This window comes from Bacillus rossius, chromosome 3 (genome assembly GCF_032445375.1).
Source record: "Bacillus rossius redtenbacheri isolate Brsri chromosome 3, Brsri_v3, whole genome shotgun sequence".
Taxonomy (NCBI): domain Eukaryota; kingdom Metazoa; phylum Arthropoda; class Insecta; order Phasmatodea; family Bacillidae; genus Bacillus; species Bacillus rossius.
Window position 1 is genome coordinate 117,833,262 of NC_086332.1, and position 476,873 is coordinate 118,310,134.

General features: G+C 38.5%; 4 protein-coding genes and 1 long non-coding RNA gene across 10 annotated transcripts; 3 read left to right on the top strand and 2 right to left on the bottom strand.

Moving 5' to 3' along the window:
* Positions 1 to 18,336: 18,336 nt before the first annotated feature.
* Positions 18,337 to 28,615, top strand: LOC134531189 (ATP synthase subunit g, mitochondrial). The gene is made up of 3 exons (XM_063366830.1): positions 18,337 to 18,444; positions 27,163 to 27,323; positions 28,394 to 28,615. Exons 1-3 carry the CDS (start codon positions 18,396 to 18,398, stop codon positions 28,490 to 28,492), a joined length of 309 nt encoding a protein of 102 aa, XP_063222900.1. The 5' UTR covers positions 18,337 to 18,395; the 3' UTR covers positions 28,493 to 28,615.
* A 4,001-nt stretch (positions 28,616 to 32,616) lies between these two features.
* LOC134531191 (mitochondrial import receptor subunit TOM70) lies at positions 32,617 to 151,571 on the bottom strand. Its single transcript, XM_063366833.1, has 11 exons — positions 151,499 to 151,571; positions 148,943 to 149,225; positions 141,423 to 141,596; positions 137,844 to 138,051; positions 132,343 to 132,496; positions 117,030 to 117,237; positions 112,583 to 112,717; positions 88,414 to 88,638; positions 72,944 to 73,040; positions 58,586 to 58,709; positions 32,617 to 35,989 (listed from the first exon to the last, which is right to left on the bottom strand). The coding sequence occupies exons 2-11, from the start codon at positions 149,195 to 149,197 to the stop codon at positions 35,827 to 35,829; spliced, it is 1,743 nt and encodes a 580-aa protein (XP_063222903.1). The 5' UTR covers positions 149,198 to 149,225; positions 151,499 to 151,571; the 3' UTR covers positions 32,617 to 35,826.
* LOC134531190 (TBC1 domain family member 23) lies at positions 149,082 to 354,386 on the top strand. Of its 3 annotated transcripts, XR_010074961.1 has the most exons (14): positions 149,251 to 149,394; positions 177,964 to 178,178; positions 179,022 to 179,226; positions 189,750 to 189,873; positions 191,003 to 191,127; positions 220,096 to 220,246; positions 233,728 to 233,958; positions 254,793 to 255,006; positions 272,300 to 272,453; positions 289,821 to 289,990; positions 331,323 to 331,461; positions 333,054 to 333,248; positions 338,876 to 339,021; positions 350,092 to 354,386. XR_010074961.1 is itself a non-coding variant. In XM_063366831.1 (13 exons), exons 1-13 carry the CDS (start codon positions 149,366 to 149,368, stop codon positions 338,955 to 338,957), a joined length of 2,034 nt encoding a protein of 677 aa, XP_063222901.1. In that variant the 5' UTR covers positions 149,251 to 149,365; the 3' UTR covers positions 338,958 to 346,594. The 3 variants fall into 3 exon arrangements, 2 of the variants coding, with proteins under 2 accessions (XP_063222902.1, XP_063222901.1); XM_063366831.1 differs by lacking the exon at positions 350,092 to 354,386 and having other exon boundaries at positions 338,876 to 346,594; XM_063366832.1 differs by lacking the exons at positions 331,323 to 331,461; positions 333,054 to 333,248; positions 338,876 to 339,021; positions 350,092 to 354,386 and adding an exon at positions 298,021 to 298,942 and having other exon boundaries at positions 149,082 to 149,394.
* Positions 220,636 to 222,540, top strand: LOC134531192 (uncharacterized). The gene is made up of 2 exons (XR_010074962.1): positions 220,636 to 221,919; positions 222,036 to 222,540. It is a non-coding gene; the product is annotated as an uncharacterized LOC134531192 (long non-coding RNA).
* Positions 354,387 to 357,087: 2,701 nt separating the features above from the next.
* Positions 357,088 to 436,354, bottom strand: LOC134531193 (stearoyl-CoA desaturase 5-like). Of its 4 annotated transcripts, none has more exons than XM_063366836.1 (6): positions 436,287 to 436,354; positions 395,506 to 395,719; positions 391,825 to 391,955; positions 388,369 to 388,574; positions 359,488 to 359,670; positions 357,088 to 358,344 (listed from the first exon to the last, which is right to left on the bottom strand). In XM_063366836.1, the coding sequence occupies exons 2-6, from the start codon at positions 395,699 to 395,701 to the stop codon at positions 357,840 to 357,842; spliced, it is 1,221 nt and encodes a 406-aa protein (XP_063222906.1). In that variant the 5' UTR covers positions 395,702 to 395,719; positions 436,287 to 436,354; the 3' UTR covers positions 357,088 to 357,839. The 4 variants fall into 4 exon arrangements, with proteins under 4 accessions (XP_063222906.1, XP_063222904.1, XP_063222907.1 ...); XM_063366834.1 differs by having other exon boundaries at positions 436,088 to 436,331; XM_063366837.1 differs by having other exon boundaries at positions 436,033 to 436,314.
* Between the last annotated feature and the right edge of the window lie 40,519 nt (positions 436,355 to 476,873).

The following is a 476,873-nucleotide window of genomic DNA, read 5'->3' on the forward strand; positions in this document are numbered from 1 at the left end:
TTCTACCATTTTAAGAAAATATGTATTAAATTTCAAAGATTTTTGAAGAATTATACACAAAGAACTGTCAAGTATAGAACATATTTAATAAATAAAAATATTTTTACGACTTATTTTTAATTGGTTTGGCGTAAGTCTATTTTAACTTTTATTTAAAATTAAGTACCTACCTTATTTTCTATCTCCCGGTTTAGTGACTTTGAGAATATATTTTTCCTTGATGAAATCTTAACTCTTTTCCATCTGACGAAGAAGCCAATTAAAAAATAAACTAAGACTCGCGCACTTATTGTATGTTAAGACTGCCATCGTTTTAAATTACTGTAATTTTTTTAGTTATAGTCATGCTTAGTATAATAACATAATTGCCTTATTACGCATACATTTCAGTATTCATGAAACCAATGCATTTTTATTTGAAATGTAGAGCTGTTACCAAATTTCTTATCTCGCATATTGATCTTTTGGTATGGCTAGTATTACTTAAACTAAATTTTTGAATTTTCACTGATGCACTGTTTTCCCTTTTCTATGTGATTTAGAAAATATAGCAATATACGTAAACCAATTAAACCAAAATCATCCTGAATTTTTATTACCGAAAAAAGTTAATTACAAAAAATTTTAATGTGCGTATTTTAATATTGAATTTATATATATCTTGCCAATACTGATTTAGTGGGTTACATTTTTATTTTTATTTTTAAAAATATCTACCCCTTTTACTATAGTAAACTTAATAGATAAGGTTGAATAAGAGAAGGTTGTTTAAGGTATGTTGATTTTCTTTGCCAATATCTAAAAGTAAATTTGTACAAACGCGAAATATAGTTTAAATAAGTATTTTACTTTTAAAATAAAACCATATTTTGAACGGAACACTGACTATTGGCCCAATACAAAGTTTTAATAGCTAATTTTCACTTCACTCGGGTACAGAATCCCATCATTCAGTGATTTCCGTGGCTAGCTTCTTTTGGGATTTCATCATTCTCAAACGACGGTAAGGGAAGCTCCTCTTCAAGGTCGCCTAACGATGCTGATAAGACCTGCCGGGTAATTTGAATCGTTGGTCTGGGATTTTCGGCCGGGGGGGGGGGGGGGGTGAAGGATGATGTCACGACTGGGCTGGTTAACCTAGTTCTGCCAAATACCGCCAGGGGCGTATACGGCCGATACCCAGCGATGAAAGCGATCGCAGCGGCGGAGCTTGGAACTACAACAATTCTTCTAAGAAACCGGACAGAAAATTTAACCTGGGCTCGCGACTTCTATACATTATATATATTCAATGGTATTACTAAAGGGCGATTCATCCATGAATAACAGACACAGCTTCTGAACGGTACGCACAACGAGTATCTGAAAGGGATTAGAGAGTCTTGATTTTGATAGTAGTTTCTTTTACAATATTTTCATAGGACTACCTTCAATATAGCTGAAAATTATCTGGACTATTCCACAGAAATCAAATATGATTGTATTTTCCTTGTGACTAGTGCAGGCGCTTACTAAGGCAAGGTTCAGACAATGTGCATAACAATGCACATACATTATCGATGAATTGACCTCTTTGCATCTTGCCTGTACGCCGGTAAATTCACCTGCCATTGCCGACGCCCCATCAAAACACACACAAACTACATCTTTCCACAGAACACCTACTTCAGTCAGTACACAGTTTATCGCGTTAAATATGTTTAAATGATTAAATATAGGAAAAATAACCTACTATTTTCAGGCTGAACATCCGTACCCTCCGATCTGGAACTGGAATCCTTTTCAGGATCGGGCTTTTTAATTTTAATCACCCATTTATACATCATACAGACAAATATATAAAGTAATTAACGAACCATAACAACTGTCAACGGGGACGCACCACAACGCCGAAATACCACAACGCCGAACGTACAATAACGCCGAATACCATAACGCCGAATTCCAAATTGACCACAACGCCGACGACCCGAAAACTGCCGTGTACCACAACGCCGAATGACCACAACGCCGAAATACATTAACGCCGAAAAATGTCATTGCAGTACTGCCACAAAAACAAACTCAGAAGAAAGTCACTAAATATACTGAAAGAGAATTCAAATGTACAACAACGCCGAAATACCATAACGCCGAATGCCACAACAACGAATCTACAATATGACCATAACGCCGAAACCATTATATGACCATAAGGCCGAAACCATTATATGACCATAACGCCGAAATTCTAATATGACCATAACGCCGAAACCATAACTTGTTGCCTACCTGCCAGGCATTGAAATGCTGTATTCGTAAGATAAGCGCACTCTCTTGCAACTGTGAAGCTAAACATACAGCCAACATGTTTATCTTTTTGCACATTCAGTATCAGTACTGATTTTTCCCCTAGTTAAAACATAACACTTTATTATTTTTTATAGGGCAAATGGAACATTGATCGAAATGAAATATAGTTTTGAAAGAATAATTTTTTTTTTTTTACAATTGGACCCGGATCGCCTAGGTGGGAGGCTAATGCTGCAGCTAACCTCCACTCTTGCAGTTACTAATATATTATTCGATTCAGACTTACGTAGTTATAGCAAAAATGATAAGGTTACCGCTTAAAGTCCCGTAGGTACACGCTGCACAATGAAAACGCTGCATGCTCGTTCAATTGCTTGTGCGTGAAGGGCGACTCAGAGTTGGAGGCACCGAGGATAAGGGCGGTATATCGATTTAGTGTCTCATTCACACAAGTCACCTGTGAGTGGACGAGCGTCTTAAAACATTTGTCTCAATAAGTGTAGTAGTTTGTTGTTCGTAATTTACACATAAAGTATTTGATGTTTATTATAAATATCGTTAATTCTGTATACATTAGTTGTAAGCAAAGTTTGCATATTTTTCTCAAAACAGCTTGTTAAAGACAAAATATGCATGTTACACGAGCATACAATAAGTAAAAACCAATATTAAATTATTCAGAATGAAATTACATGCGATAGGCAATATGCTGAAATATACCCATAACGAAATAATTTCTTCTTTTTTTATAATTGCTGAGTTTTCGAATTTTTTTGTAAAATACGAGGTTCTTCTGGTATTCATGTGATATCTTTGGGTTATTATATCCAGTTACGTGAAATTATTTAAGGAGGTTGTTTAGACCGGCCACTATAAATACTGTGCAGAGCTTCAGCAGTTCACGTATCACACAAGTGTACCGCGTGTGAGCTCGGCACTTGCTACCAATACCACTTAACATATGTTACACGTGTTCCTAGACCATTGCCAGCTTATACAATCCTCTATATAAATAACCTCTTTTGGAAGCTGAAAATGGCTAAAATGGTTATTTTCACCGTCAATTTTAGGTTTGAAAATAAAGTTTCACTGACTTTAAAATGGTCTAGGAACGTGCAAAAAACCTTCACATTTAATATTTCGTCATAAAATGATAGGATCCCCACTGAAATTGCCTTAGAGGGGAGTCTTCGACAATGTTGCTGCATGTCAGAAGACCGCCTGGCGGATATAGGCGTTAGGACCTTGATGCGCGTGTCTGTATCGCTCTTAGCTCTCCCGCCCTTCCCACGCCTCGAACATTAAAAACATACCCGCTATCAGATGGCCACCTTAAATCGTTGCGCAATATTTAGGATTCCTGCGTAGAACTGTTTCACAGCGGAAAGTTTTAACATATTTATGTTGAAATCATCTAATAAGATTATATCTTCATATTTTTCTAACATGTTAAATAATTCATTTTCAAGGTAGGCCGTTCACGGTAAAGTGGACACTTTGAAAATCACTACTATTTGAATAACCTAACAACCAATATTATATTTCGTAGAGGTTTCGGACATATAATTTTTGTTGGGTTGAAAAAACAGACTATCCTGAATAGAAAAATATAAATATTTAGCATAAATAAGTAGTGAAAGGATACAAATTTATCGAGAGAAAAAAGTAACCAGGTGCTCAGAAGTGTTAAATTTACCATGAACAGTCTTCAGTTTAATTAGTATATGGAATATACCTACATATTATTTTTTTTTTTGCTTGTACAGGACCCTTACGGCAATATCCCTGTGCTTATGACGTACTTCTGCTGATAAGTATTCATGCCTACCTGGCATGAGAAAGTCTAAGGCAGTCACTTTTATGCTTTTGTGTATATATATCGCTATTCCTACACCTGATATTCCAGTGATTCATTCTCATTTATGAACGTCTTTAAAAGCGCAGAGGGCATGCTAACGTTCCTTACACTGGACACATTTAAAATACACTTTCTTTTTATTGATATGTTATTTAAAAATCAATGCTCAAACGATACAATTACATAAATGTTACAAATACACAAAAACACTCCTAAGTGGCAGACTAAGTACTAATATAAAAAATTACAATTCTATTACGTTCATGAACACTCACACCCACAATTATACAGATCTGAATAAACATTTTGCGTGATGTCAGTGTCATCCCCTCAGCCATGGGATGACTAATCTGATGTCGGTAAACTGTTCCAAGCTTATGACAAGGCATTGGTGGATGACTTTGAATATAAATTAGTCTTGCATAGTGGTGTTAACCATCTATTGTCACTTTAAGAGCGGTGTTTACAAGGTGAAAATAATTCAAATATGAAAATATTTTTTTTTTAAGTTATCAAGCGTGGAAGAATTTAGTATTTTAGCGCCAGTGGTATGGCAGATCACAACCAGCATTCAGTATTTGCGTAAATCTGTAAGTATTATCATCATCTTTAGTCTATTATATCCCTCACATTGTTGACACACTACTAAATGAACGTTTATAATAGTAGTTATAGTACTTAGTAGTTGATGGTAGACGTTGTTTGTTTACAATGTGGGATATGCACCACCCCGCCCCTTCCCCCCACTTAAGTCCCTAAACAGGTTTATGGTAGTGTGAGGATGGTTCAACCAAATATTTTAGGACAATATAGGAAAGTCGTCGAAAAAACGGGCGACACTTTCATTAGCGCATTCTGGCGGCCTAGCCTGGACATACGTTGTAAGCGCATTTGAGACAATGTTATTTTGATAATTTTGAATGGACGTTTTTTCTTTGTTTTCTCCTGTTTAAGTTATTTATAATGACTGGAAAAGTTTGTGCAATGTTTGGTTGCAATAATTACGATGTATCTAGCTTTTAGAAGTCGTTTTTTAGTTTTCCGAAGGCTGAAACTATAGCCAAATATCTTAATAGGAACTACATGTTTACTTGTGTATAGTTTAAATCAAATATTCCTTTTCCACTGTTTAAAAATGATAGTGTCTTATTGGAAACAATGATGCATATTTCAAAATTCAATGTTTTAAAATATTTTTTAATCTATTTTTAATATAATTTTGTTTTTAAATTTTTATTGTATATTTTTAAACCAGAGCATTACCTAAAAAATAATTTAAATATCCTCAAATTTGTATTTTTGCGCTCCACTCATTATGCTGAATGACTTAGTTGTCACTGTAGTATTTCAAGCAGTTTACCTAAATTATTGATTTCAAAGGTTTTATGTTTGGTTTTCAACATAAAAATAATGTAAATTAGTTTTAAGTGTTTGGTTATGTTAAATAAATTAAATTAATCTCAATTTTATAAGTGTTTGGTTGGTTGACTTCAAATTAGCAACATTAAAAATACTTAATTTTGGTTCGGGACAATTCATATTCAATTTTTAAGTTGTTTTTTTCACTGTAAGCAGTTCCTCGAGGAAATTTTTTTCAACTTTCACGGAATATTTATAAAATATGTGATTTATAAAATTTCAGGTTTAGAGTTAAGTATGTTTCATTATTAAAAACTGTCTGATTTGCGTCATTTGGTTGTCTGTTATGTTTACAGTAACACTATATTTAATGGTCTTAAAAATCAATATAGCTCTGTAAATTGGGTAACTGTTTTGAAATATGAATACTCTGTTTCAGTAAAAATATATTGACCGTAAATTTATTTCACGATAACAACAATATTTCAAGAGACGAGAGTAAATCTGTGCTGGTATCTCCCATTGTAATGCATGGGAATTTTAATTTCGCGGGCGTTCCTTTAGGCAAAGCCACCAGGGTCGCTGCTGTCGGGTGTCGCCAGCTTTCACCATGTTAAAAGGCTCGAATTTCCTATATTGTCATTCTAAAATATTTGGTTTAACCCTCCACCACCACCCCCACACTCCTACTACAAAACGCTCATTCCGCACAGTGACCTTGACTATCCAGGGTGGACGGCATAACCTCCCGCAATTTGTTTTGATTTATTTTTGTAAAATTTTTATTTTTTTATTTTTATTTTACAGAAACAAAATGTAAACAAGTTTTGTGATTTAATTGTTCGTGTGTTTTTCGTCGTGATGAATTTTAACGAACTGCTGATTTTCATGGTAAAATATTTACTATATATATGACAAGTTGGAGAAAAACTTTAAAATGAAATGTTTAAACGTAAGACGAGGAGATTTATGCCTTCCATTATTTCTGAATTCCTTTCCAAATGTCTATTTAATATATTTCCAGATATACTACCGTACATATACAAAGATTTAAAAAGTAATTAATTTGATACTCTTAGTTTTATGTGACGCCACGCTTGCTATTTACCGGCTGTTTTTCTTACGGGTCTGTGTAGTTGTAGAAAGAGAAAAATACGGACGGAACGGAACAACGATCCGTTTTCGTTTTCGGTTCCGTCTGTTCCGTTACCGTTGTATTTTAGAACAGGCCTTACTAGAAAAACGTAACGATTTTTCACTATACGCACAGTACCTACTGCATCACGGCAACGTAAATTTATGGCAAACCCAATAAAATATCTGACCTACGCTTTCGAACTGAACATACATATATTTAGTTTACATAAATATTCACACTGTCGACTACGAAGTTGTCACGTTTTGTGTTCTGGACTTTCCGGCGCACTTCGTTCACTTGGAAAAGAACAGACGAGTAAGTGACAACAGCGCGCCTTCCTTAGCACAATGGCCGCGCCAAGCACCTCTAGCAGAGCACTCCACGCATTCTAGCGGGCTCTTCGGAAGCAACGTTTACCCTCGCGGTATAGAGAATAGTTAGTTCTTGCGCTCCTGCACAAACCAATTACCTTTCTTGAACGCAGTAAACTTACGAACGGGACCTAACTCTAGCTCTATCAGTTTACATACATGCTATTTTACTAATTCGTCGCTACGCTTTAATAAGATAAATTTATAATTAGGTGCATACAATTTACAGTATCCAAGTAAATAATATTTAATTTATTATTTATTGCATCACACTAATTTCTATCTATGCTAGGCTCAAGATAAAGCCCCTGGGAATAAAAAAAAAACAGCAAATATGTTCGCTAATTATACTTTCATAAAATCTGTAACATAAATACGAATGGTTCAAGAAAAAATTATTAGGTGTACTATGCTTATTTTTTTTGTTAAACACATTTATATCGCATTTAAGAACGCATTTGCGGCTAGAACAAGATTTATTCTTAACATGAAAAAATTCACAAACCCCTACGATATGTAAGGAATTTATGAAATGTAATTTTCAAGACCCTAAAAACACCCGAATATCTCAACCGCGCCATTTCAGCATTATCCTTTCGGGAAACCATTGAAAACCGGAATCAATGGTTAAAAGTTGGACATTGTTTGGTACAAATATATTTATTTATTTATTATTTATTTATTAAAATTTGTGACATGCACACCAACAGCCGAAGCTTTAGAGGTGTGCACAGAACAAGTAATACAAACACGACACATACAAGCGAATAAATACAACATAAACAGGATAATAAAAGACGACACATACAAGCGAATAAATACAACCTACACAGGAAAATAAAGGACGACACAATAACAAACAAAACAAAACAAAACAGCAACTGAGATAATTTTAACTAATTGATCTAAAATTGGAAGAATAAACAGGATTATAAAATTACTCAGAATATTAGGGTAATCATAAAAATTAAAATTTGAAGTTTTTAATAAAATTTTCATATTTATTGAAATTTGAGATAAGTCTGTAAATTAAATCATTATTATTGTGTAAGGAACATAATAGGGATCGAAGGCGGCTTTTGAACTGCGGGACTCGAATACCAGAGTTATCAAGTAAGTATAAGCAATTAATTTTTGAACTATAGCACTTAAACACAAACAGGGCATCCAGATGGATGCGACGATTTGAAAGAGATTCTAATTTGGGTAATTGATGGTGTCTAGAACTAATTATTTTGAAAAATTTATTTTGTATGGATTCAATTTTGTCACTGTCGGTGGTGTTAATACTGTTCCAGATAACTGAGCAATATTCGAGTTTACTTCTAACTAAGGACAAATAAAGAGTAAGAATGGATTCAATATTAGATGCATAGTAAGTTATATAATTTATTAAATATAAGGTTCTACGGGAAAAGGATACTAAAGAATTAACATGTTGATGAAAGAATAGTTTGGAATCAAGAATAACACCAAGATCTTTTATACTAAGAGATTTGGAAATTTTTGAGTTGTCAAGAAAATAATCATATTTAACTGGATGAATTTTCCTTGTGAAAGAAATAATTTTTGTTTTATCTTTGTTAAGTGAAACTAAATTCATTTTGCACCAATTATCAATTTCAGTAATATCAGATTGAAGAAGCAGACAGTCATTTAAGGAGGAAATTTCTCTGGATATTTTAAGATCATCAGCAAACAGAAAACCAGTAGTATGATGAAGAACTTTAAAAATATCATTGATATAAATATTGAATAATAAGGGAGATAAAGTACCCCCTTGAGGCACACCAGAAGTAGCATGATATAAAGTAGAAGTTTTTTTATTAAGTGAAACAAAGAAACATCTATCTTTAAGGTAACTAGTAAACCAGGTTATATAATTATTACAGAGACCGAAGTTAGAAAGTTTAGCTAGTAAAATGGAGTGATTGACAGTATCAAAGGCTTTAGCCAGATCAAAATAACATGCATCAACCTGCCCCCTTGTTGTAACTTTATTGTATATAGGATTAATAAATGAGAGAAGATTAGTAGAAGTTGTCATACTATTTCTAAAGCCATGCTGATTAGGAGCTAATCTGTTGTTTATTGGAAAGTTAATATGTTTAAATATTATTTTTTCAAAGATTTTAGTAAAGCCATTTAATAATGATATAGGCCTATAATTAAATACACTGAGTTTACTACCCTTTTTATGTATGGGAATAACCTTAGCTATTTTCCATTTAGTGGGAAATACTTGTGATTTTAGACTTGTATTAAATAGATGCAACAATAGAGGCATTAGAATAAAAGAGCAGCCTTTAATAATGAAATTTGGTATACCGTCAGGACCAGTAGACATAGTTGGTTTTAATGATTTAATTCCCCATAAGACCTGGCTTTCTGATAAGAATGATACAGGAATTGAATCGTGAATAATATCGGGATCAATGATACGAGGGTGGTTGGTGGATGGTACATATACACTAGCAAAGTACTTAGCAAAGACATTAGAAAGAATACCAGGATCATTACAGATATCACCATTGACATTAAGAGAATGGGATTCACTATAACCATTTTTCATAACATTGACATATCTCCAGAATTTTTTAGGGTTATTCTTAACCTTATTATTGATACTACGATTCCAATTAGTTTTATCACGCTTAATAAGATTTTTAACTATTGCTCTATATTTAGAGAAAAGAAGGTAATACTGAGTATTATTGTTTCTTTTATAGAGTTTATGAAAGTGTTTTTTAGATTTTAAGGCATGAATTAATTCACCAGAGAACCAATAAGGATGTTTAGAGGCCTTACGTGTGGATAATGGAATGTGAGTATTGATTTTATCACAGATACAAGATGTAAGTTGATCTACAAGAGCATCTACATCAGTGGTGTTATAATATTCATCCCAATTGTGGGTTTTTAGAGAGTTATAAAGGCTTAAGTAATCACCAGCTTTGTAGTTTCTGAAAATAGAATCTGGAGTAAAATTGTGTGAGGTCGCCTCAATAAGTAGTTTAATAAGTAGGGTAGGATGATAGATATCCTCTTTGACCAGAGATTCAACAGCTTTTTCAACCACACAATGGGATAGATTAGAAATACAAAGATCTAGAAGATTATTGGAAGATTGTATTAGGTTGTGCTGAAATAAATCCAAATTAGATATGAAATCAAGCAGGCACTGAGCCTTGGATCTGACATGTGCACGGGCAATATTGAAATAGTGATTTCCTTTCCAATCTATCCCAGGTACATTGAAGTCACCTAAGATAATCACATTATCATGAGAATTAACGAGTTTTTGTTCAAGAGCTTCAAAATACAATGTGAATAGATTAGGTGATGTAGTTGGAGGAAGATAAATATTACCCAATGTTAAGTACTTATTAATATATAAAACTACAACTATTATTGCGTCCAAACCACCTTAATATAATGCATAATTATGTTATGTAGTCATCTTGCAAGACTTAAATGTTTTCCAAGCATTTGAATAGCTACTTCAGCTATATGTACCTCCACAGTGCACAATGAAACTTAGGCATGCGGGTTAATAATGATACATGGAAGTGAGTTTAAATGCTATCATGAAATGATAACGAAGCATTAACTGAGGAGACAGCTCGAGAGGAATGATTTTATAAATAACTATTCCGTTCACCAAGTATCCGGGGCTACTAATCATCGCTAACAATTCATATAATAACTGACAATTATAACTTACTTTAATTAATTGTGCCACTTTACAACTACAGATAAGATTCTAAACTTTGCTGCTTTCGTTATAAAGAAAATAAGTTTCCAAATACTGCGTTTAGGTTCCTGGCTGGTAGGCAACACGCTAGGGATTCGGCGCTGTGGTCAAATACGGATTCGTCGTTGTGGTCAAGTATGGATTCGGCGTTATGGTCAATTTGTATTTCTGCGTTATCGTCAACATTTAATTCTGCGTTATTGTCAATTACCGATTCGGCGTTATGGCATTCGGCGTTGTGGTATTTCGGCGTTAAGGTACTTTTGAGAAACACACATAAATTCATTTAGTAGTTTTCAGTTTGCTCATTTGGCACTCCCGCAGCAACATTTTTCGGCGTTATGGTCATTCGGCGTTGTGGTCATTCTGCGTTGTGGTACACAGCAGTTTTCGGGTCGTCGGCGTTGTGGTCAATTTGGAATTCGGCGTTATGGTATTCGGCGTTATTGTACGTTCGGCGTTGTGGTAATTCGGCGTTGTGGTAACGACCCACTGTCAACTAGTGAAAATAAAATGATAATTAATTAATGAGTGATCCACGTAACAAACACAGGCTGTACTCGTGTACTCATTAGAACAGTAAACTGCTGAGTAAACAGTAAAGCTGGGTTTACGATTGATTTCCTTAAGAATTATAACTTAACATCGAGCACACGATTAAGTCAAAACTACATTTTCCAGTTTAGGCTATGATTGGCATAGAAGTCGTTAATTCCAACCAATCACAGCACAAACCACATGGTCGGCATGTTCGAAATGGAGAAGCAGGTTTGAAATAGGTTATTGACAAATGGGATATCTATTTTTCGAAATCGATGATGATTACAAATTACAAATATACGAATTCTAACAAAAAATACTGCCTCGCTCGGTACAATACCAAGACATAAACTTCCGGCTGAAAGGTTCCGGAGTTCCGGTTTGTTGTGATTGGTCGCTTCCCTTAAGTCTTAAAGAAAAATATAAAATATAACCATTTCTGTTAAGTCTTAAGTGATGATATGGTTCACACACGACCGTCAAAATTCACACACGACAATCATAAACCATTCCACTAGTTTACATAGTCATATGGTAAGTACACGACTAAGTCTTAATTCTTAATTTTCAATCGTAAACCCACCTTAAGAGTAAACACTACACAGTAGTGCTACCTGGCGGACGGCGGCTATTATTCCGTGCGCCTGCCGAGTGGAGTGAACAGTGGACACCGAGCGCGCATTCTATGTAATTCGAGGAGAACTAGGAGAAGTATTTACATTTCAGAAGTTTCGTAGCCGCGGCCCGCGTGTACAACACAAGTAATTGCACCTGGCTTGTTTCCGTGTGTATAGTTGGTTCGATTGATAATTGATATACTGATAGTGTTATGAGCACATATCTGTAACTCGACACGATTGGAAAACATTTTTTTTGGCTAATAATAATACGGTTTTTTGTAAGTATGTATTATTTGTGCTTGTAAAAAACAAAATAACGTTAACCCTAATGGTGGTGCCAAGGCACCTGTGGCACCTACTGTGCGCACGCCTATGCTACCTACATACATCATAATTTTGCCGACAGACTTTCAAATATTACGTTTCATTGTTGAGCTAGGCTAAGATCATATTGAGATAAACATTTTATTAAAACAATCACGCATCCTGTTTTCCACACTTGACTTTGTTCAAACACCCAGAGGTGAACTGAGACAGATGTCTCGAGATGCTCTACCGCAATTATTTAATGAGTTCAGCCGTGGAATATAAAAATCAACTTTAATAACGAACATTTTAAATAAACATTATTTTCTCACGCAAATAATTTATTATAAATTGAGATTTTCAACAGACATTATTATTTTGAACCATATGAACTTTTGTTTCCTGCTATCATGTGTGCAACCTAACTCCTGTAATTTTATCACATATGAATGACATACCACTGGATCGATTAGAAACAAAACATACTTTTATTTGATTAAAGAATGTTTATATTAATCTTATGTTTCCATGTTGTCATTTTACAGTGTATGTGTATGTGTCCTTCATGATTCCAATTGGTTTGTTGTCTATTCTCATGCCTTGTGAAGGTTTTTATAGTGTGAGAATATTTAATATTTCCCTTGTGTATCATACTACATGAGCCTTAAACTATTAAGGAATTTAAGTAGTGCATAAGGGTGGCGCCCATATATGAATCTTGTAAATGAATTAAAGAATCTATTTATTTTACAGAGCCATAAACATCCATAGATAATTATTTATTATTTAAACTTTATTATCTATATGACAACCATATGTTGTTTCTACATAACAATACCACACACTATCTGTGAATTTGTGTGTATATATATATATATATATATATATATATATATATATATATATATATATAACGAGCACACCACAGAAAAGTGGCTACCACTACGTGGAGCCCAAATCCCACTGAATTCTGTCACCTATCTACTACAGTTAAGGCTAAAATATGTCAGAGCTATATCTGGGAAAGCCAAACGATGATCAGCTAATATATTCAATTTTTCACACGTAGCGAGTGCAAACGTCTGTGAAACTATTTCCACCGAAGTTCGTATTCGACGAATCAAAATGGAAGTTAAACTATTATACAGTAGAAAGAATTCTGCATCGTTTGATACCTAACATATGTCTGTGCACTGCCTGGAAACTCTAATCGAAGGTTAGTTGAAAGTCCAATTTCGCATTTGTTTTTGGAATTTTACACGCAGCCGTTTAAAAATAATTCGCGCTGAAGATAGCTGAACAGTGTGACACCTTCTGCCTTCTGCCAAGGTGATGTTGAGGGTGTGGAGTTGCTTCTGGGCGCCAACTAGCAATAATAGCTACGTGCTAGTGTGTAGCCGAGACTCTTGACTCAGGGCGTGACTTCGCCACGTGGCCGGCAGGCAGTAAGGGTCGTTCCGTCAGAGTTACCCCTGGCTGTTTTAGCCACCAGGGACGCTATACTACGGGCGTTGTAACAAATACGCGGAGGCTCAATTTAAAGTGATTTAATGTCGGGCACGCCATACATGCGCTGCGTCGTGCATGACCCGCTTACTGGGAGCCGCGCTCTACAGGACACGTTTCTGATGGGCTGAAAACTCACGCAATTCCGGTAGAGATGGCAAGGGCGGAGGTCAAGAGGCTCCGCGGGCGACTCGCGTGTCGTCTCCTTGGAGGGCGGTGATTAACTGGCGATGGCTGTGACGTCCACACGACTCCCCAGCCTCGCTCCCGCGAAAATGTGTCGTGTGCAAAAGTAATCCCGGGCCATGCACGCCGCCTGATCGCGCTAAAGTCCAGAATTACAATTAATATTTAAACATAGTCATTACTTAATTAATATTGTTTTTTAGAGTGCTGAATGTTAATTTCAAAGTCCAGGTAATCAGGTCACCTAACAGTACCCCCGTGGTCAACTTTCGCGCGGGCGACAGTCGATTAGGCAGGCCAGCTTACGTTCGAGGCGTTGCACCACCCTGCACCCAGGTGCGTTCACGTCGCACACGCTCGGGGTGAGGCGGCGATGCGCCATAGCGGTCTGTGCGGATTCGAGGAGCACTAATGGTTGGCGTCAAGTGCTGCTAAGGATTGAGCAGCAGGAACTTCCCTGAACCAGGTACTACCTGCTCATAGTGCGGACTGGCGAGACCGCGCTAAGCCGCTTATCTCTCTTCAAGATCAGGAAAGGGGGCAGTGCATTGTTACCTTCCTTTTTCTGACCACTGAACCATGGAAGTGCAGAGTATATCAGTGCTGCCGTTAAATTTCCTTGTGCCAGCCGAAAGAAACTTGCATCAAACAGCTTCTATGTTCAAAGATGTAATTAGTAATCATATTGAATTATTTAACATTAATTTTTATTAACGTTACCGTATTTTTCCTTGTTCACTTACAATTTGGTTTATCTCACACATCTGCCTCCCTACTCTCAGTACGCCTTCATGGCCAGTGACAGTATATCTTGCTATCATTCCGTTATGTAATGACACGGAAACGTAATCAAATGGAAACGCATCTCGTAAACACAAGACGACTATTTACGGTACTCCGTCAGCTCGTTCTACAGTGTACGGATTTCATGAAAACATAACAAAACTTGTGCCAATAAGCGTAAAAAAATACTGATGTCACGCAACATCATTTTAAACAAGCTCAAATGTGAAATTTTAAACATGCATCGGTTTTTATGTTTAGTTTACGTTGAATTGTGCATGATAACTTCTGTTTGATGCCTTTAACTAGTCAAACGGCTTATTATTATAGACGCCTGAATTTCGTGAACAGATTTTGTGACTGGTTGTATTGCATATCACTGCATCTTGTATTCATGTAACTGATTGGGTGCTTGTTACTCTCGCGCATCTGGGCACTTAAAAAAATATATGTCAAATATCGTACCACACGTACGCTATTGTATGTACATCTCGGAATGCATTTATTAACAACACATTCGGCTTCGTTTTGATAAAACTTAAACAATTAGCTTGTCTGTATTTCACGGTAAACTTATCAATGTACTGAAATGTCACTTTTGGTTTTAAAGAAATAAGTTTTATATATCATACTGTATAAAAATATAAAATTGTGTGAATTAGCACATAACAAACAAGGTAAACAAACTAGATTTCATAAAAGTTTTGCTACATACACTGGTTTTAAAATCACGATGTATGTAGATTAACCGACATGCGAAGGCATTATTAGTTGGAATTTCGCGCTTAATCTAGCTCTAAAACTAAATATTTCCATTCGTTAAAAGTGTGTGCCGCAAATATGCTTTTGTTTGTTTATTGAATTTTTTTCTTTCACTTGAGCCATTGTCGTTTCCCAGCCTTTTTTGGCCATTCAAAACTGGTATTCCCGAAAGAGAGGTGTACACCAAACTAGACTTTTTTGATATTCCAGACAGAAGGAATGACCTCTTAAATAATAAAGCGGAAACAACTAGCAAATACATAAATATCGTATGGGGATAGTACCTAAGGGTAGGGTATCGTAATCCGAGTGCAGACTTGTTATTGGGCACCTGGGATGCCTTAAGGGATGAAAGCAATGAAGCCCTGCAATGGCGAAGTGCTTGAATGAGTGGGGTGGTGGAAACGGGAGATCCCCGAGAAATCCTGCCAACCACGAAATCGGAACGATTCCTACATGCGAAATTCCGGGCTTCTGCCCCGCTGGGATCGAACCCAGATCGCTTTGGTGGGGTTGGCGAGGGGTCTGACCCCTCGACCACCGCGGACCCTAACATTATATTCAAAAACAAGAATAAAATGGACCTGTACATGGCATACGTAGTGATAAAATAGTGCATTGCTATTAGCTGCATGGAAGAACGCATGCACAAGAGTTCGGCATTGCCCATTTCTCAATCTCTTACACTTGCGGATGCGAATATGTGTACACTAACATGTGAATGTAGAACGAACTTAGAGGGTCTTACGTTTCCCTTTTCGTGATACGTATACGTTTGATGTCACGGTCAAACGGGCCTAATCATTACTTGCATAGCCGTTTAATAAAAAAGTAGGTACATACTTAAAATTAAATGTATAACATCTGTGCCCAGAAAACTGCCTTAAACTTACCTTAAACCTTTGTCCAAAGTATATTTTTGTACGACCACGTATTAGTGGCAAGGATGAAAAGTAGTGTTTGAAGGTTGAAAGCAATTACATAACTATTTAGTAGGTACAATATTAAATTCGTTTAGACATTAAATGCTGAACGGAATGAGTTGAGAAAAAACATTAAAAATAGTTTCGCTGTCTGAAATGCAAAAAATGTTTAGTCGGACATTTTTTAATATTGGGTAAAATATCTATAATAGGATGTTATGCACATTGAGTTTTTAAAATGTTGAGTTTGTAAAAATCTTCAAATCACTTCCACTTTGAAATCTACGTACGCCTGTAGGCTTTGTTGAAATAGATTTTTTATAGGTATCTATTTTAGATGCACACGAGATAGTAACATAAATGAATCATCCAGTGTCAACAAGTTACCAATTCCAAATTAATATGTTTCAAAAGGTAATATCAATAGAATCTTCGAAATATATCTTTTGACTTTTTTTAAAATAGATGTTTCCTAATGCATAATGATAAACACAATAAAAACAAATTTAATTGGAAAATTAGTAAATTCACTTTGAAAAAGTTAATGCATAAAGTGGCTTACTTACATTCTGCACTTAACGATTCAAATGTTGTTAGGTGTTTGACATTACCTGGAAGACATATATTAATATTATACAAATTGAAACCAAATTACAAAATTTGTATCTTCGTTTTGCAGATGACGTCCCAAATAACATGAATATTTTCTTTGAAATTCCATCCAAATCGGCTGCAACAAAAAACCTAACTATAAAATGTGTTCAGCAATACTTTTGTTTTAAATTACAGCATTTTGGAACAGATGTTGAAACTTATACAATTTTTATTTCTATAAATTTAGCAATATTATGCATGCAGAAAAAATACTCTTTACTTTATTTAAAATACTTCGCAATGAAAAATCAGATACATCAAGTCACGGTTAGGTTTGTTAAGGCCTTCTAGGTTTATTATATTATTGAAAAGAAATTATTTACATTAAGAAGATTAACGGATATTATTGTTGGCAAAACAGTTCACAATTATACTGACAAATTTGGATGTCGTTTGACTAAATGGTTTTTGATTTATGGCGAGTTGAGTTTGACAGATTTTTTGATGCGCATGAGCAGGTACTACTTGCGCTAACAACTGACGATCAAAAATAGCGGACACGCATACACACTCCTTGCGCCTTACGCATCCCAGCCACGTCACAGGACGAGATCGCTTCCCCCTTCCCCCCACCCGTCTTTTCTGTTTTGCTCTTCATAACGGCCCAACCCAACCCCAACCGCTCTAGCTAGACACAGTGGCGGCAGCTAATCCTGATTGATTGACAGCAGCTACCCAGCTACGACAACACTCTCTGTAAGGATATTCTGGAACTTTTTGGGAGGCTTTTTCGTGACCTCGGTGGCTCCTCCTTGATTTTGTCATTTCCTCCTTCCGTCTCCGGCCTGTCGCTCACTCTTAAGACATTAGGATACCCATTGAAATACCTGAGCAAATACTGCCAACCCATAAAGTAAAAGTTATTGTGCAAATTACCTTTCGATGTCCTGTAAATTGTTCGGAATAAATTATATTGTCTGACATCCCATACTTCGACTAGTATTTTTAAAATTGTTGCTGTACCACCCAATGTCCCCAACAGGGCTCCAGATGATTAATATTTTAAATAGATACATCATTAATTTAATATTGGGAAATGTTTTTATTAAAAAAATCTTGCTGTATGTAGAAGATAACACTACCTATAAATACAAAAAAAAAATTCTGCTTATATAACATTGCTGCATTTTTGCCAGTTTTCCTTGCCTGGAATTTATAACGACTATTAATTAAATCATAAACTGGAAATTCGCGGTATGTCTGTTACCGGCGTATATTTTACATTTATTATATTTGTAATATTTAATTTCTATGTTCACTTTAAATAATATCAAATTACATACCTCTGTATACACTCTCCTTTGTGTTAAGCTATCTCTGTTTCTTGAATTTGCTGTGCAAAAATGGCTGCGATATCAAATATGATTTCTAAAGGTCCAGTGTTGGTTAAAGGTAATAAATGGTGTTTATTTTCAAATTCATCAACATAATTAAGTTTACTTACAATATGTATTTCAGTATTTTGTACTTTTAGATAAATGTTTGCTTAAAAATGGTAGTTTTGTATTATTTTTTATTTTTAAAATCTAATAAATAACTTAGGTTGATATTACGAATGTTTATAATGAACACAGCCTTATTTTACCTTTCATTTAGTTGTGTTCGTATTTTTTATCTTTTAATTCTATTGCTAATTCATGTTATGGTCTCAATTCATGCTGTAGGTCGTGTTTGAATTCACCTTCCAAGTGCTCGTTGCTAAATCCGTCTTCAACAATGGCACGTAAACCACGACGGGTCTCCGGAAATTTTTCACAATCGCGTGTACTGCTTGTACAATGCACCTAAACATAACAATTGGCAAACAGTGGTATTGCATTTGAAGGTTACGAAATATTAATTTAAAATTAATTTAATAAAAAAAATAGCTTTGAGATTATAACACGGGCGTAACTTACATAGTCAATATAATAAAAATAAACGGTAAATCTGTATTGTACGGATTAGCGCCAAAAAAAATCGTACAAATATGAAATAACTTTCATTATATGCTATCTTACGTCCTTTTTTCAGAACCGCCTGCGGAGATAAAAAATTCCAATTACTTTTGGAGATATCGAATTTTTTAATATTCATTTTTTGGCGATTTTTTTAAAAAAAATTTTAAAAATCCGAAAATACCTTTATTCTGTGCTCTTTAACTTCCTCATTTCATTAAACCCGACGGAGATCAGAAATTCCAAATACTTTAGGAGATATGGAATTTTTTAATTTTCATGTTGTGCACTGACGCGGCGTTTCAGCGGGAAGCCTACGATTCACACATCCTTCTGGACATACCCGAATACTCACGTTGGCAAGCATTCTTTTCTTAAAATTAGCAAGAAGTAATTAAAAATACTTTAAAACATTGTAGATGGTTGGTTATATTAGGTAAGTATAGCTACATTAAAAAAACTGTAAAATCATTTTATGGTTGCTTAGCAAATAACTTTTTAATATGTAGCTATCCAGCGCTAGGAAACCGTTTTCATGATTTCACAGTATTTTTAATGTAGCTATCCTAACCAAATCAACCATCCACAATGTTTTGAAGTATTTACAATGAAGCTAACATAATCAATTGACCATTAGTTTTCATTAGTTGCATATTTATTTACAATAAACAAAAAAAAACCGAAGATGCACGATCGGGCGTTTGCCTCTCGTCTGTTGAAAGAAGGCTTGCCAACGTGAGTATTCGGGTATGTCCAGAAGGATGAGTGAATCGTAGGCTTCCCGCGTTCACCATTGTTGCTTGTTTACAAGTATGATTTTTTTTTTTTCGCGACGTAGTTGAACGACTACATCACGTAAAAAGAAAATTACGTGAGTTCCTACTGTTCATCCTTTTTCCCGGTTTGTTAGGTCAGGTCAGCTACATTATAAATACTTTAAAACTAAACAACCATTAAAATTAATTTTTATTATTTTTAATGTCCGTTCAGTTTCAAAGTATTTATACTGTAGCTGACCTGACCTAATCTACCTTTGTCCCGTTTTGTTAGGTCAGGTCAGTTACATTATAAATACTTAAAACTATACAAGTAAAATTATTTGATATTATTTTAATTTCCGTTTATTTTGAAGTATTTATCATGTAACTAACCTTACCTAATGGAAAATTTCTGTTATTTAGGCATTCACGCACACATGGCAAAATATAAAATGGCGTCTGTGAAATGATTACATAGGGCTTGTATTGCAAAATAAGAACGGCAATATCTCCAAAAGTAATTGGAATTTTTAATCTCCGCAGGCGGTTCTGAAAAGAGGACGTAAAAGAGCATATAATGAAAGTTATTTCATATTTGTACGATTTTTTTTGGCGCTAATCCGTACAATACAGATTTACCAAATAAACCACAAAGTGCAACTGTTGACTTGTGTGATGTATCATTTTTATAGGGCTCAAACAAATAGCTTATGAAGGAAGTGAATTGGTATTGGTAATTATCAAAAGTCAATGCTTTTTAGAATGAAAATAAAATCGGAAAACACGGTTTTCACACACTACACCAAAGGGATGTATTTGTAATTCCGGTAATTATTGGACATCAAGGATTTTTAGAACTGCAAGAAAAAAAAAACAGGCAGTCATGGGCCTGTCGACACAAGTTAAAACTTAAAACTTTGTTTTTAAATGTGTAATATGACATCATTTCTACATGAAATGTATGTAAGAAAATAATTTTGGTATTACATCAGTATGATGTCAGCATGATATAATTGAACCTTACATAATTTGTTAGTCATACCAGATGTCTGTGGTAGGCTATGTCAAAATTACGTAAAAATTCATTACCTAGCTATGACTTACCAGTGATGTCAGAATTAGGTCATGTGTTCACTGGGCAATGCACAGTATACACAAATTAAACTTTTCACCTGGTCAAATTAACTTCACTTACTGCTACTACAGCATGTCGGTGACGCAAACTCATGAGATTTTACCCATCCAAATAGAGTCTAACACGCACAGGATACAGTTGAGTATATACAATGTATTAGTGTAGGCCTATATATGTACACCGGACACTGCGTGTCGCCAGTCTGGTGCAACACGTCACGAGATTGTCTGTGACACGAACTCATAAGTTTTGCCCCTACCAATAATAACTTTAAAATTAGAAAAAATAAAGTTTTATCATTGAAAAAAAAAATATCTTAAAACCACAAATAATCAAAATCGCTCAATGCGGCTAAAGAAGTTATCACTTCAAAATTGGAAAATATGATTTTCACACATTACACACGTCCCTAAATTTACCCTGAAGGGATGGTTTCTGAATTACTACTAGTTAGTGAAAAATAATAGTTTATAGCTTACATTACTGGGTTATTCCATGTACGTCAAATCAACACACCCATTTTACCTCACCATCTCAGGTTTTGATGAAATTTTGCACAGATGTTACCTCCATACAGACTAACAAATATATAAAATTTTAGAATGATATATCCATCCGTTTTGAAAATATCGCTTTGTAAATTTTCGAAAAAACACTCAAAATTGCACAACAGGCATATTTTAAAATTACCATAACTCTTCTCCAAATTAAGTTAAAAAGGTGAGACAGGTGTCATTTTGCAGCATTTGGTATGGCCTTTCATGTGATTTGTAACACAATAATGTCTTGAAAAAAAAAATAATTTTCAACATAATTTTTAAAATTTTGGAAAAAGTGCATTTTTAATTTTTTTCAAAAAATTCTATAAAATTTTATAAATTTCTTTTTAAATTGTCTACAAAGTTTCAAAGTGGAGAGTTAATGGGCAGCAAAGAATACAGTAAAATCTTGTTGTAAAATAGACAAAAAAAATCAGATAGTTATATTCTGTACACTGAAAGTATCTTAAGGGCATTTCCATACACACGGGTGTGACATTTGCATGATTATCTAAGAACTTTATATTAGTTTTATTTAAAAAATTTAATGTACCTAGCTTTTTAAAACGCAAGGATATAGTTCTTCCAAAATCTTCTATTTTGTTCCATTAACAAAATTAAAATATTTCTTTTGGTTATGCTGTTGTAGTGCAGTCTATAAGCGTTACGGGTGTGACAAGTTTCGGACATACGTGGCAAGCAATTGTCTATAAAATCTCTGTGAACTAGTGCCAGGTAAACAAAAAACAATTCTGATTGCAAGTACTTTACTTGAAATCCTTTACACAGAGCCAAAAAATATAATGGTAGGAAGCACAGTTATTGAAAAACAAATTTTCTAACTTAGTTGTGGGTGTGACGCTGTTTGTTACGGGTGTGACCTAGTCCACAAAAAATTCACAAAAATACATATCTTTATTGTAAAAATATACAGGACAACTATGCTTTAATTTAATAAGACAGTCATATATGTATGAGTTTAACAACTGGTGATTTTCTTCAAAATGAAGACATTAAATTTTTACAATTTTAAGTATCAAATACATATTTATAAACATCTGCTCTGGCAATCCTACATTCTACATGATACTGCAAGCATTAAACTTTCTAATATTATGAGTTAGCCTATCATTTGTGTAGGATAAACATATACAAACACACATTTCACATACATTTTTGACAGATATATATAAACTATGCTTGCACACTAATCCGTTGCTGGTGGGAAAATGTAAACAATTCTGTTCCCCACTGCTTTTAAGCAAGGATCTGGAAGAATGCCTATAATTTGCTGCACAGACACATATGAGGTGTCTTCTTCATTCATTCTGAAAGTGTTTTCCCCAGCACATTTCTTTAAAAACATTACTTTTACCTCACTTTGTTCATCAACATTACTTTGACAGATACCCACATACTGATGATTAATAGGAATGTTTTTCCCCTGTGTTGCAAACTGCACTAAAACATATGTTCCCGGTTTCAAATTTTCTGTGTTTACAGGTGTTGAAATTCTGCCTTCTGCACATTTAACTCCATCATCTGTACTTTCAGAGTCAGTAGAATCATCACTGTAGACATCTTCAAAGCTAAGAGATTTTGTTGATCCAAACACACAGCATTTCTGAATCTCTGACACTGCTGTGTGAGCAATGAGTAAATGCTATTTGTTTGAAACAGCAATAAAGTGTTTCGACTGAAGACAAGGAATAGCATTGACTTTGCTCCACCTAGAGTTTAGCATCTCTTCTGCGTGTGAAATTATGTCATGTGATACATACAATATGTGTACACCTTTTACAACCCTTGAAACACATTCAAAGAATTGTTTAGCAGAGTTCACAGTTGCTCTCCGTGACTTAACTTCACTCCATACCTTATGTTTCAACATTCCACCTAGCCCATCAACTGGCCCCTTGCCATGTGATGTTGCGAAAAAGTACCATTAGCCCTGCATACCAAAATCTTCTTCCCATAAGCACAGATTTGACAACGTGTATTTATTCTTGAATTGGGCTGCACACCCATCGGAAAACACCAATATCTTGCTTATTTTGTGGAATTCTTTCTTCAAAGCTTGGATTATGTGTTTTAGCATTGTCCACACTGCTACTTTACTGTGTGATAAGTCATCACTTATAACTGCAAAAGACCTTGTGACACCATTGTTAAACCATGCACAGCAAGTGAAGATTGTAGTTTGTTCATGACTCCAATGAGCGCTTTGTATCTCATCCTGATACATTGCAGCATAGTTTTCGGCAAAATCTATTTGCAGCACAGCTTCTTCATCTGAAATACTAGCACGTTTATTTTTGAATGCAGTTGCCTGAACTCTGTAAACAAAATAATGAACTTTGAAACCAGGTATTTGCATTTCAAGCTCATTTACTGCATCTTCAATACTCTCCTCCGTATCCACTATTCAGTCCTAGGACTTCTAACCTGTTTTGGAAACTCAGAAATAGTGTCACAAGCAAGTTTCCTTACAAATGCCGTAATTTTTCTTGGATTGTTGGTAAGTGTTTCTTCACTCTATTAACTGCTTTGCCCAATCTTCAAAAAATACAAAAACTCTACAAAATACAAAACAGTATCAAAAAGTACATAATTCAAAGTATAAAAAAAATTCTGAAAAACATTAATAAATGGCAAATATTGCAAAAAAATTAAAAAACATCAAACATGACAAAACTAGATTAGACTCCACCCCTCCATCTAGGCAGTGGGCCAAACAAATCTACACACACAGTTTCCAGATTTTGCATCACCCCTTTACTTTTACCATGCCTTTCTTCTGTCTGTGCCCATAACAAACAACTGTTTACAATTTTGGCAACAGTTCAGTATACATGTTTCCACACACAAAACCTCTGAACATGTTTCACAGTTTTTCTCACTCCAGGTTCCACATGGATCAGTGCGAAAATTTCAGTTTGTAAACTATTCGGTACACACAACCCACATTTTGGTACATTACTGCTTAGATTTTGAAAAAAAATGTTGTTTTATCACTTCTCTACAATCTGCAAAACTCAATTCGTTGATTATATCCTCGGTAAACTCATCTTTAAGTTTATCCGAGAATGCTTTCATTTCAATCTCTACTTCTTTCCTTTGTTTACACAAAATTCTGATCCCCTGTGCATCATTACCTCTGATTTTACTAAATTTTTCCTCCACATTGTCCAAACATTCCCTGTTTACCTCATCTAGGAATTTTTCAAATTTGTTTCCAATGTTTACGTTTTCATGTACATCCTGCTTAATAAATTCAACTTTTTCTTTTGACACTATTATTTCCCTTCCACAGTTTTCTACATTTGCTTGTTCCCTTTCCACTTGTGCTTCACAGCTCTCAACCCTTTGTTTACAAGTGTGAATTTCTTCGTTTACGTTGGTTTGTACCTTCTCAAGTTTAGCCTCTGTATTCCCTAACTCCTGCTTTACCTGTTTAAGAATTTCATCCTTAATCTGTGAAATTTCCTGTTTAAGATCCTGTTTTAATTCCTGTTGTCCGGGAATCCCAGCTTTTGTCTCTGTCTTACTGGGGAATCACTGTTTTGTTCTCACTCGCACTTACAGGCCTCTTATGCCTCTCTCTTTCTACACATCACCCCAGACACAGTCCCTTGTTCTAGAATCATTATGTAACATCTGCATTCTAATAAAAATGTAATATATAATTATAATACAATATTCAAATTTAAATAAATAATAGGAAAAACTCATTACACATAATATTACGTAAATCTAAATAGCAAAACAAAGTTAAAAGGATGACAGAAAAAACATGATTTTTAAATAATTATAAATTCAGAATAAAATATACTGGCAACCTAACCCATTCTTAGTTACCCTTTTATTAGTAGAAAAGGCTTGTATACTGCAATGCTACATAAGATAAATAAAAAACTAGGTCACTGTGACCTTGAATGTACATAATAAGCTGATCCCTTCTGAATGACCAAATATAATATAAATACTAGTAAAAGCTAGGGAGGGCAGGGTCTTGTAATGTTATACAATGTCTGTCATCTGTGCATCATTCTGTTTCATAAAACCTGTCCCACCCATGCCAAAATTGATTGAGGTTGAGGCTAACACTTGTGTTGCATATCATCTTGATTTGTAATTATTGTAAAACCTGCCAAAATTTTTTTTTCGTGATATTTGAAATAAAAAAAAGGTTGAAAATGCTACTCAAATGTAATATACTGATAAAGGGTACACCTATCCCTCACTTTGCACGACTAATTTGTTCCTAAAAATGCTCGTGGGATTTGAAATCGAGTATTCTGAAGCATTAGTTTCCATAAATAGCAAGGCTAATTTATTTAATGTGTTCCAAAATTGTGCAGGAATTTACTTTATGTAGTATAAAGGCTTAGAATAACACTCAACTATAAATATGTCACACCATTACTCTTTATCTGCCTCTCATCGCACTTTGTATGACAAATAAGACACCGCGTAACGGGAGATACGTGGTTATGTACTTTATCGTCAGTCGGCTGGCTGACTTGCCCGCCCGGGCGTGACCTTCAACTCACGTCGTGTACCTTTCCAAACATCCTTCACTGCAGTGAAACCGATATTACTGTCGGGATGATTACATTTTAATTTTTCAAAAATTAAAGTGCTTATTCACGTATCACCACTTGGTTGACACCAATCCTGTCAAGCCATATTTTTCATTGCAACATTCATTTAACAACCATTTCCACGTGAATCATCTGTTCATTTCTGTTTTGGTATCTAATGTCAAATATATTCCCGCTAGTGCAAACAACAGCATCAGACTTATATAAACTTTTGGTAAGAGTTCTTATGTCGTACGATTGTGCGCAGTTGATTTGCTTAAAACTAATGTGCGACCAATATAAGCATGGCCTTCATGACAATCTGCGTGCCGTAATACTTCTAGTTTTGTCTCAAATACGTACTTGAACACAATGCATTATGAGTGATCAAGCATGTACAGTTACCGGCAGCTGAATGGGCAGACATTGCTTTTGTTTGAGTGAATTCCTTGCCACTGGCTAGACTGAGTTCATGGCCCGGTCTGTGGCCAGGCGACAACGGTACGGCACAACGGTACGCGCGGACGTATAAATATTTGTTCCTTTACTACACATCATAGCCGCAATTTAACTTGCCACAGCTGATGTTTGTACAACAGCCGATAGCGTAGTCAGACCTGCGCGCGATTCTCTTCCCCCCTTGTTTGGCTAACTGTATCCCACGGCACATGTTCACAGAAGTTGAAACAGACTTCGTGGTGTCGTGCTGGACTTTTTTTGTGCCTGCCGAGATTTCGTGCTATTTGAAGTTTACAGATGTGCTATTTGAGACTGGGGCAGTAAAATTAAAATCACGCTAAATGAATTCGCACAATCTGAAGCCGTGCTAAATGAGGGATAGCTGTATTTTTTATTTAAATTTTGCATTCCAATTCTTGTTTCTTGCATACTTTAGTAACGAGAGGGAACCTACCAAGGTGGAACTTGGGTTATTCTCAAGTGAAAATGTGGTTGACGTTGCAGTGAGTTGTTGGGTTTTCCCCTCACATCATTCTATCACTGTTTGTCATATCACTTCACCTCCTATGATCTCTAGTGACCTCAATAACGATGTAAGGATAAGCCACAATTTGTTCTAGGAATTCTTACTTCGTATACTTAGTTTACTGTCAGTGCAACTTGCGTGTGTACACAGAGCTGCATGTGTGCATTTTGCAGGTGCTCTGGCTTACTCGCGACCAAGGTTTGACTTGTTTTTGAAGTATGCCAAGGTAGAGCTGACACCACCGTCGCCAGCAGACATCCCGCAGATCAGGAGCGGAATACAGAAACTGCTCTCTGGCTTTCGTACCGGCAAATGGAAGGAGACACCTGTGAAGGTAGCATGTCACTTGTCACATTCATTTTTCTGCTTGTATTATTTTATTTATTGGTTTGTAATTACATAATTGTCAGCTTTTACTACAGGCTCATGAATGTTTAGGACTTACTATAAATTTTGATGTACATCATCTTACAACTTGAAATAAACAATGCTGCAATTGAATCGGACAATAAATAGTGATTTTATGTAGCTCCAGGTAAATAGCTACTCATGTAGGGAAAAAAAAAAAATCAGTTATGTCTTAAGTTAAGGCTCACAAGTAGCTTGAGTCCTAGTAGTTTTGGAGAAGAGCTACTCATCAGTAAGTAATTGGTGTAATTCATAAAATATGTTTTGTAGTTTTTTTAAATATCCTGTAGATTTATCACTACGTTTCCAAATGCTTCCACATTTTGTGTAATTGAACACTTTTACAAGTGCTGTTAAGATGTACATGTCGTCAGGTTCACTCTCAAATGCTAGTTTAGTAAACGTTTAATTATTACTAAAATAGGACTAATATTCAAAGTTATTGTCAAACTATTAATTGAAACTAAATTACTTAGTGCAAAAGATTCAATGTTTCCATATTTTTTCATTGGCCATGGCTGATTTTGTCCTATTTATCTTTTAGTTGTGATGTCTGCGTTTCTAATTACCTTTCTAGGTATGTCAGGATATTCAGTAAAAATAAAATGAAATTATGCTTATTTGACCTATTCTTTCAAAATAATATATGAGTGTTTGTATTACTTTTCTGAACATTGATAAACATTTGCTAATTATGTCGTTGTTTGTGCTATTATTAAATTATGATTGCATAACCTTGGGGCTAGGCTTTTTTTATTTAAAATTTGAGATAAAAACATATTTAAAAAAAATTCAACCCATTCTATCAAACTTCAGTTTTATCCTATCATAAATTACTTAAGTTCTTTGTTTGTAATTGTTGTCATAATCTGAAATTTAGTCTGTAAAATAATAATCTAATTTTTTAAATTATTATATTCTTTTTCATGACTATAATTCTTAATGGTGAGTTTGTGTTTTTTGTATGTTTGCTACTTGTTCCTTTGTGTTTTGCAGGAAGCATGGCTGAACACTCTTGTAACGACAGAAGTTATAATGTGGTTTTTTATTGGTGAGTGCATTGGCAAGCGAAGCATAGTTGGATATAAAGTTTGAACAGCACCAGTATGAAACTTCACTTGTCCATGAACAACTTATTGTAGGAAACATGGAGAAATCTGTAAATGCCTGTTGTGTAGAGTGATATGTTATCACAAATAAATATTGTACAAAGTAAAATGCTTCATTATTGCAATATGCACTTTTCCCTGAAAAAAAAGAAGCAGCTTTATTTGACAGTATGAAGATATTTATCATTTAAAAATTTCAGGGGATTCAATTTCTCAGACTATCTTGTTGGAGCTTTTGAGAGGGGAAAAAGGGGGGGATGGTGGAAACAGAGCTTCAAAACTACCTCAGGGCATCAACAGTGTTGATGTGACACTGTTAGGAAGAGTTCTTGATTAAGAAGGGAGGATGCAAAATAGCTATGGGAGAAAGTGCAAATTAATTTAAAGTTTTGAAAAATATGTGTGGTCAAATGTGCTTTAAATATTAATTTTTAGAATACAAAGTGGTAAATTTCAGAAGCAAAATGTTAAGAAAAAGTATTTAGTAAGGTTTTTGTTCAATTATAATCTACACTACAAAAATTGCATTTCAATTTCTTGGTGCATTTTTTAACATTTTTCTGTAGCTGAAAGTCTAAACAGCAGTTGGCTATCAATGATGAGGTTACTATAACAGACGATTTTAATGCAAAAATCTATTAATATTATGTTTTGTTTTGATGGTGTCAATGTTGTGAATTCTTTGTTCAGTAAACTTTTTGTCTTGTGGCACAGTTTGTTTTTCACATGCTTCACATTGTAACTACAGACACAATGTTAGTTCCCCCTTCACGGCCGAGTGCTGGCCGTCCATTCTCTGAGTGCCTGGGTGGATGCCCTGCACTGACCTTTAACAGCAGTGCCGCCAGCTGCACAAGGCGAGGGATAGGGAGGCAGTGCCTCTCGTTTTAACTCGCTGCTGCTGCTGTACTGATTTCACAGGTTGTGGGTTTTGCCTATAGTTCTTTGAAAGCATCATGTTTCTTGCATCTGTTCCTACACTCAGTAGTTTGAACATCCCACAACATTAGCCTCCCTTCGTAATCACTTTTAAGTTCCTCTAGGACACTGGGTGACCAATCTTTCTTTTCCATTGCACTTGCATCTCATAAGTTGTCTTGACACTTGTAACAAGTTGACAACTTTTGACCTGAAGCTATTTACATGTATGAGATATTGTGGAATAAATGTCAAACACTCAGTATCAAGAAGCATTTATACTTGAGTAAAAAATGGTCTGAACACTTATTGCAGGAGTGGAAGTTTTCTCTTGGACACTAGGTCTCAGGTTGGTTGGCTTTTACACTTGAGACAAGAAAGACGTGATGGACAATACTCACTCGTATGCTACATTTATTCTTGGGCACTGGCAGTGGTGATGCGGATATGTTGCTTTCTGTAATGTCCTGTGTAAACAGGCATTAACATATCCGGGACACACGGGTGCAGAAGCAGTAGGTGGCAACTCGATTGGCCCATTATGTAGTGTTCATAGTTTTATGATAGATATGACTACCGTAGTGAATTACTGTATATACTCGTGTATAGCGCGCCCTTTTTTTCTTCACGTAAAGGAAAAAAAATCAAGGATGCGCGCTATACACGGAAGAAAAATGTTGAGGGGTGGAGGCGGGGAGAAGGAGTGGTAGACGTTAACTGCCGGGTGATGGATAATCCCACATACGCACAAGCAACGAGGCCTCTCTTTCACACACACACACGTGTGCGCGCGCGAGGTGAGTCATCTAGTCCTCCGCGCCAGTTTAGCAACGCTGACGGGAGTGGTGGTGGTTAGTCCTGTCAACTGTCAAGGTTACTTGATGGTCGTAGTCCTGTTCCTGCCTGCCTCCCTCCCTCCCTCGTACCAGTTGTGATGATACAGCGCTTCATTATCTTCCGTCTACATAGCAGAGTTTAGCTTGCTTGTGTCGTTTCAGATGGTACAGTATACCTCAAAAGTTTCGCTTTCAGGTGGCAGAGTATTTAATTTAAGTATTTTCCTGACACATCACCACCACACATCAATGTAAATAATCATTTGTTTCATAAGTAATTACTTAACAGGTACCACAAAATGTTATTAAAATTTATTTATGGAAAAAAAAATTATAAATTTTTTTCTTTGGAATTTGTTGCAAAAATCGTGGTGCGCACTATACACGAGGGCACGCTATACACGAGTAAATACGGTAGTCCTTTTGTAAATTAATGGAAAGCATTTGTATTACGTTCCTATTTAATAGTAAAAGAACATTTATTCAACTGAATAGGATCACTATGCATACTGAAATTGTACCACGCATCCTGCAAGTAAGAATTTGGCAATAAGCAAGTTTTCAGACACTATAATTATTTTTTATACTACTGTAATAAGTAATGATGATAGCTATATAGTGCCTCTGTGCTCGAAATGCGCCGACAATCTTTCCGATATATTCTATTGTCAAGCACTTCCGATAACGTTACATCATTTGTAAATTCATAGATGGCAGTGCAGTTTGAGATTGTATGTGGGTACAGAAAATAAATGTTAAGTTTCTAGTCTTTCAGTTGTATGGTCGTTCTGCAGAAGGGTGGGTATCATGATGTAGAAGTGATTGCTAGGCCATCTGTCCTCAACAACAGGCCTGCTTACCCAAGTACCTGACAACACTCGCCTAGCAGTTAGGAACCACTAGAAGAATTTGTTATTGTAGACATGAGAATCCTTGATGACTTTGAATGGACGCCTAGAGGTACCTGCCTCCGACATCATGTATCACAACACACTTGAAGAGTGGGGGAACTGTGGGATACACAGTCGCTGACTAATGCGGCATTTTAAATTATGGTGCAAGATTATCTGTACCTCATTGTAAGAGGTTATGTTTCACTCCTGAAATAACATTTTGCACCTTTCTGAAAGAAAGTTAAAAAATTATGGAAAAAAAAGTTTGAACAAGACCAATCCTCAGCGCACATGCATGTGCGTTCACTTCATTGTAGCAGATTATAGAAAAGTTGACTGCAGCATACATTTTTAAATAATACAGGTCCCATACTTTTAATTTCAGTTTGCAAGGAAACTAAAACCCCCACGCAAAAATATTCCTTGCAAAGCAAAGGTAAGTAGGCCTAGAAAATGAAATGTTCATGTCTGAGAACGGTTTACTGAATAAAGATAGTTTCATGTTTCTACAGGTTATTTAAATTTAGGCCCCAAGAAAATTAAATACAAGTAAGCATCATACGGGCTGCATCAACCTAGTGGCCAGTACTAATTATATACCTATACTAAATCATGGAAACTGTCTAACATCTGCAGCACGGCCTAGGAGCGGTAATTTTGGTCTGTAGCAGCTTTAGCGTGAAAAATGAGATGAAATTAATTCTGAAAATGGCATTTCTGAGTTCCCTGTTATAGCAAATTTTATTGTTACCATCATTTCAACATTTTTCGATTTTAAATGTTTTACTTTGCCTTTTTACAGGACTTCATCACCCTCACCACTATTTAGCATTTCAGAATCCAGTAGGAATTCCAAAATGCTGGGTTGGGGGAAACAAGGAATATTAAATGTACTAAAAAATACAATTTTTTTTGGAAATATTTTTGACAAACACTTTTTCTGCATACCTATGCCTGCAAATGCGTACTAATGGAAAGAGGCAAGAATCTGCATTTTGTAGTTACATTCAGTTATCATGTTATCAGTTAGCAAAACTCAACAGTTTTGAGCTAGCAGAAGTGACCTTGATAGAACTTTGATATGTATATTAATACATCGCAAGATACGAGTTAAAATTACATCCAAATATGCACACAACAGCTAGGCCTCAAGTTCCAGCTACTCTTCCACCACCCAAGCACCCTTGTGTAGTAGACACGTGCTGGTGTGTAGTAAAGTGCTCTCTAAGAGAACTGCAGCTTGAAGCACCCAAACAAAGCGTAATAATTTTACTTTGTAACCTATTTCTGCTGTATTTTCAAATTTCTGTAACTATTTTACATTCTTCCTCAAAAGACAGTAGCTATTTCTGATGGTAGCAGAATTTGGAGTTGACTAATGCCACTTTCACTGCATGAGAATATTAATACATACAAGCAAAATACCTCACAAATTTATTTACTACGATAGTACAAATGAAAAATTTCATGGGGTGTGTATTTTGGACATTTTTAATTGAGAGATATACATCAATTTTCCAAAACGAAACTATATTTCAACATTGTTATTTACTATGCAAATATTCCAGAAGACACAAATATCACATACTTTAAAAAACACAGCTAACCAACCATCAAGTCTAATTTATGCCAGAGGACAAGTTTAACACTGATTAACTAGGCTTTCCTCTATTAAGTGGAATTTTCTAAGAAAATTTCAAAACATTTTGGCTACATAATCCTTGAAGCTTCCAAGCCACTTGCTTGTATTGAAAAACTTCACAGACTTGCACACTACTACATAGTACTTCATATATACACCACTGGGCATTTTTGGTCACATGGCTATCAATTATTTTTCAAATGAAAAAACATTTTCTAGAATTTTTATTTAACGTTCTACATTAATTATTACAAACCAGATACAAAACTAAGCATACATTTAAGACTTTTGGATTATTAAGAAGATTGATATTTGTTAATATTGTAGGTTTAGTAAAATAAATGTACTCCTAAGAAATTTTCATTAATGCAGAATCTATTAATGTTTTTGGAGAAGGAAGCAAGGTAATCATTTCAAAGTATATAAGTGAATGATTTTAATATTTGTTGAGTGTTATAAATTGAAGATGGTAACTTCATAGAAAATTTGCTTACGATGATCATTAAATTATGTGTATGAGCAAAGGAATACACAAGACACATACAGGGATAAGCAAAAAGTGTTTAGAGCTTGGTACGTAATGGAATGGTTAATGTACATGATGGCAAGGTGCCTTGAGAGTCTTGGCATAGTTGGCCATGATGTTTTCCTTTGTGTCTTCTGTAACTGATTCTAGCGATGGATGTCAACTACTAAATGGGGAGATGTCTTAGATCCACACCAGTGCTACACTGTGTGATAGGTATTCTGTCTCACAGAAAACCTAGTATTTGATGCCAACAATCATACATTTTAAGTATTTTTGTATTAAAATCTGGGTTTTCTGTAACAAGACACCACAGCTCTGCTGTGGCATTTATCCTAAACTTTCCATGACTAATGTAATGAAATCTTTTATAGTAATGTTTTATCAACACAAAATATAAATAAATAAGGATAAGAACTATAAGAATGTCATGGGCGATGAGAATATTAATAAAGAGTATCAATATAATCACATTAAATTAAGTACAAAAATTACGACACAATTTGTCTAGTTTGCCACTTTAGATCAAACTTACATTCTTAACTGGGTAATTGTTCAGTCCGAGCTGGTGAGAGACGTATTTACTAAACTAGTGCTTCTCATACAACATCCATCCGGCAGAACTTGATTGCAAGCCGACCCCTACATTTTAATGCCCCTCCACAGAGAAATAAAGATTTATTTTTATTCTTGAGGATCACTTTCACCCACTTATTTCTCCACATCCACTTGCTTCTCTAGATCCTTCACCACTACACATTCTTTGCTCATAACCTACAATTGCATACAACTAAACAGTTTATCATCTGTTCGGCATTGTGTACAACTTTGGAGTTCTAATTACTATCAGAAAAATATATTTCCTGTTTCAGAACCTGAAACGCAGATGTGTCCCTTTTTCGACAATCCCTCATAAAAGGTATATAGTTGCAAATCTTCAGAGAAACTACAACATAAAATTCTATTGCTAATCCTGCAACCCAAAATTATATTTTTTTTATTTTTCCCGTTTGTTTACGAAGAGAAAATATTCACAGGCTGAAAATGATTGTACTGTCTTATTTGAAATAAAGTTAAAGTCTACTCAAGTTTTTCTTGGTCACAATCCCAGGTCTACTTCTGTTATTTTTAAGCAGTTTTTAAGAATACAAGTCAGCCTTAATTGTAATTCATCAATTCAAGACCTAAATATCGGCCTTTCTGTTTTACACTTTACTGTTTTGTATTTTTTAATTGTTAATGAATTATGACCAATTGTTTTGTAAGTTTTTTTGTGATTTATGTACGGCGTGTGTGTTTATGGTTGTAACAATTTTGTGACCGCAAAATCCTGATTTAATATGATAGAGGTTACTTGTGTAGACCGTCTTAAAAATTAGGTGCACGTTATAACATTAGTGAAACATGTGACATCATGAAATAACAGTGCAGTATTAAATGGAAGAATTTAAGTATAATAATCAATCTAGAACTACGTATCGGGCTAAAATCAAACAAGCAGTGTTAGATAATTATACAAACATCAAAATATACCAGAAATATGATTTATAAACCACCTATAATTTTTTCTCTTTCAATATCCCTTTACACATTTTATATAAATCTTTTTCAGACCCATTAATCCTCACACACAATGTATATTGCAGCACTTCTTTTTTGACATCAAATAGTACATGTGTTATAAAAACCGAGCTGTTTTCAAATTAATTTGCATTTTTTGTATTTTGACTGATAAAATTCAATGAAAAATGTTATGCTTAAAAAACCAGATTAACAGGTTGCAAAATAAAATGTAGAAAAAAAAAAAGAATTAATACTACAATTGTGCTAATGTATGGGTATGGAACTACAGAAAAGTGGTGAGAAGCTGATAATCGTGGTGTCAATTGCTCAACCATATCAACACACAATATACATTTTTAAATATAGACACTAAACTACAATTTATAAAACTGGTAGCAGTATGAATGATATTTACATTAGCAACAGTATAACACCAATAACTGTTGCAACACTAATAAGAACCAAAATCCAATGACCGAAGATTAGAAATAGCTGATAGCTAACAACAAACTAACCAACCTTAAAACCTCCCAAAATAGGTTTTTCTTCAGGCACTACATTATAGATACAAAACATTCAAAATATGACACAACCTTTCCAATAAAATTTAAATACAAACTTTTAGGAACAAAAATACACTGTATTTTCCACATGAGATTTTTTATTGATGACCATAACAATAAAAGTGACTAATTTTTGTATATTTGTAATGTAACCCTTCCTGCTTGGTTGTCCATGGATAAAAACACAAAGAGAAATGCAGAACAACACACTGTATGTACGAATCTGAACTATCGAGAACCCCAACAATTGTCTAAGGTTTGCCTGTGATTTGTAACCAAACTAAACCTTACAAACACAACACATGCTCCTCAGTGAGAACTACTGAAGGCAGAACTGAGCAAAACAACCAAATGCCATGAATGCAACACGAGTTCAGTATTAAGGCAGCCCAACGTTGGAGATGTTAATGCCCATCTTGTCTGCGACTTTGGCCTGTGCGACGGCTGCATCACGCAGCGAGAAGAGGTGTGACATCTCCATCTCCGTCTTGGCCAGCGGAATGGCCTTGTCGAACAGCTCTATGGCCCGACGCAAGTTGCCCCTGTAACAAGAGACAGTACCACACCTTAACACCACAAGAACATAGTTTCACAAAAAATGCTTTGTACAGATTTTATTTAATATTTCCTAGTTGGCATAAAAAATATTTGGGCTGTCTACATACACACAAATTTTTTAAGTAAATTTCTATTCCAGTCTAGGATTTTTTAGTTGAATTAAGATTTAAGCCATAAATAAAAGTTAAAAAAATTAATGTTACAGTTTGTAGCAAGCCAAACTACTGTCTAAAACAGTTAATTAACAATTTATTATGTTGGATCATATTACGTACTAGTGTTAGGTTTGTAGGTACCAGCTTCTTATTCTGTTTGAGAAGTATAGGTAAGTTTGCCACATGTTTTATAATCATAATTGGCGCTTCCTCATGCCTTTAAAGTGTTTCTGATTTGCTTGCTTTATGGTGAATAAGCCACTTGTTATTTTTACCTGTTGAGGGCTGATCGCGCATTGCCGGTGATTTTGAGATGTTAACTATGGGCGCCACCACGTGGAAGGGCACGTGGACCCGGCGGAGTCTCTCGCTCAGGGCGTGACGTAGCCCAAGTGGGGACGAGTTACCAGCCCTTTCTATCCTAGCTACCCAGACCTGGCCCGCTCTAGGCGTCGGGCACGCCACACTCCTAGACTCACTCACCACGTGATTAAATAAATACTCACTTTATATTTATTTTCCAGATTTAATTTCACTAACACGTCTCTCTCCACGCCCGTTACACATTACACGGTTAAAAAGCCTGAGGCACGAATCGGTTTAGGTGAAGGCATGGTCCGCACACGTGGCCATGCTGCAAAGTTTACTTATTACACGATTGCTGAAAACTCGACTGAGACAATTAATTAATTAAACAGTCCGCTGACCGAGAGCTGCCCCGAGGATGACGTACGAAAGAGATTCAGAAATAATTAACGAGACAGAATTACTTGGTCAGTGCTGAACAAAGGTTGAAGTCCCCGGGGTGCTGGCGCGTCTGCTCTCGGTCAGTGATGAAGATGGACTGGGCTGAGCTCATCGCTCGCAGGTGGCAACATGGCGCCCTTCGCGCCAACACAATTACCGTTACTATATTCTACGATTCCGTGCCCCGGCGAAAGTTGGGTAAATTACAGATAAACATTAAAAAATATATAAAAATTACTGACAATGGAAAGTTCGTTACTATTTACTTATTTAATGACAATTTATGTAAAAGCATTCCTACCCTCGTCCAAGTCCGTGCCTGTTCGGGTCCGCCCGGGCAACGTCTATAGTTATTTAAGGTAACCTATTTAAATTAAAGAAAACACAAGTAAATTGCACAACACTGGGGCAAAGACGAATGAAAACAAAAAGGGTTTACAAATAATATTAAACGTAGCAATTTTAGGGGTCGCCGCACTGCTTCTAAGCGCCCTCTTGCCGGGCTAGACACACACGCACACACGCACGCACGAGCGGGAGGTTTGAATAGAGATGGTGGTTGGGCGGTGTCATATCGGGCTCAAAGGGGTCGCAGGCCCGGACGACGTCACTGTTGTTTATCTGTGTAGTTACATTTTTATGTGCTTTTACATATTGTTTTAGGTATTGCTTGTAGTTTTCTTTTCATTTGTAAATATGCATTACATAATTTTCTTTTGTATTTTTTTTTATTGCCATAGTTCATTGTTTGAGAACAAGCTGATGCAATAGTTTGCCAATTGCATAATAATTAGTGAGAGAGACAGATTTCTTAAGTGTGAGAAATACTCTTGATCAATTCGAAATGCTGCCATGTACCGTAATTTGCTGATATTTTGCTGTGTAATTGTGACTGGATAGAGATAAAGTTACATGAGCATCCTTTATCATTCCTCAGGAAGCAGGGCAGACATATTAGTCAGCGTCTGTACGAGGTACCAATAGGCCTGGGTCAAACGGTGGCTCACAAATATAATGAGTTGAAGTAATTTTTGCTGCTGCGGTCCGGCAGCACAGATTTATAAACATTTTTGGTTTGTTATTAAGAATTACTATGTAACTGCATTTGTCGGATATAGCCCAAAACAATTATCGAGTAACTTTGTCTTTGTTCAGAGGACTGCGTCATTAAGCTTTTACTGTTAGTATTGGGATTTACTTGCAACTTGCAAGTAGTATTTAATATTATTCATTTTTCGGTGCTCACAAACAGTAAATTTTGTTTTGAAGTCAGTTTTGTGTGACCTATTTGTGTCTGTCATGTCCTTGTTTTGTGGTTGGAAGATGCGGTCATTGTGACTTTTGAATTTTCGCAATATATAAATAAAAAAAAAAGGTAAAAAAACAATTTGTCAGAGAAACATTCTTCCAGAATCCAATCATCTACTGTAACAGTTATTTTGCATATTTTTTGAACGCCTAATAATTCCATGTGCACTGGACTTTAATTATGCACATTATAGTTCTTAAAATACTAATTGGACTATAATTTGGCCTAATAAAATTATTAAAGTACTGTCCTCAAGAAAATAAATTGTATCCAAATCTCATTATTAATTGCATGTTTTATTATGGAGACCTATATGATAGGAAGTTTAGTAAATTTATGGAAACTTGATAACGTTTAGGTTACGGACAACTAACATAACATTTAGCAAAAAAATTTGTGACAGGCATATGCTTTAATTTACAATAAACTGAAACATGAATACAACACCACAATTTCTTTGCTCCTGTGCAAAGCTAAATTTTACTGAAACTACTGGAGCTGGGGAAGGGAGGTGATTTTTGTATTGCAGCAGCATTTATCAAATTATAGAACTGTCATTTCATATATGTGACTTAAGATCCAAAACAATGAAAAGAAAAAAGTTTTGTTTTTTAAAACTAATCTGTACCAATAAAATTTGTTGCGAAACTACATTTTATACCACATTTAAATTATTTCATAAACTCTTATTTTATGTTCAGAATCTTCATGCAACCCACACAAATTCTACATTTGTATTTGCATAAAAATCTACGCTTACACATAAGAACAAGCAAGAAATGTGCCAATGAGACAAAATTTGTAAATGATTAGTGTAAAAACAAAAATTCTGGAGAACCTGTAAGAAAATAATCTGTTAAACAAGATCACTAAAGCCAGCAATCACCACGTCATCGTTCACTCAATATCATGGCACTACACCCACAAATAGTTATGAAGCCAATCACTATAAAAATGTTTACTTGTTTGAAAATTTTTAAGACTGCAATTAATTTCAGGAATGAGGCAGAGAAACTGTTTGCTTACATAATCCACTGCAAAGAACAGTGCAGGAAACATTAAACTTAGGTTCTTTTTCGTGGTACACCTCAACACTGGTGGAACAGCTCTTGAGAAAACACACACCGGCATATCTTCTGTAAGCATGCTACTAAAATTTGTGAGAGCACAAATGTACACAATAACCATTCAATACATTATTTCATCATTGAAGTGAGGTGGATGCAGCAACGAAGCCCTGGTGCATTTTGCCACTTCACTATTCATGTTATTGCAGGTTTGTAAACGAACAGCAAAGTTCAGTCAATAATCAACCCTGGATGTTATATTGAATAGTAAGGTAGTGTCTGCCACATCTTTGGTGTACCACAAAGCTTCACAAGTAAGGCATTTGCAATCTGCACCACCACTTCAATACAATACAGCACTTTCTACACATATTGTGGCACAACTATTACAACACTTTACAGCGAACAAGGCCGTTTATTGTGTCAAATACAAATCACTGAATATGGCCCCCTTTGACAGCAGGTCCTATAGTGCCAACTTTAAAGACACATAACTGACGGGAGGCAGAACTGCCTGAGGCTATCTTGAAGACTTCCTGCCACGCCGGCTGCACAGTGCCTCAAAGAGGCGTCTGTGGCCAGACGGGTTGACATGTCTGGAAACTGACGGTGGCAGCAGTTCCCTTTCAATGACAGCATGACACGCCTGGAAAAGAACGTTATGAATGGCGAATGGTAGGTAGCGGCAGCAGCGGTGGGTGGACTCTCGTAGCTGAAGGTCGCAGGTCTTGATGTGCAGGCAGTTCCGATGGGTAGAGGATCGAGATGATAAGGCAAGTTGGTGGTTAGGTGGTGTCTGGTAATCACAGCTTCTGTGCCCTCTCTTATCGCATATCTGGTCGGGAGGAGGGTAACCAATGGGCGCGAGAGCATGCTGATTGGCGGCGCATGTTGAGTGGAAGGGAAAGAGGCACTAAATATCTGCATATCGAGGCGAGTCTCGGTTCAAGGTCACGCAGCAGCACTGAGCCGAGCATGCATCTGCCTGCACCCAGCGCTAATAGAGATGGAGAAGGAGGTGGGTGAGGGAATGTACATCTTTCAGTAGTTGTGTTCATGACATTCGTCTATTCAATAATTCTCTTGAACAATAAAACCCAATAAAATACACATGCTGCTTGGAGATTGTTGCCGTGTTTCCAGCGGGCTGTGTCCAAGAGGAGTGGCTTATGTAGGACGAGTAGGTCGCAGAGAAGTTTAGCATCAGTGTTTAAAACTTTGTGCATCTTAATTTAATAAAACAACCTTTTCTATTAAAAAGTATCCAACAACATACTAAAAAAATCTAGTAACACCATTGAAAATGTCTACAAATTTTTACAATAATTTTAATCAAAATTTTTAAGGAGAAAATCTTTATTCTTTCCAGCATAATGAAAAATGCAGCATTGCTTCACTGGTGATGTTAACCCTCTGCCCTCTTTTTGTCAGTATTCTTGTAGCCATTCTCTCTCACAAACACCTCCCCCCCACCTGCAATTTTAAGAGCCCTTGTACTAATAAAAATACAAAGGAGAATGCTACTATTTTTTTTATTGAATTGAATTAGTTATTTATTTTTAAGTGCTTTTGAGAACGCTGCAACTTAGGTCGTCTTTTAGCTGGGCATATCCAAGTTGCAATAATTTGTTCTAACTGCTTACCTTGAGTAACATCCAAAGTGGCTCGATTATGCTGATTCCATATGTTTGCCTTTATATCATCATAAAAGTATGATAATCCCACGCTCAGCGGCACAAAACTACAATTAATTATTTGGCCTCCAAACAACAGTTTATTCTGATGTAGATGAGACAGCTAAACACTACACATTTATATGTTAATTGGATATCAATTATTTTTTAATAGTTTGAGGTAGAGTTCGGCATACACATTTGTTCATTCTTAGACTTGCAAAAGTGGCCCCACTAGAACAAACTTTATTTTTGGTACTGAAACATTCAAAAAACCTTTCTTTAAAAAAAGACAGGAAATTACGTGCCACCTTAGCGGAAAAGCACGAATGAGTGATGATGCGCACGTCTTAGAAAAGACCTGGCAGGCCAGGCGGCAGGCGAACAGAAGTGCTGCTAGTAGTAAGTGGGAGTTGCTAAACGCACCGTGTCTTGCATGTAATTAACGTAGTTTCGCAGATTGTAGGTCACACTTATTTATAGTGAGTTATACAATATTGAGAAGAAAAGTGATATTAGGAGCCTTCGGTACTACATGTGTGTGATCATGTTGAAAATAAACTTGGCATCCACTGTAAGAATGAAGTTATCAGGGGTTTTGTCACGAGAATATGTTTGCATGTTAGAAAAAAATTAGAACTGCACTACAGAACATAAATTTTTTTTTATTACCGATTGCAAACAAATTTCTGGATAAAACTGTACGGATCAAGAAACCTGCTCTAGTGGTAAGAGCTCATGTTAAATTAGGTAGCTGCATTTTTACACATAGCTATGCCATTGCATTCTTATTCCATGTACAAGGTGTCTTCGTAAAGTGAACACTTCAAATAAAAGTACTTAATATTTGAAAACAAAGATTAGTTGTTGGTACTTTTAAAAGTTTTAAAAAATTTATAAAATTATAAATTTTGATTTATTGTTTTTAAAATTGTATTATTAAATCTCAATGAAATGCTTTCATACATATTTTCTTTTGTTTTATTTTGAAATTCGCATTGTACATGTATCACCCAGACTATTAAGCGAGTTCTGTAAAAAGCACCAACTTCTTTGAGTTGCTACTCTGTCATGTAAAGCTGATAGGCTAGCTGTACAGAAATACTGGTAAGGTTGCACCGCTCCCATTACCAACTGTGAAAATTCTGAAATAATTATTCATTTGGCAGTGACGCTGTCAAAATTTCATTGGGAGTTGAGACAAATGCTTTCAGCAAACTGTCTCTTACATATAAATTACATAACCTCATCGGACAAAAAGTTAGTTACTCCTGCAGAAATCATTACACGCATCATTTAACACCGTGTAACTCCGCCCCTGGACTTGATAACCGCTTGTATTCAGTTAGGAAGTGAGTTCACAAGGTTGTGCAGGTACGTCGCATCCAGATCAAGCCACTCGCTGAGGATTTGATCACTCATTTCCACAAAATTTCTGGGAAGCTGATGTCAGCATTTTAGCCACTGTTCTAACATGTCCCACAGATTTTCAATGGGGTTCAAGTCGGGTGATTTTGCAGGCCAGTCGAGATGTAATAGGGTGGGGGAGTGTTCATGAAACTAGTCACATATGCATCCAGTCTGATTAACTTTGCTGTTGTCATCTTGAAAAATCAGGGTATCAATTGCATTCTCATCATGCAGTTGTTGACTGAAAGGCAACACCTGATCATTCAGAATGTTTAAATAAACATGCTGGTTCATGTTAGTGATCACTGCAGTGAGCAGGCCCAATCCGTGATACGAAAAACACCCCCAAAACATCACATACCCATCTCTGGCTTTAACCTGACCTTGCACACATTCAAGATGAAATGCTTCATTTGGCCTTTGGTGCACTCGATGACATATCATTGGATAACATGCAAAAATGTGATGCGTCAGACCACATTACATTCTGCCAGTTAGCTAATGTTCATGTTCGATGATTTCTAGCCCATTGAAGACACGCAGCTTAATGTGCCTGTGTGAGCAATGGCCTCTTGCGATGTGACCGACTCCAATCGTTCATTGCATGCAGTTCCCGTCGCAGTGCTCTATTGCTTCCTTCGCTGACTGCAGTAATTCCTGTCAGGTTTAGAAGAGTTTTGATTCACAAGCTGTGAAACGCATCTCCGGTCCCTCTTAGTCTGGATTTTTTTCCGACCACAATTTGTAGCATTGCACAATGAGTATGTTATATACATATATATATATTTTTTGGGTCATAAGAATATTGATTAAGAATAACTTTGATATGAAAGATAATAATAATTTAATATGTAGATAAGGGTAATTGTTCAGAGCTGTTAAGAATTGTTATTAATTACTTTGGTTAAATTTCATGGAAAGCCTTAAAATACTTATTTCCTTGAGATACTTAATTATTAATTTGAGGGTTAACTCCAGTTCATAATAATTAATGTTGACATTTGATAATTAATGTCAGTAATTAAAGCAGTATAGATTATAATTTTACAGGACATCATTTTTAAACAAAAGTTTTTAATATGGTATGAATTTCAACTTTGTTTACTAAAATTTTGAACATTGTATTGGAATTTTTTGGGTAATTTTATATTCTATTGGATATTGCTAGTGTAATATTTTGAGAATAGTCTGGAAGGTACAGAAGGAAGAGCGGACAGGCGCGACACTCTGGCGCCAGAAAGCTATTTTTCACTTTGTAAATGCGTGTTTGGGATTTACGCGTCACGTTGTATGCACAGCTATAGCGACCGTCTGGAAGGGTCTCTGGAGGCTACCACTAGCCAGCCAATCAGGTTGAGCCCTGGCGTCAAGTGAGGTGCCCGTACAAATTTCCTTATATGGTCATGTTTTGAAATTATGTGCGCTGATTGGTCAGTTGGCCCACGGGGTTGCCTCCCTTGTTTTCACCTTTACAAGGGAAGGTAATCTCGTCGACCAGGTCACTTGTTGCTCGATCGTCGCCGAACTCGGTCGCGTCGTCGGCAAGTCGCAAGACAAATGTAAAATTACTAAGAGATAATTTAACGCCTAGGGGCTGGGGCCAGGCCGTATTTTTTCAAGTTCATTGTTTTTCGGATAAATTAATTAGAGTTTTAGGCCCTAGGCGTCGGCATCGGCCCGACTTCGTGAGATTACGGTCCGCGATCGACGGTACCTTGAGTTAGGTAATTAACCAAGGGACATTACTAAGTTTTTTTTTCTTTGGCGAGTGACAAGACTCCTCGACCATCAACGGCAAGATGTATGGTGCTGCGGTATGTATTTGGACCTCATCCTATCAAAATTCAAAGACATCGTTAAAATTTGTATAAGAAAAGACAAAAACTGTGCAAGTAAGGAAGTTTTTCTAACTAAATTCATTTGTAAAATTGTGTATTGAGGCCATGTAACAATGAGAAAAAACATTTTTTTAAAAGAAATAAACAAAGATAATTTAATAAACTCTTTTATTTCCAAATAACGCAGAACCATCGTAATGAAAAATTCCTCAGGAACATTGTTTGTTTTGTTTTGTTACGTTTCTCTGTGTGCTTAGCCGGGCAAAAACATACAACGTAACCAATTCTGACATTGTGTTTCGTGGCCAAGAGTGGTACACCACTGCTTGTAGATACATTAAACAGTCAACTGGAAAACACCAACAAATCCAGCAAATTCACGCACCGTTTGGCCATGGGGCCAAACACAATTGCCCCATTTTGCCACTCTGTCACATCCTTACATCTACCCATGTTGACATACACTGTCCGCCTGAAACATAAATGTCTCACTGAACACTATTGCCTTATGCTCACATAGAGGCAGTATGCGTGCAGTTGAGCACAGGGCTATTTGCTGCACCATCTGTACAGGCTTAACAATCCATCTGTGTGTGCGCACTAGGGTAACTAATTTTTGTCCGGTGAGCTTGTACACACACACACAACACACACACACAACACACAAACACACACACACACACACAAACACACACACACAAACACACACACACAAACAAACACACAAACAAACACACACACACAAACATACACACACAAACAAACACACACACACAAACAAACACACACACACAAAAAAACACACACAAAAAAACACACAAAAAAACACACACACACAAACAAACACACACGCAAACAAACACACACACAAACAAACACACACACAAACAAACACACACACAAACACACACACACACACAAACACACACAAACAAACACACACACAAACACACACACAAACAAACACACAAACAAACACACACACAAACACACACACACAAACACACAGACACACACACAAACAAACACACACAAACAAACACACACACACAAACACACACAAACACACACACACAAACACACACACAAACAAACACACACACACACAAACAAACACACACACACACAAACAAACACACACACACAAACACACACACACAAACAAACACACACAAACAAACACACACACACAAACACAAACAAACACACACACAAACAAACACACACACACACAAACGTACACACACAAACAAACACACACACACACAAACGTACACACACAAACAAACACACACACACAAACACACACACAAACACACACACACAAACACACACCCACAAACACACACACAGAAACACACACACAGAAACACACACACAGAAACACACACACACAAACACACACACACACAAATACACACACAAACACACACACACAAACACACACACACACAAACACACACAAACACACACACAAACACACACACACAAACACACACAAACACACACACAAACACACACACAAACACAAACACACACACAGAGTTGAAATAAAAAACAATAAGAACATTCACACATTTGAAATGCACAATTAGTATATAAAAATTACATAAAGGGAATTAATATAATAATTTTGACTACACTGGGTGAGCCAAATCACTAAAAAAATCAGAATTTCGTCCTATTTAATTACTTTACAATAGGCAGTGCATATAGATGAACCGAAAAAAAAAACCCACCACCACAACAACAACTCACTGAATATCTTTTACCTACACGGGTCACCCAACATAGGATTTTAAGAGTAGCTGTTGGTGCAGCAAAAGAAGGAAAACGTGGGAAATTACAACTGCTTCAAATACAGTTCTCACTTATCTGCTGATATCCTCATGATCTCATAGATGAACTCTTTCACCAAATAGAAAAAAGTTTAAAAAACTGTAACCCGACTATGGAAAAGAAACTCTAAAAAGTTAAGAAACCAAGTAGGTGCTGTTTGATATCATCGTCTTATTGAGTAAAACAAGTCATTTGATGTGTTAGATATGCCTATTTATTTAGTTCTATTGAAATCCTCTGTCACTTCCACATTAAGAACAATATAATTCAATTCAAATGCCGTAATAGTGCGAGCATTTTAATTTGATACACAACCAAGCAATTTAGTTTGATGTACAAGAATGGTAAATTAAATTATAATGTTATTATATCAAACTGATAGAAGATTTTAATTATAAAAGATTGATCTTACTTACTAAGACTATAATAGTAATCAACACCTAACTTGTTTCTTACCTTTTGGTGTTTTTTTTCCGTGGTTGGGTTACAGTTTTTTTAAACTTTTTTAAATTTTACTATTTTCAGTTTTAACCTGTGATACGAAAAGAAAAAGACGAGTGATATAATAGCGTGAGTAATACATACTTAATAATTAAACATTATAGACCAGGACATTCATGATAAAACTATTGCTCAGTATACGGAATATGATAAAGTAAAACGCTTTCTTTATCCGCGCGTACCGGCATCGCTGCGAGATACAGCATAGGTGTAGTTAATATGAGTATGTGTGAAATGTAAGCTTTGTAGTAAAGGTGAAAGTTTGTGAGAAAATGTGAGGATGAGAGGGAGGTGTGTGAGGATGTGTAGTGTAGATAAGATGTATGTAATCATGCTGTACTTAATTTTTTTAAATTTTACTCTACCATATATAAACTGGTGAATAAACATTAGAAAAATTATTTTTATTATACATTACTATATATTAACAGATGAATATACATTACAATTAAAAAAGGAATGAAAAAGGTTAAAATAGGTGTTTACATGATAAAATCGACTCCTATTGTTGAAGTCGGTTAAAATGTAGCCTATGTTATCTGGGCCACAATAACGAATCGACTGACACATTATTCATCAAAATCGGATGAATAGTTTAGGCGCTACGGAGGAACATACGTAAATACAAACATATATACATAGACTGCTAAAATCAAAACCCTTCCTTTGGCTTCGACGTGGGTAAAATATACAATATAATTAAGCCACCAGTTCTTTCCTCACTTGAAACTCTTGCTGTTTGTAACTTTCCTGTTTAGTGGCAGTGACAACAAGTGACGGCGACTGTGAAGACGACGACGACTATAATGACGATTATGATTATGATGGTGATAAGGATAAGATTTGAAGACTAAGAATATGTTATGACAACAAATGTAATTGTTCTTAAATTAATTTTTTAATGTTTTTGTAATCAAACAAAGCTTTTCTTGTATTTTAACACATCAACACATATTATGATCATTAAATTAGAAATTTCTGCATTCTGAATTCTGATAGGGGTTTTTGTTTGCTCATTTAAAACGGATACAGTAACAGTTACTATAAATTGCAATATCCGAGGACAGACTATTGTCCAAGAAAATTGATAATTTGCCCCTAACGTGCAGCGGCTGGCAGATGTAGCACAACAGTGTTATTCATTGTGCTTTTCACGAACTGCTGAAATATTTTAAATAAACAAGTAATAGTATATTTATTAAAAAAAATGGGTGCGTGTACTTATGTACGCGTGTGAGAAGTTATACTTCTTTGGCATCATTAAAAAATAGTTTTTAATTGCATGCAAATAATTAATTACAATAAAATAATAGGGCTGGAAAAAGATAGTCAACACAGTCAATAAAGTTCAGTTTAAATTGGAAAAATTAAATAAATAAAATTTTGAGAATGATAAACATATATGACATAATTTGTACTAAATATTATAAAATTCTTAATTAAAAATATTTAAATTGATTATTTAATATTAAAAAAAAATTTAATTTAAGTTTATTTATTTTTTTATAATATTTTCTTAATTTAATATTCACTTTTAATTTTTATCAAAAAGTTTTCATTAAATTTGTTCATTTATTTTTATAAATATTTATTATTTATTCAATTTAATAATAAATATTGAAAATTAATATTTTGTTTTAATGTTCAATTTAATTTTTATCACAAATTTTTTATTAAATGTTTTATTAAATTTATTTCTTTATTTTGTAAATATTAAATAACCAATAATAAATATTTAACATTATTTAATTAATAATATTTAGTATTAAGTATATTAAATAATAATATTTTAATTTATATCAATAAATAATACATACGGATAGTTAACGTCAATTGCATTGGAGCACTTGAAAAAGTATATAAGTACAATATTTTTTACTAGTATTTACGAATAGTAAATAATATTAATCAAAATATTCAATTTAAATCACTATTGAATATAATTTATTAGCACATATATAATTGGCACTTGTATGAAACTAAAACACGTGTTGTGAATGTAGAAACTAGAAACATGTGGACAAATATTATAAATATGAAAACAGTGATCAGAAGCGATGAGCGTGCCAACATGCGCACCTAATAGAGGTGCTATTTCTATTTTGATGGTAGCTTTTTTTCGAGACTTAATGAGCGATTTAGCGTGCAGCTTCAACCTGTTAATTTTGTTACAGTGATGCGCGGGCATCTTAAAATTTCACTCTCATCATTTTTTCATAACGCGCCTAAAGAAGTATAACTAGGGAAGGGATTTTTTCGCGTTAGCAAATTATTTGCGAATTCTGAGGCAAAATGCAAAATATAACATAGTCATGAAAAATAGTAAAACTTGCACATAATTGTTAATAAAACAGTTTTAAACATACACTTAATTACAAACCGTGGTATTTGATGGCAAATGCAACAGGGTAATAAAATCACAATGCGAACGGTGTGGAAAAACGGGATTATCTACTGTGGAACCTCGCTACTATGAGACCTTCGAAGTTACGACAGTTTTGTAATGCACCGTCAGTTTTGACTACGTAAATCATACTGGTAATTAGGAGTGCTTCTTTGTCGGTCCTCTCGTAAGTACGATGATTAAAATGGCATCTCCAAAGAAAGAAAGAAAAATTTCACATAGTAAACACAGCCAGCAAGAGGAGCGATTTGGGAAGGGGGGGGGGGGAGTTGGGGAGGGGGGGGGGGGGAGTTGCGCATGGCGCGTCGCTACTCTCCCTCCTTGTTCTGTGGTCGCTACGTCACGTTGGCGGACTGGGACTCTAGCAAGTTGAAGAGGGAGGGGCGAAGAATGAAGTGCGGGGGGGATAAGAAAATTTCTTGTCCATCTTGACAAGTTTTCGTGACGCATGAAGCTTATATTCCACATTCCACTTAGGTCTACTACCTGCAACAACAAAATTGTTTTCCCGTGCATTATCCCACGCTTTTAATGACAATATTTCATGCATGACACTACAACCATTTTTCAGCAGGTTGTGCATGTATTGTAGCAATCCATCCTTGAATTGTGGACTATTTCTAGTCTTATCGCAACAGCATCTGAGCTGTGCCATCCTACGACATCCACTACACACGCTGGTATTTCCTTTCAGAAACAGCTTCAGCTTACGCAGCGAGGATCATTCCCTCCTCCCCTCCCTCTTTACCCCGCCCATTATTCTCCCATCCACCTCCTCTCCTTGTTCGTGCAGGGCACAGTGATTATTTTAGCTGTGTCTCGGAGCGCGGCCATTACGCATTACGTAGAACCATTTAATTCGTGATTAAAACAAAAACCGTCGTAGATACAAAACATTTTATGGAGACCTTTTCTATTCGTAATTTAATTTGCTACAACTTTTATTCTATCCAATTTTTCACTTAAGTGCACCGTTTGAGATATGGTGTGAAATTGAACATTTTTGGAAAGTTCAGGAATCTAACATAGACTTAAATTTTCTATATTCGGTTATTACGAGTACAGTAAGTCCTCTATTTACGTCGTACAGATTTACGTCGTTTTGGATTAACGTCGCTAATGTTTGAGTACTCATGTTTCAATTTAAGTTGTCGCCGATTCACAATAACGTCGTTTACAATGACCGTAAATCTTTATTTAAACCAAAACACTGTATATAATTCGTTTATAATTCTTTGTTTCCTTCGGTAGTTAATTTATGCTATGTAGCGTAAGCTACACGTTCACCGCCTTATCTTATCATACATCATGAGGGACACTTCCTGCTCTCCGCTGCTCTCCGCGCGGTGATGCAATACTACCAGCCCGCCCGCTCGGCCACCCACGTATCTCGCACGTAGAAGTGTTATCTACTTCCCGCAACGACACAGCATTTTCTCCTACCCCTTTTCGTCCAACTCCTTGGCACTTCAGTAGAGGTGTAAAAGTAACTAAAAAAAGTGTACCCGTATGTATTCGTTACTATAACAATTAGTACTCGTTACTTTCGTATCGTTACTCGTTACTTCTGATACCGCATAACATGCTATGTTATGTAACAGCAACGAATCGAGTCGTATTTCGTACGCGTACAGTATGACGTCGCGTAAATAATAATAAATCGAATATAAACAATTAAAAGTATTTGATAATTAACAGCTTTTGTTAACCAAGAAACAATAAAATCTCATTAGAGCAGCTTTATTATAATATCTCTTTTAAGATAAGAACAAAAAACGTGAAAATACGCGATAATAAAAAACAAAAACATACATATTTATAATTTGTAAAAAATACTTTCTTACGTTGTTTCTGTTCCAATCTCAAACTTTGTCTACACACACAATACCTTTAATAAACAGTAAAAAACTTGGACGACGAATTTCCAAATTATACTTTTCTTAATAAACAAACATCGTTCTTTGTAACGAATAAGCGCGCGCATGCGTAAAACATACGAAAAATGTGAGTAACGAAATGCATTCGTGTGTAACGTTTCGTTACTCGTTACTAGATGCCGCACCCGTTACTCAGTAACGAATACATACGGTTTGCTACAGCTCTACACTTCAGTCGCTATGATATCATTGAGTTGGCCGGAGTTTTAAACGTGCCGTTGTTAACTTTATCGTGATTAAATGCGTTTGTAGTAGGCCTACAGTATCAGCTCACTGCAATTTATGATTTTTTCTTCATAAGATGTCTTCCAAACGACTATATATCTGTTTTTATATTTCAATCAATAAAGGTAATAAAGCAGCTGGTTAAATAACCATTCTATAAAGCTGAGAAGTACTAGTTGGACTTGTTTCCCACGCTGTGGGTTGTAATTTGCTGATAAAATTGCCCGTTGTCACGTCTGTATGCCAGCGCTTCCGGCCGACCTTGGGCTGTGGTCGGCCGGTGGCATGAAACATGGCTCAGTTTGCGTCGTTTCTATTTACGTCGCGGTTTTCAGGAACGTAACCCCGACGTAAACTGAGGACTTACTGTACTCGTAGTTACAAGGATTTCTCTCGCCATTGTCAACTCTCGCAATAGCAAGGTTTCACTGTATTTATGTAACGGCCGGGGGGAGGGGGATGATGCAGACTGGCTTTGCCAAGTGTGACTTGATAGAGAAGAGGGCAATACAGTAGAGCACCCTGTATCCGGAATGGTCGGGACTTAGACTATTCCGGATAGTAGAAAATTCCGGAAAGTAGAAATTCACTATAAGGCCCCCTAATTGAAAAAAAAAATTGCTCCCGAAGTTTGTGAACATCCTGTAGCTGTAGATGAGGACGGCAAGGGGGGTGGGGGTAGGGTGATGACAGCTACATCCGGTGGTGTGACCTTGCCACGGGCACGCTTATCAGACCTTGCCTAGAAGCACGCTACAGCTATGTGACTGTACCATGATGTCCGCGCGAAGCAAGCAGACGTAGGCGAGACGTTTGACATTCAATGAATTGTGTTACAATTACGTAATTTACATACAGTTTGTACAGTGATTTGGTGTATCCACATGTTGCATAAATAAAAAATAAGATAATAACACATGGTACAGTTAGGTACAATACATTACAAATAAAAAAACACTTACCATGACTCACTGTAGGCTACACATGTCCCGCGAATAAAAAATAATGTCCTAGAACTTAGATAAACTGCATTGAAATAATCACTGTATACGGCCCCACTTGTCTGTGTGTAAGAAACATTGTTTAACAGTCGCATTAATTTAAATTTAAAAAGCTAAACAACAAATTACCTAAATCGTCACACATTGTGAAAGACAGGAGAAGTTAAAGTTAATCACTGTCACTGTCACTCTGAACGTAACTGTTTACGTTTGTGCCACTGGTGCAAGGTGTTGGATCGTCAATGTTCTCACTCGTAGTTGAAGCAGGTGTGGAAACAGGAGCTTTTTTGAACATGTCACTAATGCGTTGTTGCCGCACACGTTTGTGCTTCTCTTCAGTCAGCTGTTTTTGAAGCATATACAAATGCATAATTTGCTGGTCGTTGATATAACTTCGTTGCTCTAGGCCAGCTATTAATCGTTCAATGTGGTGAAGGCACTCATCTTGCGAGATTTTCTCCTGTGGTTCATCTTCATCGCTACTGCTTTCATTGTTTCCGTCGTCTTTGTTACACTTAACAGAGTCTAATATCTCCTTATCTGAAAAGTGATGCACAACGGGAACATTATCATCAACACAAAACCATTCAACAATGTTTTGTTCTTGCAATTGTAAGTCTTCTAGTTCTGGATTTGTTATGTTCTTGGCATACTCCAGCAGTTCGTTCACGTTTTATTGTTCAAAACCTTTGAAGTCGGCTTCATTTCCCTTGTCATGAACCTCGTCACGATAAACCAAAGTCGACCACAATTTAAACCATGCCTTGTGAAATGTTGACGCAGGCATACCTTCCCATGCACGAGCTAGTGACCATATGACATCCTTTATGGTGTATTCCTTTTTAATTTCTGAGATTGTTTTGCCGCCATTCAGATCAGATAAAAAGTGCTTCATGAACTCCGTGCGATAACGACATTTTAGGGAGCGTAATATTCCCTGATCTTGCGGTTGGATTAGTGCAGTGCAGTTAGGGGGCAGATACATGACAGAAACATTATCCCTGTCTAGTGTTTCAGCTGCAGGATGCGCGGAGCAGTTGTCTAGCACAAGGACAATCTTGCAGTGTGGGTCTAAGCCTATCTTGTTACAGTGTTGCCAGCTCTGGCGCACAAAACTGTCAAACCATTCTGTGGTTATTGCAGATGTTATCCACGCGGTTTTTGTAGCTCGGTATTCAACGGGTAACACTTTAACACCTTTTAGCGCCCTTGGGCGCATGCTTTTGCCAATTACGAGTAGCTTCAGCTTGTGGGTACCGGCAGCATTTGAACAACCAAGCACGGTCAATCTGTCTTTAGAATCTTTCATCCCGCTGTGAGGATTATCTGCAGTGCACAGCGTGTTTCGAGGCATACAACGCCAGTACAAAGCAGTCTCGTCCGCATTGTAAACTTGGTCTGCTGTTAAGTTGTTGTCCAACACATATTCTGCGAACTCAACAACAAACTTTTCCGCCGCCGCTGTATCTGCAGAAAGCTTTTCACCGCTAACTTTGAAAAAAGAAATTCCATGGCATTTTTTGAATTTATGTGCCTGTTCTATCAGCATCTGTCCAGAAATGCTAACACCTTCACTTCGCCGCAAACAAAACCATTGATAAAGAGCATTATCAAGGTCGCTACATTTACTACCCTGCATTGTTTTTCTGTTTTCAATTTCTCTCTTCGTATCACTGTCCGAATAAAATTTACACAGTTCATTCTTTTGTTTCTTTATGTCGTAAATCGTCGAAATGCCGACATCATACGATTGGCTCAGATTTTTAACAGAAGTCCCAGCATCTAGTTTCTTGAGAATCTCAACCTTTTCTTTAATGGTAAGAACTTTTTTCCTTCGTTTACTACTCTTTTCCTCATCACCAGGAAGTTTATGTTTTGAAAACATCACGTGTCTGCAGGAACGTACATACTAGCGATCGCGCACCACAAGCAAGACTGACATTGAACGCACACAATACACCACTCCCCCTCCCCTACAACGCGTTATCACGGCGCGCTCACGTGTAGGCGGGGCCGCTGCCGCCAATTCCTGATATGCGCTCGACGCCCGTGCACTGCAGTCGCGAGACCGGAAGCCTTGGCTTCCATCATAACTCGCTGAGTGTTTATAAAATCAAGTGCACCCTGACTGACTAGACGGGGCGTGAACTGCGCAAACAATCGGTATTTACTTCCGCGGGAATAATATATATTAATATATATTATAATTCATTTAAAAATATATATATTTTTTTAAATTTTGTAAATTTTTTTTAACTCTCGGAAAACATCCGGATAGTAGAAATTCCGGTAAGTAGAATTACGGATACAGGATGCTCTACTGTAGTGACAAAGTGAGATGCGGGTGGTTGGAATGCAGACAGGATGACGTCACTGTGTTGCTAGGCGAATATCTTTCGGGCTGCTCTACTCTAAAAATAGCTTTCCCTCCCTCATAGTCAACACACTTCACTACCCCCCTCGCAACCCATCTCGGAAGTAAAACAACCTTCGCAGTGCGCACCTGCCCGACAGCAGTCACGGTAAAACTTGCCTAGCGCACGTACATATGTAAATGTAAATAAACAAATTGTCTTGTACTGCTGCCAAATATCGGTATTTTGATCATGGTGAATTAAAAACATTCCAAAGGTGATTTTAAGTGAGAGTAGTTATCGAAAATGCCAAACAATAAATTAAGTGCTCGCGACAGGGCATTTCAATATCAGAAAAACGGATTCTATTGCTCGGATAGCCGCACCGTAATATGCAAATTTTGCAAGTGCCAGGTTGCGTCGGAGCGTAAAGATTCTGTAGAAAAACACCTAAAATCTGCCAAGCACATCAGTGCATTAAAAGGTTGCCCTGAAGCCAAATTACAGACTTTGATCGCTACATGCTTCAGTAGTGCGGAAAGGAAGGAAAAAACTGCAAAATACCTCGGCAAACGACTGACGGAAACTTTTCTGAAAGCAAATATTCCGCTAAAAAAACTTGAAAAGCCGCATCTTAAGATTTCCTGAACGAGTTTGTTGAAGGTGCTGGTGATATTCCTTGTCTAAGAGTACTAAAAGAAAAGCATCTTCCATAAATTCAGCAAGAGAGAGATGATGTAGCAAGAGAAAAGGTGAAAGAAAAACTGTTAGTAATTCTGTGTGATGAAACTATGGACTCAAGAGGAAGCTGTGTATTTGTTGTGCTATTTAAAGTAATTGATAGCAGTGACAAAATTGATACTGTTGTTGGTGATGTCCATCCTCTGGAAACAGCCAATGCCAAAAAATGTTCCAGGGCTATTTTGGATTCCCTAAAGAAGTACAATATTGACTTTGACAACGTGTTAGTGCTTGTTTCGGACTCGGTCAGATACATGGCAAAGTATTTTGACACACTAAAAGACATCATGGCCGACAATGTTCTTATTGTGCAGTGCTGATCTGACAATCTCAATTTAGTTGTAAATGAGCTTGGAAAAAACCTCCCTGAGCTTCATAAGGCTCTTGCCAAAGTAAAGTCAGCATTTTTAAACACACGCAAGAGAGAACATTTGTTTAAGAAGATCCTGGATGAAAAGTTCCCCTGTTTCCAATGCCAGTGTTGACAAGGTGGTCTTCCTGGTACGACTCCACTTCCTACCTCGCCGACAAGGCCATTGTTGAATGTTTGACCAGTGATGAAATTTCCTGTATCAACAGCACTGGAGTAGAGTACTTCTCTACTGCGTCAAGGGATGATGTTAAGTGTGTGAAAATCCAGGCAGTTTTTGTAAAAGAAGTGTGTGAGGCTACGGTACACCTTATCAAGAAACTGGAAGGGTCATCATATCCTTGCAGTCACAAACTCAGTGGTGAAATCCGCAAAATAGAGCAGGTTTTGCAGCTTGCTACAAGTGGAAACTTTGGGCAGAAAGTAAATGAGCTCTTGATTGCTTGTGAAAAAACGGTCTTCAAAGGGAAAATCACATCTGCCTTGGTGACAGCAGCATCACATGCATCAAAAAAACTCCTGTCATTAAAGGCAGGTGATCCTTCTCAGAAATTTTATCAAAATGTTGCTGTATTTGATCCCTCAGAAATTGTGCTCGAAAGCATCTCTCCCGAACTCGGCAAAAAATTAAAAGAGCTGTTCTTACTCTCCAAGCTCTGGTAAGACATTTTACTTCAGGAGTACAAGGAACTGCAGTTCCTTGTGCAAACAAAGTTGAGTGAAAACCAAACTGTTGACATTGTTTCACTCCTTATGGCGGTTTCAGTGAACCATCCTGACTTTACTCATGCTGCTTTGCAGTCTGTTTGGGTACCTTGTGCTAACGTTGACTGTGAGAGGTTTTTTTCTAACTACAACAACATTCTAAATGATAAGCGTCATGGTTTGAAACAAGAAAATGTTGAAATGTTCACTGCAATTTATTTTGAAAGTTAAACTTCGCTGTTTCCTCAGACATAGGCATTATGTTAAAGATAAAATATTATTTGCCAAGTGTTTCAGTGAATTACATTGTTTTTATAAGTACACTAGAGTCCTGTTATAGCGAGGTGTCACGGTTCCGGGTTTGATCCTCGCTATAACCGAATTGTACAAATTTTGGCCCCCAAAAAATAAAAATAAACCGAAAATAGCATAAAAATTGTGTTTAAACCTGTATAAATGGAAAATAACAAGTTATATTAACGAAATCTTAATTTCTGTGAGCAGATGTATGAATTCTCTTTAAAACGATACCCCATAAGTACGGATGCGATCACCGATTGCGGCAAAATAATTAGAATACCCTACCACGCCACCTAAGTATAGCATCTCAGCCCACGGCCGACGCAGCATTGTCCTGCTATCTATTGTTGACGCTGGCTGTCTGCTGGCGGCCATGTTGGTTCGGGATGTTGCTAACAGGCGGCGCTAGTGTAGCACAACGATTTAATTCCTTACAAAAAAGCAGGAGTGCGGCTTCGGCAAAGCACGTACGCCTCAAACGAAATAGTCGCTGGATAACTATACTTTTTTCATTTAAAGAAATCTGTCAACTTTTTTAGAAAACAAATTTGGGATTAAACTCAAACCATCACCACCCCTTTCCCGGACAGATACCCCAACAACTGACTGAAACAAAAGTTCCAAGATAAATACGGTAGTGCCTACTAGAGGTGTAAAAGTAACGAAAAAATGTGTTCCCGTATGTACTCGATACTATAACAATTAGTACTCGTTACTATCGTTACATTACTCGTTACTTCTGATACCGCATAACATGCTATGTTATGTTGCAGCAACGAATCCAGTCGTATTGCGTACGCGTACAGTATGACGTCGCGTAAATAATAATAAATAGAATATAAACAATTAACAATATTTGATAATTAATAGTTTTTGTTAACCAAGAAACAATTAAATCTCATTAGACCGGCTTTTTAATATTATCTCTTTTAATATAACAACCAAAAAAAACATGAAAATATGCGATTATAAAAACAAAAACATACATATTTCTAATTTGTAAAAAATACTTTCTTACGTTGTTTCTGTTCCAATCTCAAACTTTGTCTACACACGGCACAGATAACTAACGGAAGTTTGATAAAAGAAAGAAAGAAAGGATGGGATTCTATTTTTAAAGCCACGCACTTAGGTGGCGACTGCAAGGCTGAAGAATGTGACAGGCGTCAACGGCAAGATGTCTAGTGGCGAGCGAGAGGGGTGGAGATAAAGCAGACAAATAACAAAAGCGCGCTTCAAGCGATCACGCCGTAAATTCCTCAAAAATACCTCGTTATAGCCGTGTTCTCACTATTACTGTGCTCGCTATAACGAGATTCTACTGTACTTGCTAAGGTGTGTCTGTGTATTTTTTAATTTTTTTTTTTAGTAATTATAATATTTGCTAAGTTTTCATATGTATTATGTTGTTTACTCAGTCAAAAAAAACACTTCCCCACTTATTAATTCACTTAATTGGTAGCATCAGAAAGTTAAAATTCTTGATACATCACGAGAAAACTATTGCGGAATCATGAAAACACTTAATATGAAAACACAGATTTTCCCTTCCTGAAAGTACCGCTTTCTGGGTTTGAAAATACAGAATTATGCCACTTGAAAGTACTGAAAAATTCCCTTCCCTTCCCTAAGTATAACTAAAAAAAAACAGAGGGGAGATATTTACGGCCATATTTTATTTTTTTACCCACAGTGAGAAATTCTCATAATGACACTACACTTTTTTAAATTAAAATTCACCAAAACATTTGTAACCTATACCTGTATGTTTGTAGTGACATAATACAGTTACTATGATAGTATAGTACAGTATATAGTATAGTGTAGCAATGACAGAAAAACAAAAATTTGGCAAAACTTAAAAGCTGGCTTTGGACTTAGGAACTAAAATATGAACCCTGATGAACATGATACCATACTTTTTTACTGCAGCCAAAAAGTATGCGACAATTACCAACCACAATGTCTACATTGTTTTGTTACCAGAACCAGGAAATAACTCACCTCTGAACCTCGATGGTACCCAGTGTCTCGTGGGCGAACTCGCACTTGCTGTCCAGCTTCAGGGCGTGTGTGATGAGCTCCACCGCTTTGGACAGGTCGCCATTCCACTGCAGGTGCAGCAGACCTGCAGACAGTCGGCAGTGACACTACCTAACCGCTGCTTCACAGGCATCACTGTTTACCTCTTGTGTTACCAGAACGGCTCTGCCAGTATTCAAAACATAGTTAATATTTGCGAATAATTTGATTTCTATTTGCAGACCTGCCAACATTCAAATTAAAAAAATCATGAGGTCCTCGATAAAAATTTTCAGGCCCATAAATACAGGTTAGATATAAAAAACAACAAATGAGAATATTTAAATTTAAGTGACATACCTGTACACATGTTACATGGTCCCTGCTTCAAAATTTATTTCAACAAATTATAGGTTGCAGATTTAATTTAGTTGAACATAATTTAGCGCTGTAGCGTAGTGATCACGCAGGGCCGTAACTAAAAAAGATGTAAAATAACATTCTGCTTGTGTAACACTATTATCACTGTTCACAGCAAAATTAATTTTTTTATTGGAAGCAATACACTTCACGTGTTAGTTGTATTTTTTTATAGCGACATGTTTCACAATGTCTCCTCTTCCACTATGCGAGATAGAAAAATCAGCACGGCACACGCTACAAAACGCAAAATTGCTTCCTTTGGTTGAGTCGAGTATTGATGGAAACTCGTTACTGTAAGCTTTCGTAAAACTTGTTTTGTAACTTTTTCAAACAAAATCTTGGATCCCCAAAAAATCGTGAGGAAACACTATTTTGGCATGAGGGCGTGAGATGGACCTTAAAATAGTGAGCCTCACACCAAAATCGTGAGAGTTGGCAGGTCTGTATTTGACATTTCAAATCAATATTTTTTTGATTATTCATTACCAAGAATAAAACAAGTGAGACTCATTCAAATTTTTGACGTGACGTCTAATAAATTGATGAACGCTGGCTGCATGCACGAAAAATTGTCCCACTACGGATGTCCCACTATGGATGTGTTTACGCATGCGTGGTATCTCTCTGGTATGTTGCGGACGGTACAGAGAACTCGGCCGGCACGTGGCGGCAAACCGAGGTTATTGTTGTGCACCGCGCCACGGGAGTATATTCGCAAGGAAATGGCGTTCTTACAAGTACGTATTATTTTAATTATTAGTGTAAATCAGTATATTTAAACAGTGTTGTATGAGTATTGTTTTAGCTGTGTAACTAAATATTTATTGCTGGTATGATACTTTTCACGCGTTAGTTTGACATTGGTAATTATTTGTTAAGAGTTATTAGCCCATGAGCGTGTAAATATTTCGAGTCCAACAGAGAAGATGCTAGTTAAAAGAAATTCAAACAAATATCGTGCGTGGAATATTATTATTTTATAACATTTGAAACAATTGTTCCCAATATGGCCTCGTGGCTGTGCGGTTAGCAACGCTGACTACCAATCGATAAGTTGACGGATCAAATCCTGGCAACTGAAAATTTTTTTTGTACTTGTAAAAATAAATACGGTGCGCACGACACTTCAAAAGTAATAAATTTGAATTAATGAATGCAAATAAAAGTAAATTTATTAATTAAATTGTAGATTTCATTTCACTCCTTCTTTGTATCCATACAAAATAGTGATAATTCAATAAAAATGATTCAATTTTATTCATAAAAGTATGCAGAGGTAGATTTTATCATACAAAAGATAGAAAAATTTAAAAAAATTTCTTCTTCAAAGAATATAATATTTTTAATGCCTAAATGGTTTGGTTGCAAAAACCTATTATGGCTCAGTCTCAGGCCGAATATATTTCATTTTCTTCTGGATCAATAATTTCATCAATGTTTTGTCATGACATCACGTTAAACTATCGTCCGTAAACCGACTTTTTAGACAACCAATTTTTTTTAAAAATGAAAACGGTTAACATGTATGAAACTTAAAAGATTAAGGGAGAAATTTGGATTTGTTTTCAGCAACATACTACCTACATGTTTAAAAATATTATATAATATATAATCTGTAATTAAGAGGAATAATTATTAAAAAAAATTATATTTAAAAAAAAAAAAATCCTCTTTTCATTGTTGTCTGAACTAAAAAGTAAAAAATAATCTTTAAATTAAAGTAATTTGTACAACTCTGTATAAAGTAATATTTTTAATAAGCTTAAAATAAGAATCAAGTAATAAAAAAACAATTATTTTAATGAAAAAAAAAAGTCTGGGGTTTTGACATAAGTTGTCTTAAATTGTGTTATACAGAGTTGAACCATTTCTTTAAATTTAGAGATTAACTTTTAATAAAAATTGAATATTTTTTTTATAAATTCCTCAAATTGCATTACAAAATAAAGTCCTAAAAATTTCAGGCCCATTACTTTATTATGGTTTCATTTTACTCTATTCATCAAATTTTCTCCTGTAAAGTATGAAAAAAAATTCGTTTCAATAGGGTATATTTTGAAATGTGACTAAAAAACCATTTGATATTCTATTCAAGATTAGATTGAAATAAATAAACCAGTATTTCCACAAGCTTAGTTACTACAGCCACACCTCACGAGGGGAAGTCACTACAGTGTGCCCGTGATTTTTGGGTGTTGTAGTTTTTTTTCCACAATATTGTAAAAATGCAGTTTGTTAGAATTAATATGCATTATATTTTAAAAGGTAATTCCTAAAAATTTAAATCAAATTTATAAATAGTATCCCCTTGTGTAAGTTTCAATTTGGAATCATTAATTTTAAAGCTCTTACAGCACCGATTTCAAGTCCGAGTACACCAATCCCTCACTTAGCACGACTAATTCGTTCCTAAAAATGTTTGTGTTAATCGAAATCGCGTATTCTGAAGCATTAGTCCCCATAAATATAAGGCTAAATTATTTAATGTGTTCCAAGATGTGTAGGGAAGTAATCTTTACATAATATAAATGCGTAGAATAACACTTGAAAATGCATATGTCATATCATTTATCTTTTTAAGCCTACCACCGAATACGTTAGATAAAGAAAACATGGCACAGTGTAACGGGAGATAAGTGGTAACATATTTACCGTCAGTCAGCATGTTGGCTTGCCCGCCCAGGCGTGACCTTCAACACGCGCGCGCGTCTGTCTGCCTGCTGTTGCAAGCAGCTGGATCCTTTGTTATTACGTTTAAAACTTAACAAAATTAAAACACTTTTATGAAATTAAGAACCGGTTTTATATAACTTTAAAACACAGCCATATGTAAACATTTAATTTGTTATGCACACCTCTTATAAAAGCGGCTATGTAAACAAATCAGTTAACAGATAAACAGATTTAGATTTTCCCTAGAGCACAAACATAACATTAAAATACGGGTACACTCCCTATTTAACGCGGTTGTCGGGGGACATAACTTTTACCCGCGTTGTTGCATAACCGCGATGTTTCGATGTAACCAAGGTCAAAAGGCATAAAACACCGCCTGTGTTCTAATAGGTCGGCAAGCACGCACAGTATAGCCTTTGTGCGGACTTTGCATCCGCAGTTTCCACTAAACACGGGTGAAAAAATAAAAATAATAAATTTTAAAGATAAATATTAAATGTTGAATTGTTTTTATTTTTCCGCGTGCCGCGCACAGTTTGTCGCACGGCCTACGAGCGCGCCACACGCCGCCATACACATGTGCGGCACACAAGCTGCTGCTGCCAGTCTCGTGGTGTTAGCCACAGTATCTGCTTCGTCAGTGTCCGTAACAAAGTAAGTGCAGTGTGTGCGGTTACACACGATTCTGTGGTCAAAGTCTTCTAAAAAGAAAGGCCGTAGTGATACTTCAAACCGAATATGAATCGCAAAGTACCGAGTTTGATTGACAAAATAAAAATTCTAGATTTACTTACAGTTAGCTTGTCTTTTGTAGAAGCAGGCCGCAGATACAAAAAAAAAACGATTCTAGCATTCGTACAATAAAAAATAAAGAATCGTCTATCGTGTCAAGTGGTTAAACTTTATTATCCATGCTTACAGTAAATTATAAATGGTCACATGTGGGAAACAAAAATTGCGCCAATTTAATTTTAGCGCAATCAGTGACGCCGTATTAAAAACCGTGTTAAACTTTGTCTTTACTTATTTCACCAAACGCTGTGTCGAGTTGCTGAGTGTGTGTGGCTCGGATCGGCAAGTGTTATATTCCCCAGCCTCTGTTTAAAGGTCGGGAGACCGCTACACATAAACATTTCCGGGACTTGTTTACTACCTCACGGCAAAAGTGGTACAGTATGGTTCACGTAAATATTGGACCACTGGGAATTCCTGGGCAAAGATTAAAAATACGCTAGCCGATTTACTTTACTATTTAATGTTAAAACATTATACCAAAGTAAAAAGATGAACTTGTATAATACAATGAATTACCCAATAATATTACGTCTGTAGGTTTAAGTTGTAACAAAACATTTATATACAGATGTCCAGTAAAGTACCAATTAAGATTCTGGAGTGGAATTTTAAACACCGGACTACCTGATTTTGCCTTGTACGCAGCGACGCTGCTCAGTCAAGTGACTCATGCTCTGCCTGTGTGCTGCGTGAACACATTCCCTCCCCCACTCCCCCTGGTGTTTCTGCCCGCTCTAATCTCTACCTCTCTCCATGTTCTCGGCTAGCCTCTCCCTACCCAGCGCTTGCCGACAACCAAGCCTATCCAACATCAATCCCCAGCCGAGTCACACTGGATAATGTCGCTGGATGGTGGGCTTTATCAGGTCCCCTGTCCGATGCTTCATTTGTGAGATAAAGCGACGTTAAGAACTAGTGTTTCAGAAAATATCACTGGGCTGGATTGGACCATAATTTGAAAACCCTACAAGATAGAGGAATAATGTACGGAGATATCTTGTTTAGAATTTTACTGCGGACATTTTCTACGCCTAGGCTTTTTTCTGCCCGATGCTTAGTTTGTTAGTTACAACGCAAAATTATCCTAATCAGCTGTCAACCATTTATTCCATTATTATTATTCATTTCTGACTGGGGGACATGGTTTGACCCGCGATATACCCGATTCTGCGATCAATCGGGGCGCGATATACCGGGAGTTTACTGTATGTACAATACAGTAAACTCCCGGTATATCGCGCCTCGATTGATCGCGGAATCGGGTATATCGCGGGTCAAACCATGTCCCCCAGTCAGAAATGAATAATAATAATGGAATAAATGGTTAACAGCCGATTAGGATAATTTTGCGTTGTAACTAACAAACTAAGCATCGGGCAGAAAAAAGCCTAGGCGTAGAAAATGTCCGCATTAAAATTCTAAACAAGATATCTCCGTACATTATTCCTCTATCTTGTAGGGTTTTCAAATTATGGTCCAATCCAGCCCAGTGATATTTTCTGAAACACTAGTTCTTAACGTCGCTTTATCTCACAAATGAAGCATCGGAACGGGGACCTGATAAAGCCCACCGTCCAGCGACATTATCCAGCGTGACTCGGCTGGGGATTGATGTTGGATAGGCTTGGTTGTCGGCAAGCCCTGGGTAGGGAGAGGCGAGCCGAGAACATGGAGAGAGGTAGAGATTAGAGCGGGCAGAAACACCAGGGGGAGTGGGGGAGGGAATGTGTTCACGCAGCACACAGGCAGAGCATGAGTCACTTGACTGAGCAGCGTCGCTGCGTACAAGGCAAAATCAGGTAGTCCGGTGTTTAAAATTCCACTCCAGAATATTAATTGGTACTTTACTGGACATCTGTATATAAATGTTTTGTTACAACTTAAACCTACAGACGTAATATTATTGGGTAATTCATTGTATTATACAAGTTCATCTTTTAACTTTGGTATAATGTTTTAACATTAAATAGTAAAGTAAATCGGCTAGCGTAATTTTAATCTTTGCCCAGGAATTCCCAGTGGTCCAATATTTACGTGAACCATACTGTACCACTTTTGCCGTGAGGTAGTAAACAAGTCCCGGAAATGTTTATGTGTAGCGGTCTCCCGACCTTTAAACAGAGGCTGGGGAATATAACACTTGCCGATCCGAGCCACACACACTCAGCAACTCGACACAGCGTTTGGTGAAATAAGTAAAGACAAAGTTTAACACGGTTTTTAATACGGCGTCACTGATGGCGCTAAAATTGAATTGGCGCAATTTTTGTTTCCCACATGTGACCATTTATAATTTACTGTAAGCATGGATAATAAAGTTTAACCACTTGACACGATAGACGATTCTTTATTTTTTATTGTACGAATGCTAGACTCGTTTTTTTCCTGTATCTGCGGCCTGCTTCTACAAAATACAAGCTATCTGTAAGTAAATCTAGAATTTTTATTTTGTCAATCAAACTCGGTACTTTGCGATTAATATTCGGTTTGAAGTATCACTACGGCCTTTCTTTTTAGAAGACTTGGACCACAGAATCGTGTGTAACCGCACACACTGCACTTACTTTGTTACGGACTCTGACGAAGCAGATACTGTGGCTAACACCACGAGACTGGCAGCAGCAGCTTGTGTGCCGCACGTGTGTATGGCGGCGTGTGGCGCGCTCGTAGGCCGTGCGACAAACTGTGCGCGGCACGCGGAAAAATAAAAACAATTCAACATTTAATATTTATCTTTAAAATTTATTATTTTTATTTTTTCACCCGTGTTTAGTGAAAACTGCGGATGCAAAGTCCGCACAAAGGCGGGCCGTCTATACTGTGCGTGCTTGCCGACCTATTAGAACACAGGCGGTGTTTTATGCCTTTTGACCTTGGCACATCGAAACATCGCGGTTATGCAACAACGCGGGTAAAAGTTATGTCCCCCGACAACCGCGTTAAATAGGGAGTGTACTGTATGTACATATACAAAACATAAAAGTTAGTTAAATATTTTCTGGGGTGAAATTAACACTATCATCTTGCTTTTTTTTAAAAAACGTGTCCAATTTCATCTGCTTTGGTTTCTGTACGGTACGGCCTGGTCTGCAGCCGGGCATCAACGGTAGGGCCTGGTCTGCGGCCGGGCATCAACAGTAGGGCCCGGTGTTTGTTTATCTGCGTGCGCATCTCTTTCCCCTCTCATTCCAAACCACTCTTCCCCCCTCGAATTCCATACCTGACGTCGCGTCGTTTCCAAAAATTTTTTTAGCCTGTGGCAATTTCGTGCTAACTGAAATTTACAGACGTGCTGTTCGAGACTAGGGCAGTAAAATTTACATCGTGCTAACTGAATTCGCATTAATTGAAGACGTGCTATGCGAGGGATTGGTGTACTTACATATATTTGGTAGTGAATTAAATTTCATGCTGCATCATTTTGAACGTGACATTTTGAAGGTTTATCTGATATAGTTTGTTTTCTTGAACTGATAGAATTGAACAATGGTTAGGATCCTTAGTAACTAAATTAGCTTCATTTAAACCAAAACGTATTTTGTTCATATTTTCTATTGGTGAATTGTGCTTGACCATTGATTATGTAAGGTAGGTAACGTATTATGATAGAGAAAGTATTAAAAATTAATTTCAGATTTGATTTGAGGTGATTTTTCATCCTGTTATTTCATGGTACCCAATTCGAGCTTGCTTGAACTTGGTGGGTCAATTTCGTTTGTTAAAAATTTATTTAATTAATATCTTACTCATTACTACTATTGAAATGTTTACTTTTAAAACATTAAGTTGTGCAATTACTATTTTTATTGTACATGACGTGCAACATTCAAAAGTTCACATTACATGTGACTGAAATTTCGTAAGGTTGATTTGCCATTGAATAATTTATGATTTTAAACTTAAACTGTATGGTAATAAGCACACCGTTAATTAATAGTGTGAAATTCCAGTTAATTGTTGACTTAGTGGTCATTAGTTCCAACCAATAAAAATGGGCTAGGATGCAGCCAAGCTGAATTTTCGCATTTGTAGGTATCGTCTGCAATTTGAGTGCATTTCGGTTAGGAATCATTGCCGACTGATGATTTGTTCTGTGTTTTAATTTTATCTATAGTCAGATTGGTTAGGTACCAACTTGAAATATCATATATATATGGCTACAATTGAAACTAAAAATACATCCAACATTTCAGCTCATCACCTAGAATTCTTACACTAATCAGAAACACAAATACTTAACATTAATATACAAATAGTATTTCATGTAATAAATACTAGTATGATCTATTCCAAGCCTACAAAAAATGCCTATCCTGTCAGAAAAATATTAATTAATTATTGTGAATAGATTTTTACATACTCGTATAATAGCAAACATTAACCAGGAACACTTAAAATAATATTCTCAAATTCTTAAAATAAAAATAGGCACATAAAAATGTTTGAAACAAGAAATAAATATATTTTGTGTAATGCTGGTTTTACATTGGAAAATTATAAAGATAATAATTTATTGCAATGATTAAAGTCCTATAATATTTTTGTAATAATATATTAAAGAAATATGGCTTTTGGTATTTTACGGTTGAAAGCAGTACAAAAATTTTTGTTTTACAAAGTATGGCAGGAACGCAGCGTACTTTTTATATTAAATTTTTGTTTTGTTTTGTTTTGTTTACATAGAAAGGTAATTTAGGCCAGAGCCTATAAGACTTAACTGGTGAAAGATTTGTAGAGCTATTTGTTTATCAAGCATTTACACCTATGTATTTTATGAATAAAAATTCCATTTGTAGAAGATAGTTAGGTTCATAATTTTTTCTTACCATACACTCATGTGAAAGAGGCTCCGGTCTCACTTGCCAGGCAGTCATACCGCTTATGACTGTTTGCTGGCTCATAGAGGAAAAGTCTTAAGAAGGGTTGGTTGATATATTATTGTAAGCCAATTTGGGATCATATAAATAAGAATTAGAATCCTAACAAAATTTTTGACGTTCAACGTCTAATAAATCGATGAACGCCGGCTGCACGCACGAAAAAGTGTCCCACTACGGATGTGTTCTGTTTGCTCATTGTACGCATGCGTGGCATCTCTCTTCCACTCAATTGGAACAACCATCGATTTGACTTTTTAATCATATTTTTGTCATTTGAATTATTAATATTATGTAATTTAATGATCGTCCACAGATTTTCAGCACAATCGGTACGGTTATTTAAAAGTAATGTTGAAAATTCAAATACATTTTGAACCAACAATGGTGTTTTACAGTTACATATAATAATTCAAATTACACCCGGGATCTTTTGCACAATGTTTTAAAAAATATTGTAACACATTATAAATAAGTTTGGTGTATTTGGAATGCGTATTTGTAAAAAAATTGTGTTAATATTATAACCCTACCGTAAACAAAGTTTTTATAAATACAGTACAACCTGGTTATAACATTCCCGTTTTTAACATTTTCCCGCCTATAACACCATAATTTCATGGTCCCATCATTTCTCCATTTATCACAATGCTTTAATTTCCCGCCTGTAACAATATTAAAATTTCTACATTCTCGCCTTTAACGTTCAAATTTGCTTTGATAACTGCCACAATTTGCAGTATCCCTTCCTTCAAAGTCATAATTTAGAGCAAAACCATAGCTAGAAAATACAGCACGCATATACAAACATCAGATGTTTACATTTGAGTAGTTCACCATAGACGTGGTACACACGCACTCCACAACTTGCACCGGATCGACTATCAATATGGCGTCCTGTTCGCGCTTGTTAGCCTATGACTTGTTCCTTTATACTTATGTTGCGCATTTTGTGCACTAATACATGGTCGGAAACAGTGCTACTGTAGTCTATGGTGCTGGTTTTTGTTTCAAAGGTTTAACACCTTGAGATGGTTAACTGTTCTATGGATATATTCACGGCTTTTGTTTGTGGTTAACCTTTACCGTAATTATTATTTTTTTTTATTTTACTTATAGTAGTCACTGTGTTATTTAATTAAAATTTGCCGTATTGAAATTTTATTCAGGTTTTTGTACGGCTATGATGGCCAATAAATATAAGCGAAAATATATTCTGTAGCTGAAAAACATTCAGTTTATTAACCAAGTGGACAGGAACCCCAACAAAACGCGTGTTGTGATTGCAAAAGAGTTGAATATTTCTGTTTTGACTCTGAACTGTATCGTACAAAACATTTTTTTTTCTTTAGCATATTATTAGGTATTATCTATAAATAAAATTAACTAATTTTCCACTCTATTGCTGTACTTAGTGTATTACTCCTGTATTTTGTGTTGTTTTAAATATACTTTTTAATTTAATCAATCCACGCGTAATTTTTACAAAGTGAAGATGATTTCCTGCTTATAACATTTTCCTGCTTATAACATTTTTTTATGTTGGTCCCTTGGAGAATGTTATAACAGGGTTGTACTGTATATATATATATATATATATATATATATATATAACATTTGAAACTACAATACCTTAGTATGGCCTCATGGGCGTGTGGTTAGCGTACCTAACTCTTAAGCTAAAGGTTGTCGATTCGAAACCCGGCAGCTGCGAAGTTTTTTTTTTGTACTTGTAAAAATAAATATGGCGCACGCAACATTTCAAAAGTAATAAATATATTTGAATTAATGAATGCAAATAAAAGTAAATTTATTAATTCAATTGCACATTTCATTTCACTCCTTTGTATCCATACAAAATAGTGATACGGTAGAATCCGGCCGATGCGACCCCCCTCTGATGCGTCCATTCTGTTTATACGACCGTTTTTTGAGAAACCGTGAAAAATTTGAGCAGAGAAAGTCGAAAATTTGAGTAAAATCGGCTGAAAAACAAGTCTGTTACACTTTGTTGGGTGCTGTGTGTTCATGTTTATCTTGGCGAGCGCTGTACTGTAAGCAGGCAGGCATACAAAAGACTCTAAAAATAGATACCACCCCTCTAGACTGCCCACGCTAGCCAATACCGGTAAACTCAGCACATCACCTGATAGCATCTACGCGCGCGTCTATTGCCGTCCCGGTCCTGTGCCTTTGTCTTGCGACTGGTTAGTGTGATGTGATCTTGCCGGCTGCATCTCAGGTGTCACTGGACACACAAAGCTGTGTTAACGACGTCACCAGGTGTTTGGTTCTCGGCTATTTTTCTATAACATCGCTGACTTCGCACATGCACAGATAAACAAAAAAAAAAATGTGTGGAATTATTCTATACACCTCGGACTCGCTTACCCCGAATCGGTTCCGATAAATACTCGCGCTACGTGAATTCACGTCACGCGAGTTCGGCTATGCTAGCTGGCTGGTGGTTATTTTCGTTCAAAACGTGGCGAAGGAACTTGTGTGGATCAGGTAGAAAACATTCGGCTATAAACGAAAGATATAAGATCAATGCTATCCTGAAATGCTGTGACATGTTTTTGGAGTAGATAATCACAGCGACAGACCGACAGGATGCGCTTCCGCCCTTGCCGTCAGCGATGTTTATTTTGACAGCTCAAGCAATTATCTTTTCCACGTCCCTTCACAGAGTAAAAAAAAAAAAAAAAAAAAAAAAAACCACAGCTACCACATCGGCTTTTCGTGCTGGCGGGTAAGATAACATGACAGCTGAGACGGCTTTTCGTGCGATAGTGGACGCGCCGAGCTCGGCTAGACACTGCCCGAGCGGCATTCACGTGTATGTATCCGACGATGCGGTGACACCCTAAATTCTCTATTGCGACCATTCCGTTTATAAGTCCGTTTTTCCGGTAACCGTGAGGGGTCGCATCAGCGGGATTCTACTGTAATTCAATAAAAATGATTCAATTTTATTCATAAAAGTATGAAGAAGTAGATTTTATCATGCAAAAGATTGAAAAATTAAAAAAAAAAAATTCTTCCTCAAAGAATATAATATTTTTAATGCCTAACTGGTTTGGTTGCAAAAACCTATTACGGCTCAGTCTCAGGCCGAATATGATATTTCCTTTCTTCTGGATCAATCATTTCATCAATGTTTTGTTATGACGTTGTCACGTTAAACTATCGTCCGTAAACTGACTTTACAGACAACCAATTTTTTTTCTTCACATCATAACAACTTTTGGAAAATTAGACAACTAATACTAAAGTGAAAGGTTGAAGTCAGCTACAATAATTATAGGGATAATGTTTGTTAAAATATTTAAATTATGAAATAAATAATTTGTTTTTAATAAAGAAGCTAACCTAACTTAACCAACCAAACTTTCATTTCAGTTCCTATTCGCCTTATATTCCACAACTTGCTACTCTACATACTGATCCAGAATTTTTTTGTGAATCGCAATACACTGTGAAGTCCATTGCAATATATTTTACGAAAAATTTGTATCTTTTTTTAAATTGCTGTAGTCCCAAAGGCCATAGTCAGCTAAGTAGGGGTGAGCGGCTCCCACGCGCATTCGTTCCAAATTTTGGCCAAAAGTTGCATCTGAATGGTTACAAACTCACCCCAAACTTCTACTTTGTAGCTGCACTAGGAACATAGATAAAAATACCACTAGTGACTAGTATTTTTTGTTAAGATTATTTTTCTCAGAATCTACTGGATCGATTTTTATGAAAAAAATATGTGTTGTAAATATATTCAAGGCAATTCACAGAAACAAATCAAGAACCTAATCCCACAAACGTAACTACACAAATTTTTTTTTTAGTTTCCATGATTTTTTTTCGGTCACTCGAACACTAGGTACAAATACCAGTTTTTTTTCTATTAGACAATCTGACCTCTTTCTTCAACATATAATTTTTCCAAGTTGATTGAAGAGGTGGATCATAGTTAAAATTAAAATACACTTTTGTTCTAGACCGTGGCTTTCGTGATGTGAAATCTCACTTAGAATCAAAATGTTTTCAAGTAATGATGCCAGCACTTAAAGGAAGGCGTTTTCAGTTATCAGTTCAAGAATCGAATTAGTCGCGCTTCGTGACAAAAATTCGTTGGCCAGTTGAATTTGTTCATGGTATAATCAAACAGAAATATCAACTTCTTGATAAAAAATTAGACAACAAAATGCGTCCAAAAGTGTGTAGTTTCTTTAAAATTGCATCCTTTCTGCACAATAAGTTTGGAAAGTGTTTAACATCCGATGCAGAATGTGCAGATGAAGTCTTAGAGAGAATGAAAATTCAGAACAGTGTCGAAAATACGTTAGCGATTAAGGGCGAAGAGAAAGGATGGCTTCGTAAGAAAATACCTTTTCAAAGTATTTCATCAGAGAATCTATTAGATTTTCCAGAAATGACTGTGAGAGAGCTAAAAATTCTGTTCACCGGATCATACCAGTTTTCACAAGCCATATCATATCTCGCAGAAATGATTGACGAAGCTGGGAACGTAAATATACAATTCGCCAAAGATAAATCAAACTTTTGAAGCTTCAAGTTCAATCTCGCCACATATCCAGGAAGGTTTATCGCTACCCCTCACAGTATTGGCACAAAAGGAATCACAAGCCATTATTGCGAATGCGCCAATGGGAGGTGGACTGTCGGTTGCTGTTCTCACGTAGCTACAATCATGTATTACTTGGCACATGGAAGATATTTGTCCAAGATTTTACGACCAGCTGCGATTCTGAGCAAAGAAGAATACAACTGCCATCATCAATGAGGATAGCGACAATGATTAAGGGAGGCACTGAAAATCTTCATCGGCCAGTAATGTAAATGACAGCACCAAAAATTGATCGAAAGTATAATTATATTGTAAGAAATCTTAATAAAATTGAGATAAAATGTGCAAAAAAATTGTATTTTAATTTTTTTTTAACTATGCTCCACCTCTTCGATTGACTTGGAAAAATTTTATGTTGTAGAAAGAGGTCCGATTGTATCTCTGGTAATTGTATCTCGTGAGCGAGTGTCCGAAAAAAAAAATCATGAAACTAAAAGATCCACCAGTTACACAAGTCATCAAGAGAGAGTGAAGTGTAACAAAAGTTTGAAATTACAAAAATATGCAGTGTTTTCAATTGTTTACACAATTTTATCCATTACAGTTTAGTGAGACAGCGGTGGAAAAAAAAAAACCTTTGAATACTTTTTGCATGTTTAAAAAGCTACTTATTGTTCATTTTCTGTTTATGAAGTCCCATTAAATCATTAATATAGGGTTTTTATATTGCACAAATGACTTAGCCTTAGAAAAGAATGTTGGTATATGACAAACTCATGAGGTATGCTATGTTAAGATTTGGAAAAAAAAAGAGTATTAGTTATTTATAAGAGTTAGTATTCAAGGTCAAATCGAATAGTTTATTATTCATATTCGAAAATTTGAATATTCGCACAGGCTTAAATATTGTTCTGACGTTTAGGCGGGAGAAGTCTCAAGTCATGTCATCAAACTGGTTTTACTGCAGTATAATATATTATGTACCTCTGTGAACGTATATTGTAGCATTTTCTGGGTCCACTTCGATGGCCTTCTTGAAGTGTTGGTCAGCTTTCTCGTACTCCTGCTGGTCACTCAGCACCTGAGACAGGCACAACTACGATCACAACATGCTGTCACTAAGCTGATGTGAATGGTACAATCCCAAGGCAGAAAACTTTTGAGACAAACATTTAAAAGGTTTTGGATATTTGTAAAGTCAACACTTGTGAACAAGTGTGATTATCACGATAGTTATAGTCGCCCACGTAAATTGATCAGTTACTTCCTCGTGGCACTAAAAACTGGAACCTGTTAGTAAATATGTAGTCGCAACAAGGTACAGAAGGTCTGGGAGATTTATGCCTTGACATGTTAACAAATTGAGATAAATTGTTAAAAATTATAACAAAAAATGGGAAAAATCAAAGATGGCGGGGCCTAATTGCCCTCAATACAATGATCTTATTTCCCTTCTTTTCTGTTGACAGTATAAATGGTGATACCCTTGACCTCTGGAACGTGAGTCCAGGGTCTCACCACAGTACCACCTCTCTCCATGTCCTTGTTGACTCCGCCTGAAGCACAGCTCCAATGAACTGGGGGTCTGCGAATGTTTCACAAATATTAAATATTTGTGAATAACTCAATATTTAACAGTTTAAATGAAATATATTTTTTTATAAACTATTTGTTACTAATAGAGGCAAGTGGGATGCCATAAAAAAATATTAAGGAAAATTTTGTAAGAAGAAAAAAAGGCAAGTTAATGTATTGAGATTTTTCTATTTGTTTTCTGTAACTTAGAACAAATAAGATTTTTATATATACCAAATAATCTGTGATTATACTATTCATCATGATTTTCAATGATTCTCTAATGTTCCTAAAGTATTTTTTTGCACTGATTTCAGATCTGCAATCCACTTTTTCCTATCACATAGTTTTTTTTTTTTTTTTTGCAAATTGAGGAAACTCCTTTTTATATTCAAACGTAAATTGTAAAAGGAAATTTCAATTGCGAAGGAGAAACTTTATTTTGGTGAGAGGGAATAGTTGGCAACACTTTGACGTCAGCCGGGGCTACGCCCCATGAGCCTGGTCAGTCTCCGTTTCCTCAACATTCCTCTCCCCTTCCCCGGCATTTGTACCGCCATGTACGTAGTCGTGTGTTTGAATTGCGCGCCACGAACTACCACAAGAGGGCGCTTAGAAGCAGTGCGGCGATCCCTAAAATTGCTATGTTAATATTAATTGTAAGCCTTTTTGTTGTTTTCATCCATCTTCGCCCCAGTGCTGTGTAATTTACTTGTGTTTTCTTTAATTTAAATAGGTTACCTTAAATAACTATAGACGTTGCCCGGGCGGACCCGAACAGGCACGGACTTGGACGAGGGTAGGAATGCTTTTATATGAATTATCATTAAATAAGTAAATAGTAACAAACTTTCCATTGTCAGTAATTTTTATATATTTTTAATGTTTATCTGTAATTTACTCAACTTTCGCCGGGGCACGGAGTCGTAGAATATAGTAACGGTAATTGTGTTGGCGCGAAGGGCGCCATGTTGCCACCTGCGAGCGATGAGCTCAGCCCAGTCCATCTTCATCACTGACCGAGAGCAGACGCGCCAGCACCCCGGGGACTTCAACCTTTGTTCAGCACTGACCAAGTAATTCTGTCTCGTTAATTATTTCTGAATCTCTTTCGTACGTCATCCTTGGGGCAGCTCTCGGCCAGCGGGCTGTTTAATTAATTAATTGTCTCAGTCGAGTTTTTTCATCACCGTGTAATAAGTATACTTTGCAGCATGGCCACATGTGTGGACCATGCCCTCACCTAAACCGATTCGTGCCTCAGGCTTTTTAACCGTGTAATGTGTAACGTGTAACGGGCGTGTAGAGAGACGTGTTAGTGAAATTAAATCTGGAGAATAAATATAAAGTGAGTACTTATTTAATCACGTGGTGAGTGAGGCTAGGAGTGTGGCGTGCCCGACGCCTAGAGCGGGCCAGGTCTGGGTAGCTAGGATAGAAAGGGCTGGTAACTCGTCCCCACTTGGGCTACGTCACGCCCTGAGTGAGAGACTCCGCCGGGTCCACGTGCCCTTCCACGTGGTGGCGCCCATAGTTAACATCTCAAAATCACCGGCAATGCGCGATCAGCCCTCAAATGGCGCCCAAGAGCGTGGGGCGAGTTACATCTTCCGCGAAAACCAGACCTGTACGAGCGTGTGAGATAGGCGGTTGTTACGCGGAGCGCGCGGAACTAAAGTTCGCGCTGGAACTATTGTTCGCGCGGAGCGCATAGCGGGACTCTGGCGCGCCGGCCACATGACCAGCCGGGCGCGCGCTTCCAGGAATTCGCTGCGAGCAGCCAGGTGGCCGCATTCCTCGAGACAACAGCAGCCGGGCCAGGTCAGTGTGTGTGTGTACCGCCATCCGCGTCGCGTCGCGTAGCGAAGGGAAGAGGGGCAATCGACCGGCCTCACCACCACACGACCATGTCGGACAACCACGGACTTGACAAAAATCCGGGCGCGATTAAGGCAAGTGAGTTGTTTCAAAAGAATAGCTTATATTGTGTTATGTGCGCGCGACCGCGCCAGGTGAGCGGGACGGCGATTTCTTCGTGGACGGACACGTGCGTGTGCGTAGGACAGTATGAAGCGCAGCCGAACCACGAGCAGGCAGAACGGGCGGATCAGTTTGAGGCGGGACACGGGAAGTGCACGGATGCGGAGTGTGAGGGCAAGACGCGGGAGGGAGGCTGGTGCCAGAACTGTCGCGCGTTCAAGCACACGGCGTGATTCGCGAAGTCCGAAATAATCTCCTTTCAAGACGGGTGGTACACGTGCCAGTGGTGCCACCACGTGAGAATAGCGGGCCCGTCAGGCCGCAGCCCGGTGAGAGACGCCGCCGACACACCACGGAGCAGGGTACCTCTCATAGGACACGTGGAGCTACCGGAATTTGCGGGCAGAACCAGCGACGATCCGCGGAGATTTGTACACGCGTGTCGGGAACGCCTGAATCGCTACGGAGTGCCGGAGTGTGAGTGGGCGAACAGGGTGAGCACCGCGCTCAAAGGCGACGCCAAGACGTGGTGGCAGATCGTCCAGGAGTATGACATGCCGTGGACCGAGTTCGCGAGATTGTTCGAGGCCAGATTCGCGGACGTGAAGACAGAGATGAGAGTGCGGACGGAGCTGTATTGTCTCGAGCAAGGCGCGACGGAGGCGGCGGAGGCGTTTATCATGAAAAAAATACGTCTGTACAAGCGGCTGTTTCCCGGAGAAGAACCTACCAGAGTGCTGGAGCGGGTAGTTGAGCTGATGCGCCCGGAATTTCGCCCGTATTTACGCCCGATGACGCGGCGTCCGGCAGAGGAGTTCGTCCAACAGGCGCGCGTCTTAGAGCAGGACCTACGAGCTGTCAGACCGACCAGGATCCACGCCACCCTGAGCACCAAGCAGGAAGACACGACGCCCGCCGACACCAAGGCGCTGGTGCCCTACACGGCGCCCACCCGAGACCAAGCTAGGCGCGACGAACCCGGACCGAGCGGCCACGCGCAGCTGACATGGCGGAGACGGACTACCGGCGGCAGCCCACCACCTCAGTGCCACACGTGTCCACCAGGCACGTTCCATTGGCACGAGAACTGCCCGGTGAGGAACAAGTTCCGGCCTGACTTCGCGGCGCAGCAGCCGTCGGGAAACGGACGGACGGGGGCGGCGCGCTAAGACAGCCCACCTCCCCCGCCTCACCTAACAACAGACCTACGGCGGCGGGGCCTCTCCTGGGTCACGTGGGAGCGGCGGAGGCCGACCTGTTGCGCATTCCGGTGGTTGTCAACGGGCGCGCAGTCCACGCGCTTGTTGACACCGCCGCCAGCCACAACTGTGTGGCGGCACGCGTGATTGGCCGTGACAACTTCGAGTACCACCCGGGCCAACTCCAGCTGGCTACCACGGGGGACGCCTGCTACACCCAGGGCGTCGCGACGCTGGAGGTGGACGTGCGGGACCAACGGTCCGTCACGACGGCGCTGGTGGTGGAGCAGTTACGTGATGACGTCATTCTGGGGCTACCCTGGCTCTACGAGCAGCACGCAGCCATCGACATCCGGGCCGGCTGCGTCCACGTCGGCACCCAGGGGCGGCGGACCATCCACGGGCTGGGTAAGCCTACTCCACCAGCAGTAAACCAGGTCAGTCTCGACGAGTTCCAGCATGGAGTTCCCCCCGAGTTTCGTGCTACCATCCAGCAGGTCCTCGACCACCAGTGTAATGTGTTTGCGTCCGCGGACCCGCTGAAACGTACCACCATAGCTGAGCATGCCATCCCGACCCATCCTCACGAGCCAATGTTTATCCCACCCGGTAGCTACGGCCACGTTGGTAAACAGACCATCCTAGACCAGGTTCAGGACATGTTGCATGACGGGATAATTGAGCCTAGCGAAAGTCCGTATAATTTCCAGGTCGTGTTGGCAGAAAAAAAAGACGGGAAACTACGCTTCTGTGTCAATTTCAAACCTATCAATAGAGTGACAATTAATGCCCCACCCCCCCTGCTGAACATAGCCGACACACTTTCAGGCCTGGGTAACGCCAAGATATTTTCTTCCCTCGACCTAAAATCTGGGTATTGGCAGGTGCCGATACGTCCGGCGGACCGACCCAAGACGGCGTTCACAGCCCCGGACGGGCGGAGATTTCAGTTTTGCGCGATGCCATTCGGCCTACAGGACGCCCCCGCTACCTTCCAAGGGATGATGACACGGGTCTTAGACAACTACTCGGGCAAATTTGCGGCCGCGTATCTGGACGACATAATTGTTTGGTCTCAGACGTGGGAAGAACATGCGCATCATTTAGCATTAGTCTTGGAACGCCTGGCGAGCCATGGTCTTACATGCAATCGCGAAAAATGCCACCTGGGGACCACAGAACTAGATTTCCTGGGCTTAGTGGTTAACAAGGACGGAAACCGACCCACGGAAAAACAGCTGAGTGTAATTATCAACAAGGAGCCCCCACGCACGCGCAAGCAACTGCAAAAGTTCTTGGGGCTAGCTAACTGGCTGCGAGCCTTCGTCCCAGAGTTCTCGGTAGTAGCGGCGCCGATGACAGAACAGCTGTCACCCAAACGTCCGTTCAGGTGGACCGTGGAAGCCCAAAACGCTTTTGACGAGCTAAAACGCAGATTTCAACAGTGCCACTTACTCGCGCGGCTGGACCCAGGCAGACCCCTGATCGTACAAACAGACGCGAGCGAGAAGGGCATCGGGGCCATCCTGTTACAACTCGGCGACAACGGCGAGCCTCGGGTGATTGAATATGCAAGCGCCAAGTTCGGTGACGTCGAGCAGCGGTATAGCGTGAACGAGCGTGAGTGTCTAGGCGTAGTTTGGGCCCTCAGACGCTACCGCCCACACCTGGAGGGGCAGAAATTCGTACTGAGAACGGACAGCCAATGTCTCAAATGGCTGGCCACGATGCAGGGGCGACGTTCGAAGCTGACGCGTTGGGCCATGCTTCTACAGGCCTTAGATTTCGAAGTCGAGCATGTACCGGGAAAACAGAACGAACTAGCGGACGAGCTGTCGCGAAATCCGGACGTCACCATCACAGCCTGTGACGATGCGGAGTGGGAGGAGCTTTTGCCACCACCCAGCGGGCGCATACCCAGGACCCCGCGCACCCCGACAACCCAAGCCGCATTGTGTGCCCTAAACCTTGACGTCACACCGACATTACCGCCAGGCGCGGAGCTTGATGACTTAGACGCCTACGTGCGAGCGGCCCAACTCACGGACACAGACACACAGGAGATCGTGCGCCGTTGCGGGAGCGGAGAATGTGAAGGCTACCGTGTATTGGACGGGACACTGCAGGCGCGACCTAAGGGGACAGCTGGCCAATGGCGGACGTTCGCGCCAGCCGCCACCCGCCGGGAGGTGTTTGACATGTATCACGTGAACAGGCTAGCCGGACACCCCGGCGCAGACCAGACGCGACACGATCTGCGGGAACAGTTCTACTGGCCAGGGGTAAACAAGTTTGTACGGGACTGCGTGAGGAGATGTAAACATTGCCAGAGGCACATTGCGCGCCGCACCGACGGGACAGCCCAGCAGGTACCCAGGCAGCCCACCGAGCCATTCCATACAGTCGCCATAGACCTAATGGGACCATATCCCCGCACGCCCCGAGGGAAAAGATTTTTGTTGGTGGTGACAGACTGCTACACGCGTTGGGTGGAGGCCTACCCCCTTGCGAACATCCGCGCCGGCACCATTGCACGCAGCCTGGAAACGGAGTTTTTTCCTAGGTGGGGGTACCCCCGGGTCCTGTTGTCGGACAATGCCACCCAATTTGTCGGGCGCCGGTGGGCGCAGCTGGGGAGAAAATGGCGGGTAATCCTACACACCACCCCCGTGTACCACCCCCGCGCGAACCCCACGGAACGACGCAACCAAGAGGTGAAGGTTCAACTGCGGTTGAGGCTCGCGGATGACCACGCCCAATGGGACACGCACATCCCGGACGTTCTGTACTGCATCCGGCAACGGGTGAACGCGGCAACCGGCGAAACACCAGCCACCATGGTCCAGGGGCGGAACCTCACCCTCCCCGGGGAATATCACGTGCGGCAACAACAAACGGACTCGGACGTAGAGAGCCCCGAAGGACGCCTGAGGCGATTGGCCGAGACGCACGATAGGGCGCGACGTAACCAGGCAGCTTACCAAGCACAACGCACACCCGAGACGACTCGCCCGCCCCCTGAACTGAAACCAGGCCAGCTGGTTTACGCGAGGCTCCACCCCCTCTCCTCCGGCCGACGCAACTTCTGCGCCGGCCTGGCGCCGAAGTGGTTTGGCCCGGTGGCGGTGGCGGTGGTCAAGGCGGGGCCCACGGCGGTCGTGATAAAGTTACCCTCAGGCCGGGCCGCGAAATATCACCGGGACGATGTGCGCTTGGCACAGGAAGAGACGGAGGCGGCGGACGGGGCGGAAGAGACGGAAACGAGACGTGACGGAGCAGGGACGCGGCAGGAAGAGACGGAGGCGGCGGACGAGGCGGAGACGGGGCAGGAAGAGACGGAGGCGGCGGGCGGGGCGGAAGAGACGGGAACGAGACGTGACGGAGCAGGGACGCGGCAGAGAGAGACGGAGGCGGCGGACGAGACAGACGGGAGGGCGGCCGCACAGCTGGTCACGTCCACCCCAACAGACGGGGGCGGGTTCAGAGGCTTCCCGGACCTGGGGGCGGGACAGGCGACGCCCCTCGCAGTCACAGATGTCCGGCCGAGGCGGCTGTTCGAAGACTCGGGGAGTGACGTCTCGCCTTTCAGGGGATTTCTCAGGGACACGCCCGGAGTGACGGAGGGCCAGTCGACATCCCAACCACTGATAAGGTGGCCGGAGGAAGTAGAGAGTAGGCCGGGTTCGCCGGACGAGCCATTATGGCCGCTGCATTACTCGTTGGCAGACTCCACGTTCAGGGTGACAGTAACCGAACCGCAGGAAGACGAAACACCGCGGGAAGAGAGGGGAGACCGGGCGTCACAAGACCCAGTTCCGGCTCCGCGATACACGCTACGACCCCGAGGGATCGCGAGGAAGCACAGCTGTTGTTGATAAGGGGGCGACCACGCCCACAGGCGACCCAGCGGAAACGTCGACATGACCGGCTATTCGAGGGGGGGGCAATTGACGTCAGCCGGGGCTACGCCCCATGAGCCTGGTCAGTCTCCGTTTCCTCAACATTCCTCTCCCCTTCCCCGGCATTTGTACCGCCATGTACGTAGTCGTGTGTTTGAATTGCGCGCCACGAACTACCACAAGAGGGCGCTTAGAAGCAGTGCGGCGATCCCTAAAATTGCTATGTTAATATTAATTGTAAGCCTTTTTGTTGTTTTCATCCATCTTCGCCCCAGTGCTGTGTAATTTACTTGTGTTTTCTTTAATTTAAATAGGTTACCTTAAATAACTATAGACGTTGCCCGGGCGGACCCGAACAGGCACGGACTTGGACGAGGGTAGGAATGCTTTTATATGAATTATCATTAAATAAGTAAATAGTAACGAACTTTCCATTGTCAGTAATTTTTATATATTTTTAATGTTTATCTGTAATTTACTCAACTTTCGCCGGGGCACGGAGTCGTAGAATATAGTAACGGTAATTGTGTTGGCGCGAAGGGCGCCATGTTGCCACCTGCGAGCGATGAGCTCAGCCCAGTCCATCTTCATCACTGACCGAGAGCAGACGCGCCAGCACCCCGGGGACTTCAACCTTTGTTCAGCACTGACCAAGTAATTCTGTCTCGTTAATTATTTCTGAATCTCTTTCGTACGTCATCCTCGGGGCAGCTCTCGGCCAGCGGGCTGTTTAATTAATTAATTGTCTCAGTCGAGTTTTTTCATCACCGTGTAATAAGTATACTTTGCAGCATGGCCACGTGTGTGGACCATGCCCTCACCTAAACCGATTCGTGCCTCAGGCTTTTTAACCGTGTAATGTGTAACGTGTAACGGGCGTGTAGAGAGACGTGTTAGTGAAATTAAATCTGGAGAATAAATATAAAGTGAGTACTTATTTAATCACGTGGTGAGTGAGGCTAGGAGTGTGGCGTGCCCGACGCCTAGAGCGGGCCAGGTCTGGGTAGCTAGGATAGAAAGGGCTGGTAACTCGTCCCCACTTGGGCTACGTCACGCCCTGAGTGAGAGACTCCGCCGGGTCCACGTGCCCTTCCACGTGGTGGCGCCCATAGTTAACATCTCAAAATCACCGGCAATGCGCGATCAGCCCTCAAATTGTTACACCCAGCTGGCTTTAGGAGGGAAACAGTAATTCATTGTTTATATGCTGTAGAGTGAGGTTATCTTTGAGAAATGAGTTCCCGTAAGTATTTAAACAACCCTAACGTGTTCTGTTATATTTGTGGTAGTTATGTAACTGCTAAGCAAAGACAAGACATCAGTAGTGCTGTGAGAAATGTCTATTATGCTTACTTCAGCATAAAACTTGGTGATCAAAACAAAAACTGGGCACCGCACAGGGTATGTCGTACATGTGTCGAGGGACTGAGACTGTGGAAAAATGGTGTAAAAAAAAATCAATGCCCTTTGCAATTACAATGGTTTGGAGAGAGCCACAAAATCATATTGACTTATTTCTGTATGGTTAAAGTTCAAGGTCATAATGCAAAACTAAGAAGGACATACAATATCCTAACATTCCTTTGGCCATACGACCAGTTATACATTGTGAATCTCTTTCTATCCCAGTTCCACCTCCCATTCTTGAAAATGTGCTATAGAACAGCTGTTCAGAAAATGAATGTGATAATGCTGATGATTACAAGTCCAAACAAAATTCTGCACCAAAATTATTCACTCAAAATGAACTTAACGATTTAACTCGTGACTTAAATTTGACAAAGGATGCTGCTCAATTGCTTGTATCAAGATTGAAAGCAAAAAGTTTCCTACCTGGTGTTTCATTCTCTTGGTATAGGACTCGAGAGAAGGAATTAATAAAATACTCTAAATTAGAAGACTCTCTGGTTTATTGTTGTGATATTGAAGGTTTATTGAATTTCTTTAACGTCACTTACAATCCAAGTCAGTGGAGGTTATTTATATACTTGTCCAAAAGTAGTCTCAAAGGTGTAATTTTACACAACGGAAATTTCTTTGGTTCATTACCCATTGCGGAATCAGTGCATCTCAAGGAAAAGTGAAAATCTCAAAAGTTCTACTAAAATGTGTGAACTATGAAAAACATTCTTGGACAATTTGCGGTGATTTAAAAGTTGTTGGTATGCTACTTCGTCTACAATCTGGCTACACAAAAATGCTGTTATTTGTGAATGGGACAGCAGAGGCAAAGACAAACACTGGCCCAAAAGAAAAACCGTACAACCCGGTTCACAGAACATAAGAAATGTACCACTTGTTCAACAAAGCAACATACTATTACTTCCTCTTCATATTAAAATCGGATTAATGTTGCAGTTCACTTAAGCACTTCCAAAAGAAGGGGACTGCTTACATTATTTGGAAACAAAATTCTGAAAATATCTTATGCGAAACTGAAGAAGGGGTCTTTGTGGGATCGTAGATCAGAAAATTAATGAAAGAAAGTATGTTAGAAAAAACAATGAGACCTGTAGCAAAAAAGGCATGGTTTTCTTTTAAAACAAGTTCGGGCCAACCTTTTAGATAACAAAAAACATCTAAGAGTACAAAAGAATGGTTAAAGAAATGTTGGAGGATTTCATGAAATTAGGATGTAAAATGAGTGCTAAACTTCACTTCTTACATTTACATATTGATTTTTTTCCCTGCGAATCTAAGCAACATCAATGAAGGACAAGGAGAATGTTTTCACCAGGACATAAAAGATATGGAAAAGAGATACCAGGGAAAGTGGGATGTAAAAATTATGGTGGACTACTGCTTCATGCTTAAAAGAGATGGCACTGCTGAAGGAAGACAATCGAGGAAGAGAAGTTTCAACCCACAGACAGATCTTGAAGTGAAATCAGCGAAAACTATGAATTAAATTGTCAGATACCATTGTTTTTTCATAATAGTCATAGAATTTTAAGTGAGAATAATAAATTATACTATTGTCCACTGTAATGCAAGTGCATTGCAATTTCATACTGGGTTAATACAATACATGACTTTTAAATGAAACTCAAATTGTTCACTGTCCAAAAATTTCATTTACTTACAGGGTTTTATTTACCCCTGGTCCGAACAAGCGTTTTGGGATGCTAAATAGTGGCTAACTTCTTTAATAGTTTGGTTATAATTAAGATTGTAGCAAATAATTTAGATAATAATGTAATAGAATTTAAAAGTGAAATCATTCAAAAATATTATGTTACAAGAGAGAAAATTGATGAAAAACAACTTAATTTTAAGTTTTCAGCATTTTTCTCTCTTGCTACGTAACATTTTTTTATGGTTTGTTTTAATATTTCATTTACATTATTATCTAAATTGAATATTATAAAAACCTTACATGATACAGGAAAAGTAAAATTATATTTATCAGCATAAAAAATACTTCTAGAACCACCTAAATCTCAAAACATTTTCCCAAAAATTTTAAAATTTCGCATAGTGTTATGATTAAAAATACTCTTTTGTATATAAATAATCAGTTTGATCAATGCATGGTCAGTTTTTCTACAGTTTCTTGCATTTTACACTAATCTACTATGGTTCCATATACATATATATCTATAAATATAAATATAATATTTATATATGGAACCATAATAGATTAGTGTAATATATATATATGAAACTCTCGCAACTCTCGCCACAGCACTCCTCGTGGATCTCCTACACCGAACTCTCGTCGTACTCCATTGCTGCAGTCACACACACACACACAAACAAACACACACACAAACACACACACACACAAACACACACACAAACAAACACACACACACAAACAAACACACACACACACAAACACACACACACACACACAAACACACACACAAACACACACACACACAAACACACAAACACACACAAACACACACAAACACACACACACACAAACACACACACACACAAACACACACACAAACACACACACACACACAAACACACAAACACAAACACACACAAAAACACAAAAACACAAACATACAAACACACAAACATACAAACACACAAACACACAAACACACACACACACACACACAAGGGTCTACGCTACCCCCCGTCCTCTCCGCATCCCCTGTGGCAACCTGCCTCGCGCGAGCTGCCGATGCCCTTCTCGACGCTTCGGGCGTCGGGTCGGCACAGGATGACGCGACTGGCCACCGCCATGCTCGTCACTTCTAGAAGGGCGCCAGGGTCTATATAAGCCTGGACGCCGGCCTCCGCGACAGTGGCTTGGCGAAGGGAAGTGCGGCGGCGAGTTGGAGTGAGCTCCTCGGCGAAGGGAGTGCAACGGCAGCAATGGAGTGTGACGAGAGTTCAGTGAAGGAGGTCCACGAGGAGTGCTGCGGCGAGAGTTGCGCGAGGGGTGCGGCCCAGCGAGGTGTGCAGTGTGTGAGGACTGAGATACTGAGTGCGAGTATTGATTAGTAGGCATTTTAAGTAAGATTATGTATTAGTGTTATAAATATTAGCAGTTAATAAAACTGTGCTAAAAAAAGTAAATAATTGGGCTATCCCTACATGATCCCAGTCATTCCCACTCAACAATTATTAAAATAGTAACACTATACCTATATATATATGCATATATGTATATATATATATATATATATATATATATATATATATATATATATGTATGTATATATATGTATATATATTTATTTCTATTTTTCTTTTGCATAAATTATTTTTGGCATAAAAAATCTCCATTGCACATTTAAATTCAAATAGAAAAATATTCAATTTTTGTAAATATAATTTGTAGAGCCAATATTTTAAATATGAGATTTCAACATTGTTTTTATTATTTTATGAATTCTATTTATTCATAAAGACAGCATAATATTGAAAAAATATGACACTAAAATGTTTCATAATATTTTTTCTAGGGGTGTGCAAAGCTTCAAGTATTTGAAGTCGAATCAAAGAAATTTTTTTCCCTCGACTTTGGCTTCGACAAAAATAAACTTCGAGTGGAAAAGTCGAAGATTTTTGCCAGAAACGTTTGGCCCACTATTTGGATCAATATATATATATATATACTGCCAAAATATATTTGCGGCGGGTAATTTCCCGTTTATGTATATTAATTTGTTGTTTATTATACCCGCTGACACTTTTAAAACTAATATTTACTGCGCAGCTGCGATATAATTGTTTTATTTACATTTGCCGGCTCAATTCGTCACTAGGCCGAAGTAAACCAATATCGTAAAATAAAATCACGGTATTATTTATTTGGGGAAATAAAAAGTGACAACTTGCCTTAATGTTAGCACCTTTCCCGTGAAGATAATATGTAGTTTAATTAAGGTAGGTTATGTAGCAATGAGCAATGCATGCTTGAGTTAGCGAATCGTTTGCCGACCTTTCTAGTACATTCGTAATTTACAGAGATTACCACAAAATGGCGATCACCTTAATTTTTATAGAGCGCACAAAATGATTCATATGTTACGACGGTTAGAAACGTAACGAACCATTTAGGAATGCGGGAACGCCATGTTTGTTTACATTCGTCGATCGATAAAGGTTCAGCCCAGGGAGCATCTATCCTTACGGAAATGGAGGAAGCTCAAGCTTAAAACTGATGTCACTTATTTTGACCTCGCTGTTCTGTCACAGCAGCAGCACTTAACTCTCAGCGGCGGGAATGTGAAACTCCAACCGGCGTGCATGCGCAGTGCAGCTCTGACACTATACCTTTTTCCCCATAACTTTTTTCTTGTTTATTTACTTTTAGTGAATGTGGTTTGCTGAATGTATTTTATCTGAAAGTATGAGAAGAACATTTCAAAAATATATTACGACGGCAGTTAACAAGTCAATTTAATCCCTGAAAATGTGCTACAGCAGTCCTCTGGCATGCAATCAAATATACAGTAAACCATAACCAGAAACGCTGAGGCCTGAAAGTTTTATATTTAGAGCACCTGTTTCAATTGTTATAAATATATCTTGACAGCTTTGTTTTTATTGTATTTTAATTGCACTTACAATTTAATTTTGGTTTAAGGAGATATACTTAAAATAGGCTTTTAAGTAGGTTTTTTTTTTGTTTTATTATAGGTAGTAACTAATAAAAACAATACACTATTAATACTAGTAATGAAAATTATTTTATTTCAAATCCTTCGACTTCGATTATCCTTCGACATTCCTTCGCACAATATAAGCTTCGCTTCGACTTTGCTTCGCATTTAAAAAGAGACCTTCGCACATGCCTAATTTTTTCACAAACAGTATCATTTCAAAGGATACATGATGCACTTTTACAGTACAATAATTTGTAATGAGCACATCTAGGTCACAAATACTTGTTATAAAAACAAAAACAATAATACTAATAATAAATATAATAATACTGGAAACATATTTTGTGTGAAAAATATACCTACATCGTAATGAAGTTGGAATACCAAAAAAATATAAAAATCTAGTTTTATAATCTGTTTGGTACATACATTTTGGTACAAACTTGTTCTAATCCAGACCTTAACAGCTAGCTACAGCCTTAAATGCACATACATAAATACTTAAAAATGTATTCACTTGAAGTTGTAGGTAGTTTGGTGTAGGACTATTAATGGTGATTCATGAATAAACGAGTTGAAATGTATTTAAACTTTAACTTTTATTCTTCTCAAATTGAAGAAAAAAAAAATTGATCATTTTACAAGAAAGCTCCACACTAACTTCTGCCGTTAACTATTGGACCAGCGGGACACCACACATCTATGGCCTACAAATTCTAGTCAAATAGTGTGAATATACTCAAACAAATATTCATAATTGATTGTGGCACGGTCCCGGCAACCAGACGTGAAATGAACTGCTCTAGGCTCTCATTAAATATTTGTGCGAGCCGCCGCCCGGCACGGTACTTGAACAATGACTGAAGAAAGAGGCTACGCAGCTGCATCCCCCGAGGAAGTGGCAGGTGGCAGGAGCACAACCTCCCCAGCCAATCACAGCACAACACCCACAAAAAATATAACCGCACTAAAATTTCTGAACTCTCGCAACACAGCTTTTCTTGGGGGTAGGGGGGGAACACCTAGGCTTTTCTGATTGGCCGGTGTACCAATGTGATAAAATTATTCTCTCTCCTGGGAAAGGATACCTGCCGATGTTAGCATCAGAAGAATACATACAGAAACATCCAGAAAGCCTCGCCAGCATGTCGATCACCTGTCCACCATCCTTCCTTGCACTAGCACAATACACAATGTTCCAGAATTGCAAAAAAACTTACAAATAAATAGCCATGTAAAATATAGGAATGAAATAAATATTGATAGCAAATAAAATACTGAAAAAAGCATACACACACAAGTACTCAGCAAACAAAGTGAGAACCAGTGAAAACCTAGTTAAACAGCTTTTCTGAATAACACAATTGAGTATCAAAATTGCTTATAAGAATATAAAGAATGATAAAATACAAGTATGAAAAAATAGGTCACTATGACCATGGCTCATTTTAACATCTGATACTACTGCATTACTTAAATACATAATGGCACTAAATTACTCTGCAAAGCTGGGAAGGGCAGGGATCTGCAACACTAAAGCCTTCATTCTGAATAAATTACATTAATTGAATTAAATATATTATAAAATGCTTATTAAAAATGCTGATTAATTTTATGATTTTAGTTTCATTTTGGTGTTATATGAGGTAAACAGAATTGGCAGTGAGCTCAGTGGTCTGTTTTCAAACAATGTGGAGAGACAGGGTTCAGAGGGACGAGCGACTCACCTGGGCGTACAGCGTGTAGCACTCGGAGCAGCCCGGGAAGCGCTCTATGGCCGACTGGAATGCCCGCATCACCTCCTGCATCATCTCCATGTTGCGGGTGTTGAACGCGTGCCGATAGTCCGAGTAGCACTTCTGCACGTACGAGATGGGGAAGTTGGGGTTTATGGCCACTGACTTGTTGAAGTCCGCGATGGCCTCGTCCATCTTCTCCATCAGCAGGTGGACCTGAAGTGGTCCCATCAGCAAACAATCCCAAGTCACATCCGGTGGAGCTTGTAGCTCCTACCCATGTACACACATGGTGTGCAGAACATAACAAGAAACCATGCCATTTGAAAACTGCTCAAGATATCAGAGTGGCGTCTGTTTACAAAAAATAATTTAAGAATACTCTTAGGGCAGATGAGTAGTTCTGTTAAGAGTGAAAAATGCTATAACAAAAGTTTACAGAATAATTTTTAGACAAGAAACACTGGGTAGATTCTTAAAAGCATTCAAGAGACTAGCATTACACCTTTATCTTCATTTCTCCACCATAAAATTAAATGGTTACTACTAACATCTCAAAGTTTCCCTATGCACGACGATAAGAACACGTGGGATTGCAATACACAGTGATTTAAATATAGCGGGAAATTTGAAGGATTGGTGTTTTATATATGACAAAATTGATTAAATAAAAACAGAATTTTGTCAATGATTAAAATAAGTTTAATAAAAATTATAAGAATCAACAATTGGTAGCACTACTAGAACTCTGGTATGCAAAATTATTTTAAGTAGAGTGGCTTATTATTAGTTAACATTTCAACACATCACTTATATAATGACGATAAAACAAAACTGACCCACAGTTAAAACTTCCATGATAGCCTTTTCACCCCTTTTCCGAATAAATAAACAAAAATGGTAAAGTAAAAACCCATGCTATTAAATCATACTGTAAGTTATTCTTACACAGTTTGTGACCTCCAGATTAATTTGCTTGGATAATTTTCAACTATTAAAATTAATGTACTCCCGTTTCACTGCCTTTGGGGTAGAATTTTGAATAATAGCAAATTCACCCTACGTAATTAATTATATACATAACTCATGCTCAGTTTCTTACAGCCAGCTTTATTTGCTATGGATAGGAAAGGGAATTTTTCGGTACTTTCAAGTGGCATAACGCGGTATTTTCAAACCCAGAAAGCGGTACTTTCAGGAAGGGAAAACCGGTGTTTTCATATTAAGTGTTTTAATGATTCCGCAATAGTTTTCTCGTGATGTATAAAGAATTTTAACCTTCTGATGCTTCCAATTAAGTGAATTAATAAATGGGGAAGTGTTTTTTTTTAACTGAGGAAACAACATAATACATATGAAAACTTAGCAAATACAGTAACATTTCAGTTATTGAAAATAATTACTAAAAAAAAAGTTTAAAAAATACACAGACAACCCTTAGCAAATACTTATAAAAACAATGTAATTCACTGAAACACTTGGCGAATAATATTTCATCTTTAACATAATGTCTATGTCAGAGGAAACAGCGAAGTTTAACTTTCAAAATAAATTGCAGTGAACATTTCAATATTTTCTTGTTTCAAACGATGACGCTTATCACTTAGAATGTTGTTGTAGTTAAAAAAACCTTTCACAGTCAACGTTAGCACAAGGTACCCAAACAGACTGCAAAGCAGCACGAGCAAAGTCAGGATGGTTCACTGAAACCACCATAAAGAGTGAAACAATGTCAACAGTTTGGTTTTCACTCAACTTTGTTTGCACAAGGAACTGCAGTTCCTTGTACTCCTGAAGTAAAATGTCTTCACAGAGCTTGGAGAGCAAAAACAGCTTTTTCAACTTTTTGTCGAGTTCGGGAGAGATGCTTTCGAGCACAATTTCTGAGAAGGATCACCTGCCTTTAATGACAGGAGTTTTGTTGATGCATGTAATGCTGCTGTCACCAAGGCAGATGTGATTTTCCCTTTGAAGACCGTTTTTTCACAAGCAATCAAGAGCTCATTTAATTTCAGCCCAAAGTTTCCACTTGTAGAAAGCTGCAAAACCTGCTCTATTTTGCGGATTTCACCACTGAGTGTGTGACTGCAAGGATATGATGACCCTTCCAGTTTCTTGATAAGGTGTAATGTAGCCTCACACACTTCTTTTACAAAAACTGCCTGGATTTTCACACACTTAACATCATCCCTTGACGCAGTAAAGAAGTACTCTACTCCAGTGTTGTTGATACAGGAAATTTCATCACTGGTCAAAAATTCAACAATGGCCTTATCGGCGAGGTAGGAGGCGGAGTCGTAACAGGAAGACCACCTTGTCAACACTGGCATTGGAAACAGGGGAATGTCCTCACCTGGTAACTTCTCATCCAGGAACTTCTTAAACAAATGTTTTCTCTTGCGTGTGTTTAAAAATGCTGACTTTACTTTGGCAAGAGCCTTCTGAAGGTCAGGGAGGTTTTTTCCAAGCTCATTTACAACTAAATTGAGCTTGTAAGCCCAGCACTGCACAATAAGCACATGGTCGGCAATGATGTCTTTTAGTGTGTCAAAACACTTTGCCATGTATCTGCCAGAGTCCGAAACCAACGCTAACATGTTGTCAAAGTCAATGTTGTACTTCTTTAGGGAATCCAAAATAGCCCTGGAGCAGTTTTTGGTATTGGCTGTTTCCAGAGTATGGACATCACCAACAACAGTATCAATTTTGTCACTGCTATCAATTACTTTAAATAGCACAACAAATACACAGCTTCCTCTTGAGTCCATAGTTTCATCACACAGAACAACTAACAGTTTGTCTTTCACCTTTTCTCTTACTACATAAAATCTCTCTTGCTGCATTGATGGAAGATGCTTTTCTTTTAGTACTCTTAGACAAGGAATATCTCCAGCACCTTCAACAAACTCGTTTTCAAGTTTTTTTTAGCGGAAAATTTGCTTTCCGAAAAGTTTCCGTCACTTCATTAGCCGAGGTACTCAGCTGGTTTTTCCTTCCTTTCCGCACTACTGAAGCATGTAGCGATCAAAGTCTGCAATTTTGCTTCAGGGAAACCTTTTTGTGCACTGATGTGCTTGGCAGATTTTAGGTGTTTTTCTGAAGAATCTTTACGCTCTGACGCAACCTGGCACTTACTAAATTTGCACATTACGGTGCGGCTATCCGAGCAATAGAATCCGTTTTTCTGATATTGAAATGCCTTGTCGCGAGCACTTAATTTATTGTTTGGCATTTTCGATACCTACTCTCACTTCAAATCACTTTTGGAATGTTTTTAATTCACCATGATCAAATTACCGATATTTGCCAGTAGTACAAGACAATTTGTTTATTTACATCTACATACGTACGTGCGCTAGGCAAGTTTTACCGTGACTGCTGTCGAGCAGGTGCGCACTGCGAAGGTCGTTTTACTTCCGAGATGGGTTGCGTGGGGGGTAGTGAAGTGTGTTGACTATGAGGGAGGGAAAGCTATTTTTAGAGTAAAGCAGTCCGAAAGATATTCGCCTAGCAACACAGTGACGTCATCCTGTCTGCATTACAACCACCCACATCTCTCTTTGTCACTATTGCCCTCTTCTCTATCAAGTCACGCTTGGCCAAGCCAGTCTGCATCATCCCTCCCTTCCCCGGCCGTTACATAAATACAGTGAAACCTTGCTATTACGAGAGTTGACAATGGCTAGAGAAATCCTTGTAACTATGAGTACTCATAATAACCGAATATAGAAAATTTAAGTCTAAGTTAGATTCCTGAACTTTCCAAAAATGTTTCAATTTCACACCATATCTCGAAAACGGTGCACTTTAGTGAAAAATTGGATAGAATAAAAGTTGTAGCAAATTAAATCTATATATATAAAAATGAAACCCGTTTTCCTTGGTCACGGCATCACGCGTGAACGGCTGGACCGATTTCACTAATTTTTTTTTTGTTGTGTTTGCTATGGTCAGGAGAAGGTTCTTATGAAAGAAAAAATTAAGAAAATTGTGCGGAAAATTAGAAAATTTAAGAATAATGAATTCCTATTTCCCTTGGTCACGCCATCACACGTAAATGACTGAACCGATTTCACTAATTCTTTTTTTTTTGTGTTTGTTATTGTCACGAGAAGGTTCTTATGAAAGAAAAAATTTAACGGAAAATTAGAAAATTTAAGAATACTGAACCACCATATATAAAATTATTTCCAAACTAACCCAACACTTTGTACAATATAAATATTTTTAAAGTAACCTTATGACGTTTGACATAGAATTGACAGAATGTTTGCTGCAAATATCTTCAAAGAGGATGTAAAGAAACTGTATCGTTTAGGAAATATTTATCAACATTAACGTTTTACTACATATTGTACCGGTACATTCGGTACAGAGCTGCTGGCGCAGGCTATTCTGGCTGTGTACATTCTGCCTAGGCCATTGTCATGCCATAATTCGTTATTACTGTGTTGCAGTTTAAAAATAGAAAAACAAATCAATACATTGTGTAAACATTTTCTATGTTTGTTTTTGTGTGATATACTTACTTATAAAGAAGAATACAACCGTTTTCTTTAATTTACAGTTGAATTTTCATTTTTGAACTTTTTTAATGTAAATTTATGTCGTTTGACATATAATTGTTTTAAAGACTAAGAAGATTTTTGTTTGCTAATAAGTGTTTGTTAATCATGGTAAGTTCACAGCTTCATATTGATTTTTAGAACTTTTTGGTGACTACACAATACTATAATTTGGTATACATGGTTATACAGAAAATGTATGAGAGCTTTTTATTTTCAGTTGGATTTTCGTTTTTAACAATGCCACCAACCAGACGTACAAGCTTAGGCCGCAGAACTCGAAATACGGCAAGTCAAAGAAATATACGAGCAAATCAAAGTGATGAGCAACGCGAAGCGCGAAATGAACTTGAACGGAATCGATATCAAGATAGGAATGTTGTGTTTAATCCCCACAGAGCTGCATTCAGTTATAATGTGGCAATTGATTACAGTTCAGAGCAAATTTTTGCTATTGGACTAATGAATATTGTGTGTCCACATTGCAAGGCATTGAAATTTAAAAATGAAGCCCCTGGATTGTGTTGCGCCAGCGGCAAAGTCAAATTCACGCCATTTGTACCGCCACCAGAGCCACTACATTCATTGGTTTCTGGAATTGGCCAAGATTCTTATCATTTTTTGTCTCATATCCAGCAGTACAATAATTGCTTTCAAATGACATCATTTGGAGCAACAAAAGTTATTCGAGACAATTTTATGCCTACTTTCAAAGTAAGTAAGTATAATGGTAAACAATTTTTTTAGTTTTACAACCATGTAGCTGGTGCAAAATATGTTGAGCCAGTGATGTGTTTATTTTGTAAGCAATAAGTCAAATACTTAATAATAGTCTATAATCAAATGACTTAATCAGCAACATTTTATAACATGTTGTATTTCATAGTGGCATGAGCAAGGTGTTCCAATACTTGGTAAAGACTATTACCTAAAGCTGCCATTGAAGGCTGTTCAATGTCGAGGTTTAAAGTAGTTTTAATTTGAAAAAATGATGTAAAGTATTGTGGCAATATTTTGCCAGCCACATGGTGTTACAATTTGCTATACAATTACCTATATACATATTTATATTTTTGCAGATTCAGGGTCAAATATATCATCGAACAGGTTCCTTATTGCCAATGCCTGATGAAGACTATAAATTTTTGCAAATATATTTTATGGGCAATTCAGCTAGAGAAGTCGATCAGCGTTGCGCACACAACAACTCAGTGAAAAGATCCATTGTGGAACAACTTCAAACATTTTTCCATCAACACAATGAATTAGTTGCATTATTCACAACTGCATTAGACCGCATGCCATCAGATAATCACAAAATTGTCATCAGAGCCGATAAGGCGCCCGCACGACAACATGCTGGACGTTTTAATGCGCCAACAATTGATGAAGTGGCTATTGTTGTCGTGGGTGAAAATTTAGAAAACCGAGACATTGTTTTACATCGGCGGAACAATCAGCTTCAGCGTGTGTCTGAAACACATTGATCATATGATGCCTTACAATATCCTATCTTATTTTGGCAAGGTGAAGACGGCTATCATTTTTCAATGAAGATGATAAATCCAGTTACAGGTAAATTGTTAACAATATGTTTACTACATTAAAATATATGTTTACTAACTTAAAATTTATATTATTAACACAAAAAATTGTTTACAGGTGCTGACACGAACAAATAAGTTAGTTCAATGAATTATTATTCATACAGAATGATGGTTCGGGAAAATGAGGACAATCACATCTTAAAATGTCGGCGTCTATTTCACCAATACGCTGTGGATATGTATGTGAAAGTTGAAACTGAACGATTGAAATTTATCAGGTTGAACCAGGCAAAACTCCGTTCCGAGGAATACATTCATCTTCGGGATGCCATTAATGCTGATGGAAATGCACAGAATGTTGGCAGAACAACTATTCTCCCAGCAACATACGTCGGAAGTCCGCGTCATATGCATGAATATGCTCAAGATGCTATGTGCTATGTACGACATTATGGCACACCAGATTTGTTTATCACATTCACATGCAATCCAAAGTGGACAGAAATTCAACAAGAATTATTTACTAGCCAATCACCCATTGATCACCACGATATCACTGCAAGGGTGTTCAAAATGAAATTAAAATCACTCATGGATTTTATTGTTAAGCATCGCGTGTTCGGCGAGACGTGCTGTTGGATGTACTCAGTTGAGTGGCAAAAACGCGGATTACCACATGAACATATCCTCATTTGGTTGGTTGAGAGGATAATACCGAATGAAATTGATCATGTGATATCAGCAGAAATTCCCGATTATAATGAAGACCCACTGTTACATGAGGTTATTACAAAAAATATGATACATGGTCCATGTGGAATATTAAATCCCAACTCTCCGTGTATGGTTGAAGGAAAATGTTCAAAACGCTACCCAAGACAATTAGTAGCAGAAACTATTACTGGAAATGATGGATATCCACTTTATCGCCGCCGATCCATTGATGACAATGGAAAGTCAACAATAGTCAAATTAAATCGACAGGACATTGAAGTTGATAATCGTTGGGTTGTTCCGTTTTCGCCATTACTCTGCAAGGCATATAAAGCACACATAAACGTCGAATTTTGCCATTCCGTAAAATCTATTAAATACATTTGCAAGTATGTGAACAAAGGTAGTGATATGGCTGTCTTCGGAGTTGCTGCTGAAAATTCAAATAATGAAGTCACTCAATATCAAATGGGTCGCTATGTTAGTAGTAACGAAGGCATGTGGCGTATATTTTCGTTTCCTATACATGAACGACACCCTACTGTTGTTCACTTGGCCGTACATTTGGAAAATGGTCAACGGGTGTATTTTACAGATGCAAACGTATTACAACGAGTTGACAGGCCACCATCGACAACATTAACCAGCTTCATTGAAATGTGCCAGAATGATGATTTTGCCAGAACGCTACTTTACTCCGAAATGCCAAGATATTATACCTGGAATCAATCATCAAAAAAATTCCAACGACGTAAACGAGGACAGCCAGTTCCAGGTTATCCACAAGTATTTTCCACCGATGCACTAGGCCGTCTTTATGCAGTCCATCCCAGTCAAGACGAGTGTTTTTATTTGCGTTTACTGTTAGTAAATGTTCGTGGTCCAACATCATTCCAACATCTGCGAACTGTTAATGGTCTATTGTGTGGCACATACAGAGAAGCCTGTCAACATTTGGGATTGTTAGAAAATGACACTCATTGGGACCACACTCTCGAAGATGCTGTGATTTTGTCAAATGCTAAACAAATACGAACATTATTTTCTATAATTTTGTCTACATGCTTCCCATCAACACCGACTGATTTATGGCATAAATACAAAGATCATATGGCGGAAGATATATTGCATCAGATGCGTCTTAGAACATCGAATGCAGATTTACAAATGAATGAAGAAATTCACAATGAAGCATTAATTTTAATTGAGGACATGTGCTTGATGCTTACCAACAAAGTATTAACACAAATAGGAATGATAGCACCCAATCGCCCAATGCACGACTCATTTGATCAAGAATTGAGACGCGAAGCTCAATACGATTCTGAAACATTACGAGAAATGGTTGATATAACAGTTCCCCTTTTAAATCAACAACAAAAATATGCCTACGATACGCTCATGAAAGTAGTGAACGATGGAACTGGTGGATTTTATTTTTTAGATGCTCCTGGTGGAACTGGAAAAACGTTTTTATTATCATTGATTTTGGCCACGATTCGATCGAAAAATGGAATTGCACTAGCCCTAGCTTCATCAGGTATTGCAGCTACGTTGTTGGAAGGCGGTCGAACAGTTCATTCCGCTCTCAAGTTGCCGTTAAACCTTCAAATAAATGAAACTCCAACTTGCAACCTTTCGAGGAATTCTGCCATGGCCAAAGTGCTGCAGCAAACCAGATTGATCATTTGGGATGAATGCACGATGGCACACAAAAAATCTTTGGAGGCATTAGATCGCTCAATGCAAGATTTACGAAATAACAAAAACCGGTTTGGTGGTGCAATGATACTATTGGCAGGTGTTTTTTTGACAAATATTGCCAGTTGTTCCACGCTAAACGCCAGCTGATGAACTAAATGCATGTTTGAAGTCGTCCATTTTATGGAAATACATTAAAACACTTAAATTGAGTATAAACATGAGAGTCGAATTGCAAGGAGACCAGTCTGGAGAACTTTTTTCCAAACAACTGCTCGATATTGGTAATGGTAATATTGCTGTTGATACATCATCTGGATACATTACATTCCCTACCAATTTTTGTAACTTTTGTGAATCAAAGACCGAACTCATGGAGATGGTTTTCCCAAACATTGCTCAAAATTACGTAAATCACGTTTGGTTAAGCGAACGTGTTATATTGGCTGCAAAAAATGTTGATGTGAACGAAATGAATTTTCTGATTCAAGAGAAAATAGCTGGCGAATTGAAGAATTACAAATCAGTTGATTCCGTTACTAATGAAGATGAAGTTGTCAATTATCCAACAGAATTTTTAAATTCGCTTGAATTACCCGGCTTACCACCTCATAATCTGCAATTAAAAATCGGATCAGTAATTATTATGTTACGGAACATAAACCAGCCACGTCTGTGTAATGGCACCCGGCTTGCGGTGAAGAAATTATTGAACAATGTCATCGAAGCCACAATTTTGAAAGGGAAGTACAAAGGCGAAGATGTTTTAATCCCACGCATCCCTATGATACCGAACGACATGCCATTCAGCTTTAAGCGTTTACAGTTTCCAGTGCGGCTTGCATTTGCAATGTCAATAAATAAATCGCAAGGGCAGTCGCTAAGTGTATGTGGCATCAACCTAGAAAATCCATGTTTTTCACATGGCCAATTATATGTCGCCTGTTCCCGTGTCGGAAAACCATCAACATTATTTATTTACGCGCCAGAACATAAAACTAAAAATATAGTTTGTCAAAAAGCATTAGAGTAGAGAGAAGCAGTGAGGGGTACAGAGACTATTAGTTGATTTATAGAGCGCGCGTGGTATTGAGCTCATTGTTTACTTAAAAATGCCAAGTTGTTCAATAGCAATTTGTAAAAACATTAGTGGAATTATTGAATCCTATGGAATAAACACTATTTTGACAATATATATTTTGTTTTTTATTTAATTAAATTAGTAAGGTCCTTTTCAGTTATAGTGATACCAGGGAATTATGGATTCATTTTTATATGGAGGATATTATAGATTCCAGTTCAAATTGAATAGGTAATCATACCTAAGATAGGTCAGCTATACAAAATAAAGTAGTGCATCATTGCTACGCTAAGGCGGTACGAAGTTCGCCGGGTCAGCTAGTTACGAATAAAAAAGCTCTCCATAAAATGTTCTGTATCTATGACGGTTTTTGTTTTAATCACAAATGAAATGGTTCTACGTAATGGCCGCGCTCCGAGACGCAGCTAAAATAATCACTGTGCCCTCCAGAACAAGGAGAGGAGGTGGTTGGGAGAAAAAAGGCGGGGAAAGAGGGAGGACTTAGGGGAGGAGGGAAGGATGTCTACTATCCACTATCCTCGCTGCGTAAGTTGAAGCTGTTTCTGAAAGGAAATACCAGCGTGTGTAGTGGATGTCGTAGGATGGTACAGCTTCGATGCTGTTGCGATAAGACTAGAAATATTCCACAATTCAAGGATGGATTGCTGCAATACATTCACAAATTGCTGAAAAATGGTTGCAGTGTCATGCATGAAATATTGTCATTAAAAGCGTGGGATAACGCACGGGAAAACAATTTTGTTGTTGCAGGTAGTAGGCCTAAGTGGAATATAAGCTTCATGCGTCACAAAAACCTGTCAAGATGGACAAGAAAATTGCTTATGTCAGAGGGGGAGATATGGTCACGATAGCTCACATGTTTACTTTTAGATTTCCCCCTCTACCGAAAGTTAGACAGAAACTGTCCTGGGGGGGGGGGGGGGGAAGCGAAGGGAAGGGAAACTTGTGTAAGTGATAGTGCTAAACAGAGAGAGAGCATGTTGTTTGTCACCAGTCTCCCCCCCCCCCCCCACTTCCTTATTCGCCCCTACCTCTTCAATTTGCTAGACTGCCAGGACGCCGACGTAGCGACCACAGAACAAGGAGGGAGAGTAGCGACTCACCACGCGCAAACCCCCCCTCCCCCCCGCTCCTCTTTTTGGCTGTGTTTACTACGTGAAATTTTTTTTTCTTTCTTTGGAGATGCCATTCAAATTATCATACTTAGGAGAGGACCGACAAAGAAGCAGTCCTAATTACCAGTATGATTTATGTAGTCAAAACTGACGGTGCATTACAAAACTGTCGTAACTTCTAAGGTCTCATAGTAGCGAGGTTCCACAGTAGATAATCCTGTTTTTCCACACCGTTCGCATTGTGATTTTATTACCCTGTTGCATTTGCCATCAATTACCATGGTTTGTAATTAAGTGTATGTTTAAAACTGTTTTATTAACAATAATGTGCAAGTTTTGCTATTTTTTTGTTACTGTTATATTTCGCATTTTGCCTCAGAATTCGCAAATAATTCCCTTTCCTAGCTATGGAGATATGATTTTTTTAATGATAAACAAAACTTACTCCCTTTTCACCCCTTTTAATTTTAAATTATGGGAAAATAAAAAAAAGGCTCTATATTATTGTTGTTTATTGTCAATTTATAGCATTTAGATTAAGTAGATTTGAAAGTAAGCATTTTTCTCTCTCAAAACCACCCCTTAGGGCTGGAATCTCACTAAGTGGTAATAATAATTTGTGGTTTATAATTTTTATTCTTGTTACCAAATAATTAACATAATTATTTATTATTTTAAGAGATACAATTTCTTAAAATAAACTTTAATAAAGTGAGCTTACAAACCCACAAAAACAAATATCTATAAATTAAACAAGTACACTTCCAAAATCTACATGCAAGATGTTCCTTCTTAGTTTCTTACCTCAAGTTATATTTGATTCGGAAGTGTTCCTTTTTTCATTTTAAAATCATACTGAACCCTTTTACACCCCTTAGGGGTTACATTTAGCAAAATGATAAAATTGTGTTTGGTGGTTTTTGTATGTTTATTATTGTTATCTAATATCTATTCTCATGCTAAATTAGATTAAAAGATAAATGTTATTCAAAATCATTTTTAACCAATTTTTAACCCTTAGGGGAAGAATTTCTGCAAAATGGTAATATTGTGGTAGTTGGTAGTTTTTGTACACTTATTAATGGTAGTTAATATCTTTCATGATTGATAAGAATTGAAAATACAATTATTTATCTTTAACTACCTTTTAATTACCTTAGGGGTTGAATTTCTTAAAATGATAAAATTTAATTAGGTTTTTTTGGCATGTTTATTATTGCTACCCAATATCTATTCTAAAACTTGATTAGATTCGGAGATAAAATATTTTATCTGAAAAGCCTATTAACTTTTTTCGCCCCTTAGGGATTGAATTTCACAAAATAGTAAAATTGTAGTCAATAGTTTTTGTATTTTTTTTATGTGACCTTAAGTATAGTCTTATAATTAATTAGATTCAGAGATATAATTCACTATCTTGAAACCATATTTACCCCTTTTTCACCCCTTAAGAATTGTTTTTCTGAAATTGGTAAATGGTTGTTGGTAGTTTTTGTATATTTATATTGGTAGTTAATTTTTTCCTTACAATTGATAACATTCGGAGATTTAATTATTTATCTTAAAACCTTATTTACCTTTTTTTTCGCACCCTTAGGGGTGGAATTATTTATTAATTATTATACATAGCCTAGTGTTTAAGTTAGCCAAAGACCTTACTAATAATAATAATAATAAATATATATTTTTTTCCACTAAACTTCGATAAGTAATTTTGATTGATGTTGGAACAAACAGACAAAAATTTTAAAAACTGTTTGTTTGAGTTCTCAATAACGTAAATAGCCATTACCATAATTTTTTCACCATTTCATACAATGTACAGATAGACTTTTACCTCAGTTTCATTGTAAGTACAGATTTGGTGGACTCTGAAAACCTTATGCTATGTCTTAGTTCTGTTATAATCCTTATTATTCCATATCAGTCATATTCACATTTACCAAAAATGCACACTGTCAAGAAACTATGCAGGCATGGGCACGAAAACACACATGTGGGCACGCATATATATGAGAGTAAAATTGAGTAGAGGTGTAAAAGTAACGAAAAAGTGTGTACCCGTATGTATTAGTTACTATAACAATTAGTACTCGTTACTTTCGTATCGTTACTTGTTACTTCTGATACAGCATAACATGCTATGTTATGTAACAGCAACGAATCGAGTCGTATTTCGTACGCGTACAGTATGACGTCGCGTAAATAAAAATAAATCGAATATAAACAATTAAAAATATTTGATAATTAACAGCTTTTGTTAACCAAGAAACATCTTAATTCACATTAGAGCGGTGTACCGATACACGGCCCACATATAAATATATATATGGTCAGTAGGGCGTATTTGAGTAAATATAAACAGTGTTTGAAGGGGACCTAGTCAACAATGATCCGCGGTATTGGTAAATATTCGACTTTTCGAATGATAGTGTGACGGCGCATGCGCGCCAGCGCCAAGAGAATTAGCGGCAATCGGCAACCGACTGAACTTAAAAACGGGCCAATAGGAGAGGCCGCTGGGGACGCTCGGCGGATGTATAAAAGAGCCTCCTGGCGTTTTCTCGAGGAGTCGGTCCGCTGCACAGAGTCGGAGAACGTATCGCTTCGCGTAAGAAGTTTTCGCCACCCGCGATTCCGGGCTGCGGAATCGCGACCTGAAGTTGAACTTTCGGTATTATCAACATTTAGACGGTAATTATCGAATTCATCAACGCGTCCGCGGTCCGGGAAACGACTACGCGCGCGCCGGAACTTCGCCTGTGTGAGTGCTCTGGTGATTTAAAGTGTGTGGTGCCTACTGGGGTATCTCAACACACTCCCTGGGACAGCCTTCACGCAGACTGGAAACGGTGGAGCCAGCGCAGCATTCGCAAGGTAAGGCGCGGTCGCCTTGAGTCGACGCCAGCGCATTGTTGAACTGCAAACTCCCCTCATCTTACACGGTGATTCCAGCTACGAGACGTTATCGCAGAGACTGTGCCTCCTAATAGTAAATGTCCGCGGTCCCCCCAGAGGTCCTGGGGGTAGAAATAGCCTACAGACAGAGCCATAGCCCGGAGCAAACCCCACCCTTATTTAATGTGTAGACGGCATCTACGTGTTGTGTCGGATACCAACAATAGAGACTGAACGTGAATTGGACTCTTGTCGAGCCGGGTGCCCTTCGTAACGTCCTGCAGTTTCAATAACATTCTTGGTTTTGCTAGTCACATTGTGCCTCAGAGAACTTTAGCCATTATCAAGTATAATTCCAATGTTATGTTATTGTTTTGCCTCAAATCATTAATATTATTAAAATTTCTTGGAAAATCATATATTGTTTATTTGTACTACAGGTTAGTCTCCTTCACAAAGTTATGGCAAACAGGGCTAAGTAATGTTAAGTACTCGTGTATTGACAAATATCATCTACCATTCAGGCAGTCCTGTGTTTGTAAACAAACTAGGTGTTTGTTTACGTTTGGGTCACTCCAGTCCAGCATAAACGGTGTCTGTCGTCATATTATTAATATATGTGTACCACACCTACATACCGCACACATTCTGTCGCGCCAAGTGGGGCTCGAGTAGAGGTGACCAGGACACGTATTATTTTGGTAGTGACAGTTTCTTGCCAGAATTATGTCTCGTCAGCAACCATCGCGTGAGGTCCGAAAGCGACCTGGGCAGGAGCAGGATCATCAGGAGCAGGGTGACAACTTGTGTCACGACAGTGAAACGGACACGGCTCCCTCTGTAGATGAGTGTTCACCGATTAGGGTGATGAGTACGGCGAAAGCCGGTGCTGAAGTTCACACGGCGGACGTGGCTGTAGGCAGGTCTACGCCGGGTTCGAGTCCCGAGGCCGAGACCCCCACCATTCTGTTGGGTGTGCAACCATTATATGTACCCACCGGTGCGTACTCTGACGGGGTAGTACACAATGTATTGTCGGCCGCTTATGCGTCTAGAGACGGGCCGAGCAGCGGTTCCGAGCCGACGTCTACGGGGACGGACAGGATCGAACAGCTACTTGTGAGGCTGGCGATCAACATAGGTGCTGTCCGTACCGATTTGAACGGACGTCTGGACAGTGTTGTGGCTGATTTTGATGTTAGTGTTAGTACTCGCCTTGACAGGGCCCTGACTGACATGAGTGCACGACTGGACACTGCCACGACTGGCATGGGTGCACGTCTAGACACAGCTACCACGGATATTAATCAAAATGTCCGCGGGCAACTGAACACTGCCATGACTGACATGGGTGTACGTCTCGAAGCCGTTCACGTCAGTGTCACGGACAGTATCAACCAAATTAGGACGGACGTCGCCGACATCACTACGCGGGTGGACACGGCCATGACGGACATGGGCGTACGTCTGGACGGACTTACTACCTGTGTTAGTCACATCGAGAATGAGGTAGTTGTCGTCACGTCGCGCCTGGATGACGTCACTAAGGAGCTAGGCATTGTTGAGGGCCGCATTGAGTCTGCAGCGCAGGAGCGGCAGGATTTACAGCATCGCTGCCTGGCAAACTATGCAGTTCTCCGAGAGGAGACAACAATGATCGCGTCGTGCCTGGAAGTAATTGAAGGATCGGCTACGACATTGCACAGTAGAGTCGATGCGTTGGCCAGCAGCGCCGTGCAAGTGCAAGATCGACCAGCTGCATCGCGGGACTCGGAAACAATCATTGCATCTGACCGTCCATTCCAGGAATTGGAGCAGCGCCTGGCTAACCTGGGTTCCAATCCCGTGTGTAGCAGCGCGCCCCATCACAGTGTCACCTACAGCAGCGGTAACTCAGAGCCAGCTGCGGGAATTAGCGCAATGACCAAGCCTACTGTACCGGACTCTGCATCAGCGCCGGCAAGCGCGCCACTCAGCACACCATTGTTGGACTCGGCTGCGCTACTGCACCACCCGGCTAGGCACTGTTCGGAGTCGATGCCCAGTTTCTCCGGCAAAGTTGGGGAGAACCCAATACGTTTCCTTAATAAATTGGACGAATATTCACGGACATTTGGACTGACTGATGCGGACAAGTTAAAATGTCTCAGCACTGCACTGAAGTCCCATGCTTATTATTGGTGGGAGGTTATCATCCCTGCCACGACATCCTTCGCGCAGTTCCGTGAGTTGTTTATTCAACAATTTTGGAATCTGCGGATACAAGGCACCTTAAGGGTGCAGCTGCACTCAGAGCGCTACGATCCCAAGCGAGGCTCGTCACTGGAATCTCACATATCTCAGATATATGAGAAAACGCGATACCTGACCCTCACTATGAGCGACGAAGAATTCTACGCCACTGTCACGGAACAGCTTCCTTTACATTACCAGAAACAGCTGGTTGGACGGACGTATCGTGACGTCGCCGATTTCCGGGAGCAACTGCTGTTGCTAGATAGGCTGGAAAAGCTGACCAAGACCCAGCCAGCACAGGACAGCACGGACAAGGCGCCATTCGTGCCGAAGCCGCAGCTGGTCAATAATTATTGGCAGCAGCGTGATCGGCAAAGAGACAGCCGCCAGGTACCCGTCAACATGTTGCGCTGTGAGCGTGACGCAGGCTACGGACAACGCGGGCCGAACGACGGAGAACAACAGGGTGGACGTCAGCGCCGCAGTAGGGGCGGCAAACGGAAAACCAGCTGGTGGTCCTCACAGTCCAAGTATAACAGCGATGGAGAGGACAGCCGCAGCGCCCGACGGCAACAGCGAGACGACCGGTGTATGTCAAGGTCACGCGAGCGAGGGCGCCGGTATCACTCGGAAAATGAGTACGATAACTCCGGGCTGCAACGCCAGTCAGCCGACACCCACGGCCCGGCGGAAACGAGAAACGCACAGACGCAGGGGAAGACTAGACTGCAAAATGACACCGCTCGGAGTGCCCCGCTGCAGCGCGTCTCAAGTGACGGCAGCGCGCAACAATACGTCACGGTGCAGCAGGGAGAAGCGTCATCACAGCAGGGCTATTTTGCCCGCAACGAGCCACTCAACCCAGCTGCTGAAGTCTTTCAGACCCAGACCTACCACGCGGGTCAAGGCCAAAGCTGGTTGGCAACAATGGACGCGGGACATCCTGCGCAGCAGGGCCTGCCTAGGCAGGATAACCTGCTAAACTAGAAAGGGTCGAGGTCAATGTGCCCCGGACCGCGACCCACATTACCGGCAGAGGGGTAAAGTTAAGGCCTGTAGGGGATGATGATTGCAACTATTTCTGCCTTAGTTATAGGAAGTTTTTGTGTACTGTCATTTTACGTGACAGTGAACGTGAATTTTTGTACAATGAGTTAGAAGGAAGTGACGTATCTTACCAACAGGTTGTTTGTCCGGAAATGACAATGCAGATTAAGGGACAGGACGTGCAGGTGCTAATCGACTCAGGAGCCGAGGTTTCGTGCATGAGTGAAGAGATGCTAACATACCTAGAGCAACATAGTGCACCTCTTCCCAAGATTCCTGTACCGGCTTTGAAAATAATAGGTGTTACAGCTAGACCAAGTCCTACAGTCAACAGGCAGGTGTTGATTACGCTGGAGGGGCTAGGAAAGCCGAAGGAGTTTACAGTGTTGGTAGTACGTGGGTTAGCTAAGCCCTTGATACTAGGTGCCGATTTTTTGACTAGGTACGGTATTGTAATCGATTTTCAGCAATGGACGATAACTGTTAGCGTGACGATCCACGACCGGCGGAGCTTGCGAAACACTGGATGGCTTGCGGGAAATTCGTCGGATTGTTGCATGACGGGACCGTGGCTAGACCTATTATAATCGGCCCTTCTTCTGACGTCATGCAGGCTACCCTGGACGATTTGAGACAGTCGTTGAGTGGTATCACGACAGTGAGTGCAGACCAGCGGCAGCAGATTTTGCGGCTGTTAGAGCATCACCGAGCTGTGTTTTCAGACCGGCCCGGCCTCAACAGGTTCTACGAAGCCAAGATCCGCATCCGAGGAGGCGAGCCGTATCATCGAAAGTCGTACAACATCCCGGAAAAATTCCGCCAGCAAGCCACAGAGTATCTCCAGCTGATGTTGGACTGGGGAGTGATAAGGCGTGAGGCCAGTCCCTATGCCAATCCCATTGTTTGCGTGGCTAAGAAGGACGGCACTGTGAGACTCTGCCTCGATGCGCGGGAACTGAACCGCCTGACTGTGAAGGATCGCGAGAGCCCCACGGAAACATCGGAGATACTGCGCCTATATCAGGGCGTAAGGTTCATGTCAACGCTGGATTTGTCATCAGGGTACTGGCAGATTCCACTGGAAGACAGCTCCTGCCAGTATACCGCCTTCCTGTTTCACCATCAACAATATGTGTTTCGCGTCATGCCGTTCGGGTTGTGCAATGAGGTAGCTGAATTTACCCGGTGTTTATCAGCAACTTTGGGCCCCGAGTGCGAAGGCTTTGCAAGAGCTTACGTCGACGACATTCTCATCGCATCGTCCAGTTTTGAAGAACATCTACAGCAACTTCACATCGTCCTGAGCAAGCTACAAGGTGCTGGGATGACAGTTAAAATCCGGAAGTCAGCGTTTTGCCGGGAGGAGCTTCCGTTTCTCAGCCACATCCTGACGCCAGAAGGCATCAAGACGTCAGCGGAAAAACTTCAGGCGATCCGGGAGTTCCCCATGCCTCGAAACGTCCGCCAGTTGCGCGCGTTTCTGGGAGTGGTTGGATTTTACCGGAACCATTCCGACCGAGTAGCGGGCCTGGCAGTACCACTTTTTCAGCTGCTCAAGAAAAACTAAGTCTGGGCATGGACGCCGGAGTGCGAGACCGCATTCGAGGGATTGAAGCGGCTGTTCATGGAAGAGCGAGTCCTTCACCACCCCGTGCTGAACAGAGAGTTCCGGTTGTACACGGATGCGTCGGAATCTGCCCTGGGCTGCAAGCTGGCGCAGTGTGGCGAGGACGGCTGCGAGAAGATAGTTGCGATGGCCAGCCGGACTCTGAGTGCCGCGGAGCGGAACTATACGGTGACGGAACGCGAAGCACTTGCCATCGTGCGGGCCCTCCAAAAATTCCGTGACCTGTTGCTCGGCGAAAGAATAAAACTACTCACCGATCACCAGGCTCTGACCTGCCTTAAAGCCAGCAAGATTTTCGGCAGCCGCTTGACGAGATGGTACCTGGTACTCCAGGAGTTTGACATTGAGTACCAGTATATTAAGGGTTCAGACAACGATGCCGCTGACTATCTGAGCCGGCGCGAAGAAATTCATGTCAGACGCCACGTGTGCGAAGCGCGCACGCCAGTTCCTTGTGGCGCCTGCCGGCGCACAGCGGTTGCATAACAATCCACGCCTGAAGGAGCTACTGCGAGATCTGGGTAACCAGCAACGCGAGGACGAGTATTGTGACAAGATACGTGGTCTCCTGTTGGAGCGGCCGCCTGAGCATCCGATTCATCATCGGTTCTGTACGTCCGCTACTGACATTTTATTCTACCACTCGCAAAAACCAGGTAATTTTGACGCGGAATGGAAACCCGTTATTCCCGTCAAGATCCGGTCGGAAGTAGTCTGGGAGGTTCATCGGTCCCTAGGCCACGTCGGTAGCAACAAGCTGTACCACGCCCTATCCCATCAGCTCTACTGGCCGGGGATGCCGCGCCAGGTGGCGCGGGTGACGTCATCATGCGATCTGTGCCAGAAGGCCTAACACCCGCAAGTGAAGTTACACGGGGTGTTGCAAGCCATCATTCCAGAAGGAGCTCTCCAGTGCGTCTCAGCGGACTTGTTTGGTCCCTTGCCCGTGTCCACGGGAGGCGCCAAACACGTTTTCGTTTTGATCGACATTTTCAGCAAACATACCAAACTGTATGCTATACGGAACGCCAGTGCGAAGACGGTACTACGACACTTTAAAAGTTACGTCAAGGAGATGGGCAAGGCAGAGCGTGTGCTCACCGATCGCACTACGATGTTTGTCAGCCCGATCTGGCAACAGGGCGTTCGAGATTTGGGTGTTACCCCTACAACGATATCTGTCCGCCACCCGCAGAGCAATCCGGTTGAGAGACAGATGCGCTCGCTGGGTAACCTTCTGCGCACCTACTGTCACCACAAGCAACAATCATGGTGCAATATGCTACCGTATGCCGAGTGCATCTTAAACCATACAGTGCACTCATTGACAGGCCTAACCCCCTATGAAATCCTCTGCCGGGCACGGTCCGAAGTGATTGACCCTAACTACCTCCCGAACGTCGACAGTTTACCGAAGCAGAACGATTTACCGAGCTGCGAGGAAGTGCATGAATTTGTACGAGCGAAGCTGACGTCTGAAGCGGCTGCGAGACAGCGCCGGAAGCCGGCATCACAACCCGCAGGCTTCCAGGTAGGCGACCTTGTACTACGGAAAACAGCACCAGTGAGTAAGAAGTGGGAATTTATTACCAAGAAGCTCTGCCTTCTTTACGCTGGACCGTTTCGTGTCACGAATGTGACCAACGAGAATTGCTGCACTCTATCTAGCATCGACACCGGAGAAGTCGTCGGGAGATACAACTTAACACAACTGAGAGCTTACAAGAAGCCAGTTGTTGACTATTTGTGAACGGTGTTCATGGTGTTAGTGCTTTTCCTTAGTGTGTGTGTGCGTTGAGTGCGAAGGCCATGTGTTCCCGCCTTTTAGTATCGTGTAGACAGGTTATTGACACGTTGAACGACCGTGGCGTGTGTGCCCGTCGTGCTGTAGCGAGTTGAGTGACGTGTAATTCCGCTCCCGCTGCGTGTCTACTTACAGCGCAGGAGCTGATTAGCCGCCTGTGAGTAGTGTGTTAGTGTCTAACCTGCAAGTCACGAGTGCATCGATGCGTGAGAAAGGGGAAGAAAGAAAATAAAAAGGCGATATAAAAGTGAGGAAAAAGAATGCATTTTCAGCGCCAGCAAGTGTTAACACCGGGTGTTATAAGTGTTGTGTTTACCTGATTTTCTCTGTATAAGTGCTACGTGTAGTTAGCGTGTGTTACCCCTTCTAATGTTGTTTGTTTTCTACTTCGTCTGCAGTGCTGCACGTCTAGTTGGGTGCCTATGTTGTTTTTTTTTTTTTTGTTCCAGCCCAGCTTCGTTTGTGTGTGTTTTTTTTCTTATGTTTCTCTCTGTGTAGCGTGAGGTACGCTCCGGGAGATTTGTTTTCTGTGGCCCGTGAGTGGTCGTTTCTGTTGTAGAACAGAGTTGTGTCGTAGTGTAATGAACTCCGTTTTTCCCGTTGGTGGATTACGTGCCGAGCTGTGGCCGGCATGTCTGGGAGGCGATTAGCCTCAGCTGTTCACCGCGCGAGGGGAAGTGGGACGTGTTTTCTCCCCCCCTTCCGCGCACTCATTGGCTTTCGCCTGGGAGAAGCAGGACGGAGGAGTTTTCTCCTCTCCTGCCCGTTCCCCTCCTTTGTTTACGTTCGCGGGAGAGCAAATTTTGCTTCGTGGCCACGTGACTCCCCATGACATTTCATTCGCTTGAAGTCAATACACGAGGATTTTTGTGTTTGTATTTAAAGTCTAGAGTAGCAGTCAGTTTGTTTTGTGGTTTGTATGATGTGTAAACATAGGGAAAATTTAGTGATTATTTTATGTTTCATGTTGGGTAAATGTTAATTTGTTTCGCCAGACAGGCCATGTAAATATTTTGTATTTATTACCCAAATATTATGTATTGTAAACTTTTGTATAAGGTTTAAATTAGTGATGACAGTTTAGTACAGTAAAGTAATGATTTGAGATGGAGACTATAGGCAGGTAAATTCATACCTAGCAAAGTGTTCTTGTAATAGCTGTAGGTTCTGTACTCAGTTTCATTAATAATTTGTATGATTGTGGTTAATCGTTATGTATACAGAAACCATGTTCAGAGGAAGGCAAGTTATTTTTTTTCTCATTACTGGCAAATTAGGAAAAGGCTTAATGTGACTAGGACATTAAGAACAGAAGAGCGAACAAGAGAATAATGGCACCTTCGCAATGAACTATGAGTGAATTTATCCATGAGTTAGGTGAACGTTGGTCAACATGTCCTGCTACTGGACTGGTAGTGTGTCAAGGAGCAGCTTGCGGCAGAAAGGGGCAGTCCTTCCCCGGCTTCGGTGTCCAGCGGGAGCTGTCGCTGCCACGAGACACAGAACGCCCTGGATCCTGTACCGGGCGTAGCAGCTGTCATCTGGAGGCCCCGACACCAGCTGTTGGCGGGCTGTTCATACCGTCACTCCAAACCCCGATGGAGGTTGCTGCCATCCCTTACTCTGGTTCGTCATGTGCTACTGGGTTTCGGCGATTTCACCACCTTCTCTCAGATAAGTGTTGTATGATACTGTTGACACTTAAAACTTCCTTGGTGCGACAGTGGACCGTAAGTTTAAATTGCAACAGGAAGCGGCAAATGTGTACCGATACACGGCCCACATATAAATATATATATGGTCAGTAAGGCGTATTTGAGTAAATATAAACAGTGTTTGAAGGGGACCTAGTCAACAATGATCCGCGGTATTGGTAAATATTCGACTTTTGGAATGATAGTGTGACGGCGCATGCGCGCCAGCGCCAAGAGAATTAGCGGCAATCGGCAACCGACTGAACTTAAAAACGGGCCAATAGGAGAGGCCGCTGGGGACGCTCGGCGGATGTATAAAAGAACCTCCTGGCGTTTTCTCGAGGAGTCGGTCCGCTGCACAGAGTCGGAGAACGTATCGCTTCGCGTAAGAAGTTTTCGCCACCCGCGATTCCGGGCTGCGGAATCGCGACCTGAAGTTGAACTTTCGGTATTATCAACATTTAGACGGTAATTATCGAATTCATCAACGCGTCCGCGGTCCGGGAAACGACTACGCGCGCGCCGGAACTTCGCCTGTGTGAGTGCTCTGGTGATTTAAAGTGTGTGGTGTCTACTGGGGTATCTCAACACACTCCCTGGGACAGCCTTCACGCAGACTGGAAACGGTGGAGCCAGCGCAGCATTCGCAAGGTAAGGCGCGGTCGCCTTGAGTCGACGCCAGCGCATTGTTGAACTGCAAACTCCCCTCATCTTACACGGTGATTCCAGCTACGAGACGTTATCGCAGAGACTGTGCCTCCTAATAGTAAATGTCCGCGGTCCCCCCAGAGGTCCTGGGGGTAGAAATAGCCTACAGACAGAGCCATAGCCCGGAGCAAACCCCACCCTTATTTAATGTGTAGACGGCATCTACGTGTTGTGTCGGATACCAACAATAGAGACTGAACGTGAATTGGACTCTTGTCGAGCCGGGTGCCCTTCGTAACGTCCTGCAGTTTCAATAACATTCTTGGTTTTGCTGGTCACATTGTGCCTCAGAGAACTTTAGCCATTATCAAGTATAATTCCAATGTTATGTTATTGTTTTGCCTCAAATCATTAATATTATTAAAATTTCTTGGAAAATCATATATTGTTTATTTGTACTACAGGTTAGTCTCCTTCACAAAGTTATGGCAAACAGGGCTAAGTAATGTTAAGTACTAGTGTATTGACAAATATCATCTACCATTCAGGCAGTCCTGTGTTTGTAAACAAACTAGGTGTTTGTTTACGTTTGGGTCACTCCAGTCCAGCATAACCGGTGTCTGTCGTCATATTATTAATATATGTGTACCACACCTACATACCGCACAGCGGCTATATTATAATATATATTTTAAGATAAGAACATAAAACGTGAAAATACACGATAATAAAAAACAAAAACATACATATTTATAATTTGTAAAAAATACTTTCTTACGTTGTTTCTGTTTGAATCTAAAACTTTTTCTACACACACAATACCTTTAATAAACAGCAAAAAAACTTGGACGACGAATTTCCAAATTATACTTTTATTAATTAACAAACATCGTTCTTTGTAACGAATAAGCGCGCGCATGCGTAAAACATACGAAATATGCGAGTAACGAAATGCATTCGTGTGTAACGTTTCGTTACTCGTTACTAGATGCCGCACCAGTTACTCAGTAACGAATACATACGGTTTGCTACAGCTCTAAAATTGAGCATGCATTCCACATAAATGTACATGTGTAGATATTCAATATAATAATAATAAAACTTTGTCTTATCAGAAAATTAAAAATTTTAAGATCCATTAGACAATTTGCAAACATCAAATAAGAAAGGGCAAAAGAAAATTCATTGCAAAATAAAATAAAAATTTAATTTTAATAAATGATATTCAAAGGTGTATGCAGTGAGGAGGGGAGGGGGGAAGGTGTTATCCCTCCACCAAAATCTAAAAAAGCATCTATCATTCTTAGTAACAAAAAGAATGAAATTGAAAGCAAACAGGCAAATTGGTTCTATCCTCCCTGCTCCGGAAATGACATTCTGTGTACGCTCCTCGACATAATAAAATAAAATGCCACAAGAAATAAGTAAGCACAATTTTTGCTGAAAAACAACAGATTTCTTACCTGACCCCTGTGGTGGTAAATATCAGAATTCTCACTGTCCAGTTTCACTGCCAGATGAAAATCTTCTATGCTCTTTGAGGGCTCCTCCAACTGCATGTGAAGTGATGCTCGCTTGATCAACGCGTTAACACGTAACTGTCAGCAGACCAATCACAAGCTCTTTAATGTCTTGCCCCAGCCCAGCTGTCAATGAGGGCACTAGTCGTGTTAATCACATTTTTCATGGAATGTTTAATGGATTGCAGTGATAAAAATTAGAGAAAGTTTCATTAGCATTCCATGTCTCTTTGTAGTCACAAATATACACTTAACACATTTTGTTTACACATATACCTATAAAATTTTTCGTGTAAAGGCAAGCATTTTCTTTTTAGACATCACACAAATGTTTAAAACTTGAACTATATTATGACCGAAAATTTTACTGAATAAAACATATTTTATAAACTTAAAAGAAAATTCTAGAATTTTTAGTGACTTCTGAACTGTCCTTGAATTTTTTACCTTTGTTAATAACACTACAAGATCTTTATAAAAAATTAAATATTTACATCTTAACGGCAAATAAAAGACAGTCACATATTTACAGTGCACCTGCATGCATCATTCCTTCATCATTCAAGAGTGAAGCAGCCCAGGCAATTTTATGTTCACATTAAGGATAACTATGTGTTATAAAGTTTAGAATTGTCTGTCAGTCAGCCAATTGTGAACAATTAGCTATCAGATTTTTTATGAACAGCAATCAGGGTGTCTACAGAAGTGACAAAATCAATTTTAGTGAGTTTTGAGTGACTAACTGACCTAAATGGCAAAATTTTTTTTCAGATTTTTTTTACTTTGTACTTTTGATAAACTAATTGACACTTTTACAAAAAAATTACACATAAGGCATAACAATTATGCCTAAAAACTACCAATGACCACCAAAATTTAAAATGACATGTTATCCTAATGAGAAGATTGTGTATTTACTATACTTACTTTCTGAAATTAAAAAATTCTACAAAATGATTTTCCTACACTGAAAAAACACTTCAACAGTAGGCTAACATATATTATTATTGATAGGTAGATGTTATACTAGTTCGTCAACTTCTGGCAATGAATAGTCGCTTTTTTAATGTTCATCTCACAAATAAATAGTGTCTATAAAGTCCTAACTGGCCTATAATACTGATATGAATGAATAAAACCTTGGAAAAAGACAATTTTGTAAATGATTGCACACAAATTTATACCTATGTATATCAGCCTTCTAAACTAAAACACACCTTTATTTTACTTTTTTATCTTTTTTATTTTTTTCAGATTTGTTATCTTGAGTTCCAGTGTATCTCTTCCTTACTCTGCTCCACAATAATTTTTTTTTTTACACATTTCCAGTTCCTTCAATTGTGAGATTTTTCTTTTTTTCTCTTTTTCTTCTGCATTCTTTTTCTCCTGTTTGGATTTTAGAGCTTCTTGTCATCTCTCAGATGAATTTATAACAGCCAAAATTAAAGATTTTGTAATAACCAGGTCAGATAATTTCCCAACTAAAGAAATTGCAACATAAATACTGCATAGAGCAACTAGACACACTTATTGTTGAAAGAGAAGCTTCTTTCTACTGCAGCATTCCCATGATACATGACTAGTACTTTCTGAAAAAATGTAATCAACCTACTACTGTCCATTCTGGAATCTGTATGTAGATTGACAAGGGATGTATCTAATTTTTGTGTTTTCCTGTCAAACTTTTTCACAGCATTTTGGACTTCTGGGTTTTCACAAAATCGCAGGTACGTACTCTCTCTTGACACAGTCTGCATCTGATGCTGCAATCTGATTCTTTTCTACAAAAGCTTCAAGTGCAATATTAATCCTAGAAGTTCTCAAAACTTCACTTGAATAATAGTACGAGACAGGCAGGATGCCCCCTTAACAATTTTAAATTTCAAAGGGCATTTCAGGCAGAGATTGCCAAAAAGATGATAGAGGAATGTTTTGCACTCATTTTTGAAGAGCATGATTTCAAAATCTTTACAATTCTTTAATGCAGACTTTGCACCAAATCCAATGTCTACATTTTGTACAGATTTAATAAGTTCAAGATCTTTTGGATTGAGAGCAATCATTTTGGATGCAATGTTGCAATCAGCTAAAACAGACTTCCTGAAAAACCTACAAGATAAGCTATACACCAAAGAGTGTAGTTCCTCATACAGAAAAGGTAGCAATGGGCCATTTGACTGAAATATAGTCAAAAAAGGTTCCAACTGCAAGGAAACTGACAACATGAACTCTAGTTTTGGCAAAAGCAATAGATCAGCCAAAAATGATTTTATCTTCAAAAAGTTCTCAGTCAGATGGATGCTTTTCAACAGCAGCAACATACTTCTTTAGGAACTGCAACATCTCAATGGCCCTCTTCAAAACTATGGAATTTTCCACCCATCTTATTTGTCAAAACTTCAAGGGAAACAGTACAGAGCTAGTGACCTTTGTGCATGCTGAACGCCTTATGGAAAGTACTTGAAATATTGGTCAGAGCACGAAGAAACTCGTGTACTTTCCAGCCAGATTCTTTATGAGCTGTCTTGTAAGCCCCTTGCACAATGTGCAGAGAGCATGTCCCAAAATCAAATAATTTTCTTTTGACACCATCATCTGACAAACACTTCTGCTGTATATCTCTGAGAAACTTCAAATTTACATTAGGACCATCTAATGAAATCTGAATGATATTCTGTAAAATCAATCCCCATTTAGTGATCCCCAACATAAATGCATTGATCAAGTCCTCTGCAGTGGCACTGTTTAGGAAGACGGACGTTAAATAACGTGTACTGACTTCCCCTTTAAGATGATCCCAGTACCGAACAACAAGATCCATTTGACTTTTCTGAGCAACTTGATTTAAACTTTGTCAAATAAAAATTGTGTAAAACTGTACCATTTTAACATCAACAAGATTTTTCTGAAAAAAGGGCCCAAGTATATAGGTAATCACATATGATAATTTATCTTTGTGCATTTTGAAATTTTGGGCCACTGCACTGTCTGCAAACATCAAAGCAAACAAATCACTTGTACTGCCACCACTTCTTTTTGAAGTGTGACACATGACACAATTTAAAGACCAGAGTATTTCTGCCTTCGTAACTTCATCTTTAATAAGATATGATTTGATGTCTGCAATAGGCTTACAATCTGAAATACGGGAACAAGTAGTGCCTGCAACTGATAAACTGGTAGGGCTTAATTCACAGGTCAATGTATCAAGAGTTTTTGATTGAGGCTGTGTACTGGACGTACTTGTCTGGGCCAGTAAAGTGGAAGCACCAGAAGTGCCAGATGTACTTGGTTTGGATAAATCATCTTGATGCCATGCTGTGTCTCTCTGTTCTGTGTTTAAGGATAGTTTACTGGAGAAATTTATTCTCGACTGTTTAGCAGAAAGAAAGCCAGCCACTAACTGTGAGTGACGTTTCCCTTTTTCATGTACTTTCCTGTGCCCCAAAAAACGAAACGAAAACGAACATAGCACGACAATCAGCTTGGCATGGCATTGAATTTCACCACTGCATTTCATGCTATCTTATTTCAGCACTTTGTTTTTCTATCGCAGGCCAAACCATACTAAAGAAAGAAAAATACGGCTGTGCCAATTACACGGTCACTTAGTGTCCAATAAATACACGTGAAAATATGTCATTAGGAATATTTTTCGTGAGCTTGTACTGAATTCCGTGACTTTAGTGACTCGTGACCTCACATTAAAATTCGTTACTTTTTCATTACTTTCGGGACTTTCGTGACTTGTAGACACCCTGGCGATGTTACCTGAAATTGAAGTTTCTGTCAATTCTGTGAAGTTTATGATGACAGAGTAAAGATGTTTAATTAAAAAAAAAGAGAGAATGCTATTGTCAATAAGAAAACTACTTGTGTATGACTCTCATAAAAAAAATTTATTTTGACAAATGACTTGATTTCCAATATGTCTAAGCAATTTTATGACATTTCAAGATATTTGTTTTATGAAACTGTAGCATAACATTTCTTACCAAAAAAGAGTTTGAAGACAATAATTCAAACAACGTTTGAACATACAGAACACTTGGTTTCAAATGCCCATGCATGGTGCATGGTTGTGATACTAACACAGCACAAGCACTGGCTGACCACCGTTGCTCCCGGCTGCAGTGAGAAATCACTGAGCAGCAAGAGTAGAGATCATAGAAAACTGTGTTTTCCACAGTGAACTTATTTGTAATGTCTTTTACTAAAGTAGCAATTGATTTTAATTAACAAGGTCTCCAAGGTTATTAAATTTTGCTGAAAATTTTAATGTATGTTAATTTTACATATTTTTTCAAATATTTCTTTTTTACAATTTATATAATATTTTTTCTTCACATTCTTAGAATACAGATTTCTATGCTGCGGTAAGATTTTTTACCTTAACATCCGCTTCATCACTATTCACGACGATTGCAAAGTCCTCTAGTGCATTGTCGTGGTCGCCTAGCAACAAGTAGAAAGTGGCTCTCAGGATTCTTGCTTCGTCTTTGTTGCTGCTGTCTACACTGGAGATTTCTTCCGTGCAAGCTGGGATTATATCCTCAAAGTTTTGCTGGATAAATGCTTGCCTTGCTCGAGCCAAACCTCTGCACAGGAATTTTCATTTAAATAATCATTAATTTTATGATTACTTCAGTGGAATATAATTATATCTTACCTTAAAATTTCCACAGTTTTGGTACTTACACGAGAAATTACTACACTGAACTGTTACAAAATGTAAAACACATTACAGATACACAAAAATAAAAATTTAAAAGAGATGTATACTTTATAATCAGGTTTCACTATATAGTTAGTAGCCATCTATAGTGTTAACACAATATATAATAAAATTAAAGAACAATAATTAAAATAAATAAAAAAAACATCCCTTCTACAGGTGTAGGTAGAATTTGAAGCCTCTATTTCTTCTTGAAATGTTCTGGAAAATTTTATAAACTTCTTGAACATTTTAAGAACTTAACCTACATTGTAGCATTGCACAATAAGGATTTGTTATATACATATTTTTTTTTTGGGTCATAAGAATATTGATTAAGAATAACTGATATGAAGGATAATTGTTCAGAATTGTTATTAATTACTTTGGTTAAATTTTATGGAAAGCCTTAAAATACTTATTTCCCTGAGATAATTATTAATTTGAGGGTTAATTCCAGTCCATAATAATTAGTTTTGATATTTGATAATTAATTTCAGTAATTGTTTTGTTTAAAGCAGTGTAGACTATGATTTTACAGGACATCATTTTTAAACTAAAATTTCTAATACGGTATGAATTTCAACTTTGTTTACTAAATTTTGAACATTGTATTTAAATTTGTTGGGTAATTTTAAATTTTATTGGATATTGCTAGTGTAATATTTCGAGAATAATCTGGAAGGTACAGAAGGAAGAGCGGACAGGCGCGACACCCTGGCGCCAGAAAGTTATTTTTCACCTTGTAAATGCGTGTTTGGGGTTTACGCGTCACGTGGACGCACAGCTGTAGCGACCGTCTGGAAGGGTCTCTGGAGGCTACCACTAGCCAGCCAATCAGGGAGAGCCCTGGCGTGGAGTGATGCGCCCGTCCGAATTTCCTTATATGGTCATGTTTCTGAATTCTGTACTCTGATTGGTTAGTTGGCCCACGGGGTTGCCTCCCTTGTTTTCACCTTTACAAGGGAAGGTAGTCTCGTCGACCAAGTCACTTGTTGCTCGATCGTTGCCGAACACGGTCGCGTCGTCGGCAAGTCACGACACACAATGGAAAGTCACTAAGGGACAATTTAACGCCTAGGGGCTGGAGCCAGGCCATATTTTTTTAACTTAAGTTCTTTATTTTTTCGGACTAATTAATCAGAAATTTAGGCCCTAGGCGTCGGCATCGGCCCGACTTCGTGTGATTACAGTCTGCGATCGACGGTACCATGAGTTATGTAGTTAACCAAGGGACATTACTAAAGTATATATTTTTTTTGGCGAGTGACAAGACTCCTCGACGGTCAACGGCAAGATGTATGGTGTTGTGGTATGTATTTGGACCTCATCCTATCAAAATTCAAAGACCTCGTAAAAATTTGGATAAGAAAAAAGAAAAAAACTGTGCATGTAACAAAGCTTTCGAACTAAATTCATGTGTAAAATTGTGTACTGATGCCATGTATGATGAGAAAAAACATTTTTTTTGAAAATAAATAAACAAAGGTAATTTAATAAACTCTTATTTCCAAATAACGTAGAACGCAACCATCGCAATGAAAAATTCCTAAAGAACATTGTTTGTCTGTTTTTTTTACGTTTCTCTGTGTGCTTAGCCGGGCCACACATACAACGTAACAACAATACATCCTAATTGTTCTCCAATATTTAAAAATGATAAACATTTTTTTCACATTATATTAAGAGAAAATGTTTCATTTTTTTTTTAAACTTGATGCATCCAGCATTCAAAAGCTTAGAACAAATTTCATATTATGGCTACTAAGGTATTTTTGAATCTTTTTTGACCTTCAAACACTATTTTTTATCCCTTGCACTAATATGTGGTTGTATAAAATTTTTCTTTGAACTACGGTGGTAATATTAAAATGGTTTAAAATAAATCTAAACAAATTTAATAGCAAGTAAGTTTTGAATTTTTTTTATTATAACCCTAATTTTTTCAACCTTTTGCAGTAATGGTTAGTCTATCAAAAAAATGTTTTTCAGAATGAAGTTTTAGATAATTTTTATAATATTTACAATTAATTGTTATAAGATTTTATGGGTTACTTAATACAGGAGTTACACATTTTTTGGCCTCCAACCTATGTTTATTTAACCATTAGAAGGAATGGTTGGTTGTATCTAAAATTGTCTCTAACAAAGGTTTTATATGATATTTATTAGAATGGATTTGATAGTGTACTTAATAAGGGAGTTATTAATTTATTTTGTCCTTCACCACTGTTATTTTCCACCTCTTGCACTAAAGGTTAATATTACACTCATGTGAAACTAAATTGACTCACTCCTGCAGTGCGCACAAAGAGGCGTATTTTTAAAAAAAATGGCTTTTCCAATTACCACAACACATTTTATTTTTGACAGCCTAATCTTTTATCTTTACAAGGACTCATTTATATTTAACATCTGTACAATATTTTTTAAATTAATGTGATCTGAACATAAGCGTAGCAAAATGAGCTCTGTAACCACGAGTTGCATGCTGCAACAATACCGATTTGACTGATATTTCTCATTAGTCGCTTATCAGACATTGACCTGAACACATCTCTGCAAGTTTCATTAATTTTTTTCCCGCAAAACCATGGATACTACGCCAGAAGCCTCACAAGTTGTTGCTTTGTTGCAAGCAGGCTGCAGTTAACGAGAAGTCGTTCATCTACTGACCTTGAGCCAATCTGCTGTCTCCAGAGAATTCAGGTTTCAGAAAACTGGTTAACTTCACTCGGAGATCACATACCAGCTGGCGCCGGTGCACATCTGAGAGGGATGATTGCTTTATCGTCTCAACTTCACTGCGAAATTGCCATCTCACAGGCGTCAATGTGCAATAGGAGCCGAGACAAGTTCGAGGAATAGCCGTTAGTCAATGGACATGATAATCAAAGCTTTTGCTCTGCATACTTATAATGCGTGAGTTTCTAAACTCTTGCAAGCCGGCATGTACTCCCCAATGAGGCTGATCAGCAGGAACAGGGCACAGCCCCACATGGCGAGGGAAACGGATATGCCATTTCATCGTGGCGCAGAGGCATCGGAGAAGGCAATGTCGAGAGGCCAAGGCTACCCATCCCAGCATCGGTACCCCCCAGCAGCAAATCAGCGGCATCCTCACTGACATGCCTCTCAGCAAGTTACCATTTGGCGCCTATCTGAGCCTATCAAATTCTGCAAACACCCGCCAATATACTGATCAGTGCTTGCAGATAGCCCGTGATCTGGCTGAGGCACCTATCCAAGCCTCTACTAGCTATAGATGCTAGTAGCGAAGCAGATCAAAACACTGCTATAACGTCCACCTGTTTCGGTTAGGGGATTCCTGGGCTAAGCTCGTAAATATCCGAGCGACTACTTAACTTCACCAGACTGCTGGCTGGTGCTAACCAACCTGGATCAGAATGCCAGTGCGAATCATCACCACACGGCCTATGACACTCCACCTAGATAGTGGCTATTGATTGGCCGTCCCGCACTACTGCCTAGATTTTTCATGGCACTTGGGGCTTCTCCAGCATGTTGACCCGTAAGTCAGAGGGGAACTATCCCAGGTCTGTTCCCATAGGGAATTACCTCGGGAAATGGAGACCCGCAGAACCAACCCAGCTTTTACGGCCTGGTTGTGGAACTCGCCAGGGCAGAAGCCACCTTCCAGTCCGGCTTCTACTATTGCGCCTTGCAAATCTCACATTGATAAGCAGGCCTTTGGGCCCATGGCCCGAGGTCTTGGTAGTGCTGAAACACCCCCCCCCTTCCTTCTCAATGAAGTTTCCGTCCCTTCTACTGTTGCAGTTAGAGCTTTCCACCTCATCAGATACTTCTTAGGGTGTTGGGACGAGGACTCCCGGGCAGAGCTCACTTTTATCTAGACCACTGGTATCACGTTGAGGTAGTGAGAGGCTATATATTCGCACCCATGAACCCACCCATTCCGTGTTCATATTGGATCATGTCTCGGATACTAGCGCTGGCAACAGCTCCGACACCTAAAGCGACAATCACCATCTCCTGGATGGTTTCACACTCCCAGTCAATGGACAGTCAGAAGACGCTTGAAGAAAGCCAACCTCACTCCAAGATGGCCGGCCAGAGGCCAAAATTGACCAAAATCACCGCCTAGCATGACTAGAATTTGCTCAGGCACACATAATTGGAGCATCGAGCAATGCCGGTCCATCCTGTTCAATGACGAGAGCTGAATGTGTCTTATTGTTGGTGAGAGGAGAGGCCGGGTCTGCCAGCGTCCAGGAGAGCGATTTCACGGTACTGTTTTGCTGAAACAGTCTCGTACAGTGGCGGTTCCTGCATGATGTGGGCTGGCACATCCATTGAGGGTAAAACAGATCTTGTTTTCATACCTGGTGGAGGCCGGAGGGTGGCCAGACTGCTGAACGATACATGGACGAAATTCTCCTGAATCACATTGTGCCCTACGCAGAATATATAGAGGAAGACCATGTTGATGCATGACAATGCCCGGTGTCATACAGCGTGTACCACTTATCAATTCATGGAGGAGGTTGGTTTCGAGACAATGGAGTGGCCAGCCCTCAGTCCCGACATGAATCCGATTGAGCATTTATGGGAAGAGCTCAAACGGAGGGTCCGAGCTGGAAATCCAACACCATCTGACAGCAATGAGATCAAGATTGCATTGGAGGAGTAAAGTGGGATCCCCCAAGACTTTGATAAGGTTTATGAGGAACCGCATGGGAGCCGTTGTAAAGGCAAAGGGAGGTAATACTAAGTATTGATCAACAAACTTTTGATTGTTTTGCTGTAATGTAATTTTAAATATCCTAATAGATTTTTCAAAGTCCTGCATTTTGCTTGCATATTTATGCAAAATGCATTATAAATAAAAATATAAAGTAATGTTCATGACAATGGTGTCATTGTAAAGTAAAAACATTAGGTTTTCTAAAAAAATGTTTTTGTGAAAATCAGTTAAGACATTAAAAAAATTTTTTTTTTTGTAGACTGGAGTGGTGAGTTGTTTTATTTGCACACGAGTATATAAAAATTTATTTCAGCTTTAGTTGTAGATAATATTTTAAGTTTTAAGTTTAATAAATAAAAAAGGATTTAATAGCGTACATGTTATGGAAATGATTTTTTTAACCCTTGCAAGAATGGTTTGACATATAAAAAATTGTTAAAAAGTTTTAGATAAAAATTATAAAATTAAAAACAATTTGAATGGAATTGATAGTGTGCCTACCACGGGATTATGACTATTTGTCCTCCAACACTCTTTTTCCCACCCCTTGCAGTTATGGTTAATCGTATCAAAAATTTATTCAGATAAAAGTTTTTGGTATTATTCCTAAGAGTTATAATACGCTCAAACGGATTCAATATTCATCATATTATGGGAGTTGTAGAAGTTTTTTGGTTTTTCAAAAAACCTTTCCCATTTCTACCCCTTTAGTTGGATTTTCCCCTATTAATGAACTCGACCAAGATTTTCCATTACTATAGTCATGTATCGGTTTGGAAGTGATTTAGGAAAAATAACGGGCAGTTATCATGACCATAAAAAAAATATATATAAAATTTTGAGTTGACAATGTTTTTGAAACGAAAAACTACATAAAATTTTTCTGGAAGTTGCATTATAGTAATGGCTACAATAGGTAGTCTTTATTCGAAATCTACCAAATAGATTTTTCACGAAAAGATTTCCACACTAGATGTGTATTTGTTAAAACTTTGTAGCATTGTCTGTGTTTTGTGGTTGGCTGGGTTTATTTCAGGTGCATGTCTACTGTCAGCAAACCAATCACAGCCATCCAGTGTGGAAGCAAACACATCCTGAATGTTCTGGCCAAACAGGGCAATGGCTTCTCTTGCAAATGGCTGCCAATTACAAGGGAACCATCACTAGCTAACATCTAATGAGTGGTCAGATTTAATTGCGAAAAATACGTACCACTGTTCCTATTATATATACATTATATTATATATTATATATACAGTCTTTAATCAGGGATTATATTGTTTGGCACATTCTGTTATCAGGCAACAACCGAACCTTGCATTCAGATTTTTTTGACTGGATTCCTTGACAGATAGGTTGCATTATTGTGCTTCCAGCCTTTCTAGTTCATGCAAAAGTTTATCGTCACCGTCTGTTGTAATTTGAATACAGCTTTTCCTTTTTTATAGCGAGTTACTTTTCACATTTTCACATTTGGTATTCCCATTGAAACTATACTGGCATTCGATAATACACATGGCTGTGCTCCCGAACATGCTTATTAAAAACATTCTGCTTCATCACTAACAGAAAACTGGGATGTCAACGTTCATAAGCTTGTCACCAGTGAGGTAGTCTTAAATATGTCACATTCATGTCAACTAAAGAGCTGCTTAGTGATTTTCAAACTGTTACGAACACAAATCTTCATCAGTTAAGAATCTCAATAAAAGAAGGAAATTAACTGGCATGTAAACTGTATCAATAACAAAAATTAAATTTTAATAGTGTTTCCGGATGTGGATCACAAGAACACTGAATATGTAGCGATAAATTTAACCATAGCTTGGATCTGAAACAGAATAACAATATATGAAAGCATTGCCTCCATAATGAAAATGTAGTCTCACTAGTCATTGACATTATTTCTTATTACATGTAATGGAAAAATAAAGCAAAAAAAAAAAAAAATCACATATTAGAGAATAATTGGGTTGTTACCACAATGCCGAAATACCATAACGCCGAATGTCAAAATTGACCACAACGCCGACAGCTAGAAAACTGCTGTGTACCACAATGCCGAAATAACAACTGAATGAATGTGTGTTTTTTTCTTAAATGTACCTTAACGCCGAAATACCACAATCAAACCTAACCTAACCTAGCGTAATATAAACTTACCTAACCTAACCTTGCATAATATAACTTAACCTAGCCTAACCTAGTCTAACATAACCTAGCCTAACATAACCTTTGTGGCAGTCCTGCAATGACATTTTTCGACATTAGTGTATTTCGGCGTTGTGGTAATTCGACGTTGTGGTCAATTTGGCATTTCTGCGTTGTGGTGCGTCCCTGAATAATTTCATTTCTGCTGAGGTTTCAATCACACACAAAATAATAACCCCCTTCTCCCATAGACACTGTTGTATGTTCTTTTCATGTTAAGTCCTGCTGTAATGTCTTTACCTAAATGATGTTAGCACAAAAGATCGTAATCATATGGAAGATATTTAGATATTTTATGAAATGTACAGTTGTTACTGTTTATCATTAGGCTATAATTTTCCATTTATTTGAAACTGTACAGGCCATAACCCCTTTAAATCACGTGTACTGACAATATTTTTTAAAACAATAATACAGTATAATCAGGGGCGCAACAACTAAATTTCCAAAGGGGGGGCAATATACTTTTTTATAAAGAATCATTGATCCCCCTATTGAAGCGTCCGGGGGTCCTCCCCCAGAAAAATTTGTATTTCAAGGTGGAAAATGGTGCTATTTAAGCAGTTTTATTATCTAAAAATTTATTACACAGCACTTTCTTTGCCCCCGTTTGCCCCCACTTCAAGGTTTCAGAGGGGGGGCAAAATACCCCTGCCCCCCCCCCCCCCCCTGTTGTTGCGCCCCTGAGTATAATAGAGGTCTTTAGGTGTAAAATGTTATAACCCCAAAAATAATTAAATTTCCATAGATTTCATAAACACCATTCTGAAGGATTTTTGTTATCACGATTTACACCAGAAGTCTTCAATTAATTACACAGCAAAATGAATAAAGCAGGTACAGAAAACTGTAAGGTTTGGTACATTTGAATGTATGTGAATGCAAATCATAATCTAAGGGATGATTTTACCAACAATGCTTGGGTATTTTATCTGGTTAGAGTACAAAATCATTTTGATCATACATTTGCAATTCACCTTGAACACATCTTGATTTTCTCAGCTTGTAAATTAAAATGTTTAAACCCCTTGTTTTGTTGGATAATGGAATTTCATCAGCATGCTATACCATGCAAAAAAATGATTTAATACATATCAACTGATTTCTAAAAGGTGACTTGCATCTGTCGAATGATTATGAGTGGATGTCATCATATGGGCCTGGCATTAGTGTCTCACTCACTGCCTTAAGTTGCCAGTGTTGGTTTCATACTCTACTTCCCCACATTGTCGCTAACACAAAGACCTAGCGTGCTCTTAGCGTCGGACACACTCAGAAACTTAATTAACATGAGCTTTATGGCGTCCCTTACACCTCAATACGGACATGTGCTCACTAGTAATCAATTAAAAACACGTTAATTCAGAAGCATTTATGTACTTAATTCTGCTCAGAACGGTTCTCACAACTACACAGTAGGTTTAGAACGAGGTACGGGCTACATCACGTGTCCTAACAGTAGCAAGAGCTGGTAGAGAGCAGCTCTCTCCGTGGGCAGGAGATGACTGGGACGAGATAGTTATGTAGGCCCAGTAATGGCATGCGCTAGCATTGGCGTAGCTGTGTTCATAAAGTTGGGGGGGGGGGGGGGGGGGGGCCAAATAATGATTTTGATGTCATGTAAACCCATTCCCCTCTTACTAAGGTGGGGGTCCGGGGGTCCTCCTCAGGAAAATTTTGATTTTAAAAGTGCAAAATAGCACTTTTTAAGCAGTTTTTGTATCTAACCATTGGATACATTGATGTTAAAATTATTATTGTTTCCTTAAGATAAAATTTGATGAGTGAAGAAATTACAAATAAAGTTGGGCAGAATAATATTTTAAAATAAAAATATCACGGTCTAGAAAGTTGGGGGGGACAGTCCCCTCCACCCAAAAAGTCCAGGGGGACACGTCCCCACTGTCCCCCCCGGTTCCTACGCCCCTGTGCGCTAGCACTAAAACTAGCGTTCACATTGGTTACGAAAAAAACCAAGAAATTGTTTGCAATAGCAAAAATCAGTCTAAACATAAACAATGACAACATTACCTACGACGGAAACAAGCAAAACCCTTCTCAATAACACTTTCATAAACAGATAGTTAAATAAATAAAACAAATATACAAAAGACATGTTCATTCAGTGGTGCTGTCCAAAGGTTATTATAAAGAATGAATTTTATGATACAAAAGCCCTTGAAAGATGGGGGAAAAAAAAAAAACATGAAAACTAACAATAAAACAGCAGAAACAGCACAGGCACTGTCTCCTACCATTGGCAGTTGCCAGCGAGACACACCAGGGACATGAAGTTGTTAATTATCACTTGTCCATCCAGACAGCAAATATTTCAAATAACTAGCCTTAAATTACCTCTCATTAATGATAAACACCAATTTTTTTCGAGATGAATAGAAATTAAAATTTGTGCTGATAAAATTATATATTGTTGTTATTATTATTATTTTTGATTATGGTTTGTAAAACCAACCCTTGCTAGTAGGTTTCTGCGAATGTTTTTTTTAAAATTCAAACCAAATTTTGAATATAATATTGAATTATTCTTGAATATCAAAAATTTTTGAAACAAATCTTAACATACAGTAAAACATTTTTTTCACACTTCAAAGGAGTTGAAAAAAAAATTGATCTAAATTCAGTAAAATAAAAAAGAGTGAGAAAAAATATACTGTTACTAGCAAAAAAAAAAAAAAACTAGGGTGAGGAGGTTTCAAGAGAAGCCTAAAGGTGGGTTTACGATTGAAAATTAAGGGTTCGGTTCAAGGTCACGGTTGTGATTCTGTCCCGCTGGAGAGCGCTAGTAGTCACGATCAGTTGAGCACTCGTTATCACAGACATATATTCTTCCCGGGCGCCGCTGTCATCCGGGTAGAAGCGGGGGGAACACGATAATTACAACGCGGTGTTGCCAAGCGTTATCTGACACGTGACGCTCGCACCAAGGGCTATGGGCTACCGAAGACAGGCGGTTCCGCGGCCGCTCTGCTAGCTATCCGAGGGCAGCTAGGCAGTGCCTTCTGCTTCTGCGTGTGCTATTTGCTTGCTGGTTTAACCATGGATATATTGAATAACAGTCCGTGGACCATTTGGCCGGCTGGTGGGAAAGGCAGTCTGGTACGATTAAGGAAAAGTTAAATAGAATATTACCTACAAAATTATATTCAAATAAAAAAAACACAGAACTAAGGGCAAAATCCTAATAATTAAAACAGAATTATTTTTTTGTGTATGCTCAGTTTAAAGTTATTTCCATAAAGGACATATATATTTATTTCAATGGTTTCGATTTTGGCAAACAATATTTTGATAAGTTAACGTAACTTTTTTTTTAGTTTCCTGATATCATCTTCCAATCGGTTTTACAATAAATATTTGATACATTCAGCAAAATACGTACCGTTTGTTTGATTCAAATGTTACTATATCTATATGAATTTGAAATTGTACGTTATTAGACTAACACTGGATTGAAAAGAATATGTTGTGTGACAAATATAAATTCTTCAGTGCAATATATACTAATCCAGGCTAATACTTTGTTACCAATAAATTTTTTATATATTTGAGGCCTATTGACTCGCGTGTTGATTAGGCTGGGATATGTTACAAAACGCAAGCAGAATTAATAATAAACGACATTTTAGCATTTTTTTCTACAGTTTATTTTCATCTCGTGGTTCCGGGTTATAAATGTCCAGAACATTTAATGCAATACCTTACTTGACCCAATATTTTTCACCCAAGATATATGTAGTCCGCGATTGCCTTGAGATCCTTACAATCTAGAGCCTCAGCTTATAACTTATATTAGACACAAAAATATTTCCTTCATTGCTGCGACGAACCTCCCCGTTTTTCACAGTCATTCGAAAGGAAACTTGACATTCGACTACTATAAACGTAAACACTGCTTTATATTAACATAATTCCATGTAAACAATTTAGTATTTATCGAAATATTTAGGTATTAAATGAATATCGCCCAAAAGCACCTTCTTTACTTTGAACCTCGGGAAGATCACGAATTCTACTCATTGAAAACAGAGACTTTACCACTCGAATCAGAACTACACATGCAGGTTTTATTTAATTCCAATAAATGATTGATATAAACTTAACCACACAATGTAATGATTTATTTTCATTACCTACTTTCATTTTCTTACTAAATGAATGACTGAATTATTCACAAATATTCAAATACCGTAGTGTCACGTTCATCCAACCTTTTATTATCCAACATTTCGTATTATCCGATATTTCACAAAACAATAACTATTCTATCGGAAACATAAACGACAATTTGTGTCATAATAATTTTTGTTAATCCCGACTCTAGGTACTGCAACTTATTATTCAGCCAGATTTTTTAAATTTATTTATTTTTAGTTGTAAAAATGTTTATTAGGTTTGAAATGTTTAAAACATTAGCAAATTTTTACGTTTATAATATTTTTATATTATTACTTTTCTGTCGTAGTTTTCCCACTACTATGTCGAAACACACAAGACCTTACAAATCGCAGTGAAAACATACAGCTATAACGAACATTCCTATGCTTCGTAAAAATAAAAGTAGTTATTTTGTAGTGTTTTTTTTACTGTGTAGAAAAAAATAATTAAGAAGTTGTGGTTCCCAGATAAAAAGGAAATAGCTTCACACGAATTCTTAATTCACACCTTTTTCCAGCTCTATTAAATTATATTTTAGCTTTTTAGCTAATTGCTTCAACTCTTTCAGCTCTAATAAGTATTGCAGTTGTATTTTGTATGCGCCGGCTTGAATGTATGTTATTTTTTGGGGGATATCGTTATTTGCACTGATCTGACCTGAATAATAAAATTTAGAATACATTTAGATTTTAAATGCTCATGCACATTATAAAATGTTCATAAACTAATTTGATCAGTTAAATAGTTTGCTCATGTTTATCTTTTTCAAATACATGGTGAACAGCGTGCGCTGTGGATGTAATAAACAACATTTATTATTTTATTTAACAGTCTGAAATAAAAGATGGAAATATTCAGTTTACCTATCTATTTACAATATTAAATGAGTTGTACAATTTGTCGTGCTTTGCATGACGTTTAAATGTTCAGTATTTTGAATATATATATATATATATATATATATATATATATATATATATATATATATATATATATACATACATACATACACACACACACTAGATAATGCCCGGCATGCGTTGCAATGCCTCAATCAATTTTTTAAACGTATACTAAGCATCTCTCTTTATCTCTCTAATTCTCTATCTCTCTATGTATATCTCTATAACTCTCTCTATCTTTCTATTTATATCTCTATCTCTATATATATATATTTCTACATATATATCTCTATATATCTTTCTAGCGGACCCGACAGACATTGTCCTGCCCAAATGTACATATGGCGGTAAGTATTTCTACGCTGGACATTTTATATCTTCTCAATATACATACCCCTCCTCTTGGGCACGCCACTGCCGTTACCAAAAACCTTTCCCATGTTTACGCAGAAGGCAACAACAATGCAAAAGTCCGTTGCCATGGAGGCTAATTATCAACAATGCTTAGTTTTTTTGCTTTTAAAGCGTGTTTATTTAGTTTTTTCTTAACTCAGAATCGAGATAAAATATCCAATTGTGAATCTAAACCATCCTCGAATCCCCGTGAACTCACACAAAAAATTCCATCAAAATCGGTCCAGCCGTCTAGGAGGAGTTCAGTGACATACACACGCACACAAGAAATATATATATAAAGATGAACGTTAGCAAGGCCGCGTCACGCGCAGGTGCAGAGCTAGCTGGGCTGCATCACATGCCGCCGTAACATGATATTTGCAGTGCGCACCTGGGTCGCCGCTCCCCCCGCGCGGCACGGTTAGTTTGACATCCGAAACCTGCCAGCTGCGGAGTTACGCGAGCCGCCGACACGTGTTTGAGAGATTTCTGCCGTCAGGACGGCTCGGAATGACACAACTGGCCCCGGCCGCTCTCGTGAGTTCTGGAATTGCGCCAGGGCCTACATATATGCCAGAGGACTTCAGGTCAGGGAGTCAGTGGAGTTCAGAGAGTTCAGGCGGCAGCCTTCCCGCGGCGGAGTTTCCGGGGCGATAGTGCCGCGGGTGTGGCAGAGTGGCGACGTCCTTGGACGAATGTTCCAGGGCAGGGAGTGAATGAGTGAGTGAGTGGAGTCGGGAGTTTTCCCGCGGCGAAGTTTCTGGGTGATAGTGCCGCGGGTGCGGCAGAGTCCCGAGCTAAGTTCAGAGCGAGGCGTCGAGTGGGATCTCGGCGAAGGGGAAGTGTGACGGCGGCAGCGGAATGCGGCGACGGAGTCCTGCGACGGAGGACCAAAAGGGGTGCTACGGCGAGAGATGCGCCAGAGGCGCGGCCGAGCTAGGCGTGTGGATTGTGAGAAACGAGTGACTGGAGGAAGCAACATTTTTTAAGTATAATTGATTAATTGGCATTTTTAAATTATTAGCTAGTAATTTAAATAGTGGCAATAAATAAAACTGTGTGTGATAAAAATCTTTAATTGGGCTATCCTTTACTAACCCGCAGTAAATCATAACAATAGATACATATATTAAACTCTCACTAGTCCATGGCCTGTGAATCTGCCATATTTAGAAATCTATGGTATTTTTAAATATGATATTTTTTATTTGCAATGCTGTTTACCATTTCAAAGCTCATTGTGCTGTGCGTCTCAGCCAGGCAGGTAGTCAAGTGGCCTCTCTGAAGTCGCCCAAGTTCAGGTTCACGTTGGAAACACACACTGCTTAGCTTGTTAGCGCATGGCTAGGTCAGGAGATACACAGCAACTAGGATTGAAGAGGGAAAGTGGGCGGGACTTTGGTAACAAAGAATATGCCCTGCTTCTCTCGTTTAGCTTGAAAGTGGCAACATTTATCCCTTCCCCACACCTTGTCCTCTCTTTCTGCCCACAGTTGAAGGTTGAAATTGAACAGTGGTGCTTGTAAAGGAAAAAAATGCTACGCCCTCAAATAGGAATCGCACAATAAATTGTCTTCAGTAGAATTCCATACATAGGTAAAATACATGAAGTCTTTGTGTTCCGTGTCAGCTAATTGTTGCGTAAGAAATACAGGCAATAATGTTGCACCTTAATCCTTTGACATTTCTGTCCTACCTTTATTATTATGGAAGGGGGTGAGATGGTATTACTGCAACATTCCCCCTTCCTCCTTAAAAAGCCCTCCAATACCAGCACTACTACATACAGACTACTATTTGTTTTACACCACGGTTTCCTTTCCCATCTATTGAAATCCACCACCAAAAGTGTGGAGAAAAATCTAACCCCTCCCCCTATAACTACTAACTACAAGGATTTCTTTAACCAACGGAAAAAAAAAAAAAAAAACTCCTCTACATCGGGCTCCAGTCTTTCTATTGCCACACACTCTCACAAAATCTACACACAAACTCTGACTGGCATGTTTTTAGAAATTCCCATCCTTCAGCCAGATGCCGGACACCAGCGCAAAAGCCTCAGCAACATAATGTACCAGGCACATTAATTAAGAATAAATACAATTCTTTTGTACTACAGTACTAATATGAAACTGAGAATTTTAGTTCTGCGCAGAAATCAGAAGTTTTCAAAAATCCCTGTGGAACCTGGAGTGATTAGCATTTACTGTATATGGAATCATAATAAAGAGACGTAAAATGAAAATCATAATCACGGATTGTTTGCAAGATAGAAAAAGAATGTATGTATATAATGATGCAGAAAACAAATCTAATTTCTCAATAAATCTTAGCCTTATACAGGTTAGATTTTTCCAATTAAATTTTTGTGAATGAATCCCACTGGGTGTCTCTATAGGTAGTGGGGAAAAAAAAAAATAAAAAAAAAAAAAACTTAAAATGTTGATTGAATATTAAATTATTAATGAATATCAAATTATTCATGAATATATTATATTTTTCGAATACTCGCACACCCCTACTAGGTAATACATGTATGTTATTTAGAAATAGTTTCAGAACATTTGCAAATACATACCTCAAATCAGCTTCGGCAGAGTCACTTTCCTTGCCATTTTTCAAACTCTTGGTAAATGGATCCTCAACAAATGATGAGAAGTAGGTCTTGATGAAATGCTTAGAGGGCATTATAGGAACACGCTTTGCCATCGCTTCCTTGGCATGTTTCCTACCTAGAAATTAAAAACAGTCAACATGTTGTAAGACCTGCCATTTGAAAAGTACCCATTATCAGGTGAAAAATTATTGCATACTGTAAGATTGGAAGCCAGTGTAGTGACAACTCTAAATGCCTACACAATGTTCAATAAATCTATCTTGTTATTAACTATGATGTGCGATTTGTGCATTTCAAACTTTAAAAAATGTACCAAACTAAAGTGTGTGTTCCTAAGAATATTAGACAATCAAATTCCACAATGAGCTATGAGGACAATCACACTAAGCTTCAATGTATTTATTTTAAAGAAACTAAAAATTATTTTAAATAATTCAGATGCGACATTAATAAGTATGCATTTTTGGTGTTATTTTGTGAACAAACATATTTTCCATTCAATGGTTCACAAAGGATTTCCAACAGAAAATAAAATGTATTCAGTTGTAAATAGATACAGCTTGTCAGATTTAATAATGATTTCAAGTGTGGCACGATTCTGTCATTACCAAAAATACAATTTTAAATAGATAATTCTTCAATTGCTACATTTACTTATTTTGAAACTTTTATTAAAATAAATATAATTGCATGCTCTGGCTTAGCTTAATGCTTGGAGAGATGGATTTCTGAGTCTAAATTACTCAAATTCAAGTGTATAGTTAAATTAAACAGCATGTGATTCAATATCTAAGAACAGACTAATCTACTCAAGTTAAATAGTTATTTGAATCAGTTGGCAATGATTGGTATCAAAATGATTTGATTCAACCAAGAAGTTAAAAATTAATAATTCATTAAAAATAAAAGACATGAATTTGGCTTGGACATCAAGACAGTGGTGCAATATTACCTTTAAGAAACAGACAGTACCTTTAGCATTGTGACATCAAACAGAACTATTCAATGCTCATGAAGAATAATCAATGAATTGCCAGCTTCCAGCAGCAATTAGTACTAGTCACGAACCACGTTACTATTCCGGTGCCTTCGGGTTTTCAGCTGGTGACTCAAAGAACAGGGTCTGAGGTAGGATTCAAATGTAAATGGCTCTCAGGATGGTCACACATTGTTGCTTCCTTCCGTCGTCATAAAGAACTCGTTCTTAACTAATGAGCTGAAAGTCTTGATGTTGTAGCTATTTTTCTAAAACACCACTTATCTTAATGTTCTAGGCATATTGAATTTAGTTCAAAAATAGGATATTAATTATATTGTCTCTTGCTGTGAACTCTACTATTGAAGCTATAGGGTATTCTCGTCTTCTTACAAATTGATGCGGTGATTCAAATGTTTGATAATATTATTACAATGCATGAAATATAATATTTCTTCACAAACTATCATGGAATTCTTCAGTAGTCATGCAGAACATGTATTAAATAGTTCACACATCCATAAATACGTTATTCACAATTAATTATAAACGTCGAAATATACTTTTGAACTACAGGATGATTTATTATACACTGATTTTGTTCTGGAACCTTTTTGTTCAATACACATCAAACATAAGCTATCACAAAATTATTTCTTTGTACAAACTGTATACATTAAAATAAAAGATAAATATGTATATATAATTTTTGCACCACTTCCTGTTCAGTCATATATTTAGAAAGCCACATCTTTAACTATCCAAAAACAAAAACTAAGCACTTGAAATTAAACAAAAATAACAAATTTTCATCTCTCATACAAAACACAAAATAGATAGAAATTATTACAAGTACAATTGTTTTGGAAATTTAGCTGTTAAAATATTTAACACCAAAATGAAAATACTGTGCCCAAAATACAATTTTTTTTAATAATAATTAAATTAGTTCTGGTTTAAAGTACAGTATAGCCACGATTTAACGAAGTGTTATGGTTACCGAAAATGTTTACTCTAAATCAATGTTTCGTTAAATCCGATTTACCAATTTTCAATGACCCCCGTCCCCCCAATTATAAAAAATCCATGTTTTTTGTGAGTTTTTTGTAAGCTGGCACGAATGCCCACAGTACGTAGGCGCTATGCCGTGACCTGTATTGTGTTTGCAGCACACAAACACTTAAAACTTTAAATAAAAAAGTCCTTGATGGAGGCCTGCTTCTTTTTGTATACTACCTTCTGTGCTACATATTTTTGAAAAAACTCTAGATGACCCACCAATTCTGGGGTGGAATAGGGTCACTGTTTACTACGTCTTCAAAAATTTGCAGCGCATTAAGGCATGCCTCCCTTGATGGCTTTGGAGATTCTGTTTCCTCTTCACTTTCCTACCCCTCATCAGTTGACTCGTGTCGGACGAAGTCGATGTCACGTTCGCCCCAGACTGCAACCCCGTCGGCAGCACAAACGTAATCTTCAAAATTACAGTCTGGAGCAATTTCCTTCCACCTTCCCTCGTCACTTATTGAAAAGATGTTGAAACATGGGGAGGCGTGCGGCCCTGGCAGAGGCTCGTTGGACGGCCCTGGCAGAGGCTCGTTGGACGGCCCTGGCAGAGGCTCGTTGGACGGCCCTGGCAGAGGCTCGTTGGACGGCCCTGGCAGAGGCTCGTTGGACGGCCCTGGCAGAGGCTCGTCGGACGGCCCTGGCTGGAGCTCACGGGGCAGATCAGGCATGGCGACATCGTCAGGGTCGTCTGCATCTTCATCAGCAGCAACTGGCTGAGGAAGGGTGGGGGCTTTGCCGACAACAAAGCAGGAATGGCGAACGCAATTTCGTATCGTGTTGGACGTGACTGTCCCATGCTCTGCGGAGTTCGTGCATCACCTTTAATACGCTCCATTTTTTAATCTCCCGCCCCAGATCTAGATCCATGATTATGCTGGCCGTCCATCTACTTGAATAATGGGCTTTCATCGCCTTAATAATTCCTTAATCCAATGGCTGAAGGGCGGAAGTCGTGTTGGGTGGTAGAAATACAGGTTCGACATTGGTCAGCTTCTCAATCTATGGATGGGCGGGGCAGTTGTCAACTAAGAGCACAACACTGCACGCATGCGGGAGTCGAACGCACGAACCCAGTTCGTAAACAGAACCGATGTCATCCATGCCTTCTTATCCCATTTATATTGACATGTAAACAAAACACGTGAATGTCCTTTAAACACACGTGGGGTTTGCAACTTGCCGATCACGACTGCCTTCAGTTTCTCACTGCCATCCATGTTGCAACAAAGGAGGGCAGTGAGGCGTTCCTTAATATTCTTCCCTCCCTTACATGCATCCCCTTTTACCGCAAGGGTCCGCTCCGGAAGCATGTTGTAAAACAAGGCAGTCTCGTCTGCGTTGTACACGTCCCGTGGGTGGTAGCGCGACAGAATGTTCTGTAACACCGGCAGCCAATTTTCGACAGAGCCATCTGGTACATCTGCACTCTCGCCGCAGATTTTATGGCTGTGATGATGTGGAGGTTCTTGAACCTGTCGAGCCACCCTCTTGAGGCTTTGAACTCGATGCCCATCCTCAAACATATCAGCCTTCTGCTGTATCATTGGCCCGCTGATTGGTACACCTAGGGCTCTTTGCTGCGCGAACCAATCAAAGACTGCAGTTTCCAGTTCAACATGTGTTGACCCTTTAAGGTGTTTAGCCTTCACGTTGCGACCCTCCCTCTCTACACCACTCATAATCGCGCCCCTACGTTTCCATATCATAGACAGGGTCGACGCCAATATCTTGTGCTGCCGTGCTATCTCAGACTTTGTCAACTTTCCATCTTCAACGTTTATGATTATTTCAAACTTCTGCTGAAGCGTGTATGAAGTACGCTTTTTCCCACTCATAATGTTATAATTTCACAATCAAAGATGAAAAAACATAAACGAGTCGTCAAAAAAACGTAACAAAGCCGATATTCAAAAACAGTAAATAAAGTCATGTACCAATAAAAAAGCTAAGCAGGTCATCAACAGGCAGTGTAGTCAATTCCAATAGCAATCTGTAGTCAAAATCCAAGAAGAAAAGCAAAAAATTAAAGTCTGAACAGCACTTATAAAAAATGTATTCCAAAAACTAGACACCGCGCACAAAGCTCTTACTGAGAATAATGATAATGGCGTATTGGTGTGACGTGGTCTCAAGTTGAAAAAACCTGGAGGATGGGAAAGGGAATATTTGGAAACGTGTGATTATTGGCTAGCACTGTTAGTATGCGGGCGTGATTGGAAGATAACATGGTGAGTAAAGCTAGGGATATGGAAGGGGGAGGGGGAGGGGGATGCAGACAAAGAAACCCTTCATGACGTGTCGCGGACAGTCTATCTATCCAGGCGCGCACAATGGCACGCACCTACGCAATTCAGTTACAGCGCCCGGAGTTTTTAAGCAATTTGAACAATTTTTTTTTTGTTTGGACAGATGATGCAAAGGCACATATTAATATATAGTACCTCCATTCTATTACTGACACCACAGAGTGGATTTATTTTAAAATTTACTTTCATTTTTTGGAAATCTATATTATTATTTTAATAAATTGGTGTTTTTTGATGGTTCCTGAAAACCTTTACGTTAAATCGCTGTTTTCGTTAAATCCGTGTTCGCAAAATGGGGGTTCTACTGTATTCTTTAAAAGCCTTTAAGTGAATTGTTCAATGTTAAGTCTAGAATATTTGTAGATATGGATCAGGGCCAAATAAACACAAGGGATTTCACAGCACGTGATTGTCATGGAATGAAGGCACAATCAGAGACTAGTGACTTAGGCTCTCTTGCAGTCAGGTAAGAAAAATCTAAGTAAAAGCATTGCAGGTTAACGAACTGGAGTAATATTCTCCTTTGCCTCCAAGTCATGACTGCGCAATATTAAAACTAGGACGGCCGTGGGAGCATTTTTGGCATCTTCCCGATAATACGGACACGACAACCGTGAGGCAGTGTGTGTGTGGGTATGAGACACCAGACTTTGGGGGATGGGAGGCGGACCCCCTATTTATCTGCGCCCCGCCATCAATGTTTTTCCCGACCTGTCGACCGGGTCGGACAGCCGCGACCATGGAGAAACAGGACAGTAACTGGGCAGTTAAAAACCTAATTGACTTTTTTTTGGGCACAGAAGGAACGGGGGCGGTAGATAACAAACCGGACATGCGGTGCACAGAGGACTTGAAAATATGGACATAAACTCATTCTAAATGGCGTCTGGAGCGGCCGACAGCTAGAGGGGTCGCTGTTGTTCTGGCCCCCTGTTGTAAGCCACAAGGTGAGAACCCGTTCACTCCCTGAGTGTTAGGCTGGCCGGCGCTCTCGTCACGACAGGGAATCACTCGCAACAGGGGTCAGAGAGCCAGGTGTCGTTAGTAAGGAAAGAAGATAAGTAAAAACTGTTGGCTTTCCAGAGGCTGGATACAGCGACGGCGTCACGCACCCAGCTCCTTCAGCACGCGGTCGGCCGTGAGGAGCGTGGTCTGGTTCTGGAAGCCCTCCAGCATGCAGGCGGCCGTCACGTCCTCCAGGCTCTGCAGGAGGTCCTGGGTCAGCTCGCACGCCTTCGCGCGTCGCTGGAGAGCTTTCACGTACTTGGGGTTCAGCTCCAGAGCCTTGGAGCAGTCCTCCTTCACTCGCTCGTACACCTTCTGCAAGACCCACCACACAACACACTACTCCTTGTTTCCTTCCATTATGGCCTACAACACTCAGATACCACCTCACAACCAACCTTCACAATAACTGGGCACACTTTATCAATAAGTAGTCAAAACATATTTTTTTTGTACATTTGTTGAATACCATAATTTTAAAATAAATAATCTAAAACCAAAGCAAGTTCATTGAAACACTGTACATCAGGTATTTGTTAGGTAAACATATTCTTGCTTACTGATAGTTAACCAATAGACATTTAATGATAGATTAGCCTTTAATAATACAAGTTGACTGATATGATTTGGCAGCAAAGAGAATCCGTGGTCATTTACAACCAGCAAACAAAACAAAGCAAGCATTTGAAAAAGAAATTTGAGCAGGTATTTTTCCTCCCATACCACCAATACCTGTGCCGATATCTCATGATAGTCAGAGCTGAATGTCAGCCTGTACCGAGTATCGGAAGCCCTATTTTTTATTTCATTGACTTATTTTATGTGGCCTTGTCTAAAACTTAACCATATAATTCTTTAAGAAGTCGTTCAAGTAGGATAAGATTTCAGTATAATAGTAAACTGCAGTGGACATTTAATCTCTATGATACATGGAGTTTATCAAACTTTAAATGTGTGGGTCAAGGTTTACATTCTAGTTGACATCATACTTTATGGCAATGAAATAAATACATTTTATTATAATTATATATTAACATCATAACTCTAGCCTAAGATAACTACATAAAACATAAAAAACTTTGTTAAAAATTAAAAAAAAAAATTAATATCTTAGAAAATAAAGTGTGACTGAATGGGTTAATAAAAACTATAGCAAAGAAAAACAAAAATTACTTACATATAATATAAGAACTAAATAATTGACGGACAAATACAAATTGAAAAAAAAATAAAAATAAAATATATAAACAAGATTTAACATATAAGATAATATGAGTAGCCTACACACACACACTTCAAGAATCTTGGACTTTCTAATATTTCGCCAAAGCTTTAATTCTGGCTCGGTAGGACCTAGGATGTAGCTGCAGGCACATTCTAAAGTTAACATCCGTGGACTGGATCGATCATTAGACAGTTGTAGTAACCCTATAGAAAATCAGTCATCTCCTTGTGATTACAGACAGTACCATGTTGCAAAAATTTGCAATTTCATTTGCCTATAGGATGGACTCCGCGATCCACAATGCAAATTACACCTACTCATTGGCTACTGACTAGCGACAACTGTTAACTGGGATGCTTGTGATTCGTTACTTGTTAGGTTGAAAGTTTTTCACTGGTCCAGAATCCTTCAGATAAACAGTGGCCCAATCACTGAAGCAGTTAAAAGACAAGCATGCTTGGATTATAGCCTATCGCGAATTATTCTGCTAGTTTGTCAGGCCTCTATTCATAACACATTGTAACAAGGCAGAGCTTGGAAAGATATGATTTATGCCTTTTCATTCCAAACATTTCAATAAATAATATAAAAACTGATGAGCAATGAGCAATGAGCATTCGGGGTTCTCACACTCTTATCAGCCAATTTCCTTAAACTGTCCCATCAAAAAAATTTCCCCCCTCTCATTGGTCCAGCTGGCATAACAGATATGCTACAATACAAATTACTATCAAAACACATTTCAACAAACATGCATTAAATACCCAATAGAGAAATGGTTTTTCAGCACAATATATAGTTTGCATTGTTATCATAATCATCAACACTACTTAAGTACACTATATATATATATATATATATATATATATATATATATATATATATATATATATAAAATACTGCCAGTATATTAAATTTTGTTTGATCAAACTTTAAAACATACAGTATTTATTGTGATCATGTTGTGCTTCAAATTAAAACATATTTGTTTGTGCAGATTACATTTAATTAATATTAGCAAAAATCAAATATGAACTATTTATAACACATAAATTCATGATGAAAACAAATTTGTTTTTAAGACTAGATTTTATATTGTATGAAGAATTAAGTACTGCTAGCTTACTCTTTAGTAGTTTTGTATTTGAACATAGTGTTTTTCACTGTGTTTTGCAGGTTTTCAGGAACTTTGCCAATTCCCAGAGTTCTCACAGTTTTCCAGATTCTCCCTGTCTGTCAGTCTGTCTTTGGCTATGGACAAAATGAATGGGCGGGGAAACAGGAATACTTTGAGAAAACCCACCAGCTTACTGCAATGCTTAACTGGTTACCCACTTTAAGCCACTGCTGGTGATGTGGAAGCACTGAAATACACAAATATGTGGCTCCCAACTTCACCATAGGTAGCTGTGTAAAATGGTGCTCAGATCCAGACAACCTAGAAAACAAAATTATAAATGTCTGGTTCACAATTACTATCAGTGCTAGAATTGAACTTGCTAACAAACTAGTGCTATGACATGTTTAACCATGGCAGTCATTATTTCAAACATAAATCTGTTATGAAAATATACGAATGCAAGTTGAGATTTCCTGAATAAAGTAGACTCCCCTCAAGTCTGTCTGTGTGTGTGTATATATATATAGACACACTCGTCGTATTTATATGCCTCCTCGCAGGCACGCATAGACCTGGCCTCCCACAATGCATGCGTGCATGTGCATGGCCCCCCCCCCCCCCCCCCAGCACACACATGCCCCCATGCAACCACACACAAACAAACACACGCAAACACACACACAAACTCTCTCTCCACAGTATGCCAACAATGCAGCTCACAGTATGACTGTGCTGTGATACAGCCAAGAGTTACACATTAGCACGCTGAATGTAGATCATATTGATAAGGCTTGCCGCAGGAACCCAATTCAGTAGTAAAAAAACACAGATGAACTCATAGTACATTGCGACAATGATGAGTCCAAGAAGCACCTTTAAACTTAGAATTGAATAGCATATTGTCGCGGGGTTAATATTTTTGGTATAGTTCTTTTAAAATTTTTTCTTCTCTCTTTTTCAATTTTACCTCGGTATCTGTCGTACGCAGGTTGGGTTACTTGAGCGTAAGAATGTGGGTCTCTGCTGTGCTGTAAAGAATGCATGGTTGCACGATGTTTGCCCTGGTCTAGCGCGTGACCCTGTTGCAGCAGGGCCCGCTGATGACGCGGTTACGTTGCGAGCCTTGGCAATCTGGTGCAGACAATGTTTGTTTTCCCGTTGTTCACGTGATTGTTTTGAGGACGCGGAGTTTTGCTCATAAGGGATCGTTAGGATGCCTCGTGGTCGGTAGTCTATCTATATGCCCAATACAATAAAAAAAATTATTACACTAACAATATGTATGGTTTAAAACTAGTACAACCAAATTTCCCAAAGCACATCCACTTAGATCTTACTTACCATCTGTTCGTATGCTGCAGCCCTGTTCTGGTAGAATGTTGCCAAATCTTGCTTCTTGTCTGTGGGACACACCTCAATGGCCATGTTGTAGCATTCTATAGCTTCTGCGTACTTGCCGGCCTTGAACAGCTTGTTGCCAGCATCCTTGTGGGCTAGGGCCTTCTTCAGGGGATTCTGCACGCCAAGAGAAACTACAGCTACTTAAAACACATGATTGATCACTTCTTAACAGCAACCAAATAAAAACCCTTTGCTGTTCTTGAACCTAAAAGGGCATTTTTAGTGTTGGAAACACACATCATAAAAAAAGTACAGCAAAATCTTTGTGTGAAGGGTATGAATAGATGACCAGTTGCGGCAACACCACACCGGTGTTTAATATGAAGATGTCTTTGTTCCACTGGGCTCTGCACCTATTGAATTGTGCAAGTATGACAAATGGACACAAAGATAAGGTCAACCAGCGTGGTCCTCTTGCAACTATATAAGGCCTATGGTCACAATGGCGATAGCCTTCAAATTGCTAGCAAGCCCATCACACATGATACATGCCAGTAACTAAATTGATAAAATAACACCATTTTAGAGATAGGGAAATAATTGTCAAGACTTTGAATGTTAAGTAGCATGGAGACTTACTGTATTTGTTTATATTAAAGATTTAGATTTAGATTAAAGATTTGGGACTTATATGTACCTAAATTTAACATTTTTAAAAAAATTAATAAATGCTTAAACTAAACAAGACATTAATCTTTTAAAAACCTTAATGAAGAGAATTAAAAATATTGTTAAATTACTTAAATTTTTACTATCCTGCCATTCAAGTAGATTTAGGTAAAGATAGGGATTTTTCCCTTATTAAAAAAACTTGTTTCAAAAACTTATCTTTACTGTAAGAGAACTAATAAATAAAATTTAGGGTACTTTATCACATATCTAACTCATTAAATTTTTGGATAATAAAATAAAAACTGGTATTTTTAGTACAATGAGTCTGAATGTACTAATCCATAAATACAGTAAAATTAAATTAAATTCAAGAATACGCTTGCAATTGGGCTTTCGCATGGTGGCAAGAAGTTCTCCCCATACTTTAATCTCCCCTTTCCTGAAGCTTTGTTGTAGGTCCTTCCACCTGTCACAACCAATATCTCCCCTCTGGCCATTCCACCCCTGCCACATTCTTATCAGTGTTAATAAATAGTAATTTCCAGCAATTCCAAAAACAATTATGAAAATTTACATAGTAATATTTTTTTCCTCTCTCTATGAATTATGAAATTTTGTGTGCTATATAATTGTTTATTTTAATTTGGTTTGTTTTGACTACTTGACAATTGAATACATGTTTTAAATCTCTCATTTTAAAGTAGTGACAAAAAGTAATTTATAACTATGGGTTTATTTAAAGAAAACATTTAGAAACAAAGCATAAATTTTGATTTTCTAATGTTTGATGTGAGAACTGAAGTTTGGTCGTTGAAGTGAATAAACAAGAAAACCTTCTAGAAAAAGAAGTCTGTACCTATTGAACCATCCTAAAATCAAGAAGTTTCTTGGGTGTTGTAGATAGTTATATTAAAGGATGTGTAATTGATTCTAAAATATTATTCCAAACTAGACTGAAATGTCCACGGTCGACAGTAATGAAGATTATTAGTTATATTAGACTGATTTTAGGTAATTTTCAGAAGAAAGTAGTCTAAATATTTAATGGAAAAGTTCTACACGATAACCACAATATTTGCCAATGTTGGAAATTACCAACTACGACAGAAGATAACAACAAATCTACTGTCAATTTGGAATAAACACGGCAAGCCAGTTCAACTTTGCTGCACAGTTCTGAACAGGCAGAGATTTCAAGCCAATGGGTTCACCAGTTCCGAGCTGTCCAGGACCTGGTAGGAAGAAAGGAGGAATGTGGGTTGGTGTAATCGTCCCTACCATCCGCCCAGCCCAGCTGCATGCAACGTGGGACCACTACCTCGTCCTAACCTGGGATTCCAGGATCAAGCAGATGACCCCAACTCGTAACGTGGAGTGCCGTCAAGTGGAGAGCTGCTTCATATGACGTAGGCAAGGAAAGATCACTTAAGACTGAGACTGAGTGAGATACTATAATCTTCCTGAAATTTACTGTCTATTTAACAGTGAGTATTTTGTATCACTGTCCGAAACTCAAACCAAAATGAATTTTAAAGACTTATATTCCAGCAATTGTAATTTTGTTAAAATTTTGTTCAACACTAATACTTTGATTAAAACTGTTGCCTGTACACACATTCAATGATTTAACTTTATGATCTTTGAGTTTATTACATAATTGATTTACTCACTTGTTAAGTTTTATTTAATCATAAACTTGGATTACATTAATCCCAGAGGTCTTGCTTTTAAAGAACTGAGTTCAAGCCTGAGTACTTTATTTTATATATATATATATATATATATATATATATATATATATATATATATATATATATACACTAGCTGCCCGACCCGGCTTTGCACGGCTATACTAATGGAAAAAAATTAAGCCACATCTCCCATTTACAGTAATGGTAAATAAAAAAAATTCAGTGAAAATTTCTTAGAATGCTGTATAATGTACCGGAGAGAAAATGAATAGCACCGATGGTTTCCCGACTCGTGCACGCAACGTACAACTGATGTACCCGTACTTCGCTACGGCAGTCTACAGGCAGATCACTCATGCGCCGCTCATTATACATGCCCCTCCTTGTGGGTACGCCACTGCCGCGCGATGCCCGTTGCCATGGAGACGCAGAAGGCATGAACAATGCAAAATCCTGTTCTCATGCAGACAAAGTACCCACTGTTGCCTGGTTTTAACTACCCATGGGATCTAATTTTAGGAAAATGTCATCCTGCGTAACATAAGTAACATTACTGTGAAGTTTCAAGTCTGTAAAATATATATACTTGGAAAAAAAAGGGCAATAAAAAAACAAATTAAACACAGAGAGAGGAAAAAAAAACAATAGCTTAGGTTTGCGATTTAAAGTGATAAAAAGTATTTAAATTCTAATTGAACTCTTATGAGGGTACTGATTGCTTCGTTGTTAATATCACACGGGTGTTTTTTACTTGTATGGGAAAAATAAGAATGATAAGGCATCTAGTGTGTGGCAACAATGTTAATAGGCAATAGGAAATAAACTTCTAGCGCATGCAGCATTGTCAACACACACTTCGTACGTGTACTGCATGTTGTATCTAACACCATCCAACGCATTTGATTCTAAATTGGACTTTTAGTAAGGATCTCTAATGTTATTGATAATATAATATAGCCTACAGCCTTCCTCGATAAATGTACTATCCAATACTGAAATAATTTTTCAAATCGGACCAGTGGTTCCTGAGATTAGCGCGTTCAAACAAACAAACAAACAAACAAACAAACAAACAAACAAAATCTTCAGCTTTAAAATACGTATGTGTGTGTGTGTGTGTATATATGGTAGGGATTTCAATTTTATACTCATCATTATTTTGGATATGACATATTGAAGGATTATCTGATTTAGTTGAACCAAAATGTATTTTGTTCACATTTTATATTGGTGAATTATGCTTACCATTGATGTAAGGTAAGTTGTTTCCATAATATTATCAAGAAAGTGTTAATAATTCAAGTCAGTTTTGATTTATATGAAATAATTTTTAATTTTGTCATTTTATGGCACCCATTTTGAGCTTACTTAAACTTGGTGTGTCAATTCCCAGAATTAAGTAGTTAGTTGCTTTTTAATTAGTATCTTAGGAGAACACACTATAATTTTACCCACTTTTATAATTGAAACATTTACATTTAAAACATTAAGTTGTTTCATTACAATTGTTGTCATACATGACGTGAAACATTCAAAATTTAACACTACACCAGGAATGAGTGCTTCCCTCTTTCCTTTTGTCTCCACTTCCTTTGGATCTTCCACTCACAATCTCTCCTCCCACTATACCCAGGTTCCTTCAACCCCTCCCCTTTTCCAGTCAGTCTACCTTCCACCTCCCCTGCTCTAGGTAACGTTCTGTATCACGTATAAACGTTGATCCTGATTGCATGATCCTGTAGTACATTATGTTTGTTGATTTAATTTAATATGTCGAAAGATCCTAGCAAAACAAAAACCCAAAATCACAAGACAAACCAATTATGATCGGTCTCGTGGAAATTTTTTCATCATCACAAGTCTGTTATGTCTAGAATCTTCCAATGCAATAAATTAAAACAGCACGTATCATATCCACATGATCAATGTATGCATACTGGATCATGCCTGCAGGATCAAGGGATCAACTTGGATAAATGACACCGAACTTTTACCCACCCAATATAGCTTAAAAGGAAATACAAAAAATATTGAATATAAAAAAGTGCAATGCTATTTAAATACATTTGCAATGAGCTGCTCTACGGATGTACACAGTACGTACCCAGTTGTAATACTGTACACATATCACATGCTTAGCTCATCACAAACAAGCATCCACAGGAATGAATCTGAACACAAACAGCTTGATCCGGGCTGGATTACAGACAGCGCTGAACCAAAGAGCCCCGATTAAAGAGTGCCCACCACAAAAAAAAACTATATAGCATGAAGATTCAAAAATATATATATGTATGGGCTTGCAGATTTCAATAATATCTATCACCAACCAAACATAGCACTTAGGCCTACAACTGAATTGTCTTTATAAAAAAAAAGCCTATCTATCCTCCTTGGTAGGTAACGGTCCAATTCATTGTTTCATGTTGCAAATAAACTTATGATACGAAACTTGGAAACAAAATTTAAAATACACTTCTTTAAAATAATGCCAAGTGTGATAAATATACACAAATTGTGTTTCCAACAACACATCTTGATGCGAATCACAGACTTACCGCACCCGTCGTTAGAATTCGCTGCCGCAGCAGCTACGTTGACTATCAAATCATTCGATTTCCAGAGCGAAAAGTTAAAACTATATAATGAAACAGCTCCAATAAAGGTGAAAAGACTTGAAAAAAATACTAATTCCTGGCTTTGGACCTGATTTTCAAAACGGAATTTTATTAATATACATACTGCCCATCTTGTTAAAATTCATTAAACAGTTAATACTATAAGGTTTCCCTTTGGCTTTGTTAACTTTGGTTTACGCCATCCACTAGATGGCAGCACTGTGGTTACGTATTTCCGTTCCATGCGACTTCAGTTCCATTCACAAAATTACCCCTACCAAATGCCGTATACCAAGAGCTACAATGTTACACATAAAAAAAAGTAAGGCGTGAAGGCTATACCCGGAAAATATCCTTTGGCACTGTGGTTATATTTGTGTACATTTACATCAACCATGAAATATTTGCAATGGTGTGATTGTCTATTAGAATACTTCTACAGAACTGTGCTAATGAAAATGGTATCCATTTTAAATAGTACTTTGATGAGTGTAAGAAGGATTTACAATATATGAAAACTTAATAATGTTATTATCTTTGAAAGATTTGTGCAATGGGAGTGCATGACTTGATGTACATATGCTTTTGGACATACACCATTGCTAAGCACACGTATGTCTGTAGAAGAAAACTACCTACACAAAAAAAAGACAAAAACACAAATTAACCAAAAAATTGCTGTTGTCAACAGGATATAAACACCACATAATATTCCATAACAGGAATATGGTCAACAAACAAAGAAAAAAAATAAAAAAAATACTGACAGAACGAAAAAACCACCACAAATGATGACAGCACAAAAATATTGAACCCAAAAAAATTCAGCACAACAGTTGAAATGAGACAAAAAACAGGACAAAATGAAAAGACGAAACAAAACACAATAGTTTTCTAAAACAGAAACAAGCAATGTTTTGGGAACTGCTATCTGCTCCCGTCCTCAGGCAGAGACGCACATGGTACGAAAACACAGGTGCGACTAATAATGTTCATAAAATCTATTAGGGCATTATAAAATTTATACTTATAATAAGTATTTAATTTTCCCCCACAATAAATTAAATAGTTTTAAGTATTTAATTTTCCCCCACAATAAATTAAATAGTTTTGGCATTAGAGAGTCTGTTGTGATTAATGCCTCAATTAGAAACAATGTTTTAAAGTTGGTTGCCAACTTTTTTTATTCTGGTTCAACATTTAGTTTCTGGCAAATATCAAGTTTTACACTTAATGAAAAAAAAAAGAAGTGTATACTCTAAATTACTGATACTGAAGTTTATTATTACTTAAAAGTTTTAATGTAAGTTTATAGGAAAATTATCATATTGCTTAAATATGCCTACATAATAGTTTCTATCTTATTAGCAAATTCAATACAAAGAAATCTCTCCACAGTTCAAGCATGTTCTTATTTTCCAAAGTTAATTTTGACGTACTAAATTAAAACAGCAAGTATCATGTACGTACATACTAGAGGATCAAAATGTAAAGTCTGATCATGTTATCAGGATCCAGGGATAAATATGGATACGTGATACGGAACACTGACCAATTTGTTATTTGTATTAAAAAAAAGAAGTAGAACGGAGTAGGTCGGTGGTGGTTATTTATATTAAAATTAAATATACCAAAAAATAATTATAAGTAAACAACATAGGTATGTGAATAATAGTTTCTTGCCCAAAACCCCCACACTCCTTCCCTTGTCACGAAAAAAGTAGGTGTGGTAATGATGTATGTGACACATTCTTGGTGATGTCATGAATATTGGTATGGTACTGCAATCCAGAATAGTCCTGAAAATATATTGGTTGGTGTGTATGCCAGTTGGTATTTCTAAGAGTATGTTTGTTTCCCAACCTATTATTAAGTAGTATAACTAGAAATTAAAATATTTTCACATAGGCTATAAACTCAAAATTTTCAAACCGTGCCCCTTAAGGTTGCTCGTCTCATGGTGTAGTTACTGGTGTGACACTAAATAACATTTCAAGTACCTAGTGACTCTTTGAAAATGACTATTGTGTATGGGTATGCTGAGGTGAGAGGGTTGCAGGAGGATTTAAATTAAACAGGCTGGAAGAGCGGGTGGAGAGGAACGGAATGAGGATAAATGTGGAAAAAAAGTCAGGTTCAAAAGGAAAGGGAATGTTCTTAAGAGGGACTACAGCTGTAGAGGAGTTGTTATAGGTGATGCCTCAAGCTATAAAAACCTAGGGGTAGTAATGTAAGGAAATCTGGGGTGGGGGAATAATTTGAGAAGGTAGTCAAGAAAAGCAATAACTATAATAGGCCTACAACCTGAATCATATTTCTGATGTTTGGGACACAGAGTGTGGACTCTGTGCAATCCACTGGAAAACGTTAGAAATGACAATTGTTAAATACAAAAAAACTAGACCAGATGTATAATTTTCACTGTGACCATACATAATATGACTTGTAGAAAACTAGAGGCGAGGTTATGTTAGAAACACTACAGTGACAATGTCTTTAAGAACTAGTTTCAACTTTCTAAAATCCATACTAAACATACCTGTTCTTCGGTCATTCCAGCCGTGAATTCACTTGCATCAGCTTCCCCAATTTTCCGGGGGACATCTAACGCTGACCTGGTTCGCCCATCTGATGACGGCGATTTCTTTCCCAGGCCAATTTCTGTTCCAAAATGCCTCCAGCACCAGTAGCCAACTCCGGCAGCTACGGGGACACCCAAGATCGCGGCTACGGACCATTTTGACCACGAAATTCCGCCGTCGCCGGCTTCAACGATTCTGCTTGCAGTCGTCATGACAGCCGCACAGCTACCGACGTGCCATCTATACAAATTACAAAGAAGAAACCACTGACGGAAACAGTTGACAATCGCTATTAGACGTGCCAGTCGAGAACGAGATCTCGGGTCTGCAGATTATGATTTGAAAGACAGTTTGTGGTTATTTGTTACCATCATGATAAAATGGCAATAGACGGAGATGATAATACGTGGTAAGTAGTAAACTGTATTAGACCACAGTCCCATTTGCAGATTTTGATAGCCTTTATTCTTGTAAGTTGTTCCTAGCAGTTTTTTGTTGCTCAACTCAACTGTGAAGGATCCATTTAAGATAACCCCACTAATTAAATTAATTTATTATGTCACAGCAGACACTAAATATTTAGTCAATATACGTAACACTTAACCAAGGCAACGAAACTTTATAAAAATTATATGGTTGTTACACATTTGTAGCAAAGGACATGCCAAAACATATGTTCAATGAAAGCTAAAGCTAGCCTATTTGGTGAAGTTTATGATAATAATTTTGCATATTAGTCTCTAATCTTGATAACAATAAGTGAGCAAAGTTAAGTTCCATAATTTTCATTATCGATTTTATTTTAAAGTTACATTAGTCTTTTGCAGTTACAAAATATAGGTTAAGTGTTCTCAAAATTGTTCTATGGGTCCATTGAAAGCTATTTTATATCAGAGCAATCAAATTCCATGATTGTGCTAGTTTTTTAGTTTCAAGTAAACGATAAAAAATTGTATTTTTTGTCTAGCTACCCATTCTAGGCCTAGTAGGTAAACATACTTAATTTGTTCTTCAAATGAACAATTCTTTAATATATACTTTCACCTTTTGCATATTTTTTTACTACACATCTAATTGACATGCGACTAATGACTTGTATAAAGTTGTCAGTCATGTGAAACCATAAAATTGGATGCATTTCATTCTTCTGAATTGTGTGTATACTTAGGCTACCTGTGTGTGTGTATATATATATATATATATATATATATATATATATATATATATATATATATGTATAATAAATTCACAGTGATGCCAACTCCTACAAAATGTTCCCCCTAGGACCAACTTCAAATACCCCTAAATGTCGATCAAAAACCCCTAAAGTTTTTGTTGTACACTTGGTTTGAGAGGTAATTTCAAATATGAATTAAAAATACGTTGAAGTAGTAAAAAATAGCTGTTGTATTTATGTGAGTACATTTTACATATTTAAGTATATATGTTAATCAATGATTGATATATGTTAATCAAATTAAACGAGACAGAATTAAAATAAAAAACGAATTGCTTCAATGTCTCCTTTTTTTCCTTCTAACACAATATTATTAAATGTCATTGGGATAAGCTTCTAATATTTCGTCGAAGGCATCGGCCTGGATATCGCGCTGCGTTTTGCTATTGCTGTTATTTTTGAAATCGTACATACTTGCGTTTGACGAAGTACGGCATTAGTTTAAACATATTTTCAAGGCAACCGATGATAATTGAGCAAAAAGTGTGTTTGTAGAGAAAAAAATTCTTGAATAAAGTACCCCCTAAAAAATCCCCCTAAATTAATGTACCCCCTAAAAAAACCCTGGACATCTTGTTTCCCCCTAAATTTGGGGGGAAAACCCCCAAGTTGGCATCACTGTAAATTCATTACATAAACATATCTTATAGTTGCCTCCAAATCCAAAATAACTTTTAAGATTGTAAGTATGGCTTCATAAACTCAATGCTAAATATGTGGGCTAGGCTATATAATTGGCAGACAGTGTGTGCATTTAGTCAGTCTTTATGCCTATGTAAAACATTTCAAAAATGTTTTGTTCTACCACAAATGCTCTTGCAGAGCGAGGAGGCGCAGTGGAAACACACTCGCCACATCCCAGAAAATGATGTAGATTTTGACCCTGGTCCAACTATTTTGATCTCAGTTTTACACATTTTCCAGAAATATCTCATAAACAATGCCTGCCCAATTTTCTAGTATTATTGCTGTATGTGGATGTCAATAATCTCACTGTGGAAGACAAATTCAGCTAAAACTAATCAAAACAAATTAAAAATATTTACTGTGGTAACCAACAAGAAACATTTTTGGCTGTGTTTTATATATAATAACTTTTTTAGTTTTAATGTGACTAATTATGTGTTATTTTTGATTTAAATGTGTTTATTGTTAGTAATTTACCCATCATAGTTTGTATCCTATGGTATGTAAAACATAGGCTGATGTAATTAACATTAAGTATAACATTTTATTGTTTATGATAGTGAGTATTACATCTCCTAAACAGTATTACCTTGTTAGTTATGTCCTTGCTTTATCTTGCCTGTTGTAGCATGCGGTGCACTCTTGCAATATGAGCCTCTGGTCAGATGAATAGAAGTAGTTGTCTGTTTAACGTGTGCCCTCTCTTAGTTAACCAACATTCTCTAACTTAATTACCACCACAGGATCCTCACCCACACCATCCACTGCAGATGCTGGAGTTGTGGCCACTCAAAGGCTATAAGTTAGACTGTCTATGCTCTCGAAATAGTTATAGAAATGTGTTTGTGTGTGTGTGTGTGTGTGTGTGTATATATATGTATATATGTATATATGTATATACAGTGGCGTAGCCAGTATTTGTGTATGGGGGGTGTTAAGAAGCATGCCCCCTCCCCCCCCCGTATTAAAGCGGGGGTTCCGGGGGTCCTCCCCCGGAAAAATTTGGATTTTAAGGTGTAAAATAGTGCTATTTTAGCAGTTTTCGGTACTTAAATTTAAATATTGTAATGGTAAAAATTTTATTAATTTTAATATGAAATTTGTTTGAGTGATAATAAGAATAAGAAATTAATTAAAGATTTGGTGCTGGGGGGGGGGGGGGCTGAACCCCTAAAACCCCCCCTGGCTACGCCCCTGTGTGTGTGTGTGTGTGTGTGTGTGTGTGTGTGTATATATATATATATATATATATATATATATATATATATATATATATATAGAGAGAGAGAGAGAGAGAGAGGCAATATTTTTTTGTCAAATGTAACACTACCAATTGCTATTTATTTACAGTTTTGTGAATACAGTTGATAGCTGTGTGTCACTTGGGAATATAAACCTATCTTCCATATTCATATATAACTTTAAAGTAATTTTTAGAACATTACATTTGTAAATACTGATAGATATAATATGGTAGGGCTTAATATTGCTGAGGTCTATACTTTTTCTTTCCAGATATTTAGCAATACCTACCTACAGTGTTGTGTGTATAGGTATTTATAAAGTTAAAAAGTGTCAATTTTTGAAATAATGTGTTTATTTTACAAATATGAAGTACCTATTTTAAAATATCAATGTGTATATATGGGTAATACTGTATGCCTAGGCAAGTAATTATACAATAAGTTATGTATGCCTTTAAACAGACAGAATAACTCAAAAGATGGAATTTTTTTTAAATGAGTAGAGCCGAGGTAATTTTTATTTTATCAAGTCAAAAGACAATTTTCGTAAGCAATCTAATGTCATGGCTCAGCTTGAATTTTCTTATGCGGTGAATTTTAAATTTAATAAATCCTTTTGTATGATCGACTAGAAGGGTAGGACCTCAAAAAGCTAGTTTTCCTATTGTCAAGTACTTAAACCTAAGTTTATATGTTTAGGAAAATGTGTAATTTAGGAACTCTTTTGAGGAAAAATTATCAGTAATTGGTATTTATGTATTTTTAATCACCACTTACTTTCTAGAAAAAAATTTGGCTTTAAAAGGTTGATCATTCCGCAACTGTGCAAGTTTCAGTTCTGACTATTCTAAGGAACTCTTTTGTAGTAGGGGCTATGAATCCTAGGGAAATTGTTAGGTAAAAATCATTAAATAAATATATATAAATAAAAGTAATTACCTAAACTTAAATAGCTAAAAAACTTCTTTAAAATGAAATAATTTTAGATTTAAAAAATATCCTAGAATAAGGTAGCGTAGGAATAGAATTGCAGAGCTAAAGCTGCTGCAAATATGTGGGAATGGTCTTTGCTTAAGCTCCAGTAAACAAAGTGGTGCTGATATACTTATTTATCTTCACTTAAGTAACTATCATTACTTTTAATGACCTAAAACAAACCTTTGTATGGATAAACATAGACGAAAAGTAACTATCATAGTTACCTGGCAAGTTTCTTTGCAAAAACTCTGAGAGAGTCTCTATGTGTGTAATATACACATTAACACTGCTTGCAATGAAAACCACACGTCTCTTGTAACTACAGTCAAGCTCGGACTGGCTGAGCAGCCTAGGGCTGGTGCGCCTTGGCGTACCTGCAGACAGGGCCAGCCTCCCTCCAAGTCACAAAGTTGTAGTGCTAAAGAAAAATAAAATAGACCTACATATATTAATTTTTTAAATACTTATATTGAGGAGATTTTATTCTCTTGAAATAAATTTTGGCAATTCAGAGAAGAGGTGAAAACGAAACAACAATTTTTAATGTCATCACATCTTTTCTGTTAGCATAAAATAATGGAAAAAAAGGCAGTTTGGGTTCACTTTACAAAATATTTTTTCAAGAAAGGAAATATGGAAGATTTTGCCATGAGTCTGCCGGATTTTTGTGGAGTGGTTCTGTTTCCCACACTTCATTAGTAAAGTTTTGTGACATTTTTTCATCTCTTATCTGTCTGATGACCTTTAATTTGACTAGAAACTAAAACATAATTTATTGAAATAAAAAATGATCATAAAGTTTTTGAATCACAAATCTGGGTACCTATATTTATTCACATAGGAACTATCTATCTATGCCTATACCACAAAAAGTAAAATAATAATGACATGTAATACAAAAGTTTGAATGAGAACAGCGTTGAAAATAGTACAGTGACACATTAATTAACCACAAATAGTTGTCATATGCAACTTAAAACCAATGCTAGGAAAACAGTTCCAATTGCAAAACAAAACCCTTTGTAGTTGATCTGCCCATAAACAGGCTAAGTACATGGTGTTTTGTTCTCCCAACTGCAGTTTTATGTAGGATCACTTTGTGAATCTTCTGATTCTGTAATGTCTTCTGTATCTATATCACTTGCTTCTTGTTCCTCTTTTTTCTTTTCTACTGAATTTTTCTTCAATTGTAAGGGTGCTTCTTATTACCACTAGTCTATGCACTTTTTCTGCTGTGATGGAACAGTATTGTACCTTGATAATAAATACCTTGATTCACCCTTCAGTTTGACAGATGCTGCTATCTACGTAACAGAACTGTCCTAAGACTATGTTTACTCAGTAGAGTGAAAGCAAGGGGAAGAGTGGTTTTCCATGTATTATTGTTTTTGAGAAAATAGAAATACAATTTTTTAGTCTCCAAACCATGACCAGTTTCTTCGCGTGCCAATGATGATGGTGGTAAAGTCATCAGGCACGCTGCTTTGGGATAAGGGCTGTGTGGTGTATAATCGTTGCCACCAAATTGTTTCGAACGCGAAAGACCAGACTGCGATGCCAGGTTCGGAGCTGGCTGGCAGCCCTGCGTGTATCACGTGGCCGCCACTGATGTAAGACATGCCATGTGTGCCTGGCCGGATTACAAGGGTTGTCGCTACCCCCCTCCCCTTCTGCTCCCCATGCATAGTCCTGCCTCGGCGCCGTTAGTTATCGCTGAGCAGCCTTGGGAATTCCGCGGGCCGTCGCATGAGCTAACGACGCCCTTATCGACTGTTCGGGCGTCGGGTCGGCCCGGGATGACGCAGTTCGTCATCAGCCCCTCTTGTCCCTTCGAGGAGGACGCCCCTAGGTACTTCAGCCGCGATGCCGGCCTCCGCGACATTCTCAAGCAATGGGAAGTGCGACAGCGGCGAAGAGGGTGAGAGACCCCTCGTGAGAGTGGCGCGACGCTAAGTTTTTTTGGGCGCGATAGTTCTTGGTGCGACAGTTGGGTGGCGAGAGGGCCGCGTGTGCTGCGAAGAGTTTGGCGACAGAGTTCCGCGGTGAGTTCAGAGACAGGTTTTTGGTGACAGAGTTCCTTGGGGTGTGCAGCATGGGTTACGCTAGGTGTGTGGTCTGTAAGAACTTGACAGACACTGAGTGACTTGATAAACATTTTTAAGTGTCAGTGATATGTGTGTAGTGTAAATTTAGAAAACAATAACACTGTGTAACAAAACATAATTGGGCTATCCCTATACAAACCCAGTAGTCTTTCCCCACCATTATTAAATTGTAACAATAGGCTGACCTTTTTGTGCAGTTTTCCATATTGTTTCCCTGGTCCATAACCCTGGATATGTCCTGTAATCAGCAGGATTTGATAAAACAGATGTAGCATCCAATCCAAGATGCCTTGATGATTTAGTTATAAAATCAAATGCCATAACTCTCATCACTTAACCCAACGCCTTTGTACTAGTGTCAAGCATGTTAGCAGCACAGAGTCTGGGCTACTTGATAAATTCTTTGTGTCCGTAAGAATCCTGTGACTGGCTTATCTGAGTTTGGTTATGGGAGATAATAGAACAGATGATCATACTTCTTTTTCTATGCTAGATAATAGGTATAGTACAGTAAAGCTTTAACAGATTCAGACTGTGTTAATGGCACCAAACTGGCTTCAGCAATGACAAACTTGTTGATATCTATTTCCAGAATTGTTCATTATCTAGGTCTGCAAAACATTACTAGCTTTTTCTATTTTGAGGTAATGAATGAATGAATGAATGATAGCTGTTTGTTGCAGAGCAGCTTTGCCGGTAAGCATGCCGGGAAACAAATTACCACTGCTCCCCACCTTGTTTTCACTGGAAGTTTCAGTGTCTGGTAATGTGTCCCATTAAGTTACTCTTGTTTCTTTTGAAAAAATAAAATACATGAATCACAATGTGTTGTTTTTTAATAGACAACTTAGACTTCTTTTCCCGTAAAGGGTCTTCATTTTATGGAGCTCCACTATGCCCTTCAACAGAAAGTTAAGACACTGGAATGGTCTGTTACTAGCAAAATAAATGTTTCATTTCTTATTTCTTAAAGCACCTTCACAATTTTACTGCTAATGAACTCACCAGTTTCCCATTCCACTACAGGCTGAATGCTCTTCCAAGGCCTAGCGCACACAGAGCAACTGCTTTGCAACCACAGTTGCAAACCAGTTTGGCGCGCAACCTTTTGGTGACCTCTGCAATGTATTGGAGTGGGGAGACGCACACTGCGCGACCGGTTTGTGACGATCTCAAACCAGTCTGAAACCAGTCGCTTCCAATCGTGGGCCCGCGGTTGCAGTTGCGTTGCAGACTTCAGTCACACGTGATCACGGGGTGTTGTGTTGTTGTTTTGTTGGTTTTTTGACGGCCGCATATTGTTAAATTAATATGGGTGACCAAGAAATGAACATTAAGCTAGTTGGAGAAGTGGAGAAACATGAAGCACTGTACAATTACAAACTCCCAGACTATTCACGGAAAGATGTAACGGAGAAAGCATGGAAAGAAGTGGCAGCTGAAGTAAATATGCCAGGTAAGAAAAGGTTTTATTTTGTATTTTTCAGCGAAATATTGTTACTTAGATTCAATTTGAGTACAAATCGGTGCAAGGCACAATAATTTTTGAACGGGTGAATGTTTTACGTTCAATTTTACAGTGACCCTTATAAATTAAATTAGTAACCTAATAACTTTACTAAAGTGATAATCATACCATCAGTTTATAAATAACCACATTTTTCGTTAATTTCTTTGTATCCATCACAAATCTATTGTATAGTTTTTTGTAATTTTAGCTTAAGTCAGGGTAGTTACACTGCTGCTTTCCACTGCCACGGTAAACTTGCAAAAAGGAAATGATTGGCCAGATAATTTCTCAGAGCAATCGCTGATGATCCATTGTTTACCACCAAGTCTCTTGTTTCAATACCGGTCGGACGTTGAGCTAGATTTTCACGTTGAGATATGTCTTGAGGCCTGTACTCAGCTCCTTCCTGCTTTCGAACAAAGTTATGTAGGATGCAAGCTGATCTCACTATGCTATTTACTGTTGAAGAATCACGACATCGTATTGGCCCGTTTAAGACTGCAAACTTTTCTGTTGCCATTCCAAACACACATTCAATGGTTTTCCTTCCTCGGCTCAACCTGTAGTTAAATATTCGTTTAACATTGTCCAGTGTTTTACCTGAAAAAGGCCTCATAAGTTTCCGAGTCAGTGGGAAGGCTTCGTCTCCTACGAAATAGTATGGGAACGGTATGTTTTTTTCATCATACCGCAATGGTGATGGCAAGGGGATATTATCACCATGTGCCATCCAGAAGTTCATTGAGCTTGCTTTGAAAATGCCTCCATCACTGTTACGCCCAGCATAACCTGGCTCAATAATTGTAAAGAGCCCATCGGCATCACAACATGCCAAAAGTACAGTTGAGTGGAAGTGCTTGTAATTGAAGTTTTCAGATCCAGTAAGTGGAAACTTTTCAATTCTTATGTGCTTACCGTCCAGTGCTCCAATGCAATTTGGAAGGTTCCATAGCAGCTCAAAACGATCAGCAATGTGTTTCAACATATCTTGAGTAGGAACAGGCATGTAAATATCCCTCAGTACGTTCCAGATAGCTTCTGAGGTTTCCTTGATAATTTTTCTAACTGTACTCTCACCTCTTGCAAAATATAAGGACACTGCCACAAATGTTTCACCAGTTCCCAAATATCTGCAACAGAAAAAAACATATAGGTTAGGTGAAACCTATTAAAATTATGATAATTTAATAGGTTTTACATAAAGAAAATATCTAATTTTTCATAAGATTTTATCTTTTTTTGTTTCAGTGCAAGATTGCAAAGAGAAGTGGAGAAATCTACGAACCGTCTTAATGAGAAGAATGAAACCTTCCCCTAGTGGTTCTGGGGGGAAGAAAAAGGCATACTACTTAGAAAATGCCATGCAGTTTTGTCTGCCATTCATAAAAACAGTAACTCCCCCCTCTCCGGGAAACTTGCCTCCACAACCCAGCAATTCCCAGTCTACAGTTCCTGAAATTGAAGGTTCTGAAACCCAAATTGATGACCCCATTCAGTTGGAAATCGATCCTACAGACGAAGACCACTTTTCCCCAGAAATGTCTCCCTCAATTTTAAAGCATTCCCAACAGGCAGTGGAAATGCAATCCACAAGTTCAACATCAAGCAATAGGCCTACTCAAATCCCAAAGAGAAAAGCCAAAAGTGCTGCGACCATAGCTGACCAAACGGTAGCGGAGTACTTCAGGCAAAAAAGGGCAAAGCTACTATCAAAACCTGAGGCCGATGATACCAATCAGAAAATTGATCGACAGCAGGGGATCAAGATGTTCCTGCTCAGCTTGATTCCAGAATTAGAAGAATTGAGTGATTTACAAATCAAACGTTTCAAGCGACAGGTGTTGAGAGTGATTGATGACATAAGTTTCTCGGGACACCATCAACAGCAGCCACGGTCCTCATCAGGCCTCACCATCCTCACCTCACCGACGATGTCCGACTCAAGAGATTCACAAATAGACTTGACTCACATGTCGTCTGATGTAAATATCCAAACTGCAGATTTTTATAACGCTTTTTCACAAGGTCTTAATAGCTCAAACATGTAAATACTCAATATAAGTACTCAATGGTCATTTCTTATGTGGATATGTTTTATTCTTATGTAAATTTAAAATAACAATAAAGTTGACTTATTAAACTTACCTCAGAGTGATCAGTAATCTTTCCTGTGCTGGAATACATTCCCTCAGGTGTGTGTCCATCTTCTCCAAGGAAGGGCCAACCAGTCTTGTTAGTTCCAAAAACGTATCTTTTGTCATTCGGTAAAAAGATTTAAACTTCCTATCTGACTGAGACAACTCTCTAGCTGCTACAAATAGCCTAGAGTTCACATTATTTCTTAAATAAGGGTGGACCCAATGCTCTCTTTGTGTCCTTCGCCGCCTTCGGTAAAGATAGTAGTTAATGACATCCTCTTCGTCTGAGTCTGATGACATGATAAGCACAAATTGTCACTGCAATGCCTTAAAACACAGCGAACTAGGCCTACAAAATACTCCACTAATTACGCAACTGATTCACAACTGACCCGTTGACGTGTGCGGACAGAAGTTTTGTTTCAGTTACAAACTAGTTGCAGATGCAACTGGTTGCCGACTCTAGTTGCAGAACAGTTGCTCTGTGTGCGCTAGGCCTAAGAATACTGGAGAAGGTGTAATGATGATGTTTTCAACACCCTTGCCACAAATATTAGTCCAACCATCCTTCATCAAACCAAGACAAAGTGCATTTTTAATTTTTTATCTGTAGTACTTTTTACTCTTGCATATTCTGCATCCAACAGATTTATACTTAAAGCATTAGTGAAAGCATTTTATGTGAAGGCTGTAAACTTATCAGTGCTTTGTTCCAGTAAACACTGTCTAACAATGACAGTGGGATATCTGATGCATAAATAGCTCATGCTATGTTCTGATCTTTTTTTATTTCGTCTGGTATAATTCGGTCCAGAAACAAACATTTTTTTTATGTATAGCCCTTTTTTGGTAAGTTATTTTTACATATACATACTTGGCCTGTTCCAGTAATGTAAGAATCAACATGAGAGAGAGAGAGAGAGAGGTCTGAAGCAGGGTGGTTGTTAGAGTTCTCTCTTTAACCTGTTCATGGATAGTTTCTGATGATCAAGATAAATATTCTGATTCTGTTTTCGCAGACTTTGTTGTCTCATACCCTTTTTAGTATCCTGAAAAAAGAAAATAGTGTATTGCATTAACTTATTTATACAAATTAAATTACTATTTTTGAAAATATAGCCACTACACAATTATGATAGCAGTCACAGATATGATGAAATTATTGGAATGAGAGTCTGCTCATTGTGTTTGTGCCTCATCGTCACCATCAATGTTGCTCTCCTCAGCCAAAAACAGTTTTGTAATTTCTAAGGGACATTTATTTACAATGTGGCATTAGGAAATCAATATTTAATCCTACAGTGTGAAAATTTGTATGCTTTTTCCTCCACCATCAATTAACTTTAAAGGTTTCCAGATGTGCGACCGTTTTCGAACTATCTGTAATAATAAATACATGAGTTGAAATCTAATACTTTTACTTTTAATATACAACAGTGAACTACACTATATTAACAACTTACCTGTTAAGTAATTATTGCCAGCAAACTGCGAAGCAATTCTGGGTGTAAGTCACAACTCGTAAGGGTGATTCTACTCTGACAGTTTTGCCAACTGCAACTCCTCCCCCTGCTCTCAGGGAAGCACGGCAAACTCTCCACCCAGCTAGGAGCAAGGCAACCCTTAGCCACACCGACTGCATAATTCCACTAATCCTAGCTATCCGTAGTGAGCTCGCTGTTTGTGTAAAAAAAAACACTTAACAGAGCAAACACTAAACTGTAATGAAGTGTAAAGGAATAGGTTTACCAATATACTGTAAATAATACTCTCTAAAAGTAAATAAACTCATTTTATTCATCAAATTGCTGCTGTTAACCTCGATATACTGGTCAAATTATACTTTTGTAATGCCTTCAAACTAAGCAAATAAGCATTACATTCCTCCTGAGGCTTAATAGCATTAAAATTCACCCCAGGTACCTGGTATCATTACACTGGAACTGCAGCTGCATAATAGCAAAATAAATATAATTGACATTACCCAAATTACCTTAATTTTGTATATTTACAAACTGTTTACAAAACCAAAATTTAGAGTCCCAAAATATAAATATAAAGAAATCACAAAAGTTCGCTAACTCTTTTAACTTATTCCAGTTAGTCTTTAAAGCTCTGTCCCCGACAACAGGTGTGAGGCACTAAAATCTTCATCTTTTTCCTTAGTCCCTGCAGACCGTGTGCTGAGAATCATTTTCTTGCTGCGGTAGCAGATGCTGAAGCACTCCGGGTGGGTTACAATGCTCTGCTAATGTTTTGACCACAGTGCTTCAAATCTCTTGCACATTGTTTCGCCCCTACTGAGTGACACTAGTTCTTTCATAGTTTTCATGCCAAATTAAACTCAGGGCTAAATAAACTAAAAGTCCTCACGCCAGCTGCTCAAAAACACCTAAGCGCAGTCAGTTTTTAAAAATTACTTCCGTCGAGTGTACAGACACACAATACTTCACTGGGAGTTTACAGCAGTTGTGTTCTGCCATATCCACCTCAGTTGGCTAGGTGGACACAACAGGGAAGCTCCAGTACCTTAGGCTCAATGGCACTGCTTTGTATGTGTAGAGGTAAACAAGTAGAGAGAATATGCCGACTGGCTCATCACGTGGCTCTTACAACCAACAGAACATCACAAATATTTATTAAATTAACTTACGAAAGGAACTGATTTTATATGAAATAATACCTTCTTATATCGGTTCAGGCCATTTATTCTTATTTAAATAATTTAAATAATATCATGCACATACTTAACTTACAAAGATATGAGTGTTCAGTTTCACAAAACATTAAATTATTAAAACTGCAAGCTTGGGGCCCCGTACTATTACAACACCTTAAAAGACAATAAGCACATGGCTGGTTACACCAGTGGCAATTACAATAACAGAAAATATTTTTGAGGTTAATAACTAAAATGTACTTTATTCATTTAACCAAACGACGGAAAGTTCCTTTCACTTGATTATTTTTCCACGCGATAGAGCCGATGATGCCGAAACATGCTGGAAGTCGAAAGATAAATAAGTAAACTTTCCTTATTTAGTAGGCTGCATCCTGATGCCAATAGCGGAGGAGAAAAGGCTCATGCCGTCCCGTACTTGGTGGACTACATCAAGCATGGCCCGGATGTCTCACGCCACTCACAAGGACCGCTAAAAGAATTAACAAAAATCACCAAAATTAAGACATCGGCCAAAAATAAAAAAAGAACATGATTCCGGGGGAATAAAGAAAGAAAACTCACCCAAAAGGCGGTAAGCGGCAGTCAATTCACCGCATAATCCAGTGGATTAAAACAGAATTTGAATAATGATGATTACATGATGGCTGACCGATTAGGAAAAAGGAGGAAAATAGATCATATCTTTAAGAAGCTACACCATAGATATTGACATAAGACGTCAAACTTGGTGAGCAAAAATTAAAACAATACAGGTTTAGTTCCAAAGTTATCACTAATACATCTCAAGTAAATGAAAAAGATTAAGGTAATTAAATATTAGTGTTTAAAACAAATACTTATTTTTTATAAAGTCCTTTAAATTGTTTTTCCTTTTGTTGTATGAATATCTTGAAGCACTTCACTTTAGATTATAAATAGGTTTCACATTTCTCACAATTTACATTTAGATATGATTAAAATACAAAAATTTACATAACAAAGTAATTATTTTCAAAATTCACAAAATTGAGACTACATGATGTCCCGTTTGCAAAAAAAAAAAAAATAAAAAAAAAATCATGACAACAGGTTGAGTACATGCAACGTTACGGAGTGCAACGGCACAGTCGTGAAAGTTTTACAGCCTTTAATTATGGTTTCTCTCGCTATTTAAACTTCCGTATAGACAGTTTGTATTTGTCACAGTTCCAAAACTCTAAAAGCACAGAGCATGATACAAACAAACTTAACTCGGTGTAGCTCCTTAGTCCGCTTGTCAAACACACTGGCGTACTCCACCTTACGCACCTCACCAGCTTCGTGCAAACCCACGGTAAAGTTGGTTATTACTTAGGTTATTTCCTTACTTCAGCAAAAGTAAGTGCTGTTTACGAGTCCAAAAAGTGTATTTACCAAACTAGGGGGTCAGGGCGTGATGAAACAAACTCGCATTCTCACACTCGAAGCTGGGTTGCTTTGAACTGCGTGCTGGCCTGGGGATTAGGTCTCGGTGACAGTGACCGAACCCCGCGCCCGCTGCCAGCCGCCGTGCCCGTCAGTCACACTCTCGACTCCGCGCCAGTCCTCGCGGCGCTCGACTTCCCACTTAACTGTTGCGCAGCCATGCGGCGCTGACTCGCAACGTACCACCAGCACAGGGATGGCCAAAGTCGTAAATTGTGCACACAGTTACTTTTGCTAAAAGTTTGCTTAGCAAAATGTCATTAAAGTTACCCCTCTCACTGAATATAATACAGAGAATATAACAAGAAAAACAAAGGCATAAAGTTTTATTTAAAAGATAAATTATTTAAATGATGTGAGCACGCCTCACAACCCAGAAGGATGACCCTCACTTCACTAACAATTTCAGATTTCCTTATCTCTGCTTTTCACTCTTGGCTCTTGCATAAATTCTCCGCTTGGGAAAAGCAAGACAAATGGTTACAGTGGGATAGTGTTTTTTTCATATACAAGTAATTTTTGAAATTCTATATTAAAAATTGATGCTTCCGAGTTGTCTAGTTACAGTGCTTTAGAGTGTATGTATGTGTTCCTGATTACTAGTAAAACAGATACTAAAAAGTCACTAATATGATTCTTCAGTAGGTGACTCTCTCCCCTTATCATAATACTGCACAGTTCTTATATTTGCTTTCTTCCCACATTCATATGCTTTGTTCCAAAATAAACTTTCAAAAATAATCGGACATACCATTTCTCTGCTCTCCCCTTATTTCAAGTTGTCTTATTAAATCATCATGTGTTTAGTATAATGTTAGAATGAATTAAAAAACTTTTTTTTTTCCATTTTTCGGGAAATATTGTGGGAAAAAAACTTTTTCCCTTGTTTTTATTTCTTTCACCATTTTTTTCCCGGGAATTTTAGAATGCTAGACTAGTGATACACAATGTATTTTCACTTTTTATTTGTTTGTTATTATTTTCTTGTATCGTATTTATGTACAAAGACATGAATTGATGTCAAGTAAAAGACTACTCAAATAGACATCTCTTCAGAATGCCATTGCAAGTGACTTGATTAAAAACTTTCCCATTATAACTGGTGTATTCCAGTGATGTAAGAAAGTGTAAACAAGTTCTTCAATACATGGTGTAATATTAATTAAATAACTGGTACACCAGACTTGATAGCTTTGTAATGAAAGGGTTCAGTAAAAGTTTGAACTTGGGTATTGTTAAAATAATTTTATTTTTGAAGGGAATCTTTTATACAGCTAGCCGGGTAAGTTGAGGCAATGAATCATTAGAGTATAACGAAAAGTGCTACACTCAGGAGTAGGGTGCTCAATATGGAGAGGGGGAGGGGGAATATTCAGCACCCGACTCCTCACTCTTGGGAAAGTATTAGTGAAGCAACACTACAGTGCAGCATATATGGTTTAGTTGGAAATTACAGTTTTTTTATTTTATTATTTTGTTCTATTGTTCAAGTGAATTTACTGTTTAATGTTCATGTTTATTATCATCCATGTCATAAAAAAATGTAACAGGCACTTTTGACAAACTTTAAGATCACATCACGTACGTATGGTTAATTTATCTATACAACTGATGTTGACATGAAAAACACAAGTATTAACTGTTGTAAGTTTCAATAAATGATGTAGCCAACCTTTTGCTTTTAACTCAATCTCTATTTACTAGTATCGCACAGTACACACAGAGCCGACATGGCTGCAACGATAACAACATTCGTACACATACAAAAAACAAGATGGCACCTAAACAAAGGAAGTCAAATCAAAGTCTATGTAGCAAATACAAATAAAACATTATTACTTTCGTGACTTATGTGTCTCACAAAACATATCCAACACTTCCCCTTGAGACACTTAAGGTTAGAGAAACTAAGATTTCCTTCAGCACAGTATGTGTTCGTTGAATAAAACCTTCGGTGTGAACTTACAAAAAAAAAACCATCAAACACTATTTGACTTAACTTCAGAACATATCCCAGTTCACGTCATTCATAGCTCCTAGTTAAATCTCAAAATTTAACTATGGCTGTCTTGTTGTCAGAGAAGATCACGGAAGGGCTGGGCGCAGAGCCATCTTGCCCCAATTCAGACATGAACTGCGATAACCATCTTGCTTCCTTTGTTGCTTCGTAGATTGCATAATATTCCGCAACTGCAGTGGAATCAGCAACACAGGTCTGTTTTCTCGAAACCCAGATAACAGGACCTCCCGCTAAGGTTGCCACAACTCCTGTTATAGACTTTCTGTCACGCCTATCATTGGCTAGGTCTGCATCACAGTAGAAAATGGCAGCGCCATTTTGTTTGGTAAATTTCAACCTCCAGTCTTTGGTTTGTCTCAGGTATCTGAGCACATGTACAATATCTTGCCAGTCCCGAAGGGTTGGGGGTCTCACATTTTTGACTAGACCTGCACACTGCAAAGCTAATGTCCGGTCTTGTTGTTTGCGACAAATGTAGTAGGCTCCCAATCGAATAGCGGTATAAGTGCTTGTCAAAAGCTTTGTTTCCAGCATCTGTTCCATCATCACGGTTGATCTCTATGGGGAACGCTTTTCCTCTTGCATTTGTCATTTGAAAAGTACGCAGCAGTTGCTCGATGTAATGAGACTGATCCAGTAATACAGAGTCACCTGTGGAAATGATGTTCACTGAAAGAAAATTGGTCATCTCCATGGCTCTCACTTCGATAGTCCCAGACAGCTTCTTTTTCATATACTCCACTTTCTCACGCGTCCCGAATATGCCTAGGTCATCAACGTAGACAAATACCACTAGTTCCTTGTGGTCATCTATATATACGCAAGGGTCTTTCTTCAACCTTCTCAAATCCCAGCCAGTTAGGATACCGTCAAGGGTGTCATGCCACTCCTTACCACTCTGTTTCAGGCCGTAAATACTTTTTAGCAATTTACAGACCTTGTCACTCCCTTTTTGGTACATCGGCAGTTGCTCCATGTAGATTTCCTCGGTAAGGACCCCGTTCAGATACGCAGCCAAGACGTCCAGGTATTCCCTGATCCAGCCCAACTTCACTGATAAAGCTAGGAGGACACGAACTGTCTTTTTCTTCACCACTGGAGAGTAAGTTTCAGTAAAATCTATCCCCGGTATTTGGGAAAACCCACGTGCTACCAGTCTTGCTCTATACCGTACGGAGCTTCCATCCGAGCTCTCCTTTAATTTCAAGACCCACTTGCACCCTAAAACATTTTTCCTTTGGGCCTGTCAACAATTTCATAAGTGTTTTTGCTTGTCAAATTTTCAATTTCTTCATCCATCGCTCTTTTCCAATTTATCGCATCACTGCCCCCTAAAGCTTCTTCAGCACTGTTTGGTTCGTGGGAGCAAGACTCTGTAGACATAGTAATGCACCCGTATGGACAAGAAGGTGCTTCCGAGTGTCTTGACAGGAGTCGAGCAGACCTCCTGATTTCCACTACCGGTTCCTCTTCCCATCCCAAGAAGGGTTCTTCGTCTTCCGACAGGGTGTCATTGGAGTTTGGCTCATCGTTTGTTCTTGGTTCAGTGCCTTCTCTTAACTCCTCGTTCTCATGATGTTTCTCAGTTTCCAGCATGCCCTCGCAGTTTTCTTCCAGTACCACAATGGTTTTGTTCTCTGTTGACATACCACACGCATTGTATGGAAATTTGCTCTCCTGGAAAATAACGTTGTGGAAAATTTTGACCTTCTTAGCTTCTAATTGCCACAGTCGGTAACCCTTAATGTTTGTTTCATAACCTATGAAAACGCACTCGACACCGTTGCTATCCAACTTATCTCTCCCATTCACATACATCCAGGTTCTGCAACAGAACACCCTCAGAAAATTGAATGTCTTCAGTTTCACCATTTCCCCTCGCCACAGCTCCAAGGGTATCTGAAAATTTATGGCACGGGAAGGGCTTAGATTTTTCACGAATGCCACAGTATTTTCCGCCTCAGCCCAAAATTCCTTTGGTAGGCCTGATTCTGCAAGCATACACCTGGTGGAATTTATAATTGTTCTATTCGCTCTTTCTGCGACACCGTTTTGTTGCGGTGACTCAGCAACGGTTTTCCTGTGCACTATCCCACATTTTTTGAGATGCGCCTCAAATTCCTTGTTGCAATACTCTCCTCCTCCATCTGTCTGAATTCCCTTTATCCGGATATCATGCTGCAGTTCAACTTCATATTGGTATTCCTTGAATGCAGCAAACACATCACTCTTCTTCGCCAAGAATTTCACAGTAAGGTGCCTAGAGTAGTCATCTATGAAGGTTAGTAAATATTGAGCCTTTCCCAAGGACATAGGCAGTTTTCCCATTAAGTCAGAGTGTATTAGCTCCAGTGGTCCTTTAGATTTCCTTTCGCTCATTTGGGGAAAGCCCATTTTTGTCATTTTTCCTTTTATGCAAGTGTCACAAGCATTAAGCATCTTCCCCTCAATCTCCAGTTCCGGTATTTTTCTGATACTTTCTTCATTTAGGTGGCCAAGCCTTTGGTGCTACACCATTACACTCTTCAACGCTGTAGCATCCCTAATTTCACCGTCATGGTTTGGCATATTTACTACATTTGCGATACTGTCCAATTTCTTTTCAGAGTGTAGGAAATATAAGCCATTTGAGACTGGAGCCTTGAAAAACATTTCGTCATGATCGTAAGCTATGGCTTCTCTGACATTCATTTCCAGACGAATACCCTTTTTTGCCATCTTGCTTACCGAGAGCAGATTGAAGTTAAATTCTGGCACGTACAGTACATCCGATACAGTGAGAGTCCACCCCCCACATTCATCAGTGATTTTTATCTCTACCATACCACATCCACTGACCTTCGCTGTACCTTTACCCATCGTTATTTCCCCTTTGCAGTCTTTCATGTTGAGGAACAGTTCCCTTTGATTTGATATGTGGTCAGTTGCAGCGGAATCTGCAACCCAGTCCACAGTGTTTTTCATGGGTGAAACCAAGCCACATGCACTCACTAATGCCTTGTGTTTTAGCTTCCTATCCTGTTCTTTGCCAGTTGTGTTGTTATAAGGCTTAGACTGGTCATCCTCATTGCAGTCACTTGCCCAATGTCCATTATTTCCGCATCTGTAGCACTTCACTTTGTCACAAGTCTTAGCCATGTGACCCCACTCGTTACACCTGTAGCACTTTCTATCAGTGGGGGTACCAAATAACCTATCACTTCCTTGAGTATTTCTTTCAACATACCTGTTATTCCAATACTCCGTTCCTTCATTTCCTTGTCTTCCTCCTCTTCCACGTCCTCTGAACGCTTGAGCACCTCTTAGATGACTATCGCCTTTTGCTGCAAGTGCTGAAACTTCATTTTCTTCCCGATCTTCATTACCTTCTTCTAAAAGTCTTGCTTTTACCAACCTGATCGATAGGTTAGGTTCCTTTCCCAACTCTTCCACCAGTCCGCCATATTTATCCCACTGGAGTCCAAGGAGGATGATACCCGCAATCTGTTTGTCCGTGTACACCCAACCAGCCGATTTCACTTTCTGGTATTGTGTTTGTACCCGAGCCACATATTCATGCAGTTCCTCCCCTTCACCTTTAGAGATCAAAAACATAGCTTTTAGTGATCTCAATCCCTGCAAAAAACTAACCTTCGTATGTATGTCCGCCAGTATTTCCCACGTTTCTTTCGCCAGTACACATTCCGCAATATCGTTAAGATATGAATCGGACACGTTTTTGTACATAAATGCCAAAGCCTTCCTGTTAACCCTTTCTTGATCTGCATTCATTGGTGGCACAAATCCTTGTTCTATAGCATTCCAACAGTTAATTTGTATAAGTTCGGCCTTTGCCCGTAACTTCCATGCAAAGTAATTTTTGGAATCCAGCCGCCGGATGTTGCTTCTATATTCTGTATTTTCGTGCAGAGCCATCTTGAACCACAGTTTGCCACGCGCGCCGATCGGCAACTTTACCGACTCACTGCCAATCACAGTCACAATCTCATCACTCGCAAAAAACGTCCTGGGCCCATAACCTGTTGTAAGTTTCAATAAATGATGTAGCCAACCTTTTGCTTTTAACTCAATCTCTATTTACTAGTATCGCACAGTACACACAGAGCCGACATGGCTGCAACGATAACAACATTCGTACACATACAAAAAACAAGATGACACCTAAACAAAGGAAGTCAAATCAAAGTCTATGTAGCAAATACAAATAAAACATTATTACTTTCGTGACTTATGTGTCTCACAAAACATATCCAACATTAACAGCTGTGACCATTTCACATGTTAACTGAAAGTAACGTAATGTTCAGAAAGCCAGTCCAGAGCGTAGCTGAGCTGACTGGCAGTCTCGCCAAGCAGCTAATGCTCACCCAGACTTTGTGTCGCCAAGGGTGTGGCGGGTGGTATCTGTTATGTTCCGAGATTCCAAGCACCAAGAGTTCATTAATTCACCTGTAGTTTCGATATATTTTACTATTTAATTGCTGTGTTGGGTTTTTATGTATTTTAAGTATATAGGTATTGTATGAATGTAGTAATTTTATAAGCTTTTATTTTAAGTAGATGACAACATTGATATTGAAGTAAATATTGATGTCTTTATGACTGTGGATATCTGCCACTGGTAAATTTTTCTAACTTTTGGATGATTCCATTTAATAGTTTCCATACACCACTCGTACCGTGTCATAAGTTAGAAAATATTAGAAAAAAAATTTATTCACCCTGCAAGTAACACCTCAAAACTAAACAAAACTTTAAGCTTACTTAACTTTGCAAACTTTAAGCTTAATAATAAGCCTTTACTCACCATAGCTTGTTTGTAAACAACTTGTTTGCTTAAGAGTCGGGTATAAATAATTTTGGGCCACCGATGAACAATATGTAACAGTGAAACCAAGCATTCACAAATTCACATTCATTGAAAAGCATCACAGATAATTAGGTTTAAATGTTTCTGTGTTTTATAGTTAGTGCTTTCTTTTTCACTATCAATGTTTTGAACGCAACGAAAAAAATTTGTAGTAATTCAATCTGTGAGATAGAAAAACCTGTAACAGGGTTATAAATTACATTGATTTTTAAAATTTAATTTAAAAAATGATACAAATGAATGAAATGTTTAAAGACAGAATTTCTTTTTCAAATTAATTCTCTATTTACTAACACGTAGTTAACGTGAAGTAATGTGAACCGTAGTTTTTTATTCAAAACTAATATTTACCCTTTCTAGTTTGTGTCCACAGTTTTTTACCTCACAATAAAAGTCTTCAGCATTGTAACTTGCACAATGCCATAATTCAAAAAAGTATTTAACTAAAATTGCAAACATTTCTAAGTAAACGATTGCAAAAGCTAATTTGTTATTATTTTTACAACTCCCAGTTTTGGTTTGCAAGCAAACCGGAACACTTGTTATAACATGAAATGTATAGCAGTTAACAAATTTTAAGTTCTTACAGCAATTGAAGTGATGTTTAGATTCTTATACTTTATGACATACTTTTTTAGGGTTCTTACTCAAAGAGTACAAATTAGCTATATAGTAGTTACTATGGGAGACTGTGTTGTACCTTGATCATAGTGTACCTTGGATCACCTTTCAGTTTGACAGATGCTGCTATCTATGTGACAGAACTGTACTAAGACAATGTTTACTCAGTAGAGTGAAAGCAAGCGGGAGAGTGGTTGTCAATGTGTTATTGTTTTTGAGTAAAATAGAAATACAATTTTTAGCCCAAAAAGTAACAACTATTGGTTTTACTGTTAATTTTTTTTTTTTACAAATTGACGATTGTGTTTTGTGTTTTAAATCATATTCTACCTGAACCACTGCTTATTGGTGAATAATTTGGTATGCCATATTTCAGTTTTAAACATAACCTAGGATGTTGAGAAGGTTAAGTTTGAAAAAACGCACTATCGTGTACCTTGGTTCAAAACAACGTCTTGTACCACTGATGAATGATCATTGGTACATTATTTTACAATTATTTGGTTCTTTGTAAGTAAAAGTGGGAAAAAAAGAAATCATATTGACCCTGAGTTGATTAAAAAAGCAATTGAAGCTGTTACTGGATTTCCAGAGAAGAGGATTTCTATAAGAGAAGGTTTTCCATGTAAAATTTTCTACACTTGTATGGCATCTTAATGCGTTCAAAACATCTGGTGAAACAAACTTTGAATGTAAGGCAAGCTATGATGTCAATATGGTGTTTCCAGATGGAGGAACTAAAATTAGTTGATTATATTAAAACTGTTGAATAAATGAATTATGGTTCCGGAATAAGCTATAAATTTGGTGTGGAAAAAAAAAATAAATTTCTTTCTACATGGAACGAAAGTAAACTTGCATGAGAAGAGTGGATGAGGCTAATGGCATTTTGAAAGGCATTTCAATGAAGGTGGCTTGGCATCAGATAATCTGAAAAAACTAGCTTGTCACATGCAGCTAGTTTTAATAAATCAAATCTATGCAAATTTTTTGATAATTTGAAAGACATCCACAAGCGCTTTGGACCATTATTTCCTAAAAGTATTTGGAAACAAGATGAGACAGGCATGACCACGGTGCAAAATCCATCAAAAGTTGTTGCACCTAAAGGTGCAAAACAGGTTGGTAATTTGACATCAGCAAAACGTGGAGAGCTAATAACAGTTTGTGCTTGTTAATGCTTTAGGAAATCACATACCTCCTGTGATGGTGTTCCCTAGAGTGAATTAAAAAGATTACATGTTGAAGGAAGTGCCCCCAGGGACAATCGCTGGAGATAATCCTTCAGGTTGGTCTAACGAATAGTTATATTTTATATTTATGGAACATTTATAAAAAAAAACTAAACCTTCTAAAGACTCAGGTGTGTTGCTTATAATTGATAACCATGACTCTCACCTTTCATTGGAAACCTTAGACTTAGCAGCTAACGCTGGGGTAGTGATTGTAACGTTCCCACCCCACACTTCTCACAGACTGCAACCGCTTGATCTTTACGTCTGTTTTTTGTTCAAGGCGTATTACAACCAAGCAGTCCAATCCTAGCTTGTCAACAACCCTGGAAAAAGAGTTGACATTTATAGTTTTTCAGAATGTGTTGAGCAGGCTTATCCTAGAGCATTCACCACTACCAACGTAACTAGTGGCTTCAAGAAAGCAGTAATTTACACTTTAGATAGAGGAGTGTTTAATGACTATGATTATTTGCCATCCTATGTAAAGGATCACCCAGGTACAAATTTAGTTGAGACTATTCAACCTACTCCAAGGCTGCGGCTAGACAAACTTTAGGCTAACAAAAAGGAAGAAAAACTGGGTCTTCTAAAATAGCTACAGATACCTCAGAAAAAGATAAAATTTGAGAGAGAAAAAAGTCAAAATAAAAGTTAAAATCAGTGTCCAAAACCTTAAATGTCAAGAGAAAAATAAGAATAAAAAGGGCAATCAATTAAAAATATGGAATTTGATGTGCATCAGAGAATAAGGATGTGTTTTTGGTTTCAGAAGATGAAGATTATGTAAGAGACCTCTTGGACATAATTAACCAGGAAATAAATGAAAAGCAAGAAGTAATCAATTTTGAAAGAACAAGATTTGTAAAGGGGGAAAGATCAACATAATTTTGAATACCGGATTAAATTTCACAATCAAATTGGAAATGGCAACAAATTGTGAAAGATATTGTGGTAAAACTGCCAACCCCAGTAGAATTACGTGAATTGGTTAGAACTAATGGACAGTTGTCATTCCAAGTAGATTTTCTGGCTTTAACAATAAATGATTTAGTTAACTAGTTTAGAGTAAAATTTAATACAAACTTAAGTTTTCTATTACCTATTAATTTTAAGTTATTTAATTTCATATTGTAACTTCCTTGTACACGTATACAAGTAAGAATTTGGGTATACTTTAATACAGTTGTTTTTCTTTTTGTAATGAAACAATAAAATATGAAAATCTGTATAAAAATGTTTTTAATATGTATGTGTTTTTTTCTTATAGGACATGATGTTGTTGATCCAAGGTACACTAGGACATGATCAATGGTACAATATGGTTGTGTACAATTGATCACAATGCAATAAAATACAAATTTTTTTCTATAACTGTTTTATGTCTTAATTCTCAAAAAATATAAATAGTGTGTAGGAATAATGGTGTTATCAGGAAATACTATTTCCGTTATTATATTTTAAAAAATGGCTTTTAAAAAATATAAAAGTAAATTGTGATCTATGGTACAAAAGTCTCTCCAACTCTTTATCAGTCTGCCAGAGGCTTCTAGATAAAACTCATAGAAAATTTTAAAGGATTACATAGATGTTAAAAGTAGTAAAAAAATTTTTCCTCGTAAATTTCACATTGATAAAGATAATGTTACATATTATTTGGAAATGGTCATTTAAAACATGCAGGTATTTTCAAGTCAGATTTCAAGTGTGTCCAAAAATGAATTTTTTTTCTTATAAGTTAATGTGGTTTAAACTCAATTAGTTCCGTAACTAAAGAATAAAATAATTATATTGTTTTAGATAGTAATTATAACTACAAATATATGAGCCACTTTATTTTCCAATTATAATAATAATTAACTCAGTTTTCATTAAGTGTAGGTTATGTATTTTATATGTGCCTTGTTTAGCCGAGAATAAACAGCACTAAACTGAATTTTCACATTACCACAACCAAAAATACTACGTACAAACAAAATATAATTTATTATTGTGAAAAAATTATGTACTTTAGTTTACATAAAAAGCATGTAACTTAAGTAAATATAATTACAATTTCTGTTTACTATTTTTTTACCTTGCACACAAACTGTAACCCTTTCTTTGAAGTTTTACTTGAAATAGAGGTTTATATTTTAAATTAAAATATGTACATAAATGTAATTTAAAGCACCGGATTAATGTTTTTATTTTTGTACTAGCTGCAGTACCCGGCTTTGCCCAGGCTGAACACCGGGTGATATATTGTCCGCGAGTTACAGCAAAATGGATAGCGATATGTCCAGTGTGTTGGACATTAAGAAATGACACATAATTACTGTTTGTGTATCTGTGAACTATGATTTTCTGTTTACCCATGGCGATCGGTTGAAAGGTTTAGAAGTTGATGTGCTACAGCGCCATCTAGCGCGAGTTACAAAATAAAATGGTTAGCATAAAAACCTTCTCCATGATAAAAACACTTCGAAGTGCCAACTTTCATGGCGATCGGTCAAACGGTGTAAGAGTTTATCGACGTCATACATACCAAAATCCAATTATATATATTCTTATATTTAGAGATTTTGGGGCTTACACTTTTGCGAAAAGTGGATGTTCAGGACCTCGAATGGTTTGGAACACTCCATCTCGAAAGAAATGATATTTGAAATTCCTGAAATTGTCGAAATTTTGGGGTTTTGTCCCCAGAGGGGGAGGGGTGATTTTGAGGACCCTGAATGGCTGGGAAACAATAAAAATCGAAAGAGAATGATATTTGAAATTTTTCAAATTTTGGGGTTTTGATCCCTTAGGGGGGGGGGGGGGGTGACGTTGAATACCCCGAATGGCTCGTAAACACTCCAAACCGAAAGAGAATAGGTTTTCGAAAGTTTGGGAAATTTTTTTATTATTGGGTCTTTGACTCCTTGTGGGGGGAGGGTAGTTTGAGGACCCCGAATGGCTTGGAAACACTCCAAATAGTAAAAAAGTATACTTAAATTTAAGAAATTTTTGAAATTTTTCGTAATTTTGGAGTTTTGCACTCCCCCCCCCCCCCTCCCACAAAATTGGGTGCGAAGTCGACTTTGGGTAAAAGTTCCACCATGCCCCGGACACTTTAGTTCGTAATGACTTAATTTTAATACAATTTTCTCCAATTTTTCGAAATTTTGTGGCTTTCACTTTTTTAGAAAAGGGAAGGGGGGGGGGGGTGGATGTTCAGGACCTCGAATGGTTCGGAACACTCCATCTCGAAAGAAATGATATTTGAAAATCCTGAAATTTTCGAGATTTTGGGGCTTTGTCCCCAGAGGGGGAGGGCTTATTTTGAGGACCCTGAATGGCAGGTAAACACTAAAAATCGAAAGAGAATGATTTTTGAAATTTTCTAAATTTTGGGGCTTTCACTTTTGAGAAAAGGGGGGGGGGGGGGGTGGAGGTTCAGGACCTGGAATGTTTCGGAACACTCCATCTCGAAAGAATAGATATTTGAAATTCCTAAAATTATCGAAATTTTGGGGCTTTTTCCCAGAGCGGGGCGGGGGGTTCTAGGACCCTGAATGGCTCGAAAACGCTTAAAATCGAAAGAGAAAGATTTTTTAAAAATTTTAAACTTTCGAAATTTGGGGCTTTAACCACCTGGAGGGGGGGGGGGGGGATGGGGTATTGTTGAGGACCCCGAATGGCTCGGAAACACTCCAAATCGAAAGAGATATAAAGGAAAACTTATTACCTACCTATAAATAATTTTCTATATAAATTAATAAATAACTCTATGTTTAAGAATTTACGTACATACATAATATTACACTTCAAACTATACACACCAAAAAAAAACTAAGGATGTTTGTGAAACTATTTTTTATTTGTCATAATGTTTAACACATTTGTAGGATTTGTTGATATGTAAAACTGTGGTGGCCATATTCCACTTATCCAAAGGAGTATAGAAATTAATAGAGATATCACTCCCTGTACACACCACAATTCTTTGAATTAAGTAAAAAAAAAAAAAAAACATAGTCCAAAATGAATCAAAAAGTATAAATAACAACTAATTTTTCAAAAACATTTATTCAACTGGAATGACAATGTTAACATCCACCTGAAATTTAATAGAAGTAGGTAGGTAAGGATATATATATATATATATATATATATATATATATATATATATATATATATATATATATATATATATATATATATATATATAAGAAAATAAATGAAATTAAAACATACATAAATAAAATTATCTCACACTCAACCAAACATAATGTTTAATATGAAATAAAGGAAGATGGCAATTACACGTAACTATTCTAATTAATAAAAAAAAAATCGACCTACCTGAAATAGTAAAATTCAAATTTTTCAACAATATATTACATAATTGATAAATATTTCTGGTCTTCGGTTTCAGTAGCCCTAAGACTCTTGACGCTCAGCAGATAAATTATAAACACTAAACCAAACTCCTTACAAATAAGTTATAAGTAGGTACTGTAAAAAAAATAATTTTAATTGTAATATACAGAAACGGTATTGAAAATTGAAACAAATATGGCGACACTACAAACTGTCAAGATATTTTTTTTTTTTCTTACTCTCTACTTAGTTCCTTACAATAGCAAAATGTAACGTAATGGCTTGAAAGCTATTGCTCGGCAGACATAGAGGAATGACACTAACAGTTTGTATATCTATGACACACGTTACATAAAATTAAGATATATTTTTTTTAACCCGTTTAAAATTTATTTTTTTTAGACAAAAGATAGCCTATGTCCATCCCCAGGATATAATCTATCTCTTTGCCAAATTTCATTACGATTCGTTCAGCCGTTCAGCCGGGAAAAGGTAACAAACAGACAGACAGACAGACAGACAGACAGAGTTACTTTCGCATTTATAATATTAGTAAGGATTTAATTTCTATGTAGTATTTAAATTTATTTTTAGCTAGAGCAGTTATGTAATAAAATAATTTGTAAGGCAGTATTACTCATTTTAAAATTATGGAAAAATTTTTACTATCTTGTTCCTAAAGGTGTTTGCCAGAATTATTTTTCTTTTACGGCAGGTATTTGGCCTAAGGGCCAATTTTATGTATTAACATCAATCATTAGTGTTTACCCACATATATTTGTAAATTTTAATATCAAACTCCAGCATTTCCCCCAAAGGTGATCCAAGATGCTCATCTTCATAGTCAACAGTTACATTACACCCTTTCCAATCCATTTACTTCATTTCACTCGCTACGGTTCATCTGCTTACAGTCCACACAGTTGCTTATAAACACAGCTAAAAGCCCTGCACTCACAATCAGTGAATAGAGAAGATGGGACCGTGCTGTGTGGTTGGTCAGTGACCAAGAGTGTTAGATAGTACAGCAGACACATCTGCTCCTTGGCGGGCGGGGTGTGAGTGGGGTGAGATGGTGACACTTTACACCTAGGGTGTGTGTGTGTGTGCAGGAGCTAGTGTGGCGAGAGTTACTAACTACTTTATTACAAAACACTTAAAATTAAAATTAAAAATAACACATGTACAACCAAACCCTTACTAATTAAAATATACAAGCCCTTAATTAAGAAGAAAAAAATATAGGCACACACTAAAAGATAAAAGGGGGGGGGGGGGGAGGGATTTATGTGGAAGATTGTTAGCATTGTTAGTATAAAATGTTTTTGTTATTATTAAGGAAGTACAAGGCATCCTTAAAACTTACACAAAACTTAAATAACGGGACAGACACACACGCACTACTGCCAACACTCGGGGGTTGCTGGTGTTCACACGCGCAGTTGTGTGCTCCAGGCACGTGACTCTGTGCATTGGGTCGGAGGGCAGAGTGCAGACAATGCCCACCTAGTCAGGGGTATATTAGCATTAGTGAGGCTGGATGATAAGTGCAATGCTTGCTGGTGCTTCTAGCTCGGTATTGTCTCTAAGAGCAAGTCTGTGGACTGGTGCACAGTCTTTTCATTGTGCATAGGACAACTTTGAGTTTTTATCAGTAATCATAACGTAGTATGATGTATAAATGGAGATAAATGTGTAATGCAAGGCCCTTGAGTGCTTTCAAGAATTTTCACCAGGAAGCTTATTTTTAAATACTTTTCGTAAACAGACCCCACTGTTGAGAAGTTTTCAAATGGCATGTGCACACACGTGCCGAGGATGTCAGGTGTTCCAGCGAGAGCGTGAGGACTGTGCTGTGGGCAGGACGGTGGACTTGGAGACGGCCCTGCTGGAAGACTGCTCGGCTGCTGCCATCTACAACATCTGCAAGGGGCGCAGCGTGCCGGAGGCCGTCCGGGCGGAGGTGTGGCAGGCCTGCCTAGATGTGCAGAACAAGGGCAACCAGATGCTGCTCTTCAATGACATCTTCGACCTTCCCGAGCAGTCTGTCCTGCGGGACGACTGCAACCAGTTCGTTGGTGAGTTTTAGTGCCCTCTGGCCGTTTGCTGATCTTGGATTTATTTGTATTAAAATAATGTCCTGATCAACCAAGTTAAATTCAACCTCAACAGCCTCGGATAAGAGAAATCTCGGATAATGTGGATATTATAAGAAAATCATCTTGGTTTTCAGTTGACCCAGTAGTTTCTTATTTCAGGGTTATGTTGTTCAACATTTTTTTCTGTGTAGATTCTTTCACATCACTCCAACCAGTAAATGGCATTTTTGAAGTTAATTTTCTTTAAGCTTTTGACAACAACTAGACCATTATCTAGATCCTAAATCAAATGATTGAACAGTATTTGCTGGTAATTGCGCTTTAGGTCGCTCAGATAAAACTGAAAACTTAGTTGAGACTTGACCGTATATCTTTTAGTTCTATTCATAAATAAAAAATTGGGATGTGTAAATAGAGATAATGTATGTATTAGTAAAAAAAAAATTTAGTTTGTGTAAAATTAAAGAGAGATATTTACAAATTAATAGAATTTAAATCAAAAAGTAGAAAACAGGTGAAACAACAATTTCCATGCCTATGTAAACATCTATTCACTTCCAGGTGATTCCCTCGAATACATATGCCTCACAGATATATACTGGTGGTCAGCTCAAGGCTTGTTTACAAACGTTGTAGAGTAACTGCAGCGCCATACTGAACTAAATCACAGTTCAAGCAAAACCTGTAGAGTCGTTCAGAAACACACAACAATGATGTGTTTATAAAACGTGATACATCTGTAATGAAATGGTATAACAGAGTAACAATATAGCTGGAACACACAGAGCGCGGTCTAGATGGTGCGTGTTGCGGTGTGCGCAGCGAACCTGGGCAACGACGAAGAGGACAAGGTGTCCGTGGTGTCGGACCTGGAGTCGGTGCTGACGCACTACTGCAAGTCGAGCAGCGCCCGGTACGAGCGGGGCAACGGCTGGGTGGAGATCCTGCTGCCACTCATCGCGCTCAAGCTGCCTCGCTGGCACACCTACAACCTGTTCCAGGCCATCAAGCACAGATACGTGCCCAGGTACCGCAGCTCATCCGGGATTAATGACAACCCAGCTTGGCTGGAGAGCTGTATCCGAATACCAGCCTAACGGATACCTTAGCTAAGGTATCCACTGAAAGTGCATTGTAGCGAATAATGCCATCTTTGCGTTGCTTCCGAATCATCACGAAGAATGCCGATGCATCCCTTCATCCTTCCACTAAATCGAGATTTCCAGGGATGCGATACTTCCATCCACTAACGCGTCCCAACATCCATTAGCTTCGGAATCATGTTTTATTTAGTTTGTATATAATATATAATAGTTAAGTTTTTTGGCATAGGATTTGTTTAATACTTTATAAGCGTATGTGATAACTCAAATAGAGACAAATGAAAATGTTAATAAAAATTACCGAAAGACGAAATTTGAACTTAAATGTGTATTAATGCTCATTTAAAGTATTTTTAATAATTTGAAACTCATGATAAACATTTTATTTTGTTCGCTAACATTTATAACCACTATGTTTTATTTTTTAAAAATTGATTATTTTTATTTATGTTTTGCTGAATAGTTGTAATTATCACTACTCAAAATGGCTATGTTTACATTAGTATGACCAACTGTCAACAGGTGGTGCTAGCAGTAAAAGTATTTGGATACTATCCATCCATTAGAAATGTGTCCTTGTAGTGGCTCTCCTCTCGCACCGATGTCTCTCTTGGGTGAGAGCCAGGTATCGGGTGGAGAAGGTCCAAGCTGCTGGTCTGGTGGCAGGATTCACACTCGGCTGGTATGCAGGCGAATAGCTAGTGGGGTGAGAGATAGGGACTAAACTATTGATTGAAAATAATGTCGGTATTTTCACGGAACTTTTATTGACCTGAATTGTCGAAACAGTTCAATTTGTTGCCTGCATCGGCTTTTACAACATACACTGAATTGAAACACACGGTACACCCTATCGTCCAGAAAGGGGAGGGGGAAGGAAGACAAATTCCCTAGGCCGAGATAGGTCCTCGGCTGGCCTAACCGCGAAGGAGGGGTGCGAGCAGCAGAAAACGGATAGCCAGTAGTTCTGCTGCTCCCCCTATGATCGTCCTATGACCAGTGGGCGGAATCCAGCCACACTGGCCGTCGGGCCGATCAACTGACTCTCAGGTGGATGACCTCGCCTTTATATAGGGAGAAATGCGCGGGAACGAAGAAATGAAGGGAGGGGCGAACTAACTCCTCTTTGGAAGGGATGAGATGCGTGCGCATGAATCTCGCTGAAATTTCCCTGCCCTGGTGGTGGAAGTATAAACTAGATATTAATAATTAAAATGAAAAGATAAACGTGGCATAAATAATTATACGTAAATACATATATTCAATCCTATGTATTAAAAAGTATTTAAACTTTCTTTCACAACATAATTAGTTAAATTTATACTATTATAAAATATAAATACAGTTGGTAGATCGCCGTTCACAAGATGGCGTCACAATGTACATGTTTAGCTGTGGCAAGAGAAAAATATACATTGTTTACATAACTCGTCCATATTTACAATTATATTCTGCAGGACATTAATATGTGTGGTTATAGCGACGTAAAAAATAAAGGGCTGAGATGGTTGGTTGCTTTAATGAATTATTCTATTGTTCGTTGCTTTGTTTATAACCTACGACGTCGCACATATTCGTCGCCGCATATTACGTGAGTAGGCCTATTGCCGAAATACATTTTTCCCTGAATTGCTTCTGAACTTATTAAAACTTGTTTTTGGGTTTAATTATCACGTAAAGTAACGTGATATTTAATATAGGAAGGGCGGGCACGCGTCATCCTGTACATTGTAGCTGCATTTGCTAAGGGATGTAGGATTGTGTGTGCTGTGGACATGACCTTATGTATTCGGATACAGCTCATATTTGCAGAAACTGTCCCATCCGTTGTAAAAAAACTCATTTTTAAACATACTTTCACCTGCCTACTCCACCTAGCTGCACGACGTGACTTATTGTCTTGTCGTGTACAGTCCTAACAAACATGCACTTGCTGTACAGTACAGTTTAAACTGTGTGCACCAACTACAGAAATAACTCTGCTTGTAATTCTCACACAGAATGTGGTTTTATGCTCTAAAACTTTTATTGGTATATATTAGTTCATATTACCGTACAAGACTATATATAAATTTATTGTCACTGAGGGACATTTGGAGATCAGATTTAAATTGTGCTGACTTAACGAGGTTCTACTGCATACTAGTATATCTGCTGAGACTGAAAATAACTTTATTTTGTTGATTTATTTAATTTGTTAATGCAGTATAGTTTACACTTCTTGGGCACTGCTATAAGTAAAGTTGGGAAACTTCTAACAGCTACAGTTCGGCTTGAATTATTATTGTATAAATGAGTGCCTAATCATTTCATGTGTAGAATTTCGATACAACTTAAATAATGTCCTTTATTACTGTATTTTTGTTTCATTTACAGTTGCTGTAGAAAACTAATTGACAAAGATTTGAGTTCCAATGATCCTTTTTGTGTGCAAGTATTATAATCTCAATGATTTAGATAGTGTTAGTAGTTTGGCTACAAAGAAAAATATAGAGTAATACATTTATCCCTCACTAACTGTGTTTTCTCTTACCATGGATTTCAATTATCTACTGATTTCTTAGTGCATTTTCATGAATACTGTACAGGAATTCTGTTAGTCCTCAGTTTTTACAATCATATTTGCATTGTATAAATGTATGTTCCAATGAGACATCAATTAAAAAAATTTGTCACTTAAGTTTCTGGGCAATATAAAAAAATGATTTTTACATGTAAAAGTTCAACAAGAGACGGCAAAGCAGATTTGAGTATCAATGGTTTTATCTGTCAATTTGTTGGCGACTTGTAATCCTTGTAAAATCCTCTCCTCCGAACACACTCCTCTATTCTCAAGCGCTCACGACTGTAAAAACTGCCACAATTAGGCGCTGTCTTTTCTACTTGTGGACAGTTGGTCCTTGGCTGTAGCACAGTTCAGTGAAATGCTTTCCAAAATTAGACAACAGTAGTGGCAATAATTGTAAGACTATGCAGACTAGGAATGTTTCCACTTTGTTGCATCAAGTAGCGTTTTAAATTGTCCTGCACTCGTTTTAGTCTTGAACTTCTCTTACAAGAGTGTAGCGGAAAGGAAGAAACGAGTCTTAGACATTGTGATGACGACCAAGTGACTCTTTTAGTGTTGATTCCTGCTACTTCTCAGTACACACCAAGCATCATGTACGCATGTTTCGGTTGACGAGTGATATTAAGATATGTGGACTGCTTTCACGATCTGTTCACTGCTTAGTGAAACTGTGTGGCCATTAGTAATGTATAAGAATTTTTCTTCTTGAAAGTGAGGTATAACTATTGTTAGCACATTAATTAAATAATAGGCCAAACTAAAAAAAAATAGTGTGGCCCATGAAGTCTTTGTTAACATATATTCTGTGACTATCGAGATTAGAATATTCAACATTACTATATGTACATTAAAGAAATGAGTAAGTTCAGAACATTTGTATCTTGAGCTACTTCACGAAAACCATGTTTGATTTAGGTTTCATTTTTGACAAGCGTGTTTCTGTGTGCTTACTGATAAGAGTGGTGTGTGTGTGTGTAAGCTTTTTAAACAGTTTAAAATACATTATCACAGTGTTATCAGGAACATTGCCACAGTCACAAAAATTTGTTAAAATGGTCAGCTAAAAAGTACAGAATGAGCTCAGTATTTTCAGTGGTATTACAATAATTTTTTTTTTACTGTGTAAGAAGTTGAGACAGTTTTTATTTATACTGGAGGAAAATACACCAACACTCAAAATATAAAAATTTGTATTTATGTTGCTTCTTTTCAAGGAAGGTTAGCAATTATACTAAAGATACATAGTTTTATGATGCAAAGAAAGCTTGTAGTTCAGCCACTTTGATCCATTATGAAGTCATTTCCTTCAGAAATAAAATTCAGCTGTTTTCTTTGCGGTTTTTGTCCAAAAAAACTCAATGTCATGCAAATGCTTGTGTAGTTGACAGGCTCAAATCAAGGATTTCACTATGTTATAACCGGCTGAGGAAATAACTTGTGCTATAAAGCATTCAATGGATACTTGGCCTTTAATAACTCCCTGCACTGGTATTTGCACTTTCTTGGTTTCCTAACACGACATGGAATCCAAACAGGACTTAATATGTTGTGGCATATTTTCTCATGTATCAGACACAAATGATATACTTTTTTGCATTCTATCTCATACTCTTGGATATCATCAATAACTACCAGGCTACAAGATGATGTCTCCAACAGAAACATTCTGCTGTGAATGGTTTGAAAGTGGATATTGTCTGTGGTTTCATCACACAAAATAACAAATAAAAAACCTTCACTGTTGATTTTATATTTTCTCTCTTTTTCTTAGTTACTACTGGATTTTTTTTTTGCATAGCCAGTGCATGATTGGGAGATCACCAAGATCACCAACACCCTTCACAAACTCCTCAAACAGCTCCTGAATTTTGTATTATTTGCTTTTCCACTGGCACTTTAGTTTTTTTTGCAAACTTTTCACATTGTTATGTAATGGGTACTTGTGGTTTAATAGATAATTTATGCTTTTTACTTGCGATGTGTTTGAGTGTATTGTCTCTCTTGTGAAGCCTGTAGCTGCATAATTTTCAAATTAAATGTTTATCATTAACGTAAAGTTCATCACTAAAAATTCTTAAGCACTGTTGCTTTCTATCGGGTTTAACCTTGGTGTTTTGTGAAAACTGGTAGATTGAAACAGTTAAATACTTTTTTATATAAACCAATATCACCAGTTAGCTGACACTTAGTCAAACTTTAATTCTTAAAGAACAATTAAATCTCCAACTCATGCTAAGAAAAACTAATTGTGTTGAGCTCCAAAAACCCACACTAATTAAAAAAAAAAGTACCCTGAAAATGAATTTGAAAGACTAACAGTATGTATTTTCTATGACGTTAATATTTGGTGTACATCGTACATGCATAGGTATAATTACTTAATATTAACTTAGATTTTATAGCAGTTACACCTTTATGACTTGACTACCACAAGTATATTTATGACTGTTAATATGAAGTTAGCAATATTAGACTATTAATTACAGTATCTTACTGTATACTCAGCTTAGTAGTAACGAGTATAGTTCATTTCAAGAAAATAGGTGTAAATATTTCCATAATTAAATTATATAATAATATATTGTTATTTTCTCACGCTTAAATAACTCAGAAGGAGTAGCTAGACCTCTGGGATAAAAAAATTTACGACATGTTGTGGGCAAACAGGAACTTTAGACAACTTGTGATACCTTTAAAACAGGTAACATTTAACTTTGGTGAATACCTGATTTCATACGTAAGCTTCTATATAATATAAATTTAGGTATGAAAATATTGACATAAAAGAAAGAATTAGTAGTGGACTAGGACCATAAAGTGAACAGTCAATTTAAATCATTAGTTTTACTCTAGCTGCATTATTTTTCTGATCTTGCAAAAGACAAAAATACAAATTGCTACAGGACGAACCAACCCTAAATTTTTCTGAATATTAAGAACTGTTACAAGCGAAGCTGGATCACCGTCTTCCTCCTGTGACCACTTACGAAAAAGTCTATGACATAGGCCGTGGGCAAGATCTAGTATACCAGTGACCCCTCGTTGTACTGGAACTGGATCAGTGTCTTTCACCGCTGTCGTTGTTACACATCGGCGCTGTCAGTAGTATGGACTCTGGGAAATCTGCGGTAACTCTTGATTTGGAACTCCTCAGTCTTTTTATTTGGTATTTTACAATTTTTACCGAACTTCGTAGTTCTTGAGGTAGGTTGTAGACAGACTTACATATTAGTATATATTCCACTTGAACAGAATGGTTTAAATCTTGTTGTTGAAGCTAAAGTTCAAAAGTTGCTCTTTAAATTTACACAGCAACTATCAAATACAAGTTGGATAAGAATAATCCTCCGATGTACTTCAGAAACTGCTGGAACCTAAATCCGAGAGTCGTCATGTAGTTGCTCGTCACAGTATATACAATTCTTTATTCTAACGTTTCCATTATTAATTCAGGATGCAGTAAGTTCTCCTTAGTTAAATTAAACGTCAAATGACAAAATCTCCAATTGATATCCTTGTCTTCTATAAAGTTTTGGTTTCGTAGGAATATTCACAAATCTTCATAAGATGTAGAATCACTCATAGAATCGTTGTCAATTGCTTAGACTCGTCGACTATGGTCGAATTACATTCAATATGGAGTCAGAAATATATGACTTTCCTACAATGTTCAGGAACTAACTAAAAGCTTCCAATTATAACCTTCTTGTTGATCGTCTGGCAACGATTTTTGTATATTTTAAATAAAAACAAAATAATTTTGAAGCTGCCTGAAACTCATAAAACATCAGCGACCAATCCTAACCCTTTGTAACAAGTTCATACTTGTACAACTGTGTTACTGGATATAAATAATTTAAAAATTTTTTTTTGGCAGGTACGTAAATAAAAATTTATTAGAACAAACATGTAAAGATAAATACTAAAGAAATGCGTTAACTGTCATACTGCTAGAAAGTAATAGAAAATATATACATATTACATTTCCAAAACAAATTTCATGATTTAAAGTATTATCGTTCCTTACTCTTAAAATATTAAAGGTTAGAGTTTCTACCTGTATATTACAGATACTTTGGTTTATGGGCGATATGGATAAAAACCAATACCATTCCAATTACCGATACATTTATTTAACAGGTCTGATAACTAGAAACAAGATTTTATGGTTTTAATTTTCAGGTTAATTTCATTTTTTAAAATGGGAGATTTGGTGTTATTGTTTTTAATTTTTTAAGATATATGTGTTCAAAAAAATGTAGCATATTTCTGAACAAATATGATACTTAAATGTTCCATATACCAATTTCTCCTAAACAGTGACATTTTGACCTAAACATGATGCATTTTATATTTGTAATAAACATGTCTAACTTTTGGAACAAATTAAATAAATCTATTAATTATTTCTGTGTTTGAAAAATGTTTTAAGGTCTTAATGTAAAAATCAGTGCCTAATAACAGTTGCAAGATTTAAAAAAGAAAACTTTTTTCAATCTGTTTTTATCCTTGTTATATCATTTGTGTTGTTGCGGGGGGGGGGGGGGGGGGGGTCGATCGGAAGGTTAGTGGGCGCCACCACGTGGTACGGCACGTGAACCCGGTGAGACTCCTAACTCAGGGCGTGACGTCGCCCATGTGAGACGTGATATTCCCCCTTGAAAACATCTAGCACCAATTCCTGCCCGCTCTCAGCGTCGGGCATGCTTTTACCTACGCAGTGGGCTCTCAGGCGTCCCACACGCCGTCACTCTCCACGTGGTCACACAGATTGAAAATAAAAGAATAATACGTTAAATTCGCACACCTGATTTATTCTGCTAATTCAGCTCTCACACGTACACGGTTGAAACTGTACAAAACGCCCGCGGCACGAATCTGTTTAGGGGTGATGAGCCACCACGTGGTCACATATTAAATTACGTAGTACGAGGAAAAAGACCGAGACTGGCCGTAAACTAATTAATAAAGCAGTCCCCCGACCGAGAGCTGCTCCGAGGACTAAAAGAAAGCGATTGAGATGAAATTAAAGTTACCAGAATTACTTGGCAGAGAATACAAGCGGTGAGGTCCCCGGAGTGCTGATGCATCTGCTCTCGGTCGTTGATGGCGGAAGACTGGGCTGAGATCATGGCTCGCTCGACTAACATGGCGTCCTCCCGCCGAAACAATTGCCGTTAAAAGATATTTGCGTATTCGTGCCACGGGAAACTAAATTAACATGACAAGAATGCATTGAAAATTATGTGACAATTTTTGAATAAAGAGAGAAGATTGTACAAATTATAATTATTAAAATTAAAATTTAATTATTGTCTGGCTTCGGGTTTCCTCGGGAATGTCCGGAAGCGCTATGATATTTTAATATATAAGTTAAAAAATAAAAGTACATAAGACCCTCCTGGCCGATATGCCGTCACGTTGCACTTAGGGAATATAAAAACAAATAACACAATTATATATAGTACTTATGTTTTTAGGGGTGCGGCGCACTGGCTCGACAGCGCCCTCTTGCCGGGCGAGCACACACGCACGCACACGTACGCACGGGTAGGCGGGAAGTTTGAATGGAGGGTGGATGGTGTTTGGGCGGTGGCATATCGGACTTAAAAGGGGCGCAGGCCCGGACGATGTCAGTGTATATCTCTGTATCAATATGTGGTTCTATCTGTTTGTAACTTTTCTGTTTGGTTTTGGTCGCTCTAAGTAGGTATGGGGCTCACTGACATAACGTGTGTCGGCCGTTGCGGTGTGCCTAAGTCTGGGGATCCCACTCAGCTTGTGCTTGCCTGCTTTTGGTACTGTCTGACATAAGTATGGTTACAAGTTGTTTGTAATAAGTGGTATTTCAGGTTATGCATATGACTTCGAAGTGTTCACTGGTGATGAAAATAGGGCAGATAAGAGAAATGCCACTGAAGAAGACTTGGGAGCCAGTGCAAATGTTGTTGTTCGCCTAAGCAGAATTGTTCCTAAATATATGAACCATAAATTTTTCTGTGATAATTACTATACAACAGTCCCCTTGTGTGTTAGTTTGTACAAAAATGGAATTTTCTGTCTGGGCACAGTCACAAGAAATAGAATTCCTGACTGCAAACTCCCTTCGGAAGAAGTGTTGAAAAAACTTCCACGAGACACTTCTGTGGAACGTACTGCAACAATTGAAGGTGTAGACATAGCTAATGTTGTGTGGAAAGACAATAAGACTATTATGTTACTTTCTACACTTGCTGGCCAGTTACCTTTGCATGAAGTGACTCGGTATGACAAAACCCCCAAGTCAAGAAATCCTGTCTCCTGTCCAATGCTCATACAGCTGTACAATAAGCACATGGGAGGTGTAGATCTACTGGACAGTATTATGGGTAGGCACAAGATTATCATGAAGTCAAGAAAGTGGTACATACGCTTGTTTTATCACTTTTTAGATATGGGTATTGTAAACTTTTGGATTTTATATCAAAGAGTTGAAGCTGCTAAAGGAAACAAGAAGACAATGAAGCTAGCAGATTTTCGCATGGAAATCGCACTATGCCTTTGCCGCTCTGGTACCAACACTGTGAAGCGTGGAAGACCCAGCAATGATGTGGAGGTGCAGATCCAAGCAAAGAAGTATAAGGGGCTTACAGTACATACACATGCCACCACGAGATGTAAGACAGGACCAATTTGGACATTTTTCCTCATATCTCGACACAAGACAGCGCTGCAAAATGCCTAGGTGTAAAGGTTTCAGTTGGGTTCAGTGCGACAAATGTGCAGTTGCACTCTGCTTCCATAAAGGAAAAAACTGTTATAAAACATTTCATCTACAATAAACAAGAAAGGAAGACAGAAGTGTAAAATGATATTTATTTTTACTTTGAAATTTATGAACCATAACATATATTATGTAATGGGGTAAATGGCTGCTTATTCTGTAGTAAAATATGATTTAAATATTGATATGATTAACAGTGGTTAAAACATTGTATGCATTCAGAATTAATTTTCAACTTTGAAAAAAAAAAAAAAAAATGTATGGAAATACAACACACAAAAATTAAAAACGTATAAACATGAAATAATTTTAGTGAAAAACCATCAACATTGTATGTATATAATTTTTTTCTTATATAAAAATTGTCAAGCTATTAAAATTATAGTTAAACATACAATATTATTATACAAAATTATTAAGGCAATGCATTTTGTAGCTCATGAGCTACATACCACTATACGTGAATAAAATATATAAAATAATAAATGTAATTTTTTAAATATTTTTTTCATACACAGCAGAAAATGTTTTATAGATGCTGATTTTTTGGTTAACATATGAAAAATCATGCATTAAAGGGTTAATGCATTTTTATGTGTGTTTGTTCTGAAATTATTAAAAACCTAACCAACAGAAAATCGGTTTCAGATTATTATTTTGGTTATTTGCTGCTTTTTGGTAAAAAAACAAATAGCATCCATATTATATTTCTTGAATTTTTTTAAATTTGTGTTTTTAAGTTGTTTTAATTGTTGTTTTCTTGTGATTTACCACAGAATCATGTCTCTAGCTTATTACAGTTTTAAAATTCGTAATACTTAATAAAATAAAAAAAAATATTTATTTTTGGTTTGTCTTTCAGTCATGATGCAATTGGAATGAAATTTAGTTTGAAAATAATACATGATTACATGGCCCGGACTAACATTTAGGATGTTTTTTTATATAATGATGATTCAAATAATTCCCGAAAAAATGTTAATCACCAAATATCTTTTAGAAAGTTATTCATGAATTTTGTCGCTGAGCAACCAAGATGACTGATTACGCCTGGTGTTAATGTTTATATTCAGTGGAAAGTGTGGGTCAGTTGTACAGTTGAACTGTTGTGGCAGGAGCTGCAAGAAGAATGGCCCGGTGTTTCATCTGTTCCGGTTGCTGCTGCTTTACCATGACCCGGAGCTGTGCTCCTTCCTAGACACCATGAGGATCACCCCGGACCTCTATTGCCGCCCGTGGGTTAGTGTTTGCTCCGCAGTTCTGGGGAGCAGGCCACGCAGCCTGACGTGCCCATGTGCAAGTTCCTGCAGGAACTTTCTTATATTTTACTTATTTTTTGTGCATTTTCTGTCTTGCATAATACAAGGATTTTTATTCAAAATATTGTGAAAACATTTTCCTTTTTAGTCCAACAAAACTATTGTTAGACTTACACATACATAATAATTCTAGATCCAAAGATATGCATGACTTAATGGCCAAGATTTATACATTTTTCATTTAATAAGGCATTTTTATGAATTAGAAAATTTTTTACAAATTGTTGTAAAAGTTACATTGTACAAGTTATATTATAAATTGTTGTAGATATGTTATTGTTTACAGATTTGTGTGGGATTGGTTTTAATAGATGGTGAACCATGTGCTCAGTTATAGCGAGTCTCATTCTTAGTTTTCCAGTGCGACTATTAGTGCTGTCCTTGTTTTTGTGGCTCTGTTGCTAATCATATATGCAAATAACACAAACATTTAGATGTAACTTTATAATGTTATATAAATTTTCAATATTTACTTAAACATTTTATTTTATAAAGGGAATAAATTATGTCATAAGAATTTTTGGAAATACATTTTCTTGTATTTCATTGAGAGCATCATCAGGTAATATTTAATCCTTACCTCTAAGAAAACTTAACTGAAAGAGGCCATCTTGGTTTCAACCATTTTTCCATCAAATTGTTTGTCATTTAATATTAAAAATTTGTGCTCTATTGGACCATAGCATATGATTAATGGAATGCCTTGTTATTAATAGTGACCACTGCTACAAATAGTTTCTCCCGTGTGATCATAATTGGGGCTAGGATTGATTGTTTTTTCCTAAAGAATGTATACAAATGTACTTATACTATTAAAATATACTATTTTATGGTCTTAGAAATATCAACAAATGATAAAAAAATTAATTTAAACTTATTATTATCATCGATGGTACACAAGATAATATTTTTAATGTTAACAAGCCAGGTAGTATCACTTTGGCAACAGTGAGCACCATTTGCTGTGCATGGCAATCTAAGTGTATAAAAGACTAAATCGGAGAACTAATGAATAATGATGAATTTTAAGACTGTGGTGGGCTGGCCAGTTCCAGTCGCTGTTCGCAGCAACATGCAGTCTGCCGGCCGTGCTCTGCATGTGGGACCTGTACTTCCAGCAGGCAGACCCCTTCTTCGTGTTCTTTCTCGCCCTCGTCATGATCTTCAACGCCAGGTCTGTGCGTGTTCCGCCCCATGGGGTTGGTGGTGATGTGGTGAATATGACCTTCACACTCCAAAATAAAATGATGACTTCAGAAAATGTCAATACTTGCCTGTGTGAATATCAGTTTTTTGGTTCAAATCAAATAAGAATACGAATATGAAATTATTTGCGAATACGAGTATCTAATTTGAATAGTAAGAATGACAATTAGAATTAGGGTTCTGCGAATATTCGAAATTTCAGAATTCGAGTTCGAATTTTTTGATATTCGATTCGTAAATTCGAATCGAATTCATTTTACAATAATTCGACTTGACATCCCCCTCCCCCATTTTTAAAAGAAATGTAAATGGACGATTACATCTTCCACTTACAAAAAATTATACATCAAAACCCCTTATTTACGTTACCGTTATTTACGTTTTCATGTTATATAAACCATTTTATTTCTGTCCCGTTTTAACCTCATTTGATGTAAGGCAATGAATTCCCGTTGTTTACAACGCGCCTATTGCTTTACGCAGTTTACGCCGTTCGTTCTGATAAATCTGCTTACTAAATTAATTATGCCTATTACAAAGTAATCTGATGTATAAATCGTGTTTTAAAGACTTTTTAAAAGTTAAAAACTTCATCTTTAACGTCTCAGGAGTCGCTTTATACAGCTTATAAAAACGTAAACAGTGCCAGTTTGGTTGTGTTTATTCCTGTATTCCAGTATAGAGCGCGCACGTAGTCGAAGATTTATATAGATAGCTCGCAGACTGCATGCACCCGCACGCTCTGTCAGGAACCGAGTTAACCTGCACGATCGTTATGCGTATAGTTACAAATCACATTCTTGTTACAGTTTTTTTTTTACGTTGAATAAAATGGTTTTATTGCATCACACATTAATTTAAATTATTTAGCTTGTTTTCGCAAAGTCTACTTTTTAAATAAACGTACTTTCCATGCATAGGTTTTGTTTTTATGGATTACTTTACTTTTTTTTTTATAATAGTATTCTCCGGTCTCTCTTACCTGAGTTTTGGAATAAACAAAGCCTCTCGTAAACAAATATTTTCATTGGCTGCTGGCCGCCGCGCACATTATTCGTGTGCAAGAAATAGTCCCTTGGTTACGTACCATTTGTAAGTATTTTTACACTGCCTTTTTAAAACAGTTGTTGTTATATAGCATTATAGTGTTTCACCATTAATATTCAATACAGTTTAATGTGTCAGAAAGTATTTACTTACAATTATGTTAGCAGACGCCGTGTGTACAGTGTACAGTTGATACCCGGCGCAACAGTTGTATTTCGGATTCGCGCGCGCACGTTTTGTTATGGCTGACGCCGGACAAAGTTTTGTAAACCACAGAACGGGAAAGCCTTTGAAAAGTGCACAAAAAACTATTGTGTTGTATGTTTTTAAAACATTTTCAGACAAATATCCGGATTTTCGTGTGAACTATATCGCGAGTTTAACTGCGGAATTTACGAGTGTTTCGAAGAGCAGCGTGCTTCGTGCAAGGAAAGAATTGCAGGACACTGGGACATTAACAACTCCCGGGAAGAAAAAGGAAACTTGAGTATCCTGTTATCATAACTTGTAATGATTTTGTGAAGACTGCTATTAGCCGTAAAGTGCATAGTTCTTTCTTCGCAAATGAACCACCTACGCTGAAGAAAGTGCTATGGTGCTTCCTGTTATTTTACTTCTCCATTATTTTATTAGCACCGACTGGACTGTACTGAAGTTTGTGTGTTGCAACTAGTGCTTGGCATGCAAGATGAATTCAGCCTATCACTTTCTGATGCGGCGCAGTGATACGACGGTGTTTGTTTATTTCAAAACTCAGCTAAGAGTGAACCCACGGTCTCAGCCCTAATTATAAACTTGATTTTAGAATAAAATGTGCGATGCTTACGCGATAAAAACGGTAAATTGTTTTTTTTTTTTGATGTGACGTCTAATAAATCGATGAACGCCGGCTGCACGCACGAAAAAATGTCCCATAATGCACATTGTCCCGTTACGCTCATTGTACGCTTGCGCCGCATCTATCTCTCTTACACTCGATTGGAACAACCATCGATTCGACTTTTTTGAGGTGCTCTCCCATATGTTTCCTACTTTTCCTATCATCGTCCTATCCTTAACAGAATAACACAGATTGGAAGAAGTTAAATAGCAAACATGTATAAAAGTTATAGTTAAAATAATCTCTTCGTTAAAGTAATAAACATATTTGAATTAATGAGTGCAAATAAAAGTAAATTCATCAATTAAATTGTAGATTTAATTTCACTTCTTCTGTGTATCCATACAAAGTAGTGATAATTCAATAAATATGATTCAATTTTATCCATAAAAGTATGCAATCATTTTATCAATGTTTTGTTATGACGTTGTCACGTTAAACTATCGTCCATAAACCGACTTTACAGACAACCAATTTTTTTTCTTTTGTACCACTTCCTTATGCTGTGATATTTTTATTAATATTTTTATCCTTGAAAGTCAAACATGCTAAATAAGGTGGCAAGTGAGAGAGTTTTCTCTACAGTAGGCAACATAGTTACCAGCCGCAGAGAATTGTTGTTGTGCCGCACCATGTCGATGAACTGACCTTTCTCCATGACAATAGTTTGAAATGATTTGCGAAGTGATTTATAGACATATAATTTTTAATTTTTTTTTTAATTTTTGAGAATCTGGTTGTGCTTCTTCAAAATAGTGTCACTTTAATTATAGTTACTTGATTTAAACTGTGAATTATGTGACAAGTTTTTCAAAGGTGGTATGTTAAAAATTTTTTTTATCTTTGTTTTTTTTAATAAATATTCCCAAATCGATTCGAAAAAAATTAGAAACTTGTAAATTTTTTTGAAATTCGATTCGAATTCGATTCGAACTGAAAAATCACAATTCGCAGATGTCTAATTAGAATCCCACAAAAAACATTTTTTCACGTTATGTAACAACTTCGGAAAATTAGACAAATATTACTCAAGTGAAAGTTTGGTTAAGTTAATTCAGCTACAATAATCATATGGAAAATTTGTTCAAACATTTTAATTATGAAATAACTGTTTTTTAGTTGTTCAGCTAACGTAACCTAAACAACCAACCTTTAATTACAGTTCCTATATTCGCCTTATTTTCCACAACCTGCTACTCTACCTACATTTTTTTTTTACAGAAAATTTTCGCAAACCACAAAATACTGTGAATTCCATTGCAATATATTTTTCAAAAAACATAATTTTTTTTTAAATTTTGTATTCCCAAATTAGTGATTGAATGAGCTCATATTAACATATTTAAACCATAGTTATTCACTAGTTTTCATTGTTGACAGCAACCAGGTAAATTGTATTTTGGTTCAAAAATATTATAAACACAATTTTAGATGATTTCATCATGTGTTAAATCGTTATTTACTTTTAACCGTTATTTACACCGTTATTTACTTTTAACTAGGGATGGGCCGGTCGAATCCTCGAATCCTCGAATCCCACCGAATCTCTAGTATTCGAAAGATTCGAAATTCGAAGGAAAAGATTCGGGATTCGAGGAAAAACATTGATGTAAATGTAGTACTTTAAAAACTTAAATGCTTACAATTTACTTGGCCTGTTTACGTTTTCCTTGGAACACATCCTATTGAGGTACAGTAGAACCTCGTTAATACGTGATGGTCAGGACCGAGATAATCACGGATTACCGAATTTCACGGACTAGCGATTAAAAGCCCGGAAGGTCTTGTCAAGCTTCTCAGACACCGGCGTGCAGCTGGGTTAAGGCCGTTCACGGTAAGGGCCGGCAGTCTTCGAATTAGTTTCTCGGCTTAAAAATGTCTAGCCATTAGTTCACGGTCATTTACAACAGCCGAAGAGAGAAAGATAAGATCGTGCTGACCTTGCACCCCCCCCCCCCCCCCCTCTTCCTCGTACAGCCGAATGCCAGCCAGACACGTCACTCGCCAGGCGCCTGTGCGTTGGCGGGTGGAAACAAACAAAGGGAGACGGGGAAGCAGACGTCAGGACATCCCCCTCAAGTTTAAAGAGTGACAAATGTGACAGCTGAAAGGGGGGCGACACAAAGGGTCAGTACAAACAGCGTTGCAGAGTTTGGAGGCCCACGTGATGGCTTGTAGTGTTTGCCGGCCGCCAGCCCGCGTGACGTTAATTTTAAGCGCTGACAATTTTTACTTCTCTTTTTTTTCTTCTTTTTAAATCGTCCCGGATTATCCGATTCCCGAATTAGCGCATCACGGATTAACAAGGTTCTACTGTATTGTACTTTATATTCGTTATTATATAAAAAAAAAAATTATGAAGCGTGTACTGATTTGGGAAACTTACTTTATATTCATGAACATGGATGCATTGTCGCTACATTGGCATTAAATAAGGCATAAATCACATATGTATTCTCAGAATATGCTAAAAAATAAAATAAAGCACATTTAGGATCTAGACTAAATATGAATCTTGTTTTTTTTAAAATAACTTTACCCGAGAAATCTGTTACTTAGTAATACAACAATAATGCCGACTTTCATCACATTTACGGTCGCACATGTAGTAATAACAATGAAATAATAAATGACAAAAATTAATACATTACACAATTATTATTTTAATAGCAATTCAATTTTAAATATTCTGATACATTCTATTTATGAATTTTGTTAGGACCAAGTTTGGTTTGTGTAGACTACCAACGTTAAAATATGTATTATCTGAGAATTCCATGATGGCCAACCAATGAATTTGTTAGCCAATCATTTTGAGCAACATAAAAAATAACTAATATTAATATAAAAAATTTTAATGGGAAAACTAGAGAAAACACCCCGTTACTTTTTACTTCGGGCATATTAATCATTATGCTTTAGTGAGGCTTAATTTTAAAAGACGCACAACAATATTTCTTATGGCCTAAAACCATTGAAGCTAAGATGGCGCCTTTTAGTTTCCATTAAATATTTCAGGAATGCATTTACCTTCATTTGGGACTTTAAACAAATGTCAAGTTGGTAACTACAAAATATTGTTCCGTCGGATGTTGAATTTTGTTTTCCGATTTCCGTGGATACATGAATCACTGTACTCACAGATAATGCCTGAATGCCTTAAATCCACCAAGTCGGATTCTACAGCAATAGATGAAGTGACCAGATTTTTACGTGATCCTACAGTTAACCCAGAAATTAACATTCTCGAATACTGGAAAACTCAGTCTGCGTGTTCACCCAGGCTACATAAACTGTCCAAAAAATATTTGTGTTCACCACCTGCGACAGTGTTCTCTGAACGTTTGTTCAGCACTACAGGAAACATATGTGACCAAAAACAGAATCGTCTTGATCCAGACCGTGTCAAATACTTGTTTTTTTAAATAAAAATTTAAAGGGTTAAATAATTCTGCATAATGTTTAATTTTTTCTCTTAACTTATAAATTATTTTATGATTAACCCTTGAGAACTGGATTCGGATTCGAGGGGTGGATTCGAGGTACTGTTTGGGATTCGAATTCGAGATTCGGATTCGAGAAAAATGGGATTCGAACCATCACTACTTTTAACCGTTATTTACTTTTAACCGTAATTTACTTTTAACCATTATTTACTTTTTTTGAGTCGCAACGTTGGTTTCATTTATATATATACACACACACAGAAAATAAGCTGCTTCTGTATCACATGGTGTTAGATACAGTGTAACTATTGATTTATACACTGTTGGAAACCATGACTTCTTTAAATGCCCATATCAATGGAGTGTCTGTTTTGTGATTATAGGAATCCATGGTTGTTGACTTTTTCCCCCCTACTTCTGGTGCTTGTGACGAAAAGTGTACAAGTAATAATTTGTTTTCTAGTTTTAAATAACAAATATACAGTGTTTTCAATTGTTTACATGATTTATTCTGTTACTGTTCAGAGCGACATTAGCGAAAAAAAAAAAAATTTTAATCCTTTACATGGTGAAAAGTTGCTAGTTGTTCATATTTTTGATTATGAAGTCCCATTAAACAACTAAAAATGGTATTTACATAGCTCAAATGACTTCATCTCACCAGTGAATGTTGGTATATGACAAACTCATGTATACTATGTCAAGTATTTGTAAGCAAACAAATATTCGTTATTTCGCATTGTTAGTAGTCCAGGTCAAATCAAATACAAATAGTTTATTATTCGTATTTGTATCCGAAAATTTGAATATTGACACAGGCCTAGTAAAAATATATTGAGTCCGTTGAATGTTTACTCATCTGTAATCATCCTGATATCCTTTCTTTTTATGTCAGTTCAACCTACTGTTGATGCAAAATAAAGCATAAGCACTGAGTAATGCATAACTTTTATCGAGATGGGAGTGTATTTTCAATTTTCACTTCATATGGGTAAGTTCAAACACCTATGTATTTTTTTATTTTTAATATATACTTATTTTAGTAAGTAGATATCTACTGAATTGAATGTTAGTACAGGGCAGTAATATGATTTTTCATGGTAGTTAAACAACCATGAACATTTATCTGATGACTCCTTAGTGTATATTGTGATAATGTCAAGCAGCAATGCCTGTACTGCAAGCCAGGAGCATAAATATGTAGGATTCTCAAGGGAGGCCCGCTGAAATTTCATGGGGGCTGGAGGGAGGGGGAACGGCGCAGGACCCGAGTTTTTTTACGTAGGTTTAACAGACATGTCATCTCTGGATACGGTGCTTGTATGTTGTATACTGCCCATATTTTGACCTGCATGCATGCAATAAGCAGAAAACTTAAAAGTATTGTATTATCTCTTCTCTGTCTGTAGAGGTAACACAGCTTGTGTATATACAGTACTACACGTTGCTGTTTCACTTGTCTTCTGTACTGTTATTCTCTCTGGAAACTATGTTACTATTATTATTATAATTGGGCACCTTTATCTTCTGTATCAATACCGACTTACTGATGATGTCGTATTGTGATAATATTAAAATACCCAGGTGATGACTTCCAGAAGTTTGAAATAAACACAAATAAAACTGAGAAAAACTGAGAATATTGTATACTGTGTGGAGGTTGTGGAAGAGTATAATTTAAGTATGTAAAGCTGCAATTAAAAGATATTAATGTTTTGGGGCACAGGACACAAAACACATTTAATATAGTATTAACACTGAAATTACACATACATATACCCTTACACTGTACTAATACTAAATATACACAAGAACACACTCATAAATGCAATTGAATTTGTATTGATGGAAGTTAAAATAAAAAAATATAGATGTTATTTAGTGTGATTAGGGCAGACCTGGTGATGTATAACTGGATCAAACTGTCGGGATTTATGGTGAAATAGATTATTAAAAAGTTTGTTGCTTGCATTCAAATGAAAATAGGTCCGGAAACGATTAACTCAGCTTTAAAAGTTTACTATTTTAGTTTTATGCAGTTGTATCACAAATGAACTCTTAAAATGTACCACGGCTAGATAATTCAGTGAGAGCAACGATCACTAGACACGCAGACCACTGGTCTATTATTCCAGCTTAAATATGTCCTCGAAAAATGTTAATTAGCAAATGCTATTATAGAATTAATTATTATCATCTTGACAGGTAGCACAGCTTGTAATTCAAATCAAATTTCCAACGAAGTTACTGAATCGTTATGCAGCATTACTAATATAATCGTGGCTATAATGTCGATGGCTTAGGCTTCCCTCTATCGAAATAATTAAGTACAACGTAGATATTTCCTGCCACATTTACTCACGGCACGCCCCGGTATCGTGTAGACTCTGATGCACTATTATTTATCACCACATGTAATAAATATGTTAAATACGTAATATAAAATTTCTACACTTCGGCATCGGGCTAAGCCTTACGAAGGACGCCTCAGACATTTATTTTTTTTCTATTCTCCCATTTCTCCCTGTTGTACAAAAATCTTATTGTTAGCTTTAAAAATCAGATTGCTGATTGGCTGCTGTAAAAACATAACAGAAGGCCATCGTACACATGTACGCAGCAAGATACAGGTAAGTGAGAAAAATAAATAAATTAACAATAAATTACAATTAAATACCAAAATAACAGAAAATAATTTTCAAATAAATTCAGTTCATGATAGATTGCAAACTAAGTGCTTTAAATGATGTAATGTCTATTGTTGACGAAATTATAAATCAGAGTTTCTATTGTTCGTGGTTGTAGCTTATCCCTTAATTTGACGGCGTATCATATACGACACATTAAGTTTTGAAAATAAACAAGAAATTACTGTTTTTTATAGGAGTGTTTCTCTCTGTTGTAATATCTTTGGTGTAGTTTTATTTTCTCTATGCATTGGATTTTGATGCCACCTGTCGATACAAAGAGAAATTATTGCAGCATGATGAGAAGATGGCAGCACGAGGGAGGAAGTATGTGCGTCACATGGTGAGTTATATGTAAATTTTTAATGAAATAGGTAACTTTTTAATTCAAATAATTTATATACTTTCAAAAATAGTATTTAGGCATAGCACTATAGTATTATAATATAAAATAACATGTTGTTGTTGATTTTATATGAGCTATAAAAGTATGTATCACATGTGACACACCACCAAAAATGAGTAAATCAATGTCTTGTTACATATGTATCATGTATGACACATTGCCAAAATCCTAACATTTATGTATTCTTTTAGGCTGTATCAAATATAACACATTGCCAAATATGTGAACAAGTAAATCATTGTGATATTTTGCAACTGTTTTAGAAGTCTTAGATTAACAAACAAGTTTTAGGGTGAAAAGGCAAGTTAAAGTTTCTTATTTCAAAGATATATAGTTTGAAATACAAACATTTTATTTTTACAGGGCCAAAAGATCTACTGCTCATCAAGAGTGCAGTCCATTATGGCGTTGCTTCCTACAAATGGGGATGTTTCAGACATGGCCACAGACTCTGAAGATGACCCAGAAAATGATATTTTCAAAATATCATCAAGAAGGGAAACCAACAATGACGACACAAGTTCTGTAAGTTCTGCAGCTCCATCTTTGACAGCATCTCTTGAAAATTTACTTTTTGAACAAGATACAGGTAAAGAAATGCAATCATTAGAAAAATATATAGCACAATTAGGTCCAGAATCATACCAACATTCCGATGATTTACAGCATGCTGAGAACATTCTAAAGACAAAAACGCCCAATTTTCCTTGTGATCATGCACTGCCTCAAACACATTCTACGACTGCTTTGGAAACCAGACAATCAACTGGTATTTTTCCCCCCCATAACGCAGATGACACAGTGCCTACAGCATTACCTGTTCTTCCGCCACAAGTTAAAGACATTTCTGCTAGTTGTAAAAGTGACAGTTTGTATGATGCACATATACCTACCATAGTAGACAGTTCTTTTACAAATTACCACATGGATGAACACCAGATAATACATTCTGACACCATAAAAGCAAGTAGTGATCCTACTGCTGCGAGTCAAACAATATCCATTTGTACAGAAATTAAAAACAATGCCATATCAGAAAACTCCAATATAAATTCACATCAATATGGAAACGCCACAACACAAAGACGCCCACAACTTTCCTGTGTTGCAAGTTCTACAATACAGCTAACAGATTCCATAACAACTTCTTTCAACAATGATGCTCATGTAACCACGAAGGGAGGAAAATGTACACAGGCACCAAGTAACGTAATACAGTCTCCTGTAACCCGCTCAAAACGTAAGCTGGAAACACAGAGTCCCCCTCTAAGCCAAATTATTGGAAAGTGCATGAAACCAAATACCACTGGAACAATTAAAAGACCTGCTAAGCATCCAAAATTAGACATAAAGTGGAAAAACATTCCTTTTCGTAAACAAGATAAGTTTGAACCAACAGAAAAAGAGAGACCAGTACCTACGAAAATAAAATCTCCCATAGAGTATTTCACATCTGTTTTTCCTGAGGAAATTTTTAATATTATGGTTGAACAAACCAATTTGTACTCAACTCAAGTCACACAAGTGAACGGTGGATCTGCTTTAGTGGTTACGAAGGATGATATTACAGATTTCTTAGCTATTGAGATTTTAATGGGTGTTGTAGACATGCCATGTTACCTAGATTACTGGTCGAATGATTTGAGGTATGATAAAATAGCCAGCCTCATGCCCCTAAAAAAGTACCAACAAATACGGCGTTTCATCCACTTTGTAAACAACGATGATGCAAGTGATGACAGGTATTTTAAAATCAGGCCATTAGTTGAGATTATTAGAGAACGGTCCTTGAAATTAGACCATGAATCTCGATTTTCTATCGATGAGATGATGATCCCATACAAAGGGAAAAAGGCAGGAAGTAGGAGGCAGTATCTTCCTAGTAAACCCAAGAAGTCGGGATTTAAAGTCTTTGTTCGTGCTGGAGTCTCTGGTATAATTTATGACTTCCTTCTTTATGGAGGTGATGATACTTTTCGTAACCGCCCATTTACTAGAGAAGAAGAACTCTTTGGACTTGGCCCAAAAGTTGTCATTGCACTCTGTAAAACTATTCCTAATCCTGCAACTTCAGTTTTCTATTTTGACAATTTTTTTACAACTCTTTCTTTGGTTTACTACCTGCGGAATGAGCTTGGCATCTTCAGTTTAGGTACAATCAGGGCAAATAGGATTCCTCGCTGTAAAACACTCACTGATGAAAAATCAATAAAAAAGAAAAAACGAGGAAGTTTTTGTAATGTAGTTTCAGACGAGCACAAGTTGTCTGTTGTCAGATGGGTCGATAACAAAGCTGTAACTCTAGTTTGTTCTTATGCTGATGCCTATCCCATATCAAGTGTGAAGAGGTATTGCAAAGAAACTAGAGAAAAAGTAGAGGTTGCGTGTCCATATGTTGTGAAGGAATACAACACACATATGGGAGGAGTAGATTTGGCAGATATGCTTATCGCTCTATACCGGACACCCCTAAAAACAAGGAGATGGTACCTTGCAATTTTCGCACAGTTACTTGATATCTGTGTAAACAATGCTTGGCTTTTAATGAGACAAGATCTTCAGCTGTGTAACATGAAACGAGGCATGTCACTCAAAGCTTTCCGAATTGAACTTTTTGAGAGCCTTACATTGAAGAAGAGAGTTCGTGGTAGACCTAGCAAATCAAACATTGCACCTGTTGAAAAGATCAAAGCTCCAATGAAGCCTCAACCATGTGACGAAGTGAGACTTGATATGTTCGGACATTTCCCAGTGTTTACATCACGTGGAAGATGCAAGCTGTGCGTCAAGGGCCAGACATTTTTAGAATGCAGTAAGTGCAAGCTTAGGTTTTGCCTGAAAGAGAAGAGCAATTGCTTCTTAGATTTCCATACTCAAAAAACAAAGTAGCCATGTAAACGTCACTACCATAGTCTAGAAACATTGAAATAACCAGTTGTTTGAAATATTGTAGTGTAATTTTTTGTGTGGTATTTCAGTTTGAGCTCATAAAGTTTGAAATATCTGTTGCTGTACTTGACTTGTACACTATAATTTATTTGTAGCAACTTATACTGGGTAATAAATTACTTCAATGGTATTTCCTTTCCAGAACTAATAATTGTGTGTACTGCAAATTAGTTTTAATTGTAATGTAATGTAAAACATATATTTAATTGTAATGTAAAACTTATAGCTTTTAGAATGTTGCTTGTAGATTCTCTAATTTTGATTTTTTAACGTACGTGTTTGCGATATGTATTTTATGGACTTTATATATTTTTGATTTCCAACTGCTTTAAAATTTACCCTTTCATTGGCTATGTACCATATTTGACACATCGCAAAATTTAAGTGATTGTTTGCATATTTGGCAATGTATCGCATGTGATACATTCATTTTATTATACTTTTTAAATAAATTGAATTTTTTGAATATTTTTTTTCTATTATTTATGACTTCAAACATACAAAATCATTGTTGTAATAATTTTTACTCCCAAAAAAATTTTCTGCCAAATTAAGGGTTAAAGACACTTATTCAACAATATAATATAATTTTGACATTACAATAATAAAATATTAAAATATAACAATTAATTAGACAATAATAAATAAAAAAAATCTGAACGAAAACTGTTGTTATCGTACAGTATACTGAAAGTTTTCCATTAGACATAGTTTTGACATCAAACCTATTTCACAGTCACGCTTTCGCAAGTGCAGGCAGAGCCCCCTCAGAGAGGAGCTTCGTAATTATGGGGAGGGGGGGTGTGGCCTTCTCCCTTCGGTATCTACGCCCATGCTGCAAGCTTTGAGTGTATGTAAATAAAATATTAATGTTAGAATCAATGTTTTACTACTTGTTTAGCTTTTAGTACACAAACAAAACGTTTTAAATTTTTTTCTTCCATCGGAATGTCGAGAGATCAAGCTAAACTTTTATTATTGAGAAAAAATGTATAAATAATCGTAATTTATGATTACCAGTTTGATTCTTCTGCTTTAAGGACTAGTTTTAGTCGTACACATGAAGATAAAAAAGTGGCAAAGATCGTGTGGTATCTCTCATGCTGTTATCTGCTACTTGTGTTGTAATGCTGGTGGGAGTGGAGAGATAAGCCATACAAGACAACACTCCAGGTCATCTGTTCAGACAACTTTGAAAACTGTTAATACAGCAAACCACTGGGTGATGTAATATCATGATGCTTACCTAACCATGATGAGTAGTACAGGGTGTCCGAAAAGTCTTTCCCTGATTACACAAATTAATAAGATCGGCTAGAAGTAAGATAAAAATATGAAACTGGTGACAAAATGTTGAGAAACTATCCAAGTTTTTTCAAACATCAGTACACTTCCACATGAGCACCTTTGGTAGCACGTAGCACATCTTGGAGGGATTGATGCAATGACTCTGGTTATCCGTTGTCGAAGGGTTGCAATATCTGGTACATGTGTTCGGTAGACCTCGTCCTTGACATAACCCCATAAAAAGAAATCTAATTGGGTTGTCAGGAGAGCGTGGAGGCCAAACCGTTGGTCCATCATCCAGGAAAGGTCATATCAAGATAGGCACGGACCTCCAAACCCCAATGAGGTGGTGCACCGTCTTGTTGAAACATGACAGCGGGGTGATTCTCAAGCAGCTGAGGAACAGCATAAAGTTGTAACATGTCCAAATACAATGGAGATGTGATGTTTGCCTTAGCGAAGAAGAATGGCCCGATAATTCTGTCATGCAATAGCACGCACCAAACATTCATTTTTGGACTTCCTCTGGTACACTCCATCACCTCGCCAGGGGGCTGTGAACCCCAAATGCGCACGTTATGGCGATTCACTACTCCACTGACAAAAAAGGTTGCCTCGTCAGAAAAGGCAATTTGTTGGAGATAGCCATTATCGTCCTCCATACGTGATCTGATAACATTTCGACCGCAAATTCATATAGATGTGTACTGTCATTGGGCAACAGAGCCTGATCAATTTGCATTTTGTATGCACGAAACATTAAACGTTTGTGTAAGGTATCGTGGAGAGAGAGCTTTCTGGCATATGTAATTCACTTGAGGCCCTTCACACAGATTTCTTCGTATTTCGCAGAAATGACTGTCTCACAGCTTCCACCCGTTCAACTGAGGTTGATGGTCGACCAGACTTCGGAAGGTCTGCAACCGATCCTGTGGTCTTGAACTTCTCATACCACGTCTTAATGCTCTTCACATCAGGGGGAATCTTTCCATATGTGGTCTGGAAGTTTCTCTGCACTGTTATTGGTGATTGTGTCTCGTGGTACCACAGGACACACTGCACTTTCTCCTGATTGGTAATCATGTCCGGCTTCCTGGGCACTACACCTCAGACACTGCACACCTACTGCAAACCTATAACAAAAAAAACTTGAGTTATGACCTAACATTTTGACACCACTTTCATATTTTTATCGTACGTCTAGCCGAAGTTATAAATTTGTGTAATCAGTGAAAACTTTTCGGACATCCTGTATTACTGTAGTTGGAACTATCCCTGCAACAGGTTTTTGAATGGATGATTACAGCAAAACCCCTTATTTGCACTTTTCATGGGGACAAAGTAAAAAAGTGTAAAAAGCGGGAAAGTGTAAATAAAGGGAAAAGTATAAAAAGGAGTACAGTTTACCTTATTTAGAATTTTTTTCCTTTTGTTTAATAGCACATACTACAATGCAGGTACAAACACACTAACAACAAATTTTACTTTAGTATTTAATCAATTATTAATTTACCACATTTGACAAAAATAAAAAAAGAATGAAAGCCAAAATGTTTTTCTGATTACTTCCTAAAAAATAAATTTGAAATTTTCTTCTGCTTGCTTTTTTGGCTGTTCAAGGAGATTATTTGCCTCTCCAAATTATAAATACAGTTGCAACCGGCAGGGTTTATAACAAATACGGGCTACATACACATTGCTCACAGTAAAAAATTTTTTAAGAAAAGGCCGCAAATTGATGAATATTTACCGTCAATAGCGCGCCAAACGCGGAGAAAGGTCATTGTACTCGGTCAGCTGCTGTAACGACGCGGCGGTGCATGCGCACTCTATGCTCCGCCCAGACTCATGACGCCATCAGCCGCCAACCAATAGATGCGAGCTTAGCGGAAAAAAATATAAGCTCCACCTCCCGTGTACCAATTTTGTCCAGTTCTAATACCAGTTTATTGGTATACGCACCAGTTTTCTCGCTGCCGTGACATGTTCAAGTTTACGTTTATCATGATGTCTTGATACCAATAATTAATTATTTACGATCCCCAGAAATAAATGGTTAGTTTAAAAAATATGGCGTCAACTGTACAATACTTCCCAAATTATAAAAGACGTATAAAACAGTTACCAAGACACCGCTCATTTTATCTTGTGAAGTTTATGTCTCGTACCAGTATTTCGGCTAAGTTGTGACATAAATACAGTATCAGAACTTACAAGCAGCCATGTTTGTACATTCATGAGTTTACGTTTTCCCCTCGTGCATTTTAGATTGTCTCCTGCTATAATTACTCGTACTTTTACACGCCTAGGCTTAAATTATTACATGTTTAGAAATAAAAGCAACTTTTCATGTTATAAAATATGTATATTTTGCTATTTAAAATGTTCATTGCCTACTAGCTCCACGGTATTTTCTGGTTGTTTATGGTTGTTACGTGACGTAAATAGCGGGATTGATTCGATTTTTGAGACGTAATTCGCGGGAAAGTATTGTATTGGACTATATGGGAACCAAACGGGACCTGAAGAATATAGTGCAAATAACGGGAAAACGTAAATAACGGTAACGTAAATAAGGGGTTTCGCTGTATGTGTGTACAGCTGATCTATTTATTTTAATATACAGTAATTTGCTGCTGTTAACGTGATTTTCCATTCATACCTTGCTTTCAGGATTCTTTCTTTAATATTTTCAGAATATACCGTATTCACTCGCGTAATGTCCGCCCTCGCATAATTTCCGCACCCTTTATTTATATATCCTTAAAATAAAAAATAAAAAATTCGCATAATGTCCGCACCAGTCGTCTACGGCGGGCAACACAATTTGGCCACCCCTAAAGGACGCAGTATGAATGGAAAGTTGACGGCTCTGTAAACAAAGCCGTGACCTTGAGCTGTCCTTTCTCTCCTGTCCTGAAAGGGTGGGGAAATTCGTTGAACTGAACAAAGCACGGTAACGGTAAACACAGCTCACCAACACGCACGCAAGTTCAAGGCATGAGTTTTGTAGTGTAAGTACAGAATGGGTAAATATAAATACTTCACTGCGCGGTTTAAATTAAGAGTTGTTCGTTATGCTGAAGACCATGGGAACAGGGCTGCTGAAAGGGAGTTTGAAGTGCACGAAAAAAGTGTTCGTCAGTGGCGGAAAATAAAAGAACAGTTGCAGTCAACAAATGCAACACGGCGTGGATCAGTCTTGTTTTCTGTTGAGGTAAGACACGCAGCGCAGCGTAAAAAAAAGTCAACTTTAATTAGTGTGTACCCTGTTTAACGTGTCAGGACAGAACAGAACCCCTCTTTGTTTACATTTGGTTGGAATCCCTCCCTTGGCCATTCTCACGCTCTAAATGTTTCCTTCCCCTTCCTCCTTCTCTACATCACGAAGGCCATCAGTTTGCCGGGAGGGGGGGGGGGGAGTACAGTGAGCAGCAGATGTGGAACTGGTGAGTCACTGCGCTGTTGCCAGCTCGCTGGTTCCCTACGCGCCGCACGTAAGGATATGGTACTGCATAATATTGCAGCCGTGCCGTTAATAGCCATTTTAATCCATCACATATTAATCACATTAATAAGGCACACGTAACCACACTTATTTCAGTGTAGCGCGTAATTTTTTTTAATGTTCCGGCGGGTGCGAGACAGTTACTGGTGGCAATTACAGCAAAGTAAACATGGTCTAAGCCGGGTAGTTTGCAAGCAATCCTGCAGCAATATTCTTTTAAAATACCTAGCTAGTGAAATCCAAATTTATTTTAGATAAGTTTTGTGCCTTTTTAGTAATAATTAAGACACAAAATTTTGTATTTTTGTATTTTTGTATTTTTCTCGCATAATGTCCGCACCCCATTTTTTTTGCCAAAAATGTGGTCAAATTACTGCAGACATTACGCGAGTGATTACGGTATCCTTGGTTTTTACTTGTATTCTCAGTGGCGAACTCACTGCCATTATACTTTTTCCATAGTACTCTCATAAAGTTATCCATTCATGTGATTATTGTAACTGAATTAACTTAGCCAAAACAAACTTTATACTATATATTTTACTGGTCTTTTATCTTGATGAAGTTTTCTTTTGATAGCCATGTAAACTTACGGTAATTAATCAACATTACCAAGAAAGTTTAGATATTATGTAATTAATGAAAGAAATTAGATTTATAAATTTCTAACTGAAACACCTGGCATTACCTGGGCTCAACACATCATAATATAAGGAACATCAGTACTGAGTTTCAAGTTTGAAGGATATACACTTGAAAAATGGCAAATCTTGATTTTAAAGTCCCAATGATTGCACAGTCTAAACTGGGATGCCAATCTTCAGCTTCATTTTGTGAGAAGGCAGGCAACCCCTAGGCAAGACATGACGGATGCACCAAACGATAGCACGTTAAAAATTCAAGGCAATGCCATCTATTGACAAAGTTCTAAACTAAAATGTTATTAGTGCCTTTAATTCGCTAGCAGCTGCTACTCTAAGCGGATGAGTGTTTCCAAGAAACATGGGAAGTTGCCGGACCTTAATATAATACAGTGTGGCGGACATAAGAGAAATGACACAAACTCACTGTGTAGAAATGACACAAATTCACTGTTTGTGATTTTACCTTCCTCTAATGATTTTCTATTATAAAACCAAATTTACCCCATTTTCACTCCGATAGGGATGAAATTTCATAATTATATGTAGTCTATGTCACACTGTGTCCCATAAACTATTCATATGCAAAAAATCATGTTGATCCATTGCTCCGTGAAAGGAGGACAACAGACAAGCACACTTTCGCATTTATAATATTAAGTAGGGATTGATTGCTTTGAAATAGTTGCGAGTCCAGAATTTTCAGGGATTTGCTGATAATTTAATAGAAATAAATGGATGCGGGCAACCAATGAAAGCAAGGAAACCGCTGAAACTGTTCCAACCATTGAAACTGTTGAAACTATTGGAGCTGGTGAAACCATTGGACCCACATGTGGGTAGAATTTGTGTCTCAGGACATGACGTTACGAGAAGTTAGATCGCAGAAGTGTCCACGCTTGGACGTGGGCGAAAGGGGGGGGGGAGGAGTTGGAGTTATCACTGTGGGAGGTGAGTAGTGGGCCCTACTTTTGTTAGCTAGATGGAAGAAATACCTTATTGCTTGAGCTGTCGAAAGATAAACATCGTTGCAGAAGTTGCAGGACAAGGGGCAAGGTAGCATACCAGTCGTCGCAGCATCTTATCTACCCTAGAAACGTGTGCACAGTTCTAAACAATTTTTAACTGCGTGAATGATGCGCTAAATTTAAATGATAAATTTCGGTCGTTTGACTTAACCTAAGTTTAGCAGACAGTAAAATGATCACACAGTTGTGTTGGCTGATATTTGGTAACAAAAACAAGACATATAAAAATTATCTAAAATTTTTAAGCAAGAAAAATGATTTAATTATGATTGTTATGATTACTATCTAAATTTGCGTTTTTAAGTAAATAAAGTATGTGCTGAAGAAAAGTGAACTTGTGCTTGTGTTTTCATTAAAAAACAGTGGCATGTATTATTTTTATGAAGAAATATTTCAACACATACTTTTATGCGATTATCAAATAAGTTAATATTCTATTTCATATTTAAATACTTTGTTTTTCAGTTGTGACAAAGTTATATATAACCATTTTCAATTGTTGATGTGGCTACATTTATTTCCTTTTCATTGGTTTGAAACAAACCAGAACCATTATTGACCAATAATTTTTATTTCTTGCAATCACTCTAAATTTTTGACTTAATCTTGTGACAAGATAATATATTTGATAAGTAAACTAATCATGGGGCTAGTCAATTATTTATCAGTATGAAAATGCTCTTTCTATTTATTCCGCAATGATGCTGGAAAATTTTCATGAGTTGTAAATCTAGTTAATCTCTAACATTTTAATTACTAACTAACTATTTCATCAAACTGTCGCACACAGGTCCAGTAGTCCTAGGAGTCCGAGTCTATTGTCTGACTAGCTGGAGGGAAATAATAAATATACTTTTGAAAATTAATAAACATGTGCCCAACATAACTGAACATAGATTTGGACATAATTTTTTTTCTTTTGGACATATTCGAGAAATCTGTGTTGATGTATATTATTCTTATCGAGTATTCTTTAAAAATAAATGTTATTTTTATTTTATTGTGGTACTAATTATCACTAGGTTATGTTAATCATAACACAAGGCGCCCAATCCCATTAAATATTGTATGCTCATGATACTACAGAACAATTTAATTACCATAACTTGGGGCATGTTATAGTGAGCCGTATGCTTACATCACCAATGGTAATAATAAAACAAAAGCCACAACAAAAACTATTACCTTGATTTGTCACGTGACAGACTGGAGGCTATATTACAGAATAAACGAAAAAATAATATTGAAGATGTAGAAACTAAACTAGTGGATAGTGCCATAATTATTTTTTTAATTGCTAGTCTTCATAAATTGGTTTTTTGAGGGCTACCCTAAGAAAAGAAAATGTTTGTTTATTAAGATTTTACAATTTAAGTAATTTTTAAACACATTTGTTCAAATTGATTTTTAGTGAATAGTAACAAAAAATAGGTTGGACAAGTAAGGAGGTACTTTTAGAACTATAAATTCATAATGCGCAAATTACTGTGATTTTAAGGTTCTCTGTGAAGAATTTAGAGCTAGGAACATATTTTTGTAGTACTCAACCAATAAAAATATTGGTGAGAATATTAATAATTATTATTTTAATGTGTAAACTTTCATCCCTGGCAGCTGCTGATGTAATTTTAATTGTACTTATGGTTTGCTGTGTTATTTATACCAATGGTCTTTCCATAAAGTTTTGCTGTTGATTGCTACTGTCACAGTTTAAACAACATACAGGAGCTATTAAATTATTTTAAGGAAATACACTTTTATCACATACGTATTATAATTATAGTCTTCCATGAATACTTTCTATGTTACATAATGTTAGATGGACTGTATTTAAAATCAAATGGTTAATTTGTTTTAGCTATCATGTAACCAACTTTGTTAGTTAAGTTTCATATATTTTTATTATGTAGTAGTAATATTTTATTAATTTTCTTAGAAAAACCTTGACAATTCTGGAAACAACAGGGAATTTGGTTTGGCCAATAGAGTGGCCACCCTGTTGTACTTGACAAATGTGAATAGAGTTTTAAGAGAAATATGGTCAAATACTGTGAAGTCTCATCCGGTCGAGTGACGTTTGAGTCAAGTCTTGGCATGAGTTTTGATTCTTGGCCTGTGTCTCTTTTTACTTATAAAGTCTTGTAATGTTTCTTGTGAAACCAGTTTCCTTGAATGCAGTGGCGTAGCGTGGGTGGGGCGGAGGGGGCGGCCCGCCCCGGGCGGCAACCCGCGGGGGCGGGTCGCCGGTGAAGCGGGTTGAGATCTGATCTATGATTCATCCATTACATGTGTCAGACACACTATAATGTTCCATTTTTATCTAAAATTTTGCGCACCAACTATTTTTTAATATTTATTTAAAAGAAAAACTGCGAAATCACTGACAGAGCTCTTTATAACGTTTGTTTGTTTACATACGAACGGCAACATCGCATCACGCCGCGCCGCCCGGCGCGCGCGAGCCGAGTTGAGCGGCACTCCTTATTATGTCAATTACTCATACAAAATCTTTTGTTTCATGCGTCGGCCCGTGTCGATGGCTCTCTTTCGCACTCATTGAATTTAGTACTACGCATTGTACTGTAAAGTTTGACCTTAACCCAGGGCAAACCAAACAACTTCCGCAAACCGAGACACAGTAAAACTCCTATATTATTATTATTATTATTATAATTATTTATTTATTGTTATCAAAAGTTACAATATTTCTTACATTAGTCTCGCAAAACCTATTCACCTACGTTTGTCTGCGAGTACGGAGTCACACTCGTACATTAAATCTTATTTTATAATACACTTAAAATTGCTCTAATAGCTGTTTGAACATTGATTATTGTTTAAAAAGTATGGAGTATATTAACATAAATTACATTGAGTTAAGGTACATCTTTTTAAGTTTACGACTGAATTTTGTCCTGCTACTTGAATTTAAAACTTCAATAGGGGATGTTTTGTAAATCTAGTAGTAGTCTAGGAATATTTTGTTTTTGTTTTTGGATATCTTGATTATTTATGGTACCTGTCATACAAAGAAAACATAATTTTTCATTTAGCTCAAAAATGGCGCCAACGATTTTTCTCAAATTTCTCGTCATTTTATCTTTTAATAACATCTATAACATGGCTTACTCAGTCAGTTTTTACCGGGAAACTCTAAAAAAGGTAGCTGCCATACAAAATCAATTTTGTTTGTAAATTTTCCTATAAGCCCGGCAAACCGCGCCGTCACCAAAACCACTTTTGTTTTGTGATAGATAAAATACTTATTTGAAATTTGAACGTGTCCTCCGGCCAATATTCATGGGAATACATAACTTATTTTACAGGTACAAGAAGAAGACGTACCTGCCGTCGCAGTTGGAAGTAGTTCTGGTCCCACCACAGAGCAGGGTCAAGACGAAGTCGACTCATTAAAAGTACCTCAAGCATCTAGTCATAAGCCTGCATAAAAAGTGAATGTTGCCAAAGAAGACATAATTGAAATCGTGCCTTCTGCTCCTGCCGAAATCAAAGATGTGAATCTCGACGATGTAGGTTGCTGGCCTTCTCCTATGACCGACGAAGTAAGAACGCTTCTAGTATGTCGCGGATCTGACTCAGTACAGCACATCGATTCCAAATTTGCCGATGTTGTTCGCTCAGGGACTTCAACGAAAGGCGGTACCCGAAAACTAACCAAAGAGTGGTTCTACAAACCATTATCTAACGGCGAAAAGGTTCTCCGAACATGGATGGTGTACTCGTCTTTGAAGCAATCCTTGTATTGTTTTTCTTGCAAGCTGTTTGGCAATTCCGGCTCTAACTTCGCATCTGAAGAAGGATTCAACAAATGGTGGAAGCTAAATAGCCTGGGCCATGAACAGAGCTTCTTGAAATGGAAGGAGTTGGAAGTTCGCCTGAACTGTAAAGCAACCATCGATCAGAAACAACAAGAAGTTTTCGAAAGTGAGGAGAAGAAGTGGAGGGATGTACTGTACAGGTTGCTGAATATTATCCAGTTCTTAGCCAAACAGAATCTGGCCTTCAGAGGACATCGAGAAGACATTCGAGGAGATGATAGTGGCAATGGCGGGAACTTTCTGGAGTTAGTGCACCTCCTAGCTAAATACGACCCTCTTCTAATGGATCACCTGACAAATATAAAGCTGGGAGCAAGAGTCTCAGTTTCGTATCTATCTCCAGAAACCCAGAATGAATTTATAAACTTACTGGGACAGCAAGTTCGATCCACCATCATCCCTCGTATTCAAGAAGCTAAATATTATTGCGTAATCTTCGACAGCACACCAGTCATCTCCCACAATGACCAAATGAGCCAAGTTCTGCGATACGTACATATCGAAGGAGAAAAAGTCCCCGTGGTAGAATCTTTCATTGACTTCTTCGAACCAAAAGGAAAAAAATGCAGAAGATCTCAGCAACGATATAATCGCGAAGATAACATTAGACGGACTGGACATACAGAATCTGAGAGGACAGGCTTATGACAATGCTGCCACAATGTCAGGGATCCACAATGGAGTTCAAGCCCGGATTAAAGCACCGAATCCGAAAGCTATATTCGTTGCATGCACAAACCGCTCACTAAACTTGGCTGGGGTACACGCTGCTTCTGAATCAGTGGATTTCGTGACATTTTTTGGAACTCTGGAGAAGCTGTTTGCCTTCTTTTCCGCATCAACTGTTCGATGGAACGCTTTGGTTGCCGTCACAGGTCAAGCATTAAAACGAGTCACTGAAACGCGCTGGAGCGCTAGACATGTAGCTGTCAAGATGCTTAAAAATAAGTTTGAGGTAGTTCTTGAGGTACTGGAACAATTAACAGATTCATCGCAAACTTCCGAAACAAGATTGGGAGCCAGTCTTCTCCTGACAGCCATGCAGTCATTTAACTTCCTAACTTTTCTTGGCTTTTGGGCTGCAGTGCTACCTGAAGTAGATGACGCACAGATTTACCTGCAGCAACGAGGACTAAGTGTGGATAAGTGTGCTCAGAAACTCTGCGCTTTGAAAACCCTCTTAGTGGAAAGTAGAGACCGTTTCGTGCAAGAAGCAATTGACTTTGCTAAGACTCTCTGCGAAAAACTCGGAATCGAACTGAAAACGAGAATAATTCGCAGGAAAAAACGCATGCATGGCGATGAATCTTCTGAAGATGCAGCTTTGTCTCACGAACAGGAAATCCGTCGAGAGATTACCGCATCATTCGACAAGATCATTCAAGAAATGACGACTCGATTCCAGCAAATTCAAGAAATATCGGACAAGTTCGGATTTTTGCTGCCAGCGAAAATTTTGGACAGCAAGTTCGAGTGTGATCTTTCCCATGTATTAGAAGACATCGACAAGGACGAGTTTCAGATGGAGCGGAAGCGTCTTTAGCAGTTTGTTGTTGTTGCCTGTTCTGAATCAGAGGAACATATAAGTGGTAATGGACCACTGGAGCTCCTCCAGTTCATTCAAAAACTGAATCTCGGAATTTCGGTTCCAAATATAGTCATCTTGATTCGTATATATTTGACTTTGGCGATTAGTGTTGCAAGTTGTGAGAGAAGTTTTTCGAAGTTGAAGCTAATAAAAAATTACCTCAGATCTACTATGAGCTCCGCTAGACTATCAAACTTGGCTATATTGTCGATTGAACAAGAATTGGCTGCTAATATTGATTTTGACAAAGTTATTTCTGACTTCGCTGCTCATAAGGCCCGTAGAATCCGCTTGTAAAACCGCTCATCCTATTTTAACTTCAATAAAAGGTACCTCATTGCATGTGAAATTTAATTTTAAGTAAGCACCTATAGAATGGGGGCGGCAAAATGGGTCTCCCGCCCCAGGCGCCGAGATGGCACGCTACGCCACTGCTTGAATGAACTTATTATTAGGGATGGGCCGGTCGAATCCTCGAATCCTCGAATCCCACCGAATCTCTAGTATTCGAAAGATTCGAAATTCGAGGGGAAAGATTCGGGATTCGAGGAAAAATATTGATGTAAATGTAGTACTTTAAAAACTTAAATGCTTACAGTTTACTTGGCCTGTTTACGTTTTCCTTGGAACACATCCTATTGAGGTACAGTAGAACCTCGTTAATACGTGATGGTCAGGACAGAGATAATCACGGATTACCGAATTTCACGGACTAGCGATTAAAAGCCCGGAAGGTCTTGTCAAGCTTCTCAGACACCGGCGTGCAGCTGGGTTAAGGCCGTTCACGGTAAAGGCCGGCCGTCTTCGAATTAGTGTCTCGGCTTAAAAAATACAGCACTGCCTAGCCATTAGTTCACGGTCATTTACAACAGCCGAAGAGAGAAAGATAAGATCGTGCTGACCTTGCACCCCCCACCCCCCTCTTCCTCGTACAGCCGAATGCCAGCCAGACACGTCACTCGCCAGGCGCCTGTGCGTTGGCGGGCGGAAACAAACAAAGGGAGACGGGAAGCAGAAGTCAGGACATCCCCCTCAAGTTTAAAGAGTGACAAATGTGACAGCTGAAAGGGGGGCGACACAAAGGGTCGGTACAAACAGCGTTGCAGAGTTTGGCGGCCCACGCGATGGCTTGCAGTGTTTGCCGGCCGCCGGCCCGCGTGACGTTAATTTTAAGCGCTGACAATTTTTACTTCTCTTTTTTTTTTTCTCTTTTAAATCGTCCCGGATTATCCGATTCCCGAATTAGCGCATCACGGATTAACGAGGTTCTACTGTATTGTACTTTTAATTCGTTATTATATAAAAAAAAATATGAAGCATGTACGTACTGATTTGGGAAACTTACTTTATATTCATGAACATGGATGCATTGTCGCAATATTGGCATTAAATAAGGCATAAATCACATATGTATTCTCAGAATATGCTAAAAAATAAAATAAAGCACATTTAGGATCTAGACTAAATATGAATCTTGTTTTTTTTTTTAAATAACTTAACCGAGAAATCTGTTACTTAGTAATACAACAATAATGCCGACTTTCATCACAAGTTACGGTTGCACATGTAGTAATAACAATGAAATAATGAATGACAAAAATTAATACATTATACAATTATTATTTTAATCGCAATTCAATTTTAAATATTCTGATACACGTTCTATTAATGAATTTTGTTAGGACCAAGTTTGGTTTGTGTAGACTACCAACTTTAAAATATGTATTATCTGAGAATTCCATGATGGCCAACCAATGAATTTGTTAGCCAATCATTTTGAGCAACATAAAAAATAACTAATTTTAATATAAAGAATTTTAATGGGTAAACTAGAGAAAACACCCCGTCACTTTTAACTTCGGGCATATTAATCACTATGCTTTAGTTAATTTTAGTATGCTTTAGTTAATTTAGTTAATTTTAAAAGACACACAACAATATTTCTTATGGCCTAAAACCATTGAAGCCAAGATGGTGCCTTTCATTTTCCATTAAATATTTCAGGAAAGCGTTTACCTTCATTTGGGACTTTAAACAAATGTCAAGTTGGTAACTACAAAATATTGTTCCGTCGGATGTTGAATTTCGTTTTCCGATTTCCGTGGATACATAAATCACTGTACTCACAGATAATACCTGAATGCCTTAAATCCACCAAGTCGGATTCTACAGCAATTGATGAAGTGACCAGAAACAGTGTTCTCTGAACGTTTGTTCAGCACTGCAGGAAACATATGTGACCAAAAACGGAATCGTCTTGATCCAGACCGTGTCAAAATACTTATTTTTTAAAATAAAAATTTAAAAGATTAAATAATTCTGCATAATGTTTAATTTTTTTCTCTTAACTTATAAATTATTTTATAATTAACCCTTGAGAACTGGATTCGGATTCGAGGGTTGGATTCAAGGTACTTTTTGGGATTCGGATTCGAGATTCGGATTCGAGAAAAATGGGATTCGAACCATCACTACTTATTATTGTTTTTTTTTATTGAAAATTAAGCTTAACCTACCAATGTCAAGTATTCTTTTTCTCTGTAAAAATTTTTATTCTAAAAAATTTTAACTTTTTTAGTGGGTAATAAATAAAATTTTGTTGAGGCCTACCTACAATTATCTTAATGTTGTGAACCTAATTTTTAAATTTCTAGCCAATTTTTTAGGCATGTGGAGCCTAAATTAATTCTGAACACCTTCAACGCATATTCATACTCCATCATCATTATTCATCTCTACAGCAATGACTCTGTAGCCAAATCCTTGGCCAGTGGATATAGATTGCTACATCATGCACATGGAACTTAAAAATCCCTTACTGGGTCAACACAATTATGGACTAAAAATTTACTGCAAAAATAATATACAAAACCTTTATTATTGAAGTAGGCCTTTGTCTAGATATGAAATGAGTTAACTTGACCTGTTATTTGATCCCCCTGGTGTAAACTGGTATGATTGAAGGGTGGGTAGAGTAGAGCAGTGCAAATAAGTGGGCATAAAACAAAATCAAATTTGTTGTAGATTAAAAAAGTCCAAAGTAAAAACAGTTTTTTTTTTTTTGCTTTAGAACACCATGACAAATAAAATATTTGCCAAGCTTGAATAAAGTTAATTGTTAATTGGCTGCCAAAGGTATGCCATAAGAAAAATTTTGATTTTTAAATTTTTTCCCTCTGATTACATTTACTGCAACATACTAGTACTGTCTGTATGAATTCATGTTTCTAAACTGGTAATTTTTGGTTTGGCAACTTCCTTTTTTCCCCAACCTAATATGATTGAGTAAACTCTGCCTTGATGATAAGATTAAAATATGCCATTATGGGATAGGTTTTTGTAGCCAAAAGACAATAAACTGCCTGGCAGATTATGACAGGGTTGAGGTAACCTGACACTAGACATAGTAGTATTCAGGGTGAGCTGCTCAGCACAAGACAGCCCTTCCTGTGGTCTTTGAGGGCTGTACAATCCCTTCAGCCTGAGCACAACTTGAATTTTAAGCTTTCAGTTATCTGTTTGAGTTATCTGCATAGATTTACATCAAAGCAGATGCTTGCACTCATTACTTCTCCAATAGAGCATATGTTATTGGTGCCAGTGGATTGAAAAAAGTCTATTTAAAGAAAGTGTCCATTATTTCTTGCTGGAAGGGAAACAAAAATTTAAAACTATGATCTAAGTAATTTTAATTACATTTTAATTAACAATAAATAAAGTCTTGCATTTATATAAAACTGTCAATGCAGGAAATGTTAAGAATAATGCAATGTGGGTGTTGAAGAAGAATAATTATTGTAACCCTTGACTAATTATTTTACAAAAATCTTCATGTGTGACACATATTCAAGAAATGCAAAATTTTTCACAAGCTTTGACTCTGAATTAGACTCAAACTTTTAAGGTGGTTAGTCACCATGTTCTAATTTTTAATTTTATTCATTTCAAAGAAAGAGTTTACTTTTGCTTTGTTAACTTTGTTAAAGCTGTTTGTTAATTACACTGTGTAATAGGTAGATAAAAGGTTTAAGCTTTGTGGTTAATTGTTTTTGATGGACATGATCTGCTGCTATCCGTACTAGTCCTTAGAAAGAAATGAGAATCTGACATATACAGAACTAACTTGGAGATGGTTAATCTGTTTACAAGGTTAAGTTAATTCTATTGTCCTACTTCCGAACATAGCTTTTAAGTTTGATTTTATGTAGAGATTGATCGGATCCTAATTTTCTCGAATTTGAATTCGAATCCCATCGAGTACCTTGAATGTACCCTTTAAATCTGAATCTAGGTGTCAAGGGTCAAAAATAAAATAATGTACAAAAAATTAATAGTGTTGTTACGATTTATTAAAAATCAAATAAATCGTCGTGGGAAACTACTAGGTTGGTAAAGGATAGCCCAATTAAAGATTTTATTACACACACAGTTTTATTGATGGCCACTACTTATGTCACAATTAATCTTATAAAATTGCCAAATAATCAATTGCACTTAAAAATGCTGCTTCACCAGTCACTCGTTTCTTACAATCCACACACCTCGCTGGGCCGCACCTCTGGCGCAACTCTCGCCGCAGCGCCCCTCGTGGATCTCAGCCGCGGGACTCCATCGCCACCGACGCACTTGCCTTCGCCGAGGATCCGCTCGATGCCTCGCTCGGAACTTCGCTCGAGACTCCGCCGCACCCGCGACACTATCGCCCGGAACTGAACTCGCCCTGGAACCTTCATCCAGGGACTTCGCCGTTCTATCGCTTGGAAACTCCGCCGCGGGAAAGCTTCCGCCTGAACTCTCACTGACTCTCCACTGACGCCATTTCTAGAACTCACGAGCGCTGCTGAGGCCTGTCGCGTCATTTCGCGCCGACCCGACGGCAGAAATCTCTCGAAACACATGTTGGCGGCTCGTGTAACTCCACAGTTGTCAGGTGTCAGTTACGTGTCAAAGGCAGGGCGCTGCGCGGGAGTGGAGGAAGGAGGGGGGAAAGCGACAATCCTTGTAATCTTCCAGGCGCGCGGCGCATATCATGTTGTGGCAGTCGCCAGCCAGCTCTGTACCTGCACGTGTTGCGGCCTTGCTCACGTTCGTAACAGTATTAACCATGGTTTGGAATCCTTTTACCCTTTAAAAGTTTCATTCATGATCTACGTTTCCTGAATAAATATGTATTGTAATTTTATATATATAATTTTGTTTAAAAAGTACAATATCTTGGGGAATGGTAACAGGATAAGTATGAAGAAAAAATATTAGCTTAGTAACTTCAGACATTATTAGTGATGAATTTGATAATTTACTTTAATATTTTCCTTTAAATATTTTTCTTCAAATATTTAATCCTTCAAATACTAAGTATTTCATTGGCACATCCCTAGTTATAGAGTACCTATATAGTTATAGTTAGATCATTACATGGTAAATTCTTAAATACATGTTTTACTGTGTATTAGTTTTCTGTTTACGGTGGTTGTAAATACACTTGAACTTTCTATGGTTTTGGGCAAAAGACTGAGGGTTGGCAGCAGTCAAAATTTTTAAAGTTCAATGACTTAACTGATTTTATTCTTCCGGCTATATTCTTACGCAGCTATTACTAATTAGTAATTATTATATGTATTTTCTTACAGGGAGCAGATATTTAGCATGAAGGGTGAACCAAAGCAAGTGCTAGTGGATACCTTAGCGGCCATGCCTTGTGCTCTGGAGGCGGATGATGTGACTGACTTCTGTTCATTGGCCCAGTATTATGCGTTAAAGACTCCATGCTCTTTCAAGGAGGTAAGATAGTTTTTGTAAATATTATAATGTTTACTGCAGTTTGTTAGAGTTTTAGGACATTGAAAATCATCATAATCAGCAATATTAGGGACAACATTATGGAACTAAACTTACATGCAATTCCAAAATACTATTTTATGTTTATCTGTTACAAAATTCATGTCTTGATGGCATTTCAATAATTCTGCCCGGGCTGTGTGGTTCTGGTTTTTATTGGTCGTTAGGTTCTGGTTCGGATTTGCATCAAGAACCTCCGATTTATGATCCAGTTTGGGTTTATATATATATATATATATATATATATATATATATATATATATATATATATATATATATATAAAAATAAGAGTGCTTCATTAAATATATATTGATGAGGTTTGCAGGTTCTTTATTTGCTTATTAAAAAACAATTGCCGTCTGGGCTAGAGAGAACTACTGTATGGGCGCCACCGTATTGTGCCGCCAATAGTGATTTTCGGCACAATTTTAAATTTGAATTTTGAACCATCATTTTTAGCAGGAATCTTATAGCTAAAATTTAAACTTGTTCAGCCCACTGTACACACCCACTTAATTTTTGTTTGGCTAGTTCCTCGAGTCATTCCCAGCACCGTATCTGAAACTTTGCCGATCATTTGCTTATATAGCCTTTCTCACCTTCTCCCTGCTTTGGGACATGCCGTTGCCTGTAATTATTCTCCCTGCAGCCGTGACAAAAACTGCTATGCCCTGCAAGCTATCAGAGTAGCCCGTTTCTAAGACCCTACCTTATGCGAGCAATTTCAGCCATGCTCAGGATTAAGTTTCCCTAGCATCCCAGCACGTCCCCAGGCTCGGTAGAGCACATTTCACACTGCCCTTTCATATCTCCACCCCCCTCTCCCCACCCCTCTCAAGCCTTTCCTGGTAACACTGCCCAGAGCACTGACCGGTCCTTAACCCTGGCCAGAGACGACCTGTCCCAAGGTCTGGACAGGAGTGTTCGAATGTACCGCCTCTGACCTCTAGCGGCAGAGTTAACAACTACTCCGAGTCTCCACTAAACGTCACTGCCCTCTAGCGACTCCTGAAGTCAACATTCTCCTGTCTTTCTCTTCCAAACCACCAAAGTGCTCCACCAGTCACCGCTATAAGCCCCATGCTTTCAAAGTAGCCTCATACGAGATGCACGAATAGACTTTTATCTGTTTCGGCCACTCCCCAGTAGATTGTGTTACGATCGGGCACTAACACCAACGTCAAGATATTGAAGTCAGTAATTCTCAATCCTTCCTTCTGACATCTTCGGAACTTTTTGGCCCTGTAGACGAAGTATCATCCTCCTTCTTTCAAGGCTAAGCGCTGATTTAATTAAGCATCAAAGCTGCCATACATGGGACTTATCGGCACGACTTCTCACTGACAGCTTCGTTTCTCAGCCAGCCCTCAGCACTATTTAACTTTGCTGCTACTGCAAGGATGTAGTTGCCTCATCTAGTAATGCCTTCTCTAAGTTTTTAGATAGCCATCAGTTAAGCTGTGCTGTAGTGTATAGAATTTTATCATTTGCTAATTTTTTTTTTTGTTTAAATTTAAAATTATGATGCTTCCGCGTCTACCACGCCAGTTTCGGTCTGGATTTCGCGGGCACCTCGGCGAGACCTCCTGAAGCCACACCGCAACACCCTGTTTTGGTGAGTTTTCGACACACATTCTCTTCCCCACCATTATCCTTTTTGCGGGCATTTATGACTGATTAACAACTGTCTGCGGACCAGGTCTAATTCTTATGGATTTGGCTTGTTCGCAGACAGGGTCAAAGTATGGTCGGAGTACTGTCGAAGAACTGTCCACGAATCCAAGAATTGGTAGCCTGTCTCCATCAGAATTTATCATTCCCGACAATACTAACTCCAAATTTTCCGCAACACCCACAGCGGGCCAGTTTGCCACGGGATGCCAGCAGTTTATGAAATATGTTCTAGCTGAAGTTGTTTATGATTAAAGGACTATAATTCTGGTATTATCGAGAAATAGACTTACTAACTGTAAGCAACACAGGAAAGCAATGGTTATTGTTTTAATATTTTGAATGGCTTTGTATTTTATATTATAGTTCTAAATGTTTATGGGCCGGCCCCCCGATTATAACATTTTCACTGATTCAGTTATGAACCCATATTATAAATTGTAATGTATTATAAATTTTAAGTAATTAACTTCTTTATCAAACCAAATTATTACTACCAAAATGTTTGTTTTCTCTTGTTGCAATTTACGATTAAAGAAAAATAAATAGACGCACAGGTATAGACGAACCTGCATTTTTTTTTTATCTAGTCATTTGAAGCAAACGATCCACTCTCTCCAAAGTGTTTTTTGGGAGATAGTAAATTTTTTTTGGGGGCTTTGTGTCACCTCTGAAGTTTAAAGCGTTGTTTTGTTTCATTATCAAAGCCCGCCACTTCCAAAGGAAACTTTTCTTCTCTTAAATACAATAATATAACCAACTGGCACAATGCCTATAAAAGTATGAAAGGGCACACAGACCCGGCGGAGACTCCTCTCGGGGCATGATGTCACCAATGTGGGAGCAAGATTCGGACCCTCTAAATTTCGCACACCATTGCTAAGACCTGGCCTGCTCTCAGCATTGCTCACGCTTTATGGATTAACGCAGTGGGCTCTGAGGGCGTCCCACATGCCGTCATGCAGTAGATGTTTTACACGTGGGCACAAGAAGAAAAGAACACCATTAAAATCACACATCTAGGTTTATTAAGAAGTTATATGCTTCTATATACATTGTCCTTTAAACAGTTAAAAAACCCAAGGCATGAATCAGTTTATGTTGTGGCGTAGTCCACACACGTGGCTAAACAAGAATTACATAAGGGTGATTAACACTTTAATGACCAAGAATACATTTTCAAATTTTTGTCTGGACCAGCGAAGAAATTTCTGCATAATCTGTTTGTTACTAGTAAAATGCAATTTTTCTGTTATTTTATATCATTTTTGCGTAATTGAATAACAAATATTTCTCAAAATTCGCATCGGTCGTATACGCCCGCCGTGGGCCCTTTGAGACTTCATATAATTCAATTTTCTTACAGGACCAGAGCGGGCGTATACGACCGATCGTTATTTTGTTTCATTTTTCGTGACATTTGGCCTCTTAGGCTCTGCTGAACGAAATCGGAGAGCACTGATATCTCATGGCAATGTTCAACCTATCATCTCCCTCTCATTTTTATCTTATTCTAAAGTTACGTAATGGTATACTGTTTCCGAAAGAAACTTATCTGGTTCTGTCGACCACAGCGACACTAAATGTTACATAATATTCATGGTGTCAGGTTGTTAGCTGGTCCAGGCTTCAAACTACCTATGTGATGTCTCATCTGCAGATAGACAGCGAAGTGATACACCAGCTTACAAAAAAGCTGACTTACACAGTCGTTCTCATAGTCTTGAAAATTGAACCTGAAATTGTAAAAATGCCCACTTTATCACTTTTTTCATTCAGTATGTAATTGAATGTTGTCCCCAAATCAGTGTTTTTAGTTTTTTTCTAGTTAGTACATGTGATGTTCTCTATAAAAGTGTTCGAACTTCTTCCAGTGAGTGCATAATGTGTAAATAAGTCAACATGACAGACAAGTTCTTATCTCGAACTCAGCGCATTCCGAAGTTAGCTCAAGAATGTAAATTGGATTCAGATTCTGGTAAGTTGTATAAATTATAAGAGGAAAATTTGGCAATACAGGTAATGTTGCAGCATTTTCTATTACCATGCAGCAAACTTCTCTTATTCGCTAGAAGTTGAAAGTCACATTTTGGTAATCTTGATGACATTGAAAGGGACTGTTGACTGAGATGTAGTTTAGACAGCTTGCAGCATTGGTCAGTAAACAGCTGTTTACATTACCGTTACTGCCAAATTATGTATTCCTTAAAATTACTTTTTTTTTGCGTATAACATTGTAAGTAATCATCGGAGTTTCTGAAACTTCCTTCAGTGATCCTGCTCCATCATCCTCTACCCATATCCAATCCTCTATTGTTGAGGCCAGAATGTCTACTAGTCAACCTACAGTTATGCCTGAATATCAGTGGACTGATCCCAGTGAAAGAAATAAACAGTTAAATTTTAGAACACAGTCTGGTCTAAGTTCTATTGTAAGTGAGGAATTGGAAGACGTCACACTTATCAAGATTTTTGAATTGTTCGTGAGTGAAGACATTTTACAAATGATGGTCGAACAAACAAATATATATGCAGAGCAAACTTTCAGTAATGGACAGTGTAAATCAACACTAAAGTGGGTCCCAACTAATGTGGGATAAATGAAGACATTTCTTGGAATTATTTGTTACATGAGACTTGTTCGAAAACCAGTGATAGACAGTTATTGGAGCCAAGACATTTTATACAAAAATGACTTGATTCCATCAGTGATGAGCAGAAACAGATTTGAAGTGCTGCTAAGGATCAGGTCGAAAGTGACCGACTACACAAGATTTCCCCTTTGGTTGAAAAACTGATGGCAAATTTTCAAAAAATTTACACACCATCTGAGACAATGTGCGTCGACGAGTCATTAGTTCCATACAAAGGGAGACTGGCGATCAAACAGTATATCCCCAACAAGTCCAGTAAGTATGGGATCAAGTTATTCAAATTGTGTTGTGCACACTGCTATACTAGGAATTTGCGTGTGTACTGTGGGAAGGAAAGAGATCCAAGTGGAGCGGTGCCTACAAAAATAGTAATGAAATTATCTGAAGTACTACTTGTTGCTGGTAGAACAATAGTTACTGATAATTATTATTCCAGCTTACAACTTGCAAACAGTCTTCTGGATAGAAAAACTCATCTCTTGGGAACACTGAGGAAAAACCGAAAAGGAGCTTGAAGAGGCAACGCTCCGGTCGACGTCGCAATCCAGTTACACAGAAAATAAATATTAGTACACTCTCGCACTATCATAAAACTTTATTTTGTTTAAGTAATTTTAAGCTAACTTCAAACCTTGAAATAGATAGGCCTAATTAATGTTGGCATCAAAATCATGATGGCGAAGATACATTCTTATTTTATGGTTCAGCATTTCTAGCACTCATTTATGTATTTTTCTTACAGTTGAAATGTAATTTGTTGGTAATGTACTTTGTTTTATAAAGCAATATTTTTCACTTCGGTGCTTTTTTATATTGTATTTAGCCTGTTGGCTTTTAATGTACAAATGGCCAGTAACCATAACATTCAGCTGGCAAAAAACAGTACTACCATTACTTGGAAGGAAGTTTAAGATTCCATATTGGTTTTATCTGTATGTGAGCAATAACAGTTGCTACATTATTAATTTAAATGTCATCTTTGTTAAAACAAGAATGCTTGTAGCAGCCAGTCGCTACATAAACTTTAGGAATTATATTAAAATATATTTTGTTTTGACGAAGACAAAAATTAAACAGACACAATGAAAGCCGAAAAATTCTAGGATGTATGATGGCTTCTTTTGGTTCCTATCTTTCCCCAAATTATTGTGACAGATAAACAATACTCTATGGTAAATGACTTATTTTTTTGGGTAATAACATTGCGAGAATATGTGTGTTTACCTTGCCTGTTTCCCGTAGGATAAACATTTTTTAACATTATAGATCTCAAAATATGAAGTAACAAAATCATATTAAAATACATGGAACCAAAACAGAAGATCTTTTAAGTTCGTTTTGGTTAGGGTATTTTAAAGGAATCGAAACTGGAACCTAAAAATCGGGAAAATGCACTGGCCTACAATAAACACAAAAAATTTGATAGCATTTGAAAATTACTTGAATGTTTAATTATTTGCAATAAAAATGTTGTTAATCAAGGTTCTGATATTTAGTTGAAAATGGATAGGGGTTTTAACGAATAATGTCTATTATTATTGTGACAGTGGAACTTAGTATTTATAATTCTAGTTTGTAGAACTTATATTTTAGCTTGTAGCACATTGAATTGGAGAAAAAATATTAAACTGTTTTAACATTAAGGAAGTCATGTGTTAAAGCAGTTCAACATTTAAATTTATTGAATGTGATTCCATTGCATGTAAGCAACCTAATTATTAGAAAAAAACTAGTTAGGCCTGTGTGAATACTTGCTGGTTTTAAAGCATCAAATGCTAAGCTTCACATCAGACGTGAAGTTTTGCTTCACAACAAATTTTCAAGGAAAACGAATTGCAAATTTGTTACATTTAGTTTATGGAATAAAAAGATTTCTTTCCTTTTTCAGCTGAGAGTTTGATTGTCCGAATGACAAAACAACTGAATCCAATTACTTTCAATACTTTTTGCTCACTCATTCAACACGTATATCCGCCTGTTGAAAAATGCTCGCAGCTCTCGGGCTATGAAAAATAACGGAAAAAAACGTAGATTAAGTCTTTCAGTAACCTTTTATGGTATGTACCCGAATTCTGGGCGGCCTCAAAACACGGCCCCACCTGGCGAAAACAACAGCCACCACGAGCTGCAGAACGCGTCCTCGCCTCGCAGCGATCGAGAGACAACTGGTGAGATCATGTCACTGTGTCCTTCACACAGGGAGGAGAAGTTACATGACCTCTCCGACCAATCACGTGTTTTTTTTTCCCTTTTTTTTTACGCTGTGTATGGACGTGGAAAAGATAATTGCTTGAGCTGTCAAAATAAACATCGTTGACGGCAAGGGCGGGAGCGCATCCTGTCGGTCTGTCGCTGTGATTATCTACTCCAAAAACATATCACAGCATTTCAGGATAGCATTGTTCTTATATCTTTAGTTTATAGCCGAATGTTTTCTACCTGATCCACACAAGTTCCTTCGCCACGTTTTGAACGAAAATAACAACCAGCCGGATATCATAGCCGAACTCGCGTGACGTGAATTCACTTAGCGTGAGTATTTATCGGAACTCATAACGAAAACCGCTGTAGATATAAAAAATCATAACAGGCCTTTTGTATTCGTAATTAAATTTACTACAACTTTTATTCTGTGCATTTTTTCAATACAAAGCACTGTTTTGGAGTTATAGTCTACAATTAAGACATTTTAAGAAGTCAGGAATCTAACTTGACTTCAATTTTCTATATTCGGTTATTACGAGTACTTGTTACAACAATTTATCACGCTATTATCAGCTCTCGTAGTAGTGGAGTTTTACAGTACCCGTTAACTCTTTCGTGCACGGCGCGCCGGTCGTTCGCGTCATTTAATTACCGGTGCGATCTATATGGGGGGAATCTTAAATACCAAATTCAAGACCTCAAATTATGGGTGCGACCTATATGCGATGGCGACCTATATGCAAGTAAATACGGTAACTTGGGCCATGTATGTCACTGAGACAGCAGTTTTAGAACTATTGTTTCACATTATTCCTGTGAATGTTATTTCTGTCAACCAATACACAATCTATATACACATGTTTCATTTTGACGTCGGCCGGGGCTTCGCCCTGAGCCTGGACAGGCTCCGCTCCCTCCCGGCATTTCACCGCGAACGTGTGTTTGTTTTGAATTGCGCGCCAGGACCTCCCTCATGAGGGCGCTGTAGAAGCAGTGCGACGGCCCCTAATTATGTACCAAATTAATTATTGTAACCTTTTATTTTTAGCCCCAGTGTTTTTATGTTCAAGCCAACGTGCTCTTTTACTTAATTTAATAATATATTCTAGTTTTACAGACGTTGCGCGGACGAATCCGCACGGACCGGAACTTGACCTCAGTTGTGATTCTTTTAAGTCTCACGTTAAATAATTACAGAAGTGTTAATGGTTTTTAATTAAGAGTATTGTGTTTTGTAATTAAATGATGTGTTTGTAATTATGTTCACTTTCGCCGGGGCACGGGATCATTAACTAACGTAACGTTTTTGTACTGCGGAAGTGCGCCATCGCGAGGGTAGCGTCACCAGTTCCTCTTCAACAGCCATCGAGAGTAGACGCGTCAGCACCCCGGGGGCCGCAATCTTTGTGCATCTGATCAAGTATTTCTGTTTTATAATTTGTTCCTAAATAATTTCAATCTCTAGCCCTCGGGGCCGCTCTCGGTCGGTGGGACGTTTAATTAAATATTTATATAACTCTTTACAAGCTTCTTTGTCGCAGTCCACAGGAGACTCATAGCGCATGGCCACATGGTTGGCCCATGCTTTACCTAAGCTGATCCGTGCCCAGGCCTTTTACTGTTTTAATGGAGAACGTGTAGGGAGGCGTGAGTTATGTTATTAAACCTAAATTTTAACTGAGTCGTGAGTTATATTCTACGTAATGAGAATCCAACCTTTGTACGAGTGTGGCGTGCCCGACGCCTAGAGCGGGCCAGGTTTGGTGTAGATCGACATAAGTGAATCAATAGGGCTGGTAACTCGTTCCACATGGGTCACGTCACGCCCTGAGAGAGGATCGGCCGGGGTCCACGTGCCCATTTCACGTGGTGGCGCCCATATAAACATCTTTCCCCGTGAAGCAGTGGAGAAGATAGCCCTCAATTTTAGCAGTTTTTTTTCCACGTCATGGCATTTGAATAGATTGATGATGATGATGATTCCAGGCACCAAAATAATGTGAGTGTGTCTGAGAGTACTACATTTTCTTCTTTATGAAATCCGTGATTCATAAAGTGACAGGCTGTAGTTTGCAAGAACAGTATTCAAATTAATTATTTTCCTCACCGTCTGTAACATGGATGTTCACAGATAATACCCATGCAAAAGGTATTTCAAGAAACTTCCTGATTCAACCAGCAGTATGTAATTTAGATACTCTTCAAAATGCTCTAGTAGTTTGTTGTGTTACGACTGCAGTGCTGTCAAGTATTGTTGCGGACAACTATAAATAGTTGGACAACGGTTGAAGAAATTAGAGGCAGGGATATGCAACAACAGTTTATTAGGGATGAATACAATTTGTACATTTGCAAACAATATAACAATCAGTGCGTGGTGCTTCGATATTTCAGTTAGTGAGATGGCTCCCCTATAATTCTGAGTAACCTTGCACTGCAAACACACACAACAAAAATTACTGGCACTGCAAATAACACTCTATGACTTTCTACAAACATACCCTGAAGTGTGATTTGTCCTCCTTGTTATGACAACAACTTTAGTTTTAAGTTTGTGAGAAACAAAATGGCGGACCAAAACATTAAGGTAATTATGAACGATCAGCTCTTCTGATTAAAGGGCCTCAACATGCATGCAAGTATAACAGAAATATGGTTAACTATAATCAACAGGGAAAAGATTAAACATAAAGATAAATACAGTGTTCATATACCTAACTATAAATAAGTGACTCGCTCGGGCATCCTACAGTCTGTATATCGTTAAACGTCATATACTGCGCGTTATTCTCGCCCAGTCTCTAGGGCTTATATGTTGAGTCAGGGCCGGAACTAGGAGATTCGTTAGGGTGGGGCAAAGCTTAATTTGCCGCCCCCTCCTTACCAACATTATAAAATACCCTTTTTCGTTAGAAGCGGTGGTTGAAATGATACCATTCACTTATACATGATTGAGAACTTTTATTTATCAAGTACACTAATTGGAAAACTAATACAATTACATTTTTTATTATAATGAAATATACTGTTATCAAACTATTGTTTATTGTTTGCACAACAGTGAAAATTAATGTCTTACCAATAAGTTTATTAAGTACTAAAATTACATATGGAACATGTGATTATGAATTAGTATAATATTGTATTGATAACCATACAAAGAAATTCAATTCAAAATTTAATTTTTCGAGCATGATTAGCTGCAAAAGTGTTAATAATATCATCAAAATTGATCAAAGCAGCTCGTTTGTTTTTAATAGATATAATACTTAGATTTGTTAATCTCTGCTGGCCCATCGTGCTTCTCAAATAGCTTTTAATAAGTTTAAGTTTACTAAAACTTTTTTCACCTGACGCAATTGTAACTGGAAGGGTGAGAAACATTCTCAGAGCAGTAGTAATGTTAGGATGTGCCTCCTCCAGTTTATTTTTTAGATAAGGCTCAACATTGTTGATGCTGTAGCATCTTTTAATTCATAGTTTACTGTTAATGCATGGTGCTTAAAACTTTCAATTTCAAATACGAATTCTTCTTTGTTAAGATCGACACTGTAAGTGTTTCCTAATTCTGCTGCTTTGACTTTTAAATCTTCTACTTCCATTTTATGAATTTGAACACCACTTAAAAATCCAAACTTATTGTTAATTTTACTGTTAAACAGTTCCATAATTAATCTGTCAATGACTTCCAACATTACTTGATGTAAGTTTTTTTTTTTTGACACACGCCATTGCTAAGCACTTTTTCTGTAGAAGAAAACTAAAAAATAAATTAAATAAATAAATAAGTAAATAAGTAATTGCTGTTGTCAACAGGATATAAACACAAAATATTCCGTAACAGGAATATGGTTAACAAACAAAGAAAAACAAAGGAAAATGTACTAAGAAAACGAAAAAACCCCACAAATGATGACGACACAAAAATATTGAACCCAAAAAAATTCAGCACAATGGTTTAAACGAGACAAAAACAAGACAATACGAAAAGACGAAACAAACACAATAGTTTTCCAAAACAGATTAGAACGATAAAAACCCCACAAATGATGACAGCACAAAAATATTGAACCCAAAAAAATTCAGCACAACAGTTGAAACGACAATAACACGACAAAACGAAAAGACGAAACAAACACAATAGTTTATCCAAAACAGAAATAAGCGACGTTTCGGGAACTGCTATCTGCTCCCGTCCTCAGGCAGAGACGCACATGGTACGAAAACACAGGTGCGACTGAGTAGGGGCTGGAAAAATGAGGGTATTTATCAGAGAAAGGGCTACATCTTGCTCAGCCAAGTGATCACTCGCGCAATGGGTCCTTGAGATGCCAGCTCTCATCGCAGTGGTTTTACTCACTCCAGACCACAAATTATGGTAATACTTGTTTCTTAGAGTGAAGTAACGCATTTGAAGTACGAATATATTTACAAATTATGCATAATCAAGTTAAATAGAATTTCTTAATTTCTTGGCTAACTTATTGGTTCTTATTGGTTGCGATATGTACACTTTCAAAACTTTTTTTAATGACTAGTTTCATTTTGTTTTAGTGAACCACTTTTCATATTTTGCCGCCCCCTGATATTTGCCGCCCGGGGCACATGCCCCCCATGCCCCCCCTTAGTTCCGGCCCTGTGTTGAGTCGTCAGTCGTCACTCACCTGTTTTGATAGTCCCGATGTCATCTACGTCCCAGAGGGTGGGCGACAATGAACACCTGGTGGTGCCTCATCCGCGAACAGCCTCACCCTGTGCTCAGGCGCATGGCTGCTCCAGGGTGCAGACCGGGAAACATCAGCCATGTCTTAGCAGCCGGAGTCACTGGTTCGGGACCTGAGGCAACTCGTCCTGTGCCACCGCTCCAGGGCCACGATCCCTCACTCATCGTAACAGAGGCTAGCCTCAGGACTAGCTCGCCTCCCTTGCTTCCCTCAGGTTGTGGATTCGTGTTGATCCGCCTCGGCATGGTCTGGGTCTCCGTCGTGGCGTCACACACCCAGGGATCCAAACCTCAAACTCTCTTCACTCTGCTCGCCGAGAACAGGGGCTGCGCAACTGAGTATGTGCTGCTTCCAACAGGGGCACCAGAGTCCACCCTGGTTGCTCTTCCTCAGGGGTGACCAGGTGACGAAGCCCTCCGGTACCGATGGCGAGGCTGGTGTTGACTATGGTCAGGTTGTGACGTCAGCGGGCAGCATGACCGCTCATGTCAGCCAATGGTGTCCGTAGCTGTGTATGCACTCTCGTGATACCTCCCACGATGTCCGACGTCTGACTTGGGAGCTCCACACTGCTCTCATATAAATGCATCTCGGGTGTGATTCACTGACCCCATGGTCCGGGCTTAGAAAACCGAATCCCGTCTGGGCGTTTCCACTAGTGCCTGGCGAGGAATGAGACGAAGGTCACAAAGACTCGGTTCCGGCGAACGGGTCTCTCCGGAAGCTGGTGTTATATGCACTGAGCCTTTTCCCATCTGGGAAGTTCTCCACGGGTCTTGGGCCTTGGCAGGGCTCATCGGTTCCGTGAACGGGTCACTTGCGCTCGGATTCACTGGTTTTCGCTCAGGGTAGCTGTTCTTCTCAAGAAAAATGTTACCGAGTGGTGACAATAGTAACAGTATTACAAATTTTCTGTATTTATCACTGATTTAGACCTCTAGTTACAGGGTTACAGAGTTGTATTTATTATGGATATGGAGGAACTTAATGAGATGTCAAAAATATTGTGTGTCAATCAGCATTTTGTATGATAAATCTTGCACAGTCTTGTTGTCTGTTGGCTGCATGTATATTATAATATTAAATCCATTTTGGTAACATGCAGTTTAGCCTATTATGTGTGCCATAATAACAAATTCACCCTCAAAGAGAATCAAGTATCTAAGCATGCAATTTTGGGTTGCAGAATTTAATTAGTCAAAAACTTTATGAAAAGAACTGAAATTAACTTAAATCCTGATAAATTTGTGGTTTTATAATATTCATTTTTTTATATATATCTTTGTACTTTTAAAAAATTGTTTATAAAAGGATTAACTCATTACTTTTTATGTAGTAGTTATTTTGTAGTCTAGTATTTGGCATAAACTTGATCACATTTCTTTACATTTGTTACATTGCATGTGTAAATATGGTTACTGATGGGAGTGCCTGGAGGTTGGCAGTACTGCGAGTGATGCCTGTGTAAAGTTTTTTGATCCTGGTAATTTCTTCTGTTTCTTCTTGCATAAAAAGGTTTCATGACAGCACGTAATTTAATGATATGAGTTATGACCTATTGGAAAGGTAGTCTGTTTATATTTATAGACATTCTCCATACATTGAAGTCCTGATAATCTGAAAATCCAGCAAATCTGAACAAGTTAAAATGAAAAATATTTAAAAGAAATTAAATTTTTTTATCTTAATTTTTTTTTAAATTTATTGACATAATTATCAACCTGTTTAGTGATTTCTTGCTTTTAAAAGGGTTATAGGCTGTGTTAATTGATAATTGAATGTTTAAGAAATGTGTTTTACTACATGCTGTTGCAATACTGCAATTATACAACTGATACAAAAATATTTAACCTAAACGGGTCTCTGCCCCAAATATTTTGGATGAACGGGACTCCACTGTACTATGTATCGACAAAATAATTTTCATCATGCTTTCTCGTTTCATAAAAAGATACCTCTGATACTACATCTTTGGTCTAAGATTGAAGTATAATCAATAAAATTTTGATGTAACTCTATAAATATAATTTTATATAAATCTAAATATGTTGTAAAATATGGGTACTATTTGGTAATATATTTTAATTGTGTAGTTGAACTGATTGAGATGGGTTATGTAAGTGTCGGCCGTGCGGTAATCGGGAACACAGAAGCACTTGTTTGTTGCAGAACTTGTGCGACGTGCTGTTCTGCCACGGGGACAGCCTGGAGCAGGAGGCGGAGTCCCGCAGCCTGTCGCAGGCCCTCTGCCTGCCCGTCTCCGCCCACGAGCTGGTGGAGAACACGGCCGGCGCAGAGCTGGTCCCGGACTCTCTGCGCTTCTTCCTCGTGGACTGCCGGCCCGCGGAGCAGTACAACGCCGGCCACCTGCCCACTGCCTTCCACCTCGATTGCAACCTGGTACGACTCGCTCCAAGCACATTTGCCCTTAGTCCGGAGATGCCTCTGCTGGTTTGAACACGAGTGCTCCTGAAGCGCGGGGATGAGAAGGGAGAAATCCTCTCCATCCCAAAAAATTAGGTGTGTTATTTTGTCCCTTCAATAATTAAGTAAAATAAATATTTAATTAAATTATGAAATTCATAAAATTTAATGAATTTAATTTGTGTTATGAATGATAAGATATGGGCCAAGATATGAAAACTTGAGCTGAGTTGAGTCAGGAGCTTCACCTCGATTCTGTTCGAAAATTGAGTTCATTATGTTAAGTAAAGGTATATATGGTTTATCGGATTTGGTTGATTCATTTGAATGGATTGTGAAAGCAACTGGTGCCTTTTTAAAACTTAATTGAAGAGAATGTTTGCTTTTAAATTTTAGGTCTTATCATATTAGAACAGATAATATTTGTGATTTGCAGGGAATTGTTACTCACAGTAAAAGTAATACAGTAGAACCCCGATTTTGCGAACACGGATTTAACGAAAACAGCGATTTAACGTAAAGGTTTTCAGAAACCAACAAAAATCACCAATTTATTAAAATAATAATATAGATTTCCAAAAAATGCAAGTAAATAGTAATGGAATCTTATTAAAAAATACACTCTGTGGTGTCAGTAATAGAATGGAGGTACTATATATTAATATGTGCCTTTGCATCATCTGTCCAAATACGAAAAAATTAAAAAAATTGTTCAAATTGCTTAAAAACTCCGGGCGCTGTAACTGAATTGCGTAGGTGCGTGCCATTGCGCGCGCCTGGATAGATAGACTGTCCGCGACACATGACGTCATGAAGGGTTTCTTTGTCCGCATCCCCCTCCCCCTTCCACATGCTTGGCTTGACTCACCACGTTATCTTCCAAATACGCCCGCATAGTAACAGTGCTAGCCAATAATCACTCGTTTCCAAATATTCCCTTTCCCATCCAGGTTTTTTCAACTTGTGACCACGTCACACCAATACGCCATTATCATTATTCTCTAGATGTGTAAAAGTAACGAAAAAAAGCGTACCCGTATGTGTTTGTTACTATAACAATTAGTACTCGTTACTATCGTATCGTTACTCGTTACTTCTGATACCGCATAACATGCAACGAATCAAGTCGTATTGCGTACGCGTACAGTATGACGTCGCGTAAATAATAATAAATAGAATATAAACAATTAACAATATTTGATAATTAACAGTTTTTGTTAACCAAGAAACAATTAAATCTCATTAATGCGGCCTTTTTATATTATCTCTTTTAAGATAATAACAAAAAAAAACTGAAAATACGTGATAATAAAAAACAAAAACATACATATTTCTAATTTGTAAACAATACTTTCTTACGTTGTTTCTGTTCCAATCTCAAACTTTGTCTAATCACACAATACCTTTAATAAACAGTAAAAAACTGTGACGACGAATTTCCAAATTATACTTTACTTAATAAACAAACATCGTTCTTTGTAACGCAAATTCATCGAATATGCGCGTGCATGCGTAAAACATACGAAAAATGCGAGTAACGAGATGCAACCGTGTGTAACGTTTCGTTACTCGTTACTAGATGGCGCACCCGTTACTCAGTACCGAATACATATGGTTTGCTACAGCTCTATATTCTCAGTAAGAGCTTTGTGCGCGGTGTTTAGTTTTTGGAATACGTTTTTTATATGTGCTGCGCAGCTGAGCGTACAAAGAGTCAGCCGGCGGCCACGCCGCGCCGTTAACAGCAGCTGACCGAGTACAATGACCTTTCTCCGCGTACGGCGCGCTATGGACGGTAAATTTCCATCAATTTGCTGCCTTTTTTTTTTAAAATTTTTTACTGTGACGCAATGTGTATGTAGCTCGTTTTTGTTATAAATGCTGCAGGTTGCGACTGTATTTTAATAAACTTTAACGTATTTCTTACACTTTACATATTTTTAAACTTTTTTTTATGCCTCATTTTTCACGGTTTCTAAAAATCTGTATGTACGACCGAGGTGTACGTACGAACCGGGGGCCGTACGAGCGAGATCAAAAACGTTGAAGATGGAAAGTTGAAGCCTGAGATAGCACGGCAGCACAAGATAGCGTCGACCCTGTCTACGATATGGAAACGTAGGTACGCGATTAGGAGTGCTGGGGTCATTGAAAATCGGTAAATCGGATTTAACGAAACATCGATTTAGAGTAAACATTTTCGGTAACCGTAGCACTTCGTTAAATCGGGGTACTACTACTGTTCCTTGATTTATGGTAAATTTAGTGTAACCACACAAGTAACATTCCTACACACTATCATAGCCGATGTATTTAGAGAAAACACTAAAATGTATTGAAGAGCATGTTAATATATATATATATATATATATGTACAGTAGAACCCCAATTTTGCGGACACAAATTTAACGAAAACAGCGATTTAACGTAAAGGTTTTAGGAACCATCAAAAAACACTAATTTATTAAAATAATCATATAGATTTCCAAAAAATGAAAGTAAATTGTAACGGAAACTTGTTAAAAAATACACACTGTGGTGTCATTAATAGAATGGAGGTACTATATATTAATATGTGCCTTTGCATCATCTGTCCAAACACGGGAAAAAAAAAAAAAAAGTTCAAATTGCTTAAAAACTCCGGGCCCTGTAACTGAATTGCGTAGGTGCGTGACATTGCGCGCGCCTGGATAGATAGACTGTCCGCGACACATGACGTCATAAAGGGTTTCTTTGTCTGCATCCCCCTCCCCCTACCATATCCCTGGCTTTACTCTCCACGTTATCTTCCAATCACGCCCGCATAGTAACAGTGCTAGCCAATAATCACACGTTTCCAAATATTCCCTTTCCCATCCTCCAGGTTTTTTGAACTTGTGACCACATCACACCAATACGCCTTATTATTATTCTCAGAAAGTGCTTTGTGCGCGGTGTTTAGTTTTTGGAATACATTTTTTGTAAGTGCTGTTCTGACTTAGATTTTTTTGCTTTTCTTCTTGGATTTTGACTACAGATTGCGATTGGAATTGATTACACTGCCTGTTGACAACCTTTGTTACGTTTTTTGACGATTCGTTTATGTTACTGGTATTAGAACTGGACAAAACTGGGACACGGGCGGTAGAGCTTTTATTTTTTTCCGCTAAGCTCGCGTCTTTTGGCTGGCTGCTGATGGAAGGTCACGAGTCTGGGCGGAGCGTTGAGTGAGTTATACTGCGCATGCGCAGCTCAGAGAACAGAGAGAGCCAGCCGGCGGCTACGCCGCGTCGTAACAACAGCTGACCGAGTACAATTAATTACGTTTCTCTGCGTACGGCGCGCTATGGACGGTAAATTTCCATCAATTTGCGGCCATTTTTTTTTTACTGTGACGCAATGTGTATGTAGCTGGTATTTGTTATGAACGCTGCAGGTTGCAACTGTATTTTAATAAACTTTAACGTATTTCTTAAACTTTTCATATTTTTTTTGCCTAATATTTCACGGTTTCTGTAAATCTGTATGTACGACTTAGGTGTAAACACGAACCAGGGGCCGTACGAGCGAGATAAAAAATGTTTAAGATGGAAAGTTGACAAAACACAAGATATCGGCGTCGACCCTGTCTACGTTATGGGAACGTAGGGACGCGATTATGAGTGCAAGGGTCATTGAAAATCGGTAAATCGGATTTAACAAAACATCGATTTAGAGTAAACATTTTCGGTAACCATAGCACTTCGTTAAATCGGGGTTCTACTGTATGTATGTACAGTAGAATCCTGAATAATGTTCCTGTATATTATGTTTTCATGCTTATAAAGTCATATTTTTTAAGTCCCAACATTTTCCCCATAAGGAGATTCTATTTACTTCCTGTATATAAAGTTTCACATAGTATGCATTCCCTCCTTATAACATGTTTTCTAAATTTCAAGTAATGCAAAAAAAAAAATATCTCTGTATATTCTATATATTAAAGGTAGATTTGTTTGCACTTTAGTGTCTGTTAGCATCTTCGTCTTAGTAAAAAAAATAACCAATCTTTCCATTCCTTGTCATTCTCGTGTTTTTCAGATGTACTTACATATCTCTACAATATTTTAGTTTGTCAACTATCTCACGATGGAACAAAAAAAAGAAAGGTTTTTATATTGCCTTGAGTTGAATTTATTTTATTCGTTGAAGGGGAATCCACAATAAACACATGTTCAAGGGGTGAAGGGTTTGGCCATAGCTATTTCCACTTTAAACACCATCGTTGTGACATAGTAATGGCCCGATATTCAATATTCAATATCGGAGATCGGTAATATTGGCACATTTTTCAATATCGGACATCGGTAAATACTTGTGATATTTTGATAACCAATATTTGCTCTCGCCAATAATACTTCCCACATAACCTTAACCGTAATTCCAAGCTTATTTTCCGCGGGCGTAATTTATCTTTCTTCACGTCACCATATTAGCTAGTAATTCCAAGGATATTTTCCACTGAAACAATTTCAAGCCTATTTATTTTTTCTGATACTGCAATGCATCCCGACGGTACAATTCTTCCATGTGTACACAAATCCCAGTCATTAGTGCATATTTATTCGTTTCAGATATTCGCAAAATGTTTTCGCTTGATGAACTTTCGAAGTTCACTAAGTGTACATAAATTGAAAACATAAACAAAAATAATTACGATATTTAATTTAATAAGTGGTGTAGCCGTAAGTAAAAATGAAGAATAAAAAGTTGCTGCTTGATATAACAGGCATTTTCTTTTTGTGTCGTTTCATGGTCGCCAACTGCTGTTCTATACAAAGACGTTACGTAAGTTTTACAAAAGCTAAAATATGAAACGTGTTAAAGTAGGGCAAGTTGCAGCAAAGGTATTATGTTGGCTATATTGAGTGCATTGCCAACAACATAAATAAAGATGTGTGGTTTTATAAACTCTGCAGTACGTTTCAAAGTTGTTTTGAAATTACTTTTCACGTATTTTTAACGTGTTTTCACACCAATAAATGGAGTGATACACTTGAACAATGGTCACAAAATTTGCTACTTGAAGTCCTTCCTTTCTAGCGTGTAGTTAACCATGATGAAATTTTACAAAGGGTACAAAAGTTTGATGTTTTTTGGACGGTATTTTTCGTAGATTACAGTTGAGACACTGGACTTAGTACATGCAGTGACTCGTGATTCATACATTATAAGCAAATACACTAGAGACTAATACCGGACAGCTACAACATTTCTCAACATTTCTCCACAAAAATCTGAAATTTGATTCCTTGTAGTTACAATACAGTAAAACCTTTTTGTTGCGACCCCATTTATTGCGACCACCTCTCTATTACAACCCGATTTCGAGGAACCGTGAAAAAATTGCCGAAAATCGGAAGAAAATCGGACAGAAAATAAGTTTCTTGTGGTGAGTGTAGCGTGTTACTGCGTTTCTCTTGCCGAGTGCTGTACTCCCGTAGGCAGCGCATATCTAAAAATAGATACCACTTCCTGTCGATCGCTGTCGGAGCTTGACAACCCCAATTCCACGTCCCTTCAATGCAGGAGAAACCCTCCGGCCGCAGCGTGTGAACATGGTAGTCGGCCGCTCGCTCGCCCTTGCTCACCCTCTCCCCGTACCGTGCGCTGCGGCCGATCTCGGATGCTGCTTATACTTGTTAACAATCACGTTATCTGCTTCATTTTAACGAGGAGAGTAAAAATGTATTAATACTGTCAGCAAATTGATAAAAGCTTAATGTGTCAGTAAAACAGGGCACAACACTGGCCTGCCAGTTGTTTTCATTCAAAACGTGGCTAAAGAAGTTGCATGGATCAGGCTGAAAACATCCGGCAATACGTGTAGGTTATAAGGAATCTTGTTATGAATTGAGATGTTATGTTTTTCGAGTAGATATACACAACGACCGACTGGATGCACGCCGGCCTCGACTTGTTTTAACTGCCGCAGCAATGTTTATTTTGACAGCTCAAGCAATTATCTTTTCCCGTGGGTTGACAGAAAAAGGTCGCTTCACCCAGCATAAAAAAAGGCTACGCCACTTATTCCCCACGCAGGAAACACACTGGCTGCCGTCTGTCATCCCCCGCATTCATCTTTCTTCTAACATTCCACGTCTCACCTCTCGCGCGAGCAATAACGAAGCGACCACACATTGGGCCGTTTTATGCTTTGTTTGGCGACAGCAGCGTGATTTTATTCGGTATATTCCTTTTCATAGGACCCTTGCTATTAAAATACATTTATATTTAAGTTTGAAAGCTTGTAAACTCCTTGCCAGCGATGACTGAACTCTAACTTGGTGTGAAAAGTGACATATTTTGACATACATTTTTTTGGGAATGTTTGGAGGGGAGGGAGGGGTCCGAAAATATTTACAACAATCTTACCCCTCCCTCACTGCTTTAGTACCCCATTCATAATAGCCCAATTTTACGGGAGAAGGGAGGGTGAAATGAGCATTTTCTCACTGAAGGTTTTTCAAAGGGGAGCGAAGTTGGGGTGTTATAAGGGAGGACACTAGATGGTTTGTGTGTCTGGGAGGGATGAGCTAGCCTTGAATAATGTTAACGAGGGGAGGGAGGGGTGAGCTTATGCATCATGAAGCCGCTGCCACCAGCCAGCCGGGCGAGCTTCGTGTGTGCCCACTCGCGTTGCAGAACCTACCGCTGCCATATTTTTAAAGGAACAGTCCCATTATTTTTTTGTTTTTCTGACATGAACATTATTGGAAGTATTAAAGCCGACACAAAAATACGCTGTGTGTTAAAAGTAACAGATTTTAATGATCTTTCTTTTCGTTTTTAATTTTTTTCTGATTTTCACATTTTGGTCAAAATAACCAATTTTTTGACGGTTCCCGAGAATGTATTCGTAAAATCGATGCTTCGTTAAATCCGGGGTTCGTGACATCGGAGTTCTAGTGTATTTAACTACGGCAAGCAGAAAACTTACATGTAAATTAACCAGTAAAAATAAACTGTCTTTTGACATATTTTCTTTAGAGGTGGCCTGTAGGGCGACGGATTTGTCATGAAGGTTGAAGTGGGTTTAATGCAAGCCGTCTAGCATTGTGAGTGACTGCATCCTGCCATTGTACGGCTGGTTTCTTAGCGAGTAGCAGTTTGGAAAGTGATTTGGCGGGGGGGCTGAATTCAACTGAAAATTTCGGAAAACATCTATTACGACCCCCCCTCTATTAAGACCCTATTCCTGGGAACCGTGAGGGGTCGTTTCAGAGAGGTTTGACTGTATGTTTTTTGCATACTGTAGGTAATACCTACACCAGAATATTGCTTTATCTGGCCTTGAAAAACAATTTCATTTTTTAAGACCTTGAATTTAGAGAGCATATTTGTAGGCCATTGTGATAATTTCATTAATAGCTTTCATTTAATGTGAATTAACAATATTTTACAATTAATAGAAATAATATAATTCACGTAAGTGTGTTTTATTAATAATTAACATTTTTCATTATTGTGTCTAACAATACTCCAGAACTACAATTTTATAGAATCAGTGTTAGAAATGAGATAGGCCTTTTATCGGAATATCGGGTATCGGATTGGTAAATTTGGAAATATCGGAATCATTATCTGTATCGGGTTTTTGGATATCAGGCCATCACTATTGTGAATTGTGAGTTAGTTTTACAGAAATGTGGCAGTGTGTCTGTACTGTAGTCGCCAGAACTCGTGAGGGCTACCAGCGCGGTGGTGAGGAAACCCTTTTGCGAGGGGAGGTCGGGGCGGAAGAGAAAGTTGGCCCCGCCTACAAGCTGCGCTAGGAGCCATTTAAAACACATTGACCTTCGTCTGCGCTGCAGTAGTGACGGGACTGTGAACAATGGCAAGTAACGCGCGGCCGAAGAGATTTAAGAATGTTATAGCAAGGAAAGAGAAATAATGAGTGTTGTTGAAGCTTGTGACGAATAATCACGAAATAAATGTTTGTAATCATAGTAAAATAAAACATGTATAAATGTTCATGACATGTCGAATTTTAAACAATGTTTAAGCAAGAGACTATAAATAAGTGTGCTCTCAATAATTTAAATGGATAAATTTATATATGTATATTTAATTTTGTCTTCAAAATTATGATACAGATTTAAATTAAATAGATTAGTTATTTTTGAAATATAATAAAGAAAACATCGTCAATGTATTAGAAACTCTTACCCTACTTACCAGACATAACCATTTAAGAAAAGCAGTATTTTTTTTGATTTTGTCTCATAAATACATATTTTAACGCGTGTGTAAAAAAGATCTTAAGTTTGCATTAATTTCTATAGAAAACTAACGACATGTCAACGTTTTTGTACATAGTATATTATTTTATATTACCAAACCTGTACGAGATGAGCCTTGGCAAAAAACACACACACACACATATATATATATATATGTATATATACATACATATATATAAGTTTCCAGTTTGTGATGGATGTTATAGTCTAGTTTTAAGATGACTTATGACAGCTGTATGTACAGTAGAACCCCGATTTAACGAAGTGCTATGGTTACTGAAAATGTTTACTCTAAATCGATGTTTCGTTAAATCCGATTTTCCGATTTTCAATGACCCCCGCACTCATAATCGCGTCCCTACCGTTTCCATATCGTAGACAGGGTCGACGCTGATATCTTGTGCTGCCGTGCTATCTCAGACTTCGTCAACTTTACATCTTCAACGTCTTTTAATCTCGCTCGTACGGCCCCCGGTTCGTACGTACACCTCGGTCGTACATACAGATTTTCAGAAACCGTGAAAAATGAGGCATAAAATAAAAGTTTAAAAAAATATAAAGTGTAAAAAATACGTTAAAGTGTATTAAAATGCAGTCGCAACCTGCAGCGTTTATAACAAATACGAGCTACATACACATTGCGTCACAGTAAAAAATAATAAATAAAAAAATTGGCCGCAAATTGATGGAAATTTCCGTCAATAGCACGCCGTACGCGGAGAAAGGTCATTGTATTCGGTCAGCTGCTATTACGGCGCGGCGTAGCCGCCGGCTGACTCTCTTTGTTCGCTGAGCTGCGCAGCACTTATAAAAAACGTATTCCAAAAACTAAACACCGCGCACAAAGCTCTTACTGAGAATAATAAAGCTGTAGCAAACCGTATGTATTCGGTACCGAGTAACAGGTGCGCCATCTAGTAACGAGTAACGAAACGTTACACACGGCTGCATCTCGTTACTCGCATTTTTCGTATGTTTTACGCATGCACGCGCATATTCGATGAATTTGCGTTACAAAGAACGATGTTTGTTTATTAAGTAAAGTATAATTTGGAAATTCGTCGTCAAAGTTTTTTACTGTTTATTAAAGGTATTGTGTGTGTAGACAAAGATTGAGATTGGAACAGAAACAACGTAAGAAAGTATTGTTTACAAATTAGAAATATGTTTTTATTATCGCGTATTTTCACTTTTTTTTTGTTCTTATCTTTAAAGAGATAGTATAAAAAAGCCGCTCTAATGAGATTTAATTGTTTCTTGGTTAACAAAAACTGTTAATTATCAAATATTGTTAATTGTTTATATTCTATTTATTATTATTTACGCGACGTCATACTGTACGCGTACGCAATACGACTCGATTCGTTGCTGCAACATAACATAGCATGTTATGCGGTATCAGAAGTAACGAGTAATGTAACGTGATATGATTGTAACGAGTACTAATTGTTATAGTAACGAATACGTACGGGGACACTTTTTTTCTTTACTTTTACACCTCTAGAGAATAATGATAATGGCGTATTGGTGTGACGTGGTCACAAGTTGAAAAAACCTGGAGGATGGGAAAGGGAATATTTGGAAATGTGTGATTATTGGCTAGCACTGTTACTATGCGGGCGTGTTTGGAAGATAACGTGGTGAGTCAAGCCAGGCATGGAAAAGGGGGAGGGGGATGCGGACAAAGAAACCCTTCATGACGTCATGTGTCGCGGACAGTCTATCTATCCAGGCGCGCGCAATGGCACGCACCCACGCAATTCAGTTACAGCGCCCGCAGTTTTTAAGCAATTTGAACAACTTTTTTAATTTTTTCGTATTTGGACAGATGATGCAAAGGCACATATTAATATATAGTACCTCCATTCTATTACTGACACCACAAAGTGTAATTTTTAATAAGATTCCATTACTATTTACTTTCATTTTTTGGAAATCTATATTATTATTTTAATAAATTGGTGTTTTTTTGATGGTTCCTGAAAACCTTTACGTTAAATCTTTGTTTTCGTTAAATCCGTGTTCGCAAAATCGGGTGTTCTACTGTACATATCTGTTATATATTCTACATTTACTCAGCTTAATGGAGTGGAGAGGTTTTGATCAAAGCTAAAAAGCATGGCTTGAGAGCTTAAGAAGATGATATGAGGTATGAAACAGAGTATTTTATCCGGATCGCTAAACTGGTAAACGAATGGTCGGACCATTACATTACCGCTTGAACTTATTAAACTAAATGTATCGCTACAGCTTCTCATGCAGAACTTATTTGTGTTTATGTATTTATTCGAAAAATAAAATATTGGAATGACAAATAAGACTTCGTGTCGACAGAAGGATTATTTGCAACAGAACACATTTTTTTATCGGGTTTTACAAACCAAGAACACATGAAGTGCACTTTGAACCGATGGTCTAATGCTTTCAGGACGCATAGTAAGCTGTACAGCTGTTGAACTTCTGGAGGGAGGGGAGAAGCGGCAAGCCTGACCTGGGGGGTTGAGCGCGGAGTGGGGGGAAACGAGGACTAGGAAGGCCAGCCCTCACGTCGTTTGGTAACAACAGTAAATACAAAGAAAATAGAAGCTGGAAGCACCATGTAGTTGAAGGAAAATTGTTTTCTTGGTTTAAGCAAATCAAGCATCAAGAGTACCTATGCATCAGTGATTTTAACATGAAATATGGTTATATTGCTTGATGAGTCCATTGGCAAAAAATTAAAACACCAGTACTTAATTGATATTTCTTGCTTGTAACATTTTCCTGGTTATATATTTTTTTTTACGTTTTTCCCCTAGAAAAACATTATAACAAGGTTCTACTGTAAGGAGTAGCAACATTAAACGTTGTTGAAGATCTAAGTATTTGGAACAATCACGAGAAACGAAGCAGATGTGCATGTAAATACATATTTACAATTTTAAGGGGCTACGAAAAGCATTTAAGAATGTGCTGAGGGTAGATGGGTAGTTATGTTTCCATATTTAGTTTTTAAACTATTATTTGAAGAGTGAAAATAGTTAACCCACGTGTTTTCAGAATAATTATTAGACTTGAAATGCCCAATTCTTGAAATCACCAAGGGCCTATAAGCTATAACACTTATATCTTAATTTTCTGCTATCAGAAGTTATGGTTACAGTACATGTTTCACAGTTGTCCTATGCATGACGAGAAGACAAAGCATCTGTCCCTAGCCTTGCTCTTAGAGATGATACCGCACTTGAAGCACCACCTAACATCACACTTATCATTCCGCCTCACTAACACACATATATCCCTGACGAGGTGGGCCTCTTAATTTTTGATATTCAGTCTCTGAATGTGAATAGTTTATTAATTGCTATTCTCTATTATAGTAGACTATCTGAGGTATTGATTGGCAAAGGTTCCATGGATATCTGAAAAACAGTTATAGCAATGTTAAAAAAAAATTTACTTAAAATTTTTTTTATCCCAACTACCTAGACAAACCTTGTTAAGGCTATACATAAAAAGGTTCTCAAGTGTTGGACTTAATTTACAGAAAAAATTGCAGTACATATCATTGAAACATAGCCATATTTTATGTCAAGATGGTTGATAAATTAAAATTTTTGTTGAATGTCAAGTACCACTTGTTTACATTTATTTATTGGACATTAATGTCTAAAGGATAGACAGAAACAAATACTGCTGCGTTGCACCTGCTGCCTTGAAAATATGAAGGCCATTTATTGCTCACTTGAGTCACGGAACATCTGCGCCGTGTCGGCACCAACCTGAGCGTGGTTCACAAGGGCACGTGGAATACAAGTGGGTGCTGCTTAGTAATATGTAGAGCCAAGATTATATGGTTTTATGCGAAATCGCGAATTTTCACGCGAAATTCATCCCAAACCGCGAAAAATGCGAAATGTTTTCTAACCACAAATAAACACCTCAATATTGATTTAAATCGTTAACTACCGACTATTGGTTGATTGACAAAAATTCTGTATCTGTTTGTAGAAGAAATGGTCGTCGTCCAACTGCAGTGTGGTGGTTATTTAATGCGTTAATTATTCATCTTAAAAAATTACAAGATATCACAAAAATTGACGATTTCACGAACAAAAAAAGATCGTTATCGGAGTTAGGTTAGGGTTTTTAAACGCATCTAGCCACTAGAGATCACGCAATATTAACAACTGACGATCGTAAACTTAAAATTATCAAGTTAACAAACACAACAACGTGAAAAATCTCAGCGCCTTGTTTGCTGTATCCTTTGAAAAATACACGTGAAAAAAAACTGCATTCATTAAATAAATACGTATGAAAATAAAATAAAAGCGAACATTGATATTTAATGATCACTTAATATTTAATGAAATTTCACTGTTACGCAATTTTGTGTGCTTGTTGAATAAGCAGTTTACCGTGAAGCCTTCATTTTCATTTCACACTTCACAGGCGAGAGTGCCAAAATCGTAACATAATCGAAGTTTTCCGATCGCTAATGAAAAAGCACCATATTGCAAGGATTTATTTATTTTACGGTCATTAAATATTTTAAATAACGCTTACATACCCAACCCTCCCGGAAAATAAATAAAAACATTTATTTCACTGACCTGACATAACCTAACCTTTTACTTCGGGTTGAGTATATGGCTCTCTCGCCTGTAAAAAGTAGGCTTCCCGCGGTTTATTTTTTCGCTAAAACTTCAGTAAATACTAGTTTTTGGTACCTCCGGGCTTTGTTTACAAATGATGTGCATAAATGAAAGCTAAATTTCTTAATCATGCCGAAAAATAAAGCTACTGAGGCATCACGTGCTGACGAGTTTAAGAATGAGGGATTATATGTCAGTGACGGAAAAATACTTTTCTGTAAATATTGTAATTGCAGTTTGGAGCATGAACGTAAGGACACGGTAAACAAGCACATAATTAGCGACAAACATGTAAAAGCTAAACGATCCCCATGCACTTTGAAACGACAGCTTTCTATCCCAGAAGCAGGAGTGGCGCAAATATGCGCAAAAAAAAACAAAAGGAAGATTTTGTTCTCGAAACTGTTGAAGCCTTTGTAGCTGCAGGTATTCCTCTTGAGAAACTTGACAACAGCAAGCTGACTGCATGGATGCAGAAGCATGTAAGTGGTGCTGGTGATCTTCCAACAGCGGATTGGATGAGGAAAAAGTACATTCCCCTACTTAGAGAGAAAAAAGAAGTGGAAATCAAGCAGCAGCTCTTGGGGCAAGATGTGGTCATACTCGCAGATGAAACCACTGACAAGAGTAATAATTGTGTTTTCAACATCTTGTTTAAAATTCTGAAACCAGGTGCTGAACAAGATGTTATCTTAGGGGCTTCTTGTGTCCTTGATGCAGCAAATGCTGTTTGTTGTTCTTGGGCAGTGATTGATGTATGCTTCAAATATGAAGTCAAGGAAGAAAACATAATTGCGTATGTTACAGATAGTGCCAGGTACATGACAAAATCTGCTGGTACCCTTTAAGGTGTATTTGGTGACCACATGTACCACATACAATGTTGGGCCCATAAAGTAAACAAAATGAAAGCGGATTATCCTGAATTTGCAGCTGCTGCTTTAAAGTTAATATGGATACCTGCAACGAATGTGGACTCAGAAAGATCTTTTTCCAAGTATTCTGTAGTTGTAAGTGACAGAAGAAGATCTCTAAAACCAGAGAATGCTGAACTGCTGACAATGGTGGCTTTTTCCTGAGCTTAATTATATTGCATTTATAGAACAAAAGTTTAACTGTAGTTTCTATTTTAATTAATTTAGACTCTCTCCTGAACTCAGGAACAGTACTTACCTGCATAAGAATACTAAATATTTTAGTTGTTAATTTTTTATGTACTCTCAACATAGTATTGTTTAATGTGCATATTTTAAGTCTCTAAGCACGAATTATTGAAGCATTTGATCAAGGCAGCTCTGCTAGGTGTGTACATGTTATTACATGTGTTTTAATTTTATATGACGATAAAGACGAAATCCACAATTCTTAATGACGAAAAGTCCTTTTTCATAACACCATAAAATCTTGGCTCTAGTAATATGGCATGGCTAACCTGCAAACCAGATAATAGGGGGAGTACTGTATTTTTGTTTATGAATATTTGCACATCCCTTAAAAACAAATATTAAATCTACTATGGGGTGGTGAAGAATGCATTGTGTGTATAACCCCAACCTTGTATGTGTAGGCGAGTGAGCGAGTGTTGAGATTTATACACCATTCCCTAATAGACTCTGCTCTTCACCAAGAAACACCTGCATTATGGGTAAATAAAATATACTCATGGAAATAATTATAGTTTGGGCGCCGTATAGTTAATGTTAATTCTGAACACCTTATCGAGTATCTGTCTATTCTGAGGTTACGTAAATAATAAATTACCTGAATTGAAGTTGAATGTATTTTGTTGAAAAACCAAAACAAAACACTACAACGTGACAACTTCCTGAACAGAATCGTAGTAGCTACAGCAATTATGTTGATCTCAACTTCTTTACGAACCAGTAACACATTAAGGAACCACTGAGTGTTTCATAGGACAAAGCAAAAATTATCATTAACAATGGTCTGTAAGGTTAATGAGTTCAGGCATAACAAGTGTGATTTCAGAATTGTTAGCATGCACAGTTATGCTGCTACATATATATTGAATGCCTTAGCTACCAACACTAAAACTACTGACCTAAGTACTACACATGGAACACTTACGTAAATCCTAAGTCACAATACCTTGAGTTGAACATTGTAAGAACACAAAAACCCTTGAAACATACCATGCTGCCGATAAAATAATTCTTGCAATATGAGATACAGAGGCAGTCAATCTAAACACCTCCGTAGGGAAACTTCAATATATTCCAATGCATTTTCGGTCTTCGACAGTTCTCGGGATGCTGATCCTTCGTGTCTTGATTCGGGCGTAGATCAGGCTCGTGCGATTAGGAACATTTTGCGACGTATTCTATTCCCAGACGAATAAGAGCGCCTCTTATAGCTAGGCGCTAAATAATTGTACTTCCACCAATTTCATACACTTAACACATATCAGTTCAAGCAAATAGCGCCTCTTCATTTAACTTTGCACTTATAACACAGTTCATGAAATATTAGCACTCCAACGTACAATAACTTTTAAATAGGGATGGGGCGACCCAATCCAATATCCGCCGAATCCTAGGGATTCGAAGGTTCGGCGGGTCTGATATAGGATTCGTCAAAGGATTCGGTTTTTACTATTTACGGGAAAAAAAATACAGTAAAACTCGCTTACGAGGTCCCGCATGGTAGGTTTTTCCGTATAAAGCGCTCTTCACAATAGCGCGGGGCGGCGCGATCTGGCAACGCGATGAAGCGATAGCTCGCGATCTAACGTGAAGTCGCTGGCTGTACACTTCACAATAGCGCGACGCAGCGCGATACGACTGGCAAAAAAATATTTTTTGAAACAGCCTGCTATCTGCCGGCGACATCTGATAACATATAAGTAAATATAAACAAACTTTGTGGATGTATTTTAAAATTTTCTCTTTTTGGTCTGGCATTGCATATGCAAGTATACTGTAACTAAGCATCGGTGAAAAGAGACATGAATAGAAATTGCCATGCAGTAAATGTTCACAGGCAGAGAATGTTGTGTTTATTATTACTTGATGATAATAATAATAATAATAATAATAATAATAATAATAATAATAATAATAATAATAATAATAATAACAACAACAACAGAAGATTGCACACAAGGCCCACAAATGCAAATAGATTGGGTCAAGGGGACTACCATAATCTTATCTCAGAAATACGATTAGGAGACAGTGACAATTATTTCGTATTCATGAGGATGTCTCCTAATGAATTTGATGCGTTGCTGCATATTTTTGGTCCAATGTTACAAAAAAATTCTCACCGCCTACCATTGAGCCCAGCAGAAAGACTGTCGATGACACTAAGGTATAACTTGCTAACTTGCGTGTCTAGTGCAGATATTGTGATTTTGTAAGTACAGACACTTCTTGTAATTGTTTTGAATTGGCTGTTTTTTTTTTTTTTTTTTTTTAAAGGTACTTTGCATCAGGAAATTATTTTAAATCAATATCACTTTCCAGACACCTATTGCCTTCTATTTCAATAGTTTGTTTACTAACAACTGATATTTTTATAATTCTCCGAATTATTGCTTGCGATTGGCTGTTTACTCTTACGTCATCAGCGATATCGCCTGGCGCGGCAAGGCAGTCTTGTCGCTTGTGCTCACGTCGCGAGCGATGTTAACTCTGATTGGTTGGTATCGAATGATGTCACATCGCTACGCGTCGCATCGCGCCGCGCCGCGCTATTGTGAAGAGGCCTTAAAGGCCTTTTCACAATACCGCGATGCGACGCGATCTGGCGACGCGATGTAGCGAAGGCAGCGACGTAAATATATGTCGCCAGCTAGTGCACTTCATAATAGCGCGACGCGATCGCCATGCAGCTGGCGAAAAAAACCGAACCAGCCTGCACTCTGCTGGGGATATTTTACAACATGGTTGTAAACAAAAGTTTCTGGCGGTAATATTCAGATTGTTATTATATTTGTACACTGACTGACTGGTAGAAGCATTTAATTATGGATATGAATCGCGAAGCCCATAATATATTTCTAACCAAGCATTATTTTTCTCCGTCTAATTAAAATATTTGTTAGGTACTAGAAACATCGTACAAACACGGCTTTTTCTGAACTTCATCAATCAGACGCTCTTCAAAACTCATTTCAATTTAACAAAATCCACGTGTTGTTTACTAACATTACTTAGATGCATTAATACATCGTTTCATAACTCTTGTTTTCAGTTCTTCTTCTTTACCACAATCTTGTTTCTGATTGGCTGTTATTTCTGACGTCATCAGCGACATCGCCGAAGCGATGAAACAGCCTCGTCGCCAAGTGAGCTGTCGCGCATCGCGGGCGATGTAGTTGTGATTGGCTGGTTTGGTATGACGTCACGTCACATCGCGCCGCGTCGCGTCGCATCGCGGTATTGTGAAAAGGGCTTAAAGGCCTTTTCACAATACCGCGATGCGACGCGATCTGGCGACGCGATGTAGTGAAGGCAGCAACGTAAATATATGTCGCCAGCTAGTGCACTTCATAATAGCGCGACGCGATCTTAATGCAGCTGGCGAAAAAAACCGAACCAGCCTGCACTCTGCTGGGGATATTTTACAACATGGTTGTAAACAAAAGTTTTTGGCGGTAATATTCCGATTGTTATTATATTTGTACACTGACTGACTGGTAGAAGCATTTAATTATGGATATGAATCGCGAAGCCAATAATATATTTCTAACCAAGCATTATTTTTCTCTGTCTAATTACAATATTTGTTAGGTACTAGAAACATCGTACAAACACGGCTTTTTCTGAACTTCATTAATCAGACGCTCTTCAAAACTAATTTCAATTGAACAAAATCCACGTGTTGTATACTAACATTACTTAAATGCATTAATACATCGTTTCTTAACTCTTGTTTTCAGTTCTTCTTCTTCTTTACCACAATCTTGTTTCTGATTGGCTGTTATTTCTGACGTCATCAGCGACATCGCCGAAGCGACGAAACAGCCTCGTCCCCAAGTGAGCTGTCGCGCATCGCGGGCGATGTAGTTGTGATTGGCTGGTTTGGTATGACGTCACGTCACATCGCGCCGCGTCGCGTCGCATCGCGGTATTGTGAAAAGGGCTTTAAGCGTTTAAATTGCCCGAGGTCTCGTCATTTACGCCATTAAATGTGTGATATAATGTCCGTTAAAAATTTTTCTGAAGCTTCTTGTCTCAAATAATGGCACACGTAAATATGAAGAAAAGACAAATGAATAACAACATACGAAGAAATATGGATGATGTACCATAACTACAGTACAAACCCAATAGTTATTTTAAGATAATTACCATAAAAAGAACAAAAGATTCTTTGTAGAATACCATAATTACTACAGAAGCATGATAGCTACCATATTTGCACTATAGTTACCGTAACAACTGAGATGTATATTTACCGTGATAGTAATGTATTATTTATTTATTTATGACATATTAAATTAAAGAACATTTTAAAAAAAAAAAGGATGTTAAACATTGATATGTACGGTTGGCACATGTTGCTAAGAAATAATGCGATCTTAAAGAATGCAGTACTACTACGAAAAGTGAAAATGGTACTTGTGGATTTTTAGGTTATGGCAGTCTCTTTCGTTTTTCAGTAATATCGGCCGAAAATTAACGAGCGTACTGTATCGGAAGTCGGCAGAAATGCCGATTCAACTAAATATTGGCAAAATCGGCTTCTTCAATACAGCTCTACATTTAATGACATGAGTAAACATATTTCAGACTTCAGGATATTGAAAAAGACTTTAATTTCCATGTAGGTTTAAGTATTGTGTGTATGTTTTTTTTTGCAAGTGTAAATTGAATGAAGTAAAATGTTTTTATTTTTATTACTTTCAATTGATTAAACTTTAATGACCAGTTACAGATATTTATGACACTAATTTTGAGGTTAAGAAATTTTACTAAAGCATTCCAGCCAAGCAGATGGCCAGCGAGAGACGCTTCTCTTTTGCTGGAAACACTATCTCCAATCGTAGAGCTAATTTAACTCCTGAACGTGCAGAACAAATTATTGTTCTGAATGATAGATTAAAGAACAGAATTTAATACTCTGTGACAATCTCTCTCAGAATTATTGTGCTGAAAAGTGGAAATGTTGAAACAATGTGAATGTACTTTTCAAACAACATGATTTTTGGTGCTAAGTTTGTTGAAGCTCAGTAAGGACTCCAGAAAAATTGACAAGGGTGAAATTTTTCCAAAGATATGTTACATTTACACAAACATATACTTGGTTATGTTAGTTGGATGATATCAGTTACTAATGAACCAATGGAAACAGGTAAGATTCAATGAAAAAAAATGTTATTTTTTTTCTAGCAGTGCAAAATGTAAACACACACTGTAAATAGTTACCCAAAATTAATAAGCCCACTTCATTTTAATACTTTATTCAAACATGATATTAAGTTTAAGATAAAAATAATTTCCCAAAAGTGTAACTGTACCACAAAAGCTCGAGCTCGGCTCGAAGTAAAATTCTTAGGCTCGCAGACCTCTAGCTTATTTATAGAAAAAATCCTAACCGCTAATCTGTACTAAAATTGAAATTTCTCAAGAAAAAATTGTCTTTATATACACTTATACCAGAAATGTACCAATCTACATGTGATAAAGTCAAGGGACTTTTAGTGCAAGCAGAATACATCTCACTTACATTATATATGTGGACATCATCTATTAAAAGATTCGGGTTTGGGTTCGAGATTCGGCAATTCCAGTTGAGGATTCGAGTTAGGATTCGGATTCGAGGAAATCAGGATTCGCCCCATCCCTACTTTTAAATGTTGCATATTTCGTAGAAATATGAGTGCGTACGAACAATATACAGTTTATATCAACTTCCTCCAGCTACTTACTGGGACGAAAGTAAAGTCCATGTTGAGACGTCTTGAAATGGTGCGATATTAAAAAAATATCCGCACTACTATAACACCACGAGTTGAGCTTGCTATTTAACTCATAGCAGCGAATCATTTCAATCAATTAGCGGTGTAAAACAACCAAAATTACACAAGACTATGAATTTCGTGGCTGTCACATCAGAATAATTCCAAGATTTCCCTTCTAGAACGTTTTTAATCGTAACTATGTACGAACAAAAAATGTAACTCTCAAACTTATTTCCATAGCACAAGCGAAAATAAAATGTTTTATATTGCTGTGAACTGCCCATGGATTACAAAAGTTTCTCAGCGCTAATGAAATATTCAAAGGCATAGCATAAAGTCAAAGAGTAATAATTACCATTGAAAATATAAAACAAATTAATGAGAATTTCTAATAAGGTTTTACCTTATAGAATGTTACCTTATTTTATACTACATGCCAGTAAAATACTATAGTTCATTTATTCCCGTTATTATTAATCAAGAACTACTTACATTTACCAAAAAATTATCTGTACTGGTAATTTTCTGCACACAGTATTTATTTTGACTCTTGGTATTTCAGCAAAATCCATTTCAATACTGTACATAAAAAAAAACCTGCATCAATTTGAGCTCAGCTGAACCAAAAATAATCAGGTTTGGACTTGACTTGATTTGACTGTATATATTGAACTCTCCTCAAAAAATTTCCAGCTTCGCGTATATCTAATAACAACACATGTAACTTTTACATTAAGAATCCAAACAAAAATCCAAAACAAACATTGAATTTCGGAGCTACATATATACATGATATGAAGATTGGCATTTTACTTTTTGACCATTGGAGTGAAAAGATTTACTGAAATGGGAACTATATTACACAGGAAAATACTTGATTACGTTATTTGGAGAGGAAATTCATGAAAGGTTTTGAGAACCTTAATGCAAAAGATGAAAATTGTATGAATGAAAGTGTAGTGATGAGGTTGGTGGATGTGCCAGATGCTGCAGGAGCCGGCTGCCTTCCTGACGGCCGTGCAGGGGCTGCTGTCTGCGCAGCGACAAGCCCTGGCCGCGCGCTCCGCGGCCGGCGGCGAGCACCTGTGCTTCCTGGGCTCGGGCCGGCTCGAGGAGGACCAGTACACCCACATGGTGGTCGCCAGCTTCCTGCAGAAGCACACGCACTTCGTCAGCATGCTCTCCGGCGGCTACATGGGTGATTATACCGCTTATCCTTCGCTTAGAGGGGGAGTTGTTATTTGAGTAGTCAAGATTTCATAAATAACCATGTTTTATCGCATAATCATCGCACATTTAATACTAAAATCAAGTTTGAAAAGTAGGAGTGCAATTTTTATGCAAAAAAAAAAATTTTTGTTAGCTAAAGTTATTCATAAAAACAAAACTTATTCATGGAAAGTATGTTTATTTAAAAAGTATATAATACAAAAGCACGCTAAACAATTTAAATTAATAAAGTCTTCCAACAAAAATTTTTCTTCAACTTTAAATAGAAAAACTAAATCTGTGACCCTAATGCGAGCCTGAACTAACGTTTAACTATCGTTGTAGTACACACTTACCACAAAAGAGTGCGGGCCATCAAATGTAGTTAACTCAGCAGAGAGAGCACGTTGCATGCAATCGACAAGATATCAATATCAATATTCGACTATGTGTGCGCACTCTATACAGAAAGCAACATAACCAAACATGAATGATACCAACTAGCGCTGGTTACAGTTTTGTAAGTGGTACACCGTGGCGATGCAGCCAAACATAAAGGTTATAACATTTAAAAAGTCTTTAAAAGAATATTTACACTTCTAGAAACTTCGTATTTCCATTAATTAAATAAGTTGTAATATCGGACAAATATTAGATTTATACTTTAAAATACATTGTTTTACACGGAAAAAATACCTACACAAAGCGCTCAGAATTAAATAGAGGGACCAAAAATTTTAAACGATTACGCGACAGGTTTTTTTATCCAAATTTTGACGCCCTAAAATATTGGTGCGGCAATTATGCGCGTGCGACGATTATGCGCGTGTTACAATTATGCGATAAACACGGTAGTCTTCAGCATTGAATCATCATATGGTATTGAAACTATGACTAAGTCAGTGGCAGACCTAGCTTTGAGGGCAAATATGGTTTTGGGTGGTAGGGGTTAGTCATTTTAATATGAAGAAAAGTGCTTCCTTAACAGTTTGTGATTGTATGTTGAAAATTGAATAGTATTTGTTTAATAGTGTTTGTTTACTTATTTGAAATGTTATTTTTCGATATATATAAAATCCCTATGAAAAAAATTAATAAAATCCATATAACTTTTATGCAAGAAATTATCCCTTTATTTAATTTTTCTTTGAAATAGAGTAACACAATTTTGAAGGTTCTGTTTACCCTTAAAATAATTTTGATATTCCTAGGCGCCTGTTCTTCTCGCGATCGCGATTAAACGACGATAAGTGCGAAATCACCGTAAAATACAGCTTGTACGCGAAATCGCCATAACACAGCATTTTTACACAAAATTTATTATTAAAACACGAAATCGCAGTGTTTTTACACAAAATTTAAATACTGGTAAACAAACACCGCGACATGGACGCCACTGAACATTAGTCATAAATGCACACTAAGTAAACAAAAGCTTACACACGCTCACGTTATAATGTTAAACCCAAAAATATACTGTAAAAATACGCAAAACTACAGCGCTTATTTTCCTTTCCGGCATAATGTTTGGATTGATAGACAAACAGGCGAAGTTTTAAAGCCTACACACACAGCTCGGGGCACTGACGTCAGCTTGGAACAGCGACACCGGATAAATACAAAAGCAAGCAGATGATTGGGCGAACGGTGGCGAACGGTATTTGGAACAGCCTTACGTGAGTGGCCATACCACGTCAGCCGGGGGCGCTGGTATATAGTTGGAACAGCGTCGTAATATCAAGCAGATTATCGGGCAAACCAGGCCCTGCGGGGCAGCACAAGCATTTTAAATCGCGCCAAAAAGCGAAAAAAATGTAAACAAACATTCATTTTCGAATGGTGTGACAATGATCAGTTGGTCAACATTGTTTTATAGATTTTGTTAAAGGGATCAATAGTTTTCCAGATTAGTTTATGGGAACTAACTAATAATCAGTGTCTAAGTCAAGTTTGTCATATAAATATATGTAACCTATTTGTTTAGGGTATTATAGTAATGAGTAGGTTCAATTAAAATTATTTAACTTAAATAATTCTAGATATATTTACAGTAACACACACACTTTTTTCTTCAAGTTTTTAGCACAGCTTTTGTGTTTTTAAGTGAATTTTAACACAGCTTTTGCTAATTTTTAATGACTAAATCTGAAAATTTTATTTACCACTTTCAGGGGGCCCTACATATTCCGTATATTAGTTTACCAGTTGAATACAATTAGAGCTGGGCCGATCACCTATTTTGCCGATCATGCCGATGCCGATCATCTGCTGCAGATCTTGCCGATCTTCTTAGCCGATTAGAGCCTTTCATGTACCTCTGATTACACGTTGCTTTTGACGGATCACTATAAACGGTGAAATATTCCCAGACAAAACTACTTTTCATTGACATGATTACTTATAAATCACCACACACACGTACACACAATTAACTGCGTTAAAATGTAATAAGGTCAAACCAAATCTTCAACCTAATCACAACTCCGTCATTCTGTGATCCGTGTGTGCCTAGGGATGCAAACGATACATCGATGTTTTCAAAACATCGATGTATCGTTCATGAAACATCGATGTTAGCATCGATGTTTTGAAGAGCGATACATCGCCGATGCATCGACGAAAAAGTCTAAAACATCGACATCGTTCATCATTAAAATTACCCTAGTTTTTTATAATATTTTGGCTATCATTTCATGAATATTTATTGAAGATATAAAAAAACATTACGATACGTTTAGTTTTTAAGATACAATTTTTTAACTATCTATACTTACTATAAAAACCTACATTTTTAAGTAGGTATCAAAAATGTTGTAAATACCTACTGAACTATTTGGTTGATTTCAGTATCAATTTTTTCCCAGTACTTTAAGATGTGTAAAATCATTTGGAAAAAATAAATAGGTACCGTTAAAAAAAATTTGCTTACACAAGAATTTTCTTTTAAATTTTGAAAAATATAAGGATAAAAGCAGCGAGACTTTATGGACAATTTCATAGCTTTTTGTACATACAAGCTATTAATTGGTACCGATACGGTCTCGCTAGCTCTATCGAGAAAATTAATGTTACATTTTAAACCTGCACATACACTTCATGCTTTTTCCCTATTTTTTTTTTCCAATTAAAAATAAATTGTGTAAAAAATAGTTATTTTTTTAATGAATATAGACTTCTTCAAATACTGTAAAAAAAAATAAGGATACCAACCAAAATGGTTTAGCGTTTACAACATTTATTTATACTTAAAAATGTAAGTTTTATAAGTATCGAAAATTTAAAAAAAAGTTTCTTGAAAACTAAATGTCGTATCGCAATGGTTTTTGGATAGATAGATCTCTCATGATCTGTACTATTTACAATATATTCATGAAATGATAACTAAAAACATAAAAAATAAGGGTAATTTTATTTTAAGTAAGCCTGTGTCTTAACTGCAGGCTGCCCGGGCACACATACGGTCAATGGCGTAGCCAGGATTTGTGTATGGGGGGTGTTAAGAAGCATGCCCCCCCCCCCCCCCTGTATTAAAGTGGGTGGTCCGGGGGTCCTTCCCCGGGAAAATTTGGATTTTAAGGTGTAAAATAGTGATATTTCAGTAGTTTTCGGTACTTAAATTTAAATATTGTAATGGTAAAAATTTTATTAATTTTTAATATGAAATTATTTGAGTGATGAATAAGAAATTTAATTAAAGATTTGGTGCTAAGGGGGGGGGATGAACCCCTAACCCCCCCCCCCCTACTGGCTACGCCCCTGCATACGGTGCACAGAGCTTCAGGAAAAACGTGATTTGAAAACTACTCAAGATATCCGAGTGGGGTATGTTTACGAAAAGCATTTAAGTGTTCGCTGAATACCGAAAGGTACTTTTGAATGCGGATTAAGTTTTTAAACTGTGTTTTTAGTAGAGTGAAAATGGCTAAAAGGCGTGTTTTTGGAGTAATTTTTAGGCATAAAACAACCGATACAGAATCTTAAAATCACGATAGGGCAGTGCAGTACACCTTTATCGTTATTTCTCCACTATATAATTTTACGGTCACCGCTCAACTTTCACAGCTATCTTGTGGATATTGTGGACCTGTAGTAGGTATGGTTTTTCGCTACATACTATAATTTAAATCATTTTGGCATGTTTTTCCTGATATTTAAAAACATCGGTTAAAACATCGATGTATCGGTTGTCAGAACGATGTTTTTTTAACATCAATGCTTTTTCGTTTGAACATCGATGTTCGTGATATCGATGTTTTTAAGAGCGATTTTGCATCCCTATGTGTGCCAGTAGACGTCAGCGATGATAATTTTATTCCCCCCAGTGCCGCCAACAAACTTTCAATAATTCCCGATTGTAAGTTAATTTGTGAATACGAAATACAGTAGAACCTCGTTAATTCGTAATGGTCGGGACCAAGATAATCACGGATTACCGAATTTCACGGACTAGCGATTATAAGCCCGGAAGGTCTTGTCAAGCTTCTTAGACACCAGCGTGCAGCTGGGTTAAGGCCAAGGTCATGTGATGTAACATCTCCCGAGGCTTACTGCGCCTTGGCAGCATATGGATAAAAATAGTAAACTCCCCATTATTCATGTTAATTGGGACCCGCCGATGCCCGGATAATTGAAATTCTGTAAAAAAAATAATACTAATAATAAACCCGGATAATCCGTTCACGGTAAGGGTCGTCTTCGAATTAGTGTCTCGGCTTAAAAAAATACGGCACTGCCTAGCCATTAGTTCACGGTCATTTACAACAGCCGAAGAGAGAAAGATAAGATCGTGCTGACCTTGCACACATAAATATTGGGTAGCCCCCCACCCCCCTCCCTTCATTCGACCAGCCGAATGCCAGCCAGACACGAATGCCAGCCAGACACGTCACTCGCCAGGCGCCTGCTGTGCGTTGGCGGGCGGAAAGTAACTCAGCAGCACGTGAAACATCATTCAAACAAACGGGAGACGGGAAGCAGAAGTCAGGACATCCCCTCAAGTTTAAAGAGTGACAAATGTGACAGCTGAAAGGGGGGCGACACAAAGGGTCGGTACAAACAGCGTAGCAGAGTTTGACGGCCCACGCGATGGCTTGCAGTGTTTGCCAGCCACCGGCCCGCGTGACGTAAATTTTAAGCTCTGACAATTTTAGATTCTCTTTTTTTTCTGCACTTTTAAATGGTCCCGGATTATCCGATTCCCGAATTAGCGCGTCACGGATTAACAAGTTTCTATTGTACCACTAAATGGGGAACAAAACTCTTCATCAACCAGGTTTTTATACAAAAGAAAAAGAAGCTCTATTTCCCGCTAAACAGGGTAAGAATATTAATTTCGCTAAACAAAACTTTCAATAGGCCATATTTAGCGAGAAAAAACTAAATAGATGAATTCCCGAAGAGGTAGACTAACCACAAGACTACTAGCGCTATTAATCTGTACAATTTCCGTCGCGCGACGCGCGTCACTGTAATCTCTGGCGTCACATAACCAACCTAAACAACAGTCGCCATTCGCCATTGCGGTAATATTAACCGTAAATGGTAAACAAATACATAGTTTTCGGTTCGTAAATGATAAATACCTTTGCAAATAGTATAATGGAAAATTATTTTACCGAAAGTACCGTAAATATACGTGGAAATTGATACTTAGGTATGTAACTGTTCAATGTTTATAAAACATACGCTATTTGTTTACTTTATTGGTATATTTTTTTCGTGTGCGGTTAGTTTTAAATTATTAAATCCTATTATTTTTCGATGAATAATTGAATTTTCTTCCCGAAAAGTACCGTAAACAAACATGGAAATTTGTTAGATATAGGTAATTATTCAATGTTATAAGTTTGCAGTAGGAGACCAATGATCGGCTCAAATAATCGGCTACGTTTTGCCGATCATAATGATCGGCAAAATTAACAAAATCGGCCGATTATTACGATCGGGGATCGGCATCGGCCCAGCTCTAAATACAATAAAAATCTCATAAGGTTTTCCCGCATAATACGTTTTCCCGTTTATAATTTTTAAATAATTTTTCCCTTGGTCACTTCCATATACATACACGTAAATGCTTCTTACGAAGAATAACAAGCTGTTACTTAAATTATTCCAAAGCAAACTAACCTTAGCATTTACTATAAGCTAACGTAATAAATTGTAAATTAAACTATTTATCAAGTGGGAAGGACATTAACCTGGGTTGATACACATAGCTACCCTTGATTAGTGTGAATAGTTTTGTGAGTTTAGCTGATAGGTTAATATCTGTGTAATACAGAAGTAGGTTTTTTAGTTATGAATTTTCATATCATTAACTGGATTATACATGGCCAACTAATTAAAAAAAATAAAATCCACAGCTCTTCGTATGGATTATTTATTTTAGATTATGGCTTTTACAGACTACAGTATAGACCTGTGCAAAGCTTCGACTAAGTGAATCAATCAAATCTCTTTTTACCACACTTTTATTAGCTTGACCAGTATATATGAATGAATGGACTGTGTAATAAAATATTTCCATTCAATTTTTACCCACTTTACGATGTCCGAATGTGTTGAAATTTTGCATACATATAAAGAAGAACCTCTGACAATACTATATTTTAATAACTTAAGACCTTGGTGTTAAGGGAGAGGGTGGGTCAGATGATCAAAAAACCACTAATTTCTAGCTATGGGTAATAAGCAGACTTTTTGTGTATACATGAGGTCGGGGCATGGTGGGAATTTTCCCTGGGGGTTGACTTACGGGGGTGGGGGTTGGGGGGTGGGGGTGGGGTAAAGACGCAAAATTTTAAAAATTTAAAACTCAATGCTTTTTTGATTTGAAGTGTTTTAATCCAAAAGGTCGGGTTATGGTGGAAAATACGCCCTGGAAGATAATAATGCCCCAAAATATCAAAAATATATTCTTTTCGATTTAGAGTGTTTCCGAGGTCGGATTATGGTGGAAAATGTGCCCAGGGTTCGTTAATGGCAATATGGGTACTATATCTGAAATTATCTGGCCACTCTTCCGGCATGATCAAGTGCATGATACAGACATTCCATCAATCCGTGTTGATTTCGGCACAGATGGTGTATATATAATTAAATCAATAGCCATTCAGTTTCCAGCGAAATATATCTATGGTACTGCTGAAAGGCGAATTTTGCCATTAATACTTAGTTGGGCATCTACCATGCATAAAATGCAAGGCTGCACTGTAGATTATGCAGTTGTTTATTTGGGATCGCGTATCTTTGCTGCTGGACATGTTTATGTTGCTCTTAGTCACATAAAATTACTGGATGGTCTCCAAGTAAAAGAACTTGATTGCTCTAAGATAACAAGAAAGTTTCATGTAATGTTGATGCATTAGCTGACATGACTAGATTATGTGAACATTAATGAATAATTTTAAATTCATTCTAATAAATAAAACACTCATATGAAGTATTTTTAATTTGTATATATTACTCATATTCAATTTTTATTTTTTATTTTGAGACTAAAAAGAACAAAATCAACTTATAATTAAAAAAAACTAAAAAACCATGCTTTTATCGTTGAATGAACTAAAAATTAAAAAATAAAATTTAAATTAAAGTTTTTTGTTCAGTATCGAATAGGGATGGGACGAATCCACATTTTGGTCGAATCCGAATCCTTGTTCGAATCCTCAGTGTTTGTCATCGAATCTCGAATCCCAGTCCCACACTAAACATCACATGTTATTAAAAAAAATCACACATTTATTTTAAAAAATAACATAGGCCTATGTATTAAAAAAAATCACATATGTATTTATAAAATTATAAAATAAGTGCATAGTGTATACACCTGATATAAAACAGAGACAAATAACCTCAAAAACCACACACGTAAGTTTGCATCTGTCCAATTCTCTGTTAAATTAATCCTTCCTATAATACGTTTGTATAACAGACACCATTTAAAAAAAGTTACATTTTTTCTGCAATGTTATATTATTGAAAGTTGGAAATGATCAAGTAGTTATACTAATTGACAAAATGCAGCGTAGTTTATCTTATGTTTGTGCTATTTCCGTTACCTGTATAATATAGTTTAGGTATACAATTTTCTAGAGCTGGACGAACCTCAGTTCTCTGGTTTCGAGCCGAGCCGAACCGAACCTCATACAGAAATAATTGTTTTGAATTAAAATGAACCAATGACCAGCATTTTGGTCTTTAACTGAGTGGTGAGAAAGAAAGGTTCTCCAGCCATATGTAAAATTAAAACATTATATAGCTTAGCTTATATATATATACCAACTTTTAATTCATGAAGAAGTTACATCTAAATTTCAAAAAGACTATCTTCCTTTTTCAGTGTACACTAACCTTCATTAAAAAAAAATATTATAAAGATGACGAACATTCAGCATAAGGCCACATAACATATTTTTGTGGTAGACATAACCTAACATTTTTAATAAGTAAAACTTTTTAATAGGACATCAAAAAAAAGGCGAATGTGAATTAAGTTACCTATCTACATTACAAAACCCGCTGACGGCAGTTGCTGTTTTCTTGGAAGAATGCTGCTCGTCAGAAGAAACTTTAGACTTTTTTTTTTTGGTGGTTCTGGGTCATCCGGATCGTCATTATCTTTTCTCCATTTGGAAAACTAAAACGACGTTAGCCTGCTCATCGCAAATCACCTCTAGAACAATAATATTGTAAACGTAACGTAAAAAGTGTGGTTATAGAAATTTGCGTCGGAAAAAAGAAAACACGAGAAATAATGATGGCTGCCGCGACTACGCTAGTCAACTTAGTACCGTACTGTAAAATTTACTGGACCAGTACTTTTAATACACAAGATTAAATTAATACTTTCATTACCTGTCTGTTATAACCAAAAAGGCCAAAGAAAATAAATACATCCCAGTAATTTAAAATACGTACCTAATTTACGTAATCATTTCCTACCGCATTTGTCTTGTGTTAACTTGATTACGTCAGTTTTGCCGAAATACGAGAGTTCTCGTACATGCGCTTAAGTTTAACGTATGGGGTACGCAATCTTGGGTGATTTTACAACACTTCTCGTACACGCACTATAGTTAAAGGTATAGTATACAATACCTTTGGCATTTGTACGATAGTTTATTTTACGTAGTACGACAAATGCATACAAAATTCTCTAAAGTAAACAAAAAACAAAGCGCGCCTATATGAAAAAATGCTATGCGAGTTATACGACGATTAATAATTTTTTTTTTTAAATTTTGTCTGCGCTTGAAACTGTTGAGGCGACGATTATGCGATAAAAGTCGGAATATTACAAGCAATAGAATTTTGTTGAGCTGTTTTGTGAATGGTCTCAAATGGGGGTTAGAAAATTAGAAAAACATATTTTTTTTTTTTTAAACGAACGTTCGGTTTTTCGAATATATAAGAGGTTTCGAACTGAACCGAACGTAAGGGTTCGGTTCGGTTCGAAATTTTCAAACTTCGCCCAGCACTACAATTTTCAATTACTACCTAAAACTCTTAAAAACCCACCTCGAATCCCACCTCGAATCCCACCTCGGATCCTACGAATCCTCGAATCCATAGGATTCGGTATATTCGACGAATCCAAGATTCGAAAATCCCATCCCTAGTATCGAAATAATGCACCACAACTCTTTCAAACTGAAAGCGTGGGGTGCTCTCTTCTTTCATTTTCGTAATGACTATATCCTAAAATTAGTTATAGAAAATTCAAGACAAATGATATCAAGCACCCCACGTTTTTAGCTATACAGAGTTGTGGTGCATTATTTTGCTGTTGGACAAAATTCTTAAATTAAAAATTTTTTTTAAATTTTTAGTTAATTTAATTATAAAAGTGGGCTTTTAAAAATTTTTTTAAACTATAATTTTATTAATATTTGATTTCACTTCGCCAGAAAATTTGCTATTTTTTTTATATGAAGCTTCGTTTTTGATGTGAAGCTAGATTGCATGTATAAAGTTATCAAATGTTGCACTCAGGTTTGCTTTTATAAATGCTCAAAATTATTGTTAAGTATAGTTAGTTAATTTTTATTGACTGGTATTATATAGAGAATTGGTTTATCACTTAATCATTTCAAACATTATAAACCTTTAAGTATATTTTTTACTTTAATCCAGTACTTTATAAAATAAGTTTAATATAGCCTTGCTTGCTGAGAACAATATTCGCAATTTGATTTGACTATTTTAAACTTTCAATTTGAGATTCGCGTTGCATCAAAAAACTAGTGTTTGCACAGGCCTACTGCAGGACATAGCTTTGTACCTTGTTGATGTCAACATCATGTCCGAGTGTAACCACGTATGTGTTAAGTCAACTGCAGCCTCTTATGTGAAATGATTACTAATTTATTCTCAGTAGTTACCTGGTGGAGCATGTTTATTAATACTGGGTATTTATTGTTTATCAAAGTTCAAAAAGATATTATTTATGCTCTGTTGTACCAATACCATAATTATGATATTTCATATTAGTAATTAATTTATATAAGCAAAAATAAAAAAAATCCAAGGTGGTGTATGAGCCCCATTAAGAAAAGTTCTTAAGTATTGGTTTTGACATGATTCTAAAGTCTTTGACTGGTTTTCATTAGAGCTGTACCTATTCACAAATTTTTGCCGATACGCTGATATGCCGATACACACATACATATGTTGCCTATTCCGAACCGATACAAGGGAAAACACTTTTTTTCCCCCGCCACATGATCGTACAGCACCACAAATTACACATGCTTTACTTTAATTATCTTGCATAATTTCATACAGTTTTTTATTTTAAATTTTGTTTGGATGTATTTGTGGTAACTTAAGTTAGTGCATTGCCATCCTAATTTTGTTTACATTAACCTTTGGCCTACTACAAACCAAAATTAGGTGTAACTTCTGTGCAAGCACCATACTCTAATTTTGTAGAATAAGCAGTTTCTTAAAATACTTTTAAATATCCTCTCTCACATAAATAATATTCAAACCATGTATAACTGAAAAGCAATAATAAGAAACATCTGTCTATTTAACTGTCCAAAACAATAATGGTGCACATAGATGTGAAGACAAATGAATAGCAACTTACGAAGAATTATAGAAGATTTACCATAACTACAGCACAAAACCCAATATTTACCTTAAGATAATTATCTTAAAAAGAACAAGATTCTGTGAAAATACCGTAATTACTGCAGAAGCATGATAAGCTACCCCTTTGGCACTGTAGTTACTGTGACACTGAGATATATAATGGGTAAATTACACGTTGTATTTTCTTTGTTCTATGTTAATTTCTACTTGTGGATTTCCATTATCTTTTAAATTTAAGTTTTAAACTTGAAATGAGTTATTAAAAAAACTTCCCGGTCAAGCATTTTTTTCCGCAGCTATGATGTGAACAAATAATTATTTTTTATATCTATCTTTACCATGATGGTAGTTATTTATTTATGATGCATTAAAATTAAAAAAAAACATTACTGATAAAAAAATGTTAAATTTTGATAAGAACGGCTGGCACATGGTTCTAAGAAATAATGCCAGTTGAAAGAATGCAGTACTACCATGAAAAGTGAAAAGGGTACTCGTAGATTTTAAGGTTATGGCTGACACTTTCGTTTTTCAGTTATATCAGCCGAAAATTAACAAGCGTATCGGAAATCTTCAGAAACGCCGATTCAACTAAATATCGGCAAAATCGGCTTCTGCCGATTCGTACTGGTACAGCTATAGTTTTCATGATGTGTGTTCATATGTATGTACATCCTTTTAAAGGCATGTTTTGCTTTGATACTGTATGCACAAGGCTAATTTCTGCTTGAAGGCATCTGGGGAGTCAAATTATGTGCAGATCTGTAGAAGAGACAGTCATTTTATGTCTTTTACGGATAACTTTTACAGTAACAAAACATTTTCTGTCTGATTTTTTGTGCCAAAATTGGTGTTTTCATTTACTTATTACCTTATTAGTTAACAGGTATTGAAGTTTCAGTGTAAAATCTTAGAAGCAGTGTAGTATAGGGACTTGGGAAATGTATTGCATCTTGATCTTTATTACTACATAAATGACTGAATAACCAATCTAAATCCTCTATAAATATGGGTTAATACCTGAAGCATTGCATGTGAGTTATGTGCCTTTTTGTACAGAGGCAATGTAACATTTTATGTGCCAGCCAGATGTGTATTGTGCATTTAAGCTTATCTGAACACTATGAATTCAAGAATTCTTACTGAAGTCTAGGCTACATTCGTGATAGTATGCACAGCACGGTAGTCCAAGCTACATTCGCAGCTGTTCGTAACATCACAATTGTTTTTTTCCCTTATTTACTTCTGTCAAAGTTTTCAGTCCCAGCTCATATTTGTCAGCTCATATTATATGAGAACCAGTTGGTTACATAATCAATGCATTCAACTTTGCCATTTTTTTTTTAACGACTAGGAACAAACAATTTCGTTGCAAATAAGTAATATTTTTGAATTAGTTTCTCTTTTTATTTTTGAAATACACATACAGTAGAACCCCGATTTTGCGAACACAGATTTAACGAAAACAGCGATTTAACGTAAAGGTTATCAGGAACCATCAAAAAACACCAATTTATTAAAATAATAATATACATTTCCAAAAAATGAAAGTAAATTGTAACGGAAACTTGTTAAAAAATACTCTCTGTGGTGTCAGTAATAGAATGGAGGTACTATATATTAATACGTGCCTTTGCATTATCTGTCCAATCACGAAAAAATAAAAAAAAAATTGTTCAAATTGCTTAAAAACTCCGGGCGCTATAACTGAATTGCATAGGTCGTGCCATTGCGCGCGCCTGGACAGATAGACTGTCCGCGACACATGACGTCATGAAGGGTTTCTTTGTCTGCATCTCCCTCCCCCTTCCTTGTCCCTGACTTGACTCACAACGTTATTTTTCAATCACGCCCGCATAGTAACAGTGCTAGCCAATAATCACAAGTTTCCAAATACAGTAGAATCTCGTTATAGCGAGCACGGTAATAGCGAGAACACGGCTATAACGAGGTATTTTTGAGGAATTTACGGCGTGATCGCTTGAAGCGCGCTTTTGTTATTTGTCTGCTTTATCTCCACCCCTCTCGCTCGCCACTAGACATCTTGCCGTTGACGCCTGTCACATTCTTCAGCCTTGCAGTCGCCACCTAAGTGCGTGGCTTTAAAAATAGAATCCCATCCTTTCTTTCTTTTATCAAACTTCCGTTAGTTATCTGTGCCGTCTGCCGTGTGTAGACAAAGTTTGAGATTGGAACAGAAACAACGTAAGAAAGTATTTTTTACAAATTAGAAATATGTATGTTTTTGTTTTTATAATCGCGTATTTTCACGTTATTTTATTGTTATCATAAAAGAGATAATATTAAAAAGCCGCTCTAATGAGATTTAATTGTTTCTTGGTTAACAAAAACTATTAATTATCAAATACATATTGTTAATTGTTTATATTCTATTTATAATTATTTACGCGACGGCATACTGTACTCGTACTCAATACGACTGGATTCGTTGCTGCAACATAACATAGCATGTTATGCGGTATCAGAAGTAACGAGAAACGTAACGATAGTAACGAGTACTAATTGTTATAGTAACGAATACATACGGGTACACATTTTTTCGTTACTTTTACACCTCTAGTAGGCACTACCGTATTTATTTACGAATCGCTAGGAGAGTAACTTTTGTTTCGGTCAGTTGTTGGGGTATCTGTCCAGGAAAGGGGTGGTGATGGTTTGAGTTTAATCCCAAATTTATTTTCTAAAAAAGTTGACAGGTTTCTTTAAATGAAAAAAAGTATAGTTTTCCAGCGACTATTTCGTTTGAGGTGTACGTGCGTTGCCGCAGCCGCACTCATGCTTTTTTGTAAGGAATTAAATCGTCGCGCTACACTAGCACCACCTGTTTGCAACATCCCGAACCAACATGGCCGCCAGCAGACAGCCCGCGTCGACGATAGATAGCAGGACAATGCTGCGTCGGCCGCTTGCTGAGATGCTATACTTACGTGGCGTGGTAGGGTATTCTGGTTATTTTGACGCAATCGGTGATCGCATCCGTACTTATGGGGTATCGTTTTAAAGAGAATTCACACATCTGCTCACAGAAATTAAGATTTCGTTAATATAACCTGTTATTTTCCAATTATACAGGTTTAAACACAATTTTTATGCTATTTTCAGTTAATTTAATTTTTGGGGGCCAAAATTTGTCCAATTCGGTTATAGCGAGGACACGGTTATAGCGAGGATCAAACCCGGAACCGTGACACCTCGCTATAACGGGACTCTAGTGTATTCCTTTTCCCATCCTCCAGGTTTTTTCAACTTGTGACCACGTCACACCAATACACCATTATCATTATTCTCAGTAAGAGCTTTGTGCGTGGTGTTTAGTTTTTGGAATACATTTTTTATAAGTGCTGTTCGGACTTCGATGTTTTTGGAGTAGATAATCCCAGCGACAGACCGACAGGATGCGCTCCCGTCCTTGCCGTCAGCGATGTTTATTTTGACAGCTCAAGCAATTATCTTTTCCATGTCCCTTCGCTGCGTAAAAAAAAAAAAGAAAAAAAAAACATGTTGGAATGCAGATGGAAAAGTAACTATGCATTAAAATAAATATATTTACGGCCCTGCTAAATTTTTCTATTCAATAAAATTCGTGGTATTAGTGATTTTTCAGTAGAAACTGCTGTGTGACTAATAAACTAATTGTATCATAATAACTTAAACTTATAAAGTATTTATTAACGGCGAAGGACAGTCGTATAAGCCCATAAAAATATTTATTTTACCAAGAATGGACTATACAACCTGCCTTTTGTCGCACGCGGTGTGGGAAGGGAGGAGGATGCTGACAGTTTCTCACGCAGAAGGTTGTAATAAGGGAGGGAATGTGTTGAAATGATGTAAGTTGATAAAAAAAAAAAGGGGGGGGGGGGGGTGTTTTTACATGGTTTGTAGCTCTGGGAGGGATGAGCCTTGAAGAATTAGCAGGGGATGGGAGAGGTAAGCGTCACGTCACATAACGTCAAGCCACCACTACCGCTAGCCTGGCCGGACAATTTTTTTTAAACAATGGAAATTATAGTCGAATATTCTACAATTGGACTTTATTTTGTGCTATTATGCTTATTTATGTGCGCAGTTAGTCCTGCACTCGCAGAAGCTACCACAGCGGCTTTTCGTGCGTGCGGGTGGGTAAGATAACATGACAGCTGAGACGGCTTTTCGTGCGATAGTGGAAACGCCGAGCTCAGCTAGACACTGCCTGCGTGCATCGGCGGGATTCTACTGTACATGACTTTATTTACTGTTTTTGGATATCAGCTTTGTTACGTTTTTTTGACGATTCGTTTATGTTACTGGTATTAGAACTGGACAAAACTGGGACACGGGCGGTGGACAGCGATGCCAACTTCTACAGGGTTTTCCCCCTAGGACCAACTTCAAATACCGCTAGATTTCGATTAAAAACCCCTAAAGTTTTCATTGTACGCCCTGTTTGAGAGCTGAAATTAATTTTCTCTTGAACCTTATATTTACGTATTTTTCTGCCCAAACAGAGCATAAGAATTTTGATAAATAACATTCAGTATCTACATTTTTATACATGTACGAATTTAATTTCGTTTTAAAGAATACATGTTGAAGTTCCGCATCGGTCTCCCAACATTTCGTATATTTTTTGCTGATAATTTTTTTTTTTTCCTTTCACATTCTGGAAAAGATTTTAACACGAATAATTAATTGTTATTCTTGTTTTGTTTTTTTTATCCTTGGCACCATAGAAAAACATAAACGACTTACTTTGCGATCCAATAAAACTCGGCGAGTACACGACAAACTAAACGGACACAACCTCAACCAGACAACTTGATGTGAAAACATCGAGCGGTAAAGTAAAAACGGATTCCTCTTGACCAAGCAAGTTGTTGTTGGTCGTAGTGCGAAATTCAGCCACCAGCGCCACTTGTGTTGCTGTTCATTTTTCACTTTTGTTTTCAAGATATACACTTTAATTTCATGCCCTCAAAAAATTTCTTAAATAATGTACCCCTAAAAAAAACCCAATACATCTTGGTTCCCCCTAAATTTGGGGGGAAAACCCCCAAGTTGGCATCCCTGGCGGTGAAGCTTTTATTTTTTTTCCGCTAAGCTCGCGTCTATTTGCTGGCTGCTGATGGAAGGTCACGAGTCTGGGCGGAGCGTTGAGTGAGTTATACTGCTCATGCGCAGCTCAGCGAACAGAGAGAGCCAGCCGGTGGCTACGCCGCGCCGTAACATCTGACTGAGTACAATTAATTACCTTTCTCCGCGTTCGGCGCGCTATGGACGGTAAATTTCCATCAATTTGTGGCCATTTTTTTTTAATTTTTTACTGTGACGCAATGTGTATGTAGTTCGTATTTGTTATAAACGCTGCAGGTTGCGACTGTATTTTAATGAACTTTAACATATTTCTTACACTTTTCATATATTTTTTTTGCCTAATTTTTCACGGTTTCTGAAAATCTGTACGTACGACTGAGGTGTACGTATGAACCGGGGGCCGTACGAGCGAGATCAAAAACGTTTAAGATGGAAAGTTGACAAAGTCTGAGAAAGCACGGCAGCACAAGATATCGGCGTCGACCCTGTCTACGATATGGAAACGTAGGGACGCGATTATGAGTGCGGGGGTCATTGAAAATCGGTAAATCGGAAAATCGGATTTAACGAAACATCGATTTAGAGTAAACATTTTCGGTAACCATAGCACTTCATTAAATCGGGGTTTTACTGTATTAAAGCACATGTTAGCTACACTATGCATGCTAATAGGCCGCAATCAGAAATTGGGGTGCAGAACAGAGAAAGTTTGATGTATTACTGTGTCCCTTGGGTGTGCTGTTTACCTGTGAGCGTACTATTTTCCAATGGAGCAGTTGCTATTTGTTTACATCTATCTGTTTGTGCTGTGAATGGGCTGTTTTCTTCCAGTAAAGAAGGCGTCCAACTATGAAACTTCTTGTTCTGATACATTGATAGTTGGAACCAGTATGAAGCAGGCTTCATTCTTGTGGGATTTGGTTCAGTTGCTGATAGGTATGACTGTCGAAAGTTGTTTCTAAAATGTTTACTTTACCTCTCACCACTCCCGTGCTTTAGGCCATCCAGCTTACACTGAAAAATGAATATGTGCATGAATTTTGATGTAGGTGTCCTAGTGGGGCGGACAATGCTTATGCATTTTTGTGCAGCTATCCACGAGTACCTGGACAAAGATGTTGGTATCAGCTTGGAGGACCACAGCCCTCAGCGCTGTGTGGTGTGCGTTGCGGATGCTGCGAGTGAAGATTCTGAAAGCAGCAAGCCCAACCACACTGGCTCCTCTGACATCTTTGGCAAACTGAGGTTAGTCTGCTCTACTTTCACTGTTGTGGGCTTTTACTTGTTTTCAGAAACATTATTTCTGATGGTTACAGCTGTTACTTGTGTCGTTTCATTCCTGCTTTCTTTTTCACATGTATATTTTTGTACCATACATATGTTTTGTTTCTGGTTATGTAGTATATTTATTGCTTTTATATTTATTACGTGTCATGTGTATATGGCGGCAATCTCAGGACTTGTTCCGATTTTTTTAATGTTGAGCATAACAAGACTGAGTTCTTATAGCCTGTCTGCTACAGTTACATCACCACATTGGAATTTTAATACTTTATCACTTATATCACATCACTATTCTCTCATCGCTTGAGAGTTTGAGACATGTATTTGTGTTTTTAATTTATGGCACTTAGTGTTGTTATTTTTAGCTGAAAGTGCTGTTAATTTTTCGTAGTTATTTTGAAAATTTATGTTACTTTTTTCCAAAATGCTTACATTTTTCATTTAAAAGTATTGGCAGAATGATGTAATTTTCACATCACTTTTACTTATCATTAGTACTAGTAGGAGAAATAATTAATCTCTCAGCAAAATTATATACACATTTAGTATAATCTAATAAAAAGTCACCACTTTATATTATTTTAAAGATTTAAAATGTTGAAATTTGGGATAGTTTATTTGGACGAAGGCAAACATAACTTCGTTAGGAAACCAAATGTGACGTTTGTGGAGTGTTATTTAGTTCAAAATTATTATCTTGCTACTGGAGGCTTGGTGTACAAGTACAACCTCTATCCATCCTGTTCTAGGGAACCAATACACAATTAAGATGCATGCTGACAAAAATCTGTGTTTTTTTTTTAAGGTCAGTTTAACCAAAAGAATGTTCTGAAATAAACAATACCTAACCTCTAAAGTTGGTAAAATCATAAACACCGAAGATGATAAAAAAAATAGCACTGCTTAGTGAATGACTTTTATTTCTTCAGAATTATTTCCATTTTTTTAGGGTAGCCACCTGGCTAGGCCTCCAAATGGCGTGCAGAGCTCTGTGTGCTAACACAACATTTACAAACCGTTTAAGATTTATTAAAAGTGTCTGATTATGAATAGCATTTAAGAGCCATTGCAGTTGTTTATACAAGTTTCGTTTGATAATTTTGTGTATTTAAAGGACAGTGGAAAAGGCTAAAACGGGTGGTTTCACAGACATTTTAGGTATGAAGTGCAAGGAGCCTTTATCTTTAATATTCCAGCATAAAATAATAAGATTACCACTAGAAGTCTCATAGAGTCCTGTTACCGATGCAAAGACTGCACGCCAGTTCTGTGCCTGGTTCGTAGAGGCTGTAAGGCGTGTAATGCGAGGTTGGTGTCCCTTTCAAGTCCTAAAATATCTTGTCTGAGTGGGCCCTAGGAAGCGAGAAAGAGCTCTTTAAAGATTTTAAAGTACAGTAGAATCTCGTTATAGCGAGCACGGTAATAGCGAGAAAACTGCTATAACGAGGTATTTTTGAGGAATTTACGGCGTGATCGCTTGAAGCGCGCTTTTGTTATTTGTCTGCTTTATCTCCACCCCTCTCGCTCGCCACTAGACATCTTGCGGCGTTGACGCCTGTCACATTCTTCAGCCGTGCAGTCGCCTCCTAAGTGCGTGGCTTTAAAAATAGAATCCCGTCCTTTCTTTCTTTTATCAAACTTCCGTTAGTTATCTGTGCCGTCTGCCGTGTGTAGACAAAGTTTGAGATTGGAACAGAAACAACGTAAGAAAGTATTTTTTACAAATTAGAAATATGTATGTTTTTGTTTTTATAATCGCGTATATTTTCACGTTTTTTTTTGTTATCTTAAAAGAGATAATATTAAAAAGCCGCTCTAATGAGATTTAATTGTTTCTTGGTTAACAACTATTAATTGTTTATATTCTATTTATTATTATTTACGCGACGTCATACTGCACGCGTACGCAATACGACTGGATTCGTTGCTACAACATAACATAGCAAATTATGCGGTATCAGAAGAAACGAGTAACGTAACGATAGTAACGAGTACTAATTGTTATAGTAACGAATACATACGGGTACACATTTTTTCGTTACTTTTACACCTCTAGTAGGCACTACCGTATTTATTTCCGAATCGCTAGGACAGTTTTCTTGTAACTTTTGTTTCGGTCAGTTGTTGGGGTATTTGTCCGAGAAAGGGGTTGTGATGGTTTGAGTTTAATCCCAAAGTTGACAGGTTTCTTTAAATGAAAAAGTATTGTTTTCCAGCGACTATTTCGTTTGAGGCGTACGTGCGTTGCCGCAGCCGCACTCATGCTTTTTTGTAAGGAATTAAATTGTCACGCTACACTAGCACTACCTGTTATCGACATCCCGAACCAACATGGCCGCCAGCAGACAGCCCGCGTCGGCAATAGATAGCAGGACAATGCTGTGTCGGCCGCGGGCTGAGATGCTATACTTACGTGGCGTGGTAGGGTATTCTGGTTATTTTGACGCAATCGGTGATCGCATCCGTACTTATGGGGTATCGTTTTAAAGAGAATTCACACATCTGCTCACAGTAATTAAGATTTCGTTAATATAACATGTTATTTTCCAATTATACAGGTTTAAAAACAATTTTTATGCTATTTTCGGTTAATTTTTATTTTTTGGGGGCCAAAATTTGTCCAATTCGGTTATAGCGAGGACACGGTTATAGCGAGGATCAAACCCGGAACCGTGACACCTCGCTATAACGGGTCTCTAGTGTATTGTATGAGGGATATTTTTTCATGAATTCGCGAGCTAGTGGCGTGGTGCAGTCGACAAGCTCATTGTCTGGCAATCTGCCGGCTCGGGTTGGATACCCACTGGTAGTTTTTTTTGTTGCAATATTAAACTATAAATTACAGAATGTAAATATATTTAAACTGTTAAATGCATACATTTAAAATGAATATATACAATTAAGGAAAGTTTACTGTAATTTAGTTAATTAATATATTTGTAAAGGAATTGTTGTGTGATACATTTTTTGAATTGTATTTACTGTAGAGCATGGTTTGTGATTTTAACTTTTGTCCTTTAATAGCAAAATTTAGCAATGTTTTGTTTTTGTTTGATACTTTTCGTGTTTTCTCTATCATGGGTTCATACCACATGGCTCTGGCAGCTGATTCAAATCCCCTATATTTGGCCATTACTATACCTTTTTTAACCGACTTCAAAAAAGGAGGTTCTCAATTTGACTATACTATTTTTTTTTTTTTTTGTTTGTTACCTCAGAATTTTCTACTGGGTGAACCGATTTTGATGATTCTCTTTTTATTTGAAAGCTGGTGCTTCCTGTGTGGTCCCATTTCAATGTGGTCCAGTTCTGACAATGACATCCATGAGTAAACCATATAAGTCTTAAATTTGCATTAAGTATGTGCGCGACAAATGGACGAATAACTCAATATCACGCCAACCGATTTTGATGATTCTTTTTTTATTGGAAATTATTTCAAGGGTATTTTAATGAGAGTTTGGTTAGGTTCTGATCATGGGATCCATGACAAAGTAACGGAACTCTTCAATTCTTAGGAGCAAATTAACCTTACTCGGCCGAATCTTTTATAGGCTATCGATCCGGATATTTGAGTCACTTTAATGAGAGTTTGGTTAGGTTCTGATTATGGGATCCATGACAAAGTAACGGAACTCTTCAATTCTTAGGAGCAAATTAACCTTACTCGGCCGAATCTTTTATAGGCTATTGATCCGGATATTTGAGTCACCTACCGTAACATCGTTATGGTCAAGTAATTGTTGTAGTCAAATATGATAATCAGTGGAACTCCTTAACGACTTACAGTAAGGGTGCGATCTGTGGCAGAATTTCTTACTGTCTGTAATCAAATTGCAATGCGCTTACGTTCGTTGCTGCATTGCAACATGACACAAGCGTTCTAATTGCATTACTTAAGGTGTATTATGTGTGACCTTCATTGTCGGAAGACAAATTTCGTAGTCTCGTTATTTCCGTCAACGATCTATCGTCGTGTGGTCTATTTAATAATTTGTTGGCATCCAAATCTGATAAAGCTATTCCTTCCAAACTTTTCACACGACATAGTGCATCATATATTTGCCCTTTTGCAAAGTTTTTTTACCAAGGTCGATTATCAATATTTTCCCTGTTCAAAACCTTTTTCATGTAAAGCCACATTTTCGAAAGTCTATCTTTGCGCTCTTCGCAAGTCTATTTTGAAATTGTCCTCGAGGTAGATTTCTTCTGTTGAGATAGGCGTTTCTCCCTGACTTCATTTGTTTCATTTAAACGGCGCTGTCTCATATGAGCAGCACATTTAGTAGGTCCACCCATATTCAGACATATTAGTTAGTGTACTTCAGATTCACTAAAAATCAAAAAATAAACACAAATTTTAACAAAAACAACCGACTTCAAAAAAACTATTCCAAAACAAATAAATATGCACTAAAAAGTAAAAAAATTGTTCCGTATCCTTCTACAACTTAATAATAAACTTACTTTTTCTACTTATCAATATGTAGGTACGATCTATGTGTTTACCACGCAAGAAGGTAGGTAGGTACCTACCCCCTTCAAATCTAACTCAACACATACCTATGAATAACAAACATTGATCAAAATATTTTTTAGAGTTCTAAGTAAAACGAAATTAGAAATATTAGACTACAATTATTGTTATTTTTGGAGTCTGTGTCAGCCAAGGTAGGTTTGTAACTACCGTATTTACTCGCATATAGGTCGCGGCAATTTTACCATATTTGATGGGGAAAAAATGAAGTGCGACCTATATTTGAAGAAAAATTTTTTTAAATTTTTGAGGAATTTTTTTTGCAATATTTTGCTTTAAAATGCGAAAAAGAAGTTTATATAGGTATAGGAAAATTTATTTACAATGTACACATACAGCGAAACCCCTTATTTACGTTACCGTTATTTACGTTTTCCCGTTATTTGCACTATATTCTTCAGGTCCCGTTTAGTTCCCATTTAGTCCAATACAATACTTTCACGCAAATTACATCTCAAAAATCGAATCCATCCCGCTATTTACGTCACGTAACAACCATAATAAACCAGAAAATACTGTGGGTACTTTAAGAGTAGATAAGATTAGCTAGTAGGCCTAAAAACATCGTGAAAAACGTAACGTTTATAGTCGGCAATGAATATTTTAAATCGCAATATATATATATTTTATAACATGAATAGTTGCTTTTATTTCTAAACATGTAATAATTTAAGCCTAAGGGTGTAAAAGTCCGAGTAATTATAGCAGGAGACAATCTAAAATGCACGAGGGAAAAACGTAAACTAACGAATGTATGAACGTGGTTGATTGTTAATTTCTGAAACTGTATATATGTCACAACTTAGCCGAAATACTGGTACGAGACAAACTTCTCAAGATAAAATGAGCGGAGTCTTGGTAACTGTTTTATACATATTTTATAATTTCGGAAGTATTGTACAGTTGGCGCATATTTTTTAAACTAACAAAATATTTCTAGGGATCGTAATTAATTAATTATTGATATCAAGACATCAAGATGGACGTTGTAACACCCCTCGTGCCTCAAAATTGAATTGTTTTGAGTTAATTAAAAGGAGCCTTGGAAACTTGCTGGATACAAAAAATAAGTTAAATAAATAAATTTACCAGAGGCGGCACGAGGTGGGGAACAAACAAAATTTAGGAACTTCCTGTAACAAGCAAGGAGGAAGTTGGTGTGGATCGTTAAAATCAATAAATAAAAACTACACGATTAACTTGATCTATAGTTTCCCTGTTTTATTTGCCCTGATGAATTATCTTGTTTCCATTATTTTACATACAAAAGGTTTTAACAAGTTTCAAAGATTAACAAAAAGAAAAACGAAAAGGGGGCCGGCCCGCGATTATTTAAAACAATTTACATTCTTAGTTTGAAATATAAACATTTGCATTATGAGTTTCACACCCAAAGTTGGATGGATCCGATGATTACATTTATAATTAGTTCTATTCGTTCTACATTTTCTTGAGGAAAACACTGGTCGCTGGTGGGTTGGTCATCCGCTTAAGATAGTTCGTAGCTAGGTAAGGGGGAAACGTTGAATTTACATTACCACCCGGGGTCTTCAAACGATCACGTCGGGTAGTAGAAACGTTTCTTCTAATGTGACCCACGGAACAGAAGGGGGGGGCCCACGAGATGGGAGCATCAGTCTCTCCCTGTCATCGACCCTGTCTGCAAAAGTCCAAATCAAAACTGATTAGAACTTGTATACAGGCAGTCTATGGGGCAGAAAATGCCCAAAAAAATTTAAAGAAAAAAAAGGGGGGGGTCGCGAATTATCACTCACCAAAACAGGGGAGTTGTCCAGCACGCTGCAGTCGTGGAGTCAGCCAGGATCTGGAGCTCGCGAATTGCGCGGCAGGACGCGGATGATTTATTCATAATAACAATTAAAAGAAAAAAAAATTTCGAAGGCAAATAATTAAACTATGCAGACAGACTAATCTACTAGGATTGACTTGAGGGATAGCATCCCTTATACAAAGCGACTACATAGTCGTTAGCGGTCGGATGAAGTCTTGCCGATTCGCCGATACTCGATGGAGATCTGTCTGCAGACGCGACGCGAGTAGATCTGTGTCGCGGCAAACCGCGTCTCTTAATTAAAAGTGCCCGCCGGCTCTTACAATTGGAGGGAGGTCTGGGCCGCCGAAAGATTCCGAACTTGCCCGAATGCGGGCGAAAAAAAACTCTGGCAGGAGTTTTGAAGTTGGCATCACTGGGCGACAGTAGAGAACTCTGTCGGAGGGGTCTGAGTTGAAAACAATCGACTCGCGCCTGGCGTCCATATAACTCAAGGGAAATCAGGTGCTGCTCTCTGGCGCCCTAGAGGGTAGGTTAGCGGAGAAGTTCGCGACTTGGTCGCTAGGTAGCGCTTGTGATCAGTTTTGGCACACTCGCTTTTGCGAGAAGACCTTGAGAACGGTCACTGTTGCCCAGGGGGTTACGACCGGTCATTGGTCTTACTTGGAACTATGAAGGGGGGGGGGGGGGGGGTGTAAAATGCAACGCTGCTGGGACTCTACGTCCCGTCGTGGCTGCAGAGGAGCGAACATAACACTAATACGTGATGAAAAAGACCAATCTCAGCTCGTCTCTGAGAACTGGTCGCCTGCAAGCTACAGGCTTGTCTATGCAGTTAGGGTCACGAAGAGAAATGATATTACAGGCTTGAGGCGTGACTGAAGGCGGAGGAAATGGTAAGCTGTCTGCCAGTCAGGGATTAGGCCAGCAAAATATCCGATACGCCGATGGGAAAGGGGCTTCAGAGCACTGAGACAAAGTTTAACTCAGAGGAGTACACCAGACTAACAAATTAAAATCACACTCTAGTAGAGCAAATAAAATTTCCACACAAAGATTTCAAATCATAATAAAAATTTAAAATATATTGTGTCGAATTTACTAATTAACGGCACATACTTCCCCCCTGAAAGACGGAGTCAGGGTGGCCCACTTGAGCCACCAAAAACCTGGGTTCCAGAAACTTACCCTGTACCAGGATCTACTGTAGTAAACTACTTACAATGGCTAACAATTCTTACGTGTTTAACTAAAGGCTAAAACTTACAGATAACTTATTGAATTAGGGGCGCCCCTTTAAACTAGACAACTTAGTGCAACACTTCTTAACTTAAACATCTTATAAACTAGTACCATGGATTTTTTATATTACTTATAATTATGACCTAGGTTTTTTTTTTTTTTTTATATCAACACGTTGGTTGAGTATGGCATGCCGTAGTAGGAACGCTGTTCCTTGTATAAAGAAACACAGTGAAGAGTGCCCTCATTTTAGGTTGGGGTGTACTTTCTTCAACTGAGAAATGTGTGCGCGTGCGCGATATTCGCCGGAGCTGGGGTCGGCTAATGCGACCGTGACTGGCGTGAGGTATCGCTGGATCTTCCAGGGGCCATTCCAACGATATGAAAGCTTGGCTGACCTCTTGTCGATCGCCTTGCTGAGTGTGTGTGCTCTGCACAACACTAAATCTCCTACTCTGTAGGGATTGGGATAGCGTTTTTTGTTATATTTTTGCCTTCTTGCCTTGTGGGCCAAGTTCAAGTTTTTACGAGCTCTACTCCAGACTTCCTTAATGTTCCTGGGGTCGTCTGGCAGTAACTCTTTTAACGTCCATTGATTAGAGAGTGGGGTGTTGGGCTGTTATGTAAACATGAGTTCAAACGGTGTTGTTTTGTGACTTTCATGTCTGGCGGAATTGAAAGCCATTTGCAACCACACGAGATTGGAATCCCACCTATCCTGCGAGTTCGCATGGAATGCTATTAAGGCAGACCGGAGGTTTCGGTTGAAACGCTCCGCATGCGAAGGCTGGGGGTAGTAGGGAGTCGTGGTCACATGCTGAATCCCGTGTGAAAAACACATGTTTTTGAACTGAGTTGATTTAAAGTTTGTGGCATTATCGGAAACAATAATGGAAGGTACCCCGGATATTTTGAAAATATAATTTTGGAGGGCTCGAATGGTGATTTCGGCCGTGGCTCTTCTAACGGGGATTAGCCACACAAATTTTGAGAAAGCATCTACGCATACTAGAAGCATCGAATTTCCGTCTTTTGACCTTGGGAAGGGTCCCACAAAATCAATGAAAATTTTTTGCATTGGCCTTTCGGCCACATCGGAACTCAAAAATCCGAATTGTGTTTTCTGGGCAGGTTTTCTCAAATTGCACAACTTGCATAATTTGACCCTCTGGGTTATGTCTTTATGCATTCCGTCCCAGATGAAATGCTTGCGGATGTTTTCAATAGTTTTGAAAATGCCTAAATGTGCGCCTAAAGGTGATGAGTGATAATATTGAAAAATCATGTCCCTGAGATTTTGAGGTAAGGCTATTTTAAAATTCTTAGATTGCTGAGTTCTTCGATAAAGAATTCCCTTAGATAGTTTGTGGTATTTTGGGGGTGAACCTGAGTTTATTTGCGCAATTATGTCAGACAGTTGCGGGTCCGAATTTTGGTGGAATCGTAAATCCGAAAAGGCTAGCGGAAAATCTGTGAGCAATGCGTGGCAGGCCATAGTATTGTTTTCCTGAATCTCGGAGTTGGAAGGATTCTCGAACATTCGAGAAAGAGTATCTGCCACGATGTTCTGTGAACCACGAATATGTTGGATGCTGAATTTGAGAGAGGCAATTTTTACAATCCACCGACCTAATTTACCTAGTTGCTTCGGATGGGCTAGAAGCCAAGCAAGGGCCTGGTTGTCGGTTTCTAGTAGGAATTCTTTGTGTTCCAAATAGGGCCGGAACTTATCTATGCCGAAAACTACGGCAAGGCACTCAAGTTCGTATACCGAGGAGGCTTTCCTCTCCTGGTGTGTTAGGGTGCAGGAGGCGAAAGCTATAGGTTGCCTGCAGCCATCGAATTCTTGTGACAACACGGCCCCAATGGCCACACTGGATGCATCGGTTTGCAAAATAAAAGGTTTACTGAAATCAGCCATTCAAAGTACTGGAGGGCTAGCTATTGCATGTTTTAGAAAATCAAAAGCTTTGTCCTGTTCTGGACCCCAATTGAAAACGGAATTTTTTTTACGTAGAGCATTCAGTGGTGCTGCATGCTCAGCAAAGTTAGGTATGAATTTGGCGTAAAAATTTGCCATGCCAATAAACCTGGAAATGCCCTTCGCATCTTTAGGGGGTTGGAAATCCTTTATCGCTTGTGTGCGATTAGGGTCAATGGTCACTCCTCGACTTGAAATCAGGTGTCCGAGAAAAGAAATTTCCTGCACTGCAAATTTCACCTTCTTTGTATTAACAGTGAGGCCGGATTTACGCAGTCGCTTAAGGACTTCTTGCAAATGAGCCATATGCTCTTCAAAAGATTCTGAATAAACAACGACATCATCAAGATAATTAAACACAAATTTGAATTTCAGGTCGCCGAAAATTTGGTCTAGAAGGCGTGTTAACACTTGGGCGCCTGTGGCTAGGCCAAAAGGTACTACCTTGTATTGATACAGATTCCACGGAACGCAGAAACTTGTGACGTGTTTTGACTCTGGTGTTAGTGGTATTTGATGATAGGCCGAATTTAGGTCAAACACACTGAAAAATTTGGCTTTACTAAACCAGTGACATGCCGAATTTAGGTCTGGTAATGGCGTCATCTCTACTTCAATTTGCCGATTTACGCGGCGGAAATCGACCACCATGCGGTGACCTTGGCCTTGGTCCTTGGGTACTAAAAATGCCGGGGAGGCAAAACTGGAAGTGGAAGGTTTGATAACATCTTTGTCCAATAAGTTTTGTATGTGATCCCGCATTATCTGCATTTTAGGTCCTAATAATTGGTAAGGGTGACACCTAACTGGGGTTTTGTCCAAAAGCTTAATTTCATATTGGGTGAGATGGGTACGCCCTAATTTTTCACTCAAAACGTCGGGAAAGTTACTGCATAACTTCTCTATTTCTCGTTTCTGTTCAAAGTTAAGATGGGTTAGTGAAATGTTATTATCACCTTTAGCCTCTGTGTGAATGGCATTTACTTTGCTCTGACATTTTGCGTCAGGTGACACAAAAGAAACAAAAACTTGGTTGTTAAATTTAAAGTGAATTCTTCGTGCTTTCAAATCAATTATCATGCCTGTTTTTGCAATAAAATCGGAACCAAAAATTAAATCTGTGGCCAAATCATCTGCTACTAAGAATGGGAAAGACCAAGAAAACAAATCGATTTTTACTTTAACAAAAACAATACGGTTTACCTTCAAAGGCTGTTCAGCCGCTGTAAAACACTTTATTTTTATTGGCTCTACCTTCTGAGTCAAACGGTCTTGTTGTAATTTCCTGAATAGCTGGCCTGACACGAATGATCGCACGGATCCAGTATCTATTAGGCCTGGAACTTCTTGTTTTCCAATTATTGTGTTGGCGTAGGGCAAAACTGTGGGTATATTAGCTAGAATATTATGACATGTTCTTTTGTCTGTGGTTCGCGGACAATTACATTGTCTGCACATAGGCCTAGACGTGTTACAGTTTTCCGTTTGCTTGTCTTGGCGGGCTTTGTTTTTCTTAGCTCGCCTTTGTTTCTGTTTTCTTCTTTTGTTTTTTCCTCTGTGTGGGGAAGCGGTGTTTTGTTGAAGTTTTTGTTCGTAATTTTTATTAGGGCCTTGGTGAAGGGAAAAATTCCTAATGGTTGTTTGGGTGGCTGGCTCAGAAAAAATTCTTTCTGGCCAGCGGTTTACACGTTTTTTGGATTCTGCGAATAGTTAGAATTTGGCCGATAGTTTCTTGCACGACACTGCTCAATGTAGTGCCCAGACTTTTTGCAGTACCTACAGACAGGTATCCGTTCATCTTTATTTTGAGGCTTAGCGACTTGTTCATTGCTGTTTTTGTGTTGCGAATTTTTTTTATAATACTGCTGTTTATTTTCTGTTATTCTGGTATTGTTGTGGGCGTAGACATTAGCTTCTCGATTTCGCTGGTGATCTGCGTATTCTACATTTGTGTTGGAGATGCACAAGCGATCAAGCTCGGCAAAATTTTGTGGTCGGGCCTGAAAAACTGCCCGCGATCTTTCTTGAGGGTTAATTCCATCAAGTATGTTAGAGACTATCTCACTCTCAGACACTCGCAACCGAAGAATTTGCGCAGCTAGTTTGATGTCTGCTATGTAATTAGGTAAGGCTTCATTTCTTTGTTGTAGCCTGTTGTACCATTCCAACCTGATGTTGGTCATCAAACGGGCTGGAATAAAATAATTTAGAATGTCCTCATGAAATTGGTCAAAAGAATAATTTTGCTCAATGGCGAGCGTCACTCGCTCGCTCAAGGGTGGTTGTGTAAAGGGGAAAATAACTTCTAGGAGTTCCCTGTCTGGAAGGTTTGCCTTTTGTTTGATTTTGAACAAATTCTTTAGGAAGTTGATTAGGCTCCTGGGCTCCAACCCTGTGGTTTCCTTAAAATTAGCCAGCAGTCTTTCAACGGGATTTGGTATCTTAGCGTAAAAACTACCTCCATTTGTCTGATTGAAGGTAGGAACCACAGGTACTGGGTTCGGTGCTAGATTAGAGGCGTGAGGTGTGACTGGTGGAGGTTGAGTTTGGTTTTGAAGTTGGTATACCTGCGGGCCCAATGGCAGGTATGTGGTGGCGGGGCTGGGGTAAGGAAGTTGTGATTCTATCCTGCCACCAGGGTGCACAGGGGCTGGTTGTGGTAGCGTAGCTGCCAGGGTGGAAGGAAAGGCTATCAGTGGCGAAACTGACCTTCCACTGGCCGAGGAGGTGGGAAGGGCATCCGGAGAGGTATGGAGGGATGAGAAGGCTGACCGGAATTCATGATAGGGGTTGAAAATGGCGGGTGAGGTGGAGGGTAGGTATATGGGTTGGGGCATGTAAACAGGATGAGCTGAGAGCGAATGCATAGGATAGGCGAAGGTGACATTGGTGCTCGGCTGAGTACCAGTCGCCATGACAGTCGCAGATGGAAAATGAGATGGCGTGAATGTCGAAGTCAATGCCCGGCGACGTGATGTCACTGGGGGTGAGGGTGGTGAGGAGGGTAAAGGAGGTGGGGTAGGGACTGGGCTGCCTCCAGGGTGCATTTGTTTTAGGGGTTCCTGTACTTGACTGTCAGTTACTCCTCCTGCCACTGCCTCTACGGGTTCAAGTTTTCTTTGGTCGATTGCGGCTAGTTTGCTCCGCAATTGGAAATTTAGACCAGGAATCTGTTGCCTACATTTCTCGATCTCCTTTTGGTAGATCCCATTTAATTTTTTGGTGGCTAGTATTGTGAGGTTGGTAAATCTCGTGCCAATATGACTCAAGCGAGTTAGCGCACGTAAGATGTTGTTTCTATTTGTCTCGTCTCGTACAGAATTAGTGTAACTGTGGAGTTCCTGAAATTTACTACAAACACAGTTAAATTCCTCCAAAGAGTCCAAGTCAGCGAGATTAGTGACTTGTAGTTGAATTTCCTCGGCACACGCAGCTCGGAATCTTTTCCGGAGCGTGGCCACGTCACCGAGGCCTGACAAACCTCGAAATCGGAGTTCGTACTCCAGCTCGTCACGGAGGAGATACTCCGGCGTGAGCATTGTGTCCCTTTCGTAGGTGGAGCTTGGTCCAGTCTTACGAGGACAGCAAAACATATACAAAAATTTACGTTGATTGGTCAAAAGAAAATTACCAACAAAGACTTAAAACTATGGTTGAAACAGTACCTTAAATTCTACACAAGACACTCTTAATTTAACTTAGCTTAATAATATCGTAGTTGCTCCGACGGGTCGGAAGTATGTGCCCAGAATACAAAAAGTTAACTATTGCTGCCGGCAGACGAATGAGTTGGTACGTCTGTTGGCGTCTCTCTCAGAGGTAAGCGACCTCCGGGACTTGCGGGAACAAGGGGTGTGTGTGTGTGTGTGTGTCCGCGCGAGCCTCAGACACGAACGAGATATGATAACACCGCCGGTCGCCCGGGGTGCAGGGGAGGGGGGGATGTCTACGGCCTTGTCAACAGCACGTTCGGGAACGCGCGGTGGGGGGGGGGGGACAGCTGGCTGGCTGAAGGACGTCTCGCGCGCTACGCGCTAGCCTAAGTCCACACGGGAATTTAACTCAAGATAAATTTTAAAAATTTAACTCATTATAACTAGGGGGTGTACCAGCGATCAGTTTACAATATTATTACAAAATTGCTATTATCAAAAATTAATTTAAAAAAAAAATTTTTTTGTACTTTTATTTTTAGTTTAGGTATGCTTATATTATTCAGGTATGCCTATAGACCAAGGAAACCACGCTCTGCTACCAAGTTGTAACACCCCTCGTGCCTCAAAATTGAATTGTTTTGAGTTAATTAAAAGGAGCCTTGGAAACTTGCTGGATACAAAAAATAAGTTAAATAAATAAATTTACCAGAGGCGGCACGAGGTGGGGAACAAACAAAATTTAGGAACTTCCTGTAACAAGCAAGGAGGAAGTTGGTGTGGATCGTTAAAATCAATAAATAAAAACTACACGATTAACTTGATCTATAGTTTCCCTGTTTTATTTGCCCTGATGAATTATCTTGTTTCCATTATTTTACATACAAAAGGTTTTAACAAGTTTCAAAGATTAACAAAAAGAAAAACGAAAAGGGGGCCGGCCTGCGATTATTTAAAACAATTTACATTCTTAGTTTGAAATATAAACATTTGCATTATGAGTTTCACACCCAAAGTTGGATGGATCCGATGATTACATTTATAATTAGTTCTATTCGTTCTACATTTTCTTGAAGAAAACACTGGTCGCTGGTGGGTTGGTCATCCGCTTAAGATAGTTCGTAGCTAGGTAAGGGGGAAACGTTGAATTTACATTACCACCCGGGGTCTTCAAACGATCACGTCGGGTAGTAGAAACGTTTCTTCTAATGTGACCCACGGAACAGAAGGGGGGGGCCCACGAGATGGGAGCATCAGTCTCTCCCTGTCATCGACCCTGTCTGCAAAAGTCCAAATCAAAACTGATTAGAACTTGTATACAGGCAGTCTATGGGGCAGAAAATGCCCAAAAAAATTTAAAGAAAACAAGGGGGGGGGGTCGCGAATTATCACTCACCAAAACAGGGGAGTTGCCCAGCACGCTGCAGTCGTGGAGTCAGCCAGGATCTGGAGCTCGCGAATTGCGCGGCAGGACGCGGATGATTTATTCATAATAACAATTAAAAGAAAAAAAAATTTCGAAGGCAAATAATTAAACTATGCAGACAGACTAATCTACTAGGATTGACTTGAGGGATAGCATCCCTTATACAAAGCGACTACATAGTCGTTAGCGGTCGGATGAAGTCTTGCCGATTCGCCGATACTCGATGGAGATCTGTCTGCAGACGCGATGCGAGTAGATCTGTGTCGCGGCAAACCGCGTCTCGTAATTAAAAGTGCCCGCCGGCTCTTACAGGTGGAGGGAGGTCTGGGCCGCCGAAAGATTCCGAACTTGCCCAAATGCGGGCGAAAAAAAACTCTGGCAGGAGTTTTGAAGTTGGCATCACTGGGCGACAGTAGAGAACTCTGTCGGAGGGGTCTGAGTTGAAAACAATCGACTCGCGCCTGGCGTCCATATAACTCAAGGGAAAGCAGGTGCTGCTCTCTGGCGCCCTAGAGGGTAGGTTAGCGGAGAAGTTCGCGACTTGGTCGCTAGGTAGCGCTTGTGATCAGTTTTGGCACACTCGCTTTTGCGAGAAGACCTTGAGAACGGTCACTGTTGCCCAGGGGGTTACGACCGGTCATTGGTCTTACTTGGAACTATGAAGGGGGGGGGGGGGGGGTAAAATGCAACGCTACTGGGACTCTACGTCCCGTCGTGGCTGCAGAGGAGCGAACATAACACTAATACGTGATGAAAAAGAACAATCTCAGCTCGTCTCTGAGAACTGGTCGCCTGCAAGCTACAGGCTTGTCTATGCAGTTAGGGTCACGAAGAGAAATGATATTACAGGCTTGAGGCGTGACTGAAGGCGGAGGAAATGGTAAGCTGTCTGCCAGTCAGGGATTAGGCCAGCAAAATATCCGATACGCCGATGGGAAAGGGGCTTCAGAGCACTGAGACAAAGTTTAACTCAGAGGAGTACACCAGACTAACAAATTAAAATCACACTCTAGTAGAGCAAATAAAATTTCCACACAAAGATTTAAAATCATAATAAAAATTTAAAATATATCGTGTCGAATTTACTAATTAACGGCACAACGTAAACTTGATCATGTCACGGCAGCGAGAAAACTGGTGCGTATACCAATAAACTGGTATTAGAACTGGACAAAACTGGAACACGGGCGGTGGAGCTTTTATTTTTTTCCGCTAAGCTCGCGTCTATTGGCTGGCTGCTGATGCAAGGTCACGAGTCTGGGCGGAGTGTTGAGTGAGTTATACTGCGCATGCGCAGCTCAGTGAACAAAGAGAGCCAGCAGGCGTGCCGTAACAGCAGCTGATCGAGTACAATGACCTTTCTCCGCGCATGGCGCACGGCGCGGTAATGAATTACCGGTGCGACCTATAGGGGGGGAATCTTAAATACCAAATTCAAGACCTCAAATTATGGGTGCGACCTATCTGCGATGGTGACCTATATGCGAGTAAATACGGTACATACATAGTTATAGGTGAGGCACGCGCGACTTGACGAGGCGATTGGCGAGAGGGGAGCTGTCAAGTGAACACGCCGGGCACGTGTCACTTCATTACGAACCGTGTTCTATATCCACACCGTCCTTCTTACGGTACTTTCTTGTGTTCAATATTGGCTATATTTTCATATCACCGTGTGCTACATTTTGTCTCAGCATAGTGTCGTATTAAAGTTTGTTTGTTTGGTTTAATTAGGTATTGGTATTTATGTCGTTTCAAGGTTGCAGATATTTTCACAGTATATTGTCGTATAAAAGTTAATTTGTAAATGTGTTTAATTAGGTGTTGGTATTCTGTCACAGTACTTACAGTATATAGTCGTTCATATAAAAGTTAATTAGTGAAAAAAATATTTTTAAAGTATTCTCGTTGTATTATTGCAAGGTATATTGTATTGTTTCCTTGGCTGACACCGACTCCAAAAATAACAATAATTGTAACCACATTATATTATCATAATAATTTGATTGACATTTAAGAAGTCTAATATTTCTAATTTCGTTTTACTTAGGAGAACTCTAAAAAATATTTTGATCAATGTTTGTTATTCATAGGTATGTGTTGAGTTAGATTTGAAGTGGGTAGGTACCTACCTACCTTCTTACGTAGTAAACACATAGATCGTACCTACATATTGATGAGTAGTAAAAGTTTATTATTAAGTTGTAGAAGAATACACAATTATTTTTTTACTTTTTAGTGCGTATTAATTTGTTTTGGAATAGTTTTTTTTGAAGTCAGTTTGTTTTTTATTAATATTTGTGTTTATCTTACGGTTTATAACAGTCTATAGTGGTGAACAGTGTTTTGCCAAGCGTCTGCTGTGATTTGTCATAAGAAACATATTATTTTAGTGGAAAATGGAAAAAAATATGTTTTTTCTTCTGATAAATAAAAAGCATGGTAGATAATCACTTGCTAAAATTTTCGTAAATGTTTCTGTAATTCGAATTCTCATCCAATTATGATTTTGGTTTATGTACAAAAGAATAAGTCTTTACATGGAAAAATGTTTGTATTGCCACCAATGTAGGCACCAGTTTTGCCTGACTTGATGCGGCATGTGGGAAGGATACTTAAATGTATGCTAAGTAGGGCTCTGGAAATTGTTCATCAAAGTGTGAGCCAGCGGTGTAATCATGCTGGTTTGACTTGCAGCGCGGCAGTGAAGCTGAAGTCGGCGGAGGTGAAAGGTAAACTATTCGACTACATAGTGAACCCGACGGGCAGCGGGAATGCGGAGCGGCACGTCAGCAGCTCAGACAAGCTGGGCAAGCGATACCGCAACCTCGCACCCGTCTTCAGCATCGACGACGACCAGGAGGGAGGTGAGTGCTCACTGCCCGATAAACCAGTGTCCTGGGTGCAATCATAGATAGCACTCTGCATGTCTGCATTGCACTGTAATAAGTGATTATTTCATTACTAGTCCCTTAAAAAATATGTTTTGCATTAAGGTACTACTTTACATTTAATGATTTTTTTTTAAAAAATTGCATTTTTTGGAGTACCATTAGTTGACCAATGCTCATAGCATTGCTTACGTCAGCTGTCAACTCGTAAGCCTCCTACGCTGAAGACAACAATGAGTCTGTACCCTCCATTAGTCACCGTCTGAACTGCTTTAGCCAGGAATCACAGTGTGCCAAGAGTGCTGTGTTACGCCGGCATGCTCGTGTGATAGGGATTAGTTGCAGTTGTTCTCACTCAAATGCAAGTATTTACCTTGAAACATTAGGTCTTAGTTGATGTGCTGATAGTAGCATGTTGGTTTACTGCCTTGATGATTTGAATATGATAATTGCTGGGATGTAATTTAGATTAAAACTTTGTGTAAGGGTGGCAATTATTGAAAATGGCCGTGGGTTTCTCTTGTGGCACTCCTGGTTTCGCCTTACTATTATTTACATCTCTTCTGTGTTTGTGTTCTTGTGATAATTTTATCATGACTTTGTTTTGATAATATTTGTATGATTATTTTAAAGATCTCCTACTTTGTTTAGATTTCGTTAATAATTGTTGAGATAGATGACTGACATTTTGTAGTGTTTTATATAATTTTAATATGTATTTACGTTATCATTTTTTGCCGGGTCTTCTGGGGCGGGAGGGAGGTGAAGTAGGTCTTTTATGTTCAGGTCCAATACTCGTGTTCACTCGGCACAGCAGGAGTATATCTTATTCTTAAACTGGTTCCATACATGGTCTTTAGAGGCCTTTAGTGGTCTGTGCTGGTACCTACAGCTGGAAATCAATCTTACGAGATAATTAGCGGCAGGCAGCGGTCTTGACAAGCGTGTGAGGCTCAAATGGATAGTCAGAGTCGGGATAGTCCCAAATGTTTCCTATCCTTGGCTAGAACTGGGTGTCCAAATATAAGAACATTTTAAAAATTGTGAATATTTTGATAATTTCTTTTTGAGGCTGAATATTAATTGTACACATAGTGAATATTTAGATTTACATTCTCATCTTTATGGTATTTAGTGTATTTACCTATTTTATTTATTAATATAATGTAAGAGTGTACTAATGTTCAAGTGACCATAACTAACAGACACTACAAACGAAAGAAAATCTTTTTCTGCACAGCCTACTGGTGAAGGTAGGTACAGAAGTTCCTGTTTCTTTTGGTACATTCTTGAAACTTTTGGAAAATTTGTGGGACTTCAGGAACATTTAGAAAGCTTTATATGCAACACATAAAACTATTTAAAAATTATCAATCAACCATTTTCACATATAGAATGGAGACAACATTTTTCGAATGTTTTCTGTTCAATGCACCCTAAATTTTCGTAGAGTTTCTATAATATACTTGATAAGAACAACTTGACCATGAGCTTGAAATCAACCCGGTGCAGGCAGGTAGGTTCTGTGCTGTACTGGTAGTGAAAACTGCAAATAAAAATAACATAACCAGTTTGTCCAAAAAGCCAGGCACTAAACAAATATATTCGCCGTTTGCGTTAAGGGTTTCAGTAACATCTTAGATAAAATATTTTGTAAATATTTAGAAAATATACTTAAATTCTAAACAGATTTGATGCTGTGCCTATTAACGAAGTTATGAAAATTATTCTCCTTCCAACTCAATTTAAAGTTTTTGCAACTTTTGTAGTGACAGTTATTATTATCAAGAATTGTTTCAGACAGAAATATTTTGAAGGCTTTCACTAAATATGATCTAATGTGATAGTATATGTTTTTACTTTTATTTTTTAACCCTTTGTGATAATGTTAGTCTTATTAAAATGTTTTAGACAAAAGTTGTACTTAATATTTAGAAGTCTTTAATAACTTTTAAAGGATTAGATAGTGTACATATCAAAACAGTTATAATTTTATTTTGTATTTCAACCCCTTGAAGTATTATTTAGTCTTAACAAAAATTGTTCAATACCAATTTTTGTAATACTTTGTGAATATTTAGGTGGTTTAAAAATAGATTAAAATGGATTTGATAGCTTTTCAACTAAGGAAGTTATGAATTTTTTTGTTCTTCAACCCCTGTTTTTTTTTTTTAACCTTTTGTATTAATGGTTAGTTGAATCAAAAAATGTTTTGGGCAAAAGTTTTAGATTATATTTAGAAGTCTTACCACAAATCTGAATGGATTTGATAGTGAAAAACCCCTTGCAGTTAATTATTTGGTCCTATCAAAAAAATTTTTTGACAAATGTTTTTGGTATTACTCTGAGATATAATATCTTAAAACAGATGAGATATTTGTCACACTAAGAGAGTTATAGCAGTATTCCTGTTTTTGAAAATACCTTCACCAATTTTACCTGTTTGGTCTGATTTTGCCTATTAACAAACTTGACTGAGATTTTTCATTCACTTTATTTGATGTATCAGTTTGGAAGTGATTTGTGCAAAATCACTGCCTTTTGTGTCCATAAGATATATACAGGATGAGACTAAATTAAACCAACTAACTTTGGCTGCAGGTTCATCATGACAAAATAAGTTGAAAATGTCCAAGCCTTATGGTCTAAAGTGCATCCCAAAGCAGGTGTATGTCTCTGAAATTGGAGTTCTCACATTTTTATTGTAAATTAAGAGTAAGTATTTAAGATTAAACACTCAGCATCTGGAAAATGTTTAAATGAACAAAGTTTTAACAACCGCAGCAAAATGTATCCTGTCTTAAAATGAATTCATTGAAATAATCGGGGATAACACCTTTATTTTACACATATTTTTGTGATGTGTTTCTACCTTCAATTATTTCAATGATATCATTTTACAACAGCAATAAAATTGACAGTCGTTTTAGAACTTTGTTCAGTTAAACATAATCCAGATGCTTGGTGTTCTATCTTTAATAATTTATCTATTATTAAAAATACATTTATTGTTAAATTCTAACTTCAAGAACGTATACCAGCCTTGAAACGGATTTTAGATCCTAAGTCGTATGTAAGTTATGAACTTATTTTGTCGTAAAGAATGTGCAGCCAAAGTTGGTCGGTCGAATTCAGAGTCATTCTGTATATAGAGTCTAAATTCGACATATAAACTTTGGCTGCAGGTTCATCACATAAATATAAGTTGACTACATGTGTACGACTTTTGGTCTAGAGTGCTTCCCAAGACTGGTATAAGCCTTTGAAGTAGCAGCTCCACCGGCTGTTTTTTGAAAATAATAAACTTAACTTTGGTGGCTGGAATAGGGGGTCACTGGCATCAAAGTAGATTGAGGCTGCCTTCTAAGAATGGTCCAGATGGATGAGGGATAGCTATTGCTCTGACTTACTGGAGGTTTCTTAGTGTTGTCAGGTGAAACGGGCACATCATTTTGGGTGGGCATCGCCAGCGAGGGATCCCATGCAGTGGCTGTCAAGGTGCTCTCGTGGAACAGGGATCTGCCCTGTGGCTCTTCTGGGATTGTCTTCTGGCTGCCGCCCGAGGCTTGGGGTGGGTCGAATACCAGCTGGTGCGAGGATGAAGGTTGAGGGCGGGATAGGGATAGCCACGCTCTGTCTCCACTCTCCTGTGGCGTGCGCTGTCTCAAGGTTTCTCGTAGACCCACAGGCCTTGTCTGTGAATCCCCTTCTATACGATTGAACCTCAGGAATGCCCATGGGTGTTCGAGGGTGGTTTCTTGTCCCTTTTTTGGTGCGAGATTGGAATTGGTGTGTGAATACTCACTCGGACGGTCGCCTCTGATTGTTCCCTTGTTGTGAGACTTGTGCAGGTGCAGATGTCGTACAGGGTAGGGTTTCCCCTCGTCTTCCCGGCCCCGAAGTGAGTACTCAAATTTTAAATCACCTTAGTTTATTCACAGGATGCACAGGTGTGGGGTGAAAGCTTCCCCTTTAACACTGGTCTGGAACCAACACACTTTACCTACCAATACAGCATGTAGCTGGGCAGGTCCTAGGTGTGACTGTGGTCTCAAATCACTACTCTCATGACTCTCTGCTCGCTACTACAGCGGGGCCGGACACTCTGGTCTTGACTCGGTACTTGATACATGGCAGACATCATTCCTGATGGCTCAGCTGCAATGAGCTCTGCAGGGCCCAGTACCGGCCTCGTACACAATTTTTTGGGTTCTAGCGGATGATGTAGGAAAGTGTGGTTTTCTTGGAATAGCCGCCTGCTTTTGGGAACTCCAGGCCACTGTGGTGTCGTGTGCATTCCGCGTGCCTGGTGGCAGAGGGGTGGGCTCATGCTGCTGTGTCGGCCCGTAGATGCGGGCGTGGTCATTTTGGCAACGGGTGATGCTGCTGTAGGCAGACAGCGCTGGCTATTTTGTTCATGTGCCTTTACCCACATACGGCCCATTTAGAAAGAAAGGGGCTGACGGCTTGATGACCAAAGGCATCCGCTGCACAATGCATGTTACTATTTATGGTGAAACACCAAACTTCTGGGTAATGTATAATTGAACAAAGTTCTACTAACATTGTGAATTTTGTTACTGAAATGAAATGATTTAATGCAAATAATTAATGTTAGCACCCTTATTTCTCATTAATTTTTGTAATGCAATGAAGTAATGTGGTTTTGAAAGTCTGATTATACTCTTAGTGTCAACAGTAATGAAAAAGGTGGCCTTTTTGTACCATCCTTTACCTCATCATTTTAGAGATAAACTAGTGTAAAATTTAGAACAAAATACTTTGACTCCTCAGTTTGAATCAACTGCCTAAAATCAGGGTCACTGTCTGTTGAATGATGTAAACGCCAATGAAGGTATTTCAAAGGAAATATCTAACTAATAGCTAAACTAAAACAACTGCAGATGTAACTTCAAGCACATAAATGTGAATGCTGAACAAATCATACTTGTCATGAAACACCACAAGAGATAAAAAATTTGGGCACATTTATTTGTTAGGAAATTTAGCATGTAAAATGTGAAGAATGCTTTCCAATTATGGAAGTTGTCACAACTCAGATTTGCCTGGCTGAAAGACAACCTGATTTGCAACATTCAGAAAAAATAAATTATGATATTCGCCAAAAATGTTTGTTGATGTTTTGAATTTCAAGGTATAGGACAAATCTAGTTTGGCAGCCTTTGCTAAAGAAAAATATTCAAAAAACTTTTACTTAGATTTATTAAGTTTCTGCACAAAAACCAACACTGTCCGCCATTAAATTGTTCTCACAGCAGATCCACACAGTTCTCATAAAAACATAAACAAAATCTCTCCTTGAAAAACATGAATGTTAATTATGATGCTGAAAAATTCTTAATACTCACTCCCACATTTTACATTTCATAAATAAGTCCCAACTTCGCTTGGTGTCAATGGTACAATCCAAGGACAAAATTGTTCTTCATATGGCAGCAAAATATTACTTAAGCCCCATCGTGGGCTGTGTGCTGATGACTTTGGTCAATGAAAATACAAAATAAATGTCCGAAAATGTGTTTGATCACCGGCACAGCCCGTACCTCAACCATTAACTTAGTTACTTAGTAAATATTATTGAATTTTGGCTTGAGCCACTGCCAAACGGAACTTATTCAGGTGATATCAACCAGAGAACTGATTAGGTGACGTCACGGTCTACACACAGGGGGATGAGGCAGGTGTGTCACCTTCCTGACCAATCGCAACACAGCTTTTACAAAAAAAACTTTCAGAAGTCCGTGTCCCCTTTATTGTCTCTCTCTTTCTTTATTCAGTTAATTAATACTGTGGGGAATGCACTAGCTAAACTTTCCCATCATAAGAATACACACAGAAATTGCCAGAAAGCTTCGGCAGCTGAAATAGTCCAGAAAAAATGGACTTCGCCAAGTCGCGCACTTGTCTCTCGTCCTATCTTCCGATCAATCAATAGAAAATGTTATAGAATCATTATGAAAGCCTGTGAATAACTCTAAATGTAAAGTATAGGCATTAAACAAAATTAAAATAAATAACATTCTAAAAAAATGTGTACACACACAATATAAAATGAGAAACAGTAAAATTTTAGTTAAACTGGTTTCCTAAATACATCTTAATGCAAAAATTATTTACAAGAATAATAATAATAAAAATAAATAAAAGACAAGTATAAAAACTAGTTCATAATAATTTTTAAACTATATAATCAGCTGATTCCTAAGAATGAATAAAACATCATATTAATACCTCAACAATTCTGTCAAAAGCTAGGGAGGGCAGGGTCTTGCAATGTTACAAAGTCACCACGCCACAAGACACAACTGCCAGAAACAGGGTGTCCCATTTACCACCGGAACATGTACGTGTATAATAGCATTGTTGGGCACTAAGTAGTTTTGTTTATGCTGATGGAAGTGTGAGAAGTTGTTAAACGTGCTGCCTGACTTCCATACATAATACACAATCTTTAGTTTTTCTTAGAACTTTGTGAGGACAAAGCATTACACCAACTCACACCTCCACTATTTTTTCACAAGCGTTAGTTAACCGAAAGACTCCATATTGGTTGCAACATTTTTATGCCATTATCATTCCTAAAACTGGAATTCAATACTTTATACCAGTGACTTTGCAGATAAAACTATTATAATGGACATGCCACTAAATTACATACTATGCTTTAATGAAGCCAAAGTTAAAAAATTGAATGATAAAAATAGATTTTAACCTAATATCTATTGAAACCAAGATGTAAACTTTTGGTTCCTAAAAAGAAAAAGCACTAATCTTTAAGTAGAAGTTAATAATGTGTAATTTTATGAACAACTTCAGACTTTAGCAATACATTTTAGCTTAGAGCCCAATATAATTTTTGGCAAGGAGATTAGCTCTTATGTAGAATGAGCCTTCTTTAGTTGTTGTATGTTGGACATCTTGATTGATGTCCAGAAATACGGTTTGTTTTTGTGTTTATGTAAATAAATGAGTCCAAATATTTTAAGATATAATGCTGGGTATTTGCAGTAATGTGTTAAATAACTCAATTAGTAGTATGTGTGGCAGTACTTGAATGTTGTTATCGTTGATTCTTCAAAGGCATAATATTTCCTGTGCTATGTTCAAATTTTATAATGTAAAATACTTTTTTTGGACCACCAAATATTCTTTTAATAAAAAATGTAACTAAGTTATGACTTATTACTTACAAATATTGCAATTTCTGGAATCATGCACTGTAATTATGACAAAAAATATAGAATCCGTTTTGTATCAGTTATCATATCTGTTAAAGAAACATGTCTGTAGTTGGATCATTATCGGTTGATATCAGTATTGCCTATCACTAGTGTATTTTAAAAAACCCGCCCAGCATTTCCTGTATAGTTTCCCTGAGAAACAGAATACTGGACACGGAGTCAGACTCAGGTCTGTCCAAGGTGCCACTTCATTCGATCACTTATGGTTTGAGGCTACAGCCTTGGACTTGATTAATGTATTTTGGTTAAAACATCAAAATGATTATTGCCTTCAAAGCCTTTAGAATTTAGGTATCTAGGTAAGGAATTGTGAACCAATATTCATGATAATTTTTGTGGACAGGAAGGAAGACGGTGGGGTGTTTTTGCAGGACCTGGAAAATGGTTTTGAATTAAGAAGTAAAGAAATTATGCAAATAGCACAATTTGTAATGCCTGCACACTTGTTTTTATATATTTGAAAGGTTGCTTGTAAAAGGTGACATTTTATTATGAACCTATTTTGTTGCACATTGTCTTGCCACGCTTACGTTTGTTATGCCACCAAAACCAACATATCTGTCCACTTTTTATTTTATTAAAAAATTTTTTTATGGTTTAATTAATTTTCATATAATTTTTATTTGATGAGGTAGTAATTGAATCTGTTCTTGCTCACTTGCTTGTTGATAATTTTTAATGTGATTTTAGTTTCTCTTCTGAGCAAAACCAAATTCACAGACACTTATTTTTTCAAAATTTCAGGGAGAACGAACACGAATCGAAACCAGAGTTGGCAGGTGTCATGATAGTGGCGGGCAAGACAGTGGCTGCAAGTTGGGTGCATTCGCGGTGCATCGTGCTGCAGGAAGACTCCGTTCGTCGTTCCGTCTCACCGCTATCTTGTGTTGCAGATATTAGTAATCTCAACCATTTTGTCTGCTTTTGGCTTGCAAAAATTAAGTAGCACTTTTTTTCCCCCTTTTCGAAGGAAAATAACGGTAACTGAAAAGGTTTACCTTTTAATTCAGTCGGAGATCATAAATTTTTAAACCAGTTCATAAAAAAATTACATCTGTAATTAATAATGTATTTTTATTATACAGGTGTCATAACAGTACAAGGAAACTGTTAAAATAAAACTGTTAAGTTTTATAGAATTATGATGCTCTGTTGTGTTATTTTTTTAATACATTTTCCTCTGTGTTTTGTGTATTGTCATAATTTTGATTTTAAAAGTTTCATTTGTATAGTGAAAGATTTGTATAAAGTATAATATAAATTTTATGAGCTGACTATGAGAAATAGGTATGTAAAATTTTAGTTAACAATTTTAAGTGTATTCGAATTTTATATATTGCACACTAACAAGTGCATGTTCTCAAAGCCAAAGTTTCTGTATTTTAATTAATTAATTAGTTTTTAAAGTAATCTAGAATTAAAAGAAATTCTGAAATGTCACGGTAAAGCTCAGCACATAGGGCCATGTTGGGTGTTTATTTTTTTTGCATCTTTCACATTTTTATGAAAAGTATATAAAAAAATAATTTTACAAGTTCATTGTAAATGCTTAGCCAACAACACCATCTAATTAACACTTCATTAACTTTACAGGAGAATAAAAAAACTGCTTATTTTCAAGTACTTATAGTGTGTTTTTAATAAAATGATATTTTTATAAACAACATTTTGAATACTTTTTTTTTTATAAAGCAAGGGTAATCAACTACATATACTCCTCCTATTACCTGAGAAGGAGTCTTAAAGCAAACAAGAGCCTATTGCAGTGTCTGTTTTAAGTACTTGGGCAGTTCCATTTTCATGTGATTGTGCTGCTGTCTCCGGGATTTTGACATACAAATTGTATTGGTTGATGTAAAATATCTGCTAGAATTCTAGTATGTCCACTAGAATGTCAGTTAGACGGTATTGTTTGCTGATATAGTGAAACATCAGTAGAGAGATTGCCCTTAAAATAATGCCATGAAATTGCAATAACTTAGCATGACATGTGAAGCAGACTCTTTAACAAATCCTCTGTACAACAAAATTATCAGGACTGATTTTCTTTATTACTAGGTTTTTATGGAGGAATTTCATCTCAGTCAATTTTTTCTCAATTTAATATTCATTATGTAAAAATTAGAATCTTTCCATGTAATCTGTATCTTTTTTTTTTTTTTTCATTAATGTAGCTTCTGATTAAAAGAATTTTTAAAATTTGTTTTTTTTTCCTCTTGATATAAAAAATTTTACTTGCTACTGTGTCTGATGAAAGTCAACTTAATTAGTTGGGAAAAAAACTTCTAGTGATAGGAAGTGAGACAGTCAACAAATTAGCAAAGTATCTATTGATTTCTTCCCTCTGCTGGTGATGAATTTACAATGAATTCTGATTGTTTTTTCCAAGCTATTTGAATTTATTGTATTAATTTTTAGTGTTAATTTCAGTAAACATTTCTCTAAGAAAAATCAATAATTAAAGGTAGGATTTGGGTTTTAAAAAGTGCTCACTAAATAAGAAAAAGAATCATTTTAAAAATGTAAAAATGATTTGTGTTATACAACTTTGACTGAATTGTATTTTGTTTTACAGAGGTTTTATTTTTGTAATTAAGTTCACTTTTGGTTTTACTGCAATATTTTTTTTTACAAACCAAATAAATTTAATAGTTACTTATATATTTGGTATAGTTTTTACAAAACTAGCTTACTGTTTATTTTGCACTTCAGATGAAAGCTCTACTGAAGGTCTCTTTTTAATATTTCTACATACTTTAACTTTAAGAACTCTTTCTTTTATAGTTACTATCTGCTTTGCATTACATTTGAATTCTTGAAATGAAATGGAGTTGTTATACTTAGAATTGAGCAAATTATGAGTAGTATCTGTTTTAGTTCTTACATTTTTTATGTTAAATTTGGCCCTGCTATCCTATATTCAACTTTTCTCCAAGCTGTATGTACCTGCTTCTGTCATCCCACCTTGTGTATGTAACGAATGTAGTAATGTTTGTTTTGATGGTAAGGCCACTTATTAAGAATTTGAATGTGGGTGTTATGGTTATGTTTACGAATTTTTGATGGGTGGTTGTTTCTATCCCTTGGGATTTAACTGTCTCCTCTTAGTCCTTGTGCCAGGCAGCTAACGAGTAGTGTACAGTGCTTGAGTGAATGTAACCATTAGAGATTAGGGTATTATGAGACTTGTAGCTGAGTAACCCACTCTGAATGTATGCAAATTTATTAACTGATGATAACTTTATTAAGGAATCACCTTTTAACTTACTTAATATTATGCTCAGGAGAATCACAAAACAAGCTTAAATAATTTTTTTATGCCTAGAATTTTAATTTAAAAAGTTTGACAGCCTTATTTGAAAAGTAACTTTCATAAATCTTACTTAAGAGGTCTATAGAGACTCGTGGGAGGTGGGCGCGACAGGCTGGAGGTTTGGAGACATGGATTGGTTATCTTGCCTGTGTGTCACTTTGACTGGAAGGCACAGTGGGGAGAATGCTTTCCGCCCATCCGCCATTCCAGCCTGTCCGCCACGCAGTATCGCTGTGTTCCGTACCCTCTCTCATGCTCTGTCAGTACTTGGTGTTATGTTGAGTGCATTACCCACCATCCCCCATACCGAGTCCAGCACCTGTCCTTTTTCACACCAGACATGCTGAAGTGTTTTCCAAGAAAGACTACCCATTGTAGCCGTTACAGTGGCTCAACTTCTGGAAAATTTTTATGTAGTTTTTCGTTTCATGGTCCCTAGATTCCAAAACCATCTGCAACTCAAAAGTCATCGTCGAGTTTGTTAATGGGCAAAATTACACCAAAGGGGTAGATATAGGAACTTTTTTTGTGAAAAAGAAATTTGCTTAAACTCCCATAATGACAAATATCACATCTATTTGATAGTATTATAACTCTGAAGAGTTATACCAAAAACTTTTGTCTAAATACTTTTTTGATACAACCAATCATAATTGTAAGTGGTGGAAGAACAAGGGTTGGAGGACATAAAAATTCAATATTCCCTTAGTAGGTACACCAGAAAATTCGTTAAAATTTTTTATAAATCGTATAATTTTTATCTAAAACTTTTGCCTGAAACACTTATTGATCAAACGAACCACTGCAGCAAGAGTTTGAAGAAAACTGATGTAGGATTAAAAAAAATTCATAACTCTCTTAGTAGGCACACCATCAAATCTATTTAAATTGTTTGTAAGTTGTATAATTTTTGTCTAAAACTTTTGTCTGAAACAATTTTTGGTGAAACAAGCCATTCCAGCAAGAGGATGATAAAAACAGGGGTAGGATTTAAAAGAAAATTGATAATTTCCGCACCAAATACATTATTAAATCCGTTCTTATTTATTCTAAAACTTAAAAACATTATCTTCGACTTTTGTGAATTTCAGTGCGTTTATTATATTAGTTCATTAATAATAATATTTTTTTAAACACTTTGACGTTGCACAAAATTAATATGGGAGATAAATTGTTGAAATTATACCGTATTTGCTCGCGTAAAGGCCCCGCCTGCGTACACGCCCCCCCCCCCCTCCCCCTCCTTGTTTTGTAAACATTTTTGAGAAAAAATTTAAAAACGTGTTTTTCTGGGTTTATCTGAGGGCAGGGCAGCTTGGCATGCATCAAACAGCAAGCCATGTATTGTGAGCGGCGGTAGGTGATTTTGTAAGCGGCAGTGATACAGAGACTGGTATTATAGTTTGTCAGCTCTCAGTAGGACTGTCATGAGGCGTGACAGACGTATGCAGTTAGTCGTATCTCAGACGACATAAAGATAAAGAAAGCTGGACTCGCGCACTTGTGTTGATGTGCAGGGTTGTCGGAGAAGAAGAGGGGAATTGAAGGAGGAAGGGATGTGGGTGGAGCAGGTACCTACGTAGTCAGCAAGCGCTACTGGCCGACAGTGTTGCCACGCTTTACGCGCTCTGGCTGTTTCACGCTACACATTGCCAGTCACATTGCTTTAGCGTGTGTGTCGTTACCGTAAACGTGAAAATGGGCGGAAAAGGGGGTAGCTACACGGTCGAGTATAAGTTAAAGGTCATTGCTTACGCGACCGAACACAGTAAACGCGCTGCCGCGAGGAAATTCGACGTGGATGCAAAATGTGTCAACTATACCGGTAATATGTCAAGGAATTACAGGAAAGCTTCACTATAAAGAACATGAAGGGACCAAAAAATAGTTGAGTTTGTTATACTGAAGTTCTTTATACTGAAACATAAGCATTGTTATAAATATGTATACCGATAAACACATGAAACACCTTAAGTGTACTAAGGTTCAGTATCACAGTCATTAGTCTATGGCCGCTTGAAGAACCTGTTCACATACTCTCTGCTGATGCTTTGTCTATGGTCAGGAGACACATTGTAGGCAGAGCTGCCAACCTCAAATCACACCCATCATTAATGACAATTATATGGAAAAAGTACATGTAAATCATGCACGATAAATTTTTCCTGAGGAATTATCACACACCTTCAAGATAAAATAAGGACAATAATATGCAAAAAAAAAAAAATGAAAAATGTAGGCCTATGCATATGAATACAATGAAAATTAATGAATCAAAGGAAAAAAAACAAACTATTTGAACAATACAATCATCTGAATATGTAAGAAATGTCAATAATTTTACAGGAAATTTTCAACCTTTAATTCAAAGTATGCAAAGTTATACTTTTGAACAATTGTCTTTTTATTTGCTTCTTTTATCCTGGTTGGATAAGAACTGCCTTATAAACAAACAACAGAACTTGTAAACAATAACTCTGCGTTAGTTACTTTCGTTTCTTCAGATGTAGCGAAAAAACTACGATATGGATTTATTGCTCGTCATGACTATAAAATATTCCGCATGTTTCTTTAATTCAATGTGCCCTCTACAGTCATCCCTTCCAACGTGTGCAATCGAAAAGTCACACGTGCATACATTACAAAACGCATGGTGTTCCAAAACATTTGAAGACGACAAGCATCGTCATTCTTTTGAATAGTTAGGTCTTAGGTCGAAAGTTTTAATGAATTGCGTTATTTTTTTTTCTCCCCCATATACACTTTTGTTCTGTCACACGCTTCATTTCTACAACCGGCACTGAAGAACACAACGCTATTGAAAAACGTAAAAAATTTCACGCCTGTAGACACGACAAAAACACTATGGACTGTGATGAAAAAAATGACTTTCAAAAAATAAATTAAAACACAGGTTAGCCAAAGTACCGTACAAAAATTATCGTAATGTAAGTAGCCAAAAAACGAAAAATCCGAGAATATGTACTAGTTGTATCGTACAACGGACGTAATACCATTCCAATATTATTTCAAAACACGAGAATTAATCTACTAATTTCGATAGTACGTGCGCACACATACTAGTTCCGTTATTGTTTTTGTTTACGTACACGCTGTTACGTTTGAATAAGAAAATTAAAAATAAAGAACAAGTTTTTGGATGGTAATTTTTTTCATAATGTGCCTCAAGGTTGTTCGTTCAAGTGAATATTTTTGTTTCACGAAGAAACGGACCGTCGTAAAATTCGTTAAGATGAAATAAAATTCAAGGTTATTATATACGTTTTTGGCGGGACCAAACAATGAGTTCGGTTAAGTGAAGTGTTCGTGTAACTGAAGTTCGTTGTACTGGTGCTTTCCTGTACCTATGAAAACTGGTACACGTACCATGAAACTGGTATTTTTAACACTCCTTTGTCTGGTTGGCTGGCTAGCTGGCAGGAGGGAGGTTAAGCCACGCCTCTGCCTCTCCCCCCTGCGGACTCGCTGCCTCTCTCCCTCCTGCTGCGTCGCTGCCTCCCCCACCCTCCCTCATTAGAACAAAGACGCACGACTTGCCCGTTGTTCCGCCAGCTGTTTCATTTAATCAAAATTTAATTGGCATTTAAATAAGTTGTGGCGGTGTTTCATTTTGCTTTTATTAAATGTTAGTTTTTCATACCTGAAAAAAAGAAAAATCTATTTTTTCCTCCAAATTCACGTATAGTCACGTTGGAGTCGAAAATTTGGAAAAAAAAGGGGGGCCTTCAAGCGAGTGAATACGGTACTTGGTTGTAGGTTAGAGATCTAAGAAGGGGAGGTAATTTTTTCTTAAAAGCACTGTAATTTTTTCTACAAAATTCACAACAAAAAGTGAGGTAAAGCAAGGTAATTTTGTGTGTGCATTAGTTTAATTACTTAGAAACTTAAAAATAATTACTGCATTTATTAGGGTGCAGAAAAATTATGTCAGTGTTAAATCTAGTCATTAAAAGACAGCACAATGAACACTTTAACTCTGGCTTCTTTTTGGTTTTGTGTATTTATGGCAGATTTTCTGGTGTAAATTTCATCAGTGTGACTAATTTACAGTAGAACCCGGTTGTAATGTTCTTGCATATAATGTTTTCCTGCTTATAAAGTCATATTTTCAAAGTCCCAACATTTTTCCAATAAGGACAGTGAGTGTATTTACTTTCTGTGTGTAATGTTTCACAAATTATGCATTTCCTGCTTATAACATTTCTCTAAAATTCAAGAAATAAAAAAAAAATTGACAACCTCTGTGTATTCTATATATCAAAAATACACACGTTTCAAGTTATGTCTGTTGGCACCTTCATCTTGGAAAACAAAATAACAGATGTTTTCATTCCTTGCCATTTTGGTGTTTTTTCAGATGTACATATGTAGTTCTACAATATTTTATATTAATGTTTTGTGATGGCATAGAAAAAAACATAAAGCTTTTTACATTGCTTATAGAATTGAATTTATTTCATTCATAGCTAGGAATCCACAGAAAACACATGTTCAAGTGGTGACGAAATTGGACATAGGCATTTTCAGTGTAACATTATCATTGTGAATTGTCAGACAATTTTACAGAAATGTAGCAGTGTGTCTGTAAAGACAAAGAAAATAGAAGCTGGAAGCTTTATAAAGTCAAAAAAGAAAATTGTTGGCTGGTTTTAAGCAAAGTCGAGCATCGAGTGAACCCATCAGTGGTTTTAACATTGATAAGTGCTTCATTGATATTTCCTTCTTATAATGTTTTCCTGCCTTGAAATGCCTATAAGCATAAGGGCGGGGTGGGAGGCCATAGCATGGCAAGGATTGAGGATAGGTATTTGTTACACAACAACAGTATTCAACATTAATGAACTTTTAATTAGGCTAAAAAAAAAAACAAATTGATTACTTAATTAACAACAACCAATATGGTCCACAAAAGCTGTTAAAGTGCTTAACACACAGCAAACATTTCAAGTGAAGGAGCCATTATCAAGGCCACAAAAATAGAGCACAGTCTAGTTTTACGAGTTACGCGCGGTCCCATTACGGGCCATCAAAAGGGGGCGTCACAAGGTAGACGCATTAAAAGCAGCAAAATTACAACCTTGTCAATATGTAGGGAAAACCTACTACAAAATGCGCATTACATTGCGTTACAGACGTAAGTTTCATTTTTAAAACAGATTAATAAAGTTACGTTTTATGTACATCGACGTCTCAGGGGAGAACAGTTACCAACAAGGTGAAGTTAAATTAAGTTAAGTTAAATTAAATCCAAACGTAATTTTCTAGGTGGCGATCGAAAGGGTATTTAACCAAAATAGACAACAATTTACAAACGCTTACATTATGGCAAGGGCCACCGCCTCACTCCAACTTACATTTTCTTTCCCCCGAGGTCGCGCACGTCGTACAAATTTAAGCCTAACTGACTGACTGCATGCTGGATTACAAAACTACTCGAGCTCTCGAAAGAGACCAAGACGAGACCAGACAAGCTAGACGAGACAAGACAAACAAGACCGATTTAAGGCTTTACAGCCGTTTATGAGGCATAGGTTCGGTGCAGCGCGCATGCGCCGACCGGAGGAGGGGAGGCGAGGAGCAAGCAAGCACACACGAGGAGGGGGAAGGAAGGAGGGGACGACGTGCCATCGCCCGCGCAGACGCACGGTTTTCAAAAGAAGCGGCGATCCTGACGCTTCAGCCTTATAATGTTTTTTTCCTTTTGCCCTCTTGAAAGACATTATAACAGGGTTCTACCGTACACTGCTTCTTTTAAAACAGTAAACAGCATATATGAATTAAAAAATTGAGTTTTACCACTGTATAAGAAAAGACATCATTTAAAAATGAAGCATATAATAATAAAACTTAAAATATGTGGTGATAAACATGATTGCCTGGGCATGAGAATAGATAGAGGGAGGGTGTAACCTTAGCTTGTTGACAAAGGGAAGAAGAGAAAGGAAATGGGAGAGACTTTGCAACAAATTCCATTAGAGCTCTCTTTCTCTCATTCCATTGACCCTAATCCAATAGTGTGTTATCCGGGACAATTTGTGTGTGGGTATGTGTGTGTGTTTGTGTGGGTGCGTGCATGGGTGTGTTCATGAGTGTGTGGGTGCGTGTGTGTGTGAGAGAGAGAGAGAGAGAGAGAGAGGCCATAAACCAAATGGTATTTATTTTTAGCTCTATAAATGTGCAAATGTGTGCGTGGCGGTCTGGGACTAAGAACATTTGGACAATTATTTCCTCCCTGGTTCCTTTTTTGTGATCCACAGAAGGGAGGACCAGTATCCATGATATCAGGAAAAAACAGAAGTCGTGCATGCAAGGCATCTGGTGTTGGGTTATGATGGGAGGTCCTTGTGCATCTGGTAGCTGTGTGGTGCCTATTCGAAAAACATATAGCAGTGTGTCATGCTTCCTCCCTTGTGTTAGTGTGTGCTAATCTTTCCAATCCTGCTTTTATTCTACCTGACAGTAGAGGTCGCACACCCGTCCACATTACCGTGTTGTAATTCCAGACAATCAGCAATGACGACTTCCCTTCTCCTCTTGTTTCATTAATCAAGGGTTCCTTGTGAGTAAGTTTACTTTTTTGAACTTATAAATGAATTGAGGAGACACTTCAATTTTCTTGTTGTGATTCGTAAATGCTTGAATGTTTGGTGTTGAATAATGAGTCAAAGAAGCATGTACATCAGCTTAACCCTCATCCATCACATATATCCAATAAAGCCAAACACTTTACTTGGCAATATTATAAGTATTTAAAAATTAATATTTGTTAAGCATTGCTCAGAATATGTTACCACATCACTGCCATTCAATATATCTTACTTCCTGTATCTACTGTGGTAAAACATGTGCATATGACATTTAAAATATACAGTTGTGCTCAGTAGTTAAATATGCCAGTAGAGGATTTGAGTGGTCAGATATGTCGCACTCACAACTGTGGTCTATACTCTGTGTGTCCTACAAGATAAGATGGTGATCACTCTTGGCAGATTGTATGTGGTGTAGCTCCATTGCGAAGAGAGTATTCTTATGCTCGTCATTAGTTGGTTCATAGTTGATTCAGCACAATGGAAGCCTTGCTTTGATTTCTTTATTGTGTCCATTGTTAATACTACTGACAGAAGTGAAAATTCTACATTACCATGGCCCATATAACTGAGAAATTGTTAAATATGTTATTGTGATGACAGTTTCTACTTTGATTTGCAAAAAAATAAAACTATGTTATTATTTTGAAACAGTTCCACTTTTGATCCAAATTAAATGGTTGTGTCTAAGGCATTTTTCAAGTTTATAAATTACATGTATTTATAGCCAATGGTTTTCTGGAGTTGGTTTGAATCTGTTTCTTTAGATTTTTTGATTCAGTAAAATGTTTATTATTATATCTAATGAGGTCTGAGCTCATTTTATAACCAATGTTTCCAAGCTTCAAATTTAACAATGAATTTGGTAAAAAGGAAAAACATACACGAAAATAGACATCTTATTTTTTTATGTACATCATTTTAAAGTGATCACTATTTACGTTTTGTGAAAATAAGGTATGTTGAATGAACTTTAGTGTACAAAACTTTTGTATGTTTGAAAAGGTTTGAAAATTTTGTGTGCAATTTTTTTTCACATCAAAATTTCACTGCTAAGTCTTATTATAATTAGAACATTGGTTCCTCACAAGGTTCAAATAAATTTAGAGCTACACCTATCCCTCACTACACACGACTAATGCATTCCTAAAAATTCTCATGTTATTCAAAATTGCTTATTCTGAAGCATTAGTTTCCATAAATAGCAAGGCTAATTTATTTAATGTGTTTCAAAATTGTGTTGGGAAATATACTTTACATAATATAAATGTGTAAAATAATACTCAGCGATAAATATGTCACATCTTAATCTTTATATGCCTCCCATTGTACTTTGTATGACAAATATGACACCGCGTAACGGGAGGTATGTGGTTATGTACTTCGTCAGTCGGCTGGCTGACTTGCCCGCCTGGGCGTGACCTTCAACTCACATCGCGTACCTTTCCAAACCTTTTTTTACTGTCAGTGAAACCGATATTACTGTCTGGATAATTACATTTTATTTTTTCAAAAGTTAAAGTGCTTACCGTGTTTTATCACATAATCGTCGCACATTTTATATTAAAATCAAGTTTAAAAAGTAGGGGTGCAATTTTTATATAAAAAAAATTGTTAGGTAAAGTTATTCCTAAAAACAAAACCTATTCATGGAAAGAACATTTATTTAAAAAATAGAGTATAAAAAAGCACGCCAAACAATTTAAATTAATAAGTCATACAACAAAAACCATTCTTCAACTTTAAATAGAAAAACAAAATCTGTGACCCGAATGCGAGCCAGAACTAATGCATAACTATCTTCGTAATACACACTCACCAAAAAGAGTGCGGGCTATCAAATGTAGTAAACTTTTCACAAAACAGAGAGTGCGCGTTACATGCAATCGGCGAGATATCAATATCGATATTCGACTACGTGTGCGAGCTCTATACAGGAAGTAACATAAGAACATAACCAAACTTGAATGATGCCAACTAGCGCTGGCTAAATTTTTATAAGTGGTACACTGTGGCGCCACAGACTAACAGATAAAATTATAACGTTTATAAACGTTTTTAAAAGAAAATTGTGCGCACCGTTGACTTGCTTAAAACTAAAGTGCTATCAACATAAGTGTGGCCTTCATGACAATCTGCGTGCCGTAATACTTCTAGTTTTGTCTCAAATACTTGAACACGATGCATTGTGAGTGATCAAGCACGTACAGTTACCGGCAGCGGAATGGGCAGATGTTGCTTTTGTTTGAGCGAATTCCCTGCCACTGGCTAGACTGAGTTCACGGCCCGGTCTGTGGCCAGGAGTCAACGGTACGGCACGGCAGCATATGCGCGGATGTAAAAACATTTGGCCCTTTACACTCCATAGCTGTAATTAACCTTGCCATAGCTGATGTTTGTACAACAGCCGATAGCGTAGTCAGACCTGCGCGCGTATCTCTTCCCTCTTATTTGGCTAACTGTATCCCATGGCACATCTGGTTTACAGCAGTTAAAACCGACTTCGTGGCGTCGTGCCTGACTTTTTTTTGCCTGCCGTGATTTTGTGTTTAACTGAAACTTACAGACTGGGGCAGTAAAATTCACATCACACTAAATGAATCCGTGTAATCTGAAGACGTGCTAAGTGAGGGATAGGTGTATTTGAAAACAGAATATTTTATGCTGTTCCCTGAAAGTTTTTGTCATGATTGCTGTGCATGTGATTAAATTCTTACCAGTAAGGCTTTGGATTCCTCTTCAGCAGTGACAAGTGGTTAACTGGCATTTTGCAACAACCAGGAAATATAATAGTATTTTATCTTTTACCAGTCATTTCCAATAACCAAGGTTTTTTTTAGTCAAAGTTTTGATCGGTGTTTACTGTTATGTTGATTATTCTATCGAAGCTTACAATCAAACAATAAAAATATGTATATATTTTTTAAGTTCTGTGATGTTAATTACGTAGTCCATCAGAATATAAAGTTACCTTGAATTCAAAGAACATCTAGGAAATTGAGTCTATTTGAATATAAGGCATTTCACATAAGTCATCATCCAAAGTCGCATTGAAATGAAACATGACATTGGATGTTAGAGGACTTCAGACATTACATATCAAAACAACCTAAAAATTAGGGTAGTCTCAAATTTAAGGTGAAATTTTATTAGTAAGTGTAATCAAACATAAGACATACTCCAATGTTAGATGAACACAAATACTACAAAATTTTACTCTTAAAATAATAAGCGCTTAAATATGGGTAAACTTTAAATATTACATGATCTCAGTTATGTTACATATTAGTCTTATGATTTTACATTTTGAGCCTTCTTCCATAGCATAGCTGGTAGGGATTTCAACCAAATTAGGTGTAGTGGGTTTTGGGTGAAATTGTTTCATAAACCATAACTGTGTTGTCTTTACTCATCAGTTTACATTTAGCATTGTTAGCAAGTGGCTCCTTGATAAGTATACCATAAGCAATAATTAAAAAGCTATACCACATACCACCTATAGTTTAAAGATTGGTTTTAATCTTTGTAATCATAAACACTTTTATTTCTGTTTCAATAGTGAAACTTAGTATGTTTTTGTTTATTTTTTAATTGTTAATTTATTTTATGTATATATTGTCTTTTGCTATTCCGAATGCACATATGAAAGAATTGAAAATTAGCTCAAGAATCTGAGAGTACATTGTAAGCAGATCAAAATTTTGCAACTGGAACTTTAATATAATATTAATAATTTATCCAGAGCTTGATTTTAAAAGTGCTCAATTTACTTTGAACCAATAGACTAACCTAATGAGGGCCAGTGATAAACATTTATTTACAGTCTCGAACCATTTTATTGTGCTCTGAAACAGTTCTTGAATGCTTTTTAGTTGACTTGGAACATGTACTATGTTATATGTAAAAAAAATCCCATATAAATTAAAAGATGTTGGTTAATGCCATTGCCTAATTTTGAATCTCAAAATATTCAGTTTAAGGAAATACATGTTTGTGAATATATATATATATATATATATATATATATATATATATATATATATATATATATATATATTGTTTCAGTCAATAATACAAATGGTTCACTGGTGACAATTTTTTGTCCATAAAAATTCATACTTCTTACATGCATAATTATTTTGAAACTTCAAAGAATAGCATGGGTTTTGGAAATGAATGAAAACTTAAGAGTACTTAAAATAGAAGGTAATTGAAAAATAATTTTTTTCACATTTCCTTTTATGATAGCTTGCCACTTTTCAAAAACACTATTGTTTCATTAGCTTGCATTTTCCTGCATCCAATAAATAATTCATAACCAGGTAACAGCAATAACAAACACACAATAATAATAAATAATAACGCTACAATGGTTGAGTGATGGCAGGATCGGGGCCAGATTGTTTTGCAAGTGAGAAACATGGCAGACGGTGCAGTCATCTGAGAGTTTTCCACCATCCATTCATTCCCTCAGAGCCACATGCTCATCTGAACTGTGCTCATCATCTCTCATGACATTCAATTTAACAAGACTTGATCTTATTCATTCATTCAAGATTTTTTGCATCAGGTGACACAAATTGTTTGTTGGCTTCAGTTAGGCCTGAACCAGTTAAGAGTCATTTTTTTAATGTTTTATTTTGACAATATGCATTTTTTTGTTACTGTTGTACAGTTAAGTAATGTATTAGTTCAGTAGTAATCATATGTGATATCTGTGGGTTTGGCCCTATAGTTGTGAGTGTAGGTGTAGGCTACTTGTATAGTAACTAAAGTTTCATACGTGCATTGAAATATAAATTAAATGTTTATGATATGTAGACATATTTATAAATGTATATGCTTTATAAAAATGTTATTTACTATGTAGTAATGAAGTTGTTTTATGCTTGCATAAAACTTTTTGAATTTTTTCTGCAGTATGTTGTTATAGTTCCAAAAAAAATTGTGTTTAAAGTATGTAAAATCAACAGGATAAATCGTCGTTCAAGGTTATTTTTTTAAACTTTGGAGCAGTTTATTGCTTGCAGTTACCATATCAGTGTATTTGGTGGTGGTGTATTTGTGTGTTTATCTTCATTTAATTTAATTTTACTTAATTTTAGTTAACAAATATAATTTCTGTAGAGGACAATAGACATATAAAGGTTTTGTAAGGACCAGATAGCATAATGGCAGTCAGCACAGGGCTGAGGGTATATAAGAGGTGGAAAGAGGTAACAAATGCATACTCATCAGGTGACACATTAAGTTCATCCTGAAACCATTGCCCTGGTGTAGAGCACTATCAGGTGAGAGTAGAAAATGGAGGAATGCAGTTGTTTGTAGTAAAGAAGGAAATATAATTGAGACTCATAATTTTATGAATAAGCTCAAAATAATTGCTACCGTAGTTTTGAAAAGTAACAGAAAGAGCTTGAAGATATGCAGGCACAAGCCAGGAATTATCAGAAAATGACATCATGAAGTAGATAGGCCTAAGAGTATATGTTTGTAAAAAGTGCAGAAATGATCACACTATTGTAAACATACTGTACGTGACCAAAGGTGTGCAGGTATACTTCTAGGAATCTACTCAACTATTGAGATGTCTGCAAGTACGGTCAGCTTGAGTAACATAATTCTAATTGAATTTCAGTGGTTTCAGTTTTTAATAACTAATAAATATCTTTATGAAAGACTCTAAGAATTTCGGCACTTATCAATTACCATTGACGTGGAAGATATAACATATATGTCCTGAAACCTATTACTATAATGCCATCTTAGAAAACTTTGTCTTATTCCAGTTGTATTTTAGTTACTTATACTGACTTTAAATATGTTAGTTTGACGTGTTAGATCCAAGCACTTGTGGGCCCACGCCTATCTCGACACACACATACGGTTTACAGAGCTTCAGAAGAAACTATGCGATTTTAAAACTGCTCAAGATATTCAAGTGGTGTCTGTTTATGAAAAGTATTTAAGAATGTGCTGAGACAGATGAGTAATTCTGTTTGTTTTCGTATTTGGTTTTAAACTGAAAATTATAAAAAGTTTTTTTTTTTTTTTTTTTAATAATTTTTAGGTATGAAACACTCAGTACAGATTCTTGAATGCACTCAAGGGACTTGCGTTACACCTTTATCTCCATTTGTCTGCCTTAAAACTTTATGGTCACTTTTCAAACATAATTGCCCCATGCACATGGAGAGGGCTGCACGCCAGCTCACAAGCTTAGAGGATACACTGCGTTACAAGCGAGCGTCGCACTTATCATTCCTCCTCACAAACTAGGTGCACTCCTTAAGTTGCTGCATTTCAATAAATGGGTACACCATTGTTGCATAAAAAGATTAATATTGTCGTAAAGAAATATTTTGTACAATCTTTCAGAAATTTATTTTAATTTTATTTTAAGAAAAGTGAATGCAAACGTGTTGTTGATTGTGATTGTGGATGAATTCTACCTATTACTGAAAAAACTCAAGTGTTGGTTAGTGAGAAATTAAATTTTTTAACAAAACCCTTTGCAGTTATTTGCTAGGCCTGTGAGAATATCAGTTTTTTTTTAAGTTTGAATCGAATACAAATATGAATATCATATTATTTGTGATACGAATATCAAATTTGAATATTGATCTCAAAATTTTTTGCGAACCACAAAATACCGTGAAAGCCATTGAAATCTATTTTATGAAAAATGTGAATTTTTTGTTAATGATGTATTCCCAAATTAGTGATTGTTAGAACTCATATTTACATATTTAAACCTTAGTTATTCACAAGTTTTCGTTGTTAACTGCCACCAGGTAAATTGTATTTTAATTCAGCAATATTATAAAAAAGTTTTGCCTAATTTAATCTGGAATCTTAAATCATTATTTAGGTTTTTTTAATATATATTTTTGAGTTGCAAAATCTATTTCGTCATAGATGTATACAGCAAGTAATCTGCTACTGTATTACATGGTGTTTCTTTTGATTGTAACTATTGATTTATAAACCGTTTGAACTATGACAATGACTTCTTTTGATGCCCTTCTCAGTGGAGTGTCAGTGATTTTTGGTGTTGCCGAAAAGGTATTTATACTGCAGAAATTACTTAACCTCAACAGTGAGCGTTGGTATAAGACAAACATATAAGGTATGCTATGTCAGGTATTCGTAAGGAAATGAATATTTGTTATTTCGTATTGTTAGTACTCAAGGTCGAATTGAATACAAATAGTAGTTTATTATTCGTATTTGAATATTCCCACAGGCCTATTATTTTCAAACCTAGAGTTAGCTCAACATTGAAGAAGCAAGTCATACTTGTCCTGTGTAGACAACGACCACAGAGCTACTGATGACATGCTGACTCATATACCAGTTTTTATGGCTGAGTTCTTAGTAAACTTGTCCTATATAATGTACCTGGTTGCTTGCACAAGGAACAAGACATTCTACAGTAAATCAGTCACTACTTCCACTTTGATCCTTACATTTTATCACTCCACAAACTGTACCTGGTGGTAGCTTTTTGTTTGGTACACTCCTCTGCTTAAGAATTACAGTAAGGAGTGATTTCCGCCCATCGTTTGGGATATTACATCTCTGATTTTTTTTATTGTAACATGCCCACTGACAGACATTAGTATTTTATGGTGGGCACAACACATACGGACAGATACAAGGCTATAACTGCGAATGTATGGACTCCCACCCCCGTCGGCACCACAGCAGGCAGGACAGCCGCATACGGCCTACGCCCCAGTTTTAAATTTTATCAGATTATGCTTCTGCACAGTCAACAGTTGGTCATGGTCGGCATATCGAAACAAACCAATCTTTGGTCGGCGTTTACCAATCTGACAGGTCAAGTACTTGTGCTGGCAGTTTCTTTAATTTACTATCTCGTCTTCGTATGACTAGAAGTTTTTGGGTGGAAAATTTCTATGGTCTAATAATCAAATCATTCCTCTTTATAAACAGTTTTTGAACATTGGTATAGTTTTACTCCTATATTGTAATATGTTTTGGCATCTTGTGTTTGGCCATCAACATTCTATTCTTGCAATGGCAGTCCTGGTTTGTGTATTTTTGGGAGGTCATGTCATAAATGCAAAGTGGTTTACTGGTGTGTGGTGTGAGGGCGCTCTTGATTTTGTTTGGTAAGTGGTACACTTCAGGGTCTGGTACACTTTGTGTTTGATGCTGGAAGTTGGATCTTTGTTTAGATGCATGTATTTATTTGTCGCAGCAACCAGGTTGGTGATTTTATCATCATAGTCTGTTTGGTCTGGTATGACTGTGGCCTGGCCCATATCAGCAGGAAGGATGACTATGTCAGAATATGCTTTCAGAGTTTTGATGGTTTTCAGCTCATCAGAGGAAATATTTGATTTGGTGGCCTGGCTGATGTAATTGTGGTTCGAACATTTCACCGAAACTCAACCTGTTTGACTGTTGACATTTGAATATGGCATTTTCTACAGAATAAACTATGTTTAAAACAGGGATTCTGTGAGAAACAATACTGAAACATAGCCCATTTTCCAAAACTGATTTTTCACATTCTGAAAGAGTTTTTTGGATGGATATGTGACTGCATTTTTCAAATTTGGTATCGGATGTGCTTTTCTCTCTGTTAAACCAAGATGTTTGGCCAGTTTTTTTTCCTTGACATTTCAGTGACTTCTTCATGTTTAGATTTGAGATGGATTGGTAAATGCTATTGAAGTCTGATGCTGAGTAGGGGAGAGTGGGGCTAGTGTGGACACTTTTCTTTTATTTAATATGGATCAGGTGACATATTTGATAGTAAATTCTGAAAATATTCCTGTGTGATCTGTAACCTGTCTACTTTAATATAAAATTAATGCAAAACACCTATCCCTATATTAAAAAAATACATACCAACTAAAATATTAAGAGAAATTTTGTCCACTTTAACCCCTGGTTGGGGTTAGTGTGGACACTCTTAGGGGTCAGTGTGGACACAGCATAAATTTTATTTAAAATTATAAATTGCAGTAGCTACTTAAATGTTTTAAGTAATTTTGACATTTATAATAGTAATACTGATCAAAATCGTAAAAATAAATCAGCATTTCATAGCACATTATAGGTAGATAGATCAACCTCAAACCACATATATCCAGCTGTACGTTTTGTTCCCGCTGTAACCTTTGGAGTCGGCAATTTACAAACTATATTTTTTCTTTCTATGGCAGCAATATCCTCAACTGCAGGAAATGTAAATCTTTCTCGTTTCTTTCTTAAATACTTTACACAATACTCATTAGTATCAAACATTTCAGTCACTAGAGCTGCATAACAAAGTATCTTGTTTTTTGCTTCAAACTGGACCAAAACAAAATCATTAACAGTAATAATATCACTATCACACAATTTTGCTGGTTGAGGGAGTTCTGACGATTCGCTGAATTCATCACCTGAAGAAAGTTCAAAAGCTTCGTCGGTCTCATAGCTCGAAGAATCTTCACGTACAACTTTCTTAAACAGCTGTCGTTTTAAATGTTTTGAACTTTGGTTCCCCATATCCTCAACTGTTTTGGTTTTCCTTGTTGCCTTCTTGAACACAGCTTTTTCTTCTAGCTTCCTCTTTTCTGGAGTGTCCGTGTAGATGCAGGATTTCATTTGTTCTCGTTTCCTTTTTGTACCATTTCCTGATGTGGTGACTTTAGGCAATGGTCTAACATCCTCAGGAGTTACTGGTTCTTCCATTGTTCTCACAGTGTCATGAAGTGTGGAAGAAGCTGGAGTACTCTGATTTATTTGTTGGCTAGTGGATGGTGTTGGAGACTCTGGATTTTTAAGTGGTCCACTAGGTTTTGTTGCTGGATTAGACCTGTCGCAAACATAATTACAAAGAAAATCATCATCCGTAAAAACTAACCTGTTAAACGGATAAATACCTGGTTTTGCAAAACCAGAAATTATGTTCTTTGGTATGAAGGAGTTAACAAATGCGGAAGCAGCCAGTGTAGGAATATTGTAAATCGATATCTGTTTTCCAGGGTTTGTTCTCAACCAGTCACTGAAAGCAACTTTAAGTGCAGCCTTGAATGGACCAAATACAGAGACATCCAAAGGTTGTAGGCGGTGAGAACAATGTGGTGGAAAAGAAAGTATAACAATGCCATTGTCTCTTGCATAGTCCACAGCTTCTATTGTAATGTGACTTGAATGGTTGTCAAGAAGTATGAGAACTGGATTCTCCTTTGAACACTGTGTGTGCTTTTGGATGTGCTGTAAAACAGAAGGAAATAATTCAGCCGTCATCCATCCAGATTTTGTAGCTAAACCTAAGCTGCCTGCTGGAGCACCAATCAAAAAGTTTTCTTGATATTTCACACGAGGAAATACGAACACTGGAGGGATGGTATTACCAGTTGCTTTGATAATGCCACACATTGTTACTAATTCTCCTCTCTCTCTTGACACTATTTGACCAACTTGTTTCTTGCCTGTTGGTGCGATTACTTTGGGAGAAGGCAATACAGTTGTAACTCCAGTCTCATCCAAATTTAAAATTCGGTCAGGATCAAAGTTGTAACGCTCCAAAACATTACCATAGTTATCATAAAAAGTTTTCACATTTGTCATATTGAATGACAAAGCCCTAGCTAAACTAGTATTTTCTGGTCTGCGCAAACTTACATTGGGATTTCTTTTCATGAAACTTAGCATCCAATCTGTTCCAGCAGTTCCATTTGTTACCCAGCTTTCTGGCATGGGTTTTCCAAGTTTTACACAGTATTCAAATGCTAACTTTCTTGCTTGCATGTATGTCAGTCCGTAATGAATTTCTGAAGCTTTGATAAAATATTCACACAACATTCTTTCCTCTTCATCTGTAAATATTTGCTGTCCCTTAAATTTATTTCTTCCTGAAACTTTTAGACTTAGTTTGATGATATCCTCTTCACTGGAATTTCCCGAATCACTAGCACATGCATTATCTGTCTTTTTTTTCTTGAACTGTTGAATACGTTTGTGCAGCATAGATTTAGAGAGACCATGATTTGTAGCTGCTTCCCTGACACTTTTGTTATACTTTATAACATCAATTATTGCTATTTTCACAGCTTCCTCCGAGATGTTACATCTTTCACTCTTCCTTTTATATGTTCGAACCATCCTGAAATGAAAATAATTGGGATCTGTAGTAAAAGTACAATCTGGGGTTAGAGTGAACATGTCCACTGTGGCCCCATGAAGTCTGTCCACTTTAGCCCCGCATGCTCACTTTAGACACTTGCAAGGTTAAGTGAAAAAAAAATAAAACAAACAAATATGGCAGTACGAAAAAATAAATGTCAATAAACATACCTTATTTTAATATTTGAATCACATAAACATTGCTTAAAGTTGATACTGAAAACAGAGGTAACTTTAGTTATCCAGATTTTACTTTTTAAGCCTCAAAACACAAAACAAATATTACTGAAAACACATTTGGAACCAAACAAACTTTCTCCATAGATTTACAACAACAATATGGTTAGCAACTATATAAAAATTTCCCTTCCAATTATCCAAAGAGAAAGTAGAGAAATATCCACTGTCCACAATAGCCCCATGTCCACACTAGCCCCACTCTCCCCTACTGACCGGATTTCCAGTTAAATTTCATAAATTTAATTTGTAAGCTGTGCTTTATGGTGATAGTGAAAAGCTATTCTTTCATTTCAGACTGACTTTTGCTATGATTCGATGGGCCTGTTTGCCTTTAACAGAACACTTTACAGTTAGTTCAGCGATAGATACGTTGCAATGTCAGATATGTGTTTGTCAGATCCCCTGTGAATGTGGTTGCATGCACATTGAAGAAACTGGCAGAGTCCTTTCAACATAATAACAATATTATCAGTCAACAAAGTATTTAATTAAAAAAAATATGGATACATTTAATAAAGAGAAAGGAACAGATTTACCACAAAACCCACTTGTAAACCAACAACCTCTGCAACAAGATACTAGCCAATGACATGAGATGAGCCCTCGCCTGTCATTGGCTCTGAGGAGAGGGGTGCGAACAAGTATACACCCCCTGTTTTTCAGTGACGGGAACTGATGCAAGTTCCCGAAATGTCATAGCTGTTTTGTCATAGGAAGCCTACTGTTTACATTTTGTGCTTTCATCATTTTGTTGTCCAATATATCTGTTTAGTATCATTGTTGGGTTTGTCGGTTCGCTGTATTGTTCAAGGTTGTTGTCTGTCTGATTTACTGTTTTTTGTTGAAGCTGTCGCATCGTTGTTAGCCCACTGTGTTCCATGTGCTGTCTGATATTTAGAGCTTGACATCAGCTGATTTAGGCTTGTTCTCTGTGGGTTAATGTTTTGATTTATATTTGTCATTCTTGCAGTTTTTCTATGACAAACAGTGCAAAATTGCAATGTTGTATGTCCAAACAAGTGTATTAAATTAGGACATCAGTAACCCTTGATAATTAATAATATACTTACATATGTAGGATAATTAGGCATCGTGAAAATAGCATTGATTTATGATATTTCTGGCTACGTCACAATAAATTTAATAGGTGCACTAAATGAAAAATTTCAGTATCACTACCATAACCTTACCTTTGTTTGTTATTGCATTCTAGGAACTTTTACTGTACTTTATCTGAAGGAAATAGAAAATAAACCATTGTTAGTCATTGTAATGTCGATTTAACAAAACCTTGAATATTAGTGTGAAAGTGAGCAATTATGGTGGAAAATGTTTTCCGGCTAATTAAGCAACTCATTGACTTGTTAATGTATCTTTCTTTATACCTATTTTCACGTATAGGTTGGTTTTTATAGTGGGTTCCTGTTTAAATGATTTCTCTAAATATTCCTTCAAAGTATTTTTTTTTTCTTCAATTAGATATTAAATTAATTAACTCTCATATTATAAACTTATAAAAATAATGGGTTTGTGCGATGCTATGTGAAGGCAAATTTCGTGTGTTTATAAACTTGGGATGGTTTTCAAAATTTTGTTTTGAGTGCTTTTATTATTAGGATAGCACCTGAACACACTATATTTTGACAAGAATGGATTTTCTCCACATAAGTTCTATAACAGTAGAAAACTCATTGAGCTTGCTCTAGTGAAACTATTTTTAACTATCAATAATTTTTCCAGTAAATAGTTACATGAAAGTATCTGACTTGTATATTTTATGTGTTACAGTTCACGTGAGATCTGTAATAATTTAATATGCTGCTATTATGGTAGTTAAGCAAATGTATTATCCAAAATTAGGTGTGATTTCTGTAAGAAACTACATTTATTGAATGTTTAATTAAGAACTTTTGGAACTGGTCACACTACAGCAGGACTTTCTGTAAATTTACAGGAATGTTAGGGTAATTTAATTAATTTTCGTACACCCACTGCAGTCAAAAGTAGTGTTTATTTAAAACTCAATTAAACTGCTAAAAATATGTTATAATTCTTTTAAATTTTCTCCATAGTTCTAAATTCATATATCATCTCAGCAGGGTTGTTGAAGTTTGAAGATTTTAAGGAATATGGCTACAAATTTTCAACCTACATGAATATACATGTTTTTATTTTTAAGAGCAAAATAATTGCGTACTGTGAAATACGTACTTAATATGTACTTACAAGTATTGGGACAGCACATTTTTTGTATGGTTGTATGATTGTGATATTTTGTTGGCTAACCAGTGTGTTTGGGTGGTGTGTCACTTACTCACTGCTCACATGTACTGGTTCATTTGGTGAAATATCTTGATAAATTCGTCATCCAGTTATTGTTTTATGTCTGTCTACAAGTCTAGGAGTAGTGTTTTTTAAATGGTAATTGTTTGGTAGCAATATCATATGACTGTTCCTCACCTTTTCCATTTTAATTTGAAAGATGAGTTTTCCTATTCTTTAAAGTTACCAAGTTTTTGCATAGACAAGTTAATTCAAATGTTCTACTAGTCTGACTGGTTGTATGTACATTCCACACTGTGATACTTTTTACTCGCCATCATACATAATTTGAATGTAGTAGAATCAGTATTATTTACAAATGGTGGAAATAAATGGTCATAGTGTACTATTTGTGTTTTATATAAAAATATAGTCTTTTATTTGTGTATGGAGATAGTTTTTATTTTATGTGCCATTGATTTTTTTCTTTTGTAATTGTGTGAAAAATAAATTTAATGCAATGTTGTTACATTTGTTTGAGTTTCCTGCCAGAAAATGTTTTTGTGATTAATGATTAATTGGTTACTGATGAGATTTTTTCTTTTGAAAGCATTAGACATTGAGTTTCTGATTATGTTACCTAAAAGTGGACATGCAGTTTGTATGGTGAGTTATGTCATGTTAAAATTAAATATATTGCAGTTATAAATAAAAAGAATACTGTCTTTAATAATTGATTGGTAAAACCTTTTTTAAATATTTGGTACCTAAATCTGCGTGGGGTTTCTGAATATCTGTGAGGGTAGATATCCACCTATTCACCAAGTTTTGGCTTTATACAGTTTTTATTTTTTGTATGTAATGTAACCAAGTCTGTATATGATAGAGAAAAACATTTTGGTGTTTTCAAGTCTATAGTTCAGACCCAAATACACCATTTTGATTGGATGGAGGGTATATCATTACAATTTGTGTAGACAATTTTAACAAAAATTGAACTACTGTATCTACCTGCAGAAGGGTCACCCTTGTGTACGGGTCGCAAATTAATTTTGGGAAAAAAGATATAACATTTTCACTGTAAGGGTTGTCTTCGATTAAAAGTTCCACCATATACGTGTCTTCTCTAGAGTTCCATGGTTAGGTTAGAAAAAAAAACAATTTGATACAAGTGAAGTAAGTCCTTGTTCCATGTCTCAGCTGACACTTAATAAATGCAGTACTGGTGTTGACCCTCGGTTCTTCTTTGTCTGTTTACTCAATGGAGGGGCCCACTTCTCTATCACGCCCTTCCCCCTCCATTTACGATCCCTCCAATTCCTGCACTACCTAAAAAAAAAAGACATAGGAGAAGACTGCTATTTTCATATCCTTGTTTACCTTCCATGTATTGTATTTTATTTATTTTTTACTTATCCCTTTGCCTCAGAGAGAGAAGAGGCGGCTGGCTACTCTTTGTCGGTTCCTTCTATAAATACTAGCACTCGTGTTACCAGCAAACTTGTGCAGGGCTGGAGGAATATAAAATATGCTCTTACAAACACCAAGGATGGCTGCAGTTTTGTCACAGAATGTTTGGTTGAAAGTGTGGGAAATCTCATTCAAAAACAATTTTTTGAGCACAGTTGCATCATAAACACATGTTAAGACAGACATGTTGTGTAGGGTTCCAGTTCACGGGAGGGATAACCAGTAAGGCCACATGGCTTCATGCATACACACACTCTTGCCCTCTCAATTTTTGTTGGTTTAATTTTTATATTTTCCTCTCCCTGCCTCACGTGCACAGCGCAGCAGACATGTCACTTGCCGGCACCGACTTGGGCAAGCGGCAGACACAGCAGACATATACAATAACTGTGCTGCTCACGGACCTTCAGACTACTGCTCAGATATTTTGATTTAACAAATTATACTTAGTCCTGGAGTTATATTTATTAAAAACCACGTAGGTTATTATTTGTGTACATATTCAATCACACAGTGCAATTTTTTTTTAACCAAAAGTGAAAACTTGCATAAGGATCACACTACATTTTTTCAAACTAAAAATTGGTATGAAATGTGTGACCCATACGCAGGTTATTTATTATAAAATGCAAGGATGGTTTTAAAATTAATACCATTATGTGTTAAATGAGATTGGTAAGCTTCCAGTATTTTTCCTTCACAAACTAATGTATGTGAATACTTATGGTTTGTTACAAACCTCCAACTATAGACATAGTGGATACAATCAATCAGTGATAGCTAAGCCTCATTACCATATCTACCTTGGGATACCAAGTCAGTAATTAACCATAACCACAGCAATTCTACATGCTCCTATAAGTGCTAAAATTTTTTATATATCAGAAAATCTTCAGTGCATTTTTACTTGGATAATAAGTTAGTTTTCTCTAACGATGATGGACAAATAAAAAATATTTTGTCGTGATAACTGTAGTGTGTGTTTTGAAGACATAATTGTTTTCCTATTTAATGATGAATAGCAGCTTTTTCAGTGCAGCATTGCCATTATAAACACTTCAAAATACAAATAGTATTTTCGAGAACATTTATTAAATATTTATGTATTTTAATGATTGCAAATGATCTAGTTAAATATTGCAATAGTCTCAGTGTACTACTATTGCAAGTTTTAATGGAAAGTTATGAACCCTGTTAAAATTGTACCTAAGTTGTAACAAATTTTGTGTGTAAGTAATGATTTTGAATTTTAAATTTTTTTAATTGAACGTGGATTTAAAAAAAAAAAATTATAAATATGTGCTTGTATTAAAACTTTGAGCATTGATGGTGTGTGGAACAACACATGTTCCAGTTGGGTGTGTTTTCTCAGAACTATACCTTTGAACATTGATTTGTCTATATCTTTAACTTTGGCATCAAAAGTTTTTAAATAAGTGCGAATCATCTGTCTTTCTTTCACATGGGCTTTTAAATTGGTCTTTTTGCAGTAGCAATCTGCTATGGACATTCCTGGACCGATGTGACTGAGTTGTTGCACTCGCTGGGTGTCAGTCAGGGGCCCTCAGGTACCAGTCGCTTGGCATCCTTAGGGTCACCGCTGAATAGCCTGTGTGAATACTAGTACATTCAATTGAATGTTTCACATATTCGCAAAGTCAAATCGTATTGTGATATTTTTCTTGGCGAAGCTGTATTACACTTATTTTATAAAATACAGGATTGAAGTAAAACATAATTGTTTAGTGTTAGTAATGTTTAAACTGATTAGGTGATTAACCAGTTGGGACCAATGTGTAATATTCATTAAAAATTATAAAATAACCATGTATAGTATTAATATTAAGACATTCATAAAAGCAAAAGAGTGCCACGTTTTGATTTTTTTTTAAGTGGCCAACTTTATTCAAGCCGAACATATACAACCCAAAAATATTCTAAATATTTTTGTGAACAAAAGTAGGCTTCCAATTTTTTAAAACTTTGCTACAAATGCGAAGCTTGACTTCAGATGCAAAGCTTTGCATCACAACTGATGCTTAAAATTAAGTGAATAGCAAATTTTCTGACAAAGTCAAATCAAACGTTAAAAGAGCTTCAATTGATTTGCTTGGTGGAAGCTTCTCACAGGCCTACCGCTGAATCACAGCGCTGGTACACGGGGCTTCCATTGGCTCCGGCCCACTGCAAGATCCTTGTAGAATGTATCTGGTACTTGCGGTGTTGGTAGTGCAGCTCACTCCAACCAAGCTGCCAGCGAGTCTCCCCTCAGGCTTAATGTCACTTCACCTCCTCACTCGTCAGCGACCACACCGACTCCACCCAGCTCCATCAGCAAGGCATGCTTGCGCTCCCCGTGCCATGCTTCATTTCCACTCACTGCAGCACCTCCGCCGTGCTGCTTCCTAAATACTGGAACACAGGTTACCGTTCAAGTAGTGTATCAACGAAATACTTAACATAGAGGGAAGTCTTATATTAATGGAGGTACGCCAATTTTATTTTATTTCGAGATGCAGTGATTTTAATACAAATGAGTAGTGAAAATTCTGTTGTTAATATACTAATTTAAATATATTGCAATCCATGGCTTGTTTCAAGTGATTAACCTTTCTTTCTTGCTTTCAAATGAATTTATTATACATGAAAGTGTGAATGACTCCAACCTCAATTCAGTATCGTAAATTAAATATTTAATACTCACATGATAGACGTGATAACTTTTGTGGTACAGGGTAAAATAAATTTCCATTAAAAAAAAAGTACACAACTGAACATTTTTCATAACTGACAGTCATTTTAACCCCTGTTTATTTGGCAAATATGTGTAGATTATGAAGTCGAAGAAAGAACCGAAAACTCATTGTAACCACTCATTGTTTGAAAGAAAATTATATAGTAAAGTAATGAGCATAATAAAGCTGAAAAATGGTTCTGGCCCTACACGATGCCTAATTTTTTCTACCTTTCTTCACACCTATGGATATGTAAGTTTCTATATCAGAAGAAAAGGAATATGCACGTACACATGCGCTTCCTAAAGTGCTGACAAAAACAACCTAAGTCATGTGCAGTCACAGCAAACACACATTTGAGTAGTTAATGATGTAGTCTTTTATAAGCAAAAGCATACTTCGTTAGGTACCATAATGATTTATACGTATTCAGTTAGTTACTAGTACAAATATTTTTGTTAAGTGTTTGGCAAGTTTTGTTAGTGAATGTTTACAAAACAATCATAGTGATCAAAGTTTCCTTATATTGTAGCCTAATGGGGACCAATCCCCAATTGCTTGCCAATGAGCGCCGCACAAATTAAAAAATAATAAGTAGAACAAAGCAGATCCCATTCTACAATTGGATCACAGAGTGTGGCCCTGTGAGAGCATAATGGGTGAACAAACTCTAAAACAGATCAACACAAACGTTAAGGGTAAATTTATTCCAGTCATAATTTCATAACATGCATCCTGTAAATAGAGATATAAATAGGCATTGGGTTACAATGATTAATTAGTATTGAGGGAAAAAAATTAGTATACAAAGATTAAGTGATAAATCTTGAGCAATTACTCTTGGATACTCTTAAAGTACCACAAAGAAAATAAATACGAAAAAGGTATACAATAATACAAACATTAGTGATGCACATGATTGTGCATTATATTTAGTTGACTAGAATATGTTACAAGGTACATGAAAATCACACGCTAGCCCCATTACACTCGTGCATGAACCTTCAAATTTATGCAATAATATAGGGCAAGCACTAGAAGCAATTTAAATATAAGGAACGACTTGATAAACAACAAACAGGTACCTGAACAGTTGTAAAACGCAGGGATTATAAAAGATTAATTTACGTAAGTTTCTACCATTGGTTTCAGCCTGCGGGCAAAGCATGCAAATACTAATAAGAGTACAAGCTGGAAAGTCAACTGTGAAAGAGACGAGCGAGGCAAGTTAACATGACTCGCCTATAAGGAAAATATGGCAGTTAGCCAGACAACTGGGGCCTTGAAGTTAAGACCGGGTGAATGACTCTTTAATACAAAACATGAAATACATAAAACATGTGAGAAACAATCTTGAGCTGAGCAGATGCTCGTGACCTTCAAAAAAGGAAAAGTATTAAACACAAGGTTATTAAGAGGCACAGAAATCTCATCTGACCCAGTTTGGCCTATCGGGTGTTCGTCGGACAAATGGTCAACAATACGGTGCCACAACGCACACAGAACGTCTACCGAACCATAATTTAGAAAGGTGGTGGCCAAAATGTTATTTAGAACAAAGGGAACATGAGGAAGTAAAGTTTATGTGCAATCATCATGCACACAATCAAAGAAACAAACGAACATACCCACATACCTTGAGGCCACGCCCACCTAACAAAATACCCCAACCAGATCAAGCAACAAACTTAGTCTAGCACATAGGGGAGTAGAAGCGAAGACCAGCCTGTAGCTGCAGAAAAAACCACCACAACGCCCCCTCTGTACATCCTCAGTGGTGTGTGGAGGGGGGACAGACAAGGCATGGTGTGGAGGAGAGAAGGGATAGTTAGGAAGAGAAGAGAGGAAGGAAGGCACGTGCCCGATTAACGCAGGTGAAGTATCACTTCAATAGTACCTTCTAGTTTTGTACAGTAAAATGCTATCGTAATGGATTCAGATTCCACAAACATTTATTTTTGTGATATTGTATTAATTTTATTATGATTGAGGAAAAAAAATTTCAGTGAACATTGACTATAGTTGGCTTTTTGTACGTTGACATTTAAAATTGAGTTTGGATGCTGTGTACAAAAAAAACGGAAGTTTTTTGTTTAGCTTTAACTTAAAATCCCATATTTTTACCAGACACACATTTATTGTATATTGTAGGGCCAAATTTAATGTTTTTGTGGTAGATTTTCTTTTAAAGTTGTGATTTTAAATGATGAATGTAATCTGTTCACTATAGACAGTTTTGATTTTAAAACATTTCATTTCTAGAATTCTTTTGATTTAGTTCCTTTTTACTTTTAGGAAGGCCAAATGTCGGTAGGGGTCAGACACACTACTTGCATGCTTCTTCGTTGGTAATAATAAAAATTACTATCAAATAATTTAGTTTTAGTGATAAAGGGATACAATTAACTGCTTATCAAACAAGATTCAGTAATTACTGGGGTTTTCAATGCCTCACAAGAATGAAGTATTAACTTGAACTTTTGCCTAATGGAGATAAGAACAAAAGCAAGAACTCTCCTTTCAAGTACTTCACAAATGGTAAAGAATACGTTAAGGACAATTTTACGCCTGTTACCATGGACATGAAATTATTGTGCAATAAAGTAGATGATTTAAGATTGAGAATTTAGTCCTTAAATTGCTGCTGGGCAATTCCAGAACTGAAATCTGTGATTTAAAAAATAAACTAATTCAAACTAAACAAGGATTCAAAAATAAAATAAAAAATCCTTTAGTCAAGTCACAAATGGTAAGGGCATTGGTAAATCTGAACAGGTGGTAAGGAATGTTGTCACATGTTACCTCACAGGTTTTACCGGATGACTGACCCATTTACGACAGCAGAAATGCAGAGAAACCCACAACAGCACAAATAACCGTAAAAATCCAGCCAACTGACAGGCAAGGGTTTACAGTTGTCCAGTACTCTCGTAAAGCCAAGACCAATCTTAATTATGATCTGAAAACATTGTCGAATGAAAGGAAAAAAACCCAAAAACTGTTGCTAAACCGATCCATCGAAAAAAATAACTCTCTTAGTCACTCGCTTCAACCCATCTGTCCAATACAAATAAAAATTAGGTCATATTATCCATGAGCTGAAAATTTTACAGGTAAAAGTGGTAAAACTTCATTCAAAGTGCTATACCTATGCATCCTTCCACATCTAGGTATTAGAAGAAGACTATGACACAATTCACAACACCATTTTCTGGCCGAATGGTGGCTTAATAAGTCCTTTCTACAAAAAACTACACAAGGTCCAGTTGATAAATGATTATATACCTTGTATTGTAACAGCTACATCAAAGTATCCTCACTGGTATTCCAAACAATTCAATAATTGAAACTGGAAAAAAAATTACCATAAATTGTATAAACGTAATATGAATCCATATCACTATTCCTTATTTTCGTAATCTCTTAAAGAGACTAAATTATTTATACCTAGAGATTTGGCTTCAAAGTATAAATAACAAAATTTAAAATAACCCCAAAATATTTTGTAATTATGTCATGATTATAAGAAAGGCTTTATAAATAACAAATTTCACTTGAAATAAATGATAATATTAATAAATACCCCCTACAAATTGTGAAACCAGTTTGCTGAATATTTCTCTAGTGTCTATGTAACCCCTACTTGCAACAATAATCTCCTACTTCCAACTTCTCAAATTAACCGACTTCAAAAAAGGAGGAGGTTATATGTTCGAATGTATGTATTTTTTTTTGTGTATGTTCACCGATTTCTCCGTCAATTGTGGATCGATTTTCAAAATTCTTTTTTTTGTTTGAAAGGGTATACTCTCGAGGTGGTCCCATTGTCACCAAGTCATAATCTGATGCGAGGATTGCATTGAAATCCTGGAATTTTATAAAATTTTGTATACTGTGTTTTTATTGAACTCTCTCAAATCAAATGAAATGTATTAATGATTCAGGTGTTTAAGCCTAAGAGTCATCTTTTCATGCTGCTGAGATGACGATGGCAGCCACAGTACTCCTTAACTGTTAGGAGTTAGGAGAAAATACTGCAATATGTTGACAGAAACTACGTAGCAGTTCTTAGATAGACGTGGAGGTATAACAAAATAAAAAAAAAACATAGATTTACTACACTAAAAAGCCGAAAATAACAAAATACAGATTCTCTAATTTTTCCATTCTTGTTCTCTGAAGTATCAAAACATTATAATCTATTCTGTCAACAGGGCCAGATGGCTTGCCAAATTTTGTTATAAAAGGCTGCTCTTTACTCCTTGCACATTTTCAATAAAAGTATCAAAGTAGCCTTTACCCTTGCAAATAGAAGCTTGTGAAAGTCATTCCTATCCACAGAAAAGGTAGCAAGTTAAATGTTTCAAACTAAAGACCTATATCTCTCTTGATGGTTTTGCAAAAGTTTTCAATAAAATAATAGTTCGATTAAAAAAAAACATAAAAAAAAAACATATTTACAGATTCATAACATGGTTTTAGAACAGGAAAAACCACCATGACCAACTTACTGTCTTTTCTTAATCCTATTTTCTCAGAGGTAATTACACGTGGTCAGGTCGATATGTTTGTTTTTATTTAACAAAAGCTTTTGACACTGTGAATCACAACATTCTTCTTATTAAATGTGTTAATTTTGGCTTAAGTGACAAATTTATATAGTGGTTATCTAGTTATCTCAATAATCAAAATCTCTGTGTTTCAATAAAAAATATATACGCTGATTTACACCTGGCTATGTTAGGTGTTCCAGAAGGTGGTACCCTTTCACCATTACTGTTCATTGATGTTACATTCTGTAACATTGATGACATAATTTCAGTACTAAACTTTTCTATCAGCACTCTATTTGCCGACGACCTAAAAATTCAATGGAAAATATTCACCTATCATGATTGTTATTTACTTCACTGTGGTATTTCTGCTGTTGCTGAATGGTGTAACTTAAACTTAATTAATCTTAACAAAGATAAAGACTATCATCATAACTTTCTCTAGAAAAATCCACCCATTAGTTTTTGAATACACTCATGCACATTTACCTATCTCAAAGTCGCAATATGTTAAAGAATTATCTTACTTGATTCTAAGTTATATTTCTATCTACATATTGAATCACTCCTGAATTACTCAACAGAACACTTGGTCTCATTAAATTCATTACATATGCTTTGACTGTGGACTCCACTCTGTTCCTCTATACTGCTCTTGTCATATCTAAACTTGAATACTGGTCAATAATTTGGAACAGCATCAAAATTATCAAAATTCATATTCCAAAAATTAACAATTCTGTTAATTTGAGTAAATTCTGTCTTTTCAGATAGACAAAATATTGTTTATATGCAGTATTTATATACAATTGTTATGATTCCAACATTAACTGTCCTTAAATTTTGGAAACTACTGACATCAAAATTCCCTCATTTAATAGCCGTAAGCCACCTTTATTATTTACATTAAGACAGAATAATGATATTGTATGTAGACTTATTTATAATTTCAACAAGTATGAAAGTTTTTTACCGTAAGCTATTAAGAAGGTTAAAATTAAATTTTTTTTCTTTTACTAATATATAAATATAACATATATTTTGTGCTATATCCAAACAAATATTGCCAATTTCCTATTTGCACTAACTTGTTGGAAATTTTTGACTATCCGCTTGTGTTTGCCTATTGCAACACCAGCTTTAATTAATGAAATAATTCATTTTCTGTTAATTAAATTAATTAATTAATTAATTTTGTATTAGTTATTGTCTTTTTGTGGTGTTTAGTGTTTGTGTTATTATTTGTGTTAGTATTTTTTTCTTTGTGCATTGTTGATATTGTCTTTAAATTTTTAATTAGAACGTATTTATGTCATCTTTTTTAACCATTTATGGTAGAAGGGTTTTATTGGGACTGTGTGTTTATACCTATTGTACCTATTGTATGTCTTGTATTTTTTGTTACTATATGTATTTTTATGTATGCACACTCCTAGAATCTTAGACTGTTTGTGAGCATGTTTGAGTTTTATAAATAATAAATAAATATAAAAAATAAATAATATGGCATCCTGTTTGCGGGACACACTACGCAACACTTTTTTTTATTTTTTTCATCAAAACGGAAGGTATGCCAAGTAACCCCAATCACATTAAAAATTTTTGGTTTTGTTTTGTCTTCTCCATTGTGAACAATTTTCTGAACTTTAAAAATGCTTGTGAACGGAACCAAGGTGGTCATTTCAAATACAGAAAGGAAATCACTTTGTTGCAGACGCTACGAGTGTGGTAGGCGGGCCGGAGGTTGATGAGCACCACGAAGTGGTCTCGATTGACACGTGGCTCAACAAACCAGACGTTATTGAGGCCTTCAGGTGCCACGAGGTCAAGATGAATGGCTACATGTACGACAGGTGAGCTTGTGCACGTGTCTGTGGTGGCACTCGAGTTGGTTGAAAACTTGTTTATCTAAATTGGAATATATTCAAACCTGGCCAATAATGTAATAGGTCAGACTGCTTTTTGACCCCTTCCCAAAATTTCACAATAAATATTTTTTATATACAAGGTGGCCACCTGATCGGGAAAATCTGAAATCCTTGATTTAGCTAGGGACTTTGTGGTGCCGGTAAACCTGTGAGAAACCCGTGAATTTGTGAACGCCATTCAGAATTATTTGTTTGTCTAGCAAGTTAAAAGAGCTTGGTTGGAACACTGCTCATTGTGTGTCACTTATTTTTGAGCAATGTTCACAGCTTAGTTGAAAAAATACACACCATGCCTACATACTGCTTCACTTATGCCATTTTTGAGCATTGTTTATGTGGCTGTAGCAGATGTGAGGAATGTAAAATTGGTTTCCGGCGAAAGGGGAGGAAGTTACAGCTCAATTTTGTTTCTTTTTTTACTTTTACATTGATGGTAATAATAATTGGAGGCAATGTCTGAAGACTGAAAACTATTACCTTGATTTGTCACGTGAATGACTGGAGGTTGTCGCAGAATAGAACCAAAATATATTGCTGAATGTAGATTAAACTAGATTAGCGGATGGTCCCATGATTCTTTTTTTCGTTGTGCTTTGATAATTAATTTTTTTAAGGGCTACCCCAAGAAAAAGAAATTGTTAGTTAAAATTTTACTATTAAAATTATAATTACAATTACAGCCAGTATTAAAATATTTTAAGTGAATATTAAAAAAAAAGATGGACCTTAAAAATCCTGGATAAAACCTGGAATTTGGTTTTGGCAATAGAGTGGCCACCCTGATTTATGTATTACACTATTATTGTGCATGGCAAATTTCAGTCATGTACTCAGACCGGTTTATTTATCAGCTGTACTGTTTAGGGTTTTACGTTTTCTTTATGTTGGACAAGTTCATATTTGCAGGGCCCACCTACCTGGGCACACACGGTGTGCAGAGCTTCTGAAGGAACCACACAATTTTGAAACTGCTCAAGATATTCAAGTGGTGTCTGCTTATGAAAAGCATTTAAGTATGCGCTGAGGGTAGATGTTTCTGTATTTTGTTTTTAAACTGTATTTTTAGGAGAGTTAAAAGAGCTAGAAGGTGTGTTTTCACAATAATTTTTAGACATGAAACACCCAGTAAAGATATTTAAAATCATCCAAGAGCCTTGCATGACACCTTTATCTATGTTTCTCCACTTTCTAATGATATGGTTACCACTCAGAACCGTGTGCTTAAAGGAGATACCCTGCTAGCAACACCAGCGAGTGTCGCACTTATCATCCCGCCTCACTAACACAGATACACCCTTGACTAGGCAGGCCCTTTGATTAGTAAGGGATGGAGCAAGAATCTGTACCCAAACCCTGACCGAGTTTGTACCGAAGTGGCTGGAGCATGCAATAATATTGAACATTTTTTTTACCCATAACTCTTCTTTGTTCAGCCACATTACGTAACCCTAGCCAACCTAGGGATAAGTGCAATCAAACCAAGGAAAGGATAGTCTAGCGCTGCCGTGTGCCGACAGCCACCTGCTGGTGACGGAGAGCCACGTGTTCGTGCTGCGCGACATCCCGGGCCGGAGGGGCTCCGCCCACATCGTGGTGCGGCGGCCGCTCTCCGCCATCGTGAAGATCACCTCCAGGAAGAAACACCCGGAGCTCATCACCTTCAAGTACGGCGCGCCGGAGGGTGACAACCTGGTCATCTCCGACATGGACAGGTGGGTGCTGTGTACTGTCCTCACCGGCACACCAACGTGTGGTTTATACTGCAAACTTTAACCACACAATTGTTGTAATTTCCTTATTCAGAGAAATGAATGGCTTTAGAACGGTTACTATGTTGTAAATATATGATTTCTTGTGTTGATAGCCATGATAGTATATGGTTTTGAAGATTTTAAAATTATTGGGTAGGGATGAAAGTAGTGATTGCTGGGCAAAAGTATTGACTTTGATGAAACTTCTCTGAATACTGGCACAATTTTTTTAATCACCTCTGTTTCTTATTTGCTTATTTTAGAAAGCTTTTGCTGGTGTTTGCATAGTTTGGAATCTGTACTTAATTATTTACTTTCACTACCCAACATTTGAAATGGCACCACACACTTCACTACCAACACAAAAAATAGCAATAGAAAAGCTCACATAAATAATATGACATCACGAGGGTCAGACTTAAGGAAATTGTTTTATTTATTCAGAAACTGTTAGGAAAAAAAAAATTTGTATGTTGCTCATTTATCAGAAATCTAAATTCTGTTCTTGTCAAAAAAAGAAATGTAAATAATGATGTTATGGGATTCACTGTAGTGCAAAACAGACTCAAGTCCATGCCTATAGTGATCCTTGACCAGAAACAAGATCGCAAACGAAATAAAACACCCATGCAAATGGGTATCAGAGACATTCCTACTCTGAAAAGGTGGGGAAGCCTATTTTGAAAAAAACAAAGGCTCTGTTTGTTACCCATTTGGATCCTTCAGTTCTAGAACAAGAAATTGTTTAATACATTAGCAATGAGCTTAATTCATCTCATGTAAAAGTAGCGAAGCTCCGGACAAAATATAATTCTTACGCTTCTTTTCATGTATCTGATCTTGAAGATGATTTTGTTAGAATAAACCATGTTGTTTTTTGGCCACATAGGTGCTTAATAAGACCCTTTTACGACAAGCCTCACCCTGAACAACTTCCCGGCAATGATCCCACCCACCTTAATTCAAGCAACTTGGAAAGATCTAGCCCAAAATCCCTGTCTGTTAATACTTCTGCTTTGATTCCAACCCAGGTAGGAACATCATAAATTCTTTGTGCATCTGTGTATCCTAATCCTAAAGAGTGGGAATTATTTTACCAAATTATCAGAGGTCTTAGATCCAAATCTATAGAATTCTTTGATAACCTGCTTAACTCCAATTATATTATCTGCCTAACTGAAACTTAGTTTAATGACCACAGTATAAATTCACATTTTTTTATGGACAAGTATCTAATATTTAGAAATGTTAGAGATTCACTATTGATGTTGAAAGACATTGTGGATGTGTTCTGATAGCAGTCAATAAATACAGATTTTCTTCAGTTGTTGACACTTGTGATTGATTACCTGGGAATTGAAGCATTCTGGATAAAAATCAAAACCATTTCTACTAAATAGGTTTTTCGTGGTAATATTTATTTACCCCCTCACACTACTACGAATGAGTATCAATCGTATTTCGAGGTTCTTGAAGATAAACTTTCATTCTATCAAGATGACTTAGTTATACTAGGTGACTTCAGTATTCCTGGTGTTTATTAGTTCAATGTTCAGTCTAATAACTGTTTATGCACATCATTGACAACAATAAGGTAGAGAGAATACTTAATTTCTCTTCTAGTCTTGGTCTACGTCAGTGTAATAATACTTGAGCACCCTAATAACCTTACAGACATTTATTTTACTAATTTATCTCAGTGTTTAATGGCTCAATCAGACTAAGCACTTGTAAGATAAGACAATTATCATCATGCTTTATTGATAAAAATTACATTGGACAGTGTCCCTTGTATGAACACTCAATCAACTGTCTTTAGGAATTATTAAAATTGCAATTTCCTTGGCCTTTATAACTGACTTGTCAAAAATTTTACATAATGTTCTGATATCAACTACCTAGTCGCTCAATTAACTACATGTTTTTGTAACAGTAGTAATCTTTTCATCCCAGTGGTTTCAAAAAAAAGCTTCTAATTACCCTTCTGTTTCTCCAGGGAGTTAATATAAGTACATAAACTTTATAACAGAAATATCATGTATTATTGTTTTTATTTCTCACTGAATATGAAACATGTCAAAGGTTTAATTAAGCGTTTTACTGTAACGCCATGCACAATATTTAGTATCTTTGTAAAATAATTTTGCTTTGATTACAGATAAAACATACAATAATAGGTGCCTGATATTTTGACTGAAAACTATTTAAAAGTAATAAACACTTATTGTGTTCAGGTTCATATAATTTAACTCTGCCAGTGAGAAACAACAAACTGTATTAAGCATGAAAAGAAATAGCTTTAAATCAACAAAAACAAAAGAACACTGACAAAGATTTGATAAATTATGTTCCCATAAACAAAACAAGATAGTGTGGATAACTAGCATTGCCTGTAGGTTGAGCACCCTGACATAACAGTTCAATCATTTTGAGGTCTGTGTGAATATCAGCTTTTTAGTTTTTGAATTGAATACAATTATAAAAATATTCGTGAATGTGATTATCAAGTTCGAAAAGTAAGAATGAAAATTAGGATCCCACTAAAAAATATTTTTCCGGTCATGTAAAACTTGAAAAAACTAGTCAAATAATACTAAAATAAAAGGTTGGTTAAGTTAAGTTAGCTGCAATAATTGTATGGAAAATGTTTGTTAAAACATTTAAATTATGAAATAATTATTTTTTAATTTTGTAGATAACCTAACTTAATTTAACGTTATCATCAACCAACCAACCAACCAACCTTTCATTTCAGTTCCTATTCCCCTTATTTTCCACCATCTGCTACTCTACAAATTAGTTGAAAAAAAATTTTGCAAACCACAAAATAACATATATCCATTGCAATCTAGTTTACAAAAAAGTTTGATCTTTTTTTAAAATGCTGTATTCCTAAAGTAGAAATTGAATAAGCTTATATTTACATATTTAATTTAAACCCTAGTTATTCACGAGTTTTCGTTGTTAAATGACGCCAGGTAATTTGTATTTTAGTTCAGCCATATTATAAACACAATTTTTCCTAATTTCATCTTGAATCTCAAACCATTATTTAGTTTTTTTATACCTATATACTTTTGAGTCAGAACATCTGTTTCATCATAAATGTATACATCAAGTAAGCTGCTACTGTATCACATGGTGTTAGATTGATTGTGGCTATCGATTTATATGCCGTTGAAACAATGATGATAACTTCTTTTGATAGCCATCTCAATGGAGTGTCCATGTTTTGTGGTGTTGAAGTTTTTTTTCTCACTTGTAGTGTTTATGACAAAAAGAATACAAATAATAAATTGTTTTAAAATTTGAAATGACAAATATGCCATGTTTTGAATTGTTTACGCTATTTTTTCTATTACTGTTTAGCCAGATAGTAGCGAAAAAACTTTTAAGACTTGTTGCATGTTTAAAACATTACTTAGTGTTCATGGTTTGGATTTGGAAGTCCCATTAAACTTCAAGAAAGGGTATTTATTTTGCACAAGTGACTAACTCACCAGTGAACATTGGTATATGACACTCACGAGGTATACTTTGTCAAGTATTTATAAGAAAACGAATATTCGTTATTTCCAAGTGTTAGTATTCAAGGTTGAGTCAAATGGGAATAGTTTATTATTTGTATTTGTATCCGAAAATTTGAATATTCACACAGGCCTATTAATTTTACATTTTACTCTCAGGAATTTTAGCACAAATATCTTTAAGTTTATACTCAAAAACGATTTTTGTGTGAAAATTGGTCAATACCAGACTAAACTGAAGTTCTATGTTACATGAGAGGCTGTCCCCAGACCTCTGGTCTTGAGAATTCTGTGTGTTACTATTTGACTTGCACATAAATATTAGTCAAATTTATTATATATGAGCAAACGGACTATAGCAATGTTAATTTTGGTTTTTAGAAGCCTTAGGCACCAAAAGATGTGTCTCTAGACGTAACAGTCATGTATAATGCGGTGGTATCATTTGGTTTTGTAGCAACCATCAAACCAATATGGCCTACCTTATCAGCCGCTGGAATTTTGATGTACTTTTGACGCACGAAAATTATGAAATAAACAGTTCACAGTGCACTAACAAACGGTACAACGTCACAAATGTGTTATACCGTTACTGTTATTAGCACTGTAGTGCAACTGCACTATCGTTGTGCGGTAAATATTAACCAGCTATGTCTCACTGGCACGTGAGACGCCAAATATCACAAAGCTGGCCCAACGACTCTCTCTGGCAGTATTCCAAATCCCAGCATGCAGTGAGCCGGACGCAAACGAGATTCCAAACAATGCAATTGTCGGAAATTTTTAGGCGCCCGCCGCAGTGGCGGCAGCCAATCACATGTTACCATTCAAAATCGCCGCCAGAGACACAAAAAGCATATAATTACATAAACCTCATTTATGTTGTTACACAAACTGGCCTATTTGACCTAAAAACAAATAAATATAATGTCTAAAACAAAAACAAGTCCGAAAAAACATTGTTACAACACATGTAAACAAATAACAATTCGTTTTAGGGTAGCTCAGCATCTGTAAATAAGCATAAGTACAGTTGACAGTACTCTGTACTGATGAACCATTACAGCGTGACAAGGTTAATTGGACCAGAATGCTAACATCAAGTTCAACCTGAAGTGGATGCCACTTCAAACCGCGCGCCGCCGAGCGCATCCGCTCCCTTCCCCTTATCACTCTGTCTCGACCTTGCCCTTCCTTTCTTCCTCTTCGCCGATTCCCGTGACGCCACTGGGATTATAAATTGGTAGGCCCCCTGTGGCCTTGGCTCTGTTCCGGTCCGGAGGTGTCGCGACATAAGTTGCAGCCTTACTCTAGCATTAATCAAATATACTACTCTTTTTGTTATTTAACCATATTTTATTCTTTCTCTTTATTTATCACTAATCAGGTCCAAATTAGAATATTGCTCAGTAATTTTGAATTCAATTAATTCAATTGATAGTGAGAGAATTGAAACTATACAAAATAAACTTCTAAATAACGTCAATCTTAAACTTTCTCTCCACCTAAATTAGCCTCTCTTTCTGACCATAGAGCTTATGTAGTTGCAATTTGTATCAAAAATTGTTACAGTTCTAAAATTAATTACAATTACATTGACAACACACAACTTAGAGTTCCACAATTTCATCTGTCAACTACCATATGCACTAACTGTAACAGGAATTATACAATATACAGTTAATTTCTAATTTTAATAAACTTGACTTTTTGACTAGTAAACTTGTTAAATAAATTGTTCACAATCTTTATTATCTATAGTTAGCTTATAAATAAGCAAAATGCTCCTTCAGTTCATCAAACATATTATCCACTTGCTGTATTATAACTACATAGCGGTGGGTGGGACCGTGCACTCGGGGCAGGGAAGCCGGGGGAAGGAACAGGCAGCCTCTCCACTAAGGGAGTACAACGTCCCAACCCAGCCAGACCGTAGGGACTGGGTTTGCCGATCTTTTTCTGCCACAAGCAAAGCGTAGTCTCTACTGTGGTGGGCATGTGACAAATAAAAATAAATTAAACTGCAACACCATTTTAAAGCATTATGTCATTCCATTGCAGGTTTCTGATCCCTGATGCAGTTAAAGCCACGAGCCTGATATCGCAGCAGATCATGAAGCAGTCCAAGTCATCGGAAGGCTGATGACGACTGTTGGTGAGCCGCGCGCTGAAGAGGAGAATCACTGGCTGAAGCAGCCTTGTCCTGAGTGCGTGTCGTGGTGGCTAGTGGTGTCGAGGTGGCAACACCTTGTTCATCTTGGGCTTTTGGTAGATCCATAACCCTCGTCATTTACGATGGACTACCAATGGTTGAAACCAGGCCTATTTCAGACAGTCTTCATGTTAATTTTTACCTTTACTTTAGCAAGAAAACTGTAAATAACTCTAATTTAACACTATACTTTATGTTGTTGCTTTTGCATATGGATCAAACTAGGCCCATTCAGACTGTCTTCGTGTTATTCTTACTTCTAGATCATTATATGTACAATCAAGGTGATATGACTTAAAACTCATCCTCATGGTTTTTATACATGGTTTTTTTTATATGTGAAAGAAAGTCAACTAAAATTGGAAATTTCCTTCATGTGCATAAAAGCATTTGAAATTAGTGTAAAACTCTGCTGATATACAGTAAGTCCTCTATTTACGTCGTACCGATTTACGTCGTTTCGGATTAACGTCGCTAATGTTTGAGTACTCATGTTTCAATTTAAGTTGTCGCCGATTCACAATAACGTCGTTTACAGTGACCGTAAATCTTTATTTTAACAAAAACACCGTATATAATTCGTTTATAATTCTTTGTTTCCTTCGGTAATTAATTTATGCTATGTAGTGTAAGCTACATGTTCACCGCCTTATCTTATCATACATCATAAGGGACGCTTCCTGCTCTCCGCTGCTCTCCGCGTGGTGATGCAATACTACCAGCCCGCCCGCTCGGCCACACACGTATCTCGCACGTAGAAGTGTTATCTACTTCCCGCAACGACACAGCATTTTCTCCTACCCCTTTTCGTCCAACTCCTTGGCACTTCAGTAGAGGTGTAAAAGTAACTAAAAAAAGTGTACCCGTATGTATTCGTTACTATAACAATTAGTACTCGTTACTTTCGTATCGTTACTTGTTACTTCTGATACCGCATAACATGCTATGTTATGTAACAGCAACGAATCGAGTCGTATTTTGTACGCGTACAGTATGACGTCGCGTAAATAATAATAAATCGAATATAAACAATTAAAAGTATTTGATAATTAACAGCTTTTGTTAACCAAGAAACAATAAAATCTCATTAGAGCAGCTTTATTTTAATATCTCTTTTAAGATAAGAACAAAAAACGTGAAAATACGCGATAATAAAAAACAAAAACATACCGTACATATTTATAATTTGTAAAAAATACTTTCTTACGTTGTTTCTGTTCCAATCTCAAACTTTGTCTACACACACAATATCTTTAATAAACAGTAAAAAACTTGGACGACGAATTTCCAAATTATACTTTTCTTAATAAACAAACATCGTTCTTTGTACAGAATAAGCGCGCGCATGCGTAAAACATACGAAAAATGCGAGTAACGAAATGCATTCGTGTGTAACGTTTCGTTACTCGTTACTAGATGCCGCACCCGTTACTCAGTAACGAATACATACGGTTTGCTACAGCTCTACACTTCAGTCGCTATGATATCATTGAGTTGGCCGGAGTTTTAAACGTGCCGTTGTTAACTTTATCGTGATTAAATGCGTTTGTAGTAGGCCTACAGTATCAGCTCACTGCAATTTATGATTTTTTCTTCATAAGATGTCTTCCAAACGACTATATATCTGTTTTTATATTTCAATCAATAAAGGCAATAAAGCAGCTGGTTAAATAACCATTCTATAAAGCTGAGAAGTACTAGTTGGACTTGTTTCCCACGCTGTCGGTTGTCATTTGCTGATAAAATTGCCCGTTGTCACGTCTGTGTGCCAGCGCTTCCGGCCGGCCGGTGGCATGAAACATGGCTCATTTTGCGTCGTTTCTATTTACGTCGCGGTTTTCAGGAACGTAACCCCGACGTAAACCGAGGACTTACTGTATTATATTATCATAATATCATATGAATTAAAAAAAATACATATAACTTTTGTCAGTTTGCAACATCTGCATTTGTAATGATGTTTGCTCATCCGTACACCATGTACAATTTGTAATTATTTTATGGCACTTTACAGAAGTAGTTGCAGGTTTTTTAAAATTTGTTTTGTATATACATTGTAATAAATAGGTACTATTTTGTTAAAGTAATTGTATATTTATTAGCATTAGCTTAAATGTAAATAAGAAAGAATATTTGGATTGTGAGGGAAATTTTGCATTTAAAGTTTTGCAAATTTTTTTGCAAATTGTAGTCTTGAATGCTGAAGTATCCTTATTAACCTATGTAAAAATTATTTATTGATTGGATGATTTTTTAAATATAATTTGAGGGACTGTAGCCGTTGTTGCAAGAGTTATTGTATATGGTAATTATTTAATAGTTCAACATTTAAAACAATCAAATTTTGGAGTTTCATTTTTTTGAAATTTTTGTGGAAAAAAGCACATGAATGTGTGATGCAGTCTGATTGCTTGTCGTCTGTTGGCTCAGTGAGGGTTGGCAGTCGTGTTTCTTGCATTGATGTGTGTTCACGGTGCAATTCACGTTTACTTGATAAACATTCAGTGATTAGCTAGGAATGCACTGTCTCACGTACCTTAGAGTAGCTGCAATCATGGTAGCGCAGGAGATTTTCGGAGTGCCTTTGACATTGCTGGTGGCGATACAACTTTGTAGCCACATTTTCCGTAGCAGTCAAACATGATTGAGTTTTGAGTATGGAATAGTTTCAAAGGTTTTTGAAGGGATGGCTTTTGACAGTATAAGATCGAGTGAAGCCCTGTATTCCTACACTTTTGGGAGAAAGGCTACTTCTCTTACTGTATCTTGACAATGGGGTTACAGAGGCTGAGTACCTGTCCCTTACCTGGTTCAGTTCCTGATAAGATAATAGGTATATAACATATACCGAATTCACCTGAAAATAAGACTAGAGTTTTTTTTTTTTGAAAGTCCACCCAAAAATCGGGGATCATCTTATAACCAACAGCAAACTATTTCAACAAATATTTAGGTTAGGTAGTCTATTTACTATGCCATGCAATTATTATAATTTTCTAATATTAAAACGAATAGTTTATTATCTGTATTCAATTCAATTTTGAATACTAAAACTTCGAAACAGCAAATATTCAGTCGTTTGCAAATACGGCTGTACGGGTCCTCGAAAGTCTGCAAACATTTCGGGATCACGGTAGATTTTATCGTCGGGTGGGAACAAAATTTCCACATGATTTTTGTTATGTTTTAGGGTTATTTATGTGGAGATTTTTACTACATCTGGCCACGTAAATTTTGAGAAGACTAATGTAGTAAAGCCCGGATTTAACATAGTAATTCGGAACCATTACTAACGCCCTCGTTACAGATAAAGTATTTTACTGAGAAGAGAGCCTGGAAGGTCGGGCGGCAGGTTTTTAAAAATAGAAAAATAGAAAAATAGAAAAGTGGAAAAGTAGAAACTCGGCATGCCAGCTCCGTGATTAGTTTTCTTCAGAACAGGGCGGCGAAGAGAAAAAACTTGTATAGATATCATGGAAAACATCTAATTGCTCACTCACAGCAGACTCCTAAAGCCTAACAACCTACAACAACATTTTTCTGGTGGATAATACACAGTGAACGATGACCGGATGCAGGCCCACACACACACTCCTCGCACAGTGACAGCTCAGGCAATTATCTTGTCACAGTGGCCCAAAAAAGTCACACTAAGAGGGGGGGAAAACTTTGCATCTTTTACCAAGCACACATACAATGAACAGAAAAAGAGAGGAACATTCTAAGCAGCTTCTGTGTTCCTACAGTTTAGTTATAAAAGCCAAAATTATAATCCATAAATGTTAATATATGTTAACTTGAATAATGATTTATTTTCACGTATTGAAAAATATAAATAAATTAGTTTAAAATTTCTTTTAAACTTACAGCATATTTAACTATAGATTAAAACGGCTCACTGTACATTCTTTTTAAACCCAACCTCTCGAAGTTTCTTTATACTTACAGCAATTGCCTTACATATTCACCTTGAACTGTTTATTATTTTTTCTTTTTTTTTTCTTTTTCAGAACCTATTGTAATTACCATGATCCATGACAAATGATTCTTTACATTTTCCTTTCAAAAACATTTTACCTATAGTAATTGTAGCTGACTTAAAGCACTTAACCTAACCAACCTTTCACTTTAGTAATATTTATCTAACTTCTCAGATTTACTTTTTCTTTCAATATGATTTTTGTTATGTGAAAAAATATTTTTAGTGGGATTCTAACTCCTGCTATTCAAATTCGATATTCGTATTCGTATTTGATTCAAACTAAAATACTAATACTCGCGCCAGTGGTGAATATAGGTTATAATTTTGGTGATGGCCAGTATGACCAAGCTTACCATGATTTGTGTTTTTTATTATTTTGTGATTTTTTAAGTGACTGTCATTCAGTGATTAAGGATGGTTTTCAGGGGGGGTTTAAGCAAAGTTTTGTGACTTAACTATATAGGTATTACTATTATTTCTTTTTAGTTTTCAGTAAATTTTTATAACAACTAATGCTTTATTATATGATAGCGCATTTTTTTTTTAACACACATGTATTTAACATTTAATTGTATTCACATTAATATTTTTTCTTCACTCCCATTACTTTTTTACTAACTTAATGTATTAAATTTTTTAAATTTTTTTTTTTTGCTCTGGTTCCAACAATCCAATAATGTAAATTTTGTACAACAGAAAAGAATGTTGGTTTATTATTTTTGAGCTATAAATACGGTGTCATAAAGTGACTATATTAAAAAAAAATTGAAGTTTGCCTTTTTATGTATAGTTTACAAAACGAAGTCCAGATTTCTTGGTACACTATCAAACTTGTAAAGAACTTCTTCATCGCTTATTTTAATGTCTCTATGGATCGAAATCAGTGCTAGTCCATTAAGCTTACTTTACAATGTGGTATTTCTTAAGTAAGTGTTCAATATTCTTAAACTTGAGAAGCTTCTTTCCACGGTTGCAACAGAAACAAGCAGAACTAGGAGTATTTTCAAGGGAATATAAATATTAGGTAAGAAAGTGTTGTTACACTTTTCTAAAGAACTAATAGCTGTTTTTGGAAGATTTTCAGATTTGTTCCGACTCCACTTTTCATTCCACTACATAAACTCATTTTGTATGACCTCTTTATGTGACAAATCTTCTTCGTAGAAATTGAAAGCATTTTCCAATGAATTAAAATATGTTTTGGAAGGATGTGTTGTAACAATTCCATTTTTTCCTTGTGAGATTCAAAGCGTTCCTTCAGTGAATTACAAAAATCATCGAGGTAAGTTACATAATCAGCTCGTCGATAGTATTCTTATTCTTTTCTGTAAGGGACCTTGTTGCATGCTGTTTGAAGATGATAAACTCATGGAATCTCTTTTTTAATGTCGCGTTTTGTAGCGAATTCCTTTACTTGAGCATACAGGATTTTAAATTTGTCATTAGCATTTACCCTTTGCTTCTACAGCAGATCTAAGACACTTGTAACATTTGCTATGGTAACTTATTAGTAGTTTGACAGCATCCGGCTTGGAAGAAAAAGATTGACAAGACATTGAAATTATCTGATGGAACTACTTAGCATGTGCCTTAGGTGCTTAGTCACTTGCTTCTTCATCTATGTATTTTCAAAAGAGAGAAGAGAATTGGTTTCAAAAATATCTTTAAATGAAAGCACCGAGTCGTGCCTTTTCACCCATTGTGTTTCACATAGTGAAATATGTTTATTTTTTTCTTTTCAGGACAGCAGTTGGCTATTTTTGATTTCAGTAGTTCAGTTATTTTAGCTGGAATATGGAAGAATCCGCAGACTTCTTTGATAACAAACATACAATAAAATTTTTTGTAGAAGGAATGTTACTTGCATCCGACAAACACAAATTTAGACTATTTGAAGAACAATGTGTATACAAGGCCTGTGGTAGTTTCTTATAGAAGCTTGTACCCTCTGAATTGCCTCTCATCGTGGCAGCACCATCGTATTGTTGAACTCTCATTTTCTTTAAGTCAAGTCCTAAACTTGACAAGGTCTCTAACACTGGGTTAGCTAAGCCTGCTCCAGTAACATCATAAACAAAGACAAATGTTCAGAAATTTTCTCTAATTTTGTATGATTGGTCTTCAGCATACTGTACACAAAGAGAAAACTGTTCTATGTGGCTAATGTCAGTGGTTACATCTGCTAAAGTAGAATAAAAAATATACTTTGATTGGATTAAATGACCAAATGTGTTATTGAGCTCGTTTTGAATAAAAGAACTTGTGTACATGCTCCTCCCACCACTGTTCATCAATTGGTCTTTAAGGTCATTATCTCCATTGTTAGCTCTGTATCTCAGCAGTGATCGAAAATTTCCATAATTTTTCTGGCTCTTCTAAGCCTATTTGTCCACCATCATAATGACATCTTACTGCTATTCTACCTTCCACGAAATCTCATAGTTTGTATTATAGGGATCAGTCTTTTTCTGTTTTTATCGATATCCAATCTTCTAGGAGCATTGACTTGATTGATAACTCTCTCAGTTTTTTTTTGTAACAGTGGATTTTATGTTTTTGACAGTCAAAACTGATGTTTTATATGTGCAATTTTCATGTTTACGAAACATTTCCTCGGATTTTTTTTTTTTTTTTTTCCAAATTACTAAAGGCCTCTGTTATTAATGCCCTTTTTTACTTGGTGATCTCCTTTTCATACACTTTTGAAGTCAGAAAATGTTTCTTCAGAATATGTTAACCACTCAAATTCTAGTCGTTTCATTTGGAAAGATCTAGTGTGGTTTGAATGGGAACTACTAGAAGTAGAAGGAAATTTGTATACAGGTTGAGCTTTCTTAACATTTTCTACAAGTGAAATTTTCTCTTCATTTATTAACGAATAACGAGTGAACGAAATTGCTTCGAAAATAGTTTCCAATACCATAAATATTTTTTCTTACTTGGTTGAAGTCCCCTGCAATTGGGTCTGGATCAATGTTACTGGTATTTGCGACACAAAAAAAAACATTGTTATTGGCAGAGTCAACTCCAGCACTGTCACTAACAGTGCTGTCACTGTCACCTACACTCTGTTTCTTTGTAAAAAAAATGTTTTGACTAGAGGCTTGTCTCTTCATTATGAATGCAGTTGAATTAACAACAAATTAAGATTCCCTAACAGCAAATGCAGATGATCACAGATACACAGCTATTCAAAAAGCTCACTGACTAAACAAACAGAGCTACAGATAAAATAACTTGACAGACAAGCAGATAAAACTTTTAACCTGCTAATGTTATTCCAACTCGGTTTTCTAAATGCGTGTCTGCCATGATGCCACTAGCACAACCTAGTACACGCAAGGTAAACTAGCCCTTAAAGCTTCTGCCTTTTCTCTCCAGAGCTACTGCTGAAATGCAAAATGACATAATATAAACATTGACTGAACACTCGGGGGTTGTCGGAAATAAATACGCAAAGAAGAAAATTAATAGCTATTAAGAAAAGGGCGAAAATTGTTTGTTGATTTGTCACATTATTAATTTGTTGCATTGTATTTAATGCTACACAAATGACGTTGCCATTGTGCGCGCACAGAAATAAAAATTCTCGCAAAAGAAAAAAGTGCTTCTTTAAAACTATGACCACAGTACTACAAATCATGCAGTAATTGATTGGTGTTGAAACTTTAAAACTGTATAAATCGAACTGCGTTAATTCGAGGGGCAATTGTACTTACTACTTTAATTTTTGACGTGACAACGTCTAATAAATCGATGAACGCTGGCTGCACGCAAGAAAAAGTGTCCCACTACGGATGTCCCACTACGGATGTGTCCTGTTTGCTCATTGTATGCATGCGTGGCATATCTCTTCATGCTCATTGTACGCATGCGTGGCATCTCTCTTCCACTCGATAGGAACAACCATCAATTTCACTTTTCAATCATATTTTCGTCGTTTGAATTATTAATATTATGTAATTTAACAATCGTACACCGAATTTCAGAACAATCGGTATGGTTATTTAAAAGTTATGTTGAAAATTCAAACCGTTTTGAACCAACAATGGTGTTTTACAGTTACACATAATAATTCAAATTACACCCAGGATCTTTTGCACAATGTTTAAAAAATATTGTAACACATTATAAATAAGTTTGGTGTATTTGGGATGCGTATTTGTTATAAAATCGTGTTATAAAAACGAAATATTATTCCCCTACAGTGAACAAAATTTTTATAAATATATATATATAACATCTGAAACTACATTAATTAAGTATGGCCTCGTGGGTGTCCAGTTAGTATAGCTAACTCTTAAACCATAGGTTGTCGGTTCGAATACCGGCAGCTACGAAAATTTTTTTTGTACTTGTAAAAATAAAAACGGCGCACGTAACATTTCAAAAGTAATAAATATATTTGAATTAATGAATGCAAATAAAAGTAAATTTATTAATTAAGTTGCACATTTCATTTCACTCCTTTGTATCCATTCAAAATAGTGATAATTCAATAAAAATGATACAATTTTATTCATAAAAGTATGCAGAGGTAAATTTTATCATACAAAAGATAGAAAAATTAAAAAAAAAAATTTCTTCCTCAAAGAATATAATATTTTTAATGCCTAAATGGTTTGGTTGCAAAAACCTATTACGGCTCAGTCTCAGGCCGAATATGATATTTCCTTTTCTTCTGGATCAATCATTTCATCAATGTTTTGTTATGACGTCACGTTAAACTATCGTCCGTAAACCGACTTTACAGACAAGCAATTTTTTTTTTTACTTGGGGGGGGGGGGGGGGGGGGCCTAGGCGCCCCCTTTCCCATATAAACGCCTCTGCTCGCACAGGCCGTCTATTTACAGAACTGCTAAATACATCAGAAACTGAAAAAAAAAATTTAAATTATAGAATTTTGATTTTTTTTAAATATTGAATTAGAAGCAGTAATAGTTAAATTAAATGTTCGTTAAGCATCTTTTACTCTCACAGAGATTTTGATTTTGTATTATTTTGTTTCCTACTAAGCAAGAAAAGGAAAAAAGTGAGTTAATAATTTTTCTTCGAACCTTACTTGTATGATTTGAGGTCGTTCATTCAGGGTTAATTTTATTTTCGGGTGAATACGGATTTTTCGCAAACAGGAAATCTGACGGATGTTGCAGTAAACTGGTAGTTTTCTCCCAATGTTTTAGGTAACTTGTGATGCACTTTGAAGTAGGTACAGTAGAACCCTGTTATAATGTTTTTCAAGGGAGCACAAGAAAAAAACATTATAAGCAGGAAAATGTTATAAGCAGGAAATCTCAATTTAGCACTTAACAATGTTTGTGCTTTGTACCAATGGACTCACCAAGCTATGTAAACATCTTTAATGTTAAAACCAAAGATAGTATACTTGATACATGAATTTTCTGAAACAAGCCAACAATTTTTCAACTTCGTCTTGTTCCCTGGTTAAATTTTGGATACACTGCCACATTTTTTGTAAAATTGTCTCACAATTCATGATGACAACATTAAGAGTGAGAACATATACTCCTTCGCCATCTGAAAATGCTTAATTTTGGGATTCCTACGTATCAATGAAAAAAAAAAAATTATTTGTAAGCAATAGAAAACACTTTTAGTTATGCTCTCGCTCAATGGTTGGCAACTTAAATATCGTATGACTATGTACGTGCATCTGAATACCCACTGGAATGGCAAGGAAGAGAAGAGTTGACTAAGGGTGCCAACTGACACGTAACTATGAACATTGTGTACCTTCAGTATATTGCTTAAAATTGTATTTTAACAAACTTCTTGTATTGTATGGCAGTGATTATAAACATACATAAAGGAAACTTTTTATCGTAAGTGTTGGAATAATTTGGTTTTAAACATTTTATCCCCATTTACTGAATGTTAGAAAGCAAACATTATAAGCAGGAAATTACACTATTTTAGATCGCTATATGCAGGAAATAAATACATTGTCCTTATGGGGGAAATATTGTGACTTTAAAAATATGGCATTGTAAGCAGGAAAACATTATATGCAGGAACATTATAACAGGGTTCTACAGTAGTAAGTGCCTGACTGTTGCGAGTGCACGTCAGAGCATGCAGGGAGTCTCCCAGGTGGAGCAGGGTGACCTGATCTGCCTCCAGCTGACAGAACACTGTGTTCCCGACTTAGCTGCGAGCCCAGGGCGTCGTGCCTGTTGCATCAAACATGATGTACTGTTACGGGCTGACCGTCCTTGTAGCTCGTGTATTCCGTCTACAGGTCAAGCAAGTCCTGAATGTCATGCAAAAGTAATGAAACTGAAGGATTGGCCACAAAAGTCATGAAAAAGTCCTTAAATAATCATCAGTGGTGCTGGACGTCATGAAACTTTAATGTCCGGCAGCTTTTTGGTAACTTTCGTTTTGTTTCTCAACGCCTCACTTCAGTTCCTGGTTGCACATTGAACGTACCTAAATAGTTGGGGACAGTCAACTTAAATTATGTGTAAATTATCTCTAAAAGGTTTTCAGCTTTCTTACTTAAAAATCAGTATGTTTTTATGAATTATAGAAAATTTAGTTTTTTTGCATTTGCTCATGTTTATTTTTGGTTATATTATATCTGTATATGTAAAGTAGAATTTCTGTTTGTTTGTTTCTTATCTAAATCTACAATTTTTCTGCTATCTTGATGAAATTTTGCACACTTGACCTTCGAAACACGAAGCAGGTCATGCTACATGATATTTTGAGAAAGCCACTCCTTAAATCATAATTTTAATACTAGTTGATGAGCTTGTTGGAGCTTTCTTCATCTCTGTGGCAACAGCTATTGCATTGCTAGATTTTTTTTTGTAATTTGAGGTGTAGCAGCAGCTTACTTACTAGGAGGGGCATGTATAATGAGTGGTGTATATCAACCTTTGATAAAATACTTTTAAGAAAATTGCATTTGAAAGTCTTGAAAATGTCCTGAAATTGGTTCACCGGGTATTTGAAGACACCCGTTGTGAGTTTGTTTCAGTTCAGCAATATGCTAGAGAATCCTGGTATGTGACTATTGGCATTACGGCTGCTAAGCTTGATCTCATTGTTGGTTCTAGGGGCTTTCGTGGACGGTCAGCCCTGATTCCCGCGCATGTCCTGCGCTTTGCCACGCACACCCTACCGAGTGATGGCAGGCTCTCCAGACACCGGGCAGCACTCCACTTGACACACATTTACAGTCGTGATCTCACCGCCATCTTGTCTCGTGAATATGGCATGCACCCTCCCATACCGCGACTTCTTCCGACGACCCGGTGTCCACAACTGTCAGAGTTCAATCAATTGAGATTTAGTTTTACTGAGCACTCGCCTCGTCCTGCATACGTTTCATCACGGAGCCAATATGCTGAAAATAAATTCTTTACACTCGTAAATTCCCTATGCACTGTGCCTGCACTCACTGTGATGTATTTCTTACCTTCTGGTACATTTGTGTCTTTCCATCTTTGTGGTAGGCTAGAGGCCAGGCGGTTCTGACATTTTTCCTTGAGCTGGTGTCATGCATCATTATTTTCGTGTAGTAAAAATTTATGTATTTTCTAAATGCTTGATTTGAGCACTATCTGAAATGAGTCTTCAAGATATGAGATGCTGATTTGAAAGTAACTCTGTGTGGAAATGGGTTACCTTAGCATGTACGCGAATCATAGTGGAGCTAATGTTTTCATTCTAAGAGAGAATGTTATTAATTAATATATTATACTATTTATGATTATATAAATTAGTATATTTGTGTTCTTTTTTTTTTAAAAGAATTGTATGGTGCTGTTTTCTTATCATTTTATGCATTGTTAAATTAGATATGATTAAATTGGTGGTATGTGATGATTTTGTATTAATGAGTTAGTAGCAGCTTGTGCTTAAAATAAGTTAACTGGTGCTGTGACAGTGCATTTGTTTTGTATCAGTTTTATTATTCATATTATTTATGAGATGATTTTGGTTTATTTAGTAACTGTCTGATTCTTATAATTTTTTTTTGCAAATGTAATTATATGTAACTTTTGTTTTACTTATTTGAAGTCAGTTTATAAGATTATTTGTAAAATTTTACTGATTTGCCAGTATACACCACATTCCCTTATAATTAAAGTTAATGTTAATGTTAATGTTAGTGTTGATGTTCAGCCAGGGATAACTTAAATTACAAAAATTAAATTAACAAACTATTAATTTAAAATAACCAGTATTTCAGTACAAATACCGGTTTGGAACATATATGTGTGTGTGAGTATGTATATATGAATGTGTGTGTGTGTATATATAGAGGAACTTCGGGTATTGTGGAGCCCCCTTTCGTTTTTTTGTTGTATTTCAGTATCTGTATAAGATAATTACATCTGTCTATTCAATATGACAGCGTGGTATGTAAGGCTAACGAAAATATGGAACCTACTTATTTCACTCAGGATGTTGGCTTTATATAGTGATATATAAAAAGTATGGGAAGGTCCACTTTACCCGAACAGCGTGGGTAAAGTGGAACCATGGGTCCACTTTACCCATCCCAAATTATTAAAACTTTTAAACAAAGATTACATTTTATTTTATATAAGTATACAGTGGGTACACGTTTCGGAGACAAAAAAGTTATTAATAGTGAAGTTTAGCAGAATAATAGTGCACATATTTACTTAAATATTCTAAATGTCTTATTTGCGCACTGAAAACATTCTAGACTACATTATTGTAATAAGAATGCTCTAACCACATACGTGTGGCCCTATGTCAGTAGATATATGTGCTAAAGTGGTGGATTAGGTTTTGCAAATATCACATACGAAATGTGCAGTTTCATTGTCAGCACATTCTTCGTGACTCCAGTCCAAACACTCCAGACACTGAACCCACTTTTCCCCAGCTCTGTTATCAGAAAACTTTCCAGAGCAATAGATACAAGTAGCATCAGTTTCGTCAAATGTATTACGCTCAACTGATTGCTTTGTATCCATAATCTTCCCAGATAGCTGTTTATTTAGGTTACTTTTTCCAGTAGGCTGAAATGGCCGGATTTTTTTGGCAGCTCGTTTACGACTTTCTTGAAGGCTGTTTTTGAAAGGAGATTATGTAACAACACATGCCGCTCCTCTTGGCCTACCTCTTGTTGTTGCTGCTTTAGCGATTACTGGAGATGGCGAAATGTCACTAGGGCTTACTGAAAATGCAGTTCCTCCCGGTGGTGATTTGGCTAGCGGACTCTGAAGAAATGTTGAAGGCTCTTCTATGACTGAAGAAGTGTTAGGGCTGACATTTCGAAATAGTAGAAAAGCTTCATCGGCAGCAGAAGATGTGTTTGGTTGTATATTCTGTGCTTCAGATGAAGATTTGTCTGCTACATCTCGTAAAGGTGACTGATTACCCCCTGATATTTCTGGGCTCGCTGTAACTGTACCTTCCTGAACCGCCATGTAACCCCAATATTCCGAAGAAGCGAAATCAAAATCTGAAAATATGTTCCTGTTAATTGGGTATATGTATTTCTGTCTTGCGGAAACCACTGACAGCATTTTCACTGGTTTGTGCTTTCAGATAAGCTTTCCCAAAGAGTTCAGTTACGTCGAAATGTGTCACAGCTCTGCCTGTTATCCTCAAGAACATACTTCTTCACTATAATAATGTTTCAGAACACCCATGAAAGCTTTATCAAGGGGTTGAAGTTGATGTGTGCTGTGTGGTGGCAAGCAAATTATGGTGACATGATTCGTTCTGGTTTTGTCTATAATGTCTAGATTCCTGGTATGGCTGAAATTTCCATCCAAAATGAGAACAGGATCAGAGCATGTAGGTTTGGTACTATACACAAAGTGATCAAACCATTCACTGAGAATGTCACAGTTGAACCATCCAGAAGGGTGGCAGGTAAATACACAACCTGGAGGAGCACCTTTTGTTTGTAAGATGTTGTCTGAAGTTTTTTCTTGGGAACACTAACATAGGTGGTACATAACTCCCACCAGCACTCATTCATACTATCACAGTGATAAGTGAACCTCGTTCGGCTGATGAAATTGATCCAATCTAGCGTTTACCTTTTAAAGAAATCACTTTAGGTATTTTGCTGGCTAGCACAGACAATCCACTTTCATCTACATTGTAGATTCTAGTTGCAGGGAAGTTCGTTTTGTCACATTCGCTTTCCAAAATATCAATAAAGTTTGCAACACTAGTTTTATTGAACCCCTTGGCTCTGGTTATTGATGTTCCTGAAGGAGTTCGCAATGTGATAATATTTTTATGTCGCCTTAGAAATCCATATAACCAGTCCTTTCCAGCAGCCCCCCTGAGTTCAGAAAACCTGTGTTCAATATAATTTTTTTTCCACTAACTGGTAGGCAAGCCTCCTTACGTCTTGCATAGTTAAACCAAATAATTTAGCTTCCATAAACAACAAATACTCGACTAACTGTTGTTCCATTCTGGGACTAAATATTGTTTCCCTACCTGATGTTGTAAGAATGGATTCTTCAGGAGATTGGTCAATCATATTGACATATCTTCTTAGAGATGTTTTAGGCACATTGAACATTTTTTGCGCTTTATGCAAGCCCATATCTTTTTTACAAACAGCATGAACAGCAGCAATCATGGACTGTTGACTCCATGTTGTCAATCTCTTTCTTGACACTCCCACTTTTTCTGCCTGTGTTGACATCTGCAACAAACCAAAAAACTTTTCTATAGACATTATAAAAAAATGAGTAAAGCTGTATTCACGATACAGCGAATTTTCACATAGCGTTGCGTTGAAATTTAAACTAACCAATCAGCGAGTAGCATTTAAATAAAAGCTTCTCACTGATTGACTTTTACTAACTTCCGCCGCTACTCTAAGCGAAATTTGAAGTATCGTGAATCCTACCTAAAGTAAAAATTAATTTTAAAAAACCTGTATGTTACGTAAAATATGCCGGGTAAAATGGACCGGTACCACTTTATCCGCACCTCATAGGTCCACTTTAGTCGACCTACGCCATTGTTATTCAAATGGAATTGTGATCGAAACTACTTACGTGCTGACCATTTCCAACACCTACCATTAACACAGACTCCTTTATCGTTACTTTTAAATATTATACATAATTTATTTACCTTAAGTATTTCAACACGTTACACAGACATACATACCTGCAAAAACTTTTATATCTTGGTTTTTCGTCACCGTAACGTAACCTGTGGAGATTGGTATGCGCGCACGCTTTCAACAATCTAAGCAACTGAGCTTCTGTGGCAGATTAGTTCTTGTGATTCTTCCTAGGTTGCAGCACATATACAGAGTTTGACAGCGTGGGTCCACATTAACCGATGGGTCCACAATACCCAAAGTTGTGCGCATATATATATATATATATATATATATATATATATATATATATATATATATATATATATATATATATATTGTTACGATCGCGCTTGGCTGCAGTGCTGGCGTTGCCGTGCTCGTTCGGCCTGTCTGCGCCCCCTTCCACCTGCATTCTCTCCCTGGTATCTCGTGTCATACTATCCCGCTACATCCTGACCGTCGCAGCGCGCACCTGCCTCAGATCGGGTTACTTAAAAGAGGCCGCACTGCGGAATAAAAGGACTCAGACGCCTTTATCGGCGTTCTTAGAGCAGCCATCGCGTCCTTCGAGGACTCACGACGCGTTTCTGGGCATTTCGACGGCGAAGGTCGCGCAATATCTCGGAGACATGCCCGATTGTTCTGGACGGGAACCCAAGGGCTATATAAGGTGGTTGAGTCTGAGTCAGTCAGTCAGTCGGTGACTGAGTGAGTTCTCCCGCGGCGGAGTCCTGAGTGAAGTTGCGAGCGAGGAGTCGGGTGGATCCTCGGCGAAGGCAAGTGTCGTCGGTGGCGGTGGAGTGTGGCGACGGAGTCCCGCGGCGGGGACCCACGAGGGGTGCTGCGGCGAAAGTTGCGCCGGAAGTGCGGCCCAGCGAGGTGTGTGTAACGAGTGACTGGGGAATAGACATTTCTTTAAGTGTAGTTAATTATTTGCCATCTTAGAAGATTAATTGTAAGTGACAAGTAGTGGTAATAAATAAAACTGTGTTTGTGAAATAAAATCTATTAATTGGGCTATCCTTTACGAACCCTGCAGGTAAATCGTAACAATATATATATATATATATTTTACACACACACACACACACACACACACATATAAGAGAGCAGTGAATAAAAACCTTTAAATGAGGAAGTTTGCAGTGTTAGCTAGTGACTGATAATATTTTATCAAAAATTGTTATTGTTACAGTTATAATTTTCTAACGTTGTAGTATTTGAGTGATATTGGAGATAGGCATAGTGATAGGGAACATTATTACCATAACAGCTTTTATTCTCATGTGCAAAATGATTTCCCTCTCTCTATATTCAAATATTGGTCATATGTGGGCTTGTATTATAATAATGTAAATGATTGCTTATTTAATAATTATGAATTACTGAACTTTGGCCTAAAATTCAGGTTACTTTTAGCATCTACATCTTGTTACTCTACAGTCACGAAGACTTATGAACATTTTCTTTTAGTAGCAAAAGATTGGGTCACAGTTAAAATATTATAGGTTACAATAGTCCCTAAGTACGAGGTTTGGTGTTCCCCTTCAGGTAGCGCCTGCTGCCTGGTGCGTAAATGCTGGGGGTGGTCACATGCTTGCACTGACTATATTTGTCCTGTTTTTGTTTATGTAGTGCCCACTGCCAAAGTACCTAGTGACTGTTAGTGGGCATGTAACAAATTTAAAATAAAATAAAAATAATTAAACTTTTGGTTGTCTTCATTGTTAACAGAGTGAATATTTTACAATTTTTTAAGCGTAAATTTTTGTTTCATAAAATTCCAAAACTTGCATATTAATTATGTGAGAGATGAAGTTAATTACTATTCTTATACATATGCATTGCATCAGATTCCACTTGAGGGTTAGCTACTGGAAATATCTATGTATGAAGCAAATTTTTGTGTTATTAGATCATTGCAAATGTGCTATGTTTTATTCAAAAATTTAATTTATTTTGACTACCCTGGTAATATTAAATATGTGATATTTATGCACCACAATCTTTTAATGTAATACAATGTTAAATGCTATGAATTATATTATAATAAAATATTTTTGTTGTGAAATGTATGATTTTAACATTAAATACATTGTCATGAAAATTAAAGTTTTAATTTATTTAGATATTTTTCTCAATTGTTGCCAATGAATTAAAATTTTTTAAGTACCTAAACATTGGAGCTTTTATATGTGGGGTTAATTCACTAATTTTTGTTTTCTTGTAGCTTGGTGTAAGGTGTTATTTTATTATTGTTTGATTCTACCTCATACTGGATGAATATTACAACAGGAAGAAGAATGCATTGCTGTTGCTGTTCTAGTTTTTTTTTTCAAGGACTTCAATAATGTAGCTGCCCTGCTCTTCGCAACTGGAGTAACTTTAACTTAAATATTTATGGTTTATTTAAATGGCTCACAGTAATTTTAGCAGTAAACATTCTCATGTTGATTGTTTCCAAAATAACTGTTGGGTAGGTAAACTGTGGCACTGAATTTGGAATGATAGCACCTTAAAATGAGGTCACACATGTAAGTCTTGTAGCTGCACCCAGCAACACAGAAATACATACTGCTTCTTGTGTGAAGACATCATGGCCTCAGATGAGCATGATAGAGGCGCTATTAGCTTATGTATGTGCCAAATATTAAATTATAGGTAGGTGAGCCCCTTATAATGTACCTACATTTGTGTTTGATTCTATTTAATTCTTTATGTTAAAATACTATTTCAATTGTGTACATTGACTATAAAAAAAAACAGGATATTAACACAGTCAAACACTCTCATTTCATAAGTTAAAAATTTCAATACTAATACTAAAGAAAAAAAGGATACCATAGAAACTTAAGAGTAGTATATCAATAAGATATACTTTAGTTTTTTTTAAGGAACTTATTGAATTGTTTTTAAAGTTTTGGCATAGTTGCTACAAAAGAGTAATTTTCAGGTTTTGAAAACAGAAACTCAGTATTCCACAAGAAAATTGAAGTACCCATAATTTATTCAACATGGATATAAATTTTGTGTCGCACACTTTGTGACTGAGTATATCACCCAAATCATTGTATAAATTAATTTTTTTACATTTTCTGTACAATGTGAATAAGCTTGTATGATTTTGGCATTATTTTAAATGATATTTGTATAAAGAAGCATGAGTTAAGAAAACAATCCAGTTGTGAAGGGGTATATCGTGGTGAAGTTGTTTCTTTAACGAGTTTACATACAATTATTAAAGCTTAAAATTTTTTAGGTAGGTATTGTAAACTAAAACTTTTTTGGTTGAATATGAATATATCAGCCAATTTTTTTGTCAACATTTTCTTTAGCCTTGATGTTTTTTGTGCAATATCGTTGTCCACATTGAACTTCACTTGGAAATTTTTTTTCAGTTATTAGCTTAGGCTTTTTTTTGACAACTCTTACTTTCAAAAAAATTCATGACTCCATTGTCAATCTTTGTGTGTGTCTCTTGGGATCTGCCACATTTCTGGGGATTATTTACAGACGTTTCATTTTTGGCAACCCCTTTCTTTGTGATATTGTAAGGTACTGCTGGTTTCACATGATTGCTCATTGCTTCCTTTTCATTAACAGCAATGTTCCGCTTTGGTACAACACTGTTTCTGGATAAACTATTATTAATGGACGACGACTTACTGTCTTTAGCCTTTCCTGGAGAGAAAATAGGGTTCCTGTATCTGAGGATGCCAGTTAGTGTGCTGAAAATATTGTCTATGCCATTTTTGTACTTCTCGCTTTGTAAATCAAACCCCTTTGTGACAAGTGGGTCATTTTGTCACCTGTGCTTCCGTTGTCATTTGGAGCAGTCACAGCCTCTTGTTGACTCTGTGACACATCTGCAGGGCCAACTCCGTTGCTGACGTCGGTTGTCGAGTACTCGGAGAGAATCTCGTCCCAGTTGTCTTCTGGCGAAGGGTAGAGAACCTTCTTTCCGGGGTCCTCGTCCTCCTTCACCTCGCACACGTGCCCGTACCTGGGGTGGCTGCCGTCACCGTACCGCCTCGCCACCTTCTCCACCAGCTCCGGGGAGGGGCACTTGAGGTCGTGCGCCCAGCCCAGCTTGGCGAACATGTCCAGGTAGAAGGTGGTCATGTTGAGGAAGTATGTGCCGAGCTCGGCGGCGCGGTAGTCCCACGGGAACACGTGGTGGTAGTTGTGCCAGCCCTCGCCCAGGGTCAGGAAGGATACCGCCATGTTTTCAGCTGGGTTGATGCGCCTAAACCGACAGTCACAAGTCAGAGTACACAGTACAGTCACCTGCAACAGCAGAAAATCAGTAAATAATTTTTTGTAGTTAGGGAGCTGGGCCAATGTATGAATATTTAATGAAATACATATGTATTACTGTTTTCTCACATCCCTGTAAGTTAGTTTGTTGAATTTTGTTTTCATTGACTAGCTAAAAGAACTGGGAACATTACTTTTAGAGTGGTAGACTTCTGCCATCCCTGCAAAGTTTAAATGGAATGAAGTTGTACATTAAAGACTGATGGAATGCATAACTGAGAGAAACAGTATCCTGAGAAAACTTCCAGACTAAAGCCATCCGCTGTGTCTGCTATGTTTCCTGCATGTAAAAAGCCACTGAGAGCTTGACTTGGGTCACTGTGGTGGGAAGTTAGCACTGTGGTTACACTGCCAGACATCCCGTGCATAGTTCAGGGAGCGAGGTACATTGTGTGAAAGTGACACTCTTAGATATGAAGTGGAACCCGTTCATGGATGTATGCCACACCATCATGCACAGAGGCTTAAGGCTACAAATCATTTGGATTCAGACTTGGGGCTCGTAAATTTGTGTCATTCCAGGTTTCAGATCAAACCTGTGACACTCGCTTCATGAGCATAATGCATAACCCAATCACTGGCATGTATGAATTCCCAGAACATAGTAATGCTGGAATGCAGGGGTAGATAAGTACCCTGAGAAAACCAAATGTTATGTTATTCAGCTACAACAACGTGTATTCAAAATACAAAAACCAGAACCAAAATAAATTGAAGATCGAACCTGAATAGCTTTGCTAATTTTTATGTGACTAGAACCTATAAACAAGCAACCTCGTACAGTTGTTGCGAAAGCCTGTGATACTTAATGCCATTTATGTAATGCTGCATAAACATTAAAACTGTTAGTGAAAAGTAAAGTTACATTTATAAAAATGTTTGCTATATGAATTAACTCATAGGTGGATCACTAGAAATACCTATGTTATAGAGTTCATTTATGTAATGATAGCAACAATAGTCCCAAAGCAATATTGCAGTGCAACATATATGGGCATTGTTCCTGCTATGAATTATGCTGTACGTGACCCCCAGCCACCACAGAAACACCATCCCTGCAAGTGCCTCGTACTTGTCGTAAGGCCGGTAGCCCCAGATGTGCGCAGCGCTGTTCACCAGCCAGTTAGCGTTGAGCATGAGCACGTAGCGCCAAATGGACAGCATCACGGAGTTGTACCAGGTCTCGCCCCACAGGTAGTGAGGCACGATCACCGGGAAGACGAAGCAGCATAGGATCTTCAGCGAAGTGAAGTATCTGCGGCACAAGATGACTGCTTTCAGCTCGTTTATGCACGTGATGACTACCTGTTTCACTGCAGTGCTTACAAGCACTAGTAATAGATTAGGTACAACTTTTTCCGGGCTCCAGTAAGTTGAAAATATACAGCATGAGTCATAAGTCTCCATACAAATACAGGAGAAACACTTTCACGCGTTCGCCAAAATTCGCTATAGCGTCTGTCATATATGTCGACATGGAAGGAAGATAATATGTGAAACATATACCATTTGTATGAATAAAATAAGAATTGCTGCTTTCGCCATTTTTAATGCTGTAAAATATGTGTTGATTTTCAGTAGTGAAGGTACACTGCTATATCGATTATATTAAAAGCACGAAAGCTAGTCATATTAGCACACTGAACCAATAGACCCATCATTCGCATAGTATTTGACGTCAGCCAGGGCTTCGCCTCGTAAGCCTGGTCCGACTCCAAGGTCCAATTCCCCTCCTTCCCGGCACTTGTACTGCCGACGTATGTAAACGTGCGTGTGTTCAAATTGCGCGTCACGGACTACCGCAAGAGGCCGCTTAGCGGCAGTATGACGTCACCCAGCAACCAAGAACAACAATTATTATTTAAGTATTAATATATATTTAAGGTTCTGAGCCCCGATGAGGGATTGTATAAATTATAAGAGTGTTTTGTCTCTTCCTTGAAACTAACCCTTGGCACGGGAACATATGTTAAGAATAACGGTTTCGTTCCGGCGGGAAGCTGCCTGCTGCCCGCGTGCAGAGAGCTGCTCGCCCCAGTTCCTCTTCATCACCAGCCGAGACCAGACATGTGCAGAGTGATCAGGGACGTGTGGCCACGTGTCACCCACCCCGTGGCATCCGTAAGTTAAGTGGTGTAGCGTGCCCGACGCCTAGAGCGGGCCAGAGATTAATAAACTAGCGCGATTAATTAGGGGACTAGCATCTCGCCTCACACGGGCCACGTAACACCCTGTCTGGGAGTCTCAGCCGGGTCCACGTGCCCACTCACGTGGTGGCGCTCACTAAAAACTGACTCGGGTAAGCAGCAAGGTCCTCAAATGGCGCCCAAGAGCGTGGAGCGAGATATAACATCTTCTGCGAGCGAGTGAGTTAGACGATTGTGCACCGGAAAGCAAGGACCAGCGGAGATGGCGGCAGGAGGAACAGGACCGGCCGACCACGTGACCGGCCAAGCGTGCGCGCTTCCAGGAATTTCGCACCGAGCGACCACGTGACAGCAGTCCAGGTGCGCCATGTCGGTCATTCACAGAAAAAACAACAATCCGGGCGGGATTCGGCAGGTGTGTTGTTTAGAGTAAATAACATGTACTGTGTTTTATGTGCGTGACCGCGCCAGATAGGCGGAGTAGCAGGAGCATCTTGGATAGACACGTGCATTTGCTTAGGACAATACGAGGAACCACAGTACCATGAGCAGGCGGTGCAGGCTGAGTATTACGGACGTGAACACAGAAAGTGCACGGATGCAGAGTGTGACGGGACAACGCAGGAGGGCGGCTGGTGCCGGAACTGTCGGGCGTTCAAGCACACAGCGTGCTTTGCCAAGGCCGAGATAACATATCATTCGGAGATGGGTGGTACACTTGCCAGTGGTGCCACCGTGCGAGACAGACGACACAGCAGACATGTAGCCCGGTTATGACCAACCTCGACGAACCACGAGCCCAACTAATTCCCGTGGGACATGTTGAATTACCGGAGTTCACCGAGAGAACCAGCGACGATACGCGGAAGTTCGTGAAAACGTGTCACGAACGTCTGGGCCGGTACGGAGTGCCAGAGGGCGAGTGGGCGGACAGAGTGGGCAACACACTGAAAGGTGACACGAAGAAGTCGTGGCTAATCGTGCACGAGTACAACATGCTGTGGCCAGAGTTCTCGAGGCGGTTTTTAGCACTTTTGCGGACGTCAAGGCTGAAATGTGGGTACGGACGGAGTTATATTGTCTCGAGCAAGGCCTGATGGAAACGGCCGAGGCGTTCGTTGTAAAAATGGGGCGACTATACAAGCGGCTGTTCACCGAAGGCGAGCTGACTGAGATGATGGAGCGGATAGTAGAGTTTATGCGCCCAGAGCTACGCCCGCATCTGTGCCTGATGACACGGCAACCGGAGCACAGTGGGGCCAAATCCGAATTCCCTGGCCAAAAGTCTTAAAATTAATTTTTTTTCTTCGCGAATCCTGCAATTATATTTTGAAATATAAGTTTCCAGGGCATCAAGAATTGCACAAATCACTTCGTTATGACGAATAGTTTTTGCACAGTAATTGAGAGAAGACAAAAAACAACTTTCCAAAAAAATTTGGGTAGTAAAAACGTCGTTTATTGATTGATGCACTCACTTTTGGTTCAACATTTTAGAGTTCTCAGAGGTACTAGCTTAATCTACGTTCTTTTCTGATTCTTAGGGTACATATTTCGTATCAGGAAAGCTACAACTACCTTGCAAATTTGCCGTCGTCCGGGGTCTCGGGCTCGAGTCCCGGTGTGGCTCCTAGTGGGAAAAGGCGGTTCTTGCTACGTATTGTCCGGGTGGGCGCCAGACTAGCTCGGTTCTAGTCGTGAGTTTGGGGGTCGTGGATGTATGTGCCCCTGCGTGGCCCACTAGGGCCGGCGGCGGTGTTGCGTGAGATGATTTTAAATAAGAGGCGTGGAGTTGAGGTGGTGGTGTCGTACCTTTTATTCATAGGAACGAGTCGTACACAATACAACACTCTACAGAGGTCCCCGGGGGGGGTTTACTCGTTATTCCGTGGCGCCGTATGGTTTGTGTTCCGCGTTACGTGGCCTCGGACGCTGTTACGTCTCATACGTCTCACTGGTTACACAGGTAACGTAATTTCGTAACACAAAGGCGGGACACAAAATACACTGAATTAAGGGGGTGCGCACAAGTTACGTTGCACTCGTTACTCGGGTAACGTAAGTTAGCAATACAAAGTACGGGACACAAAAATACACTGAATTAAGGGGGCGCGCACAAATTACGTGGCACTCGTTACTCGGGTAACGTAAGTTAGCAATACAAAATACGGGATACAAAAATACACTGAATTAAGGGGGTGGACGATTGGAGACGGCCAATCCCGTATGCAAATGTCTCGGCGCGGGTGTTGTGCCCACTGTGGTAAAACACGCACCGCAATTAAGTTTGTCCAAGTTCCCTTGCGGGTTTGTGGTCAGCGCCGTGCGCGTGACCTTAAATAAAGTTCTGTAAGTTGCGGGAGGCGGCCCGTGCCGTATACTGAAGAGCAGCCCCGCTGACCAAGTGTGGTGCGGGGTGTCTTTAAATTGATGCGGCCGGATTAGGTCCTGGACCGAAAAAAGGGACCGGGTACTCACGGAGAGGTTAAGTAATAAAAGGGGTTCTGTTAATTAGTGACTATATTTACCGGACGTTACTTTCGATGTAGACAAAGGATGTTGCCTCTCCGTGGGACGTAGGTCCGCCCCGGTCCGTGAGCTGCGCTGAACTGCCGAACTGGCATGGCGTCCGAGGGAGGCTCGGCCTCTCTCGCGCCAGGCGTGACCTCATTACGCTAGACTCCAAACGGGTGTGTCTGGAAGAGATTTTATTGTCGCTAAAATCCTAATTTAATGTTTTAGGAGGAATGGGTACGGTTCTTCTCTTGTCTACTCAGGTTTCCGCGGCTTTGTCTTTGATTGCTGTTCGGGTCGCCTGACTCGGGTGGGCCATGGCCAGGGGTGTGTTCCGTTAGCGGGAGCGTATACTGGCGGGTGCAGGTCGGGCTCTGGGGTGGTCGTCGGCCAGACGACGTCAAACGCCCCCCCCCTGTGAAGCCCGACCTTGCGCCGCTTATGGTCCCGCTAACATGGGGCCACCCCTAGCTCCGGCCACTCCATCCCGGCGTGGTTCGCGGCTCAGCAGCTGGTTGGCTCCGCGTACTGGACCTGGTGATCAAGGCCGACTGGGCCAGCGTGCGCGCCGCCCCGGTTGCCGTCGTGGCAGGCGTGCCGGGGGCGGCGTCGTGGCGCCTGGGCGGGGTCAGCGGCTGATAGGGTCAGCGCACTGGACCTGGTGATTGTGGCCGACTGGGCCAACGTGCGCGCCGCCCCGGTTGCCGTCGTGGCAGGCGTGCCGGGGGCGGCGTCGTGGCGCCTGGGTGGGGTCAGCGGCTGATCGGGTCAGCGCACTGGACCTGGTGAACGTGGCCGACTGGGCCAGCGTGCGCGCCGCCCCGGTTGCCGTCGTGGCAGGCGTGCCGGGGGCGGCGTCGTGGCGCCTCCTAGCTCCGGCAACAGCTCCACCCGGGTGGCGCTCTCGGTGGCCGCAGTTGGTAGGGCCCGAGCACCTGTCCCGGGTCGTCCCACGCCGAACATCCGGGTGCTGGCCTGTTGACGTTGGCCCTCAGCGTCTGGTACGGCGTGGATGGGTACAGCCTCCTCTCCCGTTCCGGTGTACCGGGCGGGTTTGGAGTAGAGGCCTCCTCGTCCCCGTCGTCCAGTTCCATCATCATGAGGGTGGTGTCGGCGTGGTCGTTGTGCGGTTGTGCCCTAAGCACCTCCCCGGACTCGTTCTCGGGGGGTGACAGTGGTTCCGAGTGTGGCTGCGGTGTCTCGCAGCGTGCAGCGGTGCGGTGGTGGCCAGGGTGCCGGCCGGCAGGGGCGGCGGCGACCAAGGTCAGGTGGCTCTCGGTAGGCGGGCTGCAAGCGCGGGCGGCGCTCGGCACGGCCCGGCTCAGCCTTGCCGACATGCGGGCGTTTCGCGGCCCGTCGTGCCAGACGGATGACAGGTGTCATCGGCCGAGTGGCGGTCACGTGCGGTGGGGGGGCGGTCGGGCGTCCAGGTGCCGTGGCGTCGACCTGCATTGCGTCAGGCAGATGCAGGGAGCTCAGGCGACCCGGTAGCCGCGGTGACGTCACGGTGTGGCGTCGTGGCGCCTCTTGAGGGCGGAGCGCGCGTCGCCTCGGCAGCTGCTGTGGCAGGCCGGCCGAGGGGCGGCGTCGTGGCGCCTCTTGAGGGCAGAGTGCGCGTCGCCTCGGTGGCTGCTGTGGCAGACTGTCCGAGGGGCGGTGTCCTGGCGCCTCTTGAGGGCAGAGTGCGCGTCGCCTCGGTGGCTGCTGTGGCAGGCTGTCCGAGGGGCGGCGTCGTGGCGCCTCTTGAGGGCAGAGTGCGCGTCGCCTCGGTGGCTGCTGTGGCAGGCTGTCCGAGGGGCGGCGTCGTGGCGCCTCTTGAGGGCAGAGTGCGCGTCGCCTCGGTGGCTGCTGTGGCAGGCTGTCCGAGGGGCGGCGTCGTGGCGCCTCTTGAGGGCAGAGTGCGCGTCGCCTCGGTGGCTGCTGTGGCAGGCTGTCCGAGGGGCGGCGTCGTGGCGCCTCTTGAGGGCAGAGTGCGCGTCGCCTCGGTGGCTGCTGTGGCAGGCTGTCCGAGGGGCGGCGTCGTGGCGCCTCTTGAGGGCAGAGTGCGCGTCGCCTCGGTGGCTGCTGTGGCAGACTGTCCGAGGGGCGGTGTCCTGGCGCCTCTTGAGGGCAGAGTGCGCGTCGCCTCGGTGGCTGCTGTGGCAGGCTGTCCGAGTAGCGGCGTCGTGGCGCCTCTTGAGGGCAGAGTGCGCGTCGCCTCGGTGGCTGCTGTGGCAGGCTGTCCGAGGGGCGGCGTCGTGGCGCCTCTTGAGGGCAGAGTGCGCGTCGCCTCGGTGGCTGCTGTGGCAGGCTGTCCGAGGGGCGGCGTCGTGGCGCCTCTTGAGGGCAGAGTGCGCGTCGCCTCGGTGGCTGCTGTGGCCGGCTGTCCGAGGGGCGGCGTCGTGGCGCCTCTTGAGGGCAGTGTGCGCGTCGCCTCGGCAGCTGCTGTGGCAGGCGGTCCGAGGGGCGGCATCGTGGCGCCTCCTGAGGGCAGAGTGCGCGTCGCCTCGGCAGCTGCTGTGGCAGGCCGGCCGAGGGGCGGCGTCGTGGCGCCTCTAGCGTTTTTGATGTTTCAGGCGGTGCCGAAGACGGCGTCGACGTCGATGTCGTGCGCGTCTGTCTCGTTTTGGTGGGCTCCATCCCCTGTGCCTCGAAGCCAGGCGGGCACCGCGGGGCGAGTCCCGGTGGCGGGGCCTCGCACAGGCGTCTCGGCGTCGTGGCCCTGGGCATTCCGTTTTCCAGCGTCCCTTTTGAGACCGCGCGCTCATGTGGCAGTGACGACGGCTGCATGTAATTGAAGCTAGGCGGTGGCGACGGTGTGGCGCGACGTGTCGGTGCCGAGTCTGGTGGCGTCCCGGATGAGGCGTGTGTCGTAGACGACGCGGGTTGCGTCGGAACGGTCCTTCGCGGCACTGTGACAGTGGTCAGGTGCGGTGGCGAGGCCATCCCGGCGTCGTGAGGTGTCTCCGACACGCTGCGGATTCGGGTCGTCGTGGCAGACTGCGGTGGGACGGTCGGCGTCGTGCGTCGTTCGGTCGGCTTTGGCGGGTCAAGCGTCGTCGCAGTCATGTTGAGTGGCGTCAGGTCTGCGAGGGGTGTTGAGGCTGGTGGCGTTGGGCCCGGAGGCGGAGGGAGCAGGATTGGCGGCGAGAGGGTGACGAGCGTCGGCGTCGGGACGGAAGGCGTCCTTGGTGAGGCGTAGTGCGTCGGCGTGAGTGGCGTCAGGTTGATGTAGCGTGGTCTCGCTGGTGACGGTGTTTCCGGACTTGGGTCGGGAGGCGTCAGGTCTACGAGGGATGCCGAGGTTGGTGGCTCCGGGACAGGAGGCGACGGGAGCGGGATTGTTGGCGGCATGATGAAGGTCGTCGGCGTCGGGACGGTTGTACGTGACGGTGCGGATGTCGTCGGGGCATGAGTTCGTGATACGTCTTGCGTCTGCGTGAGTGTCGGTGTCGGGACGGTTGTACGTGACGGTGCGGATGTCGTCGGGGCGTGAGTTCGTGATACGTCTTGCGTCTGCGTGAGTGGCGTCTCGATGTCGTGAATTGTCGCGGCGTATCGTAGGGGAGGAATTAGTAGCGCTGCTCCCGAATACTGCACTTGGGTGGCTCGTCCTGCGGTACATCGCGCGCACGTGAACGTGAAGGACTCGCGCCTCAAAGTACCTTCACGCTCGTTGGTGCAGTCACGATGCCATAGGTCGGTACACTCGTCGCAGTGGTAGCCCATGCTACTTCCTCCAGGACACGACCGGCTTCCACACATCGTCATCCCGTATGTGCGATACTCTTGACAATAGCCACACTCGTACCCCGCGGCGATCCTGCCGTTTAAGTACCATCTCGGGTAGAGGTGGTAACACCCACTGCATTCGTCTGCATCCATCTCTTGTTATCGTGCGTGTTCAGCTGTGTCGAGTCGTGTTTTTCACTCGTGGCTCTGTGCACGCTGTGCAGGTCTGCGCGCGGGGTCGCGCTCGCCGGCTAGGCAGGTGCCCGGACAGCCGCACAAAACAGAGGCCGAGAATGGCCGCGGCATGGGCGGGGGTGCGGATGGGCGTGTGAGGCGATGGCCGAGAGCGCCCGGACAGCCGCACAAAGAGGAGGCGAAAACGGTCCGCGCGGGGTGGGGGTGGTGACGTCGCTCCGTTGCTCGCCTCGCCGTGATGACGTGTGGAGGTGGGGGTGGTTGGAGTGTCCTTTGTCCGCTCGCCTCGTCGCGCCGGTCTGTCTGGCCTTCGACCCTTCCTGTGTCCAAAATGGCCGTTTCGTGTCTCCGCTGTCGCCTGTTGGTGAATTTATCTCGAAAATGTCCAGGAGGTGGAGAAAAAAAAATTTTCACGTTATTTTCTGCCCCACGCAGCGGGCGCCAAATGCCGTCGTCCGGGGTCTCGGGCTCGAGTCCCGGTGTGGCTCCTAGTGGGAAAAGGCGGTTCTTGCTACGTATTGTCCGGGTGGGCGCCAGACTAGCTCGGTTCTAGTCGTGAGTTTGGGGGTCGTGGATGTATGTGCCCCTGCGTGGCCCACTAGGGCCGGCGGCGGTGTTGCGTGAGATGATTTTAAATAAGAGGCGTGGAGTTGAGGTGGTGGTGTCGTACCTTTTATTCATAGGAACGAGTCGTACACAATACAACACTCTACAGAGGTCCCCGGGGGGGGTTTACTCGTTATTCCGTGGCGCCGTATGGTTTGTGTTCCGCGTTACGTGGCCTCGGACGCTGTTACGTCTCATACGTCTCACTGGTTACACAGGTAACGTAATTTCGTAACACAAAGGCGGGACACAAAATACACTGAATTAAGGGGGTGCGCACAAGTTACGTTGCACTCGTTACTCGGGTAACGTAAGTTAGCAATACAAAGTACGGGACACAAAAATACACTGAATTAAGGGGGCGCGCACAAATTACGTGGCACTCGTTACTCGGGTAACGTAAGTTAGCAATACAAAATACGGGATACAAAAATACACTGAATTAAGGGGGTGGACGATTGGAGACGGCCAATCCCGTATGCAAATGTCTCGGCGCGGGTGTTGTGCCCACTGTGGTAAAACACGCACCGCAATTAAGTTTGTCCAAGTTCCCTTGCGGGTTTGTGGTCAGCGCCGTGCGCGTGACCTTAAATAAAGTTCTGTAAGTTGCGGGAGGCGGCCCGTGCCGTATACTGAAGAGCAGCCCCGCTGACCAAGTGTGGTGCGGGGTGTCTTTAAATTGATGCGGCCGGATTAGGTCCTGGACCGAAAAAAGGGACCGGGTACTCACGGAGAGGTTAAGTAATAAAAGGGGTTCTGTTAATTAGTGACTATATTTACCGGACGTTACTTTCGATGTAGACAAAGGATGTTGCCTCTCCGTGGGACGTAGGTCCGCCCCGGTCCGTGAGCTGCGCTGAACTGCCGAACTGGCATGGCGTCCGAGGGAGGCTCGGCCTCTCTCGCGCCAGGCGTGACCTCATTACGCTAGACTCCAAACGGGTGTGTCTGGAAGAGATTTTATTGTCGCTAAAATCCTAATTTAATGTTTTAGGAGGAATGGGTACGGTTCTTCTCTTGTCTACTCAGGTTTCCGCGGCTTTGTCTTTGATTGCTGTTCGGGTCGCCTGACTCGGGTGGGCCATGGCCAGGGGTGTGTTCCGTTAGCGGGAGCGTATACTGGCGGGTGCAGGTCGGGCTCTGGGGTGGTCGTCGGCCAGACGACGTCAAATTAACGTATTTTAATAAAATACGGTAAAATTTAAGTAAATCAAACTGTTCTTTGAGCTACAAAATTTCCCCCGATTTCCCCCAACCAGATTTTTGTGTTTTTAGGTACCCTAATATGTACCCTATATAGCGCTGAAAACGGCATTTGCTCAAACTTGCTCGTTTGAAAGATACATAATTTTTAATTTGCCCGTGCAGTATATTCTGCTGCAGAAACTCAACTGGGCTGCGAGCGACGGTGACCGCCATGCGTGGTTTTGTTGGTTCTCGTGTTTTGACTGGAAAGTTTCGGAGGTGGTAAACAAAGATGAATCATCTTTTTTTATTGTTCTTTGTTCACTCTTAGTTGAGTTCTGAAATAAACAAAACCGACTGTAAACAAACATTGTGAGTGGCTGCCGATCTCCAGGCACAGTAGTCGTTGGTAAGAAATGGTCACTTGTTATGTACCGTTTATAAATATTTTTTACCGTAACTATTTGCAAACAATAATTGTTATAAATCATTATAACATATCACCAATAATCTACAATATATGTAAATGTGTTAAGCATGTACTTTCTTACAATTGTGTTAGCAGACGACATGTGTACACTTGATGGTCGATTTACCAAGCACGCCCTGCACTGCCTGGCGCTAGTTGTACTTCGGATTTTCGCGAGTATGGTTTTGTTTATTTGTCTGGCTGACGCCATGCCAGACCGAGCTTTGTAAAGCACAAAACGCGAAAGCCATTGTAAAGTAGGTACTAAAGACTACTATTAGGCATAAAGTGCATTGTTTTTTCTTCGCACCTATGTTAAACAAATTGCTACGGTGTGTTAATGACGACCCTGACCTTCCTAATTTCAGAAGAGATAGCACCACTGCCAGCCAGTGATTAGGCGAGTACCAAATTGCAACTCATCATCAAAGCCTGTCCGCTTCCCATCGGAATGCTGAGCGAGGAAGCTCAAGAGGCAAGGAACAAAGATTTCCGCTACTACCGAAGAGATAGATCTCGGAAAGTTTCATCTAATGCTCGTCTCCTCCGATCCGATTATCTCTGCTATACGGGAAACTCCCAAAAGGCAGCCTGAGTGGGGATGTTGTTGCCCTCTTAAAACAACCTGATGATGACAGTAGAAGTGACACCAGTACTCTTGATAGTGAATCTGAGGAAGACTGAGGGCTTTTCTTGCATTGCCATTTTAGCCAAACACACATCAAAAGAGATTTCATTATCATTCGACTGTTTTACTTGTTTAGTAAATATATTTTTGTTGATTGTTTATCTTTAAAAAAATATGGAAGCGTAATTAACTTCTTAGTTAATTTTAGCCACTTGTTAGCTTCGATTGAATTTTTAATTTTTATGGTATTAAAAAAGTTTACAAAATTATTTTTGATGTGCGTGTCAAATACAAACCTAAGCAAACGATTTGCAATCACTGCCTTCAGCCTAATCACATCAGGTTTTTGTTCGTCAGTCTTATACTTATATTATATATATTATCTTATATTTCAAATCAATTTCTAAATGACCACTTCACATTTAAAGGTAAAAACTGCGAGCTTAAAATAAGTTTTATGGTATTTGAATTACGCAGCCTCAAAAACCCCGAGGCTCTACTTTTTAAGTGCAAATAATGTTTTGACACTTCCGAAGTTATTCCGAACAAATTGCGGAGAAGTCATCTCGAATTTTGAAAGCAACATTAACAGATTTGCTACCAGTTTTGTTGGGAACCCAACCAAATCCCGTTTTCTGCGTCAAACGCTTCTTTTTGGCTGTTTCAAAGTAGTTTCGAAGTAACTAGTTCGAAGTTTACGTAAAAATAAACAGATTGAATTCAGCGACCACGAAATCATTTAGCGGATAATTTTTTAACGCTACTATAAATGTTGTGGTATTTTCGAGACATTTAAAGATTGACGTCGTCCGGCCGGAGGCCGATTCAAGCCCGACTTGCAACCGCCCGCCAGTAAACCCACCTCTTTCCGGAACAGACCCTTGTCTGAAAGACATTGTACATGTCTCCGACCTGGTGCTTCTATGGAATGTTAGTTCAGCCAGCGCCCATAGATGGCAACTATAATTTATACACATACAGACTAAACAATGGTGTGTCTTAACCTCTATTAAACTGTGGCACCAATTAGCATTCATGTGTAATATAGTTATGTTGTAAAGTATTTGTTAAATTAGGGAAGTGTGCCGAGATCTTATGGGTAACTGTATTTTGCCACTGTATGCCACTGACCATTGTACCAGGCTGGGGGATATATTACTCCAGCAATGTTTGCCTGGTGGGATCCTTACCCCAGAGAAATCTGGGGAAATACAGCAGTAGTATTGGATTGATGTTTATTTACTTCTCTCTCTCTGTGCTCCTGTTTCCCCCCCTCTCCCCCATCTTCGCTCGTTCCTAGCTAGAGGGCAGGGCAATCACCAGCCGGTCAAGAAGAAACTTTTGGGTAGTGCCTGAACCCGCTACATACTGGGGGTTTTCAACTCCACCTTAAAACCCTCCATCACCTATGGTCTGTGGTTGGGACACGTCATACTGGATAACTAGCTTTACAAAAACCCCCCTCTTAAATTCAATCACAGCCGAAGGCCTAGTGGGCCACGCCAGGGCAGAAGGTATCCACGCCCAAAACCATTGGTTAGCGACTCTGCTAGCCTGGCGCCCACCGGAACATACCCACACACCACCACTTCCCACTAGGCCCCGCCCAGGTCTCGAAGCCAAGACCGCGGGTGACGGCATTTGGCGCTCTCGGCGTGGGGCAGAAAACGGAACATTTTAGCAAATATTAAAAAAAAAAAAAAAAAAAAAAATTAAATTTTTCACGGTCAGGGAGAAACGAGCACCATGCAGCCACAACTAGCTAGTGATGTGTGCGCACAATGCCATCTTCCTAGGAAAATGGACCTGTTGACTGGTGCATTACCATGGTACCGTACATGCCAATGCCACGCGCATCGTGATGATGGCCAGCTGGCCGACAAGACCCAACACTACACGTGGGCGAAACTGCAACACGAACCAAAACCGGAAGTGGCCTACGGGCATCCCCCATGTCAGTGGCCACACACCGACACCACCATAACACCCACTAAAACAGAACCCGCAATCAGCACCACGCTCGTCGATACAAAGACAACCACGCGCCAGACGTGCGCGCAAGCTGCACAAGATCAGACCCAGACCCGAGGACTGACACCACCTACCTACCCAAGTGGAGGGGCGTTCCCCCACCCGATATGGAACCCGGGTAAATTGGTCCTCCCTGAGTTCAGCGGGGCTGTACACGAAGACCCGAGCACGTTTCTGCGGCACTGTGAGGCGCGACTAACCAGGTCTGGGACGCCAACCGACGAGTGGTCAGGGCGCACCAGCGAACAGCTGAGAGGCGCAGCCCGCCGATGGTGGGAGTTATGGGGGCAGTTCGGCATGCCATGGGAAGAGTTCGCGGCGACCCTCACGAACCGCTTTGACACCGATCAGGCGCTGGTTCAATGCACGTCCAGGTTCTACGGCGAGCACCAACGCGACAACGAGCCCGTTGAACAGTTTGTGGCGCAAAAAATGCAATTGTTCAGGCGCGTGTCACCACACATAAGACCAACTGCCGCACTGACGACAGTGACGTCGCTGCTACGGAACGAGTTACAGCCCTTCCTCCGGTGCACTCGACACGACTCCGTGGAAAGTTATGTTCGACAGGCCGTGGACACCGAACACAACCTACAGGGCCTTTGGCGCCGCAACCCACCGAGTGGCGACCGAGGGCGCAGCAACCCGATGCATTCAGAGACCCACCACACATACGGTGATGCGCCATCGAAGACGCCCCGCCGTCCCACACGCCGGCCATGCCGGAGCGATGCGACAATGCGACAGGACGAGGGGATGACCAACTGCCACTGTGTCGGCGCGGATGCCCCACTGGGACACGCCACTGGCACGCCAGCTGCTCCCTACAACACCCCCAACAACCAGGGCCGGCGAACGCTTCGGGAAACGGAACCCCGGGGGCGGGACACTAGGATCCGCACCTCCGACGACCGCGAGACGAGACACGCGTGACGGGGGAGACCCACCACCGGTCCTCAACCAATTGTCCCGTCACCGGGATAGCCTAATCCGCATTCCTGTCGAAGTCAACGGACGTTCGGCAGCTGCCCTGGTGGATACGGGCGCGAGCCACGTCTTCGTGGCACCACACCTCGTACCGCCCGGCATGCTGCGACCACACCGGATGGAGCTACGATTGGCAACCAGCACCCAACCAGCGGTGACGGTGGGCCAGGCGGAACTACGGGTAAGCCTTCGGGACCTGTCGACCACCGTAAATGACCTGGTCGTCAAGGACCTAAACGAGGAACTCGTGCTAGGGCAACCGTGGCTAGCAGAGCAGAGCGCGGTAATCGAAATGAAGCCCAACCGGGTTTACATCGGTACCCAAGAGCGCATCACTGTGTACGCGTTGGGTTATGCCCCCAAGGCCCCTGCGGAGTGTGTAACCCTAGACCAGCTGCGGCACAACGTCCCCCCGGGGTACCAGGCAGCTGTGAACCGAGTACTAGCGGAGAGGCAGGACGTGTTCGCTATAGCCGACCCTCACAGACGCACCACGGTAACGGAACACCACATCCCGACCACTCACAACGATCCCGTCTACGAATCCCCGAGACCCTATGGCTTCCGCGAACAGCGCGCCATTAGAGAGCAAGTGTCGGAGATGCTAAGGGACGGGGTCATCGAACCCTCAAATAGCCACTACAACGCCTGCGTAGTGTTGGCACCGAAGAAGGACGGCTCCCTGCGTTTTTGCGTAGCTTTTCGCCCTCTGAATAAGATCACCATCGGCTCCCCCCCTCCACAGATTAGCGTCGATGCCGCGGTAGCCGGGCTAGGACGAGCCAGGGTCTTCAGCACCCTCGACTTGAAGGCGGGCTACTGGCAGGTGCCGATACGGCTGGAGGATAGGGTGAAGACCGCTTTCACGATCCCAGACGGGCGAACATTCCAGTTCAGAGCAATGCTGTTCGAGCTGAAGTGCGCGCCAGCAACCTTCCAGAGTATGATGACCAGGGTTCTGGAGGGGTACGTCGGCCAATTCGCACTCGCATACCTGGACGACGTTATAGTGTTCTCGGAGACGTGGGAGGACCATGTCAGACACTTGGCACTTGTCTTGGAACGCTTAGCCACACACCAGCTGACCGCAGCACATCATAAATGCCACATAGGGACACAAAAGGTCGAATTCCTCGGGCACCTGGTGAATGCGGAGGGTAACCGCCCCCAACCTGGCCACTTAGAAAAGATCGCTGAAGCGGAAGCCCCACGGACCAGAAAACAGCTGCAAAGCTTCATCGGCCTCGTTAACTGGCTACGGGGCTACGTTCCCGAGTTCTCCCAGACAATAGCCCCACTAACAGACCTCCTGTCGCCCCAGTTTCGCTACCGATGGAATGACTCAGCCCAACACGCTTTCGAGGAGGTCAAAGCCGCGTTCACCAGGTGCCACACGCTCACGCGCGTGGACCCTGAACGCCATCTTTACCTGCAAACGGACGCGAGCGCCCTCGGGGTGGGGACAGTACTATACCACATGAGCCAGGACGGCCACAGAGAAGTCGTGGACTACGCCAGTGCCAAGTTCGGCCCGGCTGAATGCCGGTACCATAGCAACGAGCAAGAGTGCCTAGCCGTGGTCTGGGCTATAAAGAAATACCGTCCCCACCTCGAAAGGAAGAAATTCACACTGAGGACCGACAACCAGTGTCTCACGTGGTTGCATACGATGCAGGGGAGGAAAGGAAAGCTGATTCGGTAGGCGCTCTTCCTCCAGTCGTTCGACTTTGATGTGGAACACGTCCCGGGCACCGAAAACCAACTTCCTGACCTGCTATCGCGGGAACCCGACACGCACATCGAGATCACTGACAAAGACGACTGGGAGGGGATGCTACCCATACGGGAGACCGGCACACTCGGACTCGACATGTGCCCGCATCACCTCCGGCATCCCAGGGGACGAAGAACCACCCAACACCATCGCCGACGTCCACCGCCGTGTGCGCCAAGCACAAGGAACATCGCAAGACGCCGACCGACGTCGACGACAGGCCACCGCCAGGGAACACGAGGCGTGGTGCGTACAACATGGGGTGGTGATGACCCGGACACCTAGGGGAAACCGCGAATGGAAAACCTACGTCCCACCCGAGGCACGGGAGGCGACCTTGAGGTTTTTCCATGACCATGACCTCGCCGGGCACCCGGGAACAGACCAGACACGATGGGCGATAGGTCAACACTACCACTGGCCTGGCATCACCCACGATGTGCAGGAGTACATCCGGGAATGCGAAGTCTGCCAAGTACGAAAAGCCAGGAGACGGGACGGAGAGGAGCAACAGCGGCCAAGGGACCCCACCACCGCCTTCCAGACCATAGTACTGGACGTGATGGGCCCTTACCCCCGCACCCCCGCACCCCGCGCGGAAAACGTTTCCTACTGGTAATAACGGACTTATTCACAAGGTGGACAGAAGCATACCCTTGTGGTAACGTAAGGACCCCCACGATCACCAACATCCTACTGAGGGAGTTCCTCCCACGCTGGGGCTACCCCCAGTCCATCCTGATGGATAACGGCAGTCAGTTCCTGGGTCGTCACTGGAAGACCTGGTGCACCGAGCACCAGATTGAACACCACACGATGCCCGCCTACCACCCCAGGGCCAACCCGACAGAGCGTCACAACCAGGAACTGAAGGCCCAACTGCGCATCCGACTGGGGGAGGACCACACTCAATGGGACCTGCATGTAGCCGACGCATTGTTCTGCGTCCGAAGGCACACCAACGCGGCAACCGGCCTCACGCCGGCGGAGATGATACAGGGGCCCAACCTGCCCCTACCGGACCAGTGGGCCACCCACGGTACCCCGTATCCGACAGAAGACACCAAGGAGCGCAACCGGCGCTGCTCAGCCACGCAGGAGGAAGCACGATGCCAACAGAGGGCGTACACCGAGGGTATCACCCCCGTAACCAACCACCCACCACCCGTCGTGCGGGTGGGCGATCAAGTGTTCGCCCGGGTACACCCCTTCTCGGCGGCACCCCGAAATTACTGCGCTGGGCTGGCACCACGATAGGGAGGGCCCTACACCGTCCAGAAACGTCTAGGGAGGACCACCTACCTGGTGCGTCTAGGCGGACGACGAGTAAAAAAGATACATCGAGATGACCTACGCCTCGCCAATCTACCTGGGGAAAGCCTTCCTGAGGAAAGCACCCCACCTAACCCCGCCAGAAAACCAACGCAGGAGGAGGCGAAGGACCCCGACCGGACCCCAGCACGACGCTGCCCCGAGCCACCTCATGCCAGCACACTCGCCGACACAGCGCCGCCCACTGACTTGGAGTACGGGGAGGAGTCGAGGACGCAATCTCACCACCATCAACGACCACCGCGCCACCTAGAGGACTACGTTCTGGTCAACCTTTGGCGGGAGACCGCCAGCACACCCACGGACGACCTCTCACGTGGCCTAAGGGCGGTCACGACACCAGATATCGACATCGCCAGGACGATAGCGGATATCGCAGAACACAACCAGACCCCGACACGGCACCACCTCGGACCGCCCCACTCAACCCTGTTCGCCGACGCAGCGTCGCCCGGACACCCGGAGTCGGAGGACGAGAGGAGGACATGGCCACACCGATGGCAACACCCGCCGTGTTACCTGGAGGATTACGTGCTGAACACACCGCCAGGGGAGACGGCGGATACATCCGCGAGCTGCCTACCAAATGACCAGGGCACGGAACAGGACGAGCCACAGCCGACGGTGGAGTTGGTGGACGAGGACCTGAGCCCTGAGGGCGCCCCACTCCGATGCCATCCCTGAGGCGACGACCCAGGGACCGTAACCATCACCGAGTTGCCCTACAGTCCTGGCGACCCCGAGATGGACAGCGACCCGGGAATGATTCCACTGGTACCGGAGCCAGAGGAGGAGGATGTGGAGAACCACGAGACGCCTCACAACAGCCCACCCGGCATCCCGGAACGAGAGAGGCAACCATTACATTCGGCAACCCAACCAATAGAAAAGAGGGAAACCGTCACACATGGAACCCATACCGTAAATCACGACCCGGATAACCCCGCCGGCGAGCGACCACGATGGACCCGCCGAGTCCCAGGGTACCTCGCGGCCTACGACCTGGGGGACGCTTAGAGTAAGCGGGTTAATAACCCTGCCCCCGAAAGGTCTGAAACACTCCACCATGCGCCGTGCGGCCGCCCCCGGCCCAGCTGCCTCCGCAGTCGACCGGGCGGCGTGCGCCGCGCCACCCCTCCATGCGCCATGCCGCAGCCCCCAGCCCAGCTGCCTCCGCAGTCGACCGGGCGGCGTGCGCCGCGCCACCCTTCCATGCGCCGTGCCACCGCCCCTGGCCCAGCTGCCTCTGCAGTCGACCGGGCGGCGTGCGCCGCGCCACCCTTCCATGCGCCGTGCCACCGCCCCCGGCCCAGCTGCCTCCGCAGTCGACTGGGCCCACCGCCGAGCGTCACGACGCCGCAGCTAGGGGAACAGAGCGGGCCCTACCAGCCGCAGTCGGGGCTAGGGGTGCCAACACGTGGCGGGACCAATAGCGGTGCAAGGTCGGGCTTCTCTGAGGGGGGGCGTTTGACGTCGTCCGGCCGGAGGCCGATTCAAGCCCGACTTGCAACCGCCCGCCAGTAAACCTACCTCTTTCCGGAACAGACCCTGGTCTGAAAAACATTGTACATGTCTCCGACCTGGTGCTTCTATGGAATGTTAGTTCAGCCAGCGCCCATAGATGGCAACTATAATTTATACACATACAGACTAAACAATGGTGTGTCTTGGCCTCTATTAAACTGTGGCACCAATTAGCATTCATGTGTAATATAGTAATGTTGTAAAGTATTTGTTAAATTAGGGAAGTGTGCCGAGATCTTATGGGTAACTGTATTTTGCCACTGTATGCCACTGACCATTGTACCAGGCTGGGGGATATATTACTCCAGCAATGTTAAATCTGGGGAAATACTGCAGTAATATTGGATTGGTGTTTTTATACTGCTCTCCTCTCCTCTCCCTTCTCTCTCTCTCTCTCTCCTCTTCATCCGGAGTGGCCTTCGGGATTACGCTCTGGAATCCTTTGCTGGAGCAGCCTTCGGGATTACGCTCTAGCATTCTTCCTCCCCTGGAGCGGCCTTCGGGATTACGCTCTAGACTCCCTCCCCCCCTTGGAGGGCCCTTCGGGGATTTCGCTCTAGGCTCCTGTTCCCCCCCTCTCCTCTATCTTCGCTCATGCCCAGCAAGAGGGCAGGCAGACGACATTCCAGGCAGGGCAATCACCAGCCGGACAAGAAGGAACTCTTGGGTAGCGCCTGAACCCGCTACACCCCGGGGGTTTTCAACCCCACCTTAAAACCCTCCATCACCTACGGTCTCTGGCTGGGACACGTCAGTACTGGATAACTAGCTCTACGAAAACCCCCCTCTTAAATTCAATCACAGCCGAAGGCCTAGTGGGCCACGCCGGGGCAGAAAGTATCCACGCCCAAAACCATTGGTTAGCGACTGTGCTAGCCTGGCGCCCACCGGAACATACCCACACACCACCACTTCCCATTAGGCCCCGCACAGGTCTTGAAGCCAAGACCGCGGGTGACGTCAAGATGTACAATTAGGGACCTCAGAAACACAGCCAATACACAGTTTTGTGCGTCAAAGGCACATTTTCGCCGTTTTCGAAGGAATTTCGAAGTAAATATTTGGAATTTTGATGTAACAACAATGGATTTGAACTCAGCAACCCCGAAAACACCCGAGTACGCTAATTTCGGGCCAACTGTCAAACCCTTTTGACTTTTGGCCAGGGAATTCGGATTTGGCCCCACTGTGCGGTGAAGGAGTTCATCCAACATGCCCGCATCGTGGAGCAGGACCTGAGAGCCGTGAAACTAACCAAGGTCAACCCCACACCATCTGCTAAACAGAAGGACGGAACACCGACCGATGCCAAAGCGCTGCTGCTCTATGTTGTGCCCATCTGCGACAACAAGTGTGACACCAGCCACGATAGCCGCTCTCCACTGGCGTGGCGGAGACGGGCCATCGGTGACGGCCAGCCATCTCAGTGCCACACGTGCTCGGCGGCTTCACTGCACTGGCACATGGACTGCCCGGTGCGAAACAAGTTCAGGTTAGACTTCATAGCGAGCAGCAGTTGGGAAATGAGTGGCGGGGGGCGGCGAGCTAGGGCAGCCCTCCCCCCGACAACAATGGGCCAACCACATCGGCGCCCCTCCTGGGCCATGTGGGCACAGCAGCTGATCTACTGCGGATTCCAGTGATTGTCAAAGGGCGCGATGTCCACGTGCTCGTCGACACCACCGCCAGCCACAATAGTGTTGTGGCACGAGTGGTCGATCGCGCCAGGTTCGAGCCCCAGCCGAGCCAACTTCAGCTGGCCACCACGGGAGATGCCTCTCACACCCAGAGCGTCGCGACGCTGGATGTGGACGTGCGGGATCAGCGGTCAACAACAACTGCTTTGGTGGTGGATCACCTGCAGGACAACTTCATCCTGGGGCTGCCATGGCTCTATGAGCAGCCCGCAGCAATCGTTGTCCAAGCCGGGTGTGTACACGTCGGTACCCAGGGGCGACGGACTATCTATGGACTGGGGCGATCCCGCACCACCAACTGTAAAACAGGTCAGTCTCGACGAATTCCAGCATGGGGTTCCCCCGAGCTCTGTGCTGCCATCGAGCATGCTCTTGACCAACAGTGTAGTGTGTTTGCATCCGCGGACCCGCTAAAACGTACAACCATAGCGGAACATGCCATCCCTACCCATCCACTCAAGCCAATGTTTATCCCGCCTGGTAGCTACGGCCACACTGGTAAACAATCCGTTTTAGACCAGGTACAGGACATGTTACGGGATGGCATAATCGAGCCAAGTTAGTCTCCCTACAACTTCCAGGTAGTACTAGCAGAAAATATGGACGGTTAATTACATTTTTGCGCGAACTTCAAACCTATCAACAATGTAACTGTCAATGCCCCACTTCCGTTGTTAAACATCGTCGACATGCTAGCCAGACTGGGTAATGCAAAAATTTTCTCGGACCTTGATCTCAAATCCGGGTATTGGCAAGTGCCAATACGGCCAGAAGACCGGCCTAAGACAGCGTTCACGACACCGGATGGCCATAGGTTTCAGTTTTGTGCGATGCAATTTGGACTTCAAGACGCACCTGCGACGTTTCAGAGTATGATGACACGAGTCTTAGATAATTATTCGGGTAAATTTGCAGCCGCCTACTTGTACGATATAATTATATGGTCACAGGCATGGGAGGAGCACATACACCACCTAGCGTTAGTCCTGGAGCGCCTTGCCAGACACGGACTCACGTGCAACCATGAGAAGTGCCACTTGGGCACTACAGAACTGGATTTCCTAGGCTTAGTCGTCAATGCGGAGGGAAACCGACCAACAGACAAACAGCTGGGATTAATTGTCAACAAATACACCCTCCCCCCCCGCACTTGTAAGCAGCTTCAGAAATTCCTTGGAATAGCCAACTGGCTGCCGGCATTTATCCCGGAATTCTCTATTGTAGCTGCCCCTCTGACAGAACATCTGTCACCCAAGCGATCATTCTGGTGGACCGCGGAAACACAACACACCTTTGACTAATTAAAGTGTCGGTTCCGGCAGTGCCACTTGCTAGCTCGCCTCGACCCGAACAAACCGCTAGTGGTACAAACAGATGCGAGCCAGGAGGGGATAGGCACCATACTGATACAGCGGGGGGAGAACAACGAACCCCGGGTGATCGAGTACGCCAACGACAAGTTCGGCGATGTCGAGCAGTGCTATAGTGTGAATGAGCGCGAATGTCTAGGCATGGTTTTGGCCCTCAGATGTTACCGCACACCCTTGAAAGAGCAGCGGTTCTTCGTGTTAATAACAGACAGCCAGTGTCTGAAATGGGTAGCAACCATGCAGGGGTGGCAATCGAAACTTACCTGCTGGGCCATGCTATTACAGGCCCTGGATTTTGTAGTCGAACACATGCCACGAAAGCAGAATGAGCTGGCGGACAAGCTGTCGCGAAACCCCGATGACACTGTCACTGTGCGCGACGATGGCGAATGGGAAGAGCTGTTACTGCCATCCAGCGAACATCCACCCAACCACTCACCTGCACTCCCGCCACACGCCACCATCTGTGCGATCATCCCGGATACCACACCCGCTTTACTGCCTGGTGCCGAGTTGGACGACCTGGACACATATGTGCGAGCAGCCCAACTCATGAATTCCGACACACAGGAGCTGGTACGCCACTGCGAGGAGGACGCATGCGAGGGATACCGTGTGGTGAATGGGCTACTTCAAGCACGACCTAGGAGGACTGACGGTCCGTGGCGGACCTTTGCACCCACAGTCACACCCTGGGATGTGTTTGACATTTTACACATCAACCGGCTTGCCTGACACCTGGGTGCGGATCAGACGCGGCATGATGTCCGCGAGCTGTTCTATTGGCAGGGGGTCAATAAGTTTGTACGAGATAGCGTACGTAGATGCAGATATTGCCAGTGACACAAGACGCGCCACATCGATGGAACTGCACAACAGGTGCCCAGACAGCCAACGGAGCCTTTCCACACCGTCGCCCTGGATTTGATGGGACTGTATTCCAGGTCGCCGCGGGGGAAGAGGTTTCTACTCTTGGTGACAGACTGCTACACACATTGGGAAGAAGCATTTCCCCTCTCAAACACCCGCGCAGGTACCATCGCGCATAGTTTGGAGGCAGAGTTTTTCCCGAGGTGGGGGTACCCCCGTGTTATTTTGTCGGACAACGCCACCCAGTTTGCTGGATTCCAATGGGCTAAGCTGGGAAGGAAGTGGCGAGTCATACTCCACTCTACACCGGTATACCATCCCCGTGCAAATCCGACAGAGCGAAGGAATCAGGAAATCAAGGCGCAGCTTTGGCTAAGGCTCTTGGACGACCACACCCAATGGGATACCCATATCCTGGACATAGTTTATTGTATTCGGCGTCGGATGAATGCCGCGACAGGCGAGACGCCAGCCACTATGATCCAGGTGCGAAACCTCACTCTTCCCGGGGAGTACCACATACGACAGCATCGCCAGTTGGAGCCCAGAGTAGAAAGCCCTGCAGACAGACTGAGACGGCTGGCTGAGACACACGACACAGCACAGCGCAACCAGGCGACATACCAGGCACAACACACACCCCAGATGATGCGCCCGCCCTGGCTCTGAACCCAGTACAGTTGGTTTATGCCCGGCTACACCCACTGTCCTACAGTCATCGCAACTTTTGCACAGGGCTTGCACCCAAGGGGTTGGGTCCTGTGGCCATGATCTGGGTGGGCCCCACGACAGTAGCCATAAAACTGCTCTCCGGCCGAGCTGCGAAGTACCACAGAGACGACATCCGGATCGCAAACGAATCAGGAGAGGGTGAGGCGGGAGAGGGGGTGGCAGAACCACCAGACGACGGACTAGTAACGGCCACACAGCCAGCGCGAGAGGGGGTAGGTGGAAAGGCTACATCAACCCCGATAGACACAGACAGGGCAGCATTCCAAGGCTTCCCAGACGCAGCAGTAGGACAGAAACAAGTGTCTACATAACGGAAGTGCAGCCGAGACGACTGTTTGAAGATTCGGCGGGCGGGGACACACCCCTCCGAGGGTTCGACACAGACACAGACGACCCAGTGGGGAACAATATTGAAACTCAACCTATCATGTGGGAGCCGGGAGAAGTAGAGGGGCAGCCCAGGTCACCGGAGGGACCACTGTGGCCCCTACACTATTCATTGGCAGACTCAACATTTAGAATGAGAGTAGAAAAGCCCATGGTAGACAAGTTGGAGTAGGAGGAACCAGCGGACTTGGCATCAGAGGCAAGACCACCGGCACCGCGGTACCATCTCCGGCCCCGTCCAGCCGCTAGACCACCCAGCTGCTGTACCGTAGAAACGGTAGACTCCGGGCGCGTGACGGGAGTAGTTACGACCCTGCCTTTGACAGTGGAAGCCTTGTCGTCCCAGGCTACATCGGAGGGGGGGCAATTGACGTCAGCTGGGGCTTCGCCTTGTAAGCCTGGTCCGACTCCACTGTCTAATTCCCGTCCTTCCCGGCACTTGTACCGCCGACATATGTAAACGTGCGTGTGTTCAAATTGTGCGCCATGGACTACCATTAGTGGGCACTTAGCGGCAGTGCGACGTCACCCAGCAACCAAGAACAACAATTATTATTTAAGTATTAATATATATTTAAGGTTCTGAGCCCCGATGAGGGATTGTATAAATTATAAGAGTGTTTTGTCTCTTCCTTGAAACTAACCCTTGGCACGGGAACATATATGTTTTCGGAGGCCCGAAGGCCAACGCACCCGCCTTCCGCCCCTCCCAAATGTGCGCCCTTTAAGGGTAGATTGGGAGTCTGCTTTCATATCTGTATAGTCCAGGGCCCCTTCCTACTGAAACTACCAGATCCAGAAAACATGTCCCCTCCACCACTATGGAACCCATAGTGGCTTCTTAGGAACCTGTAGACTGAAATCCCCACATGGGGCTATATGCAGGTAAGGGTTCAAGTCAGGCGCATTCACAGTCCAGCAAACCAACACCATAATATATATATAAGTCCATTACATGTCCTTTATATTCCATTATATATTGATTATATGTCCATTACATGTTATTTATATATTGATTATATTCCTTATATTGATTATATATCCATTATATACCCATATACAAATTACCAGACATGCTTCAGCACCTGCTACCCATCAGTCGTCCAGGTATTGCTATAGATTGAGGACCATCTACTGGGGCCAGGTCCCCCATTAGGGCCCTGACTAACCAGTAGGTAGTCAATGATCCTGTGCATGCCTTATCCAGGAGTACATAATCCAAGTATCTCAGTAGTAGTTGAATACTACTCCGCTGACAGTTGCAAGGGAGAATGCTCACGGAGCTAGTGGCTCAATTCGTCAATTCGGGAACATATAATAAGAATAACGGTTTTGCTCCGGCGGGAAGCTGCCTGCTGCCCGCGTGCAGAGCGCTGCTCGCCCCAGTTCCACTTCATCACCAGCCGAGACCAGACATGTGCGGAGTGATCAGAGACGCTTGGCCACGTGTCGCCCACCCCGTGGTATCCGTATGTTAAGTGGTGTGGCATGCCCGATGCCAAGAGCGGGCCAGAGCTTAATAAACTAGCGAGATTAATTAGGGAACTAGTATCTTGCCTCACACGGGCCACATAACGCCCTGACTGGGAGTCTCAGCCGGGTCCACGTGCCAACTATGTGGTGGCGCCCACTAAAAACTGACTCGGGTAAGAAGCAAGGTCCTCATATTTTTGTGCATTATCCTTCCAAGTATTTTACACAAATGTCTGAGGATATGTGACACACACAGAATCATAAATATCGTTAGTGTTTTGCCAAATGTGTTTTATAATTTTGATTTCAGTGTCTATTTCAAGTAACTAGTCGGAAATTTGATGCATCTCAAAAGTATTACCAATGGTCTACATATCCTGTTATTCTGAAAAAATGTTTGTAAATACTAAATGTACTTTTTCATTGCTCGTAATAAAACTTAATGAATTGCTTTGCAGGTAACTTTTGAGAAATGGGTAGTCTAGTGTGCTTCATAACGGTCAAATCTGAGGCAAAGTCTATGTCTCATGATTCCGTCTACAAGTTGAAGCGAGGCTATTAGTGCAACACTCACTTGATTTAAAATTATTTTTGTAGACATATGTCATTGCTGGTTATACTGGATGTCATAAAAAACCTCAAAACGGACCAAAAAAAGATGAATACGTGAACATAAAGAAAATATACCAAAGTTAAAATTCTTAGACCGTACAGAGAATTCTGTGGAAGGAATTAGTGAGAAAAAGATATATCACAGCACAGACAAACACAGTGGGCTGACAAAGACAAGACAATTGCAACAAGAACAGTAAATAACGACAAAAAGACCTTAGACAAAACAGCAACAAACAGACGAACCCAACGATGATGCTAACCTGGAAGGGGGAAGGGGGGCAAGATGGGGACGCTAAGAAGAAATATCCTTAAAAAAATAATGGTTGTTGCTAATATGGCGACAGATATTTTACAGGTGCACAAAATGTCAGGCTATCAATGTAAACTAAAATGATAGTTACAGATTACTCACTGAAAACAATGGCAAAAAATGTACGATCTCACAATAACATCCCATCTTTCCCCAAGTTATGCCACATCTTGCCCCATGTATGGGGCATAACTTGCGACAAGATGGGGTGTCATTATTTACACATGTCACATACATAAGCAGTGTCTTCATCCTCATCGTCTTCTCCAGCACATGCACAGTGAGCCCACCCTTGACTTTCTATACACTTAATTAACCCACGCTTCCGTTGATTCATAAAACAAATGACCACAAAAATACACTTAGCATCGTCAGTTTCTTTCACTTCAGAACCTTTGTCCTTTTTTTGTTTGATGGTGGGCCTACTCTTCTTTGTTGTCATCATTCTGTGCTCTAGGTTCAGCTTCTTTTTGCAAGAAACAGCACGTTTCCCAGTTTGAGCTTTCAGGTCATTTCTATATGGCGATTCAGTTAAAATAGCAGTTTTCCCACGGCGCCGATCACTAGAATTGTTCCTTTCTTTGCCGACATGGGGAAACAGCATTGTATCTTTTCGGGATACTCGAATAAATGCACCAGTGTTATTTTGTACAGTGGAGAAATAACAGATAGGAAATATGCAATTATTGTTTACTACAGGATTCGAGTACTCTGGTGTGCTATCTTTTTCAGTGACATCATCAGGCATTATTCTGTCAGTAGTTGTGGACTGACGTCGTCCGACCGAAGGCCACCCTAAAGCCCGACCTGCAACCGCCAGTATCCGACCCCGCTAACGTAACGCGCCCCTAGCCATGGCCCACCCTAGTCAGGCGAGCGCCGCGGAACATAGGTATAATCAACGCCCTTGACTTAATCGGCAAGACAAACCGAGTCACGTACATGGTAAATTCAATACACATTAAAGAATACGCCACTTTAAATTAACAACACCGTGCAACACAAGTGCGACGTAGGAGTGCCCGGGTCACTCACGTGTGGTTTTTTTAGTAAAACAGCTGTGAGTGCTCCCCTTGCGGCCTTCAGCCTGATTTCAATAGTGTAATATGTGACTTAATTAAAACCGACCCAAATTAGCATTAATCATTCGCCACTGGAGCAGTCATCAAGGACGAACAGTCTCCAGTGTGACTCTGATAATTTAAACTTATTTTATATAAATTTGTTACATCTAATTTCTAAAACATACATATATATAAAGTTAATTATTAAGTTATATTGGTTGAATTTAGAGCCACTTACATTTTGTTATTAATATAGTTTTTTACGAATAACGGAACTTTAGAAACTCTGGCGTGAAAGGATGCTCACCCCTCCCCTCGCGCCAAGGCCAGACGCCAGTACAGCGCGACTCGCGGACCGGGACGGACGCACGTCCCACAGGGAGACATCATCCTTTGTCTTCACTGAACTTCCATCTGGTAACTATAGTCAAACTTCGAAACCTTTTTTAATTACTCCCCGTGTGCGCCCGGTCCTTTTCCGGTGTAGGGCCTATCCCAGCCGCGTAAACATAACACGCCCCACACAACGCATTACGCGGGGCAGTGAAATATACGGCACGGGCCGACTCCCGCCATACCAGACTTTAAATTAACTGCCGAGTGCACAGGCACTGGCTACACCTAATTGAAGACTTTACTTAATTTAATAGCGAGCCGCGGTCCACACAGGTGGGCCCGCGCGTCGCCGTTCACAAATTACGGGATTGGCAGACTTCAATCAAACTCTCTCCCTCAACCTCGACTGGCGTGAGGATGTAACTTTAGTGACGGCTCATCAGAGTGCCCAGTGTATAATGATAGTGTACTTTATGTAGGGAAATCGTGTGACTGTAATTTGCAAGTGTAAATGCCAGCGTAATTAAACGTCCACTCCGCTCACTCCGTGCGCGACGTGTAAACGACAGTGCAAAACCATGTACGTTATTTGTGAACGTTTCCCCGCAAGAAAACAGCCTTCCCGCTAGGAACACCGCCGATTCTCGAACACGAGAACCCGGGCGACGGCAGGACGAACAACTAGGAACAGAATTATCCTTGCATACTTGAGAACCCGAAGATTCTGGTATGCTGGCTCCTTCAACGACACTAGGCGCTGGTCTGTCAGTTGTTTTGGAAGGCATGAAATCACTATCCTGAATGACCTCAGGGTGTATTGGCTATATTCCCATGGTTTTGAAACCATTGATGGCTGTCGTCATTGTGGCTGCTCGTAGAAAAGCACTTCCAAACAAGCTGGCTATCTGATACATTGTGACAACACACCCTGGGTGGCATCGCAACAAATTGGTTACTGCAACTTCATAATATGTGCTGAGTGGCTTCATGAATGTAACGTCCAGTGGCTGTAGGCGATGTGTGCAGTGCGGCGGGAAACAGAGGAGGATAACCCCGTTTTCTCTTGCTAGATCAATTAGTTCAAGATTTTTTGTGTGCGTAGAATGGCCGTCAAACAGTAATAAAACACGATTATCTTTGGAGGCGTTAGTAAATTGGATAAACCGCTTGAACCACCTTACGAAAATGTCGGACTGCATCCAGCCTGATGGATGACATTCGGCCCAAGTTCCAGGTGCAGACCCATCCAACAGTTCGTCTTTCATCATCTGTCGAGGAAATATCATCATCGGTGGCATGTAAACGCCTGATGCACTGACACAAAGTTCTACAGTTAATATTACCTAAAGTATAAAAAAGAGGCTTAGGCCTATTCAGTATGACACATTCAATCGAATGTATTGAACTATGTATTTTATAATATTATAGCAATATGATAAACAAATAAAATGTATTCATATATATTTGCTTGAAGCACAATTTGTACCAACAATCCAGTAATCTGTAATTCAAAGAAAAGTAAAAAAATATATATATATTCCCATTACCGAAGTTTGAACTACAGTTCTTTAGATCACTAACCACGCAAAAAAAAAAAAAAAATGCACTACGGAGCCCAACAAATAATTGTATGGAGAATGTGTATTATAATTATTGTAATACCAGAATTCTTATATTCAGCCTATAAAACTTGAAATTACTCTTTACTATGATTATTTTAGTTTACCAAATAACAAATATATTCCAGGGTAGTTTCACTATCATAAAGTTTCAATTGGCACACCAATACGTATGGTACTGTATCCCCTAATTTTTATGGAAGTAACTATTATTTGTATATGTTCATACGCGTGGGTCCGCCATCTTCCTGTGAAAATTTCGTTGCATGGTGCACGCGCATCGTAAAAATTCCCTCTCATTGTTCTTCCACAACGCGCCCAAAGGAGACTCAACACGCTTGGAATGAATGCAAGGATGCGTGGAGCAGCGGACTCGCCTGGTGTGCAGCCGCACGACGGGGTCGGCCAGGATGTCGGCCATGTCCACCTGGCGGCCCTTGCGCACCACCTCCGGGTGCTTCCTCATCATGAGCCAGCCCATGTGCGCGAAGAAGAAGCCCCGCCGCGCGTTGTGCGGGTCGGCGTCCGTCTCGCTGAACTTGTGGTGCACCCGGTGGTCGCGCACCCACTCGAAGATGGTGTTCTGCGCACGCGCCAGGCCACTCAGCGCGGACACATGCGGCCGGGGGTTGTTTGGGGTGGTGCACATTTCCCCCCAGCTAGAAGGCCCGTTCTGCAGTGGCACGTAGAATACGGAGACGGAACTTCACTGTCACGTCTGCTGCTTCCACAGTGCACGGAAACGAAACAAATAGCGACCAGGGAGATTGTGTTCCAATGTTACGAAAGGTTAATTTTATTAAATTTATTTAATTTAATTAAACATTTTTTTAGGTCTATAGTAAAACCAAACCATACAGTAATTCACTAGAATTACGCTAGACATGATCGTACTTGCAACAATTTATAACATATTTAGAACATAATCAACCATGGCTACCACCGCAGCCAAGTACTCAGCATATATTGGTCGCACGGAGTACCGTAAAGTGAAGAGCTGAGCATTGCCGAGCTAATTCGTGAGGGTCCGTGTCTGTTTGCGTGTTGTTGTAGAAACTGTGTTCTGTGAGATCCTTTACCGTTTCCGTGATCCTTCACCGTTTCCGTGCCATTGTAGAACGGGCCTAAATGTGGAGTGCCATTGTAGAACGGGCCTAAATGTGGAGTCTGAAAAATTGATGAATAATACTCCTTTTAAAGGCTTTTTAAAAGTATTTTGATGTCTTGAAAATTAATTATTAAAATTAGTGTTTTATGTTTTTTTAAAGATAATTATGGTTGAAAAATCAGCTATGCAGCATTAAAAAAAGGAAAATGTGTATCAATTTTTTATTTTGTAAATTGAACCAACTTCAAAGGTAAAGTGTTGAATGGAGTATATTATTTTTGGCTATATCTCTAGTTATTATTTTCTTAATTTTCTATGATTAAGCATTGGGGTTTAAAAGTCTACTATTCCGGGAGATTAAAGTGCCACAATAAACTTTCTTTAATTAGAAATTATATTAAAAAAATGTCATAAAAACTGGTATAATGGTCGCACCAGACCCCACTACGACCGCGCCTGCGCAGTGGTTGCCGAGACCTCTCCAGGCAAGTGCTGTCGTGGTTCCTCTCCAGTTCTCCCTATGAAGAATATAAAATGCCTTGACTCCAATTTGATCACACCTCGCTGGAAATAGTTAAAACCAAATAAAAAAATTGGTTGTCTGTAAAGTCGGTTTACGGACGATAGTTTAACGTGACGACGTCATAACAAAACATTGATGAAATGATTGCATACTTTTATGAATAAAATTGAATCATTTTTATTGAATTATCACTATTTTGTATGGATACAAAGGAGGAGTGAAATGAAATCTAATATTTAATTGATAAATTTACTTTTATTTAATATAAAAATATAAAAATAAAAATGTAAATACAGAAATGTAAAAATTACAATGACTTAGAAAAAACTGTTTAAAATAAATACACACACCTAAAACAACAAAAAAAAAATAAATAAAAATTAAAAAAAAAAATAATATTAATAAAAACTTAGGAAATGTAATTAGGTAGGATCAGATAAAAATGTAAAATGTAAAAATGTAAATAAAAAATACTAAGTAATATGTCTCCCTTAAGATTAAATAAGTTACTTTAGTAAAAAAAGATGAACAAATTCGAATTGTAAGTATACATTGATAATGTGATACCTACTGTGTTTAAAAAAAATATAGAAATGAAACAACAAAAAATATAAATAAAAGGTAAACATATTTAAAAAAAAACCTTGTCCACCCGTGCGAAGACGGGACGGGCCGCTAGTAGTGTAGATTATAAAGAGGAAAGAGCCTCGTGCCATGTCAAACGTAAACAAACCTATCATCCATAGATAACCATAGCGCGCGTCGCGAGCATGGCTGTGCCAGGCGACATTCCGACCTCCATGGCAAAACAATTAAAGCGTTTTAAACAGAATTATGAATAACATGGTCTATAAACTTTTAGAATTTAAAAAGAGGTTATTGTGACCAGGGGCGCACCAACAGGGGGGGAGCAAGGGTATTTTGCCTCCCCTCTGAAACCTTGAAGTGGGGGCAAATGGGGGCAAATAAAGTGCTGTGTAATCAATTTTTAGATAATAAAACTGCTTAAATAGCACCATTTTCCACCTTGAAATACAAATTTTCCCGGGGAACGACCCCAGGACCCCCCCCCCCGGCTACAATAGGGCGGATAAATGATTCTTTATAAAAAGGTATATTGCCCACCCTTTGGAAATTTAGTTGTTGCGCCCCTGATTGTGACATAACGATAATAGTTGAACATATAGTATCGCAAAGTTTATTGTAGTTATTGATAATATGTTCTTTAATATTGTAGGACATACTTTTGTTCTATCATAAATACTTAGTTTCCGCAGCGCATGCGACGTAAGATGTTTTATGGCATTATTTTTACACCTTGGGTTACGTTACTAAAGTTTTAGTAAGGATTCCTTATCTTTTCTAGCAATAAATATAGGTTAGCCTATGTTACTCTGGGTGAATGTAGCTTTCTAATGGTGAAAACATTTTTGAAATCGGCACAGTAATTTTTGAATTTATTCATTACAAACATACACACAAAAATACAAATCTTTCCTCTTTAAAATATTAGTGTAGATAACTCTCATTCAAACAACACATGAGGTTAGGTCGATTATAGTCGAGATATTGTACTAGTAGTAGCTTTTCCCGTTATGCCGATGAAAGTAAATTGAAAACTCAAGTATGAGAAATAAAGGTATTTTCCACGTTTCTTAAACTTGTATTGTGTTGCGTATTTGTGAACTTTTCCCCCTGGTAATTTGATGTGCAAGTTATTTGTGAATTAATAAGTTTTAATGACCAGATTAAATTGTGTGACTATGGTCAACAAGTTATGTAGGCTTACCTATGTACCTATACATTTTTTTTTCACGCAGTTTTCTTTGCTTGTAGATGCATACTCTTTATGTTGATTGGTTAAGCAAACATCACGTGTTTTGTATAGGGTGTGTCCTTTTAACCCATTAATTTGTCAACTTGAAAACAGGAGGTTGTGGGCAACATCCCACTGCCTGGTGCCCGATGCCCACGCTCTCGGGGTCCGCAACTATCTGTGAGGACGGCACGGCAGCGTAGTTCCTTACCCTAGGTTAACTCGCCGACACGTGCCTCTGGTGGGCGTGGCGAGGGGAGGGCGGCGAGGACGGCACGGCAGCGTAGTTCCTTACCCTAGGTTAACTCGCCGACACGTGCCTCTGGTGGGCGTGGCGAGGGGAGGGCGGCGAGTCTACAGGACCAACACGGCGCGGCTGGACTCACCTCGCCGGCCATGGAGTAGCAGAGCGCGAGCAGCACGCGCAGATGGGTGTCCGCCTTGAAGGAGCGGTGCGTCCAGAGGCGGTGGGCTCCCGCCGTCACGCCGAAGCCGCCCACGAGCCCCGAGAACACGCCTGCCACACACGCGTCACCTGGCGTTTGTGACGACGGTGCTGCCATCTGTGGTGGATGGCGCCAACCAAAGCTCACAAACCCAAAGGAAAAATTTATAGTGTTCATTGTTTGATGCATTTTAACAAGGTGGACCGTATTATAACAAAATTCCTTATCGAAAATCAGGTCCAAATCAGGGGTTTAGTATTTCTGCATTTCTTTTTCGCTTTTACCGGAGCAGTTTTTTTTATGTACTTTAAAATGTCGGTCTGCTAATAAAATTATTCAATTGTCAACGTAGATGCTCTGGCAGCGAAACTTACTGACGGGTGCGGAAACTACGTTTGATTCACCTAAAAAAAAAATGTATTTATCACTCTCAGCATTATTTTAAAAAATATACGTTAAAAATTTTGAAATTTTGTGAGCGCGTTTCGTATTATAAGTTTATTTGCAACACGAACACGAGAACACAGAAACTCGGAGGAAAAAAAGGGAGCGGGCTCGTGCTCAAAAGTAATGTTTCTTATAACCCCACCCCCCCCCCTTCGACATGGCACCGATCCACTCCTTCGACAAAACGGCCGTTACATCCAGTAGAAGTCCCGATCGTTCCCCTGCCCTTGGAACCGCTGCTTGGATCGCCAGTGACAGTAACAGTCACACTAATAAAGGCCCAGGGATATACAGACTGCTGATTCATTTTCGCTGATTTCAGCGGCGTTTGCTGTTGTCGACAGCAGACTAAGGAACTGCTTGGAGTGAGAGAAACAGGCAGATAGGTTGAAATTTATGAGGGCAGAGAAAAGCCAGAACTCAGCTAGTTGCTCAATCACTTGTTTTCACTTGTGTACCACAGGACCCGTGTGAGGCGTGCAGCATACTGGATGTGGTAACTGCAGGCTCTGTGGTTCGAAGTGAGCAACAGGGATGCCCACAAGGGCGAGAGTTGAACCCTTTAGGGGAGGGGAACAAAATCTAAAAAAACAATGTAGTTTGACATTATTGCAATTTAGCAATATTAGTGCAATATTTCGTTTAGTATTTTAGTATTAAAACACGATTTCGATAAACTGATTTTCAGAAGCCTCTGGGTTAAGCTCTCGGACAACCTGGGTAGGGAAGGGGGGCACCCCTGGTCTTGAACATATAACACGATGGTGAGCATGGCTGCAGCGGGCGATACTTACTCCAGACGGGCGTGGGCACGGTGTCTCTAACGGGGATGCTGAGCATGGTTGCAGCGGGCGATACTTACTCCAGACGTGCGTGGGCACGGTGTCTCTAACGGGGATGGTGAGCATGGCTGCAGCGGGCGATACTTACTCCAGACGGGCGTGGGCACGGTGTCTCTAACGGGGATGCTGAGCATGGTTGCAGCGGGCGGTACTTACTCGAGACGTGCGTGGGCACGGTGTGTCTGACGGGGATGGTGAGCATGGCTGCAGCAGGCGGTACTTACTCCAGACGTGCGTGGGCACGGTGTGTCTGACGGGGATGGTGAGCATGGTTGCAGCGGGCGGTACTTACTCCAGACGTGCGTGGGCACGGTGTCTCTAACGGGGATGGTGAGCATGGCTGCAGCGGGCGGTACTTACTCCAGACATGCGTGGGCACGGTGTGTCTGACGGGGATGGTGAGAATGGCTGCAGCGGGCGGTACTTACTCCAGACGTGCGTGGGCACGGTGTGTCTGACGGGGATGGTGAGCATGGCTGCAGCGGGCAGTACTTACTCCAGACGTGCGTGGGCACGGTGTGTCTGACGGGGATGGTGAACATGGTTGCAGTGGGCGGTACTTACTCCAGACGTGCGTGGGCATAGTGTCTCTAACGGGGATGGTGAGCATGGCTGCAGCGGGCGGTACTTACTCCAGACATGCGTGGGCACGGTGTGTCTGACGGGGATGGTGAGCATGGCTGCAGCAGGCGGTACTTACTCCAGACGTGCGTGGGCACGGTGTGTCTGACAGGGATGGTGAGCATGGCTGCAGCGGGCGGTACTTACTCCAGACGTGCGTGGGCACGGTGTGTCTGATGGGGATGGTGAGCATGGTTGCAGCGGGCGGTACTTACTCCAGACAGACGTGGGCACGGTGTGTCTGACGGGGATGGTGAGCATGGCTGCAGCGGGCGGTACTTACTCCAGACGTGCGTGGGCACGTTGTGTCTGACGGGGATGGTGAGCATGGCTGCAGCGGGCGGTACTTACTTCAGACATGCGTGGGCACGGTGTGTCTGACGGGGATGGTGAGCATGGTTGCAGCAGGCGGTACTTACTCCAGACGTGCGTGGGCACGGTGTCTCTAACGGGGATGGTAAGCATGGCTGCAGCGGGCGGTACTTACTCCAGATATGCGTGGGCACGGTGTGTCTGACGGGGATGGTAAGCATGGTTGCAGCGGGCGGTACTTACTCAAGACCTGCGTGGGCACGGTGTCTCTAACGGGGATGGTGAGCATGGCTGCAGCGGGCGGTACTTACTCCAGACGTGCGTGGGCACGGTGTGTCTAACGGGGATGGTGAGCATGGTTGCAGCGGGCGGTACTTACTCCAGACGTGCGTGGGCACGGTGTGTCTGACGGGGATGGTGAGCATGGCTGCAGCGGGCGGTACTTACTCCAGACGTGCGTGGGCACGGTGTCTCTAACGGGGATGGTGAGCATGGCTGCAGCGGGCGGTACTTACTCCAGACGTGCATGGGCACGGTGTGTCTGACGGGGATGGTGAGCATGGCTGCAGCGGGCGGTACTTACTTCAGACGTGCGTGGGCACGGTGTCTCTGACGGGGATGGTGAGCATGGCTGCAGCGGGCGGTACTTACTTCAGACGTGCGTGGGCACGGTGTGTCTGACGGGGATGGTGAGCATGGCTGCAGCGGGCGGTACTTACTCCAGACGTGCGTGGGCACGTTGTGTCTGACGGGGATGGTGAGCATGGCTGCAGCGGGCGGTACTTACTTCAGACATGCGTGGGCACGGTGTCTCTGACGGGGATGGTGAGCATGGCTGCAGCGGGCGGTACTTACTCCAGACGTGCGTGGGCACGGTGTCTCTGACGGGGATGGTGAGCATGGCTGCAGCGGGCGGTACTTACTCCAGACGTGCGTGGGCACGGTGTCTCTGACGGGGATGGTGAGCATGGCTGCAGCGGGCGGTACTTACTCCAGACGTGCGTGGGCACGGTGTTTCTGACGGGGATGGTGTGCATGGCTGCAGCGGGCGGTACTTACTCCAGACGTGCGTGGGCACGGTGTCTCTGACGGGGATGGTGAGCATGGCTGCAGCGGGCGGTACTTACTCCAGACGTGCGTGGGCACGGTGTCTCTGACGGGGATGGTGAGCATGGCTGCAGCGGGCGGTACTTACTCCAGACGTGCGTGGGCACGGTGTCTCTGACGGGGATGGTGAGCATGGCTGCAGCGGGCGGTACTTACTCCAGACGTGCGTGGGCACGGTGTCTCTGACGGGGATGGTGAGCATGGCTGCAGCGGGTGGTACTTACTCCAGACGTGCGTGGGCACGGTGTCTCTGACGGGGATGGTGAGCATGGCTGCAGCGGGCGGTACTTACTCCAGACGTGCGTGGGCACGGTGTCTCTGATTGGGATGGTGAGCAGCGCGTACAGCGCGGCCCCGTGCAGCAGCGACATGTAGGCCACGTTCCTCCACACGACCTGCGACCACCAGCGCTCGAAGTAGGGGTCCCGTGGCTGTGCGGGGGCGCACCCTCCCTGCTGTCCGCCAGCGCTCTCCGCCTCGGGCGCCATCTTGCTGCCTGCGGCCTTCTGCACGGAAACACACTGGCCTTTGGCAGGAGTCATTTAGTGAATGGAACGGACATGTGTAACCACGGTGCTGCCATCTGCGGAGGATGGCGCGAATCAATGTTCACAAAGCTTAAGGAAACTTTTCAGTTTTAACTGCTATGCATATAGAATTATTAAATAGTTGACGAAGCTTTTTCGGCAGCGAATTATAACGTTGGGTTTGGAAACTGCGTGTCATTCGCGTCCATAATTGTATTTGAAAACACAATTTACGTATATTTATCACTCTTTTAATTATTTATAAAAAATTCTACGTTAAATTTCGTGTCCAAGTTTCATATATTAAGTGTATTTGCAACATGAGAACACATTAATTTGCTCGTTACCGAGGTTAGATGTTACACGTCTCTGGCGAGTACTGAGAGTTTCGCTCTTATTTTCTTTTTCAGACATAACTATTGCTGACAGTCTGTTTGTGCCTGATGTCAGTTCCCGAAATGTCGCAATTGTTTTTTCTTAGGAAGCCTACTTTGTCCAGATTATCTTTTAAGTCACATCGTTGGGTTCATCTGTTTGTCGCTGTGATGTACAAATTCGGGTTTTTGTCTTTGCCCGGTCGTTGTCATAGTCCAGGAAACGAAAACCAAAAGAGGCACAAACATCCAAAAATTGTGTCCAAAGCTGAATATTTCGTAAAGAGTTGACTATGCTTAATAACATACCAAATGTTTACCGTCGTACAACTTGTGCGTTACACCGTGTGCCACCAACTAGTAGTTTTGGCACAATTTTAAATTTGAATTTTTTTTCCAACTTAAATAATGTCTCCAATCATTCCTCTGCTGCATGAACTTAAACTTGTTCATCCTCCTGTACACTCCCATCCAACCTTTTTCAGACTTGTCTCCCCAAGTTTTCCCAGCTCTAGATCTGATTGTGCCTACTATTCAATGACCCAGCAGGGTGATCCCATTATTCCCGCCTTGGTGCACGGACGTCTCCTGTGATTCGTCCCCGATTCGTGACGAGAACTGCTAGGGCTTGCAAACTCTTAAACCGGCCAGTTCCTAGACCTCGCCTGACGCGAGCACTCCTTGGCATGATTGCGAGTCATTGAAGTATCGTCCATACTTAAAGCTGGCTACACACAATAATAATTTGTTTAACTGTCATGTGTGTACTATTGAAAAATAAATGAATTATTTAAAAAGTACGTTTTATTTCTTGTATTCTGATTTCCAACTAAGAATGTGTTTCCGCTACTGTATGTGTGATCATTCCGTTTCCTGTATGTACGTTCCGTTTCCTGTGTGTACGTTCCTTTTTTCTGCGTGTACATTCCTTTTTCCTGCGTGTACTTTCCGTTTTCGTGCGTGTACATTCCGTTTTCCTGTGAGTACGTTCCGTTTTCCTGCGTATACATTCCGTTTTCCTGCGTGTACATTCTGTTTTCCTGTGTATACATTCCGTTTTCCTGCGTATACATTCCGTTTTCCTGCATGTACATTCTGTTTTCCTGTGTGTAAATTACGTTTCCTGTGTGTACATTCCGTTTTCCTGCATGTACATTCCATTTTTCTGTGTGTACGTTCCGTTTTCCTGCGTGTACATTCCGTTTTCCTGCGTGTACATTCCGTTTTCCTGTGTGTACTGAGTTCATGGCCTATATGTCTGACATTGTCCATGGCCCGGTCTTGTGATCCGAAGACGCTTGGTGTATATGTATGGATGGTTTTGTACGTGAACAATTTAAAGGTTAATCTAAGTATCAAAAAACTAGACTTTCATATAATGCAAAGCGGCACTATATTTATTTAGATGGTCAGGTATATTGTCTTGAGTTGATTTTCGTAGAGTGAATGATTAATAAATTCCACGAAAGGTAATGGAAGACAAAATATTAAATATGTTTAATATTTAGTTACAACTGTCACTGGTCAAGAATCGAACAGTGGAGAGGAACTGATCGATTCGATTTGTAAATTAATAATTGATTTTTTGGTGAATTTGGAATTTTTCCCACATTTCTAGCTAAATAATTACATGATTTTAAGATTGCGCCCAAATTTCAAGATGTAATAATAAATGATTACTGCACTGTAGCAGGTTAGAATAAAACTAGCATGATGGTAAGACGAGTACGCACAAGATTGTCCTCAAGCAGACTAAAACAAGATGGTGGCAATGACCACTAGCAGGCGGTAGCTCCTGGTAGCATGTACTGAACATAAAATGACGGATCCATGATGTACGTCAAGATCAAAGTCAAATATCAAGGTCAAGTTCAAATTTCAAGGTCAAGGTAAATGTTCAAGGTCAAGGTCAAATTTAAAGGTCAAAGTCAAAGTTCAAGGTTAAGGTCAATGTTTAAGGTCAAGGTCAAAATTCAATGTCAAGGTCAAAGTTCAAGGGTAAGGTAAAAGTTCAATGCCAACAGACAAGGTTAAAGGTATGGTGAACAGTAAATTATACTAACATGACGTCAACACACTCTATCAGACGAAAACAAGATGTTGGTCTCCAGCGGACGAAGACAAGATGGCGGACATGACGTCATACCAGCTGACGATATATTCCTTGGTATTGGTGGTAGGTCAGTCTGTAGGTGGCTTCTGTGGAGGATGGATCTGTTTTTTTAATTTTTTGCCCTCACCGGTTTCTAACCAAGGACGGTAATCGATATAATCAATCAGAATTCTAATTAGTTAATTTTTTGATGAATTTTGAACTTATTTAATTAAAATCGGATAATAAATAAAGATTTACAAGATAGCGGCCGTAACGAAAAATGCAACATTAATAGGATCCAATATGACGGTCGTAACATAAAGTGTAACGATGACATAGTACTCAACCAAGATGGCGGGGGTATCGAAACATGCAACATTTATATAATCCAAAATGGCGACCGTAACCATAAGTGCAACAGTGGTTTTTAAGTTTTTTATTATTTAATTCGATTATTTAACTTTTTTTATGATTTTTAACATTTTTCCCGATTTTCTAACATAAAAATTGCGGATTTTAAAACTGGCGACCGTAACGATAATTGCAACAGTTACGTCTTAATACAAGATGGTGTTTCTCTCTTTTGAACAGGTAGTGCTATTATAACTTAAAATTAAAAAAAAAAATTACAAGTCCGAATATGCATGTTACTATTATAAATACCTTATTCAATTCTCAGTCTGGTAAATGTCTCGATGGCCGTGCGTTTAAAGGCGTGTGTTTTCCAACCTAAAGATCAGAGCTGCGATGGTTCGAATCACAGCGTTCCCAATGTATTTTGTATAAAAAATTAAATTTAATATGTCGATAAGGACAATAATAGCTATGGAAGGTAATGGAACATTGACCTTATGTGATGTGACAGAGCGACGCTGGCGTTCTCTAGGAACAAACAGCAGAAAAAAAGTCGACGGTATCCAAGATGGTGGCCTCCAGTGGAACAGAAAAAAATCAAGAGCGACGCTGGCGCTATCTAGGAACAAAAAACTAAAAAAAAAAAAATACGACGGTATCCAAGATGGCGGCCTCCAGTGGAACAGAAAAAAATCAAGAGCAAAGCTGGCGCTCTCTAGGAACAAACAGCAGAAACAAAGTCGATGGTATCCAAGATGGTGGCCTCCAGTGGAACAGAAAAAAACAATATGGTGACAGAGACGAAAATTTCATCATAATGAGTGGGCCGCTCGATTTAAATATGTCGGATCCAATATGGCGGATCCAATATGTCTGCCGGGGTCAAGGACAAGTTCAAAGGTCAAGGTCAAAGGTCAAGGTCACGGCCTACAAGATGGCCGCCGTGATCTACTTGTCCAGTTACGTTGTGTCCCATTACGTTGTGTCCCGTTACGCGGTGTCCCGTTACGCTCATCCAAGATGGCCGCCGTGATGTCACAATCAGAGATAAGGCTCGGCACCAGGCACCACAGCCAGAAGCCAGGCGCAGGAGCCCCTATTACATACTACTAATCTCTTCTGCTACCATCGTCCTTGCACGTTTATAATAAATATTATTATCTCCGGTGTCTTCCGTTTTATCGTCAACCACAAGGTCACTTTCTTCATCGAGCCAGTGATTATCACAAGCTTGATCAGGATAATTAATTTTATTATGTCGTTTCCATCGTTTTGGTCACAGGCCACCATCACAGTCTTCGATCTTGCCTGCTTTAGCTGCTTCAGCACAGTCTTCGATCACGCCACCAGCTTCAGAGTCACTGTACAATCACCGTAGAAGACATCGTCTTCACCCAGATTACCTTAAGAATTCGTTATCGTTAATGTCGAAGTGTCTTCATAGTCTTCATACTTCCTTTTAACAAAGTATGGTGGATCTACTGAATATCGGCTTGAATGTATTCTCACTTTTCACGGTGTTGTTACTTCCATTAGTTTCAGTCTTCTCGAAGCAATCAGCATCCTTCAATTTATGTTCTTCGTACGATCGGGTGAGCTAATACCATCACGCTGTGGACAAGGAAAATTATTGTTGTCGTAATGCAGATCTCTCTTCTTTAATCTAGTGGTTCCATCGATGTCCTCTATGCCGTAAGTGGGCTTGGCTTTACATGTTCTACCATGTCTTTTTAAGCTGTCAATTCACGTTAACAACCTGATACACCGATTACAGCTTATCATTTTGCGTAGTGGTTTTTAACACAATCATTCTTCTCATACCGTTTAGCATTCTTTCTCAAGGTAAACACCTTGCTGCAGTTTCTACACTGATGTTGTTTTGATACAGCTTCAGACATCAAAGGCTCCAGTAGGCACCAATTGCTCCTACAGCCTTTTGTTTCAACAGCACCAATGATATTTGGCTAGAATGCTACGAGGTCCCAAGACATCACGACTACGCGACTACGAGCCATGAGGTTACGAGACTACGTGACTACGAATCTTCAAGTTTACGAGATTGCATGACTAAAAGACCACGTGGCTACGAAACTACATGTCTATGAAGCTACAAGGATACAAGTCTCCTCGGCTCCAAATGACTTTAAGTCGACATGGCTACAAGACCAATTGGATACAAAGCTTCAATTCTACAAGTTTACAAGTCTCCACCAACTACCTTCGAGTGTATAAAGCACCAACTGCTCCAACAGCATTATGTTATAAGATTACATGACTACTTGTTTACGTAGCTACAAGTCTACAAGGCTCCAATGCTTCATGACTACGAGACTACGAGCCATGAGGTTACGAGACTACGCGATTGCGAGTCTTCAAGGTTACGTGATCGCGAGGCTATAGGACTACGAAGCTTCCAGATCACATGGTTACGAGTCAGCATGGCTAAAAGACCGCGTGGCTACGAAACTAGATGTCTCTAACTGACTACAATAGCACCATTCAGTGATGAGAGTTAATTTATCTCATGCAAAATAACCTGTTTAAAGTAGTGTCGATTATTGTCAACAGATGACACCACATGTTGCTTACAGTTAAATATTATTTATTTATTTTATGCAGGATGCTGGATGCTCACAAACGATCGCAATAGAAGGATGGTTTCGCTAGTCACCAAGGAGAAGGAAGTTCGTCTCGCATGTTAGTGCTTCACAGATGTCTCATGGTAAATTATTTGACTGAGTATCTGAATAAAATTACCTGTCTTAACCACCAAGTTCAATGCAGTTAGTCGCAAAGCATATTATTTAACTGAGTAATGGTTGTTTATTTTTTGAATTCCACCTGGTAAAAATACTGTAAGTGTCAATTTATTAGCAGAATTTCACTAATTAAATGTAACTCTGAATAAAATGACATGACTCATTAGGTAAAAAATCCATCATGCAGAGAGCGGTTTCTCAGAATAGAGAGATGCACTTGAAGAAACCACAGGGATAATCAGAAGCACACGGAGAATACCACCATAATATTGACAAGAATAATCAGGAGCACTCGGAGAAAACCATAAGATGTCTAGCCAGGATTAATCAGAAGCATTTGGAGAAAACCATCAAAATATTAACAAGAATAATCGGGAGCACACGGAGAAAACCACCATAATATTGACAAGGATAATCAGATGCACTCAGAGAAATCCACCACACGTTTTCTTTGATATAAAATTACAGGGAAAAATATTTAATAAAAATAAACAATAACAAATTTAAAATGAAAAAAATTACAAAAATACATAAATAGATTCTGCTAGCTTGTGAACTTCTCATTGTTGAACAAAGATAGAGGTTTTGAGTCATTTTGAGTCATTTTTGAGGAATTTTTAGTCCAAGATGGCCGCCGTGACGTCACAATCCAAGATGGCGGACCGACAATCATAATCTACGCGCCGGCGCCAGGCGCAGGAGCCCCTATTACATACTACTGTGCTAGCATAGGAAATTTGTGGAAAATTCGACCGACACACAGACAATTTAATTTAGAAAACCTTTCGTTGAAGGCAAGAGAGACTATACATCTCATTGGGTGTTCACGAAAACAATCGAACAAAAGCTATACACAGTGATTGTAGATTACTTTGATGATGAGTGCGGAAACACAAATAAGTGATATAATCATATTTACATTGCTTATATACGAAATAGATTGAATTAGAGTACAATAGTATTTTACTTAGGAGTAAGTATATATTTTATTTATAGTAATTAATGTCTAGACTCCATGTAAATTTAAATTTTATGAATTATAAAAATTATAATGAATTATAATATGCTTAAAATCTGGAAACGGTGGCCGTAACTTTACATGGGCTTTAAAAAAATACTTTAGAGTTAGGTATGTTATAAGTTCTCCTGAATTAAGAAAATAACCGGTTTCAAAATTTAATACAGAAAGGAATATGCATTGTGTGGGTGTTGTGCGACATAAATATGTTTAGTAGATGTGAAAGCATGGAAGCTTTGTTCACGAACATGAAGGCACGTGGTGGAGACGAATAATGAGGGGGGGGGGGGGGGAGGTTCCGCTAGTGTAGCGGCACTGACATTGGTAAAAGATGGCGGCGCGCGTAGGCGCAGAGTGACAAACAACGAAACGAGGTCTGAAAGGACCACTATGCCTATATTAGCTGTTGGGGGAATTTAGTTAACCCTTGACAGAGTTATTAACTACTGGTCAGACTCTGTATTTCCGAGAGACGTATAACTAACTACGCACATCCGTTTCACGGGAGTCACGAGGGCCGAATGTTGATGTCCTCTGTAACTCATGCAGGAGGGCGAGGGGCAGTTGTAGCCGCGGGTTATCACGCGCGCGATAAGAAGGCTGCATAGGCCAGTCAACAAGTAAGCACTTTTTACCAGCAGACCTGAAAACTTGATATAAGGATAATTCGATGACGCTGAATCGAATGATGATGATTTTTTTTTTTTTTTTTGCAATCGGACGTGAAGTTTTTGGAGAAAAGGGTTAAAAATTGGCTTGACTCAGTTTTTCTCAGAATCTATGCGTTTAATCGAAAGATTTTTCAAACACAAGTAGTGGAGAATTAAAAAATACATAAAAAAGGTTTTTATATCCATCATCGTATTTGCAAACATGAACGAGAAATATCGGAGAGAAAGTAGTAAAGCGTAATTGTAAAAGTGAGGCTAGTGAGTGTGCGGGCGAGCGTACGTGTGAACTAAACACAAACGAAGGGTCTTCGGCTATTCTCGGACCTCTCCGTCATGACTAGAGAATGCCCTACACGTAATGCATGCCAATTTGCATCCCGCATGAATGTGCCCAGGGTTTTCTCTGATCTATGCAGGTTTTACCTGGGCCCAACCTATCTCTAGTTATAGTCTATATTTATGAGTGAGGGGAGTTAGTCATGGCATCAATTACTGCCATGGCTGGCCAATCCCCTCCTAGCACATGATGCATGCGACCCTCTCCCTGCATGGTTAATCCCAGCATGACTAGGCGTATAGGCTTCGGCCTGAGACGCACCTAGGTCCCTCCCTAACCCTGACCCCTCCAAAATACAATTAGTTTTAGTTAGGTTAGAAAATTTTAAATCGAGTGAGAGACGAAACATTTTGTTCTCTCTATTTTCTCAAGCGTTAGCGAGTATTTTTCGTCTTTGGCCGTCGAGTGTCGAGCGTTCTATATAACTATATATATCGGCGTATAAGCGCGCCGTTTTTAAATCGAATCGTGACTTTCAAGGTACGCCGTTATGATATTTATTTTATTACTATAATTTTTGTTATAGTTACAATTGAAAATTGGGTTTATACCCTAATAAGTGAAAATTTTATATATTTAAAAAAATTATATAAAACAAAAATTCATTCTAAACATTAAACCAATAGCCAGTTTACATATTCACTCTTTCTGGTGTTGCTTACAGTTAGTACCTCTAGTTATTGACAATACCAGAAATATAATCATTAACACTTGGTGCAATTAAGGTCATATATCACATTTTTTAATTTTATTTTTCCATGTAATGAGTTGTGCATGAACACTTTAAAAGGGTAGCTGTTTGTTTTGTTTAAGAAGCATAATTTTTAAAATATTTCACTTCAAAGTTGATAATTCAGTGATTTTGTGTACCACTTTTTTCATTTAACTATCCATTTTTTCCTTGAAGAATTGCATTTGATGTCATCTGTACAAAATGCCCAACAAAATAACTTATTATGAAAGCTATAAATCATTTGCCAAATGTTTGCTGTAATCATTAGTGTCGCTTGAATTAGACATTATTATTTTGATAAAAACCACCAACTATCTCTCAATGGAAAAATTTAAGATTTTGTTAATTGCTAGTTTGAAATTTAATCTGTAAAATTTAATCTTTGATTTTTTAAGTAATATGAAACACCCAAAAAATATCCAGTCTTGCAACACTGTTTTTGTTATATGTCAGTTGCCTACAACAACCTTCTCTTGGACTGTACAGTAGTTGTGCCTGTGTTGCACGCACCCCACTGGCACCCCCCGCCTCTAGGCCGCGCTGAATTGCCCCCCTCCACCCTCGGGCAGCAGTTGGTTGCTGTCTGACCTTGAAGATTAGTCACACTTGCCAAGGTTCAAGGGACAGAGTGAGCATTAGTAGGAAGAAGTAAGGTAAAGTGTAGTTTGTGGAAATAAATTGAATTTTTATTATATGTATTAAATTTGCTCTTCGAATTTTTTTAATATCAAAGTATTAATGGGTAAACAAATTCCAGGCAAACTTCGGGCTTCTCATCTACGGAAACGAAACAAACACGCAAAAGCTGCGAACGAGATATAGAGGAAAAGAAGAAAAGTGCGCAATATTGACAACGAGGAAGAGGGGTAAGCAAAAATATATTAATAATCTGAGTCTAATCGAAATAGAACAATACCTTTTTATTTTTATGTGAAACAATATAGTTTTATATTTGATGAAATACATTTCTATTTTATTTACTTGAGTTTTGTCGAAGTAAGAATTTTAAATACTACCTATGTTAAAGTTTTGAAATACTATGTTAAAGTTAATGTCTTCCCCAATGCGAATTATATTAAAAAAAATGTAAAATTAAATTCATATTTTTGCAATTTGAGTAGGCTATTGCACTGAGTTGATTCAAACTTAGAGCTGAGAGCTTATTTCCCCGTACTGATTTAACAAACTGTCAGTTGGTTTTACTTTGTCATTTATTATAGTTATGTATGTTGAGTTTAAAATTCATTAAATTAAATTTTATAACCGTTTTGAAGCTGGCTATATTTGTGTAATCGGTAGAACACCATATTATAGTGCAAGAGGTAGCGGGTTTGAATATCGACCAGATTTATTTCACTTCTGGACATATGTTTAAGTTAATAAGTAAGCCCCTCCCATAAGCAATGCGGCTTATAAGCCCTAGTAATGCAGCTAGATAGCGCAAACGTCAGCTGAAGCAACTTGATTAACTTCTGCTAACAATATGGCTATACTAGCTGCAGTACCCGGCGTTTCCCGGGCTGAACACAGGGTGAAGGGGACCTTTTTCGAAATCAGATGTAGTTAGTAATTGTATTCTTAATTTGAATGTCAAGTGTCCAAAATAATTTATATCACTTTCAGATCCCGACAGACGTTGTTCTGCCAGTGTATAGTTATTTACCTGTATATATGAAAAGTTGGTGGTAAGTATGTAGCCTAGACTTTAAAAAGCACTATAGAAAAAAGCTGAAAAATAAGAGATTACTAATATTGAAATGATTCCATTATCTAGCTAATGCTAAGCATGCATTGCAATGCCTCATTCAATTTTGTTTTGTAATATGTTTAAAGTAGTTACACATATAAAAATCATCCATCCATATCTCTAAATATATATTTATCTCTATTTACATCTATATATGTATCTCTCTATCTCTATTTATCTCTATATATATCTACATATATACCTCCCACTATCTCTATCTCTTCTATATATAAATCTCTATATAGCACTATACATCTATATATCTCTTTATCTAACCCATTTCATTCTCTATACCTCGCCCTATCTCAACTTATCTCTCTGTCTCTCTCATTCTCACTCTGTATATATATCACTCTATCTCTGTGTCTCTTTTATATTTAAATAAATTGTCTCATGCGTGCGCACTTAGACAACAAAAACAAACGAAGTACCGCTATATAATATGAAATAAACACATTTTTTTGAAACGATTCGTGCTCCAACTATTGCAAAATAGTTATACTGTTTCAGAAACCTTCACGGGCATCCGCATAACAAATCACCAAAATTTAATAGCAATCGGATAAATGGTATAGGAACGCATATGGCACAAACAAACGAAAATTAAAGACATGAAAACGCATCTAACGAAGGTGCGTTTAAAATTCAAGGCAACTCTATCTTTGACGAAGTTAAGAACCAAACTGTTATTAGCACCTTTATTTTGCTAGCCGCTGCGAGCTCCACTAAGCGGGCTGGTCTCACCAAGGAGAAAAATATGAATTTGCGGTAGACATAGAGAAATGACACTCACTCACTATTTGTATGTCTATGACCTATAATTTTTTCTGTTATAAAATGAAATTTTCACTTTTTCACTCTTTAAGGATGGAATTTCATATTAATATGTAGCCTATGTTTTATTCTGATGTATAAGATATATTATTGTAAAGTTTCATTAAAATCCATTCTGTAGTTTTTACGTGAAAGAGTAACAAACATCCATACTTACAAACTTCGCGTTTATAATATTAGTAGGAAGTAGGAAAAGGTAGTATACATCGCGGGATATTTTCTTTCTGTTTCTTGGATCTTAAGATACGATTAACGAATATCCAATTTTTTCTTTCATTATTTTTTGTATATTCTGTGTGATGCTACTTTCCTATTTGTACTGACAAAACAAAGACTGAGACTTTTAAAATAGATTGAAGTGTTTTAATTTAAATAAAAAATTTAAATGCATTTAGCAAACCAGTGCGTGCTGAATCTTGAGGCCACAAACTTTGCTGAGACCTGTCAATGAAATTCACAAGTCAGGTGGGTGTCGGAACCCACATACATCTGTCTTCCTCTCTCCTTGTTCAGTTTTTTCCATGAGTCATGTACTTAAAAATGTTAAGCCAGCTTTTATAACACTGTTTTAGCTACGCCCATGCTTAAAGTAGGTGTATGTATTAGTCTTCAACCATCTAATCTGTGTCATAAGAATCTAACTAACTATCCACTCCAATCGAAAAAGCAGCAGATCGTTACAGTATTTTGAAAACGTGTTGAAACAATTTATATTATTGATGTCCTACCATCTGTGATTGTAGCTGTTATTTCGTTGACGATGTCACTTCAAAATCGGGGTTGTAGGTACATAAATATTATTTCGAAATTATTTTTCTAACTGAGAGTTACAAACAAGCATTTATAGGTCGTATTTTCAATAGATTTGAAACAAAAAATAAAAAAATAGTAATTTAAATTTTTTTCCACTCAATCATAGCATGAATAAAATTATTAATAATATAACAGACTGTAATTAGAAGCATAAAATTACTATAGCATCAAGTTCGTGCTGTGAATACTTTCTTAGTGTCAAGCCATATTACCAAGTGCTTTTTTCAACGCGTCTCCAAAAAACTTCAACACACAAATTTCCACAACCTAATAATCGTTTTCTCAAAAGTAAAGATAATACAGCCTTATTTTTAAAGTCATTATTTCACATTTGTGTATCTTATTCAGTGTGGCACAATGTCATTAATATTATCCACCAGCCATTATTTGTTTATCCTATTCTGTGTAGTTCGTTGACATTATTTCATGTACCTGTGCTATTAACTTTAAAGTATATTGTATAGAAACACTCCTATGTCACACATAGAACATTTTATGTAAAAAAAACTATTTTTTTTTCCGCAGAAAAAATGTGTAAGAAATACAAAACATGTCTGGAGTTGAACGGCTAACAAGCAGTGGCAATACGTCTTCATCGGAAAGTGAATCTCGTTCGTCTTTGTACGACAGAAAGGAAGACAACGATAAATTGTTCCTATCTGATGAGGAAAGTCTATTAGTTGAAAACGTTCCATCGTGTGTCCCTACATTAGCAGGAAAAAGAATCGTACACATCGAACATTTTATGAAAGAAATCAGAGTAGTCTACGAGCACCCAAACATTTGCACACTAGGACCTTTTGAGCAGGTAGTAAACATTTAAATTAACTAAATTTTTTGCTGAATTTGCAGAAAACTGTTTTTGTAAGTGTTGGAATCTTAGCTGTTTAGGCACATATCAATAAACTACCTAAAAAATTACTTGCGAAATTTGTAAGGAATCTTTACTGTTTGCTTACGATGACATTCAATTTAAGCAGGAAAGTATTCCAAAGTGTATAAATTTTAATGCGCGTACACTAAAAAAAGATTGTGTGCTTTTCAAAAACGTGTTTAAAATCTAGTTCCTAAAAAGATATTTTTTTGTAATAGTACAAGCTAAACATTTTACATTTGAACACACTTCAATAGAATGCACATAATTCATGTTGCAATGAATCAAAATAAATATGATACTATAAAAGAACTGTTATGCGGTTTCGCGAAATAGAAATCTCAAAAACAAGTTTGAAGTGTACAAATTTTGCTTGTCTACAAAAAAAAATTGTTTTGGCATCTAGTGCCCAATAAATATATACTGTACTGTGTACCCATTACTTTCAGTTTGTGTGTTCTTGCAAATTGAAAATCTTGCGCATCCTGAAATATTAAAAAAGTAAGAATATTATAAGTACTGAAACGTGTATTTTATACTGTTTACCATAAAATATTTAACCATATGAAAGAAATTTAGCAATTGGTTTTTATGTTATTTTTGGCTCGCAGTAATATCACGAATCTAAAAATATCAAGGGAGCTTTTTTATTTTTTGTAAATATATCTATCTGGAAATTTTCATGATTAAATGCTTAAATATACACTTTTACAAGAATGCTTATGTTTCTATTTTTTTCTAAATTACCGTCGCATTTAATCAGATTTCTGGCTGGCAATAAAAATGCGGTATGTTAAAATTGTACATGGACTTCGTTAAAAATTAGACCTCTTTCCTTCGCATTTCTTTTTCTCGCTATCAAGCTTTTACTACAGAGGGGTTTTTCCCCCCTAATGCTTCTACAAAAACAGCTTTTACAAGCATTTCCAGAATAATAAATCTTATCTGAAAAGTAGGACATCTAAGGCACAGTGGCGAGGCGTGAGGTTTACATGAGGGAAAGCAACAACTCCGTTCACCCCAAAACACACCGGGGGGGGAGGTGGGGTGTCCGGGGGCCCTCCCCCGGGAAAATATAGATTTAAAGGTACAAAAGGGTGCTATTTAAGTAGTTTTCTTAACTGAACATTGACTATTCCACAGGTAGAAAAATTGACATTTTTTTAAAATTATAAACTATTTTTGAAAAATAATGTTTGGCATACATTATTCTGATAATAAAATACCTACTCTACATTATTTATATACTAAGTGGGAGTGTAGTATCATCGATATCTGGTACAAAATATATAAACAGACAAAGTAAGTACTTAAAATAAAGAGAAGAAGCTCATAAAAATGTACTAGAATAGTAAAAATTAAATGTTGGTATTTTTTGTACCAACACAAAATAAAATATCTTCATACGTGATCATAAACTCTGTTAACTGGTACGTGGTTATTCACAGTCACTCCAGCGAGATTGCAACTCTCGAGCTAGGATCCCGTATCCGCCACCCGCGGGACGCGGTCGGTAGCAGTTGGCACTGCTTATAGGTGGGTCGAAAAGTATCAACCTGATACTTTGGCACTGATACGCGGCTGTATCAGGAACGGCAAACGAGTACACTTGAAAAGTATCAGGTACTTTAGTATCAGTTCAGAATTCGCCTGGAACAACACCACGGCCAATGTGCGCGTGCGCAGAACCCGATCGCAGATGACGGTCACTTGGGCGGAGCTTGTGAAAGGGGAGGGAGCAGGAACGACGAATAAGGGATAAAGAAGGGAAATAATGTAGGGGAGGAAGCGCAGGGGAAGGCATTGAAGGAGAGGCGCAAAGCGAAATTGTTACGAGTCGTTTGGTTATTGTCCCACATCAAAGTACGCTCAGAGCGCAGTGCGTGCACAGACTCGTTCAATAATAAAACTAATGAAATTTTAATATTAAAAAGTACATTAATACAAGATATAATATTTATATTTGTGCACCTAACAGCTATGAAAATTCAAATAAATTCTCAGTTGACACTAATAACAGATGTAATCAACATATGGACTTTTTTTTCCCGAAAACAATTAGTAACTAGTGTTTTCATACATTAAAAGATTACATTTTATAAAAAATTAAAAATTAAAAAAAAACAGATACGTACATTAGTGAGCATACTATATCAATGTTTACGTTTCAAATATTTCTTCAGATTAGTCGATGATGATTTATAACTCAGTTTTTGTTTACACAAATTACAATTAGCAAACTCATTATTTTCCGTAAAAAAATTCCACACAAATGAAGTCTTTTTCGTGCACTTCTCCATTCCTTATTTCACTATAAAGATACTAACTACAAAGCATGACAGCCCGCAACAATGTACATGGTGATACACGGCCAGGACGAACTGCAGTGAATGTTGAACTGATTGATACTGGCTGTATCAGGCGGGCATGAGAGTAACAGAGGTAGAGAATTACCAGGCGTGATAAATAATGTATCAGATTCTCCTTCCGGTCGCACGGTCTGCGTACGCGGAGCTTTGTTGCTTCCTGGGACCGTCTGATACAGAAGTATCAGAGACTTGTAACTAGGTACATTACTGTATCAGTATCAGGTTGGAACAGATACCGAAAATTGCTGTAACAACCCACCTCTAGCGCTGCTAGGCCGCCTCCCGTACGCCCACAAAACCCCCACGCACTGCCAGCCTTTGGTTACCCAATAGGGCGCAGGGAACTCCCAGCCAACAGCCCGCGAGAGAGATGCGCGCGCCCTGAGAGACGACCGCCGACTGAAACGCGACCTCGCCACCTGCCCTGCCGAACTTTAGCGGACATAGCCGAAGCAGTCGGCGGAAGAATTCCACCGTCTGCTTCGGCCATGTTCGTTTGAGTTCGGCAAGAAAGCGCTACCTTCGTAGCTTCTACCACATGTTTTTACAGCCAATCCCCTCCTCGAACCTTTGTACCATGCCACACCCCTTCCGAAAGGAAACTACTGCGGCAGCCTTCCTGCTGAAAGCGGTCCTACCAGCGCTTCTAAACCTAGCAACGCTTCTAAAACAGCATGTTTTGTGTGTCGACGAGTTCTTTTCTTATAGCGCACAGCGCACAGTATTGGGTCCCAAGAAGATAATGTAAAAAATACATACACCTAACTGCACGAGCCAAAGTAAAATACTATTCTGAATAAAATATTTATTTAAAAAATACATTGTCTGCAAACTGCCTGGGCAAGCACTGCTTGCCTTGCTTGCCCTGACGAGACGCCACTGCTAAGGCAGTTCCCCTTGTTCATCTTTGCTGCAACACGGTATCCAGGGTGACATTTGATTGTGTTGATCGTTTTGCCTTTTTTTCTCTTTAGGTCCATGGAGTTATTCCATATCTTAGTTTTTGTGAAGATTTGCCGTGAGTTCATAGTGAACAATAATAATGTATACTTTTTGGACTGGAGAACTCTAAATATATATAATTTTTGCTGGTTTTCTCTTTCTTGTGACCATGATTCGCTTCGGCCAAAAAGTGCTATATTACCTTTTTAAAAAATTTAAATGAGAATTAGAAAATAACCCATATTATTAATTTTATTCATTTGAATTCATTTTAATTTCGTACAGTGGTAATTTGATGGCCGATATAAAGGTGGCTGGCCTGCGCGATGTGGTCATTCAGTTGAAATTTGCGGTGGAATCGTCAATGCAAGGCTAACGACTCTTTATTAAATATGTGAAAATGGGTCCAATTTTCTCTGTCTTCGCTTTGCAGCTTTCAGCTGAGTTCCGGAAATCACTTCAGGTAGACTCGGGAAGGGTGTGTGTTGGTATAAGAAGGGGAAGGGGTGGAGGGGCAAGAGGGAAGGCATAAGGGATAGTACATTCGAGCCTAGAACACTGTAGCCGGGAATATACTAGACTTTTTGGCAGGTAATATGGCCTTAAGTCTAGCAATTATACAACTTTATCTTTCTAATATATGTTTGGCTGCTGGCATCCCGAGATCGTGTTGTACTGGCCCACTGTGGGGGTCGCGGAGAGGTTTGGAGGTAGTATTGTCGGAGGTAGCTAGTCGGGAGTGATAATTTATAATGGAGCCGGGCTAACAGGTGGCACCTTAGTAGTCTTCGGGAACGAGGACAAGAAAAAAACCGCAATCTCAGCTCTGTGTGTGGGACCCTGTCTGTGAATGAGCCAAATCCAAACGAATTAGACCTGCTTCACAGCCAGTCGTTAAATAGGCATTAATGCCTACAAAAAAAAAAGAATAGTCGGGAAGAGAATGGGTGTCGAAACCTCATCAAAACAGGGTGTTGCAGCTTGAACTTAGGAGAGGTCTCGCCGAGGTAACCGCGAAATCCGGACCGAAACTTGCACGGAGGACGCGGAAGCACTCATAATTCAAATTTAACAAGAATATAGTCAATTTGAAAATTCTCAACACTAAAGCACTCTCTGACTGATAACTTTCTCAAAGCTTATGGAAAGCATCCCTTGACGAGGTGACTACATCCTAGTAGTAGTATAGTAGTAGTTGTAGAAGTAGTAGTAGTAGTAGTAGTAGCGAAGTTGAATCGTGCTGAGGGCTGGCCGTAAAGCGATGCCATCAGTGCGGAGTCGCACCTATGTCGCTTAATTAAATTCAGCGCTTCGCCTTGAAAGTAAGAGGGAGTACTTAGGCTTCAGGGCTGAAAGGTTCCAAAGACATCCGAGTGAGTGGTCGAGAAATACTTGCTTCGATATCTCCATGTTGGTGTTAGTGCCCGATCGCAGCGCGATCTACTGGGGAGTGGCTGAAACAGAAATGTCGACTCATACATCTCGAACGAGACTACTTCAAAGGCATGGGGCTCATGGAGGAGACTGGCGGAGCTCTCTGGTGGCTCGGAAAAGAACGACAGGAGAATGTTTGTTGTGTGAGTCACTAGGGGGCTGGATGTGTTTGGCCAAGTCTCGATGTAGTAGTTAACTCCGCCACTAGAGGTCAGAGGCGGTACATTCGAACACTAGTGTCCAGACCTTGAGACAGGCCTTCGCTGGCCGGGGTGAAGCACAGGTCAATGCTTTGTGCGGTGATTCGCGTAAAAGTGGGAAGGGGCGGGGCGGGGCGGGGGGGGGGGGGTGGTTTGCATGTGAAAAAGTCTTACCCGGAGAACCTATACGTGTTCGAGAGCCTTGGAACATTAGAATGGGGCATGACTGTAAGAGCTCACCTCAGGGGAGCTCTGAGAAACAGGCTTCACTGAAAAGCTGCAGCCACAAGCAGTCCTAGTCATGGCAGCTGGGTGAATTTCAATCGTGCACTAAGGCGGCGAAAATACGAGGTGAGAAGCTAGCCTCGCAAAGGAATCGGCATAGTCTCAGATACGGTACTGGGAACGATTCGAGGAACTAGCCGAACAAAAATTAAGTGGGAGGTTACAGTGGGATTAACAAGTTTAAATACAAGCTATAAAATTCCTGCTAAAACGAGGGTTCAAAATTCAAAAATTTAAAATTGTTCCGAAAATCACTATTGGCGGTACAGGGTAAACCCACTGCTTCATCTGCAGCTAAGGCCTGGTTCGGTGGCTGAGAGCACTAGTGATCTCCGTGGTGGGCAGACGAGTAAAATTTAAAATTTCTGTCGCTAATAGGTTGCAGAGGTGCAGAGAACTCGTTCCCTTGAGTTGGCTCCACATGGTGGCGTGCGGCTCAGGTTGAACCCTGCCATGCTGCAGGGATAGGCGGGTCTGACGCCACCCGACTTGCTGGCATCTAGTAGGGGAGTGTTTGGGCAGAGAGCAACAGAATGGGGTTCTAGCTTATTGTAGTGCACCGCACCATGGGCAATATTCGCAAGAACATGGTGTTATTTCAAGTAGGTATTATTTTAATTACTTGTGAGAATTAGTATTGTTAAACAGTGTTGTATGAGTATTGTTTTAGCTGTGTACCTAAATATTTTTTGCTGTTATAATGCTTTGCATGCTTTTTTTGACAGGGTAATTATTTGATTAACTAAATGAGCTTATATATAATAAAATAGAATTAAAATATAATTACCGGATCACATAACTAAAATTTTCAAGAAATAACCTTGATTGAAGATAAAAATCTATAATACACTTATCTTTATGTTTTTAATATAGGTACTCTTGACATTTAATAAATGCTCTCTTGTAGGATAAATTTGTTTGCCAGGACCCCACATTCTCACCACTGAAATTTAACTGACAATTGCAGGAAAATTACAAATCATTGGTACACATTATACACATACGAAGTTCATAAAGAAAAGGAAAACCGTAATATGTATTGGACGTTTTATGAACGTGACCGAACTACGAATGATCTTCAATAATATTGGAGACTCCCATTAAACACTGGGTGGAAGGCACTGGGTGTGACGAATGCTAGCGCTGTTTGTTCCCAGGCCACCGCAAGCTTCACTAAGGGGACGGGGAATGAATGGAAGTTGCTAGATCTGTCTACATGACCGTGACCTGGACTCAGATATGATTTCGAAGAAAAAATACTGATAGCAAAGTGACTTGCCTGGGATTCCTCTTGCACAATCATAATGGAACTGCAAAGGCTGCCATAAGAATACTGTGTTATTGTCACTTATTTAATTAACATAGGTAACTATTTACTATCTTAATTCATACTCTTTACATACCGAAAGGTTTCCAACTGAAAAACTTTATTTAAGACTTATGTTGTAGCAAATTACATTTATTACTATATTAATAAAGCGGGAAAATGTGATTTTTTAAGAATAATATGTTTGCAAAGAAGTAATGTTTAACGTCTAGCCTAAACATTGAATTTAAGTAAACATGCTGAAAATATAATATGTATTTTTTTCTTAGAATAAATTTTCTATGCATTTTCAAAAACAACATATAGAAATATTATATTTATACGTACCTACCGAGCTAATGGTGAACTTGTTGATTAGGTACCCGAAGTTTAGTGTTATATATGGACCAATAAATAAAATATTTTCTATTCGCTGCGAAATTTCGTGTTTCTTGTCAATTCTATAGGTTATGCCAACGAGAACTTATTTTCTTTATTTCCCCTTATTTATGTGTCCTAAATCATGGAGATAAGAAGTTAGGAAGTAACTGCGTACAATTTCTGCTTCGTTAATAATTGAAATCGAAATAGTAACGACTCCCACAGCTCTTTTCCATAGGGATAGTAAAAAAGGTTTATATTCTGTGGTTATAATGAGGTTTAACACTAATTCATTGCTTATGTGTTGTTAACATGCATTTACCTTTATATACATGGAGTTAAGGAATTGCCAGGAAACGGCATGCTGTGACGTAGTTTAATACATCACTTTTTAACCTATTCATCGCCATATTGTTGCGCCCAAAACATTGCGGAAATGATGCTTTATAGCGTCAAATGATTGCTCGTACGAACGAATCAGAATTTCCGTCGTTAAAAACCGTACCTTTCATAAAAAAAAGTCATTTAATCTGTTTCCACAAAGCAAACACTACACTTCAGCCAATGTTTTGGGCGACTAATCAACATGGAGCAACAATTAGCTTCACACAGTTACCATGTAAACATGCAGATGTGGCCACCCCTTGTTCATATAGCCACGGCTTGTTTCACTAACCTATTTCTAACCAGAATGATTTAAAATTTAACAGAAAGGAGAGAATAGGATTTGGCATGATGTCATGAACGTCTGTTAGCGGCCATCTTCGGTTTGGCAGAAGTTGTATGGTCTGTAATGTGTACCAAGGTGTTTCTGTTGCCATGGATATAAACCAGTGTGAACTAATGAGGTTAATTGTTGATTCGGTCGCAAAAAAAGCGTAATCTGTAAATCCTAACCTGAACAATCATTCATAGTATTTTTTTATGCAGCTAACACAAAAGAAAACATTCTCACATTCAGACATTAACAGCTAATCCTGTAAAAAATCACTAGTTAATGTCTTAATACACAACAAGCTATGCTGAAACAAACTATCATTAATTGGTTTCTAAGTTAACTACTATTCCCACACGAAAAACCGAGGCGTTTTAAACAGATGATTAAGGAAATTTCAATTTAATAGGCTATACGACCAGTAAGTAACAACATCTGCATGATTAAATTTTAAGAATGTGAAACCGTTATATTATTCAGCTAATTGTTGCGCCATATTGGTAAGATGCCCAAAACATTTACTGACAGTGTTAGCATTGTGTAAACAGTCTTAAATGATTTTTTTATGAAAGTGACTGTGTTTAACGACGGATTTTCTAATTCATTCTTCATAACCATTTTCAGACGTTATCAAGCACAATTTACGCAATGTTTTGGACGAAATAATGTGGCAATGCGAGGTTAAAAAGTGACCACAACTACGTTACAATATGTCATTTCCTGACAGTTCCTAACTTCGTGTCTAAGACAGTCTTCCGTAATTCTGTATGTCCATAAACAACAATGGTTGAAGAATTAGTTTTGTCTATCCTAAAATAGTGGCTAAGCAACTTCCCCCCCAAATGTCCCCAGACACCTATAACTTAAAAGATTTGTACAGCAAACTGCACAGGCTGCTTCTCTCTCAACTTTAACATAGACATCCACACCACAGAGTGGTTAAGGTGGGTTTACGATTGGAAAATTTAAGAATTTTAAACTTAATGTGTACATTGACGAGGTCATGGTTAAGTAATACCTATCCAGTTTATGATTTAATTAGTGATCGTTAATTACAGCCAAGAAAAACAGGTGATAAAGCAGCCATGTTATTTAAGTTGAATTTTTATATTCTAGGTATTGTCTGCACTTGGAAATTGATTTCTGTTTATAATCTTTGTAGATTAATAATTTTTTGGCGTAAAATTTTTATTCGTAGTGAAACTGGATATGCACATAGCCTATGTACTTGAAAAACATGACACTTGGCTACGACTGGACCTAAAATTTGCATCATTTCAGCTCGTAACCTGGAATCCATAAATAATTTAGAATCGAGGATATCTAACTTTAATATATGTATAAATACTAGGTCATGTATTGATAATATCATCCATTACAAGCCACCATAAAATGGCTTTAGAGTAAGAAAATATATTCGTGAATTGTAAATAGTAAATATATAATAATATACTCGTACAAAAACAAAAAAAAAAGCGAAAAATTCAGAATAATTAAATTACAAATTCATAAAACAAAATTAATATTCAAATCACAGTTTGTTTTAAACATTTTGTCCAATGTTCTTCTTAGTATTTATTATTTCTAAACATGAAGCTAGTAATGCTGTATTTCCTACTTATTTCATACTAACTTATATCATAACCTGCTTTCGAAACGAAAACTTATTTCGCGCCAACAACACATTCAACTGTGCTATGTTTGGCGCTTTGCTTGATTCTTAAAGAACAAGAAAAAAACAATCATATTTGTTAAGTTTGTTAAGTTCATACGGTTCACACACGACACGTTAAAATTCCTACACGGGTATCATAAACAATTTCAATAATATACATATTCATATGTTAAGTACACTACTAACTATAAATTCATAATTATTAAATTTCAATCGTAATCCAACTTTACTCTGTGTCAAATACTTTTTGTGTGTATTGAAAGTTATTTAAACATAATCGTACCTTTACCATGAAGGTATCATTAATCTATGGAATGGGTGTCTGTTCCATAGAGGTAATATGGGTAGAGAGAGCGTGACGTCACAAATGCGTGTTCAACACGGTTGGCTCGAAAAACACGTGACTTAAGGACGGTTGCTGAGAAGAGTCTAGCGACAGCAACTACCTTCCTGCAACTGCCGCACCGCTAACGCTCGTTCCGGGGCCGGCTGCCGCATCGCTCACGCTCGTTCCGGGGCCGGCGGCACGATCATATATGTCATCTGAAACTTCCATTCGTTAAATATGGCCTCGTGGCTGAACGCTTAGTATCTTTTTCAGTTTTCCGAAGGATGAAAACCGTAGAAGGTTGTGGGAAATCAAAGTAAGACGACAAGATTTCAAAGCAACTTCGGCGACAAAAATATGTTCCAAACATTTCGAAGAGGAGTGCTTCGATATAGTGAAGTTTGGTGGTACATGGCTAAAGAACACTGCTGTTCCCACAATTTTCGATTTCCCTCCGCATTTGCTTACCACTCTAAACCCGAGGAAACCAGTCAAACAGTTGTGTTGTAGAGGAATGTCACGACACTAATGGAAAGAGAAGTAAACAAGGTTATGTCCGAGATACGACAAAGGCGACATACTCGTCCGAAACGTATGTGTCAACAGAGGCAGAAGGTAAAGAAATACATCACTTAACAAAGTTATAATCATATTTCACCTAAATGTGCAACAAAGTATTGCATCCACTTGGTGTGTAATCATTTCGGCTAGTGATCTCCGGATAGTTAATTGAATGCATCATTGTTATACATTGATATAATATGCAACACAATGTTGTAACCTAGCTATTCTATTTTAGTAAGTTATAGGCCTACACAAAGCAATATTTTTTTATATTTATTTTTATTAAATTCCTAAATAAATTTGGAGTACAAGTCTCATTGGATGTAAAATAAGTCAATAATAATAATAAAATTTTATATATATAACATCAAATAGGTAAGACAGATAAGTAAAAGATACAACATACAAAACAATATAAGAGTATACCTAAAGATGTAAAGGATAAATTAGTACAAATGTACATAAAAGAGTAATAATTATATAAATAAACAGACACGAACAGATCCTTTGAGAACTCCATGGTAAATGATCCGAGTATTAGAAGTTGAATTTGTTCATGTCATGTTATCTTTTGTAATTACACTTTGTATTCTAGAATTAAGGTAAGATTTAAGTAAATTTTTGAAATTATTTCTTATTCTATAGTATTCCAGTTTTTAAATAAGGATTTCATGATTTACACAATAAAGCCTTAGGTAGGTCATAAAAATTTTAATAACATCTTAATGATTATTTAGAGCTAAGATTTCCGTGGTTAGTTTAAATATTGCATTATCAGTAGATTTATTCTTTTCAAAGCCTAATTAAGACACAGTTAAAGTATTATAATGCATTATAGGTTTTAAAAGTCTGGTGGACTCAAGGAACAAATGTGTTACAATTTAAAAACAAAGAACATACATTTACAAATTTTTGGTACATTAATTAAATTAACCTTAAAATAAATATATTCCTTCTTAAGTAACTGTGTAACTACTTTGCAGATTTTTTCGATTAACAAGTTTTTTCCAGCCATGTTTGGTAAAGTATTTTCTCTCAAATTCCAATACATCCACCAAACCAACATTACTATAACTAGGTACCACAAATTAATTTAACTTACTGTTTTTGTTTAACTTCGTTATTGACATGTGACTCAAATTTCAGTTGGTGCTGATGTAGGATACCCACTACTACTACATCCTTGGTTTAAGTGAGCCTTGGAAGTTGCAGTTGTAAATTTCTGAGGGCATTTTAACTTTCATTATGAATTTACACCTAGAGTAAATACCATACTATGCTTATCAATTAGTATTACATCCACAATTGATACAGTGAAAATGTTTAACAAAACTGGTGCACTATTGATATTTTATTGATGACTTTCTTTATGAGTAGGCTTATGATAGTAGTGTTTTAATGCACACACGTTAGCCTATACTGATTTCATAGAGTGTGACTTGATATGTTTTGTAGAATTATGCATAAAAAAATTTCTATCTGTGGCACGCAATTGGGTTGTGGACTGCCTGGTTGCCATCCCCTCTTCTCCCACTATATCCTCCTTCACAGTACATTATCCTTTATTATGTCCACTAATGGCGTTCTAAACTTGTGTGCTAAATTCATGATTATCATTATATAATAAATTCTATCTGTCCTTGCTACAATGAATGAAAATTAGTCAATTTAACCCCTGTAATGTTTTACTAGATGGTGTCAACTATCATATAAAAAAATTTATTTAATTTATGTCACTTCTGTGTAGTGTCTGTTTTGTGTTATTTGATCGAGATGTGAGTTTTGTGTTCAAATTGTGTGTTGAATATTTTTTCATTAGTTGTGCTCTCAACAGGTGGCACCAGTTATGTTTCTCCAAGATACCAATACATTGGTGACTTAAATGAACAGGATATTCAGTCTCCGAGGAAGGCCAAGAAGTTTCTTGCTATTGTGAAAAATGGACTAAAGAACCACAGAAATAAGTGTAATGCACTGAGGATGAGAAAAAAAGACTTGTGAAGAAGTTTATAATTAAAACCACTACGAAATTGCAATGCATTAAGCACTAGCCTTTACATTAATCAGTAAGTTCGGTCTAAAGTCATAATATAACTTTTGCATCACAGTAATGCAACAGTTACACAAAGCAATATTATTTTATTTATTTGTATTACTTTCCATAAATCTATTTGTAGTACAAGTCTCACTAGATGTAGAATAAATCAATTATAAAATTATGCACAATTCATACAAAACTAATTCACAGATTCACACACACAATACAAGGCATAAACAAAACGTACACGTGGAAATGGTGAACTGCGCTATCACATCTATTCAAGGGCGCCCATAGGATGAAAAAGGGGGGGGGGGGGGGGTGAGCAGACCTTCAAAAAGTGCCAAAAATTACTAAAATTTGCCAAAAATCTTCAAAAACACCTAATTTTTTTTCTTTTCCTGAAAGCTATGGTGAGGGGGGCATGGCCCTCGCCTGACCATAGGTATGGGCGCCCTTGTATTTATTACAGTGCATTTTAAAGGAGCAAAATTATTCAATAACCTATCGCAGAACATTAAGGAAATAAAAATTTTTCAACAATTTAAAAAAAAAGTTTTTAACTTGCTACTTCAAGAATGCTACTACTCCACAGCAGACTATCTAAATAGAACAACCTTAACTTCCACTTTATACCTACTTTATTTTTGATTATTTATAAATACAATTTCAATGTTTACGAGATACAGTACACTCCCGATTATCCGCGAAATTAAGTGGCGGGGCCACAGCGGATAGTGAAAATCGCGGATAATCCGCAAAAGAGCCGAAAAAGGGAAACAAAAAAGGAAATATTAATTTCAACTTAATATATTAAAAATTTATTTACAGTAAAAGTTACAATTTACAGAAAAAATTATAAAATAATGCTAAAATTGTAGTATTTAACTGAATAATTAACATACAATAAATTTCACTGATGTAAACATAAAAGTGCTCGGTACTTACTTCGTAACAAGGATACAGTACATACTGTACGTACTCAGACACTTCATTAGACATTAAAAAGCACAACTCTTAAAATTTACAACTTTTTGGAAAAAAAAATCAGTCAGTTGCTTTTGTATCTTGCTTTGGAAACATCTTTTCTTAATTCTTGATTGAATTTCCGCAACATAAGTTTTTCAGCCAACTGCGCATCGTCGTCTTGTTCCTCTAAATAGTGAAGCAGTCCGACGATGTGTTGCAAAGCCGCTTCGTGAGTCATCTGCGCCTTCGCACTGGGCACATCTGTTGCGTTTTACTGTATACTGCACACAATACACTCGTCAGTAGAGTTCAAATTTGCTCACTTGTAATAAAATACAGATTTACATATGTACTGTATTTTTTTCGTAGCATGCGCGGATAATAGGGAGTTTACTGTAATTCGTAATTCATATCTTGTACAATATTTGTCTCTACTGTATTACTACTTTAACTTTATGCATGTAGTTATGTTAAGATATGTTTTAATTGTATTGTAAAATATGTAATTGTAACTGTACTACTACTGTTTAAATTGTAGGGCCTAACTGTATACAATTGTATTATTGTATCAAGCCTATACTTCTACTTGTATTAATGTTTCTGCAACCATTTTGTGTTAAACTTGTGTCAACTGTCAAATTTAAAATTTTATCTTTAGAAGCTGTATATGTACCTGTAACACCAGTTTTATTATTTTTTTCCCATGTCTGGATTTTTGGTATTTTTAACTTTTACTGTTTGTATGTTAAATTATATTTCTTGATGTGTCCTATACCATTTGTGCAAATGTCTGTATGTTCAGATGGACGAAAATAAATAAATAAGTTAACAATAAATTATTTTTATATATACACACACACACACAACACATCAGGTAAGACAGAGTTTCATTTGTATATGAAAAGTAGATTTTTAAGATCTTACTATATTTCACAAAGTCTTGATTTTATTTGAAGAGTTGTTAATGTTTTTACTTTTTCATTTTAATTTATATATTTATTTTTTTTTAATTTTTACTATATTTTTTATAATAAATTTTATCTTCAAGGAGACCCGTATTTCTAGATTTTAGATATGTCTCTTTTAACTTGACAAGATTTAGCTATACCCTTTGTTAACCTTGGACAGTGATGTAACCGGGGGGGGGGGAGGTGTTACGGAACCCCCCCCCCTTTTTCCCTTCAGGGTTTTAAAACAATAAGAGCCAGTGAAATCAAAATAAGAAAATTATAAGCAATACACAAGGTTACACAGGGATTAATTTGAAAGTATTATTGTAATCCTCATAGCGGCCTACAACAATGCATCCCTCCCCCCTCTTCCCACACAAATCCAAAATATAAAATGTTTATCTGTCTTTTCTCTAGCAAAATCACTACTTTAATTTATGTGTGTAAGTAATGGACTTCTATAAGTGAATTGTTTCCTAAGATGTTAGTGTGACAGAGTTTTATTTAACTCAATGAAAAATATGTAAACAAAACTTAACCCACCCACCCCCCTTTTCATGAAAAACTGGACCCCCCTCCCATTTCACAAAATGGGACACCCCCCCCCCCCTTTCACAAAATCCTGGCTACGGCCCTGCCATGCATTTTGATATATAGATTTTTTGGGAGTACTACAGTATTTTATGGGGCAACAAGCATTGAAATGAAATAATAAAATCTTTTGAAAATTGTTATAAAGTTGTAAGAATCAGATTCAAACATTAAAGGCTCCCAAGATTTTGACTAAAGAAAATTATAGTAATTTAAGAGAGCTGTCATATATTTGTTTATATCTAACTTTTGTTATAGACTTATTTACATTACTTAAATTATAATTTATGCTCAAAACCTGTGGATCATGTTCAGACTGACCATTTAAAATAGCCCCTGTACTAAATGAATGATAATTTTTAGTTATTCTTAAATATATTACCAATAGCTGTTGCTGTTGAGAATGTTATTCTATTTGGAAAATTACCACATTGATCATACTGTACGTTAAGAAAAGAAAATTTAGCAATTTTTTTGTGAGTACTTTCCACCATATAATTCACATTAAATCACCTCACAAAATAAAATAAAAGTTAACTGAAAAAAAAATTACATTTATTTGCCAGTAACCCTGCTAGGTGCTCCCAGCTATCCCTCACAGAGAGGTGGGTGACAGCACCTCTAACATTTTGATTAATTAAATTAAGAGTAATATTATTTAACTTATCTTAGGAACTATTTATTTTACTCATAATTTCAAAATTATAATCAAAAGTGGTTTCTATTTGAATTTTTTTTGTAGAATCAAACTAGTTACTCACTAACCTATTTAAAAGTTATATTTTTTTGTATAGTATGTATTACAATTTAACAACAAAGAACACATGTACGTTTACAAGTTTTTTGGAACAATCATTAAATTATCATTAAAATAAAGAGGAACATCATCTTCCTTCTTAAGTAACTGTTTAACTACATTGCTGAATTTTTCACTCAAGTCTTTTCCAGCCTTATTTAGAGAAAATCCATGTTTGGTAAAATATTTTCTCTGAATAGCACATCTAACACTCCCAAAGGTATAAATACTCTCATTTAATGATCAGCGAACGCCTACAGAATCGTTACGTTCATGCTTTTGTAATTACGAATCTGAAACAAACTTTGAATTCCCGCGCAAATTATCCTTAAGTCACGTGATAGGTGTTGACCACACAGTTATACATGTCATGGTATAGTGAACGCTCCCTCTACCTATTATACCTCTATGGTCTGTTCTGATGCTGAAGCAAATATTGTAGTAGAATTGTCAGCAGACGAAATGCTGTGACGTAGGTGAAGTCACTTTTTAACCTCGCCATCGCCATATTGCATATGCCCAAAACATTGCGGAAATGGGTTTGACCACGTCTGGTGATGGTTAGTAAGTATGAATTAAAATCTTCATCATTAAAAACCATCACTGCCATAAAAAAAAATTCTCTGTTAAAACTGTTTCCACTCTGAAAACACTACACTTCAGCCAATGTTTTGGGCTTTAACCACTATAGCGCAACAATTAGCAGTTGGCATGTAATCATGCACACTTGACCACGGTCATATATATTATATAGGTTTGTAAAATGAAAAACTTGGAATAGATTTTATAAATTTTAATACTCATACAAAGAAACAATAGGAACTTAAAAATACGTTATAATTTTAGTATTACTGCATTAATAACACACTATTTTACAATAAATTTCAGATGCTGTGTTTACTAATGTGGTATTCTGCGTGGTGGGTGATTGGAAGTACTCAGAATCGAAAACCGACCATTTCTATATACAATTTCTTATGTGATTTATTATTAGATTATAATACCATGGTTAAAGAAAATCATATTATTACTGGTTATTGTTTAAGTAAGTGTTATAGTAATAACTTGTTAGACACATCCCAGTCCATTGGTTTGGTTATTTTACAGTAGGTTACAATGAAAATAAAGCTTATAAACATATTCGAATGTTTGATTGGGTGTACGTGAATATGTGTATATACATAAATATAAATAAAGTTTATGTGCGTTTGCTTGCATGTTTTTAAATGCAAATTTAATGTTTTATTCTGAGCTTGATGAAATGTTACAGCCTACATAATTTTGCTAAAAACCACTCCCATTACCCTTTCCCGCACTTTTAAAAGGAATTTTGATACTTCTGGGGGAAATTTTGCAAAACTGCCATTTAAAATAAGAGGAATACTACTGTCTTCGTCTAACTGTGAGAAAAAGTGTCTACAACCTTTATGGAAACAAATATCAATGCGTATGAAGTAAAGAAGGCACCTACATATCTGCAACATTAAATGCTTTTAAAAGTTTTTTTTCTTTATATATGTAACTAGATAACCCGGTGAACTTCGTACCACCTAAAATTAATTTGATTGTAACTCTTCATAAGCTATTATCAATCATAATTAACCTTCCAACTCCAATTATTAAGATCGATAACATTAACCGCATTGCTTACAGTTTGAGTTTCGTTTGGTTATTAAATGAAACTACTTTGTAATTCAAATGAATTATTCAATGCCTTTTATTTACATGGAATATAAATGTAGTTAACATTCAATGCAAAGCTTTCTCGTAAACTACGTTTTCGTTATGTTTTCCGGCGCGCAAATAAACAAATATTATGGCTATCCGACACGCGAACATGCAACATGCTGTTGTCATGCGCGACGATTGAAATCATCAAACTTATTCCTCGAGTCTCGCTAAAACACATTTGAATGAATTTGTGGTTATGTCTAAGCCTACAAAGTCAATTTACCTTAATAGAATGGCTGTTCAAAATGATTGTTCGCAAAATGTAATTAAATTCGCTTTAACCAAATATATTCTAAAAATCCATTTTTTTTTTACAAAATATATTTCACACAACCACACGGAATGAATATCTGTTATGCATAGCGCAGCGGGCAAACGATATGTTACCACGAACGCCATCTATTAAAGTAATCCGAAGTGGTAATTCCCATACAAAATTACCAATTTAAATTATTTCGATTTTTTGGCTGTTCCATCAAGTTCTTCCTAAATTTTGTTTCTAAACCACCCCAGTTTTGAGGCTAACAAAACAAGAAAAAATATATTTCAAGTAGGTCGAGCAATTTTTGAGTTTTTGTGAGACTAACGAACGGCAATTGAATTTATATAGGCATATATATAATGTTTTTAAAGCCTATTTGAAAATATTAAATGGTAATTTTCTAGAGTAAGCGCTACAATTAAAATATGAAATTCTGAAAATTGTACTTTTTGAGTTCCTCTCATTCTTTTTGATTACTGTTAAATAGCATTGCGATATTTCAAATAGTTTACCAATACATAGTTCATTGTTTTGAACAGTTGAATTAGTTAGGTTAGCTACATTTAAAATGCTGTAAATTGTTGTTAATAGTTTGTTAGTCTAAGTTAGCGACATTAAAAACACCCAAAATGTTTTCGGGCACAAGTATTCAGAAATACAATTTTTGGAGTATTTTATTTTATTTTACAGATGAGTACCTATTCTAAGAAATTAACGATTTTATCATGTTGCACGAAATTATTTACGAAATACACTAATTGAAAATTTCAGGTTTAATGTTAATTATGTTTCATTGTTTAATGTTGTATGATATTTGTCCTTTTGTCGTCATGTTTAATGTTAAGTAATTTATTTCATGATTTTTGATTCAATATATTTTTTGTAGATTGTGAAGAATTGTTTCGATTATGAATACCTGTTTTTAATAAAACATATATGGATAGTAAATTCATTTCGTGATGACAGAAAGTTTTCAAAACAAGAGAGAAAATCTGTGCAGAGATCGTCCATTATAATACACGAAAATTTGAATTTCGCGGGCGTTCCTCAGGCCAAGCCGCTAGGATCGCTGCAGTCATGTGTCGCCAGCGTTCGCCATTATAAAATATTTGAGTTTCGTATATTGTTATACTACAATATTTGGTTGAAGTCAACTGATTAGCAATTGGATACAAAACAAATCGTAACTGAACAAAGGCCAGTATGCTATAACTTTATTTAATAGCTTGAAAATAACTCGCTAGGAAGAATCGTAAAGATGCCTTCATACAGTGCATATTGCTAAACAAAAATATTATCAAAACATCTGCAAGAAATCAGTGTTAATCTTTATTATAAGCAAAAAAAAAATGTTTTGCTATACACATAGGAAAAGGGGATGGGGGGGGGGGGGATGTTCTAATTTTGACTTCAAGTTTTAACATGGCAAACTACATTATTTCTTTCTTCCACGATCTTTGCTATGTTTTTCAGAACATTTTATTTAATTAAGTTACTTCTTATTACCGCATTGATTCCAATATCCGATTAACATTTCCTCCGCTAACTTGTTTGCCTGAATTTTGGGATTATGACAGTATTGTGAGATCATAGATTAAGTATGTGATCAATATGAAACTTTAAGAATTTTAAATACGAAATGTCAAGTTTATATAAATAGGCTCTCATTAATACCAAAAACCAGAGATACATTTTATACTGACAGCGTCCGATCAAGTGCAGTGCGCAGTAGTTTCGTGGCCGTCCTGTCATCCCTCAGAGCGCAAACTAAGTCGTTCCCATTTGTGGTCACGCGGTTCCATTCCCAGCCAATGTAGCGCATCAACTGGCTGAGGTCCGATGCTTTATGTCACGACATGTTGGTGCGGGAGTTTAACAAGCCTATGACGATTTCTAAGTAAAATAAAACGTGAAAGAGACCTTCAGTACTGCCAGTAATGTGTAACTTCTAACCTCTGTTTCTTCATGTTGAAAATACACTTAAAATTAAAAAAAATATCTTGGACATGTAATTTAACGTAGAATTATTTAAAATAATGCCGAGCGTGATAAATATACGCAATTTGTGTTGTTAACTACATTTATGGACGCGAATATCATGTAGTTCTCGCACCCACCGCTAGAATTCGCTACCGGAGCAGCTACGTTGATTATCGAATCATTCCTTTTTCAGACCGAAAGATAATAAAATGGCTCCGATAAAAGTGACATGACTTGAAATAATACTAAACCCCGGCTTTGCTTTGGACCTGATTTTTGAGAAGGAATTTTATTAAAATTCATAAAATAGTCAATACTTTAAAGTTTCATTTTGTCCTTGTGAACTTAAGTTCGCGCCGTCCGCCCCAGATGGCAGCACCGTGGTTGTTCCACATTTGTGTTCTTTGAATTCGTCGCATTCACGAAATTACTCCCTCCAAATACCGCATTCCGGACACATTATTCTATACACAAAACTTCTATCAAAAGTTAACATACATCACATATTCACATCAAATGCATACCTTTAAGTGATTGCATTACTTATTTTTTGTAACTGTTGGCAGTGTCCACACACAAATAATGCTATTTGGTCACTGTACATATGCAACATGAATATGAGATTAACCACCGCAGGTGAAACACTGACCCAGTTCTCTTAAAAATACTGTCCAAAAAGAACACACACAGTCTTTTCGTACCCATCTTCACTTGCATTCATTTTTTTCTTCACTCTTGAATTCAAGTCTCCTTTTTGGGAAAGCATTTTCTGAGGTGGACATCTATTACACTTTCTGTTGGCCTTTGTTTTTCTTATATTTTTGTTGAATATTTGTCCTTCCCCATCTTTCACTTTCTTATATCTTTGTTTTTATTTGAGCTTTTTCTGCCACTTAAGCTATTCTTTGTCTTCCAGCAGTTTTTTTTTATTTCCAGCTGCTTCTCTAATACTGATATTTTCCGCCAAAGCACCATCTGGAGCCTTCTTCATTTTATCTTCATCTCATTTTCCTTTTTTTGGCTGCAGCCATCGATTCGAAATATCCCTGAAAGCAAACACTTAAGGTATGTTTTTCAAGATATTTTTTTTTGTGTCCGGTGCTGGGGCTACGCCATGGTTTACAAAACTTGAACACAGCATTTCACTCTCTAAACATGTGGAATCCTAAGTAAAATACAATAAACACACTTAACTCATCCAAAGAAAGTAAGAAAAAACTGGTTTAAAATTAAGTGTGTATCTTGAAAAACATGTACTCCACACTTTCCAACGATTAACTAAATAACGGCAAGTAATAAGATCGAGTGTCGCGATATACACTATAGCTTTGTGTAACTCTACCTACCTATGACAGTCAGGTGCTGTTATCCAGCGGAGAAACTTGTAACTCTCTACTGTCCGGTTCTGGGAAATGTAGAGTAATAGAGCAAGTTCCTCTATACCGAGAGCTAAGATGTTACACATAAAATAGTGTAGACATTTTAAGATGCAATTAACAAAATATCCAATTGAACCCCCCCCCCCCCCCCAGTCTGCTGCACTTAGTCCAAGGATAAATATGAAAATTAGATATTTAATTAAGTGTGTTTTAATATGGCGATACACTGTTTCCAATAACAACAAGCCAAACTTCGAGAAATAATGTTGCTTGGACCAGTATTTCAACACAGATTCTTCCGAAAGAAGATTCAGGGTTCTACCATTACGCTCCATTGTGTGGTTTCAGAATTCTTTCCCATCATAAACCCCACCAAATGTGTTTAGAATATTCCTCATGATGTGTTTGTAACATACTGTCCGATTGGTTCGACTGAAGAAATGGACAGCAAAATTGTTCAAAGTTCCTAGTGCTGAAGGGCATTTGATTATAAATACGGAAATTTAGTGAAATTATTTAATATTTGAAAATATATATAAGTTTATTTGTGACGTGTATAATTGGCTACAGTGGTACTGTTTACAAACCAACTATTACTAACCGGTCCAATTACAATCAGATAATTACAGACTAAAATGTAAGTTCTCGGGTACAGCAGCCAATCATTAAATATAGTTAAGGTTCGAAAATATACATAATCACCAAATCTAGCCTGCAAGTCAACGAACTCACTGCTTTCCTAAGTATCTCCTCCATGAAAGGGAGAGGTAAAGTAAGCAACTGACACGCTCAGCTATGGTTCAGCAATATAAAGCTGAAGATGCAACTGTTTTTAATATCTAATAATTTAGTGAGACAACCAGCGACAAAACTGCACACTTAATTCAAAGAAATTTTTTTATTTTTAAATGAACACATTTCAAAAGCTGTAATAACTATTTAATATGGTTAAACTTTAATATGTTGAGTGATTTAGTGGTAGGTAACTAAGTTTATTATTCCTGATTGTAACATTTAAACATACATAATCTTTGCATTTGTTTATGAGTCATACCAACTTGTATAGTGATATGGTTAAAAAAATTTCTAATCCTCCATATTATTTCCTTTCGAATTCCAAACCACGAAATGTTTCCGAACGAGCGTAATTTTTGATGTGTAAACTTCTTAGATCTCGGTATACGGAATTTGGCAGAAGTAATTTCGTGAATGGAACGGAAGTCGAAAAAATGAAATGTGTAACCACGGTGCCGATGTCGTCAAGATGTTGGACACACGTGTAGCAACATGAACCCCTATATAGTAACTTCCGTAAACATCAGGGGACATAATAAACGTATTGATGTGTCAAATTAAACTTCATGATAGTGAAACTATTCTGGAATTTATTTCGTAAAATAAAATGGTCATAGTTAAAACGAATTACAAGTTTTAAAATATCTAAGAAAACTAGCTTTACAATTATTACAATACATATTCACCTTGCTTAATTCTAAAAAAAACAAACTTTGTAGCTTAACAGTAGAGCGCGCGCAAGTAAAGATCAAGAACGAGTTATTAAAATGGTTCTACATGATCTCTAAAAAAAATTAATTTTTAATCTATACTAATATTATAAAGCTGAAGAGTTTGTTTGTTTGTATGAACGCGCTAATCTCAGGAACCACTAATCCGATTTGAAAAATTCTTTCAGTGTTGGATAGTACATTTATCGAGGAAGGCTATAGGCTATATTATATTATCAATATCATTAGGGATCCTTACTAAAAGTCAAATTTAGAATCAAATGCGTTGGAGGGGGTTAGATACAACATGCAGTACACGTACGAAGTGTGTGTTGACAATGCCGCAGACGCTAGAAGTTTATTTCCTATTGCCTATTAACATTGTTGCCACGCACTAGATGCCTTATCATTCTTAATTTTCCCATACAAGTAAAAAACACCCGTGTGATATTAACAACGAAGAAATCAGTACCCTCATAAGAGTTCAATTAGTATTTAAATACTTTTTATCACCTTAAATCGCAAACCTAAACTATTGTTTTTTTCCTCTCTCTGTGTTTAATTTGTTATTTTTTCTTTTACTAGAATTATTATTTATTTTTAATTAATTTTCATTTTTCGGACCATCAATAATTTTCCTCTCTTGTTACAATTCTGACAAGGACTTATATATATATATATATATATATATATAAGCGAAATACCACTCACTGACTCACTCATCACGAGATCTCTAAAACTATACACCCGCTTGACTTGAAATTTAGCATAGTTACTCATTTTGTGATGTAGACGCTCACTAAGAACGGATTCTGCGGAAATCCGATCCCAAGGGGAGTTTCGGGGGCGTAATATATAAAAATTTCCAGTTTTTGGTAGGAAATCACCATGGCAACGGCTGTTGCTTTGTTGATGGTTCATTCGCCTCTATGGCAACGACTATTTCATTGTTAGTGCAGTCCTCATCACCGTTGAAATTTTGCAGGTACTTTAAATATCATAAATTGCCCTTTTTTCAAGTTTATATATTTTACAGACTTGAAACTTCACAGTAATGTACCTTATGTTACGCAAGATGACATTTTCCGAAAATTAGATCCCATGGGCGGTTAAAACCAGGCAACAGTGGGTACTTTGTTTGCATGAGAACAGGATTTTGCTTTGTTCATGCCTTCTGCGTCTCCATGGCAACGGGCATCGCGCGGCAGTGGCGTACCCACAAGGAGGGGCATGTATAATGTGGGGCGCAAGAGTGATCTGCCTGTAGACTGCCGTAGCGAAGTACGAGTACATCAGTTGTACGTTGCGTGCACGAGTCGGGAAACCATCGGTGCTATTCATTTTCTCTCCGGTACATTATACAGCATTGTAATAAATTTTCACTGAATTTTTTATAAATTTACCATTACTCTAAATGGGAGATGTATCCATTAGTATAGCCGTGCGAAGCCGGGACGGGCAGATAGTTACATAATAATACTGTTACAAACGCAAAAATACTATCGCGCGCCAGTTCGAAACTGGCATGGCTGGCGGCCCCGCACGGTCACTGAGACAAACCACACATGCATCGCCGGATTACAAGGGTCCTCACTACCCTTTACCCCTCCCGCACCCACGCATCGTCATGCCTCAGGCCATTGTCAATGACCCTTTTAGCAGCCTGGGAATTCCGTGGGTTTCCTAAAGCCACCGCGCGGAATGGCGCGAATAAACACCGCCTCTCTGGACTTTTCGGGTGTCGGGTCAGCCAGAGGAGACGTGACTCTTCCCACTCCCCAGTTGGTTCTTGAAAGTCTGCCAGACTATACAAGCCGTGACACTGGCCTCCGCGAGAGTTCTGAGTTCCGAGAGAAGAGCGAAGAGCGGAGCAGTGGACAGAGTCTCCCCTCGGGGAGTGATACTGGCGGTACCTGCGCGTGAAGGCCTGGCGAGCCAGTCGGGTGCGACGAGCGATACTTGAGGACTGTACTGCGGCGCGGTGTGGGTGAGTGTGCGAAGGAAGCGGACAGAGGCGGACAGAGGAGCTAGCCACAGTCGAGCCAATCTTCAGTGGAAAGTGTTAATGTTTTAAGGATCAGAGTAAGACTAATTGTTGTGGACAGAGATTTTGAGTGCATTAATTAAATTTATGGTGCAGACATTAGTAATATATAAAACTGAACTAATTAATTGCGCTATACCTTACGAACCCAGTTTTCTACCCACATTTTACTCATAAAAATATTATATTATAAAATAATAATAGAGTCAGTTAAAAAAAGGTTCAAGTTTGCTTGTAGGAAGTATTTACGGATTAATTTCAATCATTTAACCAAAAACTAATTTACAAACAAATACTTACTGTTATATGTATTTTTTAATGTTTCCGGTTAATATTTGAGTAACGCTATTGAAGTATAACCTCTAACGTGTGCGGAAACCTTTAAGTATAATTTTTTCAGTTAATTTTAACTAGATAGGTAGTATTTTAATAAAATTCCTTGTAGAAAATCAGGTCCAAAGCTGGGGTTTAGGATTTGTCAAGTCTTATTTGTTTTATTTGTGCGCTTATTCTAAGTTTATCGCTTCGATAAAATATGTTGTTGCCTATCAATTATCGTATCAACTGTTTCATATTCTAAGTTTTTTCTGTGACGTCATTCTCTATGTATAAAATTGTTACAAACTATAGTTTCGAAACGAGAGGGTACAAGCTATCCAAAGCCCTGCACGATGACCATTTCATTGGCAGTTTTCATGCTTATTGTCTGCTTGCGCAGTTCTGCTCCTGTGTAGGTCACAATTTAGTATCCTTTCAAGATGGCATGGCTCTGGGTTTAAAGGTTTTCATGCCCAAAGTCTTACCTAAAACCGTACTAGAAAGTGTTCTGATTTCTGCCATACACACGAGCCGAAGTCGTAACGATGGCGAACCTGCGTGTGATATCATACACTCGTATATATTCTCTTTCATGGGAACAAACCAACTTTGCGATAGTGGAACTATACTGGAATACATTTTGTAAACGTAAATAGTCATGGCTAAAAATAATCACAATATAATAATATGCCAGAAAACTGCAGTTATTAACTGCCTCCCTGTAGCGCATCGCGTTACTGTGCGGTCCCGTGGTAAAACCAAGTGGTGTGATCTCGTTCAATCCCTGTCACTGAATTTATTAAAACTGCTTGTGGCATTAAACAAGTTGCATTTCATGTAAAATAAAAAAGTTATTGTTTATCTAACTGCTATAATATTTTTAATTCATACCACAGTCCATTGGTTTCCTTATTTCATGCTGGGTAAGCCCATACTCTTAAATGTTTTACTATTAATGAAAATATATATTCAGAACGCAAGTAAAAAACCTTAAATAAACAATTAAATCTCTAAATGAAACAAACAACTTTTTTTACTAGGAATAAATTATACACAAATAGACCATTCATATGAACTACACCCCTGGCAAATGAAAATATAAGAATGTTTTCTTTCACTTAGAAGTATTATTTATCTTACATTCTTCGTCTCTCTTGTTATTTACAATTTATCAAAAAAAAAAAAACACAAATAATGGCTTGGTGGTATTTTGAACTCTTTAGATTAAATAAGCACCATTATTACTGCGAATTATCTCCACGAGCTGACTAACTACATGTAATTAAAAGATTATATTATAAATAACCTACCTACATCAAAGCAACAATTCCTTAAAACCTGATTATATTATAATATTACTACATTTCCAAACTTCCTTAACAAAGAAAAGTTAATCTCGTTAAATCGATAATTGCACATAATTATTTAAATACCTGCTAATACAACTTAATTGCATTTTCTTGTAAGTGAAGTATATATTATATAGTATTAAAAGTCTGTTCCCGAGTTAAATAATTTTAGAAGAAACGGCTGATTTTTTTTATTGAGTTTTGGTTGTTTGACCGCAAAATGTTTTTGTTTTCTTAGATAAGCAGTTTCTTTGGTCGGCAACTGCGTTGGCTGTTTTTCTGTTAGTACTTTATGTTTTTTTTTAGTAATTATATTAAAATTCTGTACAGGATGTTGAAAAACAAATAAAGGTCACATTTACCCCAATGTGCCTTGAAACATCATAGAAAACGTGCATGCACCAGCAAAATAGTGCTACAACATGCGTAATGCAGCAATGCAAATTAAAAACTAATCATAAAGGAAGAACTAAAGCTGCATAGAAAATTACAAGGAAAACAAGAAAAAACCAGGGTTCAGCAAGAAATTGTGAACAGCAGAGAAGAAATAATAAAAACAAGAACGTTGCACGCAATTTTCGCTTTTCTTCTGCCATACAAACTTTTGCAGTATCACTACAGTTGCAAACCCAAATTTTTAATCACAGGAGTGTGTGACCTATATAGTTTATAATTACACTTTATCTTTGTTCTACCAACAAATTAAATTTCAATTTTAAAAATAATTACATATTTTAATACAACACATTTGCGTTTCAGAAAAATGCGTTTTATTTATAACACTTAGGAAATATATAGGTTGTTTTTCATACGTTACGTGGCCGCTGTGACGTCATGCCCACTCTGAAGTCTCATATGTGGAAGAGGAAATAGAAAAACCCGAACATACCCAAGCGTCTGTAGCGTCTTAATTATTACCTACTTGGAATACATTTTACTTGGTCTCGATATTTTCTGTCGTTAGAAACCCTATCGAGGGAACTCGACATCTAGATGACTCGATGGATGTAACGATATACTAAGAATAAGCCCCTTGAGTCGTTTATAATTGTTTAAAATTTCCTTCTGTTTCGTGCTGATATCTGCGCGTGATGGTGGCAAACAACGTTTACGATTCAGACGGCGAATTATAGCGGTGGGCGCACAAAGTATTTGTGTGATTCTCATTCAAAACGTTTGATATTTGAAAAGCCAATATTTTATTTATTTTATACTTAACACGCTCAGTCAGCATTATACTAAATAATCGCACGTTGAATTACGTGTTCGAGTATCGTATTAAAAGTTTATTTGCAGCATGAAAAACATGAGAACACTTAGTTTTGCTCGTTACCAAGGTTTGTTATTCACACCTCACTAGCGAGTACTAGAAGACTCGTTTACATTTTGTTTTTAAATAGGGTTTATTTTATTCAAGCTTTATATATGTTATTGGTGTATTTTGAAAATGTTATTTTGTGTTTATTACACTTACATATTTAAAATTAAGACGTTCTCAAATACAGCTATATATGTCAACATTTAAATAGCTTTTGATATTAAGAAGTACATTTTGAATTTTTTTTTTTTTACTTTTCGTTTCCTACTATGGTTTCTCTATGTGCTATCGAAGAGCACGGCGACTCGCCTCCCAGCAAGGTGGCCGGGGTTCCATCACCGGCGGGGTCACGCCCGGAGGTTTGCGCAGGGCCCCGCTGACGGTAGCGCCCGCTGCAGTGGAGCCCGGGCGCGGCCTAGCCGGCGGGAGGCGCTGCACCTCGCGAGGATTGAAGTCGCCTCGCGCACCGCACAGCGGAGAACACCGCAGTCGGACAGCAGCAGCTCACCTCCCGGACAGCCGCTGCGCACCCGGGGTCTCGCCGGCGACTGCCGCTAGACGCCCCGCCGCGCGTGACCCGGCCGTGACCCGCCACTGCCCGCTGCCCTCCGCTCCGCGCCGCTGCTGCTGGCACATCGTGATCCACAGACATGTTCACAATAACACCCTTCCTTCGTTCACGTGTCTCTTTACCGTGCATTTTATATGACACACGTAACTTGTAAGTCAGAATACTGATAACTATATACGAATAAACAGATATTATCTTAAATTAAACAAATTTCTTCGTTAATTTCAGGTAGATTTTGTTGCGTTGCAAAGTCCGTAAATTTAATATAATGTCTAACAGTGTGGGCCCGTCAAAACACTTCTGCGTGTAACTTAAAGATCGCTCTCACACGCCTTTTGAATTTTTCTTTCATTTTATCTTCATTACTGTCTCATAGGCTAGAGGCGCGTCGGTCGGGCGGCCAGAAGAGTCGCCTCCCACCAAGGTGACCGGGGTTCGGTTCCCGGCACGTCAACCCGAATTTTCCGAAAGTGGGGAACGTGGCGGACGTTGCCGTGGCCCGTGGGTTTCTCGGGGTACTCCCGCTTCCCCCACCAATCCACCCCCTCTCACCGCCATACTTCCTACTGCTGGACTGTGGAAGCACCTGACTTGAACCGTTACCCGGACGTAGCTCCACCTGGGGATTCCAGTCTGCAGGTTCCTGTGAAGCCACTCTTCTAGCCCAGCGGGTGCTGTAGTGGTGGAGGGGACATGTTTTCTGGATCTGGTAGTATCAGTAGGAAGGGGCCCTGGACTATACAGATCTGCAAGCAGACCCCCAATCTACCCATAAAGGGCGCACATTTGGGAGGGGCGGAAGGAGGGTGCGTTGGCCTTCGGGCCTCCGAAAACATGTCTCACCTCACGCACCCTCCAGACTGGCCGCAGCGACAGGTCTGTCCTTCGCGAAGGCCAGCCGTCTGCTATACAATTGAAAGGAATAATGTAAGGGGTTTTTGATTGAAGAGTGACGCAGAAAGTCACGTCCTAAAATAAGTGCTGTAAAAATTATAAACTGTTATGTAAATAAGATTCCGGCATATTACGACGGAATCAGTAATACAATTTCAGTAACAATGTAAAGAATTACAAGCTATTACGTAATTGTGTTTGAAATAGGGATTTGTATTTTTGAGTGCACCTACCACCGTAAGTTACGCCATTGTGGTCTTCTTTTCCCTTGTTAACCGTTACTTGAAAAATAATTTACCCATACTGTCTACACGGACCTTTTAACGATCGACTTTAATAAATTACGTTGGTGACTAATGATATTTACGTGACATTAATTTTTTTATAAACATTCTTTTTATTATAATTAATAAAGACGACAATGATGTACATCTCGCCTACCCCAGCGGTCCCGAGGTAAAAGTTTCTCTCCTCTCCCTGAACTTGTTAGCCGGCACCATATAAATAGACTAACATATAAAATACATTTCTTTTGTGGCAAAATAATTGGTCTGATTGATTATGCATGGACCAATGAAGTATTGAATAAAGTTTATGTGCCCTACGTAATTTCGATATTTTAAAATTTCTAGAGTGACAGTTTAAGTTTTTTTTGTTTAAAGGAATTTCAATAAGAAAATTAAATTTTCAACTATATGCCAAATTTTATAACAAATAATTATTGAACTGTCTTAATTTTATATGAAGTTGAAATTTATTTATGTAGTGTACAAGTTCAGTATTCAGATCTATTTTCATAAAAATATTTTCATATGTTTACTACAGTATAAACTTTGTATTGTGATTTGTTTACTTTTCATTGTTCATGTTTAATGTGTTAAAATTGACCTATTCAAATTTTAATTGCCACATTATCTCTTGCAGAAAAGAAATAAATACAGATAAATTTATATTATATTTAACCTACTATAACGCTTTCAAATAAGCAGTACTCATACAATAACATTAAAACCTTACAAAACATTATGTAACAAATATTTTCAATAGATATTCCCTACGTGCAACATAATGGCTGTAAAATGTCTCGCAAATGATACTAACTACGCACTTTTTTACATCCATGACATAAATTATTAATATCTGTTGGGAATATATGTAAGAGAACAACAAACACAAGAGAGGTATCGTGTAAAAGTTTCAGTTTTTGCCCTTTTAAATGTAAATGACGAGAAATAGAAAAATTTTACGTTGCGTGTGAGACAGCGGTTTAAGGTTGGTTGTTTCCCTATTATTTGCGATTTTTTTTAATTGTGAGATATATATGCAAACTAGCTGCCCGACCCGGCTTCGCACTGCTATACTAATGGAAAAAAATTAAGCCACATCTCCCATTTACAGTAATGGTAAATAAAAAACAATTCAGTGAAAATTTATTACAATGCTGTATAATGTACCGGAGAGAAAATGAATAGCACCGATGGTTTCCCGACTCGTGCACGCAACGTACAACTGATGTACCTGTACTTCGCTACGGCAGTCTACAGGCAGATCACTCTTGCGCCGCTCATTATACTTGCCCCTCCTTGTGGGTACGCCACTGCCGCGCGATGCCCGTTGCCATGGAGACGCAGAAGGCATGAACAATGCAAAATCCTGTTCTCATGCAGACAAAGTACCCACTGTTGCCTGGTTGAAACCACCCATGGGATCTAATTTTCGGAAAATGTCATCCTGCGTAACATAAGGAACATTACTGTGAAGTTTCAAGTCTGTAAAATATATATACTTAAAAAAAGGGCAATAAAAACAAATTAAACACAGAGAGGAAAAAAACATTAGTTTAGGTTTGCGATTTAAATTGATAAAAAGTATTTAAATACTAATTGAACTCTTATAAGGGTACTGATTGCTTCGTTGTTAATATCACACGGGTGTTTTTTACTAGTATGGGAAAATTAAGAATGATAAGGCATCTAGTGCTTGGCAACAATGTTAATAGGCAATAGGAAATAAACTTCTAGCGCCTGCGGCATTGTCAACACACACTTCGTACATGTACTGCATGTTGTATCTAACCCCCTCCAACGCATTTGATTCTAAATTGGACTTTTAGTAAGGATACCTAATGTTATTGATAATATAATATAGCCTATAGCCTTCCTCGATAAATGTACTATCCAACACTGAAATAATTTTTCAAATCGGACCAGTGGTGTCTGAGATTAGCGCGTTCAAACAAACAAACAAACAAACTCTTCAGCTTTATAATATTAGTATAGATATATATTCTGGGCATAAAATGGCATGAATCATATTTACGAAGCTCGATACTTGTTGAAATCTGATATTTACCAACAAGCTCTAGTCTGCAACCTCCAGGAGAATATTGCTGATTATAGTCTCATGTTAACTATTCCAGTTCATGAACGTCTACTCAGGGAAGTGACTAAATGCAGGTCCTATGCCATGTTGACCAAACAATTTCACGCGAAGTTGTATTACTAGCTGTGGTTAATTATTGGGGCTACTGCAGTTGATTGTATATGACAAGTACATTGTAAAATGATTGTCTAATTGCTAAACAGAATATCTTCGAAAACTAGGTGACAAATTATTTTCTTTGTAAATTTAAAATTTAAAAGTGTAAACTGTAGAATACATTTCAGTTTATTATTCGAAGATATTTTTTTTTATCTGAAGAAGCAAATATATCATTGCAATAACATAGGTATTTTGACAGCTAATTTTCCAAAAAATTCCTTTTTGAATGTTTTTCCATTTTTTAACAGTGAAGATTTAGTCAGCCAGAAGCATTCCACAAGCAGAAGTCATTGCAACAACGGGAACGAAATTTATCATTCCAAAAACGTTTACGAAATAATCTTTTTTAAACATATTTTTTAGTCCAAAATATATACATTAAAAACTAAAGAAAAAAAAATGCAGAGAACAAATGACATCACCCTCAAATATTTTTGTAACCAGACGATTTCAGAAATTTGGTTTGTTTTAAATGGCCCGCTGAAACATCAGTAGTAGTATAGGAAAGTATGTCCGGGGACTGGGTTCTGGGTGTGGAGCTGTGTGTATAGGGTTTTTTGTGTGGCGGCATCTACTGCCTTGGAACCTACATCTCCGATGACGACACGGCGGCCATATTGGATGACCTTGACCTTTTACTATGACCTTGAAATTTGACTATGACCTTGACCTTTGACATTGAACCTTGGTGGCCATCTTGGATCCACCATCTTTAAATCGAGTGCCCCACTCACTCTTGATGAAATTTTCGTCACGGCCACCATATTGATTTTTTTCTATTCCACTGGAGGACGCCATCTTGGATACCGCCGACTTTGTTTCTGCTGCTTGGCTAAAGGTGCCATCACTAGAATCATTGCTGCTGTTGCTACTAGAAGGGGATACACAGAACACTGACCACAGTATTTCTTCCTGTCCTCGTGGGAAAATTTAGAGCAGAAACTTAGAGGCAACCTGCCTCTCCCACAAAATGCTAATACTATAAGTCTTTGTAATCCAGCATGTAGTCAGTTAGGCTTAATTTGTACGATGTGCGAGAGCGACCTCGGGGGTAAAATGTAAGTTTTGTGTGACTTTGCGAGTGAGGCGGTGGCCCTTGCCTTAATGTAAGCTTATGTAAATTCTTGTGTTTTTTTAAAATTCCCTTTCGGTCGCCACCTAGAAAATTATGTTTGGATTTACTTAAATAATTAAACTTCTCTTTCACTTTTCTTTGTAATTGTTCTCCCCTGAGACGTCGACGTACGTAAAACTCTACGTTATTTATTTATTTCAGAATGTAACTTAAACTTGTAACGCATGTAACGCGCATTATGTAGTAGGTTTTCCCTACATAACTACTTTGTTGTAATTTTGCTGTTTTCAACGCGTCTAGCTTGTGACGCCCCCTTTTGATGGTCCGTAATGGGACCGCGCACTGTTTCGCCGGCGTAACTCGTAACTCGTAACTCGTAACTCGTAACTCGTAACTCGTAACTTGTAACTTGTTCTCTATATTTTGTAGCCTTGATAATGGCTCGTTCACTTGAAATTTGCTGTGTTTATTATCAATTTAATTGATTCTGGATATTCTTGTTAACCTAATTAGCAAATTTTGTTTTGTGGCCTAATAAAACGCCAATGTTTAAATAATTATGTTCTTATGTCATCAAATACCACTCCTCAATCCTTGCCATGCTATGGCCTTCCTCCTCGTATCCTAGCTTTAGGCTTTCAATATATCAAAATTTCCAGTTTTTGGTAGGAAATCACCATGGCAACGGCTTTTGCTTTGTTGATGCTTCATTTGTCTCTATGGCAACAACTATTTCATTGTTAGTGCAGTCCTCATCACCGTTGAAATTTTGCGGGTACTTTAAATATCAAAAATTGCCCTTTTTTCAAGTATATATATTTTACAGACTTGAAACTTCACAGTAATATGCCTTATGTTACGCAGGATGACATTTTCCGAAAATTAGATCCCATGGGTGGTTAAAACCAGGCAACAGTGGGTACTTTGTCTGCATGACGACAGGATTTTGCATTGTTCATGCTTTCTGCGTCTCCATGGCAACGGGCATCGCGCGACAGTGGCGTACCCACAAGGAGGGGCAAGTATAATGAGCGGCACAAGAGGATCTGCCTGTAGACTGCCGTAGCGAAGTACGGGTACATCAGTTGTACGTTGCGTCCACGAGTCGGGAAACCATCGGTGCTATTCATTTTCTCTCCGGTACATTATACAGCATTGTAATAAATTTTCACTGAATTTTTTTTTAATTTACCATTACTCTAAATGGGAGATGTGGCTTAATTTTTTTCCATTAGTATAGCCGTACGAAGCCGGGTCGGGCAGCTAGTTGGAGATATAAAGTCTGTCTCACTTTTAAAGTTATCAGTAAATACCTACGGGCTTTTTGTTCAGAAGTCTGCCGTTTGGTAATGCCATACATTGGGAATACAAATGGACTATGAGAAAATTTATTTGTAAAAATGTTAGTCTTTAATAAAGATACACATTATAACCATTTAACTTCAAATAAGCTTTAAGTACACATTCTGGCTGCCCCTTGAAAAAATAGGCAATGAAAAAAGTACAGTAAGTACAATAATACTGATATAAAAAGAGAGGGATATAATCTCCCCACCCCCCGATGTTTTAAAAATTTGCAAAATATCATTGAAGACAAATGTTACTATGTGAGAAGCCACGACAGTGTGTAAGTGTCAAAGGTAGTGTAAGATTTTTTGAATACATGTGTTCATATTATAAATTTTTTAAAATTTCCTTCCCTTCCTCACTGGTAAAAAATTACTGTATACACCACTTATATCACGGGCTATAACATATTTTGCTATTCCTTTAAAGCAAAAGAAGGCTTACAGATTTTAACTCACTTAAATGTGCTTCTTCTCGATGAATAATTCAAGAATTTGAATTTTTTTTAAAAATACAGTATATTATAGTACCACATACATTTTTTGAAAACATTATTACTTTGAAGTGTTTATAACTTAATTAAAACCACTAACGCATTAACCATTCTGTTAAAATTCCCGCTTCATTTGTCGCCACTTCGGCGGCATATAATGCTTTCGGAGAGCCATTTAGATATTTATATCGATCGTAATTATTATAGTAATTTTAGGTAGTTAATATTTTAGTATATAGTTTGGTATACTCAAGTTGTAACATATTTAAAGCTAAACCCAACTTCAAGCCATGCTTCGACGAGAGAGTGTATTTGTCTTGATTAGGAGTTCAGCTCACATTAAAAGCGCCAGCAAGTTGACGATAAGTTTTTTTATACCAGATAACACTCACTACAAGGTCCATCTTAATCGTGTTGATACTTTTTTTGCTACCGCCTTTTTTGGGCTCACGACCTTAAGCAATATGAGCAGCTGTGATAAATTGGGTGAGTTGAGAATAATTTGTACACTTAATTTTATTTGGAATGTTAGTGATGCCGCGTATGAATCTAACTGCTCCTAGCAAGACTGTCAATGCCCTTTGTCACCGGAAGGGGAAGTGACAGGAGGTATTAGTCCATGGAGTTGATGTCTGTTCTGAACTTGAAGTCAACTGGTTAGCAAAAACAAAAAAATATCATAGCTGTATAAAGGCTAATATATATTTACATATATATACATACATACACACACACATATATATACATATATACATATATACAGTTTAATTATAAAGTCCGTGAAACATTTCATAAAATCGGGAGAGCGAAATGGAAAAGAATAACGTAACAAATTATATACCGCGTGAAAGAATAACTCTCAATTTTTTTTGAATGTAGCGCCAAAAAGCTATTTTAAAAAACAACCGACAGGGGCAATAGTGCATGTAGTTGCTGAAAATGACTGTGAACTAGGCAGAGAAAGCCTTTTGTGTGCTTGAATACGCCCGTAGCGAATCGGTAGTGAATGTCCAAAGAGCTTTCCGTGGCAAGTTTAACAAAACATCATTTTACAATAGCATAATGAAGTGGTACAAGAAATTCGAGGAAGACGGCTGTTTGTGCTACGCAAAACGGTCGGGTCGGCCAGGCGTGTCACAACAGACAGTGGATTGTGTACGGGACGTAATGGTGCGGAGTCCCAAGAAGTCAACTTATCGGGCTAGTGCAGAATTGAACATCACTCAGCCAACAGTGTGGAAAATTCTTCGTAAGCGATTAAGCGTGAAGCCGTAAAAATTGCAGCTTCTGCAAGCCATCAGCCACGATGACAAATTGCTCCGACTGCAGTTCTGCATTGCCATGCAGAACCGTCTTGAAGACGACGACTTTGCAAGCAAATTAATCTTCAGTGACGAAGCCACTTTTCATCTCTCAGGAAGAGTCAACCGACACAACACACGCATATGGGGGACAGAGAATCCACACGCAGCTCTCAAACACGTCCGAGATTCGCCAAAAGTTAACGTGTTCTGTGCCATGTCAAACAAGACAGTTAATGGCCCCTTCTTCTTCGCTGAGAGAACTGTCACTGGTATCACCTACCTGGACATGCTGCAATTGTGGCTTATGCCACAACTTGAAGCTGATAGCAGGGACTTCATCGTCCAACAAGATGGTGCTCCACCTCATTACCACAATGTGGTACGAGATTATTGAATGAGACGTTGCCACATAGCTGGATGGGCCGTGGGGCGGCCGCTGACCAAGTGCTACTCCCGTGGCCACACGATCACCGGACTTGACACCTTGCGATATTCTCTTGTGGGGATACATCAAGGATAGTGTTTATGTTTCACCTCTACCACAGAACCTTGACGAATTGAGACATCGCATCGTAGCAGCTGCTCTTACCATCACTCTTGATATTCTGGGTCGGGTATGGGCAGAATTGGACTATCGATTAGATGTGTGTTGTGTGACGCAAGGTGGACACATAGAACATTATTTATAACTAGTGAAAAAAAACTTTGAGAGTTTTTCTTTTACGTTGTATATAATTTGTCACATAATTCTTAGCCATTTCACTGTACCGATTTTTTGAAGTGTTTCACGGACTTTTTAATTATCCTGTATAAATATGTACCTACATACATGCACATATATGAATATTGGTTTGTTTGTCCCGCATGCGGTCCTATACCATTCATCCGATTGCGATGAAACTTTGGTGAGTTGTTATGCGTATGTCCGTGAAGGTTTCTGAATCAGTTGAAAAATTTTACAATATGTGGTGCGCTAATATGTTTATTTCGTATGGCTAACCTACTATTCACAAGAAGACCAGCGCCCGAGGCTGGAATCGCGCACATCGTGTCTTACTGCGCGAGGCTTGCATATGTTATCAAATAACCTCCTGAACCAATCAATTAACTAACTGTAACGGCTGCTCTTCGCTGCCGTTGACGGGTCCTGGTCACTGAGGTGTGTGCCGTTTATCGGGAATTACCGAATGCGAATTAATAATAATGCGCATAATGTGCTTTTGAACCCTTTATTAGGATTACTCCTACACATAAACACCGCGTGTCGCGCGACTGTGGGTCCACCCGCGAGCGAGGCGTCATGAGCGCAGGTCGCTCCTCTCTCAGTGGCTGCCTCCTCCCGACTCCCCCCGGCACCCCGCCGACACCACAGTTTTGCGCCGCGCGGCGACCACTAGCCAATGGCGTGCAGGGAGCTACCGGGTGGGGCTACACGAACGACCCACTGTGTGCACCCAAGACCTTACATAACATCAAAAGGTAGAAGTTATTTAAAACAATAAAATATTATATACTATATTTTATGTTTCTCAAAATTTGTACGACGTAACTTTTTATTATTCAAAAAAATTTATAAATTAATTTTAGCAGAGTGGATTGCAATAAAAGAAGTTTAAAAGGGTTGCTGGCAAGGCCAATTAAAAAAAAAATGTAAAATATTAGTTTTTGTGCTTCACTCTTTTTTGGGGCTGACGACACAGTTACTAACTGGCCGATACAATTTGCTGCGGAATAAATACACCGCAGTGAAACTTACACTAACTTCAGGACTTAATAGCGATGTAAATTCTTGAAAAATCGTTAAACTCTGCTCTAAAAGTTGAATTTATTGAAATCTCACCTAGACAGTGATTTTCCTCGTATTTTAAAGGTCAAATGTGCAAAGTTTCTTCGCAATAAGATGAATGGTTTAGGAACTCATAAAGGATAACAAACTAACAAAAAAAATTCATTTTATGTATGTATAGCTTAATGTAATACAGAATTGTATGTCTTAGTAAGGGCTACAGAAAAGGCCGCGTTATCATATTTCTATCTTCTAAGGAGGAAGTTACAATGGCTACCAAGACATTTACTTCAATTCCCAGTAAAACGGATTTTTTTCGATAACATTAAATAAAGCCGATGGTCAACCAATCAATGTTGCAGGAATATATTTGAGCGTTGAAAACTTTTCACTCTTTCAAGTGTGACTATCAAACCAAATAAATTTTGTTATCTCATGAGAAAAAAAAAGCTTTCATAATTGTTTCAAAACAACTGTTTCGTTATGGGCAGTACTTGTTGTTAGGTATATAATTTTTGAAAACACCGGACACTTTCAATAACTTGTTACTTTAAATGACTTATTTATTAAATCTAAATGACGCCACATCAGTAGATCGCGGCCGAGCGAGGCCGGGACGGGCGGCAGTCACACATGCTGTAGTGACATTGGCGAGAATCTTCACTCGCGATCCTCCTGCTCTGCGGGCCCATGTTGCGATACCAGACACGGTACACATCGAAGGCCGTGGAGATTCCCGCAGATTCTAGCTGGACTGTTAAAGAGCCAAACCTATTTAAGAACACGAAGAGCCGTACAGATTTGAAGAAAGACAGACTGCAATCCTTTTTTGTAAATCATGTTAAGAATGTCTAGAGCAGATGAAATATGACCACTCTCACAGTTTTTATTCGTTTGAATTTTGTAAAAAAAAATCAAACTCTTCTTTCAGATCATATTTTTGTAAATATGAAGGATAAGCCAACACAAGTTCTTCAGCTTGTTTATGGATTTGCTTTTCACTGACAACATATTCTGTTGGTGTTCATCTCAATTTGAGCTTGAGCTGTACTCTTGTTTTTCATTAGATAACGGAGTTATTTTTGGTGAAAAAACCTTGAAAACATGTGACATTCTTTCAGCAAAAACATTTAGTTTGTTAGGATATCAAGGGTTGGGTTGAGAACTTGTAGGTACTTGCAGTCTCTCTCTTCAGGTAACTTGAAAACATAATCTTCAACACCTGTTTTCTTTCGGAGCCTGGTCAGTTTTAACTGGAGACCAATTTGAAGTTCCATAGCTACATTTTTTTATTCTTCAACAAGCTTAATCCATGAACCTCTTATCAACTGAATGTCGACCTAAGCTCTTTTATGTATTTAGTTGCTTCAGAAAGGCAAAGTTTAGGACTTTGTAAAATCTTGTTTCTTATGTCGATAAACTTGAGAAGTTTTTACCATGCTATGGTAAAAATAACAAATTCATATGAATTCATTCATTCAATCAAGCCATTGACATCAGCTTGAAATCCAGCTGGTAGGTCAAGATATTCCAATGCACAGAGTGCTAACAATACATTGTTGTAGTTCTTTACTAGAGGCCTGATATCTTCTGTTCTTGCATTCCATCTTCTTTTTGAAGTTGAATGAAGAGAAATTCCAGCTTTGTCTTGAAGAATCTTCCATCTTCCAGGGCTTGCTGAACAATAGTATATAATAGTTCCTCCGGCTCTTGGTGCCGGTGCGTGGAGCAGGAACCGATGTCCGCTATCTTGTATTGTGACGTCACGGAGGCCATCTTGGTTGACATTGACTGTGACCCTGGCCATTATCTTGGATTCGCCAACTTACATTCCGACATTTCAAATTATGATGTCACATCCGCCATTTTGTTTTACAACATTTTGAATTATGACGTTATCGTTGCAATTTTCGTTACGGCCGCTATCTGGAAAATCCGTAATTATTATCCTATTTTATTTGGAAAAAATTTTAATATGTATAAAATTTTAATTAATCAAATTTTAATAAAACTATATTTTAAAAACGCACTTACGTCAAGGAGCTCGGAGTCCTCGTTTCGAACCCAGTGAGGGCAAATGAAATGGTGACGAATCCTTTCTCCAAGAAGCCACCGGCAGACTGACCTCCCACCACTAATGCCGAGGTATATATCGCCAGCTAGTATGACGTCACATCCGCCATATTTTTTGTCTGCTGGAGGCCGCCATATTGAATACAATATATTGTTTTCATATGCTAGAGGATGCTATGGTCATGTTAGTTTAATTTCATTCCACTAGAGTGCAATAAACACTTATTACTGTGGTGCCCACCATATTGACATTTGGGCGTAATTATTTATCTAGAAATTCGGAAAAAATTACACAATCTTTATATATATATTTCTTGTGTGCGTGTGTATGTCACTGAACTCCTCCTAGACGGCTGGACCGATTTTGATGAAATTTTGTGTGTGAGTTCACGGGGATTCGAGGATGGTTTAGATTCACAATTGGATATTTTATCTCGATTCTGAGTTAAGAAAAACTAAAAAAAAAACACGCTTTAAAAGCAAAAATTGCAACGCATTATTAGAAGCCATTAAGTTTTGCTATTGTAAGGAACTAAGTAGAGAGTAAGAAAAAGATAAAGATCCTGACAGTTTATAGCGTCGCCATATTTGTTTCAATTTTCAATTCCCTTTTTGTATATTACAATTTAAATTGCAGAAAAAAACTCATGTTTCATTGCCACACAAATAGTGAGGATGGTTTAGATTCACAATTGGATATTTTATCTCGATTATGAGTTAAGAAAAACTAAAAAAACACGCTTTAAAAGCAAAAATTGCAACGCATTATTAGAAGCCATTAAGTTTTGCTATTGTAAGGAACTAAGTAGAGAGTAAGAAAAAAATAAAGATCCTGACAGTTTATAGTGTCGCCATATTTGTTTCAATTTTCAATACCCTTTTTGTATATTACAATTTAAATTACAGAAAAAAAATCATGTTTCATAGCCACACAAATAGTGAGTGTGTGTCATTTCTCTATGTCCACGAAGTCTCGCCGCGTCAATTTTCTCCTTGGAGCGAACCCGTCCGCTTAATTAAATAAACGGCTTTTATCGTTGAATGATTTCATGATTTATTTAATGAAAATATTCTCTCATAAAAAAATTAGTTAGATATACATTCAATAGGTGTCTTTCTCTCACTCTCTCTCTGAAATGTATGTAGCTTGCTCGCGGGTCAGTAATGCAGACAATCTTTACATTCTAGCTCGAGACGGAAAAAACAGTAAATGTGGTTTACAAAGACATTTTATGAAGTGTCTTCCCGTCATTACATTTGAAAGTAGAAACATATTTACTCAAAATTTAGGTAGTAACATATTTTTATTGCAAAGACTGAAATAGAGGTGAGAAAAATTATCATTTGTGAACATAAGAAAACTACTACAACTGTATCAACTGTTATGTTATAATGTTTAAATTTATAAATGGTGCAAGATAATACAAAATTCCATGCGGAAAAAGTCGTGGGCAGCAGATACGTATAGTTATAGGTGTGGGGCTATGCATGCTGATTTTTCATATACTGCATGGATGCGAACATGTAAGAATAATCTATCTATCTTACTATAATAAAACAGTACTTTTTCTGTCTGTCTGTTTGTACGCGATTTTGATGAAATTTTGTGTGTGAGTTCACGGGGATTCGAGGATGGTTTAGATTCACAATTGGATATTTTATCTCGATTCTGAGTTAAGAAAAACTAAAAATACACGCTTTAAAAGCAAAAAAACTAAGCATTGTTGATAATTAGCCTCCATAGCAACGGGCTTTTGCATTGTTGTTGCCTTCTGCGAAACCATGGGAAAGGTTTTTGGTAACGGCAGTGGCGTGCCCAAGAGGAGTGGTATGTATAATGAGAAGATACAAAATGTCCAGCGTAGAAATACTTACCGCCATATCCATATCTCACAAAAAGTACATTTGGGCAGGACAATGTCTGTCGGGTCCGCTAGAAAGATATATAGAGAGATAGAGATATAAATAGAAAGATAGAGAGAGTTATAGAGATATACATAGAGAGATAGAGAATTAGAGAGATAAAGATAGATGCTTAGTATACGTTTAAAAAATTACAAAAAAAAAATTGATTGAGGCATTGCAACGCATGCCGGGCATTATCTAGTTAATTAATAAATCTGCGATCAATATACTAATTGTTTCGTTCGGTTCCTGTACTAGGTTCGATATTTGAACGCCTTAGGGCCGGAATCTTACAATAAGTTAAATAATATATATATTTTTTATTTTTACCATTATTTTTTTTGCTTAATTATTTCGTAAATAATATTTTATTAAATAAATGAAGTCTTACCCCGTTTTCACCACATTAAAAGACGGATTTTAATAAACGCCAAAATAAGCAATATGTTACTTTGGATGCAGGTTTTTAAAGTTTATAACTTATATATATAAATAAATAAATAAATAAATATATATTTAAACACAAAACATGCCCTTTTTAAACTTTTAGGTATTGAAATTCACATCATGTAAAATTTGTGATTGGTAGTTTTCGTACATTTATTATTGACACCCAAATTTTTCTTCCGTGCTCAATTAAATTCGAAGTCAAATTGATTTATTTTTAAAACCATATTCAACAATTTTTTATCGCTTAAAACTGAAATTCCAAAAAATTGGTAAAATTATTTTTGGCAGTTGTGTGTTTATTATTAGTCCCTTGTACCTTTTGTTATGCTTGGCTTGCTTAGAAGTATATTTAATAATCTTCAATCCATATTTTACCTCTTTTTTCACCTATGAGGGATTGAATTTTACAAAAATAATAAAATATTGGTTGGTAGTTTTATAAAGATTATTATTGGTACCAATAATTATTTATCAAGCTTAATTTTATTCGGAGACATATTTGTTGATATTAAAGAAATATTTTTTTTTCATAGCTTAGAGGTATCATTTAAAAAATATAACAATTGTTGTTAGTAATTTTCGTATGTTTATTATTGGTACCCAACAAATGTATTACCTTTATTAAATTCGGAGATATAATTATTAATATTAAAATATAGTTTCCTTATTCAGCCCTTACGGTAAGAATTTCTGAAAATATAAAATATATGGGTGGTATTTTTTGTATGTTTATTATTGCTACCTTTATCATGTATTACACTTAATTAAATTCGGAAATATAAATTCAAGTGTACTACATCTTTTTAACACCTTAAGGATTGAATTTCGCAAAATATAAAAATTGTTATTGGTAGTTTTCGTATGTTAATTATTGTTCCCCAATATCTTTTATTAACCCTAATTATATTTGTATATGTTATTATACTTAAAAAAACATAATTATTCATTTTTCATCACTTAGAGTTAGAATTTCGAAATACAAAAAAAAAGTTATTGGGATTTTTTGTAGGTTTATTATTGTTGCGAAATATATTTTTTAGGCTTTATTTTCAAAAAGGCATTCATTACGTCATAAGTTGCATGGAATAAAATAAGAACTGACAATTTAAAATTGTAGATTAAGTTTATTGTTATTTGAATGCACGTCTATACATAATTAAAAGTAATGAAAAATCGTGTAAAATACTCACTTCAATACTGCACCTCACAAATTTGAATAATGTATATTTTTAATTACACTTTAAAATGTTATTTCAATAAATAATAATATAATATTCTCAATAAATAATTATATTTTAATTTTAATGTAATAACAACCATTCATAGAATCCAAAGATAAACAACAACAAATAAATAAATACACAACACACATACACATGTGAACGTAAACCATCCAAAAAAACAACAATTTATAAATAAAAAGTTAATTAAATAAAAATTATGCAGTGGACTGAATTTTGAATCTAAACCATTCTCGAATCCACTGGAACACACATAAAAAATTTCATTAAAATCGGTCTAGCCGTTTAGGAGGAGTTGAGTGACATACACACGCAAAGAAGAATTATATATATATATATATATATATATATATATAAAGATTTGATAATTGTTTAAGATGTGTAATTTAATTTAACAAAATATTGCTCAATATATAATTAATACGTGCTAGTTATGATTAATGTAAAATGAATGTTTCCCATTTGTTGTTTAATATAGTTAAGATAATGAGATGTACCCTAGGTATATTTATTATAATACTCGTTATTACCATTTTCATGGTTTTCATCTTCATCTCCACGATAATGTGTCGACCGTTGTTTGATGTTTGCCCTTGTAGTGTTATTTATAGGCATTACTTAAAAAGAATAAAATATAAGAGTACAAGCACGTAAAGAATATTATTACCTTGTCACTATCGAAACGGTAATCAAAACTCACTAGCCTCTGTATCCCTGATCCAGCTCAGTTATCTCTCATTTGTTGTTCAGCGTATGTATACGTGCATGTTGGGGTCCAGTAGGAGCCCCAGACAGCGCAATTGATAACAATGAGGCGTGTAGTCTCGCCTCAAATTATTTATATTTATGTTGTAGTTAAAAAATTTTTTTTCGTTGTTTGAAATCTGTATTACAGTTAGTTATTGGATCTGCGTACCGCAATCGTGTTTCGGTTCTAGTTTTGTAGCGCTAGATTGGTTGTGTTGACACTCGTGTGCCACGTATCTATGGCGCGCCCTGGTTGTTTAGTTCCCTGGCCGCGGTGAGGCGTTGTGATGAGCGCTGCGAGCGGATCTGCGATTACAGTGGACGTCGCGTCCGTGTTACTTGGTCATGAGGCGTGATGAATAAACTGCTACTAGCTGCTACCTGTGGTGGCATTGGACCTGGCAGCATGGTCAGCTGCACCACCCGAACGAGTTGTGTCATCGGGAGGGGTGACAGCTACTTCACTGCAGTCACGAGCAAACTAGTAAGGTGGACGACCTAAAACAATATGGTCTGAACTGGGGCTGTTTATTGGTGGATTCGTGTCACAGTGAGGCTATAACTTTAAGCAGCATAATAATAGCTTTCATTTGTGAGTTGCTATCACGCATTTTTGTATCGGAGGACTGAACTGCGTAAATTTAAAGTTGTTAAATATTGTTACGAAGGCGAGAGACCAAACCGCGGCGCGCGCCAGGTTCGGGGCTGGCCGGCGGCCCTGCCAGGCTACAGGCGCATGCGCGTATCACGTGGCCGCCACTGACGTAAGGAATACCACGCGTGCCTGGCCGGATCACAAGGGTCATCGCTACCCCCCTTCCTCCTCCGCTTCACCAGCATCGTCCTGTCTCGGCGCTGTTATCTATCACTAATCGGCCGCGGGCCGTGGCGTAAGCGACGACGCTGTTATCAACGCTTCGGGCGTTGGGTCGGCGCGGGATGACGCGACTGGCCCCAACTGCACTTGTAAGTTCTAGAAGGGCACCAGAGACTATTTAAGCTGGGACGTCGGCCTCCGCGACAGTTTTTCGGCGATGTAGTTCTTGGGAGTGGCGAGAGTCCTGTGACAGTAGCCAGAATGCCACGAGTGCGGCAAAGAGTTCGGCGACAGGTTTTTGGCGACAGAGTTCCGCGAGGAGTGTGGACTGAAAGAACTTGACAGACACTGAGTGACTTGATAAAAATTTTAAGTACAAGCAATTTGTGATTAGGGATTTTAAAGTAAGATTATTAATGGAAATATTAGTGATCAATAAAGCTGTGTAATAAAGCTTCATTAGGCTATCCTATACGAACCATTTCTCCCCAATATTTATAGTTATGAGTCTTGTTTTATTAAACAGCAAATACTCTGCCGCATTCATTTGTGCACACGACCGAGGCTCCACGGCAGGATAGTAGCCCAGTGCGTCATGTCGGTTAATGTTCCATACAACAAGGACCTGTAAGGTTCATGTTATTCCTCCGTATGGTTCATGGCAGAGACTAAAAATATTTGGACGTTTGAGGTTTTTGAAACAATATTTGTATCAGAATTGGCGTGACCAGTAAAGTGGAAGAGGCTATGTGTAAGTCGGCGGGCCGCGAGCAGTGAGGCCACGCGCGTCTATTACCTTTCATGAAATATTACGAAGCGCATTTACATTGTGTTGAGACACTTCGCAATATCTACTTTAACTGCTGAAGACAGTTTAAACGATGCATTTCTCCGAGAAGTCGATGCATCTGAAAGACGTAACGTATTGTAGTCGGTGCAAATTTTGATTAGAATTGGTTAACCACAAGAATAGACTTTCTTTGCAAATTGTCGCACTGATATTTTAACGTCTTTTAATAAGTTTCTTGTGCGGCGTTAAAAATAAAGACAGTTTATTAATTAAGTATACACATATCTTTGGGTGGCGTAAATTTATTTTAATATATTTTGTTTACACTTATATTATTGTAATTAACTTATTGAGATATATTTATTTAAACGTACAAATTAAATACTCACTAACACTTTTGTGTATCATGATGTTTATTTTAAATATTTTGACAATTTTACGCTGCAGCATACTATTACAGTTCAAACTTAACTTCAATTTTAAAATTATTTGTTATTTATTGTTTACCCTACTCAAAGTCATAAATTTTCCATTGAATATATTCAGCTGTTTAAATATTGCAGTAAAATAGATATTTCAAAAAGTTCCTTTTTATTTGATCATCATTTCAATTTTTTTTGACAATTTAGTGGTGCCTAGGTTTTGTGTAACATATGCTCGAGCCCTGTAATATTTAATTGCACCCCGTCGAGACGTCTCATAATAGTTCAACTAGCTGTACCAAATTGCCTCTGTTTTCCGATGGCTTATGATATCTAAGGCTTCGGGATGGTAAATTTTGCTGAGCCAAAAATAATATTACATCTAAGAGTCTTTTCAATATGACTCTCCATTTTATTTTTTTTCCCCTCCGATTTTAGAACAGTCGGGTTAGCTTGATCGTTCGTTTTGTTAGAAATTAGACTAGCTCGTAACGTTTAACATTGTTCAAAATTCTGCTCGGTGCCTTGATTCCAGATCCTTGCTGAGAGAATAGGCAATATCGAGCTGCTTGCACTTCTCGTCAAAATAATAAATGCCCATGTCACCTCGAGCTAGTCTTTGGTCTAGTTTAGTTCCTAAACCACAGTACCTATAGCCTGGGATGTGTGACTCGAAAGGCATATTATTTATCAGCGAGTTCACGAGTCCTGGACCAATGTGTTTATTGTTCTTACCTCTTCAGGGCATAACTTACATCTGAACCGAAAGTATAAATGTGTATGCTTTATACAATGTCGCCAGTACAAAGCAAATCACCAAGTAAGAAGTGTGTTTGCCTGTGCGTATAACAGCGCACTCGAGTCGCGAAACGGCTCGTTTTTGCCTTCTACCGTGCGAACAATAAGGTGGGTTGGTCCAACTGCGGTAAAAAGTGCGTTCTAATGATTTTGCTGGAGGAACCGAACGGTATTCGTTTCAAGAACATGTACCTCTATTTCAAGACGTTGCAAAAGCCAAAGTACCAGCGCCTATCTACGATTCTACAATCTGTGGAAGGCCTGGAATATTTTCCATTTTATGTTAAAGAAAAAGTGGTGCCTCCTAGTGAACCAAGAGTCAATTCAGGAATAGTCTTCGACGACATCGTGAGTGAGAAGTAATGTAAAATTCAAGATGATTTTTCATGGGCAGACACGCCAAAATAGACTACATTTACATGTGTCAGACATACATCACGATTCCAAAACATTTGCTACACGACAATGCGAATGTTGTTTGCTGTTTCGCTTGGTTTAAATTAACTTAAGTTATGCTTAAGATGATCACGTAAATACTGACATTACGATTCAGGAATTCAAAGAAATTTCGAAATTCGGTCGTATCAGTCGCACTACCGAACTGCATACTGTTCTCGAGTCTCACGACGCCGATATTCGCAAGTATATTTCGCTACTGGCTCAAAAAGTATAAAGTGGAAAAACGAATTACTAGAGTACCTGCTAGCTATCGACCAGTACATAGAAGCCTCGGATTCTCGAAGTCGCGACATAATTGAAGTATCAAACGCACAAAGACTTGACGATTTGAGGGCCTTTTAAAGTATCCTGAATGCATCACTAACTCACTTGGCAACGAAAACAGATCTTGCTGACCACAGGGAATAGATTTCTGCAGACAAAAAAGTATAAAAATAATTCTTACAACATTTTTCAGCCAGTACAATGTTCTATTTGGCAGGTGACCTTCACCGTGTTATACAGTCTCTAGGTGAAAAACATATACTTGCAAGAAGAGACAGACTTGCACGTGAAATGGAAAATGAAGAGTTATTTAAACCAATCACTATTCGTCCCGACGAACTAAATATAGGGAAGAATCTACCATCACTACGTTTTTGCCACGGCGATACGATCTCTCTCAGGGATACCGACATCATTAAATGGATACGATCTATACACAGGGATACAGCACATGGATACAATATTATCACAGATATACGATCTTATTGGAGGGATACGAAACAGGGACACGATTGATAGGATACTGCGAGAACCCAGTCTAGGTAAGAAAACTGATTACGAGAATGAAACAATATTTTTTTAAACAAAATAATTGTTTAATTTTTAATTTCTATATGAAGCAGGCAAAATAGGTGATTATTATATGTAGCCTGCATTTCTTAGTTATTTGAGTATGGTGGCTAACTTCTTTGAGGTGCGAATAGTTTCCTGCCCTAAGTGAAGCCATCTGTAGTCTCAGACGATCGACCAGTATGTTAATAACTTCCCATGATGTGTAATACATCTCTTCTGTTGCAGTTATCTTCCTTGCATGTTTATTAAAATTATTTTTAGTATAACTATCGCCCCAGTGATAATCGTAAGTTTTATAGGAAAAATTATTTTATTAGGAAAAGTCCATCGTTTTGGTCTCAGTGCATCATAATTGTTAGCTTCAAATTATTCTATATTTCTCTCAATTTCTATAAAGTCGCTGTTGTTGTCACGGTTTCCGCTAATATTATTCAATCCTTCAGCTTCAGTAACAGAAAATACACCAGAGAATTCTGTACAAAGGTCAAATACTTCATGTCTCATCTTAGAAAACTTAGAAAAATTATCATCATTTTCTTCCGTTAGTACTGTATCTTGCTGTCGTTTCTTCGATGCTGCTGTCTCATTACACGCAGGCGTTGTAGATGCCCAAGTGTGATGACTTTTGCCCATTCCAGAAACATTCGGTCCAAACACAGACTTTCTCCCAGTAGAATAAAAACGCGTACCTTCACAGTTTTTTTATTTATCACTTCGTCCAAACTGGAAGCCGCAATTATCGTAACATAGCACTTTCCGCAAAGGACTCTTTGCACAATTGCCTTTCTCCTGACGTCGAGCATTGTTGGTTTTAGTGAACGAAATGCCACAGTACCGAACATTATGCCAATTTTGATATTACTGATTTTGGAACCACGTTGGCGGTTTTCGATATGTTATCAAAAATCATCTTCCATAATTCATACAAAAAATGATCTCTTTCGAAATAGCTTCCGTACTAATACCAGATGCATAATAAGATTTTTAATTAGAAACAGATACTTAAATAGAATTTTTAATATTTCATCAGCGAGAGTTAATATGCAATTTTGAAGACTCGTGGCCAAGTAGTTCTGCTTTTCAACAGATGTCACAACATGCTGCGTAGCGGTAAATAATTTTTTTTATGTAGGATGCTGTATGCTCACTCACGATCGCAACAGAAGGAAGGCTTCGCTAGACATCAAGAAGGAAGCTAGTCTTCCATGATTGTGATTTTCAGCCATCTTAAGGCATATTATTTGACTAAGCAAAGATTATTTTTGTTTGAATTCCACCTGATAAAATTTTTTTAAGTGCTGATTTAGTAACAGAAGTTAACTAATTAAATGTAAATCTCAATATAATTTCATGTCTCATTATGTAAAAAAAAATCATGCAGAGATTGATTTCTCAGAAATAACAGAATAACTTGGAGAACATCAGCATAATTCTGGTCAGGAATAACCAGAAGCACACTGAGAAAACATACAGAAGCGTCGCCATGAATGACCAGAAGAACTTGGAGAAACCAACAAAATATTGACAGGTATAATCAGGAGCACACGGAAGAAACCATCAAAATTTTCGTCAAGAAAAAATCAGGAGCACTCAGAGGAAACCAAGAGAAGTCTTGAAAATCCAGCATAGTGAATGGTACATTTAGACGATAAATATATACTACATGATTGCATACTTTTTATGTTTAGCATAAAATATAGTTATAATATGCATTGCATATAATATGCTAAGACTATATCTGTTACAAATGTGCATATTCATAAAATGTATATAGCTTTGTAAAGCATATAAATTGATCAAAAATGCAAGCAAATATTTAAATGCCTTCAAGTAGTTCGACTGTAAATCTAGCAGAATCTTTTAAGACAGAAATTCTTTCCGTGGACGTTGAAAAGCTCTCAAATTTATAAGACTAGCGTCCCTATACCTCCCATTAAAATGATATTTTCTGTTCAGTTATAATAAAAAAAAATCTGGCAATAACCACTAGGATTAGTAAGTTGTGGTATATTTATATGAAACAAATAATTTTGATCAATCGTTTTACCCATTACAGCATGAGAACAGGCTACGCTACGGTAATAACAGTGAAGTTAATATGGTTGACAAGACAGGTTGGTTTTACCATTGCCTTCCATGGGATGATGTTAAAAGTAACATTACAAAACACAATATCGTAAACAAGAATAAGGTTTAAAAATACCTACCACTTCCGGTAATCGAACCCGGTACTCTTTGCTCACCAGCCAGACTTCCGCTGTGTCTGATTGAGTGGTGAGCCATTGTTCTGGTACCGTGCTACCGTTAACGAGCCCTTGAGAGACGTGTATTAAGTGTTGCGCCTGCTGACCGGCCTCCTGCAACACCTCTGTGCGAGGCGTGTTACCGCCGTTTCCAGGCGCATCACCAAGGCGAGAGATGCGTCACTTTCGACGTGGACCTGTAGCAGCGCCGTCAGCACTCCACAGTCGTAGAGCCAGCTTTGAATAGCCAGCACTCCAGCCTCGCAGACCCAGCCTCGCAGAGTCAGCACTCCAGCCTCGCAGAGTCAGCACTCCAGCCTTGCAGAGTCAGCACTCCAGCCTTGCAGAGTCAGCACTCCACACTCGCAGAGCCAGCTTTGAATAGCCAGCACTCCAGCCTCGCAGACCCAGCCTCGCAGAGTCAGCACTCCAGCCTCGCAGAGTCAGCACTCCAGCCTCGCAGAGTCAGCACTCCAGCCTTGCAGAGTCAGCACTCCACACTCGCAGAGCCAGCTTTGAATAGCCAGCACTCCAGCCTCGCAGACCCAGCCTTGCAGAGTCAGCACTCCAGCCTCACAGGACCAGCCTTGCAGAGTCAGCACTCCAGCCTTGCAGAGTCAGCACTCCACACTCGCAGAGCCAGCTTTGAATAGCCAGCACTCCAGCCTCGCAGACCCAGCCTTGCAGAGTCAGCACTCCAGCCTCACAGGACCAGCCTTGCAGAGTCAGCACTCCACCCTAACAGAGTCAGCACTCCACACTCGCAGAGCCAGCTTTGAATAGCCAGCACTCCAGCCTCGCAGACCCAGCCTCGCAGAGTCAGCACTCCAGCCTCACAGGACCAGCCTTGCAGAGTCAGCACTCCACCCTAACAGAGTCAGCACTCCACACTCGCAGAGCCAGCTTTGAATAGCCAGCACTCCAGCCTCGCAGACCCAGCCTTGCAGAGTCAGCACTCCAGCCTCACAGGACCAACCTTTGCAGAGTCAGCACTCCACCCTCACAGAGCCAGCTTTGCTGAGCTAGTCTTGCAGAGCCAGCACCGTAGCTTTGTCACTTCATTTTCGCTGTGTGTTTATCTGATAGTACTGACAATGACCTTGTTTCTGTGCAGTGTCCAGTGTCTTATATCCCAAGAGGACCCCGCAGTGAAGCACCTTTCCGTGACGCCCATCATCGGTGGTGACGAAACCAAATCTTACGAATACATTTTAAACCACCGTGCAAGTGGTCGGTTTTAGACAGACAATTATAAGGCAAAATTGAAGACTGACTTATGAAATGCACTCATTATCATGGAACGATGGTGATGTAGAGTATGACCAAGTGAAAACTGTGCTGTCGGACCTCGTCGACTCTTGAAGACGACGTAGTCTACGTCCTCGGAGGCCAACAAAAACTTATTGTGAGCAAACTGTGTAGTGGTAAAATCATTGATTCACGTAAACAAGGAAACTGTCTTTCCTTCAACAGACTTATTAAGATGTATGGAAACCAAATTGTAAAGTTGGGTAAATTTTATTATGGTTTCCACTGTGCACATTTTAATAGCCAGTTACTGAAGATGTGGCACTATGACAATCCTTTCTATTACTAGAACTAAACATGTGTAAAAAATATGGTTTCCTCTGTAAATGACTTATGTGGACTGATGAATAAATTGTTGTAAATAAAATAAGTATACAATTTTTTTGTTTTATTTTATTTTATTCTAAATTTCACATTTAATGTAAAGTTTATTAATATTTACTTATTTCAAATATACATAATAAATAATCTTAGATTTTTACTATTTAACTCATTCAGAAAAAATCACTTATGCAAAGTTTATTATTTACTATTTCAAATTGTATTAAAAATAAAAAAATGCAAATAATTTTAACTGACAGGGGTATTATTCTAGAAATAAAACTCACAGTTCAAAAAGATAACATATATTTTCGTTAATATACGTTTTCAAATATTTTGTTTTTGTATGTAGAAGCGAAAGTCTCTCTTCCTCTCTCACGAACATGCTCAGCTCGTACGTGTCTACAGGTAACTGTATTTCATGAGCGGTCCCATCACTTATCAGGAAAATGATCTTGCAGTTATCTTTGTCGATATTTGGTTTGGCATTACATATTTGAAAATCTACGAGTCCGATATACCATTCTCCTTCCAACTACAGGGGCGGGAAAAGGACCACACTCAGCTCCAAACTATGACCCGACAAGATAAGTGTTATCGAAATGATTGATTTGTTTTATATCTGTACAGTAATTTTATAAGCACAAAATAAATTTTGCTTCAAACTTTTAGTTAATAAGCGAAAGCACAAGTGTTACTGCCCTTCTGTGGTTAAAGTAAACTTTATATAAATGTTGTTATCGAAGTTCTGGAACGGCTTTAAGTGGGTGAAACAAACAATAGTATACTCGGAGGTATACAAGGGAGAAACATAAAAAAAAAAAACTTAGTTTACACAATAGGAACTAGAAAAGTGGATCGTATTTGATGTGACAAAGATGTGATAAGATGTTTGTATAAACTTTACCCTTTTTTTTGATGGTATAATATTTCATTATTTTCTTTTGTTAATCTTAGAAATTACAAAGTTACAATTATCAGTGTTACCTCCAGTCCGGAAGGGCGGGAGGACAAAGGTTGGAATCTCAGATATTTGGTTCAAAAGTTCGAAAGTACGTGAAGTAAAAGCTTTTTTATTGACAAAACTTGTAACAACTTCACACCCTTCAATACACGAATGATCAGACTTGACAAACTGCTGAGGTATTACTGGATGACTAGCACCATGAGATGTACCCAAGGTGTCTGTGAACAGATGAACAACATTAACGACATTGGATCACTTATACAAACTACACAAATCTAATGTGTGCCTTTTCTAAAACAGCAATCTAAATTTAATATTTATCCAATAACAACATCAATTGAAATAATTCAGCTCCTTACATTCCATGTTTGTGGCACATTCAAATATTACGTTAATTCTCTTTACTAGCCAGGAATTTAACATGGCCAAACAATATCAATTTACCGTTACAAAAAACATGCTAATGAATATAATCAAGGACAACAGAAAGGAGCGTTTAGCACCGTTTAAATATTGTCCTGTAACTCGGTTACTAGTTGATCAAAATATCGATTAAATTCAATTAGATAACATTGAAATTACATATTTCTCACATATACTCTCACTGTGATATGTTTCAAGAAAACTAAACTTTAAAGTTTTTCAAACAGTTATTCTGGTGTTGGAGTGCATAGTCTCGGTCTTAAATATTATACGTGCCGTGGTACCCCGCCAATATTGCGGCGAGTATTATTTTAATTACTCGCCTGGGTAGGTAGCTGCCTCGAGAAGAACGCAGCAGACAACCCCACTAGTAGCGTCCCCGTTCCATCAGTCGAGTGGGCAGGATGGCTCTGGATCGGCGCCTGCCACGGAGTTGGCGACGTCTGTGTGGACTCGCCCTGGCAGTAGTTCCACGTCTCCACGGAGTAGCTGAGTACTGGTGGTTGAAAGGAAGATCGTTACACTGCACTGTTCAGGAAGTTAGAGTAATGTTCAGTCGAATCCGGGAACGTAACTATTACGTTGGTTACGGAAGTGTTAGTTTGTTACGTCACGTAATCATCAACGTACTTGCTGGTTGTTACAATTTACGTTTTTGCGAATGACCCCGACCTCTCCTCCGCCACTTGCCACACTGCCCCACTTCCGTATTACCATCAGCTCCAGTTTAACACTTCCATGCCTCGTGACAAAACTTCTATTTCCTCACTCTGCGAAAATATTCTGAGTCCCTTGTGGACTTGTGTTTTTTTTTCCTACTACGCTGAAAATAATTTCAGAGTCCCTTACGGACTTAGTTTCTGACGGCGTCTCTTACCGTAGTTTCCTGCTGAAGTGGTCGGCACGTCCGCGGGCAGCGTGATGAGGAGATCGTTGGTGCGGGTCGCGGTCACCGCTAGTTCACGCAGCCGGGCGAGTCAGAGACTTGGCTGGGCCGGTATTTATAGTCCGCCGGGGCCCGACCGAGGAACAGTCTGGATACCCGCGGCGGATGTACGTCATGTCGGTAGTTACGGACGAAGCCCGCGAAGCCGAGCGGAGTCGAAGCGGCCCGAGCGGCCCCGATGCATTGCGCGCCGGCCCGCAGGAATCAAAGTTGCGCGCCCCTGTGCTGCGGGTGGTATCCATCAGACAGCCAGGGGCGCTGTCTGGTAGTCTTATAGTTACGCAGTGCGAAACTGCGTAACATCAGAATTAATGGAAAGGGAGGGGGGTGGGGCGTAAGAAGTTATCAATTACAAATATATTAGAAATTTTACAAATTTAACAATCATGTTTCACATTAATTATAATTAATAAATTTAATTAATAAGTTGAAATATTTGTTTGTCCAACCAGTGCGGAAATATATATAATTTGATTTCACAATTTTTATTCGTTCACTGTCCACTGGCGGTGACTAGAAGTGGGAGGTACTCGCAGCATTCACTCCAGAGGGACAGGTGTAAATGTAGTGGACTTCAGGGATGGGCTTGAGCCGGAGAAAAGCCCGCGCTCTAGCACCAGCTCTTCAATTAAGTCTTGCACAAGTCTTGTGCTAACTCTTGGACTAAATTTGGACCAATTCTCGCATTAATTCTTGGACTAAATCTCGCACCCGACTGGAACCAAAAAGGGATCCAGTGGTCAAGAATAGAAAATAAATTGAGAAGTTAGGCCAAAAGGTTAAATGGGGAGTAAAATATAGCTAAAAGGATGTTGAATTTTCCACTTACCAGTCTGGGGCTGGAATGAAGAGGATCACTCTCCCGGAATAGGCTGCACGAGTGTTTGCGGTAGCCCGGTGCGAGACATGGTACGGAATTAACTGAAGTCTGAACTAATGGCGACTAGCAAACTAGAAAATAATAAATAAAAAAAATAGGGAACATTCCTGAACTTTAGGGATGACATCGGCGAGATAGATTGCGAATAAAGACGCGGGCGATAAGCTCCGGCCTGTTGCGACCGCGGTGACGACAGGAGGACGAACCTCACGATCTATAGGGCTGAATGAAGTTAAATCTTGGGCCAGAGGCCTGGTGGCAAGGGAGTGGGGGAAACGGGCTCTGATTGGCTGGAAATAGTGCGCGGAGGGCTCGCTCCACCGACCAAAAGAAAAAAAAAAATAACGAAGATAGCTGGTAGCCTAAATTAGAGGGGCATCTGAGGTTAATATTCGCTCTGAACCGACTCGGTTAGTGCGCAGGAGTCCCGCGAGGGGGACTAGCGTAAGCCTGGTCCTTGTGGGACCAACTGGTGCGCGCTCTATCGGGCTAAAAATGAACTAGGGAGAGGAGATGTGACGGCCGCTAGAGTTTGCGGAACTAAAGTTAAGTTGTTGTGTTTTTCACCGCGAGATGGCGGAAGCAGGCCTTTCGCCAGCGGGCGAGGTGTTCTCGAGGAGACTGAACTGTGTTCCTGGACAAGATGGAGGGAGGGGGGATGCCGGGCGCCGATACGAGCCCGACGGCCCTGGAGCTGCCAACCTAAGCTGAGCTCCAGGAAGTGGGCTGTCCTGGAGGTAGCTGAGAAAAGCTGTCCCTGTCACAAAGTCGGACACTGTTACTGGTCGCGTTCGTGGCCCGAGGCAGGGAGAAAAATGAGGCTAATACTAGCATAGGCGAAATCACATCTGGGTATAGGTTGAAGCATCGGGAAGGATTCATGGGACTCTAGTGGGAAAGATTTGATCAGGATGAACAACGGTCTAACAATGTTTATGTTAGAGAATTTAGGTAAAAAATATGTCAAATTTATGGCACATTATGTTGAACATTTTCTTAATGATTTTGTAATTATTTATATAGTTAGACGTCTTGGGAATAATATTATAGAATATAGTATCAAAAGACATCTTAATTTTCAAGCCAAATGTAAACAATTACTATCTGCGAACAGTGGTGTTGAATAAAATAAGTGCTACTAATGGGACGAGCATCCCACACTTTTAAATCTGAGAAAATGTGTACGCTTTTGTGTAGACCCTCGGCAGTAAACCGTTTCAATCTCGTACAAATATATTTTAATTCTACTTGATATGTTTAAATAAAAACTTGCTTTTCCTTGTTCATTATATTTTTTTGTAATTTTTGTATAAAATTGTGTTACATTACATGGTAGTTTCGTATCTGAATAACTAAAATTATATTTTTATTTGTTACGGTTTAATAAGACAGGATAACGATTGTAACACTGTCTGTTCTCACATAAATGTCTAGAATATTGTATTGGCTTAAAACATTGAGAAAATAATATCCTCTCACCCCTCCAAAGTGCTGTTGGCTCCCATGGCCCACGTAACTTATCCAAAAAACCAAAATAAAAATCTACAAAATTACAGCCAGTTATAAAATACCTGATATTAAAGAAAATCTCCTATAGGTGACAACACAGTATTTTACCTTTCACAGATCGCTTATAAGAACGGAAAAAGTACATCGTTCTCAACCTTTGATTATTTATATTTACTTGTACACAGCTCAAAGCCTATAGAACGTTTCCTTTATGCACACACTAATAACTAAAAACTAAATACAAATCACGTAAAACATATCTAAACCGGTTGAAAAAGGGTAGAAATTACTTTTAATGGCTTTAAAAAATAAAATTATATAGGCAATGTAATGCTTTAACCATTTAAACCATTATTTAATATCTGAGAGAAACATTGTCTTAGTTTTAGAATTTTAAACCTGCATAGTATTAATGAATTAAGAAAAAAATATATTCCATAATTTTACGTTAAAACGTATGTAAGTTCGGTTTTCTAGCTGGGTAAAAATTTACAATGCAAAGAAATGATGATACTTGTTATAAGATGATAACTCCGTGAGTAATGAAACGACAGCTGGTGACTGGCTAAATCCAGTTAGTGTGTATTTACAACCGACCCATAGGCCTAGAACAAATGGAGCATTGCAATGCGTGGTAGAGCTAACGTGCTTTATTAAGATACCTAGGAGCAGATGAAAGCGTATACATGCAACCGCGCGTTAGCCGCTGGTTCCAAAGCGAGTGCCGAGATTCTCCCTTATAACGCACGTTCAACACGCATGTCGAGGTACCTAGTGTCTAGAAGGACTGTTCACGACAGACCTGCTACAATAGAGGAGGCTGGTCACACTGATGAAGTTGCAAAGAGACATTTACTGTGGGATTTGGAACGCTTGCAGCTCAGGAATATAAATTTGAAGAAGTCATGTTGGGAAGAGGTGGTTGAGATTTGTAAGAGCTGACTCGATGGAAAAAAAAGTGTAGATAGTATATTTTCAATTTTCTAATATTTTCTAATACATCAATCAAAATTTTAATTTAATATTTATTGTAACACAGTTGAATAACTCAATAGTTATGTAAATGTGTAACCAGGTATGTAGGTAGGTATTTAAATTTTATTACTAGTGATTTAGTTATATTCTTACATAGATACAAATTATTCGAGCTTTCTTTCGAACACAAAGAAATCACCTAATTTATCTCGCACTGTCTTATCGGACATATTGCCGCGAGTTGCATATATATTTTCAATGCTTCTCAATGGTGTTTCATATACTAGTATGTATTCATAACTGCACCCGTCCCGCAATAGTACCGTATGGAAATATATTTCTTAAACCAGGATGGACCTAATATGGTCTTTGTCTCTGTCATTTAAATTTATAGCGACGATAGAGAGGCCAAAACCACGCGACCTCTTGCACTCCCATCGTGAAGCTGCTGGCGTGAACGAGCGACCGGGCGCTTCAACGCGCGCTGCCACGCTCCATGTGAACTGGGCCACAGGCGTGGGCGAAAGACGGAGATAGGGCAGGTTGTTGGTGCGTCGGTTTTTTCCGTGCCCACGCGGATAAGCGAACCTGCACGCGGTACAATGGTGTACGTGCAACGAGACTTGGTTCCTAGTGTTCCGGTTGTCACTCGCAGCTCGCCTATTCTGATCGGGAAGCCTAATGCTGGAATCACAATGCACCGACGGCCCCGACACGACAGGCCCGACAAGTTCAATAGCCAACGAAATACAAGCTCGCCGTGACGTCAGCCCGACAAAATACGCACCCCGACGGCCCGCATGGAATAGATTATATTTCTAATTCCGTCGTGTCGTAGGTACTGCCCGACAGATAAGAAAACGCCAACGGAAAAGAACCAGTACAGAACTAAATTTCAAAAATATTTACCTACTTGGTAAATCTTTTTGCTGAAAAGTGAAATTTCGTTTTACGTGTGGGTGAATTGAAATTTTTTTAGCTTGCCTTAGTCTGTTTGTATAAACATAAACAGATATCATCGTGTTTATGGTTAAAGACGTTATTTTAGAATCCATCTTTTAACATTTCGATTCTTTTTAATTCTTCGCACAGCTAACATCAGGAGTATTTTTATGTCCCTCACTGAAATATCTTTATCTTGTTTCCTTGTAACTATAATAAACTACTCTTTGTTTTACGAATCAACTTAACCTTACTTCGTATCGCAAACGACCAAATATTTTTTTGCACTTCAACTGTCAATAATAAATAAAAGAGCCTACTTTGTTTTTAGCGCATTCTATTATGCATTTTAATTGGATTATTTAGCTTGGCACGATTTGCCGAAGGCCAAATTGAAAATCGTCGGGTTATTTTTGTCGTGGTATTGTGACCCTACGCTTTTAAATCTGTCGTGCTGAGATACTGCACGACAGTTTGTCGGGGCTGTCGTGTCGGACCCGTCGGGGCATTGTGATTCCAGCTTAAGATGTACATCAAGTTCTGTCCCTGCCCGAACACGCCCGAATATTCACCTTCGGCCAACCTCGGGTTCATTTATATATATATTTGTATTACTCTGTTTTTTTTTTTTTAATCTAGCTATACTAACCTAACTAACCGTCCATAGTGTTTTAAAGTTTTTTAATGTAGCTAACCTAACCGACCACTTTTAATATTTGGATTCATTTTTCCTGCGCAAAAATAAAACAAATCCCGAGGTTGGCCGAAGGTGAATATTCGGGCGTGTTCGGGTAGGGACAGAAATTGATGTACATCTAAGGCTTGATGTACATCTTATGTGTGGAGTAGGGAATTTAGTTGTTGGAGGTTGGTATTGTCAAGAAATTTTATTTTGTCAGGTTTGCACCTGGCACGGTGTTCTTTTGTCGTGTTGAACGAGAGACGAAGGAACAAGGTTGTTGTGATCTGGACGAGATAGGCGGTGGACAGCATTAACTTGTATTCTGTGGAGTTTTAATGCAATTTTACTCGTCATGACGACGACCAAGATTTTACCACTTTATGAAGATTTGGTATTTGATGGGTGTTCGATGTACGTGAGAAACTTCGTGTTTCACGAGTAATTGGAGGAAGCTATATTACTTTTCTTCGACGAAGTCAGTAATTCTGAGGTGGGTTTACTGTAAGTTTCGTGCGTGAGGCGACCTATACTACTGTGATCCTGGGTTTCGTGTTGCACTGAAAAAATTGCGGAATGTGGAGAAATGGGCATTTCTGAGGTAGCACAGGTTGGCTTGTTTGACGAATGAACTTGCACATTTTTTGATGTGATGAGGAAATTGATTGTAGGCCTTTAGTGATTCATGGCGTTTTAGAGCAAGTGACGTTTATAAATCAAGACTGTTATTTTTATAAATATTGGGGCTTACCCAATTATCTATAATATAAAAATGAATCGCAAAATGTGTTGGTAAGCGCATAACTCAACAACGCCTGGACCAATTTGGCCAATTTTTTTTAAAATGTTCGTTGAAGTTCAAAGATGGTTTTTACGGCGAGAAAAATTCGAATAATTGCCGGAAAAACCCTAAAACCAGCCCTTTTCACCTTTTCTTTTTCCCATACAAACGTTTTCTAACTAAAAAGAGCACTCATTGTTGTTTAAACAATGTAGGTATGTTCTTAACGTCAAAGAGTCAATTTGCACTTTATTACCTCTGTACAAAGTTCAATCATATCTATCAAAACAGTGTGCGTTGGAGCACAGATAAACAAAAAAAAAATAAACCGAAATCGAATAGTTCAATTTGGTCGGCTTCGCGATATTATTTCATTTGTTTTACTTTAAAATGCATCAGTTTTCAAGTCATTACATCAGTCAAACAAAACCAGCGTTACCAAAAGTATTTCATAAGTTTAAGTTTTTATTATTTCATTTCCCTATTTTAAATACGGCTTGAAGGATTTGACTCCAAGTCATATCAAATTAAAAAAAAGTTGAAACATCAACAAACTGTCAATGTCAGTTTTTTTTTCTTGGATTTTAGGTTACCTACCCTAATGAGTTTGCTTTTGTCAACTTATACACGAAACAAATTCTTACCTATAAAGTGTTTTGCGCAATGTTTATTTACCTATGATCGCTAATTATTGCATGTGACAAAATAATCTATAACATAGATATGCCTCCTATCAGACGAATCAACTTAGGTAGAAGAACCCGAAATGCTACAAACCAAGCTAATTACCAATCTAATCATGCACTACAATGAAAATAAAAATTATTATGTTTCACATGATTAACAATAAAAAGATTACTTATTTTTTTATTTATCTTTTTATTTATATGTTTTTTTAATTATATTTCTTATTCACAAAACCCTATCACCAGGGTGACGGTTCTGTTCAGGAACAAAAAAATGTCACATTACAAATAATTTTGACAGGACTTTAATTGCAATTTAATTAGGCAGTACGAAGTCTGCCGGGTCAGCTAGTATACTATAGTATTAACCTTGTTTTACTTATGCCCTAACTAAGTTCATACTGAGGGTTAGGTCATTAATAGTAGTCCCTTTATTATAAGTACTCTAATGAGTAGGGGGAGTAAGACATTACTGGACCAATGTAAACATAGAAATGTAAACACAGCCGCCATCTTGTCTCACGGAGACCGCAATTGTTGTTGACATTGGTTACCAGGGCGTGCCACCGTCTGCTGGAGACCGCCATCTTAGTTCAGCCTTTAGTTACCGGAGCGTGCCACCGTCGCTCCGAAGGCGGGAATTGTATACAAAAAAACCTGGGCGCTGGGTGGATTCGATCCCGGGGACACACCAACGTCGTGGTTATGAGACGGACGCCTTGACCACTAGACCACGGGACCAAATGAAGTATGGGGAATTAAATAAAGAACATATGCTTTAAAGAAGCTATGTCTTTAAATTCTGAAAAAATATGGTTAAATTTCGAAAAAAAGATATGTCTATAAACCACACCCCAAGTATGTCTGAAACCCCGCCATACTAGCTATGCCTATAGACCCCACCACTCCACAATCGCCGCCATGTTTAAATTTCGAAAAAAAAATAAAATATGTCTATAAACCCCCCCCCACCCCAAGTAGGCCTAAAACCCCCGCCATTATGCTTAACCACCATGTCTTTAAAAAAAAAGCTTAAATAATACAATCATTTTAGCTATGTCTATAAAACCCCACCGCCATATTAGCTATGACTAAACCCCTCCAACCCACCACTACAAGTATGCTTAATCGCAATGTTTAATTCCCAACCATCAAATTTAAAAAAAAATGTTTAAACGATAGTCATTATAGCTATGTCTATATAAAACCCCACCACCATATTAGCTATGACTAAAACCCCTCCAACCCCCACTACAAGTACGCTTAAAACACACACCCCACACTAGTTATGCCCAAACAGTCATATATAAATTTCCAACAGCCATATTTAAACTCGAAAACAACCCGCCATATTAGCTATGACTAAAGAAACATAACCTCAAAAATCCCGCGCAGAGAGAGCGAGATGTTGCCTGCTGGAGCGTCACTCGTAAACTGTTGAATTATAATCCACACATCATATTAGAAGCATAATAATGTCTTTAAAAAAATGCTTTAAGTAATAAGCATAGAAATGTGTTAAGCATTACTTTACATCGAGTAAAATAAATATTATAAACAAGCATATTTAAAAGTTTTGATAATACTAAGCATATTTAAATTTAATAATATTTTTACAGGCCAATGTGTTAAGCATAACTTTACGTCGAGTTACAAACGCCGTGCTGGAAGCGTGCGCCTTAGCGTTAAGTAATAAACATATTTAAAATAAAATAAAAAGCGCACGGAGTGGGCGAAGACCCAGAAAAAACAACACCGACCCGCTCAGCTGTGGCACGAAGCAAATAAGCATACATAAAATAAAAACTCACCGGAACGCACCCCGCCTACCCCGGCGACATGTAACAAAATAAAAGTTGTTTAGGGAAGCATGTTCTCACACCGGTGGCCGCGATGCGTCTGAGGGGACCTGTTGACAAAACACCTGACGCTAGGGAAAGTGTTGACCGATGCGGCGCGTGTCCGGAGGGGGGAAGGTGACTGCGGGGGACCTGTTGACAAAACGCCGCTAGTGAAAGTGTTGACCGATGCGGCGCGTGGCCGGAGGGGGAAAGTGAAAGCGCCACTCCCGGTCTCGCCCGGCGAACGCCCCCAGGGGGCAAGTTGTCATGCCGAACACCGGCGGCGAGGTCGAAAACAAAGCCGGAGGGGGAAAGACCCACAAACCTACCGGCGAAAGTCACGATGAGTAATCCAGGTCTTTACGGAAACGGGAAAACCTTTCCACGACACTAGGAAACGTTCGCCACACTTTTTATGAATTTTATTCACTAAATATGTATCGGGGTAAGCAGTTACCTGAATCTCAGGACCATAAAATCCGCCCTTAATTTCATTACCGTCCAAATCACTCAAATGAAACACACGTGGAAAATTATTCGTAACTCTGACCACTCTGAAAACTTCGTGCGACCACCTCGGTTTGAAACCCTTCTCAAACACTGTCTTGTGTTTTGATATACGTACGTACGAACCCATGCGAGCCTTTAACCATCTAGAATCTATTTTCTTAACATATCTGTAAACTGTTTGTAGCAAAGAGTTATCCCTCACAGCATTCGGAGCCATGCCTATAGTGCGGTGGAACCTATTATTGTAGACAGAAAGTAATTTCGGTAAAAGTGTAAGCCACTTATAATTTCCTTGCGCCGAGAACTCACAGTAAAGCATATCCTTCAAAGTCCTATTAAAACGTTCTACAACAGACTACTTGACTTCGCTATAACTAGAGTAATGATTAATTGCATACTTTTGCATTAAGGCTTGAAAATGTTTATTGTAAAATTCCGCTCCAGCGTCGCTTTGAATATTCTTAAAACTTCCCGCCTCATTTAAAATACTCTTCATGGCCGCGGTGACTAATATTCCCGTCTTTCGTTTAACTGGAACCGCATAAGCTTGTTTGCTATAGACATCTATAGCAGTAAGGATGTACTTGAAACCGCTATTTATCCTGCTGTACGGAATCATCTCCACCAAATCAATCTGTAATAAATCGCGAAGCCCATATGTCAACACAGGTCTACGAGGAAAAATTCTGCGAACACCGCGATGCAGTTCATTAGAAATCCCACGTTGTGCGACACTCATTTTACGATATATCCAGCCTCCTTCAACTCTTCAAGAATAGATATCACCTCGTTGCTATGTCCGGTATGGCCAGCAGCTTGCGAGGCCATTAGTAATCTGAGGCGAGCAATAAGTTGGTTCGGGTTGTCCCAATAGATAAATTGCTTTGTGCGTTGCAAATCCAATGTTTTTTGTAACAAGCCACTTCCTCGCTGAGATGAGTCAATATTCGGAAACAATCCTTTAATGATATCAAACTTTGCATGCGTTTCGCTTTTATATCGTTTCGTCGTAGGATCATTCCTTTTATAATAGGCATTTGTAATATCTAGTAAATGTCCGTATTGTTTTAAGGCAGAATCGGAGTAGGTGTGCGGCACTCGGCGGAACAATAATTCGAATAAGCCGGGAGCAGGCTGTATCAATTATTCGTTGACGCGAATTAAATTATTATCGTGAAAATATACTTCCGTATCCCCTAAGAACCAATGGTTGTTGCGTTTATAGAGACCGTAGGTCCCATCACCCGAGCGAAGGTTGTAGCTCCGTAAGTAAGACTGTAATTCACCCAATGAATCATTCATAACATTGCGACGTATACTAGTGTCAGAATCATAACCATCACTCATTACCGGTTCCGGCTTCACCTCTGAAGACTCTTGTTTCGGAACAATATCACGTTGCGGGATAGACTGCACAAACGACTATCCAAACGCGAATTAACAGACTTGAACATTTCCTGATTAATTGCATCCCTCTCCATTCGCGCTCGCTTAGCCAAAATATATTTGGCACGTATGTTCCGTATGACATGATCTAAAGCGTTTGCCTTGGCAGACATGACTGAAGATAACCATACAGCATAAAACCTTTTTATATACAAAATGTCTAAGTTTTAGGAGGCGGTCTCTGAGGTGTGGGCCGCTTAGCAACAGTCCTCACAGTCGATGCAGAAACCAATCCATCAACACCATTCTTAACAACACCAATAGTAGGAGCCAATTGAGAAACACATTGCAAAATGTCAGCGCCATTAGCGGTAAGTTTCAATATCAGTTCCGCCAAGATACCGTGTACCTTTTCTATAATCGCATTCTCAAATAGATCGAGTTTATTCTCCAACAAAGTAACATACATATCACCCAACTTTGTTGGCAGTACCGACAGACGAGAATTGATTTGGTCCACAGACCGCTGCTCCTTCACCTCCATATTACATAAAAACTCGATAATACCAACCTGCACATCCCGTACATTGACTAACGACGAATTGAGCTCCGTAAACCGACGCAACAGCTCCTCCGTCACCGTGCGAGTGATTACACTCGCGACCGAGTCGATATAATGTTTACTCGCGCCATCCCCAGCATCCTTTGGCATACCCACACGCTTTAAACGTTTTCCGCCCAAATCGCAATTCCCATCAAGATCGCGAGATATACACGAGTCAAGCTGACGTTTCAGAGGACCACCTCCAAACTTTGATACGCTGTAGGACATCCTTCAATGACTCGCAACAATAAAATGATCAAAACCACAACGATACCTGCCATTAAGTAAAGGATAATCCTTTACGATAACAAGAAAACCATGTTCATTTTTCCAACACAAGAAGCACATATCCTTAAACGCGCGAAACTCCATATCACTGTTTACATGATCATCGTAGGCATGTCGCAAATTAAGCATATCCATGCGGAAAAGCACGATAACATTCGCATTTTCACGAAGCAAATGTTTAGGTATTCTGCCATAAGTTTGATCTAGGTAAAAACAATCAACATGTGCGTGTCGACCCATAGAAAAATACTGTTGTATGATTCCTTGTTTCTCACACATTGTATCGTCAAACACAAACACTGAATTGGCCCTGGCCTCGCTAGGAGGTACCACATCAGCATTTTCCGTATACGGGAAAAATTCCAAACCTTCCACCGCTCTAAGAACCGTAGCCAGCCGTTTATACTTTGGTTGGTGCAGCGATTTTGAATATAGATACACATTCTCGAACCGAAGACCGTTCGGTTCCTTGAGTAAACTAAGTAGGACACACGTTTTTCCGCATTCGGACGGACCGACAATCAAACATCTTATTGTCGACGGTAATAAAGAACCATGCCGCGACTCGCGAGCACTGGCTTCATCAGCCTGTGTAATCCGCACAGGCAGCGACTCGCGCTGTGGCACTACTTCCATTACGCAACTAAACAGAAAACTATAAAAACAGCGTACTTATACCAACTCGAATCAGTATAGTGTTATGCGTTGTACACGAGAGAAGGTACAAAGAGGTGGAGGAATAATAAACTCTGTTATTAACAAGCTGCCAGTAGAAGTACATCTGCCAGGATATAATTTCTGTGGTCCGGGAACGAAACTCGCCAAGAGGCTAGCACGCGGAGATACAGGAGTCAATTCCCTTGACGAGGCGTGTCGTCTCCACGATATTAGCTATTCTAAAAGTAATAACCAAAGTGACAGACATATAGCCGACGGTATATTAGCGAACAAAGCCGCACAAATAGCAAAGAATCCCGCAAAGAAATTCGGTGAAAAGATTGCAGCGTGGGGAGTCAATAACATAATGAGAGTAAAACGTAAGATTAGCGGCGGCGTCTCAACAAAGAAAAACTGCGCGAAAAAAGGCGGGCTACTACCTTTCATTTTCCCAGCACTGGCAGCGCTAGGCAGTCTGATTGGCGGAGCGGCGGGTATAGCCAAGACCGTAAACAACGCACAGCACAATAGTAAAATGCGGGCGCTTGCAAAAAATGGTTCGGGCCTATACCTGCGTCCCTACCCAAAGTCAGGGGGAGGGGTCAAGCGGAGAAGAAGAAGGAAGAGGGGCGGGAAAAGGAAATGAGGATACTGAGTAACCTGCCAAAGCGAGCCCTTACCACCACAGACATAAAGACAGCAATTAGGAAATTAAAAATACCACATTTTAGAAATGTGTTTATGAAGGATAAATTACCCACAAAACCATATCACAACGAGAGCGGTATTATTAATTTAGATACGAGTAAGGGGCCCGGAACGCATTGGGTAGCGTATGCCAAGGCCGGTCGTACGGCCCGGTATTACGATAGTTTTGGAGACCTGCCGCCCCCTTTAGAAATGCAGCGATACCTGAGAGGCTGCAAAATAACATATAATTACGATAGACAGCAAAAGTTAAACTCATTCAACTGCGGACACTTGTGCATAAAGTTTCTCATCTCGGTATATAAGAGAACCGGCTTCGAAAGAACATGTCCATCACGCTAATACTAAGTGGAAACACATCGGAACTGTGTTCAACACACTTCCCACCGATCGACGTAAGTAACGGGTTATGGCAGCTCGCTCTCGTGGATTTTACCGTATACAATTCCATCCCGAATGTGGACGAAAACAACCGGATGTTTAGGTACAAGCTGAAGAACGAAGAGATGAGGCGAGAGATGAAATTACCTATAGGTTCCTACGAAGTCTTAGACATTGAAACGTATATTAAACAACACCTACCCACAGACGTAATGTTTTCGTTGACAGGTAATCCAAACACTCTACAATGCGTATTGCACAGCAATGCACAAATCGACTGCACCGGTGACTGTTCCCTAGCCCCGATCCTTGGATTCGAACCGGAAGTCTACGAGGCGAATAAAATTCACGAGTCGACCCAGCCCGTAAACGTGATGCCGGTAAATGTGATTAGAATCACGGCGAATATTATTGGCCACAGCTTCCTTAATGGAAAACCAAACAGTACGATACACGAAATTTCCCCGAATGTTCCTCCAGGATATAAGCTCAGTGATACGCCTCAAACACTAATTTACAGTCCGGTTACCGTGCAACAAATACGAGAGTTGGTTATTAGAGTGGTAGACCAGAACGGTAAATTAATCAACTTTAGAAACGAGGTGATTACACTACGCTTACATTTGAAAAAAGTATGAGCGTAAGATACTTTGGTTTGCATAAAGGGGCGGGGGTGAGCAAGCATAGAGCCAGTACGAAAGCAAACATCAAGCGGTTAACACCTGCCAACGTGAGGTTCCTAGAAAATTTAGGTTTCAAAGTATTTCCAAATGGAATATAGTATACTCGATGTGCAACAATCACTGCAGTTTGACGATGCAGTCTCAAAATGTGAAATGCACACGTACAAACCATACATTGCGGGACCGTACGAGCCAAGCTCCGAGATAGTTATAGCAAAACAAAACTCTGACGTGTATACGCACATTGCTTAATCGTTTCTGCGAATTCGCGGTGCATTCACGAAACCAAACGGGCAAAAACCTGACAATGCAAAAATTGTAAACAATGGTATACTGCGTATGATAAATCGAATATCATTCGAACTTAACGGCGTGACAATCGACGAGGTACGTGAAGTTGGAATTGTGACAACTGTGAAAAACTATTTATCGTGCACGCGTGATGAAAAATCCGTAAATAAGATGGCGGGATGTTGTCCGGACGGCGACTACAGTTTACCTCTTACAGCGCAAGGCGAGTTTGAAATATGCGTTCCGTTGAACCAGTTGCTAGGCTTTGCAGAAGACTATAAACAAATATTAATAAATTGTAAACAAACGCTCGTTATAATCACCGCAAACATTTATATTAATGCTATAATGGACACAAGCGATCAGCCACAGCAAGTGACACTAAGTTTGCAATCTATCGACTGGCTTGTTCCGCATGTAACTGTAAACCCCGCCCAGCGCACATGGCTGTTGAAAATGATTGAAAAAGGCCGCGACATAGATATGGCTTTCAGATCGTCGGGAGTAGAAGTTTACCCGAGTTTACCACCATCACA

Bases quoted from the DNA above. Each gene is read 5' to 3' on its own strand.
- LOC134531189 (XM_063366830.1), top strand. From the start codon at position 18,396: ATGGCTGCGATATCAAATATGATTTCTAAAGGTCCAGTGTTGGTTAAA. The intron at 18,445-27,162 runs GTAATAAATGGT...TGCATTTTGCAG, and splicing joins AGGTCCAGTGTTGGTTAAAG to GTGCTCTGGCTTACTCGCGA. The intron at 27,324-28,393 runs GTAGCATGTCAC...TGTGTTTTGCAG, and splicing joins GGAAGGAGACACCTGTGAAG to GAAGCATGGCTGAACACTCT.
- LOC134531191 (XM_063366833.1), bottom strand. From the start codon at position 149,197: ATGACGACTGCAAGCAGAATCGTTGAAGCCGGCGACGGCGGAATTTCG. The intron at 88,639-112,582 runs GTAAGAAATCTG...GGACCACTTCAG, and splicing joins TTTACCACCACAGGGGTCAG to GTCCACCTGCTGATGGAGAA. The intron at 58,710-72,943 runs GTACATAATATA...GACTGTCTGCAG, and splicing joins TACAATATACGTTCACAGAG to GTCTGCTGCACCTGCAGTGG.
- LOC134531190 (XM_063366831.1), top strand. From the start codon at position 149,366: ATGGCAATAGACGGAGATGATAATACGTG. The intron at 179,227-189,749 runs GTACCGCAGCTC...CTGTTGTGGCAG, and splicing joins AAGCACAGATACGTGCCCAG to GAGCTGCAAGAAGAATGGCC. The intron at 289,991-331,322 runs GTGAGTGCTCAC...ACTTTGTTGCAG, and splicing joins CGACGACGACCAGGAGGGAG to ACGCTACGAGTGTGGTAGGC.
- LOC134531193 (XM_063366834.1), bottom strand. From the start codon at position 436,114: ATGGAACCCCGGCCACCTTGCTGGGAG. The intron at 359,671-388,368 runs GCGAGTCCGCTG...CTTGTGCCGCAG, and splicing joins GTCGTGCGGCTGCACACCAG to ATACTTCACTTCGCTGAAGA. The intron at 358,345-359,487 runs GTACGAGGCACT...CTGTCGGTTTAG, and splicing joins GGCTACCGGCCTTACGACAA to GCGCATCAACCCAGCTGAAA.